General features: G+C 32.0%; 78 protein-coding genes and 27 long non-coding RNA genes across 162 annotated transcripts; 53 read left to right on the top strand and 52 right to left on the bottom strand.

The window, feature by feature from the left end:
- Window positions 1–930: 930 nt before the first annotated feature.
- On the top strand, window positions 931–12,591 carry LOC107366204 (prestin). Of its 7 annotated transcripts, XM_089266953.1 has the most exons (6): window positions 931–1,119; window positions 2,351–2,691; window positions 2,753–5,640; window positions 8,432–8,842; window positions 10,093–10,436; window positions 10,523–12,591. In XM_089266953.1, the coding sequence occupies exons 3-6, from the start codon at window positions 5,172–5,174 to the stop codon at window positions 11,789–11,791; spliced, it is 2,493 nt and encodes an 830-aa protein (XP_089123079.1). In that variant the 5' UTR covers window positions 931–1,119; window positions 2,351–2,691; window positions 2,753–5,171; the 3' UTR covers window positions 11,792–12,591. The 7 variants fall into 7 exon arrangements, with proteins under 7 accessions (XP_089123079.1, XP_089123078.1, XP_089123080.1 ...); XM_089266952.1 differs by having other exon boundaries at window positions 963–1,119; window positions 2,351–5,640; XM_089266954.1 differs by lacking the exon at window positions 931–1,119 and having other exon boundaries at window positions 2,173–3,632; window positions 3,784–5,640.
- Window positions 12,536–14,676, bottom strand: LOC112539295 (uncharacterized). The gene is made up of 4 exons (XM_025161707.2): window positions 14,285–14,676; window positions 13,928–13,972; window positions 13,771–13,839; window positions 12,536–13,620 (listed from the first exon to the last, which is right to left on the bottom strand). Exons 1-4 carry the CDS (start codon window positions 14,346–14,348, stop codon window positions 13,094–13,096), a joined length of 705 nt encoding a protein of 234 aa, XP_025017475.2. The 5' UTR covers window positions 14,349–14,676; the 3' UTR covers window positions 12,536–13,093.
- A 977-nt stretch (window positions 14,677–15,653) lies between these two features.
- On the bottom strand, window positions 15,654–21,660 carry LOC107366184 (cytoplasmic polyadenylation element-binding protein 2). The gene is made up of 2 exons (XM_015933765.3): window positions 20,711–21,660; window positions 15,654–19,183 (listed from the first exon to the last, which is right to left on the bottom strand). The coding sequence occupies exons 1-2, from the start codon at window positions 21,423–21,425 to the stop codon at window positions 18,237–18,239; spliced, it is 1,662 nt and encodes a 553-aa protein (XP_015789251.1). The 5' UTR covers window positions 21,426–21,660; the 3' UTR covers window positions 15,654–18,236.
- LOC107366183 (G protein-activated inward rectifier potassium channel 4-like) lies at window positions 21,624–27,073 on the top strand. 3 transcript variants are annotated; one of them, XM_089266956.1, is made up of 5 exons: window positions 21,674–21,959; window positions 22,110–22,209; window positions 22,296–22,422; window positions 22,503–23,797; window positions 24,222–27,073. In XM_089266956.1, the coding sequence occupies exon 5, from the start codon at window positions 24,413–24,415 to the stop codon at window positions 26,378–26,380; it is 1,968 nt and encodes a 655-aa protein (XP_089123082.1). In that variant the 5' UTR covers window positions 21,674–21,959; window positions 22,110–22,209; window positions 22,296–22,422; window positions 22,503–23,797; window positions 24,222–24,412; the 3' UTR covers window positions 26,381–27,073. The 3 variants fall into 3 exon arrangements, with proteins under 3 accessions (XP_089123081.1, XP_089123082.1, XP_089123083.1); XM_089266955.1 differs by having other exon boundaries at window positions 21,624–22,209; XM_089266957.1 differs by lacking the exons at window positions 21,674–21,959; window positions 22,110–22,209; window positions 22,296–22,422; window positions 22,503–23,797 and adding an exon at window positions 23,843–24,018.
- A 476-nt stretch (window positions 27,074–27,549) lies between these two features.
- LOC107366063 (uncharacterized) lies at window positions 27,550–29,660 on the bottom strand. The gene is made up of 5 exons (XR_001569544.3): window positions 29,499–29,660; window positions 28,943–29,340; window positions 28,487–28,851; window positions 28,114–28,424; window positions 27,550–28,027 (listed from the first exon to the last, which is right to left on the bottom strand). It is a non-coding gene; the product is annotated as an uncharacterized LOC107366063 (long non-coding RNA).
- Window positions 29,661–29,780: 120 nt separating this feature from the next.
- On the top strand, window positions 29,781–30,743 carry LOC149093759 (uncharacterized). The gene is made up of 2 exons (XR_016198309.1): window positions 29,781–30,072; window positions 30,324–30,743. It is a non-coding gene; the product is annotated as an uncharacterized LOC149093759 (long non-coding RNA).
- LOC107366051 (ATP-binding cassette subfamily G member 4) lies at window positions 30,741–43,326 on the bottom strand. Its single transcript, XM_025161699.2, has 2 exons — window positions 42,737–43,326; window positions 30,741–34,721 (listed from the first exon to the last, which is right to left on the bottom strand). The coding sequence occupies exon 2, from the start codon at window positions 33,494–33,496 to the stop codon at window positions 30,938–30,940; it is 2,559 nt and encodes an 852-aa protein (XP_025017467.2). The 5' UTR covers window positions 33,497–34,721; window positions 42,737–43,326; the 3' UTR covers window positions 30,741–30,937.
- A 2,420-nt stretch (window positions 43,327–45,746) lies between these two features.
- LOC107366113 (lysosomal acid lipase/cholesteryl ester hydrolase) lies at window positions 45,747–49,781 on the bottom strand. Its single transcript, XM_015933684.3, has 3 exons — window positions 49,298–49,781; window positions 48,550–49,221; window positions 45,747–48,199 (listed from the first exon to the last, which is right to left on the bottom strand). Exons 1-3 carry the CDS (start codon window positions 49,779–49,781, stop codon window positions 47,934–47,936), a joined length of 1,422 nt encoding a protein of 473 aa, XP_015789170.2. The 3' UTR covers window positions 45,747–47,933.
- Window positions 48,193–54,792, top strand: LOC107366116 (uncharacterized). Of its 6 annotated transcripts, none has more exons than XR_003082996.2 (6): window positions 48,193–48,357; window positions 48,531–51,700; window positions 52,038–52,301; window positions 53,259–53,852; window positions 54,010–54,161; window positions 54,241–54,792. It is a non-coding gene; the product is annotated as an uncharacterized LOC107366116 (long non-coding RNA). The 6 variants fall into 6 exon arrangements; XR_016198308.1 differs by having other exon boundaries at window positions 54,010–54,204; window positions 54,462–54,792; XR_003082999.2 differs by lacking the exon at window positions 53,259–53,852.
- On the bottom strand, window positions 52,294–58,997 carry LOC107366117 (uncharacterized). 8 transcript variants are annotated; one of them, XR_016198301.1, is made up of 8 exons: window positions 58,859–58,997; window positions 58,414–58,790; window positions 57,293–58,297; window positions 57,065–57,229; window positions 56,567–56,991; window positions 56,094–56,164; window positions 55,511–55,673; window positions 52,294–54,585 (listed from the first exon to the last, which is right to left on the bottom strand). It is a non-coding gene; the product is annotated as an uncharacterized LOC107366117 (long non-coding RNA). The 8 variants fall into 8 exon arrangements; XR_003083002.2 differs by having other exon boundaries at window positions 57,065–58,297; XR_003083003.2 differs by lacking the exon at window positions 56,094–56,164.
- LOC107366112 (uncharacterized) lies at window positions 58,905–64,653 on the top strand. Its single transcript, XM_015933683.3, has 2 exons — window positions 58,905–60,843; window positions 63,087–64,653. Exons 1-2 carry the CDS (start codon window positions 58,905–58,907, stop codon window positions 63,923–63,925), a joined length of 2,778 nt encoding a protein of 925 aa, XP_015789169.1. The 3' UTR covers window positions 63,926–64,653.
- Window positions 64,654–64,846: 193 nt separating this feature from the next.
- LOC107366300 (uncharacterized) lies at window positions 64,847–69,784 on the bottom strand. 2 transcript variants are annotated; one of them, XM_015933880.3, is made up of 3 exons: window positions 69,123–69,784; window positions 67,326–67,576; window positions 64,847–66,639 (listed from the first exon to the last, which is right to left on the bottom strand). In XM_015933880.3, the coding sequence occupies exon 3, from the start codon at window positions 66,346–66,348 to the stop codon at window positions 65,224–65,226; it is 1,125 nt and encodes a 374-aa protein (XP_015789366.1). In that variant the 5' UTR covers window positions 66,349–66,639; window positions 67,326–67,576; window positions 69,123–69,784; the 3' UTR covers window positions 64,847–65,223. The 2 variants fall into 2 exon arrangements, with proteins under 2 accessions (XP_015789366.1, XP_089123084.1); XM_089266958.1 differs by lacking the exon at window positions 67,326–67,576 and having other exon boundaries at window positions 69,123–69,768.
- Window positions 69,785–69,873: 89 nt separating this feature from the next.
- On the top strand, window positions 69,874–71,260 carry LOC149093758 (uncharacterized). The gene is made up of 2 exons (XR_016198310.1): window positions 69,874–70,014; window positions 70,199–71,260. It is a non-coding gene; the product is annotated as an uncharacterized LOC149093758 (long non-coding RNA).
- A 261-nt stretch (window positions 71,261–71,521) lies between these two features.
- On the bottom strand, window positions 71,522–74,605 carry LOC107366301 (uncharacterized). Its single transcript, XM_015933882.3, has 2 exons — window positions 72,457–74,605; window positions 71,522–71,875 (listed from the first exon to the last, which is right to left on the bottom strand). Exons 1-2 carry the CDS (start codon window positions 73,508–73,510, stop codon window positions 71,610–71,612), a joined length of 1,320 nt encoding a protein of 439 aa, XP_015789368.1. The 5' UTR covers window positions 73,511–74,605; the 3' UTR covers window positions 71,522–71,609.
- A 2,130-nt stretch (window positions 74,606–76,735) lies between these two features.
- Window positions 76,736–86,961, bottom strand: LOC107366232 (cubilin). 3 transcript variants are annotated; one of them, XM_015933814.3, is made up of 9 exons: window positions 86,310–86,961; window positions 84,640–84,790; window positions 80,299–83,589; window positions 79,713–80,210; window positions 78,819–79,383; window positions 78,051–78,736; window positions 77,868–77,990; window positions 77,469–77,744; window positions 76,736–77,369 (listed from the first exon to the last, which is right to left on the bottom strand). In XM_015933814.3, exons 1-9 carry the CDS (start codon window positions 86,661–86,663, stop codon window positions 76,993–76,995), a joined length of 6,321 nt encoding a protein of 2,106 aa, XP_015789300.1. In that variant the 5' UTR covers window positions 86,664–86,961; the 3' UTR covers window positions 76,736–76,992. The 3 variants fall into 3 exon arrangements, with proteins under 3 accessions (XP_015789300.1, XP_089123075.1, XP_089123076.1); XM_089266949.1 differs by lacking the exons at window positions 84,640–84,790; window positions 86,310–86,961 and adding an exon at window positions 83,805–83,878; XM_089266950.1 differs by lacking the exons at window positions 84,640–84,790; window positions 86,310–86,961 and having other exon boundaries at window positions 80,299–83,450; window positions 83,518–83,574.
- A 4,407-nt stretch (window positions 86,962–91,368) lies between these two features.
- Window positions 91,369–94,000, bottom strand: smg (sterile alpha motif domain containing protein 4 smaug). The gene is made up of 6 exons (XM_015933654.3): window positions 93,327–94,000; window positions 93,097–93,185; window positions 92,844–92,953; window positions 92,229–92,526; window positions 91,874–92,081; window positions 91,369–91,743 (listed from the first exon to the last, which is right to left on the bottom strand). Exons 1-6 carry the CDS (start codon window positions 93,814–93,816, stop codon window positions 91,724–91,726), a joined length of 1,215 nt encoding a protein of 404 aa, XP_015789140.1. The 5' UTR covers window positions 93,817–94,000; the 3' UTR covers window positions 91,369–91,723.
- Window positions 94,001–94,649: 649 nt separating this feature from the next.
- On the top strand, window positions 94,650–97,556 carry LOC107366077 (tubulin beta-2 chain). The gene is made up of 2 exons (XM_015933650.3): window positions 94,650–95,213; window positions 96,338–97,556. Exons 1-2 carry the CDS (start codon window positions 94,889–94,891, stop codon window positions 97,348–97,350), a joined length of 1,338 nt encoding a protein of 445 aa, XP_015789136.1. The 5' UTR covers window positions 94,650–94,888; the 3' UTR covers window positions 97,351–97,556.
- A 930-nt stretch (window positions 97,557–98,486) lies between these two features.
- Window positions 98,487–101,909, top strand: LOC107366079 (tubulin beta-2B chain). The gene is made up of 2 exons (XM_015933653.3): window positions 98,487–98,928; window positions 100,390–101,909. Exons 1-2 carry the CDS (start codon window positions 98,604–98,606, stop codon window positions 101,400–101,402), a joined length of 1,338 nt encoding a protein of 445 aa, XP_015789139.1. The 5' UTR covers window positions 98,487–98,603; the 3' UTR covers window positions 101,403–101,909.
- A 1,187-nt stretch (window positions 101,910–103,096) lies between these two features.
- Window positions 103,097–105,330, top strand: LOC107366078 (tubulin beta chain). Its single transcript, XM_015933651.3, has 2 exons — window positions 103,097–103,630; window positions 104,179–105,330. Exons 1-2 carry the CDS (start codon window positions 103,306–103,308, stop codon window positions 105,189–105,191), a joined length of 1,338 nt encoding a protein of 445 aa, XP_015789137.1. The 5' UTR covers window positions 103,097–103,305; the 3' UTR covers window positions 105,192–105,330.
- A 7,422-nt stretch (window positions 105,331–112,752) lies between these two features.
- On the bottom strand, window positions 112,753–113,241 carry LOC107366052 (uncharacterized). Its single transcript, XM_015933627.3, has one exon. It carries the CDS (start codon window positions 113,239–113,241, stop codon window positions 112,753–112,755), a length of 489 nt encoding a protein of 162 aa, XP_015789113.1.
- Window positions 113,242–115,162: 1,921 nt separating this feature from the next.
- LOC112539288 (uncharacterized) lies at window positions 115,163–117,826 on the top strand. The gene is made up of 2 exons (XM_025161695.2): window positions 115,163–115,702; window positions 115,798–117,826. The coding sequence occupies exon 2, from the start codon at window positions 117,132–117,134 to the stop codon at window positions 117,738–117,740; it is 609 nt and encodes a 202-aa protein (XP_025017463.1). The 5' UTR covers window positions 115,163–115,702; window positions 115,798–117,131; the 3' UTR covers window positions 117,741–117,826.
- A 1,575-nt stretch (window positions 117,827–119,401) lies between these two features.
- Window positions 119,402–122,857, bottom strand: LOC112539296 (piwi-like protein 3). 2 transcript variants are annotated; one of them, XM_089268287.1, is made up of 4 exons: window positions 121,025–122,857; window positions 120,770–120,944; window positions 120,268–120,687; window positions 119,402–120,196 (listed from the first exon to the last, which is right to left on the bottom strand). In XM_089268287.1, the coding sequence occupies exon 1, from the start codon at window positions 121,705–121,707 to the stop codon at window positions 121,324–121,326; it is 384 nt and encodes a 127-aa protein (XP_089124413.1). In that variant the 5' UTR covers window positions 121,708–122,857; the 3' UTR covers window positions 119,402–120,196; window positions 120,268–120,687; window positions 120,770–120,944; window positions 121,025–121,323. Both variants share the same exon structure in this region, with proteins under 2 accessions (XP_089124413.1, XP_089124414.1).
- A 2,172-nt stretch (window positions 122,858–125,029) lies between these two features.
- On the top strand, window positions 125,030–126,282 carry LOC107366310 (pfs47 receptor-like). Its single transcript, XM_015933891.3, has 2 exons — window positions 125,030–125,477; window positions 125,544–126,282. Exons 1-2 carry the CDS (start codon window positions 125,324–125,326, stop codon window positions 126,032–126,034), a joined length of 645 nt encoding a protein of 214 aa, XP_015789377.1. The 5' UTR covers window positions 125,030–125,323; the 3' UTR covers window positions 126,035–126,282.
- Window positions 126,283–126,558: 276 nt separating this feature from the next.
- LOC107366311 (uncharacterized) lies at window positions 126,559–127,614 on the top strand. The gene is made up of 2 exons (XM_015933894.3): window positions 126,559–126,818; window positions 126,886–127,614. Exons 1-2 carry the CDS (start codon window positions 126,668–126,670, stop codon window positions 127,374–127,376), a joined length of 642 nt encoding a protein of 213 aa, XP_015789380.1. The 5' UTR covers window positions 126,559–126,667; the 3' UTR covers window positions 127,377–127,614.
- A 2,929-nt stretch (window positions 127,615–130,543) lies between these two features.
- On the top strand, window positions 130,544–131,476 carry LOC107366074 (pfs47 receptor-like). Its single transcript, XM_015933648.3, has 2 exons — window positions 130,544–130,787; window positions 130,857–131,476. Exons 1-2 carry the CDS (start codon window positions 130,631–130,633, stop codon window positions 131,351–131,353), a joined length of 654 nt encoding a protein of 217 aa, XP_015789134.1. The 5' UTR covers window positions 130,544–130,630; the 3' UTR covers window positions 131,354–131,476.
- A 2,309-nt stretch (window positions 131,477–133,785) lies between these two features.
- Window positions 133,786–134,589, top strand: LOC107366053 (pfs47 receptor-like). Its single transcript, XM_015933628.3, has 2 exons — window positions 133,786–133,947; window positions 134,016–134,589. The coding sequence occupies exons 1-2, from the start codon at window positions 133,794–133,796 to the stop codon at window positions 134,510–134,512; spliced, it is 651 nt and encodes a 216-aa protein (XP_015789114.1). The 5' UTR covers window positions 133,786–133,793; the 3' UTR covers window positions 134,513–134,589.
- A 1,906-nt stretch (window positions 134,590–136,495) lies between these two features.
- LOC107366298 (lysosomal protective protein-like) lies at window positions 136,496–138,309 on the bottom strand. Its single transcript, XM_089268067.1, has one exon. The coding sequence runs from the start codon at window positions 138,020–138,022 to the stop codon at window positions 136,628–136,630; it is 1,395 nt and encodes a 464-aa protein (XP_089124193.1). The 5' UTR covers window positions 138,023–138,309; the 3' UTR covers window positions 136,496–136,627.
- A 574-nt stretch (window positions 138,310–138,883) lies between these two features.
- On the bottom strand, window positions 138,884–139,863 carry LOC107366068 (pfs47 receptor). Its single transcript, XM_015933640.3, has 2 exons — window positions 139,683–139,863; window positions 138,884–139,613 (listed from the first exon to the last, which is right to left on the bottom strand). Exons 1-2 carry the CDS (start codon window positions 139,831–139,833, stop codon window positions 139,126–139,128), a joined length of 639 nt encoding a protein of 212 aa, XP_015789126.1. The 5' UTR covers window positions 139,834–139,863; the 3' UTR covers window positions 138,884–139,125.
- Window positions 139,864–140,577: 714 nt separating this feature from the next.
- Window positions 140,578–147,382, top strand: Ltn1 (E3 ubiquitin-protein ligase listerin). Of its 2 annotated transcripts, none has more exons than XM_015933818.3 (19): window positions 140,578–140,813; window positions 140,951–141,054; window positions 141,116–141,430; window positions 141,503–141,733; window positions 141,802–141,854; window positions 141,918–142,092; window positions 142,154–142,327; window positions 142,393–142,583; window positions 142,652–142,787; window positions 142,867–144,044; window positions 144,117–144,602; window positions 144,686–144,784; window positions 144,866–145,129; window positions 145,211–145,813; window positions 145,880–145,936; window positions 146,006–146,479; window positions 146,556–146,841; window positions 146,927–147,094; window positions 147,167–147,382. In XM_015933818.3, the coding sequence occupies exons 2-19, from the start codon at window positions 141,019–141,021 to the stop codon at window positions 147,308–147,310; spliced, it is 5,070 nt and encodes a 1,689-aa protein (XP_015789304.1). In that variant the 5' UTR covers window positions 140,578–140,813; window positions 140,951–141,018; the 3' UTR covers window positions 147,311–147,382. The 2 variants fall into 2 exon arrangements, with proteins under 2 accessions (XP_015789304.1, XP_015789305.1); XM_015933819.3 differs by having other exon boundaries at window positions 140,599–140,813; window positions 140,917–141,054.
- Window positions 147,383–148,936: 1,554 nt separating this feature from the next.
- LOC107366194 (zinc finger protein ubi-d4) lies at window positions 148,937–151,681 on the bottom strand. The gene is made up of 4 exons (XM_015933775.3): window positions 151,205–151,681; window positions 150,232–151,016; window positions 149,907–150,145; window positions 148,937–149,823 (listed from the first exon to the last, which is right to left on the bottom strand). Exons 1-4 carry the CDS (start codon window positions 151,243–151,245, stop codon window positions 149,302–149,304), a joined length of 1,587 nt encoding a protein of 528 aa, XP_015789261.1. The 5' UTR covers window positions 151,246–151,681; the 3' UTR covers window positions 148,937–149,301.
- Window positions 151,682–152,646: 965 nt separating this feature from the next.
- LOC107366195 (innexin inx2) lies at window positions 152,647–157,254 on the top strand. Its single transcript, XM_015933776.3, has 4 exons — window positions 152,647–153,850; window positions 153,962–155,594; window positions 156,070–156,460; window positions 156,614–157,254. Exons 1-2 carry the CDS (start codon window positions 152,756–152,758, stop codon window positions 153,971–153,973), a joined length of 1,107 nt encoding a protein of 368 aa, XP_015789262.1. The 5' UTR covers window positions 152,647–152,755; the 3' UTR covers window positions 153,974–155,594; window positions 156,070–156,460; window positions 156,614–157,254.
- Window positions 157,255–159,090: 1,836 nt separating this feature from the next.
- On the bottom strand, window positions 159,091–162,425 carry LOC107366309 (tetraspanin-1). The gene is made up of 6 exons (XM_015933890.3): window positions 161,834–162,425; window positions 161,374–161,571; window positions 161,219–161,299; window positions 160,285–160,380; window positions 160,117–160,218; window positions 159,091–159,887 (listed from the first exon to the last, which is right to left on the bottom strand). Exons 1-6 carry the CDS (start codon window positions 161,900–161,902, stop codon window positions 159,738–159,740), a joined length of 696 nt encoding a protein of 231 aa, XP_015789376.1. The 5' UTR covers window positions 161,903–162,425; the 3' UTR covers window positions 159,091–159,737.
- Window positions 162,426–162,986: 561 nt separating this feature from the next.
- Window positions 162,987–164,133, bottom strand: LOC149093757 (uncharacterized). Its single transcript, XR_016198558.1, has 2 exons — window positions 163,995–164,133; window positions 162,987–163,617 (listed from the first exon to the last, which is right to left on the bottom strand). It is a non-coding gene; the product is annotated as an uncharacterized LOC149093757 (long non-coding RNA).
- On the top strand, window positions 163,984–164,613 carry LOC149093756 (uncharacterized). The gene is made up of 2 exons (XR_016198559.1): window positions 163,984–164,125; window positions 164,198–164,613. It is a non-coding gene; the product is annotated as an uncharacterized LOC149093756 (long non-coding RNA).
- Window positions 164,614–169,198: 4,585 nt separating this feature from the next.
- Window positions 169,199–169,845, bottom strand: LOC107366064 (mite group 2 allergen Lep d 2). The gene is made up of 2 exons (XM_015933636.3): window positions 169,738–169,845; window positions 169,199–169,652 (listed from the first exon to the last, which is right to left on the bottom strand). The coding sequence occupies exons 1-2, from the start codon at window positions 169,808–169,810 to the stop codon at window positions 169,282–169,284; spliced, it is 444 nt and encodes a 147-aa protein (XP_015789122.1). The 5' UTR covers window positions 169,811–169,845; the 3' UTR covers window positions 169,199–169,281.
- Window positions 169,846–170,832: 987 nt separating this feature from the next.
- LOC107366071 (NPC intracellular cholesterol transporter 2) lies at window positions 170,833–171,509 on the bottom strand. Its single transcript, XM_015933644.3, has 2 exons — window positions 171,339–171,509; window positions 170,833–171,270 (listed from the first exon to the last, which is right to left on the bottom strand). The coding sequence occupies exons 1-2, from the start codon at window positions 171,409–171,411 to the stop codon at window positions 170,903–170,905; spliced, it is 441 nt and encodes a 146-aa protein (XP_015789130.2). The 5' UTR covers window positions 171,412–171,509; the 3' UTR covers window positions 170,833–170,902.
- A 1,272-nt stretch (window positions 171,510–172,781) lies between these two features.
- Window positions 172,782–173,420, bottom strand: LOC107366054 (NPC intracellular cholesterol transporter 2). The gene is made up of 2 exons (XM_015933629.2): window positions 173,319–173,420; window positions 172,782–173,229 (listed from the first exon to the last, which is right to left on the bottom strand). The coding sequence occupies exons 1-2, from the start codon at window positions 173,389–173,391 to the stop codon at window positions 172,865–172,867; spliced, it is 438 nt and encodes a 145-aa protein (XP_015789115.2). The 5' UTR covers window positions 173,392–173,420; the 3' UTR covers window positions 172,782–172,864.
- A 1,492-nt stretch (window positions 173,421–174,912) lies between these two features.
- LOC107366289 (uncharacterized) lies at window positions 174,913–178,335 on the bottom strand. The gene is made up of 5 exons (XR_001569620.3): window positions 178,118–178,335; window positions 177,544–178,011; window positions 177,193–177,352; window positions 175,692–175,937; window positions 174,913–175,613 (listed from the first exon to the last, which is right to left on the bottom strand). It is a non-coding gene; the product is annotated as an uncharacterized LOC107366289 (long non-coding RNA).
- A 1,189-nt stretch (window positions 178,336–179,524) lies between these two features.
- LOC107366216 (innexin inx2) lies at window positions 179,525–184,032 on the bottom strand. Of its 5 annotated transcripts, none has more exons than XR_001569599.3 (3): window positions 183,953–184,032; window positions 181,184–183,231; window positions 179,525–181,121 (listed from the first exon to the last, which is right to left on the bottom strand). XR_001569599.3 is itself a non-coding variant. In XM_089267290.1 (3 exons), the coding sequence occupies exon 3, from the start codon at window positions 182,704–182,706 to the stop codon at window positions 181,576–181,578; it is 1,131 nt and encodes a 376-aa protein (XP_089123416.1). In that variant the 5' UTR covers window positions 182,707–183,231; window positions 183,418–183,559; window positions 183,953–184,032; the 3' UTR covers window positions 179,525–181,575. The 5 variants fall into 5 exon arrangements, 3 of the variants coding, with proteins under 3 accessions (XP_089123416.1, XP_089123417.1, XP_015789286.1); XR_016198557.1 differs by lacking the exon at window positions 183,953–184,032 and adding an exon at window positions 183,418–183,840; XM_089267290.1 differs by adding an exon at window positions 183,418–183,559 and having other exon boundaries at window positions 179,525–183,231.
- A 3,568-nt stretch (window positions 184,033–187,600) lies between these two features.
- LOC107366306 (uncharacterized) lies at window positions 187,601–190,781 on the bottom strand. Its single transcript, XR_001569623.3, has 3 exons — window positions 190,624–190,781; window positions 190,104–190,215; window positions 187,601–189,745 (listed from the first exon to the last, which is right to left on the bottom strand). It is a non-coding gene; the product is annotated as an uncharacterized LOC107366306 (long non-coding RNA).
- Window positions 190,782–191,730: 949 nt separating this feature from the next.
- LOC107366307 (proton-coupled folate transporter) lies at window positions 191,731–198,972 on the top strand. The gene is made up of 5 exons (XM_015933888.3): window positions 191,731–192,173; window positions 192,235–192,387; window positions 195,769–197,181; window positions 197,471–197,580; window positions 197,681–198,972. Exons 1-3 carry the CDS (start codon window positions 191,774–191,776, stop codon window positions 196,713–196,715), a joined length of 1,500 nt encoding a protein of 499 aa, XP_015789374.2. The 5' UTR covers window positions 191,731–191,773; the 3' UTR covers window positions 196,716–197,181; window positions 197,471–197,580; window positions 197,681–198,972.
- A 50-nt stretch (window positions 198,973–199,022) lies between these two features.
- Window positions 199,023–204,595, bottom strand: LOC107366275 (uncharacterized). Its single transcript, XR_001569616.3, has 3 exons — window positions 204,250–204,595; window positions 201,607–201,853; window positions 199,023–200,484 (listed from the first exon to the last, which is right to left on the bottom strand). It is a non-coding gene; the product is annotated as an uncharacterized LOC107366275 (long non-coding RNA).
- A 904-nt stretch (window positions 204,596–205,499) lies between these two features.
- On the top strand, window positions 205,500–206,661 carry LOC107366067 (uncharacterized). The gene is made up of 2 exons (XR_001569546.3): window positions 205,500–205,732; window positions 205,837–206,661. It is a non-coding gene; the product is annotated as an uncharacterized LOC107366067 (long non-coding RNA).
- A 1,262-nt stretch (window positions 206,662–207,923) lies between these two features.
- On the bottom strand, window positions 207,924–213,417 carry LOC107366186 (uncharacterized). The gene is made up of 6 exons (XR_003082951.2): window positions 212,723–213,417; window positions 212,355–212,642; window positions 211,764–211,874; window positions 210,337–211,149; window positions 208,503–209,992; window positions 207,924–208,160 (listed from the first exon to the last, which is right to left on the bottom strand). It is a non-coding gene; the product is annotated as an uncharacterized LOC107366186 (long non-coding RNA).
- A 272-nt stretch (window positions 213,418–213,689) lies between these two features.
- LOC107366185 (nuclear hormone receptor HR96) lies at window positions 213,690–219,135 on the top strand. The gene is made up of 4 exons (XM_089267289.1): window positions 213,690–214,230; window positions 214,679–215,593; window positions 215,823–216,013; window positions 217,134–219,135. The coding sequence occupies exons 1-4, from the start codon at window positions 214,099–214,101 to the stop codon at window positions 217,342–217,344; spliced, it is 1,449 nt and encodes a 482-aa protein (XP_089123415.1). The 5' UTR covers window positions 213,690–214,098; the 3' UTR covers window positions 217,345–219,135.
- Window positions 219,136–232,517: 13,382 nt separating this feature from the next.
- On the top strand, window positions 232,518–236,348 carry LOC107366271 (cdc42 homolog). The gene is made up of 4 exons (XM_015933856.3): window positions 232,518–232,936; window positions 233,448–233,562; window positions 234,916–235,233; window positions 235,808–236,348. The coding sequence occupies exons 1-4, from the start codon at window positions 232,638–232,640 to the stop codon at window positions 235,874–235,876; spliced, it is 801 nt and encodes a 266-aa protein (XP_015789342.2). The 5' UTR covers window positions 232,518–232,637; the 3' UTR covers window positions 235,877–236,348.
- Window positions 236,349–236,731: 383 nt separating this feature from the next.
- Window positions 236,732–238,581, bottom strand: LOC107366221 (outer mitochondrial transmembrane helix translocase). The gene is made up of 4 exons (XM_015933807.3): window positions 238,295–238,581; window positions 237,910–238,208; window positions 237,556–237,787; window positions 236,732–237,454 (listed from the first exon to the last, which is right to left on the bottom strand). The coding sequence occupies exons 1-4, from the start codon at window positions 238,439–238,441 to the stop codon at window positions 236,957–236,959; spliced, it is 1,176 nt and encodes a 391-aa protein (XP_015789293.1). The 5' UTR covers window positions 238,442–238,581; the 3' UTR covers window positions 236,732–236,956.
- A 397-nt stretch (window positions 238,582–238,978) lies between these two features.
- LOC107366220 (uncharacterized) lies at window positions 238,979–242,629 on the top strand. Its single transcript, XM_015933806.3, has 2 exons — window positions 238,979–239,186; window positions 240,486–242,629. The coding sequence occupies exons 1-2, from the start codon at window positions 239,076–239,078 to the stop codon at window positions 242,565–242,567; spliced, it is 2,193 nt and encodes a 730-aa protein (XP_015789292.2). The 5' UTR covers window positions 238,979–239,075; the 3' UTR covers window positions 242,568–242,629.
- Window positions 242,630–245,896: 3,267 nt separating this feature from the next.
- On the top strand, window positions 245,897–247,664 carry Gint3 (GDI interacting protein 3). Its single transcript, XM_015933700.3, has 2 exons — window positions 245,897–246,343; window positions 246,431–247,664. The coding sequence occupies exons 1-2, from the start codon at window positions 246,041–246,043 to the stop codon at window positions 247,370–247,372; spliced, it is 1,245 nt and encodes a 414-aa protein (XP_015789186.2). The 5' UTR covers window positions 245,897–246,040; the 3' UTR covers window positions 247,373–247,664.
- Window positions 247,665–247,822: 158 nt separating this feature from the next.
- Window positions 247,823–251,051, bottom strand: LOC107366133 (innexin inx2). Its single transcript, XM_015933701.3, has 2 exons — window positions 250,637–251,051; window positions 247,823–250,171 (listed from the first exon to the last, which is right to left on the bottom strand). The coding sequence occupies exon 2, from the start codon at window positions 250,009–250,011 to the stop codon at window positions 248,920–248,922; it is 1,092 nt and encodes a 363-aa protein (XP_015789187.1). The 5' UTR covers window positions 250,012–250,171; window positions 250,637–251,051; the 3' UTR covers window positions 247,823–248,919.
- Window positions 251,052–253,805: 2,754 nt separating this feature from the next.
- Window positions 253,806–261,097, bottom strand: LOC107366134 (uncharacterized). Of its 2 annotated transcripts, none has more exons than XM_089268183.1 (6): window positions 260,488–261,097; window positions 259,101–260,393; window positions 257,167–257,965; window positions 255,662–257,066; window positions 255,409–255,591; window positions 253,806–254,721 (listed from the first exon to the last, which is right to left on the bottom strand). In XM_089268183.1, the coding sequence occupies exons 1-2, from the start codon at window positions 261,095–261,097 to the stop codon at window positions 259,975–259,977; spliced, it is 1,029 nt and encodes a 342-aa protein (XP_089124309.1). In that variant the 3' UTR covers window positions 253,806–254,721; window positions 255,409–255,591; window positions 255,662–257,066; window positions 257,167–257,965; window positions 259,101–259,974. The 2 variants fall into 2 exon arrangements, with proteins under 2 accessions (XP_089124309.1, XP_089124310.1); XM_089268184.1 differs by having other exon boundaries at window positions 255,666–257,066.
- On the top strand, window positions 259,664–261,678 carry LOC149093755 (uncharacterized). The gene is made up of 2 exons (XR_016199084.1): window positions 259,664–259,801; window positions 259,900–261,678. It is a non-coding gene; the product is annotated as an uncharacterized LOC149093755 (long non-coding RNA).
- Window positions 261,679–268,104: 6,426 nt separating this feature from the next.
- On the top strand, window positions 268,105–274,570 carry LOC107366135 (uncharacterized). 10 transcript variants are annotated; one of them, XR_016199081.1, is made up of 8 exons: window positions 268,105–268,454; window positions 268,617–268,792; window positions 268,859–269,645; window positions 269,697–269,836; window positions 269,948–271,569; window positions 271,830–272,561; window positions 272,641–273,038; window positions 273,421–274,570. It is a non-coding gene; the product is annotated as an uncharacterized LOC107366135 (long non-coding RNA). The 10 variants fall into 10 exon arrangements; XR_001569573.3 differs by lacking the exon at window positions 269,697–269,836 and having other exon boundaries at window positions 268,709–268,792; window positions 269,838–271,569; XR_003082968.2 differs by lacking the exon at window positions 269,697–269,836.
- A 7,178-nt stretch (window positions 274,571–281,748) lies between these two features.
- On the bottom strand, window positions 281,749–297,198 carry LOC107366253 (uncharacterized). 6 transcript variants are annotated; one of them, XM_089267288.1, is made up of 7 exons: window positions 296,749–297,198; window positions 290,285–290,682; window positions 289,741–290,025; window positions 288,155–288,498; window positions 285,313–286,643; window positions 285,022–285,237; window positions 281,749–282,933 (listed from the first exon to the last, which is right to left on the bottom strand). In XM_089267288.1, the coding sequence occupies exons 2-7, from the start codon at window positions 290,325–290,327 to the stop codon at window positions 282,096–282,098; spliced, it is 3,057 nt and encodes a 1,018-aa protein (XP_089123414.1). In that variant the 5' UTR covers window positions 290,328–290,682; window positions 296,749–297,198; the 3' UTR covers window positions 281,749–282,095. The 6 variants fall into 6 exon arrangements, with proteins under 6 accessions (XP_089123414.1, XP_025017435.2, XP_089123413.1 ...); XM_025161667.2 differs by lacking the exon at window positions 296,749–297,198 and adding an exon at window positions 293,652–294,076; XM_089267287.1 differs by lacking the exon at window positions 296,749–297,198 and adding an exon at window positions 290,828–291,235.
- On the top strand, window positions 294,382–296,688 carry LOC107366254 (uncharacterized). Of its 3 annotated transcripts, none has more exons than XR_016198555.1 (3): window positions 294,382–294,522; window positions 294,616–294,714; window positions 294,886–296,688. It is a non-coding gene; the product is annotated as an uncharacterized LOC107366254 (long non-coding RNA). The 3 variants fall into 3 exon arrangements; XR_016198556.1 differs by having other exon boundaries at window positions 294,880–296,688; XR_016198554.1 differs by having other exon boundaries at window positions 294,616–296,688.
- Window positions 297,199–302,437: 5,239 nt separating the features above from the next.
- Window positions 302,438–304,207, bottom strand: LOC112539286 (uncharacterized). Its single transcript, XM_025161686.2, has 3 exons — window positions 303,024–304,207; window positions 302,800–302,961; window positions 302,438–302,738 (listed from the first exon to the last, which is right to left on the bottom strand). The coding sequence occupies exons 1-3, from the start codon at window positions 304,029–304,031 to the stop codon at window positions 302,673–302,675; spliced, it is 1,236 nt and encodes a 411-aa protein (XP_025017454.2). The 5' UTR covers window positions 304,032–304,207; the 3' UTR covers window positions 302,438–302,672.
- Window positions 304,208–306,357: 2,150 nt separating this feature from the next.
- On the bottom strand, window positions 306,358–307,928 carry LOC112539276 (uncharacterized). The gene is made up of 3 exons (XM_025161665.2): window positions 306,763–307,928; window positions 306,529–306,690; window positions 306,358–306,461 (listed from the first exon to the last, which is right to left on the bottom strand). Exons 1-3 carry the CDS (start codon window positions 307,768–307,770, stop codon window positions 306,396–306,398), a joined length of 1,236 nt encoding a protein of 411 aa, XP_025017433.2. The 5' UTR covers window positions 307,771–307,928; the 3' UTR covers window positions 306,358–306,395.
- A 4,007-nt stretch (window positions 307,929–311,935) lies between these two features.
- Window positions 311,936–312,458, top strand: LOC149093754 (uncharacterized). Its single transcript, XR_016198552.1, has 3 exons — window positions 311,936–312,076; window positions 312,134–312,258; window positions 312,319–312,458. It is a non-coding gene; the product is annotated as an uncharacterized LOC149093754 (long non-coding RNA).
- A 1,667-nt stretch (window positions 312,459–314,125) lies between these two features.
- Window positions 314,126–315,955, top strand: LOC112538471 (uncharacterized). Its single transcript, XM_089267286.1, has 4 exons — window positions 314,126–314,237; window positions 314,323–314,444; window positions 314,584–315,238; window positions 315,354–315,955. Coding segments are annotated over exons 1-4 (1,176 nt in total). The 5' UTR covers window positions 314,126–314,236; the 3' UTR covers window positions 315,752–315,955.
- Window positions 315,956–316,001: 46 nt separating this feature from the next.
- LOC107366223 (uncharacterized) lies at window positions 316,002–318,339 on the top strand. Its single transcript, XM_015933808.3, has 4 exons — window positions 316,002–316,581; window positions 316,675–317,561; window positions 317,645–317,948; window positions 318,019–318,339. The coding sequence occupies exons 1-4, from the start codon at window positions 316,512–316,514 to the stop codon at window positions 318,153–318,155; spliced, it is 1,398 nt and encodes a 465-aa protein (XP_015789294.2). The 5' UTR covers window positions 316,002–316,511; the 3' UTR covers window positions 318,156–318,339.
- Window positions 318,340–318,355: 16 nt separating this feature from the next.
- LOC107366224 (serine/threonine-protein kinase mos) lies at window positions 318,356–319,972 on the bottom strand. The gene is made up of 2 exons (XM_015933810.3): window positions 319,139–319,972; window positions 318,356–318,994 (listed from the first exon to the last, which is right to left on the bottom strand). Exons 1-2 carry the CDS (start codon window positions 319,880–319,882, stop codon window positions 318,812–318,814), a joined length of 927 nt encoding a protein of 308 aa, XP_015789296.1. The 5' UTR covers window positions 319,883–319,972; the 3' UTR covers window positions 318,356–318,811.
- An 85-nt stretch (window positions 319,973–320,057) lies between these two features.
- Window positions 320,058–321,449, top strand: LOC107366061 (uncharacterized). The gene is made up of 3 exons (XM_015933635.3): window positions 320,058–320,215; window positions 320,305–320,568; window positions 320,654–321,449. Exons 1-3 carry the CDS (start codon window positions 320,157–320,159, stop codon window positions 321,336–321,338), a joined length of 1,008 nt encoding a protein of 335 aa, XP_015789121.1. The 5' UTR covers window positions 320,058–320,156; the 3' UTR covers window positions 321,339–321,449.
- Window positions 321,450–321,601: 152 nt separating this feature from the next.
- Window positions 321,602–322,653, bottom strand: LOC107366069 (uncharacterized). The gene is made up of 3 exons (XM_015933641.3): window positions 322,607–322,653; window positions 322,346–322,511; window positions 321,602–322,115 (listed from the first exon to the last, which is right to left on the bottom strand). The coding sequence occupies exons 1-3, from the start codon at window positions 322,607–322,609 to the stop codon at window positions 321,838–321,840; spliced, it is 447 nt and encodes a 148-aa protein (XP_015789127.1). The 5' UTR covers window positions 322,610–322,653; the 3' UTR covers window positions 321,602–321,837.
- Window positions 322,654–327,035: 4,382 nt separating this feature from the next.
- LOC149093753 (uncharacterized) lies at window positions 327,036–327,883 on the top strand. Its single transcript, XR_016198550.1, has 3 exons — window positions 327,036–327,238; window positions 327,572–327,610; window positions 327,694–327,883. It is a non-coding gene; the product is annotated as an uncharacterized LOC149093753 (long non-coding RNA).
- A 1,618-nt stretch (window positions 327,884–329,501) lies between these two features.
- On the top strand, window positions 329,502–330,881 carry LOC107366497 (uncharacterized). The gene is made up of 3 exons (XM_015934118.3): window positions 329,502–329,665; window positions 329,755–330,018; window positions 330,096–330,881. Exons 1-3 carry the CDS (start codon window positions 329,607–329,609, stop codon window positions 330,778–330,780), a joined length of 1,008 nt encoding a protein of 335 aa, XP_015789604.2. The 5' UTR covers window positions 329,502–329,606; the 3' UTR covers window positions 330,781–330,881.
- A 111-nt stretch (window positions 330,882–330,992) lies between these two features.
- On the top strand, window positions 330,993–357,004 carry LOC107366496 (RNA binding protein fox-1 homolog 2). Of its 2 annotated transcripts, XM_015934115.3 has the most exons (8): window positions 330,993–331,675; window positions 331,759–331,905; window positions 332,326–332,422; window positions 339,450–339,588; window positions 339,994–340,081; window positions 340,178–340,290; window positions 353,360–353,423; window positions 353,512–355,361. In XM_015934115.3, the coding sequence occupies exons 1-8, from the start codon at window positions 331,124–331,126 to the stop codon at window positions 353,554–353,556; spliced, it is 1,245 nt and encodes a 414-aa protein (XP_015789601.1). In that variant the 5' UTR covers window positions 330,993–331,123; the 3' UTR covers window positions 353,557–355,361. The 2 variants fall into 2 exon arrangements, with proteins under 2 accessions (XP_015789601.1, XP_015789602.1); XM_015934116.3 differs by lacking the exons at window positions 339,450–339,588; window positions 339,994–340,081; window positions 340,178–340,290; window positions 353,360–353,423; window positions 353,512–355,361 and adding exons at window positions 356,081–356,126; window positions 356,251–357,004.
- Window positions 332,903–334,979, bottom strand: LOC149093752 (uncharacterized). The gene is made up of 2 exons (XR_016198553.1): window positions 334,615–334,979; window positions 332,903–334,511 (listed from the first exon to the last, which is right to left on the bottom strand). It is a non-coding gene; the product is annotated as an uncharacterized LOC149093752 (long non-coding RNA).
- Window positions 357,005–357,250: 246 nt separating the features above from the next.
- RpL32 (Ribosomal protein L32) lies at window positions 357,251–358,074 on the top strand. Its single transcript, XM_015934205.3, has 3 exons — window positions 357,251–357,419; window positions 357,517–357,669; window positions 357,864–358,074. The coding sequence occupies exons 1-3, from the start codon at window positions 357,327–357,329 to the stop codon at window positions 358,020–358,022; spliced, it is 405 nt and encodes a 134-aa protein (XP_015789691.1). The 5' UTR covers window positions 357,251–357,326; the 3' UTR covers window positions 358,023–358,074.
- A 466-nt stretch (window positions 358,075–358,540) lies between these two features.
- ScsbetaA (Succinyl-coenzyme A synthetase beta subunit, ADP-forming) lies at window positions 358,541–360,519 on the top strand. Its single transcript, XM_089267285.1, has 2 exons — window positions 358,541–359,065; window positions 359,624–360,519. The coding sequence occupies exons 1-2, from the start codon at window positions 358,592–358,594 to the stop codon at window positions 360,479–360,481; spliced, it is 1,332 nt and encodes a 443-aa protein (XP_089123411.1). The 5' UTR covers window positions 358,541–358,591; the 3' UTR covers window positions 360,482–360,519.
- A 1,500-nt stretch (window positions 360,520–362,019) lies between these two features.
- Window positions 362,020–372,198, top strand: LOC107366484 (solute carrier organic anion transporter family member 74D). The gene is made up of 7 exons (XM_015934103.3): window positions 362,020–363,556; window positions 363,645–363,734; window positions 368,005–368,587; window positions 370,293–370,428; window positions 370,665–370,825; window positions 370,886–370,950; window positions 371,291–372,198. Exons 1-7 carry the CDS (start codon window positions 362,335–362,337, stop codon window positions 371,725–371,727), a joined length of 2,694 nt encoding a protein of 897 aa, XP_015789589.2. The 5' UTR covers window positions 362,020–362,334; the 3' UTR covers window positions 371,728–372,198.
- Window positions 372,199–374,433: 2,235 nt separating this feature from the next.
- LOC107366584 (uncharacterized) lies at window positions 374,434–377,967 on the bottom strand. Its single transcript, XM_015934212.3, has 3 exons — window positions 377,709–377,967; window positions 376,424–377,644; window positions 374,434–374,802 (listed from the first exon to the last, which is right to left on the bottom strand). Exons 2-3 carry the CDS (start codon window positions 377,636–377,638, stop codon window positions 374,674–374,676), a joined length of 1,344 nt encoding a protein of 447 aa, XP_015789698.1. The 5' UTR covers window positions 377,639–377,644; window positions 377,709–377,967; the 3' UTR covers window positions 374,434–374,673.
- Window positions 377,968–378,514: 547 nt separating this feature from the next.
- LOC107366596 (uncharacterized) lies at window positions 378,515–381,227 on the top strand. The gene is made up of 3 exons (XR_016198551.1): window positions 378,515–379,330; window positions 379,810–380,068; window positions 380,368–381,227. It is a non-coding gene; the product is annotated as an uncharacterized LOC107366596 (long non-coding RNA).
- Window positions 381,228–385,247: 4,020 nt separating this feature from the next.
- LOC107366469 (uncharacterized) lies at window positions 385,248–393,747 on the bottom strand. 3 transcript variants are annotated; one of them, XM_089267284.1, is made up of 9 exons: window positions 393,660–393,747; window positions 393,507–393,567; window positions 389,259–389,694; window positions 387,555–387,756; window positions 387,432–387,496; window positions 386,804–387,336; window positions 386,616–386,722; window positions 386,401–386,536; window positions 385,248–386,295 (listed from the first exon to the last, which is right to left on the bottom strand). In XM_089267284.1, exons 3-9 carry the CDS (start codon window positions 389,268–389,270, stop codon window positions 385,326–385,328), a joined length of 2,025 nt encoding a protein of 674 aa, XP_089123410.1. In that variant the 5' UTR covers window positions 389,271–389,694; window positions 393,507–393,567; window positions 393,660–393,747; the 3' UTR covers window positions 385,248–385,325. The 3 variants fall into 3 exon arrangements, with proteins under 3 accessions (XP_089123410.1, XP_015789568.1, XP_015789569.1); XM_015934082.3 differs by lacking the exon at window positions 389,259–389,694; XM_015934083.3 differs by lacking the exons at window positions 389,259–389,694; window positions 393,507–393,567; window positions 393,660–393,747 and adding an exon at window positions 390,942–391,163.
- Window positions 393,748–395,196: 1,449 nt separating this feature from the next.
- On the bottom strand, window positions 395,197–396,404 carry LOC107366471 (ubiquitin-conjugating enzyme E2-22 kDa). The gene is made up of 2 exons (XM_015934086.3): window positions 396,245–396,404; window positions 395,197–395,894 (listed from the first exon to the last, which is right to left on the bottom strand). Exons 1-2 carry the CDS (start codon window positions 396,375–396,377, stop codon window positions 395,413–395,415), a joined length of 615 nt encoding a protein of 204 aa, XP_015789572.1. The 5' UTR covers window positions 396,378–396,404; the 3' UTR covers window positions 395,197–395,412.
- Window positions 396,405–397,757: 1,353 nt separating this feature from the next.
- LOC107366470 (sulfhydryl oxidase 2-like) lies at window positions 397,758–400,445 on the bottom strand. The gene is made up of 3 exons (XM_015934084.3): window positions 399,786–400,445; window positions 399,546–399,706; window positions 397,758–399,115 (listed from the first exon to the last, which is right to left on the bottom strand). The coding sequence occupies exons 1-3, from the start codon at window positions 400,443–400,445 to the stop codon at window positions 398,104–398,106; spliced, it is 1,833 nt and encodes a 610-aa protein (XP_015789570.1). The 3' UTR covers window positions 397,758–398,103.
- A 185-nt stretch (window positions 400,446–400,630) lies between these two features.
- LOC107366474 (heterogeneous nuclear ribonucleoprotein L) lies at window positions 400,631–402,099 on the bottom strand. The gene is made up of 3 exons (XM_015934088.3): window positions 401,840–402,099; window positions 401,556–401,738; window positions 400,631–401,488 (listed from the first exon to the last, which is right to left on the bottom strand). The coding sequence occupies exons 1-3, from the start codon at window positions 402,008–402,010 to the stop codon at window positions 401,417–401,419; spliced, it is 426 nt and encodes a 141-aa protein (XP_015789574.1). The 5' UTR covers window positions 402,011–402,099; the 3' UTR covers window positions 400,631–401,416.
- Window positions 402,100–402,395: 296 nt separating this feature from the next.
- Window positions 402,396–403,322, top strand: LOC149093751 (uncharacterized). Its single transcript, XM_089267283.1, has 2 exons — window positions 402,396–402,938; window positions 403,181–403,322. Exon 1 carries the CDS (start codon window positions 402,415–402,417, stop codon window positions 402,820–402,822), a length of 408 nt encoding a protein of 135 aa, XP_089123409.1. The 5' UTR covers window positions 402,396–402,414; the 3' UTR covers window positions 402,823–402,938; window positions 403,181–403,322.
- Window positions 403,232–404,293, top strand: BCAS2 (BCAS2 pre-mRNA processing factor). Its single transcript, XM_089267282.1, has 3 exons — window positions 403,232–403,457; window positions 403,528–403,620; window positions 403,719–404,293. Exons 1-3 carry the CDS (start codon window positions 403,371–403,373, stop codon window positions 404,217–404,219), a joined length of 681 nt encoding a protein of 226 aa, XP_089123408.1. The 5' UTR covers window positions 403,232–403,370; the 3' UTR covers window positions 404,220–404,293.
- Window positions 404,294–416,932: 12,639 nt separating this feature from the next.
- LOC112539320 (uncharacterized) lies at window positions 416,933–418,629 on the top strand. The gene is made up of 3 exons (XR_003083083.2): window positions 416,933–417,166; window positions 417,241–418,288; window positions 418,406–418,629. It is a non-coding gene; the product is annotated as an uncharacterized LOC112539320 (long non-coding RNA).
- Window positions 418,630–425,805: 7,176 nt separating this feature from the next.
- On the top strand, window positions 425,806–427,162 carry LOC112539315 (uncharacterized). Its single transcript, XR_016198221.1, has 3 exons — window positions 425,806–426,063; window positions 426,194–426,833; window positions 426,893–427,162. It is a non-coding gene; the product is annotated as an uncharacterized LOC112539315 (long non-coding RNA).
- Window positions 427,163–439,985: 12,823 nt separating this feature from the next.
- LOC112539317 (uncharacterized) lies at window positions 439,986–441,323 on the top strand. The gene is made up of 2 exons (XM_025161740.2): window positions 439,986–440,985; window positions 441,049–441,323. The coding sequence occupies exons 1-2, from the start codon at window positions 440,017–440,019 to the stop codon at window positions 441,190–441,192; spliced, it is 1,113 nt and encodes a 370-aa protein (XP_025017508.2). The 5' UTR covers window positions 439,986–440,016; the 3' UTR covers window positions 441,193–441,323.
- A 2,430-nt stretch (window positions 441,324–443,753) lies between these two features.
- LOC149093750 (uncharacterized) lies at window positions 443,754–445,776 on the top strand. 2 transcript variants are annotated; one of them, XM_089268311.1, is made up of 2 exons: window positions 443,754–443,954; window positions 444,017–445,776. In XM_089268311.1, the coding sequence occupies exon 2, from the start codon at window positions 444,513–444,515 to the stop codon at window positions 445,569–445,571; it is 1,059 nt and encodes a 352-aa protein (XP_089124437.1). In that variant the 5' UTR covers window positions 443,754–443,954; window positions 444,017–444,512; the 3' UTR covers window positions 445,572–445,776. Both variants share the same exon structure in this region, with proteins under 2 accessions (XP_089124437.1, XP_089124438.1).
- Window positions 445,777–449,514: 3,738 nt separating this feature from the next.
- LOC107366489 (E3 ubiquitin-protein ligase UHRF1-like) lies at window positions 449,515–454,183 on the bottom strand. The gene is made up of 5 exons (XM_025161750.2): window positions 454,022–454,183; window positions 452,970–453,654; window positions 450,631–451,856; window positions 450,433–450,531; window positions 449,515–450,331 (listed from the first exon to the last, which is right to left on the bottom strand). Exons 1-5 carry the CDS (start codon window positions 454,181–454,183, stop codon window positions 450,167–450,169), a joined length of 2,337 nt encoding a protein of 778 aa, XP_025017518.2. The 3' UTR covers window positions 449,515–450,166.
- Window positions 452,559–454,246, top strand: LOC107366495 (uncharacterized). Of its 2 annotated transcripts, XR_016198842.1 has the most exons (6): window positions 452,559–452,701; window positions 452,982–453,056; window positions 453,157–453,299; window positions 453,345–453,455; window positions 453,573–453,680; window positions 453,789–454,246. It is a non-coding gene; the product is annotated as an uncharacterized LOC107366495 (long non-coding RNA). The 2 variants fall into 2 exon arrangements; XR_003083085.2 differs by lacking the exons at window positions 452,559–452,701; window positions 452,982–453,056 and having other exon boundaries at window positions 453,165–453,299; window positions 453,570–453,680.
- A 349-nt stretch (window positions 454,247–454,595) lies between these two features.
- On the bottom strand, window positions 454,596–458,986 carry DCAF12 (DDB1 and CUL4 associated factor 12-like protein). The gene is made up of 5 exons (XM_015934110.3): window positions 458,007–458,986; window positions 457,480–457,932; window positions 456,981–457,346; window positions 455,222–456,858; window positions 454,596–455,120 (listed from the first exon to the last, which is right to left on the bottom strand). Exons 1-4 carry the CDS (start codon window positions 458,838–458,840, stop codon window positions 456,709–456,711), a joined length of 1,803 nt encoding a protein of 600 aa, XP_015789596.1. The 5' UTR covers window positions 458,841–458,986; the 3' UTR covers window positions 454,596–455,120; window positions 455,222–456,708.
- A 400-nt stretch (window positions 458,987–459,386) lies between these two features.
- LOC107366491 (uncharacterized) lies at window positions 459,387–461,796 on the bottom strand. Of its 3 annotated transcripts, none has more exons than XM_015934111.3 (4): window positions 461,674–461,796; window positions 460,335–460,894; window positions 459,862–460,122; window positions 459,387–459,790 (listed from the first exon to the last, which is right to left on the bottom strand). In XM_015934111.3, exons 1-4 carry the CDS (start codon window positions 461,722–461,724, stop codon window positions 459,586–459,588), a joined length of 1,077 nt encoding a protein of 358 aa, XP_015789597.1. In that variant the 5' UTR covers window positions 461,725–461,796; the 3' UTR covers window positions 459,387–459,585. The 3 variants fall into 3 exon arrangements, with proteins under 3 accessions (XP_015789597.1, XP_089123900.1, XP_089123901.1); XM_089267774.1 differs by lacking the exon at window positions 461,674–461,796 and adding an exon at window positions 461,103–461,224; XM_089267775.1 differs by lacking the exon at window positions 461,674–461,796 and adding an exon at window positions 461,115–461,214.
- A 548-nt stretch (window positions 461,797–462,344) lies between these two features.
- LOC107366329 (iron-sulfur cluster assembly factor IBA57, mitochondrial-like) lies at window positions 462,345–464,414 on the top strand. Of its 2 annotated transcripts, XM_089267772.1 has the most exons (3): window positions 462,559–462,915; window positions 463,110–463,354; window positions 463,419–464,414. In XM_089267772.1, exons 1-3 carry the CDS (start codon window positions 462,893–462,895, stop codon window positions 463,838–463,840), a joined length of 690 nt encoding a protein of 229 aa, XP_089123898.1. In that variant the 5' UTR covers window positions 462,559–462,892; the 3' UTR covers window positions 463,841–464,414. The 2 variants fall into 2 exon arrangements, with proteins under 2 accessions (XP_015789398.1, XP_089123898.1); XM_015933912.3 differs by having other exon boundaries at window positions 462,345–463,354.
- Window positions 464,281–465,942, bottom strand: LOC149093749 (uncharacterized). Its single transcript, XR_016198843.1, has 2 exons — window positions 465,304–465,942; window positions 464,281–465,241 (listed from the first exon to the last, which is right to left on the bottom strand). It is a non-coding gene; the product is annotated as an uncharacterized LOC149093749 (long non-coding RNA).
- A 1,483-nt stretch (window positions 465,943–467,425) lies between these two features.
- Cpr (Cytochrome P450 reductase) lies at window positions 467,426–471,485 on the top strand. The gene is made up of 8 exons (XM_015934126.3): window positions 467,426–467,575; window positions 467,763–467,993; window positions 468,092–468,155; window positions 468,492–468,770; window positions 468,882–469,006; window positions 469,124–469,312; window positions 469,424–469,537; window positions 469,616–471,485. Exons 2-8 carry the CDS (start codon window positions 467,848–467,850, stop codon window positions 470,700–470,702), a joined length of 2,004 nt encoding a protein of 667 aa, XP_015789612.1. The 5' UTR covers window positions 467,426–467,575; window positions 467,763–467,847; the 3' UTR covers window positions 470,703–471,485.
- Window positions 471,486–472,022: 537 nt separating this feature from the next.
- On the top strand, window positions 472,023–472,646 carry RpL23 (ribosomal protein L23). The gene is made up of 2 exons (XM_015934155.3): window positions 472,023–472,108; window positions 472,183–472,646. The coding sequence occupies exons 1-2, from the start codon at window positions 472,096–472,098 to the stop codon at window positions 472,590–472,592; spliced, it is 423 nt and encodes a 140-aa protein (XP_015789641.1). The 5' UTR covers window positions 472,023–472,095; the 3' UTR covers window positions 472,593–472,646.
- Window positions 472,647–472,804: 158 nt separating this feature from the next.
- On the bottom strand, window positions 472,805–473,845 carry Archease (protein archease). Of its 2 annotated transcripts, XM_015934153.3 has the most exons (5): window positions 473,666–473,845; window positions 473,534–473,558; window positions 473,437–473,447; window positions 473,162–473,355; window positions 472,805–473,064 (listed from the first exon to the last, which is right to left on the bottom strand). In XM_015934153.3, the coding sequence occupies exons 1-5, from the start codon at window positions 473,733–473,735 to the stop codon at window positions 472,897–472,899; spliced, it is 468 nt and encodes a 155-aa protein (XP_015789639.1). In that variant the 5' UTR covers window positions 473,736–473,845; the 3' UTR covers window positions 472,805–472,896. The 2 variants fall into 2 exon arrangements, with proteins under 2 accessions (XP_015789639.1, XP_025017534.1); XM_025161766.2 differs by lacking the exon at window positions 473,437–473,447.
- A 1,167-nt stretch (window positions 473,846–475,012) lies between these two features.
- On the bottom strand, window positions 475,013–476,041 carry LOC149093748 (uncharacterized). The gene is made up of 3 exons (XR_016198841.1): window positions 475,901–476,041; window positions 475,542–475,804; window positions 475,013–475,297 (listed from the first exon to the last, which is right to left on the bottom strand). It is a non-coding gene; the product is annotated as an uncharacterized LOC149093748 (long non-coding RNA).
- A 150-nt stretch (window positions 476,042–476,191) lies between these two features.
- LOC112539324 (uncharacterized) lies at window positions 476,192–479,901 on the bottom strand. Its single transcript, XR_003083096.2, has 3 exons — window positions 479,567–479,901; window positions 478,064–478,317; window positions 476,192–477,433 (listed from the first exon to the last, which is right to left on the bottom strand). It is a non-coding gene; the product is annotated as an uncharacterized LOC112539324 (long non-coding RNA).
- An 89-nt stretch (window positions 479,902–479,990) lies between these two features.
- Window positions 479,991–485,155, top strand: LOC107366468 (uncharacterized). The gene is made up of 3 exons (XM_015934080.3): window positions 479,991–480,684; window positions 481,315–481,401; window positions 483,756–485,155. The coding sequence occupies exons 2-3, from the start codon at window positions 481,393–481,395 to the stop codon at window positions 484,788–484,790; spliced, it is 1,044 nt and encodes a 347-aa protein (XP_015789566.1). The 5' UTR covers window positions 479,991–480,684; window positions 481,315–481,392; the 3' UTR covers window positions 484,791–485,155.
- An 895-nt stretch (window positions 485,156–486,050) lies between these two features.
- Window positions 486,051–526,489, top strand: LOC107366463 (choline O-acetyltransferase-like). Its single transcript, XM_015934075.3, has 12 exons — window positions 486,051–486,187; window positions 503,953–504,020; window positions 506,460–506,648; window positions 513,622–513,794; window positions 514,350–514,521; window positions 517,068–517,242; window positions 517,916–518,133; window positions 519,909–520,189; window positions 520,843–521,107; window positions 522,032–522,094; window positions 524,217–524,533; window positions 525,037–526,489. The coding sequence occupies exons 2-12, from the start codon at window positions 504,000–504,002 to the stop codon at window positions 525,461–525,463; spliced, it is 2,301 nt and encodes a 766-aa protein (XP_015789561.1). The 5' UTR covers window positions 486,051–486,187; window positions 503,953–503,999; the 3' UTR covers window positions 525,464–526,489.
- On the top strand, window positions 486,055–491,870 carry LOC107366465 (vesicular acetylcholine transporter-like). The gene is made up of 2 exons (XM_089267770.1): window positions 486,055–486,187; window positions 488,480–491,870. The coding sequence occupies exon 2, from the start codon at window positions 488,677–488,679 to the stop codon at window positions 490,510–490,512; it is 1,836 nt and encodes a 611-aa protein (XP_089123896.1). The 5' UTR covers window positions 486,055–486,187; window positions 488,480–488,676; the 3' UTR covers window positions 490,513–491,870.
- On the bottom strand, window positions 491,140–494,913 carry LOC107366466 (acyl-coenzyme A diphosphatase FITM2-like). 2 transcript variants are annotated; one of them, XM_089267776.1, is made up of 3 exons: window positions 494,775–494,913; window positions 492,757–493,095; window positions 491,140–492,584 (listed from the first exon to the last, which is right to left on the bottom strand). In XM_089267776.1, the coding sequence occupies exons 2-3, from the start codon at window positions 493,053–493,055 to the stop codon at window positions 491,963–491,965; spliced, it is 921 nt and encodes a 306-aa protein (XP_089123902.1). In that variant the 5' UTR covers window positions 493,056–493,095; window positions 494,775–494,913; the 3' UTR covers window positions 491,140–491,962. The 2 variants fall into 2 exon arrangements, with proteins under 2 accessions (XP_089123902.1, XP_015789563.2); XM_015934077.3 differs by lacking the exon at window positions 494,775–494,913 and adding an exon at window positions 493,178–493,555.
- LOC107366467 (uncharacterized) lies at window positions 495,952–497,200 on the bottom strand. 2 transcript variants are annotated; one of them, XR_016198839.1, is made up of 4 exons: window positions 496,980–497,200; window positions 496,799–496,908; window positions 496,625–496,736; window positions 495,952–496,562 (listed from the first exon to the last, which is right to left on the bottom strand). It is a non-coding gene; the product is annotated as an uncharacterized LOC107366467 (long non-coding RNA). The 2 variants fall into 2 exon arrangements; XR_001569677.3 differs by having other exon boundaries at window positions 496,976–497,138.
- Window positions 526,490–531,446: 4,957 nt separating the features above from the next.
- On the top strand, window positions 531,447–535,017 carry LOC107366569 (iripin-8). The gene is made up of 2 exons (XM_015934200.3): window positions 531,447–532,316; window positions 534,039–535,017. The coding sequence occupies exons 1-2, from the start codon at window positions 532,008–532,010 to the stop codon at window positions 534,966–534,968; spliced, it is 1,239 nt and encodes a 412-aa protein (XP_015789686.1). The 5' UTR covers window positions 531,447–532,007; the 3' UTR covers window positions 534,969–535,017.
- A 1,628-nt stretch (window positions 535,018–536,645) lies between these two features.
- Window positions 536,646–543,458, bottom strand: LOC107366556 (MAM and LDL-receptor class A domain-containing protein 1). The gene is made up of 10 exons (XM_015934184.3): window positions 542,920–543,458; window positions 542,294–542,838; window positions 540,844–540,961; window positions 540,533–540,763; window positions 539,883–540,158; window positions 538,560–539,156; window positions 538,204–538,470; window positions 537,787–538,142; window positions 537,643–537,718; window positions 536,646–537,385 (listed from the first exon to the last, which is right to left on the bottom strand). The coding sequence occupies exons 1-10, from the start codon at window positions 543,245–543,247 to the stop codon at window positions 537,342–537,344; spliced, it is 2,838 nt and encodes a 945-aa protein (XP_015789670.1). The 5' UTR covers window positions 543,248–543,458; the 3' UTR covers window positions 536,646–537,341.
- Window positions 543,459–544,704: 1,246 nt separating this feature from the next.
- On the top strand, window positions 544,705–558,090 carry LOC107366328 (stomatin-4-like). Its single transcript, XM_089267773.1, has 7 exons — window positions 544,705–545,166; window positions 545,936–546,175; window positions 556,635–556,738; window positions 557,037–557,192; window positions 557,258–557,517; window positions 557,601–557,679; window positions 557,801–558,090. The coding sequence occupies exons 1-7, from the start codon at window positions 545,118–545,120 to the stop codon at window positions 558,005–558,007; spliced, it is 1,095 nt and encodes a 364-aa protein (XP_089123899.1). The 5' UTR covers window positions 544,705–545,117; the 3' UTR covers window positions 558,008–558,090.
- LOC149093747 (uncharacterized) lies at window positions 550,269–553,295 on the bottom strand. Its single transcript, XM_089267777.1, has 2 exons — window positions 552,028–553,295; window positions 550,269–551,481 (listed from the first exon to the last, which is right to left on the bottom strand). Exon 2 carries the CDS (start codon window positions 551,177–551,179, stop codon window positions 550,331–550,333), a length of 849 nt encoding a protein of 282 aa, XP_089123903.1. The 5' UTR covers window positions 551,180–551,481; window positions 552,028–553,295; the 3' UTR covers window positions 550,269–550,330.
- On the bottom strand, window positions 554,343–555,905 carry LOC112539307 (uncharacterized). Its single transcript, XR_016198836.1, has 3 exons — window positions 555,609–555,905; window positions 555,455–555,518; window positions 554,343–555,354 (listed from the first exon to the last, which is right to left on the bottom strand). It is a non-coding gene; the product is annotated as an uncharacterized LOC112539307 (long non-coding RNA).
- A 426-nt stretch (window positions 558,091–558,516) lies between the features above and the next one.
- On the top strand, window positions 558,517–560,475 carry LOC107366563 (uncharacterized). Its single transcript, XM_015934193.3, has 5 exons — window positions 558,517–558,620; window positions 558,694–558,908; window positions 558,972–559,054; window positions 559,128–559,254; window positions 559,317–560,475. The coding sequence occupies exons 1-5, from the start codon at window positions 558,610–558,612 to the stop codon at window positions 559,961–559,963; spliced, it is 1,083 nt and encodes a 360-aa protein (XP_015789679.1). The 5' UTR covers window positions 558,517–558,609; the 3' UTR covers window positions 559,964–560,475.
- Window positions 560,134–561,409, bottom strand: Tim17b (Translocase of the inner mitochondrial membrane 17b). Its single transcript, XM_015934194.3, has 5 exons — window positions 561,231–561,409; window positions 561,046–561,145; window positions 560,700–560,892; window positions 560,463–560,576; window positions 560,134–560,374 (listed from the first exon to the last, which is right to left on the bottom strand). The coding sequence occupies exons 1-5, from the start codon at window positions 561,254–561,256 to the stop codon at window positions 560,313–560,315; spliced, it is 495 nt and encodes a 164-aa protein (XP_015789680.1). The 5' UTR covers window positions 561,257–561,409; the 3' UTR covers window positions 560,134–560,312.
- Window positions 561,410–561,787: the final 378 nt, after the last annotated feature.

Raw genomic sequence — 561,787 nt, 5'->3', positions numbered from 1 at the left:
CAGTGTAACTTTTCATATTCACTACTGTATTTCTGGAGATTTTTCCACATAAATTCATGGGTTCGGTCTACTTTGATGGAAATTGAATCTTTGATCCTAATTGAGTATCTTTTGTTTCCAAAGGCTTAGAGAATCAAAGTCAACTCAGTGATACTCGGAGCTTTTTTAATACATTTCATTCACCAATTACTGGCAGTTGGTGATGTGGGAGGTTGAATCTGAGATTAATCATCGATAAAAACTAATAGATTCATTGATAAACTGTAATCACTTTCAATAAAATTCATAAGGTTCTATCTTTGCTTTTATGCAAAACATTAGCTTGGACTGTTTCTTGACAATATTTGCTCTTAATATTTTACTCTTGACTTTATATCTTTATATTGATTTACAAACAAACATTCAAAATATTTCCTTAAAACAAGCTAACATCTGTTGTCCTCTAAAATTTCAATTTTGGGTATTTGCACCAGATTTTAGGTACGAACCTTCTAGTACAGCTGAAAGCCCCAAGTACCAGTCTTTTTTATTAGCACTTTCATATTCAGCTGTAAATTGTGTCGCTTATTTTAATCAATTTAGTCCAATTTAACCCAAAACCAGTAGTTCATCTATTTATGTTGTTAGGTGACTAAATAGTCTTCTCGGATCATTAGTACAATTGAGTTGAACAATCAAATGATTGGAAACAATCGTAAGTGTTTATTGTATTTAAATCTTAACTTGCATTGTTTTACATTTAACACAGCAATTGGTAACTTTCCAGTCAAATATGAATTGATAATAATTAACCCATCTTTTAACGCTAAACATAAATTGTTATTCAATCTAATTATCCACATTAACAATGGCGTTTTTCATCCTTTTATCACTCACTGATCCAAATCCAGCTGACTTTCATTGTATATGATTGATTAACATTTTCCAGGTACTCTGTCAATTTAATTATTAACTTTTCCATTGATCAAACAAGTGCAATTTATTTACTCATTTGTGATTATTTGTTCAATATCATTGAATATAAATTAGTTATGACAATCAATTAAATGTCAATGTACATTAGAAACATTTCAATTTCATCTTTTGATAAACTCTTGCAGTTTCCGAACAGCTCAGCAGGTAAGCTCAGCTCAATTAATCCAATTATCTAGATTAAAATTAAGCCTTTTCATTGAATCAGCCGATATTCAGATATTCCCAAATCACATCATTTGACATTGAAAAAATTCCAAGCAAATGAATTTCTTAGAATTGAAAAAATCACATTTACTTCATGTGTATCAATGAGTTCAGAGCATAGTCCAGATTGAGCTTAAAGATGATCTTAATCATGAAGCTAAAAAGATGTAATAATGTTGGATTGCTAGGGTTTTTCATTCCTATCAGACCTTCATGTAAAAATGTAATATTTGAAGGTTCTCATGAAGTGAATGTGTTAATTCATATTTGTTTTTGTGTTGAAAATTGATAGTAAAGAGATATTTTTGAAAAAATTGAATGTTTTGTTGCATTCTGATATTGATTTGTATCTCATTCTGGGATTTTTTCAGTGTGATTGGTATTTCCTAGTCAACTTTATCAACCGGGATTAACATTGAATAATCCAGTCATTTTGAGTAAAATGGTGAAATGGATTGATATTTATTTCATAATTTAATGGTTAAGCTAAGATCAATCCAAATTAATGATTATACCATTTGCTGATGATTTATTGATTAGATATCAATTGTCATGAAACACGACAAATATCAATGCCTGTTCAACTTCAAGGTTGCCTTTTTGTGTCTCTCATTGATCGAGGAACAGTCATAAATGCAAACAAATCTAGTTAATCATAACAATTAATTACTAAACAATGTTGTGTACAAGATAATGTTCAATTGTCAACAGTAAATAAATGAACCTAAAAACAGGTTAAAAACAGGTTAACGAATATGTTGAGAGAAATTGCGAGAAACCCAAAATTATTGAGATTCTCAATTTAATTGCTTTCTACCTAATTTTAACCAAGATTAACTTCGATTATCCTTGATTTTCTGTCTTAATCGCATCTTTAACCGAAAGTTGAAGGTTAATTAGTCTTGATCTAGCTCCAAAATTTGCAATTTAAGATTTGAAGGTTAGCCTTCCACTGATCATGCTTGGGATCCCATTGGGTTAGTTTGGGTTCAATTTTACCTCTGTTTACATGTTTTCTGGTTACCTTTCTTTTAGTGTGTTTAAGTTCCGTATTTTTTATAATTTATTTCAATAACAGTCAAACTTTTCAATTATTTTTATGATCAGCGTTAAATTGTCTAACATATTTAATGTAATTTGCTAATTGTTTTTGTGTATTTACGGGTTACAGCCAAGGAATCATGTAAAGAAGGAGAAGACTTTGTTGCTGTTTCTTTTTGTGACAATATGTATATGTTAAGTCTTGAAATGGTTTACTTCACCCTGATAGCTGATTATTTTCAAGTGTGCCGACTTGATTCTCTTATTTAATTGATTTCCATCCAGCTTATTCAACAATCATATCTATTTTTTGCCTATCACAATGTTTTTTGTCCATAATCTTGATCTAATCCACACACAAAGTCTATCAAACGATCATCAAAAGCTCGCTTTCTTTCGTGTATATCGACAAACAAAAAGCCACAACAACTATTAGCGAATATGTTATCTATCATAAAAAATATAATAATGGTAATTATATGATACTATTTAATATTTAATGGTTACCCTTAGACCTTTCACCTTTTTACAGTGTTACCAGTTATTAAACCATTTTGGAGAACCGTGCTTTTTTTTACTGTTACTGGTTTTGTTTCATACAAAAAAGCTTGAAAAAATAGTTTTTTTCCGCAGTTACCATTTCAAATAAACAGTCACCTTTAATCTTCCCCATTAAATATTGTGAGAAATAAACTATTAACTGTTATTAATCATTTCAATAATAATTTTCTGTTAACAATATTAATTACTATGTACACATGATCTGACGATTTCCTTGCCACATTTTTTTTGTTGCTTTTGTTGGTGAAAGATAATATTTTTGCAAAAGATTGAACTCAATGATATAACAAACCTTTTTGTTTTTGCCTTAACCTTTCAAATATTATAGATTTACCATGAATACCTGTAAATCTTACCTTTTATTTTGTTATTAATATTTTGTAATTGTGTCTAGTAAAACTAATTATTTGGCTTAATTGCACTTGTTATATAAAGATTTGGAGAGAGGAAAGACAAAAACTGTTAAACTTGAAACTGCGACATTCAACCTAATGAGTCAAACCTTCATTGCGGAGGGAAAAAAAGAGGGAAAGTCTGTTAACAAGTGAATCATTGCCATTGTCTGTTGGTACCAAACGATCTACCAGAAATAACCAGAAAAAGCAAATGTTTCAAGTTTTTATGTAATCTAACCGTCAAATTGTTATTGATTATTTTGTATATTTGTTTCAATTCGACAACAACACTATCATCATCACCACCATGTTTATCTTCAATAAAAAGGAATGTTCCAAGCAATCTAGGAAAAATAATTATCTGCCACCATATAGTTCACCATCAATTTGAATCTGTTTTTTTCTCTCCAATAAACAACCATATTTTCATCTTTACCCCTTTTTTATTGGAATCTGGTGCGTATTTTCTACATCAACAGTAGCCTTCCAGAGTTCATCGTTTGTGTGTTTCTTGTATCAATCAGATCTACTGATCAATGACCTCTATCTAATTGTTGTGAACCATTTCTACTTGAAGCTAACAATTATCTTTCACTTTTACTTGAAGATACAAAAAATAGCAACAAACAAACAATCTTAATAACTGGGCAACCAGGTTTTTCTTCACACTCACACACAACAAAACTGCATGTTTATATTGACTGATAAATTCATTTAATTGGGTTACAATTAGCGGAACACCATTTTTATTAAACCACTGAATCCCTCATCATTATCATCATTATCGCAAGCTAATGGGAGGAATATTAGTGGCTTACAGCGAAAAAAGAAACGAAAATAAAATTTAATTCCAACTGAACATTATATATTCAATGTACAACCGAGCTTGCGGATGATTTCAGATTCAACTTCAAGTACAAAGTCAGTGATGGAAAAGATTAGACCTGTTAATGGAAATTATTTGTCATTTGTGAGGTGCTAAAATGATGGAGAAATACCTGAAACAAGCAAACAAACAAAATCGTCATCAACAATTGATCTCTCTTACCTCTATGGATTTCAATCTAAATCACTAATCTATTTTAATTTTGTGTCCTGATTTTCCCTGGTTCATTGTAAGAGAAAATATATTCTCATCGTCATTTTACTCATCGATGCTGCTCTTGTCACAGTCTAGTCACAAAAGCAAATCACCAAACAATCCAATCTTTACCATTAAGCCAAAATCAAAGATTCCTACATTGATAATCCCTATTATACCAAATCTACTATTTTCCATTGAATTTGTTCGACCGATTTGGGTGTCTTACATTCTGTAAAATCACACGTTGTCACTGATTCTGTAATTTTTCTGACTTATCTAATTGTCCTTCTCCTCCTTCCTAGTCTCTCCAATCTCTAATCTTCCTAGTCATCCTCTTTCTCTTATCTTTAGTTTTCTGGAGTCTTAATGATCAGTAGTTTTCCAAACAATCGAGAAAAATACAGAAATCAGAATTACAAGAGAGGATTAACTACATCAACTACGGACAAGGCTAACCTTTCCCAGCCCCTTTATTATCCCACCCTTTCTGTTCTCATTGTCTCTCTCTCTCTCCTGCATTCATCATCTCTGAACATCTTTCTCATCCATGTTAAATCACTTTCAATCAATCCTCATCTGAGGTAACATTCGACTTAATTTGACTTCGCATTTCATAGACTTGCCCTTCTCGTATATAAATACTGAATCAAAAAGACTCTATTTTTCCTTCCTCCTCCCACTGATCATCTCCACACTTGACAATTAGATATAGTTATTTTAAATTCACCGTCCCATTGAGTGACTAAAATACAAACAAACCTAATTTAGTAAATTAAGGTATCAAAGACAGATTCAACATAAATCAAAGATATATTTAAACGCTAACTGGAAAGCAAATTAGTCAGATTTGTTTTGCTTTTTGTTTTTCCTGTTCTTCACCTTTTCCTTTTTGTACAAAAACCTGGAAAATTATGAAAAATTCAAGTAATAATAGCTCAGCCAGTAAAAAGAGTGTTGTCGTTAATGTTGATGTAAACGACGATTTCATCGATTCTGAATCTTGTAAATTTAATATTGACTTGGATAGTCCCAATTTCATCTTACCCTCAACTCCATCAAGTGTTAATACGGATGAAGGAGATCTGACATTTGTTAAAAGCTATGGAGCTCTTGACCAACCTTGCTTCATTGATGGTATTTTGACAGACCAACCTCAAAACTCCGTTCATCCTCACGACAATTACAAAGTTGCTCAACAAATTGGCCATCGACACAATTCTCAACCCTCCAAATTTCACCAAAACGGCTTTTACGATGAAGATCTTCACCTGCACCAGCCTCACCAATCCTCGGTGGTTCCTTATTCAGTTGCAAGTGAAACCGGGAAAAGAGCTTATGTCAATGTTGGTTTTCAAATGGCTGATGAGGAAAGATCATCAAGTAAGCAGATTTCAATTAAATCACAACAATCAACTTCTCTCTCTCTTTTACCTTCTCTCCTCTCAATCCAATCCAGTCTCAAGTCATCCTTATCACCAGGTTTCCCAGTCTCTTATCCATATCAAACCTTTTGCAATTGCTATCATTACTATCCCGTGATGCACCGATTCTTTCACCGTTCAGTTGGTGAATGATTCTTAAGTCATTTTTTGAAAAAAAATATGCTCATAGATTTAAATCTATCTAGAACAATGACTATCTAGAGCCATAATGTTATTAATGATAATTTTTCCATGCTAGACTGTGTGTTCCAAATAACGAAAGTAGTCACATTGGCTTGATTACATTCCATGATCTACTCTGGATTAAACTGCTCAAAATTTAAGGTTAAACTAATGTTAAATGTTTTCATTGCATTTCTAACCAGTAGGTTATAATGTCATGGTGATGTTTACAATAAATGTTCATAAATTTGCCACAAATTCTAGCCATACAATTATCTAATTCACTGTGATTGAAAGTCACAAGATGCAGTGTTTGACATTTTTTGGAAACTTTCCCATTTCAATCTTTTCATTTCTTTTTTGCTTTTGTTTTTTTTCATACTTCAACATCATTTCAACATGATGAGTTCCTATTAAATGCACAATGATATCAAAATATTATTTGAAACCTGAACAACGCCAGAAATTTACAAAGAAAATGAACCAAAAAATCAATCAAAATGTCAAACATTATCTTATTACTTTGCACAGTGAAATATTAAATTGTTATACCATTTACATTGATTTGCAATTGTGATTTTCTCGATTAATCTTATTTTTCGGGTTGATTTGCATTAGTTAATCAACCTTACTTGCATCAGTTCATCGGTAACATGTTAACTAACCGTTGATAATCAATTGATAATCTTTAGCAATTCATCTCCATTATCGTTGGACTATGTAACTGTAGGATATTTACCAATTATTTTATTGTGTTATTATTTGGAACTGAATTACTTTTAATATCTAGCAATAAGAGTTATTTTAACCATTTATTTTCACCCAAATATTTGTCAAATAATAAGATTCCCTTTGAAAACATTATTAATTCCAGAAATCAATCTGTTATCAATCAACTTTCTCTAGACTGATCAATCTATTGATGAACATAACTTGATTTAATTGCGTCTCAGATCAAATGAAGCTCTTCTTTGTATTATCAATCAATCATTTGCTTATTGATTCAATTAGCAAAGACCAGCGATCAGCTAATCACTATTTTTTGATGAATATCTTTATTGTTATTGAAAATTGCTGGTTAATTTGCATGATTACTTTGTTGACAGTCGACTGTTCATTTCAATCTATCATTTTATGGATCAAAGCTGTTGCCAAGATAAATTAGCAATGATATCATTGTTACAGATAATCATAATCTTGAATCGATTGTTGAAAGAAAGATTGTAATCATCGGACCAGTTGAGTGTTGAATTAACAATAGCATTCAATTATCCATTTGATTGTATCAATTTTGATTATCTTTTCATATCACCGATTAAATATCATTTACCTGGGAAAAATCAGAGATAAGAAAAAATTTGCTCATAAATAATCAAAGCAACTAAATCTGAGACAATTTTCATATCAAATATATTCAACACTTATATCCAAGATTAACGACTTGACCAATATTAGCAATTTAACCCAAGAAAATGTAAATCTAATAACAAGTCCAGCTGTGTGAAAGCCCATTGTCCATTTACTTAGGCATCTAATCCTCATGTTAACCAGTTTCAATATTTACGCCTTTTATTGCAATTTATGAGGAAAAAAGGGTCAACAATTAATTTATTATCAGATTAGATTGTTAATTGCGTTTATTAACGGTGAAACAAGGAGTGAAATGATTTAGGTTGAAGACCAATGACAACATCAACAATTGATTAGATTAGTAAGGAAGAAAAAATTCATTTTTTGCTTTTAACTTGTTTGATTTTGATTAATATTGGCGTGATTAACACACAACATCTTCAACTTCAATCTAATCATTCCCAATATTGTCTTCACTTTTCTAAGGTAAACTCATCATCATCTCACCTCCTCCTCGACTCTCCTCTTGCCGATTCCCAATCATGCGTTTGTGTGTTTGAGACTTTGTTTTTAATACTGGTGTTTTTGTGTGCTTTTTCAAGACTCTCAATGTGACACCTTATTTAAAGTAATCAAACTAAATGAAAATACATCCAAACCATTTTACATCAATTCTGTGATTCAAGTAATACAATAATGGTCAATTCATTTACATCATGGGTAGAACATCGAGTTGATTTGGAAAAATCAAGTCTAAAGCCATTCATTGATTTCGATGCCGACGATTACCCAAGTAAATGTATTTCAATTTGCATTTAATTTTAACTTACCTTTAACCTTTCACTTTAATTTTGCAATCAAAATTACCTTTCTTCTGTTACTTCTTCATCTTCATCTTTACATCCTTGTTTGCCTGGATTACCTGTTTCAATTCAACTCTTCCGGGATTCATTGTGTTGATATTGTGTGACAGTTTTGTCTCAAAAGAAGATATGGGAAGAAGAAGATAAAACGTGATCACAATGTGACTCTCACTCTCTCTCTCTATTGCTTCCACTCTTTTTTTCATCATCTTCCCGCCATCATTATCATCCTCTTACAGACTTTCTTTCTCATTTTATCCTGACTTTTTTTTATCAACTTGTTTAACACTTTCAATTCTTGAACTCTTTTCATTCATGCTTACTAATTGCTTTTATTTTATCTTTATTTTATAGATAATCTTGCCAAACACAATTCGGATAAATCTAGCCATGGACAAATTTTACCCTCTCGTGATCCTGTCCGATGGGTTGACCTAGAAACTCGCTATGGAAAGGTTCCCTTTAAACGTCAAATGAGTACAACAGTCTATCTAACTCGTAATGCTGGTTCCTGTTGTTCACATAATACCTTACTTAACCTGTTTGCCAGTTTATTTCCCATTTTTTCCTGGCTCAGATCCTATGATGTTAAAAGTGATCTGGTTAATGATATATTTGCTGGTATCACGGCAGCCGCACTTCACTTACCACAAGGCATGGCCTATGGACTATTAGCTGGTGTTGCACCCATCAATGGGCTTTACGTGTCCTTTTTCCCGGTCATTATATATGCTATAATGGGAACTTCAAGACATGCTTCGGTTGGTGAGTTATTTACAAATACATGAACGTGTTTATAAAATGATATTGACCAGCAGTCAACATATGTTTAGTCGTGGAAAGAAAAATCGTTTCAATATTTGGTCAGCTATCATTGTCTTAGCTTTTTACCCTGTCCAGACTAACATTGAAAAATGAGTAAAAGATGGAATGACAATTTCCCTGAGGAACGCCATGCTAGCGAACGAAATTTAAACGAATTTTTTGTTAGGCGTTTTATCATTCTGTTTGAAACTAAATGGTGGTAGCTTACCCATGTTGAAACTGTCAATGAATTCACCTTTGTCGAGTACATTAATATTTATTGTTACTCTTGATTATGCTACTGGTTTAGTCTGGTTCATTAAGAGATGAATTTTTTTATCATAATTCACCATTTTATCATTTCAACAGTCATTTCCCATCAAAAATTGAGACTTGTCAAAGTTAATCGTTTCTAGAAAGCTTGGTATTTAATCTGCAATTACGATGGATTTTACTCAATTAGCAATTATGATTGAATAGCTAGAAAAAATTCAATCACATTTACGATTTAGTTTGCTTTCACTAATCTCAACTGACATATTAAACAAGTAAAAGTAGAAATTATTTCAATGTTCAGAAATCCGGCAAATCGTATTAATTAAATTATAATTAATTTTGCAACATTTTAATTCTTTATAATTATCATTTCTCATTCTGAATCCGTCTCAAGTTTCAATTTACCTTGAATATCCCTTGCCTTGATATTGATGCTCCAAAATTATTGATTCAATATTCAACGAAGGTTTGCCAAGAAATTTTTACACCGGTATTAATGGCAAAGTTAATCAAGGTTGATTTAGTTTAATATTATATATTTTACTTCCTAGTGAAGCCTTGAGCATCACCAATAAAACCAATTTAATGATGAAAAAATAAAACAATAGCGGACATAAATTACGGTTAAGCAAATTAAAAGATTCATTAGCGATTCATCCAGAGCTTAATCAATCAATCCATTGATATTTTCATTTTATGCAACACTCTAATCATTATTCTAATCACTCTTAATCAGCTAATTACAAATATAAATTCATATCTACTTCATAGACGCAATCTTTTAATATAACCCTTGAACTGTCTGAGGATGAAATGACTGATAAAAATATCTCAGATCACAAGAATTTTTCACAAAGATCATAATGATTACATTATCATTAAAATTACATGATTGTTAAAATGATTATCTAATTTATTTCTCCTTTCTTTAACAGGTACATTTGCAATCGCCAGTATTATGACTCGTAATGCAATGAATAAACTTGGTGTCCCACCTGGAACTATATCAGTAGGAAATAGAACGATAAACCATGATTATATAGATCATTTCCCTCCGTACACAAGTCTAGAAGTAGCCACAGCACTTTGTTTTGTAGCTGGAATCATCCGTCTAGTAATGGGTTGTCTTCGACTCGGAATCATCTCAGTTCTCTTATCTGATCAATCAGTTTCAGCCTTTTCAACGGGAGCAGCCATTCATGTCGCTACAAGTCAAATTGCTGACTTGTTTGGTTGGAAATCACCTCGAACAGTCAGTGGGCCCTTTAAATTAGTCCATGTAAGCAACTGTGATAACTTTGAATCATTTGTTTTTCAAATCCTTGTCACCAGAGAAATTAATTTTCCTCTTTTATCATTTCACAGATTTGGATTGACTTGTTTAATGCTGCAAGTACAACCAATTGGGTAACAACATCCCTATCAATTACCGTGGTCATTATTTTGGTTGTTTATAAAGAGCTCATCGATGAACCCTTGAAGAGAAAATTTCACCTTCCAGTTTCCGTTCCAGTCGATTTACTCATTCTCATCTCAAGTACAGCTTTATCATACTTTACACAGATGAACTTAAATTACGGGGTTCGCATTATGGGAAACATACCTAAAGGTTTACCCTCCATAACTACTCCAAACCTTGATCTTTCAGTTAAATTGTTGCCCGATGGTTTTGCCGTTGCAATGGTAACTTATGCCATTGGTTTATCATTGGGTAAAATATTTGCCAAAAAACATCGATACCAAATCCGTCCAAGTCAAGAGCTACTTGCTTTAGGGGCTGCCGATTTAGTTTCCTCCTTTTTCGCCTGTTATCCGTGTTCAGCATCGCTCTCACGAACCCCAGTACAAGAAAATGCTGGTGCTCGAACTCAATTAACAGCCCTAATATCTTCAGCAATCATGCTTCTTATCCTTCTCTTCTTGGGGCCGTTATTTTTTTACTTACCCAAATGTGTCCTTTCTTGTATCATTTTGGTGGCTCTTAAAAATATGCTCTTACAAATTGGTGATATAAAACAAATTTTTTCCGTTTCTCGTCTGGAAGGAATTTGCTATCTAATTACATTTTTGTCCACCGTTTTACTTGATGTGGATCTTGGCCTTATTGTGGGTGTTTTGGTGGCCATTTTGATGGCTTTGATTCGCTTCATGGCTCCAAATGTCAGTTTATTGGGTCAACTGCCAAACACAGAGATTTATGTAGAGAAAAATTATTTCCAACAAGCTGTTGAACTTGATGGAATCAAAATATTCCGATTCTCATCGGCCTTATTTTTTCTTAACACGGAAACTTTTAGAGAAAATTTGTTCAAATTTTGCTTCGATTGTACCTATTTCGAGCTTATGGAAGCAGATGATGCAACTCGTAAATTTATTTTAGGTAAAACAAAAGCTGTTATTATCGATTGTTCAACAATCTCCTACGTTGATTCGCCTGGTGTTGAAATGATTTTGGAGATTTTCAATGGATTACGTGATATTAGAGTTCGATGTTATCTTGCATCTTGTCCAGCCATTGTCCTATCAATGTTGGAACGAACTCGCTTTACTGAAAGGATAACAGCCAAAAGATCGCCTATTTTCCCAACAACTCATGATGCAGTTATTGCTGAATCCCTATCAGCTCCATTATGATTACATTTTTATCCTTAGTAATTAACCAATTGAATTTTTTGGCCGCACATTCGAACCAGTTAACCTGTTTTATCAAATTTAAAGTGATTATCAAAAGATGAAAAAAATAAAGCAAAATTTTATTCTGATTCGCAACAAAAAATGGCTACAAGTCAACTTTTAATCGCAACTGTCCACATTACCAATCTGATTGTATTTATGAATTTGGGTCTTATTTTTTAACCAACTCTCAATTTTTCAAAGACATTTTAATTGTGTTGGAATGATTCCCGTTCACATGTATGTGTACAAAGAAACCTGATCAAACTGTGATCTGATGAATTTTAAACCTAATCGTTGAACGGTTAAAAGTTAATCCATTTTATTTGGTGGTTCAGTGCTGTTCCATTGTCCATAAAGAAGACTTTAATCGATGTAATTAATCAATTGGATCAAAGATGATCACATAATTACCAAAGTGCTCAAAACTGTCTTCCGTCTTAACCTTCATTTTTCTCCATGTCCCCTGTTTTCACTCCTAATCCTTGTGTTAAACATCCAGAAACTCATCAACAGTTACCTTCCTTTTTATTGTCACCTTTATTTTGGTTTCAGTTTGAATAGTCATTCATCAATTTACTCTTATTTTTCTCTTTTTTAAAACTGGACCAATATGAGGTATAATGAAATGAAAACTCATTGGAAATCTCATTCAGAGATGATATCATACATATTCAACACTAATGAAATATCAAAGCAAGCAAATTAGAAAAAAATTATGTATTATAATTAAATTAATATTTGTTTCTTACAACATAAAATGTGCGTAAAAAACCCTTTTTTTGCAAACAAGAGTCGGAAGATATTATTTCATTAGATAGCTAAAAAAATGTCGCTTCAATTGTATTTTTGAAATAAGATTGGTGAGATTTAGATGCATGAGTAAATGGTGAATTGAAATTTGTTTACATCGTGAATGATTAACAATGAGGGTTGGCGATGATCAATGAATGGTGATGGTTAATGGCAATTAACAATGAAGACAGAAATTATATGGAAAGCTGTGAAATGAAGTGAGTCTTTCAAAAATGAGAATTAACTGATCACCAGTTGAACCATTGAATAATTGTCTTTTGCTGTTTAAAATGGTTTACGTGATTAGTTAAATTAATTGTTGTACATTTAGAGCTGCAAACTTGCGAAGTAAAACTTTCACCTCAATAATCTGAGTTACATCTTTTAACGATAGACGATAATCGAAGTGGCAAATGAGTGTGTCTTCAAAAAAAACAGAAACACTAAATTATGTAAATGGTCATTTGATTAACCCCAAATCTGTGGACGCATCATACTAGCAGCTGCTCGCCAACTAGACGTTCCCGACGTACTTGGCCAACCAGTTGCAGTTGAACTCATCATTTTACTAGTCATTGGAACCGGTATTGGTATATATTGTACTTGGCCCATCGATGAACCTCCACATCCACCACCACAACCACTACCTCCACCACTCATTCCCCAGCCATTGCCACCTCCACCTCCTCCAGAACATCCACAGCCTCCGCCACTATTGCCACCACCACCACCACCCCAACCTCCACCACCGCCACCGCCACCACTCATTCCCCAGCCTCCTCCACCACCGCCACTCATGCCCCATCCTCCACCACCACCACCGCCGCCTCCCCAGCCTCCGCCACTATCACCGCCTTTACCTCCACCACCACCACCAATGATGATTATGGTTGGTCCTCCACCGCCTTTTCCTTTGCCTCCTTTACCTTTTCCTTTGCTTCCTTTTTTATCTCCATCATCATCACTCCCACCGTCATACACCATCATTGGCATGCCTTGAATTGAAATGAAACAATTAGATTATCAAATTTTCAGAGGTGAATCAAATGATCAATCAAGCAGCCAAACAATTCCTGATATAATCTGATACATTTTACTTGTTAACAAAAGTTGCTTGATTGATTAATTGTTTAATCATGACTAACCTCCTCCTCCACCGCCCCAACCAGATCCACCGCCTCCACCTCCCCAGCCTGATCCGCCGCCTCCCATTCCTGTGAATACAAATTAAACGTTAAAATCTTCATGGAAATATACAAACAAATGGAGCCTCAAGACAGGAGATATTTTCAATGCTCTTACCGCCTCCGATAATAATGATATCACCGCCACCGCCACCTTTTTCACCTTTAAAACACGATAGAAATAAAAAATAACGTTAGAATAGGAAAGGACACAATTTACAAATTAAAAACAACAATCAAGATGCAATTAGAAGCAACAAAAGTAGCGGCAAAATTTGTTGGAACAGGTAAATCCGATATTTCTCCCTGGCTGAATAAACATTCATAATTCTCATAACTACTCCTTGTTAATCAGTAAACACAATTATTTCACTAAATGTTTAGCAATGGGAAACAATCACAGTTAATCTTGAGACCACTTTTGATCACTTCAACATCTTGTTGCTGCCATTGAATTGACAATTAAATGAATCACCTCCAGTTGCATATCCTATGGCACAAGTAGTTATAATCACCAAAATACTCCAAATTGTTTTCATTATAAATCATTAGCAATAGTAATTGACAAATTATCCGAAAAAAAATACCGAAGACAAATTCTGGTTGAAAAAAATGGGTAAATAAATTAACTAATATAAGAAGTAAAATTGTTAAATAGCGAGATGTTCATCATAACCATAATCTGTATGAGCATCAACCACAATCTAAAGTGTAAATTGAAATTGTAATTGTAACCAGACGCGAAAAAAAATTAAATCATAATCAACATAATCATTGAGACAAAGATTGAATGTTTAAAGACATTTTGTGTGAAAACCATTGTCAAAGAGCAACTCCTTTCTCAGGTTGAATACAATATATGTCATTCATTTGATTTTAAACATGAACCCATGACTCGCCCTATTAATTGAATTAGTATGATTATTAAATTGTGATACAACAATACAAAGAAACCAACAAACACAGTCTTCTGATCAGACAAAATATAATAACACCACCAACTACGATATATTGAAATTAAAGTAGCAAAAATGATTCAAGTAATACAATAAGAAGCGATTAAGGTAACCAAAAAAGGTTGATAATACCAATTCATTGATCCAATTATTAACTAAACAGTTTTGTGTATCGTTTAAAAATTAAGTTCAAACGACAATTAAAAATATTAAAATCAGCAATTGTTGTTGTTGTTGAACAGTTGTTATAGTCGACAAATTATTAATCACAAAAAGCGTGTTGTTATACCCATCGAAACGGGTGACAAGCTTATCAACCAGGATTGAATTATTTGATACAGTAATACAATTAATGCAAGATAAAGGAATTAACTAGGATGACAAAAGATGATCAGGTCAAAGTGTAAGATTAACTTACCATAAATTGTCATTATAAATCCCAAACACTTAAATGGTTGCATACAAATTGTAAATCAAGGGTAAATTGTATTTTCTGGTTGCACCTTTTTACCGTTAAAGTGCAGATCCAGCAATCTTCAAACTTCATTATTTATCATTGTAATTGTAATCAGTTGATTGGCGTCCATTTGTTGTCTATTACTTGAAAAACAGAGACAAATAAAGCTGGTTAAACCAGAAATAACCCAAATCACGTCTAAAGATGAACCAGAAAAATAAAGCTAAAACATCTGTTAGACTCTTACCAGATTTACCCAAAGCTTACTTTGACTTCAATTTAACCAGAATCTATGATGATTTAGATGTTGATTAAAATGTAAATTAAAATACCGATGAGGTTGGACGAAATGATAATCATTGATTGTTGATGCAAATTGACTTTTACTCTTGACCAAAGGATGAAGATATAAATAAAAGGTGAAACAGTTGTTTTACAATTACATTAATTTAATTAAAACTACAAAATCCAATTGATTTTCACAAAATTTTCATGTTTTTTTTTGGTGATTTTAAATTTGATTGTTATACTAATAATATCAATAGTAGTAATAATAGTAGCAATAATGATTTGGGTTGTACAATATGAAAACCAGAAAAAAGGGACAGAAAAAGGAAACAAGTGTAAACTGAAAAGGGTTGTTGATAATGTTACATTGGATTGAAAAATTAAAATGATTTTTTCATTTTTGAAATAAATCAATTAAATAGCTTAATAATTTATCCATTTTTGTCGTTTTATTACACAAAAGCAATCAGACAATTTAATAAAAATTGTGATCTCAATGTAATGTAAGTCTGTGTAAGTTGTGTGTGTAAAGCTAACATACCAAAACATGGTTTGCTTTTGTGTATTTCAATGTGATTATTGGTGAATTGAGTGTAAAAAAACAAAAAATAGTTTGATTAATTGTTGTAGATTAATTGAATTGATTTTTGATTCTAAACATCAGATATTTAAATTAATTTTTTCCTTGCTTTCACTTTCTTTCTCTCGCTATAAAGACATTGGGACGGGAATCGGGTTAATTGATGTTGTTGTTGGTTACAATCAATACAATCAGTACAAGCAAGAGTTAACAGTTGTGACAATTAAAGGTTGGATTGGGTTTTAAAAATTGGCTTTAAAAATTGGGTTTGAAACATAAAAAGATGACCAGAAAAAGGATTAAGCTCGTAACAATTAAACTCAAGTGATAAACGCAAGGTTGATTAAGATTAAACCAAAATAATTGAGCCTTTCTTGATTAACCTTGGTTTAACTGTACATTTAGATTATTAATTGTTCATTAATCTAGTGATTAGAAACATTAATTGCTAATTCATTTTTGGTTTGTCGCATGAAAATGAAAAAGGGAAAACAATTTACATAAAATCAGCTGAAAACAGAAGGTACAAAATGAAGACAATTCAGATTCAACTCTTTCCACATTATTTTCGGGTTAATCAGCAAGTTGATTGATTGTGATTAACCCAGTGATTTAAATTTTGGGTTAAACATACAAAAAAAAAGAGAAACATTGTTTTACATTGAAAGAAACAATGAATCTGTAAAAAGTAAATCAACTTTACAAACAAAAGATGAAAAGCGTTTCTTGTTTTTGTCTTTAAATCATGATTATTTTCAACACCAATTCAGGTTTATCTTTATACTTTTGCCAGAATTGAAAAATTGTATTCAAATGATTCAAATTATTGATTATATCAAGAGACTAATATTGTTTATTAATATATATCTATATGTGAATATTAATAATCATAATCTAAGGCAATAACAAAAATGATAAAAGTCAATTTACTTTTACAGTCTTTTAATGTCATTACTATTATATGTGTATAAGTTAGATCACTGTATTGGAGGTATTCATGGATAAGAAGCGGACCCCTTGGGGTCGAGAATCTTACCAATGAATGTCTCCAATGCAGTGATCTAACTCAAACTTATACCAGTTTTAAACTGTATTAATGCATTCAAAAAAACAATGACTCTCCTATAAAAAAGTGGTATAAATGCAATTAGACTTGAATTATTTAAACGTGATCATAATCATAATATAATAGTAACTTTAAGGTAAAAGTAAATAGCAATATAAAATGTTCAAAATAATATTTTGTTAAGGTTTGTATGTTTGATTAGGTTTGGGTTTGGGTTTGGGTTTTTTAGGTTGTTTTATCGTCAGATTTATTTCACAAAAGCCCGGCAGAGGAGAGAGAAACAAACGAAAGTAATAATTATAAGAAGTGCAATTTGATGATGATGAAGATGATGGGACAAGATTGCAGTTTAAAAAACACAGACTTTGCTAGATAATGATAATCAGGGCTTTTCACATTTTATGCCTTTCGTCTATCTTATGTAAGTGCTTTTAGGCATAAAAGATAAACCTAAGAAAAGTCCATTGATTTTCAATGGGAAAAATTATCATCAAAATTGGTCAAAAAAGGCGTCTATCTTTTAATCAGGACAGATTAAGGTTGATAAAATTGAAAAAAGAAAGGGAAAAGAAAGGGAAAAGATAGACATAGGCATAAAATTTATGCCTTTTTGATTAGAAAAATGACTCTATGCCTTTTGAAAAGCCCTGATGATAATCAACGAGAGAGATCCATTGCAATTGGCGAGTTTCTAAGTCTGTCAAAGAGATGAACCCAAAAAAAAAGATGAACATAGAAGCGGATGAATGCGATGATTAGGATGAGAGAAAAAAAATGATCAGGATGATGAAGATAATGATGATTATGATCAAGATGATGATTAGAACGGCAAAAATGGTTTCACCTCAAATGGAGATCACAAATGACTGTATAAAACGACTATTGAATTTCACCCTAAATTGCATCTACAGTCTTTCCACACTTATTTTGACAAAAAAAAACAGCACCGTCTATTATATTGCCAATAGTACGACGAGAGTACTATTTAAATTATCCTAGCACTATTTATGCTAGGGCTAGAGTTTCGATTTCAATAGATGGCTCTGATGTTTTGTCAAATGAGTGTGGAAAGACTGTAATTTAACACCATCGAAATGGTATTGCTCTGGGCCGATCTGCACCTTCTTTGACTAGGGGCTTGTGAAATTCCCTTCCTTGGCGTGAATGAATAGTTGTCCAACAATGTTCACAATAATATTGAAGACAAGTTACGTTGGCGCAAAAGAAAGGGGCAAATTTACCACCGCACCGAGCTCCTTGACATTCATCACAAATTTGATCATCCAGAACATAGGGTTTAACTTCAACCCTTTTCTCAATGTCACCGTGTTGTAGTTGAACAAATCGAGCGCTTATTGCAGCAATGTAGCTTTGCTGGTTAGAGAAAGCTACCCGACCTGCTCCTTTAGGATATTTCAATTCAGGATCGGTATCAATTCCAGCGTAACAAACTCCCCCATAGAGACGATCCATAATCATGGCAAGTTCAACAGCTTTCAATGGTCGTGGAACTCCGCCAACAAAAACTGTCTTCCTTGGATCCAAAGGCATTGATGCATCTAACACAAAATCAGCATCACTCAATCTCCAAGGACGTATTTGCACCGGTTTATCTTTTATGGTGGGACTTGATACACACAGGTACAATTTGTCATCCTCATTAATACAAGCATCAATCAATGCTTGAACAGATGATTCATCTTGAAATAAAAGGAAAGCATAACCTTTAGGTGGAAAGTATGATTTACTTTCAGCCTTGTGTGGCCAATCAACAACCAACGGACCAAATCGACGGAAACTTGCAGTTATTTCTTCTTCATCGATGTCTGGCGGTAAACCACCAACAAACACTTTACGAGAAAATCGTTCACCGGCTTCAGCTCCAACCGAACTTGAATCAAGAAGTGAATGATTATCTGCATCGAGACCAGTAAAGAAAGGTGATTTTCCTCGACGCCGGCCAAGATTGCGAGCTCTGAAGACTTTACGTGCTCCAACAAAATCATCATATCCAGAGAAAGATGTTGCTGAAACGATAGAAAAAAAAATTCCGTGAGAAGAGTGCAGAAAAAAACAAATGATTCTATTATGATGGATTAGTGTGATGATGATTAGAAGAAAAAAACGGTGAAAAAACACAAGTTTTAACCTGAATATTGTTGACAATTACGTGAAAAGGTTGCCAAGTTGTGGTTAAATGCAACACCAGAAATAGTTTACTTGAAATAGCTTATTCTAGATGTTTTTTTTGTTTAAAAACTGTTAAACAAGTTGCCATTTTAAACACATGTGTGTTTATGAAAATTATTTCATGAACATGGAAAATTTGATGATGGAAAGAAAGGCCATTTCTCAAGCTTGATTCATCAAAGTGTATTAACAAATTTCTATAAGGTAAAAGCTGATTGAGCTAAGAATGAATGGAAGAAAGTTGGAAATGTTTGCAAAGTTTACACACACAAATTTTTTGGCAGTTAACAAATTGAAGAGTGAAAGTAAGAAATGCATGCTTTTTTTATTACGTAAATATCTTAAATCATAAGATATACACTATTTAAAACAGGAGAGTTAAGTCAAACATTGAATGGCCCAAAAGCAGTAGCAGTTACTATAAATACCTGAAGGTCATAATTCAATTTTTAAACTGATGAACAAAACTATGACAAGATCGGGAAAAGGAGGAAAGATGATCCCCAAAAGCGGAAAAAAAATTATCTATATAAATCCGTAATGAAACAAAATATTCATAAAAAGTGAATGTGCTTTGAAAATTGATAAAAGTTTGAATGAATTATCTGAAAAGTTGAAGTCGAAATTTTGAAAACGAATTTAAGAAACATGAATTTGGAAAAATGTTGGTGATGCTTTCTATAATGGAAAATAATAATCGTAAATAAATCACTTGGATAATAGATTTTGATTGCCAATTTTGCCGATAATTGCAAGACTAACTTTTCAACTGTTAGTACAAATATTCACTCAGTCTCTTTGGAGAATAAATTATCCAGTAAATAGATTTAGGTTTCTTCCGGTAATCAACTGAGAATATTAACAGTCCAGCAGGAAAAAAATGAGATTGAGTTGAATCTGTTACAATTTGGTTAACGAATTGTGAAAACAGAAGCTGAAAATTGGGTTTAAAAATTGAAAGTAGCTCTTTATTTTCGGGCGTACGGAAAAAAATACGGAAAATGATTGATCTTGAAATCGTTAATACACTTCAAGTTAGTCTTTTGTCTCAAATGAAGGAATGAATGAGCAAAAGCGACTGTCCGCGAAGAATCTATATATAGAAGGTGAGTAGTTGTCAACAATTTACTTTCTACACGAGAATGAGATGAAAAATAGGAAAGAGAAAGTCAGAGAAGATAGAGAAAAGGAAGAAAGAGAGAAGAGAGGTGAAAGAGGAAGAGAAAGAGAGAGGAGAAAGAATGAGATGTTACTTAATAAAACATGTTCTTCTCTTTTTCTCTCCTTTACTTGTTTACTGTCTGCAAGTTGATAAAATAAAATTAATGCTAATCATTTTTGACTTGCTATTTTGTTTTACATACCTTTGAAATGATCTTGACTTTCTCCAGATGCATTGCGCATTATCTCAAGAAGTTGTTGCTCTAAAGGATAACGAAGGTTATCTAGAGGGTTACTCGAACCATTGCCCATTGCCCCGGCCATTGAAGATGATATCATAGATTGTTGACTCATGTTTGGAGTTGATTTTTTCATAGGTGAAATTACATGAAAATTTGGCACTGGTTTCTTGGTATGTCCTCCTAACGGATTACTCAAACTGCTCCATGGATTAGAATTAACAAGGGCTTGACTAGCACGTGATGACCATTGATTAGATACGGTGTTACCGGTATATGGACCGTTCCAGGCTACGTTAGGATAAGACTTGAAAAGACTAGAAGAGGATGCTGAGCTAACTGATCCTCCGGCAAGATCAGATCCTGTCAAGGCTTGCTGTTGTAATTGTGGTGGTGAAGTTGGTTGAACTGAAAGTGAACCTAGTACCCCTGGTCCTCCTTGTAGACTAGATCCAGTAGCTTCGGCTAAGGGTTGTTGTTGTTGTTGCTGCTGCTGTTGCTGTTGCTGTTGAGATGCTTGAAGCTGCGCCTGAGGTGAACCTCCGGATGATGATGATGTTGATGATGATGATGATTCTCCTTGTTGAACAGATCCAGAGGCTCCAGAAATTGATTGTTGTTGTTGTTGAATTGAAACTTGAGGTGATCCTTGCTGCTGGTGATCCTGGCTATAACTCATCTTAAAAAAACGAACACACTTTACTTTTAAAAATTAATTAATTTAATTGACAAGATATTTATATTTTTTAGGACTAATTCACCATTTATTTTATTCACCAGCAACTCAGTTTTCAGTTTCAGGATGAGAAATAAGAGTTGGCCGTTAGAGGTAGCCACTCAGTTAGTTACTGTAACCAAGGAACAGAGTACTAGGGGGAAACCAAGAAATAAAAAACAGTAAAGTTCCGTAAACATTCAGATGTAATTCACCAAACTGGAAATAACTTTTCTCATGCTATTCTCACTAAAATTACAGTTACCTACATTTTTTAAATCAGTGTTTAATCATAACGGTTAACATCTTCAATAATCAACCTGAATCCATCAGCTGATTAAGTGATAAAAATCATCTCGTACAAATAAACCAGAAAATAATGGATGAATGAACCGATTAAGATTCATCTTTTGAAACAATATGATGAATTTTGAAATATCGAAACTTCTTTTCTTGATATTCAGTGAACAAAATAGTTTTGGTTAAACTTAATGACTGGTAATTAATATTGACTCACTCATGAAAATTTAGTATTTTAAATCCACAAATTCAAGCGTTTTTGATCAAAACACCATCGTTGTTTGTCAACATTATAATTATTTATCTTCAAAGATTATCGGTAACAATTAATTTATACTACGTTTTTAGCCTGCCAACTCTCAAGTCGACAACAAATCAGGATTACCATTTAATATTGAAGGCAATAACAAACGAGAGCTTAAAGATTTGAAACAAAATAAAATGTCTTGTGAGTACAAGAAAGATATCTTGACGTAACCAATTTAACTATGATAGATAATCAATTCCCAATTCTATTCATTGGTTTGTTGACAGAACTTTCATAGCTATGGAAGCATGGAATGAAATTATTTCTAAACCAAACCAGGAAAGTTGAATTCCCTGACGCTCGTCAATGCACAGACTATGAAAATGAACGTTTGAAGAATGACCTGATATACAAGTAAGTTTACCTTTAATTTCTTTTCCCATAAATTTTCAACTATATTAAAACAATTTTCGTACTTTTCAATATTTTCACAGATCTCGGTGGCCTGAGTAAACGTAGAGCAAAAAAGGATGAAATGATTCGCGTTTTATTAATGGCTTTCAAAGTTAAAACTGGCCAAGCTACCATTAATTCAGATTTCATTATTTCTGAACTCCATTATCAACAGAAATCAAATAATCTCAACATGAATGGCATTATTTTTCATTGTCAGCTTCATCGAATACCAAAGATCCAAATATACAAAGGGAATCAACATCTATTATTCAACATCAGGGAAAGATTTGATTCTAATAATCAAGATTGCTCAAATATCCAGTAAAATTTTCTCCAACTCAGCTGACTGCTATATTGCATTGATAGCATGATTAAAGCTATCTTTAATTGTGGTAAACCAATTAATCTAAATCGTTCAAAATAAAGGCTAGCAATTTGAAACCATTCATTGTGCCTATAATCACAAGAAAATTATTATATTAATAGAGCGATATTACTTAATTTTAATGGTCAACATACGCCGTCTGATTACAATTGGATTGGGATGATCACAATCATAATAAGCAACTAATTATGGATCTGTTTAAGCAAGAATACTGAGAGAAATACTCAAGAAATGAATTTTATTATTTAAATATTGTACGATCAAAGGACTATTAGCTCTGCAATTTGTTAATCAATCCATTTTCCTCAAGATACCAGATTTTTTCCAAATGTTAGCAATCCCAAACTATAATTACATGACAGACTCCAACAGCCTGAAGATGATTTTAATTGACCAATTAATCAAATCGTTTTGAACAGTAAATTTGATTGTTTAAAAAAGTGTTGAAATGCAATTGACTATGTAATTGTAATTACAGTTTTGAGTTTGAATAAATTGAAATGAAAAACCTGACCTGGACTTGATGACAACTTAAACTGTAACCTTTTTTTTCAATTTTCATAAATTGTCTGAACTGTAATAGACATCAATAATCAACTTTATGCTACATTGCAAAATCAATCTATTTTTTTACCTTTATCAAGTTTATCAAATCAAAATAATTTAAATTGCTACCAATAAATTATGAAACTGGTTTTTAATCAACGGCATATTCAACTGTCGTTTTAAAGTAAAACCTTTTTTGTGTGTTCAATTGATAATAATTACTGATTTAACTTTAACTATCCTTCAATTGGTAATGTGAAATCATTTTGACAAAAAAATCAATTATCAATTGACTTGGAAATTATGTTTACCAACAAAATATAAGCAAAAATGATCAATTACTTACCTTTGTTGACCTTATTTTGCTCTCTTCGGATTTTCAATTGAATCTTTTCCATCAAAGTAAGTAAATTATGTTCAATAATTATCCTTGATTGACTAGAAAGTGTGAATAAAAGTTGAAACTTATCATCATCATTCAACATAATCTGAATCGTTTAACAAGAAACACCAATTTGAAGACAAACGATTGACTGTGTCTTTTGTAGTTAGCCGTGAAATCAACTTCATCATAAACAACAAACTATCAAGTACAAAGCAATCAAGATTGTAGAGTAGAGAGAGTAAGATGAAGATGATTATTATTGTTATTATTATTATTATGATGATGATAATGATGAGAGCCTAGACCAGTGAGCGAGATACTCACTGAAAAATTAGCTCTCAAACTTGAAAGCGTTCTCATCAGCACTTTTATTTACTACCTCAACTGGCTTGACTCGTTCTCATAACGTCTCTATGTATGTCTCTTCCATATTAACTTTAGGGCCATCTTGTTGATCTTTACCCAAATAACGGACCCATCTGTGGTCCAATTGGTCTAGCGTTTTAAATTGTATCAACTGTTGTCCACTGGTTATTGATTAACTGGAGATATCATTGGTTTGTTAACTGATCACTTTGCTCGTCCATTTATTTTGGTTTGTTTGCAACTCGGATTACACAAAAGGCTAACCAATGGATCAAGATTGCGCTTGGAAAGGTTTATTACCAACTTCAACTGATTCTCTTTATCCAACCAATCCAATGGCCATTGTTGACGTTGATGATGAACATTCAATTGAACCAGATTACCACTTAACGCCTGTCCATGAACCTGTCGAAGATGAGCCTAAATATGTTGTTAAACGTAACCGTGGTTCCACTGCTACATATCACCAACAGTCGAGTCCACCTTCATCAACCTCTACTCCACCATCTCAAACAACGTTACCAGCAAATCCTTCCATAAGATCAACCACAACAACCCCTGTTACTATGATTGATCCCAGTTATACCAATTACTCGTCATCCGATAAAGCAACGTTTATACCATGTAATGGAAGTGGCGTTGGTGCCGATGAAAGTAATGGCAGTGCAAAAAGTGATCGTTTTGACTTGGACAATGGTGGGACTACTAACACTGTTGGATCACTTCCTACCCTTGGATCAAGTAACCATTCAGCTTACAAGTGTGGTAAACAAACTAAAATATTTCCCGGTCGTATACGTAAACGTGTTGTCCTTAAAAATGGGTCCGTTAATCTGTCCAAAGAGCATGTTGAAAAGCGTAGTCAACGCTATCTTCAAGACACTTTTACTACCATGGTTGATATTCAATGGCGCTGGAATCTCTTGGTCTTCTCTATGGGCTTTCTTCTTAGTTGGCTTGGGTTTGCAGTTGTATGGTACTTTATAGCTTACGCTCACGGTGATCTTGAGAGTGAAATGGTTAACCAAATTAGTGCTGAACCTAATCCTAATGTTAATAATCTTAATAATAACAATGACAATAATAGTGTTAGTAACTCTATTAAACCTTGTGTTCAAGGAGTTGATTCGTTTACCTCAGCTTTTTTGTTTTCCATTGAAACTCAACACACCATTGGCTATGGAAGTCGTTTACCAACCACCGAATGTCCTGAAGCCCTACTTGCAATATGCGTTCAAGCCATTACTGGAGTGATGATACAATGTTTTGTGGTTGGTTTTGTGTTTGCCAAACTGTCTAGGCCCAAGAAACGGTCACAAACGTTAATGTTTAGTCGATCATCTGTGATTACCCTTCGTGATGGTAAACTGTGTCTCATGTTTCGCGTTGGTGATGTCCGTAATCGTTCTCACATCATTGGATGTACCATTTCAGCCTTGGTAATTAATCGAAAGGTTACCCTGGAAGGTGAAGTGATACCCTTTTATCACAACAATTTAAAGGTTCGCTTTGACAACTCTGACTCCAACGTATTCCTAGTCTGGCCAGCAACAATTGTCCATGAAGTAGATATTTATAGTCCATTTTATGCTTTGTCAGCTGATGAATTGGCACGAGAAAAGTTTGAGATTGTGGTAATTTTAGAGGGAACCATTGAATCGACTGGTCAATCAATACAAGCAAGAACCTCTTACCTTCCTTGTGAAATACTGTGGGGTCATCGATTTGAATCCATGGTAGCCTACAGACGGGACACGGGTCAATATCGAGTTGATTATTCCAAATTTAACAACACTTATGAGATTGAGACACCAACTTGTTCAGCCAAAACCTATTACGAGTACCAACGGTTTATCCAGTGTTCATCAGCTGCTCTTGGTGTGGTTGGACGAGGAGAGGGTATAGTAACAGGTGGCGGTGGTGGTGGTGGAGGTAGTAGTGTTGCCTTACCTATTGGCTCCGAGTCAGTAGGCTATCATCACAATCCATATTATAATCACCAATCTTCACATCATCACCATGCCACTTCTTCAACTAAATATAATGGACCAGTTACCACGGGAAACTTATCATCTTGTCTTTCAACTCGGGAAATTGTCGATGAAGATGTAATGGTGATGATGATGAAAACCCATTCTGGTGACTCTGGACTGGGACATGGAAGTTATGGGTTGCTTCCTTACTTTAAAGGCCCAATACGTTTAGTCTCAAAAGACACCGAAGTGGCTGATTAATAATAACTAATTGTATGTCTTTCGTTTCTCCTATTTTTTTGCATTTTTGTTTAACTTAGTTAATGATATATATGAAATAACCTTATAAGCCTTGTTGATTTTAATTATGCATAATCATAATATAATAATATAAAAATATTGGAAGAGTAGAGATCCAGTGGAAAGTGATGATGAATCTTGATGGATATGGTCATTGTTTTTAAATTTACAAAATGCTTTTTTTAATGTCTCGCTACAATCTGTGATGTTTTTGAAACAATCTGTTTCAAATTCAATGTTCAACTTTGTGATCTTTTTAACCCAAACCATTTTAATCAATGCTCTAATCAATAAGGTTTAATTTTATTGTTAACAATCAATTGATATGAGTAAACCTTCCCTATTCACAATTACCCTCAATTTTCTCGTCACTTGATTTGTAATGTTTAAATATGCTTTGCTATTCATCTTTTTTTTTACTTATTAGTTTAACCACAATTACTGTACAATATGACATCTTCATCATCATCAAAATCATCATTATCATCATCATCTCTGTCATCCATGAACATTATGATGCCGACTTAAACAATTTACATATTATCAACCGGATGAATTTGTTGATTAAAAAATGTCCATTTATATCAATTAAAGGCTAATTAGTGTCGACTTTTTGACTCAAAGCATAATAAACAGAATTAGTTTTTATCACAATCAACTAAACTAACGATAACAACTCATCTTAATCGTGATTCCATAGAATCTATCAATTCTCTATTTTAAAGTATCTTTATCATTATAACAGTTTCAATGATGATTATTGGTGCAATTAACTGATAACATTAAACAGTTTACATGTTACTGTTATCTTATTTGTAAGTGATTCCAATCAAGCTTTAAAATTCAAGTGAAGAATCAAATTCAATAGATTGGTGGTTATTTGACGGAATCACTAATTCACAATTTACCAGCAAAAGTAACATTTGTTTCAATCAATCTATCTTAATTGATTGTTTTTAATCATTATTCTGTTAATGGGTTCAAGATATTAAATTAAATATGTTATTTTAATTTAAAATGGTTAAGAGGAAAAGAGTTAAATCTACCATTTAGTACATAATAATCAATCAAATTGTCCTTGATAACGAGCTAGCCCGGCAAAATTATGATTACAACAGTAGAACAAGGAATTTATTATTCTCATTCAATTTACCATTTATTGTAATTAAGAGCAACTAATATATTAAAGTGTAGTCACTAATTGTAATCATAAGTCTCATTGATGGTTTTGTATAAAATGTATCAAGTGACGGTTAATCACATGGCCAATCAAACAACAGGGTTGATTAAAAATTAAAGGTTGAAACGATTTCTAGTTAAGTATTTCCATTTGTTTTAATCACTTGAAACCAGTTTCAACAAAGTTAATTACTTCATTAGCTTTAATCAAACGAGATCATCAATCAAGAAGAGGGAGAGAGATCATTTTGATTCAATGTATCAATCAATGGCCAAAATATAATTATCAGCTGCTCTACCAAACGCTGTTGACAGGGAATCCAAAAAAATGTTCAGCATGAACTTGAATGGTGATCTCACTGATTTCCTTGCATGATAAGTGGATGGACTTTCCAATTGTATTTTTCCTACCAATGAATAACAATTATCCTGCAATGGAAATGTACAAATCAAATTCTTTGTAAGGTTAAAAGGTAATTGAAATTGAAAATAAATATCATTAGTTAACAGTTTACCCTTGAAGCCACTTGAATGACGCGATCAAACACTAATTGTACCCATTGATAAAGATGCAGCTCATTGCATAATAATCTCCTGATTGTTCAGAGGTTTGATCCTTCAATCCAATTTTAATCAAAAAACGATTCACTTTTAATACGAAAACCCTTTGCTTTCATATTATCCAATTTTAACCAACATTAAATTAGTTGTATTAACGGTGTTAAGTGTTAGCGGTATCACGAAATTGGTGTGCAGATGATTGCTATTTAAACCAATATCAACACCAAAAGCTTTAACAGCACTTGTTCAGTCTATCCAATGAGTGCTAAAGAAATTAAGTCAAAAAGATGATTTATTATAATCGTTTGTAAAATCTAGCTTACTTACTTCGTTAGCTATGAGATAATTTCCAAGATTAGCAGTCAATACTATTCCTTAAGTATCAAAATGAAATCTGGCGTTTAGAATCTGCTAAATTTTCGAGATGAGATTTGCAATGTCGTTTAAAGTGCTTAGGGAAATCGTCAATCATTAACTAGGTAATTAACAGTAACAAAGTCACCAATCAATCATATAGACATTTGAGAGCGAAAGTCAAGTCAGCTGACGATTTCACCAATTACCAGAAATTTCAGCAATAGCCATATCCAATTGCATTGGTGCTTGATTTAGCCAGAATCCAATTAACTTTAATTACCAGTTTCATCTCAATCAAACGATCGGTTATTTTACATTTGAATTAATTATAAATGCTGAAAAAGAGAAAAGTTTTCCCATTAATACGCAATACAATGTAATATTGGATGAACCTGTTGAAAGGTACAATCAACATTTTATGCTTACCTAACTAATCAGCCGACAAGTATAAACACTGAATCAAGTATTAATATCACAATCAATAATGACGTTAAACATGGTCATATCGATAAAAAACAATCAACAGTTAAGACAAGAGGCAAGTAGTGTTGCGATATTAATGTTGACATCAATAGTATCGACACTTTTACCAACAGTGACAATAATTGAACGCTCAGATTCGATTGCTTCAAAGGTCTAGTTGGACTTGACTCGTTAGACTATAAAACAGCTCCAGTCGTTATTGAGCTGGAATACATTTCGGTCCAACACATCACCTCGATTTCCACTTCCACAGCAACTTTACCCAAGCTCACAGTCTTGATCTCAAGTACCGATTGGGCCTGGATGATTTAGGCTATCTTGCTTCACTGTGAAGGGTTGCTCTTGAAGATTTAATTGAATATAACACAGGAAAAAAATTAAATAAAAAAAATGTAATTGCCTTAATTAAATCTAAAAAGATTTATTTCCGACACCTTTATAGACTAACAATAACATCTCTTTGGTGCTTTCGATACCAAATGTTGTTTTCATTACTCACCTTTTCAATATCTACTTTCAATAAGCATTTCTAAAAAGGTATTGTGGAACACTGAATTCAATCAAAATATAATTACATTGAAGCTAAATAAATTAAAAACAAATAAATTCAATAATTAAACAATTAGAGGAAAATAAAATACAATAAGATCTAGAGTGAGGCGCGTAAAAGAAAGAGTTGAAAGATCGGATAATTAGTAGCAGTAATTTTGATCATTCCTATCAGGATCAAAAGAGTATATCTAGATTAAGACTTAATCCCGTCTATTTATTTGGTTACATTTTAACCATTAACCAGTCTCAAGTTTGCCGTTAATTTTTACATTTTGCATCAATAGGCAGACATGATTAGGATTTTGATTAAGGTAAATGTGAATTATTAAGTAGGCATTGACCCGAAAAGATATTGAAACAAAACATAAATACCGTTAAGCAACCTTGTCAAGGTTTGTTGTTATCTTTTATATTATTATTGATGTTGATGATACTAATAATAATGATGATTAACTGTTGAGTTGCTTTAATTAAGAGTTATATTATTATCCGTCTTCATTTGATTGATATTATCAAGTAAAGTAAGTAAACAAGCTCAACATATCAACATGTATCAACGAAAAGGTACTTTAAAAAAAACTGTAAATATAAATAAATATGTTTCTTCAAGACAATCAATTGATCAACCATTTTGATTATTGCCAATGCAAGAAATGACCAAAAATATAACCAAACAATCAGCTTAACCATTATTGCTCAAACACTGTTGAACACAAATTAAGGATTCATGTTAATATCGATTTCTAATTTTAATTTTTTGCTGCTCTTTCAGGTAATCAAGATGATTGTAACTGTTGATTTGATGGTCAGGAAGAGGAAGAGTTTAAAGATCCCGCAAACGCGATTAAAATTGATGCTAAATTAATTTTCATTAGAAACAAAGTATTAAGCTTTCAATTTATCAATCTTGATCTAAATAAATTACCCTCTGGTTAATCAATTTGGTGTTTCTCAATCCGTTAACTGTATACTTGATTAACTTGATTAGTAAGATCCATCTAATTGTGATTTAGAATCAACTCTGAAATGATTTGGACGTTTCTGTTTCTTTTCATACAATTTTTATCCTTTTTCAATTTTTTGCATCTTTTTTTGCTTACATTTTGATTAATTGTTTAAATTTTGATAATTTTATAATAATTGGTGAAATAACATTAATAATAATGATAATAATTAAAATATTGAGCTATTATCATTTTTCAATTGGTTTATTAAAAAGGGAAAAGTTGATTTACTTTTTGTTGAAATGTGAAAATTGTAGTTTAATTTTTGCGCCTTTTGTTGTCTATTTCAAATTGATTGGATATTTATTTATTTAATTTTTGTGTGTTAAAAAAACATCTCTTTTTAAGGTAAAGTTGGGTTGACCAAATGGAGTTGGACAAATCACTCGGTGATCAAATAATAAACGGAAAAAATGATAAAAGCTAGCGAAATAACTATTACAAGGGTTGAAAAATAGAGACAGCATTTGGCTGAGAAAATTTTCCTTGGTGATAAACAGGATAAACAGGATAAATTAGGTGCTCTCAGATTAATATCTGGATTAACTTTGAAATAGAGGATGAAAAAAGTGATTAACCTCCAAAGGATAAGGTGTAAAGCAAGAGCGGTAAAATGGGTTGAATAGTCTTTATCATTGAGCTCAAATTTGAACATCACTACGGAGATCACATTGTTATACTCGGAATCACTGGTAGTTTCACTTGAGATTGCAGAGTTGTTGGTTAACCGGGAACCAGAAAGTGAACCAGGTTCACTGGGATGACAACGGTTTTGTCCATAGATGGTCAACAAGATGGCCTCAAAGGCAAACCGTATAAAAGAAAGGTAAGTTATAAATTGAGCTCGTCCCATTGAATTGGAGCGGACAAAAAATCCGGAAAACAGGAAATTGAAAAGCATTATAACGGTGGCCACAAATATGGATATATTAAAATTGGTGGTGAAAATGGCTCCAATGAAAAATCCGACTCCTTGAGCAATGTAAGATGCAAGTATCGATATGGAGACAAAATTGTTGAACCTGCTTGAACCCGCTGTAAAGGGTATTGCATCGATAAAAGAGTTAAGGCCAATCTGTGAGGTTGTCCAATATGTAAACAGTGAATAGAGGTAGGGAAGAATCAGCTGAATCCAAAATTCGGTCAACGTTTTGGCCATATAATAGGAAGCTGTTGAATACCAGCCATTCCGGTGTTCATTCATGAATATTTTTATCTCCGAAGGAAAGGTCAATACAGTTGGCATGAGTGCGGCAAACATGAGAAAGAGCAGGTTAAAAAATAGATAGGAAATGTTTCGATCTATATTGGATTCTTCACGAAGTCGGGAAAGTGGAACTTGCTCTGTACAATTGGGCCGATAATAGTAGCCCGCTGAGTTTACCCTTAAACAGCCATTGTCAACGCCAATGTTACCATCGTAAAGCATTGAAAGTAAAAGGGCAACGAAAACGTGTAAACCAACACGAATAAATAACCACAAGGGTTCACGGCAAGTACCGTGAAGAAAGGATCGACGAAGCAGGTACATCATATGGCGAAGGCTTAAGTGATTACGATTTTCTCTCATGGCTTCAACTTCAGACATTGAACTGGTATCAATGGAATCCATTTCAAATTCAATCAATTTAGCCGACGATTCTTCCAACAAGCGTACCTTTAGCATCTCCTTTTCATCTAATGGGGTTACTATTGAGATGCTTGTGTTATTGCTAAAGGTTAAATAAGTATCAGTATTTGTTTCATTCAGTGTTGACTCTTTGGATTGATTCATTGATTGGTGTTTACGGGTTGTTGATGAATGTTGATAGTGACTTGATAGTCCATTGATGGTTGGAGGTGATGAGGATAAAGATGAATTTGATGTTGTTGAATGATGGGAAATGCAGGAGATTGGAGGTGGTGGAGATGAAAGGTGAGAGGTTAAATGATTTGTTGTTGATGTTGATTTTGTTGTGGGATTACAATGATTTGGTGAGGTTGTAAAGTGTATACTTTTAGTGGTGACTGGTGATGATGACTTGGCTAATGAGGATGAGTGTCTCCTTGATGAGCGTCTCTTATGACTTCGGCTAAAACAATCGGTTGGTTCTTCTTCGTCCAGTAAGGCAACTGTATTAATGGCTGCTGCATCAATAATCACATCAGCTGGATTATGCCCATTGGGACAGTTTACCTGGAATTGAGATAAATAGGAGCGCAACACTTCGGGTCGACCCTGGTATAGACAGCGTCCCGCTCGTGAAAGTACATACAGTTGGTCAAACAGTTTAAGTATCTTGTAAGAGGGTTGATGAATGGTGGCAATAATGGCCATACCATGAGCCATGCACAGTTTTTGCAGTTGAGTTAAAACGGTAAATGATACATTTGAATCAAGTCCAGAGGTTGGTTCATCGATAAACAATATTTTAGGTTTAACTTCAGAAGCCAATTCTTGGGCAATCACAAGGCGTTTACGTTGACCCCCGGAACAAGAGTGTACAAGGGTATGGCGACAATTGCGAAGGTCAAGTTGATCGATAAGCTCTTCAACCACCTTGGACTCATTTTGAGCACCCTTTAACCGGGAAGCATAAAAGATGGACTCTATAACGGAAAGGCACGGGAAAAGGTGATCCTCTTCTTTCTGGGTTATAAAGGAAGCCTTGTTGGCCAATGGATTACGATATATTTTACCCTTATATCTGCCTGACCAAGTACCAAAGAGACATTGTAACAGGGTTGTTTTACCTGCACCAGAGGGTCCCATGATGGCTGATAAATCGTGAAACCGAAATACACCAGAAATGTTTCGTAAAATGGCTTTTCGACACTTGTGTGACATTGATTTAACCAGAAACCCATCCAACAGATCCATTGGTTTGTAGACGGTAAGGTTACGCCAAACCACGGCAACATGGTTATTCTCATCGCAGGTTACTGCAGGTGGTGGACACATTGTTGATGTAAGGGTTGACTTTAAAGATGAAGAGGTTAGGCTGAGTGGTAAAGAGTCTGGTGAACCCAAAGGTGGTGGACCTTTAACACTGGCTGATCGAGATGTTAATCCGTGACTATGAATGTTGGTAACAAGAGATGTTGAATCAGGTGATTGTGTCAATCCACTGGGAAACACTTTTAAACTGGTTAAACCTGGATCACAATCTTCCTCTCCTGGTTCAGAGTCACACTTTCCCGTTGAGTCACAAGGGGCCACTTGGGATGACCTTGTAACGGGAAAACCGTTTGGACTTTTGGGTATCGTCGTTGTGCCGTTGTTTGGGGTTTAACTTGAAAAAACAAACCAACACAAAACTCAAAATTAAATCTGGTTATTTTGGTTGGCAAACAGCTCTGGATGATTTAGTCAATTGGATTGATGAAAAATAATGAAATTGAAAATGATGGTTGATGACAATTTGAATCTGGACTTGAATGACTATGGATTGAAGTAGCTTTTTTAGTTTGTCTTGTTGATGATTTAAAACTGGTTACTTGATTAACGGTTATTAATGATCAATTATTTTTTCCCCTTTTTTTGCTTCTCTCTCTTTCCAATCAATTAATCAGCTGAATTTGGGTCAAAGTTAAGGTCTTGTTGATTGCAATTGTTAGCTTAAAACAAATGTAATGTTGACTGATGAATGTAAGCTGATTGTTTATCAATTTTGAGTGAAAATTGATAATTGAATGTGATCAGGTTGAAATAATATATTTGAATAATCAAGGACTGAATGATCTTTTTAGATCCTTTTCATTTATAATCAACTGATTGGTGGATGAAACAATGGTTAATCCAATGATATTGGTAATGATCATTTGTGATCTCCTCATAATAATTAGCCGTTAATGAGCCCTTCAAATTGAATGTGAAAAAAGCAGCAAATCACAATTTATAAATGATATTGATGAATGAATGAAAAAAAAACTGGTAAAAATTAAAATCAAAAAGTGTTGATCAATGACAATGTTTGAAAGACACACACAAACACAGTCAACAATTGAGTTGATTGTTTTGGTTATTGATCCGATATTTGATTAATTAACAGGTAACAGCAAGGTTGACAATTTGAAGATTAAAATTAGGCTTTGAAAGTGTTTGAAGGAATCCAAAAATCTGGTTTTCTGGTTAAAGATGACAGTGGATGGTGAAAATGAATTGAAGATTTGGGTTTCTTCAAAAACTGAAAGTAAAAGAAGGAATGAAAATTAATTTAATTTCAAAGGTAAATCACTAATTACCATTGCAAATGAACAATTGGTTTTAAACAGTGATCAACAAATGGCAGTTAAAAGTGAAGGTATAAAGATATTGTAGGAGAGAGTGATTAAAGGTAAAAGATGATCATTTTTGTAAACAATATGTTGATTGTGATGATAATGATGATGTTATTCATGCAATTGTTTTTTATTGGTATTACACTTTAACACTGAAAGGATTTCCCCTTTTGGGTTGCATTCAAACACAAATGTAATAATATTCACTTGTATTTGATTTAACAATTTATTTAACAATTTTATGTTCAATTAACTAAATTATTACCTTTTGTTGTTATTTTAGTGATTGTGTTAAATTGTGGGATCCACAATCAATTACATGAGCAGTAAACACACACAAAACAAAAAGGCATTAAAAAAAGGCTAAATTGTCAACTAAACAATGTTAAACAGATGATGATGAAGGGTAACTGATTGCCTTGAAATTTAGAAACAGATTGAAACCAAATAACATGAAAAGGTTGATGAGTTTGGGTGAAAAATTGTTGCAGATATAAATATTATCTCAATGTTATCAAGCAAGTTAACCTGGGACTGAATTGGGAGTGAATGAGAATTGATTTGGAATTGATTGACAATTGATTTTCAAGGGAAAGCTAAATAACAAAGGAGATTGAAGATGAACGATGGTTGAGATGAGGATAATGGGAAAGTTGAGAGATTTGATTGCTTCATTGTTGACCAAAAGATTTATTTCAAGATGAAATTAACGTTAAATTGTCGTTAATTGTGTTTACCATTTCAATGTTATTTATCTTTTTACTTTCCCTTAATTCATTAACCATCATCAGGTCATGGATGAAACCAATTGAAAAGGGCGTAATAACCTTAACCATCACTTAACCTCACTGTTTTCACAGCAAATTTGTGTTGACCATGTAAACATTGTTTAGACCAAAGGCCATCAATTATTCAACCCAAACATTTGGTCATTCAATTTGTTCACTTAAAGTTCAATAATATTGAGGCATGTTGATAAAAAGCGGAGAAACCATTGAAACCTCTCGACAGATTATTAACTCTCGGTGCAATTTAACATTAACATCGTAAGGTTGTTGAAATGTTGTTTGACGTTTGTATCACAACCTGATGAGGTCTTACATTTGACCATGGACAGGTAAATGTCAACACCCTGTTAATGTTTCATGTTTAATTTAACACCAATTTGTTGGCTAACTGAGTAACTACCTTGTATTCATCATCAATGATTAACAGCTAAATTAGCGTCAATAGCTAAACATTTCAACCAGAAAATGTAAGAAGGTAAAAAAAGCATCTAAAATCTGGTTAAAAAGCATGGATATTAAATTAACAAGGTTTACACCTTTTTCCTATCATTGGGTATAAACTAAACCCAAACCCGAAACACCTTCACTTTCATTCAAACACAAATCTAAGAGCTGACAAATTTGGCAACAATTTAAGTTAACAGTTGAAAAGGTTGAACAATGTTGATCAAGAAATGTAATAATTATTCACTGATTGTCTATTGTTTTGGCCAAATTTAGCCTTTGTTTTGTGTTCAATGTTTCCACTATTTTGATTTTTCCTTTCAATGGTTGATACACTTTTACAATGGCTGAGGACAACATTTCGTGTACAATAATTTAGACAAATTGTCGGATCAACAAATTTGATAGTTAAAGTCAGTGAGAGGACAAACAAGGTAAACATGGATAACAATTGAAATTAACGCCAAACAACAACAATAAGCTGAATAACAACAACGACAAAAGTACAAGAAAAGGCAATCAATTGATCCGTCAAATGATTATTAATACAAGATAAAAGGCTTTAAATTTCTCAATCAGTTCTCTCATCATGAACATCATGAACATCAATTTGAACAGACAAAAGTGTAACTCATCAGCTATCATCAACATCATTAATATTAAATTATCATGTTAAAGAGTTGTTATTGTTGGTGTTGTTTTTTTTCCTGGCAACTCAGACTTTTGAACAAATTAAAGCTGTCAAATTGAATAACAACTCTTTTTTAGATTCCAATCAAAAACTTGATCAATCTTTATCATCCTTGAGTCAATCCTTCAATAGTAACATTTTCATGTCCGGGTTCTGCCATTTTTCTGGTCATCATCATCAGTTACAAAACCTTAAGAATCACAATTATGACCGTTACTAAGGATACTTTGGCGAGAAGCAAAAAAAATTGACTTTTAAAAGGTGTTTCACATTTTTGTTAACTCTTACCGAGTTGAACCCTGAAGACATTTATTAAATTATATTATATCACAAAATAATGAATCAAGAATGCAGGGAAAGAATCGCCAAAATATGGATCAAAAAAAGTGTTCATCAAAAATGTGATTGAAAAAGGTGATAAATGACTGTAAAAGAAACAGTAAATCCGGTTAACCAGATTGAAATCGTTACAATCAATGTTAAAAATCGTTAGTTTAAATGTAAATCTGTTATTGAAATGTATACTTTTTTCATGCCAAACTAAATGTTCAACATTTCAATTTTCAAATCAATAGTCAATTGATTGGCTTTTTTTGCGCTTTAAAGAGTTGCTCATTTAACCATGATTAGTTGATTTATATCGCTATCAAGATGAATTACATTCAACTCTTTTGTTTCAACAAAAAGTCAGAATCAAACAAAAGGTGTGTTTAGATGAAAGTGATGATTATTCTGATGATTATCATTTTGTGCTTTTATTAAACATGTTTAAGCTTGGAAAATATATTTTGCCAGTTGATTGTTGTCATCATTTCATGTGCAATTTTCAATATCAAAACACACTCATTAATGGTATCCAACAATTGCAAGGATCAGACAATTTGTCAATTTTAGGCAACACTGAGAATGAAAATCATTAGCAAATCTGTTACAAAGACTAGGAAAGGTATCAACTGATTATCAACTCCTAGTACAAGATATATGTGAATATTATGATTTACAATTGAACAATCAATTGAAAGTTTATTGTCATAAACTATTAAGGATATTGTCGTCTCTTTTGTAACTATTTAACTCTTTTTTAACCCTCTTTTTAGGCTCTTTTTAGCTCTTTTTGATCTTTTTTTTTCTCACTTGTAAACTCATTGTTGGTTAACAATAAAAAAAAGAGTTAAGAGGTTTGCTTTTAAAGTGATTTAAAAGGTACTTTAAGTGAGTGAAGAAGAAAAAAAGATTGCAAAAAAAAGGTTGAAATGATTCAAGTAAATCCTTTAACCAGTCAATGTTTAACTGGTATATTAATTTGTCAGGTAAGTTTAATTTGTTCACAGAAGAGACGATCAAGTAGGAAACTTGAGACTCAACAATCAAGGTGTGTTTGAACTGTTAAAAGTTGATCAATGGTTGATGGTTGATATGAGATTCAAGGAAGCAAATAGCTTTGCATTTCCCCATGAAAGATCGGATGCACAGTCAAGTTGGCTTTTTTTTGCTGTTTGGTTTCATCATAAACACTCTGAATTTCAAGGTTTTTTACATGATATGCACCATCAACACTCGTAACATAAACACAAACAGACACACAACACCAGTAAAAAGCACACATTTTTCACCTTCCAATGTGCTGAGCTAATTGGCTTGATGATAATGAAGATGAGAGGAAAGGTTAGGAAGGAAAAGCTTAAAACAGCAGGAAACGTTATCGATGTATTCAACGGTAAACATCGATTAATCGGTTGAAAGGCTAAAATCTGGTTAAAATGTGATTTGTAAATGTAAATCAATCACCAATTTCTGGTTAAACCTTCAGCTTTTTAGTGACCAATTTTAAACTAAATATATTAATAGTTACTTGATTTGAGTTTATTGTTGAATTAGAAAGTAAATTAAATTTTTCCAGCAACAAAAAAAAGAAGTAAATTAAATTGGATTTTGTGTGTGTGTGTGTGAATTGCATACATTTTGTATATTAAATTGAATAAAGGTGAAGATGGTAAAAGGATGGATGGCGATATTTTCAACAGTCTTACAGTCAGACACACTTTCTTGATTAAATGATTAGTTAAATTGCTGTTAATGCTGTTACAAATGTAGTAAGACTGACGAAAACTGATAAACAACAAGAAAAATGATTTCTCATTGAAGGTAAGAACACACACAAAAAAAATAATTGATAAAACAGGAGCTGCAAATGGGTTATCAGTTAATATTGAAAGCAATGAGAGTTATCAGTTTTTCGGGATTTAAACTGAATTAGCTAATAGTTATCTTACCCTTCGGGTTGGGGATCTAAAGATAGGGAAAGATATGAAGATGATGAAGATGAAGAAAGAGAAAGGTGAAAGATAGAGAGAGAGAGAGAGAGAAGATACTAATCATCTGATCCGGTTAAAAAACTTGTTACATTTTGCTAAATAATGGTATAGAGGATGAAGATGATTATGATGTTGTTAATGGTGTTGATGAGAAACAGGGTTTCACCTGATTTGGATGAAATCTGAGGTAAAAATTTGTATCGACTTATATTCATGATGACACCTTAAAACACTTATTTCATCAGGTAACATTAAATTGTAACATCAAAGGATTACAGGTTTACATGTGTTTGACAATTGGTTACATTTGAATGGATTGGTTGGTTTGTTGGTAAAACAATTGTCTCTCATTGATATTCATACAAGTCAAGAGTAAAATCATCTGGAAAAGGTCAATCATGATAATTTTATATTTAGTGATGGATATTTATGGATGATTTAATGTTGAATAAAGGTAAAATTTGTTCAGTCTGTTCTCGATTGTCAACATTATCATTAGATAACAACGTTATTACAACAGACAGTGACCCTTTTGCACTAAAAAAATGGGTAAAAAATATAATCAAAAGATCATCTTGAATCATCATCATAAAAACATGATCATTATCGCATCATGATTATAATGGTTATCATTGGAGCTTACTATACCCATTAGCCCAACAATTAACCGTCAATTGTTTATGAAAACCCAAAAGGTTACCATTGAAAAATGTCAACCCAAAAGCAAATCTTACAATCGGGTAAAACATACAAGCTGACAATGAAAAAACCTGGTTTAACCAGATTTTTCAATGTTGCCAATTTTGTAATTTTGGGTGATAAATGTCATCTCAGATTAGGTTAAGGCCAATAACAATTGAACTTGCTTTACCTTCAACACCTTCAACATTACAAAGGTTTTAGTTGAACTTATTTTTATGGCAAGAAAAGCATTTTTTGTCCCTTTTTTGTCGCTTTTTTGTCGCTTTTCATAACGATAAATAATAATAAGCTTTTTGTCTTAACCATTTGTCTTAAACATTATCATTAGTATCAACTATTATCATTAACAGCAACAAATAAGCGCTCAAACAGCGTTTTCTGGGACATTCGTTATGCACCATCTCATCATCTTTATCATCATCTTACCCTTTTGCCTTGACTTGCCCTTCATCCAACCCAATCGGTTAACCCGACCATTTATAACCGTCTATTATCATTATAATCAAAATTATTTCATCGTCAAAACATTATATAAATATATTGCTATTGATTATTATCATTGCCAAAACTTCATTATCCAAACTCATCACAATTAGAAATGCAAAAAATGAATTTTAAATAAAACATTTCATAATAAACTGTTAACCTTAAGAGTTGACAATGAATGTTATGAGCTGAACTTCATCGGATAGTTGGTAATTTAACAGTTTCATGATGACTTCACTAATAAACACTGATTACGTTTCAATGGATAACGCATTTAGAAACATTGAATATTTGCTTAAAAAGCCAACGCAAATGGACTAAACACGTCAAACGGGCGTTTGTTTATTACACTCAACATCATAAATATAAAACGTTATTTTATTTATAATGTATCTAATAAGGTAAATGGACAGCAAAAAAAAGTGCGCAAAATGAAATGAAATGTATATAAAAAATCAAAGTTTGCTACTAAATTTTGTCTCTTTTTTAATACATTTTATGTGTTAGTTTTTAATGTGAAATGTAATAATAATGATGATAATGATAATAATAATATAGATATAAATATATTTATATATTTATATATAAAAGCTAATAATATGATAATGATACCGATGATATTAGATTTATATTTATATAAAAAAAAAGTAAAATATATAAATATATAATATATATAAATATAATGTGTTTGTCAGTCTGAATGTGGATGAGGACGATGCGTGTGTGTGTTAGACGTTCAGGTCAAAAGTGACCTGCGATGCATTACCTGGTATTGCAACAATATATGGCCTTTCAAGTTGATCAACCAAAGCTAAGGTTGATGAAGGTGGATCAAGGTGGCAAGAAGAGTCAAGAAGAAGAAGAAGAAGAAGAGGAAAAAAATGAACGTCAGAAATGACGACGATCGTCAATGATGACGCTGAGAATGGTTGAGGTTGATGAGGATGAGGATGAAGACAGAGAAAAGATGAAGCAAAAAGAGAGTCAATAAGCCTTGAGGGTAAAGAGATTCATGAATATATCGAAACGTTATTTTAATTGGTTTAGAAGTGAATTTTAAAATTGATCTCAACTAAAGATACGAGTCACGTCTTGACCAACATGATTGGACTGAGAGAGAGAGAGAGGCTCAAGAATTGATGATGACAAGTGAAGATGAACAAGAGAGAGAAATGGAATGATAATCATCATTGTCGTCATCAGTCAACATGAGTGTTTCATCATGTACAGATAGATTTACCGTTTCGATTCACTCGAATAGATGATAATTGGTGTTTCTTAACGAGCAAAGTCAACATTCAACAGATCAATTGATACACTTGTCAAGATGATTCTCGACTAGGGCAACACTCGTTTCGGGTAAGACTGGTGTTGCACTGATGAGCGTCAAGACGACCAAAGACTTCAGGCCGAGTCACCATGTGTTCATGAGTTAATCAGAGGACGACAGGCGATGATTGAGAGAGGGGAAAAGGCATCATCATCTGATGATGTGTGAGCAATGAGAAGCAACAAAAACTGGTCTCAATATCACTTTTTCGGTGAAAACCAATTTAGCCCAATAAACCGGCTTTTTTCAGTCTTTCTTTTGGTCGCTATTTCATCCTTATCATTTTGTCCTCCTTTCTAATCATTTCCGGTCGTCATCATCATCAATGATAACATTTCAGACTGATTGCATTTCAATCAAACCATTGAAAAACCAGAAAACCAGATAAAATTGATTTTACGTCAATTGGCGCTGTTTGTTTAGGCTTCAATTCATCATTTTTACTTTACATTTTTTTCTTGCCTTCTTTTTATTTCTCTTTCCTTTTCATTTAATTGCCACAATTTGCTTGTAAATGATATGATTAATTAGAGTTATGTTGGTCAATGGATCATCATCATTATTGGTAAAAAAAATGTAGCAACATCTTGATACAAGTTAATGATCATTGACCATCTCAACGGATATTTGCTCCTTTCAATCTGTTCAACTTGATTTACTCAATCTGGGACTTACAGTCATTTTTGATCATTCATATCATTCTGAGTAAATGATCATGAAAAGGATCATCATCTTAATCTTTATCAATGATTGACCCAGAATGAATGAGAAGCCTAAAAGCAACGGATAAACAAATAGTTGTCATTTAAATTGATTATCACTGTAAAATTGCTAATCAAAATCATGATTAGTGCAAAACAATCAATCAAAGTTGTCTGTTAACAAAGATGCAACAAAAAGGTTTCATCAATGATCATCAATATTAAGATGATTTTTCATCAACATTTTTAGCAACATCACATGTCAAGGTATTCAAAAGGTAAAAGGTTAAGAATTTTTTTCTTCTACTTTTCATTGAAATTTCATTTTTGCAAAGCAAAAGACTAATTGTAACCTCAATGATTTACGGTTAGGTGTACAGTTAAATGATACTAACAATGGCAAGTCAATGGTTAACTTGAAAGGACTTGGTTAACCATTTGATTAGAAGCAATCAAATGCTTACCTTTTAATTGGTGAAAATATCCGAGCAATTGTTAATCACAATTAAAGTTGACATCAGCTAATCCTTGAGACTAAATAAATTGTTGAATCCATTGTTAAAGTCTTCATCCAAATGGATCCACAAAATTAAAAGGTTGACGATTTTTTTTGGGTACAAAAAAATGTATCAATTGGGTTGTCAATGAAACCAAAGGTGAAAACACACACACAAACACACTAATCAAAATGTAATTGAAGTAATTAATAATAAACAATTTGATGAGTGTTGGTGATGATTATGATAAACGCGTTAATTGTTGACCTTTTTTTTGGTGTTTCTACAACTGTTGATTAACTAATGAATATCATGGCTAAATGAATTAAATATCAACACCAGTTTGTTTTTGAACCAGGGTTTGATAAAACTAAATTAAAAAGTATCACCAGCGCTTTCTTGGCTTAAGCTTAAACCCAAAAAAGAAAGAGCCAAAAGTAAGAGGAAAAATGATGATGATGATGAAAGTAAGAGACAGACAGAGTGGGAGAGACAAGAAGAGAGGGTTAGTAATAGCGAAAGAGGAGGGATTCAGGTAGAAAGAAAGAGAATGATGATAAACCAGTTTTACTCTCTTTTTTTTTCATCTCTCGCCATCTCAATACAAGTTTACAGGTTTACATCAAAAAACCGTTACTTTGATTGTTTAACTCATCCTTTACTTTACTCAGTAAATATTGTTAATCTGTTTACACATGAAAACAATTAGCTAATAATTAACCTAATTGTAACCTAAACCCAAAACATATGTAAATAACAAGATAAAATTGAAAGAAGGAAACATTTCCAATTGAGCGCAAATTTTAAAATGGTTTTTGGGTTTAAACAAAAGCAAATGATTTTTTGTAAAAATTTGTCAACATTTTGAAAAGTCAATTTCAAGGTTTGGACAACAATTTGATGGTTAAATGAAGGCTGGTTAATTGGTTAATTGCGATTTAATCTTAACCAGTTGATTGATCCAATTTTAGGTAGATTAAAAGTCAATATTGTTGGCAATTTGATAGCTTGTAATCAAATCTGTAGCTTTTGTTAATTGATATCTTTAGGTTTTCATCTTACTCATTGGGAAAAAAAGGTTTGAGTTATAATAGGCATTTATTGTTGCTATTGCAATGGTTAGAAAGGTTTTAATTGTGAGATTTTTTTTGAACAACTTAAGTGATTCTTTTCCGTATCAATGATAAATTGTTGACTCAATTCAACCCTTCTTTACCTGAATCAGACGTTTCAACCATGTAATGCTGTATTCAACATTTTTATCAAGTTTCATCTGCTATTTAGTTACTCAAGAATCACTTTTCCGCTTTACTTGGCCTATTATTATTATCAAAACATATTGTTGTTGAGTGATGAAGATGATTATGATGATTATGATCAGTATGATGATCAGGTCTGGGATGGTAATGATTGACTTGAAGAAGGAAGAAGAACAGTGTTTTTACCTTTACAGGTAAAACTATTATCATTATTACTATCATTATTTAGTTGACTGTTTTAAAGCAAATTTTACCTTATTTTGTATGTTTGTCTTGTTTTATTGGGAAATATTTTTCACCAATTTCATTGAAAAAAAGATCATTGCTATTGATTAAACAATTAGCCCATGAAATTGTTGACACTTAACAATGAACAATTCAATGATCATTAAAATAACCTTCTTAAAGCCATCTTATGTTGAGTGTTGGCTGGTTTTGGACAATATTTTTGGTTATCTTCAGAGGATTTTTTTGGGGTTTTGGGTTTACTTGATTGATTGTTGGTAATAATAAGGTGAGTAAATAGAGAAATGATTTAATGAGAAATGAACAATTGAATGGATTATACTTACCAATTGTTGATTGTTTGGAGTGGATTTACTAACATTTAAGTATTTGTTGCAACAGTTGATTCATTGATTTGTTAATGGTTGTTGATGTTAATCTGGAAATGAAGGGATTCCTTTAAATGATGATTGTTGACTTGATTGCTGGTGTGTTATGATAACTATTATTATTTCAAGCTTATCTGGTTAAAAAAGGGTTTTCATCGTGAAAATGAATCAAGTTATCAAAGTTATCGGTTGATTTTTATGCATGTCAAGGTGAGATGTTATCAGTTGAATTTAGTTGGACACAAAGAGTGAGATAAATCATATGCTTTGGTGTAAATCATGTATCATCAATAGATTGGAATTGTGGTCAATTTGGTCAATTATCAATGGTTAATTTGGTAATAACTGTAGGAGAATGTAAATTTTAAATGAATCATTTTGGAAACATATTATTTAATATGACAATTGAAAGGAATCGTTATGTTATTTCAATTATTATTTCAGATGTTGTGAGATATTAATTTTGAGATATTATCTCATTAATAGTGAGGATGAAGGTTGATATCAGAGTTGGTTAAAAGGTATATTAATCAAAATATGAAGAAATGGGAAAATTTCATAACAGAAATCATGAGTGTCAGTATTATTGAAATGAACGATAATCAATATAAAATGTACTTTCACGGACATGAAAAGGTTGTTCCTGTGGGAAGCTACTAATTATATATGGCAAAACAATGAGTAAATATTACATGTACTTTATAAATATGAAGGGAATGAGAAATGGTGTGAGAAAGCCTAAAATAACAACCAAATATCATCAATAACAAGAGGTAATTGGTCAAATTTGGGTCAAGGTTTGATATCGACCTTTATGTTTGGTTGGGAGTGAGGTTAGGGAAGGGACGGAGAAAGGTGATACAAACACAATTACGATGATAAAAAGCAAAAGCAAAGTAAATAAAGAAGAAGGAAAATGTCGAGTAAAGGTTAAATTCAGATTGACAGGGGAGAAACATATTTATAATGTATGTTAACACTCATTAATTGATGGATACTCAACAAGATGTTGCTATATTTGCTAGGAAATACTAGATTTCAGATTCTTGGTGAATTTTTAAACAGTTTGACTAGAGTTGGTTATTTCAAATTAAAACACAATTGTTTGGTCAGGTTTGAGCATTTATTATGACGGATTAGAATTAAAAACGAGAATGAAAACGGCCATAAGATTGAATCTGCATTACAGGAAATTGTTAATGATTGAGATTGTTTAAGTTTCTTTTTTCAATAATCCCAGAGTCCATGAAAGTCCAAGAAGCTGGTCAAGATTGACATTAACTTAATGTCGTTGAGAGGGTAAATTTTTGGTCTGAATAGTTGTCAATTAACATTTAAATAAAATAACATTAAATCGATGGTTGTATTAATTAAACTCTGGTTATTGTTAACCGGTAAATTGGGAAAAGTTACGTAGTTATGGATACGAGTTAACCGGGCATCATTAAGTGGGAAATACAAAAAAATTGAAATTGTTGTGAATAAATGAAACATTGTTTATCCAACAACAGATGGCAGTTGAGAGATGATTTTAAATAAATTTTGATTGTCAATTGTAAATTGTTATTGTTATTATTACTGCCTGGAAATCAAAGATTAAAGCTTGTCTTTACTGGAAATGTTTTATCTATTGTCAAAAAGTGAAAATAAAGATCAGTCAAAGTTGACTTTTGCATTAATCAATCCCTCAAAACTGTTACCACCGGTGCTTTTGGAAACGATGATTGGTTCAGTTAAATGTGTTAAATCGTGTCACAGTTGAGATAATAGAGTAATAGAGTAATGTGGTAATAGAGTTTACGGTGAAGTTGGTGGTAATGCCATTGATGGTGAGATTAGGTTTCGTCGCATATGAGGGTGCTGGTCGAAACGTTGGTGGTGGTGGTGTTTGTAGCATTGGCCATGATGTATCAAGTTTTGTTGATCGTGGTTCTAATGAAGGTGTCTCTGGTTTTGAAGACGATGATACTGGGGTTGTTTCAAAGATTATATGATTGACTTCATTTTCGTTTTCGACTTTTGCAGTCCCATTCTCAAGTGGAGCCTTCATTTCTACTCTTCCGGAGCATTCGATTTCTTCTGGACTTGGATTTTCGGCTGAAACACTTTGATTAAAATCGGATGACTCAGAAATGCGACGTTTCTCACAGGCAAAGAAAGAATGAATAGAGCAATCAATATCAAACCATTTTTTGTTAAAGTTGACCATAATACAACATTGTTCACCTGATGGACAATGGGGAGAATTGTGTTCCCAATTGCTGAAATTTGTTGATTTCATCAAATCTACTTTTGTTTCATGTTTTTCATTCAACATAAATCCTTCTGTTTTACCAGCAATCCAGAATCGAAAGAAATACAATGGGTCAATTTTCATGAATATTTCATCATTTTCCTCACTTGATTCAATTGTTATCATTGACGCGTTTAAGTGATTACAATATTTAAGATTGTCGTCATTAGATCCTATAATTGGTGTACTTTTAATACATTTATCAGTTATATTAATATAAATCCAATAGGGTGGACACAATAGGCTTGAAGGTTTATCTGAGCTTGCAGATGACTTGAGTATAACAAATGTAATTACAAACACTGTGATTGTTGACGGTGGCCAATGTAACATTTTAAGGTATTAGGTATTGTCCAACACTTTAATATGAAACAATTGAAAAAAGTCAAAAATTGAATTAAAACTAGCTTGTAAGGCTGATTAAAATTAAGCGTTAGGTAGCAATATTGGTACTAGACTATGGCAAGGCGATGAAAGATGGTACATTAAATACACTATGTTGAAGGATAGTTTTTAGTTGTTCTCGTCAGTTAACTATTTCCGTTAATATATTACATGAATATCCTAATAAATCAATCGGTCTCTTGATTATTTCAGTTGATAGATGAAGAAAGAAATTGATTAAGCCCTTATAAGGTGAGATTCACGAGAACAGAGATTTTCCACTTCTTAAAGGTTGCCCATTAACAAGTACAAGACAGACAATAAACATTTTGAATAAAAGATTAATTTCAACAAACCAAAATTAATTATTAATTCAACTTTTTTATCCATCAATTTTTACTGTTTTTACGCATTTTTATTGATTGCATTTACAGATGCGACAGTTTCCCTAGTTTGTTATAAAGTTGGACTGCCTCAGGTAAAATAATTTCACAATTTAATTGGATCAGTATCCAAACGTACATTTGAAATCAACTAATTGCAATGAAAGACAGTTGCTTTATGCGACTTGATATTACCTCGACCGATCGATCGTCGACTTATCCGACTCGATGTTACCCATTAAATGAAGGTTGATAAGGTCGACTATACTTTGGCTTATTAATCAGTTGACCAGGTTTATGGGCTGGTGTTGGTACATTAGAGTGACCAGAGAAGCTTCCATGGTTTTGAGGACCTCGACCAGGTAACCAGGAAATCGGATAGCGTTTCAAAATGGCCAATATTGGTCCATTGACAAATCGTCCAGCTTGACGACCAAAGAGAAAGTCCATGTGTGACCAAAGAGGATCCGGTATTCTGTACTCGGCCATAGGAGGACCTGAAATTCAAGCAGTCATATGTTAATTACCCAAATTCAACTTGAAGGATTCACAGTTACATTAATTTCTCGAATTGCTTTCTCTAATTTTAATGGCGTTATTCATTCAAGAAAGAATTGTCAGCCAAACCAATTCTAGGCCTAAATATTTTTCTTTGGTAAGTTATATTTTGTCTGATTACTTCCAATAATTTCCATTTGATTTTAAATTTACTTTACTAATAATTTCCTTGAATGAATTGAGTTATTGTAAATTTGAGTTGCTATCCTTGTTAATTGTTATTAATTTTAACTAATTTTGACTAATTTGAACTATTTCTTATTTCATTAGAAGGATTATCCATGCTTACGTCTTAGAGTCCGTCTAACAGCATCCATTTCTTCTGCTCCACAAAACAAATCATTTTCACTCCAAAACATGACCATATTACTTGTATCCAGTCTATCAAAGTGAAACTCTGGAGGCTCTGATTTTCCATACATTGCCACATTTATTTCTGGACCATGGTCAAAATATCGAGCCCCTTTTAAAACCATCTGTTTGTAGTGGACAAAATTTTTAGCTGATGTTCCTGCGGGAATGTATGAAAAGTAAACTGGAAGTCGAGTTACGTTCAACTGGGCTACATTGAGTCCTCCCATTATTTGAAGTACATTTTCACATATGTAAAGGAGTTTTGTAGCGCAAACAACTTCTGGGAAAAGCTCGAGCAAAGAGGCATGAGGAAGCAAAGGTCCACCAACTTTGAGCAAATCTTTCATCAACTCTTCATCAGTTAGTACATGTTTCAATGCATCTTTGGTAGTTGATATATTCATAATCGGCGCCAACAAAATGACTGGTTTAAGAATGGACGCATACTGAGGTCTCTCTGAAAGTAAAACAAAAGCTATTGCTGTTCCTTGGGAATGTCCAATGTAAGCTATTTCTTTCTGCCCAGTAACGTACTGTATATGACTGATGACCGCTGGTAAATCGTAGAGGGCCATTTCATCAAAAGAAAATTCCCAATATTTTTTATCTGAAACGTGAAAAATGATAGACACCGACAACGTCAGATATGTAAATATCTCAACAAATTTATTCACAGCTGTTACCTTGAAAAGGACTCAGTTTGGTGTGGTTGGTTGAATAAGTGTTTCCTCTTGAATTGGCCAACCAAACATCATATCCATGGTCAGCTAATAGAAAACCTAAATTGTTTCCAATCTCAGGATGGCGACTTCTGTAATGATTTACTGGGTCATGGTTCTCTACCGGTCCATGAAAGTAATCGCCTCCACCCGGTGAATTAATGATGAAAACCATTCCAGACAGTAAAAGGCCATGTTGCAGGAGAGCAGCTTTTCTTGGTAAATTCAAGTATTTCGGTGATATTATCCGATGAACCTGTAAAATGTAACCATCATCGGTAGTTATGTAATGACTTTCACCTATGTAACCACGAGATTGGATGTAAATCAATGGAGGGACAAACTCGTCAGGATCACTCTCACATTTAACTATCAAAGGAGATGCAATGGTTAACAAAAGAAAGGACCATTGATAAATATTCAAATATTTATTGACTTTGGAAACCATTTCGACTCCAACTTGTCGATCTGTGAATTAGTTACTCGGCAATATAACATATCCATTGCTATCGATGATTGAAATATGAGCTTGCCAGTTACAATTTGTGTTTTAATTCACCGTTTGATTGATTTATCCTCTAAACTTCATCTTCTCACAATTCAAATCATTAAAATCAATCGAGGTTGTTAGTCTTTTAACCTTTCATTTATACCTGCTGATTGGCAACAAAGCAAAACATATTTCAATATTAATTAAAAAGGTTAAATCAATTTGATTTCAATGGACAGTGTCTAGCAATTCATGACTTGAATTTCCTATTACCTAGTAATTCAATTGTAGTCTAAAGTCACCAAAAATTGATGTCGGTGAAATTCAAAGATTTTCAGATTGAAATAGAGAGTGAAAATAACGATCAAAGTTGACTAGAGTCTATTTTGATTCATGTGATGCTTCGTGATTAACGCTCACACAATTTAATGATCAACGGGAACATTAAATTTTGTTTTTTTTCTCTCAATAATGAATCAAAAATGAATACAATCAACTTTCTCACATTCTAATTTTCATTCTTGTTTTCCTCTGAAGTGAATAGCTAATTGTAATGGAGGTAAGATGAGGAAATAAATGCGTAGGTAACAATTTACTGATTCTTTACCAAGTTGCTCTTTACTTCACACAGTGAGTGATTAATTTGCAATTTAGTCCATTAGATTGTTGTCAATGTTGACCATCTTTGGACTAATAAGGATAAATTGGAGAATTTTTAGCTTACCAAAGCGCCCTGTTGATATTCATTAACATCTTCATTTTTAGGTAGATTGACTTATTCATAATGAAACATCAGCACTTCTATTGTTATATATTATGTATTTTACCATTGACAATTGAGATTGAAAATTGAGAGCAAAAGCAAGATTAATCATTAACTACACTCACTCAAAATTGACTTGAAATAATTAACAAATAACAATTATTCTCTTCACTGGTTCGCCCAAAGGAAATCATTGTTCATCGCTTTATTCAGGTCAATATGATTATTTTTATAGCAATGCCTTTGTTTGTGTTTTACCAAATTAAGGCTTATTATCTCATCCTTAGATAATAAATCCGATTTAATGATAAGTAACAATCAAAATGGTTATTCCAATTGAAGTAACAACAGCAAACCTTACACTTTTTGATTCACCCATTTACTCGACTCTAATAGTAACCTTTACCTTGGTCTCTTGTTTGTAACATATGTGCTTTATATGAATATATTGCTTCGAAATCTGAGCTCGTCGACTTTTATTGTCGTTATTGTATTATTTATGCCTTTAATTTGACCTCAGTTAATTGTAATTAGTTCAAAATGGCTATTTCTTGTTTAGTTATCAGCTTTCATATTTCCCTCCATTGGTTGTAAAATCATTCTCACTTTAGGCTCACTCTCTCTCTCATAGCTTAAGTTTCTCAATTTGAAACTTGTTTTGCGTGTTGTTTTTTTAATTGTTGTTCAATATTATCTAATGATTAATAAACAATTATAATTTTTTATTATCTTATCTATTTAATTGTTACGAAATGGACACAATAAATGTCGATCGCAAGTTGCTGATAAAGCCCAGATAAAAGGAGAGTAAAGTTGTTTTGATATTGAGGTCAGTCCAGAGAAGCCATCATCTTATGATTGTCATTTGAAAATGAGATTTTATCTGGTGTTTTTATAAACTGAGGATTCAGGTTTCTAATAACCTGGGTTTGCAATCATTCATCCATTCATCTCCTCACTGGCATCATTACTTGTTTAAAAATATTACCTGTTGAACCACATCTTCAAATCTATTGACCCATCAATAGACAGTGAACAAAAAAAAGCCTTAACATATGACATTGCAACAACATGACTACCTGTTACTCTGATTTGGTGAAAGCAACAAAAAAAGGTAACTGTATATTTCAGCAAAAAAGATGCAAGATTTTGATGGTGAAAATGTAGAAGCTCAAATGAAGAAGTCAAAGAAACTATTTAGAAAAATTTTGGGCAACAAATAGAGAGTGAGAAACCAACAATTAAAATGACTCCTGTTTTCTGGTTTATTTTACTTCTCTTTTTTTTATGCTAAATAATGTTGCTCAACATCAGGTTGCAACTTTCTCTCCTCTCTTCAGAATCATCATTATTCTCATCATCAATCTATCTTCATCTTTACTTTGCTTCTTGCTGTGCACTTGATCATCATTGATTTCATGATTTCTTTTTTATCTTCTCCATCAATCAAGGTATCGGACCATGTCAATGGTATTGGTTGTATTTATAACATTAATATGGTTCATTCGGTGCAAACTTGGATTCCTTCTCCATTCAGATTATTAGTTAACCATCATTTCTGTCTTTCATCTTATCCTATTCATTGCATCAGCTTCTCGTCTATGATGACATTCATGATGATCTCTCTCTCTCACTCTTTCTCTCCCTCTCATTTTTATTACATCTATCTTTAGGCTTTAAAGCTTGATAATAGTTGAGTGATGATGGTGATGGAGGTAAATATCTAATTGTATAATTGATTATCTGCTTCTCTCACTATCTCTCCTTCATATTGTTTATTGTCTATTTTTTTACCTTTACCTTAATTTCCCTTCTTCGGTTCATTGCCACTGATTACCTATTGAATCATTTAATTTATTCACAATCCAACGATAATTTTGCTTATTCATTTAAAACGTAGTATTTAAAGGCTTTACTGTTATCCAATTTGCCTGGTTTCATCAAAAATCTGTATACCGTTCATTTCCCATTCAATCATCGTTGTACATTGAATGGCATTTCAAAAATACATAAACAAAAGTACAGGGTAGCAAATGAATTCAGTTATTGAATATCACGATACTTAAATGACAAATTTCCAGTCTAATAATTATCAAGAAAGGAGCCTACTAATTACAGATTTAAGATAGATTAGTAATAAAATCAAAGTTGAATTTACAATTTTGGACCAAAAAACATATTCAGTGATATTCATAGGGAATGGTGCGGAGTCACAATAAATGGTACGAAAAGGCAGCATCTATCTAATGAGATGAAGGTGGATTAAACTCAACAATGAGCCATATTTGACAAGTAAATTTATCAAAATTACTGGTGAGCCTTCATGAATAATACAGCAATTATTTTACATTAATTAAGTCAATATACCAACAGAGATGAAGAAAGATATAATAATTACATTAAGATAAGTCATTCACATCAATTGTATCCACACATGTGAACACAATGAACATATTATTACAATTTACGGACAGGTTAAGGTTACTTTGCTCATACATATACAGTAAAATGATTACTTATTTACCTTTACGGTACAATTGAGAAACGTCAAGGGAAAGAAGGAGAAAGAAAAGAAAGAGAATTAAATATCTAATTCTAATCTTTTTTTTCTCTCTCTCTCTTTCTCTTTCTCTCTTCTCTTTTTCAATGATAATTGTTAACACTCTTTTCAGCATTCGTCTTGAGTGTCTAATATACGTGCTGTGTGAGTGAACATTAACTTTCTTACTCCGCTCACTCATACATCTGAATCTATGTTTTTAGGTCGAGTTAACGGACTGTTGAAACTTGATTTAATACATAAAAGTGCATAAACAACGATCTCGTTTGGCCCGTTATTTTATCTCTTTTCTCATTCAACTTTACTCACTAATACCTGTTTCTCAAACTCTTTCACCTCTTTCTTCTTCAAATTTTTTTTCTTCTTCTTCGTCTTCTGCTTACTCATTCACTTGTTTACTCATTTCTCTCAGCTCTCAGGTGATTAAGGATGTTGAGTGAGTGTTTGTGTGAGTGTATGTGTTAAGAGCGAGTTAGGGAAAGAGTACAAGTAAGAGTCGAGTTTAAGAAAAAAATGGATAAGAAAGAAGTAGAAATAATTTTTAGGAATATTGCCATAATAATTGAGACAATCATCTTAACGGCAATATACGGTAATATTATGCAGCAAAGTGAGAAGAAAAGGTTTTAAATTGAACCTTGATTCCATGTAACGAGTTCAGTTGAAACAGGATTCCGATGAATATGTATATACACCAAAAAAATAGGTAATTCAAGAGTCAAGAAAGAGTGATTGGCCTCTTTTCAGATCTTTGTTTTCTCCTCTTTCTCCTCTTGTTTTGTCTCATTTCTTTTTTCTTGTATTTTCCACCTTTTCTTGATTCTTCTTCTTGAAACTTCAATTTTTGAGCTTTTCTCCATCAGGTTTTTTTGGCCTAAAATAATATATTTCATGTTGACAAACCAAGAAAAATGGTAAAGGTAAATATGAAGATTAAAGATGGCCAAATGGTGACGATTGGAAACATAATCTGGGCAAAATTTGGGAAATCTCGATGAGGTCAAAGATCATGGAGGTAAACAACGAAGCTAATGAAGACAAGATTGATCCAAATGATGGTAAATAATGATAATTCTGGTTTTCTTTTTCCTTAGATTGGGTCAATCTTCTCGTATTCTTGCATTATTATTATCATCTCCATCTATCCCCTGTAACGTCAACCTCATTGGGTCAGGTCATTAAGATTAGCTGACCATTTTCATCTCTAATTGTTTGTCTGAATGTTTTTTTTGTGTTTCCGACCATTTGCCATCTCATTTGAGCGCACTTCTAATTTTACACCAATTTATCTGCATTAATTTATATAACTTGACAGTTTCCATCCATTACAATGTATTGTGACAATTTGTGGCCTGGCTTTGTTTGGATAAAATCTTTTTATGTGCTATTCCGTGCGTTTAACTTGCACCAAGGGGACCAATCATGGCTTTACCGATTCACTGAAAATGGGAAAAGAAAACGAAGAAAAATGAATTTCTTGAAAAGTTTCAAGCGAGTAAAGTGAAGATAAAAAAACCTAAATTGGCAAAAAAAAGTCAAGCTTTTTTGATTGTTATTTCGTACAATATAAAAAAGAAAATTGTTATTATTACTATTATTTTCATTGTAAACGAAAAGCATAAAGAAAATTAAGGTTTGTTCTAAAATATTAATGCTTTTATGTTGTCAACGACCTACGTTCTGTTCAGGGAATTTGCTTGTTCGCGATTTAATCTGGTAATACAGGATTTCGTACTATAACTAATAACTTTGCAACGTAACTACACGAAACAATTTCCCATTTTTTTAACTTTAATTTCCTCTCCTTCTCTCTCTCTCTCTTTCAATCTCTGCTTATTCACCTGCTTAATATTAGTGTTTTTTTTTGTTTTTGGGTCACAATTAGCCAAAGGCGGGTTTAGAAAGATCAAAATTTAAGGATATTTAGGGCAGGCCCCTTATACAATTTAAACTTTCTTAAGACTCTCTCGAAAGGTAAGAAGTATTAGCTAAATAGTTAGACATAAACCTCTTTCTCTTTCGTTGCTCTTTTAACAAATGAACGGCTTTTTTGCTCTTCTAAATGGGTTAATCGAGAAGAAGATGATGTTGCTGGTGAGAGGAAGAGTGGGCAAAGAAAAACTGACGAGGGTGGGTTGAATAATGAAAGAGAAAAGGTTTGTAAAATTTAGTTCAGATTAATGGTGATAGAGTTGAGAGTTGTTCAAGATTTACAAATCTTTTCTCTTGTTTCAGGTTATGGGGAAGGAGTTGAGTGAAAAGGCAATAATAATGATTATGATTATGAAGATGATGATGTGTTGAATGAGTAAATTAACTAATATTTTTAAGCTTGAAGGCAGTTGGGAAAAAAAGATTACGAACGTAGGAACGCCAAAAGATGATACTAATGATGAGCCTTGAGCGGTTTGTTTTGTTCACTTGATCGTCTCCATCTTTTTTTTCCAACTGAATTTAGACTTAAATTAGGTCTTCACTCCTGCAGAGGCTTTGCCTGATTCTACGATCCAATGAATGTTCATTCAAACTGAATAAAAGGAGAGAGAGAGGGAAAAGAGTCATGATAAGATTACATGATAAAAAGATGAAACAAGGAGTAAAAAGGCATAAAGAAGTGAGATGAAATGATAATAGCTTGATGAAGTAAAATAACTGAAAGAGTTCAAGGAGTTATTCAGAGGAAACTTGTTTTTTTTATAAATATATCATTTTGATTTGTATAAAAAAAATGCTATAAAATCAATTGAGGAAAGTGTGGAGCGATTCAATAACCTAACGGTTATTTCATATTTATCATGAGTCTATCTCATAATGGAGTATAAAAAAGAACAGTTAACTTCTTTTTCCCACTCTCATCATGATCGCAACCATTATTATCATCATCATCATCTTCATCGTTCCCTTTCTCAATCTAAATGAAAGAAAGAGAAAAAAAATACGCAAAAACCTGTGAAGTATTTAGGACACATTCATGCACTTTGAGTGGTTATTCATTCATTGGTGATGGAGTGGGTCAATCTTGAAATGGATAAAAACAAGAAAAAAGAAAGTAAAAAAGAAGAAACAAGATTAAGAAGTGAGCAACAGGTAAAAATGATGATGATAATGTTGGAAAGAAGATAAGTGCAGGTAAAAAAAATTGAGAAAAAAAAGAGGTAAACCAATTGAAGCCCTTCGGTAAGAGGTAAAGTTGCCTTACAGGTACCTTGAAGGGATTGGAGAGAGAGAGCGAGAAAATAGGTCATCACTGAAATGATGAGAATGATGATGATGATGAAAGAGAAGGGATAACAACAAAGTGTCTGGAGAAAGTAGAGAAAGAAATTCTTTAAAGTAAGTAGGAGGTTGTTCATGGGAGGTTACGAGAGATAAATGTGAGTGATTAATCTGTTGAGTGAAGGTTGATAAGGTTGACTATACTTTGGCTTAGCAATTAGAGGACCAGGTTTATGGGTTGGTATATATGAGTGACCAGAGACGCTTCCATGATTTTGTGCACCTCGACCAGGTCACCAGGAAATCAGATCGTACAGCTTGACGACCAAATAGAAAGTTCATGTGTGACCATAGAGGACCAGGTATTCTGTACTCGACCATAGACTTTAATGTTTTTCTCTAATAACTGTTGTGTTATATTTTGTCTGATTAAATTTTTCTTCCAATAATTTCCATTTGATTTTAAATTTTCTTTACTGATAAGTCCATTCGCTAACTGGGACCGACAAAATCAGGGGTTTAAGAATCGATGCATATTAGGATCGCTCTGAAAGTACAAAAGCTATTGCTGAGTCTTGCGAATGTCATGGAGGGCCATTTCGTCATAAGAAAATCCCAATATTTTTTATCTGAAAAATGATAGACACCGAAAACGTCAGATATGTAAATGTCTCAACAATTTAATCAATTCACAGCTGTTACCTTGAAAAGGAATTAGTTTGGTTCGTTGAATAAGTTTTTCCTCTTGAATTGGCCAACCGGTCATGTCCATGGTCGGCTAATAGACAGCCTAAATTGTTTCCAACTTCAGGATGACGGCTTCTGTAATAATTGACTGGGTCATGGTTCTCTATTGGTCCATGAAACCTATGTAATCAAGATATTGAATATAAATTAATGAGGGAACAAACTCATCGGGATCACTCTCACATTTAACTATCAAAGGAGATAACGGTCATAATGGTTGACATAAGAAAGGACCTTTGGTAAATATTCAAATATTTTTGTAAACCATTTCGACTCCAATCTTGTCGATCTGTGAATAAATTGCTCTGCAATTAAACATATTTACTACAATCGATCATTGAAATATGAGGTTGACAGTTATAATTTTTGTTTTTAAATTCATCGTTTGTTTCATTCATCCTCTAATAAACTTCATCTCCTCACAATTGAAATCATCAAAATCTATAGAGGTTGTTAGTCTTTTAACCTTTGATTTATGCCTGCTGATTGGAAACACATTCTTATATCTAACCTACGTTCCCGGACAGTTACATGATTCTTGCTTTTCTTCATTCTCTTCTTTCTCCTCCTTCTTTTTTCTTTAAGGCTTATTGGGTAACTAGGTACCGTTAGACAAAATGTTAGCTTTTTTATCTTTCTTAACAGCATTGCAACAACGATCAAATAAATGTTAAAATAAGCACGCAGTCAACGTACAGTCAACCCCTTTTTGTAACTACGCTTTCTTAATTCATTATTATTCAGGTTACCTTTTACCTCCCATCATCTTCTCTCTCTCTCTCTCTTCTTACTCTTTTTGGACGGACAATTTTCTGGTTTCTCACTCTTTCTTTGATTCCTTCAAAGTTGTCTGTCAGTGTAGAGAGGGAGAGAATGAGAAAGAGAGTTGGAGAGAAATAACAGTAAATAATAATAAAACTGAATAAAATTGATTCCCTCTCTTGCTTATCTTCATGTTTTTTTCTTCGCTCTAGCTCCAACCTCCTTCACTGAATCTCTATTTATCCTCATTATCTAATCATCTCAGGTCTCTCCTCCTTCAGGGTGGTTCTTGAGGGTTATTAGGCCAACGGTACAAGAAAATTTTATCCAGGACAATTTGACAGAATAGCTTTTGACCTTACTTCTCTTTCTTCTGTTTTAGCATCTTCTTCACCTTACCCTGGATAGAGGTAAAATTATTAAGACCTGTGGCAAATGAGAAAGAAAGTAAATTTTCAGTGAGTTGGGTCACACAAATTTGGGAGTGAGAAAGATTTTTGGCAAGTGAGGGAGAGATAATAATTTCATTTTGTGCTACTTACTTTTCACCTCAGTCATTTAATTTTTACTCTGATTAAAGGTATTTTTCTTTCGTATTTTTTCATCCAACATCATCTTCCTATTTTACCGTCAGTTGCCTTTTATTTTCACAATAGTCTTCCGCCATATAATATGTTCTTGTTTTGATAACTTTGATGATCACGTTTATCAACATTCATACCAAGTTACATCAACATTTTGTTACACTGCAACAAGTCCAGCTTTTGTTTAAATGTAAAAAGATTTGTGAAACTTATCGATGAAAATTACTTTGAGATTTACGTTTAATCCAATTGCATATCAACAACCAATGACTTATGGGATTTATCTACAGCCAATTCAAACTGTGCTAAAAGCAAATCAAACCTTTTTTGTATAACTGTGAACAAAAACGTAAAATAATTAGTATCATCTTCGGATATTTACAAATTTTATTTGCCAACTTACTCTTCAATTGATCAAGTAATACGTTTTTAAATTATTATTTTTAACCATGTTGGGATCATCGGGATCTCCATCAACACAACCAATGTCTAAACCATTGAGGCTTCGTCGGGTTAACCATTCCGATGAGATTGTATCTGGTTTCTCCAAGCTTCTCAAAACGGAATCAATGACAGATGTAACGTTAATCTGCAATGGAGGTCAAACAATTCGTGCTCACCGAGTTATCTTATCAACATTTTCACCATATTTCAAAGCCATTTTCGAGGCACAACCTTTTTCAAATAACCCTTGTCAATACCCGGTCATTGTTATCAAAGATTTAGCTTTGAGTGAATTACGAGCTATCGTTGAATTTATCTACAAAGGTGAAGTTTCCGTTTCTCGTGATAAATTATCAGCTATTTTACATGCAGCTCGAGCTCTTGAGGTCAGTGGATTATCAGATCTTAAAGTGGAATCTAGTAGTTTACAGTCATCTGGTGTAGCTGCAGCAATGGCTGCAAACGGATTCGGATCTTCAAACCACGGTGATGGTGATAAATCAATGTCTAATTATATTGGCTCATCATCATCAGGATCCTCTTATCATCACCATTCATCTTCATCACCAAATTCGGCTTCCACTCATAGTATTCTGGCATCATTGACTTCGGGTAATCCCATTACACAAACACCTCTTGGGTCACTCAATTTGTCAACTAACGGTTCTACCTCATCTTCATGGAAACGATCATCGTCTGATTCCCTTATTTCTTCCTCTCTATTCACAAATGGACTTGATTCTCCAATGAAAAAATCACGAATCACGGTTGAAAACAATTCTTCTGGAACCTCACCTAGTTTTAACGATCGACTGAGTTTGAGTGCCAATGGGGATTACTCACATCATGGTTTAAACTTGTCTTCAGCTGAATCTATTAGGAGTGCATTATCTTCCCCAGCCAGGTTTAGCTCCAATTTATCTGGTTATTCAACCTCGCAAGAAATTCTTCAAGCAACGTTGAATCAACAATTGAAATCACGGAATATTACTGTTGAGCAATTTTTGGCGCAAAAGCATCAACAGCGTCAATTAAAGTCTCAAAAATTGCGAACCCAACAAATGCAAGCACAAATGAAGCAACAAATTTTACAACAGCAATTATTGAGAAATTCATCATCTTCTCAACATTCACAACCATTATCACTGGTTCCAGGTTCTTCTGCATCCTCATCATCTTCTCATGGATCAAAAGGATCCCCTTCACGTTCATGTGATTCACCTTCCGCCTCCGGATCATTGGATGATTCAAAACGCAAAGAATCATCAGAGTCTAATTTGAAGATTAAAGTTGAAGGTTCATCAGGCTCATCTGAATCAACCAAAGATGATGAAGATAAGCCAGAAGATATGAGAACCAATGTAAACTCAGATGATACAGAGGACGGAGAAGATGGTAAAGAGAAGAGGACAAAAGATCAAGATGATAATGATAACGAAAATAAGAGTAAAAGTAATGGTAAAGGTGCTTCTTATTCAGACGAGTCTGGAAAGAATGATAATGACACTTCTGATTGTGATGATGATAAACCATTACAGTTGACTATTGAGACTAATATTGATTCAGATGAAGACGGTACACGCCAATGCGATGAGCATGATAATTCAAAGAGAAGTGATTCAGAGAATAATCATAATGATGATGGTGACACTGAGCGAGCTGATGATGAGGGCGACGATGAAATAGATGATGAAAACAGCAACAAAGAGGGAAAAATAAATAAAAGAGTTAACCAAAATGGTAAAAATATGAGTTCAAAAGGTGATTTTGACAACAACAAAGTCAATGGTAGTCAATCGGACGAGGATAATGATGAAGATGATAAACGAGAAAATGGCGATGACGAGCCAATTGTAATTAACACCACTGTCGAAGATATGGATGGCTACATGACAGATGAAATGAACGGTGACAATGATGATTATGACGTTGAAATAGCAAAGGGTAAGTTCAATTTAACCAGTTTCTTTGTTTAATCCAACCTCACCAAAAATTAACACTCATAGATCATTTCTGTTAGCCTTTGTCTAAACCTAAAAAGATTACCGCCATTGCCATTGTTATTTTAACCTCTTAGTAATAGACAGCTAAAGCTTTGATTATTCTAGCCTTCAATGTAAGAGGTTAGATCTTAATCTATTGAAAATTTTTACAATTTATTTCTCGTTTTATTTTAAATTTTTGTCTGAAATTGAAAAGATTTATCAACCCAATTTTTATAACCAGTTTCATAAATTCACCTCAACAGCATTAACTTGGTCAAGATCTTTTGACCAACAGTTAATTTCTAGTTTATTGTTAAAATTTTGACGACTGTATGTGTTTCTTTAATATCATCAGCTCTATTAATTTCTACTCCAGTCAACTTGACCAGCCAACAAGTCCAAAGTTAATGGATCTAATAATTTACTTGTGCTCTCTGCTGATTACTGCTAAATTGACTGTGATTAAATCATTTTAGAAACAAATTAACGCTTTCCTGTAGTTTAAGGTTATTTTCTCGTCATTTCTTCTCTTCCTTATCCTTTCCACAATTTTCCAACATCGCACATTTGTCATACCTTTCTTGAGATGTTGTTACCTGTTTTTGTGGCAAAAAATTTCAGTTTTACTAGAAAGGAAACAATTTTCAAATTATGCAGTATGATTAACATAATCATAATTCAGGAAAACCCTCATTTTTCCTCTGGTAATGTATCCATCCAACTGTAAAAATCAACACTCAATAGTCATGAAACTCTGAGTAAACCTAATTCGTGTTTAGTCAAATTAGACTAGTTTTTTAGGTGCAAGCTTTTCAACCGATCACCTTGATTTAAGATGATGCTGAGCACACAAAAAATGGGTTATCAAATTACAAATAAAGGTAAACTTGAAAATAAAAAATGACTATTTGATGATTAAGAAACACTTGATTTGGAAAACAATAAAACCTTGATAACAATGGTTAGAAGGTTGATTTAGGTCGAAGGTTACTTTCCATAGTAAGTGTACATTTAGGTGACAAGCACTTTAATTACAAGGTTAACAACAATGTAAAACTTGTTCATTGTTACCTGTTGCAGGATTTTGTTTTTTTTTACATTTTCTGGGTTACACACGTTAATCTGATTACGTTTAACTTTCAATTCAATTTTTTGTGTTCCTTGATTTACCTTCTATTACCTTAACCAAATTTTGGTAATTCATTGCTAGTTGTGTCGGAATCGATGTAAACATTGTTGATAGCCAGTCAATTATCTTGCAAGACTAAATGGTAAAATATTTTGGTGCCAATTGATTAACCATGATGGCCCAGTGTCAGTGATAGTTAATAATCAATTCAACTGTTTAATCAAGAAACCAGATTGTACCTTGATCGACCATGTTACATTATTTGGGTGACAGGAGAACGTTTTTACAGGTTCATGTCAACTAATCGAGTGAATGATGTGAAGACTTGAATTATCCTAAATAGCAGAAATAGCAGAACACTATTTAATTGATTAGCCATTTTCTTATGGAAATAAATAATTCATTCAATTGAGTTATGATGGATTGATTTGAAGTTTCAATTTGCTTTGATTTAATCAACATCGCCATCATAATTTGTATAATTTTTACATGCAACCCGACCATTTGTATTTGAATAAATTGTCCAGGCCGTGAAAGAAGATGAAATTGGTTGATGTGAAGAAGAAAAAAGAAGATAAAATTTAAAACCATTTCAAGTATAAAATGATCAACTTGATGTTCAACAGGTTCAGGAGAAACCAGAATTTTTCATGTTACTGTCCTAAATTTGAGCATTGATAAGTTGAAACCTCTTTTTTCTTGCCTGGTAAAGTCAGATAAAAACAAGAATGAGGCTCAAAAAAATTTGGTTATTCTGTTGACCCATTTTCAACCTTCACTGCTTAACCATTTCGTGTTTAGATTAGTTAATCCACCCTTCTGGCTAAGCCAAGTTCACTTTACTTTCTTCATCCAATCTTTTTATATTATATCCACTCTTTTTTTTACGCTGCAATAAAAGTTTCTAATAATATTTTGATTTCTTTTGTTTATCCATTTCTTATCCTTTCACCTTTTGTTTGGCTGGTTGATGATCCATCAAAAAAAAACGCTTTTCATTAATCTGGATCAAAAAATGCTGAAATCGATATATAAATGGATGGATCTTTCGGAATAATCATTTTGCTGGATAGATATAATTTTCCAAAGGCAACAACAGCTTCGTTTACAACAGCTTCAGCGTCAACATTTGTACCAGTTAACGCAACAATCTTTCCACCATGATTCTCAAGAAGCCAAGTTAATTGAATTTTATGAGCAACTTCAATCAATGGCACCATTTGCCAAACAAGGAGATCACCATTCAGATGACCAATCCAATCCTATTAACCTTGATTGGAAGGAAGGTTTTATGGATGATTCTTATCATTCCTCTGATCCTCATGGTAAAGGTTATCACTCCAATCCAGTTGCTTCCCTGGCAGCACAAAATCGTTCATTAGCTATGTTAGTCTCAAATCACACGGGAATGTCTTTGGCAGCGGCAATGGGTCATCCTGGAGTCAATCCACTTTCACTGTCATCATCTTCATCAGCCTCGTCTTCGTCTTCATCTCCTCTCAATAGAGCCAATAACGCAACAGCTAATCAACAAAACAATCAAAATAATGGCAATATCAATAATAATAATCAATCCAATGGACACTCTTCAACAAACTCATCAACTCCTCTAGTAACACCAGACTTCCTTCAACCCAGAGGACCGGGAAGACCTCGAAAGGGAAACAAAGCACAAGATATCAGTCCATGTCCAGAGTGTCACAAAGTCTTTGTCCGTCCCGATGTACTCAAGCTACATTATCGTTCGGTTCATCTTAATGAGCGCCATCCATGTAACCTTTGTCCCAAAATTTTCAAATGGCCAGGCGATCTTTCAAAACACAAACGAACCAAACATCCAGAAGCTTTGGCAGCTCAAGCAGCAGCAGCAGCAGCGGCAGCAGCGGCTGCGGCTGCCAGTCAATGTCAATAATCAATTCACTTGATTAAAATCAGCCATCCATTAATTCATCCGAATGATTAAATCCCATCATAATCTTCATTTTGGATCCTAAAACGCACATAAAAGGGAACAAAGTAAACAGATTATAATCAACTTTTATTATCACCATCGACTAGATTAATTTTTACCTGATGATACTATTTTTTTATTGATTCCTTGTTATCATCTACTTCATCATTCTCATCATTATCACCGAAATCATCCAGAGTTCAATATGTTTTTTATTCAATTCGCTGTAAATTATTGGTTAATTATTTTTTCATTGTTAATCGCAACCTTTTTTTTATATACTCATCTTCATGTCAAAAAACAACATCATCTCTTCACCATTCATCATTTTTGGGGTTTGATTAGAATAAGAATTGAATCTAATTGGGAAGTTTGATTAACTCTATAAGAAAACTCTGTTTAATTCATTGGCCACGAAATCAAATTGTGATAGACTGCACAATCAAATGGAAACAAGAAGCAAAAATGGACAACAATCAACAAATTACAATTTACGTCTCATATTTTTCTATGCTTTTGTTTACTAATCATATTTTTTGTTAATTGTTGGTTATTTTATATTTTAAATTGATATTTTACAATATTCCATAATTTTAATTTCATGTTAATGGTCAAATGTTACTGTTATTTTTTGCTGTACAATACTAATGATTTTAAAAATTACAATTAATCCAATGGATAAAATTGAATCATCAATGTCTCATTCCTGCTTAATTTAGTATGATCGGAACCTAATAACTGACCTATGTCTATTAGTTGGACCTAATTCTTAGGCCTTTTTGCTGGCGATGTTCATATCAGTTGTTCAAAATCAACCTTAGACAGTTATAATTAATTGTTAGTTGTGGTTATAATTGTTGGTTGGAAAAAATATCAAAGTCATTTATGTTTTTATCGAATTGTATAATCAAGCTTTTAATACTTTGTTATACATTGAAAATGGTCAATTAAAAGACATTGGGACAAAGTTGTTTAGTCAATCACAATTTAAAAACTTTGTCTGTGGGATTATTAATGTTATTAATTGTCATTAGTAATAATTTGGGAGGGATTAAATTTGACTTTGTTGATTTGGATGGAAAAGTTTAATTTTGACTTATTGGCAATTAAATTGATTTAATTCAACTTGTTTCTTTCTTGTTTTCCTTGTTTTTTTTACTTTTATTCAAAGTGGACTAGGATCATTTGGACTAGAATGAGCGAATTACTTGATTGTTTCGATTGCTTTTGCTGATTATTTGGGTTAAAGTTGATCAAATTTACGGACAACAATGTTTAATCCTCATATATGCTTGTCGACGAAACTTTTTTGGATAATAAGTCCAACCAAATAATGGTTCTTTGGTCATCGTTGTCATTTCGCCAATAATTGTGGCGGCTGATGTTGATTGTCGCAGTTGTTGTTGTTGTAAATTTTGTAGAGGTGGAGTGGGTGGTGGTGTTGTTGGCGTTTCAATAGACTGTGTTGTTGTTGATGATAAACTTGAGGGACTAGATGGACTTGATGAAGATGAACCAATGTTTACCATAAAAGGTCCAGATTCGGACATTGAAGTTGTTGATTTTGGTCCCGGAGAGGAAGAAGATGACGATGATATTGGCCTTGGTGGAGTTGGAGGTGATTTTGGCGATGTTGGTGAAGCTGGAGTTGTTGGTAATGTTAATGCTAAAGGTAGGTCAGAATCAATTGGATTAGCTGCCTTAATTGTTTTGGTGAACATTAATTTTGAACATTTTGATAAAATTGTATACTTTTCAACTTCAGTTGATGGTCGAGACATTTTAGGCGGAGGTGGTGATGAGGCTGGTGATCTAATTGAAGATTTAATTGGCATTTTAATAGGAGATTTTTTAACCAACGGAATCGGAGAGGATAAAATTGTGTTTGCATTGATTGATGGTGTAATGACTAGAGGTGGTCGCTGTTCTTGATCAATTTTAACTGTTCCAGTGACACAAACAGTTTTAGTTTTCTTGGGTGGTGGAGGTAACGTAGATTGTGACTGTAGCTGTGGCGGTGGCGGTGGAGGCGGTAGAGGTGGAGGTGTTGGCGATTCACTTCCATTTGAAGACATTGGAGAGGCGATACTTTTTCTTATTTCTCCTTCTTCTTCGTCAAAGTCTTCACCATCCTTACCATCCTTTAATCCTAACGATGAACGAGGTTTATGCCAGCGACGGTGTGATGCTAAATTAGCTGGACAATTGAATACCTTGGCACATTCAGGACAACGATGAACAACATGGACTATTTTACTGCAACGGTGCAGAGCCAAGCTAAAAGCATTTTCAAACTTTTGACAGCACAAGCGACAAATGTAATCACCAATTATATTTTCAATTTTAGCCAACTCGGCCAAAGCTTCATCAGTTAACATGACCATTGTTGACGGATTAGATGACTTTTGGTACAAGAAGAATGACAACACGAGAGATGGAATGTACGCTGAAACACCAACAAAAAACGCAGGTAATCACTTTTGTAGACAGAAAATTAAGACATAAAAAAGCACCAAGAGTTGTTGACTAGAAAAGACTTTTGTTTTTCCACTTTGGTTAATCCTGATAATGTTTTCTCTTTATCCTTTCCTTTGAAAAGTTTTGACTAGAAGTTTCAGTTTCACCAGCAATGGATTCAATTGTAATCCATAATGGAATATTGACATTTAATTCAACTGTTGATTAGAAAATAATTTAAAATTTCAAGGGAAAGGAGTAAAAAATAGGATTAATATTGCACAAATTAAAAAGGTAAAACATTTCTTCTGTTAGACTATGAAATAAAAGTTGGAAAAAAAGTCTCCATTAAGTCTGTACATTTTAATCATCTTCTGTCTTCACTCTCTCTTCTCGATCAAACCAAATGGGCTCTTCTGACTTCTAATGTAAACTGTTTTATACGGTAATATAATGCTTTGTATTTAAGCTTATCCATATGTCTAATATCAACCTTTTTTTTCAATGCATCTGCCTATGTCTCTCTCGCTCTCCATGTCTCTCTGTCTGCCACTGTCTTCACATATTCATTTTATCTTCTCTTTCTAGACTCTCTGTCTATTTAACTGTTACATTTAGCTTTAACGGTCGATGTGGGGTCATTACCACGACCGTTGTAATCATTTGAATAAAACAAGGTAAAAATATCATTACATATTTACATGAAACACAAATACTAATATGTTGATTCATCTAATTAACAACACTTCACCAGGAATAATGCAACTAGTTGACTTAATAGTATTGGACAAGATAATTTCAATTGTAACCTCAAGGGTTAATTAAACTGGTTGGTGATTTTAATTTCATGAGACATTTTGAAAGACTCAAGATAATGGATTGGATAAAACTACACTTTACTTACCTAGTTCATTGAAAGTAAATTGTTTTCCGTTGATTTCACTAATTAACTAAATTGTAAAGTTGTAGATGTGTTCAATAAGTTGAATTTACCGTTGATTTGATTGCCATCGACATGATTAAATCCGGTAAACAGATTAAACTGTCAACTTGCTTGGATTCAAAAATTGTCAACTTTAACCGTACAAAACAGATCACTTGAAAACCTATGAGAAATCTTAACGTTTAATATTTCCTGTTGCCATGACCATAAGTCTATCAAGGAGTAAACAAAAGGGAAACAAAAATAGTAAACACTTTTTATTTCTAATTGATTTTAACTAATCATAATTGTATTTACAATTTAAATTGCAATAAACATTAACAATAATTTTTCCCAAAATTATTTTCACCTAAACCCAAAATAACAAGCAACCCAAAGTTTACCAAAAGCTTAATCAAAGCCCACTCAAAGTTGATTCAAAATTAAGATTCAACTTTTCATACCTTTACAGATGAATTCAATTTTGATCAAATCACAATTAGACTTGAATTTCAATGAAACTTGAATCTAGAGTGATTAAGAGATTTAAATATCGCTCAGTCTGTTTACCATGTAAAGCAATCAAAAATAACTGTTGAATGTCAAGCCTTTGAAATGTCTAACCCTTCTCATTGGATGCAAAATCCTGGTAATGGGTAAATCTAAACAATTTCAGGTAAAAAACCAACACTTACTAATCAATAAATTAACCCAAAATTAATCAAACCCAAACTCAACTGAAACAATTAATGGGTTAAAGTGATTATAAGATGAAATTTAAAGCAAAAGCCAAACTGATTTCTCACCTCAACCTAAAATGGTAATGAAACACCGAAGCTGAACATTGATCGCTCTAGTTGATCAATCAATGTTGAACCTTAAATTGTACCCAACGTTGATCATTGTTGATCCTTAAACTGGAAATATCATGAAAATATAATACACATAAAAGCTTACATTGACAATGGATCAATATGTGTGTTCACCTAATCTTTACATTCACTTTTCCTAACCTCATACCTCTACCTGGTTGTTGTGTCACAATTGTCTCTTTCTTTACCTTCTTTACCCTGTTTCTCCTTTTCCACCCTCCATCATCCACTTTCACCCACCTCCTTCAATAATAATAACAATAATATCTCCGTGAGTTTATGTTTACTATTCGTTAAAACTTATTAACAATCAATGATAATATTGCGTGTTTACTTGCTACTTTATCTCACTTTTACCTTTTCATCATCATCTAACTTTATCTTCTCTTTCTTTTTCCTTTCTTTCTAGATCAGCTCACGATTTCCTCTATCATTTACCTTTACCTGTCCAGGGAGTAATGAGAAGCCTTTACAATAAATTATGAGAAGACGAGAAAGAGAGAGATAAAAATCGATTGATACTCTTTTATATATTACATTATTTCCACATATAACATTATATACATTTATATGTATACAATAAAATATTTTGTGGGTGGGGTGGGAGGAATAAAATTACGCAAAATTTTCAGACTACTTATTCATCATCATCATGATAGTCGTCTTCTTGAAAATGATCTATTTTTGGGTAATAAAATCGTAAAAGTAAATGAATAAAAATGTTTACTGTTTGATTTTGGGTTCGTTTCAATTTTTGTTTAAAACCAATTCAAATTTTTGGGTTCCTAATGATTCTCTCTCTCTTCAAGATTAATCATCCATATTTAATCAATCACATATTACTTTGTTATTTACATGCTTCTAATATATTGACCCAATAATTTGAATTGCTATCTTAATGGCTTACCTTTTTTCCTTCAATTAGTTTGTTACTTTTTCCTTGCTTGTTGTTTTTTCTGGTAAATCGGGTTAGGTTTGCTTTTCGGTTACTTTCCAATAAACTTGTAGATTGAAACGTTAATTCACTCTCTATTCATTATTATATCACTTTAAGGTATGAAAGATGTAATTTTAAAATATCGAGTCAATTGTCCATCAAAGGTTGATTAGAATTTCAAATTTTCAAATTTGAATTATTCAACTGCTAATAGAGTTTGACATGAGTTGAGCCTTTTGTCCTTTTAACTCACATTCAGCTTCAAATTTACATGATAAAAATAACAAAATAATTTCCAGGTTGACAATTTACATTGTATATCATAATTGTTGAATGTTGACACTTTAATAGCGCTGACAAAAAATTAAATTAACACCCAACTGTTGAAGACGATCACAAAAAAAAACGATGAATAAACAATGGCACAGAGTTTGAAGATTTAAATCGTTGGAAAATCAACAGTAAACCGAAAAATTGTTCATCATTAATTTCAGCTAAATCATGTCACAATTAAACCGACTATACACATAATTGAAACATAATAAAAGTGAACTGTCGAGACAAATTAATTTAAAAACGGACAATTAATAGATTCTAAATGTGTTTGCATTGAATCTGAAGAAAGCTAACATAGGCTCAAAGATTCTAAAGATAACATTTGATTATAAATCTCTTTTTTGTGTTTCACTTTCCAACGGATTTTCTGGTTAAATATTAACCCAAATAATCTTCAAAGTAAACCAGTTTTTTTATTTAAAAATTTCCGACATTTTAAAAGTCCAAATTGTCACATTTTTTTACCGCATATAAATGTTGATAAACTAATCAACAAGCGATCAACAATGGATGGAAGCTTATTTTGGTAATATAATGCCAGATATTTAAACACATTTAACCATATGTCTTGAACCCTTATTCACTCCATATGCCCTTTTACTCACATTCATCTTCCATCTTCTCTTTCTTTTCTCTCCTTTATCATCTCTATCATCATTTCTCTGCTTTATATTAACGGCTATTTCTAACCGTTGAAATAATTTTAATAGCTAAGCTCTTAAGGTAACAATACCGAGAATAACTGGCGACCCATCAACATTTCAACTTAACCTACAACATAACCAGTGACTTATCCACTTTATACTGTTAATCATAGGACAACAATTTGTTTCCAACCAATTGGCATAACTGACAACGGTATTTATACAAAAACCTAACCCTTTGTTAACCCATTACAAACCTGTTTTACTGTCCACCTAATTTTAAACATCAGTGTTCAATGAAAACCTTTTCTTTGCGTGTAAATAATCAACCCAACTATTGTTTTAACCAGTCATCAAATTGTTCATTACAAAGGTGGATAACAGTGTTGACCAACCTCACTTTGTTCAATAATTAAATGGCTATTTTATTAATAATGCCACTGCAAACAATAATTCATTAGACAAAAAAATATAATTTACGGGATCATCATTAAAAGTGCATTACTTTTGTATCATTTTCATTTCAACAACTGTCCATAGCTAGTAAATTCATGTCTAAATTACATGTATAAATAAATATATCATGATATTCATAAGTAGTAATTTCCTCCTTTAATGTAATACATAAACTCAATTAAACTCATTTCTTGCTCTTCCCATGCAAAGACCCTGATCGATGTGACTAATAATGATTCAATGGGAAGAAATAGTTGCAGCCAGAGCATCAATATGATGATAATTATCATCTATTTTTGATTACCCTTTACATTACAAATCAAAATAACCTCTAATGCTGCTAAACATAACAATAAAATGTAAATTTTTACATTCACAGTAGACATTTTAACTGTTATCTGGTAAAACCATTGTAATAGTCAACATTGATCCTTAACTTTGAACTTTCCATTTCCACCCAGCTTTTCAATATCCATCCTGAATGGGTTATCATTGTCAAGTATTGACTTGTTCCTCATTTTCATCACAATTGTTAAGTGGTTACTGATTTAATACTAATCATCATTACCATCATCATCATCATCACTATTTCCTTAACAACAATCTGTTATGATAAACCATTTTGAAAGGTTAATTGAAAAACTCGGCAAAGCTTAGAGTAAATGTTTACAATCTCGTTCAATTTTCGGGTCTTCACCTTGTCAAATTTTCTCGCCAACCTCTTTGTCTATCGTGTTGAATTACAATTAATTGTTAACAATCAACAATTTAATGTTCCTTAATGTATTTATCTTTAATAAGCTTAAAAGCATTCGGTAAATTGTTTGATACCATTTGCAGCTTTTGTCACCATCCAAAGATTACCTTGACTCCTTAACAGCTCTTTAAGGTCTTTTTTTATATTTCAAATATCAGTTAACATCATTGGAATGATTAAATTTAATAACAATTTATTTTGTACATTTAATCGTCAAACTGATTAGGTAAACAGCAGGTGAGTAAAGGTCCAAACCAGGATTCCCTAATCATAACCTAATTCAAGAAGACGAGATGACATTTGGTAAGTATCTTGAGTCTTTTGACGTAAAAATCGGCGAGTAATAATCAATAATGTGATAATTGTTGCCACCAGAACCAAGATTGACAAGCCTGTTAACAGTACGAGTAAATAGTTAGACAGTTGAAATCCTTGATCCTTTATTGATCGCTGAAATTGTCTTGATCGTTCACTTGAATTACGATGGGTTCTGATTAAGTCAAACCACAGTCTTATTACATTCAATTGATCTGTTTATAATGATTTGAAAAATGGGGAAAAAAGAGAGAAAAAAATTAGTTAAATATTGATGGAATAAACAATGTTAGCAATATTAATGTTATATCTTTTATTTCAGTTTTCTTGATTTCGAAATACGAAATTCTATCATGAAAAATATATTATCCAAATTTACAAATGAAACCTTGTTGTTGCAAACTATTGATTGCTAGAAAAACATTCAATGGGAATATCATTAAATGTATTGCATTGATATATCATTAACTAATTATAACCTTTTACTTTAAAATTTTATCCATATGTTAACTATAACTGCCTGGAAATGGTTAAACTGTTGTTATAAGGTGAAAGCAAAGATCAGCCAAGTTGACTTTTTATATTTTGATTAGCATTGATTAAACATCTGATTGAGTTTAATTTGACTTGAGCTCATAGAGTGTTATTCATTTTTTGGTTGTTTAAAATGGCCAATCGATAATAAATCACTAAAACAAGTAAATTGATTATCAACCTTTGTGTGTAAATGTGTCCTCGATAGATGGGAGAAGCTGAAATGATGATTAACTCAAAAATCATTAGATTGTCTGCTTACTTTTTTGATATCTTTTAATAATATGATTAATCAATTCCTCGGAAACTGTTACTACCGGTGGTGATGATACTGAGGTTGATTCCGTTAAAGGTGGCAAAGTTGATAGCAATAGAGTTGATGACGATGAAGCTGGAGATGATGAAGTTGAAGGCAATGAAGTTGGCGATATTGAAGCTGATGGTAATGAAGTTGAGGGTGGTGAAATTGAGATTGAAGGCGATGAAGTTGATGCTGATAATGATGAGTCTGATAGTGATGAAATTGGTGGTAATACTGCTGGTTGTGAGATTAGTGATGATGCAGCTGCTGGTGGCTGGTATTTATTAAGTTTTGGTGGTTGTGGTTCGGGTGAAGATGCCTCTGGTTTTGAAAATACTGAATTTGTTTCAGAAATTGTATGATTGGCTTCAATTTGGCTGTTCACTTTCGCATAAATATCATCTAGTTGAGACATGTTTTTTGGAGCCATCATTTCTAGGATTACTTTTCCGGAGCATTCGATTTCTTCTGGACTTAGGTTTTCGGCTGAAACAATTTGATTTAACTCGGATGACTCAAAAATACGACGTTTCTCACAGGCAAAATTGAAATCCTCCAAGCAATCATAATCCTGCCATTGTTTGAAAGAGTTGACCATAATACAACATTGTTCACCTGGCGTACAATGGGGTGAATTGAGTCCCCAATTGCTGAAATCTGTTGATTTCATCAAATCTACTTTAGTTTGATGTTTTTTATTCAATTTAAATCCTTCTGTTCTACCAGAAATCCAGAATCGAAAGATATGCAATGAGGCAAATTGCTTGAATATTTCATCATTTTCCTCACTTGATTCAATTGTTATCATAGACGCGTTCAGGCCATTACAATATTTAAGATTATCGTCATTAGAACCTGAAACTTGTCCACCTTTAATACACTTATCAGCTATAGCAATATAAATCCAATTGGGTGGACACAATAGGCTTGAAGGTTTATCTGAGCTTGCAGATGACTTGAGTATAACAAATGTAATTACAAACACTGTGATTGTTGACGGAGGCCAATGTAACATTTTAAGGCATTTAACACTTTAACATGAAGTTATTGATAAAAGTCAAAAATGGAATTAAAATCAGCTTGTAAGGCTGATTAAAACTAACATTTGGGTAGCGATATTGGTACTAAACTGTGGCAAGGCGATGAAAAATGGTACAATATGTAATGTACATGAACGTTAAAGGATGGTTTTTAGTTGTTATCATCAGTTAATTATTTCCGTTAATGCACATGAATATCCTTCTAAGTCAATCCGGTCTCTTGATTGTTTCAAAAGATAGATTGAGAAAGTAATCAATTAACCCTTGCAAGTTGAAGTTCACGAGAATAGGAAGTCATGTGAGAAAACAAGAAAAATAAACGCTTCAACATGGTGTAGATGTAGGAAAATATATTACATATAACACTTTAACCAGTGGTTCTCACAGAAAACAAATTGAGTTAACAATTAACATTCAAAGCTTATCCAAACCAAAAGTAACCAAAAGCATCATCGGTAATCACAAGATGAGATAAAAGCCTCTGACTAATCGAGTTTAAGCCTAAATATTGTAAACTTCACTCCTAAAAGTCTTATGTAAAAACGACTTCTGGCTTTTCCAGTAATTTTTCCTCAATAGATAATAAAGGAAAATGTTCAGTTATGATAATTTCAATTTCTTGTGTTTTTGAACAAAGTAAACCTATTAAGGCAAATAAGCTTCATGAAAAAAGTTACATCAAACTTCATTAACTCACAATTTGCAACTTCAATATCAAAAGCCTATGTTTATAATGTTTACGTTAGACAGGTTGATTTGTTCAGTTTTACTTGCTTCATGTGAAAAGTATCATGTCTGAAATTTATTAAACAGAAATTTGGAAACAAGATTAATCAAGAAGTTCAATCAAAATACATATGAATAAGGTTCAAACTTTTCAAATCTCTGTGAACGTTTATCTGAATTTTTACATAGACAGCGATTTCAATAGAAAGTAGATTGTCCATTTCAATCACTGTTCACTGTTCATTTGTGAATCCTTCATTTCACTTATTTACAGTTGAATATTGCCAATTTTAATTAATTGGAATTGAATTGGTATGAAATGGCTTTCACTGATTAACTTGATAAGTTGAAAGTTAAAAAAAGAAAATTTGTGCATCTCTAGCTCACTAGATGGCATTACCTTAGATTGGTTTAAAGTTTTTTAAAATGTTGGGGAAACCAAGAAATGAATTTAAAATCGTCTTTGCGGGTCTCACAGGGAACTAAATTGTAATGTATTTGATTTAATTTCGCATGATTTTCAGCATGAAATTTTACATACTCGATCATAGGCATAAATTTTCGATTAACACATCACATCTTTTTAACAAGAATGATAATTCATTTTTCATCGCCTGCCCACAGTTCAGTACCAATATTGCCACCCAAATGTTAGTTTTAATCAGCCTTACAAGCTGATTTTAATTCAATTTTTGACTTTTATCAATAACTTCATGCTAAAGTGTTGGACAATACCTGATGCCTTAAAATGTTAGATTGGCCACCTTCAACAAAGACAGTGTTTATTTATTATTTTTGTTATACTCAAGTCATCTGCGAGCTCAGATAAACCTTCAAGCCTATTGTGTCCACCTGGTTGGATTTATATTGCTATAGCTGATAAGTGTATTAAAGGTGGACAAATTTCAGGATCTGATGACGAAAATCTTAAATATTGTAATTACTTGAACGCGTCTATGATAAAAATTGAATCAAGTGAGGAAAATGATGAAATATTCAAGCAAATTGACTCATTGCATATCTTTCGATTCTGGATTGCTGGTAAAACAGAAGGATTTATGTTGAATAAAAAACATCAAACAAAAGTAGATTTGATGAAATCAACAGATTTCAGCAATTGGGGACTCAATTCCCCCCATTGTCCATCAGGTGAACAATGTCGTATAAAGGTCAACTCTTTTAAACAATGGCAGGATTATGATTGCTTTGAGGATTTCAATTTTGCCTGTGAGAAACGTCGTATTTTTGAGTCATCCGAGTTTAATCAAATTGTTTCAGCCGAAAACCCAAGCCCAGAACAAATCGAATGCTCCGTAAGAGTAATCCTAGAAATGATTGCTCCAAAAACATGTTGATGATATTTTTGCTAAAGTGGACAGCGAAATTGAAGCCAATCGTCCAATTCTGAAACAAATACAATATTTTCAAAACCAGAGGCATCTTCATCCGAGCCTCAACCACCAAGACTTAAAGGACAAAGGACCATCTGCTCTCTTTTTCTTTCACAAATCTTTTAACCTCTTTGTGTAGTTTGCCAGAGTAACAAAATAAGTAGAAGGCAGAAGTTTGCCGAGCCAGATGGTACACTTTCTTTCTTCATTTCATTCCATCTTTTTCTTCACCTAGAGTCTACCTAGTACTTTACCTTTACCAAAAGGTAAAGAGGTAAAGTGTACCATCTGCCTTCTCTTTCTTTCCTATTCTCCCTTGGATGTCTTACTCTGACAAACGAGACAAAGAGAAGTCTAAAGAAATGTGAAAAAGGAGAAAGCAGATGGTTCTTTGTTTTTACTCTCCTTCTTCCTCTCTCTCTCAATCTTTTACCTCTTCCTCTTCCCTCTCTCTTTCTCCCTCTCTCCACCTCTTTATGCCGCTCTCTCTCTCAGCACATTCTGGACTGTCCGAATAAAGGAAATGTGACTCTTTGAAACTTGTTTAGAACCGTGGATCAACTGCTCGAGTTAACTTGACCAAAATGTTTGTTACCAACTTTTTACTGTGTCTGTTCATGTTTGTGATAAATTGTTCAATATGGAGTGTATATTTTACTGTCCATTGGAATCTCATACTGAAACAGGCCTAGACTGGTGTCAATATTTCATATTTTGATTATCATCATATTGCACTCGTCCCGGCCTGTTACGGTATTTAATCGTGTTTTTAGTGCTCGTAAATGTTTTTGTGTGACAAAACACTATCAAAGGTACATTCAAATAAGCATGGTGAGTTCAAAATTTTTCAATTTCCTTCCCTTTTATGTCTAAAAATTCCAGGTATTAACTTATTTGTTACTATTGAACTAAAGAATTGTGCTCTATTCCATTGATGGTTAGAACTTTTGATACAATTATTCCTTCAAGCTATTCATCTTCATTTGATCTCTAACTATTAGTATAATTGCTTGGTCTCACAATTTGAAGCAGCAACAATAGCTCACATTGATTCAGCTAGTTATATAAATAATTTTGTGTAGATTTTGGAAATCATTCAGGATTGTATTGAAATTAGCTTACAATAGATTGTTTTCAAAACAAATGTTTAACTCTATTTCAATTATGTCTGTATAAAAAAGATTGGATGCACCAGGAATTGAGTAAGCCGTTCGACTGATTCCAATCATTTGATAGACAAAAGAATCATGGCCAACAGTTGGCAGCTTTAACAAAAAGTTAGTTACATTAGAAAATTTAAAAATGAATTGAATTTGAAAGAGAATAATTCTTGTGAGTATTTAAGATGATTTCTTCAGTGATGATGGTAGATTGGCTTTAGAGACGGATGAAGATGAAGGTGCGGAAGAAAGCGATGATGAATCGCCAACATAAATAGAGTCTTTGGCAGAAACTGAAGGATAGTTAGGTTGCGTATTGGGTCGATGATCAAGAACCGCAACTTTAGTTTCAACAATCTCTTCAATAACAGCTTTTGCCACATGATTTGAGGGATAAAACGGAGACTTGGACATTGTTGACGGTGATAACGATGGTGATGCAGTTGAACAACTTTGTTGCATATAATCAAGGAAGAATCCTCTTCCGGTTCCTTTCGAGTCACTATGGAAACTGAATGTTATCTCTCTTGGTCCATACTCTGGGAAATAAATGGTCACTGTAAAGGTGTTCACAAAAAAAGATAATTAACAAAAATTAGATAAATTTTTTTCATGCAGCTGTCTCAATTGAGATTTAATCTTAAATTATAACTCACTTGGCTTTGGCTTGTAATTGGTGTTACAAAATCGTTGTCCATCCACATAGAGATAGTCTTTGTCACAAGCTTCAGACTCTTCAATATCCAAATCTCTTATGTAAACTGTTACTTTACAATATTGTGGTCCAGCTGAGGCAATTCGATAATTACAGTCTGCGTTGTTGCCATAATTATTTGGATAATGATCACTTGTGATTTGTCCAACCAAATCCTTCATACATTCATTGCATTGTGATTTAGATGGTTGACGATTTGTGTGGTGATGATGAGAATCTATTAAAAAGACAAATGTTTAGTTATTATTGTAAATATATAATTATCCAGAAACAGCTGTTAATGTAATTGTTTTTTTTCTGGCTAATTTAATCTTAATTTTGCCTAATTTGGATGACAAACCTGTTGGGGAACATCCAGTTACTTGGTTAATTTTAAGTGAAAATCCGCTTTTGGAGATGTGTGAATCTGTTCGCAGAATCAATGTTTTTTCCAGATCTTGGCCGTCGAAATAATTGTATCGTCCTGCAGAGTAATAAAAGAATTGGTTAAATCAAGTATAATTAAATACACCCTAATACATACGCTTATGATTTGGTGGTAAAAGTCCGCAAATTCTCGACTTATCTATTTCTAGGTAATCATTGGTGCAACCAGAAGATTCTTCTAAATCAAAATTGTTAAAGGTGATATCGATTGCACATACGGAAGAACTGGGTCTTCGGATAGTATATTGGCAATATAGATTGTTTGGGTAATTATTAGGATGATTGGGACTGGTTAAAGTAAAGCTATCTGTAGAGAAGATTTGGTCACAGTAAGGTAAATTGGACGAGAAATGATCAAACGAAGAAGAGGATGAAGCTGAAGACAAAGGTGACGAGGGTGAAGATGAAGAAAATGAGGAAACAAAAGGATTCCGTATTTCATTTGATCGACTTGATGGTGATTTGAGAGAAACTGGTGATCGATTAAGTAATTGTGAAGTTTGAGTTGTTGGACCACATTCAACTTGACGAGCACGGATGTTGAATCCAACGCCTTGACCGAAATCTCCACGGAAGAAGATAAACTTCTCAGGAAGATCAAAATTAAAGGTTTTAACAGTTCCACCCGATATAGATCCGCACAGTCTTTCGCCATCAATTGAAAGATAATCATTTGTACAAGAGCCAGATCCAACATCGAAGTGTATGAACATTAAATCCAAATGGCAAACTGAAGGGTTGGCCTTTTTGATAATAATGGAGCATTTGCTTCCAGCAAGGTATCTGAAAGAAATAAGAAAAAGAATTATTGGTCAATTAAGTTTAAATAATCAGATTAAATCGGGCAAGAATTTAATTTATTTACCTTGAAGGATAATTTATTGATTGAAGCTCAAAGAAACCTTCAGTTATCGTCTTGTCGCAAGAGCTTGGAGAGCCAAATGAATTGAATTGTTGTACAGGAGTTTGCTGTGAATCAATTTCTTCTTGGATATTTTGTTGATTGATTGGTGGTTGAGAAGATGAATTTGTTTCTCTATTATCTGAGACATTAATTGTTCCACTGAGTGGAGTAACTTGTGAGGTTTGCCTTGCTTGATGTGATGGACTTGGTGGGTAAGATCCACTTGAGCCTGATTGGGGAAGAGGTGCTGATGAAGACATAAATGAGTTACTTGATGGATAAACTATTGATGATGATGAAAAAGATTGCGATGATGTTGATGGTGAATTATTGGGGTATTTTGGTGAATACCGATTTTCATATGATGAATAAGAAGGGAAATCAGCAGAATTGGATGGATATGGTGGAGATTTATTGTGATCATAACATTCAATTTGTTGTCCACGAATGAAAAATCCTCTTCTTGAACTATAGTCACCTGAACGGAATCTCAGAGCGATTTTATAATTGTGGAAATCAAATTCCCCTAAAAAAGATAAATAAAAAACAGAATTAGTAAAATAACCAAACATTCAAATGGAAACAGGTTGGGTCAAAATGACATTTTTGTTATTGGTTGCTGTAAGTTTCCTCTTTCTTGGGTGCATAGCGAAACTTCTTTAACTGATTGCGAACCTAAATTTTGGTTCACCTGTACTGGATCTGGTCTTTTAAAAATGAAGAGTCGCAAGGAATGTTTTTGTTTTGAAATTGTTTAAGAGATCTATTTCCTTCTAAAGATTAAAACTGAGGATTCTTAGACTTGCGTCTTTTTTCCTCTTCAGTTTAATATTGAAACTGATTGATGTTACTTACTAATTGTGTTGTTTGATATGATTCCACAGATTCGTTCCCCTTCAATGTCAAGATGATCTGATTCACAATTTAGTGAAGATGCAACATCAAAGTCTACAAACTCAAGCCTTAATTTGCAGATATTGTAATTGGCACGACGGATAGAGAATAGACAATCGGCATTATTTGGATAAATATATGGATAACCAGGAGTTGAAATTTCAAATCGTGCATCAAATACAACCAAGTCACATGGAACTCGCCTAATTGATGATCCATCCACACCTATTGCCGAAGAAGAGGATATTTTGCTATTTGAATCTAAAACTGAGATTGGTGAAGAATCAGCAATTATTTGTGGAATAGGTTTATCTGGTGCATTCAGTGGCATTTGATTAACTCCAAGATTGTTACATGCTATTTGAGCATATGAAACTCTAAATCCTTGTCCGGAAATAAACTCGTTTGAATGAAATCGTAAAACTACTTCTTGAGGTTTACCATTGAAATCGAGCAATTCTGAAAGAAATGAGAAAAAATTAGAAAATTATAGTAAAATTCATTAAATAAATTGATGTAATTTAAAAATTTAAAATGAAATACTTACTCTGAGCACGACTCAATTGATTGCCACAATATCGATCTCCTTCTATTTCCAGATAGTCGTCAATACAGTGACCATTTCTCGATTCTTCGAGATCAAAAACATCAAACTTGAGATAGACCGCACAGTGACCAGGCAAAGCAGTGATTCGATAGTTACAATCTAAATTAGCCGGATAAAGATCAGGATGATCATAGCTTTTTATTTCTCCATCTCTACTGGCAAAACAAAATTCACAAATTGATGGAACTGGCTGTAAATGTGGTAATATTTGATTAATTTGTGAACCATTGGATCGATTACTCGGTGTTGTAGGTGGTTTCTCGTATGAAGCTGTTGTTACAGTTGTAGTAGTTGGATCACATTCCCGCTGAGATCCCCTAATATAAAAGCCACGTCCAGAGCTTGATCGATCAGTGTGGAAAACAATTGAAATTTCATTGTGATTTTCAAAAGCATACGTTTGAATTGCTCCAGGTTTGATTATACCACAATATCTTTTACCGCCAATCGAAAGATAATCATAATTACACTCTTTATCATCTTGCAGCTCAAAGTCGAGGAAAAACAAATCAAGGAAACAAATATTTGGATGAGATCGTTTAACTGTATAAGGACAATCTAATCCTGCCTCATATGGAGCTGGAAACAGAGGACTTTTCAATTCAAATTTGTGACCTCGCAATATTGAACCACAATATTCAAGGCGTTTTTTATCAGCTGTCTGTTGTTGCTGTTGATTGATAATTTCGGGAAGAACCGATGGAGTGGTTGGTAATTTGGAGGGACTCACACTGAATCCATCGATACACTCTCTTTGACGGATTTGAAGGAAGAAACCACGGCGAGAGGAAACAGTATCCAAGGAATCACTTTTAAATTTAATTAAAAACTCTGGACGGTTAAAAGGGAAGAGCTTAACTGTTCCGGAGGGCAATGAGCCACAAATTATCTCCTTTTCAAAATCAAGGTAATCACCTTGACAGTTGATGGTTTGATCGAGTTCAAAGTTGATTACATTCACCTCTAACTGGCAAATAGGCCCAACATCAGTACGTTTAATTATGGTATATTGACATCGGGTTGAGGAGGGGTAATTGGTTGGCCAACCAGGGCTTACAATTTCAGCAAATGCTGATGTGAAAACTTGATCACACTGGTGTGTTTGAACTCTCTGGGTGGTTGAGGCTAACGGAGTTGATGGAGGTGGAGATGTGGTTATGGTGGTTGAGGGTAAAGTTGAAGGTTGTTCACTTGCTGGTTCAATACACTCTGCTTGTTTAACTCCTAGCCGGAAACCTCTCCCAGATAAACTTGAATCTGCATGGAATCGAATGGAAAACTTGGACTCTGGGAAATAATAATTGCGGACAGAGTTTTTGTTTACAACACCACACATTCGTATACCATTGAAATCAAGATAATCAGATGAACAGTAGCCATGAGAGTTTACTCCTTGCAACTCAAAGTCATAATATGTAACTTCAAGTCGACAAATGCGAGAATCAAATTTATGTATCATGTAAACGCATTCGGATGATCGAGGGTAAGGTGAAGGATATAATGGACTAATTATTTCAAAGGTTTGATCAGTGATTACGGTATCACAAGGTATTGGTTGCTCAGCAAGTAGTGCATCAGTAGTTGGCACAATATCAGACATGTTTCGAATGATGGCGTCCCCATGACACTCTAATTGTTCAGCTCTTATCAAGAAACCTCCACGATTTGACGAGTTGTCTGAGTGAAATTTAATGACCTTTTCAACTCCTTCAAAAATGTAAGTTCGAGTGGTTTCTCTTTGAAGCGTACCACAAAGTCGTACATTGTTAATCTCTAGATAATCATATTGACACTGAGGAGAAGCTTCAACGTCAAACATGAGGAATGTTAATTCAATGTAGCAAACTTTGGAAGAATTTCGATGGACAGTTATGGTACAGTCTAAATTGTTTGGATAATTTGCTGAATAATTGTAGCTTTGAAGGAGAAAATGTTTATCGGTAAAATGTCGATCACAATAGATTGATTTTGTTGTGGTTGGTTTGTCTTTGGCTGGAAGTGGTGTAATATCTCGAGCTGGAGTAGTTGAAGATGAAGCAGTGGGTAAACCAGTTGATGAACATGGTAATTGACGATAAGATGCTGAAAATCCTCTTGCATGAGAACTGCCATCAGTTCTAAAGGTCATCTCAACCGTATTGTTGGACCCAAATTCAAGTATACGTTTACTTGCATACAATGTTGAACCACAAAACTTGGATCCACCAAAAGATAGATAGTCTTCTGTACAATCATTGGATGGAACTAAATCGAAATCATCAAATTTAAATTCAACGGCACACATATCAGAATTGGCCTTTTCCAAAGTATAAGAGCAGAGTAAATTATTTCGATAAGGATTTGGATAACCATAGCTGACCAATATTCCCGATTTTTGATCTGTACAAATGTTACAATTAGGAGGTGGTGGTAAAGATTGAGAGGGACCACATTTGCGAAGTTGTCTGACCAATAAATGGAATCCGGAACGAGGAAGTTGCTTGTCACTATGGAAAACCAGAACTTTTTGATCTTCATCAAATTTAACTTGCTTCACTGTGTGTGGTGAAACGGTTCCACAAAATCGTTGACCATCAATGGATAAATAGTCATAGGCGCAACCCTCTCCTGGCTCAAGATCAAAGTGGAGGAATTTAAATTCAAGACCACAAACTGATTGATCGGATCGTCTAATGTGATAGGTACACTCAGCATTGTTGGGATACCCGGACGGAAACTGTGGACTGGTAATATAAAACTCGGAATCAGAGTAACGCTCCTCACAAGCTCTCATTGCTTTCTTCTGTAAACAAGTTCCAGGCCTTTTCCTAACCTCGACCCAAAATCCACGACCTGAAACCCTTTCATTGGAGATAAAGTTAAAGGTAACTTCTCGCTGGTTCAATGGAAATGGTATCACTTCAGCTCGACCTCGCCAATGGTTACCACAAAATTTACGACCTGCAACCAGCAAGTAATCCTCGTTACATTCAGAGAGCATAGAGTTGGGTCCTGAGGTGACACCAGCAATGGATGAAATTGGTACATCAAAATCGTGAAATATTAAATCAAGTTCACAGTAATCAGGACTTTCATTGGCAACCTTTTGAATCCTATAAGAGCAATTAAGGTTTGATCGGTAAGGCAAAGGATAACCATAGCTAGTAAAATTGCCTTCACCTTCATAGATGCAAAAGTCACAAATCTCGTGGTTAGCTGATTGTAATCCTGAGGAAGTTATTGTCATTGAACCTGTGATTAAAAAAAGAAACGATAATGATTAGTGTAATCAATCAGTTTTAGCGTAAATTAATTCCGGGTGAAACTACTGATAGCTAAATATCAATTGCAATTTGTGTGTTCAAGTTCATTTTCTGATGTAGCTCAATGCAATGTCTATTGTTGATTGAGATCAACTTTTACTTGTCTGTAACGCTTTTAATTTAATATAATTACTATGAACTCACCAGTTCTTTTAGATTTCATTTGATTAAAGCTAAACAATTGTCTAAATCAATGATTTAATCAACACTCGAGACACTTTTTCTCAACTTAACATTATGCTAACTGTAATATAATAAAACGTATCTTTCCTTATTCTTTAACTTTCACCTTTTCAACTAATTTAACTAGCAAACAGTAGATGTTAATTTAGATTAGAAATTATGTGTTAAACAATTAATTGATCAGAACAGGTTGACTAAACTGAAGGAAAGGGAAAACAATGAGAATCTCAAGTTGAATGTTGATTCAGAAGCAACAATAAATCATAATTAATAGGCAAGTTAATTAAAAGAAGAATAGTCTTTTCTTATATTAAAAACATTACAGGATTAAGGACAAGGATTACAGTCACCAGTGAGTAATTAATTTAAGACAATTTGTCAAAATGTCCATCAAATGAAACCAAAACAAATGAAATTATGATGATGGCTTTAACGTGTAAAACTCATTCATCAAGATTGTCCACTTTCCTTGGCTTTCACAAGTAAAAAATACAATTATCTCACCAAATTATTATGATTAATATTGCTTCTAAATTACATGCAAAATGCTCGTAAAAAAACCCACAAAATACAATCAAATCTATTGCTATTAAGTCAACTTTGATTTGACATTACAGGACAAGGTTAACTCAATTCAACCCTTTGTAAACAATAGACATCAAAAACGAGAAATGAAAATACAAAATATAGATGTAAATTTGAATATATATTGAAACAATTGTGATCAGAATTGTTTGTAATTCTAAGTAATACAAGGACTTTTACCTTAATTGTCTCAATAGATATTATAACTCACCTGGATGTGATCCTGATAAGGTACCAAGAGGACTTGAAGTAAACATATTGTCAGGCTCTTCTTGATAAACAGCAGCCATTGATGAGGTAAAATTGGTGATTGTTGGTCCACTTGATTCAGTTGTGCCAAGCCCATCGGTAAGGCCATCATCCTATTCAAAAATGAACAAAATTGTTGAAACAATGGAAAGTGAAATTTGAAATGATCAACAAAACAAAGATGTAACCATAAACAAACAACTGAAAAATATGAAATGATAACACTCATGATTTAAAAATGGTTAACCTTGATGACGATTCTTATCAATTTTCCCTTTTTAAATCATTCATTATCATTTGATTACATTGTATGGTCATCAAAGCTGCAAAATTAAAAACAGATCAACGAATTAACCCAAACCAAACCAGATTAGTTTGGGTTAATTCATTGGGTTATCTGGTTTGTACAGTTTATAAGAATCATTATGAATGTTGGAAGGTAAAGATGATAATGAAATTGGATATTTAGTTCAATAAGAGATCATTCATCATTGATTTTGATTACAACTTCGGTCAACCTTAATGAATTGAATTGCTTGAAAATTCATTATCTTGTTGGTGGAAATCTATTAATCATGGAAAAACTTAATCATTAATTATATGTTTATTCTAATTAATTAGACATATCTACATTGTTAAGGTAATAACATTAATTTTGCTTGGAATGATGAGAAAATTAGAGTAAAAATAATATGTACTCTTGGTTAAAACAGCACAAGACTTGTACTCTTTGCTTACACAAAGCCTTTTCATATTGTTACATAAACCAATTGTAAATTATAATTTAGTTAAACTAATTATAAAAATTGCACTATTAAATGATGTGATATTGTTTAATACAAAATTTTATCACTTCCTGTGAGAAGACAATTTGTTGATTCCTTTTGTTTCAACGTTTTACCTTGCTTGGTGTTGGCCTTAAGGCCATTTTTATTGTAAACATTTCTCAGGTTAAATTACTAGTTCAGTTCCTTAACCAACTCTGAATTAGTGGACAATTAGCTTCTCATACTGTGCTCTACTCTAGACAGTAGCAAAAAGATTAATAATAACTTCATTAAATCATGATTCAAGTTCCGGATTTATTAATTTTTAGATATTAATTGATAATAGTTAGCTGTTAGATTATTGAAATCTTTGGATTCGACCAAAAATTTGTTTTCCTCTCTCTATTCAGATTTTTCTTTAGTATCTTGTTCAACCATTGAAATTATCCTGTCGATTCTAATGATTATGAGTGCAAAGTTAAAGTTAATATAAAGATCTTTAGACGCTGAACAAATTTGGATCTTGATTTCAATTAGGTTTTGTGCGACAGATTCATGAGATTCTGTATGAGAGTTAAGTTAGATTATGCAGGGTGAATTTTTGATGTTATATTAGATAACCCTGGCTAAGATGATTACTTTTTAGATCTAGTTTTTATATGAAGACAGATTTGAATGGACATTTCATTCACATTTACATTTCACGGCTAATTGATTATAAAAATCGTATTATTTTTGTCAAAAAACTGCTAAATTTTGAAAAGATTTGAAAAGGTAAGTTTAAAAGGTTGATAGTTGAATAGTTGACACTTTAAAAGATAATCATTCAATTTCGACTGATGCAAATATTCTGGTTCATACTCACTTCACTGATATCGTCAGATCTTAACCCTGTAGATCGATAATTTGAGTCATCTGGTCTGCTAAACAAGTCAAGATCACCATGTCCAGTTGACCGCAAATCAATGGTTAATGTATTTGGTTTAGAGTAACCGGTCGAGGAGAGTCCATTGGCAGAGACAGTAAATCCTTGTCGATTGGAAGATGACAACACTTTACCAATTAAATTGTCTTTAATTGATTCCGTAGAGGTTGATGCACCAAGTGTTGTTGGAGGCGTTGAGGTGATTGTTGATGGGGCTAAAGATGACGATGGAAGAGAATCAACCTCTGATCCAATGGCGAAAATTATGGAGTAAACAGCAAAGGTGAAAAACATGGTTCTCTTTGACAGAGAAGTCAAATCGTATCTTTACCAAATCATAAAAAATAAGTGTTAACAGAGGTTAAAAAATGACTCAATGACAGGTTAATAATGATCCTGTGGGAACAGATAATAGGTTAAAATGTAAACTTGGTTAACCAGAGATAAGAAAAATCTGGAACCTGGAAAAGAAAAAGATTAACGGCGATGATTCAAAGGATAAAATTGAACTTTTACAAAGAAGCAAAAAATGGTTCAGTTGCTGGTAAATAAACTGTTGACTAAACTCATCTAACTTAACCAACTGGTTGGCTCATAGATACAAAACTGCACCACTCATCAACCTGATCATCATACCTTGAGGTTTAACAATTGAAGTTAATTTTTTTCTCATCATATTCATAACTCCTCCTTTCAAAACCATGATTTCACTGAATTATGAGACTCTTCCTTCCACCCAACCAAATGTGTCTTCCTCTCACTTTTAACATTATCATCATAAACGCTTCCCTGGACATCATTGAGATCATTGATATCATCTAACCCTTCTTTTCTTCCTCCTCCTTCTTACTCACCTTTTCTTCCTTCTTTTCACTTATAATTTTCTTCAAATTCTATGGAATAAATCAGCGATTTGCTTTAATTGTTCCAATTCTTATTGTTCACAGATCCATGGACAATTTTCATCAACTCTAACGAGACTAATATTCTTATAATTAATGGTGTTCACCCAAAGATCCAGCTTATCGTAACTATTGTGCTTCCCATTTTCTGGTCTTTTTAATTCCAACACTCAACATGACTTTGGTTTTCATCTTTTCCCTGCTTGGCCGTCGTTTTATATTTTGACAAATTGTCATTATCATTAAACCTAATCCATCTAATCACTAGACATCCACTGTTAATCAACATCCTAATCAACTCATTGGCAATTTTGGGTATTTTCACCCTTTCACTTGCTGATATTGACTCTCCGGTAAGGTCCTAGGATTGGTAACACTGGCTTCACAAGACTTTTAAATTTTTATCCAATGGAATTAACTCTGAGTTTCTTGGTGAGTTGAAGTTTTATTGACACTCTTAAATTCATTAATATTAAATTATAGTTCATCATGGACAGTCTTAAATGAAATATAAAACAAGAAAACGCGGTTAACAAAAGTAAAGGGTAAGGGTGGCTTGAGGATTAAGGAAATGAAGGTGACAAAGTGATGACTGATTACTTTATAATATCCTGGTTTTTCTGGTACAAGACTATGGCATATTGGCGGGTTAATCATTATTTTTGCAAGTGAGTAAAGCATGGTTGACTCTAATTTCTTCGCCGATCTAACTATTTTCATATCGATCTAACTAGCATAATCAACTATAATTTAATATTCATGAATTTAAGAGTGTCAATAAAACTTCAACTCACCAAGAAACTCAGAGTTAATTCCATTGGATAAAAATTTAAAAGTCTTGTGAGTCAGTGTTACCAAGCATAGGACCTTACCGAATCTCCTGATAGAGGCTGGTTAAAACGGTAAGTACTCGTTCTGGATCATGTCATTTCCCTCAATGGACACTCATGTCCAGCTCTGACATGACCTTAGCTAATTTGTGTATTGCTGATTGTTTCAAAGTGAGACCCAGGAAGAAGGTGAAAACAAAAGAAAATTGAAATTGTTTCAAGATGACGTTTATTATTATGAGTGGTTTTTATAAAGATGACATTCATTGAAGATGATATTATTATATGATGATACGGGCCTGTGATTATGAAAAGAAATAGCAATAATGAGATTTAATTTTCTAAGAAAAATGTTTACTCAGCAAACAGTTAATCTAATTGTGATTAAAGATTGATAAAATGTTAAAAAGGTCAACATGAACATAGTATTTCAGATTGTAATGATGGTGGACAACAAAAAAGCTACTTGGACAATCAATTAGATTCAACTGGATGGGACAAGGACACAGTATCAACATCAATTAATTGTGGTGTCAGGGAGGATGAAATTAAATCAAGCAATCATCATTAATATTGTTGGTACAAAGAATCAGGTTTAATTAACTCCACATTTCTTCATCTTTGTTTTTTTTCTCGCTCCTCTATTCAGTTTTTAAGATTCTTTAGGACAGGTCGTTGTTGATTAACTTGAAATTTATGCGTTCATTAACTCAACAGTTAACAGTCAAAACATTTATCGTCTGATTCGTTAATGCATGTAATTACAAACCAGTTAAATTGGCAAATTAATCATTCTCGATTTGTTGTAATTACTCTTAATTTCCATTCAATTACCAAGTTTAGTTTTGATATTGTCAAATGGTCTACACATTTGAATATTGAAAAATGTCGTTGATTAGACGTTTGATTTATATTTACCACTAATTTGGGGCTAAAATTTAACAATACTACATTTAACTCAATTCAAGGTGAATATGATCAATTAAATATCAATTTAACTCGTTACAATTAACCTTTAAACCTGTCACACAAAAGAGCGACCACATTAAAAAAAGGTAAACTTGAAATGAAATGTATAGCCTGAAACGCAAGTTTGACTGATCAGATGGTAAACCTTGAACAGTAAAGCTAATTTTGTGACAACAATTATTATAGTTGACAATTAATGAAATTAAATTGTAAACTCTATCAATTTAGCAAAATATTTAATTTAAAAATGTGTAAACTAGGTTGAAATTGTTTGGATAGTTGACTGATAAGCAAATTCATTTCGAACTTGAATCTACTTTTCTAATGATGTTGTTTCATGATGATTGTGATGATAGAGCGTAAGGTGGCGATGATTATGGCGATTATGGTGATTATGATGACATTATGATACACATAATGATAAATGAATGTTGAATTAAAAAGAGTTGTTGCATTTGGATGTAAATTGAGACTTTGACTCTCACCAATTGTTCACTTGATCCTATTGCTTTCAATTGAACAATCATTTTATTTACCAGCTTACAGTTGAATTGAATAGTTGGATCATTTCATAGTTGTGTGTATGTTTAAAATGAAAAAGCTGTTGCCCTATGTCACAATTAATTAAATTGTGAATAGCAAAAGGTAATCATTGTTTTACCTCAATCAAAACAAAGTTGAAAAAACAAACAAAAAAACAAATAGACAAAAAAGTGAAACTAAAATGAGTCCGAGGTTGAATATGTTGATTAATTTCTTTTGTTCTGAGTGAAATGAATAGACAGATAAACCATTTCTTTGCTTTTCCAAAACATTAATATTGCTGCACAAAATGAGTTAAATAAACAGTCACAATTAAAATTCAAATCACGTTGATAAAGATGATGATAAAGAAATGACTAATGGCGACAAAAAACACTGTTGCTTATGAAGAAATGGTTGATGAAGAAGTGTCTGGAGTTGATGATAAAAATTGATCAATCAGAGGTCAATGTTAACATCAGTGGCAAAAATTAACAGTCGTATGTTTTTTTGCCATTGAAATGCATAGCAACAACAATCTCCATTTTTCTTGGCTCTTTCTTGGCGCTATCCCATTAAAGTTATTGGGATAGTTTAAAGAGTATATACAAGTAATTAAGGAGATTAAAACATGATCAATAACTACTGATTCAGTTTTATACGTAATTTAAATCAATTAAAAATGGGAACTGAATCATTTGATTCTAACGATTTTGACCTTTTCCTCTATCAAATGCCAGATGATGTCCTATTAGAGAATCGGTATCAAAATAATCCAGAAGATGTTTTAAACCTTCAAGAGTTAATTGAACCTTCAATCACGGAATTGACACAATCAACTTCATCATTATCACCAACATTGACAACAACTTCGACCACCGTTGTAGCGACAACTGCAACTCCAATAACTGTCACAGCAACAAATGAAGAACCAGTAATTGAGTCATCTTCCTTGGTTCATCATCACCACCAAGACTCGCCATTCCCATCAGCAGCAACTGCAACCACTTCAGTTACATCTAATTTAACGACAATCCCTCCAATTGAATCTCTTGGGTTAACCAATACGTCTTACAATCAACAGTCAAGTTACAATTATTATTATTGTCCTCAAGGTGTTTGGCCCTATTGTCTGCAATATTGCCAAGTCCATGGAATGCAGGTTTACCCCTATTTTAATCCGTATGTTAGGTGTACTAGACCAGGACAGCAGGTTTATCTTTCACCGCCTCCACCGCCTCCTCAGCCGACAGCTCCTTTGGCTCATCAACAGGCACCACCATCAGTGCCAGCAGCAGGATCTTCATCGACAGCAACATCATCTTCATCAAAGCGAAAAAAGAGAAAAGTTCAATAAACAGAAAGGACATAACAAAACTTGTTATTATTATCAACAACAGAAAACACTTTCACCTCTAAAATGTTAAACTTTCATGAAAGACATAAAAAAAGGTCAGAAGGTTATAAAAAAGAGTAAAAAAAAGTGAGACAAAGAATGAAAAATAAAACTTGATATTGTTGTTTACCGGTAAAATAAAAGTAAGATTATCTAACAAACAAGTTATTTCGACTTGAATTTCTATTTCATGATGGAAAAGTAGTGTTTCTTGACGCTCCGTCTAATTTCAAATTCACCTTTTAAACTTATACAACCTTCACTTTCACTTTTTAAAAAGGTCATTTCACGCGTCACTAAGCTAAAAGACAGAATGAGTAAAATAAGGTAGATTAAGATACACGAGTAAAGAGAGAAAAATATACACAAAACATTGGAAATTGAGGATTAATTTGAACACATTTTATCTTGAATTTTTACCAAGACATGTTGTAATTATAGAAAAGTAAAGGAAAAAAAATGGATGAAAAGTGGGAGAAAGGGTGGAAGAGTAGATAAATATAAGAAGAGAATAACAAAAACAGGGAAAAAAACATTAGGGATGAACGAGAAATGATTTGTGAGAATCGTTACATTTCAAATCAGATGAATCTTGTTATTGAAGAGAAGGGGAGAGAGAAAGGTTTGTAATATAATGTATATAACCATTTGCGTTTTTAACAGTAGCAATAACAGTTGAAAATAACGTTTTCGTTATTGTCGCGATTTAAAAATATCCAATAATTACATTATCTATTAAAAGTCCATGTCCTCATCTTTATGGTTTTTTTGGCATTGATCAAGGTGTAAAAAAGGGAAGAGAAAAAAAGAGAAAATAAAAAATAAATTAATTTTATGAAGGTAATATATATATGTGTATGAACTTATATTTTTTAAGATACTAACCCATTCCGCCACCCAATGCTTGTTCTGTCATTCGTAGACATAATTTTTCAATGTAAGTATTGATAGAATCAGATTCCTTTCCAGACAGAACATTGTTCATTAGTTGACCAGAATTGTTGATTTGTGAAGATCGGTTAATAGGAGATCCTGGAATATTATTTAAAACCAATCCGTCGTTAGATAAATTACTAGGAATATACTTCAAGTGCTGAAAAAATAAGAAAATAAATTAGTCATTCATTGGATTAAAATAGAAATGATTTTGAAATAAAACAAAAAATAAGACTTATAGAAGACTTTTAGTCTGATTTAGTTTGTATGGGCAGTTAATTATCTTAATTATGTAATTCCATACTTCGTTGAAACCTTGGTTGATAAAGGATGAATTCATGCTGCGTTCCATTCCTGGAAATCCAAGTGAATGATTGTAATTACAAATAAACCTGAAATTAGGTTGCGTCAAATTGGTTTGACCCATGGGCCGAGTCCGTCGAGAATTATTAACATTACTGTTGCTTGCATTCAATGCCGATTTATTACAGTGTAAGAAGCCAGTAACAGATGAGATGTTACCGTTTAAATAGTTGCTTTGATTATAATTCATATTGTTGCCATTGTTAAATTCATTTGGTTGCTTCGGGTTACCCCATTTTCTGTAAAGAAAAGCATAAAGAGTAGAGAAAAAGGAAAACAAGATTGAAAGTCAATCAACGTTAGTAACCAGCTTTGAGTAGACTTTAAGCAAAATAGAGTAAGTGCGATTTAAGAAAATTATCAGCTCAGCAAATCAACTCAAAAAATTACAAAATACAAATTGATAGCTAAATGAACTAATCTAATCAGGATGACCCAGGAAAATGGAGATAACAAAAATGCAAAACTTGAAAATCAAATTACAGCAATTTAAAGCGTAAAGAGTAATCTCACTGCACTTCAAGATCACGCACTTAGCCTTTCATGTCTTACTGACCCTTTAAGTTGTCTATGGCCCATTGAGCGCCGTCCTGGAAATGAGTATCGTAAAGAGTCAGTCTGCTGTTTCCAGAAACAGAGACGTTGTTTGTGAGGTCCAGAAAAAGCCTAACGAAAATGAGAAGAGAAGCAATAAAAGAGTAAGATGATGAATTAGCATAAAATTTTAAAAGCTAAGAAATGGTGTATGATTCTTTTTTCTCAATTAACAGTTTGGTTAACAAATTTGATTGCATTGCGAATTGATTTACCTCGTGTGAAAGACACTTGTCAATACAGACATTAAACATCTTAAGACATTCATCGTCTACATATTGGGTGTAAATGAAAAGGGATCCAACTAGCAAAGGAAAGAGAAGAGAATAAAATTGAATCATAAATTAATAAGTAGCAGATGTGAAAAATTATATAATTTAAAGACAAAATTGAAAAGGTAGAAATTGATGTCTTTAAATGGGTGAAAAATGCATGCAAAACTTACTCTTTTCAATAACTTTGATTATGTGGTTTATTAAAAGTTCATGTGCATCAGAACTGGATCCAAAGCAGTCACATTGATAAGATGGACTATTCTCGATGTTGTCTTCACAATCACATCTAGGTGATGAGTCAGGTGATGCAGTTGAACCAAGTGAGTTGTTGACATAGGGTTTAATAGGAGTGTTTAGGATTGTTTTAAGCTCATTAAGTGCTTGTCGAATAAAATTACATCCTTCTTCATCGAGACTTTGAATCAAAGCTTTCAAATTATTGACTCGATTTTTCAATTTGTTAATGTTCAATATTATCTTATGTCGAGCACCTTTGGTTACTCCTTGAGCTTCCAATTGTTCCTCAGTCAGCGACATCATCTGGTCATAAGTCATCCTAGAGAAGAGATCAGAATATTTATGCAATCGGAGACTTTTTAACCAAGAATGAACTTCCCAAAATTTAGCACCAGCTTGATAACCACACTGAACTTCACACATTTTTAATATTTTAAAGCTTTTAGGGATAAACAAGTTAACAAAACAGGTAACAGTTCACAATTAAATAGAAAAAGAAAAATGCAACTCAAAATGAAAAAGAATGCAGAATTGAAAAAAAAAGTTCCAATGTATTGAACAAGGTAACAACTAAAAATTGAAGTTAATTAAAAGAGGATTTTTATCATAATAACTTAACTTCAACTTTACACTTTGCGTTTTTACTTTCTCCAGAAACTGAGACGAATAAGAATCAACGCCATCTTTGGTTTTAAAAGAGCAGAACTTTTACCGTCTTATCTTCTCTTTCTTTTCTTTCTTTCCCTTTCGTCTAATTTCATTTTACTTTCAACAAAATTGGTGAAATTTTAATCAACCAAAGATTGGTCAAGCTATTTTTTTACAATCAATGTAATCATCGAGTCACTTTTATGGGCAACTCTTTCCACCCAATCACCATTTGAAATGTAACCAAACAAGATTTGAACAATGTTTATCCTTTCTCTGTCTTTCTCTGTCTTTACTTGACAATCCTCATGGGTTTTGGTTGAAATACTCAAGAGATGTTGAGATGTGGAAAAAAATTCAAGATGTTGACATGCAATGGAATGATTGGTGGACAATTGATTTGAATGTTGGTTACAATTGATCAACGGTAAATTGATTATCAATATTTTTCCTTTACTTTTAACGTCAACTTTATTCAACTTTGTTGTTGTTTAATCTGTTAGTGGATTGGTTAACAAAAGATGGCGATAGTTGCAGTTACCTAAACAGTTTGCTTGAGAAGGAAGAGATTTTAAGGTTTACCATTGGGTGTGAGCTGAACACTTTTCTAGTAAAGACATTTCATTGTGTCTATCTAACAATCTTACCAGTTTATCGCATCTCTTAATTATCATTTTTTATTCATCATCTAATTAATTTGAATTTTTATTTTGTCTTCTCTTGAATTATTATTACATCGCAAATTTTTTTTCCACTCTATCTCTCACTTCATTTTTCTTTGAGCTAAAAAATTGAAATTTTGTTGAGTTTATTACTTAAAATTTGAAGAAAAAAAACAACAAACAAAATGCGTGAAATTGTCCATATTCAAGCTGGTCAATGTGGTAATCAAATTGGTGCTAAATTTTGGGAAGTCATCTCTGATGAACATGGAATTGACCCTACTGGATCTTATCATGGTGACTCTGATTTACAGTTGGAAAGAATCTCCGTCTATTATAATGAAGCTTCCGGTGGTAAATATGTACCTCGAGCTATTCTCGTTGATTTGGAACCTGGTACCATGGACAGTGTTCGTAGCGGTCCTTTTGGTCAACTCTTTAGACCTGATAATTTTGTTTTTGGTCAATCTGGTGCCGGTAACAATTGGGCTAAGGGTCATTATACTGAGGGTAAGATGACGATGCAATCTTCATTCTTTTGTTTCCCTCTCTGCTTAACCGTCAGTTTAGTGTTTTTCTCATTTTGTTTATTGTTTCCAACTTTTGGTTTAGCCAAGTGATGACATTCAATTCCTTATTCATCTTTGATTTTTTAATTTGGAATTAGTTAGCCCTTTGGGTGTGGCATTCTCTGTATTAGCCTTTACATGTTTCTCGAATTGTCTTGATTTAGTTTTGTTTGGGTTACCTTTGGAGATGATGGCGAGACTTGCTTGAAAGGCGACTCCTTTTTACTTGTGCCTACTACTAGATTTGCTTTATAACTGCTTAGGGAGAAAAAGAGAAAAAGAAAAGCATGAAATGTAGGAAGAAAGAAAGGGGAAAAGATAGAAAGGAACAGAAAAAGACCGAGACAGCATGAAAGTGAATGAGACTGAGAACCATTCTATCGATTTTCTTTATCGACTTTCTATGTCATAATTCAGACTAACTGAAACATGTAATTTATTGATATTATTCAGCGGTAACTTCACTAATTGAAATCAGTTATGACTACTCACAATGTTTTATCATTGTTGCATTAAAATACCGGTCTAGTTTGAAATTTTGAACTGTCTCATTGGGCGTGGCTAAGTTAACGTTGTCGGTGTGTGGTTTATTTGTTTCATAATCAATAAGTCAATACGATTAATTAATTTGACCAGTTCCATTTCATACTTGATTGATTTTGGTCCAGTGAGTGAGCTTAGTCAGTTTTTTATTATGATGTCTGGTAGTTAGGGGGGTGGATAACGAGAGTATTTCTGGTTTCGTGTTGGTGATTGTTTTGTTTCTGTTGTAGATATGACTCGGTATGATTTTATATTTATCTTTCCATTATTAACTATACATTTATTTTAGATTCTTGCTAGATAATCCATTAATTCAGGGTGTTGAGACAAAGTTCTAAATCAGGGGTAACTAACCCTCTTTGCGCAGATAGCTGAAGTTGAGTTTCTTTTAGTATTCTTGCTCTAGTTTGCGCTTAAACTGGACCACCTCAAAAGACGTAAACTCTTTAAACAATGAACTGGGTGCGGTTTATCATGGCTTTATAATGTACTAATTTTTTTATTTAATCTGTCCTTTTTTAGGTGCTGAATTAGTCGATGCAGTACTTGATGTCGTTCGTAAAGAGGCTGAATCCTGTGATTGCTTACAAGGTTTCCAGTTAACCCACTCATTAGGTGGGGGAACTGGTTCTGGTATGGGTACTCTGTTGATCTCTAAAATTCGGGAAGAATACCCAGATCGTATAATGATGACATTCTCAGTTGTACCCTCACCTAAAGTGAGTGACACTGTTGTAGAGCCATACAATGCTACGCTCTCTGTTCACCAGCTGGTTGAAAACACTGATGAAACTTTTTGTATTGACAACGAAGCACTCTACGATATTTGTTTCCGTACTCTTAAATTAACTACACCAACTTATGGAGACTTAAATCATCTTGTTTCTGCCACCATGTCCGGTGTCACTACTTGCTTACGATTCCCTGGACAATTAAATGCTGATTTACGTAAATTGGCTGTAAACATGGTACCATTCCCTCGACTTCACTTCTTCATGCCTGGTTTTGCTCCTCTCACTAGTCGAGGATCACAACAATACCGAGCTCTATCTGTTGCTGAGCTTACCCAACAAATGTTTGATTCTAAAAACATGATGGCTGCTTGTGACCCAAGACACGGTCGATACTTAACTGTTGCTGCTGTTTTCCGTGGTAGAATGTCAATGAAAGAAGTTGACGAACAGATGCTTAATGTTCAAAATAAGAATTCATCATATTTCGTCGAATGGATTCCAAACAATGTCAAAACTGCAGTCTGTGACATCCCTCCACGAGGTCTTAAAATGTCTGCTACATTCGTCGGTAACTCAACCGCTATCCAAGAGCTTTTCAAGAGAATCTCCGAGCAATTCACTGCTATGTTTAGAAGAAAAGCTTTCTTGCATTGGTATACTGGTGAAGGTATGGATGAAATGGAATTCACCGAAGCTGAGTCAAACATGAACGATTTGGTATCTGAATATCAGCAATACCAGGAAGCCACCGCTGAAGACGAAGGAGAATTCGAGGAAGAAGAACAAGTAGAGCAAGCTTAAAACTCTTATTATTGAAGACAAATGAAAGCAATTTATTCTAATTCAACGACAATACAGACAGTTTTGTCATCCCGAATGAGCATCTTTTCATTTTGAAAAGTAATAAAACTAAAATGTCGCACCATTTAAATGTAGTTTATTTCATTTTGATTTTTTTCAATTACATTTGGCTTCTATATTGATTAAATATTACTATTGAATTGTAAGAGATAGTTCAGACTATGAACGTTCGTCTTTTTTTTATTTTCTTTCAAATTATGTTATGACACAATCATTCGCATACACAGTAATGCATTTACATTTCGGTCGCAATATCACTTTATTATTATATTTTCTTCCAATACGGTGTTATGATTTAAAGATTTGATATTAGTTACAATGTGCTAATCAAGATTTCACTTTATCACAATATGAAGCTCTTCATTCATTCCTGATTTGCTGAAATATAATCCATTATGTTTCCAAGCAATGTTCACATGTTAATATAGTCATCTTATCCTGTTTCACCTTGCAGGATAATTTCATCTGAAATGACTCGATATAAAAAGCAAGCTTTTTGTAAACTCAAATATGAATCGATCAAAAAAATTCTGATTGACTTCAAGAAATTAAGAAAGCATCGCCATGTTAAACTTAATTGTACATCGTTTTGAATCGATTTTTCCATGTAAAATTTTAGGCTAGAATTGCAAAAATTTAGTCAGAGAATTAAGCTGATTCAGAAGCTTTTCTCGTCATTCCATAACGTCCGAGTCTTTCATGATTTAATAATAACATTTATCTTCTCGGCTTGATTTGTCCACTTGAAAAAAGATTACAGATATAACTGTTTTTCATTCATGAGTTAAGTGTGATCTATTTTTAGACGCAGAAGAGTGACATTCAAATGTTAATACAGAAATAAAATTTAGTTAGTCACACAGTTGAATTAAATTGAATTGATATTAATTGAATTGGATTAAAGTTGAAAAAAACACCAAAAGAAAAAAACAAGAAGTTTGCTCAAAATCGATAAACTAGTGCCATCTGGATTTTGAATGCAAGCACTAACTAAACACATTGTTAGTTCTACTTTTTGTCGTCGCTCGTATTTTTCAAACTTCAGTATTTTTAGTTCTATACAGCCATAAAAATTCAACCATCCTTTACATTTGCTTCAATTTTACTCATTGGTTTATCAGTGAATCCACCTTTATTCAACTTCTTTATTTGAGTTATTTTAGATTCGTTATTGAATTAAAAGTCTATTGAAAATGCGTGAAATTGTCCATATTCAAGTTGGCCAATGTGGTAACCAAATTGGATCCAAATTTTGGGAAGTCATCTCTGAAGAACATGGAATTGACCCTACTGGAAGTTATCATGGTGACGCTCCTAATCAATTAGAAAGAATCTCCGTTTATTACAATGAAGCAGATAAATATAAATATGTACCACGAGCCATTCTCGTTGATTTGGAACCTGGTACCATGGAAAGTGTTCGCAGTGGTCCTTTCGGTCAACTCTTTAGACCTGATAATTTTGTTTTTGGTCAATCTGGTGCCGGTAACAATTGGGCTAAGGGTCATTATACAGAAGGTAAGCTACTGATGCAACCCTTTTTCTTTTGTTCTCTCTTGTTACCAGTCAGCTTGCAATTTTTATCTTTGAGTTCTGCGGGATGACATTTAGGTTCCCTAGGAGATAATGGCAAGACTTACTTTTGAGGCGTCTCCTGCTAGATTATGGCGCACAACCTGTGCTTACTAATGCTAGAAAAATTGCTCGTGGATGTGAACCATCAACCGAATATTATCGAAGATGCGAAAATATTATCGATTTTAGGAATTGCTTCAGCTATCAATTTATCAATAGTGAGACAAAAAAGCTCTTGAAAACTAGCCTGATAATTCAAGCAATGCTAGCTCTTTAAGCAAAACATATTAGCATGTTTAAGCTTGACTCGACCTTTCTTTTCAGTCATTTTTCTGCCATTTTTGGAAGAAAATGTGTTAAGATTTTCCTACGCTAGTTTTTCATGGACAAATTGTACAACTAGCGCCTATTTTTCGAATTATTTCTCCAAAAATCAGAATTTTGTTGCAATGATTATCACTTCATCTGTAAAAATCTCATGAAAATCAACAGATATGAATCGTGAAGTATTTGTTTATGAGATCGAGATAATGAAACCGCTCAAAAATTCTTTATATCATTATCGATACCGAACTAGACTGCTTACTAGAAATAGAATCCTATTTAACTTTGGTTAATACTGGTTGAAGAAAAGGCATGGTAGAAAAAAAGGGTAAAGATAGAAAGGAATAGAGAAAGACCGAGACAACATGAAAGTGAATGAGACTGTGAACCATTTTATCGATTTTTTATCGACTTTGCTTTCTTTCAGTTCTCATACATCCTTGAATGTTCGAATTTAAGCAACGATCGCCAACCTAATGTTAATATTTTTATTTTATTAAATCATTCATTATTTAACCTTCTCTATGAGGTGGTTTCTCTCTACTTTTCCATCTTTAATCACGCCTTGATTTCTGTGTTTTTTTATGTTTGATTTATCTAATGAGTAATTCTTGGTAATGTCATAGGCAGTTTTATCATTTTATTGGTAGCATTTAGTGACAATTTAACTTATTAAAACCATTCATGTTAAAAATATATAGCACAATTTTTAGTCTCAATGAATACCTGACCTAGTTTGTGATTCTGACTGCTTGGGTGTGACTGAATTAACGTTGACGGTCCACGATCCACATATATCACATTCAATCCGTTAATGTAATTAATTAACGTGATCTTATTTACTTTTACACTCAATTGAATTTGTGAGTGAACAAAGTCGATTTATATCAGCATGTCTGGAAGTTGAAAAATTGAATAGCAAAATATTTTTGTTTTTGACGTTTCAGTATTGTTTTGTTTTTAGTGAATTTACTTTTGATATTCATTATGAATAGAGAGAATAAGGACTCTTTAAATGATAAACTGGATGAAATACATTCAAAATATATTAATTTATTTTTTAATTTATCTCTTTTTAAGGTGCCGAATTGGTTGACTCAGTAATTGATGTTGTTCGTAAAGAGTCTGAATCCTGTGATTCCTTACAAGGCTTTCAGCTAACCCACTCATTAGGTGGGGGAACTGGTTCTGGTATGGGTACTCTGTTGATCTCTAAAATTCGGGAAGAATATCCTGATCGTATTATGGCTACTTACTCAGTTGTTCCCTCACCAAAAGTGAGTGAAACCGTTGTCGAGCCCTACAACGCGACTCTTTCTGTCCACCAACTGGTTGAAAACACTGATGAAACTTTTTGTATTGACAATGAAGCACTCTACGATATTTGTTTCCGTACTCTTAAATTAACTACACCAAACTATGGAGACTTAAATCATCTTGTTTCATTAACCATGTCTGGAGTCACTACGTGTTTACGATTCCCTGGACAGTTGAACGCTGATTTACGTAAATTGGCCGTAAACATGGTACCATTCCCTCGACTTCACTTCTTCATGCCTGGCTTTGCTCCTTTAACAAGTCGTGCGCTAACACAATACCGAGCTCTATCTGTTGCTGAGCTTACCCAACAAATGTTTGATTCTAAAAACATGATGGCTGCTTGTGACCCAAGACACGGTCGTTACTTAACTGTTGCTGCTATTTTCCGTGGTAGAATGTCAATGAAGGAAGTTGACGAACAGATGCTTAATGTTCAAAACAAGAATTCATCATATTTCGTAGAATGGATTCCAAACAATGTCAAAACCGCAGTCTGTGACATCCCTCCAAAAGGTCTCAGAATGTCTGCTACATTCGTCGGTAACTCAACCGCTATCCAAGAGCTTTTCAAGAGAATCTCCGAGCAATTCACTGCTATGTTTAGACGAAAAGCTTTCTTGCATTGGTATACTGGTGAAGGTATGGATGAATTAGAATTCACTGAAGCTGAATCAAACATGAACGATTTGATCTCTGAATATCAGCAATACCAGGAAGCTACTGCTGACGAAGAAGAAGAATTCGAAGAAGAAGAGCAACTAGAGCAAGCTTAAAACTCTCATAAGGAATGATCACAATTACCATTTTAAGTCGACGACACAAGTAGTTTTGTTACCCAAAAATGACCATCGTTACATTTTGAGAAGTGCAGCGAGATATCAGAGAACGGAAATATCATAGAATAGATTATTTTATTCAAGATTATCTTTTTCTTGGTAACTCTTCCACTATTAATTTATTTTTCCTCATGAATAAATAAATTACCACAAAGAAATTTTGATGAAATGTTTCTATTTTATTGTTAACTATTTGAACTACACCTCTATGGAGCGTCTAAAAACTATGCCCATTTTTTGATATCTTACTGATGTAAAACTTAAATGTCACAAAAATGTAGTTTTTTTTAATTTTCTTCCGATTGCATGTAATATTTTGAAAATTCATCTTTTAATCGAGATTTCATTCAAAAAATAAAATCCCTTGTGTCACTTCAAATTTTCATGTTAAAATTTAAAAATATTGCTTAAAATGGCGAATTAAAGGTTAATGTTTTGCTTCAATCCAAACTTGTTATTTACCAATAGACCGACCTAAACACTGACATTCTAATCATGGCCTTTTAAAAAGCGGCCATCATAACATCTTTCAACGTTAGGACATTTCGGGGTTCCATCATGATTGATTAAGTCCTTGGAAAGGTTGCTTACGGCAGAAACTCCTTGTATCTGTTACTGACGATTGTGGAATAGCTATCAAGAGTATTTCATAAAGATGGTTAATTTTTCTGGCTAATTATTTGATTATCTCGATTGAATTTTTCCTAGCATATCAAAACGTAGGTTTGTAACAAAACACGGTTAGCATTACAAGATCCAGACTAGTCATTTTGATGTTTCAATGAAGAATAATCCTTGAAATGTGATGTTATTTAATTTTAATGATGTACAATTACATGTTAGTCAAAGTGTGAAAACAAAAACCATTATTGCAGTCATTTAACAACCATAAGTATTATTAGTGGCACCAAATTGCCAAAATCAATTGTTTTCAATTCTAGATGGACTTGAAATTTCCTGTAGCTCCAAACCTCTTTGTTAAAGTGTCCATCTATACTAGTAACTTAAAATGGACCACCTTGATCTGAAATCGTAATCTCCTTCTTGAACCCTCGTAGCTATCTCAGCCAATTGGCAAATTTCTTCAAATAGTTTTCTCATCTCCGATTGTTCCATTTTTGGTAAGATTAAATTTGGGAACTGTTTTACACAAAGAGCTTCCTTGCTTTAACCTTCATTTGCTCAAAAGTAGAGATGTTTATTTAAAATTTAGGTTGTGGTCAGAAACATCAAGTTCAGGTAGAACCAGAATTTCCCCCAGTGATTATTGCTAAGTTTCATTATTTAATTTAGCATTCATTAAGCTATCAATCATCATAAGAATTCACTGAATGAATCTTCTTTCAAGAGCACGTGGTGTAACTCTATACATAAACCCAATGTGTTTCTAATATTCAGTATACAGCACTAAGATAATGACAAATTCAATGAAGCTAATGCGTACACAGAGCATACAAAGTCAATGAATATATAAAATCATGTTGACTACAATTCATTAAAAATGTATACAAAATTTATTGTTGGAACAACCATAAAAAAACGTTATTATGTAACTTGTAAGCTGGTGCCATCTGGAATTTAAATACAAGCTAAGATACTGCAGCCTTGATTCTTTGTCGTCATTTTCATTCTATTCTTGATTTAAAACTTAACTTATCTTCTACACTGGTTTCTGACTTCATCTTATTTCTTAACCATCTTTTAAGTGGCTTCATTTTTATCTGTTGACTTGTCAATAAAATCTACAACACACCTTGCCTTGCTTACAGCCTGTTTTATTTAAAAACTAAATTTACTTGAGTTACTGTAATTTCGTTACTGGATTAAAAATCTATTGAAAATGCGTGAAATTGTCCATATTCAAGCTGGCCAGTGTGGTAATCAAATTGGTGCTAAATTCTGGGAAGTCATCTCTGATGAACATGGAATTGACCCTACTGGATCTTATCATGGTGACTCTGAATGCCAATTAGAGAGAATCTCGGTTTACTATAGTGAAGCCGGCGCTGGTAAATATGTACCTCGTGCTGTTTTGGTCGATTTGGAACCAGGGACAATGGACAGCGTTCGAAGTGGAGCTTTTGGTCAACTCTTTAGACCTAGCAACTTCGTATTTGGCCAATCTGGTGCTGGTAACAATTGGGCTAAGGGTCATTATACTGAGGGTAAGATACTTTAATCTTTTGTTTCCTCTGATGCATTCAGTAACAAGTCAGTTGAGTTTTACTTTCTTGGTGATAATGAAGTTAGTTTTCATCCTTTCTACTTTACTGTCTTTTTTAATAATGATTGATAATTATAACAAGCATTATGCAATCAAGTTTTTAGAGGTTTTCCAATGCAGTTTGATTTTGTTTATTGTTAACAGCAAAATTACGCCTTGGGTTGACCAAAAGATACCAAAAGATACTTGTCTGCATTATCCTAGAGCAAAATGTAGTTTTTTGAGTCAATAATAACTTGGTGCAAATTTCTCTTTTCTTTTAACTCTGGGTAGATAGTCTATTAATACAGGGTGTAGATAAAGTTCTGACTCAGGGGTAACTAAACTCATATCTGCGCAGTCTTCTAAACTGTAGCTTCTTTCAATATTCTTGATTTAAGCTGTGTGCTTAAAATAACCCACCTCAACGATGTGGACTCTACCAACAATGAAAAGGGTGCGGTTTATCATGTCTGAAAATTCTCTTTTCTTGATCCATCCACTATTCAGGTGCCGAATTGGTTGACGCTGTACTTGATGTCGTTCGCAAAGAGGCTGAATCCTGTGATTGCTTACAAGGTTTCCAGTTAACCCACTCATTGGGTGGAGGAACTGGTTCTGGTATGGGTACTCTGTTGATCTCTAAAATTCGGGAAGAATACCCAGATCGTATAATGAACACATTCTCTGTTGTTCCCTCACCAAAAGTGAGTGACACTGTTGTAGAGCCCTACAACGCGACTCTTTCTGTCCACCAACTGGTTGAAAACACTGATGAAACTTTTTGTATTGACAACGAAGCACTCTACGACATTTGTTTCCGTACTCTTAAATTAACCACACCAACTTATGGAGACTTGAACCATCTTGTTTCTGCGACCATGTCCGGTGTCACCACTTGTTTACGATTCCCTGGACAGTTGAACGCTGATTTACGTAAATTGGCCGTAAACATGGTACCATTCCCTCGACTTCACTTCTTCATGCCTGGCTTTGCTCCCCTCACTAGTCGAGGATCACAACAATACCGAGCTCTATCTGTTGCTGAGCTCACCCAACAAATGTTTGATTCTAAAAACATGATGGCTGCTTGTGACCCCAGACACGGCCGATACTTAACTGTTGCTGCTGTTTTCCGTGGCAGAGTTTCAATGAAAGAGGTTGACGAGCAGATGCTCAATGTTCAAAATAAGAATTCATCATATTTCGTAGAATGGATTCCAAACAACGTCAAAACCGCAGTCTGTGACATCCCTCCACGAGGTCTTAAAATGTCTGCTACATTCGTCGGTAACTCAACAGCTATTCAAGAGCTTTTCAAGAGAATCTCTGAGCAATTCACTGCTATGTTTAGACGAAAGGCTTTCTTGCATTGGTATACTGGTGAAGGTATGGATGAAATGGAATTCACCGAAGCTGAGTCAAACATGAACGATTTGATTTCTGAATACCAGCAATACCAGGAAGCCACAGCTGAAGACGAAGGCGAATTCGAGGAAGAAGAACAAGTGGACCAAGCTTAAATCTCTTTTATTCATGACCAATGAAAGCAATTTATACTAATTAAAGGACAATACATGTAGTTTTGTCACACCGCATGAGCATCTTTCACTCAGATAAGTAATAAAGCTGAAATGTCGCACCATTTAAATTCTTAAACAACGGTCTCTATATTTTTTTCTTCCATATTCGCGTAATATCAAAAGGAGATTTATCCCGATAGTTTACACAAATGTGTCAATACTTATTTAGCTTTAGCTGTTATTAAACTCAGGTCGTGAAAAATTTATTTATCATTCAAGACAATACTACACTAAATTGAGTGCTATTAATTTCAGTATAATTCTCATCATCTCTCGTTGATAGCTCCTAAATTGCGCGAAATGATGTGAAAATAAAATCTATGTTTGCTAATTCACAGTCTTTTATATCAATGTTTTGGACTAAGCTTTTGAAAACCATTTCTTATCCGTGGTTGTCCTGGGGTAAAATTAAAGAACGCAGTTTTAGCTTGAGTTTCAGTTTCAAGCTTAACTTGCACCTTAAACTTGCTGAACCAACATGAATTTTTTCAAGGGAAAAAATAGATATGGTGAATTATCGATCAGTGGACGTGGAGTTGAAGTTTATTAAAATTAACATTATTTAAGATGAAATTAGAGTTGGACTAGAGTTGTTGCGAGAATATCAATTTCTCGATATTTCTCGATATATTGCCAACGAGAAATTATCGATAAAAGCTTTGATTTATCGATGCACTATTGTGTCTTAAACAAGTGTTTCTCCTGGACGCTTATTTTCTAAAACTGGTCAAATTATTGCTCAAAAAGGTCAAATCAAACCAAAAAATGTTGATAACTTATGTTTCCTAGTCATTGCCAACTGTTTGCGATTAATGTATTGCAATATTTTCACGTATAAGTTTCTGTACTATGTTTTGCTAGAAAAGAAAGGGGCATTACATAACATTTACAGAGAAGGCGCTTATTTTTTATGCAACTGATACGTGAAAATACTGTATTAATATGCATCATAATTTGAATATATTTTCTCGATAATTCTCGATAAATCTTTTGATAATTCTCAATTTCTCGATTGATAATTTTTTCATTTCTCAAACAACTCTAAGTTGGACGATAACAATAAAAATATCGATAGTTATCGATAAATTAGATAAAACAATATATCGATAACTTTTTTGAGTTATCGATAAACATTAACATATGTGAATGGGCAATTAAACCTCTTAAGGCCACATCTTATGGTCAAATTTCAAGCTGATTTTATACTGGTTAAAAAATTACTTGCCGTGAAGTCAAATCAAAGTAAAATTGAAGTGAAATCAAACTAGAAAATTTTGAAATGTTGGTTTTTTTTCGAGGCCATACAAAATGTTTTTTATAAAATGCTTCAATTTTCATTATATTTTTTTCGATAACAATAACAATAAATTATCAATAATTTATCGATAAATATCGATAACAATTTATGGAATAACAATATCTATCGATATCTCGTTTTCCAGTTATCGTCCAACTCTAGTCAGAAGTCAACAACAATAATAAGAATAATTTTTCCGTATTGAAAAGACCTGCGTGAAGGGATGTGGATTGATGTAAATAGGCGCCGTCTACCAATGGGATAATCAAGCATCTAGAGTATATAATATTAGATACAATTTTAATGTTAATTTCTTTAAACAGTCTGGACCCTTTACTGTTTAATGTTTACTAATGAATCTGGGAAAATGAAGATGAAAATGAAAATGAAGATGAAAATGAAGATAAAAATGAAGATGAAAATGAAGATGAAAATAAAAATAAAAACTTAATTCCTAATTCTTAATTGTATTTGCATACTTTCATTGCTACACATAAACATTCTTCACCGAGGATTCACTGATCAGGTCAATGTAAATCATCCAGCAAACAGTATACAAAAAATCTTATTTTATTCCCCAATTTTAAGATTAATATTATGATAAACAAAAGAGTATCAAAGAGTATGTTTGTTACTTTAGACGCCAATAAAATATGGAAGATTTTCAAAATCTTTGGCAAAACAATGTCGCATGAAATCAAACTCTTTAACTATACAATCTGGATCATAGGATAAATGAGGTAGATCCAATTTCATTTGTTTTGCATTTTCATTGCAATACAAGTTAATTTTACGATTTTGCATCGCAGAAAACTTCTGGACAAAGTTGAGAGACTCAACAGTTATCCCATCACATTTTCTGAAGTCGACCAACTCTAAATTTGGCAATAATGCAACCAGTTCTTTAACATCAATATCAAAGATACTAGAGTTTCCTCGCAAAGCCAAATGTTTCAGATTTGGATATCTCACAATTAGAGTCCACAATGAGCTCCATTCTTGACTACATTCAGATCCATTCGCTCGATTCTGTGTAAAATGAGATACAGATTCATTATTTACTCTTTTTCTGTAACAAAAACAAAATTTGATACTTACACGGCCATAGATGAGCACAAGATCACGCATATTGTAATTAACAGTTGACCCAGAGACAATATGTTTATTTTATTTTATCAAAAGATAGGCACTTTCCAATCCAGGACAATAGTTCAGAAATTCAAATCCATACTTTGAGGTAAAACTCATCTCAAGAATTTTAAGCTTCATAAGTTTGGGTCCATTATACATTCCCACTGATCCTACTATTTATGGAATCAATAAAATACAATTCTTAAAATCAAAATCAAATAGAATCGTGAGGCACAAAAAGTTAAACTTACCTGAGATGTTGAGTCTCTCCAGATTGCAAAGATTTCTGGGATTATGGCTTAACTCATCAAGTGAATAACATCGAAGTTTAAGTTGCTTTATTTTACACACATATTCCTCCAGATATGGACCTAAATGCGTACCGGTAGGGGCAAGCATCTCCAGGTTTTCACATTTTTTTATTATTTCTTCAGAGAAATAACTTTCTTCTTGAATCAAACCTTTTAATTTATTAGCTTTGTTCACAAAATGTAAAATATCGTTTTCATTCAATTTTTGATCCAATTTGGCACGTAAATCTAAAACCTATTAGATTATATAATAAAATAATATATACTATACACATTTTATATACAATATACAATAATGTATAAATATAACAACATAATATAAAAATAGTAATATGATAAAAATATAACATTTTACCTCAATGTTTGGAAATAAATTGACTTGATCATTTACTTTCAATGGACCATATCCGTGAAAATAGACAGTATCCTTTGCTAGTTTTGGTTCACGATTAGAATCTGAAAAGAACAATGAAAGTAAATGAAATCAAAGAATGAAATTTGAATTTAAGTGAATTATGATTATCTATCTTGAACTTGAAATCTTTTCAGTTTCAATCTTTTCACTCTCTACAAAAAAAAAGTTGTCTAACAGTTGCTAATATTATAATATATTAACAATTTTTAAACTTACCGAAACGCATTAGATACTTGACAGATTTAAGTCGATTTTTATAAATAATCACCTTCCAACGTTCACCAACTGAAAATAGAAAGTGAAAATTTATTACAAATTTGAAAATTTACAATCATGATTACTTACTTGAACACAAGCTAATTAAACCCTGTAAATCATGAATGTGGCTGAAAATTTCAAGCAAACAATCTTCATCAAGATCAATTATGCGTTTGGGTGGAGTGGAAGTTGACATTCCCGTAGAAGAGCCTATTCTGGCTCGTTTTTGAACGCGAGTCGGTTTAATCATTTCAGGATGCTTCTCCTGAGTCCATGGGATAATTTTCATGCACTGTATTTCATCATCATCGTCATAATCACATAACACTATATCCTCCATCGAAATATTAACTTGATCAGCATCAATTTTAGCAATTTTTATACGCAATAAAATGAGATAGAGACACTAAAAGAAATTAAACAATGAGAAAAAAACAAATATATTTAAATATATGGAACAATTGATAATGAAAAAAAACTGATGAAATGAGAAATACTTTTAGATATTATAGCAAAAGTATAAATACTTACAGATGCAACAATTAATATGATGAAGGGATGGAACAAAACATGATAAATGATGCAAAACTGATGCAAAGATTGACTGGATGTAAATGATGAGAAACAAATGAGAAACAAATGAAAAGTTATAATGGAAAACGATGATAATTGATGAAAGTGTAAAGTTGAAATGGATTTCAAAGGGTCACAAGATTTAAGGAAAAAGACCTGTTTGGTCAGAAGTCAACAACAATAATAAGAATAATTTTTCCGTATTGAAAAGACCTGCGTGAAGGGATGTGGATTGGTGTAAATAGGCGCCGTCTACCAATGGGATAATCAAGCATCTAGAGTATATATTAGGCTGTCCGGCTCAATGTGTCGGGACTTTGACCGTCAATAGATGGCACAAGTTTTGACCTTAAATACACATGCGTGGTATCAAAATGACCGTTGAAGACTAGAGAACACATTTTTAAGCTAGTTTCAAAGTTTCACAAAATGGCTGCCCCACAAATTCTTTTTGATTCATTTAGTGATGAAGAAGTTAAAGTTTTTATAAAAATCGGTGTCATGATGAATCAATCCGCTGGTGTTATTCATTCCAATCTCAACAGACTATTGCCCGACAAGTGTCCTACCGATAGAACCGTTCAAAGATGGGCCAAGAGGTTCAGGGATGGAGACCCAACCATTAAAGTGGAAAAAGGTGGTTCAACACCTGATGAGACCTTACGCAATGAAAGAGTAGCCAAAATTAGAGATGCTTTGGACTATTCGAGGAACTGGTCAGTGAGGTCGTTAGCGAGCGCAACAGCAGTTCCGAAATCAACGCTACATGAATTACTCAGGCAAGAGTTTGGAATGTCTAAAAGACTCGGAAAATGGGTCCCCCATAAGTTGACGCAGGAGCAGAAAGATATGCGCTGTATCGCGTGCGCAAGTAACTTACAGACGTATAGAAAGACCAAATCTTTGCTCGAACGCACGATAACTATCGATGAGACATGGGTCCAACTTTATATGGCACCGAATAGGGACCAGTCCAGACAATGGCTATCAGCAGGTGAGCAACCAGAAAATGTCGTAGCTGCAAACATACACGGGGACAAGAGGATGCTCATCATGGCGATGGACTACAAGGGAATAGCTTTTTATCGCCTTTTGCCTCCAAAAACCACTGTAACAGGTGATGTTTACGCCAGCTTTCTCCGTGAGAAAATGTTAGCATATGTTGGTCGCCGCAACGCAGACAAGGTGTGGCTACTCCACGATAATGCGCGACCGCATAGAGCTGCTGTTGTTAGAGAGTTTCTCCAAGATAAAGAAATTTCGCTTTGGACCCACCCCCCCTATTCCCCTGACATTAGTCCGCTGGACTTCAATTGTTTTAGCCAGTTAAAGAGGGGCCTAAAAGGAACCAAACACCAAAATTGGGACGAGTTCGAAACAGCCCTTAATTCCGTTATAAGTGACCTCAATGGGCGTGGCCTAATGAATGGAATTCTGAAACTTCCGGAGCGGTGGCAACGCGTAATTGAGGCTGAGGGTGATTACATTTGATGTGTAACATTTCATTTAATTGTATTGAGAAATAAAAAAGTTATCGAAAATTAAAGTCCCGACACATTGAGCCGGACAGCCTAATAATATTAGATACAATTTTAATGTTAATTTCTTCAAACAGTCTGGACCCTTTACTGTTTAATGTTTACTAATGAATCTTGGAAAATGAAGATGAAAATGAAAATGAAGATGAAAATGAAGATAAAAATGAAGATGAAAATGAAGATGAAAATAAAAATAAAAACTTAATTCCTAATTCTTAATTGTATTTGCATACTTTCATTGCTACACATAAACATTTTTCACCGAGGATTCACTGATCAGGTCAATGTAAATCATCCAGCAAACAGTATACAAAAAATCTTATTTTATTCCCCAATTTTAAGATTAATATTATGATAAACAAAAGAGTAACAAAGAGTATGTTTGTTACTTTAGACGCCAATAAAATATGGAAGATTTTCAACACAGCTTTTAACCTTTTCCAAAAGAAAAGATCGAAATTTCGACTCGACTTCTACCATCACCTTATTTGTCAGTATTTGGTCAAGTTTAATTTAATCATTACATTTATGTCAACCCAAAATCCAGATTTGAAGCTATTACTAATTGATAATCTTGAGGAAAAGCTTGAAGCTAATTTTTTGTTTGCGTATGAATTAGTGTGATGAACGGACATTACACTGAAAAATATATATATATTAATACATCTAACTGATGATTTTTAATCACTAAACTCGGATCATTGTTTAAAACTTCAATTAATCAAAATCCTTGGAAGAGTTGAAATGATATTTTGTTGAATTTGAGATTCAATGAAAAATAGTGCATATATTCATCTCAAAGCCATACTAAAAACAGACTGACACCTGAAGATAAAGATTAAGATGATCCACACACTCAACACTCAAAACACACTCAATAGTTCATTCTTTATCTCTGGTCTAAGAAAGTGTATAAGAAATGTATAATCTGTTGGATGGATTAGCAAGCAAATGTTAAGGCTTATTGTAAAAGTATTGGGAATTGAATATTCACAAAGGATGAAGACCAAAAGAATAAGATAAACTGCCTAGTGAGAAATCTTTTTGTAAGAATCAAATATGATGTGAAATTTTATGCTGGATTCATTACTTTCATCCATTTTTCGCGATAACTTTTCGCCTTTGAGATATCACGAAAAAACGTAGAAAATGCATAAGGACGAGTATCACGGAAACCAGAGGTGAAAGCACTTTCTGAATGATTTTTTTAAATGCAAATTCAATTCTGATTTCCATGAAGCGATTCATTTTGATCTAAAATGGCGCAAAACTGGCCATTTTTTCGATAAATGCATTAGTTAGCGTTTTGATCTGAGAAATGGCCAGTTTTGCGCCATTTTAGATCAAAATCAAGATCAAATTTATATCTTGTGTGTTCTTTACAAAAAAAATCATTTTTAGGCAGTTTTTACCTTCCTCCTTAATGCTTAATGCAAAATTAAAAGATATAGTCTTAGCTGCAAAATGAACAATGTTTAAGATTCAAGTCCTTTTCTTGAGCTAATTACATCGACTTTGAAACAATATGCTTATCTTAAACTAGCGCAATCAATTCAAAATAAATTGGTTAATGCTAAAGCATCAAGTCTTTATGCTTTTATAAACGCTATCAAACAATTTCAATTACAATCAATATACTGATCTCGCTCATGTTGAAGCTAGTGTTGATATCACTTTTCATAACCGAAAATATTAATCAACATGAATTTCAAAATAGACAATTGTGTATCAATAATCAAATAGTTTTAATTTAATTTCTGTACCAGGATGATGCCTGATCCTTAAAAGGTTTTAATTCAATTGATTGTGTGAATTAAGACAAATTGTCTTACCTTTTTTTGTCTCAAAGTTGGAATAGTTAATTGTAGAAAAGGCTTTCAACTTACATTAATCTTTGCTATTGATTGAAGATTGAGTTTTTGCTTTGAAATGTTCATTTTCATTTGTAATTTAATTTAGACAATTTAAACATAGTCTTTTATGTACAATTAAATCTTTTTCTTTTGATAGCATTTTTATTGAACTGATTATACAGGCGTTTCCTTTCAGCTTTCGTCATATTGCATGGTTTTTGAATAGGAATGAAACTATCGCTATCAACCTCTATAGCATGATTATCTTCTGATCCTGGTAACAGGTATTCTTTAGCCATACCGCCATTCTCCCATGAATCTTGTGTATTATCGGTTTGAGGTTGAGTGTTAATGGCTGGTTTTGATGGCTGGACAACTGGATTGAACATCTCACGGATGGCTTGACGATTGTCACCGCATTCCATAACGTGAATTTCCGTTTCATAAGGTTTTACACGATGAAGGGAGTTAAAGTGACATTTCTTAAGTTTAGGTGAATTTGGATCTTTCGCACATTTACTCATGTGAGCCAGCATTCGTCTTGATAAAACTAGATGGTGAGGTTGGTATGGACATTGTTGTAACTTATCTCCATCAAAGTAAAAAGTGGCCATATTTTCTTGAAGTCTAATTGTACTGAAAAATAAATGAAAAAGATGTTAAAACTGGGGAAATGATAAACTTTGAGTAGTAGCATACTTACAGATTTTAGCAATTAATATGATGATGAGTTGATGGTATAACGCGAATGTTAATTATGAAATTGACGATAAATGATGCAAAGTTGGACTGGATGTAAAATGATGGCTATGTTGGCTGATGATGCAAAATGATGAGAAACTGGTGAACCGTTTTCAGAACGAATAGACTATGGTTAGTTTTTGATGGAAACCAATTCAAAGTAAGATCGTTGTGTAAATGATAAGATTTGATCAATTATCATTACACATTAGAGAATGATATGAATTGTAATTACAAACACTAAAAGAAATCAAACAATGAGAAAAAAATACAAATATATTTAAATATATGGAACAATTGATAATGAAAAAAAAACTGATGAAATGAGAAATACTTTTAGATATTATAGCAAAAGTATAAATACTTACAGATGCAACAATTAATATGATGAAGGGATGGAACAAAACATGATAAATGATGCAAAACTGTTGCAAAGATTGACTGGATGTAAATGATGAGAAACAAATGAGAAACAAATGAAAAGTTATAATGGAAAACGATGATAATTGATGAAAGTGTAAAGTTGAAATGGATTTCAAAGGGTCACAAGTAAAGATTTAAGGAAAAAGACCTGTTTGGTCAGAAGTCGACAACAATAATAACCATAATTTTTCCGTATTGAAAAGACCTGCGTGAAGGGATGTGGATTGGTGTAAATAGGCGCCGTCTACCAATGGGATAATCAAGCATCTAGAGTATATAATATTAGATACAATTTTAATGTTAATTTCTTTAAACAGTCTGGACCCTTTACTGTTTAATGTTTACTAATGAATCTGGGTTCAAGTTACTTAACACTTTTATCTTATCTTTGAATCTTTAACCAGAAAATTTGCAACATGACAGTCTGATAGAAACTGGTCATCATTTACATCTTTAAAGTGTATTATTTCATCTTTTTACATCAGTTATTATCATCAGACTTAAATTTTTAAGTTTAATTTTTGTCAGTGATTCCCGTTGTTCCATCAAAGTGAATCCATGAAGTGTTACATCATGTTCATAACCAACATGAATATAGAGGCGAGTCTATTTCGTAGTCTCCAATACAGCTTCAATAATCAAACGAATTGTGAAATAACTTTCATGTGCGAGGGCCAAACTATTAAGTGTCACCGTCATGTGCTTGCTCTTCATTCCTCACACTGACTCAGGGATTTATTCAAAGATCAAACTAATTTTCAGAAGATAAAGATTAAGATGATGGTGTGAATGTTTTTACTTTTGCTTTCTAATCTATCCACACACTCAAAACACACTCACTAGTTCATCTTTATCTCTGGTCTAACAAGTTTTTACTTTAAAGAAAGTATAATCACAGAATATTAGTGGAGCGAAAATTAGTGAATTGATTTAAATTTAAATGGATTAAACTGACCATAACTTGCCTTAAACGCTTACAAGTGATGGCGTTGAGGAAAGTGTTATCTTAAATCATTGTTATTCGTTACATTTTAATTATCTCAAACCAATAATTTCATTTGTGTTTTTGTCCTTCTAGCTTTTTACTCCAGACACCCTTTACACTACTAAAGTGTCCATAACGGACACTCTAAGTGTTAACACATATGGAGAGAACACACAAATTAATGTAAATTTTAGTAAAACTGGGTTCAAAGAGTATTTTAATTTTAAATTAACAAATTGAATATAATTAAAAAATTAGGTTAAAATTAAAATTGAAGGTACAGTAAAACCTCGCAAAGGTTGTATGAAAGTGCCATCTTTGGGATTTAAGATTTTCCCGGGTTTTACAATGCAATTATGTTAATAATTTCAAAGAGTTATCTAAACAATATCGCTAAGCGGCAGGATCGCTAACAACCTTGTAAGGTTGCGAGGTTGCGTCCTTGCGAGGTTTTACTGTAATTGAAAAAAGTGACTTATGTGAGCGTTTCATGACTCATGACTCATGAAATTTCTGAATCAGAAGTTCTGATATATTCTATAAAAGAATAGAAATTAAACGTTATCGAAATTTTGACCAAATCTCAATATCGATATCGGAAAAAAATGAATATCATCCATCATTAGATCAGACTCTGATCATCAGAGTCATCTATGAACTTTATAATCAATTACCCTATCAATCTATATGATTTTGTCTTATTGCCGCAGATCTAAAGGGGATGAGGATATTAAATTATTCTGTTTTATCTCTTATCAAAATCAAATAATTATTATTTTTATTGTGATTGATCCTAGTAACCAAAGACTAACAACTTCGCGAGTTATGGGCGCAATAGATTCACTTTTCTCGCCTGACATTTTGCTCACATGTGAAGATGTTTATGGAAATATCGTCAAATGAAAGTATCAACTGGCAAAATGAAGGTTGGTTCCAATTTTACAATTTTTTGATTTATGTTGAATTTTGTTTGTTTGTTTTTTTTACTTATTATGACTTTATATGATAACCTTTGCATTAGAGAGAGTATAAGTTTACCTAAATGGGATCCATGTGATGGTGTCGTGGAGAATGTAAAAAGTCTTATCTTGACAACCTATTCCTACATGTATCTATGTCGTCATCAAACTCAACCATTGTGAAACAATAGAAATTGGCCTCAAATTACGCTAAAATTGAAAACATTTAACGGTGATGCGGTATACAAAGAAAGATAATAACAATTTCTCTGGAAAAATTTGCAAAGAATCCTCTTGAATCTTCAACTGTTACTAAATGGTACTTTAAAAATATCGATTAATGAGTTTAGAAATGGCAGATCACAACTCACCACTATCAGAGGCTCTTAAATTATAATTTGAAAATATTAAATTTGCTCATCTAAACCAAAGACTTCTCAAGGTTCTAGCCAGATCTGGATTCGGAAAATTATGGACTATTCAAAAAGAATCTGTTCAGCTTGGAAGAATCGGCGTTGACATGGTTCTTCACTCTTGTTTAGTCACCGATAAAACTTGTGCTTATACTTTGATCGCTTCCAACTCACTTGTGTCCAGTGATAACATTCAAGTTTTAATTGTTACCCTCACCCTCACCCGAGTGATTGCCTTGCAAGTGTCAGAGATAGTTAAAACTATTGGTACATGCATCGAAAATTTAAAAATAGTTTTAATAGTAACCGGTGGATTTAAAGTTTAAAGAGATAAGGACCACCTGAATTGGTCTGTGTCATCTATCATTAATACCGTTTTTCCAAATTTTTCTTATCAACATATAATACTTTGATTGCTTTGAACTCACTTCTGTCCAGTCCATCATCAATTGTGCCTATTCTTCGAACCCTAAGTTCACTGAAATCTCTGGAGACTGTTAAGCGGCTCTAGAGATCTTCAACCTTTAACTGGTTTTGGTACATTGTCTACATACATTGAGATGAGCCCTTTTAAAAAGATTCAATTCCTGCTTTGAACTTGATTAAAAACTATTTACAGACCAGAAACACGAGCGCAGAAGGAAATGGTCAAATAAGTGACAGTTTTTGCGTCTTTGAAAAAATTATATTTAAATTTTCGCAAAAAGATTCTCCAAACGAGACGTTGATCCATTCATCACTCATTCAACTTGACCAAATCTTTAACCACTGATCTATTATTAAAGTGAAACCTTCATTTATTTTATTTTTTTGTTATACTCAGTATTATAAGAAAACAATAGATGGCGGTACAAGAGGAGCTTCCAATTAAATTCGATAATTAATTCGAATTATTTTATTCATTTATTTATCAAGTCTTTCAAATTTGTGACTGTTTTTGCAAATTTTCAAGTTTTTCTTCAAAAAAAAGTGTTTTCTTGAAAATGTCTTCTAACATTGATGCTATGAAAAGAATCCTTTCCAAGTCACGGCTTTTAGTTTTGATGGAAAACGAAAGAATACAAAATGAAATAAATGTTATGGAAGTGCTAGTGGACGAGTTAAAACAGCTAATAAAGAGAACCAATGGTTTCATCAATCAACAAAAACTTACTCTTGTCACTCGTGAATTCCACTTAAAAACATCTGAAAATGTTCCTTTTTCGTCAGCAAATCGTATTTTTAAAAGTTTACCGGCTTTTCCTGAGAGACCGAGACAAAGACCTAAGATTTTGGATTATCGGTTAATTTTTTTCCTGTTTACAGAAGGATACATTGGAACGAATTTCGCGAACATGAATTATGCAAATTCAGAGGAGAGTTCAAACGAGGAAAATTCAAGTGAGAACGAAATTGAAGAATCTTCACGAGAAGTTCACGAGTCTTCAGAATCTCCAGATTCTTCTAGTTCTCCAGATTCTCCTGGTTCTCCAGAATCTTCTGATTCTCCAGAATCTTCTGATTCTCCAGAATCTCCTGATTCTCCTGGTTCTCCAGATTCTCCTTACTTTCAAAAAATCAAGAATCCCGGAATGTTTTTACGTTTTTACTAAATGAATTAAGCAGGGTATATTATTGTAAATTGCTCAATTTTCTGTAAGTAAAAAATTCTAATAAAAACTGAACTACTTATTTATAATACATATTGAATAATGCTCATAATGAAATTTTTATCATTTTTTACAATTGTCCAGTTTAAAATCGGTTACTAAAAGACAGATCAAGTTCGATTTTCGTTTGAATCGACATATTTCTATGACCACTATAGTTAGCGATCTGAAACTATTTATTTGCTCATAAGTATTGTTGATACAAATTGTGGTTTAAATACTTTTTTCAATTCATAAACTGTTCTCTTGTTTTTGGCCATTGTTCCTAAAACTTTAAACCTCGATATTTCGAGAATGGCTTGACCTAAAATCAGTATTCTTTTCGCAATCACATCATTTAATAATAAATAACTCAATTCAATTTAATAAATTTCTCTTAACGCACTTTGCTTATGCTTTTTGGGCTTTAAATGGACAAGCGTTAGCTTATAACAACAAAACAAACTCATATTAACCCATTTCTTGGGTAAATAAACCAATTTTCTGGTTAAACATTTCAATGTAATGCAAAGACTGCTGCCAAAGGCTCGAACATTTGAGTAAAGAGTTGAAACTTGGTGAACTCTGTTGTAAACTGCAGTCTATTGGTACTATTAAATAATTCGTCCGATAGATAGTTTTCGAGAAAATCAAGGTCAAAGTTGAAACTTTGAACGTCTTTTGTACAGTTGATAATAAAAACCTAATGTCTGTTCAAAGAATAATGATTTTAGGTTATGCCATTGTCGAAATATTGAGGTTCAAAGTTTTTAGGCCAATGGCTGAAATCAAGAGAACCAGTAATAAATCAAAAAAATGATTCAATCCATAATGTGTGCAAATTGTTTTTGTGGACCAATAATGAGTTTCAAATCTTTAACTGTTCCGGTCATAGAAATATGTCGGTTTAAATGCAAATCGAACTTATGTACTTTGCAGGAAAACAAAAGTTTTATTTAAAAAAATAAATGCATTTTCTGGTTAACCATTTAGATTTACATCAGTAAAATAAAGTCTCTTGATAAAATCTACTTCCATAAATGTAAAATCGAATTTAAAAATCAAAACCAAAATTTAACCAAAATTAAGGAGTCTCCGTCAGCATCATTAAAAGCGATTTTCAATGAAGTAAATGTTATTCATAACAATAGTAAATTTTGTAAAAATGTTGTTCCCTGGTCAATTCTTGAAAAAAAAATCTTTGAAAAACCAGTAATTGGATTAGCGTTTAAATCAAAGGTTTACAACTGTTTGCTTTAGTGGTCTAATGAGTCCAAACTTTTTGAGACACTTAAAGCGCATGAAGAAGACACCTAGAGCGCAGTTCCTTACTGAATCCATATCTTCATATTTTGTTCATTTTTTAGGAAAATTTTTTTGCATGATTTCAAATGATGAAACTGTCGCCAACAAGATCAACTTGATCCTTTGTTTAGTTAATTAGGTAGTCTTTTCAATAGCAAACTGTATTGTATTTCTGATTAATTTTACATCTGAAAAATGATTATGCTTTCACCCTTGATACATTTACCTTCACCTTGATAAGTGAAACACTTGTTTAATAATGATTAACGAACATATTGTTTTGTATAAAAAAGTTATTTTAATTTTATCACTAATTAACCTGTGATATTCAGTTTAACATCAAAAACATGAAAGTTACATGTATTATAAAGCATTTCTTTACAGTACATAATATGCCAATCCAAGTCAATAATAATAACGGGTTAGTACTTCAAAATGATGGTTAATCGGGAATATTCAGTTTCCTTGTTGTTGTTCTGGATATCATTGGATTGGATTGAGTGGACAAAATAGCGATTATTAGAGAGTGGAGAGTTGCAATGTTGTGAATATGTTGGTAGAATCATATTTATACTTTAATTTTTTCATTCGGTTTAATGGCATTTGTGGCTGGAATTGTTACCATGATATTAAACACCGTGATTGTGTATAAGGCTACCCTCTACTATCCTTATTGAAATATATTATATAACGACTAATTAAAGAGTGCTTATTCTGGATAACCTTTAATTTCTAGCATTTATTTCATCATAAAACTTTATTCATGATTTGGAGTTGCTCACAAGTTTCCAGATTAAAATAATTAGTGAAGGAAATGAAAAGTTTATTTCGATTTATGGCCAATATGATGAGATGTTTTATTGGTTAAAATCAAAACTCTGAAACTATCTTCGAATCAAGCGAGCAAGTTGTCAAGGATGGTTCAAAAGGAATAAACAAAAGGTGAAATAAGAAAAGACAAAGACGATGGATTAGAGTTTTCTTTACGATTGATTATAAAAAGTAGAGTTGGTTTGCTAAAGCATGATCAGGCTCCTGATGGATGTATCATAATTACCAATCAAAAAGGCCAATTTATATGCATAATGATATGGCACTGGAACAGAAATTTTATCCTATTCAAGAGAAATATTAAATAAAGAAATTAGAAAAGGTTGAATAAGAATGAAATTTTAAATCAACTTACAGTCAAATTATAATCAAGATTGCATAATTTATTGGCCAGTAATTGATGATGGAACGGTTTCCATCGAGTGGTATCCTTAATTATGTGAAACATTGTTGGATTGACGGTTGCAAATCGGGCTGATTGACTGATTAGATAAAAATTGCATCTCTCCTTTCGTGTTACAACTGAATCAATGACAGTACCGGCAATAGGATTCTTTACAGGGCCATTTGGATCTGATCTCGCATTAAGTTGCTTATTAACAGTTATGAATGCAATTCCAGCTTCTGTGAGATCTTCATAACCATCAAGAAGGGCTGATATTTTTTCAACTTCAGTTTTATAAATAAAGCCAATTTGTCCCTGAAAAACCATCATGATAGATAATTATATGCTTGGGAAAACGGTTGTTTTCTCGATTCCAAGCTTCCAATCCACCTTGAAAAGCCAGAGAAAAAAGTTGAAATTAAAAATATCAAAGTAATTGAGAAAAAAACTAAATGAAAATTAAAAAAATTACTTTTGAAATTGGCCGTAAAATTAGAAGACATTTCTTCAAATGTTTTGTGATAAGAAACTTGGGAAAACCATGAAGTTGCTTTTGCATTTGTACTGCAAACAAAAGCTCCAACAGTTTGGTCTCTTTTATCGGTGTCTTTACAAGTACTGAAACCAACAAACATTGTACATTCAGCCTGTTTTAAATAAAAAAAACACTTAATCAATAAACCTTTAAGGTTTAAAATTTGAAAGAGAAAAGTAAATCTTTACTTACCAGAATATGGACTGGCCAAGCTTGAGCACCCATTTTGATGGGCATTCCAGGCTTAAGTCTATTAAAAATTGAATTTCATCATTATTTAAGTCTTTGCTGGTTAGAACTTGATTTAGACAGGGTTTTTCACAGCAAAAATACTGTTTGACAGCATTGTATCGCTTTCGATTGCTGTTGGGCACAACAATAAGAACTATTTTAGCCATACTTGGAATTTTACGGAAATTCTCAATAGTAGTTGATGTTCGATCATTTTCTAGCCACAAAAATTTAGGAGCACTGAGTTTGAAGTCTGTCTCTTATGATCTAACGTTTACCAAGGAAGCAAAATACTGTTCAATTGTACCCTTTTCATGCATAGGCGCAACAATCACCCAATATTTCAAGTCAACAGGTTTAATCAGCTGTTCAGATCTTATAAGGGAATCAAAAGATCCAGATTGTTGTTCACCTGGAATTCCACGGGTTTCATCAGGCAGGAAAATCTGTTCAGGAGGCAGAACTCTTTCGTTTACTTCAGCTGGGTAAGGATCTAATGCTATGTTCCATTGTTCCATTTCAACTCGAGCCTGTTCGTTGTTGATTATTTTATCGACACTTTTTTTCATTATATTCAACCTTTCAACTGGATCTAGGCGAATGTGTTGATCCAATTCACGTTGAAATGACATGTCATTCTTCATATTCTCAGTGATGCCAGTTAATATACACAGTTCAGGTACGAGGATAATATCCTGTTTAAATCCTCCACGCTGTTGTTTCTCAGTTGGTTTAACCAAAAGGAGAGGTTGAATATCATTATTTACTTCAATTTTATATTGATCTTTATACTAATCTTTCAAAGAGATTGAGGTACCTTGTTTATCAAAGTGATAGGTGACTGGATTTTTATCGAAAATAACGTCATCAATTCGGTAAGTCTTTTTATTGAAATGAGACATAATAATTGAGCCACTTAATTCACGACGAGCATTGTTGAAGAATTGTTTGTCGTTGTGCTTAAGCCGCTTTAATATGTCAAGGGCTGAGGTTCTTCGTATAATTTTATAAAGACAGCTGATACCTCCATCATGTTCATTTATAGCAGTCAATATACCAGGCCAGACTTTATCTTGATGATCAGGAATATCTTTTTTTTCTTGATTGAAAAAATTTCATTCCAATCAACTTGAGATTATTTCGCATCTGTGTATTCAATACACTGTATTGTAAAGACTCACCATTTCTGGATGGTTCCATGAAATCTTTCCAGTGGGTTGCATATTTATTGTAACACTCTGCCTATTGTGTGGAGATACGGCTTGAAAATTCAATGGCTCTGCGATTTCTCTTAAAGCCTTTATATCTGCTTCACCGTCGTAAATGTAAGTATTATCGAATACTTCGCGATGCGAATAAATAAGATATCTTCTGATTTTAGGAGACTCTACGATTGGATCGAAATTTACGTGATATCTATGGATAATCACATTAGTAGGAGTTATCATCGAAAAATGATTTGAGCAAAGACAAACAGGAACTTCTCCTTGAAACACCTTGGTAATTGAATCTGGAGGGATTGTCCGGATTAGTGTTTCAGCAGCAAACTGACGATGTGATGATGATGCTCTGCCTCGAGCACGGACAGGAGTTGAAATGTTTGCGGACATTTCGGACGCAATAAAATGAGATAGAGACACTAAAAGAAATTAAACAATGAGAAAAAAATACGAATCCTGAGTCCATGGGATAATTTTCATGCACTGTATTTCTCATCATCGGCATAATCAAATAACACTATATCCTCCATCGAAATATTAACTTGATCAGCATCAATTTTAGCAATTTTTATACGTAATAAAATGAGATAGAGACACTAAAAGAAATCAAACAATGAGAAAAAAAATACAAATATATTTAAATATGGAACAATTGATAATGAAAAAAAACTGATGAAATGAGAAATACTTTTAGATATTATAGCAAAAGTATAAATACCTACAGATGCAACAATTAATATGATGAAGGGATGGAACAAAACATGATAAATGATGCAAAACTGTTGCAAAGATTGACTGGATGTAAATGATGAGAAACAAATGAGAAACAAATGAAAAGTTATAATGGAAAACGATGATAATTGATGAAAGTGTAAAGTTGAAATGGATTTCAAAGGGTCACAAGTAAAGATTTAAGGAAAAAGACCTGTTTGGTCAGAAGTAGAGTTGGACGATAACAATAAAAATATCGATAGTTATCGATAAATTAGATAAAACAATATATCGATAACTTTTTTGAGTTATCGATAAACATTAACATATGTGAATGGGCAATTAAACCTCTTAAGGCCACATCTTATGGTCGAATTTCAAGCTGATTTTATACTGGTTAAAAAATTACTTGCCGTGAAGTCAAATCAAAGTAAAATTGAAGTGAAATCAAACTAGAAAATTTTGAAATGTTGGTTTTTTTTCGAGGCCATACAAAATGTTTTTTATAAAATGCTTCAATTTTCATGATATTTTTTTCGATAACAATAACAATAAATTATCAATAATTTATCGATAAATATCGATAACAATTTATGGAATAACAATATCTATCGATATCTCGTTTTCCAGTTATCGTCCAACTCTAGATGAAATGAATAAATCAAAATTTTGAGCTACACCTTTTTTGTAATGCGGGAAAATATGTAATCATCGTCACTAGTAGCAAATGAAACGCGCTCAATTCAAAAAAAGAGAAACCTAAAACATATGAAACTGAATGTATGAATTTGATTGTAAACTTGATGATAAATACACACAATTTTACTAACTGTTAATAGATGTTTTGAATTCAGCAAAGGTCATCAGATTCACTGGCCAATCATTGTTTATACTGTTTACAATTGAAAACAAATGCATTTAAGGAACCATATTAATATCATTAAATATAAAAACATCATTTAAATAAAGCCTACAAGCTTGATGGTGAAAATTATTGGAAATCAAATACAATTGTTTCAACAAATTAAATTGTGTATTGAGCAGATCACTCCATGATCAATATCTCATTCCATAACCTTAATCTGTTTAATATTAATAATTGAACCCGATTCATTGTGACACCTTATTTCATTTTACGCAATTCATTATTCAAGTCTAGAAACAAATGTTACAAATAGACTCTATTTTTCAGTGCAAATGATCAAAAATATTGTTAAATTATTCTAGAAATATAATCACGATAATGATAAAGAAAATCCGGTCTAGAATCTGTATCAAAATCAATATGCAAAAGTTATTATATCAACGTCTGCTTATGCTCAGAATATATTTTATTATCAATTTAATGCAGACACAATGATCAGTTTAAAGATGTATTTTAGATACACTTATGTAGACTTATCTATTGAACATTTTATCAAAATTATTAGATTTTTCGTGATCTAATATTATGTCAGTCTTAAATTGCGATACCAAGTACATTGATAAACTGTTTCAATGAAATTGAATGAATATTCCCATGCCTTTTCACATGATAATTTCCTGTTTTGCCAATATGATTGATTGAAATTTGCATTTGTCTCAACAGTAATCAATATATTGAATATTGAACAACACATTCAAGGGTTATGTCCTAACATAGACTGCTATTTGCTCGTAACCAAGTGAATGATCAGTAAAGCAATTTGATTTATTTGAACCCAATAAAGATAATTAAAGGCATAAAAAAGGCAAAAGTCGCAATTCAATTATTCACAGCTTTCACACATTCATTTAAATAATTAAAAATGGTAACTAAATTGTCAATATTGTTGTTATTCATTGTCAAAATTGATGGGCCATCAATAAGATGAATATGATTTTAAGTTGAAACCCTTTTGGTTTTAGTCACAACGAAATTACATTTTATCGGAATAAACAAGCAAAGACTTTTATTAGTACAGTTAATTAGGTGTCAATAAATCAATAATTGAATCTAATCGGTTGAAGCAGACAATCCATCAACTAATTCAAGAAATGATGATTAATTTAATGTTAACATCAATTGGATAAACAATGGAATCAAGCATTGATTTTGCATCCAATTTTCAATTATTTCCACGAATCCATTTAATCACAATCAAATCGATAATTTGATGTTTTAACATTTTTAAGTGGCAAAAAAAGATTATCAGAATCTAATTTTGTTTGAGTGCAATGTGATAAATTGATTTTGTTTACCGTTCTGTGGGAGTTTTTTTGAGGTAAGACAATATTATCATAATCCATTCAATAAAATTTACCATAAATTGGTTGTGAATAGTGAATAGTGAATTAAAATTGTAGTGAAATGGCAGACTACGTCAATTTTAACTCACCCACAACTATCAAACGTTCAATCGCTATTGGTGCTGTTGCATTAGTGGCCACTCTAATAACAATTGGAGTTGTAGTTACAATTACAATTAAACATGAATCTTCATCAAGCAACAGCCTTAAAAATGGTAAGTTTTTTGTTTCTTATATTATTCAAATAATTAGTGATTGTTAACTGTATTTTATATCATTAGGTGGGTTTAAAATTAAATTCATCGAACCTCAATGGATACCATTTGTCGATGAAGATACATCTCTTGTGAATGCGTTTGTTGCTGGTTCTACTAGTCAGTCTAGAACAGTTTACGTGTGTCGAGTCAACTCAACTAAAGCATTGGAAATCTTACCTGGAATGCTTGGTCCTAGCAACTATTACAGGTCGTGTGAAGTTACCTGGGGCGGCAAATCTTATACTTATGATAATTTTGAAATACTCGTAGCGAAAGATCCTTCAGTGTTTGAATGGAAATCCGGCACATATGGAGATACACCCATCGGTGCTTTAAGTGGAGGCCTTTCCGAGTGGAAAGACGATCTTCAAATATCAAGAGCTGCAATTGGCTCGGGTAAATACATCGGAAAAGTTCATGGTCGACATTCAAAGGCTTATGTAGCATATGACGACAAAGAAAAGGAAGTTATAAGTTATGAAGTTCTGTGCCTACAAGATTACAGTTTAGGTTGATAGTTACAAGCTGAGAACTGTTACCAAATGTTGATGAAAATCCCAGCACTTCCAAAGACCCGACTTGTGAGGTGACTCTTAGCTTATGATCAAGGCTTCGGACAATGCCAACCGTATCAGTAATATTTCAAATGTAAATTCCCTGCTTGTGCTGAAGTTTTAAAATTTAATAATTTGTAAATTATCAAAATTCAATTGTAAAGTGTACATGACTTGATAAACGAACTAAATATGAATATTCACTGAAATCGAGTCAAATCATTTATTAATTTGGATTGAGTCTATTTGAGAACTTACGGTACAAGAATATTAATTATTTAAATGTAGTATTTACGATTTGTAAGTGATCACAGGTTTCATCTCAACTGTAGCGTTCAAGAAATGATTCCAAATCATGATACTCATCTAATCAATTTCATATTAACGTCAATTGGATTTCAATGAAATCATCATTGACTTTAATCTCACTTTCAATCATTTTCACGGTTCAATTTAATCAAAATAAATTTAAATAAATATGATTTTGTTAACCATTCTGTGGGAGTTTTTGGGCCAATAAAGAGTATTTAATCATAATTCATTTAATGAAATTTGCTACAAATTGATTGAATAGTGAATCAAAGTTGTGGTAAAATGGCTCAATCCGTCAATTTCAGCTTCTCATCAACTAAACAGCGTTCAATCGCTATTGGTGCTGTTGCATTAGTAGCCACTCTAATAACAATTGGAGTTGTAGTTACAATTACAATTAAACATGAATCTTCATCAACTAACAACCTAAAAAGTAAGTTTTTTATTTCTTGTACAAATAATTCATGATTGTTAACTGTATTCGTATTTTATATCATTAGGCGAGTTTAAAATCAAATTCATTGAGCCTCAATGGATACGATTTGTTGATAAAAATACATCTCTTGTGAATGCCTTTGTAGCTGGTAAAAATCCTTGGTACAGTTCAATTTACGTTTGTCGAGTCAATTCAACTAAAGCATTGGAAATATTACCTGGAATGTTTGATCCTAGCAACTATTACAGTTCATGTGAAGTTACCTGGGGCGGCAAATCTTATACTGATGATAATTTTGAAATACTCGTAGCAAACGATCCTTCAGTGTTTGTATGGGAATCCGATACATATAAAGATACACCCATCGGTGCTTTAAGTGGAGGCATTTCCGAGTGGAAAGATGATCTTCAAATATCAAGAGCTGAAATTGGTGCAGGTCAATACATTGGTAAAGTTCATGGACGACATTCAAAGGCTTATGTAGCATACGATCGCTTAGAAAAGACCGTCGCAAGTTATCAAGTGTTGTGCCTACAAGATTACAGTTTAGGTTAACAAATTGTTACCAAATGTTGATAAAATCGCATCACTCCCAAAAACCCACATTGTGATGTGACTCTTAGCTTCTGGTCTAGGCTTTCGATCATTGGCACCTTGGTACTGTACATTGGTACTATTTCAAACTTAAATTTCCTGCTTAGTCGAGTTTATTAAATTTAAATATCTGTGATGATCAAAGATCAAATTGTAAAATGTAAAATTAGATATAAAAATTCACTGAAGTCAAGTTAAATCATTCAATTAATAATGATTTTTGAATTGTTGCTATTTCGGTTTATTTCAATTTTTCAATTCGACTGCTAATTAAGACCAGCTTATCTTGTGTTCATATTTCATGTCTATCTTGCACAGTTTTAAGCCATTTCGCGTTAGCTTTTCAAAACTTTAGAAGTGGATCTAATACCATTCTTATAAGTGGATAGAAATATTAGTAACGATGGATTGTTACTAATAAGACAAAATTGTCACATTTGGCTCGTAGGAGCATGAAAACTGAGTCCATTAGACTGTTAAAAGTTAGGTATCGATCGGTAGATGACTACCGTTCGCAAGTACCCTAAAAAGCAGTTCAAATCCAAAACTTGCATCGCTTTCATAACAATCATCGAAGCAGACTTTTAGTTGTTACTAAAAAGGCTTATAAACACAATTGTTACATTTATGCACAAACTGACACAAATACAGAAAACAAATGGTCAAAAACGGGTAAAAATGATTTTCTTTCAAGTTTAGACTCTGTTCGCTTGTGGAGACATAAAAACTGAGTCCTTTTATCTGATTAAAAACTTTCTCTGATGCATAGTTTTCGAGAAGATCGAGTGCAAAGTTGAAACCTCGATCGCCTTTTGTTCAATTGTGGAAGCAGATTTTTACTCAAACTCATTACTACCGGTGTAAATTTTGATGCTCAACCAGAAAATGTACTTATTTTTAGGAATAAAATTTTCTGTTTCTAGTAAAACAGATCACTTCGATTTTCATTTAAACCGACCCCTTTCTATTACCGTAATAGTTAGAGATCTGAAACTTGGTATTCGTCGATAAAAATCGTTTGTTCACATTATGGACCAAATACTTCTTTGATTATATCAACAGTTCTCTTGATTTCGGCCATTGACCTAAAAACTTTATAGCTCAATATTTCGAGAATGACATCACCTACAACCATCATTTTTTGACCAAACACTAAATTTTATTATGGGCTATTACATAATGTGACTAAATATCGAAAAAATCTGAGCTAACTCATCTAATAATGAATAATCTTTCAACACAGCATAAGTAGTCATTTACCTTTGTTAATCGAGTATCAAATCTGACCCCCTAAATAATACAGCGTTATATCTTTTTTCATAGCCTCTTTAATTATCCAAAATTTGAATACAGCCTAGCCCATAATAAAATCTAATGTTTGGTCAAAGAATGCTCATTCTAGGTACTGTCACTCTCGAAATATTGAGCTATAAAAATTTTAGATCAATGGCCAAGATTAAGAGAACTGTTGATATAATGAAAAAAGTATTCAATCCATTATGTGGCTAAACGATTTTTATCCGGGAATAACAAGTTCCAGATCTCTAACTATTACAGTCGTAGAAAGAGGCCGGTTGAACCTAAAATCGAAGTGATCTGTTTTACAAGAAATGAAAATTTTATTTCTCGAAATAAATGCATTTTCTGGTTGAGCATTAAAATTTACACCAGCCAAATGAGTTTTACGAAAAAATCTGCTGCCATAATTGTACAAAAGGCGATCGAAGTTTCAAATTCGACTTCGATTTTCTCGATGATTGGCGACCAGAGAAATTTTTGATAGCACTAATGGATTCAGTTTTCATGCTCATACAAACCCATAGAGTCTAAATTTGAAAGAAGTCTATTTTTATTCTTTTTTGCCCATTAGTTTCGATTGTGGTGTTGTGTCTTTCAATAAAAGTAATTTAAAAGAAAAGTTTTTCATAAAAGTCATTTTGCTGGTAAAAATCAATTTCTTTTAATTTAGACTTTGTGGGTTTGTTGAAGAAAACTGAAAACTGAAATCATTGGTACTATTGAAAAATTTCTCCGATCACCTGAAACCTTTTTCCTGAAACTCATTTGGCTGGTGTAAATTTTGATGCTCAACCAGAAAATGAACTTATTTTTAGGAATGAAATTACCTCTTTCTTGTAAAACAGATCACTTCGATTTTAGGTTAAACCTGGCAATTCGAGTGACCCTAAGAGTTAGCGAGCTCAAACTTATTATTTGCCCACAAATATTGTTGCTTTACATCATGAATCTAAAACTTTTATCAATTTAACAACACTTCACTGGATTTTGACCATTGGTCTTAAAACTTTCTGATTCAATATTTCGATAATGTTAACACTTACAACCGCCATTCTTTGAACAAACGATAGATTTTATTATGGGTAATAACATGATGAAATTGAAGATCCTACAAGAAAAGTTCTAGCATTGTATTACCTCCATGATTTACTTGCATTAATGTCAGACTTACTTTATAAAGTTAAATGATACACAAACACAAATCTTATGATGTGTTAAAAGGATATTCATTATTAAATAAATCTGGATTACTTACAAGATTACAGTTTAGGTTGATAGTTACAGGCTGGGAATTGTTACCAAATGTTGATAAAAATCGCATTACTTCCAAAGACCCGACTTGTGATGTGACTCTTAGCTTCTGATCGAGGCTTAGAACAAAAGCCAACCAGTTCCACCAATGCCACTATGATAGTAATATTTCAAATGTGAATTCAACGATCGTGCTGAGTTTTAAAATTTAAAAATCTGTAATTATCTAGATTCAATTGTAAAGTTTACATGAGTTTACTCATGTTCATATGAACATGAGAAACTAACATATCAAATATTTGATATGTTAGATAAAAGTGAGTCTATTTGATGACTTAAGGTACAAGAATATAAATCATTTAAAAGGAGTATTCACGATTTGTAAGTGATCACAGGATTCATCAAATCAACTGTAGTTTTCAAGAAATGATTCCAAATCATCTAATCAATTTCATATTAACGTCAATTGGATTTCAATGGAATCATCATTGACTTTTATCTTACTTTCAATCATTTTCACGGTTCCATGTAATAAAATAAATAAAATCAATAGGATTTCGTTAACCATTCTGTGGGAGTTTTTGGTTCGAAAAAAAAATTCAACATAATTCATTCAATGAAATTTGCTATAAATTGATTGAATAGTGAATTAAAGTTGTTGTAAAATGGCTTCATACGTCAATTTCAGCTTCTCTTCAACTAAACAGCGTTCAATCGCTATTGGTGCTGTTGCCCTAGTAGCCACTCTAATAACAATTGGAATTGTAGTTACAATTACAATTAAACATGGATCTTCATCAACTAACAACCTATTAATAAAAAGTAAGTTTCTTTTGTTTCTTTTGCAAATAATGAATAATTGTTAACTCTATTCGTATTTTATACTCTTAGGTGAGTTTAAAGTTAAATTCGATGAACCTCAATGGGTACGATTTGTTGATAAAGATACATCTCTTGTGAATGCCTTTGTTGGTGGAACTAATGCTCGGTCCAGTTCAATTTATGTTTGTCGAGTCAATTCAACTAAATCGAGAGCATTGGAATTATTACCTGGAATGTTTGATCCTGACTCCGGTATCAGTGCATGTGAAGTTACTTGGGGAGATGACTCTTATAGATATTATGATTTTGACATACTCGTAGCAAAAGATCCTTCAGTTCTAGTATGGGAATCCGATACTTATGGAGATGCACCCATCGGTGCTCTAAGTGGAGGCATTTCCGAGATGAATGATGAACTTCAAATATCAAGAGCTGATATTAATTCGGGTCAATATATTGGTAAAGTTCATGGGCGACATTCAAGGGCCTATGTAGCATATGGCAGCAGAGAAAGGACCGTTCGAACTTATCAAGTTTTGTGTCTACAAGATTACAGTTTAGGTTGACAAACTGTTACCAAGTGTTGATAAAATCGCATTACTCCCAAAGACCCACAGTGTAATGTGACTCTTAGCTTCTGGTCTAGGCGCACGATCGCAACCGTATTACTACTGTATTTCAAATGTAACTTCCCTGGTTTAGTTGAGTTTATAAAGTTTAAATATCTGTAATGAGCAAAGAGCAAATTGTAAAGGGTACATGATGAATCGTGTTTAATAAATAAAATTAGATATAAATATCTACTGAAGTTAAGTGAAATATTCATTTAAGAATGAAACTTCGATTCTTTGAATCAAGTAAAACAATACTTGGTAGGTTTAATTTTGCAATGATTATTGTAAATTGTTGGATTCGATTCAAGTCCATATTTCTTGGCGATATTTTACAGTTAAGCCATTTGGCGTTAGCTTTTCAAAACTTTAGAAGTGGATCTAATTCCATTCTTTTATAAGTTGATAACAAATGTTAGAAACGAAATGGATTGTTACTAATAAGACAAAATTGTCACATTTGGTTCGTAGGAGCATGAAAATTGAGGCCATTAGACTATTAAAAGTTTGTCCAATCGGTAGTCATCGAGAAAAAGCAGTTCAAATCCAAAACTTGCATCGCTTTTACTACAATCATCGAAGATGACTTTTAGTTGTTACTAAAAAGGCTTATAAACACAATTGTTACATTTATGCACAAACTGACACAAACACAGAAAACAAATGGTCAAAAACAGGGTAAAAATGATTTTCTTTCAAGTTTAGACTCTGTTTGCTTGTGGAGAATTATAAACTGAGTCCATTTATTTGATTAAAAACTTTCTCTGATGCATAGTTTTTGAGAGAATCGAGTTCAAAGTTGAGACTTCGATCGTCTTTTGTACAGTTATTGAAGCAGATTTTTTCATGTAACTTATTTGGCTGGTGTAAATTTTGATGCTCAACCAGAAAACTCACTTATTTTTAGGAATAAAATTTTCTATTTCTTGTAAAACAGATCACTTCGATTTTAGGTTAAAACGACCTCTTTTCATGACCGAAATAGTTAGAGATCTGAAACTTGTTATTCGTCGATAAAAATTGTTTGTTCGCATTATGGATTGAATACTTTTTTCATTAAATAAACAGTTCTCTTACGTTTGGCCATTGACCTAAAAACTTTATACCTCAATATTTCGAGAATGACATCACCTACAAGCATCATTCTTTGACCAGACACTAAATTTCAATATGAACTATAACATAATGTGACCGAATATTGTCGAAATCTGAGCTAAATCATCTAATAATGAATATGCTCAACACAGCACAAGTAATCATTAGCCTTTATTAGTCAAGGATTCAATTTCACCCCCTAAATAATACAGCGTTATATCTTTTTTCGTAGCTTCTTGAATTGTCTAAAATTTGAATACACCATAGGCCATAACGAAATTTAATGTTTGGTCAAAGAATGATGATTCTAAGTAATGTCGTTCTCGAAATATTGAACTATAAAGTTTTGCGGTCAATGGCCAAAATCAAGAGAACTGTTGATATAATGAAAAAAATATTCAATCCAATATATGGGCAAACGCTTTTTATCGAAGAATAACAAGTTTCAGATCTTTAACTATTTCGGTCACAGAAAGAGTTCGGTTGAACCTAAAATCGAAGTGATCTGTTTTACAAGAAATATAAAATTTTATTCTCAAAAATAAGTGGGTTTTCTGGTTGAGCATCAAAATTTACATCGTTCAAATAAGTTTCATGAGAAAATCTGCTTCCACAATTGCACAAAAGGCGATTGAAGTTAAAACTTTCTGCCTCAATATTTCGATAATGTTAACACTTACAACCGCCATTCTTTGAACAAACGATAGATTTTATTATGGGTGATAGCATGATGAAATTCAAAATTCTACAAAAAAGTTCTAGCATTGTATTACCTCCATGATTTACTTGTATTAATGTCAGACTTGCTTTATAAAGTTGATGATACACAAACACAAATCTTATGATATGTTAAAAGGATATTCATTATTGAATAAATTTGGACCATCTTTCATCGTTATTCAGTCATATTATATTATCGCCCATAATGAATCTAATGTTTGTTAAACAAATTTAACAGAAGCAAATTTCGTTCACGTGCAATAATGTGATAAATTGATTCTTGCACCAATCTGTGGGAGTATTTGGGGACAAAAAAGACAATTTAATCATAATTAGCTAGCGGTGTTATTGCATTAGTAGCCATTCTAATAACAATTAGAGTTGCAGTTACATTTAACATGTTTTGAGTACAAAAAAGATTATCAGAATCAAATTTTGTTCAAGTTAGATGTGATAAATCGCTTTTGTCTATCGTTCTGTGGGAGTTTCTTGAGCTAAGACAATTAAATCATAATCTATTCAATATAATTTGCTATAAATTGATTGTGAATGGTGGATAGTGAATTAAAATTGTGGTAAAATGGCTTCATACATCAATTTCAGCTCATCTTCAACTACCAAACGTTCAATCGCTATTGGTGCTGTTGCATTAGTAGCCACTCTAATAACAATTGGAGTTGTAGTTACAATTACAATTAAACATGAATCTCCAACAACTAACAACCTAAAAATTGGTAAGTTTTTTCGTTTCTTATGCAAATAATTCATGCTCGTTAACTCTATTCGTATTTTATATTCTTAGGTGAGTTTAAAGTTAAATTCAATGAACCTCAATGGATACCATTTGTTAATAAAGATACATCTCTTGTGAATGCCTTTGTTGGTGGAACTAATGGGAATGGTAGATCAATTTATGTTTGTCGAGCCAACACAACTAAATCGAGAGCATTGGAATTATTACCTGGAATGTTTGATCCTGACTCCGGTTCCAGTGCATGTGAAGTTACTTGGAGAGGCGACGGTTATAGATATGAAAGTTTTGAAATACTCGTAGCGAAAGATCCTTCAGTGTTAGTATGGGAATCCGATCATTATGGACATGCACCTATTGGCGCTCTAAGTGGAGGCCTTTCCGAGACGGATGACGAACTTCAAATGTCAAGGGCTGACAGGATTTCTGGTCAATACATTGGTAAAGTTCATGGACGATATTCAAAGGCTTATATAGCAGAAGACGGTAAAGAAATGACTGTTCTAAGTTATAAGGTTTTGTGTCTACAAGATTACAGTTTAGGTTAAAAAACTCTAGCGATTTCTGAATTTAAAAATCTGTAATATGACTTGATGAATCGTGTTTAAATGCAATTTAATATGCATATTCTTTGTGTATATTCTTTATAATATGAATTGCTTTTCCGTGTATTTTTTCGGTCAGACTTGGGATTTATATCAAAGTCCAATTATTAGTCCAATACTTTTTTCATTATATCAGCTGCTCTCTTGGATTTGGCAATTGACCTAAAAACTTTATACCTCAATACTTCGAGAATGACATCACCTAAAATCATCATTCTTTGACCAAACATTAACTTTAATAATAGCCTACAACATAATATGACTGAATATTGAAGAAATCTGAGCTAATTCATTTAAATTTTTCTAAAGCATAAGATTTGTGTTTAGTAAACATTCAACTTTATAAAAGTATCAAATCTGATCCCCCAAATAATACCTGTTTTTGTAGCCTCTTGAATTATCTAAAATTTGAATACCTCAAAGGCTATGATAAAATTCAATATTTTGCTCAAAGAATGATGATTGTAGGTAATGCCATTCTCGAAATATTGAGGCTCAAAGTTTTAAGACCAATGGCCGAAATCAAGAGAACTGTTGATATAATCAAAAAAGTATTCAATCCATAATGTGAACAAACGATTTTTATTGAAGAATAACAAGTTTCAGATCTCTAACTATTACAGTCGTAGAAAGAGGTCGGTTTAATCTAAAATCGAAGTGATCTGTTTTACAAGAAATAGAAAATTTTATTCTTAAAAATAAGTGAATTTTCTGGTTGATCATTAAAATTTACACTAGCCAAATGAGTTTTATGAAAAAATCTGCTTCCATAGCTGTACAAAAGGCGTTCGAATTTACAGCTTTGACCTCGATTTTCTCGAAAACTGTCTATTGAACCAATTATTTAATTGCACCAATGGACACAGTTTACATGAACATACAAGCCCCACAAGTCTCAACTCTTTACTCAAATGTTCGAGCCTTTAGCAGTACTTTTTGTTCAACCAGAAAATTGCTTTATTTACCAAGAAATGGGTTTACATGAGTTTGTTTTGTTGAATAAGTTGTTCCTTGTACATTTACAACCCAAAAACCATAACAAAATGTGGTTAATGGAAATTTGTTACATTGAATTGAGTTATTGATTAGACAAGAGTTGAATTGGTGAAGGAATAATAAGTGTAGGTGATGCCATTCTCGAAATACTGAGGCTGAAAGTTTTAAGACCAATGGTCGAAATCCAGCGAACTGTTATTGAATTGATAAAAGTATTAGATCCATGATGTAAAGCAACAATTCTAATGGACAAATAATAAGTTTGAACTCGCTAAATCTTACGGTCACAAAATGCGGTCGGTTTGATTAAAAATCGAACTTATCCGTTTTACAGAAAAAGAAAAGTTTTATTTTTGAAAGTAAGGGCATTTTTGCGTTAGCCATCAAAAGTTACACCAGGAAAATGGTTTGATGAAAAAATCTGGTCGTACAGTTGTACAAAAGGCGATCCAAGTTTCAAATTTGACCTCCATTTTCTCGATGACCGGTGATCAGAGAAATTTTCAAATCGCACAAATGGATTCAGTTTTCATGCTCCTACAATTCAACAGAGTAAATTTGAAGAAATCAATTTTTAATCGTTATAACAAACGTAACATTACAATATGTTTTAAGCATGTTTTGTGGGAGTTTTTTTCTGAGAAGACAATTTAGCAATTTTTATTATAAATTGATTGAATAGTGAATTAAAGTTGTGGTAAATTGGCTCAATACATCAATCTTAAATCATCTCCACTAAACAAAGTTTAACCACTTTTGGCTCTATTGCACTAGTAACCACTCTAATAGCAATTTGGGTTATATTAAATTATTATATTAATATAATACTTACAATCACAATTACACATCAGATCACCGTATCATTAAAGTTTTTAGAGAAGCATAATGAGTAATGATAATTTCATATTTGAAATAAAAACGCAAGAAAAATGGAGTGAAAATACTCTAATCTTGAAAAGACTAGATGGATTCTTTATTTTTTGGGTCAGTATAAAATATCACATTAGAAAAATTATCTTCACCAGTTTTTCTTATGCATTTTAGTCCTCCTTACAATTTACATTAATGTTCATTTTTCAAAAATTTTTTAATCAAAGCTAAAGATGCAACAGGTCGCCATTCAGGCACAAAGTGTCCTGAACCTCGGATGGTTACAAAGGCAAAACCTCGAAAATGTTTTACAAAACCAGCAACTTGTCCGTTAACATACCAAGCTTTATATTCACCAATTTGTTGGAAACCAAGGGAATCTGAAAACCATTCATCGCCCAGAAAGTCACAGACCAAATCTGTGTCGCCATTGTAAATTAACACTCGTTTGCCAGCTTTGATTGTTTTGGTAACTTGATCCCTTAAGGTTGGGTATTGCTTGATATAGTGAGTGTTGACAAATTCTGAGCAATCACTCCAATCGGGAAGGAATGTTGGAATATTTAGAGTCTCTCTAACATCATTCCGAGATAAATAGTTAATCAATGCAGTTGCATCTGTGCAAGGAAGCACTTTACTTCTAACAGATAATCGATTTTTTATTGTTTGATTCAAAGAGTCGCCTATCAATGACCAACCAATTCGCTCTCTGACACCTCGTCGGGATGTAAATGCTTTATTATCTAGATAGCGGCCAGTCTGATCGTCACAATTTTCATAAAGACCATATGGATTTATACGTATGTTACTGATAAAGTCAAGACCATCTTTAACAGCTTTAGTACATTTAGAACTGGCATTTGTTACGAAGTCACAATTTTCAGGAGATTCATCTTCACCTTTACAACAGGAGGAAACAATCTTGTACCACATTGAAGTGTCGATTAGACCATGATGATAGGCAAATCTAATTTTAGAGTTACCAAGCAAAACTTTATCCAGATAACCATTTCCAATGGCAAAGCCTTTGTAGTTGATGGTTGGTTCATCAAGAAGACGAACCGATAAAGTAGGAATGTAAACACCAGCATAGGATTCACCAGTCAAGTAAAAGTCATTGTCCTTGTACTGAGGAAATTTATTGAACCATGATTTCAATGCAAGTAAATTGTTGGTCGATGTTTTATCGTCATTATGAATGTAAACCTGGTCATCTGAGTATGAATAACCAACACCAGCGGGTGACTCTAAAAATATTATGTTGGCAACTTGGTTCCAAGCGTATGGATTCACAACCAATTCACTTTCATTCATTCGGAATGGTCCTAGTTCAGTGAATAATCCAAGTAATGAACTACAACCAGGTCCACCATTGAGCCAAAGAAGCAATGGATCATTGGCTGGATCATTTTCACTCTCCACAAAAATATAATGTAAATGGGTTCCTGGAGTTGCATCGAGATAACCAGAAAAAGTACCAAATTTAAGTTGACCACTCAAACCTGGTAAACTGGATACACGGTCAGGTTCATAAGCTTCACTTGAAAATAAAAGGCAAGCTGTGAAAATAAAGTTAAACAGTAACATGATTGAAATTGAAAATAAATATCTCGATCTGGAAAACACAATTTTAATTATGAAAAACAATACGATATCTCATGACAATTGTCACACGATTAAACTGGTAAAAATTTTAAATCAATTATCAAAGTAAAATATTGATTGACATTTATAAACTCTTGCAGTTTAATAAATTACTAACAATATTAAACCTTTAGTGTCTCAATGAGATAACAATCCTAGATCTTATCCTAGGTCAATCCGATTGGCGCTAATTTTGATTTAACGTCTTATTGAATAAATAGATTGATAATAGTTATGAATAACAGTTAGTCTTGATCGGTTTGTTACCTAAATTGGTTATCTTTCATGAATTTAATTAGAGGTGTTACACGAAAGATTTGACATTTGATAGAGATTGTGATAGAGTACAATTTAATTTTCCAATTTTTAACTGATCATTAGCAATCGATGAGATAAAAGTGGTGAAATGTTAATAGGAACTGCATGAAAATTGAATAATTTTTATTCATTCATTAGGCGATGGAATATCTTTCATGAAAAAATGCATTAAAGACCTAAGCATTGAAAATTTCAAGATTGAATCAATAATTCATTGTGAGTCATTCGTTATCAACATTAGTTGCAAATCAATATTGAATCAATATACACTTCATGTTAAACCATACAAACAATAGCATAATGTTTTGAACAAATATTAGTTATTGATGAAGTCAGTGACGTGATGATTTGCTAAAAGATATTAAATATGCAAAATTATTCAGAAAATCAATTTTAATTTGAAACACGCCAATTTGATTGTATTAAGAGCTTAAAGTACAACTAAAAATTGATAATTCACTCGAGTTGACTCGATTTCAATGGATGTTTATATTTAATTTCATTTATTAGACAAGCTATTTAGTTCATTTATCAAGTCATGTACACTTTACAATTGAATTTTGATAATTTACAAATTATTAAATGTTAAAAACTCAGCACAATCAGTGAATTTACATTTGAAATATTACTGATACGGTTGGCATTGTCTGAAGTCATGATCAGAGTCACATCATAAGTGGGTCTTTGGGAGTAATGCAATGTTTTTATCAAAATTTGGTAATAGTTTGTCAACCTAAACTGTAATCTTGTAGGCACAAAACTTGATAACTTTGAACGGTCTTTTCTCTGCCGTTATATGCTACATAGGCCTTTGAATGTCGCCCATGAACTTTACCAATGTATTGACCAGAACCGATTTCAGCCCTTGATATTTGAAGTTCATCTTTCATCTCGGAAAGGCCTCCACTTAAAGCACCGATGGGTGCATGTCCATAAGTATCGGATTCCCATACAAACACTGAAGGATCTTTTGCCATGAGTATTTCAAAATCATAATATTTATAAGATTTGTCTCCCCAAGTAACTTCACATGCACTTGCGGAATCAGGGTCAAACATTCCAGGTAATATTTCCACTGCTTTGGTTGAATTGACTCGACAAACATAAAGTGATCTACCATTCATATTATTGCCACCAACAAAGGCATTTTCAAGAGGTGTATCTTTATTAATAAATGGTATCCATTGAGGTCTAGTGAATTTAATTTTGAACTCATCTAAGAGTATAAAATACGAATAGAGTTAACCATTATTCATTATTTGTATAAGAAACTAAATAAACTTACTTTTCAGGTTGTTAGTTGATGAAGATTCATGTTTAATTGTAATTGTAACTACAACTCCAATTGTTATTACAGTGGCTACTAATGCAACAGCACCAATAGCGATTGAACGCTGTTTAGTTGAAGATGAGCTGAAATTGACGTATGAAGCCATTTTACCACAATTTAAATTCACTATTCAATCTTCAATATTCAATCAATTCAATTTATATAGCAAATTTATTGAATGAATTATGATTAAATTGTTTTCTTTTGACCCCAAAATACTCCCACAGAGTGGTTAATAAATCAATTTATCAGATTATCACACTTGAACAAAAATTAAAATAACAAAAAAATTATTATTCATGTAAATAAACATGTAAATATTAAATTATTGATTTGAATTCATTTTGATTAAATGGATCCGTGAAAATGATTGAAAGTAAGATAAAAGTCAATGATGATTTCATTGAAATCCAATTGACATTAACATTCAACTGATTAGTTGAGTAGCATGATTTGGAATCATTTCTTGAACAATTTAGTTGATAGTTCATTTGATGTAACCTGATTCGATTTTGATAAACAGTGTATAAAGACGTTGCTGAACCGAAATAAGCATTTTAATGCGTAACTTTAGCCAATAAACAATGGAAATCGGCGGAAAAATCAGTCCATAATGATGCTTTATCAAACAATCATTCAAAGTTCAACTCCACCAAGTTTGATTTGAATTCAGGTTTTTAACTTAAAATGTTATTGTAAGCTATTTTTTGAGCTTTAAGCTTGATATCAATCGAAAGATGATTGAATCAAGTCAATTAATGAAAATATTAAAGAAATTAAATTGAATTTTGATTTTAAATCACAATTCCTCATCAATTAGGGACCGTTGAAAAATTGATTCTCATTACCACACTGCATTGAGCTATAAGTTGAGTAATGGTGACGACAACACTGTCAGGTTTGGTAAAAACTACAGCTGGAAAAAATAGAAAGAGAAAGATGCCTTGAAAGAGTGTGAGTGTAAGCTATCATTGAGTTTAATAAAGTCACACTTTTCACGTTGTTGTGATTAACAGTTAATATTAATCAACACTTGTCTGTTAACCCACTATAATTCAGTCAATCGATAAATTCTGGGAATTAACTGTAAGTATAGATGATATTTATTCTATCACGCTGTTTTTATACAACTGTCTACATTTGTTTTGGTTTCTCATCATTGTTTATACTTGTTATTTTCTTTGTTTAGAGTTGTTTATCGTCGTGTTTTTTTCTTATTCTAGATTTTTTAGACTTCTTTAGATTCTCTTATTTTGATTACATGCCTGTTAACATCTATTAATAATTAACCATGGGCAAAGGACAAAGAACAAAAGGCAACACAAGGGTAAGAGAGTTTACTCAGCTGTTGGATATGTTTATTCACTTTTTTATATCTCAATTTACAGCCTGCCAACTCTTTAAGATCTGCACAGTTGTTGTCATCTACTCTTGGAAGTGCACCAATCAATACCTTCATTGGATTTGATGCTTTGAAAGAACCAAGTGATGGAGCAATTGGCAATTCCAGTATTGGTTCTCTCGTTGAGGAGGAAGAAGTTGACGCTGATTTCAAGCTGATAATCAAACAAATGTATAAGAAGGATTCAATCACCAAGATAAAGTCCTTGCAGAAATTTGCTGAATACTGCAATGAAAAAGATTATAATTCCGTTAAGACTGTCCTTTCCATGTGGCCAAGAATTTTTAATAAACTAGCAATTGTAAGTTTTTACATGGACTAACCTTTGATGGACTTATCAGCTGTTCAACCTTCTTTTCTTTAAATTTCATAGGACAATGATTTTAGAGTGAGAGAAACAACCTTTCAAGCACAGGAAGCTCTGGTCAAAAAATTAGGCAAAAATATTGCACCAATCCTCAAGCAAATAATCGCAATTTGGGTCGTTTCACTTCACGATACTTATGCTGTTTCAGCTAGTGCTGCTAAAGCATCTTTTTCAGTATCTTTTTCGCCTTCAAAGCAAACAGAGGTTCTACAGTTTTGCAAGGAAGAAATTATAAATGTAAGATGACAGTCATTTAGGTTCACTTATCATCAATTGACTCCATTTTTTCTTATTCTTTCTTTTAGTACTGCAAAGATGTACTTTTAATTCAGACCATTGCAACTATAGATGATCCAAGGTAAGGAATTATATTGATTTTTTAGATCTTAATTTAGTCTAAAATATTTTTCTTTCTTTCTAGTACTGTGTCTACAATCGATCGTGAAGCCAAATATAATCGTCTTGTCAGTGCAAGTCTACAGACCATAACTCTTCTAATCACCTCGATCAGTCAACTTGAGAGTATTAAAGATCACTTGGATAGTTTGATCAATCATGATAATTTTTGGAAACTGGCAAAATTTGAAGATGTCACTGTAATTTTTTTGCCCCTCACATGCATAATGTTTTTCTGACATTTCATATTTCTACTTTTAGGTTAAAGTTAACTGGTATCGCCTCAAATCAATCATTTGTGAAAAACTTCCATCAATTATTGTTAAAAATGAAGCAAAATTTACATCGACAACATTGCTCTTCATCGCTGAAAAAGATCTGCTGCTATCAGCTGCTATTTGGGACAATGTCTTATGGATTCTCGTCACAATAGATGTTAGTTAATTTTGAAAAATTTTCAAAAAGAATACTAAAGTTGAACTTTTTCCTTGTTTTCACAGGAGTGGTGGAAACATGTCAATTTAACAAAAGGGTTTCTTCCTCATCTAAGGAAATTTATCAGAGATGGTGGCTATGGAAATGCTTCTACAGTTTTCCCGAACCTACTACCGATGCTCAGCAAATTTCCTTTCAATGTGCTTGAAAATCGTACTAAATTTTGTTATGATTTCATCGAATCTTTTGAGTTTTGGTAACTATGAATCTATATATTATCGCAAATAATAATCCATTAATAACTTGAATTTCATCATTTCACAGCATTCTTAATTCCAATCATTCTACTAAGGAATATACCGGTATAGTCAAGGCTTATTTTGAATGTATGCAATATTTACTGGCAAAAATAAACTCTGATAAAGTAGAGGAGGAACTTAATTCCACTGTTTGTGAACGAGTAAGCTCTAAAATCTATCAATTGCTATTCCAACTTTTATTTCATGATTTACTCATCATTATCTTTCTATTTCTTATAGATTTTAGCTTGTGTGGATCAAATGCTATTGAATTGGAATGATATTTATTGCTTGTATCTGAGTGAACTTACTTCATTTATTTCCTTATCAAAGGATCCTGAATTATCAAATAATTTAACAAATCAAATTGAGACCAGATTATTAAAAATTGTTGAAGATTCTGTTGATGAGGCAGAAAAACTTGATTTAGTTTTAAAATTACTTTCATCAATTCTACGAATTAACCAAGAAAGATTACCTAGACGAGTTAAATTTGAAGAGGATATTGAGGATGACCAAGCCACTTCGGAAGAAAAGACGACCATGAAAACAATCATTTTTAAAGGTTCTCTGTTTAAAGTATGGCAAAGATTACTGGAAATGACTTTAACCAGAGAGATTCAATCTCATTGGCTTAACTCTCTTAAAATGGTTCAAGAGTTATGCATATCCGTTTTCAAGGAAGCTGGAGACGTATTCCCAGCTTGTGATTATCTTGGCGAATTTAAAGATTTGTTGAATCGACAAGCTAATTTCACCTCAATATCTACCCGAAGTGTCAACTATAAACATATCATCAACTTGATGTTGAATTGCTGCACAGACTATTCCAGCATTAGTGAAATACTTTCCTACTTGTGTTCCAATGGCGATGAAATCATGATAAACTTACTCGAAACTTTGCCTAATCGAATTGAAAAAGACCAATTTCTACAAGAGTGGTTCAAATCACCTGAAATATCACTGCTATTAACTCAAACTTTGCAAAGTACACTGGATGATCTCGATGATAAAGTGAATAACAATTTATATTTAGAATTCGTCAGTTTTGCTTTTCAAGTTGACGACATTCACTATCCAACGATCAATACAATTTCTAAGATGTTATTCGATGCCTTAAAAAATTCTTCATCTGACGACCATTCTCGCCATATTGTGCTGTTAGTTAAAACACTTTTAGATCGATACCCATTTTCTGCCCAGCTTGATTCAACTACTGAATTAATTTTAAAGATTTCACAAATGAGTCTTAATACATGCAACTCTGAAAAAATACCTCAACTTTACTCATCAACATTATTGAATGGATTGAAAGCAGTTCTTGAATACAACGATGAAGAACAAGTTTCTTTGTTATTTAATGGCCTATCTGATTTAATCAAAGAAGCTGTATCTGCCGAAGATATTGACTGGGAAAAGTGAGTGCTCATTCCTTTTTTGGAACATCTTTAAACTCTAATTTTATTAAACCTTTAAATTTTTTGTTTTAGATCTGAGCGTATCTTAGAAATTGTTAACCTTGTTCTACTATCCGTCCAAAAAGACCGTCAAACCTCAAGACAACCCACATATTTGGATAAATTTTGGAATAATATGCTTCCTGAGTCAGATTATTTGGTTCAGAGAGTTTCATCTATTGGAGTCAAAGTTTACTTTCCTCTGTGGGTTCGTGGTAAAGTTTTAATTCACCCTGGATTGAACTTTGCAACGGATAGCTGTTACTTTGATTATTCATTCACCTGCACTATTATGTCGATCACAAAGATTTTAAAAATTATGCCCTGTTCGACTGAATCGTTCAATAGACTGTTACCGTTTGCCTGTTTCACTTTGTCAGCAATGGAATTGAATTCTAAAAATTTAAACATCTCTCATAAGAATGAAATCTTTGAGCATTTGACTGATTTCGTATCAAATCGTGTTGAACATCTTAATAGAGATGAAATGATCAGTATGCTAAAAGTCTTAACTAAAACGTAAGAATAATTTTGATAAGATAAGGAAATACTTAAATAGGGAATTCATAATAAACCAATTCTCTTTTTTATTCGATTTACAGAGATCCTGAAGGAGCAATTGCATTAGCTATAGGACTTGGACCAGCTTTGCGTTTATCTTCAAAACTGAGCTCTGTCAATTCAGTATGGAATCTCACAGAGTTAGTAGCTTTTCCACTCGGAACGATCAAATTATCTTTTATAATAATTTCTAATTTATCTAACCAATTTTTTTATTTTAGATTTGATGTATCATCAATCACCATATTTCAATTGCTGGGCCGATATTTTGATCCCGATGAGATAATTAGTTTATCGCAAACAACTTTGAAATTTGTGCTTTGCCAGGATGATCCTGATAAATTACATCAATTTTATGGTCAACTATCTGTTTTGAATACATGCCTCAATTTAGTTGAAGTACCTCCCAATGATTTAGTCTGCCCAATTCTTGACCATCTATCAACGTTGAAAGATAAAAAAGAAGGAGCTTTATTACTCGAATGGTTAGTTTGAAATTTTATCAATACTTTGTTTTACAATTTTATTTTCAGTTCATGTAACTAATTGTTTTCTTTTTCCATCAGTTCTCTAGATGATAAATCCGAACAAGCTATCCTCTTCACTATCGAACTAATGAAATTGTATAATACGATTATCAAGAAGTATCGTAATAACCTTACTCTTGAACAAAAGGATTTAATTATCATTTCAGTTACTGCTTGGTCAATAACGTTAGTCAGTAGTGATCTAAAATCATTTCACAATCCAGCAAAGATGATATTGTTCTGCTCCTTTTGCGATCTCTTCCTGTCCATTCAGAATGCAATCGAGAGTCAAGGAGATTCATTTAGTTCAGTTCGTGAGTGGACCGATTTTCATCTGATTAGAATTGCAAGATCTTTAGTCCCTTTACTATTCCGACTCAGCGAACTCGACTTTTCCGGTTATCAGTTGAATTTTATCTCTTTACTTGGTAAAACAATATCATCAATCTGTATATTTGATGTTGCTGGACTGGAAAGGGAACTTCAACAATTCAACTATGATGAGAAGACTTTTTCAAATCTCGAGAAAGCAGTTATCTGTCCTTTGCCAAAAGAATACGAATCACTTTTTTTCAAGTTGAATCATCTTTATGTCAAAAAATATCCGGCCTTCTATTTGTGTGCTCACTATTTTAGTCAAAGGTATAAAATATGACAACATTAATTTAAATTAATTACTTACAAATATATTCCATTTAATTCATTCAGATTAATTCCTATGCTGGCATCGTCTTGTTCTGACTTTGATAACACTTTTGATTCCTTGTAAGTAATTTATTGAATTTACATTTTATAGATTTAGATTTTTTTACTAAAAATTTTATTTTGTTTCAGAGCCCCACCGAAGCCCTTTTTATCCAAATTACAAGAAACTGACCTGATTGTTGATACTTTGCTTTCTGACTATTCTCTTGGAATAACCTGTTGTCTCATAAAACCTAGAACAGATTCGTTCTGTTACACTGTTGCCTATCTCTTGAATTGGTTACAAATATTAACATCCTTTAGTCAATTGAATGATGAAAATCGATCATCCTTAGCTGGATTCTTGACGGATTCTGGTTACATTTCAAATTTACTTAATAACCTTTTCAAGTTGATGCCTATTGCACCTGATGACCAAGTTTCAGATGAGGCGAACTTCATTCGAAATGTGTTGACAGTTACTCGCCTTGATGAACTGGATGAAGATAGTCATATCCAAGCAATCTCGTGTTTAGTTTATTTTCATATTTTACGGAAAATGCCTGCTTGTGTCAGAATGTGGCTCAGCAAATTAGATAAAAAAACTTCTGAAACCGTTAATAGGTAAGTGATTTTTTTACTTGAAATAATCTCTTAAACTTACTCTTACACTAATCATTGATTTTACAATATTTATTAGGTTTACAACATCAACTATGAGTGATTTAATCTGTGCTGAAGAGTTTCATGCGATTCAAAATGCTAATGCAGATAAATTTAAAAATATTAAGGTGAAGGCTCGTCATTCAGCGAAAGAAGTAGTTGCCATTTATGAAATTGAAGATATGTCTATCGAATTAACTATTAAATTTGCCGATAATCATCCTTTAACTCCTGTTACTATTGACGGAGGTAAAAGAGTTGGTGTTAGTGTTCCTGAATGGAGAAACTGGCTTCTTCAAGTAACTTCATTCTTAACTCATCAGGTAAATATATTTCTTATCAAATAATCTTAATTAAGTCTATAAGCTACAAATCTAACTTATCTAAATGTGAATATTTTTTTTGTAGAATGGAACTGTTCTAGATGGTCTGATTCTATGGAATAGAAACATGTGTAAAAGATTCGAAGGACTAGAGGAATGTGTAATTTGTTATTTCATTTTACATGGTTCTAATTGTCAACTGCCTAAATTAACTTGTAGAAGTTGTAAAAAGAAATTCCATTCAGCTTGTCTGGTAATTATATTTATTTGTAACTTTATTTCTTCATCATTAATATTAAAACTATGATTTTACTTTTTTTTACAGTACAAATGGTTTGAAAAAAGTAATCAATCATCGTGTCCACTTTGTAGGAATCCATTTGTTTTCAACAAACCCAGTAATCAAGCTGGCCCTTCTAATCAACAACAACAGCAGCAGCAACAGCAACAATTGCAAAATTTTAATTAACTTACACATGTTATTAATATTGTTGAGCTATTTACTTATTGTAAAGAAATAAATTTTTTATCACACGAAAAACGAGTCCATACTCATACGAAATTTAATCGATACGATGGTAATAATTCAAATCATTGATCAGAAGCTAAGAAACTCACCGAAAGATGAAATTTCCAGACACAGTTTACTAACCTAAACTGTAATCTTTTACACTGACTGCAATAGGTAAGTTGAATCTATTACAGTCCATTTTGATAACAATGATATACAAAGATGAATTAAAAAAGAAAAAAGATAATTGCTGATTATTAATAGTGGAATTAGGTTTATTGCAAAAATAATTCAATGTTAAAATATTAAATTAAAATGTATCAATGACAAAAGTCTGCTACATCAACGACAATTTTAACAAATTCAGCAACATTATCTTGCAATGTTTTTTCGGGACTAAAGCCTGGTAAACGTGTTTGCTCAAAGATGTTTTTAAGTGCAGGTGGGACGATATCCTCTGGTCGTGAAACTGAATTTGACCATGAAAAAGAAATGTATAAATTAATTGAATAGCTCATTCAAATGAAATAAATACATAGCTTTGAGATCAGAGGGACTTGCAAGCCAATTTTCAATTCCATACTCAAGAGTCTCTTTGAAGTTTTAATCAAATGAGAAAAATAAAATAAAATTTCAAATTAATTGTTTAGAGTTGAGTTGATATCAGCAGCTTGAAATAATATTTACCGATCTTTATCCTTTTTTGATTAATTCCTTAATTGTTCTGATTAGTCTGGCTTCAATTCGACTTTCTGGGAAATTCCTGATCATTTTAAAAAGTTAAATTATCATTATCCTTAAATCGAGGGCAAATTTAAATTAACCATCAAATGCTCACTAACAACGGGAAATATATCAATGAGTTTGTCAATGACCAACTTGATATTCTCAGTTATAGTTGCATTTTTATCTGGATGCAAAGTTTAATAAAAATGTTTTCAATTATAAAACGTTATTCAGATTTCACTCTATTCAGTCTATTTACCTTCCAACTTATTTGTTTATCTTTATGAATCGATAGAAATTCCAAGAAATTGCTTGTACTGAATGATCTGGTAATCCATTAACTACCTGATATTAAATTGAAATCATATAGGTTAGTTTAGATCAACAGTTAAAGTTAATAAAAACTGAATAACTGGCTTTTCTTTACCTTATTTAATTGATATAAATCAGCTTTAATCATCACGACATTGCATTTTGTAGATTTTTTTCCATCACTATTTGCTTCGATGTTTTCAATAATCATGAAAATACTCAACACACAGAATTAGTGACGAATCATTTTAAGTCCAAAGTATTAAACTCAAAAGATCGAAATACTGACGTTATGATCATGCTTAAATCATTTTTGAAGTCAAATTTTGAATTTACAAATTAGACAGCCAATTAAGATCATTACGTCTTTTCTCGAAGTTTTATGGTCATCTTCGCATATCAATTAACTGTATATAATTAATTTCACTACAGTACAGTTTTTTTCTGCCAACATGCCAAACATCTTTACAAATGCAAATCGTCAAACAAATATCTCTAATTCATTCCTTATTGTTATGAAAACGAATACAATTCTCGACGAAAAGGTCATTGGTAATAAACGATGTACCTTTTATTACAAAACAAATTTTGAATAGTCAGTTTTAATCACAGAAAATACCTATTACATTTAGTCCAAATTAGAAATACGATAATACAAATTACCATTAAATGTTAATGAGAGATTGAAACAGCAGATTTTATACTACAATTAAATTAAGCCAGTTAAACCATCTAATTTAATAGTATGCAGAAATCCAATTGTTTACCAAATGTTTTTGGCTCATTTTGGTTTTCAACGAACTGACTAGATTTTAATTGTTGACAAACAACTGAAAAAAAATCAATCAGCCAGTCGATTTGATGCTTTAAATGCTCAATATAAAGCTAAGACGAGAATTTTTAGATACTCTTTAAGCCTTTTTCGGTGGGTTTGGTGAAGATTCATCCAATTTTTCGCTTTTCTTACTAGAGTCTTCGCTTTCTTTGTTTTTATCCTTTTCTTTTGATTCCTTATTTTCAGATTGACTTTGTTTTCTTGGTTCTTCCTGTATAACTTTAATCAGTTCATCTTTGCTTCCAGCCTTGTTCGGTTCATTTACATTGTTGGAAGCCTTGACTAATTTTGTAGAACCATCTTGTTGTTTTTCGACATCATTTTTTATTTTCTCCTCGCCATCTGGTTTGTCCTTCTCCCTGGATTTATCTTCTTTCTCTCTCTTCTTTACTTCAACATCATTTGTACTCGTTGTTTTTTCTTCCTTTTCCACTTTTTTGTTAGCCTCTTCAGGAATTTCACTCTTGGTTTGTGGTTTATGATACTCTTCAATGCATAAATGACAACTCCATGAACCTTCAGGTGGTTCTGATAAAGGAGGATTGAGGCAAAACATGTGATATCCGCGATCACAGTCATCACAGAAAAGAAGCTGTTCCTGTTATTAGAAAATTTATTAGAATAATGATTTAGAAATTAGATCAACTCAATTAATATTGCGGTGCAGTTGTCGAAACTTACGTCATTGTCAGAAGTTCCACATAATCCACATGATTTACATTCAATGCACTGCCATCGATATTTTTGCACAGAAAGAATCATTTGTGGAGTAAACTGAAGGCATGTTGGATGAGCAGATCTTCCACAGTCAGAACAGGATACCATTTTTTCGCGTGATCTGCTCTTTTTATTTTCTTCAGAGTCACCAAGACAGAAATCACAGTAAGGGCTCGGAGCAGCAGCTGAGTTTTTTCCTTTAGCTGATGAGAGAATCAAATTTATAATAGTTAGTATAAGTAAATAGTCGATAAAATACAAGCAAAATTTGCAAAAATTAAATGCTTACCGGTGGATGAAGATTGCTCTTGAGTATCATTTGCAGATCCTTGATTTGAATTGTTACCAGAATGATTATGTGTACCAGGCATAGATCTTGAATTTTCTTCATCGTCGATAATTGATACAGGAGTTGAACTTTTAGATGGTTTGTCTCCATCAGTTGAGTTTACATGACTATGAGCATAATGGTAAGTTAACCCAGGTCGCGTTTTGTACCGAGCATCACAGAGATCACAAGCATATGGTTTATCAGCATCTTGAAGATCAGACTGCCCTCTTCGGCGCCTAGTCGTTTCTTTTCTTCTTCTTCTTCGCTTTACAGTAAACTCGTCGTAATCATCTCCGTCCGAATTAGGATCTTCAAAATCTCCTTCAATCAAATCAATGCTGTCCTCATAGTCGGCGTAAACCCAAGCATCTTTAGAGTTATCCACAAATTTGTCAGAACTATTCTCAGATTGTTCAGGTCTTGATTGAGAAGCGTCAGTTCCATTGGCAAAAGACTCTTTCTTATCAGAAAATTCATTGGTTCGATCACGGCACATGTAGGGTTGATTTAGTAAATAGCCACGTCGTTTTTTCTTCCAACTGTTGGACGGATAAGTATACAATTGTCCATAATTTGTGCCAGGCATTCTTTGCCATTTCTTCATCCAAAGGTAACAGTCTTTTTGAGCAACACCAGTTTGAGCATCAATAAAAGGTAAGCGTGTTTTCCGATCGCCAACCAACTGATTATTATACTTTGAAGAGTTTTCAATGGCATCTCGGTATGACATTTCATTGAGCGCTCTTTTCAAAATAGATTAAAACAATTGAAAACATGAAACATAATGATAAAGACATGGGTACTTAAATTAATGGGAATATTGGATGATAACATGGATGAAATGTGTTGGAATAATACTTCAAGTTAATTCAATCAATTTTTAAAAATCTAAACTGATAGAGAAAAAAAACAACAGATATTCATCACTTACTTTTCAATCTTTTGAAGGATTTTTGGCCTTAAATTAGACATATTTAATGACAGATAGTTGCCAGTAATTAAACAGGTGCTTATTAATAACAACTAAGTAACAATTAAACAATAATCAGAAGCAAATAAATGACAATAAGAATATACAATTTTTAGTAAAGACAGAGTTGGCGACGCCGGTAAGATAGAAGAACAAAGGAAAAAGCAAGCCAAACAAAAACACACTTTTGGGTTAACAAGATTGAATCCTGGAAATACACATTTACAGAAGTTTCAAGACAAATTAATAAACAATAAATTTATTAATTACATGACGATGATTAAATAATTCAATTTAAATTGAATAATCAAACACAAAAACAAGCATTTCTTTAGAAAAATGGAGAAAGAAGTGAATACATTTTGACCAGTGTTTACCGGTGAAACAAGACTGCTTCTGGATCAGGACTTGCTACCTCAGTCTATCCCAATCTTCCCTCAAGGCAATCTAAATCAAGATTGATTGATTTAGTTAACTTCATTTCTTCCATAATTTATTTTAACTCGCTTAACTTTGAGTTTCTTTCGTTAACCATCACTATTGATGTACCATGTAAAGTAGACGGCAAATGATACTCAATTTGTATGATAGACAATTGATTTTTTGTTTTTACAGATCTGACAAGAGATATCGATTCAATGCCAAACGTTTCTCGTGAATTAGATTTAAACAGATTAATAAATAACCTTAAAATATTTTCAAGGTATTAGGCTATTGTAGCTATCAAGATTTTCAGGTTTATTCAGGCTCAAAATTCAACATCATGGCTCAAAATTACCATGTTAATAATGTGAATTCAATAAGATTAGGGGAAAAATCTTATTCAACCTAAAACTCCAATCTCGTTGAATACAAGTTTCATGTTTGTACGAATTGTAATCAGTTTAATCTTTTGATGAAATATTCACCAGATTAATAGTTTACTTTAGTTGATCAATTGAAATAAAGAAATAAAAAACATCAGGAACCATTGAAATAGCACTTTTGATAAACTCAAATTTTTTACTTGGTCTACTAATTCAACTTGATACCTGAGTTGGCGATGGTAAGAGTGATGAAAATATTTAGAAGTAACTAGCCAAAATGGCCTGATTGCTGGACACCAGTTAGACCAGTAATGGAGCAACAAAAAGTTCACATCAAAAGCCAAAAATAAACCGGTTAAGATGATGATAACAAAGAATCAACTTTGAACGTTCATTGTGATCAAAATTTGTGAACAACTGACCAACCCAAAAGCCTTTCTTTTAACAATTGAGTTCATTCACATTACGTAATCAGCGCCATCCTTTGGTTTTTCATACTTTTTTAGTTTTCTCTCTCTTTCTCTCTCTATTTGTCTCTCTCTCTCTCCCTATTTTCATGAACTGTGAATGTGTTATATATTTTTGTTTTTTGTTATCTCTTCAACTCTGTTGCATATTAACTTTATTTTTGGTTAATTTTAGTTTACAAGTGTTTTTTTCCTCTGTTTTTTTATTTTGTAAATGTAATTATCTATATTGAGACAGGATGGTTCTCGATTTGTTTGATTCCCTTCGTAGTATATTGAAGATAGATCAAGTTCGTATCGATAATAACGCATTCCGTCTTCACTACAAAGCTACCGTCATCCTTTTGGTTGCATCAAGTATTCTGGTTACAGGAAGACAATATTTTGGTGATCCCATAGACTGTATACAACGAGATGATATACCGCAAAATGTTATGGACACCTTTTGTTGGATACATTCAACCTTTACCTTACCCAATGCTTTGGATAAACAGGTTGGTGTCGATGTTGTGGCTCCAGGAGTAGATAATTACAAGCCAGGAGAGAAAAAAGTTTACCATAAATATTACCAATGGGTTTGCTTTGTTCTTTTCATTCAAGCCATATTTTTCTACATTCCTCGATATTTATGGAAAATTTGGGAAGGTGGAAGACTACGAAGTTTGGTTTTAGGGTTAAACAATCCCATCATTGGTGCTGAAGAACGAACCGAAAATATTGGTTTGCTTACACATTATTTAAAGACCAACTTGGGTTACCATAACTCGTATTTTTATTGTTTTGTATTTTGTGAGATACTCAACTTTTTAAATGTTATCTTACAAATGTATCTTGTCGATGCTTTCCTGGGTGGTGCCTTTTCAACTTATGGCCTTGAAGTTCTTCGTTACAGTGAAATGAATCCAGAAGAAAGAGTTGATCCAATGGTTAAGGTTTTTCCTCGTGTCACCAAGTGTACCTTTCACAGATATGGTTCTTCTGGAGATGTTCAGAAGCACGATTCTCTTTGTATCCTTCCATTGAATATTATTAACGAGAAAATTTATATCTTCCTCTGGTTCTGGTTTGTTGTTTTAGCTGTTGTTTCTGGATGGGTTATCATTGAGAGGATGTTCATCATATGTTTCCCTCATTTCCGTTATCTCTACCTCAGATCAGCTGCACGTCTAGCTGATCGTAATCATCTTCGAGATGTTTTGGACTCTGCCAGAATTGGAGATTGGTTTATGCTCCATTTACTGGCCAAAAATCTAGACTCTCTTAACTTTCGAGAGCTTATCAAGGAACTAAGAGCTTCGCTTAGTAAAGAAGGAGAAAAGTTCAAACCTAGTGACGTAAGTTTGCTCAGAGTTCTTCTCTTTTAATTTTCTTCCTTCTGATAAAAACTTTTAAGCCCAAAACCTCACAAAAACCATGTACTGATCTACCTTTCTTTCAATTTACAGCACCTCATGTGAGCCCATGAACACGGACAGCTATCTATAGACCTTAGTCATGACTATTTGTCCAAGATTTTTTGACTTTCCAAGTAATCAACTACTCATCTTATCGTTAAACAACCTACCTTCATCTTTGAAAATATTGTTTTTTTTCACCCACTTTTTGTGTTCGCATGAAACTAAAACCCCTTTCAATATTTACTTTTTTTTCAAATCATCAAAATATAAGCGAAACAATCAACTCAACGCATATACTCGACATTCAATCAAATTATCAAAAATCCAAAGAGACCTTACCAAATATTCTTGTTACTGCTTTTTCATAAATTTATTCATTATTTTTCAATCAAATATGAATGATGCAATAGCTATAATTTATCAAACAAAATTTTGTAAGGAAATATTGGAATACAAAATGTCATATTAACTGCAACTCATTGATAATGATTTTGTCTATTAAAATGTGTCTACTGTTATTTAAAACCAAACTCTAATGATTAGTGAAAAAAGATGGATTTTCAGACGCAAATGAATGAAAGAAACATTGTAAACAAACAGTTTAACATCAATCAACAAATGACAAATATTTTGTCTAACTATACCAAAAAGTGACGATTGAGTTATACGAGACGTAAGCCACCAACAAAAAAACTGTAACACATAAGAAGGGGACTAATAATCAATCAATCTCATGCGACAGTTGACATCAATTGACACGTTAAATGAATCGACAATGAAAAATCATACAATCAGCACATGGTATCTTAATTAAGGTCGTTTGATTTCATAGAATTGAGATGAAAGTGTATTTCCATTGATGAACAAGAAGAGGCAGAAAGACAACAACAAAGAGTATTGATTCAGTATTTTACCATTGAATTGGGAACGAAAGAGCTCAATAAGTACCTCTTTTGTATTATCAAATAAACAGATCTCAATTAAATCAAGAGTTATGATGATCAGGAGGAAGGGTTTCAAATTGATGAGGAAAACAAACAAAGCTCATAATCTTAACACTCATTTTTTACCCATAGAAAAAACTGAATCACCATTAATAACTCAAAGTCAAGTCTGTTGTATTCCTGATCACTAATCACTTATCCAAATCGTCTTATCCCTGGATAAGTATGAAGATGGCAAAGATACTTGAGAAGGAATGAGAATGAAGACATAAGACCAAGATATGATTTTAAAATATTAATAAATCGATTGATTATCATGAGTACTTGATGAGTTTCCACCTGTGAATTGATTAGAGCCCAACTGGTGTATATAAGGTCCAATAATTTTGCCAGACTTGTTCAATCCGAATCATCGATCATCACCTCAACTTGACTAATTAGTATTCAATACACAATTGTATTCACTTTTCTTGTTCCTTTTGACTTTCTCTTGTGTCTTTCCACTGTATTGGTTATTTCATTATTTGAAACCTTTCATAGATTTATATTAATTTTTTCATTATATTTTCTTGAATTCAACATCCAAACCTTATGTACTTATGCTGAAAAATCATTCGGAGAGTTTGAAATCCTTGGTTGACCTTTTCAGTCAAATCGATAGTCTTCGAGGAAACTCTGGTAACGTCTTAGAGCTCCGTGTTTTAACCCAAATTCACCATATTCCTTGAACACTTCAGGTATGCTTGCTTTTTGTTTCATCTGTTTACACCAGAAAAAAGAAGAGAGTTAATTTTAATTTTGTCATTAAACATTAGTCACTGGTGTCTCTTCACCATAATCAACTGAGTTAACAATTTCCAATGGAAGCTAATTAGTATAATTTACGTGCAACTAGCCTACCTTACCTTGCCTCTTCAAGGAAGAGAAACCCTCATTCATTGAAGGCCATGTTTTCCTTATTTTTTTGATCAAAATGAGGGATTTCTCTTACACTTCACTCCATTGCTTTTTTCCCATTTTCCAGAATTATGTTAATCATGTTGATGATGCAGATAGTGACAATGTTGATGGTCAAGTTAAAATATTCCTTCCTAATCAATATAAATACAAACTAAAATGTTTATTAGAAACAAAAACACCGGACTTACCTTTTCATCTAACGTTTGGTAATAAACAACAATCTTTTGCTTCTTTGTCCTTTCTTTATTCCAGTCTTGCGGTGGACAGTTGTTTTTACACAATCTAGTTGATCGTCTTAAACGTTGCTAACTCTTCTTCAAATTAATCAAAAATTTGTAAAACAACCCAAAAAACTTCTAGTTAGTCAAAAGTATAACAAGTTGGAAGAAGCTGTCTTTGTTTCCTCGATCTTTCTCAGTCTCTCTTTCTTTGGTGTAATAACCTTAGTGACTAACGGTGTAAAAGTAAGAGTCTCTCCTTTCACCCAACAACTGGCAGCCATATTTGATCGCATTTAAAGATTCTTCCATTAAATTGTAACAAAATTATTGATATTCATTTGTGAACTTGGACCACACCTTGAACAATCAACCATGCCAATCTGTAAAGATCAAGTTTTAATTTTAAACAACTATGACCACAGGTGAGTCTTTACAATATCTTACATTTTTATCTTATTCTTTAATTTTTTTACTTTCTTTATGCATATCCTTCTGTGTCTTTGTTTACATGTTTCACTTTTCTTTTGCGTTTCTATTCTCATCTCGCTTTCTTAATTTCTTATCATCATTTCCAGTCGAGAGCCCACACTTGAAGAGACAAAGTGTCCCAAATTTACAGCCTTGGATAACTATTCAACAAGACCCACAATTACACCCTGGAGTCAAGCAAAGACCCAAAACAACCAAACCAGTATAAATGAGTCTGCCAACCCATGGGGTCCAATGTTTAAAGATCGAAGTGATTTCATTGATGCCCATTTTGCCTAAAATCACAACCAAATCAACATATTTTCAATCTCGTTTAAACGTTATATTCAAATGTACCTCTCCATAATGGGATGCAAAAAAGTTCAATTTTACACTAGAGATTTAAACGGGTCTATAAACATTTATATCCATATGTTGATTCAATTTTTTAGATTGGATAAAGTAAATTTATTTTAACGGACTGACCATTCCGATTTATGTTAGTTTCTAACCAACTATATGAATTATCGACAAAATAGATTAAATTTATCGTATACTTATTCACCCATTTCCCACTTATTCAACCAAAATTGAAAATGTTATCCTTATATTAGTTTCCCTTTACCTTTCCCTAAATGCAATGACTATGCTAATAACGATCTGTCAACAGACTTGCTGGTAAAAAAATTATTTGATTGCTTAGCAGAGTTTAAATGAATTAAAGATCACCACTAATTGCTGTGTTCAATTGTTCAATTGCCACTTTATTACAATACACATACACTCAATTAGTAATCAAAATTTTCCATTTACAACAAACAATGTTTAAAACAATGGAAATTAATTGATATAAAACTGTTTAATCAACTGATGACCAACAAAAGAAGGTATATCAACCTTTCTTTGACTCACCTGTAGCCAAATTAATGACGCAAATGAACCAAACCTCAAGTTGACTTCACCATGACCATTTTATAACAATCAAGTCAACCATTTGCCAAACTAACCATCATTTGTTTGCCAATTAAATCAACCGATACGTTTACTGGTCAACAGCCAACTCAGTTGGATTCAAACAAATTCAAGTATTTGAATAAACCATGATTAGCTTAAACTCACCACGCTAGAGTCAAATAAACCCAAATATTGAGTGTAAAAAATATAAACACAAACAGCTAAAACAATGAAAAGTAACCTCTCAATGATGAATCAATCATTTCATTTTCAAATCCAAGACCTTTTCAATTTTGACCTTTCGTTGGCTCTGTGAACTGATTTGAGGTCAACATAATACATCATTTTATAACGATATTAAGTTTTAAAAGCATAATGATTAAGATCAAGAAGATAATTACTTAAAACATGATTAACATAGAAACATCAAACCAGAATGAAAAAGCCTCTAAAATTGCCCTTTTTTAGCTCTTTTCATAATTTAAACACGTTTTAAGCCTTACTTTTATCATTAATAATTACTCTAATTATCTTTTTAATTGTTGAATATCTTAAATTTTCCGGTGACTTCTTCCTGGCCTTAACATTCAGCAATTTTATCTTCAATGAATTTTAATTGTGACTTTCTTTAAATTACACCGAATGATTGTCAAAATCATTAGCTTTCTCTTTCATAAAACACCGTCAAAATACTATTAATAAGTTAATTGCGTCTTCATTAATCTAAATTGTGATGTGCATCTTGTAAATTGTGAACAAAAGCAATATCTTGACTCAATATCTCAAGTGTACAACTCTAAGAAATATACTTGAGAATTAACATGATCTATTTAATCAAGAGAGTCTGAACAAGATTAACTTGGTTTGCAATAAAAGGTTGATTCTAAACAACGGAAAAATATATGTTTAATTGCTGGAAGAAATCATATGATTTGGAATCAATTGAAATATTGAAGCATTTCAATGTAAAGTAAATCTCAACATCTCTTTACCTTTGATCACACAGGACTGATTTAGATGAAATTAAATCCGTTAATACAGATAGATATATGTATACATTGAATCAAATTGAAAACAAATGATCAATCAAAATCAAATTTAACCAGCTTTGGTCGGTTTCACCAGTAAACCAGTCAATAACCGGTTAATGTTGATTATATCAATATTTACCCAGACTGGTATCAAAATGAACAGATTAATATTTATCCAGCATTGACTGGATTTAAACAAATGATCAATACTATTTGTGTTTATCATTATCATTAGATTCACTAATATATGTACACTTGGGCCAATGACCTAAACCATTTTAAAGGCAAATTCAACCTAAACTTGTAAATAGCAACCTAGGCCTTCATTGTAAACGCATCACCATCTTACCTGTTGAATGTCAAAAAAATGTAAAAAAAAATGTGAGTTAAATGTAGTCATTTTGTAAAGGTGAAAGTGATGAAGTCGACTTATGACCGGTTTTGTTGTGTAAAAAGCGTCTCGATGTGCTGATTGTAGCGTGACCTGAAAAAAGAGGAGGTAAGAGGAAAAAAAATGTGAAAATAAAGGCTAAGGTACAAAAATATGCACATCAGTGACTATGAGATTAGAATGATGATGATAATGATGTTGGTGTTGGTATTGTTGATCAACAATTTACTTGTTCTGGGAATATTTACAGACAAAATTCACTATTAGCTTTGAATTTGCTATTGTTAATACATAGTTATGATTTGCACGGATGATCAATACAACCGAGAAAAAATTGTTTCTCTTGCTGGTTTTCGGGTTACAACCAGATTCGTCAAATTGTCTCTTGTTGACAGTCAATAGCCTTAGGATTTGAAGGTGAGATGAAGATGCCATTTCACAGGGAAATCACTTTTGTCTGCTAATCATGAAACCAAAAAGTAATCACCATTATGATTAGCAATCATGAATATAAATGTGAACAATGTTTCCATTTGTTTTCATTATTGATACCAAACTTGAGACTACATTTGGCCATATCAACGCTAAGGCTTGTAAATTTCACTTGTTGTGCTTTGAATGTAAATATTACATGATACATGATAGTAATATGTACAAAATGAAAAATAGAATGGATTATAAGCTTGGAATTCAAGGATATTTGAATGTTTGGAAGATTTGGCTTGAAATTTGATTGAAAAAATAGGCCTCCATTACATATTGACTAATGATTAATCTTGTCAGAATATTGGACGGTTGGATGGATGACAGGCCAATGGTGAAAGTGTCTTGAGATGATTGTAATCAATTGGAATATTAATCATCAAGATCGGAAAGTCTAATTACACAGAAAAGTGAAAGTGCAAAAATGAGGCAAAGAAACTCAATGATTACAGTGAATGCATTCAATCCAAGTGCAAGTCCTCCTCTTAAATCATAAAATCGTCCCAAAACACGACCACAACCCTGATTAAAAGTGTAAAAAAAAGGGAATTTAAATAAAGAATGAATAAGTCAACTGTTTGAATGATCAAATTTGCAAACATAAAAGATATACATTTCATTCAGAATCATCATCCATTTGTTTTGATGTCTTGTTGTCTTGAATTGAATGGATATCTTTTTTTGTCTGTCGCTTTCAAATGTATTATATTATCATAATAGCTATTCATTTCATTTTTAGTTGACAGCTAACCTCTTGATTGATGAAATTGGCTTGTTCTCGATAACATGAGACAGGAACTTCTAATCCATATCGATGATAATCATTGAAGTTTTCAGCTCCACAACACTTCAACTAGATTTAAGGTAAAACAAAATTGGTTAGAAATGAAACATTGAGTGAAAGTTTACATCAACCCACCTTAACCTGGATAAAGTCAAGCAATTCACGAGCTCTTTCTGAAAATGGCCTCTGCTGTATCTGAATCAAAACTTGTTGAGTTACATAATATTCCAGCTGATAAAAGAAGAGAAGAAAAGAAAATTAATGTCAAATCGATACTTGAAAGATGATTGTAATTGTTTGAAAATAGTACATTTCTTGACTCGGATTCTTAAATGTATGCATATGTGTTTAGTGGAAAGATTGACATAAAGATTGGCATACAGTAGAGCACTTAATAGTTTGATGAAACAAGTCAATCTGGTTGTGATGATACGAGAAATGATGAGGGAAAAGGTGTCTTAATAGAACCTGATTAGCTGGTTTCATCAAAATTCAACCAATTTCAGTGTGTTTACGATTTAATGAAACTCATGGGAAACATCTTTATGTGGGCTAGATGAGACCAGTTTACAGGCTGTTCTGTATGTTTGTGGGTGACACTTTGTTCACAGAGTCATTAAAATGAGATCAGAATGATGATCAAATAGTGGAATCATTATTAACTGAATAGTTGAGGAATAAAAAAGCGCATAATTTTAGGTAAAATGATGATGATTATGTATTTTGTTTTGGACAAAACAAAAACATTTAGACTCATCCAATGAATGTTACTTGTCAGTCTAACGATCTAACTTGTAAGTTGAATAAAACTGTGATCTCAATGTGATTAACAGCCATGAAAAAGGCATCAAAATTCAACCAATTTGTGCTTTTTCACATGGCATGATCTAAGATGGTCCAAGGACAACATGATAAAGTTCATGTTTACCCTGAGTTGTAAATTTTTTGCTCAACTCTGAAGGACATTGCAACTATTTCCCATTTTTTTCGAGCAACCATAATGACAGCTACAATTTATTCAGAAAAATGTTGATCCTTTTGGCTGAATGTTGATTAAATGAATACATACTCTTTCACCGAAACCATGAGTTGCAGCAAGAACCACACAGGCAATCGCCAGTCCAATTAAAAGAGCCATAATGAAAATGTACTGCGAAATAGCATGGACAAGATAAGAGTAAAATCTGGTTAAAGATTAGACTTTTAGATTATGTTTATGCTTACTGTGCCCAATTTACAGGTTGAATTTGTTAGAGTTCCGATGCATCCGATAATTGATATAATAACAATCGCCAATCCACTAAACATCATTATCCAGCCAACGTTAATGAAATTTTCCGTGTCAATGTACAGCGTTGGTTCGTACATTTTTGGATCGATACGAAACCAGAGTCCAATTCCTATCAATGTCATCCCTGAACACTGAAAGACAATCATGAAGAGGTAAAAAATTTCAATATTTCGGTATATTTTTAGATTATCGTGTTTGTTTTAAATTCAAATCATAATCAAAATCAATCTTGACAGCATATTGTAATAACATCAAGTTACAGTAAAGACAAATGACTGCCTGACAAGAGCTAATGCTTTGTCAATTGCTTGAGGTCAGTAATTTGAGCCTGTCAAGAAATCAATCTTGATTACAGTTAGATAATATTGGTTATTAATTGAGATAATTACTTACCCATAGAAGGAAATTGAAAAAAACGAGGAAAATTTTAACGCAAGAGAAGTATTGGACAGAGTAACCCATTTCTGAAGGTTCCCTGGCAGACTCCTTCTCGTTGCTGTAATCTTTTGATTGGGACCCTATTGTGAGGCCTGGTTAATTTAGGTCCAATAGATGACTTAAGGTTGATCAATTATTAAATTAACAAACAATTGATATAAATATATCGATCACAATTAATAATAATAAACACGAAGCAACACAAGTTAAAACGAAGAGTGAAAAGGTTTATTCTTAAACTTTAACCGCTGAGGTAACCACAAGATAAAAGCGAGGGAAGCAAAATAATTGGTTGATTTTTAATGAAAAGAGCGGCAATTAAAAAATTACCGTCTTTGGTATTTTTAATGTTGTTTAATTATTTAAATTTGTTTAATCATAAAAATATAAGGATATTAGCCTGATAGTAGGCCCAAACATAAAGCAAATGGAGTCAATAAGTATTAAATCATTGTGAATGATTCACAGAAAGATTGAAATGAAAAGTCACTCATTCCATTATTACGGAAATAGAATTTAATTTTATTAGGAATTTTAGTTCATTTTTTATGGTCTTCTCAGCATAATCACCACAATAATCATCATCGTCAAGATAAATTATTGTTAAATCATTATTTGACTCAGCAAAATGATGTGTTTACATCTTGGCCAGTTAACATTGCATTTGGTTGAAGACAGTAGCCAAATAGCTAAAATTTCAACCTTATTCAACAATTCAAATCATAATCTTGTTGTCAAAAAATTAGATTTAATTTAGTTCGACATCGAAATCAATAGAGGTAGTAATGAACTCAGGTTAAACCCAAATTAATTATGAATCAGTGCAAGCTTCAGATCAAAACAAAACATTTTAAGAGTCAAAACTCAACGATTTTTTTCTGATTCAATTACATCAGAAGCCAATGAGCTGCTTTACAATTAATATACACTGACCAGCAAATTGACCGATTTGTTGCCTTAAGTGCAGCTATGAGTGTAATTGTAATGGTTAAAGTTGACTCGACTATAAATTAAGCTGATAGCATCAAGATATAACAAGTTTTACTGAAAAAGTCAATCAGTTAACAGATTAACAGCGAAACGTTTAAACATCAAAATTCAAGGCAAATTAAAATTCAATCAACTTCCTAAATTTATTATTCATCATTAACCTTGAATTAACCTTGGTTAATATTGACAATCATAATACTGTAATAGATTAGTCTCTGTAATTGTTTGATTTACAGATCAGCTTTTGACTTGCCAATTGATTTACAAGAAATATTGATTAACCATTTGCCATTGCCATCAGTTTAGGAAGATTCATCTTGATAAACTAACCAGAAAATCAGATCAATTTGTTAAATTGTTAAATAACCGGCTTAGCTGATGAAAAACTCTTATTGATTAACTGCCATCAAGATTCAAGTTAACCAGTTTTTAATTTATTGTCCGTTTCTTTGCTATTGTTTCAATTGTGATAAATGCTTGGCTTGGATTGATTGCTGCTTGTCGTTAAGTACAATTAATCAAATGGTGAACCATTTCAAGTACAAATCATCTTTAAATTACCTTGAAAATTTATCTTAGCAATTCAAGGTCCAACTTTGTACTTTATTTTCTGGTTTTTTTACACTTTAAAATCCATTGAAATCCAATTTGAATCCATCTCAGTTTATGTTATTGAATAAATTATCTGGTCAAAGTGACAATCAAATTGACAGTCAAAATAACAATCCAATGTTAATCACAATGAAAATCTAGATGAAAAGGATGAGAAACAAGATTTAAGATCACAATTGTATCAATTTTAAAGCTTAACCAGTAAAAATTGCTTCAATTGAGATGTAAAAATGTTAGGCTTTTCACATCAAAATTACCTACATTATTATAACATTTAATACAACCTTTTAAGTGTTGTATCTTCATGTTGAATCAAATGTTAAGATGTTTATTTTTGACAATAGGCCCACATCACTATGACTGACATTTGTATTATTGTTACCTGGGTCAAATTTTTAGTCACTAGACCTTATTATTTGCAGGCCTTTTTCCTTATTGTGAATTATCCTTCAGTGTAATCCTCTTTATTCACAATCAAAACATTGTCACAATCAAGTAATCATGTTTTACTTACATGTTTTAAAGGATAGTTGCTTATTCATCTAAAATGTTTAACCTTTAATACACCAAAACCATCATCAGCTTCAATTTGGTCTCTGCTTTCTGGTTGTCCATTGAACTGTCATCTGTCTCTGGATTCTTCAGGTAAATCCAAACATTACAGACATTTGATTTTCAATTTGTGATAACAATCAACTTGTCCTTGTCTCGTTACAGTCCAGCTTTCCTAGGGTTTAAACCATGTAAACAGCAAACGAAATCCTTGAGCCCTCATCATGAACATCAAAATGATCAACATCTTGTTATTACTTTTCCATCATCTCGTTATCATTAATATTATCAAGTATCCATTGTAATTAACTGCAGCATCTTTACTTGAATTGCTTGTTTTAAAGTTGATTACGAAACACTTATTAGCATTGCTGTAACACCTATTGAATAACAATTTATTTTTCTCCGAGTCTGTTAAAAGCAAATCATGATTATAACGTGTTACTTAGGCTTAAAGTATTAGAAAATATAATTTCACTTTGACTAAATGTTACTTAAGAACTACAAATTAGTTCAGCTAATCATGGACACAATAACAAATCTATCAACTTTATAACAGACAATAAAATTCCTTACATTTCAGATCATCTAGATTGTTAGTTGAATAAAAATCAGAATAACAAACAAATTATCCAGACTGTTGTTATCCTTAGTTTGTAATTAAATTAAGAGATGGCGCTTTGTTTAACCCAAAATTAAGATTTGGATTTTTTTGAATTGCAATCAACTTTTGTCCGAATGTCTATTGATTTAACTTTTTCAATCATTACAATGATGTTGATATCATATTTTTAGATTATCTAATTGCGATCTTATATTTTCAGCTTTTATTAAATCCGGTTGCATCCAAATCAAACGTGTATTATTGATTAAAGCTGCTTCAATGACTTTTGATCAACCTCAACTCTTGTTTATAAGATTTCAATCAAACTGCACAAACAATTATTTGTCATTACTAATTGATCAGATATGGCTGTCTTTTGAGACTGATTATTGAGACTTGATTATTTTCAAATATCTAATTAAAACAATCACAAGTTCAAGATAGAGAGTTCAGTAAAATGTTCAATTATACAGAGAGTATTGACTGGGGAAAGGTTTGCAACCTTTGATTGCTTTTATCACTCAACCTTTTCTGGATCAATTTTAAGATTTGTTCAACTTTTCATTACAATTCAAATCATTATTCCTTCACAAAATTCATTGGTAAATTCATGAATAGGATGAGCTACAATAATAGTAAAATATTGAACACAATGGAAATATTTTATGACAAATTCACTTCTTAACCAAATGTGAAAACATAAAATTATAATCATTGTTATGTCATATTGTTTGGTTATGATTGAATCCGTGATGAGAGACTGACTGAAAAATTACAAGCGATTGATTGTTATCAGACCATTATTTTGAAGAAGCTCAATTAAAAATAGATTGCAATTTTATCGGTTAACCATCTTCTCAATATTGTAATAACATTGGCCTTAATATTGGCATTACTGCTAATGATCATAATTTTTCCTTAATGAGTGACTGATTAAGAAGACATATCAACCAGCGTTTTCTTTGTTATCTAGCCTTTTATTCATTTAATTTAATATACTTCCTCTCATGAATTGAAGTAGCATTCAATATGAAATGTGTTGCGTTCATTAAAATAGTCGATCACAATCAACAGTAAATTCAATTGTTGATCAGAAACCAAGTTGATTAGGAATCAATAAATCAGCCTGCCATTTACGTCTTTATTGTGATCAACATCATTTTACTTTGGCTTACTCAAGCTGTAAGACAAAAGCAATGGCTTCCTCACTTTACATTCAATGTATTGTCGCTTTTCTGGTTGCTTATGGTGTCAATTGTGCCCATTTGAGTGTTAATGAAACCAATTCCAGTGCCAAAGATAATGAAATACTTTCTGATTTTGAACAAATATCCTTTGAAATATTTGAAGATTTTATCCGATCCACAATGAAACCAGGTGAATATGGTTCCCTTTGCCGCAAGAAGATCATTGAGCAAACAAGATATTGTTACGATGAGAATAAATCATCAAAGGAAACAATGGATTTCTTTTGTTCATCTAACTGTGATATAATCAATTGTATCCAGAATAAGGTTGAACGATTCTGTTCACTGCAAGCCAAAAGGATTTACAGTCAACAGCGAGATGAATTTTATTCAACAATTAGTGAGAAAAAGTGCCTTGGTGAGTTTGAAATTTGTAAAGAATCCAGTTTCTTTAGTTCAGCTTTGGGCATTGGTGTGACAATCACAGTGATTACCGGTTCTATTGCCATCATCTGTTTGATTGGCGCCTTTTTTGGGTATCGTTATCGCATGAAGAGAGAAAATTAAATAACCATTTAAATTGCGCCAAGTTGAACACGGAAAGATGATCAATCCAAACCAGCAATTGCATTTTCAACTGTAATATTCATCCCTTGTCTATAATGTATCTCTTGTATTCGTTTTATTCAGAATGTTTTTCATTCGTTGATCTTTGATTAAAGCCTTTTCCAATTGTAATAATAAATTCACTTTGAACTTAATTCCAAGTCCACCAAACATCCAATCAATCATATCATCGAATGGTAAACCGAAAACACAAGACGACTCCATTCCACAAGACAGCTGAGAAATGATTGAACATTGATGAAGATTGAAGATACAGTCACAGGAATGACCACTGTTGATTAGTCAATAAAATCAGCATCTAAATGAGAAATAAAAATTAAAATTAATTGTTAATAAACTGTAAAAACAATTTTAAAAATTAAACACTTAAGAAACCGTTAAATATCACAGCTTGAAAGGAGAACCGGTAATAGTAACGGTTAATGCGGAGTTTTCTCGTGTGGTTACTTTTTGTTTCAACAAAAGGGTGAATAAGGGTTAATATTTTGATCCATGTTGGGATCCTTATCCTTTTGTTTCTTATCATTCATAATTCAGTTCGATCAATACAATTCGAATATGTAACACCCTGTTACATATCTTTGTCTTCTTTTCTTCTTCTTTGTTAGTCCAGTTCGAAGTGAATCTAATGTTTTTGTTTACAAGGTGAGTTGAATCGATGTCAAATAACCATTTCCTGGTGAGTATATCAATAATAGCGTATTTTGATGTTTGAATAGGATCAAAATATCAATAAACTCTGAAATTTTTTCCAGTTAAAGTAAAGTTACAAAGCAATACATTTGTAACTCTTTGATATATTTAACAATTGTTATAGTCATTTTCAATCATTAATCAGTTGATCAGGTAAGCTGCCAGTAATTAGTCAATTGTTAATCAATAAACTGTTTACACTGGGTAAGTTAGCAACAGCTATGATACAAAAAAAAACATTTTTTATAGCCTTTATGCACTTTAATGTTAAACTTGACTCGCTTAAATTCATTTACCAAAAAGGGAATTTCAGATTTTAATACATCAGAATTCTAGGTTCTAAAGAATGCTTGGTTATTATATTCACAGTGATATTTTTCTGAGCGTAACATTGAAACTTAAATACAACTAGAAGTGTGCTTTAATCTAGCCTTATAATTGAACCTAGGGACTAAAACGACAAAGGTTACGTTATTACTTGACCATTAACTGGTTATAAAGCATATTATAAACGTGTCTCATTGTTAACTAGGCGCAAATAGTAATACAAAATGCATTGATCATGAAAGCATGATTACTTTTAAATAATGCTAATTTTAAAAGTTGATTAATAACCTAAAATTGTAACTTTGAGAATTGAAAACACATTAAAATTTGTTTACTTACCACAGTCGTTGAAGTCTATCTCACCAGCAAAAGCGGTGGCAATAACAGCTATAATCACTGAACCTCGGATCATTTTTAATCTATTGTTGTGTTGATCACGTAAAATCGATATGACAAGTGCAGGTTTCATACACTCATTTAAATACTTTCTGTAACAATTAAAGAGATAAAATCAAAACGGTGTGAAATAATCTTAATCTTTACTTTATCACAATTATTCAATCAAAAACAATTACAAACCCATTGTTGTATTTAGATTCATCTGGCTCATCACTGATGAATCATTGTAAATCCTTTTACAATTAAGATCGGCTACTAATGCATCCATCAAGTAAATGATCAGAAAATACAATGGAAGTTTCAAATTTTTCCTAATAGTTAGATTTAAGTTGGTTACAAAAGTTTCGAGAGAGCTTTAATCAAACTCCAAAAGGTTAGGGCAAAGAAAAAACGAAAATACGCTCTAATGTGAGTGCCATTACCAGTTCCTGGTTTAAGCTAATCGACTCCATAATATGCCAACAAAAACACGTCATTCATTTATAAACACGCATCATAATAAAGTTACTAAGAGACTGAAATTAAATATGAATACTTCTTGATATGAAACAATTGATATCTAATAAGATGATAATAAGATACCTGTTAATTCATTAGTAATCTTATTTCCATTTTTCGCTAATAATTTTTCATACAAACTCTCTCTGGAAAAATACTGATGTTACTGTTCAGTTCGTAATCCTTGCTACACACCTTGTGATCTCCAATAAATTGTAGATACTGATATTGTAGCACAATATTTTGAAAATAGTCAACAATTTATCGCCAATTTATTGCTATATCTTTGAATTTAACATGTTTTAATGCAATGTTCAACAAGTTATCGATAAAATATTACGATTTATAAGTTTTCCATCAATAAATACGGTAAACCTTAACCCGAGACCGTAAGTATTTATCAATTTGTCATAACCATTCAATGGATCTCTAATATAATCAACTATTTCTGTTTCTAAAGAAATCAATGATTTAATAGTAATTTCCCAAAGTATCTTGACTCATTACAACATTTTGAGTCCAAAAAGGTATAAATTTTCGTAGCTTCTGAGAACCTTCCCTTGTTGGATATTATAGCTTGAAAGTGAAACTGGTAGTAATAACGGTTGATGCGGACTTTTCTCGTGTGGCTGCTTTTTGGTTCAGTGTTAAAGAAATAAATGCACAAAACATGGCTTTTTATCCTTATAATTGATAATTCAGTTGGATGAATACAATTCGCATAAGTAACAAATTCATGTCTTTAGATTTTGTTTGTCTTCTTCATCCCGTTCTAGTGATTTTGTTGTCACTCGAGTCGAGTTGAATCGATATCAAATAACCATTTTCTGGTGAATTTTTAAAATAATACTCTTTTATTGATTTAAATTTTTAGGAAATTGGCCGATTTTGGGAATTACAGGATATTAAGCTATTCAGGCAACTTTAACACGGAACTGATTACAGAATACAGTTTCACCGGTAGCAGCATTGTTTAGAAAGTACCGAACTGAAGTGGCAAAATTAGGAGGTGCAACATCAGGAATGGTCATTTTTGACTGGTAAGTGTAGCTTTTACCAGATGCAAGAGGACAAGAGATTCCTTGGCCACATACTTGTTTAGGTGCACCAGGCCATTTAAGCCAAGTACCGAAAACTCTAGCTTTGATTAAGACAGACAGATCATCAGCATTTACAGGTGAATCAAACTTGAAAGTGAAATCATATGTTTTTCCTCTTTCCACCGTACATGGAGCTTCATCACATCCAGCTACTTCAAAGCTTGTTGGAGAATTGATATCATCACCTAATTAAAATAATAATGAAAGTTGATTAATAACCTAAAATTGTAACTTTGAGAATTGAAAACACATTAAAATTTGTTTACTTACCACAGTCGTTGAAGTCTATCTCACCAGCAAAAGCGGTAGCAATAAGAGTTAAAATCACTAAACCTCGGATCATTTTCAATTAGTTGTTGGTTTATTAATATGCACGTAAAATAATTATGACTCGTCTAAGTTCCGTTCATTCGATTAAATACTTTCTGTAACAATTAAAGAGATAAAATCAAGTCAATGTGAAATAATCTTAATCTTTATCACGGCTATACAATTAAAATCAATCACAAACCCATTGTTGTATTTATTAATTAAATAGATTCAACTGGCTCATCACCGATGAATCATCGCAAATCCTATTACAATCAAAATCGGCTACTAATGCATCCATCAAGTAAATGATCAGAAAATACAATGGCAGTTTCAAATTTTTCATTGTACACTCAATTCAGAAAGTTTAGAGATCGGACTTAATTGTTGATAACTGTATACACAAGTTATACAAATGTATATTACAAATGAAGCTCAAAATGGTTCAGGACAAGAAAAAACGAGAATCAGAAATGCATCATATTAAACGAATCACATGCACAAGCATTACCAGTGCCTCGGTTGCTGGTTTAATCCCATCGACTTCAAATAAAATATCGCGCACAAACACACATTCATTTATAAACACTCATCACAGTCAAGTTACGAAGAGACTGAAATTGGAGATGAAAATTTCTTGATATGAAATAAGTGATATCTAAGATGATAATAAGATACAATAAGGAAAAAGGTACAATAATTATTAAGTCCAGCTCGTAATCCTTTTAACAAAACTCCTTGTAACCTCTAATAAATTATAAATATCATAAACATATTCAACGATTTATCACGATTTTTGTTATATTTTTCAATTTAACATGTTTTTGAAGATGTTCAATAAATTACTGATAAAATATGACCATTTATTAGATTCCCATCCTAAATTACAGAAAAGCATAATCCGAAATCATAATTTTGTACATTTATAATAACATTAAAGATCTTAATGTTACAAATACAACTTTATAATCAAATATTTGTGTTGTTGAACAAATCAATTTATGATTAGCAATTTCACAGCACAGCTTTTTTCAGCGAAACAGCGGAACTTAAAAATTAGACGATCAGAAAAGTGCTTTAATCTAGCAAATTGTACGAACTTGGGATTTACAGGATATTTGGATGTTCAGGCAACTTTGACACGGAATCGATTACAGAATACGGTTTCACTGGTAGCAGGATTGTTGAGGGTGTATTGGACTGTAACAGGTATAGAAGGGGCAATATCAGGAATGGTCATTTCTGACTGGTAAGTGTAGCTTTTGCCAGCTACAAGAGGACAAGAGATTCCTTGGCCACATACTTGTTTAGGTGCACCAGGCCATGGAATCCAGATACCAAAAACATTGGCTTTGATTGAGACAGACAGATCATCAGCATTTACAGGTGAATCAAAGTTGAAGGTAAAATCAAATTTTTTTCCTCTTTGCACTACACACGGAGCTTTATCACATCCAGCTACATCAAAGCTTGTTGGAGGATTTATTCCATCACCTAATTAAGAAAAATGAAAGTTGATTAATAACCTAAAATTGAAAAAATCTTACGATTTGTTTACTTACCACAGTTCTTGAAGTCTATGTCACCAGCAAAAGCGGTAGCAATAAGAGTTAAAATCACTAAACCTCGGATCATTTTCAATTAGTTGTTGGTTTATTAATATGCACGTAAAATAATTATGACTCGTCCTGTTGTCATACATTCATTTAAATACTTTTCTGTAACAATTAAAGAGGTAAAATCAAATCAGTGCGAAATAATCTCAATCTTAAATGTTACTTTTCTATCAAATACATGTGCATCACATGTATCTAATGACAAAAACAAACATTGTTGTTGTATTTTAACTTTGACTGGCTCATAAGAAAGTCTGTTACAATTTAGATCACATACTAATGCATCCATCAGGCAAATGATCAACAAATGTACAATTGAATTTGCAAATTTTTCTTACAATTTCTGTGATTATCGTAATGCTAAACCTGATGTGCATGATTAGTGAATAGATTCATCGTCTAAATAAAACACTTAAAAAGTCCTTAAATATCAGCAAAACCGGTAAAAATAACGACTTATGCAGATACTTTTTGTTTCAACCAAAGCTCGCAGAATTGAAGAAACATTAAATAAATTGGCGCAACATACATATTCGTATATTGTTTCAACTTCATTGTCATCATTGTTAAAATTTTCAAATAAGGATCAATACGAAAATCTGGACCATTTGCGCTCGAGCTCATTTGTTTGATTCAAAATACTGTTGGTTTGGATAATCATTGAATACACAGTTGAATTACTTACCAATTAGGTTTTTCTGGTCAGTTAAATTGTTATCGTTATGATTAGTTTCTTGTTTCAATAATGTCAACAATTAAGCACATTTTTGAAAAACCGAGCAAATATCACATTCTGGTGCACTTTTGATTTTTTCATCAAGCCATATTCAGCTGGCAAAAATGTGAAGCTCAAAACCTCAGATTCAGAAAAGTTTTTTGATTTTATGCTGAACATGGGTTTGCGTTGAGGTAAACCCAAACCCGCTGATGACCCAGTGCAGATTACACCCTGACTCTGAAACCATAACGAGAATTCACGATAATTTTCTTACTTATGAAAGAGCAAATCTTCCTCGTGATGACGATGGAATTGCCTGTACGTAATGGTGTGGTCATTCAACGTGTTTGAGAATCCAGTTGGCAGTAGCAATGATACAAAAAACCAATTTTAAATTCTCATAACCTTAATTTCACCATAATGTTAAACTTGACTAACATTGTATTATAACTCTAGTTGGTTAAAACAATTTTTTCACTATAACAGTACAACTATGAAATAAACTAGAAGTGTGCTTTAATCAAACCTGACAATTGATTAAAAAAGGTTACGTTAATAAAAGGATAATTACTTAACAATTTACTTGTTATTACAAAAGCACATTATAAACTTGTCTCACTGTTACCTAGGCACAGTTATCAATACAAAATGCACTGATTTTGAACGCTTGGTTGCTTTTTAAATACTCATAGTTTATTTAATACGAATTTTTAGGAAATCGACCAATCTACAGAATAACAGTAAGTTCAGATATTCAAGCAACTTTAACACCGAATCGGTTACAGAATACAGTTTCACTGGCAGTATTGGCGAGGGTGTATTGAACTGTAGTGGATATTGAAGGTGCAACAACAGGAATGGTCATTTTTGATTGGTAGGTGTAGCTTTTACCAGATGTAAGAGGACAAGAGATTCCTTGGCCACATACTTGTTTAGGTGCACCAGGCCATGTAATCCAGACACCAAAAACTTTAGCTTTGATTGAGACGGATAGATCATCAGCATTTACAGGTGCATCAAAGTTGAAGGTAAAATCATATGTATTTCCTCTTTCCACCGTACATGGAGCTTCATCACATCCAGCTACTTCAAAGCTTGTTGGAGCATTTACTCCATCACCTAATTAAGAAAAATAATAATTAAAGTTGATTAATAACCTAAAATTGTAACTTTGAGAATTGAAAACACATTAAAATTTGTTTACTCACCACAGTCGTTGAAGTCTATCTCACCAGCAAAAGCGGTAGCAATAAGAGCTAAAATCACTAAACCTCGGATCATTTTTAATCAATTGTTGTGTTGATCACGTAAAATCAATATGACAAGTCCAGGTGTCACACATTCATTTAAATACTTTTCTGTAACAATTAATGAGATAAAATCAAAACGGTGTGAAATAATCTTAATCTTTACTTAATCACAATTATTCAATCAAAAACAATTACAAACACATTGTTGTATTTAGATTTGACTGACTCATCAGAAATCCTTTTACAATTCAGATCAGCTCCTAATACATCCATCAAGTAAATGATTACAAAATACAATGAAAGTTGCAAATTTTCCCTAAAAAATTGAATGTTGAGTACTCATGTACCTTTCAGAACAATTACCGTTTCAATGTAAACGTCGATTCTGATCAAATAAATAATCTTGCTCATTTCATTTCAAAATGGTTCAAGTCAATTTTCAAGTAACACCACAATAAATCTATGAAATGAAATGCCATTATCCTGAAGCTAACTCACAATAAAGTCACTAACACCCAAATCATCTGAATAAGAGTTAAAATTTTTACCATAAAACAATTAGGTTTTATGAGTATTCAATTGTCATATAATCTAAATTAGCAAATTAAGACAATTCAAAACAGAGTCAAAAGCAATTTTTTGTGATACAAAACAAAATGAGTGAAAAGAGGCTCATCGCAATTACAATTGTAGTAATCCATTGAAAATTTACTCGCATAAATTGTACTTAACTAGGCTAACTGATTTCTCATGAATTTTAAGCAGATAAATACAATTACTGCTATTGTATTTGATCAAGATTTTATTGGAAACAATTGTGAATCAATTGTAAAACACAAGCCGAAGAGGCTGTGCTGCTTATTAGTCTATTGATCTAGAGACTCTAATCTAGACCAACTATTAGATAGTTTCCTCAGCTAATTGGTTAACAATTGGAAAATAATTTAGCATTTAATAATCTTTGATCATTTGAACTCAATCTTCATCCTGTTATCCTTTCAACTCAATACTTTTGGATATCAACATTTGTTTAGTACAATCTATCGGAATTGATCATCTAACTTGTTACAACAATTACTGTTTACAATTTATTATTTTCAGTAAATCATTAAATAATCTCAAAATATCCAATTATCATAAGAAGGGTCGGAAGAATGGTTAAATCATCCTTGATTGTAGTTATTGCTTAAGAGCTTATAACTATTAAGATGAATTGTCACTTGCCGTGTGACTTGTTATTCAGATTATTGGTTTAATTATAACTTATATCTCGCCTTTGATTAACTTTGACTACATAGATTCACTCGAAGATACTGATTATCATAATAATTAACCATCGACAAGATTAAAGGCGACAATAACAATCAATATTTCCACTTAATTGAAAGTTAAAGCTTATTTTATTATCACTTCAATCATTGAATATTAATAAATGTTTTGACTCGTTCACAGCTTCAAGCTAATATTACTTTCAATTAAATAATCAACCTAATACATAATTTGTTTGCTAATGATTACATTTCCCTTTTCAATTAATTAATACAGAATGGAATAAGATAAATTACATTTATTAAATATCTTGAGCATTCAATTGATTGATCTAGAGCTAATAATGAACAATTTGTGATTTTCATTTCATCCTTTTTCTTGCCATTTGAAAGTTGGTTTGAAAATTTGGTTCAAAATCAAAAGTGATTGTCAACTGGTAAATCAGGTTTCATGTTGATTAACCCAACTTTGGTTTCTTATTCTTGCCTTCTTGACTCTCTTCCATATCCTAACCATTAAGTAACCAGCACTCCGTAAATTGTAATTAGCAACGTTGCAAAAACAGCTTTTTGTACATGTTTTCAGGACGCCCTTTTGATGAACAAAAGGGCTCAACAATCACAAGATTCACAAGCTAATTGACATCAATTAAAACTAGAGAAAATGTTCATTAATCAAAGTTATGTAAGCATAAGGTAGAATGAATATGATAATGAATATGTTGGTGAATCAGCCATGATAGCTTGATGATTGGGATTTTTGGACTTTTCAGGTTTTACATTTTAACACGTATGAGCGTCAATGAATGCTTCGTAATTTTTAAACATCGGCTCCCATGGATTCACTTTTGATTGGTGTTTTAATGTAGATATTGATGATGACTGGGAAGCTGAGCATTTTACTGGAGAAACAGTTTCTATCGATGATGTTTTCATAATTACGTCCATTTTATGACAATTTGTACCTTCGATGAATGGTTCTCGGCTGGAATTACATAAAATAACAAAAACAAGATTAAATACGTTCCTTTCAATTTAAAAATCAATTTTAATCGATGCTTACCTATGATGAAGATTTGATAGAATCAAAACTTGGCTCTTGGCTAAAGGCATTTAAAATGAAATGTTTTTCAGGCTGTTTTCAACTGTTTTGAACAATGAAGCTATCAACTATGAAATTGGTCGATTCAATGTAATCCAGAAAAATTGGTTTGCCAGTTAATCAGTGAACTTGTTTCATCTGCTATGTTAGTGATTTTCAGTAAATTTTCCTGTTGTTTTGAAGCAAATCCTTCAGTAAAAGGGTAACCTGAAAGGTATAACAAAAAGTTGTTAGATATTTTAACAAAATAAATGATGAGTGACTAAACATCATGACAAATTGGTAAGAAAAAAATACATAAAGCTTGTTGATTGTAAAATTGAAGGTGGATTAAACAATGGATAGTAAAAATTATTTACCCTACAGAGTAAAATAAAGGAAGATTAACGGAAAATTAATCATAATCGTTTTGAGAAGTTAAACAATTTATCAACGGAACAATTCAACGAAGAAATGAAAGTAAACATGAGACAATTTGAAAGGCTCTAAATTGGCGAGTTGTAAAATTTGCTTTATCTCAAGTAGATTGAATCAAGCTTAATTGTATTGAACCATTGTATTGACAGTTCAAATCAATACAAATTGGTTGCTTTGATTGTTGTTTTGATTGATTTTTACTGTAAATACAATTTAGATAAAATGCTCAAATTGGATGGTATTGATAAATTAACTAATGTAAATTTTTGATGCATCATTTGGTTTGAAAGTTAAAATATCCAATCAATTGGTTTTCATGTGAAAAATTGGAAACATTAATTGAGCTAATCTGAAGAGAAAATCTGTTCTGACGTTTTGAAGATGATCATGCTTGACCTTAGGCATGATTATAACATCAATATTGTCGATCTGTTTAATTTATTACTTTGGACTCAAAATGGTTTTCAGTATTTCTGGTTGTATTTCAGTTTTATAATCATTGAAAGCATCGTAAGCAAATAGTGGAACACAAAATCTACAAAATGCAGTGTCATGATGATGAAAGCTGATTTTATCTTGAATAAACGGTATTCAGATTTTGGTGGAGTGATCTATTTGGAACGGGATATTTGGCAGGAAGAAAGGAAGACTACGAGGAAGATAAATGCTAATCGAGGATATTATTGTTGGAGATTCGAAGTCCTGGATTACACATAATTGAAGCATGATATTACAACTAAATGACATTACTGTTCAATCAATTTGACTGACGATACATGATTTAGCTACAGCTTTTTTCAGCACTGCTTCAACATCATTTTTCAATGAAAAATGGGACACGGAATGAATAGTGATTGAAAAGCAGAATCCTAATAACCAGGGGGGTAAAAATAAGAGAGATTGTGAGGTTAACATATAAATAAAGCAAACAAGCAACCTTCACATTTGGCCTGAATGAGGATGACGGCAATGACGGGTAGGTGGTAGGACATGCAATTGGTGAGAGTAAGAGAAAGATTCAGAAATAAACAAATGAGAGATTTACTTGTTGCAATCGTTGTTGATGTTTGAATTGGGGCAGGTTCAAGGGGTATAATGGATTTTGGTCAACACTCGAAGTTCCAAAATGTTACCCGAATTGGCTCGTCGGCTTCCAATTAAACTGATGAGGTTGGAGAGAAACTCTTTGCAACCGAGAGACTGATCTTTTAACATAAGTACATAAAGAGATGAAAAGGAAAGAAATGAAAAGTTGAAATCAACAAGCACTAAATAGAGAAGATGGATTAACAGAAATATGAAGGTAAATAATGGGTTAAATTTTTGTTAGATTTGATGGTCTGTTTGATTTGGGATTAGTTTGTTTTTTGCCAGATTTGTCTTTATTTATACTAACTTTTTCGTTTGCAAACCAGCTAAGCCAAAAACAGTATTACTGAGGCAGATTATTGATAGGCGGGTCTGGGTAAGACAAGTGTCTAATCATCAGTAACATGATGATAATAATCGAAAGCAATGTGACAAAAAAAAGCCATCCTTTTCTACTTTCACCCTTGTAATTTCTCTGTCGTCCTTCTTGCGACAATGTCTTTTCTCTTCTTGTATTTCTTCATTCCATTCGCTTTCCATTTCTATCGTCCTTCCTCAGTCTCCTCCTTTCATGGTAAACAATGTTTCTTTCTTACCATCACGTAAGGTAAACATTTCATCCGGCTAACGTGTGATCCCGCACATACAATATTTACAAATGTTATAGAAGGCAAAGGAAAGCTTTCTCGATGGTTTCTTGCTGTTGATAATTACAATGGGATCATTATTGGAGTCACTCTGTAATCTTGAATGTCTTGATTATCAGTAAACATCGCTATTAAAAATGAAAATAGAGATAAATAGAGAGAAAGAGAGAGAGGAATTAGAAAAGTAGGTCTATTTTTACATCACAAAAAGGCAAAATAGCGAAGCTTACATACCCAAAAGAAATCCTGTTGATACCAAGAATTGAACAACATTACTGGTGATATTTCTCAATAAGTAAAGAACACTTAGTTTAATTAATCACCATAAATACGATTCGATCCAAAGTGATGATAATTTAATTGAATTAACAACATTTATAAAATGAAAAAAACAAACAAACCTTGAATGGCGCGCGAAAGGCAACAATTCATAATGGTGAGTAATGTTTTCTTCAACACTTAATAGCAAACCCTTTTTAATGGTTCGTTTGTTTTTTCATTTTACATTATTTTCTCATAGATGGATATAAAGAAGAGTTAAATAAATAAATTTAATTAATTTCAGGAAGTGAAATCAACTAGTCTATGAATAATCATAAAGTTAATGATCAACGGCAACAAAAACTGGTTCAAACAAGAAAAAACAAAAGACAAAAAAGGCAACATTCAAATTTTTAGATTATTATGGAAGCTACCAATTGAATAGACCAATGAAGCATAATGTGAGAAGTGGCGTTTTATTTAAACCAGTCAACTTTGATTCTAATTTAACAATTGAATGAATTCAACATTCAGTTTGTGGGAAACTTGTCACCACCAATGCGATAATTGTGGCTTAATTTCGTCTCGAATCATTTAAGATTTTGGATGGAGCAAGAAAATGTCCAGAGAAACGGTGAAATAGCCAAATAATGGGCATTATCATTCAAATTTGGAATCGATTTGGTGACATTCATGGTGGTTATGACCTGTTTACAGTCACATTTACACTCTATCAATGTTTAGCAATATTTGGCTAATTGAAACGATCAGTAATGATGATGGATCAAATCAAATAATTGCTGTATCATGTTTTAACCAATACATATTTGAATCACGTTCAATAATATAATGCTACTGAATTGTAAATGAAAAATGAAGACAAATTTAAAGTCAACATTTTATTGTAAATCAAACCATTGATTGTTAAATATCTCATGTCTCATATTTCAGATCATGAAGGCTTGAATTTTCAATAGACTTGTACGATTCTCTTAAGGTAAACAATTGAGAATGATCTTTGGAATGTTAGATAATTTCAAATTCATTCTTGAAGCATTAGCCTAAATTGGTTAGATTCAGTGAAATATCTTGATCTAACAGACATTTTTATGGTTAACGGTTGCTAATGTCATTATCATTTCATCAATCACCATGAGTTTCAACCATATCTGAGTGGAACCAAACAATTTCAGGTAGTGTTTGATTGGTAGTGAGATGAGCAAAAATTTAATAACCAAAGTGCAAGTTTAAGGTTCTTCTTCACGCCATTTTCAATGAGTATTTCAAAATGGCTTCTTCCTACTTTACCTTTAACAGTTTAAATTGAAAAAATAGCTTATAATTAATGGGCCATTAATGATCAATTATGGGTCAATTTGATTAGGCAAAGGAAGCTCGGAAGTTAATTTAATGGTAAAACCTATTACAAAACAAATAAACTAATACAAATTAGTCCTGCATAATGCTAAAATTAAAAACAATAACCAAGTAATGACATTAACATTATTGGTGATGGTAATCATTATTTTCATTGTAATGTTATTTAAATTTGTGATTAGATTAAATTGCTGGTTAATACAGAGATACACGGATGCATAAATTTGTACTTTGTATCTATGTCTATTAATAAATTGATCTGGTTGATAGGCATTTCGTTTTTTTGGAAGTTTTCAAGATTTTATTTCAGCTAATTGAAATCTATTAATCAATAATATATGCATCATTAGATTCAATGATCTTTTGCCATTTTTCAGGTAATTTCATCATTTTTTCGATGTAAAAGTCAACAGGTTTTGGAAGCAGTACAGTTGTTTAGATTTTGAATCCAGATAAATTTCTTGTAGATAAAGCTTGAAGCTTGGTGTCCGCTCTTTGAGGATGAAAAATGAAAAACCAATAAATTATTCGCTTCCATTGATGCTGATGTCTTTCAATTTAGCTTTCCATTTCTTGCTTTACTTTGTCTTTACACAGGATTGGATATTGTGAATGTATCATGAAGATTTTGGCCACTTAATAATTGTATTTGCATAGTTGATTGGATTGTCCGTTAAGGTGTATAATTCGTTGTCCCAATTTTGGTCCATTGTTAAGTTGATTTCGTTGGTCCATAAATCGATGTAATATCAAGAGAAAAAAGTTGAACAAAAAGAAACAATATTTGCAGGTAGAAAAGTACATTACAAAGAAACAGGTAAAGAGGGAAGAGAGAGAGAGAGAGAAGAGGAATTTTGGAAGATCCAATTTAGTAACGTCCAAGATACAATGAAATGCAATTCAATTGATTGGTGTGCACAAATTTCGAGTCTTTTTTAAGGGTTAAGCTCAAGTTTTTTTCATGACAAAAGCTCAATTTGAAAATTGACTTGAATCAACTGCAACCATCATTACTGGATTGATTTTAATGTAAAGATTACATTAGGTGACGTTATCATGATAGATACTTATAGCTTGATGTTGCACTTCTAGCATCAATTTTTGAAAATTTCAGAGTTTAGTTTGGATCCATAAATTTCTGATCGATTTCTGGATTAACTTGAGCAATAGCAATCAAGTCTCTTCTAGAATCAATCACCAATGAATGATATCCAACCAGATGCCAATAATGATGGTTAAAGTTAATTGAAGTTAATTGTTTCCAATCAAGCTTTTGTTTTCGGTGGTCGTAATTATTATTGGTTTAAGTTGAGCTGGTTGAAGGTAAAAACGGAAATATCTAAGACGTTATCTAAAATTGAATAGGAAAAGGAAATAATTGAAAGGATATTATCTAGGTAATGATTAAGTTGAAAGTTTTCTTGGTTTTGTAGAAATCATTAAGCAACGAATTTGAGTCCATACAGAAGGCAAAGGTGAAAATATGAAGCTCGTTTTTATGTCTCCTTATGGTTGTACCATGTACATGATACCTGAATTTAATTCTCATGCATTAAATAAATAGATATATTTTCTGTGTATAAATATGTATAAATATCAACTGTAAAGATAAAATATCTATGGTTACAATCACTTTGATATTAATCTGATTCATCGTCATACCTTATTTTTACTTGAAGGTTTCTTTGTATGGATTTCAAATTTTGTTGCGTAAAGATTTGCTCCGTACAAATATATATGTTCCAGTGTATTGGAATATAAATATTGGTTAATCAAAAATTGTAAAGTAATTAGGCTTTTGTTTCTTTCTTTGATGTAACTATTAGATGATGATGAAGATGAAGACAATGATAGTATGATTGAAGTTTGTTGTGGTGGTAATGGTGATAGATCCGTCCGCATTTTGATATTGAAGTCGTAAAGACAAATAGTGGGTTCATTTTTGTTGTAGGAGTTCAAAAAGATAATAATAATTCGTTATAAAAAAAACAATTTCATGTGATCAAAAAAATGTTTACACTGAAAACTAATCATCCAAGATTATTATCATCTGCTTATGATAGCTTTGAACTGAATCCGGTTTCATTGATATCTCTTGGTCTAAATTTTTCGCCTTCTTCACTAAGCGAATTTCGAAGCTCTTTGACAAGCTCCCTGAAGTGAAGAGAGTCAAGATTTTTGGCCAACAAGTGAAGAATGAACCAATCTCCGATTCTAGAGTGATCCAAGACTTCACGAATATCATTACGGTCTGCTAAACGAGCAGCTGATCGCAGGTAAAGATAACGGAAATGAGGGAAAAAGATGATGACCATTCGTTCAATAATAACCCATCCAGAAATAACGGCTAAGATGACGAACCAGAACCAGAGGAAGATGTAAATTTTCTCATTGATAATGTTCAATGGAAGAATACAGAGAGAATCGTGCTTCTGAACATCTCCAGAAGAACCATATCTGTGAAAGGTACACTTGGTAACACGAGGGAAGATTTTTACCATTGGGTCAACTCTTTCTTCAGGGTCCATTTCACTGTATCGAAGAACTTCAAAACCGTAAGTTGAAAAGGCACCACCCAGGAAAGCATCGACAAGGTACATTTGGAAAATGACATTGAGAAAATTGAGTATCTCACAGACAACAAAATAATAAAAGTAAGAATCGTGATATCTTAGATTGGTCTTTAAATAATGTGTAAGTAGACCAATTTGATCGGCACGCTCTTCAGCACCAATGACGGGGTTGTTTAACCCTAAAACCAAACTTCGTAGTCTTCCACCTTCCCAAATTTTCCATAAATATCGAGGAACGTAGAAAAACATGGCTTGAATAAAGAGGACAAAGCAAACCCATTGGTAGTATTTATGGTAAACTTTTTTCTCTCCTGGCTTGTAATTATCTACTCCTGGGGCAATAACGTCTACACCAACTTCTTTAGTAAGTGCATTGGGCAGGGTAAAGGTTGAATGTATCCAACAAAAGGTGTCCATAACATTTTGCGGTATATCATCTCTTTGTATACAGTCTATCGGATCACCAAAATATTGTCTTCCTGTAACCAAAATACTTGATGCAACCAAAAGGATGACGGTAGCTTTGTAATGAAGACGGAATGCGTTATTGTCGATACATACTTGATCTAACTTTGTTATACTCCGAAGAGAACCAAATAGATCAAACACCATCTTGAATTTGATTTATCAGCAGTTTTTCTTTTTACCCTGAACTATGTTGATTGTATATTCCTTTTGCTGAGTAATAATTGATTAATGGTAAATATAAGATGATTAAAGGGCTAAACTCGTAAAAGTCAACAATGATTGCTTTTCAGATGCTGCTTTTGTCAAAAATGTTATTTCCGTTAATTGTTCTCAAATCTTGTTTGGACAATAAAATAAAACAATAGACTGTTTCCAATTCAGTTGATTTTAACTTGGTCTTGACTTTCAATGAATCCGTTTAGTCCTTATGATGACGTTAAATGTTAATCCGGACTTGATTCAGTCTTTAGAGTAAATAAAAAATTTAAGGCAGTATGCGTGTTAGTTAAATATGCAGATTGATGATCACAATTATTCAATCCGTTGTCTGGCTGGATTATTTTATGATGATTAATGATTGTTGTAATCCGAAAATAGTTTGAATTAATTTGGTCCCAATATATCAAGGAATGGTCACTTTCGTCCAAGGCACTAATTTTTTACTGATCACTGAGAAAAGGTAATTCCAAAATTGCAAAAAATGGTTGATAATGATAGAGATATAGAAGGATAGAGATAGAGAAAGAGAAGAAAAAAAAGGAGAATTAGTATGAAACCAAATAAATAATCGTTAAATATTTCAGGGTGACTGTCAAAGATACAATCTCAATACATCATTTCAGCAAAAATAAATACCCAAGACTAAACAGTATCAACACAACGTGAAAAAACGTTAAACTTGATATTTAATATCACTAAACTGTGAAGAAAAGTTGATATTGAAGTGAGGAAAAAATTTACCATGCAAGTTGAGGATCAAATAGAGTTGAAACTATCACTACGGGACAAACAAAAATAAATTACATTGGATTAAAAACGGCACCCAATCAAGGTACCAATGAGATTAACATAAACATGAAAATGAAACAATCAAAATTATAAAAGGAAATGTTGGAAAAAATGTTGGAAAAGAGCAAAAGAAAATCAGAAGATTACAGGAGAATCGACAGATTACAGAAAAGGCAACAGAGGCAAAAAAAAGAGAGAGGCAGACAGAGCAAAGAGGAACAGAAAACTGTTTCAAAGTACAGACACAGTGATGATATAAAAGGTTTGATTAAAACTGATAGCACTTGATAATAAAAGTAGTCGATTAAATATCCAAATATAGTGAACTAAACAGTTAACATTGAGATAAAGAGATTGTATTGAAAAAAATTAAATTAATTACCATAATGTGTTGATCAAATTGAATGTAAAAACAGAGGCACAAACATGATACAAAAGTTACATTAAAACCATGCTGCCAAAGAGTAAGGCATAAACTAACGACGTGAGCCAACGTTACACAACACTCTCTTCACTGGCTCTTTCTCCCTCTTCTCTCTCTTTTTCTCTTCTTCTTTTTTCCCCTTGTCATCCTTTCCCCTATCTTCCATCTTTATCTTCTTCTCTTTCTTTTCTTGCTTCGTCAATCTTCCACTTGAACGTTTCTCTAGCTTTTATTCAATTTACTTTATAAGCTCTTTAACATTACTTTTACCAGAATTAATCATTGCCATTGTATCATGAAGAAGAAAACGATGATTAAGAAAATTCTTGTCTTCATCAAGACAATTATCTTCTCTTTCCTCTTTACTTACTTTGTTAGCTTCTTAACAATTTTTTATCATCCATTTAGATCTTCCTTTAAGCCGTTGCTTTGAAGACAATTTTAGCTACTGTTTTAAATGTAGCGCCTTACCCTTTCCCCTCTCTTTTCACCCTTCATTTTTACCCTCCATTTTATATTTTGTGTCATCTGTATTTTTGGGTTTTGCTAATCACAATTATCTTTCAATTGTTTCTAATTATTGTGTCCTATCTTAATCATTGCCAACTCTTAACCATTATATAAGCTATTGAAGTGTGTGTTTTTTGGGTAAATGTTTAATTAACTTCTACGGTGTGTTGTCTATGGTTTAACCAAAGGTGATATCCAAAATAGTCAACCATATCAATGTCAGTTGGTTGCCGTTTGACTGCCATTACTTGTATTTAGTTGAAACTGAATGTTACTTTTGGAGTTGAATTACTTTTGTTAGGTTAGTTGATGTTGATGATGATGGAAGTTTCAAGCATCATTTATCATCTTGTTCCTGAATGAGAAAGCAACAAGTTTTTCCAGTCTCAATGGGAACCAACATTAGCAAAAGCAACAAGAATCTTTTTTTACTGGGCAATTGATGATGTTGAAGATTAGTTCACCGTCTCTTCTTATTTCTTTATCATCATCACTGAACTTCTTTCTCCTTCTCAACATTTTATTTTCATGGTTAAAACCTTCATTCTTGAATTTAGTTTATTATAATACTTCAACCGATTAAAACTAACTCCAATCTGATTATACATTTTGTGAGGCCTGACTATTTGACCTGGAACAGTAAAGTTAACTCTTAAAAGAAAAGCCTTTAATTTTTAATTAACTAATTCAATAGTTGCTAAATTAGTCTTGATTATTGGTAGATGCTACTTTTATCTCTCACCCCCATCATCATGATCACCATTTAGACCACAATACAACTGATCAACTGAAGTGTTTCAGTAGCCATCTTTTTCAACTTGTAAGCTTATTAAAGACTGACAGACAAATGCAAATTTTTTCAGACTTAACCATTTAAAAGGGAATAAAGTTGTGCTCAATTAAAATAGTAATTTGATTTTGTTTACCCTTAAATGGTAAACAATTTGAATTACCTCAACAGCTATTGACCAACGCTGAAGTCATACAATACAAAGTATTGAGATTCAGAAGTGAAAGTTGCCTCATGGAAGAGTCAATTGATTACTAACCAGAAAGTCAATTTATAATTAACATCATGGAATCATTAATTGTTGCTTAACTTTTATGGATTGTTATTAAATGGTAATAGAAAAAAAAAACAAACGAAAAAAGATGATGAAAATAATTATAATTGTGTAAAGATGTTAATGGTTAAAAAAACATCAACGAGATGTTGTTGAAGTTTAAGGTAAAAATGAAGATGGCTCAGGTCAATGGTCATGTAGCCAAGGATGATCAGTATGAAGATGAAGATGATGATGAGACGGGAATGAATAACCTGAGGCTATATTTAACCCGGTTGATGCAGTTTAAAGATGAGCTTCAAAACATTTAAACACACGCCCAAGAAAATGCAGAAAGGGCGAAAAGATGAAAACAAAGTAAACGGAGAGAGAGGTTAGAGGGGAGAAGAAAGGATGATAAGGAAGACTTCTTTTAACTTGTTTGCAACCCACAGAGTTGGAGAGTAAGATGAAGATAAAGATGAAAGATGATGAAAAATGATGATTCCAATGAGGCTAGTCTAAGCAGGACGCCATGATTCTTGGTTAAGCTTCTTGTACCAGATTTGTAAGTCTCAAGGTTGCTATTTTTAATGTTTCCCTTCTTGGCTAACCTTTTCCTTTTGTTTCACCGATTAATTGCACACACATCCAATAAACAATTAAATTTATTATAGTTGATTAATTTAACCAAACATCGTCCAAATAAAATTAAATTAATATTTAAGGTCAGTTAAAACAATGACCATAAGCAACTTTAAGAAAAGGCGCTTTTTTCCTTGGCATTAACTTACCTCTAACACTTTCCCTCTTTTTATTTTGAAGCTCTCGCCATCTTATATCATTATCTGGTACTGTTTTATTTTTTAATCAAAATCATATTGTTATTTGATAGAGTTAATCAAAATTGAATATTTCCATGCTTCGTTTAATTGTTTATTTAATATACATGTATTTGTTTAAAATCTAAACTGTTTGATTACCTGGCTGGGTGCTGTTAACGATTGATCAACAATTGTGTTTTCGTGTTAATCTGTTTATTGTCTTACCATCTTCTCAACCTACTGCTGACTGTTTCTTACCCTTACAGGTTAAACATATTGGCTTCAAGTTTTCTTTATCAACAATTATTAAATTATGAAAGGTAAAATTACAGTGATATGATGAATCCTTCAACATTAAGTATCTTGGTAATTAATCATTCAAGTGGAGATAATCAACGGAGTTAACTCACAAAAATTCAATGTGTTTTTTCTATGTGCTAATACTGTAAAGAGTTTTTCATTTAGATCTCTTTCTCTCTGTTTTTCCTGGTTCTGAACTCAACACATAATCTTTGTGAATTAATCTCTTTTTATTAGCTTGATCGGTAATATGAAAGTTGAGGAAACAAGAATCTGGTAATTAGCAATTAATAAATATCTAAATAAAAGTCAACCAAGATTCAATGATTACTGGTTAAATGTAAATTTTATCAAAATAAAACTGTACTCAAAGTCGTTTTCATGAATCATGACTACTCTGAAGACATGGAAAATAAAGTATGGCAGTAAATTAAACCTTGCTTTTCATTTAATCAGCGATTAAATTATGACATTTACAATCGCAACTCAAGGCCTTTCAAGTAAATTAAAATATACAATATATGCTTTATAACTGAATATGCATCTGACAAGGTAAAGATGGATTTGAATCATCTTCTTGAACGCGTTTCATTGAGCATTAGGTTAGAGTTTCAATTTCTGGTTAATTTTACACTTATCGTTGTATCGAGAAAAATATTGATTACAATTTTGTCTGGATAAACACAATTCAAGTTGTTTCATTAATCATTATTAAATGTTTCACCTGCAATACAATCATAAATATTATTTAGCATACAAATGAAAACAGGTTAACTGAAACAATAATCAGATCTTTTTAATCTTAAAGTCAAGAGGTTTTAAGATTATTATGTTTTGATATTAACTGTGACTCTAACTGAAGAAACAATCGTTTTACATCAAACACAACAATTAACCTTCGACTCTAAATCATTAGATTGTCTAATCAATTGTCTCTGTCAAGGTGACCCTTTATTTGAGGTTTTTGCTTAATAAAGTACCAAACTTGGTTAAATGATTGATTTAATGAAAGTTGTTAACATCAATCATTGCATTTAAAATGAAATGAAAAATTGAAAATTAAATAAAAAAACTGAACAAATGAAGTAATGATTGATATTTCAATACAAACAGTACAAGTGATTTTGGTTGATTGATTGATTAAACGAGCGGAACAAAATGGTGATCAGTTGATCGGGTAAAGATATCCAGAGATGATCAGGTTAATCAAACATCACCTTATTTTGTTTGATTTGAATCTTTTAATGGAAACTGAATATCCATTTGAATTTGGTAACAATCAAGAAAGGTTGTTGATTATCATCATTACCAGACGATGAACCGGCGAGATAAAGATTTAGCTGATGATTGATTGACTAATTAAAGTTAAATTAGATTAAACAAGGTGATGAAGCAATAATAGATGTTAACAATAATGGCTGCCAGAATGGTTAGATTGATGGTGATGGTGATGATTCGAGACAACAAAAAGAAGCTGAAATCAACATTTAACAATGTTTCCAATGATGATTATCCTTGAATAATTAGGTTGAGCTGAGTTACAGTTAAGTTTATCTGGTTTGTGTGGGGTTGAGTTGCGTAAAGTTGGGTTCAAGTCAAGCCAAAGTCAAAAATTACAACAATCATAATTCATTATGGTTGTTATGAATAATGATTACCAACAGCATTTTATAACAAAAGCCTGAATATCAATTCAGTGGTGAACCAGAATAACAAGAGAAGAAAGAGGAAAAACATTTTAATCATTGATTAAATAGATTGTCATCTGTTGATGTTCATTTTGTCTCCACAATTCAAATGGAGTTTGATGGAAGCCTCAAGGATATAACTGCTACTTGCTGGTTCACAACAATTAAAATGAAGAGGACGAAAGAAAAAGTAATTTTACCAAAAAAATTGGTATTGACGATCAGAGTAATTATTTTCCTTCATTAAAACCTTCAAAGCGTCCTCATTTGCGTTGAAATCAGATTAATTAGTGTCTTTCAATGGATCGTCCAGAATATAAAAAAAGTCAGTCTGTCAAATAAATTCTGCCAATAAGTGATATAAAACTGTCAATGAGCGTAAATTATATCCAAATAGATTGCACCCATTTCCTTTGGTGTTTACGTGTTTTTATGTGCTTCCTAGTTTGAGCTGCTTCAAGTTTCCGTTATTGTATTAAAACCATTAATTGTGATTAACTCGAACCATTCCAAGGCTTTTTTTGACAATTCAATCTCTTCTGCTTCTTTCAGGCTGAAAGATGAAATGACATTAGCTTTTTTTCATGGAAACCTCCATAGAGTTATCATGTTGGCCAAGTTGGCTAAATATAGTAAACGTAAACTCTGTCAATCCTTTCTGCAGTTGCAAGATGATATTGGCTGGTTAAATGATTAACTGTTTATGAAATGTCCTTTTGATAATTAACATTACTTAAGCTGGTTCGACAATTATGAGCAAATTGTATCATTAAGATGAAAAGGATCCATTGAGTGGTTGGTAATGCTTGTGTTTATAATTGAAATACAATCCAGCCCTTGTCAAAATCCTTTACAATTTACTCCATTAGTTATTAATTGTTGATGTTATGCTTTTAATGTACCATATTAAAATTAAATCCAACGATAGTAATCATCTCGCTCTCTGTGTTCACTTATTTCAGGCTAACAGCTGGGATTGCGTGGAACCAATTATGTGTACTTTTCTTGTGTGCTTTCACAATTAACCTTTGTATCAATGATCATCTAAAACAGTAAATTGTCGGTTTATTATATTACAATTGGATCCATTTTAATCAACTCTTCCTTCTCGATCATATCTTGTATCCATGGTAATTGATTAAATGTAACAATCAATCAGAGTCTTTCATATGGTTATCCATGCCTTGCTAGTAGCTTGATGTACAGTTTCAAATGGATTAAGAATAAGATTGATTAGAGCAATTTTTTGTCGCATTCATCATCATCATCATATGTTCCATCATCCAGTTAACTTGGCAAGAAATCATCTTTACTGTTTCAATTCTGGATAAATTAGGCTCATTCAGATCCATTTATGATACATAACTTTAAATTTAATTGTGACAGCTGAAAATAAAGAACAAGATTCATTAAAATTGAGAAAATGTAAAACAGCTACAGATGAGTCAGTTTTTACCATGAACTCAGATAATCAAAATTTTAACGCAATATTGTTGAGGAAAAGACATTTGTGATCATTTCCTGAAAATTTGGGCATTTCAATTGCGTTTAATAGGATTTATTTGCCAATTCAATTGGCTTCATCCAACGGAAGCTATAAATTTAGCTTCTTATTTCAAGCAAAATAACCTATAGATTGAGCTACCAAATGTTCAGCAAATATTCAATCATTTCAAACAATTATCGCTTCGATTAAATTATGATAAACAGATTAGTTAAAATATAGTATCACAATGATTATTACCCATTTATCCTGGAAAATTGAATAGATATCTTTCAACAAATCCTCTGTTTTATTTCAATGCCAATTCCTTTCCAATTTTGACCATGCTGATTGATGCTAAGCCTGATTACACCTATGATTAAATAAAAATTCAAATGGTTGAACCTTCAATTTGATTAAGAGTAAAATTGATGAGGTATGAAGCTTCATTCAAGGCTTTTTGGGCTTTGTTAAAAATAAACTGTCAATACAAATGTTTATGGAAGACTAAACGATGAAAGCGTCTATTACTTCCTAGATTATTTCATTTCAAAAACAAACCTGATTGAGGAGTCATTATTTATCCCAATTAAATTGTAAATTGACCACATTAATAGCAAAAATAAAGACAAGTAATTGGCAGAAATAAATATAATCGTATAAATAAGCAAGTGTCTATCAACGGTTATCGATAGACAACAAGCATTTTTCGTGAGCTTCACTCACATTTGTAAATTGACTATTCATTTTTAACCCAATTTAATATAATTTCACTACTTACCTGACATTTTCCTACTTTTTGTCAACTTAATTATAAAACAGGTCAAAATAATTCAAAATTTAATTGCTGATTCACTTGAAGATTACAAGACAATTAATAAACAACTTTGCAGACAAAGACTAAAGAACGATACAAGCAATGACATCTATGGGAGCAGTTTTAAACTAAACTGTTGATGAAAGATGAAAATAATCTGAATTATAATCATTCATGATTAAAATATTAAGATTACTTTCAATGGAATATTTTACCCTGGATTTTCTGCTCTTTGGATAGATTTATAAAAATTGCCTTCAGATTATTCCAAAGATAAAAATATAACATCAAGACTGATCTGAAATTGATTTACTAAGACGGTAGATTAATCAAATTATTTGTTTCCTCAACAATCAAGATCGAAACTAAATCTTTTTCTGTTAAATTCATACTTGAAATGCAATCATATGTAACCAATAAACATGATATTTTACAGTCACAATATAAAAATGAGTCAAAGCAAATTTCATTTTAAACAAGCGGATAAACTGATTCATAATAAAACATTGTCTTTGCATGTTAACATTGAAATTGAAAAAGTATTCCGATTTAATGTCAAATTGAAATGTGACTGCAATCAAATCGGATCAAGATTGATAATCAATAATCTTATTAATCTCACTGAGGTTGAATATAAATCATTTGCGGCAAAGATTCAATGTATTTTGGTGTAAGCTGAAGATTGCTGTGAATCAACAATTTACAATCATTTCCTTTTTTTGAGCAACTAATATTACATTGCCGATAGAAATCAGTAAATTGTTACAAAATGAATTGTGATAAAACCAAGGTTTATTTAAATAACAATTTCACATTGAGTTGACCATTTTCAAGCTTCAAAGCTTATATCAATAGCAATATTAAAAATTGTCCTCAACCAAAAATCGTTTTACAGTAGCTTAATAGATGTGATTACCGTTTAATCCTCACCTTGGTTGATATAAATTAATCCTGATTCATGGATGATTCCAATGTGCCTGTGTGGTAAACCTATCCGAGTCTAACTTCACCGGTTATCAGATCTCTAACTGTTCTGACTCTATTGATTCAGTTTTAACATTAGTAAATCGTTCAAGTTGTTCAAGTTGTTGCCTCACAGATTCAGTGCTTCAAGATGGACAAGAAAGGATTTTTGGAGTTCATGAAATTGTTGAAAACCGATTTGTGTCTGACGCTATTCATGATTGGGTTCATGCTGCATAATGTGACGGTAACACAGTTGATGGAGGACAAGATGTGCCTAAGTCAACTTGGACTGGATGAAGAGTTTTGTTCAAAATTAACTGAGTTACACTCAAATGAAACATCAACCAAAGCGATTCTGAAAAACGCCAATGTCTTCAAAAACGGACAATTCATTATACTTAACATTCCTGCTTTAATATTGTCCATTTTTCTTGGTTACTGGTTGGGAAATTATCCTAAATATATTAAATTTATGATTATACTTCCATTGGCGTCCAGTGTTTGCATGATGCTTTTGTTGTTGATAAACGCTTTTGCCTTCAACATTCGTAAGTTGATTGAAATTTACTTTAATTATATCTAAATTGTTCAAATTATCCTCTTCATTAGCCTGGCAAATCCTACTTTTATCATATTTACCGGTCGCGTTGGGTGGCGGCACTTTCCTAATATTTGCCTCTTGTTATACTTACATATCGTGGTCAACACCAAATGAATTGCTCATCGTTAGGTTTGCTGTTCTTGAATTTTTAGTTCAAGCAGGTCAGTACAATTTATTATGAAATTATCAACACAAACTTTACTTTAAAATGCATTAGCTTAATTGTTTGCTACTGAAACGACACAATCAACACAACTGTCACATTTATGAACAATTGACACGAATTTAAACAAATGGTCAAAAAGACTAAACTAGAAAAATAATTTGGATGAAAAAATCTGGTCGAATAATTGTTACAAGTTCAGATTCTAGAGTCTAAAAGCAGAATAAAATGAATAAAAAACAAATTCCAAGCGTTTAAGCAGTTAGTATGAACATTGTAAGCTCAATAGCTCCTTTTAATTGTATTAATGCTAGGACAATATTGAAAAATTTAGACTTTCGAATGATGAGTTGAGACTTTGGTGTGCTTTTAAGGTCACAAAAATAGATTAGCATCAATCTAAGAAAACTTAAAGTTTCTTTCGTCAATATTTATAATACTTTAAAATGGACCTTTTCATTGAAAGATGCTTGGTTGAGGCTTGAAATCCAGACGAACAGTAGTTGAGATCAATTGTTCTTTCAGCATGTTCTTTCGATTATTTTGTAACTAGCCAACAAAAAATTCGCATTTTGTAACGATAGATCAGGATTGAACGAATACCAAAGCTTGTTCTCGAGATTTAGCGCTTATTTTACGAATAAAGTTTGCTAGCTTCTCAAAAACTATCAACACAAACCTAATAAAGTGTAGTTTAGTTGATTATTGTGCTTTTTAAACTTGAGAAGCCTTTTCGCTCAAACAAGTGCGTACAAAAGATCAGTCTTTTGATTTTAGGGTTAGAAATATGTGGATTTGGAGAGACATAAGAGCCTGCAATCTATTGAAGCTATTAAAAAATGTCTCCGATGGTCACTTTTCGAGAAAATCCAGGTCAAAGCTCAAACTTCGATAGCCTTTTGTACAGCTATTGAACCGGATTTTTTCATTAAAATAATTTCTATGATGTTAATTTTGATAATCAACCAGAAAATGCATTTATTTCGAGAAATAAAATTTTCGGGTTCTTAGAAAACAGATCACTTCGATTTTTGGTTAAACCTGGCTATCTCTGTGACCATAAGAGTAAAGAAGTTGAAACTCATTTCTAGACAATAAAAATTATTGGGTCACATCTGGGATTGAAAACTTTTTTTGATTCATCAACGGTTCTCTTCATACTGGCCATTGGCCTTAAAACTTTGAACATCGATATCTCGTAAATTAAAGCACCTACAATCACCATTCTGCAGTTAATGATAGATCAAGCTTTTCTCTATCAAAATGCCTTTACTTTAGAGAGAGATTTGATTCGATTCTTTCAAAAATATCGATGAAAAAATAATAACGTGAAATTTATTTGATTGTTATCTTTGGTTATTCTCATAATTAAACAGCGTTTCGTTCAAAGGAATGAGAATGAAATATCTGACTTTCGAACCAAAGTTTTGTAGAAGCATGAAAACAGAGACCATTGGTGCTATTAAAAAGTTTCTCCGATCAACAGTTTTCCAGAAAATTCAGGTCAAAGTTGAAACTTCGATAGTCTTCCGTACGGTTATTGGACCAGATTTTTTCCTCAGAATTATTCTCCTTAGCTAACTTTTTATTATCAACCAGAAAAATCACTTATTTGAGAAATAAAATTTTCTGTTTCTTGTACAATAGATCACTTCGATTTTGGGTTAAATCTCCCGTATTCGGTGATCGTTAAAGTTAGAGGTCTGAAACTCATTTTCAGTAGATGAAAACTGTTGGAGTACATTAGCAAACGAACACTTTTTGCAATTCATCAACGGGTCTCTTTATTCTGGCCATTGGCCTTAAAACTTTGAACATCGATATCACAAAAATGGTAGCATTTACAGTCATCATTCTTTCAACAATTATTAGATTTTATTATGATGAATGAATATCAGAAATCTTTTCATCTAATTACTGTAATAACGCATCCTTACAAAGTTTTTACTCGAAAGCCAGGTTTCTTACTTTCTCCTTTGGTATTAATAGTTATGTGATTTAACAAAATATTACAAGTTAGCGTGCTTTATAATGACCTCAAAAGATGTTGCAGTTAGTTATAAGATGCTTCAGATGCTTGATCATGAATTTTATTGAAATACTTTCCAATGTTTCTCGAAACACTAACTTAGAAAGGTCAGTACTTGCTTGGAAACTTGCGGCTTACAATGCGAAGAAACAGTAGTTGAGATCGAAGCACATTCTTTCGATTTTGCTATGACTTATCAACAAGATCGTTGTAGCATTCAACGGAAAATCAGGAGCAAACGAATTATCAAGTTTTTCTCGATCAAGTCACGATTCCTTTACGAATAACGTTGCATTTAATACCGTTTATATCAAAACAAACCTAATAAAGTGTAGTTTAGCTGTTTGCTGTGCTTTTTAAACTTAAGAAGCCTTTTCGCTCAAACAAGTGTGTACAAAAGATCTGGCTTTTGAGTTTAGGGTTAGAAATTAGTGGATTTGAAGAGACATTGGAAGCACCAATCTATTAGTACCAATGAAAAATTTCTCCGATCAATAGTTTTCGAGAAAATCGAGGTCAAAGCTATAACTTCGATAGCCTTTTGTACAGTTATTGAACCATATTTTTTCATGAGAATCATTTTCATGAAGGGATTTTTGAAAATCAATCAGAAAATGTCCTTATTTCGAGAAGCAAAACTTTCTGTTTCTTTTAAAGTAGATCACTTCGATTTTCGGTATAACCTGTCTTTTTGCGTGACCGTAAGAGTTAGAAAGCTGAAACTCATTTTTAGTCGATAAAATTTGTTGCTGCACTTCTGTGATTGATTACTTTTTTCAGTTTCTCAACCGTTATCTTGATATTGGCCATCGGCCTTAAAACTTTGAACATCGATATCTCGAAAATTAAAGCACCTACAGTCACTATTCTTTCAACAATTAGTAGATTGCATTATGGGCTTTTGAACGATTTGATGTAATAGCGAAGAAAATCTGAGCTAATTCATTTAATAAGCATTTATGTTTGAGGAATCATTCACCTTATAAATCTAAAATCAAACCTGACAACTAATACAATGCATTAACTTTTTAGCTTCTTGAATTATGCAAAATTTCATTATAATAGCCCATAATAGCATCTAGTTATTGGTGATAGAAATTGATTTTCACAGAGTGCGAAAATCTTTTTTGCAGCTAACAGAAAATTCATTTCTCGAACTAAGTGGTTGAGCATCAAAATTAACATCAGTAAAATGATTTTTATTAAAAATTTGGGTTAGAAGCAAGTCAATACATTTGTGTTTTTGAGCTAACAAGAAAGGCTTTTAGCTTTATTCATTTCAAGTTTGCTGTATTTCTTGCAGGCCAATATCGTGTCTGAAAAGTCTAATTGTTTCTATTGTATGTCCAGGTACTCTTATGGCTACTTATGCTGGAGGAAAAATACTCTCTATGGAACCATGGATTAAGGGTCAAAACAAAAACTACATTGGCGTATTCCTTGTAGCTTTGGCCAGTTTGGTGTCTGGATTGATTTATGCCTGTTTAATGACACTTGAGTTTACCCCTTCAACTGAACCCGATAAAGATAAATTATCATTTTTCCAAGTTCTTAAAGATGTTTTCCAGATTGGACGATTTAAACAGCTTGTAAAACTATTCACTAAACAAAGGCCCAACAACGGAAGGTTACGTTTAATCCTGTTAATAACTTCTGGAGCGGTTTGCTTGGCTGCTATTTTGGGTGAAGATGGTATTGCTTATCAGTTTGCTCAAAAGGTATATGGATTGACCCAAGATCAATACACTTCATTATACTCTATTTTATGCATCGCTCCAGCCATAGTAACCTCAATAGGTCCTCCAATTGGTAGATCATATTTCGGCTTTTCTGACTCTATTATTGCTATTCTGGGTTGCATTTCACTGATAGCCTTTTATCTGATCAGAGGTTTGATATTGTCAGTTCGAGGTTATATCGCTGGTTTCTTGATTGGCGCATTTTGCCGGATAGCCACAGCCGCTATTAGATCTTTGGTGTCAGGAATGGTTGATTCAGCTGAATCTGCTCAAGTGTTTACCCTCGCAACTGCTTTTGAAAATTACATCTCATTAGGAGCCACTTTGTTTTACACTTCTGTTTTCAGTGCAACAATCGGTCATCATCCTGGTTTGGTTTTAATTTTAATCGCCTGTTGCTTGATCTATCCATTGACAATAGTTTGTTGGGTTGAATATACTCGTTCAGAATGGCAGACAAAATCCAATGATGAGGTTGTTTCCACACCTCGCTCGTCAATCGCAAATGTGATACTAACATTGGACAATCTTAAAACCAATGATCCAATCTCTAGTTGAAATGTCTTCAAATCTGTTCAATATTTCAATCTCATTGAATTTCAATTTCAATTGTTCATTGAATGGTGTCCGCAGTGTGTATTTATTTTCAATGATTTCAATGGTACGAAAATTGTCGATAACTGTCGCGGTTTTTTGCGTTTGGAGACCTCATTTGTTTAATATTAACCTTTATCTATTATTTATCTATTATTAGTTGCATTTATTTTGTTAAACAATTTTATTGAATTAAACAAATCCATCGAACGATCGTGCTTCTTATTTCGCCTTCACAAGATGTCTCTACTTGTGGCATGTTTTAATGTATTTTCAATGTAAACAAAAAACATGTTTCGTTAATGTAAATGTTAATTCTAGAAATGTTAATCTTGATCAAGATGAATCAGTTTGATATATTATCATGCTTTACATCACTATTTACAAGAAAATTTTGATAAAAGCCACTTCGATCAAACGCGAGTCAAGGGTAAGCAAAAGATAGGTTGATGTTTATATGTTGTTTCGGTAACAGTCTAGTTATACGGACACAAAACAATAACAAAGCCGTTAATTGAGGCCCCAGGCCGTCCAAGCCCAACCTAACCTAACCTAACCTAACCTAACCTAACCTAATCTAACCTAACCTAACCTAGTCCGACCTAGAGCGCGATAATAATCGATTATTTATTTGAATCTATAGCACTGTTTATTATATGTGTCCGTATAACTAGACTCTCACCGTTGTTTCACTTTCTTGTTTTGTTATCTGTCTCTAGGTCATTCCTGGGTTTTGATGATTCCCAATCCCGTTTTACAATCAAACCTTTGGAATGCTGTTTGTTGAGTCCATCTCAGTCTGAAGTGAAAAATGTTTGTAATAAAAAAGGTAAGAAGAAACTGAGTAATTTAGAGGAGAAAAAAAATATCTCTTTCCATTGGTTAACCAGCCTTGTCTCTATGCATTACTTTCTTCTCATTTCTTCTAGTTTCTCATAATAAATACGATTCTCTAAACAAGATATGATCAAGGCCATGGAACGAAAAAAAAGCATAAGCTCATACAGAGGAGAGAAAAGAACTGGGAAAAGAAAATGAATGAGTTAGCCCAAGAAAATATGTTACCTGAGGAAGATGGTAAAGCTGATCATAATAACTTGTCTCTATTTTTTTGTGCCATCATTATTCATTAGTCAACTCACGCAACTCTATGTTTTATCACAAAAAAAGGAGCTTCACCATTTAACTAGCTATCGCTTTTGACCGGCCAAAACTAACCTCAATTAACTTTGGAAACACCAATCTCGCGAACAGATCAAACCTTTAACCTTAACCGCAATAATTTACCCTGTGTGAGGTCAAAAGCTACCTATTACCCCAATACCATCCAGAAAACTATTCAATTGACAGGTTCTACTGATAACAAAATACTGATATGGATCAACTATACAAAGCACGTTCAATCATCCAAAATATCTAGTTATTTTATCATTTTAATGAAATTTATTTCACAGATTAGCAAATATCAGGGACTATTCCTAACATGGATACGAAAAAAACTAGGAAATTGTGAAATATTGTCGTCAACATTTCCAGCTTCCGTCTACCTAATCGGATTAACCTGTTATAATTGATGATTTATTACTCCTTCTCAAGGAAAATTGAAAAATTAAATCTCTGGTGCTAACCAAATGCTGAATTGAAATCAATTGATCGTCCATAACTCTCAATACAACTTGAAAAGAACTGCAATTATCTAAACTGTTACATTCCTTGGATTGTTACATTGATTTTACCAGTTGTCAGACGTTTCTTGATTCGGGAAAACCTAAATTTTCCTGTAATTGTATTCAATACGATGAGCGTGTTTGATAATACTTTTAACCAAATATTTGGCATTATTTTCAAGTAATTTGTCTGGTCAGTGTAATTAACCTAATCAAGCTCTTATATTAACACCACAACCTTGGTAATTTAGCTATTGTTTATCCAACTTGTATCCATTTTAAACATTAGTTACGAGAGAGTCAAGTTGATTGTAAACAAATTCAATTCCAACAGGTTGTACCACCATGATGATCATAATCATTATCATCTGAATGAAGGACAATCGACTGATTTGGTAAATTTATATATCTATGTATATTAACGTTAATAAGGTATGTTTAAATTACAGAGGGAAATTACAAGCAGACAAATTGTTGGAAGTAAATACGCTTTTGTATCAAAATCAATCTTTTTGTGATTAAAAATATCATTCTAATGGGCTTACCTTGGTTAACCTTGATTCTTGTTCATTTCAATTACTTGTTAACTTTTAGGATTTACAAATTCAAATTTAAACATATTTTATTGAGTTTAATATGGTATCATTAATTTGGTTAATAATCATCTTATAACATCGACAATTGTCATCAAACCTTAAAACCAGAATTAAATCCTTTCATTTTTCATCTCTCTTACATCCATTTAAATCCAATTAAAGTCACCATTTAGTTTTATTAGATCATAATTAATTTGATTTAGATTCTATCAAACATACAGATTTGTAATATAAAAACAAGACAGATTTAAATTGATTTGATTACTGCTCATTTTACTGGGCAATTAACCTCATAAGACAAGTTGCTCAATAAAATGGTATTCAACCTTCATTACCTTAAAGGTTGTCAAATGAGATATATGAATGTTTAACCAATTAATTAATCAAAATTGATTCATTAAAATATGTAAATTGTTGAACATAAATTATTTCAGAATACATTTCAGATTCCAGACTTGTTGACTATATTTTTGACTAGAGTCAACATTTCATTTTTTTTTCATTTAATGTCTTCAGGATATCATCACCACATGAATGCACGCCTTTTAATTACAAGTTAAACCCAATTATCTAGTTAACACAATCAACTAGTGGGCAACAATTAACATTAATTATGTTTCCAGGAGATATTTATGATGAAAATTTCCAACAAGCAAATCATTTCCAAAAACATTGGCTAAAGATGAAAACAAAATTCTTTTGGCTTTTAAACGTCTTTTGAGGATTCAACTGAAAAATTAGCAACTTGATTGGAACAGACAATTCTGTTTCAGAGGTAATAATCATGATTAACTGGAACCATAATTAATAATTACCAGGAAGCAAAGAAAATTGTTTTTCCTGGGTTCTGGTCAAGAAATGGGCTTTTACTAGATTCTTTTGTTATTTTCACTGTTGAAGTTGTTTTTCATTTTAAAGTCTCCAAAGGCTTGGTCAACTCGGTTTGGCTTCAACAAATGCTGATGAAGATAGAGTAGATGATTAGAGGTTAATCCAAGAGCGTGAATAATTTCAAGATAATGCCAAAACGTTGTAAAGGCGTGGACAAGACATTATTTGATTGTAAAACTTTCTTGGTTATGAGTTTTAAACAGCAAAACAAGAAAATAAAAAGACTCCAATGGTTAACCTGTTGATCCAATCAAAGGTTGCATTTCAACTTGTTTTTTATTGAGACTTTTAGCAAAAGCTTGTTAAATGACCAAATACTGTTAGTATTGTTTGGGACGATGATCAACTCTTGGTGCCGACAGTTGAGAGGCTTTAAGTTGCTTCTTTTACAGTCTTTCAGTCAGGCCAGGAAAGGTAATAGACGAGAAGTGGCTAATCCTGGAGGGTAAACTTCAAAAATAACTTGACATGGAGAAGTTGTTCAGCCATTCGACAAATATAATCAAGAGGATCCAGGAATAAATTGATGAGAAAATATTTCTCTGTAAGTGTTTAACCAACAGCAAGCCAATTGCCAATCTAGAGAAATGCAAAATTAGAAGAAAAAATTATTAGTTAAAAAATTACGGTTACAATTAACATGGGCTGTTTTCATCTATACATAATGATGGGTTAGTTATTAACTTGGCTTCGATAGGAATGATGAATCTAATAAACTGTTGTTGGTTGGCACAGTTTGATGATTAATTGTTTTGGTTAACTGGATATTTTATCTACTGACGGTAATGATGATGAATTTGACTTTAAACTTGTTTACTTTTTAAACGATTATAACTATTTAGATCAATTTTCTGGGTAAAAAACTGCCATTTGTTTTGTCTAACAGAAATTTATTTCAATCTTAAAAGCTATTAACTTTTAATCCAATTCATTTGTAAGATACAATCAGATCATAACAACATTAATTCTGTAATTATTTGGGTTTAGCTTTTAAGACTGCTTTAGGGTTAGGCCTTCAAGATAATCTGAAATGTTGAATAGACCAAACTGGACATTCGTAATAGTTTTTACATGATAATTTAGTCTAATATTAACAATGTATTGTTAATATTAGGTTTTGACTATCGGTGAGCATTGAGAAAATATTAAACCTTCCATTTAAAAAGTATAATAAGCTGTTTATCATCTCAATTTGATTGTAAAGACATTGAATGTTTAAATTCATTTTGTCAGTATAATTTTTGGGTTCTTAATGATGAATGATTGACATTGGGCTGGAAGCCAAAAATATGTAATATTATCATAACTGTTTACCAACAACTGTTGCTATCATTATTGTGTATATCAGTATAAACATTTAGACCATCAAATTAACAGATTATCATACTTAATGGTCAGCTTTCAACATTGAAATTCAACCCTTGTTTAGGGCGTTTAAATACAACAGTCTAATTAGTAGAATTGTCAATCAATGATCGAACCAAATTACGTTTCATGGTCAAATTAGATTAAAACATTCGGAAAAATCAAGAAAAGGTGAATTAGTTGAAGATTTGTTCACCAAAATGAATGCCAATTGTTTCGTAAACAAATGTTCAACCAATTTTGTCTTGTTTCAACCAAGTCAACTTTTTGACAGGTTAACGTCTACATTTACATTGAATTTACAACCTACAGGCTTTTCAGGTTTATACAACTAACCTTTTCCAAACATTTTCAGGTAATAAGACTCAACTTTTTTTCCTATCGTTATCTTCATGATGTCTTTTTTTCCCTCAACTCATCGTTATATTGCTTCTTATTAGGCTTTTCTTGTCAGGTTGTTACATCTTTGAATTTTTTAGTCGGTTAAGATGCAATGGTCAATCCAAATGGTAATCTTTGGCTCCATCCAACAGAAAGTAAAGGTTGAAAGCGCCTCCAGTAATGGACCAACAAACATCATAACCTGTGTAGAAAAATTTTGAGATAATTAATAGATTTTCGATCATTTTATTACTTTGATTAGTGTATTTTTACAAAAAGTAAACCTTCATCACTTCACTTTCAAGATTAACTGTGAGAGCTTTGAATTACTTGCAACCAGTTTTTATGGTTGAACTTTTTTCCTCTGTTTAATCTTCAGAGTCTTGCGTGAAAATTCACAAAATTCAATGCCACCTTAAAAGTATCGATCATCTCTGAGGTTTCTGCAACGTTTCAACTAATCTTATTCCGGAAAAAAATTTGAGCTTCCACTAATCTGTTACATGGTTTTTGAAAACAGGTAATGAGAGTGATAGACAGGCAAAGTAACAATGTTGAAACTCAGAGACATACTTTGCGATCCAACTGATGATTTATAAATCCAAGAAGCACAGTTATATGATCAAATGTTGTTTGTGTTAATTTAACGATGATTTACTTTCAACAAGATAACACCAACGGCAAACAGCACAAGCAGTTCACCTTTTCAACCTTTATCAATTTTGATGTCTAATCTACCAACATTTACACAAAAACAGTATAATTCAAAAGTAAACACATTCTTAATTGATATTGTAATTTGATTGATCATTATTTGAATAAATATAAGATCAAATCAGCCGACAGTAAGACTTTCAAGGTTGTAAACATGTGAAAATACTGGTTTTAAGGTATTACATTATGTAACTAAGGGAGCTTCAAAGGGTAACCAATAGACGTTTAGTAAAGACTAATCAGAACCTAAAGCGCTAAATTTGCATTAGATAACTGTATTGATCAATTATATGATATGAAATACATAGGAATCAAGTCTAGAAATTAAACAAATTAATGGTTAAATTATGTTAAAAAATCAATGTTTATCAATGTTTGATTCCATTGATTGATATGGAGAGTAAATATATGATGAATTATCATGAGTTGCTCGGTGTTTAAGGTTAATTAATCGGATTAAGTTAGTAACTATTATTTTAGTTCTTGATTTCACAATTTAGATTCAATGTTTCAATAAAACAGTCAAAGAGGCACTCCTTTGGGTTTCAAGCTTTAATCATCACCATCACCATCATGAGCATTTTGATTGAACTTTCAGTCTAAATCCAAGGCTATTCATCATTTATTTACATACAAACCTGATTGATACAATACAATTAGATGAAAATAGCAAACAAATGAACAGTAAAACGATATGATTATCTAATGATTGGTTAATCATTGAAATGCATTGTTAATGGACCTGTGAAGTTGATTCAAGGCTTGATCTTTGGCAAATGAAAACCATTTCTTAAACATCTTTCAGATAATATTTATGGTTTAAATTGTTGAGCTTTCATCTTCAATTTCATTTCTGATGGTTTATAATTAATTGAAAATTTTCAATTGCACAACATTGGTATCAAATTAACTGATTAAGGTGGATGGACTTGAGCAAGGTTAAAATTATGTTAGTAGATTTTGTTTTTTATTTCAAATCAACCTGCGAGACGCTGCATGAAATTGGATTTAATTGCAATTAATTGAGTGTTGGGAACTGTAAACAAAATCTTGAGCAATATATGTGCTTGAATTGATAAAAATTGACGGAAGGTTCGACTTTTTATCTGTTGAATAACATGGATCGATATTCATTGTTTAATAATTGATAATCATTGTCACCAAAAATGGTTAGCAACAGGTTCTGGTGTTTGACCTAAAACCAGATTTTGTTTATTCCCTTTGGTTGATTTTGTTTATTAATTATTATTATAATTACCAAGGTTATCATGATAATAAGGTGTGCCTATGCATGTTTTAAGTTGTAAGATTCAAGATTTTCATTAGATTAGCGTAATTAATAATTAAAATTGAATGTTTAATCAAAGTTCAAACATGGCTTGGTTAAAGAGCAAGGTGACTATTAAGTCTGGTTAATTGGAAATTGTATTAAACTTATGACTTGACTACATAAAAGTAGCAAATTTTATCGTTGAAAATACTGAGCAGTTAGAGGCTATTAAACTATAATCGAAACAATCTATTGATTGAAATAAAGGGCTCATGATCAGATAGAAACGTTTCGATTGTGACAGGTAAATTTGAGGTTACTTTTGTCACTAAGACCTTAAAAGAAACCACAATAATCACAATTTTCCCAATGACCAGAGTCAAAAACTCCAATGCTCATTGATGTCAAATAATTGAAAACAAACTCAATCACTGTATCATGATTATTTTGACATCAATGAGGCATTAAGTTTGATTTTGTCCAATAATTAAACAAATTTTTGCTCGATGACGACAGTTAGCATTAAATGTATGGAAAAAATAGTCAAAGGCTAATCAGTTTGTCCAATCTAATGAAGTAAAATATGTAAGTTTGAGTTAATGTTCCGTTCTTACCTTTGATGAGAAAAATAAAATTTCATGTTGATACGTTTCAAGGTCTAGCTGGTTAATATGTTAATTTGAGACAAAATGAAGAGGATGATAAAGATGTAAATGATGAAAATTTGGACGATACAAATGATGGTGAAAACATGGACACGAAAAGTCAGTTCAAGTTAAACTAGAATGGCTTGTTGATTGGAGCTCATCGTCCTCTAATCAATCCACTCTTGTTGGGCTATTTTTTTGCCCAACGGAGACTTTGATTTTACTATTCAATACAATCTATCATCAAATAACTAAGAATGATGGATTCACCATTACCTTGCGGCTATTAGTTAACTTAATCATGATTTTAAAAGAAAATGAAAATTGTATAATTTTTATGATGTTTTATGATAAACACAGCAATTATTGGTTGCCATAAGAACCTGTGAAAGTAAAGTTAACTCGAGCGAAAGGCGCTAAGATTGAAAATTATCAATTAATCTCTAAAAATTAACATTTTTCATCGTCCAAGTGATTATAAGCTATTAATTTGATGGTCAAATCTTGATTAAAAGAGCAATAATAATTTAACCAATTTCCCCATTTTAATGGTAAACAAATGAATTGATGATCAACAATGATAAATATTAATATGTATAATTTTAATTGACATTGTTCACAATCACGAGTTGATTTGTTGATTTGTATTTCAACCTTGAATTAATTTTATCAAAAATTAACTTTAAAATTTCCATGAATTTCATGTTTCCATTGAATAACATACAAGTAATTTCATTATAAAACAAAGAAAGCCTTCTTCTCAAGCTGCTATTAACATTACATTTACCTTTTGTTTTGAGCTTTACTGATGTCAACATGATTAATAACCTTTTCAACAACCTTTTGATTTGACAACAACATTTCAAAATAATTAACAGCATTAATTGCAGTTGTTCACAATAAAGATTGATTGTTTCAATTAAATTGAATTCAGGCCTAAATGTATATCCATCAAAACAACGTAAAAATGTATGAAAATTTATGGCTAATAATGGTTTCTTATTTCATGTTTTTTCTTATATTTTAGCTCTTAATTGCTTCACAATTAATAAATTGACCATTAAAGGAGGTAAATTGAATTCATTAGTAGTTCATTAATTTACCTTAAACTTGTTAGTCTATATAATGATGGAAATAATCATTTTTTTGCAAAAATTATTGTTGATCTAAAATTAAATTGAATTAACCGCTTCTGTGAGATTCATTCTTATTGGTGTTTTTTCATATTGACATCAAGTATTTTTGTTTTGTTTTCAAGAGTAGTTCATCTCGATTAAACACGGAATTAATTAGTGACTATCTCAGTTTATATTAACTTACTCTTAATTATCTTGATGGCAATTCAACTTATCAATGGAATCAACTGTTAGTTGACAATTTTTCTTCATAGCTAAAGCCTCTTTAGTGACTGTTGTCTAAGAGCATAACATTTAATCAACCTGATCTACATGTAAGTTTAATTGTAGCTGTGATTGCTGTCATTAGCTAATCACAGCTCATCCCGTGTTTAACTAATCACAAGTTGACCTTTGATTTTTATTTTTCTATCCACAGCTTTTATCGATTGTAGTTTCACAGCACTTTTTTCAGATGGAAAAAAAGCCTATCTTGTCACCGCCAACTCTTAATGCTTTGATGCAAAAATAGGAATCAATTTTGATATCAATTGTAACAAAATCCCATGATTTAGGAGCTCTAATATCCTGGTGTTAATTTTCCCGTCTGGATAAAAGGTTTGTTTCAACAGTAATTCTGTGAATTGAAAGTGAATCATTTTGATTTGGGAAACAAATGATTTCGTCCCATGAATATATGAATTATGAGAGGTTTTGCTGTGATTACTCTCAATTTTACCCTCAGCTCTTCAGTTGATAGTTTAATAAACTGATTCAGATATAGATTAGCTGATTTTTGTTGAATAGTTTTTAATGAAGAGCTGATAAATTGGGAAAGATCAGAGTTAGATTATGTTAAATGAAATGTATTTATCACATTTTTGTGATACATTTCAAGGATTGAAAAGGTGTTCTACCTTCAAAAAGCAACTATAATCAAAGTAATACCATTAAGATTGATGTCAAAAAAAATCTTTAATCTCATTTAATTGTTACATTAATCAAGACGTCAAAACACAAGGGTTTACAATAAACATAACAATTAGGCCTTACAAAGGCCTAACCGAGCAACAGAAACCTAAAGCTGTATGTGAATCCATTTTTACAGTCCTAAGGTGATGTTTGTAAAAAAGCAAGTTAAATTGTTATCCTCTCAATTAAACAATTTGTACTAATAAATAATGCTTTATCTGTTTATTGCTTTATTATTGTTTAATATTAAAACAAAGTAAACCATTGTAATGGTCACACTTTCGGACAATCAAGATTGGAAATGAATTTTCCTTTTTCTTCAAATGTTTTTTATGTAACTAAAAAATCTAGCCACTTGTCAATGATGTTTGATAGCAACATCCGCAAATGTAAGTTGCTTTTTGTTTTATTTTGCTTTCTCAGGTGAAAACCTGCTCAAATCAAGTTTCCAACCTCTGAATTTAATCTTGATAAACACTTGTAGAAGTAATAAAAATGATAATAACTATGCCAGGTAGATAAAGGGACTAATATGATATTAATAATATGAAGAAGCTGCCTCTTGATTATCTCTTCGCGATTAGTTATAATTGTTTGCAATAAAGGATCATCCTAATGAAAATAAAAGTCATAAAAACAAGGTAAAGCTTAAAGTAAAATTTTCCCTTTTTTATGTAAAAAAAGAGTCTTAACCTCTATCAATGGTTGAAATCAAAGCCCTGTAAAGCCAGGAGTAATCAGGTAAAGCAAAAATTTATGAGTGTCATTTTAGCGTCTCATCTTTAAATATGAATCTAGTTTTGCCTAAACTGACTAACCTTAGAACCAAAAAATGTCTAATCTTTTTCATGACCAGATCAGTTTTCCTGGTCCTTCAATTGTTGCCATTCACAATATGAGTTAACCTGTTGATAAGGTAAAAATAGATTAGTAAAAGATATTTTCAAGTTTATTTTTTCACAACAGATGATATTCTTATGAATAATGTTACATGTTGATACTATCTGTTCACCTAATAAACACTGGGTTTGCAGAAATATCATGCAATGGGAAAAGATTAAGTTTCATTGGTTGGGTTTGTTAATCTCACAGCTCAAGAGTATCAAGAATATTGATTTATTTCAACTTTTTTCTCACTTTCTGAGTAAATTATTCCAATCAGCAAAAATGGCTGATATAACAAAATATTCAAATTTCAAAGATATTACCAAAAAATTCGAGAAAACCCAAGAAAAACCCTTTTTAAACTGAAAATTATTTGGTTTCCCGATGCTGATTGTCCAGAAATTAGGACCAATGAAAGTCCGGCTGTTTTTTTCTTGCAAATCGTTTAATCCAAAGCTTATTGAGTAGTTTTAAATGACACTTAGCCCTTCATAATTGAAAAAGTATGGCAATCAGATGTTGGTTGTTAATGCTATTCAACAAAGTGGACGTTGAGCTCAAAATAAGAAAACAATTCTTACCACTTTCATGTAATTCTTGTTGTTCAAATTGTTAAGACACCGAAAAGGTTTTCATTTTAAACTCTTATTAATATAACATTAGTTTAAATTGTGTTTTGAGCCTTATTAATGTCAAAATAATTAGCGATATTAAACAACAATGGTTTAAAGTCAGGCAAAAGGTAAAATATAAATAACCATTATTCTATAATAGCGTTCCATCTTTAAATGTGAATCAGGTTTTTGCCTAAACTGATTAACCTGGAACCAAAAAATGTCTAATCTTTTTCGTGACCATATCAGTTTTCCTGGTCCTTGGTGGATATTATTCACAATATGAGTTAACCTGTTGATAAGGTAGGAAAAAATAGATTAGTAAAAGATATTTTCAAGTATTTTTTTCTTGCTTAGCTTCATCTTTTTTTCACAAGAGATGAAATGATATTCTTATGATGTTACATGTTTATATTATCTGTTCACCTAATAAACACTGGATTTGCAGAAATATCATGCAATGTGAAAAGATTAAGTTTCCTTGGTTAAGTTTGTTAATCTCACAGCTCCAGAGTAACAAGAATATTGAATTTAAGAAACAAAATGTTCATCAAAAGCTATCTATCTGAACTGACAAAAATGACTGATTTTTGTTGCTCAAGTATCACTTTGAAGACCTGTTGAATCTTCTTACAGGTGAGTTGTTTTCTGGATGCAGATTCTTTCCATTTCTGAAGTCCTTTTCCTTTCCTCTAATCATCACCATCATCATCATTTTTATTTGATAATAATTATGATGGGAGGCAAGTTAAGGTAGTGTGAATTTGATTTAACAGTTTTGCCCTTGATTGGGAATCAATCTTTCTTCAAAGTATGTACATTGCTTTTAGCATTAGATTCCTAGTTTAAAGATGGCTGAGTTCTTGGGTTGTCCTTCAGGTAAGAGATTATTTCAATTGATAGTTTCATTTTAGTTTTGTTGTCTCTTGTTTTGGCGTCTGATATCTCCTTTCTTGATCTTGTGTTGAAGATAACTTGAATTTTATGTTGGTAATGATGATGTTTACAGAGAAAGGCTAACGATAATTAATTGTGGAAAAAGGAGAAACAAAATAATTCTGTAAAATAATAACCAAGTTATGAGAAAGGGCTTTGGACTGAGACAGAAAAAAGTATTAATAAAAGGGAAAAACTCGAAAAGATAATCTCAGGTTACACTTGATTTCGATTGTTAGTGGAAAATTAAAGACACTTTCTTCTGTTGTTATGGCAATTTGTCATGACAGTTAGACTATCTGATAAGTCTTTTATTCAGTCTTTTTTCACTGATCCCTCAAGTGTAGGCAAAATGTAAAAACAATATTTAACAACAATTACGTAAAAAATTGCGAGGAAAAAGCGCAAGCTAATATCATATTGTTTCTGAGATTACTAACACACAATTGAAGTCGATCTAAATTTGCGTAAACAAATTTGATCAAATGACATTAACAAAATAGATAGCGTGAAAATTCGTGGAAGATAAGCGATACTGTTAACAGTGGGTCGCTCATTGTACCCGGAATTCATTATCTATTCGTTTGAAATGGCATTGTGAATTAAAAATGATCAAGCTATCAATTTGAAAGACTAGAAGCTACAAGTGCTGGTGGCTTTGTAGGAAAACTAAATTGTTTACGATTTGTTATCGGTTATTTTTTAGCCTCAGATATAATAAAATTATTAACGGACGAAAAATTAACCTGAATTTAAAGATTGAAGTGAAAGATTATGATAGGTAAGTGGAGATGGGAAGGGAAAGGAAAGTTAAAGATGAGGTTTGTTGCTTGATGATCCTCTTTTACTCTCTCCGCTCCTTTTTGCCATGATGACAGGTTCCTAGTTTTTAACCTTGGCTCATACCATTCCACTGTAATGATTACAGTAATGAGAAACAGAATTTCTATAATCATCAGCTCCATCTTTGTTTCATTATCATTAAACTACTGCTGATTTTTCCCTCCTCTGGGAGACCTCAGTAAAAATTCTGGTGAAAAGGGGTCTTTTGGAATAAGCTTGGTAACTTGAAGTCTTTGCCGATTTTGGGTTCAACAATTGCTTGTAAATATTAGCAGGGAATTTAGGCGATCTTTTGGGTTTCCAAGCCTTTCAAAGTCATTCCAAGTCAAATACATTGAAATTAAACTGTATAAAAATAAGATAAAAATTATTCAAGTAATTGAGATACATTTTTATAATTTTAAAGGTGTAAACCTTTGATCTGATTAACTGTTTTATTTGATGCTTAATTGTTTAATTTCTACCCCACAGAATCCTAATAGCATTACAATAAAAAGATGTCATCATGAACAAGTTGTCGTTTGAAAAGCAAAACAATTGATATTGTCTCACTTGGTCATGTAAAATGTACATGTAATAGATGCATGATTGAAGGAAAATGGTTAACATTTGTTCATCAATTTGGTCAATTTGATCGAATATGTAATTGTTTTTAAAGTGGACATGTAAATTTAGCAAAATTAACTAACCTGTTTGTGTTGGTTAAGATGATAGATGAAGTTAATTATGAATGGTCGTGCCGTGGTTACTAGAAGATCAGCTTTAGAGTAACCAAGATTTTATTATTTATAGAGGTTAACCAAGTGCTTGTTTTCAGTAAATGATGAGCTGGATCTGCGATTGGATTGGCAATTAACTCAATAAAAAAGTAACAATGTTGCAAAAAGATGTTGCCTCCTGCTGTTTAACCATCCAAAGCTCGATAGTATCTTTGAGTAAGTATGGGGTAAGTAAATCGTCAGTCCAATGGAATCAAATAATTCACAATGAATAGTTAACCATAACTTATTATTATCGCCTGTTCCTCGTTAATTCAACTTGACACATTCACAATTATAAATTTCATCTGCTTGAAACTCATGTAACAAACGATTATTATCTGGTAAGAAAATTTGATGGGTTGTTTCCTTTTGGCAATCAAGATGAAACACTGACAAAGTGACAAAATGACAATATCTAGGAATACTCATTGTTTGGTTAGCTGGGTTGATTATTGTAAATAATTGATTTGATCACCTCAACTGTAAGTCAGCTATTAACCAGACCACTTAATCATCAGAGGTTCAGGTTTCATCGACTCAATAAAACACCATTTGATTATATTAAATTGTTAGCTAAGTAATTGCCGGTAAATTTGGACTCAATGAAGGATCTCAAAATTGAAAGAGGAACCAAATATCAAGTGATCCATGTTAACCAGAAATGCGATTCTCATGGTAATCAATCAGTCGCAACCAAATGAGTTGGTTTTTCAAATGTTCAACAGGTAGCCGGCAACCATGCTTAAAGGTTAACAAATTTACACAGTATGATGAATGAGACCAGGAATGAGGTTGGATAAGCACCGTTGCCAGGGAAAAATAAACATGAAATTAAAAACGAAAGCAAAGATATTAGTAAATGAGAGATATAAAGGTATTTTCAGATGATTTGAAAAAAATTGAATTATTTTAACCTGTAAAAGGATATTTAAAATACGCTAAAGATTGTAATTGCAATGGACTGGATTTCAAGAACAAATCAATTCGTCTAAAGAGGAATTAAATTGTCTCAAGTATCAGAAAATATGAGGAAATATAATTCTACCTGTCAGAGGCACAGAGTTGGAAATGTTCACCTTTCACTGAGTTATGTTGCAATAGAATCATTTAAAATTGAAGAAAATGAAAAGAGATGAAAGATAATCGACTGAATAAACGAAAAATATCAAATTGCAAAAAAATAAAACAAAGTTACATTAACAACGGCTAATGTCAAGATAAATAAAAAATATCATTGTGATGAAGTTTCATCTTTGCCCTTAGGGACTTGGAAATTTTATTTTTATCATGACACAGCGCCCTCTCATGCTCCATGCTCCATGACACACATGAAAATCTGAACAATTCAAAGATACCTGGACAAAGGTGGTCCCATAGGTGTTGAGTTCATGGACAGTTTTTTACCAATGGTCAAAGAATGGAAGAAAATGTATGAAATTTTTTTTGCCAAAATCAGCAAAAGTGTCCTGTAAATGAATGAAAGTGAGGGAAGAATGAATAATTTGCTGAATGATAGACAAATTGAAAAATTGTTGATTTGCCAAAACCGGGAAAAGCATGGCAGAAAAAAATGGCTTACACTTCATGTGCATTTTGAAACGTATATTCATGATTTGGGTTAATGGAAATTTACATCAACCAAAATGACAAAGAACCATACCTTGGATGAAAATGGAAACTAAAGAAATATCAAGTGCAAATAAGCTGGTAAACAAACTGATTATCAGTTTGGTCCAACATATGAATAGAATTTAATTTCCTCTTGAAATTACATCAGTTCACTCTCTCAATCTTGGCCGTAGTCCAATTGTCTAGTTTCCCCTCTCGGTCTATCTTTCCCTCTCTTTTCTCTAATTTATACACATGAGAAGCATGAAGCCTTGATGATTACACCATCTATCATTTCTTTTCCCTGTTTTTCTTGCTGATCAACAATCTCAACTCACCATGATGAACAACAACAAGTGCGACTGAAGCAAGAAACAAAACTTCCACCAAATCTTTGTTAACTATGTATATAAAACTCTTTGGTTCCCAGGGAAAAATAAAGCCACAAACGATCCTGATGAAGTAACAATGGAATGTTGATCAGCTGATGACAAGCATGATCAAAAGCGTAAAATCAGACGAACTGGTAGAGAACCATTAATGAACCATAATTGATTAATACAATGATTACTATCAATAGCAAACGATCATGCATAAAACAGAGATCGATGACAATAGGTTATTAGCTAAAAGAGAGTATGAGAGATGTATGATTAATTGAGTAGCTTTGATAATGGTTAAAATGGATAAGATTTGTTGAACTTACCCGATAATGATGAACAGAGACAATTTTCAATCACAGTTTTCATTTTAATGACAATAGAGATGAACAGAAATCGAATTATATTTCACCAAAAGAAGGGGAAAAATGAAACTCATGGGAACAAAAAAAACATGAACATTAACCAGACAAAAAGAAAGTAAAGGTAAAATGGAAGCTGGTAAAGACAGAGCCTTGTCGAGACCAAAAGAGATAAGATCTTATACTTAAGCCTTACGGTAAATGTAACTAAATGTTAGCTTTCAGATTGACGAATAAGTTCAATTTTTTTAGAGATAAGCTTTTAAAAAATGAAAGCTTCTTGCGTTGGTAAATATCATGGAAAAGTTGAGAGCTTTTGAAAATGTTGTTTTTTTGGTAAATTTTCAATAAGCGATAAATGTTGATGAGATAAAAATGTACATAATGTAAAACAATTGATTGGATTATCGAACAATAGGCAACTAGAAAATAGTCTTTATCTTATAATGTCATATTATCTATTAATGATTACAAGAAAAAAGTAGGGAAAGATGATGATTAAAGTGATGAGAGATGATTGGAAGATGTGATAGGTATAATTGTAACTTCTCTAGCGTCATTATAATAATTGATAGAGACTTTAATTCAATAATAAAACACGTCTATTCGCTATTAAGATTCTGTTGTTTCAATCGTCTTTTATCGTTTGATTAAAACTCTGTAAGTCAACCTCTAACACTTTGTTCATCTTCATGATCATCACTTTTCCTCCATATTCATTTGTTTCTTCCTCTAATCTTCACAGCCGTTTGCAAGGATGACGCAAGAATTGCAATTTTAGACAGTAAAGAAGATTAACGAAAGAGAAGGAAGACACAGAATGAAGAAAGAAAGAGAAAGAGTAACCAATGGTAACGGATAAGAGTCACCGAAAGAGAGTGAGTGAGTGAAGATAAGAGTGAATATCGAAAGGCAGAAGAGGCAGAAACTAAGTGTAGTAAAGGCTGCTTAAATCTCTTTTTTCGGTGAAAAAAACCCAATTTCTGATTCTTTATTATTAATTTTATTTTACATTATTACCAGTAAAACCATTATATTGTGACTATGGTTACACTTGATATTATTATTCATCAAATTAATATATATATTTAGTAAAAATTATTTCTCGTTTTTGAAAGACACATTTCTCTCTCTACAAATTTCATCTTTCGTTTCATCCCTTCTATTTTTTGTCTTATTGAACTGTTTCAATTTTAAAACGTTACAAGACATATAACCTAAAGATCCTCTCAATTTACTGTATTTTTTTGTTATTACTTCTACGCCTGTTGCTGTTGCTTCTTTTCCCTTTAAACGTATTCATCAAATCAACCAACTCACATCACATCAAAGAGTCAATCATGGATAAGGTTGATAAAGATCATCAAAAAATTTGTAAAGTATGTTCAGACAAAGCCATGGGATTTAATTTTAATGCTATAACCTGTGAATCTTGCAAGGCTTTCTTCAGGCGCAATGCCTACAAGAGCGAGGTAATCAATTTGTTTTTTTTTCTTGTTTGTTTCTTGTTTCTCTTTTCCTCTCAACCATTTTCTTCACCTTACCTTTTTTCTGCTCATAATAGTCATGTCTTCTTTTGTTATATGATATCTGCATGTCGCTCATCTATTCTTTTTCCACAATTGATATGATCATTCAATGTGTCATCTAGTGATTGTTGTCTCCATTATTGTGTCAATTGATTGACTGGAATATGGATACTTGTATCGTAGTTTTTTGCTTAGGTTTATGAGTGTTTTTCTTTCATTTGTGTGTGTGTGTTTGATTTTGATATTTTCATTCTGTCAAATGTTTCCTTATGATTACTCTTTTGAGGCGGTCACATTAAGTATGTAATCTTTCCACCCCCTTTTTCATGATCCATGTTTTTCATCACTATTGCTATTAGTTTCTCATTTGGCTTTGTCTTTTCTCTGACAGAAATTAAGATGCCCTTTTAATGGTAACTGTAATATTGATGTAATTACTCGACGATTCTGTCAAAAATGTCGTCTAGAGAAATGCTTCCGTGTTGGTATGAAGAAAGAGTGGATATTATCAGAGGAACAGAAAAAAATGAAACGAGCCAAAATTGAACAGAATAAGCTTAAAAGACAAGCTGCCTTAGAATGCAATGGTGAAAGTAACAATGGAAATAGTAATAGTGGCAATGGATTTGAATTTAGTGGCGCATCAAATCAATCAGGTAACCAAAGGACGACATCTGTAAGTTCAAATAACTCCAACACTTCAACGAGGATTTCAATAGATTCATCAACATCTGATACACCACTATTCGATGATAATGTTGAGACTCCTGAAAGATTCTTGGATTACATTGACAAAGAAATTGACACATACAAGGGCAACCTGATGTCCCCCGATTCAGATTTTAGATTGGAAGATGGGCGTCCAGAAAGATCTAGATCAAATGCGAATGAAAGCTCATACGGTGATAATGGTGTTACACGCAAACAAGACTTATGGAGGTTAAGAGTGAATCGCAGAATATTGGAGACCAATTTTACACCTCTTTACCTCCGAAATGATCGAACTCAGCCAAGTCACCAACTCAATGAACTGGAGTCCATGAAATTAGAAGAGTTGATGACAGCTTTTGGAACCATTGATGAACCTCTTTTCACCAAACCTTACGATGAAGATCACACCGACATTACTGATCTTGTAAGGCTGTCAGACTTGTCCATACGAAGGATAATCAAATGGTGTAAAAGGATACAATGTTTCCGAAATCTTTGCATAGAAGATCAAATTGCTCTTTTGAAAGGAGGATGTCTTGAAATGATGCTTATGAAAGCCTCAATTAGTTTTAACCTTGACGATGAATGTTGGCAGGTAAATTCATTTTCAACTGACCTCTCTTCTCTATCGCATTTTGAACTCTTTTTACCTCGCTCTCTGTTAAGCTCTTGAAATTTTAAGATTTCACTTCTGAGTCTGAAAAAATTCATCTTTCATATGAGAGTAAATTTTAAGATTGCAGGAGATTAGATGGTCTTTTAATCAACCTTTTACTACCAAAACAATTTTAACACGCTATCTTCTCATCTTATTTACTTTACAGGATGAAATAACCAAATGTAGCTTAACTCTTAACGTCTTTCGCACCAAAGGAGATTTGTACAATGCTCATCGAGAGTTTATCAAGAATTTTAATCCACGGTGGAGACAGGATCACTATGTTAATCTTCTTTTAGTGGCCATTGTCCTATTCACACCTGAAAGAGCAAATCTTCGTCATCCAAACACAGTCAGGTATTTGTTTTTACTTATAAGATGTTGAAATAAACACTTGCCTATCCATCTCCCAACCCTTCTCTATTGACTTTTCCTTCCTAGATTCCTATCTGATTGAATTAGCTCATTTCACCAATACAGTTGATAATGTACCTTGATATCTTTAATCTTTCTCTTCATCCTGTTATTATGGTGGAGTAAAGTGAAAAGGGGAGGAATAGCAACTTTTACACAATAGATAATTTTCATTTTTAGACTTTACCATTGATTAATCTAGAATTTTACCCTGATTGTTGCCATAAAACATCATCCTTAGAGGAGTAAAGAATCCACTTTTAGCACAAATTTCTACGCAATCTTAATAGAAATGTCTTGAAAATTTGAGCTGCGCCATGACATCTTCGTACACTTTCAATTGCTTTTGACCTACTGTATCTAAATTATTTTATGACAAACAATTAGATTATGCTCTTTATTGAGTAGTTATACACTTGTGCTTTTAAGGCAATTTTTCTGATTGCCAATCTGATTCCTATGACAACTATTCATTACTATCGTTTAGCTCTCTATCGTTCTGTTTTGATAAGAAACTTGTGGGTTTGTTTTTTTCAAATTATGGGTTTAAATTTCCATTCCTAGAAGGTCAAAAGCTAGTTTAATTATATAATTTTGATTATTTTTCTACTCCTTCGTTCATTATGTATCTCACTATTTGTTTAAACATTTTTCTCTTTCTCTCTATAAGTATTAATAATATGTTTAATTGTGGATGCTCGTCACGAGTTGTTTGCTGATAATAATGATGATGACGAGAGTTGTTCAAGATAGCAACTTAGCCTTTGTTCAGAACTGATTCAATTCTTTTTTAATCTATTAGCTTTTATTGTATATTAAAGCTTTTAAAATGTATCATCCCTCACTAGAGTCGGTAATCTTCAAGTTTCACCTTTAGTCGTCCTCTTGTTTCTATTCAACTTTCTACCTATCTCTTTCTCCCTCTTTTCTTGTCTTCTCTACCTTCTTTTTTCTGTCCTTTCTTTCCTTTTCCTCTTTTTTTTCCTTTTAGCATTTATCATTATAATACTCATGATTGACAGTTTTACTGATTATAATATTTGTTTCTTTATCCCATTAACAGATTAGAACAGTATTCATATATCTATCTACTAAGAAGATACCTCGAAACTAGGTGTAACTCTGTTTGTGAAGCTCATGCCGATCATTACCAGTTGATGATGAAATTGGAGGACTTACGGGAGCTCAACGAAAATCACATAAGGATATATTTAGAAGCTGGAACCGAAGCTATTGGGCCACTTTTGATTGAAATTCTTGACCTTAAGCATTGAATCGCTTGTAATGAAACAGGAAAAGAAATGAACAAAAGACATTATTGGAAAAGACAAAATGAGAATCAAGCAAAGTTGCAGATAAAAACTAAGGTTTTCTTGGTGGATTTGGTGCAATTATTACTCTGCTACAAACTGTAATACACACACGGTCAAAGCTTTGTGAAAAATGATAATGATCCTGGATTTTTTAATATGTGTGTTTGTATATTTCAAGTGTTTTTCAAGTTATTGGGATGATTTGCTTTAATTTATCTTTTACCTCAAAACTCGAAAATCTCATAATGCGAGATTCCAACGTCCAAAGACTAGACTGACAAATTAACTACAAAATGCTTCACAAACACCAAATATACATACATAAGCATATACATACACAAACAATCCTTACACATAATTATAAATATTTGCGCATGTTACGTGTTAATATCAATTATCTTGATGAAATCGGACGGGTCCGTGAATTTCAAGCATCTGTTACCACTTTACACACGTTCTTGCTCGTCTTCGTTTTAACTCTCTTATTCAGTTCAACTATATTTTTCGATAACATGTTCTTATTCAAGAGCGTTGAGAAAAAAAAAGAATTATTTCGACAATGTTCTCATTGAGAACTAGTTTGTTTTTGTACATAAACGTCGAAGTCTATTAACATTTTATCCAAGTTATCCTAGATCCTATTAAGCTGCTTATCTACCCTGAGTTAGGTTATTCAATTATCTAAAAGAATCACTCACGGATGGAAAGGAAAATAATTGGAACTAAAGTCTTGATCGATCCAAATCACAAGAGACGCGAAAAAAAACCTAAAAAATAATTCAACTATCCTGATATTCAACTGGTCAAGATCAAATCCTTTCTTCATTTCTTTCATTTTCCCATGAATAATAATTCAATGCATTCATGAATTTATTTACACACATTGACATGCATATGAATTATTATCATTTCCCTAAGTTGTATCAACTTTCTCCTTCCCTTTTTAGTGGACATATGGTGCATTCATATCATGAGATGAAAAAAAGTTACAAAAAAAATCCTATGTAAATAAAAAGTATCTATTTCTGATAAATAGACACTTTTTAGGTATCGCCATCTTTTCTTGGTCTCATCTAATTGTTGTCGAAAGAATCAATATTCAAGATTACGTAAATTGAGCAAAAGATTGCTTAAAATGAATAGTTTGACTAAATTGAATGTTAATTATGAAAATATATTTACATATTACCCTGAATATGTACTTGGAAATAATTACCTCGAATTATTCTTGTATCTTTTTTTCTAGTTTCATTTCTTTCGTCAACAAATCTAAGCCTTTCACTTTTCATTAACTTTACCACTTTATATTAATCTAACCTCTGTGATTGCCCTTGTGATCCTCCTCGAACCACCAAATTGTTACTATTGTTAGCAACAAAAGCTTAATATTTTGCCTGTTTTAAGCTCATTGTATTTCATCTTGCCAATGTTATTAATTGTACTAACCACTGTAAGATCATTTCTTTATTCCTGATTTAACCTGTTAATTTTGCTCACATTGTTACCATTTCGGGAATTGCTGCCTAATGTCCTTCTCAATTTCAAAATGGTTAACAAATTGAAAAATCCTTTTGTCAATTATATTTGTCTTATCTATTTTTTTAGGTTAACTTCACCACCAAATGAACCACTAAGACTACCACCAACACATTACTAGCCAAATCAAGCCATTCAATCCCAATTATAATTTGAATTAACTATGAAATGAGATTTTTCTCTGTCCACTATCAATAATTGCACCAAGAGAAAGGACAAACCGACTCGTCTGATAAAGTAAATTTGGCATCAACGACTATTTATGGTCGCATCTTTTTTTTGTTCATTGTCAATTGCATATCACGTTCTTTACCTTAATATCTAGATATTGTTAGGTTTCACTGATAATTGGTACAAACTGGTTATGTTTAAGAATTAAGAATGTGAAATTAATGCAAAACAATAAGAAAATCATTGTATTGTCAAAGTATGTAATTTTCTCGTACGTATTGAATTGTGAATCAAACACAAACGGAAAGTAAAATAAAATTTGCCTGAACAAAATCAGTTTTCTTCAATTCTTTTCAATTTGAACAGAATCTTGGCTTTTTGAATATATTTGGATGAAAAAGGCTTTTCAAAGTGGCGGTTCTAACGTTAGTATACGATAATGTAACTATTAATGTAATAGTTAAAACTATATTTACAGCAATCAATTCAATTTGTACAATAATTATACAAAAATTTCTTTAGTGATAATAAAATTCATTTTTGAAAAGGAGAACGACTTTTTGAATGTTTATCCGATGACAATACAGGGCATGCCAGCTAATTTTCATATTGTAAAACGCCTATTACTCTGCACTGGAGTGATCTTGAGGTTATGTATTTTGTTTATCCAAATTTCAACGATACACAATTGTCATATTTCAAGGTCAAGGTCATTAAAGGTCATTGCGTTATTTGACCTCTAACGATATTTAAAGGTTATTTTCTGAGAGCGTAAAAATTTTTCAGATTGGTTGATGCTAGTGACATATGATGATAATAATATGATAATTGATGATAATTGGGTCTTTTATTTCGAACAAATCAACAAAACTATTTCACTTCAAAAACAATACAAAGTAGAAATGTAAGTTATGATTAAAGTAAATCGACTTGATTACCGAAATTTTTTTGCTTGAATAGGGAATCGGATGGCTTCTACAGAATTCATTATAATTCTCCGACAAGCAAAATAACTGGTGAACCGTCAGATCCTGTAAAGTTCCAGCTCCTCGAGTTGTCAACAAAAAAAGCAGTTTCAATTCAAAGACTCGTAACCATAAAAAATAATACTCTGGATAAGCATGATTATTTCTTCCATTACGATGGCTGTGCATGTAATTAACTAAAGTAACAAAAGTTCAGACACTACTGTTCTAATTGGTCATTTATTAGCTGCTAATTTTTTGATTTTTTGCGTTGGCTGCAAAACAGAATACGTTGAATTTGAAGAATTTGAACGCCATATACGGCAACGCTGCTTTCTCAAGCGTGATCAACGATCTAAATCTTCAATTTGGTATAATTTTCGGCTCGGCACTATTTGTGTACACTTTGTGCAAGACATAATTGTCAGCACTCCTTTGGCAACCTACGTTACCTAACTTACGTTAATAAAGTTCTGAAAAACTGTTTGTTAAAATGTTTGCTTAAATAATTTCAAACGCTTGCTGTTTCTGACTAAATTTTCACAGCACAAACTGTGCACAGTTTGCTGCGTTAGTTTCTTAAAACCCAACAAGAAATAACTATTCTGCATACTGTGCTGTAGATATGCTGTGCTGGGTTTGTGCTGCAATTGAAAATAGTTCAAATCATTTCTTACCTAATGAACTCGAATTTTCACACTGCCTGAATATAAAACAAAAACCAAAAAAACATCAAAAAGAGAAGAAAAAAACAGAAGCTCCCACAAATGAAAAACATGATGGAAGTACAGATCTTGAACTAATTAACCTGTACTGAGTTACTGAGACCTTAATCCATTCTTGTAACACCGGCGCATCATCAGAATAATACATAATTAGGAAAATTACATAGTAACACAACTAATTGAGAAGTTACGAAAATCTTCGTCTTAACTACATGCGGGTATAAATTAGAAATTTCATAATCAAGATATATTATTGTTAAAATTAAATAAAACGCCAAATAATGAACAAAAAGTAATGTGATTAAGTAATGTGGCAATGTCATTAAGGTTCATAGTGTTATTATTCAATGTGCTTTTACTCGTGAAATTTCTTATATCTTTTTGTGTTTTTCAAGTTTTTCAATTGTTAATATGGACCAAGTTTATCACTCCGTAGGCGATGACGATAATAGAAATATAAGTTTTCGTGATTTTGATGACCTTTTGCGCCAACTCAAGACTCTCTTTTTTCGCTCTTTACATCATATACGAAATATCATAATAGATCACCATGATGAGCCGCTAGAGCCCAGGAACGCAGGACAAATAAGAAACTGGTTAAATAACCATCGACAGGAATTCTACATCGTTGAAGAAACGCAGACCTGGATGCACTGGCGATTTCAACAGCGGAATTGGCTATGTTCAGTTTTTAAATTTGCAAAATCTGCTCGTGCTTCACTGAATATAACATTTTCGGTGTGCAAGATATAATTGGCATCATCATCTTTTCCACCGTGTAACATCCGGAAAGTTGTCGCGAGAAGATTTGTAAAATAGCCAAAAACAGTAGCTCTGTCCATGTTAGGGGAGCGATGGATATTGATAAATCCAATGTCAAAGTTGCTATAATTGGCACGATGGCTGTGATTTTTATTTCAGTTCATCAAGGTTGCGTTAAACAGGATTGACAAATGACGAGTTTTTAAGTATATCCTAGCATGAGATATCATGGTTACAAAAAAATTGTCAACGCATGTGTTTTTTCCGTGTTTTGAGCCATAATTTGATAAAAATTGATGATATCATGATGAATATTTGCGACAATAATCAAAACCTATCAAAAATTTAATTTCAACCTTCAAATGACCTCCAGAGGTCAAAGGTCGAATTCCCGAAAAATGACCTTCTTTGGCCTCAAAATTTCTTTCAGCACATCTACTCAAGTAGAAAACATATTATACCGAGTTTGAAGTTTTTCGGTCGAATGGTTTTGGCTGTACATCGACGTAAAGAAAACAAAAAGACGATTTTCAAAATGGCTAAACTGAAGTATAAATCTTCACTTCATTTCGATAATTAAAAATCGTATCATTAAGGAGTACAATCATTCCCTTCATAAAAAAACCTTTAAATAGCAAATTAGCTTTATTGCAGTGCTGATCAAAGAGTTCTGTCTTGATTTTGTCTGGTTATGTAGGAAGTCGGTTATGAGACACTAGAATTCGAACACAAAAAGTCTGATTTTCGAGTTAAAAGGTACGTCTTTAAGGGTACATATGAGCATAAACAAAGAATGCATATGCAATTGTTGAGAAAATTTGAGTCTTTTTTATAATCCTCTAATTATTGGTTCTAAATGACTAACTCCGATTGAAAAGAGCTTTGATCTACTAGGACTTATTGGGATGCTCTGAAATACTCTTGGAATCATTGGTATACTTACATAAAGTCCCATTAATAAAAGTCACAGCAAAAAAGCAACCGAAGCTATTGCTATCCTTAGTGAAAAATATCGAAATAAACAGTTTATGATAGAAGCGCGTTTAAATTTTAGTCTCCGAAAGCTTTTGTACACTTTTGACTGATGACTTTCAAATGTAACTCACGATTTTCATAAAATGATGAGCTTATTGCCCCAAGTAAAATTTTTTGTTGGAAGATATTTTATTAATAAGGATCAATGTGTACGGCCATTACGCTTAGTAACATATGAGCACCAAGCTCGAGCAAAGTCTGTAATGCAAGAGATGAGAAGAAATTATTTTTGAATAACTTGAGAAACTGTTATAAAACTGTTATATTTACCAATAATAAGCTTGATGAATTGAATCTGAAAAAATGGAAACAACGGAATCCCATCGGATAAGATTCCATCATGAACAAAGCTTCTTCCAGTTTAATCTTAAGAGCTGGTTTTATGATAGATCGAGTCAACAGTTTATGGATATTATTATATTACGAACCAATTGATCCTGAACATTGAAAGTTTGTTTAGTTCGAAGATAATTTAAGGTGGAATGATAATTAGACTTACCAATCGTTGTAAATAAATAAAGGCCAAAGACATTAAGATTATGTTAAGGGTTAAGTGAAGATTGAAGAATCCAAGAAACAGCATTCTGGTGGAAAATGGTGATTCTGGTGCTATGAAGGCTACATAATGAGATGTAATTTTCAAAAGCAGTTGCGAGGGTAAACACTTGAGCAGATTCAGCTGAATCAACCATTCCTGACACCAATGATCTAATAGCGGCTGTGGCTATCCGGCAAAATGCCCCAATCAAGAAACCAGCGATATAACCTCGAACTGACAATATCAAACCTCTGATCAGATGAAGGCTATCAGTGAAATGCAACCCAGAATAGCAATAATAGAGTCAGAAAAGCCGAAATATGATCTACCAATTGGAGGACCTATTGAGGTTACTATGGCTGGAGCGATGCATAAAATAGAGTATAATGAAGTGTATTGATCTTGGGTCAATCCATATACCTTTTGAGCAAACTGATAAGCAATACCATCTTCACCCAAAATAGCAGCCAAACAAACCGCTCCAGAAGTTATTAACAGGATTAAACGTAACCTTCCGTTGTTGGGCCTTTGTTTGGTGAATAGTTTTACAAGCTGTTTAAATCGTCCAATCTGGAAAACATCTTTAAGAACTTGGAAAAATGATAATTTATCTTTATCGGGTTCAGTTGACGGGGTAAACTCAAGTGTCATTAAACAGGCATAAATCAATCCAGACACCAAACTGGCCAAAGCTACAAGAAATACGCCAATGTAGTTTTTGTTTTGACCCTTAATCCATGGTTCCATAGAGAGTATTTTTCCTCCAGCATAAGTAGCCATCAAAGTACCTGGACATACAATAGAAACAATTAGACTTTTTCAGACACGATAATATTGGCCTGCAAGAAATACAGCAAACTTGAAATATTAATGAATAAAGCTAAAAGCCTTTCTTGTTAACTCAAAAACACAAATGTATTGACTTGCTTCTAACCCAGATTTTTTAATAAAAATCATTTTACTGATGTAAATTTTGCTAATTTTAAGTTCGAGAAAGGAATTTTCTGTTTGCTGCAAAAAAGAATCCCTTTGATTTTCGCATTCTGTGAAAATCATATTCTTTCACCGATAATTAGATGCTATTATGGGCTATAATATACTGAAATTTTAGATTATTTAAGAAGCTAAAAAAGTTAATGCATTGTATTATTAATACTTAAGTTGTCATTGATTTTTGATTTATAAGGTGAATGGTTACTCAAACATAAACCATTATTAAATGAATTAGCTCAGATTTTCTTCGCTCTTAGATCAAATTATTCAAAAGCCCATAATGAAATCTACTAATTGTTGAAAGAATAGTGACTTTAGGTGCTCTAACTTTTGAGATAGCGATGTTCAAAGTCTTAAGGCCAATGGCCAATATCAAGAGAACCGTTAATGAATTGAAAAAACTGTTCAGTCGTTGGTGTGAAACAACAAATTTTATCAACTGAAAATGAGTTCCAGCTTCCTAACTCTTAAGGTCACGGAATCGTTTGGTTTTACCGAAAAATGAGGTGACCTGTTCTGTAAGAAATAGAAAACTTTATTTCTCGAAATAAGAGCATTTTCTGGTTGATCCTTAAAAGAAACGCTAGAAAAATAATTTTAAAGAATAAATATCGTTCAATAACTGTACAAAAGGCTATCGAAGTTTCAGCTTTGGCCTCGATTTGCTAGAAAACTGACCATCTTAGAAATTTTTTAAGAGCACTAATGGACTCTGTTTTTATGTTTCTAAAAACCCTCAGCTTGAAAGTCAGATTTTTCCTTTTCATTCCTTTGAATGAAACGCTCTTTAATTATGAGAATAACCAAAGATAACAATCAAATGAATTTCACGCTATTATTTTTTCATCGATATTTTAGAAAGAGTCGAATCAAATTCTTCTATCAAGCAAACGCAATTCGATAGAGAAAAGTTTGATCTATTATTAACTGCAGAATGGTGATTGTAGGTGCAATAACTTTTGAGATATCGATGTTCAAAGTTTTAATGGCCAATATCAAGTGAACGGTTGAAAAATTGAAAAAAGTAATCGATGAACAAAGTGCAGCAACAAATTTTATCGACTACAAATGAGTTTCAGCTTTCTAACTCTTACGGTCACACGAAAAGTTAGATTATACCGAAAATCGAAGTGATCTATTTTACAAGAAACAGAAAATTTTGCTTCTACAAATAAGGGCATTTTCTGATTGATTATCAAAAATCACTTCATGAAAATGATTTTGGTAAAATAATCTGGTTCCATAACTGTACAAAACGGTATCGAAGTTACAGCTTTGACCTCGATTTTCTCGAAAACTATTGATCGGAGGAATCTTTCATTGGTACTAAAAGATTGGTGCTTCTTATGTTTAAACGAACCCGCAAAGTTCTAACTCTAAACTCAAAAGCCAGATCTTTTGTACACACTTGTTTGAGCGAAAAGGCTTCTTAAGTTTAAAAAGCACAACAAACAAATAGATTTCACTTTATTAGGTTTGTTTTGATATAAACGGTATTAAATGCAACGTTATTCGTAAAGGAATCGTGACTTGATCGAGAAAAACTTGATGATTGGTTTACTCCTGATTTTCCGTTGAATGCTACAACGATCTTGTTGATAAGTCATAGCAAAATCGAAAGAAAGTGCTTCTGATCTCAATTACTGTCTCTTTGCATTGTAAGCCGCAAGTTTCCAAACAAGTTCTGACCTTTTTAAGTTAGTGTTTCGAGAAACATTGGAAAGCATTCCAATAAAATTCATGATCAAGCATCAGAAGGATCCCTGAACTAATTGCAACATCTCTTGAGGTCATTGGAAAGCACGCTAACTTGTAACATTTTGTTAAATCACATAACTATTAATACCAAAGGAGAAAGTGAGAAACCTGGCTTTCGAGTAAAAAATTTTTAAGGATGCGTTATTACAGTAATTAGATGAAAAGATTTCTGATATTCAGTCATAATAATAAAATCTAATAATTGTTGAAAGAATGATGACTGTAGGTTCTACCATTTTTGTGATATCGATGTTCAAAGTTTTAAGGCCAATTGCCAGAATAAAAAGACCCGTTGATGAATTGCAAAAAGTGTTCGTTTGCTAATGTACACCAAAAGTTTCTATCCATTGAAAATGAGCTTAAGACCTCTAACTTTAACGATCACCGAATACGGGAGATTTAACCGAAAATCGAAGTGAACTATTGCACAAGAAACAGAAAATTTTATTACTTAAATAAGTGTTTTTTTTGGTTGATGATAAAAAATTTAGCTAAGGAAAATGATTCTGATGAAAAAATCTGGTTCAATAACTGTACAATAGGCTATCGAAGTTTCAACTTTGACCTGTATTTTCTGGGAAACTGTTGATCTGAGAGACTTTTTAATAGTACCAATGGTCTCTGTTTTCATGCTTCTACAAAATTTTGAATCGAAAGTCAGACATTTCTTTCTCATACCTTTGAACGAAACACTGTTTAATTGTGAGAATAACCAAAGATAACAATCAAATAAATTTCACGCAATTAGTTTTATATCGATATTTTTGAAAGAATTGTAGAAAACTCTTCTCCAAAACAAACGCTATTTGATAGAGAAAAGCTTGATCTATCATGTACTGCAAGATAGTGCTTGTAGGTTTTATAACTTTTGAGATATCGATGTCCAAAGTTTTAAGGCCAATGGCCGATATCAAGAGAACCGTTGATGGATCTAAAAAAGTTTTCAATCCCAAGTGTGACCCAATAACTTACATCTTCTAGAAATGAGTTTTAACTTCTTAACTCTTATGGTCAGAGTGCTAGCCGGCTTTAACCGAAAATCGAAGTGATCTGGTTTCTAAGAACCCGAGAATTTTATTTCACGAAATGAATGCATTTTCTGGTTGATTATTAAAATTGACATTAGAGAAATGATTTTGATGAAATAATATGGTTCAATAGCTGTACAAAAGGCTATCGAAGTTTCAGCTTCGACCTGGATTTTCTCGAAAACTGTCCATCGGAAACATTTTTTAATAGCTTCAATAGATTGCAGGCTTCTATGTCTCTCTAAATTCACAAACTTCCAGCCCTAAACTCGAAAGACAAATCTTTTATACGCACTTGTTTGAGCGAAAAGGCTTCTCAAGTTTAAAAAGCACAACAATCATATAAATTACACTTTATTACGTTTGTGTTGATAGTTTTTGAAGAAGCTAGGAGACTTCATTCGTAAATTAACCGCTAAATACTCCAGAACAAGCTTGATCATTCGCTCACTCATGATCTATCGTTGCAAACTACGAATTTCTTGTTAGTTAGTCACAAGAACAGCAAAAGAAATTACTTTGAGAAGAAATTACTCTCAACTACTGTTCGGCTTGATTTTAAGCTCCAAGCCGACAATTAGAAATGATTTTTAAACGGTTTTTAAATTATCTGTTGATTCCCAAAAGTTACCGGACTCCAGACCCAAATAGACTACTAGAGTATGACCTGGAAAATGACTTGACCCATCTTCACTTGATAAGTTTCCATCTTCCCTCCATCGAACCTGTTAAATCTCGAACAATAATCAACCTAATATTTGATATCTTCTGTTGGATCAATGCAATTAAAGTGGCCTGGTTTTACTGGTTAGATATACCAACAGCCATACGATTTGGTGATCTGTCTCTATTTTATGGTGAATCCAGATACACACAGTATAAACCAAACATTAGTTTAGGTCAAAGCATACTTTTGTAAGCTCAATGGTTCTTTTTCATTGTAATGCTAAGATGATATTGAAAAATTTGGACTTTCAAAAGATGAGTGGAACTTTATTGTGCTTTTTAGGCCACGAAAGTTTATTAGTATTCATCTACGTAAACTAAAATATGCTATTATAACTTCGAATCTTCAACATTTACATTAAAAATGATCCTTTTCAGGAAAATGATTTGAGCTTAAGGCAAAACATTAGTAGCAATCAAAGCGTGTCCTTTCGGTTTTTGGGACTTACCGACAAGAAATTCACAGTTTCCAACAGGATATCAGGACAGATCAAACTTTTCTCGAGTGATTAGCAATTACTTTACGAATAAAATCGTCTAGCTTCTTCAAAAACTAGCAAACAAACCTAATCTATACAATATATAAAGTCAAAGTATTAAATTTTTGCGTCAAGATTGTGGCCAAACTGAGCGGGTTCCAAGAAAAAAAATTACACAGTCTGAAAGCCCTGATTCAACTACAACGACGAAAAATAGGAAACTTGACCTCAGAATCTCATGACCTCTGAGAAATTCATGAAAATAGAGTTTGGGGGAAAAAATGTAGAATCCGTATCCAATAACAATGAGAGAGGGGGAAAAACTTTTTTTGTTATTCAGGTTGATGGTTGATTGTTGGACCAGGATTTTATGTAAAACTTTGTCATTTGAGTAAAATGTAAAGAGGGACCGACTTTTTCACCCGTTTTTTACCGGATTTTCACCGTATTATCCACCATATTGTCCACCACTCAATCCAACACATCTACCAAATCAACAGAATCAAACAACATCACTTTTTAAAGAAACTTTTCTCAACAAAATTGTCCATCACTTTAGAGTGGCTTTTTCCACCACTATTGCCGCCACATTTTCAAACAAATTTTGTGGATTTGGGTGGTGGATGATCTTATATAAAAATTGTCTGAAAATGCGTGTGAAAAAAAGCCACTCTAAAGTGATGGACAATTTGGTGGACAATTTTGTTGAGAAAAGTTTCTTTAAAAAGTGATGTTGTTTGATTCTGTTGATTAGGATGTGTTGGATTGGGCGGTGGACAATACCGTGAAAAGACGGTTAGCATGGGTGGTTAAAAGAAACTGCGATCAGCCATGATCGCACCAGTTGTATTAATTTAACGCAATTATCATGTCTGCGATTTTATTGAGTTTGTCTTTCAGAACTTTATAACTTTTAGTATACGAAATGGGACCATTTGAGACTTTAAATATAAGTTGAATTTGTTGATACAGAGGGAAGAAATTTACGATCAATAATGATCGGAGGCTCCACTTGTAAAGTGTAATTTTATTGATTGTTGTGCTTTTTAAAGTTAAGAAGCCTTTTCGTTCAAAGAAATGTGTACAGAAGATCTAGCTTTGAAGTTAAGAGTTGAAAATTTGTGGGTTTGTAGAACCATAAAAGGCTGCAATCTATTGAAGGCATTAAAAAATGTTTTCGATGGACACTTTTCGAGAAAATCCAGGTCGAAGCTGAAACTTCTATAGCCTTTTGTACAGCTATTTGACCAGATTTTTTCATCAAAATCATTTCTCTAATGTCAATTTTAATAATCAACCAGAAAATACATTTATTTAGAGAAATAAAATCTTCCGTTTCTTGTAAAACAGATCACTTCGATTTTCGGTTAAATGTGGCTATTTCTGTGACCGTTAGAGCTAGAAGGCTGAAAATCTTTTTTAATCGATAAAATTTATGTACACGTATCTAGGATGGAAAACTTTTTTGAATCCATCAACGGTTCTTTTGATACTGGTCATTGGCCTTAAAACTTTGGACATCGATATCTCAAAAGTTATTGAACCTACAAGCATTATCTTGCAGTTAATGATAGGTCAAGCTCTTCTCCATCAAGTAACATTGCTTTCGAAAAAACATTGACTCGATTCTTCCTGAAATATTGCTAACAAAACTAATAACGTGAATTTTATTTTATTGTTATCTTTGGTTATTCTCATAATTAAACAGTGTTTCGTTCAAAGGAATCAGTACAAAATATCTGACTTTCGAACCAAGATTTTGTAGAAGCAGGAAAACAGAGACCATTGGTGCTATTAAAAAGTTTCTCCGATCAACAGTTTTCCAGAAAATTCAGGTCAAAGTTGAAACTTCGATAGTCTTTTGTACGATCATTGAACTAGATTTTCTAACCAAATTCATTTTACTGATGTAATTTTTTATGATCAACCAGAAAATACTCTTATATAAGAAACAATATTTTCTGTTCCTTGTACAATAGATCACTTCGATTTTCGGTTAAACCTTCCTTTTTCTGTGATCGTAAGAGTTAGAGAGCTGAAACTTATTTTCAGTCAATAAAAACTGTTAGCGTACATCAGCAAACACATACTTTTAGCGTATCATTGACGGTTCTCTTGATATTGGCCATTGGCCTTAAAACTTTGAACGTCGATATTTTGAAAATGATAGCACCTACGAGCACTGTTTTTTCAACGATCATTAGATTTTACTATGGACTTTAGCATAACATGACTGAATACCGAGGAAGTCTGAGGTAGTTCGTTTAAAAATGATTGTTTTTGAGTGTTGTTCAAATTGTTTTACTCAAGCTTTAAAATCTTGCAACAATTGGCTACTGAAAAAGTTTTTTGAATTAAATTGTTCATTTTCTGAAAAATCGCTCTACTCTAAAAAGATCAGTACGAATACAATCAAAATTTTCATTCACAATCAACAAATCAGTAATTAAGACTTATTTTTTCAGGAACTTGTTTTTATTATTTACAAAATATCTCAATGTCGAGATTTTAATTTATTTGGTTAACCATTTGTATTAATATCGGAAAACCTTGATTGATTCATTGTAATTTAGAGTTTTTCACTCTTAAATAGATGATTGTTCCGTAATAGCTGATCATTAAGAAAAGTAAAATTGAGGTGATTGTGAAAATCATGATTAATGAACGTCGAGTTTCATCTTTTCTAGTTGAACGGTTAACATTTCCAGTTGATCGATAATTTGGTTTGTAGGAATGAAGGATTGGATGAAGAGAACCCAAAACAATTGAATAAGGACAATCGGTGTCATTTTTAGTTGATAATGAATTAGTTCTGGACGATGAGAATGAATATGGTCTTGAACGATTACAAACATGGCAACCTTTAAATTGAAGGCCTTTAACATTTGAAGTTGAAGTTGATTTCCAACTGATTGGTGATACTTTTCTCGATTGGGATGTTGCTGAGTTGGTACATCTTTCATATTTACCATTGCTTGACGAGTCACCCTCAACTGGTGTTGATCCGCGAGAACTGCTATCAACATGTTGCCGGTACTTTCGACCCCGAAGAGTTTTAATGTCGGTTAAATATTTCCAAGTATATTTGTTTTGACGACCAACAATTGGTTTTGATTCATTGCCACAACATTGACAAGTAGAGACAGAAACTGTTTTACCAGATTCAACTCCATCCGTCACTTGGGTTGAAACTTGGGTTGGATTAGCCACTGGGTTTGTTGCTCGTATGGGCTGCTCATAGCCATCATCAAGGACCATTGTTGGACTAATCGTTCTATCGACATGATCAATACCATTACCAATTGAATAATTCACAATTGTCTCTTCACGAGGAGGGCCCAGAAGCACATTTTGGATACCTTTCGATTGCTTTGAATACAATAACTTTGGGTTGGATATTTGGTTTGGTTTCTCGGCAAAATGGAAATACTTTTTACTCTTTCCTGAGTTTCCACTCAAATCGGTCAAATTGTTGTCGTTCAAATCTTTCAAATAATCTTTTTTTGTATCAATCATGATGGAGTTCAAACTGTGGGTTCAAGCAAAAAGTAAGGCAAGGATAAAATCAAGATGGGAAACAAAACACAAAATAAGATGAGCACAAATAACAACGCACTAAATGACCAGAGTAACACAGAGTTTCTAGTGAAGACTGTTACCAGAAGGGAATAATAAATAACAATTTGAAAGTGAATTTCCAGTCAGCAACCGTAATCAGTCTTTCTACCTTTCTCTCCATTTAGTTATTCACTCTTTTTCCTTATTCTGATTGAACAAAAAACAAAACGCAAAAACCTTGTTCGCCTTGTAGACTGAACTTGTTTGTTATCATGATAGTTGTTCGATTATTAAGAATAATCTTGATCACTTGTTAACAATCAGCCCAATGTACTGTTAAACAGTACATTGTACTTGTTAAGTAGCTACTGTTAGCATTTACATACGTTAAATACCTATCACGACCACTACATTGAAGGACACGAGTTTAACATGAAACCCCATTAATCCTGAATTATGGTTCAGTCATGAAATACACAACAGTAAATATCCAAACATAATTAGAAACAGTTTAATCCATGGCGATAATTAATAGAAATACTTTCTTGTTTACTTGAAATGAACATGACTTTTTCAAAACATAACAAACAATCAAGATAAGCTTATTTTTAGGGAATGATATTTCTGATTTTGAATAAAGCTCCTCTTATTGAACAGAGGACATTAATCACATAACTGAAATAAGATGTTAAATTATCATAGATTTTAAAATTTAAGATTTATTATTTTTATGAATATTTAATGATTTAATTTGGATGAAAACGGCTTTTCAAATTGGCGCTTCTAATTAGTGTTGCCAATGGATTTTTGTTTTTGCTTTAACGCCTCTTTATTACCGTTAGTTATCTCACTTTTTTCTATTTCATTTACTCTAGTCTTGTTGAATTATTCAAAATTATTATTGACAATCAAGTTGATTTTTTTTGTTGATTTAAGTAACCATTTTAGATTGACTTTGACGCTGCTCTTACATCTTAATCATGGCGGCAACTGGTGATGGCAATGACGCTACTCCTGTAAATGCAAGTGTATCTCCTGACGAAAGTGAAACTCGCAACTCTCAATCTAATTTAACTGATGGACCAAATAATGTGCAAATTAAAGACAAAAGTGATAACAATAATCATGTTCAACAGCCCCTTTTAACAAAAGATGAAGTTGTTAATGCTAACAGTCCATTAAAAATTGTGGTCGTCGGTGATGGAACTGTTGGTAAGACTTGTATGTGCATAGCTTATACACAAGGAGTGTTTCTGGACAGTGAATATGTTCCTACAGTGTAAGGATTTAATTTTGTTTTTATTCCACCCAATCCTGTCTGTGACTGTTAGTTGAAACAAAAGATGGATCAGAAAATAAAGACTGAATCAATTGAGGTGTTTCAATGTACCCAGACTTCGTATTTACAAGTTTTACTTCAACAGCTTGTAGCAATTTGACCAAAATATGTAACCATATGTAAAAGAAACTATTGGAACTTTTGCCAAATAGTCAAACTTATCAGGCGTGAATGATAGTGATGATTGGAAAGAGCATTTTCAATCACAATGAGAGTGAACAACCTTGAAAATCGTCATTTATAAATTGCTTCCGGAAAAAGTTGCCTCGACAACGATTCATTTACATTGATTATTATACTAGCGAAAAAAGGTTACTTCAAGTGTGAGGGTTTGGGTGTACAATGGCTATCAATGTTCTTGTTATTAATAATGATTTTTTTTCTATTTTTGTTTCTTTCATATTTGGGTGTCACAATTGGAACCGTAATACTACTCATCGCCAATGGATAGATTTGAAAATTACACTGGAACACAAGACTACCGAGGATCAAATTATCAACTGGCTCTTTGGGATACTGCTGGTCAAGAAGATTATGAAAGGCTGAGACCGCTCTCTTATCCTGGGGTAATAGTATTTGGTATATGATATTCATTTCCAGTGGCTATTTAATCACGTTGTTAGGAGTTATGTTCACGAATGTTGATGAATTGCGCAGTCAATTTGAAATAACTTGTCAAGCTCTAACTGTCAACTCATTCTATTCACCTTTATTAACATCATTCTTCCACAGTATCAACAGGTTACTGTTTTGACAATCAATTTATCTTTTATCTCCTCTACATAAGTGTAAACTGGTTGTTTAGTTAGTGCCGTTCCTGCCCATAGATAATTTCATCCGCTTCATCATTCATCGATCCAGTTATCTAATTTTTAATAATGATATTCAAACGATATTTACTTCTTTTGGTAGCAGTAGTTGTGATAGCTGAGAAATTCGTAAATTGATTATTCCCAATCAAAGAGTAAAGAAGAAGAGACTGCGACAAATCTGTATTTTATTCATCGCAGTCTCTTCTTCTTTACTCTTTGTTCCCAATTATATTGTTAGTTGATTATATTTATTCTTTTGGTAATTGTCAACCTTTTTTCTCTCCTTCACTTTCACATGTCCATTATAATTTAACCAACTTCAAATACTTTGATCAAATCCTAGGTGAAATGATGAGTAATTGAATTATTTATCAACCGTTAACATTTAGCTTTAAACAAACAATTGTCTGTATATTTCAAATTGTTCAGTCAATCTGTTTTAGACGATACTAATGAATTTGTCCAACTGTTGATCATTTAAATCGCAATTAGTTGATAATAGAAGCTTCCATTTGTTCTTTCAGTCTCGCAGTCTACCTAATATGTACAAATGGTATGTTGAAAATGAATTCAGTATAATTGGCTCAATCAATAATGATTCAATCTGTTAGCGTACTTTATCAACATATTTTGTTTATCGACATTTTTTTGTCTCCAGTTTCTGAACATAGTTTCTATATTTAGTATTTAGAAGATTTAATATTTCAAAGATGAAGTTCATGTTTCAATCCAAAAAATTATTTTTTTTCTCCTTCCTTTTGAACTTGCACAAATCAATTCAACATTTAGTCAAATGTCAAGGCTTACATGATTTTATTAGCAGGTCAATGAATTTTTCTCACCAATCATTTCCCAATATTTTTTCAACTTATTGGTCTGGCCAAATCTCACAGCTCTGAAAACCTAGAGTCATTCAGTTTTATAATTACTTCTTGACTAATTTGAAATTTAAGTTTGAAAAGATTCGACTAAAGGTTATAACTTTCCATGTTTCTTCAAGATGAAATCAGAATTGCTGATTTATATTCCATTCACTTTCATTTTTATTTCATGAACACTTTTCTGATTACGATTTCTCTAATTTTATTACTCCTTCTCTATTTGCAGACTAATGTGTTTTTGCTGTGCTTCAGCATTGCCAATCTAAATTCATACCAAAACATTATTTCTAAATGGTATCCTGAAATTAAGGAACATGCACCCAGAGTTCCTTTTATTCTGGTTGGAACAAAAAGTGATCTCAGACCAGCAAATCAAGCTACAACCCCGTGGTACCGTTCAAAGTGTATCGATTCTTTAACCTCTCAAAGAAATGGATCTGAGGAAACATTCATAACCACCACTATGGGTCGTAAATTGGCTAAAAAATTGAATGCCTCTAGCTACGTTGAATGTTCAGCTAAAAGTTTATCCGGAATCAAGGATGTAAGACACCTCTTCAATCATGAAGTCAAATGTTGAAATTTAATGTCATTCAAAAAGTTTCCACTTTTTTATACATTCATCTCGAAGCAAATTTCACAAATTAACACTTAAATTTTGTATGCTCTCCATGTATTCCTGGTCTGACAGGCTTGGTTCATCACTTACAGTTTATAGCTTTCAGTCAGCAGCAATGGAAAAAATAATTTATTTTTGTTGTGTCAGAATTGTTTCAAGCTTGACACAATTTAATAGGCTCATTGTAAGATACCTTTGAGCTTTATTTTAAAAAAATCACTCAAAGATGTCTTCTCAACCTACTTGCTTGTGGTTTAACTTGACATCTTATTATAACAGTAAAAGACATCATTATAATGAATATTCACAATTCCTATTAGTCTGTTTTAAAATAGATTTTGTTTCAAGTAAACTCAAAAACTATCAAATTACAGTCAGTCAATCAAAGTGAAATCAAAACCAACCAGAATCAAACAACCAATATTTATTCTGATAAACCTTTGTAAATTAATTGTGAAACTGAAAATCTAATCTTTCAATCTTTTCTCTTTGAACACAGGTAATTTTGGAAGCCATAAAAGCCGGAATTGGGGATGTAGATAAGAAAAGTCGTTGTTTAATCATTTAAATAATATTACATGTTACATGACATAAATGGTGAAATGCGAAAGTTGTTAAGCATTATACCTTTCCTTAAACCAAATCAAATGACTGTCTTTTGGATTCCTTTATCAACTTGATCGTACAATGTCAAAGTATTACACATTCAAACGCCTTCGATTTTGTTTCCAATTTTATATTCATAACAACAATTCACCTTTGATCATTCCTACTATTTAAAATTGTACTGAATTAATTTACATATACACATGTATAGACAGCTATTTGTGAGGCTGTCTCTACCTGACTGGCTCAAGTTTACTCATATATTCCTATTACCGAGCAGTTAACTGACGCTTTTGTACAATTTAAACCCTTTTTCATACATTTTCTGTGAACATTTCAAGCCATTCACTTCAAATGTAAGCTTTCATCAAATTTTCCTTGAACCATTTCTGTGATTTTTCAGCATTCCAACTAAATAGACTTGTTACAACCAATGCTCCTGAATTTTCTCTTATTTATATTGTTGGTCATTTTCAACCAATTTAGCTCAAATTGAAGATACATAACAAAATTAAATGTTCATATTTTACGTAATTGAATTGTGAATCAAACAAAAAGAGAAAGTAAAATGGAATTTGCTTAAACAAAATTTGTTTTTTAAATTTTTTCGCGAATTAATACAATAATAAAAAACACTCAATAATAATCCGTAACTGACTGAAACTCACCAATAATGAAATGAAAAATAAATAGTCGAGTGGAAAGTAATTCAAGTTCAATGTGAAGCAAAGCTTCAACACCTTCAGAATAAATTCAATAGTATTTCTAGCTCAAAGACTATATTTTAAATCTGTTTCATTCATATTTTTGACAAGAATTTGAATTGTAGATTTTATGCTTTTATTTGAAGATCTAACAAGTTTTCAACTAATATTGTAGCATTTGGGATTGAATAAATAACGAATTGTATTGTTAATTTAACGACTTATTCTATTTATCATTTACAGATTAAATTTGTGCAAAAACACACAAAATTACCCTTTTAAAAATGCTTTGTTCAGAAATGTAACGGCAAACTAATGGTAATCTCTTAAATTCATAGTTAATCTAAAGGAATTCTTGATCTATTTGGTTTAATTCCAGTTCTTGAATTATCTATGGAGTTAACGGCATGAATAAAATCGTCCATTGTCATTGATCTAAGTTCAGGAGCTCGAGAACCGGATGTTCTAGCACGAGAGAGAATTTGTTTTGCACTAAATGACAGGGAACTTTGAATATTAAATGATTGTTGTTCATCTGTTGAATTAGATGTGGTTTCTTTTGACATGCTGAACAAACTTTCATTCAGTTCTTTGAGACTCTTCATAGCTGCTCGACGACATAAGTCTTTCAGGTCACTTCCAGAATAACCAGGAGTAAGACTTGCTATTTCATCAAGATCTACATCGGCTTCAAGATGTTCATTTTTCAGAATAAGTTCAAGAATTTGTTTACGCTCAGTTTCCTTAGGTAAATCAATCTGGAACATGCAAGGCATTCTTCGTAAAACAGCTTTGTCAACATCTTGAGGACGGTTCGTTGCACCAATCAAAACGATCTAAAAATGAAATGTAACAATGAGTTGGGATTAAATTTCTGAAATTTGATGCAAGCTCTGAACAGCTTTCAATATTATCAAATTCACTCAAAGAAAATTACTTGAGACTTTTTTGATGATAAGATTCCTTCCCAAAGAGTCATGAATTGTGCTTTCATCATAGCTGTGGCTTCATGGTCATGAGAATCTCTTGATCGAAGAAATGAGTCAATTTCATCAATAAAGATGATACAAGGTTGAATTTTCAAAGCTAGAGTGAAAACAGCTTGAGCCAGTTTTTGTGATTCTCCATACCATTTATCAGTTAATGCAGAGACACTTAAATTCATAAATCTATCAACGGAACAAAACAAAAATGTTAAAATCTAGAAAGTTTATGAAAATTCAAATTGAATAATTTGAGCTGGAAACATACATTTTCAGCTGATTTGGCAAGGGTCACAAAAAACTTTTACCTGACATTAGCCTCTTTAGCAATAGCTTTGGCCAACATTGTTTTACCACAACCAGGAGGACCATGAAATAAAACACCTCTTGGAGGTTGCCGTAAATTAGATTCGAAATATTCAGGAAAAGTTAACGGGAGAATAACTTGTAAATTCAATTCTTCAATGATATTGTCAAGACCAGCAATATCGCTAAATGTAACGTCAATATCTTTAGGATTTAATAAATCGCTAGCAATTATGTACTCATATTCATTTAAATCGTCACCTTTTGAAGCAATCCCAAGATTTCTTAGTATTTCCATAGCCTGTGTCAAAGAAACAAATGTTGAAATGAGAAACGTGTATAGTTTGAAAGAAAATAATTGAACACGTGTTTAACTAAATTATTTACCTTAGTTTTGGCTTTCTTCTTTTGGGATGTTGTTGGGTCCATAATATTCACAACTAATTTGATTCCAGCATAAGTCATTGCACCTACAACAGCGGCTCTAATCAATAGAGCAATTAATTCTGGCCTTAGAGATGGATTGGGATCCATATTGGAAAGATAACGTGAAAAATTGATAGATCGGTCAAAAAAATAAGAAATAAACCAACAAAAAGCAAGCAAAAAAAATAGATGATTAAAAAATCTCAATCACATTATTCAACATGAAAAGCTGTAAAACATCTGATTGAACAAATGAATGAAAAAAAAGGGATTGTATGTTAATGAAAACAAACAGTGGATAGGGTAAAATTAAATCCAAAGATAAATGGTTTATGATTACTCAAGGATCTGGTTAGATAGTTAAACAACTAAGTAACCTAGGTAAAAGTTGATTAGAAAGACAATACAATGAGATAAAAAATGATTAATGATTACATTGATTAATATAAAAACTCATTTAAAGCAGAAGAAAAAAATGTTATGGTAAAAAATTTCAGAACGCTTTTCGTGTTACTTTTGTTGCTTGAAAGATGTCACCTGTATCAATATTTTCTCTCTATCTGATTGGCTGAAAAAGTGTATAATGTAATTCTATTGGTTATTGTGTTGAGAAACAAATTAGTTTGCGATGTTTTACGTGGTTTCTGTGCTATCGAGAGTTAGCTAATGTTGAGCTCTCTCTTTTATATTTTTATTTTTTTGCGTTCTTTTTCATAATTAACTTCGCTAATTCAGATAAATTATGGCCAATCCACGGAAATTTAGTGAAAAAATTGCTATCCAGAAGCAAAAGCAAGCTGAGGAGAAAGCTGCTTTTGATCAAATCATGAATGATGTCTTAGCAGCTACTCGGGTAAGTTGTAATATGTGTATACATTTTATACTTGTATAAAAAAATATATATATGTATATATATATTTTGATGACAGCCTTTTTCCTTGTTCCTTTGATTTTCTCGGTTGTAAACATCTCTTTCTCTTTCTCTCTTTTTGTATAAATTTATATATAATATATATCTATGAGTGTATGTGTATATATATGCGTGTTAGAAATTGAAGAAAATAATGGTGATGATGATCAGAGATGAAGAAAGAGGGGAGGTAGTTGAGTGAAAAATAGTGTTTTATTATGAACGAAGGAGATTTGTTTAGTTTGCGAGAGAGAAGAGAAGAGAAAATGATAGAGGGAAAGATAAAATGATCTTAAATGATTCTGTTACTTGTCATATTGGCCAATCAAGTGGTACACATCTAATTGTTGTCATTAATAATTTATTCTAATATAGTCTAATATTTTTCCATTGCCAGTATTTTCTCAGCCTTTTTATTCTCTCTCTTTCTCTCTATCTCTCGTTCTTTTCTTTCTCTCCTGCTTACTCACTCACTCAGTTTGTCTCTTTGATCTCTGCTGTTTACAATTGAAGCCTGTTCCAAAAATAAAGTTGTTTTGTTTAGGCCTTCTCCCCCCCTTTTTTCTTGAAGAAGATATTCTGGACGAATCTTTGATTCATTTCAATTTGGGAAAACTCTCTCACTTGTTGCTCGTTATTCTGTTTTCTCCACTTTTCAAGTCAATGTTAGTATTGATAGCAACTTGTTAAAGGTAGAAATAAAAATACTGTTTAACATAAGCATGAATTAATGAACTATCTAAATTGATGTGTTTTTGCTGTTGAAAGATGACCTTTGCCTTGAAGGCTTTTTGCTCTATTGGGATTATTTAACATCCGTATTATGACCCGAATAGACCTAATTTTATCAATCTTTGCCCTGCTCTTCTATCAATAAACTTTCCTATCCACATTCGATTTCTCTCGACACACATGAATAATCCAGCTTTCAAACCTGATTACACAAATAATTGCATAGAAAGTTGATGAAAGATGCTGAGAAAGAAAAAAGAAGAAAAACAAGAAAAACAAGAAAATTTTATCCTGAGAAAGTTTCGTTCGTTCGCTCGCATGTGATTTTTTTTTGTTTGATTTGCTCATAGCCCGATGTAAAAGTAATTTTTTTTTATTTTCTCAGACCAACCAATTTACCTATTTTCCCCTATCATTACAACATTAGAGTTTTTTTATCAATTGCTAATTGTTTCTATTTATTTCTTTTTCGCTTTTTTCTCCTTCCCCAAAATTGGATTTGCCCCACAGCGGAACAATCATACAACCATTAACAAAAATCAACATTTGCATATCAACCCCAGTGTTGGTAATTACCGCGCAGAATCTTTGCCTGACGTTAATCGCATTGGTGCTTCTCCAGAGAGAAACACAATTGACTTAAAAGGCTGTTTAAATGATCTCGGTGACATGAGGAATGGTCGTTATCCTGCTCGACGCCATCCATCACCTAATGCATCTCCACGAAGTCCACATCACCATCATATCAGTGGGGGTCATCATAGATCGTCATATAATGAACAGCGTCGAGGTGGTTCCTCTCCTTATTCACCTGTTTATCTCAGTCCTCCAATGGATACAAATTGGCGGCGAACTAACTCAGATTCAGCTCTCCATCAGACGGGACTGATGGCTGAACAAATGGGTGCTTGTAGTCCTTTACATCAACCTGGTTCTCCTCTATCCCCGTCAGGACCTAACAGTGGTGCTAGCTCACCTCGCCGTAGTACAGTTCATACAGTTGATACAACAACTAAGACTTTTACCGCCAACAGTACACTTTTACCGCCAAATAGCACGATTAACAATTCTGCCAATCCCAATGATATTCTAGATCCGTATCCAATGGTGTTTGCCTCTCAAAATTGGGATCCTGGAAAAACAAAGATGTTAACCAATCAGCTCAATCATGATAGCCTTTTATCGGCCTCATTGTGCAATGAATCTCGGCCTAAATCATGTGAAGTACCTGGTATAACGATACAACCCACACCAGAGGATTCATCGTCATCATCATCATGTTCTAGTAACAATAACAATATCATCAATGAAAACAGTGTCCAGCACCCATCATCTTCACTTTCAAATACTGGATCGTTACCTGATTTGACAACGCTACACTTTCCAGCACCACTTCCAACTCCTATTGATCTTGACGAGCAAACTTTAAATCCGGTTACCAGTTTAATGAGGAATACTATTATAACCGAATCAGTTTATCCAAATAACAATAATAGTATCGAGAGCAACCCTAGTCCAGGATCTCCATTTACCTGTATCACCTCAAATTCATTCAGCACCAATACAACCAACTCTAATAACAGTAGTAAACAAAATCAAAGCTACTCACCTTCACCTTCCTCACCTTATGGGCAACAGCAAAACATTTTTACCCAAGACAACTTGTCTTCTTCGCACATTATTGCTAATAACAATTCTGAGAATTCAATTGTATTGAATAGTAATCCTAATCATGCTACCAATACAACTACCATTATCAATAATAACAATAGTAAACAAAATCAAAGCTACTCATCTTCACCTTCCTCACCTTATGGGCAACAGCAAAACATTTTTACTCAAGACACCTTGTCTTCTTCGCACATAATTACTAATAACAATTCGGATAATTCAATTGTATTAAATAGTAATCCCAATCAAACTAACAATAACAACTCCGAGACTGCAAACATAATCAACTCTCAAAATCCGACTTTCCATCATTATTCAACCAATGAAGTAACCGTTAGTCATCACAATCCTTTCAATACAAATTTACTGCCAGCTTCTTTACCTAACGATTCTCGACCTAAATCAACTGGTGGAGTGCCTGGTATAACAATTGAAACTTTGGAAGATTCCTCCAACAATATTCATCATCATTCATCACATCTTCACAATCCTCATCTTAACCACTCCCATCAGCATCATCAACATCAACATCATAATCATTCTCATTCTCATTCTAATCACCATCAGCAGCATCCTTCGTTTGCCAATACCGGATCGTTGCCTGATTTAACTAATTTACAGTATACAACTTCACTCTCACCAAATACTGATCTTGATCAGCCTTCCTTATCACCGGTTACCAATACAATGGCCAATACCATTTTGACCGATGCCTATCCTAATGCCAGTCCTAGTCCAGGATCACCATACAACTGTGTCTCCTCAACCTCATTTGTCAACCAAACATCAACCAATTACTCTACATTACCAGCATCTTCAGCCTCGTTTGTCCAGCAACAATCATCCATTTTCACCCAAAACACCTTTGATGATCTGATTGATCAAAATGATTTTGATTTCATCAATTATTTTGAAAATTAAAACTACAACTTGTTATTAAAAACTGATTTTGATCAATGCATGATTAAAAGAAGTTATTTCCACATTGGTGCATTTTCTTGGATGATGAAAGTGAACTCATGGAGAAAAGATGCAGTAAATAGGAAATTTCATTGCGAATTTAAAAGGTTCTCAAGTGCAGGCTGCCGCATTTACAGTGCAACATTGTATGATATTTGTAAGATTAACATTAGATTCAGGATTACGAAAGTGGAATGATAATTTTATCTTTTTTTGCGCCATTTAACTCTCAACAAAGATGTACTAATGGTTTTATGGCATATTGCAACTCATGAACATAAGTGGAACATAGATATAGTTTAATATCTGAAACTAGAGATGTTCCGAATTGATTTATTGATGGATTCTGTTCATCTATGACTTAACGAAATAGATCGCGATTGGTCTATTGAAAGATACACGGAAAAAAGTCTGCACTGTGACGGCAACTCCAATAGCAGTTATTACTCATGAATAGTTATGAACATAATGATTGATCGGAATTAATGTGTTATAACTGTTTATGGAAAATTTTTGTTGTTTAACATTGGTTCGAATTATTTTTGCTATTCAATCCAATTGTTCTGAGAAAATTCCTCGTGACTTCTTCGAGATTCAGTTGTGACAAGTTGTACTCAATCAAGAAATGAAATTTAAAACATTTTACACAAACTCATTGATCTCTTTACTGCATTATTGTTAACTTTTAATAAGCAGATTTTTGGCTACAAACTAATTTGATCAATTTTGGTGTTTCCATCAAACAGCTAAATTGAGCTATAATTTGATTAAAATTGTATATTAATTGAAAATTGATGTAAGTTTTAATTTTTCTCACTTTGAATTTCATTGTTGTTGATTTGTATGAACAATTCCTCTTTACAAGGCATTAAACGCAGAAAAAAAATTAAACCAAATCACGTTCCTGATACAAAAAACACTTTGGTTGGAGTTTAATGTAATTTTAAAAGAGCAAAATTTTCAGTTAATTATCATTGTTATTGTCTTAATTCACCTGTATCTATGGTTTTGTTTACCTCTATATTACACTGTCTTCATCAACCCAAGAAGGATCAAAGCTGATTATGTACATTTGGTGCCTTCAAAATTTTCAATATTTTGTTTGTAAAAAATTAAAATCTAATTGAAATCAACTTATACCCAAAATTATTGATGTTTTATCTCAAGGTTTCAATTCATAAGTTTAATTATCCAACAATTTTTTGCAACATTTTGATCTTGAAATGTTTCTCTTCCAGAGAGACTCAGCCATTGAAATAACTCCTTCTTTGTAAATGGGATCACAAAAGCCATGGTTGTAACTAGATTTTTGAGTTTGATTCTTGCCTTTGAGGTGGATTCATCCTTAAATAAATATCTTATAGTTGTGCACTCAATCAAGTCATTTCTTGTTTTCAACTCCTCCTGAATTTCAAACTTTCTGTTCTGGTTTGCAGCTCAGATAACGAGGTCTGCCAGGTATTTTTTATAATACATCCACTTTGGCGGCAGTCTTTTTATTTTCCTTTCATTTTTTTCTCTTCTTTAGATTATATCGCAATAGATTTTCTGTTCTTTATAAATCTATTCACCAGCCTTGATGATATCAAGACTCGTAAATCATGACCAGCGTCATAGGTTTCTTTATCTGATTTCTTGAGCCCCTTTGAAAGAGTGTTCATTATATAACGTGAAACATGTTCATTCACAGCTCACTTAATCACCTGAGAAGTCTTTAATGGAACATTCAATTAGGCATGAAATCTTTTGTTAATCACTTCCATTAGCTTTATAATCACTTTCAATCTAAACATAGGGCTCTGGTGGACCAACTTGTCCATACTGGTAAAGGACGCCAAGATTTTAATCAAAGTGAGTGAAGGCCTTCAGCTAAATACTGTAAAATTATTGTAAATTAACAGTAAAATTATTAAGTTTTGAATCCGTTAATCAATTCTCTTTTAGATACTGATTTTTATCCGAAAATAAGCGATTAATTTGACTGGTTGGCTTGATTACTAACTCTCTAGATGCTACAAATGTTGATAAAAAAGCTAAACCGAAGCTAGTTGTTATCAAAGTCAACCAATGCGCTGAAAAGGTTAATGTCTGTTTAAAGCCATAATTTGTTCAGCTGAGTCGATTACAGCGAATGAGTCAAACTTTATCTCCAATTCCTGGATCGTATCATAATCTCATCAGATTCAGCGAGTTTCAGTGCATTATCAAGGTCTATGATTGACATCAGTTAAATCCAATTTTATTGAATTTACAATCGACTCAGACTGTCACAATGAACAAACAAAATGAAACAAAACCTTTGCTTAAAATGACCTACAGTAGACTTTCCTGATGTCAACATTAGACCCAGAAATTGTTATTTAGGAACAGTAAATGCATAACTAAATGGTTCAGTAAAACTTGAAAATTTTAAAATCTTTGATGAACGGTAATTAAAATGTATCTAATATCGTATATTTAATAAACGAAAATTGATATGAATATTCACTAAAGTAGATTCAAGCCAAAGGAATGTAGTTACAATGTTTATCAACAAATAAATCAACGAGTCATATTAAGTATTGCAACACAAATATTTTATTACAAGATAATATAAAAGCTCAATTAAACCATTTCAATCACTGAATTATCTATTGATAAACTTCGGTGGTTAATCTCGTGATTCATGTAACCAAAAGAGAACCGGTTTTACAGTCAGAATTGATTACCTTTTAGCCTTTAGCTAAGTAACCAGTTACTTGTAACTAAAAAGTCTGTTACATTTACTATCGACTCATTGAGTCTTAAATTGAGACTCTCAATGATTCAAAAGCAAACGAAGACCAATTTAACTAATTTTGATTAAACGATACAATGATAGTCGGGCAACTCGAATCCATGAGCATCAATGTTGTTTAATGATAGATTGACTGATTGCCCTCCAATAGGGTTGAGTATTGTGATAATCCAAAGTTACAATTAATAAATGTAACACATATGGTTGTGTTGTCAGATGGTCTCGATAAAGGTTAATTTAAGTATTAAGAATTATAAAATTACTAATTGATGAAGACAAATATATCAATTACATGAAAATAAGAAAGATTATACTTTTCAAACCCTTTAGTTTGATTATAATTAACTTTTAACTGTTTTGATGCAATAATCAACAGTAAATATTATCTCTTTAACATTCCCGCTTCTTGAATACGCTTGGTTATTTTGTACTCAAATATCTATCAGATTTACTTTTTGTATCGAGTATTTCCGTACGCTTTTATACTTTAACCGTAAAAATAATAAAATCCGGTTATATGTTTGAAAGTCTGTTTATATTATTTTCATATTGTTAAAGATTCTGTTGATTTGATTATTGCTAATTAGAAGATAAAGTGATTATTATACAACATTATCTTTCTTTGTGTTTACTGTGGGGTCCATCTATTTTGCTGAAAATGAAGAACATTAAAGAGTTTTTTAGCAAGAAAAAGTTATCTTACAAATTTTCGAATGCACCTCCTGGACATAAGCTTGGTACTAAAGAGGAAGCATCCGCTCAACGTTCATCATCATCATCTGCATCTGCATCTAAACCTCAAGCTTCATCTTCATCATCTAGAGAGACTCCGGCCTCGTCATCCGCCTCTGCTGAACGAATTAAGACAGCTGCAGCTGAGGCTGCAGAACGTCGCCAGGCCCAACAGTTGGAAAAATCTAAAGTGAAATTTCCTAAGTCTTACCTACCGCCTCTAGAAAAGGTAATTTGTATATAGGTATTTTTAATTATTAAATGGTAATTGTCTAACTTGTCAATTAATTGCCTTTAATTTACTCTCCATATTTAGGAAATTGAGGACGAAAGAAAAGCTGAACCTGAGCCTGAACCTGAGGAGAAAATCAATGAGGATGATGCACATAAGTTTAATTGTCCCGATTTGGATATAGTCGAATATTCATCATTAGCTTCGTTAAAGGAGCAAATTATGGAAAAAATTAAATCAAATTTTGGAGAAGACCCGATAATTTGTGGATCTCTTTTGATACGTAATTGCAACCCCAGAGAAAAAGGAAATGTGTGCATTTCAACTTTGGAGGCGATTTTAAATAACTTGAGAACTGAAGATGAAGAGGCATTTGCAAAATTCACAAAATTAAGGAAAATCAAAATTGAACCCAAAATTCTCTCCGCGAATGGAGGTCTTGAGTTCTTAACTGGAATCGGATTCAATCTTTCAGAGGATGGTGAATGGTTTATATTCAATGACTCTAAAAATGGATTGGATGAGAAATTGCTCTATTATTTGGATGTTCTCACAACCAGTGCTGTTTTCCCTATCATTGTAGATCGAGAAGCCTGTGTTTATGATTTAAATGGATTAAATACACCTAATGTTAACTTTGATGACAAAATTTTTGAGATGACTAAAGATGAACTTACCAGAGAGCAACAAATTCGTAAAGAGATTGCTGATAGAGAATCAACTCTTATGACAAAAGCTATGAGAGAAAGATTTATCACCAGAAAACCAAAATCACGCTATACAAGATTGAGATACAAGCGATTGGATTTCAAAATGATCGAAGCAACATTTAGAACAAATGAAACTCTTTACGATTTCATTAGATGGTTAAAAGATGATCATTCTATGGAGGATATAGAAAATTATGATATAACTTGTGGAACCCAGACAATCCCCGTTGAAGACTGGGATAAAACATTCCTTGATCTCGATTTCTATCCGAAAGTCACATTTTATCAACGCTTACGAAATGCACCTATGGAATAATTTATGAGCTTGAAAGGTGTAATATTTGAAGCAACAATCACCTATCTAATTAGCCTTCATTGTCTTACATCATTCACTGTTTCAACTGTATCATATGGTTTATCAACTAATGAAAAAACATTGAATTAGTAAATAAATGCAAGAAATCGTTTGCAAGACAATAAGACTTTTCAAATTTTTCATAAATCAACTATTTTCCAATTTCACCTTCAATCAAGAATCAATTGTATTGTAAATTTTCATGATGCTCGAATTGGCATTTAAGTAAATAGTATTGTTTCAAATCAGTCAATCCCAAATCACTGTTGTTCAACTTATTTCAGAGATTCGTTTCTCCAACTTTGTGCAATCCAAAATATATTTCAATAAAGTGCTAATCTTTTGACCAAAGAAATTAGTTATTGAATAAAGCGAAATATTAAGTGAATAAATTTATGTAATAGTCAATAGTCAATAATAATATTAATATTAATGGTAAATAATCAGTATAAATACAAAGAATGTAATCAACAATTGACAAATTCATTCTTTTTTGATATTCATTCTTTTAAAGTAAGAAGGCATCTTGATTGTATCTTTAATAACACAGAATGATAGCAAAAAAGACAATTGGTGAATTAATTTTGTTAAATTAAGGCAGCGAAGATCCAAAGATTGAATTGCTTGAATAAAGAGAAAATAAACATTCATTTGAATCGTCGTAACATGGTATATAAATCATTCTTTTTTCTTAAATTTTCTTCTTAAAACTGTAGAAACTACAAAAAATGGAGCAACATAGCAAAAAGTGAGCTTTTTGATTCCATGTTTGAGTCAATTGTTCATTAACCGGTATAAGTCGTAATAATGTATAAATTGATTAATTCGTTTTTTGTGCAAAAAAGGCAGACATGGTCCTAATAGATTATTAAGTTCGTTGGTATTTGATTGAAGGAAGAATGTGACGAAGAAATAAAACCATTACTGTTTGGTCCCACAAAATTGATTTGACTGGATTTGCATAGTTGATTGCAAACAAAAAGAGTCGATAGGAAATCTATCTGGTATTGCTAAATTGTTGGTAAATTTGGTTAAAAAATTGACATTCTCCATCCAAAATACCATCATTAAAAATAATTATGACTTATTTGCTATTGAATTGCTGCTGTTGATTAGCTGGCATATTTGATTATTTGATCTTTATACATTGTCTTAAACGGTTGATTCGTTGATCAAATTCTTCTTGGTGGGTATTCTTTTGTTTGATCCATGATGAAAGAAAAATTGTTAATTATTGCGAAAAGTTGAGAATCATTCGATTTTCCTAGAAAAACATAATTAGCACTTCTTTTGATCTTCTTTTTGATAATTGGTAGTGATTTTGTTTCTTTCAATTTTAACCTTGTAATCATTTGAATTTACTATGTTTACGATATTTCCTTTTGTTTTTCTCAATGATGATGACGATGATGACGAGCTTTTACAAGTTAGGAAGATGATAACAGATGAAGATACACATTGAATCAATGATGATCTTAATCTGGGTACTTTTTGTGTTTTTACTTTGTTTAGATAGCAGCATCAGCAGCTTTTCCTCCTTCAAGTCGACGGAAATATGCGTTCACCAAATCTCTAAAGTTGATTGGATCCAAGTTTTTGGAAAGTAAATTAAGAAGGAACCAATCTCCAATATCACCTTTATTAAGTATACTTTCTAGAGCATCTCGGCTGGCTAGGCGACAGTTTGTTTGAACCTTGCTGAGTCGCATTTTGGATGAAACGATGGTCAATGCTCGGTAAACAAGATTACCAAGGGTCAAGAAGAAAAGGAAAACAAACCAGAACCATAAGAAGATGTAAATTTTTTCGTTAATAATGTTGATTGGCAAGATACACATGGCATCGTGTTTCTGAACATCTCCTGAAGAACCATAACGATGGAAGGTACACTTTGTAAGACGAGGGAAAATTTTAATCATTGGATCATATCGAAGAGACCAATCCCATTCCGAAAAGGCAAGAACATTGATACCATATTTAAGAAATTCACCACCAAGGAAACGGTTCATCATAATCATTTGGAAGATAACGTTGAGAAGATTTAAAACTTCAGCCAAGCAATACATGTAGAAGGAGAAATTGTGATGCTTCAAATTTCGCATGAGATAATCAACGAGTAGCTCAAGGTTGCGTTTTTTATCTCCTTCTGAGATGATTGGGTTGTTTAGTCCGAGAATAAGGTTACGAACTTTGCCTCCCTCAAAGGTTTTCCAAAAATAACGGGGAAGATAGAAGAAAAGAGCTTGGAAAAAGAGAACAAAGCAAACCCATTGGTAATAGGCATGGTAAATCTTTTTCTTTCCATCGGTAGTTTTATCTACACCAGGGTAGGGAACCTCGGAACCAACTTTTTTAAACCAAGCTTCATCAATGGAAAAGGTTGTGTGAATCCAACAAAATGTATCCAATAAATTATTTGGTATATCATCACGGGAAATACAATCAATGGGATCACCAAAATATTGACGAGCTGTTACCATTATGCTGAATGCAACCAAAATACAAACACTGAATTTGTAATGTAAACGGAAAATAGGGTTGTCCGTGATACATGTTTGTGGTTTAATGAAACTTTTAAGGCTACTAAATAGCTGATCCATGGTTTAAATTTGGTAGTGCTTGTAGCTGCCTTATATTCAATTGGACTGGAATATTCTTTCCTTCTGCTGGTAATTTATAAGTTTCCGTAGACTATTAGTTTAGTTTAAATTAAATTAAACTAAAATAAGAACGGGCAAGCTTAAAGAGTCTTTCTCCTTCCTATAGATGAAGGAGAGATCATTTGGTTGATAATGAAATAAAAATGGTAGACGATGGCAACGGCGGTGTTGATTTTGATGTCGATGGTGATGGATAAAGTTGATTACAATGATTTACAAGCATGGTTGATGTAATCCATTGGGGGAACAGAATAAATTATAAATCAGGAAGAGAAACAGAAAAAATTAGTTAAACATAAATTGATTAAACTTTTTTCTTACTCTCAAAATCTATGCAACTAGCAACTTTGAGCAACAGATGATGTTAGTGATGAAACAATGATTAGAGGGAAATGGAATGAGGTAAAACACTTGGAAGAATTGATTTTAACAATAGTAATAGGAGTTGGAAAAGGAGCAATTCAGACAATAATTAATAGCATTGCAATATTGACACTACATGTATCAATAAAGAAATGAACACACAGACAGAGAAAAAAGGGAAACAAGAAGTCGGAATGAATACCTTTTTCAAGTACAACTCTTGATGGTGAAAAATTATTTGATGATATAAAATGTAGTTAACAGTCGTAGAAAAGAATCAAATTTGATGAAAATAATCCAATAAGGCAAGTTTAAGGCACACAGTCTATTGAAAATAAGATGCTTGAGTTGGAATAAGTTTGATAAAAAAAAGTTGATACAAAGATTGGTCTGTTTAAAAAAAAGATTTGTAGATAAATATTCCGTTGGTTAAGTTAAATTAATGGGAATAAATAATCCAAAGATGGTGGTGGACCTAGAATGTTGACGAACACAAAAGTAATTACAATTAATGTAATGATGACAATCAAAATATTGGCGAAACAACATGAGAAATATCGATGTTGAGCAAAAAATTGTTGGCTTTCACCAGATGAGTTGTTGGTCCAACTTTGATTAACACAGAACAAGAAAAGTTAAGAATCAAGTTTTTCCAACACCAAACCAGAAGAGGAAAAGAGGGGAAAAAGTAGACAGAAAAATGAAAGAGCTGAAAGGAAGAGGAAGATAGTTAGAGGGGGAGAGGGAGTGGTGTAATGATGAAGAGGCTATTCAAGAAAGAGAGCAAGAAGGAGAGTTATGAGGCGGAATGTTTAGGATGAAAAGGTAGACAGAAGAAAATAGAAAGAGAAGATTGAATTAGAAGATAGAAAGACCAAAATGGCTTGGCTATTTTACCCGTTTTTGTTAATTTTTTATCTGATCAAAGTCTCTGATTGGCATTTCCATGACCGGTATAATGCTGAATTCATTGAGTTTATCACAGATTTTTCAACACACAACAAACTCTTGATTCAGCATGGAAAAGGTAAGATAACAATTGCATCATTTCAATAGTTTAGAGTTGAGTAAAAGGTTACTTTTGTCTTGAAATTTTTATCTCAAAATTTTCTCAAGTTACTCTTCATTTCAATTCTCAATCTTATATTTCTTTTTTTCGTCTCAACTGTTTCTTTTTTATTGTGTGTTTCATCAATTGAATAATTGATCAACAAGACAATCAACAACTATTAATTTGAATCGACTGATTAAACAAACTGTGTCTCCAAAATGTTAACCTGATGTTAGGCCTTTCCATTTTGTATAATAACTCTTACCAAATCTCTCATCGGCCATCTTAAATCCTCTGAAAGTGAATTAATGTTTGATATTTAATATCTTCAAGGTTAATCTTAACTCTTTATTCAGTTTGTGTGTTCAATTAATTCTTGTAATTTACCAGGTTACAAGCAATTTGTTCATTTTATCCCAGGATAATGATGATTTGAAACAGTATTATAACACATTTTTTGTATGGAGTAAAAGAGATGCAAAAAGATGATGTTCATTAAAAAAGTAAGGTTATAATTACGGAAGTCATTTTGTGTTTAAGAAAACCGTTGAAAGCGGACATTTTTACGCTCAAAAAATGCTCAGTAAAAACAAAAAAGGTGAAGATGATCATGTTGATGATAGTGAAGGAGAAAAGAAAGGAAATCAAAGAAGAAAAAAAGAAACAATTAGAAGCTATTGGGACGTAGCTTGACGGACCGATGAAGAAAAGGTAAGATGATAATTGTGGGAGGTGAGGGTGAGCTTAAAAGATACACAGAAGAAAGGAAAGAGAAAGAAGAAGATTCTTATTCTTTTAACCTTTAACTCACATCCTTATCATCATATTATCATGAGCATTTGAATCTCAAGAATTATTAGTGATTAAACCAGAAAATGTTTACTTCTCTATGTGCCATGCATTCCGTATTATTCATAATACATACATAAATGTTGACAAAAAAAAGAGACAACCTTAAAGCTCGGGATATTGACCTTGCTCTTTACCATCAGAGCGAGTCATAAGTCATCTTCTGGTTGCTTTTTTGCGACACTTCACCGGTAACCAAATCACTTATCGCTTCAACTACCAACCAAGGATAAAGATTTAAAGATATATTTAATATTAACTACAAAAAAGGTAGCAAAAGAAGGTAAATTAAAAAGTAAAAAAAGGTTCAACAATGGGTAAAATAGGTTTAGACCTGTGACACTTTGGGTTCACTGTTGGTAAAACCTTTTATGTGAACAGAAGCGGCAACTAAACTGACTTACAGTAATAACCAAAATAATAGCTACATTATAATCTTAATCATTTCAATTCCCATACAGACAACAGGCCAACAATTAACCAAAATTAACCAGAAACAAAAATAAAGCAAAAAGGTCTTCAAAATGAGCGCTTCTTCAATCTTTAGATTCATTTCTGGTTAGCCTTTTTTGCGTTTTCACTTTTCCTTATTCGTCTTATTTTTCTGGTTTACTGTTCATTTTAATGTTTAAAAATCGTTATCAATCAGCTTTTTACAACATAGACAATTCTCAAGTGTTAGATCGAGACATTTAGCTAATTGTTATTGATTACCATGTTTGATTAGTTTGCCTTTGCCTCATCTTATCAATGGTAACGTATTTGAACATGAAGATGTTTATTGTAATGCTATTTTCCTCATTTCTTTTTTATCATCTTCTCATAATTGAGTTGACTTGGTTACAATCAAATGATTAGTTGATTTTGATTCCATCTTAAACACTGGTAAATGTTTCAATGATAATCTTGAACGGCTGAAAATAGTGCAATAATGAAAGTGAAAAGGTCACAACTCGATGGCGAACAATCATGGCTAGTCTTTTTACGAAAGGGTGACGATACACATTTAATGGTGACAATTGATTATTGTTGGTAACAATTTAATGCTCTTCATTTAATTAGTTACATAAATATTGATCACTTCAAATTTGACAGTTGTAATGCATTTTAAAAATGCAATCTCATAGAAAGTTTGTTGAAACTCTTTTTACCTTTGAAATGGGAAATCATTTAAGCCAAGGTTAACCATTTACCTAAATAATTGAAAAGCTAAATTAACTCAATTGTCTGTGAATAGTGTTAATCATCTCTCTGATTCAACCACTTATGATGAGACCAAAGTTAATCCAAAATACACTTGAGATTGAATCAGATTTTGATAGTTAGACAACTTGCTTTCTATTCAATTGAGATTTACAGATAAAAATAATGTTTTTGTATACATTTTGCCTCACATTGATAATTTGTGATTTACATTATAATTACAGTCAATTGTGAGTTAAGCGGAGAATCAAAGAGCACAATTAAAGAGTTGTTTCAACTACTGTTCTAGTTTAATTAACATCAAGGTTCAATTAATTGTAATCACAAAGGTTAACAACTCTTGTTAAAGATGTGAGTGTTGGTTTTGGGTAAAAATTGGGTTTTCAATGTAAAAGGAAATTTGATTTACCCGGAAGAATGTTGTTGACTAGACAATGTTAAACCATATGGTTTCATTGAATCAACATAATCAATTTTAATTGTGTGAAAAACAATCGGCGTCAAGGTTGGAATTGATTGGAGAAGCTTTGAGTTGGTTGTTTTTGGGTAACTTCTGGTTTGCCCATTGATTTGCCAAAATTTAAATGCTGGCTTTTTGAAATTTGTTTAACTCTTCGTTTTAAAAATAGCTCTTGTTATGGTCATTAGAGGCCTTAGAGGTCAACTGGATGTTAAAGGTTAGCCCAAGCTGTTTGTGTTACGGTCTATATAAAGATTGACTTTTCTCGTTGTTAACGTCAATCAAGTTGCACCAGTTTTATGGTGAATGATTTCATTACAATTTACTGGTTAAATTGTTTGCTTGTTTTTCTTGTCTAATCAAAGAAGCTTATACTTTTAATTTGTCTAAAGACTTGAAATTAATTTAGCCTGCCTTTGAAACATAATTAATGTGATTACAAGAAATTTTAACCAGTGAATTGTGAATATTGAGGTGACACGAGAAGAGATAGTTAAGTGCACAATCCTGGAATCCCAGTTTTAATCAAGTAAAGACTGGTGATTGTTGTTGGGTTTACATTAACCAATTTCAAAGGCTGCTTGGGTTGTTGATTAAATATCAAAGTTGATTGAATAAAAGTGCTTCATTGATGTTCCATTAAAAACCAGGGAAACTTGAAAGTGATGGAATCCTTGGTTAACAGCAATACTAGGACTGGCGATGATGAAGATGGCTAAACAGACTAAAATGGAATACAGATAAAATTAACAATTAAAGAAAAGATGATTAATGATTGAATAAGTGATAAATGATGAAAATGAAGATGATGAGAGTCTCTAAATGACCTTTCAGGTTTTTTGTTTTGTTTTGATCATAAGCGATTTAGAAAGGTAATTTACATTATATTATTGCAACTTTAATGGCAATTTATTATGAGATTGGTTGACTGTTGAATTAACATTTGTACAATAATGAATTAAATTAGCTGAAAACCCAAATTTAAAGTCAAGGGTTTGGTTCAAGCTTAAGGGTAACCCAATGGGTTGAATGGTTTATGATAAAATAGCAAAATGAAACCTTTTAACTTGATAATTAGTTAATGGTTAAAGTATTAGCATTTATCATTCGACTAAATCAAATATTGAATAATTTCTCAGCCTGATGGATATCAGTTGTGAAAAAATGTTGAATTTGTTGTTGAACAGTACTTTAATGGAACAGCGAATGAATAATCTCAAATTATTCGTGGAACTGATCTTTTAGGCTATCACAATGATTCACTGTTCTCTCTGTGTTGAAGGATGATTAAGCTAAACTCTAATCATCAATAGGCTAATAAACCAAGATTTAATCAGGTCAGGAAAACTTGACTATGATCAAAGTTGAATCAATTCAACCACGGAAGTCATTGATTATTGTTAATAAATACCATTTTATGATCAAAAATAGAGCCAAAATCATGTAGTTGTATCAGCACTGGTCAGACATTATTGTTATCACACCAAGTTGAAGATCAATCAAGCAAACCATTGCTTTAATCGAATTTCAATCCTTCCGAATAATGGTGATAATAGAAAGTGATTAATTTGAACCAATTATAAACCATTAAAGCCTAAATAGCAATAAAATGTAAATGAAAGTTGATGAAAGTGTATTATTCAAAGAGATTTTACAAAACTTACGAACTTTTACAACCGGATTGAACAAACCAAACAAATTGGTCAGATCAAGATTAACACAGAAAATGACAAAAGGTAAGTTGATGAAAATCCAATGAAAGGGAAAATGTTGACCTGAAAATAGGTTGATTATTGTTGATCTGAATTCAATACAGATAAGCAAGACACATGAAATGAAAGCATAAAATGGCCAAACAAAGGCATCACATGTTAACCACAAATTAACCAAAAGCATAAATAGTTTGCCTCTTTTTTAACAAACATTTAATTTTAACAATTATCTTGAACAAACCATTAATTAGATAATGTTAATTCCAACAAACAACTTTAATCGTAGTTGAACTTCACAAATCAAAAGAATTGAATAATTACTTTGATTCAAATCAAAAAAATGCATCGAGAATAAGATTTGAAGCTTTACTCTTTGATCTTGACTCAAAGCCTTTGAGTCAAAGGTTTAAAGTCAAAGAGCCATCTAGATTAATATGAAATAACCATTAAAATATTGTAAAATTCAAATACATTGTTAGGAATATAAATTGCCAATGTAAATTATATTTACTTTTGTCTCGGCAATAATTTACTAATTACAATAGCAGATTGAGATAATAGACAACAATTAGCACGCATAATTAACCTGTTATCTAATACTTGTGGAGGTGAATTGAGGACAGTTAAATAAACATTGGCTGGCCCTTAATATATATTTATTTTCATCATCATTTAAACAATTAAAATGATAAATTTTATTTACATAGCAATCGTTCAAAGTATACAATAACAGATAGTCTAAATTGCTGGAAAACATTTGATCCATCAACAACAGTCAAATGAGTCAAATGAGACAGATGAGACAGTAAATAATTTTAAAAAGGTTCATCTGCAGAATTGTTGACATTGATTATTAACCATAATATTCATATTCATATTCATCATGTTGATACCTAACTCATTATATTGGGAACAAAAATAACTTTCATTTTGGTTTGTTTGATTTCTATGACAATTTAAATGTAGCCTGAAATGAAGTCAGGCTCAAAGATGGACGGACCATCAAGTTAATCACTAGTAAATCTTAACAGATTCAAAGATATTTGCAATTGACAGTTTAATGATTAAAAATGAAATTTCAAACTAAATATGGGAATAAATGACTGTCTCCTGAATCTTTACAATCAGCAATAATATCAAGTGAATCAAGCGTTCATCATTAAAGCCTAAAACTGGCAAAACAGATGTAGTTGTGATATTTTTAGCACAACAAGTCACAACAATTTGACAGTTTCCGTTAGATGAATGATGGACCTTATTTCCGTTGATATTATTGTAGTTGCTTGACGAAACGTGTTTTAATTTTCACCATTACATTTGATTCCATTTTGTTAAGTGTGTAGATATCCTGATAATCCTGTGGATTGAAAGAGAATGAAATACGTTAATTATCATATTTTAAAGCAGCACAAATCCCTCATCAACAGAATAGCAGTAAAGTAAAGCATTTGACAAACCTTGAAATGGATGACATTTTGTGTGTTAGTGAAGTAAAAAAAAACAGTAATCAACATTGTCCCATTATATTATTGTGAATGATTAAGTTTATCTCTTAAACATGTCAACTGTTGTTACCCTTAATGAATGTGTATTGAAGTTAATTACACTGGTTATACTTGTTTGATTCAATTTAAATTGAATTAATTGTATCATGTTATTGAAAGATTAACTTTCACTTTCTCCTTGTTAAAATCTGCTGGTTAAATGTTGATTACAGATGAACTGGATGAAAGAAACAATTTTATATCATCTAAACTATTATTATTGTTGTTAAATGTTAATAAAAAACTAACATTAAACATGTAACAGTAAATTAATATCCTAACCATTCGAATCTGTATAAGCAAGAACTGTTCAGCTTGTTTAGAGACGATCCTGGATCAGCTTCTTGTTAAAGCATTTATTCATTTCTCCGTTTCAATCTTAATTTGATTTAGATTATGCCATTGAAAGGACAAAATGAATCAATTAATGAAATGATTTAACAGGAAAACAATGAGCTTGATAAAGGCTACTGAATCAATGTTGATGGTGGAGAGTGAAGTAAACGATGGTTCCTTTTTTACAATTGTTATCTGTTGATTGTCATCAACAATGATGGGCGATTCCAAGAAAATCAAATGATTTATTTATAAACTTGGTCTCTCTTCTTCTCGCTTATTGTCCTCCGTTTTGGTTTGTTCATATATTTTCAGGTCATTTGGTCATCATCATGTGCCATTTGAGTTGATTCAATATACTGGACAAAATGTTCATCTGTTGGAAACAAAAAAGAAACCAAAATATTAATTTATTATTTTAATGTTCATTCAATTGTCAATCAAATTAAAGCGAAAAAATAAAGCTCATTCAATAATGTATCCACCATGCGATAATAGATCTGAATATGACCTCAACTCGGCTGACATCACAATCAAATGGCAGCCAATAGATCAGACAAATAAGCAAATAGACAACAGATGATGTAATTAGCATTCTAATGTTGATTTAATTGAACAGAATTGAAAGAGACCAGGTAAAAAATGATCACACGCTCAGCATTAGAGAAACCAATTTAGCTATAAACATATGAAAGTGCAAGTTAAACTCACAATTTCAATCTAATCATGTTAGCTATTATTTGAATGGTGAGAACCAATCGAAAGTAATCAAATAAAATTAAACGCTAAGTAAATGACAAATGTAAATGGTGAAAGGAAAAGATCTAATCATTGAAAGAAAAAGTACTTTTTTGCTAAAAAATCATGTGAATTGCCGTAGCTTTTGTTGTTGATGTTGTTGGTTCGGGTTTATTGTAATGGTGATGATGTTGGTGTGGTGATAATGATGTTGAGGATGACAGAGAAATGTGAATCATGAAAGGAATTACAAGTATTGAGAGTAAATCATGGTCATGGAAAGCTAACCTTTTCCCAGGTATTTATAACCAGAATAGTGTATCGTACAAACTGGATCTACATTGTTTGAGCTCAAGAGAGGAAGAAACAGAGAGATGCGGATGAAGATGATAATGATAAAAGTCTGAAAAGATGAGATTTACTTATAACAAAAGGTTTCTTTGGATGAAAAATTGAGTAAAATAGTGACAACAAAATAACAATGATTCTTGTACACACCATTATTTTCACGCATTTCACCAAATTTAACAAAACTGTTCATATTTCTGTTGCTTTCATCGTCTTTCATGTTCAACTGAATCTGTACATGTACGGTAATATTATTTGCTTTGATTATGGATATCTTTAAATGATCATTGAATCTCAATGATTTTAAACAAAAGCAACTTAACTCTAAAAGGTTAAACACTTGTTGAGCACACTTAACCTTAGCTAAGCTCAGGTAAACCTTTTTCTTTCACCCAAAAGATCATGAAAAAAAATATTTTACTCACCTGTTACAGTAGCAAAATAGACAACAATTTTTTGGACAATGTCAAGTTGAATAATGACGATAACTTGAAGAGTTGACAATTTAAACATCAATTAGTTCCACTGAATCTCATAGTTATTTCATAATTATCATGATACAGTATGATCATTGTTATCACTTAGGATACACTTGATGGCACTTTGACAACAGCAACAAAACGGCATTAGTAATGATGGAAATGGAGAAGTTGATTAAGGTGATGATAATAGCAATATTCAAATCAATTGTTTCTGTTGAGAATGGTAATGGTGATCGGTTAAAGGAAGAAAAGAAGAAGCTGTTGATAATTGTAGCCTTTTTTCGGGTTTGAATTTGAACAAAACATAAAGAAAAACGGTTTTCTTTTGTTCCTTAAATATGGCAACTTGGATGAGTAAAGGTTCAATGTTAATAAATGTTAAAATTGCCATTTTCTTAACACTGTTAACAATTAGAGACAAGATTATACCATTACTGTCATTACCGCCATTATACTCATCATAGTTCAACTGATTGGTTATTTTTGTCTATTGCAATGGAAATCACGTCGCGCCATTTTATTTTATTTTTTTGTTCGGTTCATTCCTAATAGATTAACCTTTTTCCAAATGAGGAATTAATAGTTGAACTTGCAGTCATCAAATGGTTACTAATTAGCAACTTGAAACTGTGATTAGTGTCAAAGTAATGGATTTAACCAATAAACCTTTTATATTGTGAAAACAAGATTTTACATATAACCTTTTATTAACGTAATTTTTTGCTCATTTTTGCATTTTTAGACACTTAATTTTAGGAGTTAACAACATATAACTAGACATGGATAACAATCAATCAAAATTATTAACAAATCTATTTTATTTGATGGTCGATGATTCGCCCAATTTGACAACAGCTTCTTCATAGCTTGGAGGTTGAATGTCTTCATATGCTGGTAAGGTTTCTCTGTTAAATGAATGGACACTTCGCTGGTCAACCACATCAATACCTGAGGCCGTGGACCGGTTGATCTCAAATGGATCATAGGTAACCCTTAAATCACTATAACGTAATTCATCAAGTCGGATAACACGATCAGAGAGACGTGCACGAGCACAGTTACGGACAACAATCCAAACCATCATTAAAACAGTCATGGACAGTGAAAACCCAAATATATTGGCCATTGAATGGTTATAAAAATATTGTTCATTGGCATTGTTACCATTGGTATTTCCATTGAAATTTCCATTACTTCTACATGAACCCTCAAAACAGCTTCTCCGTGGCCATAAAACTGGAACAAAAGTAAAGACCAAGCCAATCGTTAATGGTACAAGCAATACAGCAACCTTTACATCTAAAATATTGTTATAAAAAAGTAACCTTACCATCACCAAAGAAGACACATTTATCACTTCTCGAGTTGTAAAGGTGCTTTATGGAACAGATGCATTTGTTAATGTAACATCGACTGAATGAGCTTCGTCGAAGACAATCATAATCCGTTAAACATGGTGTATCAATTAATCTGGGAATGCATTTACCTTCAATCAAATCAAATACATAGCCAATATTACATTGACAAATACCTGGGATTAAGAGATCACTTCCATTCGAGGCAACATAATCAAGCCAAAGGGATTCAATAACACTATCAAGCGAGTCACCTTTACCCTCCTTAGAGAAGCATCTTGTTCCAGTCATTAAACACTGACCATTGATCCAACAGGCTTCATGGATGGCCAAAATACGCCGTAAACAGTAACCATTCTCATACAAACTGTTTGCCTCTGTACATATACATTTACCTTCATTTGAATCACATTTGGCTTCAAAGGGATTCTTGCAGCCATTCCAGCTATTATATTCATGGCATAATAATTCACTTGAGTCAACAAATTTGGTCATCAACCCGATAAGATTTAACACAACCACAGGCTTGACCAAAATCTTAATCAACAATTTATCCATAACATTGAACATACAGAAACATCGCATTATTTGCTGGTACTTTTTTAGTTGCTATTGTACCTCTTTAACCAACAACAACGCAATAATAATTTTCTTGGCTGCAAATATTGATTAAGGGTAATCATTGATTTAAAGTCAAACACAATTTGAGAATCCAAATGTCTATAAAATATATTTCTTGCTTCCATTTTACCAACCAAAATGAGTTGATCTATTCTATTAATAATAACCATAGAGATTCACTTGATCGATCTAAATGTATAATGATTCCAACAATAATAAAGTTTGCGTGAGTAACTGATAAATTATATAACATATGCATATATATTTGCGAGAAATGATAATTTCATAATAAAGGAAACATGGAAACCAAATTTGAAACAAAATCGATACAAGAGAGATTGAAAAAATGTATTAATTGTTGAATAAAGGAGGAATCCAGCTCAATTGGACCATTTTGTTGATTGATTAGCTTCCAATTTTTAAATTGTCACCAATAGCTTTTGCTGCTAAAAAATCCAATCACACCTTAAATTCATCAAGTTTAATGGATAAAATGGCAATTTTATCGCCCAATAAACACTGACCGATTTAAGTTCAACTGGTAATGACTGTTGCAAATTTTGATTTACATTTGAATTATAATTAGTGTTAAAGTGTTTATCATGTATTAAATAGTTAACAATTTATTTAGACCAAGATTAACATGATAAAGCAACAATGAAACTCGATTTGTTTGATTAATCAGTTTGCCAGCATGTAAACAAAATGCTAACTCATGGACATAAATGGCAATAATATTGAAGATAAAAGTGATGGGAACGATGATGAAATCAATGATGATCAGGATGATGATGATGATGGTTGCCATGAAAAAAAAAGTTGTTAACAATTTAATGTTAAAGAGGAGCAATAAGAAGCTAATGAAAAGAGAAGGGAAAAAAGGTCAAATCAGAAGCCATCAAGATCTTTGAAAGGGAAGCTCAGGTTAGGGAATGATGATGATGATGATAAATTTAGCTGGTTAAGAAAGATGATAGAGTCTTACCTGTCTTTACCTCTTTCTTTGGTCTGATGAACCTGGGCCTTAAATTGGATGAATCGACTCTCATGTAGTTAAATTGGATTCAGTTTCTTCATCTTATTCCCATTATGAGCCTTTTGCTTCTTCTTCTTCTTCTGGTTAGCCATTTCTTTTCAGGCCAACTATCAACAGGTAACCCGAAGTAAGGCAAACGCTTTGTTTTTAATTAGTTGAACAACTGGTTGACCTTAATTCATTAATCATTACTGATACCGATTTACTGGATGGTCAAGAGTCATTGGAATCTAATATTTGCATTTAAAAATATTGTTTCAACCTTTCAATAGCTTTGGTCTGTCTGCAATCGCAAATCTAATCATTGTGTTGTGTGTGTGTCAAGAATTGATTAGTTTTAGCTGTTAGGTATGATGACTGTGATGATGAATGATTATGTAGATGAAGATGATCATGATGTAGGTTTGATAATACTGAATAAAGATGGGGATTGAATGTTGGTAGCTGTAAAAAAATTATTAGATAAGCATACATTAAAACAATGATGGACAACTAGTTTTTTTTGAAACAAGACGATTACTTTGTCCATTGTTACCCTTTTTTGATACAGTTTAGCAACACTTTTTTTGTCATTATTAGGTAATTAGCAAATTGTAATGATACAATTTAGCTTAGACTTGAATAATTTATGCCTAACCATAAAATAAAAACACAAAATGAGGAAGCAATGGTGATGAGTTTGTATTTTATGTTAAATGTAGCTTAGAAAGCTTAGAACATATCAAAATGGTTGTTGACTTTGACTTGATTAACATCTCATAAGCACACACAGAACAGTAATCAATTGACAGTACCGTAAGCTGTTAATTTATTTGTTAATTGGGTCAGCGGGGTTGGTGATGATTGAAATAATTAAATTGATGAGTTGCATGAATAGACATTATTAAGAAGGTAAACTAGAGAAGAAACAAAAACAATCGTCTTTTTGCTTCTATTGACATCTATTGACATTTATTAACATCAACCATAAAATCTGAAGACAATAATTTCATTTATGCAAATTTTGCTTTCCATTTCCAGTAAATTGTGTCTTTAATCCAATCAAAGTGTGACAATTTAGATTTTTAAAATGTAAATTAATCAACAATTTAGTGCTTTATAATGAGTGATCGACAGTATCTTCAAGTGTTACTGTCTTGTGAAGTATTGAAGCTATTGAGACAGCAATCTCCCAACTACATAGATCGGAGGCTCAAGATTGATACGATTGTTTGCTAATCATAATAATTATTTAATGATTAACCTCATAATAGATATAACCATCATCAATAATCAGCTAAATTGAGGTCAGAGTACTATCTATTGTTTAATATTTTCAAGAAACAAACATCAAATGGAAAGATACTTTGTTTATGTTTTGCTTTGGTGCGCTATTTGCATTGTAAATTTGCATCCATGCATTAAACACTCGTAACATTGTAATTAAAATGATTGAAGACACCGATTTCGTTGATCATGATCTTAACACTTTACTAGCAATCCAGGATTGAGCATGAAAATGTTTCATTTAATGTTTCAGTTGAACGTCAGCATCAGTACTTTATCCTAATTATGTTGATATATGATTATGGCCGATTGATACCCGGTTAAACCTGTTGTTGATGGTGTCAACATGAATCAAGTTGATTAAAATATTGCATTAAAGTTAATTGATCGGAATGATCAAGCATCAGCAGTAGAAAAATTGGGATTAAAGATGAACATTAAATTGTAAATAATGTTCAGGCTTAAACCATGATAATCAAGATGAAACAAGATAATAATAAAGTGAAAGTTTGCTTTAAACAAAAGACACCTAAGCCAATATAATCATTATTAGTCGATTGGATCAAATGAAGTTGGTTAAATTGTTATTAAACCTAAAAGGTTGGAAGCTCAATTAGATGTATTAGGTAATAACGTAATCTTAGTACTACCCAGCCGTACTGTTTGGTGGTGATTAACCATAATTATTGCCAAAGGTTTGAGGAATGGTGATTTCAATAGCTTTTTGTCTTCAATTCATTCAAAGAATCAGATTGATTAGATAAATATTCAATTGGATCTTGGAATGGGATTTTAAATAGACAATTTGCTAAATCATTTTTATCGTAAAGCCTAAATCAAGGTTAACCTTAAAATTGCTTTTTTATTTCTTTCTCCTTTAAATTGATGCAACCATTAGCAATTTGATCTGAATTATTGTTGAACGTCTTCATTGATCACCATCAACAGGTAAAATATAATTTTAAAGTGCATCGGCACTTCTCAGCAGCTTCCTGATCACAGTGAAACGTTTAGACTTGTTATTAAACAGTATTTCCCTTTAACTGCATAAGATTCCAACTAATATAAGGCAAATTACTGTTCTTTGTGAATGTAAAGATAATTTCAATTCCATGGTAATCCTCCAACTGAGTTTGTACAGAACACAATTACAGTTAATTCCAGTTGAAATTAAATCATCCATTAATCGATGTCGTTCAAGACAAGACCAGTTTATCCTCTGCCATTGCTCTAAGTCACAAAAGGGCCTGAATTTTAGGTTTTCATATGAATTTTGAAGTCAACTGGTATAATGTAATGTTTCAAATCCGTAAGCCAAACTATTGATAGTCAACTGCATAAAATGATACATTTTTATTATCCATTCACAGCCAATTAATTCCTTGATTTAATTCCTTCAAGTCTCTATAGCATCTAATCACAGCTGAATCTGATTTTAAATTGCAATGTGCCTCAGTTTAAACAAACAAGAAAATTGTGTCTTGTTGCATCTTCAATGGCTCATTGATGACGATAAAGATGACAGTCTTACATCATCCAACTGCTTTCACTTTCCTTATATTAAATATTTATAAATTGTTACAATCAATTTTGATTCCTTGGCAATTGGACAAATTTGCAGTGTTTTCAATTGGATAATGGATGTAAACCTTGAGAGGGTTGAAAATTAATCTACAATTGAAAACAATAAGAATGGATGAAAAGAAGCAAAAAAATAACATTAATTGTTGTGGTTAAATATTATAACAGTTTAAAGCAAAGATTAATCAATCAGTTGATCTAGAGGTTTTATAATTACCCAATTGTTGAAGTCAATTGTCACCAGTAGAAACATCATGTAACCAAAAAGACATTGAACCAACAGTGCAACAGCTGAAACAGAAAAAGTTGAGATTTAATTGTATTGAGAACCAATTAATCAATGTTTAATCAATTGAATTGGTGATTTGATTTTGACATAAAAACTGAAAATAACAACAATTAAACGCTAATTAGAGGACAAGTTGGGTTTCAAAAAAAAGATGATTTTGCATTGAAGCTGTCAACCCAAAATGGGTAAACCACAAAATTGGTTCAAGTATTGATTCCTCCAAGTTTTCCTGATTATCTAATTGTTCTTGAATTGTAATTACCGGACAAAATATAATTTGACTTGCAATTGAATCTCGGTTAATCAGCTGTTTGGTGCAATGAAACTTCAATCTAATGTATTGAGGAAATCAGTTTGATAAGTTGAAAGGTTTAACGGGTTTATCATTAACAGAAACCTGAAGCTATATTTTAACCATTTTGTTTTGTTGATTAAATCAAACATCTTGTCAACATTGATGAAAATAATAACTGATCAAATGAAGGTTAATGTCAAAGTTAACTATTAGGTTGAGTTAATTTGATATGTATGTTAATTTGTTAACATGATTATCTGTAATGGTAACTTCAAGGTTTACAGGTAATAGTTATTGTTGAAAAGGTTTGATCTTTTTCAAATGATATACAAGCGTTGACCAGTGAATGCTAATAGCCATCAATTAAATGGTCAACAGTAATAACGTATCATAATATAAATTTAGTTATCACAATATCACTCTAATAACAATTATCCGTGAAATTGAAATGTAATATTAGCTGAGTTTTTCAGATTTTTACTTTGTTTTCTGATTCTCATTTTAATTCCAACATTTCCGTTAAACCAGTAAACTGAGTTACTAATGACAGGTCAATATTTTGGTTTAATTGTTGGCTAGTTTGAAAGGTTATTAAATCACAGGTAATCACATGAAAAACATCTTTCATTCTGAGCTTTTTTCTCCTTCCAAATTTAAGGTTTTCTTGAGATTTCAAAAATTGTTAAGATTGAAAAGTCAATAATCAAAAGAATGGTTTCAATGTTAAATGTTTAACTCTGATTGCTGGTTGATTGATTTGTTGTTAATTTTAACCATTTTATTTAACATCCATCAAAAATGTTTACATTGAATATCTTTTGTCTTGCTGAGTTGTTTATAAAAAGGATGAAATTCATTTTTTACTTCAAACACTCACACAAATCAAACTTGAGATTGTAACAAGATTATTATATCAACGCAACTAAATCAATACAATGATTTAAGATGACTGTTAAAATTGGTAAACAGTGAGTATCAGTGAATGTTACCTTCAAACTGGTTAACATTAAACAATTAACAAAAAAACCGTGGGATTGTAGTGTTTAATTTACCTGGTATGTCTTGTATTTATCATTATATTTGCAATAATAGCCAATTGATTGTTGTTTAAACATAGTAGTTTCAGTTTATCCCTTTGCGTTCAGATTGTTCAATATGAATCCATCCAGGAAAAGTCATTAGAGATCTAAAGGTGAGAGAGAAATAAGATATCAATGATCAATGAATAGATAGGTGTAATTATGAAGCTAAATTTGAATGGATAGGCTTTACATGACGTTTATCGAGCATCAAAGCAAGGCTTTGGATAACATCCGATTAACCTGATTTGGTGTTGCAACTGCATCTGAGAGATTTTGTTGAAAAATTTTATCATTGATGAGTAAATGGATTCCCATGTAATTTCACCAATCATGTAATCAATGCTTAAATTTGGAATATTTGTCGATTCCTGAGGTATTCTTAGATTTCGTGGGGCTTTTTAAGCTACTCAAATTAACAGGAAATATTTACACCGAGTTCCCATACAGCCTGGTATTGCTTTGCCTGGAATCTTTGGATACTTTGAAATGAAAGCCTTTTCCTTCACTACCAAAAGGGTGAGACAATTTAAAGAGTGATACACCTTTAGTAATACATCCGAAACAGTGTCAATAGTATGGTTAGATAGACGTTCATTGAGACAGCTGAAGTCCTAAAAAAGCTAAACATGGAAAAGTCTGAAAATAGGTAAAATTCACTCATCATCAGTTAATCGTTACCTTTTCTCTCCTTCTTTCTTTTCATCATTGCTTTCCTGTTCAAAGTACCGTAATTTTTTTGATTCACAATTGATTCTAGATGGATTGTCATTTAGGATTGATTCAGTCTCTCCAATCTCACGGGTGATTTAGCGACTCGCATGCTTATCGGTGTAACCTATAGATTAGAGAGAAAAATAAAGATGGTTGAATTACCTATTGTTTACATGAAACCCATTAAATCTGATTGAACAGTTTAGTCGGCAGCAAAAATCAGAAGTAACAAACCTGAAAAAAATCTATATCTTTAGGTGACTTGAGGTAGATACATTTGATTAATTTAGATTGATAGTATCAGTTATAGTTGTAAAAGTATCGTCTTGAGATAGCTTAATGAGAAATGACACTGTTTTCATTAAATAATACGCAATAATTACCATAGGCAGTGGGACATTGATCCATAATTTGGTAGCTTTCCTTCCATAAATAGATAGACACCAAGTCAGCTGAAGAGTCGATAAAAGATTAAGCTTTAAGTTGTTTACCTGGAAATTAGATTTCTTATTTACTTCCTTGAATAATTATTGAATACTAGATAAAACCAATATTGACCTAAAATCCGGCACAATTCAAATGGTAAATTAATTAAATTACTTCTATATGACACAACATTACACTTTGAACTTGACCAATCGCGGTTAGCATAAAAAGCATAAAGCCGCAAAACAAAGAGCATTTTGCATAAATGGCACTGACATTCAAATATTTGAATAAGAGACAGTTACCGAGAATAAGTTATCTTTGCAATGTTGATTGTAAGATACAAGTTTGATAAAAAACTAATTGTTTAATAAAAACAGTTGATTTTTAGTTAATTAAATTAAAGTTTGTGTCTCTGAATGGAAGTGAAGGGTAAATCAAGATTTGTATAACTGTATTTTTACCCTTTTTCAATGATCCATTTTGTTTTCTCTTATCCTTTTCAACTTTGTTTTTGTTTTGTTGAAATCAATTTACATCGCCATTGTACTGTTTAATTAATGTGCTAATTTAATTAAAATAAATTGAATTGTGTCTCTATTTAATCTATTCAAATCAAATGTTTAGCAAATTAGGTAAGTAAAGCTTTTCTTATATGATTGACAATAACTATCATTGCATGCTTTATTGATGTGACTCACATTCAAACCGATTGCTTTTCTTGTACCAATGCTGATTGGCAATTTACCGTTGCACAATTCAATTCATCAGAATGACATTGTTGATATTGATTTCAGTTGGTTGAGACATCAAGCTAATTTTATTGGCGAATCTATGAAATCAATTAAATAACGATTCATCTATATTTTTATTGAACATATGACGGTAGCTCATAAACCTATGGTGATAACTCATAGGAAGGACGAGCAAGAAGCTTCATTCAACACTCTTGATTGCTAATTAAAAGGCCAATGTAAGTTAGTTATTGAGTTAATTGGTACACAACATCTACTAACATTTTTCCCTTTTTATTGCATAGAGGTTACATTTCAAACACGAGACTGGTCGCTGGATTACTGCTTTCAATGAGCCTTGGAAAATTACAATAACTCTTCAACATCAATTGAGGATCAATCCATATGAAAGATGGCTTTATAATCATCATTAAAGGCCCAGGAAAACGGTCCAACAGGAGCATTTCAATTGAGCTTGTGCATTCCGTTCATTGAGGCTTATCGGACAATAGAAATTACACCAATTTACTGGATCCTTTGTTTTGTGCTGTAAAGTAATGCTTATAATTGGGAAAAATATCTGACAAAATATTCTCCATTTCCTGATTGTTTTTAAATTGGTAATCTTTGTTCAACAAGAATCAAGGGAAAACTATGGTGGCTTGGAGCACATTTTAGACTGAATAGGATGAGATTTTTCAACCTGACTAACGCTCTTTTATTTTAACCATTCTTCTGTGGCAAGCACGACAACTATTCAGGATCACAATTGTCTATCTTACAGGATCATTGTAACATCAACTTACAAAAAGATTTCTATTCTCAACTTCAAGTTCCCTTGATTATCCAAGTCTCTTTCTCTCTTCATGAAGACCTCCAAACCATTTCTCATTTGGTATCGATGGTTTATCTCCACCTAAATCAATAGACAATAAATTCCTAGACAATTTTAGGATCCAGTTGAGAATGGCTGTTAGCTGAGAAAATTGACAAGACGATTTTTCCCCAGACAGTCAAGAAAATTACGAGACGTCAAGAAACCAGAAGTGGTATGATGAACCAAAATATAAATAGAGAGAATCAACAATCAAGGTAAGTATAAAACTGCAGAATTTTAACATTGTTTAGCTTAAACAATCTCAGACTTTCTAGCAAGATAAATGATGCAGCTGATGTTAGCAGTTGCTTGAAGAAAAATGAAAACGATGATGATGCTGATGATGATGCCTACTCATCTCCTTTTAACCATCTTTCCAACCTTTTTGTATTTTTCTCATTTTCAAGTTAAGTCGGACCAACCTTGAGTTTTTTTTCATGTTAACTGGCCATTATAAAAAAAATGATTCGAGAGCCTCAACATACTTATCTTCTTTATCCTCTTATCGTCCCTGAAGAACTCAATGAATGGGCAAAATGGTGAAAAAAAAGATGCCCTCTACGTGCCAATTCAAGATTGAGACTGAATTCACCTCAGGCTTAGAGATGAAGGCTGACCAAGAAAAAGAAATAAAGAACTTTAAAGATCATAAGCAAGTTTGAGGCCAATAACACTGAGCTAGAGCGACCCGTTGATGGACCACTTTTATATGAGAGACTAAATTTAAACACCCGGTAACCTCAAACCTGTTTAAATTGTTGATTTCAAGCTTTAGTCAGCCATATTGGAATAAGTTTATGGAGATGAACATGCTAAAACAGTAATCATAATAATGAAAATTTCAACAACAAAGCTAATTCAACCAGTTATTCAATGTATCATCAGTTTTACCTGAATAAGGAAACTTTTACCTTCAACTTGAAAATCTGTTCAAAGTAATCCAGTTCTGATAGCTACTCTACCTTGCCAACTCAGTGAAACTTGTTCCTTTTTTGCTTTTGGCCTGACTATTGTACTATTTTTGACATTCCGAGTCTGAACATTGATATGGCAAAAAACGTTTACTCAAATTAACGATGACAACCTTAGCAAATGCAAACCAGATCTAAAAATATATATTGGAAATGATAGTCACACAATAAGATGGTGAATAAATGATAATTATCAATTTAATCAGAGGTCATGAACTGCAGAATAATCAAGGTGAAAATGGATGGTTGGTTAAGAGGCAGCATTTCAAGTTGATGTGATTACACAGAAAAGGACGGTTAAAGAATCAATTGAAAGTAAAAGTTAAATTGAATGGGCAACAACAAGCAAACCTATCTAATTGTAAATGTACCCAACATGATTGCCACTGGCTCTATGGAAATGTAGTGATAAATTTTCAGCATTTGGAAAAGAAATGGGCAAATTTTGAAGCAACAATATTAAGCTAATTGAAAGATAATTGATAATTGAATTGAAACAAGTTTCCTTTTCTATCAGGAATCAACAATAGACTGAAAAACCTTGCCATCAATTGAATAAGCCATGGTTTTTTTACGATTTTTTAATGGCAGACAAAATGAAGATAAGATTTGCAATAACATCGTTTAACTGGTAAAATTTAATTCACTCACTAATCGTTGATCAATTGGCTAGCAGTAAAATTTCAGGGAAAGGTAAAGAAAAGCGTGGCTAAACATTTTGAAACCTTGCGATTTCAATTATGAAAAAATATTGGTTGAAAAATTGTTAATCATAAAAACAGTCTCATATAAATATTAATAAAGGAAACCAGTAATGACAACAACAAGTAATAAAGTACAAGATTAATAGATAAAGACGGAAGTGTTATGGTAGGAATAACTTTGATAAGTGTAAATTCAATTTAGGCGCTTTTTTGACATAAAACAGTGCTGCTTATTGTTGGTGTTAAACGATGTCTTGTTGATCCTATCCTTTCATCACTATGTTTTGCTCCATTGATTATGAATCATCAAATGTCTTCTTTTTTGTCGTTTCTTCAACCAAATGGAAAAGGTTCACTGTTTGAGTGTATCTCGTCATCATCATCATCATCATCAGTATCACTATCATCGTTTTTCATCGTCTTCTTCTTACATTCTGTTTCTTGAATCTTCAAGAAGATACGAGGTAAGGGCAAATGGTAATAATGGTGATTATGATGGTAAAGAAATGCTGCAATATAATCATTGTTCAACGATCCGTATTGATGTTAGAGGATGGAAATTAAAGTGTTTAAATCAAACCTTAACCTTTTTCTCAGCTAATTCATCCCTACGTTCATTTTTCCTCCTGTTTTGTTTTGCTAATCTGTATCCTTCACATTATTCAGGCACAATTTTCTTACGCTGAATCTCTTTTTCTCTCGTTTTTTTATCATATCTCTCTAGGTTTGAATTATACGTAAAAATTAACATAAACACACTTAAAGAGGTTTCAAGAGATGATCGCTATTTGATATTTGAGGTAATCTAACGGGAATAAATTGGTTGTGTCTCAGTTGATTAAAATTTGAAAATGCAATGGATAATAACTGACTTTTGGTAACCTGATACTTGTATTAAAAACCATCCTTTGGTTAAATACAATGTAATGGCTAATGACATGGCCCAGGAAAATGATTAAAAGTACCAAAGGGCATTTGAAACAAGCTGTTTTTGCGTAACTTCATGGGTAATTGGAAATACATTTCCCAACCTATGCATTGAACAGACGAAAGGAAGAAGCACCGAATATCATTCTCATTTAGTTATCTAATAATGTAACTATTTTGGATCCATCTAACAGGATTGCTGAATTTAACTTTCTCTTTTCATTTACTGACTATATGACCGAAACTGTCAGAAGTCATCAACAACCATCAAGCTCAAATCAAAAAGCGTGGCAAGCCAACAAGAAACGTTGCTGTGCAACATGAACAGTAAAAAGAATCAGTCGGAACCTTCAAAATGATGATCACCATTAACAGTATCAACATTAAACTCACCATCATTACAATTATCCCATAAAAATGCCTTCAATTTCATTTCAACCAGTTTTTGTTACAATTTGGTAATAAAAGGTGTGAAAATTTTCATTACGAGGCAGTTACAATCAATAGAGTACAGTATTTCAGTCCACAGGTAAACAAGATTTCAAAATGAGCGTAAAAATGATTTTTCATCTATTTTTTTCTTCTTTTTTTGATGTCATTTAATTCAGGTCAATCACATTTAGAGAAGAAGCTTGTTGATATTTTTTTTCTTGAGAAATGAAAAGAGCTAAAGGAGAAAAGTTGTTCACCAGTTGAATCTGTTATTCAATGTCATCATTGTTTTGCCTCAAATCCCATGAGAACTTTTACTTTCCAACTTTCCAGAATTGGTGAACTATCGTATTGTATCAATCAGATGAGCGTATGTTGATGGTGAATCAAGATGAACCCTGTCATTTGAATTACATTTTAATATCGAGTCAAACATTGGTAAATTAATAGACAAGGGAAATCTAATTCATCTTCTTCTTGATTAGTTATACCATTAGAAGTGATCAAGACTCAACTACTTAGCAAACACGGAAGCTGTTGAATGTTGGTAAATTCATGGTGATGAATCCATCTTGTATGTATTGCTTAATTGAACATGATAAACACAATAATAATGTAAAGATCATGTTAATAGTACATTAATAAGTCGGTAATAATTCAAGACGAGCTGGAGAAAAAAAGCTTCAATTTTCTTCAGAAAAAAAAGAGATGAGGGGAAGGTTATCAAGAATGTGTTCAGTCTGGTTTGTCAAGTTGTCAGATAATGTTCCCTGTAATAATAATATCAACAAGGAAACCTGACCCTGCCAATCAACTTTTTATGTATATCAATATCGCGATATTTTGAGTTATCAAGCATACAAGGCTGATGAATGGTCATAAATAACGATACTTGTGTCTTCTTTTTGCTCTTTTACAGCTTTGAATAATAATTTTCTGTCTCTCTCTCTTTTCAGATCTTGAAACCACCCTGGAAAATGAACGTGTTAACTCAAGGAATATCATCAGAGAAAGTAAAGTTAATTAAGAGAAGAGAGGCAAAAAACGCTGAAAGAAAATCAAGTTACAAGTTCGCTTAGAAAGTTTCAATTAGTGCAAATGTTGGACCATGAGAAAGACTCAATGATGGACAGTTTAGGTAGAGATGGGAAAAACAAGCAAGCAAATTGTAATGGATTGGTCGACGTTAAAAGGTTGCAACGTGGTCAAGGGTGGTGTTTGTTTAACATGAAAGCTCAAGCAAAGAAAAAAGAAGAAGAGAAAAGAAAGAAAGAAAAGAACAAGAAAAGCAAAATAAAGTTAACCCATCAGGGTTAGAAAGCAAAGAATCATGGCGACTAATGATTGCGTTGATGGTGAAGATGGCGATACGATGAGTAAACAAGTATTATATATAAAGATGATAGTGAGGGAGGTTGGGTTGTAAAGGGAATGATGATAAACTGGTTTTCCTCTACCTTACAAGCTGACACAAGGAACCAGTTAATGGGCTATGGTTATACTGGGTATTCAAGTTAACCATTTTTATTTATCTTTATCAAAACCAACCCTGTTTTGATTTCCTTTGCTGAACAGATTACATTTAAAAATCATAATCTTTCATCTCTCCTGATGATGGATTCAGCAGAAAAGTTACTATCTATTCAGAGGAGAGATGAAATGAAAAAATGTTTCAACAAAAAGCGCTTGTATTGTAATCATTTGTTATTTTCATAAATTATTCTGGTTTTTTTGTACACTTTCATTGTATAAAGATGTACATTTATATCACTTGAATGGGAAAAGGTCAATGAAAAGGTTAACCATAGATTAACATTATCTACTTCAATATCAGCTATCACTTTCAGATTCAATGGGAAGCTTTCAGTTGATTGAGACGAACCAATTTACAAAGCTAATTTATTACATATGAAATGATATTGTTGTACAATTTATATAATGGTTGGTTGATTATTTTCATAGGCCTTGACAAAAAAATTGAACAATTAGAAACAATTACGCTAACATCATTATCATCCTCTTATGAATCCAGTAGGAGCCATTTTTTACCAACACACACTTTTTTCTGATTACCATTTTACATTAAACTGTGACTTTGCCAAATTATTGCAATACAGTTTCAACTTTGCAAATTTCCGGTCTCAATTTGTGTTCAATTGTTGATCAATTGATCAGTAAATAATGAAACAATTTACTATGGTTTATTGTTTTGTTTTCATCAACTCAATGTAAGCTTTGCCATAACAAAAGCCTTTTTTTGGGTTCAACAAAATTGATGATATAAAGGAACGGATTGACACTTAATTGTAATGGTTGGATAGCAAAAAATGCAAGGTTAGATGTTACAGTTAATCTTGCTTATAAACTAATTTGATCAACAATCAATTGAATAACCGAGAGATGAAAAAACAACACCTTTTTGTGGAGTTAATTTGGTAAAAATTGGACAAAAAAAAGGTAAACAAGAGTTGAGGTTGTTAAGGTTGTCACTTTCCCACTATTAACTTAAGGTTCGCAATTGACAAAAGAGATGAAACTAAATTTTAATCAGTCAACTTTCATGAAGGTGAATTGAAGGAAATTAAACAACTGCAACTGTTGATTACGGCAACAGTTGATTGTGGTGAGTTTAAGTGATCATCAAAAAGTGTCACCAGCAAACAGGACAAACAAAAAGCGAGCCAATTGTTGACTTTAAATTGACGGTAAATCAAAACAGAGTCAAGGTTGATCCTATTTCTTAATCATAATTAACAGGATAATAATAATGGGACAATTAAATAGATAAGCTGCTCAAATTGTCAGCTTACTTTCAGCTAATCTGGATGTTTAACATTAATTATTCAGGAATCCATTGCACCAACTGGATTCAGTGAAGGTTAATATGCAATTGTTACCATTAATTCAAAGCTTAAATTGTAAAAGATTGAATTGGAAATTTAATTTACCAGATTCAATTGACAAAACCAGAAATTTGAGCTTTTAGGTTCAATTAGAGTTTATTTTATGTTCAAAATTAATGTTCAAAGATGTCGACTATTATTTTTTGTCAATAATGATTAGTTAATGACTTTGATTGTCCAATTTACAGTCATCATAATTTAATGTTGTTAGGTGATGAATGATGATAAATGCTGAAGGTTAACCCATTTTTTATTAATTTAGTTTTTAGTTTTTCTGGTTTATCAATCTTCCTAATCGGCTTAGACTGCATGCATTAATTGTAGCTGAATGGTTAAATGTTGTATAATTGTTCAGCTCCTTAACTATCAGATGGACGAGAAGACTGATTAACCTTGAAGATGATTAGTTAGTTAATAAACCATTTGGGAATATTAACTAGCAATAATGATAGATATTATATGTTAAGATACATTTTTCAATGAGTTTTCAATGAAATTTCATGGAAGTCTTTCAATGGTATTATTATTTGCATTGTACACTAATATTTTCAACCATTGTTATTGATTATGTTGTTGTATTTTTGTTAACCAATTGCTATTTTTGCCAGTTCCAATCAAATAAACTAATCATGTTTAGCAGTAAAACTGGAGAAACTCACATTTCAATGAGATATAAAGATTAGCTGTAAACTTGGGTTAACCTTGGTTGGATTAGATTAATCAACATGCACACATACAATTACAATGTATTTATATGCTGGTGAATAGGCTGGTGCAACTAGATAAGAAAAGGATTGAAATAAAACTGTGGAATTAAAAGTGATTCAATTGAATTAACTTATTTAGACACTTGAAGGCCTGCTGATTGAAAATGATTTCCGTATAATGGTTATTAATATGTCAAGAAATGATTGGTAACAGAAAAAAGAAGCACAATAAAATCTGTTTAAGTGATGTTAGTTCGTTTGTCGTAATCATTGTAAATTATCAGAGCTTCTAAGTGGGTCATAACTCAATGAATCAAATGGATTAGAGTCAATTAAGATGAGGATAATGATGATGATGATGGCGGTGATGATAAAAGTAACAATAATGGCTAGAGGGACCTGGTTAATACCATAATGTCAACTTGCTACAATGAGTAGGTTCATTCAAATTGACAGAGAGATAGATGATGGTGAAATGTTGAAACTGTGTTGACGAAAAATACAACAGGCAATCAATTACAGAATTAAAAACCATTCTATCTATCTTAATAATTAGACAAAAAAGGCGAAATAATTAAGATTAAATGGAAACTATGAGGATCCTCAATAAAAAGCCTAAAGACTTGATAATATGCAACAGGTTATATCAAAAGGCTCAACAAGTTGATGATGATATTTCACACTTTCCTTGAACGGCAAAACTGTCCATCCATGAGAGTAGAACAAAGGTAATTTTAAATTTTTCAGCTACCTGTAAATTAAAATCAAATAAAACAATAGAAACTATTCACAATAAAACAAAAGATAATCAAACAAATTGAAACCAAAAAATATTTCAGATGTGATGAGTATGCTGCCATCTATTATCTGGTTTAGATACTTTATTTGAAACCATTTTTCTAACAATGAATCCTTATTTATTGGGTAAATGCAAGTTTGTTTACTTCCTTTAAGTGATAATAAATGGTTTCCTGGTGAATTAGTTGAATTAAATAATGTTGATAATCAATATTAGTTTATTCAAGAAAATTTTGCAACTCCGATCCAGAGGTTTATATTGCTTTTCACCAAAGAAATGTTTCATTTCAACGCTCAATCTATTTTTATGAGTATTTTGATGGATTTGAAACTTACTTTCCGCTTCTGTTTACATAATTTCAAGTTTTTGATTATTCAATTTTAGCAAGGATTTTAACAGGTAAATGAAAAACCAATTTTGTCATAAAATTTTAAAATGTACCTTAAATGAGGAATCATTTATTAATTTCTTGTTAAACGGCGATAATTTATAGTACATAAACATGTCAATAAGGGATTGAGGAAATTAAATGTACATTTAATGTATATTAATGCCGTAAATTTACATTTAAATGGGATTTTGAAACGAAAATTTTGCGATTATTTGTGATTCGATTGTATCAAAGTAACATAAATCTATCATACAGCCTTGTAGGTCAATTAATTTCAAGATACGCTTGTAAGTTTGATTTTTTGATTTGTGGTCTTGACAGATCTTTATGAAAATTTAGTATTATAATGGTTATTAAATCATCAAAAAAGATCTAATATTTGGCAGTTATTTTGGTTGCTTTTTTGAACAATTAGAATTGTGTAGATTTCTTTGTACTGTGAAGGAATAATTCGTTATAACAAATCAAGACTGGTTCTTTTGGTTGTTTTATATCAACAGGGTAAAGAACGGGATTGTCATTACTTTGCACATCGTAAATTTGATAAATTTATACAATTTGCAGTTCCCAATCAAGAGCATCTCTGAAATTTGTTCAGAGTACGACCTGTAGTCGGGCTCTTGTTAAGATCAAAATTGTGTATTGCAGCTACACTTTCAATAGATGAATCAGCCATCTATCTCACAATAAAATGAGCAAAAATACAGATTGCTCATCGTTTTTCCCCCCGCTAATAATGATTGAACCACCGAATAATACAAGCACTAATTGAACTGATTAGTTGGCTAAAACCCATTTCTATCCTTGGTTCTTAGCCTTATAAATATGCGCTTTCCTTATAACCAGTGGCTAGGGTGAAAAATCCAATCCATTTCAAAGTTGTCTTTGAACAGATTTTTTTCGAAGGCCTCGTAGATTTGTTCCAAATCACTAGCAGGTTCATCTGAGTCCACCATGAATCCTGGTAATCTTAGAACATGAACTTTTGGTTCAAGTTGTAATCGTAAATCGTTATCCCTCATCTGTTGGATATTTGAAGCCAAAACTGTTCCATCTCTTCGCTTGACACCAATATCTTGTTCCCCATCAAGACCATCTCTTTGACCAAGTTCATTGACGAGAGCATCTTCATAAATTGTTACATCAGAAACTTCACTTTCAGTATTCAGACATGAAGTAAATTCAGTATCGGTGTCACTATCAATGTCACTTTTATCTTCCTCAATAGCAGTGTCCCCTTGCTCTACAGGCAAGATCGGATTTCCAGAACAAGGTTTTTGGTGGCATGTATTTTCGGATTCAGCTTGTTTTTGTGGTTCCACCAATTTAGGTTCACTTTTATTCAAAATATCAATCACAAGTCGAAAAGAATGTATAAAATCAGGAACAGCAGCTGTAAAATGTATACCGTCAAAGGTGAAGGCATTCATAGTATGTCTACGTCAATGGAAAAAATGAAAGTAAAATGGTTAATAGATGCAGTACAGTATGTAGTACAGAAAACCCACAATGAAAGTCGCCACCGTCAAGATTTGTATCTTAAAACCCGATTGGATCAGCGCAAAGCGACCGTCTTTTGTATACCAGGTTATTTAAAAATGACTTTACAACTTTTTTTGACCATAACTTCGCTCATAGGTTATTTTTTGCGAAAATTTTTGTTGCCACATTGTTTATTTTATCTAAGGTTTTGTATACTTTTGTAAATGTCCTGAAACTATGTGCATTACCAATGAATAATTCATCTTCTTTGTCAGGTATCTAAAATTGTTATTACATTTGATCCATCTTAAAATGACGAGAATAATTTGATGCAATCACGATAAATTAGATTCAAGTAATTAAATTTATTTACAATTAGCCTATGGTACGTATTAATCACTCTTACCAGCCAAGGGATATGAATGCTTCAAAACCTATGAATGAAACATGAATGGTCTAGATGAAGATTCTATCTGAAAACGATTGATTAACTAAATGGTATGGAAACATTCATATCCCTTGGCTAGTATGAGTTATTAACATGTAACAAACAACCCATCTAAAAAAATCTGCCCTTTTGTCAGAAAATGACCTTCAAGTATCATTTAGAGGCCAAATAGCGGATAAACCTTGAATGACCTTAAGAGGCTTCAATCTGCTGAAGCTCATAGTTCAACCTAAGGTCTGTAGCATCATCTGTTCTTCAGTTATGACACATACAAAATTGATATGAATGAGTTTAGCCTGCACTTTTTGGTTTGGACTCATAAGACCACTAAAGCAAACAGTTGTAAACCTTTAGCTTAAACGCTAATCCAATTACAGTTTTTCAAAGATTTTTTCCTCAAAAACAACCAGGGACGTTGACAAAATTTACTATTGTTAGAGGCATAAGTTTATTATTGTTCAATTAGTTAACCAAGGAAGTCAAGTTATCAATATAATTTAGCAAAGTTAGATTCCCATTTGAAAACAGACTTGTAGATTCAATATATATTTGATTGAACCGTTCATACTTTTGATTTTTATATCGTATTACTTCACCATTATTGAGATGAGCAATATCAATCTCGTAATCTAATTGGAAGTCCTTCAGTGTTGAAATCAATGAATAAATACTTGGTTGAGATTTGTTGAATTCATTGTTTAGTTTGTGATGGAATCCTTCGACATGATTCGTAGTTCGAGCATTGAAGTTATAATGATGATTCCAAGATTCTTTCGGAAATAACGCATTCTGATTTTTCAATCGGATTTTTTCAATTTTTTCCCTGTGGTTATCGTGATTTCCATGATTACCATTGATTCTGATCGAATTATAAAACTTATCCGTTTTGGCAGTCACATTACACTTAGATTGTTTATCACTACATCGCCAATGAAGGCCGTCATTACTTTCTTTCTTTAAATTATAAAGATAATCATTAACAACAAGTAAAATACCATTTTTTTGCGATTTCAATACTTCCATCTCGGATACAAAAAGATGAATGATTCTGTTTGAATTTTTGTTCTGATGCTTTCTTTCTGAATTCTGAATATGCTTGCAAGATGTTGATAAAGTCCCCGGTCAATTCTTGGAAAAAAATCTTTGAAAAACAGTAATTGGATTAACGCTTAAGCTAAAGGTTTACAACTGTTTGCTTTAGTGGTCTTATGAGTCTACTCCGCACTTTTTACATTTTCACTCTTTTGGTACGAAATTGATACTTTTTAATAATGGAGGCTCCGATGGACAAGGTTTTAAAATTGATAATGAAGAACTGTCTACTTGCCCTGATGCCAATATCACATATTCAAATATTGAATCTAATCTGAATCTAATTAGTTTCATTTCATTAATGAGAAAAAATCAATGATTTTATTAACAAACTGAATTGTAAGAAAAAAAACTTACTATTCCAACTCAAAGTTATACCCAAACAACTACCTGAAGACAGAATGATTAGCTAATCGTAAATTTTTTATATCCAATTAATTAGAATCAATTTATCTGAATCTATTAGACTTTTAGTTAAATTTTCATCAGTACATCTGCTTGAAGTCATATTAAAATCAAAAAAAGTGAAAATGAAATGTTTTCATTAAAAAACTTTTCATAGCTAAAATTCAATCTTCGTTAAATAATATAACATGAAAGTCTTTTTCAGACGAGGTCCAATGATTAAATTGACCAAACATCAACCAAGCTGCAATTTTTGCAGTCTAAGAAAATTAGCTCCAAATATCAGTTAGAGGTCATATTACCAAATGACCTTGAAATTCATAATCCATGGTCATTTACCGGTCAGAAATACACAGTATAAGTTTCGAGCCTGTAAGTACACAGGTTCGGGAGCTATAACTGCAAACAGCCTTAAGTTTTAGCTGAATAGCCCGGTATAACAATTAGCTTCTAATGCAGTCTTAATTATCGGGCGAGTATAATGTAAATTTTGTGCGATTGTGTTAGTGAATTGATTAATATCCAATGTAAGGCTAATATCAGCTTTGACAGATGCTTAAGTTTGCCTTAGGTTTGATTGGGATCCATTTAATGATTGATCCAAACACTTGATCCTTACTATTAATGTTCAATTCATTCAGATTTATAATGAACTGTATCAACGTCATAACCCAAAAAAGTTATAACGACTCAGTTATTACGGTATCACTAAAAATTTAACAAATGTATTGATCAAGCAGTTGACGAGGTTTAAAAGTTGCATTTTCATTAGCCAATGATCAATTTCAACAATCACTTCATTTGAAAAGTGATTAAACAATGGTTAATAAGCTTATATGCATATGTAGTACAGAAAACCCGCAATGAAAGTCGCCTCCATCAAGATTTGTATCTTAAAACTCGATTGGACCAGCGCGAAGCGACCAGCTTTTGTAGACTTTTAATTGTACTGAAATTGTGTGCATTACCAATGAATAATTCATTTTTTTTGTCAGGCATCTAAAATTGTTATTACATTTGATCTACCTTAAATTAGTGAGAATAATTTGTTAATAAATTGGATTCAAGTGATTAAATTTATTTACAAGTTTATGATACAAGTCATGATTTATGAAGATGAAAGTTGGCCTGATAATTGGCAAATGAAGATGATTAAAAAACTGATTTTTCTCATTAGAATTGCTTTTACAAAATAAATTTTACAGTAAATTAACATTGAAAAAGAGTTACATACTTTTTTTGCCAATTTCAACCTTCAATATCATTCGTCTAATGAAAAGCATTAGATTTTGTCGTTCAATGTAAATAGACTGTAATAATTTTTAATAATGATAAAATTTTTTAAGATAATCTGGCAACATTTAACTTAATAAACTACGGATATGTTTGCATAACCATCTGAATTCATGGATAAGCTGAACGAAAACCTTGATCCTCATAAAGGGGATTTTTTATCAATCCTTTCTCAATATGAGAACATTCACCAAAATTACAATTAAGATGATTATGACAATGATTAAAGGGGCATGTCGTTCTATCTCTAATTCCTGGTTTCAGACCAAACTTGAAATTTGCCGTTGGTCCAATAATATAAGGGAAAATGTCTGATCTTTTGGTCAATTTATTTTTACTCCGACCAATTGAGCCTTCGGTTGTATTACTTGAACTATCAACATTTGATAATCTATCTAATAAACTGTTTTCCCGTTGGCCTCCTCCTCCTCCGCTTCCTTCAAGTCCTCTAAACAGAGTAAATGCTGTAGACAAGGATTCAGCATAGGAACCATTTTTTGGAGGTAAAATGCCATATTTTTGAATGGTATAAATGATTGGTCCAAAGATACCAAAAAGAGACGCAGAAGCCATCAGAATCATTGCTAGTGATGTTATTATATCCCGATAAATGGCATAATTTTCCAAATTTAGACGATTACTTGTTAATCGAGGATTTGCTTGTTGGTCAGTCAATGATAAATTGGATGATCCAGTTTCAGGAGATTCAGTAAGATTGTCAACAAGAATAACGGAAAACATGTAAACTGGAAATATAATTGTACTTGTAATGAAGATATGTTTGCCATCCTTAAATGCAAATGGTTGATGACGAGCTGACCAAGAGACCATGATTAATAATGTGCTAATCAAAATTAAATAAGATTGAGATAATATGTAGTCCTTAGAATTGGGTGAACACTCTTTAGGTAGACGATAAAGAGCATCATTAGACCATGGAGATTCATATCTAGAAATAAAGAGTAGAACGAAAATTAGCTTTAATTTAAATAATGTTGTAATAGCAAGAAACATTATCATCTTCATTGATTGTGTTGATCAAAGAGTGATTTAAGTTAGCGCTTAAAGTTAAATTGAATAGACACTGATTTAAAAATAGCTTTGACTTTTATAGTTACAATTAATAAATAACTACTCTTATGCCCGTCTAAATATGCTTTTTGATTCGAGTAATTGTTTACTGAATATAATTAGTATTCAGACTGATATCTAAGGTGTGTTTAAGGGTTAAGAAAATAAATATATTAACTGATCTACTAATTACATATAAATGTTTACAATTTATTTATATATATTTAATTTTTGTCACTTTGTAAGTGAGCGACTTTCGCTAAGTGTGTGTTTAAGGTGTTTGGGTATTTTTTTGATAAATGGTTAGTTGAATAAATTGTCTTGAAAAGTAATATAAGGTTCAAAGTAATTTACAATTTAACCAACCGGATAAATACTATAATCAGCATGTAAATGATTAACATCTCACTGTTTAACTAAATTTATTAATTGTAAACAGTAGTAACATCATTTCACCCACAACACATAAAGATAACTATCAATATTTTATGCTCAATTCATCATTATGTTTAAACTCTTTTGTATGCTTATATTCACAATTAAACCTGATTTAGTAATGGTTAACAAAATCATTTTGTTCAATCATTAAATAATAGTAAACTCTACCAATTCAATGTTAGTAATGATTATTGATTCAAAGCAGTTTAAAAATGATCAACTTTCAACGTGAAATTGTTTTTTACATTCAAGATGTAAAATTTTTTCTTGTTGTCACCTTAATTCAATTGATAATTGTCAAATTTTCATTTTTAAAGCTCAACACACATATTAATAAAGTCAGTTCAGACCAACTGAACACTGGGTTCAATCTTATGTACGGGGAGCTTTTAAAATGAGTAATTCAAATTGAATTAGCTCAATATCAAGGTTATCTTAGGCCTGAAGCTTGGAATTCAAAAGCTATGTGAATGAATAGAATTATCAAAGTCAAAAATATCTAAATTCATACTGCAGTTCAATCTGAATTTGTATCGAAGATAGAAAGCATTTCAAACTTGTATGATGATGGAGTTGTGACTTACTCTTCATCATATTCACCTTTATCTTTGACTTTTTCATTTCTAAAAAGCTCTCATTTCACTTGATTACACTTTTGACACTAACAGGTAATCAACCAAAGCCAAAAATGAGAAACCACAAAACCAAAAAAAACCAGAAACTACTCTAACATAACATAACTAGTTGGCTTCATCATTGAGATTTCAACAAATCATTATTTGAATGCTGAATTTTTCCTAAAGATCAATGTTTAATGAAATAATCAGAATTGTGGTCATGAATTGCTATTGAAAAGCACATATGTTTGCTTAATTTTGCATAATTCAATACTTTAATATTTCACGGTATTTAGTTGATTGTGAGGTTAAGTTTAATTCCAGTAAAAGTGATAAATTTAAGAAAATCTAATCGATTGAGGTTTTCAAGTAAAAGGAAATATCCAAATGACAAATTGCCCGTGAAAACAGTTGACTAACAATGCAATCTGTGTCATTGTGTTTCTATTAATGGATTGATTTTATCAATTTAAACTGCTTCATTTCATTCTGGTAATCATAAATAAATTTGATTAATGGTAGGCTGAATGTTACAATATTTTTTAAAGAGATTGAGGCAAATGACGAAAAAATAATCATGTCAATTGCAGCAAAAAAAGTAGTCTTGAAAAGTGTTAAATCAGCCTTTAAAACGATTCACTGAATCAATAGGTAAAATGATTTACCAAAATGAAAAAGTGAGAGATGAAATGATGAGTTAAATGATGGAAAAAAGGACTAAAATGTGATAATCTATTAACTTAACAATAAATCACAAGAAGCTACAAAAATAAGTGTTAAAATTGCAGCCGCTTCAAATCGATCCTAATTTTAAATTTCTCGATAATACGCTCTTTGAACACTTTGATGAGGATAGCAATGATTGTTTGATGATCAGGGTTTTGTTCATCAATTTTTGCTTATCAACTTACGCCCAACGTTGCATTTCCAGAGCTAATTGAATTCCGATGATAAAAAGCAAGGTTAAACATTGATTTAGTTTAGATATTTTTCCGCCAAGACCAATCCACTTTTGAGCTCGCAAATACATTCCACGTTGAAGTAGACTGCCAAATAACATTGTACAAGATATATTATGGATGCTTGTCCGTAATGAGCACATCAATATTGTTGGTGGAAATACATATCTAATTGAAAAAATGGCGAAAATATTGTTATTAAACATTTGATTTAAATTATCAATGGATGTTAATAGAACTTACAAAATAGCACCAAAGTAAACAATGATGATTGATAGTATGTGAAAGGTGGCCAAATCTTGATTTGATTTTTTAAATGCTCCTTCACATGATTTCATCAAAATGTATGTAAAGGTATAAAGAGCAATCAAGATGCCAATTACATTGAGAGAAATGATTGTTACTGTCCAAGAGTGGCCTAACCACGAATAAAATGAAGAGTAACGTTTTCTCACTATTTCATCATTTGCCAATGATAATCTGTTTGTGCGAACAATTGAATTTCTTTCAATCATTTGTTTACTATTAACACCGGGTGAAGATGTTCCAGATTCAATTGGTCGATGTTGATTTCCGATTGTCTTTTCAGTAGCTGATTTCATTTCATTTCTTGTATCAATTCCTGAAGACATGGGCTTCAATCTCAAAACATAATCAGAGGGTAAAGGTTTGATAAAAGGTCGACCATAAGATGGTAGCTGACTTGTTGGTGAATCGGAAAGATTATTACTTGAAACTTCTTTATCATCAACAACCAAAGAAGCAGGTATACTATTTGAATTGGGTGATTCTGATTCAAAAAACTCTTCATCTCGAGAAACTGACTTGAATTGATCTCCAGTTGACTTTGATGAACCTCCAGACTGTCTTGCTTCACGGTTAAATAAAACTCCATCCTCAAAATAGCCCATGTCCATTATTTGGCAGTTTGATGTGATAGCCTTTAGTCCATAACGATTACTAACTAAATAGTGTTCATCATCATAATGCAATTTAAAGCCATTAAGCGAAGCAAATCCAGAATCATTGATTGTCCCATTAATTGACATTAACTCGGATTGAATAAGATTAACTAGAGAAACTCCCTGAGACGGTGAACAATCGTAGGATGGTCCTTTAAGTGTACAATATTTACGTTCATATGATCGCAATGCTAATCCATAAGACCAGACAGATTTAATCATTGATGAAAAGAGATAATGAGATGAGGAAAGGGTTGATGAGGAGGAATCATTGGGTGATGATGATGATGATGGTGTAAATGTTGCCGACTCCAAAAGCTCACGAAATAAAGGATCAATAGAGTCACCCATTGAGGATAATTCAGCTGATAGGAAATCATGAAGCTCTGGAGTTGATTCATGTTGAGGTAAAATGAGATACAAAGGTTTTGTGTGGCAACCAGATGATTCTTTTGAGCTGTAAAGGTGTGCAATTTGAGCTGAAATATCTTGACTTGTGACAACAATCCAATCAAAGTCTTCCGAATCGGGAGGAACCACCGTTTTTAGACTAGAAAAGAGCTTCAGTGTTTCCTCTGAACTTAAAAAGAGTATCGTATTTTTAACATTTGCCTGTTGAAGAAAAGATGGAAAACAAAGAAAAGGTTAATAAATAGCAAATTTAGTTCAGTTAATTAGTTGGAAAAGGCAAGATAATACAGTTTCGATAGAAGTTTATTTGCTTCATTAACCTGGCAAAGTAAAGGTTGAAAACCAAACCAAACAAGGAACAAATAAAAAAGGATTTTTGCCTAAAAAATTCAAGTTAAAGTTGAAACCAAAATGTGTTCAAGTGATAACTGGTTGAATGCCAACAGTTCCGTTGAAAAGATGGTCAAATTGTCGATTAAATTGAGTATTTCTTAATCATTTTGATACCTGATAGTTGAAAAGTCAATTCAACTCTTGTTATAAATGAATTATTCATTATCAATTTACAATCATTGATTTGATCACAATCAATGGATTTAAGGTCAACCAGTGAAAATGTGACTAACTGCGTATTTTGCTCGTGAACTTTAAATTAAAACAACGATCAACAATCAAATGTAAAAGTGATTAAGAGTTGGGTTACAAAAGGTAATGCAATTGAAAGTAACATTTCCATTGAAAGCAATAACTTTAAATATACACAAAATTAGAGGATGAAAGTTGACTCGACAATCAAGTTAATTTGGTTCAAAAAGGCTCTTCACTTTTGATGGGAAACTTTAATCACTTTTAACAAGCAACAAACCAATTTAAGGGTTAACTCAATTAGCATTCTGATAATAGACTAATCAAGACGACAATAATCAATCAATCAATTGAATGGGCAAATTTTTTCAAGCAAAACATTTCCTTATTTGAATATCTTATTGTATTGTTTAAATATTATCATTTTACCAACTCAATCACTGATTGATGAGTCTGTAAAATTAATCAACAAAATTTGTAAACAATAAACTAATGATTTATAATATCAAATTGTTTGCTTTCAATGAAATCCAATTGAATTGAAGTTGATTTGAAGTATTGATTTGAATAATTGAAATTGGATATTTTCAGAAATTGTGTTTCAATGAACATTGAAAATGTGTTTACATATCCAATGTTTACCTTTTCAAGTTGAGCAAATAATTTCCAGGAAAAATGTATTCAATTTAAAATTTGAAATCAAAGTCATCATCAGATAAATATTTGAATATATTGAACATTCAATATCAATAGGAAGTGAATAATTTCCGTGAACAGTGAAAAGCAAAACGGAAAACAAATTGTTAGTTGAATTACAATGAAAAGTGTATAACACTTTCAATTTGAAACTAAATTGTGATTTGATGGTAAAGGCGAGACAATTGATTGCATCCAACCAGACTGGTGCAACCTTTTAATAGCCCCAACAATTGTATGGAAAATAGCATTTCAAAGTTCATTAATATATTAATAGATTGGATAAATTAATAATCAGTTAAAGATGACAGAAAGGAAAAGGTTGCAGTAAACATAATTTGTAAGGTTAATTGGAAAGGTTGACTGGAATTGAGTTTGAATAATTTATATTCGGGTAAATCAACTAATGGTGTTAGTATATTGTTACACACCTTATTGGTTGAGTCTCGTTTGTTTGCTTCATTTGGGTAATCAACTGTTGATTCAATTGGTGAATTTTGTACGTTAAATCTAACTTTAGTGGCAATATCTTCCAATACTTTGGTATAATAGAGAGGAACCTCATCCGACACAACCAGAGTGGCCTGAGACCAGTTTAGCTTGTTCAACAGCCCCATAACGGCTTTGGACAGATACTTCAATGAAGAGGCAACAGTGAATAAAGTGGTTCCCGGTATTTCCATAGGATCTTGTTCCTGGGTTGTTATGATAGGAACTTGGAAGCTTGTGAAAAGGTTCAATGTTGATCGATACAATTGTCCAGAAGAAATGGCTCCTAATCAAGAAATAAAAATAGATTCAATTAATTTCTGATATTTACATGAACAATGAATGATATTAAATTGTAATGGTAGATAAAAAACAACCAAAAACCAGCAATTTGGATAAAAGGCAATCAATTTTCACTTCTTCAGTTTTATTGTAATTTTAATGGGTTTTGAATGTTAGAAAGTGTAATTGGTTGAAATGAAAGTTTCAATTTAAAACCTCAATTGAAATAACATGGATCTGGATAATTAATTAACAGTGAAGATTAACGGTTTCTTTTCATGATACCCAATTTACCGGAAGAATTAAATATTACAGAATCATCATTATCATCGGCGTCATTAAAGCATCAAGAATCAACATTATTATAATCATCATCATCATTATCACCACCAACAATATGGACAATTAAACTTTCATCATTTCTTTCGCTACTTAAACAAAAGTGTTCAAATGTGTATATGTTTAGAAATGCGAATTTGTAATAATTTTTTTGCATCTTTTTAACTGAAAGATACGAAATGGTGATTATTATCATGTTGATGATGATATATGATGAACTTTAATGATGGGAATGACTTTACTAAATAATAATAGTGAGTGAAGAGCTGCGATTGTTGGGTGTTATAATAACAATTCAATGTGAACGGTAAGACTGAGGTTAATAATAGCAAGTATTAAAAGTTTCAAAATTGTTGACAACAGGTTTAATAAAAGGATTGTAAAGAAAGATCAAGATGATAATAATTATGATGGACAAGAGAAGAGTTGAATAGAAATTATTGGACATTTAGATTTGACCAAGTTACGTTGTCCACTGTTAAACCTAAATGTTATTTTTTAATTGAATAGCTTTGTGTCAAAAGTATTCATGATGATGATAATTATGGCGAGGATGAAGTGTAGGTTAAAACAATTGAAAATGATGGCTTTTCAGTGAGACAACTGAAAGTAATTTTACTTTTAACCATTTTTGGTGATCTTTAATAGATTGACCTCAATTGGGCATTTAACTTTTTTTAGCATTCTTATTTGTCTTTGGTCACTTTCAGTAGTTTGACTGATTACTTGAATTGTACTGAATAGAAACAGTTAATGACTAATACTGATTGTTGTAATGTTATTGTTGGTTTTTTTGTTGAAGTGGAATTTTCAAAATTATTGTTTCGGGTTCACAAGACAAAGATGGCTAATGGGTTGCTTTTTTGTTGGTTTTTGATTGATTTTTTACCTTGTATCATTTACTTACCTATTAATGGTGATTCTCTGTCTTTAAGACAAGTTTTTGATTGAATATCATCGAGATGAGATAATATTCTGACTGTTTGTCTCTCGGAAATAGATTCATCTGAACATGTATCATAAAGATATAATCCTAATTTGAGTTGACTTGCATTTTGGTTAACATTAATTTGATGGATTGCCCATATAGCCGCCATTGCACTTCGGACAGCAGATAGATTAACTTGATCACTACATTGTCCAGGTGTAAGAGATTGGTGTGAATTGATGAGAAGGGCGACATTTAAATCTCCTGGATAAACAATTAGACGAGGATCATTGAGAGGTTTGCGTTTAGGTGAATTTGAATGAGCTGTAAAGGGTGTTGATGTAGGGACAAAAGATGGTGATGAAGATGAAAATGAGGGTTCTGATGGTGTTGGTGGGGTTAACAAAGGTGATGGCAGTGAAGTTGATGAGGTATCTATTGTTGTGGACAGAGATGAAGGTGCGGATGATGTTTGACGATAACGACGATAGGAGTGACCATGATAATCATCTGGTGGCAATACCTCGGACAATGTTAATGTGAATAAGGCACTTAATAAAATCCATTGAAGGTAAAGGAACACTACTAAACCAATTTGATCATTGATACCAAAAAATTTATTGCTAGGTTTCTGGTTAAGCCTGGTGGCAGGAAAAACGGCAAATGGATTGATCATATCCACGGTTGTCTCATATCATCTGATCAACATAATTAAACTGGTTAAACAAAACAAATTGGTAACAAAAACTGCGACAGATTGGCGTCAAAATTTATCTTAATCCTTTGTAATTTACCGAAGATTTGGTAAAATTGAAACGGTTGCTTTTAATTTTCCATTTTAACCGGTGAGTTGTGTGAGAACCAAACTTGCAAGATGTAATGTAGACACTTTTTCAACTGTTAACTTGATAAGGTGATTGACTAAAAGGGTGAAAAGAGGGAAAAAAGGAAAGCAAATTATTAAAAAAGGTAACAAAAGCAAACTAAATGTTGTTATAATGAAGATAGATCGGTTAGATGACCATAAAACATTAACATAATGCACTGTAGGATATAAAATACCAACATTAATTTAACGCCATTTGTTGAGAATTGAAAAAGCTTTATAAAGATGAGATTGAACCTTACTATTTTCATTTAAACAATATGAATATCTGACCAGAAGATGAAACAGAATAGGATAAGAATGATGATTTACTTGATGATCAAGATGATGGTAAAAGATGATAAAAGGGAGTTGAAGGGAGGAGAAGAGTTAAGAAAGCAAGAAGAAGAAGTAAAAAAGATTGAAAATCATTGACAAGAAGCGACTTTGGTGAAAAATAAAATTTATATCATGTGAATTGAACGTTAATTCAAGGTGGATAACTTTTTCTCCACCCTAATCTCTCAAGGAAATTAAAAAGTGTTAATCTCTCTTCCTATTTCCCTATTGATTCAACTGATTTAATTTGTAATCAAAGTCAGACTTGAACACACTATTAACATTTCACCTATTTTCAATGGGAAAAAGCAGTATCGTCCAATCAATTGATTCAATGAATTTAAAACTAAATCAAGATTGTTCATTTGAGAAGTTAATTGTTTACCCTTGCATCTCTCATCCTATGTGAATCAAATTTAATCTGTAGGTAACTAATTAACTTTTTTCACAGTAAAATGTGTGAACTTAGTCAGTGTGTTATACCAAGAAAAGGTGAGGAATACCAGTTAACCAATTGATTTCATTACTGATTGATTTTTCTGGTTTACACCATTTTTTTGGGTTAAATTGCTCAAGTCAAGTTGATTACAAACAGTTAATTTAGACAAATCTATGGACTTTTTTGATTACATTGTTTAACCAGATTCAAGTGCAATTGATGCAACACTGATTGTAAGGCCAATAAACTGATCATTATTTTAATGAATAAACAAAAACGATGAAACAGTAATTTGATCAAGATGATGATTTTGAAGACGATGGTGAAGAAAGGGAAAGATGAAAAAATAAGGGCTGAGATTCACCATTGAGGTTTGATTGTTGGAAACTTCATCATTTCCTCAATCAAGACAACATGATGATGGCTAGGATGAACTTTTCTTATTCTTCTGGTTAACATGATAATGAATAAGATATTTTTCAATTGAAACCAGAGTTACAATGGTTAAAATAATCAACTGTTGGCGTTGAATTAACTTTTGCATGACCTTACACTATTACTTTGGGTTATTATACATGAAAGTTTCTCAACCGGACAGTCTTCATGTTTTAACATCAATTTTTGTTGCATTTTGTACCTTCAACAACCATGATCAACCTGGACTGTTTCTCATCCCCTTAGTTCATCATCTTTTCACCATCTTCATCTTAACCAGCAAAAAAGCTTCCCTGAATTTAGCCGAGACTTTTTTGTTCCGGTTTTACACAATTAAAACACAATGATTATAATGATAGTTTCATCATTTGGATGAGTTAATATAAAAGGCAAGCTTGTAATTGAAAGGAAGAAATTTAAAGATTGATTCTAACTTGAAAAATGTCAAGAAACTGACTTATTAATTGTTCAATTTGAGCAAAGATTTACATTGATTGAAGTCAACATTTAGATGATTTCAAAGGTTGAAATGTTTAAAACTAACAAACTGTTTTCAAAATGATTTCAACTTGACTTTAGATGCTCATGTTGACATGAAAGATTACATCTGATTGCTGGTATTAATGTAAAGTACATTTTGATGAGATTTAGTGTCAATGATTGTATTGTTTCAATACAGTTTATCAAGTGAAAGTCTGATGAAAGTTGTCATAAAAAAATGCTATATTTGTTTACCTGTTTTTTGTTTGTCTTGTTATTTGCTAATTTGAGTTGAAAAAGGTAGACAAAAAGATGATCAAACATGAAGACAGAGAAAAGTTAAAACAATTGAATTGAACAATATAAGAATGTACAGGATTTAACCATTTGATAATGATTATTGTAATGAAAAGATGGAAATAATGTGCAAAAAATAGTAAAGGTTGGAATGTTGGAAGAAAAAAGTTGCTATAATTTGAACGGTTTTGAACTTTTACTGATTCTTGGGAATTTGGTTTAAATTTAATTGGATAACATCATGACTAATAGTGAATGATTGAAGCATGGGAAATTGGTGGTTCCTATCATCACCATCACAATCAACTTATAGTTACGATCAGAATCAATGAGTTTCTTCCAAACTATTCTGTCAACTAGATAAGCTTAGAAATCATTATGTTTATGGGAAAATGAGCATAACAATCAGTTTCTAAGGGTTCAATCAGAATCAATTTAATTTGGTATACAGGTTGTAATTAGAATTGTTGCTGAGCAAAGTTGAGCAAATTTTATATTTAAATGTAACCTTAGTATAAAAGATTATAATTAATATCCAATATTATTTATAGAAACTTTTCTTAACCATGAGAGGTGAGAAAAAGTGAAATTGAACATTTTCAAATATTGTGTGAGAACAGGTGAAAATTGAAAGTTGTAACTGTTTGATGACAATTTAAGATGCTACAATGGTTCAGATTTATTGAAAATTTTTGAAACTCTGAAAGTTGACAGGACTATTGAAGCTTTTCAATTCAAAAAATTGAACCTAAAATGGAAAGTTGTTAAGAGAAATCAATAAATCTCATGATTGTTAACGATAATCATCTGTAAACATCAACTTTTCCTTTTCCTAAGCACTTTTTTACCAATTACTGTACGCAATGGGCTGCAAATGTTAATGTGTGTTAATGTTGTTACAGGGCCTTTTATCATCCCACTGAATCATAAGCACATTTTCATGACGACATTTTCCTTGAATTTAACAAAATTTAATCAAGACAAGATAACAAGCTGATAAATTGACTAATTAACACCAGTAAACACAAGACTTACCCTTAAAAATAATGTAACCAAATGCCGTTGAGGTTGTAATCCAGTTAAAGGTTGAGAAGTATAAAAGTGAAAGAAACAAACACAGATTTTGACAAGTCCATTTGGTTCACAAAAGCATCAACACACTGACCATTAAACACTTTACAACAAAAGATACATAAATAAATGTAAAAACCAACAGAAGAGAGGGAAAAATTCAATCGGTCAGAAGGGAAGAACAGAGTAAATATTGGAACTTTTTAAAGCAGAATGACATAACCTTTCCTCACGTTGTTTAGCTTTGAAAATGATAAAATAAAAAAGGAGGGAGAAAGAGTAAGAAGAGGCAATAAAGAGATAGATGATGATAAATGAAGATAAATGATGATATGATGAACGATGACAAAGACGGCAAGAGTTGATATGTTGAAGCACATAAAAAAGCTTGTGACACAACAGTTCACATTACTGTGATTCAGCAGCAAGAAAAGCGCTACTTGCTACTGTTGCTCTCCCTTATCTTACCTCCATTCTTTCTGGTCTTTCCCTCCAAACTTTTCCACCTTTCCGTCTTTCTTATTTAGTCTTTCTATTTGCTTTTGTTTGTCTTTTATTGGGCATATTGCTCAGAATTGATTTACTTGATCATCATTATCTTTTACCTGGTTATCAGGGTTGATCACATCAATTAAATTGCTCTGTCAACCATTTTTGATTCGGTTATGCCTTAACTTTCCTGCCTTGCCTTCCAAAACCATGCCTGTACTTACCCTTTTACCTGTTCTTACCATTATAAAGGAATCATCTTTGAATCAAATTTTCTTTTCATTTCAACAATTGATTCTTCATCATCTCCAACTTCATCTCCTATCAAATCATCATCATGATAAAGGTAATATAATTTACATAATAACTTGGATTGAATCAATTGTCTGTTTGCTTTTTGCTTCTTCACCTTCATCTTTACTCATCACAAAAACTCAAGCCTCAACATGCATGTGCTCTAATAATGAGTTATCAAATTCAAATCAATCAAATGACTAAACAACAACTGGCCAACAATTTGCAATTACCCAAAGTCAAGGTTAGTTAATAGATGAATATATCAATGTTGATCAAAACCAAATAATAACCCAACAATGTCACCGAAAATAATCTCAGTCATCAACATTACCAGTAACCCAAATGAACCTATTAACCTTAACATAAGCAACAACAGCCTTATATTTAACCATCTGACGGTTGTAAGCTTTAGGTTTTGGATAATTGTGATTATTTTGGATGACAATCAACTGTAATCTGATTTACCAATGAGCTGATAAAATATGCTGATTAACTGTTGATTTATAAATCAAGAAAAGACACTGGAGGCAACCAATGATCCGTTGATTTGTACGTACCTTGAGTCAAGGTTGGACTTTATTTAAATTGAATTATTGGGCAAGGTTGAAATTAACAATCGACTATTAACTATGTTGACTTATCAATTGGATTTCAAGTTTAGAACAGGTTTAACAATTGTTTTGTCAATCATAACAATTTGCATGTAACCACTTACCCTGTTTACCTGTTAATTAAGACTCTGGTTAAACTAATTTTCACTGTTGTTCAACTGTCAATTGTAATTACACTTTCCGTTTGACAATTGACATGTGTTGACTAATTGTATTTCAATGCATTTTCACTTCATCACAACCAAATTAGATTAACATTGAAAAATTAATAAGTAGACAATCGATAAGTAAAAATGGCAAACAACCTTTTTTCTGGTTCAATTTGGGTTATTTTGGGTTTTTTTGTCAGCGACTTCCCTTTTACTCATAAAATCAAACATAAACATGTATTAATCAGATTGACCATTCTAGCTGTTCAACAATCAACAATACAATCGTGTCCATCTATTTGATCGACCCTGGTAATTGGATGGATTGACAGTTCTATAAAAAAAATATCTACAACCAACAATGAAATGACAACAATTAATGAACTGCAAACATCTAAACAAAGGTAAAGATACTCTAATTGGAAGCAACTTGGATAAGGTTAATATCCCAAGGAATCAAGAGATTTAATTGTGAAACAATTTAACGATTAGAGTTTATGTTTCCAATAATCAGTCAATTAAAGGTCAGTATCATTGACTTGGTCGACTATGAAATCATTTAATAGATTTACGGTTGAAAGGATGATTGTTCAACAATTAACAAAGGCTTCAATGATTTCATTCGGAGAGTTCATTTGGATTGTATTTTCACTAGTTGGAAACAATCAACGGAATTATGTAGCAATTAAAATTATTAACTATGAAGGAAGAGCAATCAACATGAAAATCAAATGCAACTTGAAGCATTGATAAACATTGATATTAAACATTAAAAATCAAAAAAGCGTCCATTACAGTCAATTATTGAGAGCATTTGTGGTTGATTTACAATCAACTGTAGTTTTGATTGTCTTAATTAGCTCAATTTGTTTTACTTTTACATGTAAAGCACTTTGTTAATCACAAATTGTCGTTATGAACAAAATAATTGATCATAATCCACTTTTACAATTTCGAGTGTTCGCTTTCACTTGAAATCATTTGAAAATAATACAATTTTCATTAAACATGATTTGCTTGATTACTGATTGTAGATTTGGAAATTTTTGTTTTTCCAAATTTGAACAATAATTATACATTCGTTAGATTGATTAATCAGCTAATTACGGGTTCTTAAAAGGGTAATTTGGATCCGTCTAAACAAAACCAACACAGCTTCAGATTGAATGGGTAAAAGTGAAGTTTGCTGTAAATCCAATTATGCTTTAGATAGCTGACTCCTCTCTAGTCGTGTAAATTGAATAATAATAATTGTAATTGTAATTGACATATAATTTGAATTGAGTGAAAAAACAAAACAAATTAGTATGCTTTTTGTTTGATTTTGAAGCGAAAAACGAAAGACGTCAAGTTGAATCTTGCTCTGGTATGATGTCTATATTATCCAGCTATAACGGCGTTCCAATTGAATTAAAACAATAATATTACGACCTTGAGGGTTAATGCTGATGATGCTGATGATTGTATAAAAATTGTCAAAAATCAATTTATGATAATACAATAATGCTTATTTACCAATAAAAGGAAAAAATATATAAACTTGGATGACATTGATGCACGGTTAGATGAGTAAAGAGTTGCCTTTTTCTTGGTATCCACTGAGAAAGCTTTTCAGGTTAATTTCGCTTTTTTGTGTCGAGTGTTATTGTCTTTAACCAATTGTTTGCTCATTTTTCAGATTTTGGAATCACTATTTCCTGTCGATCAATTCCAATGGACCTCCATAACGCAATTATCATTATAAAGCCAAAATCCAAAAGGTGAAATGGTCATCAAAACCAGGATTGCTAGCATTTCGTTTCACTTGCCAAGATTATTGTGTCCAGGAAATCTGATGTAAATGTTAGATGAAATTCACTGTTGCCAACTGCGTTTTTTTATCTTGTCATTGTTAAAAATAAACCATTTTTTCAGGTAAAGAAACCAAACCTCCAATAAGGTTACTGTTAATGGGTACACCCGTCCTTGACCTCTCACCATCTGACCCTAGGCTATGACCTATTTGACTAATCCTTTTGTTTACTCTTTGAGTCCTCGTTGTGTCCCTCTTTTTCTTGGGTATATAAGCATGTACCTTTTGACCTTTAATTCACTTTCATTTTCTCAATAAACTATTTAAGTATCTCAATCTGAGATCTCAATTTGAGCTTTCATTCCTACTAACAGGTTATGGGCCCAGCTCTCTTGTTTTAAATAGTTGTCGCTGTTTAGAAGTTTAATTTTTCACTTGTTAGTTTCTATACCTTTGATATATTTTGTGATTCTCAAAAATGGAGAAAAGTAATGTTCATGTCGCTACCTTGACTGCTTCGTCTTTCCAACGCTGGAAGTACGAGATATCTGCTGTTTTGGAATCCAAGGATCTTATTGATACGGTGTTAGGTATTGATTTGAAACCAACGGAAGGTGATGATAAAATTAAACAATGGAGAATGAAAGACGCTAGTGCCCGAAGTATTATTTCGGTTACTTTGGACGAAGAGCATCATGCTCTCATTCGGTCATGTGCAACATCGCATGAAATGTGGAAATCTCTGATAAACTATCGAGAGAAGACAACATTGAACAATAAATACTTGTGTGCTCAAGCTTTTCACGAGTTGAAATTTCAACCCGATATGTCGGTTAGTGCTTACATCAGTGAGATCTCAACTTTAATCAAGCAGATGAAAGATTTGGACCAAGAGCCTTCAAAAGAGACTGTGATGGCAAAAATTATCAACGACTTGCCGAAGTCTTACGACTCCTTCCGGACCTCGTGGCGATTGGCGGCTCTTAGTGGTCTCAACTTGAAATTGGATGATCTACAGGCTCAATTGCTGATTCATGAGCGGGATATAGTAAATGATGGTGCCGTGAGATCTCAAGGTGAAGCTCTAGTGCTAAACAAGAAGAAATTTAAGAAGTGGACATTCAAGTGTTATAATTGCGGTGAAGTTGGTCATCTAAAAAGGAATTGTAAGAAGCCTAGAAAGCGAAACGATGATAATCAAAATGGTGGTTTCATGGTGAGATCTCGCAATGAGATCTCAGAAGTGAGATCTCACAGTGAGATCTTAAGTGTTGGATCTCAATTTGAGAAATATCCAAGTGACTCTGGTTGGATCATGGACTCTGGTGCTTCAAATCATTTTGTTCGAGATAGAGAATTATTCGCTTCATACAGGACTCTTTCTGAACCTGAAAGATTCGAAGTAGGTGACGGTAACTTAGTGGAAGCAATTGGTATTGGTGATGTTCAAGTCAAAACATTCAATGGAAAAGAGTGGAAACCTAACAGATTACTGGAAGTTAGGCACGTACCGAGACTATCAGTCCCTCATTTGATATCGATGGGCCAAATCACAAGGCGAGGACTGGAGGTAGTTGCTAAAGGTAGAGATCTCGTAGTGAGATCTCAGAATAATAATATTGTCGTAATTGGTCGGAAGAATGAGCACAGTAACTTGTTCAGATTGTGCATCCAACCCTTGAATGAGATCTCAAAGATCTTGGTGAATCAATCAAAGGGTAATTCTTTGAAAGACTGGCATGAACGGATGGGTCATATCGGTGTCGATAGAATAATAAAGATGGCTCACGTTGGACTGATACCGAAGTTTCAAAATATCAGTATCCAGAAAGAAAAGTTCTTTTGCCATGGATGCACCCTAGGAAAGCAAGTTAAGCTTCATCTTGATACATGCGAACCAAAACCGATGACAGTGGGGTCACATATAAGCAGTGATGTAGTGGGACCAATGGAAGTGCCTTCAATTGGTGGTGCACTCTATGCTGCCATCTTCAAATGCAGGCATAGTACCTACAGAAAGGTTTTTACGCTCAAACATAAGAATGAGATCTCAAACGTTCTACCTCGTGTTTTTAAAGACATTAAAATTGAGACTGGAAATGATGTTAAGGTTCTGCGTACGGACAATGGACTCGAGTATCAAAATAAGGATGTTAAAAGTATCACAGACAAGTTCTTGGTTCAACATGAATTCAGCGTTCCATATGTCCATGAACAGAATGGAGCTGCTGAAAGAGAAATAAGAACGCTGGTTGATCTAGCAAGATCTATGATCCATGCTAAGAATCTGCCTAAGAAGCTCTGGGCCGAAGCTCTCAATACTGCTGTGTATTGCTCTAATCGAGCTCTCACTGGTGAGATCTCAGAGTCAACTCCTTATGAAATTTGGTTTGGTAAGAAGCCTGACATTTCTCATCTAAGACCGTTTGGAACAGAAGCTTATGCACTGGTACCGAAGGAAAGAAGGAAGAAATGGGACCCAAAGAGTCGTAAAGGAATTCTCGTAGGATTCACCGAGACTTGCAAAAATTTTAGAGTGTACTTCAGTGAGTCGAACCGAGTTGAGATTGTTCGTCATGTTAAATTCAACGATGCTAGAGACCCATCTTTAATAGAAGACCAAGACGGTGTTAAGACTGTGGAGATCGAGATCCCAGAAGTGAGATCTCAAAATGAGATTTCAGAAGAAATTTCTTCTACTGAGCTTACAGAAGTAATTGCTGGTAATGAGGTTCAAGAAGTAAGCTCACAAACTGAGTTTCGGGAAGCGAGATCTCAAAACGAGACTCCGAGATCCCAAATTGAGATTCCGGGATCTCAAAATAAAACTGCGAGATCTCGAAAGGAGATCGCGAGGTCTCGAAATGAGATAGCGAGATCTCAAAACGAGATTTCAAGGTATGACCTCCGAGATCGTGAACAATGTAAGCGAATACTGACCATGGTTCGAGATGAACCGACTACCTTCGAAGAGGCTCTGGAGAGCGAGGATTCCAAAGAATGGCTTGCAGCTATGGAAGATGAGATCTCAGCTTTAAACAAAAACAAGACTTGGACGCTCGTCGATCTTCCGTGTGGAAAATCCAAAGTTAAATGTAGATGGATCTTCAAAATAAAAGAAAAGCCAGATGGTACTGTGGAGCGATATCGAGCTAGACTTGTTGCAAAAGGATACTCTCAGGTACCAGGCCAAGACTTCAATGAAACATTTGCACCAGTTGTAAGATATGAATCCATAAGGACTGTGTTGGCCGTAGCTTCTCATTATGGAATGGAGATCTCACAATTTGACGTGAAGACTGCTTTTCTCTATGGAGATCTGTTAGAAGAAATTTATATGGAGCAACCTCCTGGCTTTATCGAGGATCCAAACAAAGTTTGTCGACTACACAAGGGATTGTACGGACTGAAACAAGCTCCGCGTCAGTGGAATCTTAAATTCACATCATTTTTGAATGCGTTTGGTTTCGAAAGACTTGAAGCAGATCATGGCATCTTTGTTTCGACTAGAGAATCTAGTTTCTCTATTTTGGCTCTCTACGTTGATGATGGATTATTGTGTACGACTAAAAAGGAGCAAGCTGGTAAAATAATAAATTTCTTGAGATCTCACTTCGAGATGACGTTCGGCGATGCAAAGGCTTTCCTTGGTATGGAAGTTAAATATGATATCTCGAAAGGAGAGCTCAGATTGAGCTCTCAACGATACATACGGAAGATACTAGCCAGATTCAAGATGGATCAATGCAAGCCTGTGTTGACTCCGAGTGATGTTAACCACAAGTTAGAGCTTCCAGAAGTAAATGAAGATCAGGATAAGCCATATCAGGAAGCAGTGGGAGCTCTCATGTACCTAGCCGTAACAACACGTCCTGATATAATGTTTGCCGTCTCAAAATGTTCTCAGTTTTGTTGTAACTACTCAACTAGCCATTGGACTGCAGTAAAAAGAATCATGAGATATCTACAGCTAACAAAAGATTACGGAATATCATTCATGCGATCAGGATCATTACATCTGACTGCATATTGTGATTCCGATTACGCTTCGGATACCTTGACCAGAAGATCAACAACTGGATATGTACTCATGCTCAGCAATGGACCGATCTCTTGGGCTTCGAGATCCCAAAAGACAGTAGCCCAGAGTACCACTGAGGCTGAATATATGGCGATGGCGGAATGTTCTAAGGAAATTATATGGAGTCGTCAGTTGCTAAAAGAATTGAGATCTCAACAAGAGATCCCAACTAAAATGCTTTGCGATAATCAAGGGGCTATCAAGTTGGTTGACAACCCCGTTTTACATCGAAGGACTAAACATATCGATGTGCGCTATCACTTCATTAGGGACGCTAAGGAAAGTGGTCAACTCATGGTGGAATATGTACCGAGCAAGGATCAAGCCGCAGATTTTCTAACCAAGCCACTCTGTTCGGAGGCTTTCAATCATTGTCGGGATACCATAGGAGTTGTCAAGACGAGTGAGTGGGAGTGTTAATGGGTACACCCGTCCTTGACCTCTCACCATCTGACCCTAGGCTATGACCTATTTGACTAATCCTTTTGTTTACTCTTTGAGTCCTCGTTGTGTCCCTCTTTTTCTTGGGTATATAAGCATGTACCTTTTGACCTTTAATTCACTTTCATTTTCTCAATAAACTATTTAAGTATCTCAATCTGAGATCTCAATTTGAGCTTTCATTCCTACTAACAGTTACATGGAGAGCAAACACCATTATGAGGAAAGAATGAGTACGTCATTTAGTCAATGAAACCACGTTATAACTGGATAATGTAACTTAAATGTAAAAATGAGTTAGACTTTTGTTTGTATTTTTGAAAGAAGAAACAAAAAATAAAAAAATTACTTCTGAAAAGCATTGATTATTCATATTATTTATTAATTATAATATAATTAGTTAAAAAATTGTAAATAATAAACACCAAACGATATTTGGTGGGAAAATGCGCTTGAAAGGAATTGCTTCTAGCACCGACTGTTGGTTGGGAAACAAACCAAAAATCGGCTCAAAATTAAATTAAAAATCCCATCATTAAGGAGTACAATCATTCCCTTCATAAGAAAACCTTTAAATAGCAAATTAGACTTATTTTAGAGCTGATCATAGAGTTTTGTCTTGATTTTGTCTGGTATGAAGGAAGTCGGTTATGAGACACTAGAATTCGAACACAAAAAGTCTGGTTTTTGAGTTAAAAGGTACGACTTTAAGGGTTTATATGAGCATAATCAAGGAATGCATATGCAATTGTTGAGAAAAGTTGAGTCTTTTTTACAGATAATCCTCTAAATATTTATTCTAAATGATTAACTCCGATTGAAAAGAGCTTTGAGCTACTAGGACTTATTCGGATGCTCTTAAATACTCTTTGAATCATTGGTATGCTTGCATAAAGTCCAATTTATAAAAGTCACAGCAAAAAAGCAACCGAACTTATTGCTATCCTTAGTAAAAAATATCGAGATAAACAGTTTATGATAGAAGCGCATTTAAGTTCTAGTCTTCCGAAGCTTTTGTACACTTTTGGCTGATGACTTTAAAAATGTAACTCCCAATTTTCATAAAATGATGAGCTTATTGTCCCAAGTAAAATTTTTTGTAGTAAGATATTTTATTAACAAGGATCAATGTGTGACTCTTGGTACGGACATTACGATTAGTAACATATGAGCACCAAGCTCAAGCAAAGTCTGTAACGAAAGAAATAAGAAAAAATTATTTCAGAATAACTTGCGAAACTGTTATATTTACCAATAATAAGCTTGATGAATTGAATCTGAAAAAATGGAAACATCGGAATCCCATCGGATAAGATTCCATCATGAACAAAGCTTCTTCCAGTTTAATCTTAAGAGCTGGTTTTATGATAGATCGAGTCAACAGTTTGTGGATATTATTACGAACCAATTGATCCTGAACATTGAAAGTTTGTTTAGTTCGAAAATAATTCAAGGTTAAATGATAATTAGACTTACCAATCGTTGTAAATAAATAAAGGCCAAAGACATTAAGATTATGTTAAGGGTTAAGTGAAGATTGAAGAATCCAAGAAACAGCATTCTAGTGGAAACTGGTGATTCTGGCGCTATGAAGGCTACATAAATGCAAACTAAACTTTCGAGAAATGTTCCTGAATAAAGGACACCAGACAATTTGGACATGAATTTGTTAGCTTCAAATGCTTCATTATAGATGTTTAGATAATGTTGAAAAAAGGTTCGCAATTGTGAGTAGTTTACTGTCTTTTTGGTCTTTAGGTTTCTCAAATATTTTAAGTTCAATTCGAGGGAATAATGCATTATGAAACCATAAGAAATGGCAAGAAATACTGACATCCTTACCAAATTAAAGGCATAAAAACAAGCGTATAGCGTCAGTATAGCACTTGGTACATTAGTGATCAAATCTGATGCTTGTTTAGACATGAAAATGGGCGATAGGGCAACAAATGTAGCACTTGGTATAATAACACATCGAGTGACAAACCATAAGAAAAGATAGACTCGATTCACTCGCTTTTTAATTACAGCCCATCGAGCTTTGACTGGATGTTGAACAAAATAATGATGATCTGGAAATGGTTCATTGTAATTACGAAGCCAGTAATACGATTTAACATGAGATGGATCCCAATGTGCCACATTATAAGCGACATTAATGTAAACGAATCCAATGACTCCATAAGCAAGTCCATAGTATCTGGATTCACCATAAAATAGAGACAGATCACCAAATCGTATGGCTGTTGGTATATCTAACCAGTAAAACCAGGCCACTTTAATTGCATTGATCCAACAGAATATATCAAATATTAGGTTTATTATTGTTCGAGATTTAACAGGTTCAATGGAGGGAAGATGAAAACTGATCAAGTGAAGATGGGTCAAGTCATTTTCCAGGTCATACTCTAGTAGTCTGTTTGGGTCTGGAGTCCGGTAACTTTTGGGAATCAACATATAATTTAAAAACCGTTTAAAAACCATTTCTAATTGTCGACTTGAACATAGTTCCAAGAATGATGAGAAAATTTCTTATGCAAAGAAAGTATTGATTGTTACTCGAGCATAAAACATCAATAAATTGTGTCCTTTCCAATGACTGTTAGTATATGTGTATTTGACACAATATTACAAGTTAGCGTGCTTTATAATGACCTCAAGAGATGTTGCAATTAGTTCAAAGCTGCTTCATATGATTGATCATGAAATTTATTAAAATGCTTTCCAATATTTCTCGAAATACAAACATAGAAAGTACATAATACTTGGTAGGAAACCCATTTAAGAACAAATAACGAAAAAATTTGTTACAAGTTCAGATTCTGGAGTCCAAAAGTTGGTGTGCTTTTTAGGTCACGAAAATACATTAGCACACATCTTTGCAAACTGAAACTTGATAATGTAACTTCGAATGTATCATTTATATTAAAAATGAACCTTTTCAGGAAAATGATTGGGGCTTAAAGCTAAATATTAATAGCGATCAAAGCATGTCCTTTCGCTTTTTTGTGACTTACCGAGAAGAAATTCACAATTTCCAACAAGAAATCAGGACAGATCAAACTTTCCTCGAGTGATTAGCAATTACTTTACGAATAACATCGTCTAGTTTCTTCAAAAACTAGCAAACAAACCTAATAAAGTGTGATTTATATGATTGTTGTGCTTTTTAAACTCAAGCAGCTTTTTCGTTGAAAGAAGTGCGTACAGAAACTCTAGCTTTCGAGTTAAGAGTTAGAAATTTGTAGCTTTGAAGAGACATAAAGATTTTCAATTTATTTAATCTTTTAAAAAATTTCTCAGATGAACAGTTTTCGAGAAAATCGGAGTCGAAGCTGAAACTTCGATAGCCTTTTGTACTACTATTGAACCAGATTTTTTCATCATAATCAGTTCTCAAATGTAAATTTTGATAATCTACCAGAAAATGCATTCATTTTGAGGAATAAAATCTTCCGTTTCTTGTAAAACAGATCACTTCGACTTTCGGTTAAATGTGGCTATTTCTGTGACCGTTAGAGCTAGAAGGCTGAAACTCATTTCTAGTCGATAAAAAATTATTGGTACACATCTACGGTTGAAAACTTTTTTGGTTCTCCAACGGTTCTCTTGATATTGGCCATTGGCCTTAAAACTTTACACTTCGATATCTCAAAAGTTATGGCACCTACAAGCACTATCTTGCAGTTAATGCTAGGTTAAGCTTTTCTCCGTCTAGTAACACTGCTTTAAGGCCATCATTGCCTTGATTCTTCCGTAAATATTGCTAAGAAAACTAATAACGTGAATTTTATTTGATTGTTATCTTTGTTTATTCCCATAATTAAACAACGTTTCGTTCAAAGGAATGAGTACAAAATATCTTTCTTTCGAGTCAACGATTTGTAGAAATATGAAAATAGAGTCTATGAGCGCTATTGAAAATTTTCTCAGATTAGCCGCTTTCGAGATAATACAGGTCAAAGTTGAAACTTCGATAGCCTTTTTTCCGGTTATTGGACCAGATTTTTTCATCAAAATCAGTTTACTCGGCTAACTTTTGATGATCAACCAGAAAATTTACTTATTTAAGAAATAAAATTTTCTGTTTCTTGTACAATAGATCACTTCGATTTTCGGTTAAAACTCCCGTTTTCTGTAATCTTATGATTTAGAGAAATGAAACTCATTTTAAGGATATGACAACTGATGGAGTACATCAGCAAACGAACAATTTTAGCTGATCATCAACGGTTCTCTTGATTTTGGCCATTGGCCTTAAAACTTTGAACATCGATATTCTAAAAATGGTAGCATCTACAGTCACCATTCTTTCAACAATTATTAGATTTTATCATGGCTTATAGTATTACAAGGATGAATATCAGAAAAGATCTCATATAATTACTGTAATGACGAATCCTTACACATCATAAGATTTGTGTTTGAATAGCCTTTATAAACCAAGTATAAAATCTAACAGCATAAGTAATGCATTTAACTTTTCTCTGTATCATCTCCAATCATCTAATATTTCAATATAACATAGCCATAACTAAATTTACCTAATTAAACTAATCAATTGAGTAAGAAAATCTTCCCGTCTTCTAATTGAACTGATCTGTGGCTGGTATTAGATATATTAATGTTAAAATATTGATACTTTTCACCATTTATTGTTGCTAGTTGATCTGAGGCATGTTAGCCAAATTTGAACCTAAAAATCAAAAATTGATATTTCTTCGTCGTTTGATTGAACTACCCATAATGTAACACAATTTACGTGAACATTCATATTCACAGAATTGTCGATTGAAGAGAAACACAATAATTTAGTAAAGATATTTAACTTTTATTAACAATTATGGATTAATTTGTTACTCTCGGTACAGACATTACAATAAGTAACATATGAGCACCAAGTTCAAGCAAAGTCTGTAATGGAAGAAATGAAAAAAAAACATTAATTCTAAATAAATATTGAATATTCTGTCATATTTACCAATAATAAGCTTGATGAATTGAATCTGAAAAAATGGAAACATCTGAATCCCATCGGATAAGCTTCCATCATAAACAAAGCCTCATCTAGCTTTATTTTAACTTCTGGCTTCATAACAGATCGAGCTAACAATTTGTGCATATTATTACGAACCAATTGATCCTGTAACATAAAAGTTGCAGTAAATTAAAGAGAAGTTGGAAGATGCTTTAAAGATAAATATAAACGACTTACCAATCGTTGGTAATAAATAAAGGCCAAAGACATAAAGACAATGTTGAGAGTCAAGTGAAGATTGGCGAACCCAAGAAACAAGACTCTGGTAAAAATGGGTGATTCTGGTGCTATGAAGGCTACATAAATACAAACTAAACTTTCAAGAAATGTCCCTGAATAAAGGACACCAGACAGTTTGGACATGAATTTGTTGGCTTCAAATGCTTCGTTGTAAATGTTTAGATAATGTTGAAAAAAGGTTCGTAGTTGTGAATAATGGACTGTCTTTTTGGTCTTAAGTTTCCTCAAATATTTCAAGTTCAATTCGAGGGAATAATGCATTATGAAACCATAAGAAATGCCGAGAAATACTGACATCCTTACCAAATTAAAGGCATAAAACCCAGCCCATAAACCCAAAAGTGAACTGGGAATGTTGGTTATATAATCAACGGCCTGTTCCACGAAGAAAATTGGCGATAAAAAGATTATAGTTGCCGAAGGTATAATGATGAAGCGAGTAACAACCCAAAGGAAAATGTAGACTTGATTCATTCGCTTTTTAATTACAGCCCATCGAGCTTTAACTGGATGTTGAACAAAATAATGATGATCTGGAAAGGGTTCATTGTAGTTACGAAGCCAATAATATGATTTAACATGAGATGGATCCCAATGTGCCACATTATAAGCGACATTGATGTAAACGAATCCAATGACTCCATAAGCAAGTCCATAGTATCTGGATTCACCATAAAATAGAGACAGATCACCAAATCGTATGGCTGTTGGTATATCTAACCAGTAAAACCAGGCCACTTTAATTGCATTGATCCAACAGAAGATATCAAATATTAGGTTGATTATTGTTCGAGATTTAACAGGTTCAATGGAGGGAAGATGAAAACTGATCAAGTGAAGATGGGTCAAGTCATTTTCCAGGTCATATTCTAGTAGTCTGTTTGGGTCTGGAGTCCGGTAACTTTTGGGAATCAACAGATAATTTAAAACTTGTTTAAAAATCATTTCTAATTGCTTTTATTGTAAAGGATTTTAAAGTTATTACGTTGAACAATAGACGAGCTTTGAATGAGCTTGAATTGAATAAATTTTGTTGTGCATCTACTAAGCAAATATTGTTATGAAAATGAAATATTCATGAAAATATTGAAACTATACAAATTTATTGCTTTATAATTGATTGCTATATCAGCTATCAACTTTTGGAATAATATTTGTTTGCGATTATTCCAGTTGTATCAATATTAAACATTTATTTCGACAAATTTCTCTGTTTTTTGACTTTGCGTGTTCATAAATACTCTTGAGATGAGTGTCAATTATTGCTATTTTATTAAATAGAATACAAAATTTATTACTTTATTTTGAAAAATGTAATGTTTACTTCAATTCATCATTCAGCATTCAACATTCATGCTAAGTAATCGTGATAATTGTCACTTAAGCGTAAACAAAAAACATATCAATAACAATGGGTCTAAAATTCATCTAAATATGCTAATTGAGGCTGCAAACTACGACTCTGCTTGTTAGACAATATGCGGCCAATATGCAATCAATGTATAGTTTCGAGTTGCTTTCATCATTTACCAAGTCTTATGGCAATATCTTGAATAAAAATCAGCTCTAGAATTGGTGCAATAATGTTCAAAACTCAAAAAATTGCAGACTGCACCCAATCCAGCAAACTCAAAATTTAGATGGTTTAGCTTCGATGGCTTTTTGTACAACTTTGGGTTGATATTTGTTCGTAAAACTGGATTTGCTTATGTAACTTGCAATGCGTGCACAGTATTCACATTTCAAATGGAACTTTGCATAGAAAGATGTTTGTTGGGGCTTCAGATCCAGCGAAACATTAGTTGAGATCAAGCATGATCTTTCGATTTTGTTGTGACTTATCAACAAGAAATTGGCAGTTTTCAGCGAGCAATAAGGAGTAAACAAATCGTCAAGCTTTTCTGGATCAAGACACGATTGTTTTACGGATAAAGTTACCTAGATTCCTTCAAAACTATCAAAACAAAGCAAATAAAGCAAGATTTATATGATTGCTGTGCTTTTTCAACTCAAGAAGTCTTTGCATCCAAAGAAATGTGTACAGAAGATCTGGCCATTAAGTTTAGAGTTAGAACTTTGTAGATTTGTAAAGACATGAAATGCAGCAATCTATTGAAGCTAGTAAAAAATTTCTCAGATGAACGGTTTTCGAGAAAATCGAAGTCGAAGCTGAAACTTCGATAGCCTTTTGTACAGTTATTGTACCTGATTTTTTCATTAAACTCATTTCTTTCATGTAACTTTACATGATCAATCAGAAAATGCACTTATTTTGTGCAATGTAACTTTCCGTTTCTCGTAAAACAGATCACTTCGATTTTCGGTTAAAACCTGCTATCACTCCGACCATAAGAGTTAAGAAGTTGAAACTCATTTCTAGGCGATAAAAATTATTGGGTCACATCTGGGATTGAAAACTTTTATTGATTCATCAACGGTTCTCTTGATATTGGCCATTGGCCTTAAAACTTTGAGCGTCGATATCTCAAAAGTTATAGTCCCTAAAGTCACTATTCTAGAGTTAATGATAGGGCAAGATTTGCTGATCCAAGTAACACTGATTTGAGAAAAACATTGACTCGATTCTTCCGTAAATATTGCTAACAAAACTAATAACGTGAATTTTATTTTATTGTTATCTTTGGATATCCTCATAATTAAACAGCGTTTCGTTCAAAAGAATAAGTTCAAAAAATCTGTCTTTCGAGTGAACCATTCGTAGAAGTATGAAAATAGAGTCTATGGGCGCCATCAAAAAATTTCTCAGATTAATAGCTTTCGAGAAAATCCAGGTCAAAGTTGGAACTTCGATAGCCTTTTGTACAGTTAGTGAACCAGATTTTTGCATCAAAATCAGTTTACTCAGCTAACTTTTGATGATCAACCAGAAAATTTACTTATTTGAGAAATAAAATTTTCGGATTCTTGTAAAATAGAGCACTTCGATTTTCGGTTATAACTCCCGTATTCTGTGATTGTATGATTTAGAGATCTGAAACTCATTTTAGGAGTATAAAAACTGTTGGTGTACACCAGCAAACGAACAATTTTAGCAAATCATCAACGGTTCTCTTCATTTTGGCCATTGGCTTTAAAATTTTGAACATCGATATCTCAAAAGTTATAGCACCTACAGTCGCCATTCTTTCAACAATTATTAGATTTAATTATTCTCATTAATATAATTCAGCTGAATATAAGAGAAAATCTGACCTAATTGCTGCAATAAATATTATAATATTCTGTAATAGCCAATTTACCTTTATAATGCAATAATCAAATCATATTAATAATACGTAAGTAATACAATAACTTCTTTGGTATAATCTTTATTGATATAAAATTTTAACATATTATAACACATTACATAAAATCTAATGATTGATCAAAGAATGATGATTGTAGGCGATTCTATTCTCGAAAAGTTTTAAGGCAAATGGCCAAAATCAAGAGAACTGTTGATAGATTCAAAAAAGTATCCAATTCATTATGTGTTATAAACAATTCCCATCGACGAATAATAAGTCTCAGCTTTCTAACTTTTAGGGTCACAGAATGTGGAAGGTTTACCTGAAAACCGAACTGACCCGTTTGACCTGAATTTTCTCGAAAACTTTCAATATGAGAAATTTTTTAATAGCACTAATAGACTTCAGCTTTATATGTTTCTACTAACTTATCAAGTTGTAACTTTCAACTCAAATGTTCGCATTTTTCGCATTACTATTTGGATCTTCTTCTTTCCTTCTCTAGCAAATTTAAATGAATTTTATAAGACAATTTATTGTTTAACAATTTATTTTATTGACATCAAAGATTAGTTCACAAAACAGATGAGTATCAATGATTTGTCCGGTAATGTACGTTTCGGGTTCATTCTAGCAATCCATTAGGTTAACATGCTAGCATTTGGCAATAGATTCAATGATTTACTCTCGGCACAGCTAGTACAATCAGTAACATATGAGCACCAAGTTCAAGTAAAGTCTGTGATAAACCGAGAAAAAAAATTAGAAATGCTGAAAAAGAGTTAGCACACTTTTGCCTTTACCAATAATAAGCTTGATGAATTGAATCTGAAAAAATGGAAACATCGGAATCCCATCGGATAAGATTCCATCATGAACAAAGCTTCTTCCAGTTTAATCTTAATGGCTGGCTTTATGATAGATCGTGTCAACAGTTTGTGGATGTTGTTACGAATCATTTGATCCTAGAAAGTGAAGAGGTCAAACAATTAAGACACCAAATGAAACAATAAAAACAGAAGGGATTGCAAAAAATGCATATTGAACTGAATTCGACATAATTAAAACGCAAGAATAAACATTAAATCAATAGTTGATAGAAATTAAATAACAATTTAAAAAGATAATCTTAAATATGTTGCCAAAAAGTAGCGGTATGGCTGCAACTATGGCGACTAAAGCACATGATACACATTTCTTAAATCACTTCACGTAACAATGATTATTGCTTTTTTGTTTTCTTACTATTATAATTAATATTTCAATTTTTAATTTTTAATTTTTTTGATTTTGTTTGTGTGAGCTAAATTTGTTTATTTAATGGTTCCTCTGACCATCTTATTGTCTGTCTCAGTTTGTTCAAATAAATCAGTTTTTCACTGGTTTGATCTAAGGTTTACTTTGACAATAAGTGTTAGATAATAATTTCAAGTTGTCATTGACCGTCATTCATGGATATGCTTGTTCACAGATTTTCCTGCAAATATTCTGGATCAATACTTACCAATCGTTGAGGATAGATAAAAGTTAATGTAATTATGATTATGTTTAAAGTTACATGAACATTGAGAAGGCCAAGAAAGATTATTCTTGTTGATAATGGTGAAGGCGCTATAAAACTTACATACATACAAACCAGGCTTTCGAGAAAAGTTCCAGAATAGAGGACGCCCGTTAATTTGGACATGAACTTATTAGCTTCAAAAGCTTCGTTATAAATGGCCAAATAATGGTGGAAAAAGGTTTGAACTTGGGAATAAGCGATTGTTTTCCTGGTTTGCAGTTTACGGAGATGGTCAAGATTCAACTCTAGTGAATAGTGCATTATTAGACTGTAAGATATACCTAAGAATACTGACATTCGTACCAGATTGTAGGCATAAAAACCAGCCCAACAAGCCAGGAAAGCCGCTGGTACATTGGTTAATAAGTCCATCGGATGATCAACCATAAACATTGGCGATAGATAGATAACCGTTGCTGCTGGTAGGACCAAAAAACGTGTAAATATCCACAAGTAAATGTATACCAAATTAATCAGTTTCCTTACTCTATTCCAGCGAGATCTGTTCAACATGTTAACATAATGGTGGTCAGACTGAAAGATTTGATTGTAATTACGGAACCAATGGAAACATTTACGCTGAAAGTGGTCAAAGTGGGCGATAAAGTAGGTTACATTGATGTATGTGAAACCAATGGCATCATAAGCCAGTCCATAATAACGGGATTCCCCATAAAACAGGGACAAATCACCAAATCTTTTAGCCATTGGTATATCGATCCAATAAAACCAGACAACTTTGATTGAATTGATCCAGCAAAAGACATCAAAAATGATGTTGTTTACATGTCGGTGTCCAACTTTCTCGATGGATGGAAGCTTAAAATTAATCAAATGAAGGTTCGTTAAATCATCTTCAAGATCATAATTCAGCAATCTATTTGGATGTTGGTCCACTTTACGAGGTAACAAAAATGTAAACAACTTTTTAAGAATCATGATCATAAGCGTTAACAATAATTAATATTATTTAAATTTACAGGATCAATCAAATTCACATTATACACTGAATGGGAATCACCAAGAAATGACTGGAGCTAGACAAATAATGAAAATGTATCGGAATAAATTTTGGACCTGTTGAAGTGAATTATCATCCATCGTCATCCCTTCATTTTGTTATTGATTGGTATTTAGAATCAACTAATTTAATTTGAATAAGAGTCAAATTGTGATCTATAGTTTACAGCTTCAAATTGCATGTTTAGATCAAATGTTACCTCAAGAGTCTAAGTGCAAACAAATTAGACTACAATTGACATTTTGATTAGTCTTTCAGTCCTTTGAACATTTAGTGTGTCTGATTCTTGCTCAATACAATTTGATTATTGATTAACGGTTACATTTGATGGTGACTGACGATTATTATTGACTTATAACAGTTTAAACTTGATTAATGCCTTTTTCCCTTCAACATGAGCAATTTATTAATAAAAATGAAGCATTTTTATGAAAAAAAAGGAATAAAAAATCAATTTAAAATTACGATTAAAAGCATGATAAATGAAGAAAGCCAAGAGTGTAAACATTTTCTGATCAAATCAAAATGATTCAAAACAGTTTCCATTAATTCATTGATTTGAGTTCAGGATTAATTGGATTGATAGCATTGAAAAGCTAACTACAAATCAACTGACAACAGTTGAATGGTTAATAAAGGTTTGTCTTGATCAGGTAATAGATAAAGACAAATCAAGATTAATTTACTTCAGCCTAATAGCCATTCAATGTCAGATCAATCTAGAGGCAATCAAATTACCTTCAGTAAAAAATTTGTTTCAATCTTGAAGCAAATTTTTCCGTTTGAGTTAATTCAAGTCAGCTGATTAGAATGGTATAAAAGTAATTAAGACTGATTTAGATGATCAGTTGATCAACGTAATATCTCCCACTAACTATTAAAATCATGTGTGTTTAACTCTGTAAGCAAAAATATGACCCCCTAAATGTTATTGTTAACCAACACTTATAATTTTATTGATATTTCAATTTTTTATGATTCTCATCATTCATTATCAGAAATCAATGCGGCTCTAGATTGATCAGATTGCTGTTTACATGGGAAAGCTAATTAGCTATCAATTTACACTAACATTATCGTCACAAACCGGTTAAACCAATTAACAACCTTCATTTTATCAACCAACATCTGATAATCTGATTTGTTTTTCTTATCAAATAGGGATTCCCATGATTATTTTATTGTTTGTCGCTCCATTTGGTATTTTTACTTTGACACAAAACATCAAGCTCTTCAGTTGATCAGATAATGTTGTTGAAGTTGATTTGATAATAAGCAAATTTCAAATTCTAACTCATTATAATCCACAGTTCAATAATAACAACCACTTGAAATAGCCATTTTAGCTTAGGTTGGGTCTATTTTCATCTTTGAACTTACTTTCAGTTGTAATACGATCATTGTTTAGATTGAGCTGATAATATAATTAGTTTATTGGTTTATTTAGTTTGATGATCACTTGTAAATTAGAACAAATTGGCTGAAGTTGGTTGATCAAAAAATTGAAAGGATCCATAATTTGAAGAAACAATCAACATCTGGTTATACGAGTAGCGCTATCCTAAACAGTGGCAAAATAGTGAGTATCAATCTTTTGTTTATAAATCTTTATTTTTTGGTGATTGATTGAATCTTAATATTGTGGTTTTATTTAATTTTTACAGTGATTGAACTTGATTGTTTAGTGAAAAATGACGAATGGGGTAAACTAGGTTCATCGTCTTTTGTTGGTCAGTTGCTGAAATGTCAAAGAAGAACGGTCAACGAAACAACTCCATATGCAGCGGTAAGTTATACTGTTATGTGTACTAACTCTTTAGTGTTTATAGTTTATGTTGGTCAAGCCTTTTGATCGTAGTTATAATTTAATTTGATTTATCTCAACCTACATGTTGAATTAATCTTGTTTGCATTCTTATTAACAGTTATGGATGGGAGTTCATCAATCTGGACCGTCAAAAGTTATCGGGTTATCACCTGATTTTGATTCAAAGCCAATTGACTCTCTCTTAAAAGCTTGGCCTGAGTTTATTGGAAACATTGATATTGCCGCTAAATATGGCTTTAACTTACCAATCTTGGTTAAAATACTTTCGATTGGACATTCATTGCCACTCCAGATTAATTTAAGCACAAACAGTGGTTCCAAATCTTGCAAGATTATCCTCGCCTTAACTCCATCATCATTACTGTGTGGATTCAGACCTCACAACGAGATAATTAACAACCTAAAAAACTTCCAAGACTTGCGGTTATTGATAAACAGCTCTACTCTTACAAAGTACATTCAAAGCGTATCCGGAACGCAGGTTGAATCTTCTCAATCAAATGTCTATCTAATGCAGTGTTTCAATGAAGCCATCAGTAATTGTCAAGCTCAGAAGTCTATAGATAAAGCTTTACTGGAATCAAGTGAAGCAATTGAAAGTACAAAGATCAATATAATTTTGAAAAGCCTGTCAGACAAAGGTCTTGATACCAAAAGTTTGGTGTCTTTATTTTTCCTCAACTACGTCAATTTGAATTGTGATCAAGCTGTCATCATTGAAGCTAATCAAGTTCATATGCTCCTTGATGGAAGTAAGTATTCGATTATGAAAAATGAAGAAACAAATTTCCCAATTTTGTCCCTTTTGTTTCATGATACATCAATCATTAAAAAATGTTACTATTTGTTTCATTTTTCATCTTTTAGACTACCTTGAAGTGTCCAATCCAAATGATAAAGTGATTAGTTCTGAAACAACCTTGGAAAACATAAGTGCATCGATTTGTGTCACGCAAGATTCACCAAAAATCGTAAATCCTACGTCTGTGGATGACTGTTCATACGTTTACTCGCCCGAATCAAGCGACTGGACTGTTGAACTAATAAATGCCAATCAGTACAATGAACTTTCATGTCCTATTTACCAAGCATCGCCAACCTCCTCTGGTTCCTTCATCTTGTTCCTGGGTCCTACAGAGGCAATAGTCAATAATGTTTACCGTCTCAAACCAGGTCAAATATTTTTTGTTCCTCCAGGCTTACCATTGCGATTCACCCAATTGAGAGGAGCTTTCAGATTATTCCGTATTTCACTGAAATCTTGAATGGCAAAAAATGGCTAGACATCAATTTTTTACTATTGTTCCTATTATTATTTGTTATATTTTATCTCTAACAATTTCTTTGTTGTATATTTTGGACTGCTCTTTGAATTGATAAATTGTTATCATTGTAACGGATTCTATTATCATTTCAAACTAGACAATAAACACGAGTAAACAAAAGTGTTCTATTATCAAATTTAATAATATTCTTGGTAATTTGATCAGTACACTTTTAAGTAAATACTCGGTTCTTTTTTATCAATTCAATTTATTTTGATTATACAATTGATAATCTTCAAGTTTAAAAGTTAATGGATGACATTTTCACATTTTTACCCCAAAATTGAAATAATTATACTCTTTAACTTTTTCTTCTAGTCCTTTCCAGTGTAAAACTAACCATGTCCGGGTTTATGAGGCTCCCAATGAATCATGGATTCACCAGTTTCAGATGAAATATCGTTACACCCAGTCGACCTCAGATTAATCGATAAAGTTGTCAACTTAATCATCTGGCAAGAAAATTGTGATGACAATCAGTTAACTCCAAATGTTACATTAATTACAAGCTTGCTATTTGCTAATCCGGTTTTACCTTAACTACTATCTTCATCATCGATTTTATTGAGAGTTTCATGTTCCTGGTTAAGATTGGATTCCATTGATACCAACTGTTTGATGCAGAATATTTTGCATCATAATACAATTAGTGTTAATTTTTCGCATCTATTTTCATTATTCAACAGACTAATGTTAAATCATGTTAATCATTCACCGGATTAAACTCATCATATTGTGCATAATCTATTTTTCAACTGGTTTTGCAAGAGGTAAGTCAATCAATTCAGTTAAATTGTTAGTCGCCTTTTGTTTACCAATTATCTAACCATTAAACATTTGATTCTAAATTTCTTATTTGTTAGGAAGACCCGATGGACAAGTTAACCACGATAATGAAGACAAAGTTGGCGGTAATCATGACGGTGATAGTGATATTGACATGGATCTGATTAATTTCAGTGGAATAAGGAAAAATGATGAACATACGAGACACATTCTAGCCAATTTAATGGATCCGAATCCAGTTGATCCAAGTCACAATGGGTCTTTGATTATATCTGAGCGTTTAATTGCAAAAGAAATGACTGGTTTAACCAATAGATCTCAGGCCAATTTAATATCAACCACAACACCTTCAAGTCCAGATGGATTGACCAATTTTTACGCTGAATCAGGATCCATTAAAGGAGCTGATATTGAAATGATGAAGAAAACATTGGTTAAACTATTTTCAAAAGCTCGTAGTCATGAAGCAAATATAACCCACAAGGAATTGATTAGGAGTAAAATATTGGACAGGTTATCCTTGTTTACCAGTGAAACGTTTTGCCAAGAGTTCACTGGTAGAGACAAAAATGGAGCAATTGTGAAAGGTGTTAACATTATCGGAATACTTCCAGGTCGTTTACGAGGTGAACATGGTGAAGGTGTCATGGTTATAGGAGCTCATTATGATACTGTTGCAACATGTCCAGGAATGGATGACAATGGATCAGGAGCAATGGCAGTTCTTGAAAGTGCAAGAATACTTTCCTCTAAAATGGGTGATCTCAATCATACAATTATTTTTGTCACCTTTGATCTAGAAGAGCTCGGAGCTCTTGGCAGCATCGCCTTTGTCAACAATTATCTAATCCCGAAGGTTCTCAATTCAAACAATGTCAAATTTTTGGGTGCTTATATTATGGACATGATTCTCAATTATGACCCTTCAGTCAACGCTCAAGTATTACCGAGAGATATTTCAAGAGTAGGTTTCTAGTCGTAAAGTATTATTATTGTTATTATTATTTTTCACTGAATTTGTATCTAATTGAAATTTTGTTGTTCTAGGCTGCACCAGAAGCTGCTGATTGGGTTCGTCGAAATAATAATATGGGTGATTTTGTTGCCATTTGGACACGAAGGAAAGTTGATTGGCATCTCTGGTATACATTTGAACAATCCTTCAATGAGTTAACTGTGCCACCGGCTAATCACAAAATTCTGGTTATTGATCCACCAATTCCTCGAACACCCATTCTCTTTGATAATTATTTGTATCGTAATTTCATGAGAAGTGACCATGCATCATTCTGGAATCATAAGAGCCGAGCTTATAAAGAGACTCTACATGCAGTCCTCATTACAGATATGGGTAATTTAATTTTTACAAAAGCTGTTTAATCAATTGAGTTAAATATAATCATGATTTATTTATTTCTCAGGTCCATGGAGAGGTGTACAAAGAGCTTGCTATCACGAATTTTGTGACGATGAAAGTCAACTAACTACTTACAATTTAGAGTTTGTCAAGCACATCATCGATGCTTTGGTTCGCACTGTTGTTACGTTCACTTCTTAACCTACTATAATCTTGGGAATCCATCACAGTATCTAACATTCATATAAGGCTAAATTAAATTATTTAATCGACTAAATTCAACCAATGCTGAGAATCAGCAAAGCAAATGACTTGCTAAGCAACATTTGGTCACTGTTTTCCCCCAAATACTTACTAATTATTAAAGTCATTTTGGAAATTTGGAGATGATTGTTACTTGATATAGTTTCAATGTCTTTAATCAACAAACCATCTATAAATAATCTGATGAGATTTTGTTTAATTGATCGAAAGGTGAACGCTATCTGAAATAGTAAGAATGGATGAAAGTCGTTTTGGACGAAAAAAAGATACGCTCTTAACTAGGCTATTGGTCACCAGTTAAAGTCGTTCGTGTATTGATCATGGTGATGTAAAGGATACAAAAAAAGATGTGTGTAAATGTACAAATAGATAATATCAACAAATAATAATAACGATAACAATAGCTGTAAAAAAGCAATTATGAACAAATATAACTACAAATGTAAATGAGATGTAACCAACGTCTTGTTGATAATGAAAAAAAAAACAAAATATTTAGATGAGTGTTCACAGAAACATTGATGAGATAATATGGAATGAATATGAAATGAAATGGAAAGGTGACGATTAATCTGTATAAGGCTGAAATTGTTTCAAGTCGTCAGAGATTCATATCCTGAGTCAGGAGAATCAGAAGTAAATCGATGAACAAGTTCATCGGCAGATGGACGAATTGATGTATCAGCATTCCAACAGCATTGAGCAGTTCTAATGTAATTAGACATTTCAAGACTTGCTTGAGATTCACCAAATTTAGGTCTAACACCGCGACAGACCTAAAAACAAAAATGGAGGGAAAATAATCAGTGAAACGATTCATCGATATGTTAACAATAAGCTTTCAAAGCTTATTTTGTTATTTGTAAGCCAATTGATGACCTTAATATATTTATTTTAATCAATGTTTACGAACAAATTACCTTGAAAATAATGGCTTGTGAACTATCGCCGTAAAATGGAGTCTCCCTTGAAACCAATTGCCACATGATAATACCGAAGGAATAAATATCAGCCTTTTCTGTTGGTTTGGCACCTCTAAACAATTCTGGTGATGTGTAAGGTATTGTTCCAGGTGGTGGTTGTCCTCCACACCGAATCCGGCCACGATGGTCATGGCCTGGCTCTAAGTTTAACGAGCATCCGAAATCGACTAATTTACAAGTGTCATCCGAGGATATCATTATATTAGAAGGTTTAAGGTCAAGGTGAAGAATACGTTGATCATGACAGTAAGCTAGACCTGCTGATATTTGGTAGAGTATATAATTACGCCTTTCTCGGTCGATCACTTCGTTTGGGTCATTTATGCAGGTTTCCAATGACATTGATCCGGCAGCTTCCATGATAACCATTTGAAGACCAATCGATTTGAAAAGAGAAACGGAATTAAAATTGGACAGATAAGAGTCAGTGAAGAAGAGAGATAAATCATCTGGACGCAGCTCAATTATCTCATGTGTTTTTACAATGTTTGGATGGCGGAGAGATAAACTGTTTCGTTCGCCGCGACAGGAGCACGGTGATGTTGGACATATCTTGATTGCAAAATCATTATTATCCAGTGAGGTCGAGAATACACGACCAAAAGCACCTCGACCAATTGTCACAGAAGCTAATTCAGCAGGTTGTAGATCTTTGAACAATTTACATAATACATTAAACATATTTGTATATTTAGACTCTGAACTGATAGAACTGACAAATTATGAAATTATTACTTGGATTTTAATGAGTTATGTCCACATTGGTTAATAGTTTACTACTAAATTAACTTGTTTCTTTGAAAAGTAAATCATCGGGTATACATATCGCAATGCTTTAACATTCCCTCAAACATACATGTTTATTTTTAAATTATGATAGTTTTACTCAATTTTATGTAAATATTACCGTTCTTTTTTGATTCTTGTTATATTTTCTTATGGTTGCACCAACATTATGTCTTTTATCTGTGGTAATTTGTTGCGTTTGACCAGATTTCAAAGAGAGGTTTCAAGGTAAGATTAATTTCTAGATCAAAATATCAATTTGAACAAACACATGTCTAACATCATTTGTTTTATTTTGTTTATTATTATTTTGATAGATATTGTGTTGGCAAAAGGCTTACATCAAATGAATTAATTATCCCTAGATATTTATCAACTGGTTCCAATCAAGGTGATGATGACAAGAATCCAAAGGTTATTAAAGCAAAACTTGAGAAGGTAGCTAAAAAAATTGGTAATAAAATTGATGGTGAAGAAGGTAAAAAAACTAAAGAAGGATTAATGAAAATGGTCAGTTTACAATTTGAAGAAAGTAAAGTTCCTGATTCAAATGCAATGGCTAATATTGCAAATATTTTAAAGTAAGAATTATTATAAAGGTTTCTAAATTTTAGCTCTAATTCTAGTATCATTAATTTAATATTTCTGTTTTTTTCAAAAAATTAGGGATTTACCGGTTGAAGTATCTAAAAAGATGTCAAAGGGAATGACAACAAATAAAGACCAACAAAGATTTGCTGATAAACAAGAGAATAGATTTGCAGATCGAAAAGAAAATAGATTTGGTGATAAAGAAGGAAATAGATCGCGTAGTTGGAGAGATAGACCACCACAATTAGATTTTAGAAATAGAACTACAAATTTTGATAGAAAAGATGGACGGAATTATCAAGAAAGACCTCATCGACAACATGATTATGTGAATTATAATGCTGCAAAGCCTTTAAATCTTTTTGATAATAAATCACCAAATGGAGATTATTTTACATTAGAAACATGGAAAAGATTACGTGATGAAGAAATGGACTTAGAATTTCGAAAACCGCCAAAGAATGCTTTTGATGAAATGATTCAAATGACCAAAGAAGGTAAATTATGGAGTTATCCAATTGATAATGAAGCTGGATTGGAGGAAGAAGCAAAAGTACCTTTTTATGATCATATATTTCTTGATCATCTTCTTGAAGGAATACCAGAATCTGGTCCAGTTCGAGAGTTTATTGATATAATGATGATTGGTGTGACTAATAATGCATTTATAACTGTAGAAAGAAAACATGCAATTGTTAAATGGTATGTTGATTTTTTCAAAGAGAAAGAGCAAATTCTAAGGGAATGTGGTGCTCTTTAAAATATCAATATATCTCTGTATAATTTAAAATCTGTTGTATAGTCATAGAAGCTTTATTAAAATAATTGAACTTCAAAAATAAAATTGTATGTCATTTTTTTGCTTAATAAATTTCCAATGGTGGTTTTACCGTAAGTTATTCCTTAATCATTTTTGAATGTGGCTTCACGCACCCATTAGATATTGCCCATTAGCCGAATTCAATATTTATCCATGAATGATATTAATAACATAAAATATATTATATGAGCGAAGTACAAATGAATATAAATGGATAACATTTTATAATACGTATACCAAAGAAGTTTGTAGTCATTAATGTGATACCGTTAAATCGGTATTGTCTGAACTAGCCAACCTAAACATATCTTAAATACATGTCGTCAGGTTTTAATGCATTCTTATGTTATAATATTACAAAAGTTATTTTTGTTATCAGCAGTTACCAGTTTAATTTATCAATCCAACTTTTCCAAATTAGAAGTAGAAATGGTTTGTATCAATAATCAGGGACAGGGGCTGAGAGTACACCAACCAAATCTTGATATTTAACATAAGGTCCCATTGTATTGGCTTCTCTAAGAATGTGGTCGACCTCACGGGTTCCAAGTTTTTCACCCCATTGACAGAGGATGTGTTTCAAATCACGAACATGAATCTGACCTGTTCTATTGAGATCCCATCCTTGAAACGCTTCCAATATTTCTTCCGGCACTTTTTCCTTCTTTGAATGAGTATGCATTACATCAAGAAAATCAGCAAAAGACAATTTACCCCCTGAGAAACAGAAAACCAGACAAAAATAGTTATTAAATATGACCAGGTAAAGGCCTGAATTTCCTATTACATAAAGCAGGCAACTCATACAAAAAGTCTTCAGGAACTGATGAAAGTTGAATTTGATAATGAATGAGCAGAATCTAGAAAACAATTTTTTTCAAATTTTCTCAACCTAAATGGTATTATCACATATTTAGTGATTGAACAACAAAATTAAAAAGACTTACCCTTTTCTTTCAAATAAACTCGCATCTCAGGAATAGTTGGACTCATTCCAAGAGATCTCATGATCAAAGCAAGCTCATCAATGTTGACAATCATTCCATTGTTATGAGTGTTAAGGTAGAAGCAGTCACGAAATTCATCAATATCTTGTTCTTTAAAGTAACGAGCCTGAAATTAAAGGAATTAAGTAAACATTGAGTGAGTAAGACATTAAAAATTGATAAAATTATCTTGATTTCTAATAATTAAAAGAGATAACTCACCATAATTACGTTTCCCGTAAACAAAAAGTTACAAGTTAAAGTCAAAAACAGCTGACTGAGTAAGCCTCAAGCCACCTCTTGACTCATGAAAGAAAGCTAGAGACAAGTTTCTATCACAAGGTAATAACATCACTTTCTTCCTTGAATAAAGTTGCGTTTTTAGACTGGTGTCTATTTCATTTCGCGGACATTTATTAATATAATATTTATAAAAATTTATTATAATTCACTCAAAATTTATTGATAGAAACATAACTTTTGTAACACCTTGAGTTTAAATAAATAATGAAACAAAAACTTTGACTTTTCAATCTAAACTGCAACAAGAGACAAAAACTAAATGTCATTTAAAAAAGCCTGGTAAAGCTAAGCCAATAGTTAGTGCAATGATAGCCAAAGATGACAGGAAATTGACTGAAACAACACACAGACCAGCAAATGTGAATCCAACATCGTCTCGACTGATTCGTAATAGAAACAAATTTATCTAGAAATTGGAAACAAAAATGTTGAAAGGGTTTAAGTAATGGAAGGGTCAAAAGGTTTACCTCATTCATGGTTTCAATTGATCGCACCAAGTTTGGTGATAGTGAAAGATCATGAACTTTGTTGAATACTTGGATTGACAAGTAGTTTACTCGTGCAAAATGGTAACCACTGACACACAGCATACTCAGGGTTAAAACCGCTCTACCAGTTAAAGATAGTATTCGTATCGTGGTTTGATTGGGTGCTAACATTAAACCAATACCACAAATAGAGTAGATTGTCAAGAATCCGAAAGTGTTCAAAACATTCAATCTGAAAAAGTTATCAATGCTCCTAGTAAACTCGATTGTAAACTCGCATGTGACGGACTGATTTAATAGCATGATAAACATCAACTCCAGAAGACTCGTTAACTTTCTTTACTAGAGAATTGAAAAATAGGTGGAAAAAGACGAAATTTGATTGTAAATAGATACAAGTTTCATTGATAAATTGATGTTCCAAAATTAAACCCAATTCACGAATGTACGCAAATACAATTTCAACGTGGTTATATGGCAAACTAAAAGGGTTAAAATAATATTCCAAGGTTAATATGGTCACTCTCGTTAGAGACTGTAATATAATTATAAGTCGATTGATCTTCTGCCATTTTTCACATATGAAGTCTGTGCCAGGCCAAAAGGAGTCTTGATGCTGGATTGAAAGTAGTTGATGTACTTAACATAAATTGGACTGTTGTATTTGTAGAGCAATGTAGTTGCGACAAGACTTGTAGCAATGGAGGAATTAACGACCATTGTACATCTAGTGTATGTTAAAGTGCCAGCATCGATTCCAAGATGAGTGTTTTTTGTGGATATATGAATTTTGTAAAGTTTGACTGTAGCATAGAGTAGAAAGCTGATCGAAGTAAACAAATGCAGGACTTGACTCGATATGTTTTCACGTAAAAGGGATTTGGCAAAAATACTTGATGGTTTAGTTGATTTTTCAATGATTTTCATCAAATTATTGCAATCCATTTTAACACATTAAACAATCTGTAATTTTGTAATTAACTAGATGTATCGAAGAGAAACTAAACTGATTTTTATGTTTGGTATGTTTATTGATAGAGACTTATTCATCCATTTCAATGCATATTAAACTTTCATACTCAAGAATAATTAATAATAGCGATATTTATATCAGCATAAAGCGAAGTGTTACTTTAAAAATCAATCACTAAAAACATTATAAATACTTTCATTTCATTGTATGTTTAATTTTTAATTTTAAATGAAAATTGAGTTTTTAGGAAAAGCCTATGTAGCTGAAAAGTATCACAATTTTGTTGGCTGTTTACAGGCTGTTTGTTGAAGTGAAGAAAATCTTTCAAGTTTCATGATAGACATTGATATTTGTGATTCAGTAGTGAGTGATGATTTTGAATGTTGTTTAAAACAAAAATGTTTCAAATAAAGGCAGCACTTCTGGAGGTTTGAATAAAACAAAATGTTAGTCAGTTTATTGATGTTCAAGTATCTTTCAACAATCAAAACAATTATAACCAGAAGAAAATCATTCCCTGAAACTCTGAATTCAAGGCGAGGGAAATTATGGCAGAAATCATTCTACATTTAATTTTAATCAATCACTCCGACTAATAAAAATTGCTGACCCAAGTCTACCAATAATTGATTAAAACATGATTGAAACAAGATTAAACTATGATTTTTTTTATTTATTTGCACAATAATGAAGTAAAATCGTTTTAATTGTCAGTTTTTCTCATGGATAAGTCTGATCAATTATCATGATCTTTTTCAAAATGCTTTATAAAATTGGTGACAACACCAAAAGACGAATTACAATTGGTTATTGGACAATTGATTACAAAAAAATTGGGTGACAAATGATTTTCAACAGAATAGATTTTCTGCATATTTTTAAAAGCACAATTTGGGTGCAAAATACAACTATGCTTTCGGCCAGAGCCTGTCATATATTTTTTATAAATGCCTTTTTCTTCATTTTTCGAGACGTTTTGCCCAGTAGTTAAATCTTTAATGAAATACTGTAGATGATTTTATCTTTATAATTTCGTGACTTATCCTGGTCATTTTGGTCATCATTTTGTTCATCGTTTTCATCCTCTTTTTCCCCAATCTTTTCAAATCGATTTTCTTGTGCCTCAATCTTAATACCCAAATCATCTTCCTCATCAGACTTATCCTCATGAGTTATCGGTAAAAACAATGGCAACCTTTCCAGAATCACCAAGCAATTATCCTCTTCATTATCATCATTAGGTGTTTTTTTGTCTTTTTTATATTTTTTGGATACAAATCCAAAGAGGCAAAAAAATTTTGTTTATTTTCAATGGACTTATCCATTATAATAACTGAAATTAACAGTGAATTTGCTATAAAAAGCGAAAGATGGAAAAGCCAATTAATGTTAAGGTCTATTAGAGTTGGGTTAGCAAATATTTGATATTTATAATTGAAATAGACTTACCTTAAGATGAATATTGAATATATTTGATAACAATTAACAACTTTTCATTCAAATGAAAAGTTGACCCAAACATCAAAATGATATTGGATTCATTAAAGTAAATTTATTATACAGCATTTCTCGGTGAGTTTCGTCGAGTTTTCACTACCTTTAGTCAAGTTTTCATTGGATTTAGTCAAACCGGTAGAGGACCAGTTTGCTGAAGCTTTTTTGTCATTAGCTTTAGTCGGTTGTCTTAAGCTTTAGTCAAAGACTTTTCGGTCAGCTTCATGGGAAAATATTTACAGGGTCAAATCAGTAAATCAGTGACTATTCACGATTCAAAATTAGTTCAGTTCACTTGTATTTACTGTGTGTTAAAATGAGTACTTCACCTTCACTTAGAAGAGGTTCCTATCAAAAAATTAGTGATGAAATTAGAGCCAAGATCATTCAAGCTCTGTCCAAAGGTGTATCAAAAGATGAAATAGGTAAATTGTTCGGAGTCAAAAGAACAACTATTAATTCTAATGAGTAATAACTAATGAGTTTGATCATTATTCAAACGTTAATAATTTGAGCCTGTATTCAGTTTGATTAAGAATAAGCGTCTGATCATGAATTATTGGTTATTTTGTCGAAGGTGAAAATTATAAATAGTTTAATTTAATAGGCAATTAATATTAACAAGATACAATCATTAGTAAGAGCAAAAGATTGAAAAAAATTGCCATTCCATTGATTTTGCCATCGATTCTCATTGGAACAGAAATTTCGCATCATTTCATGATTTTCTCAGTAACCTGAGTTTCCTTAAAACTCTGACCATTTATCGTGATATCATTCAATGTCAACTTTCATGTTTGCTGGTAAAATCTGTTATTTTATATCAAGAGCTGCTTGCTAACCTTGCCAACACAGTTGTGATTGAACCATTTGTTTTGAGACAAAATCATTTAAATACATGTGGCATTCACAACTAACATGAATAATTATTTGAATTATTTGACAAATAAGTTAAAATTAATAAATTACTTGGAATAGAGTCCAAAAAGAAGATTAAAAAATCGAAAGACGCTTCTTCGAAGAAACATAACCAGAATCAATGATGTCAAGCCTTAGCTTGGCCTTAGCTAGAACCAATCAAGTTTTCTGGTAAAATTGATATTTTATTCAGGACTTCACATCAAGGTGACTGATTGTTATTCAAATAGTCAACAACCAACATGTAAACATTTGTTGGTAAATATTTCTATCCACAGGGAAACACGCACAAAAAGTTATAACCTGTTAATTTATTAGACAACAATCTGTTTCTCACAGCAAAATGAAACATCTCCATGAATTGTTTCATTTCCCTGCCCTCTTCATATCTCTCTCCATTGTTTCCCACCCTTCATCATTATCACCATTCTCGACATCACATATAAACTGAATCAAGCATAAATAATAATTTATTTGCCGGTAAATTTCATTCACAGTTTGTCTTGAAGAACCCAAATTTTTAGTCATTTCTGGTAAACACCAGATACTTCAGTGTTATTTTACCTTTAAAAGTGCCATCAATACAAAGCAACAACAAAATGAAGACTATTGCAATCATCTTGATGATTATTTACTTTATCCAGTTTACAATGTTGCTTGCCATCCCAGTTGGTAAAGGTAAGTTGATACATTAAATTGACCCTTTCCGATGACCAATTGTTTCACAAAACCAATTATTTGTAACCTGAAGTCAAACTAAAAAGTGCGACTCAAAAATATTGATCAGCTTTCATTGAAGATTGGAAGATTTTCACAATTATTAAAACAAAAACAAAAGTAAATGTAAACACTCAACTCCATTATCAATCAATCTACCTGTTGATTAAATCGACTCAATCATGGCTTTATTGAGACTCTAATTGTTTACCAGAAAAATTGCTTTCCAATATCAGCTTCAATAGTAATCAAAGTGGACCATCAATCTTTTTGTTTTTCCCTTTTTCCAATTAGATCAAGGATCAGCAAATTGGCCGATACTTGGTGAAGATCGTGAGTATTGTGATTGTTGATATTAGTGATCAAAGATTTGAATAAATTCTAATCACAACTGTTTTCCTTGTTTAATTATTCAGCTGTTCATGAGCCAGTATTTAAATCAACGGACGACAGTTTATCCCATGAATTCCCAGCCGATGCTGCTTATTGGCCAAAATGGGACAACAATAGTACAGAGTCATTACCAGAAAACCTGAAAACATTTTAAAAGAAAGACAATTTGAAATTTAATAAATTGACAATAAAATTTCTTGACTGTTTCTTAAACATTGATATTGAATTGTTGTGAACCTAAGATTAGCTCAATTTTCCGATTGCATCAAAAATCATTGAACCCTTTATCCAGTTAGACATAGAACGGAAATAATGTGGTTACAACAGGCAAAAAATGGACCTTCATGAATGGAATCAAAGATGATCAACAATTTGGTATATCTAAACATTATATAATCTAATATAAGTATATTGATATAAAAAATAGACCAATGATGTATCAACATCATAAGCCTGAGAAAGTGTTTTTTTATGCATCCACATCAGAAGCGACATCATCTTCGCGATAGATACGTAAAGATGAATTCATAGTTGTTTAGGGAACGAACAAGCTTCGTCTTGAGACACTTTCATTTTACTGTCCATATGTCACTATTTGGGTTCAGTTTTAGTATCAAAAAAGAGCCACAAAAAAAGATAACCAAAGCCAACTTTCTTTGGTTCCGTAGGAAAGTTTATTTTTTCAGGTAATTCGGTCTAAAGATATGATGAGGAAGATGCAAAAAAAATATATAAGATGTTTGGAAATAAGATGAATGAAAAAAAGTGATCAAAGGGTGGTTTTTTTACCATTTCACGAAGTTGTGAGAAAATTTCTGATATGAAGGAGAAGACGGAGAAGATGATGATGATGAAGGGACGAGAAAAGGAGGAGGTTAGGAGGATAAATAAAAGGGAAAGGAGGAGGTTAAAGTGTTTAAGGTTGTTACCTGTACATTTAAGGTCTAGTTTACCTTTAATCTTTTGTTGTCAATGCGAAGGTTACATTTTTTTTGTTGATAATCTTTTACCCTTAACCTTAACCTTCTTGTGTTGCTCTTTGTAAGGCCTTAAAAGGTAGGCAAAGGATTGTATTGAATAAGATGATAGTTTTTTTTACTTCCTAGTTAATAGGAAACTAATATCGTAATATTTAACCAGAATTAGAATGGTTAAGTTGCAATTTTTTATATTGATATTTATCGTTATACAATAGTAATCGTAAATGTTTTCTCACATTATCCAAGTTAGCATTTATCTTTTCAATCTTTAGCTTCGTAATTGTTGCTGATATTGCTATTCACTATTTTTAACTGTTTGACAATAAAGTGTAACTGTTTTACAGGTATTTTGGAGATGATCATCAAATCTTTGATATGTTCAACAATATTTGACTAAAAGCCAATGAATTTGTAAGATGATCGATGGAATATTTAGAGAATGAAACAATCATGAAAATTAACGCTGTAACCCTTTTCCAATACAGTCATAATTGAAGAATTGCTACTAAATATAACTGCTTTAAATTATTTTCTCGACAATCGAATCCAGTTGAATTTAAGTTGATATTGAAAAATTGCTGGTAATAAAAGAGTCAAAATCAAATGCAGCAAAATTTTTTGAGAAACTAATTCAGCAGGTTGCAAATCTTTGAACAATTTACATAATACATTAAACATATTGGTATATTTAGACTCTGAACTGATAGAACTGACAAATTATGAAATTATTACTTGGATTTTAATGAGTTATGTCCACATTGGTTAATAGTTTACTACTAAATTAATTTGTTTCTTTGGAAAGTAAATCATCGGTATACACTTCGCAATGCTTTAACATTCCCTCAAGCATCATTTTTTCAACAATGTTTGTGTTTAAATTAGTTTTTCTCAATTTTTGTAAATATTAGCGTATTTTTTTGCTTTTTGTTATATTTTCTTATGATTGAACCACCATTATGTCTATTATCTGTGGTAATTTGTTGCGTTTGACCAGATTTCCAAGAGAGGTTTCAAGGTAAGATGAATTTCTAGATCAAAATATGAATTTGTACAAACACATGTCTGATATTATTTGTCTTATTTTGTTTATTATTATTTTGATAGATTTTGTGTTGGAAAAAGAATTACATCAAGTGAATTAATTGTCCCTAGATATTTATCAACTGGTTCAAGTCAAGATGATGATGACAAGAATCCAAAGGTTATTAAAGCAAAACTTGAGAAGGTAGCTAAAAAAATTGGTAATAAAATTGATGGTGAAGAAGGTAAAAAAACTAAAGAAGGATTAATGAAAATGGTCAGTTTACAATTTGAAGAAAGTAAAGCTCCTGATTCAAATGCAATGGCTAATATTGCAAACATTTTAAAGTAAGAATTAATATAAATTGTCAATCTATCTCTAATTTAACTAATTTTATATTTCTGTTTTTTTCTCCAAAAATAAGGGATTTACCGGTTGAAGTATCTAAAAAGATGTCAAAGGGAATGACAACAAATAAAGAACAACCAAGATTTGCTGATAAACAAGAGAATAGATTTGCTGATCGACAAGAAAATAGATTTGTTGATAAAGAAGGAAATAGATCGCGTAGTTGGAGAGATAGGCCACCACAATTAGATTTTAGGAATAGAACTACAAATTTTGATAGAAAAGATGGACGGAATTATCAAGAAAGACCTCATCGACAACATGATTATGTGAATTATAATGCTGCAAAGCCTTTAAATCTTTTTGATAATAAATCACCAAATGGAGATTACTTTACATTAGAAACATGGAAAAGATTACGTGATGAAGAAATGGACTTGGAATTTCGAAAACCACCAAAGAATGCTTTTGATGAAATGATTCAAATGACCAAAGAAGGTAAATTATGGAGTTATCCAATTGACAATGAAGCTGGATTGGAGGAAGAAGCAAAAGTTCCCTTTTATGATCATATATTTCTTGATCATCTTCTTGAAGGAATACCAGAATCTGGTCCAGTTCGAGAGTTTATTGATATAATGATGATTGGTGTGACTAATAATGCATTTATAACTGTAGAAAGAAAACATGCAATTGTTAAATGGTATGTTGATTTTTTCAAAGAGAAAGAGCAAATCTTAAGGGAATGTGGTGCTCTTTAAAATATCAATATGTCTTTGTATAATTTAAAACCTGTTGTATAGTCATAGAGCTCGTAATTTAATTAATTATGATTTTTATTAAAGTTGTCAGTTTACCTTAACTGTGGTTCCTTTGTTATTTTAAAAAAGTTATTTCATAATGTACGGTCAAAGATGGCGCCTTTTCAAATGAGGAACCCTAAATAATGGTTTGTTACATGCGTAAAGGCATGGATAAAGAGTAAAATAAGGACTGATGGTTGTTAGTCTTAAAATTTGGTTGTAAGTCTATCATTCTCTCGTTGAACATCTCATCTCGTCCATCGTGCTTTCAAAAAATTAGTGTTTTTTGTCAACAAATATTATGGCTGATCATCATGAACAGCCACAACCACAGCAACAACACCTTCATCTTCAACAACAACCACAATCGACTCAACCGACACAGCTTCAGCAACAACAACAACCGACACAACCGTCTCAGCTACAGCAACAACAACAGTCGCTACAACAACAAATTCAACAGCAGTTATTACAGCAGCAACAAAATCATCAACAGCCACAACAATCTACACAATTACAATTATCACAACAATTATCACAGCAGCTATCACAGCAGCTATCTCAACAATTACCACAACAACTACCACAACAGCTACCCCAGCAACAACAACAGTCATCTCCAGCATTTAAATCATCTCAATCTACACCAAAAAATTGTCTCTCTCTAGATGTTGGTACATCTATGGAAGACCAATCAACTCCAGAAATACCTTCTACAATTTTAAATTCAACTAGTTTAAATGCTTCGACAAACGCAGCTCTTACCTCATCAGCATCAAATCAACCCAAACGTTTACATGTCAGCAATATTCCATTTAGATTTAGGGATCCAGATTTAAGACAATTATTTGGAGTAAGTCAATCTCATCAAGTTGAGCTTATGACCATGAAAATTTTCCTTTTATTAACGTTTTTATCTTTCTCTTTTTTACACAGCAATTTGGTCCTATTCTTGATGTCGAGATTATTTTTAATGAAAGAGGATCGAAAGGTTTTGGTTTTGTAACCTTTGCCCATGCGGCTGATGCTGGAAAGGCCAGAGAACAGTTAAATGGTACAATAGTGGAAGGTAGAAAAATAGAAGTGAGTCATCAACATCATTTTCCAACTCAAGAATTGGAGGAAAACAAAAATGACGAAAATGTGTGTTGCCTGAAATAGCTTCAACATGAGAGGAAGAAAACAGAGAAAGTGAAAGAGATAGTAAAGTTATACCAGAAGAAGAATAAAGAGAGACTTAGGAAGTGATGGGGAGTAATTTTAGCTTAGTACGAGAGTGAATCGTCTTGGTTTTGCTCTTCCATTTCGCATAAAATTGCATGCAAACTCAAATTTCATCATCCATCTTCATCCCTCTTCTCGTCTTCGATAACATTCATCTTTATAGACTTTTCTTTATTGTTTTCCTTCGATAATTGTCAATTTTATTTAACAAATCCATCCATGCATTGATTAACACATAATTTCACTTGATTAACAATTTTCCTTTCTTCTCGTTCTTAGGTAAATAATGCTACTGCTCGAGTACAAACTAAAAAACCTACATCAATTGCCGCAGCGGTTGCCGCTGCAGTTGCCGCTGCCTCAGTTATACCCAACGGTAAGTCTCCATTACCAATCAGATAAATTTTTATTTATTTCAATTTAGTTTCGTTTCTTTTGCCTTCTGTTTCATTTCATTTTTTTTCTTGATTTAATTCAACATCAGATGCTTTAATTTGTTATTATAATTTGTTACACTTACTTCTCTAATCAATTTGTTAAAACTACTATTGGTTGATTGGTTGTTTTTGAATGCTTTTTTGATCTGACACAATATTCACAATATCTTACATAAAATTATATGTTTACAAGCAAAAAAATATATATCATTTTTGAGCTTTATGAAAATTTTTAATGAATCAAAATACATAGGAAATGTTGAATTTTGTTGAAAAATAAGTTCGCCTTTTTTTACCTCGGATGATGCTATTGTAAGCATGGTTATTATTATTACATTACATTATACTATTTATTATGACTATTCTTAATACTATTATTACTATTTTTATTATGATTTTGATTAAATATATGCGGATAGTAGTGTATGGAATTACAATTTATTATTATTATTGTTATTATGTATATATGAAATAACTCAATTTGGCGATGCGGAATGGGTTGTTGAAGATATGGTTACTTTAGTTGTTTTTTCATCCTTAGCAAGAATCGTCTAATTTCTTTAGTTAAATGCCTTTGTTTTTGATCCTCTTTTACTCATCATCATTCCTTGTCTTCACTTGTCTTCCTTTTTTGGTCGCTCTTAAACTTTATCTCACCATCTTCATCCTCTTGTACACTAACCAAGACTTAGATATTTTGTGCTGCTGTTACATATTTATTTGAATAAATCATTGTTTTTTTGGCGCACTTATACTAACACAATATCAGTAGACTATTGATATAAAGCACATTGGAATAGCACTCACTGAATATCAGAGTAAAACTCGCTCGAATACTCTTTACTCCTCCACTTTGCTCGTTATTTTTTGTGCTCTTTTTAAAAATTGGTAACACATAAAATCGATCGAATATTCTTCATCCATCTTCTTTCTCTCTCCTCCTCTACTTTTTCCCTTATCCTCATCACATCTTTCCCTTAATGCCTTCTCCTTTTTCGCCATCCTACTTCACCTCTTCCTTTTGCTACTCATTTATTGACTCACTCACGGAAAACTCTCTTGAAATGATTTTCAAACAAATCGATAAAATTCTTTGTACCAAAAGTATCTTTCACTTTCTCTCACTTTACCTCTCTCTCTTCCACCCTCTATCTTCCTCATCTCCATTCACATCATCATCTTAGTTACTCAATTGCTGATTGTGGATAAAGATGAGAGAGAAATATTTTCAATTGTTCCCATTCTTCCTCATCAGTTTCTTTGCATCTCTTCACTAAGGAGTCTTATTGCAACTCTCAATGACTATCAACTGAATGTGACAACTCTAAATTACATTTACATCTCATCAGTCCTCATCTTGATGAAAATATCCAATCTAATTAGATATTAGTATCAAGATAATATGACAATGATTAAAGTTTAATGTTCACTCTCTTCACACATTTTATATATATATTCAACACAATATCAAGTATTATCTTCTTGATAGGAGACAATCCACTGAATATGCCATGAAAATTAGCAAATGAATTCTTGCACTACACCACTCAATTGAGTGTGTACTTGTTCAGCTGTGATATTGCTTTAATCCAAGCTTTTTTACTGATTATCATACTTGACGATCACTTTTGTCACCTTCTTCAATCGATCCAAATATTATAGACATTATACTTTGACTTTCTATTCACCAAAAATCAAACTTCAGAAGAAAAAAATTTCTGTTCAGTTCACAACTTGATTAACTGAAATTCACATTAAATAAACAATTGATGAAAACAAATGATCTTTAGATTAGTTATTTTTCCATCCCGATCAATTTTATCAAACCATTAAATCCATTCCTAAGTGTTTGTAGAAAGCAATTATTCCAAGGCGTTAAGTTGACTGTATTACATTAAAATCCGGCTCAATGATATAAAAATTGATCATCTCGTTGAAACTCCAAATGCGTTCCGGGAATTGTCAATTTAATGGAAGTTACTTTAGTGTATTACAAATGAACAGCTATAATAATTTAGCAGAAATTATCTGAAAAATAAGAAAATTTCAAAAATTATTTCATGAACCAAGCGTTAGCTAAGGCTTAGGATTTGTTAGTCAGACGATAGTAAACACATGATTTGAAACTTACCTTTGCCAAATCACAGTTGAATTTGAATAGGACAACAATTTAAATTGCTATTGTATCGGCTGCTCTTCTAAGTGACACACAAAATTAAGTAAAATTAATTGAATACGCAGTCATTTAGCCTAGTGAATCACAAATTTTAAGCGCCATTTCCCTAAAGAAACAGCTTTTCCATCACAGGTCACATGACATTTTTCAAAGCAAGTTGAGAATTAAACACTAATTAGTTTCCTAATTAATCATTAAAATACAAGTAGAAAAGGTTAATTTTAAACATTTAATAAATAAAGTTCATTTATTTGCATAATTAACAAGCTAATACCAAGACTTAACCAAGACGTAAAAATTTTGCAGCGCCACATATCATCAAGTCGGCTTATTTAACATTTGCATTGAAAATAGTGAAAATAGTGCAAATAAGCTATTTCCAGGTAATTTTTATTCTTAATTTTTTCTCAGAAAATTTATTTCTAATCATTAATAATTAACAGATTTTATTCTTAACCTTCTTCATGAGTAAATCAAACAAAAGAAAAACATTTTCTTGAAAAAAACAGAACAATTCAAATGATTGAATCAAACAAAAAAGCTCAATCCTAATCAGTGTAACTGCAAAACAATTTGTTAATCAACAGTCAATTTCGCTATCTATTAACATGTTACAAGCCAAAATAGGTAAACACCTTGAAGACATTAACAACCATTAATAAGCTTCACTGCCTTGTAACTTAATTTCTTACATTTTTGTTGTTCTCATTACAACTCAATTCATTTTATTAACTTCAACTAATTTACATGTTCTTAAATCATTCTTTTGATTCTTTCATCATTATTACCATAATTATCAGCCAATGTTTCATGAAAGATCATGCTAGACTAGTGTCTTAACTTGAATGATGAGAATAGATTCAACAACAATTTGAAATGAAAAAATCAGCATAAATCAATGAAATAATCAAGACTTTTGTCAGTCTGATGAAGATGAAATGTTTCACAAAAATCACAAAAGATGTTTCGGAATCATTGAGAATCATTCACAGCTATTGAACTTTAATCATTTACAATGTTTGTTAACAGTTTCATAGGAAATTGGTTTATATTATTGATGGATCAATTTTGTACCTTAACTATCTTGTTTTACAGTGTAGCTTTAATTGTGATCCATTAATTTCTGGAAAACCTCAAAAAGATTCCCTTTGGAGTTGATTTGAAACTTGTCTGTTGACCATTATCATGATTGAAGCAGCTTTTTAAGGCTTTACCAGCCATTAGATTGAGATCATTGCTAGGGTTAATGTTTCGTTTCTTTGTTCAAGAGACTCGAAAGTTTACTCCAACTGTCTGACTCCAAGTTAAGGGATCATCAAGTTAAATTATTAACATTATTACAGTAACGAAACAAAAAATTAGACCCTTTCTTATCCATAAGATGATTACATTTGATGAGTTTATAAAGCTGATGATAATAAGCATTTTATTCAAATATTAACCCAAATCCAAGTTTTAACCCAAACAGTTTTGATCGGTAATTTTGAGGAAAGCAAGAAAAATGAACAATTTCGTTAAACTGTTACTGAATCCAGTATTTAATAAAGTTAGTTTATTGATTCAATATTTTTACATGTTTCTCTGTCTGCATTTTGTGCTTCTTAAATTAGCCATGAAAAGCATCATTATCCAAGTTTTCCTACTGTGTTCAGTTAATATCTTAAATAATCATGTTTAGATGAAAAAGATGAGGAAAAAACAGCATCTCAGATAATTTGGCTTTTATCATCATCATCCTTCTCATCTGCAATCATTATCTTGATCATATTTTCATCATTCACGTCTGATGAAAATGTTTATCCTAATAATGTTTACATTGAACACTGTCAATATAACCAGAAAGCTAGATTAACGTTAACATGGCGAAATGATCAAATGAAGATTGAATAGCTGAATGTAATGAATGGAAATTTATAAATGCTTCCAGAGTCTCATTTTTTTCTTGAGTTACAACAATCCAATGATGAATTGTAATTGATTATCAGATTCATTGTATCACATGAAATTATCACCTTCCCTGTCCTGGCACCTATAAATGGGAAAGTTATCCTGTCAATGAATCACAATGAATTATTATTTTGTATGTTAATGGATGTACAGTAAATGTACTTTCATTATGACAAAGTTATAAGGAAAGGTTAATTAGCTTGCCAATGGTTACTCTCATTTGTGTCTCTTGTTTTCATCTTTCATCTTCATCATCTTTACTTCCTCACTCTCTTCTCAACATTATCATCATCGATCTCAGTCTACATTAACCAAGAAACTGCTTGAGTTGTTTTTTTGCCTCATATTTTGTTTCCTTTGACCTGATAATATATTGTCTCATTTTGCCTGCCTTTTCAACTTGAACATCAAAACCATTTCCACTCTCATTATCTGAACCTTTTTTTGGCTTTTCCTTCACTCCTCCTTCTCTCCCCTTCCCTCCATGGTTTTCCTCTTTCCGTTCCATAAGATTAATCTATCAATTCAATTATTAATCAGCAATTCAACTTATTCAATTTCAATCGTCAAAATAAGTGGTTCCATTAAATTATCATCTTATGTCCACTCTTTTTTCATTCAACTGAAACAATTGAGAAACAGTTGATATTTTTATTATTCACCTTCACCTTAACCAATATTAACATCTTAAATTGATTAACGTTTTGACTTTGATAGGCAAAAAAATAATGGCTTCATGATGAAATGTATTTACTCAGTTTAACTCAGTTTGGCTCTTTTCCCAGAATAAGACTTTTCCTCTCATCATGAGCTTTTATTTTGCCACGGAAATTCAACTAACCTTATGTCACCTTTCAGCAATGAGCCAATTATTTCGCCTTGATATTTACCAAATCACATTTTGCTTTTTCATTTCAAATCCTTTTTCCTTTCAAGCCCAACCATAATCTTTTCCTCACCATTTTATCCCCTGAAATAATATTTACAATGAATTGTCAGTAAGACAATATATTATCAGAGAGTAAAACAAATCAAACAGTTTTTTTCTGTCTCCCCTCCCATCTTCAATCTTGATCAACGCCATCATCATCCTGTTCATCCTCATCTTATTCATCATCATCAAACCTTCTTCCACATCAAATGCATTCTTTTTCCCATTAACAATCAAACCCTTTTAACTCTAAATCCATTGAACATGAAACGGAAATTATATGATAAAAATAGCGAAAAAAAGAAGGAGCAAGAAGAAAAAAGCGCGACTTTGACCGTTTTTTCGAGTTTTACTTTCAATTTCATACTTCGATTGATATTATTTACAATGAAGATCAACAATTTGGTATATCTAAACATTATATAATCTAATATAAGTATATTGATACAAAAAATAGACCAATGATGTATCAACATCATAAGCCTGAGAAAGTGTTTTTTTATGCATCCACATCAGAAGCGACATCATCTTCGCGATAGATACGTAAAGATGAATTCATAGTTGTTTAGGGAACGAACAAGCTTCGTCTTGAGACACTTTCATTTTACTGTCCATATGTCACTATTTGGGTTCAGTTTTAGTATCAAAAAAGAGCCACAAAAAAAGATAACCAAAGCCAAGTTTCTTTGGTTCCGTAGGAAAGTTTATTTTTTCAGGTAATTCGGTCTAAAGATATGATGAGGAAGATGCAAAAAAAATATATAAGATGTTTGGAAATAAGATGAATGAAAAAAAAAGTGATCAAAGGGTGGTTTTTTTTACCATTTCACGAAGTTGTGAGAAAATTTCTGATATGAAGGAGAAGACGGAGAAGATGAAGATGATGGAGGGACGAGAAAAGGAGGAGGTTAGGAGGATAAATAAAAGGGAAAGGAGGAGGTTAAAGTGTTTAAGGTTGTTACCTGTACATTTAAGGTCTAGTTTACCTTTAATCTTTTGTTGTCAATGCGAAGGTTACATTTTTTGCTTAATAATCTTTTACCCTTAACCTTAACCTTTTTGTGTTGCTCTTTGTAAGGCCTTAAAAGGTAGGCAAAGGATTGTATTGAATAAGATGATAGTTTTTTTTACTTCCTAGTTAATAGGAAACTAATATCGTAATATTTAACCAGAATTAGAATGGTTAAGTTACAACACTTAAATTGCGATTAATATCTTGACCAACTTTTAGTCTATCATTTCAATCTTTTTCAAAATCGACCTTATATTTGGTTATAGCTTTTGATGTCAAACTATTTATTGACTTATTTATAATTCACGTAAGAGGATGAAGATGATTATTTGACAGGAAAATCTTAATCAGATTAAAAGACGAGGATAAAGATGATTAAAAGAGGACGACAAAAACAATGATTAGTTGATTTCGTGTCACTTGAAAAGCGTTTTGAAATTTTCATAAAGTTTAGATCTTGTTTTGCATTCCATTGACCAATTGGTTCGAAGCCAAGATTAGTGTTTTTTTTGTTGATCACATTTCCGATTGAAGCATTGAAAACTGGAAAGTTCATCATGGTAAACAGCATTTCCATTGATGATAAAGCACCAATCACAGGGTTTGAAAAAAAATTGGTTCTCTTCGATTGGGTTAATCAACGAAAAAATATGAATTTCTTAAACATTTCTTTATTTTCTTACTTTTTTTACGTTTTTTTATCAAAAATCGTATTTATTTTTTTTGTATTGAATGAGCACTTCCATTGTTTTCACACTTCTCTTTCTCTTTCTCTTTCTTCTCTTGCCTCTTCTTTCCCACCTCAATTTTGTGGTTTGTCACTTAACTTGATAAAATTCATGAAACTCAAAAAATGTCAAAATGAATCCAAAATGAATATCAAAATTGCACTGCTTGTAGTGGGAGCCTTGAGAGGTGTCACGATATCCCGGGCTTCTACGAGAGCGGCTGCGAGGGCAGCCGCAACGGCAGCATTTGCTCGACATCCTACTCCATTAACAGCTACTGCTGCCACCCTGCATGGTTATGCCACCACCCCGTAAGTTTCATCATTCATATATATATACATACATAAATATAAATATTAAAAAACTTGTTTTGTTTTGTTTTACCGCGAAACAAGAAGTTATTTTATTTACCCGTTAAAATTAAATCACTTTATTAATATAAACTTTTTGTTTTTTTTGTGACTTTTTTTTCATCCATTTTTCATTTATCCATTAACTATGTTTGTGTTTATTTGTTTTTTGCTGTTGATGGTGCTTTTTATTTTGTTCAATTACCAAAAACACATGATTATCATCAATACTCTTCTTATCCTCATCATAATTGTGACCCGTCATCATCATCTTTATCCATCATTTCTTTTGTTTCCATCATGAAACAAAAAACAAAACACAAACCACTTGCAAAATATGTATATATATGTGTGTGTCACTTCCAGTTTACCTACAAATTTACGCGGAGGAGTTTATCAAGATCCTTACCTAACTTATGCCACGGTTGCTGGAGCTGAACGTTATCAATTCCCGGTGAGTATGCATTCCCTTCATCACTCCCAGTTGGTGACTTTATGGTTTGGAGTGAATTTTATTTTTTACTTTACGTCACTTTTGTCTCTCCAACAGGCATCTTATGCTGCTAGTGCTGCTTACACTGCTGCAGCAGCACGGACTTATGCTGCAGCCGCTGCCGCCGCCCATGCAAATCCAGCAGTAGCTCAATACGCTGCTGTAGTAGGGTAAGTCACTTGATTTTTATTTTTCACACAAAATGTCTTTGACTATTGAAAGTCAAAACTCAGGCTTTCCAGATGAAAATGGCTGACAACTGAATAGCATTTTTGAACAATAAAATAAATTTATTCAGAAATCGATGAAATTTCCTGAAAATTCATTGAAATCAAAACTTTATCAATCCTGAAATTTTAATGAGCAATACGAATAGTGAATGAAGTAATCCTAATGAATCTATTTAATCATGATTTAATCATTTGATTCCATCTCATTAATAATGTCAACCATTTTCAACTGATCAACACGAAATAATTTAACGTTTGTTTTGAACAAGTAAATGTTCAGTTCGATTTCAATTCTCGATAAATTGTTGAATAATCGAAAATTTTCACATTTGAATCATCAAAATCGGTTAAAAGTAACAATAAAATATAGAAACTTAATATTTACTAGAAACATTTTTTCAGCAACCAAAAAAAACTTTCAAAATGAAACTTGAAATGATTTTCAGAAGCTATAATTCAATCTTGAATAAATTGATTTGAGGTAGAAAAAAAAGAGTCAAGAAACTGGTGAAACGCAATGGCAATTTTTTTGCCAATTGTCATGGTAATCGATTTAATCTATTGATTGATTATTATATTTCTGTATCTTTGATTATCTTTTATTTCCTCATGTTTAGTCAGGAATGCCTGGTGAAATAAATTGGTGAATCAATATTGTTGCTATCTAAAGTTGCATTAAGGGTTAAACATTGATTTTTTGTATAACAACCAGAAAAGTGAACATTTTATCATTTCAATTGTAACAATTTAACAATTGAAAATTACCAATTAATAACTAATGTTGGGAATTGCAGGTAAAATCTCAATTGTTGGCAAAACCCAAAAACTGAAACCTTCACTCCCAGTAAACTTATTATCATTTCCTTTGATTATCAATCAGTAAAATTCTGGTTTCAACAAAATTTCTTTTGATTACCATTGCAACCTAATTAACCTTGTTTCTCAATTAATTTCCATGCAAATGGCTTTCATTTCCAATTCTCATCTTGAATTTAATAATACATTTAGATGATGAATTTACTCATCAAACTATGATATAATTAAATAAGGACAATTTCCTCGACTATTGTTATCAAGTGTTAACAATAATTTTCATCTCTTGCCATCTCTTTTCATCTTGATCACATTGAATACAATGAATGGATGAACGAGAAAAAAAGGTTTCATCTTTGTCAGGTTGAAATGCAATGAATTGAATCACAAAACAACTGGAAATTAATCAACTCATTTTCAACCCTTTTGTTCAATTCACATTGATACAAATTTTGATTCTCTTTTTCCCTGGTAAATAACAATATTTTTATTGCACTAAATTGCCTTTGATTTGATTAAATATTTTCTTTACATATTCATGGAAATGTTTTTCAAAGTCAATCTTTTCATTCATCATGTTGAAGATATTTTTCATCAGTTGATAAAAGGAAAACCTTTTTTTCACTTGAGATTCAATTCAATATTAAATCTAATATTCAATGCAACATTGAATATAATTTTGATTATTTTAGCTCTCTTTTTGTTGCCATTTTTCTGATCACTCTGACAGGTAAAATCTGGAATTAAATTATTCATTTTGTTCAGTCAAGATTAACAGATTTAACTATTTTCTTAGTCAATCTTTTTTCCTCTGTAAATGCATTTCCAATTGCGATTCCTTTGAGGATTAATGTCTGACTGTGTCAACTTTACCTTTAATTAAAGTCAACTCACAAAATTAACATTCAATTGTCATTATAATTGTTATCCTTGCTCTACTCCAAGTTGCTCATTTGTTATGTATTGCTATCTGTTATTTGTTGCTCTTGCTGTTCTCAGTTGATTGTAACATTGAATTGATCATTACAATTGATTTGTTTTACCCTGCCAACGAATCAACCTTAATAACAGTTAGTTTTTGTTTACTTTAACAGACAGTTTCTTACATTGAAAAGTTGTTATAAACTACTGTTGCTCACAGTAATTCAGTAAGTATACCAATTGAATGAACAGCAAAAGCAAAATAAACAGAAAAAGTATTTTTTCATGTTTTCAGTTTCAATTGTTAATATTGGACTTGATTCTGTGTTATAAATATCTATTTATTTGTAATCAGTGAATATATGTATCTTTACATTAACTGATTACATGTTTAATATTGATTTGCACTTGTTTTATAAATTGTATAACTTTTAAACTTCACTAATAACGATGATGGATTGAATTTGTTTTTTGTTGTATTATTAATGTACAGTCGTTAGTCTTCATATATCTGATTTTACCTTAAAATTTTCTCAAGATTGTTTCTACATTTTCATCTGCAAACAGTTTTTGCACTCAATTGCTCTTTCCAATCATTTCTTCTTCTTCTTTTGCCTCTATTCATTTCAACATTTACCATTTTCCTGCTCAACTCAGCAACATTTGAATCAACATGGTTCATCAGGAATCCATCTAAATTGATTTTTCCTTTATTTATTCCTCTCTTTTTTTCTTGCTCCACTTTTATACTTTTTATTTCATTCACAATCTTTTCAATTGCCTTCGTTTTTTCACTTTCAATATTTACCTTCATTCCTTGTTTTTCAATTTTTCATCTATTTTTCCTCTTCCTCTTCCCATCTTCAAACACACCTTTCAATATCGATCTCTAAAAATGTCTATTTTACTGGACGCTTTTCATCCATGAAAATTTGTAAATAATTTGTGATTCAAACAGCCACTGAATTGCTTCCAAATCTAAATAAACTAAATCCAGGCTTGTACATTGGTCAATAGTTTTTGACCCCTGATTATCTTCAAGTAGCATGACCAGGTGTGTAGTTTTCAATTCTGCATCAAAATGTTTAACAGCGAGTTTCACTGGGATTGATTTTCAGTTAAAATTGATAAAATTATTTAGTTCTCAACATCAAATGTTAATCGTTCAAGCTTTCAAAGTTGATAAGATTCAAGTCGATTGCGCTTCTAAGGAGAATGTCAAATTGAATAATTTACTATTTCAGATTACTTGGAAAATAATTTTGACCCTGCAAGTTTCAAGCAAGGAAATCAGGATTGCTTATTGTGTATCTCTTGAAAGTTTCATGGACCTGGAACATGGACAGATTCAGACTAAAATACGATTCAGACAGTTTTTCCAATACTTGACTTATTTTGAACTCTTTATCTGCTATTTCAAATCTTTAATTATGTTTGCTTATCCATCATCTCGCCACTCGACTCAGCATCGATCCATTTTGAAATTTGAATCATGTTCACTTTATAATTGCACAATTATTCAGTTACAATTTTGTTTGATTGAAATTGCAAATTACCACAACAAGTTAATTGTTATGCAAATGTTGTAAACTAACCACGGAAAACATTCACCCTTAAAACAAAAGGCAAAATGAAAAGTATAAATAATGCAATCTCATCTAACAAGTTTAGTTGAATTTTCAATTACAATCATTTGTATCTTATCAATGTAAAGGCCAATTTAAATTTAAATTACCTCAACAATATAGATATAAAAAAATTGGTTCAACGGCAACAATTTAATTTACTTTCAACAATTTTGCACCTTTATTTAAATTATAATCAACTTTATTTTTCCGTGTAAACTTGAACTTGATGGCAAATGCCTTTGTTTTCCAGTTTTCTGTTGCTTCAAAATTGACAATTATGAAGTTGACATGAAATTTCCAGTCAACTTACCCTGCCTTTTTCATCCTCAATCCATTTCCTATTAAACACACATTAATCTGAACCCATCAACTTTCACCAATTTACACTTTCAATCATGAAACCTTTCATTGTTTATAATCAACTTGCTCAACAATTTTATTTACCTTCCAAACCTGATGTAAACTGGTATAAACTAATAATGTTGTAGACTTTTTATCAACATTTGACTTGTTGACATTCATGTTTAGACATTTGTATTACTTTGCAAATAACAATCAAACCAGCAAATTCATTTCACCTATTCAACCTGTAAAATCTTGGCGAGAAAACATTTTCACAGAAATTGTTATCGATTGAGGAAAAAGTTCTGAACGTTTCAATCAATCATTTTTCAATTGATTTTGGTTCAAGAAACAATTATCTTCTCTGAGAATTGAATTAAACTGCCTTTAACTAACTTTCATTCAATAGTTTAAAAAGCATTAAACTGAAACCATATTGGCCAATAATTATGGTGCATCTGAACTGAGAAATTTCATTCAATTCCCTGTTACCTCCCAGGCATTTCAAGTCTCAATAGATTTTTGTTTCTTTTCATTTCAATTGTGAGCCAAAGAAGGAAAAAAGGAGAAAAAGAAAAATTCCAACTTTTCATCATTCCTCATCAGTATCATAATCATGATTCTTGTTTTTTTATCCCAACTCTTCTCAATTTGTTATCTGTTTCATGTTCACTTTATTATTAAGTTAGTTCTCAGTACAGTTTTCAGAGCATTTCAAAGGCTTTCAGAAGGTTGAGAGAAACTATTCACTCAAATGAAGATGAAGGAAAAGGTAAGGAATGAAAAATATCAGCAAAGTTGAGGCAATTCTGAAACTTGTTATTTCCAAGAATCTGACAATCTTTCCTTCTCCTATTATTACTATTATTGTTGGTATTATTGCAAGATTATTGCTATTATTCATCTTAAATATTGAAGCATTTGAAAGTTTGAGAGAAAAAGAAAACTCGAAATGGAAGAGAAAAAAAGAGCTGAAAAAATCTTCTGACCTGAAGTTTTGCTCATTCCCAGGTTTCAATAAAAACAGACTAACATGTTACATGATAGCCTTTGAGTATTTGTTCATTTTACTGTTTTCACTACTTTTATATCCATTGGTTGAGATGCAATTTGATCTTTATTTTATTAGTATTACTATCGTCATTGCTATTAGTATTTGATCTGAACAGCATTTTTATATATTGACATTATTATTATTATTAGGAAGGTGAAGCAAAAATTGAGTTATTACAAACCATAGCAATTTATGCGCCAAGCTAATCAAATTAATGACAACTTATCAATTTATGTTACCTTAAGATTTTGATTAAACGTTTGATGAAGAGAAAAACAAAATTGCGTTTCACTTGATAAATTGCCGTTCAAATTAATCTAATTTGTATCTCAATTTGTATGGTAATTTGTAATGAACATTTTGTTAACATTCCCAGTAACATTTGATATTATCCAATAAAGTTGAAAATGCAAGATAACTCATCAATTTTGTTTACCGATCAAAAGAAACTAATATCAAGATGAAAAAAAGGTTCACATTTCAAATGTTATTTACTATTTCTTGTGTTTCCTTTGATTGCTCAAATTGTTTACAAAAATTTAATTTAAATTGCCATTTTAAACTAAATTAAGATTCAATTTCTGTTGATCATTTTGTACAAAATATTTTGGTGAAGGAATACAAGAAAATGAAAATTACATTGGAAATGAATAAATGGTTTCGAGTTGAATAAATGTATATTTTTTGCTCTTTTTGTATCCAACATTTGAAATGTCCACAGTTGATAATGAGCAACCTTACCAGTTGACGTTATTGTTGTATTTCACGTCTTTTCAATGTTCATTCAAACCCTGAATCTTTTGACATGAGAGATTCCTTTTAGCCTTTTTTTTGCCTTCTTTATTCAATCTTTTTACTTCTTTCAGTATTTCCTTTGGTTAACTGCATTTTCTGTGTTACCTTCATCTTCACTTTTTTACTTCATCTTTATTTTATTGTTGCTGTTGCCTCCTTCAAGATGCATCATGAAGACTGAATCACTAACTATTTTTACTGTAACAGTTGCAAAGGTGGACATGATGATGATTGGAGTTGCTTTTTCATCTCTCAGTCGTTTTTGATGTTGATGTTGTTGTTTGTGAAGTTACCATGCTGGTTGATCAATCATAAAAAGGGTCACATTGAGCTTGAAATGACCATTTATCACTCAAACTTTGAACCTCTTTTTTCTCAGTCAAACAAAGCTAGCAAAGTTTCAGTTGAACCTTTTTCACCAAACGATCTGGACATCATAACATTTCCATCATTTTACTTCTTTTCACTTTTTTTTCAATTTCATCAACTTTCTTCTTCTTCTTATCAATCTTTCATTGTACCCATGATGACTGGGTTGACATGATGTACCAAGATGAAACTCTATCAGATTGTTCATCTAACTGACCATTTCCAAGGTGGAACATTTTAGCTAATTTTTTGTTTCTTTTCTCTGACTTTCTCATAAATCATTGAAACCAAGTTGATATCATCTGAATTTTCATACTCCATTGACTAAATTGTATCGATGATTGAAATTTCGTCTTTTCACGAATGTAGAGATAAAGTGAAAAAAAGATTACAAAATGTATGGAAGTTCAGTCATTTTGTTGGATAAAAGGCGCTCTTTGGAAACACGAACATGAGGATGATCAAGATTGTGATGTTCATCATGATGATAACCATGATGAATGAAAGCACGCAACTTGCCATGATAATTATCAAACTAATGGTTAATTCCTCATCATAAACAAAAGGGAAACATTGGACATTCTCAATTTAATTTAACTCATTACTCCAACCATCAAAACCTTTACCATTTTAATCGTAATTTCAACTCAACTTTAATCAATATCATGAAATTATTTTCCAAAAAATAACTTTTCTATCTTAACATTTTTCAACTGAAATTTTATCGATATTATTGAAATTGAATGGATGAAAGAAATGCCTTTAACTTTTCTCTTTTTATTATTACAAACCTTTTTGACAAAAACAACATGATAATGCAAATAATCTGATGAACATTTGGTGAAGAGAAGAGAAGAAAAAAAGGAAAATTTTCCCTTCAGGCAATCACTTTCTTGAGCTGATTTCTTACTGAATGTTCATGTTGACATAATCTATCACAATGATGCCAATAAACAACAACAAGGTGAACCTGTCAACATTGAAAAGTTGAAATTAACTTGGTCACTTAATTTAAGGTTCAACTGAACATTCCCAGTCAAAATATCCGATTGATATAATTTAGTGACAACTGTTCTTGTAAATCAATTGCCTTAACAAGCTCAATTAGTCTCTACTTAGTCAACCTGTAAAATTAAACTTCTTTCCCTGTTCATGATGAAAAACTCAATGAAAGGTAAAAAAACATTTGTCAATTGAATTATTCACAAATGTCTTGCTAGTCTTCATGTTTACTTCAATTATTTTTAATGAAATTGACTGACAAAATTTTGAGCTTTACTTTTCTAAGCTCATTTTGTACTTGACAAACAAAATGCTATTATTTTCATTATTTACCTAAATTAATGATGATTACGATGGTTAAAGCTTAACAGCAACTCTACTTGATCAACAGTCTGTTTACAATTAAACCTTTGAAAGTTGAGTAAATAATTCTTTGCCTGAGAAAAAACTCAATATCCTCTTAACCAGAATCCTTCACTCCAAATCTTTACTTTTCCTATTAACTATTGAACTTTACAATGTTACATCATTTATTAGCGTTTCACTTTGCATGAAAGGTATGAAACGAACTCATTTTTACCCTGAAAATGCAATTATTCATTATTCACTGGTTCATTGATTATGAAAGTTGATGAAACTGATGATGATTGGTAAAGATTATCTTTTGATAATTCATACTCTTTTTTTACCTGTCGACTTCATCAATGAACACTCTAAATGAATAATGATATTATCCATGATGCTTTGAATTTACCTTTCAAGTTGAACTTCTCTTTTTTTACCTTCATTTATCCGTTCAGCTTTCAAACATTAACATGGCTCAACATTTTCCTAACATTATTATCAGGTTTTACCTTTTTTTTATACATTTAACCTTCATGACTTCATCCAGTAACATCCATCTTGATCTGCGATTCAGTTTCAACTTTTCCTTTAACCTTTCAAGCTTTTCTCATCCTTTGGTAATAACAATTGACTTGTCTTTACATTTTTACCTTCAATATTTGAACCATTCCTCTCTTCAAGCAACTTGTTATTTAACCTCACATTGACCTCTGGGAATCGACTTAATTTGACAGTTTCATTGGTCAACTCATCAATCAGTCTAGTATGGGCGTTCATGATAACTGCATCATCATCATGAACATTGTTCAACATTGTTCAACATTTGTTATAACCATTAAATAACTCTATCCTTGTTCATATTCAAACTTAAAATTGATTGATAAAATGGACAATCTTTTTTTACTCTTCCTCTTCTTCTGTATCAATTTCACGTTTAATCATTTGTTGACCATCAAATTGCCATTAATTTTATGTTAATCATTATACTCTGTCAACGCCTTTTACTTGTTTTTCAACTACTTGAACTGATAGTTGAATATGGCATCAATTATTTCAATAAATTCAGAGTAAAACAAGTGTCAACTTGAACTTGTTGGCAATCATAATCTTAACCAATTCAAATGTAAATTTCAACGCTTAAATTAGAGTCATTTTAATTTCTTAAAATTATTAAGTCTTTGCCTTTGCCTCAAGTTTAATCTGAAAATGCATTGTTGAAGCTTTTTGTTACTTTTTCAATTTAACCATTCGTTTCATTTCAAGTTTCATTTATAATTAACCATGATGAATAAACCCAGAATTACTTCATTTAATTATTAATATTTAGATGAAAGATTTAAAGATATAAAGGCAAGAAAAAGAGACAAGTGAAAGCAGCATGAAAATGAAATAATAATGATCAATCCAAAGCTTAACTCGTTTCTTTTTTCAACAAAATGAAAGCTCGTTGGCTTTTTTGTGTGTGTTGAGCATTTCGTTGAACTATTATTTATCTTATAAATTTTTACATGAACCAAAATGAGGCTCATGATGAGCCTCATCATGAGCCATCATCATTCCCTGATAATGATGATCATCATTATCATCATCATTATAACTGTGGATGATGGAAGATGTTGCCTTTTGTTTGTACCTCAAGTCTTTTATCACTAGTCACTGAATCAAGTGAAGAGTAACAGTGAAGGCAGAAAAAAAGAAGAACAAGAACAAGAAAATGAGACAAAAATTGTTTCTCTGAATTCATTAATCCTATTTCATTCATTCCCTGCTTTTCATCTTGCCATCTTCATGGACAACATTTTCAATCTCTTATAACTTTCACACTTGTTTTCATTCAACACTTTAATCTTTCCCTCTAATTCCTCCTTTTATCATTTAACTTTCAATCTTTTCATGATATTACCAAGTTAACACTTTTATAAGAGATTCCTTTTCTTAACAACAAACAAAAAAAAACAGAGTTTCCTACCTTTGAGAAAATATCATGAAAATGATGGCGACAGGCAACAAAAGTTATCGATCGATAGCAAATGATATCACTAAATATCAATGTTTAATACTTTTGTTTGCGTCTTTCACTTTTCCAAGGAAATGCATTTCACTTGAATTGCCATGAAAAGTTACTGGAAACAAGCTCATCTGTTTACCTGTTCATTTTGTACCTTTACTTTTTCATATCATTCTTATTGTAATCTTTATTACTCTTATTATCATTTGCTTTTCAATTCCCTTTTCTTCAGCTAATTTTAACCAATTTTTTCCCTGATAAACTTGCATTTTCATGGTTCCTTTACCTTCCTTTATTACATTCACTTAACATATTTATTCAATTGTAACTTGTAACTTTCCCTTAAATGTAATACAAACTTGAAACCCTTTTTAATAATCATTTAACCATTTGCCTTGCATTCAATTATATCACAATCTTTTATCTCAATCTTTCTCTATAAATGACTTTCAATGGTTTTCATAAACCATGATTATCAAAGAGAGTTGACATTTTTGTTTCAAATCATTTCAACGTTATTCAATGTTTTGGATAACATTTGAAATCTTTTTTTCTTCTTTCATTGTAACTTGAAAACTTGACTCTCATTAAAACCTCTGAAAATTCAACTCATGATGTAAACAGTCAGCTAAAGTTGAATCTTGTCCACAAAAAAAAGTACGAGAGGAAACATTAACCTTTGCCAAAAATGTTTGCAAATTATTCTCATTTCATGGTAAACAGCCAACTTTGCCAACTCAACAGGGAGTTTCATTATTCTTTATTATCAACAATCAACTGCTTCAAATAGCAATTGTAACTGTGAACTAAACTACTCATCTTAACTAACATAATTAAATGTTGACTTTTAAAGTTGAACTGTAAAAATCAAACTTTGAAACTGAATCTAAAATGAGAAGGAAAAATTTGTGCATTTTTTTTTACTTTCATTATTTTTCACTTTGAAAATTGTGTTTTATTTCATGCCAATTTAATCAACATTTCAAGCATATTTTACCTTTCCAATTCATCTTTCCATGAGAGAGAGAAATAATTTTCCTCTTTTCTTTACTCTTCATGATAAATGAAACTTTAATGCTCATGAAATAAATGAAAGTATTAACAAAAAAATAGTTTACAATTTTTCTTAGAGTCTGATTTAACTTTACCAGTTATGCTACATCTATCACTTTTTAAGCTTGCCAATTCTGAACCATTGAATTGAACTCATAATTTCTGCATCACAAAGCAATTGATATAAAAAAAAGTTCTGAGAGCCAACAGAAGATGAAAGTAGATGAAGATTAAGATGATGTGATAAGGGAAGGGATGAAGATGAGAGACTGATATGAGATGAGAGAAACGATGAAAATAAATAAATAAAATTGATTTCCAGTGAATGTTCATAACTTGATACAACTTTTCTCTCGCCTGGTTCAGGTTAATATCATTTTTTGTCAACCTCTTTGATTGTCACTTCATCACTATCTTCATCTCTTTTCATGCACTTTCGCCTCATTTTTATCCATCTTCATCTTCATCTTTATCTTCATCTTTGTCTTCATTTCATTTCTCTTTTCCCTGAAACAAACAAAACTCTTCTTTACTTAGTCTTACCTTTTTTAATGGTTTTACCTGCTTTTTCTGGTTACAATCTGTATGGTTATCATCTTTTGATGAACAAACCTTTTCTCAAATAATATTTTTACATTTGCTTTGCCAATTCCCTGTTGTGAGATAACTTTCACTCCCAGGTTTTATCATTTTTCTTGATTTCTTTTCACCTTTTCAAACAAAACAAAGCAAATAAAGGATAGCAAAAACAAAATCTTATAAATCCTTGTAAATTTCATTGTTACTTTCAGTTTTGCAGAAAAAGCTTTCAAAATTTCACAGAATGCCAAAAATGTTGAAAATCTTGTCTCAATCTTCAATGAATCTTCAATGAATCTTCAATGAAACTTGAAATCTTTTCTCATTATATTATAAGATTCAATGGTTCCATTGAATAACAAACTTATAATATCATTGTTTTTGATAACATTTGATCATTGACAATTATCATTGGTTCAACCTTAAATTACATTAATTTGATTTCTTGATCATCTTAATCATTCCCATCTATTCCTGTGTTTGTACATCATCACCATTATTATGTTGATATTAATGATAAAAAAATACTCAATTCTCAATGTCACGTCAATGTTTCCAAGTCACGTCACTTATATAATATATATGATAAAAAAACGTAATCATAATAAATTTAATATAATAATAATATTCATCATATTCAAGTGAAAGGATAACTTGAATATAATTTTTGCTTTTACCTTCTTTTATCAACCATTTTAACTATTCTTATAATTGCTTGGATCAATACTTAACCTGAATTTCCATGCATTTTTCATCATGTTATATTCATTTATTGTAATAGATTTTAAATGCTCATTCAACCAATCAACTATGATAATCAACATTGGCATCAAACAAAAGTGAAAAAACTCTTTGAGATTTACCTTTAAAATGCTGGAAAATGTTTTCAAATGTTTATAAACATTATCAGTTGATTGCTATTAAATTATCATCATTTTTAAATCATTCACGTATCAACAGTTTTTACATGTTTGACATTGATCTCGATATCAACTGATCTATTTCAATATACGGAAGTTGCTTTTAAAACGATTGTTTCAGTTAATCAATTTTCCTATTTTCATGAACAATCAAATTAACCACACTTTTCTGGTTCAATGACCGTAATTGTCAAATGCAATAACTTTCATTTTTGCTATTCTAATTATTAATTAAATTTTGGTTAATATTATTGATTAAATTTCAATTCTTTTAATTGATTATTTCTTGATGAACAATTGGATAAATTGTTGTAATTTGGTTAAATTTGTTGCTCCAAATTGTGGTTAATTATGTATCAATAACAAGCCAACAAATTTACGGAAATTAATTCACTTATCTGTAGTTAACCAATTGATTATCATTTGTTGACCTGATTTTCAATCAGATTATTCAGTTGATCATTTAATTGATCAATAGCTTTTCACATTAATCAATTGAAAGTCTTTTCATCAATTGAATCGCTACAAAATCAACTAATTGTCCATCAATCAAATGATAAGTTGTTTTTTATGTTGAAACCAATACATTATCAAGTTGATCTGCATGTTAAATCTTCAAAGACTGGGAAGATGAAAAAAAGTGAAAAACGTTGTCAATTTTTCTTGTTGTTAACCTTTTTCTTGTGTCATTTCCATGTTGTTCAGTTTATCTGAATGTATTCATTAACTATTCAATGCTATTTTCTGTCCTTCTTTACCTTTCCATGTTCACATTTATTCCAAGCAAAAGCAAGTCCAACAAGATAAAAGTTATATTTATTTTCCTATTCAATGGATAAAAAGGTTTATCAGTTTTACCTTCTTTTTATTCCTGTTTGCTGATTCTCAATGAACAATTTCTTATAATAATATTGAACAAAAAGAAAACTGTTTCACCATCTTTATTACCTTTGTCGATGAAAAGGTGAACAGGTAAACAATGGAAATGTAGAAACTGAATCACTCAAAGTTAACAATGGCATTGTCATTGCATGTTAATTTGTTGAAATTAATTTTGACAAACTATTTGTTGACAAATCACAACAAAAAGTGTTAAACAAACGTTAAATTACAAGTAGAGTGTTCAATTACAATCTAAATCAACTTCAATATCTAATAAAACTTCATTTCTCATCAACAGTTATGGTCGTGAATACGCTGAGCCTTACCTTGGACACAGCATTGGACCTGTAACTGGTTACGGAGTAAGTATTGCAACCTTTGAATCTCAATTTGTATTTCAATTTTTGGACAATTTTATACTAATTTTCAATTCTTTTCATTCCTTTACAGACCTCTGTTTATCGTAATGCGTACAATCGATTTGCACCTTATTAAATCATGACGAGATGATGAATGACTCTTCCTTTTAATTTTAAAGGATCATAATTTTCCTCATATTTATTGATTTTATTGAATCTCGCGAAGAGAAATTTCTTTTTTTCTCTTCTTCTTCACCTTATTTTTCCTTCTTCCTTGGCATCATCTTTTTAATCAATTTTACCAAAAAGCAAAAACACAAAACCTTTTCAGTTTCAATCTCAAGATTAATGGAACCTCTCATCTCTTTATCTGCCAATATCTTGTTGCATAAGAAGAAAGCCTTTTAAGAAGATTTACTTTTGCAAAAGATGACTCTTTGTTTTGTAAACTTTACCTTTACCTTAAACTTATCCCATCTTTTTTCCTCTGTCTTCCTCTTCCTTATCAGTCTCTTTTTTGTTCCCTTTATGTGTCTGTCTTTTCAAGAAGACAGGCACAAAAACAAAAAGGATGAGGATGAAGATAAAAAGGTAACATCAATACTGGGCCAATCTTATGATCCAGTTGATTGAATTGAAACACCACATCAGATAATCTAAGTCATGTAAACCCAAAAAAATCGATTATCAATCTAGTAATACTCACATGAATACTCTGTCTCATTAGTTTATCATCATCGTCATCATGAAGCATCATGGAAACACATGGAGAAACACCATTCAACATCATCTTCATTTTTCTTCATCTTTTCTCTCCTTCACTCCTATTCTGATTCTCATATTTTTTGTTTCCTTTTTTTTATACTCACATCAACACATCAACCTTTTCTGTCTCTTGATAAATATCATTATACCAAAGATGAAAACTGAGATGATGTCAATTGTAATCAACTGACATTTATACCTGGTTAGACTCTCGGATCGTCCTAGGCAAGTTTGCCATGCTTAACTCTTATATTTCCCTCCTCATGTTTATCATGTTAAACATGTTTGACAAAAAAAAACAAAAATAAAGGAAAGATGAAACTTTCAAGAATCTTATATTTACAATAACAAATCAAGAGAATCTCATCCTTTTAAACAATCCCTTTGCTTTCCTCTTTAGTCTTGTAATTTGCTCCTTAAATCATCTTTTTAATTTACCTTTTCTTCATCATTTTCTCGAGTAAATTAATATATTTAATATATATTAACAATCTCTCTATTGGTATATATATTTACTGTATCAATATCTCAATCAATTGTCACCTTTTTTTCGCTCTTGTTTTTTCTTGTTTCTATTCTCATCACTGATTTATAATATACATGAAATTGTCTCTATTTAAAGCTATTTCAGATTTATTGGACAAAATTAAATTGAGAGACAAATTATTGTAAATGATGATGATAATTGTAATAATGATAATCATTTTCAAATTGCCCGGTTAAACCCAAAAGAGGTTGGACTTTGGCTTTTTACCTTTCTTTTTGTATCTCAAGTCGTCAGTTTATAATCAATGTGAATATTAAGTTGATCATTTTATCTGATTGCCGTATTATCATTGTTACTCTCGTCATCATCATCTCTATCATTCATCACCATCAAATCAACCATTCAGATGACCATCAATTTCAAACGTCAATCTCAACATCAATCTCAACAAACAAAATCCTCAATATCTCATGACAAAAAACCAAAAAACTGATTCATGTACACTCTTGTTTTCAACTAAACTCAATGAAATGGAGGGATAAATCAATGTTTACCTGTAATACTGAAGATGATGAAAACAAACAACATCCATACAAAATGCTTTACTAAGTCTTTAAAAATCAACAAACCTTTTTTTGTGCGCAAACCCTTTTTTTGCATCAAATAAAACTACAAGTTGCAAAATTGTCCCTCTTATTTACCTATTAAAGGGTGTTGCGTTTAATAAGGTGCAATTATCAGTTACCAAAATGAAGATAAAAAGATTAACAATGTAAGATGTCTTGCTCTTTACCTTTGTCCATCTTCTTATCTTCATTTGGGTAACTGATAATTGCACCTTATTAAACGCAACACCCTTTATTATCGTGAATTAACATAACAACAATACTATTGATCAACACTTTTCATTTCTCCATCATAATCATCATCAAATAATTAAACGGTTAATTTGACAATTACTCGGTCGCCCGTTTCTTCAGTAAGTATTGATAACAGTTGCTAACACACTTTGTCTTTTCTGTCGACTCTATACAGGGCTAAGTATTATTTAAAATGCAAGTTTATCGTTAACCTACAAACAATTAACTCTCACTCTAAATTAGTTAAATAATTTACCTCCTTCTTGTCTTAAATTGTTATCAAAAGTGATTGTAAATTCTGGTTAACCAGTCAGTTACAAGCTTAATCTTCTGGTAAAAACTTTTATGGTCAGCTGTTTTTAGCTTTTTTTTCTTCCATACTTGTGTTTGCCGTTAACTTCAAGTCGTTAACTTGTCCGTATTTTTTTATTTCTTGTGTTCCTATTTTATGATTAAAATGAATTTTATCGGATTAATTACAATCATCTTGATGTCTTTAATCAATTGTGCTTTAATGGCAGTTATTTCTTACCCTGTATTTGTTCCAGCTAATAAACCATGTTGTCAGAACAAACAACCTCAAATTATTCCAGTGTAAGTAGAGCTATTTTTGTACTCTCTATGTATTTATTGTCTTTTTTTACTTCTCCTTTTTGTATATTATCAGCCATTATTAATTGTTGATCGTTATTGTTTCCCTTTATTTCATTGTTCACAGGATCCATCAACACAATTGGTATCATCATCAATCACCTGAAACCTTTTTGGACTCTAGTACTTTGTATGCTTTTAATGAGGAACCACAATATATTGCTTTGCCTTCTAGAACCAACAAATTTGAACATCATCACACTCATCGGATTATTAATCATTAACAGGAATAATGATAAAAACCATATTTATCAATATTAATTGTTTAAAACTGGGATTCATTTAACCGTTCTATAAGATTTATGTGATTGTTAGTGTTGCTATTGTGTAAATTTTACCACAAATTGTTCTAATTCAATTTGTCAGTTAGTTTATTTATTTTATCGTTAACATCAAGTATTGGCGAGACTCTACTTTTGGTTTTTCAAAAGTCTTCATTAATTGAGATATTTGTTCATTATTAATGTAGATTTTAGTAATTTAAATTTAAGCCGGTCAAAGGGTGATTGAACCCAATACAAAACAATTGAAAGATACTTTAATCTAATTTCAATCTGAACAATATTTTTCCTTTAAAGTAATGACTTCCCATATTTAAATGATGTGTATCATTGTTGGTTTGTTTTTTAATTTATTTTCGTTATTGCTTGCTTTCAATCATTGTTATAAGTGTAATTATCATTTGTAATTGCATTCAATTGTAAGATTTTAATGCTGGTCATGTTAATAGTGTGATTTATTTGTAATTTTTCATATCATTTCAAATGTTCATTATGTGTTGTTTGTACTTTTGTCCAATAAAATTTTTATAAACTAAGTTACGATAAGCATTTATGCAATCCGGTTTTATTTAATTAAATATTGAATATTAAACACTCAAAAGATCAAATGAAATATTCACCGCTTTTTAATCATATTTTAATTTCTAATTTAACTTGCAAAATTTATTAACAATTGTAAGTTATTTATGTTCTTTTCAATTTGGCGCACTCTTTTTGAACGCTAGATGGCGCTTTTTCGGAAGCTGCATCTTTACCGGAAACTTGAGAAAAATTCAAGTTGAGTTAGCAAGTTGGGTTTTCATTTCAACTTGAATACTTTAATTTTTGGTTAGATTTATAATAATAAGTTAATTAATTAACCATGGGTGTTACATCTTTATTTAGAGGATCTATTGTCAAAAAAAGGACAAGTCGCTTCAAGCGGCATCAGAGCGATCGATATGGTAAAATTAAGGTAAGTGTTTTGTTTTCACCATGTTTCTTATGTTTCGCCTAATTTCATGCTCCCGGCTCACATGATTTATTCAATTTTTATTATCTATGTATTATAGAGGAACTGGCGAAAACCTAAAGGTATTGACAATCGAGTCCGAAGGAAGTTCAAGGGTCAGATGCGTATGCCCAAAATTGGTTACGGATCAGCCAAAGCCACCAGACACATGCTTCCTAATGGATTCCGTAAGGTTTTAGTTCACAATGTTAAGGTTGGTACAAATGATTCATTTTATTTTACTAATCGTTATTCTACTACCAGTTTGACATGATGATAACATTTTCTTTCCCCGTCTTAATTTAAGTGATGAGAATTGAAATCCTGACTCATTCCCTTTCACTAACTTACCTCAATCCTTTTGAAACAACTTGCTAATTTTGACTTCAATTTCTTTTTTATCAATAGGAACTTGAAATGTTGATGATGGTTAACCGTAAATTCTGTGGTGAAATCGCTCATTCAGTATCTTCAAAGAAGAGGAAAGCCATCGTTGAACGATCCAAGCAATTGGCTATTAGATTAACTAATCCCAACTCAAGACTCAGGAGTGAAGAAAATGAGTGATGTCACTGAGATTTTTGATCTTACATTAATAAAATTACTATTGTTTGGTGAATCCTATTAATTTAAAATGAAATTTAATATGAGTGCAGTTTTATTGAATAGGTTATGATGATTATTTTCTTATATTTCTATTTGAATTCAATGTTGCCCATATGCTCGGTGATAATCTAAACTATTTTCATCAAACTCATAGAACAACTAATTCAGGAACTCGTCCAGTTTACGTTATTCGGTATAAAATGACGCTTAGATCATTAATGCTCTCAAATCTTATATCCGAACTCATATCTTGTCATACTTTACGGGACACAGACGTGTTAGTGCCATCAGTATTTATTTAACGGTTAAACCAATTCATTCTTATTTGCAATTTTCAAGGCAAATTCAATTGTAATTCAATATGAATTTATATTGAAATTCAATTCAATTCATTGCTTTCTACTCTGGTGGCGCCTTCTTGCGGCTTGAAATCAGCTGCTCTTGATGTTGATGTGGGTTGTGTATACAGTTGTTTTATATTTCAGTTACATTTAACCTTGTTATTCCTTTAGTTTTATTTACTCCTGAACATGGCTTCGTTAATTAGAAACTGTTTAACCAATCAACTTTTCAACCGTGGTCGGCCTAGAGAATTGGTTTCTTGTATTTTCAAACGTAACCTCAATGTCCATGAATATGTTGGTTTATCCATATTACGAGACAATGGAGTAAATGTTCCTCGTTTTGGTGTCGCCTCCAACCCTGATGAGGCGTCTAGAGTAGCTTCCTCTGAGCTACAAGGTATTACTGATTATGTCGTGAAAGCTCAAGTTTTGGCCGGTGGTCGAGGGAAAGGATCTTTTGACACTGGACTGAAAGGTGGTGTTAAAATAGTCTACTCTCCTGATGAAGTGAAAGACATTGCCTCAAAGATGATTGGATTCAATTTGATTACTAAACAAACCGGTGAAAAAGGAGTACCATGTAATAAAGTGATGATCTCGGAAAGATTGTACCCTAGAAGAGAATACTATTTCGCAATCATGTTGGAAAGATCTTATGGAGTATGAATCAAAGGTTTTTTGACCAAGATTGTGCTCATGACAATTGTCAAGGTGAACCGTGTCTGAGTGGCTTTAGATAAGAAAGCCTCAAAATTATGACAAGATGCTTTTTACCGACCAGGACGTCAATGATAATATTGACAAGTTCTCGTGTTGCCTCGTCAAATTGCTCAACGTCAACTTGAATATCTTCATTCACTGTTTCCAATCTTGTTAGCTCTAGCTAATTTTGTCTGGTAGTGAACCTCAATTGTTAATATTCAGCTCCTCTAAGCTTTTTCATCTAAGTAAATAGAAAATTTCAAGTAATCAACAATTGATCCTGCTATTGATAAACTCTGTTCTTTAAAGAAATACAAGAAATATAATACAAAACTTGATGACGTCAGGTCAAGTTTGAATTCGGTTGACTGAAGTTTCTTTGAAGTTGAATCTGGTTCTTGCACGGTTCACCTGAGCTTTGTTTATTTTATTTTTTAAAATTCTAAGCTTAATCTAGATGTTTTTGTCTGATTTTTTATCTGATTTCTAACCATTGGTACTTTTTGTTCTTTTCAGGGACCTGTTATTTTGGCTTCTTCTCAAGGTGGCATGAACATTGAAGACGTTGCTCGAGATAATCCAGATGCAATTGTCACAGAGCCAATTGATATTGTTCAAGGAATAAAACGAGAACAATTGGAAAAAGTTGCCTCAAAATTGGGATTTCATCCGGACACATCAGCACAGGCTATAGAAATTATGGAAAAGTTATACAATGTTTTTACGAAATATGATGCCTCAATGATCGAGATCAATCCTCTAATTGAAGACTCGTCTGGTAATGTTTACTGTTTGGATGCTAAATGTCGATTCGATGATAATGCATCTTACCGACACAAAGAGCTACACGAACTTCGCGATTGGTCTCAAGTTGATCCTAAAGAGCAGGTTGCCTCCAATTACAATTTAAATTACATTGCTTTAGATGGAGACATTGGCTGTCTTGTTAATGGAGCTGGTCTAGCAATGGCAACTATGGATATTATTAAACTTCACGGAGGTAATCCCGCAAATTTCCTTGATGTTGGCGGTGGTGCAACAGCTGAACAAGTCACTGAAGCTTTCAGACTAATTTCATCAGACTCCAAAGTCCAAGCTATTCTTGTAAACATTTTTGGCGGTATTATGAGGTGTGACATTATTGCTGAGGGTATTATCATGGCTGCGAAAACTTTAGCCCTTAAGATTCCAATTGTAGTTCGACTCCAAGGAACTCGAGTTGACGATGCTAAAGCTCTAATTGCAGCTTCATCTTTAAGAATATTGGCTTGCGATGATCTTGATGAGGCAGCAAAAATTGCAGTCAAACTTTCAGCCATTGTCGGTCTTGCTCGATCTGCATCAGTCGATGTTAAATTTGAACTTCCCATCTAATTCTAGTTAAAGAATAGAAATTATGATTTTTAATTGTTTTTTTGTTTGTGTTTCTTCACTTATCAACACTCCACCACAATTCCTGTTCAAGTTGTTATTTGTACTCATCAGACATAACAAAGAAAAGGGCATTGGCATGGAGAAGCAAATTATACATACAGTAGAGGTTCCACTTAAGTTGTATAAATTTTGATGGGCGACATCTAACGGAATAAATTTAAGGGCTAAATTTTGAGACTTTTTCATGCTTTTTGACACATTTATAATTGATTAAAGATGAAAAACAATCTTTTTTAATGCAAATTTGGAAGTATTTTGTTGAATAATTCCACATTTGAGGTTCAATTCACTTCGATTAAAAATTGCGAAATTTTTGATTCTCATAAATTTGTGAAAAACATTAACCCGCTAGGTGGCAACCTAACAAAAATACAACCTAAGTGGGTACAACTTAACTGGAACCTCTACTGTATATTATATATACACATCCAAATTCAGATAAATCTTGAAATCTATGGAATATTGTTAAAGAAACTAAAATTATCATTAACTTTCTATCTTTTTTTCGATCCCATGCCTATTTCAGCTTAAATCCAGTGTGTTGAACTCTTTGATTATAGAGATGTTGGCTTTTCTCATATATGTCTTTGATTCACCGATTTTAATCAAATCATCTCATTCTCATTGAGCACACACAAAATTACCTCATATTGATTGAAGATTACATTATGAAAAATTGACCTCCGAGGGCTAAAAAACATTGTAATATACAGATATAAAAATATTATTATAAATAACAGTCATTTTATTCAAATTTTGTCCATCGATTCTAACACTTACAGTTAGAGCCTGTCTGAGAATTGATTACCTTATCCGATGTATAGCACAAAACTCACAATTGTCAGTAATAACAATGCAACCGAATGCTTCGAAACATCTATTTTGATTACTTTTCAAAAACTCTTTATAAAATCACAATATAACAATTCAAATTAACCTTAAACTCATCCATGTGATTAACATTTGTAGGTCCTTGATGAACTAATCACAATTTAGAAGTGAAATCGCAAAGAAAATCGAGGGTTTTTAAATATGAATCAACTCATGTTTCTAGTTATGTTAAACAGTTGATCGTTGGTTATCGACCCATTCATTTAAGTAAGAGTTTAATTCCTTAGTAAAATCTTCAAAATGATTGAGTGAATTAACGACTATTTTGGTGTGATATTTTACTCATAGTCATTGTTAAATTGTTTTTGATTGTGATTGACTGACTTGATATGGTTTGGTTAAATGAAAATTCAGTCAATCTTAATAAAAAAGATTACCATGATTAAAGAGGAGAAGGATTGGGTCGTCAAAAGTATACAAAAAAAATTATTACCCTACAGAGCTCATTTCAAATCAATTTTGCTCATGATTAACGTGATTTCAGTACAATTTTCATCAACGAGATGTCAAGGCAAGTCTTTGCAGATGAATAAAAGAAAAAATGACAACAAGTAAAGATGATTATCTTCTCTTTCTCTTCTTTCTTTCTTTCTGTTTCTCTCTCACCGGTTTTTTTCAAGCCTTTTGTTAGTTTACTTTTTTGATGCTTTCTTTTTGTGGAGTAAACATGAAATACTGGATGTGCAGTTGTTGTTGTTAAATCACATGAAACCTTCTTTAACCTGTTAACTCAATGTTATTAGTTTGATTATTTTGAAAATTATCTCAATCTTTATCAATTTTACCCTACTTAATAGTCTTGTGGAGTTGTTATTTTGGCAATTACTGATTTCTTTTTGTCCTCTCTACTCTGTCTGCCTTTGTAACAAATAAAGTCACTCTTGTGTTGACACTTTTTTGACATGATTTCTAATACTGTTTATGTGCCTCCTGAAAATGAATTGAACAGTATTTCCACTCAGCAGAATGGTTTACTTGAACCTGATGATGGATCAGTTGCTGTCACTGTTAATAGATCTCTAAGTAACTCGGGTACAACAAATGTCAACCACAGTGAATCTACTTTTTCTCATAGTTCATCTTCAAAACCATCTCAAGTATCTACATTGAATTTGACGACATCACCTTTAACGTCCACTTTAACAAAAGCTATACCAGTAACAACGACACCAGCATCAACAAAAGAATGCATTTTGGAGGAAAATACTGAAACAACTTCTTCTACATTAAATCCAATAATGACTACATCATTGACAACCAAAGGAGATTCATCTACAGGTAACCATACACAACCAGTAAATCGTGTTAACCATTCCTCATCTGTGTGTAAGATTGATTCTGCCAGGAATCATAAAAATGCAGTCGATGATTATTCTTGTGGATTGTGTTCTTTTAAACCTAAATATCTTCAACCTTGTGCCAATAAAAAGACGTTTCTTGCTGTTTTCTGTCTAACCTCGGTTCTTCAAGGAATGTTTTATACCTACTTTGTTTCCGTTTTAACCACAATCGAAAAACTGTATCAAGTACAATCAAAGGCAACCGGATTCATCATGTCAGCCACCGAGATGGGTCAAATCAGTGGTGTCCTCTTTTTAACTTATTATGGTGGCCAAGGCAATAGACCTAAATGGATTGCCTGTGGTATGATTGTTTTTGCCTTGGCTGCTCTACTTGCTGCTTCACCTCATTATTTTTTTGATGATTTAGCTCGCAAACAATTTTCACCTCATCCAGTTATTGATTTTTCTCAATCATTGCCATCTTCCTCAGTATCATCCTCATCATCATCACCACCATCCACTCTCTCTTCCGAATTTAGTCATTTAGATAAGAAAAATATTGGACTGCTGTTTGTGAAAAATCAATTATGTTCAGTGTCCAAGTTTAACGATGATTTAAATCAAAATTCATCTGCATTTCTCAATAGTTCATCTGGTACTAATGAATCTCAATGTGCCTCAGAAGAAAACACCAATAAAGCCAACCGTTTGACCAATTCGGTATTAGCAATTTTCTTCATCAGTCTGTTGTTTATCGGAATTGGTTCAACAACAACAAATACTTTAGGTATACCTTACATTGACGACAATGTGGCTCCGAAAGATTCACCTCTTTATTTCGGTATGTATTCATGCTAATAACAATCAAGTCATTCATTTGTGTGTCCGTAATTGTTAAAGTCTAATTTTGTTATTGTTAATTTTTCCAGGCATCACCATTGGAGTCAAAATTTTTGGTCCAGTTATTGGGTTCCTTTTAGGTTCAGTGTGCACCAATATTCACATTGACTTTCCTTTTGGTGAGTTTTCTTATTCTAAGCGTGAAACCAAACTAATTTTTACTAATATTAACGTATAAATTATTATCAACACTCAACTTTTTTCAAAACTACCTCAAAACTGGCGGCTCTGGAAGAATCATTGGTTGCTTTTTGCGGCAAAATAATGTGTGTCATTGAAAGTAGCTTCTAGTTGCAATTTGTTGGTTACTTTTTTTCAATTTCATTTGCGGGTTATTATGTATACAATTATGTATTTAATCCTCTTAATACCCAGCTATTTATCTTATGAAATCACTGATCTGGCAAAATACTCAATTGCTCTTAATCCTTTTCAAAACTGTTCATCTTATTTGTTACCAAATCAAGTTACTTTTATTTTCTGTTATTTACCTGTTCTCCTTTTTTTCCTCCTCAACTCAATCTAATCTAACTTAGAAGTACAATTAACGATAAAACGGCACGATTGAAGCAACATTGGTTTATTTGATTTGATTATAATTTAGGATTGTTGACAATTGAGTCTCATTGCAACACGTTAGCTTTGCTTTCCATCTTACCATCTTGAACATCGTTCTGATACATCATCACTATTGGTTTTTGTCTTCTTGTGCCACAATCTTCAGATTAGGATCAGCTTTTAACCTTAACATCTTCTTAAAAACCATTATGAAATCCATCGAAACTGAGCTTTATCTAACCAAAATGTCTAAGACCACTTTAAACCAATATTTGGATACTTGAAAGTGGACCCTTTTCAACATTTTACAACAATCGAAATGGCTAATCATCATCAATCAAAGTCAAAGTTAATTGGCGCAGCAAAAACATTTAACCCTTAAGCAACGCTTTTACTTCACAGGAGTTGTCCATATGCAAAAAATTATTGGAAACAAAAGGGTGGAAATATTTGAATACAAAGACAAAGCAAAACAAAAAGGAAACGAAATATAAACAAAAGAAATGCTCTACAAATATCATTGATCTGATCAACCTGTAACCTAACCTGCTGAAATACAATGTATTGAGGACATTGATTACAATGAAAAGATTGGTTCACAATGGTTTGTTCAAGCAAGACAAATAATCATAATAACCAGCCCTTTGTAAATATCCATGGAAAACTATCATTAGGAACAAACAGCAGTTGTTTATTTTCCAGTTTACCAAGGCGATTGTACCTTTTTAAAATCGCATATTTAAATATTACCTGTTGTAGCTCTGGGTTGCAAGATTTGTCGAAGATAATTATGTACATTTGTATTATGACTGTAAAACCAAATCTTGCCAGTCAAAGGTATTCAAGATTATTATCTTTAAGAGGCCGGAGCTTTACCAAAGTGTTGAGTAAAATTATGAATATTAGCTTATCTAATACTGCATCTTGGAAGCCAAGTTGATCAACTTTATGTAACCATTTTCACCAATTGATTCCTCCAAATTCTGGTTATGCTCAACTGAAATTGACCAATTGCCAATCAATATAAATCATCTTATAATCACTTTCACTGTTCTAATTGTTCACATTTAACCAACATTGAATAAGTTCAACAATGGGATCAGTGGATCAATTCAACTGCTTTAATACCTAAATTCAACACTCAACGCTTACTGGAATTGTCCTGAATCTCAAAATATACACATTTCTCTTGATTGGGTAGATATAATGTTGAATGAGTTCAGTTTCACTTTTTCTTGGCTTGTTTAGAGCTAGACAAATTGACGGATAAATCGCCCAGTATTGAACAATTAGTGTTACAATTTTAAGATTGCAGATGAGTGTAAATTTGATTGAATTTGCTTCATGTTGCAAGATCACTTTTCCAAGTTCAGTAACTTTAATCATCATCTTAAGTATCAATCTTTTCACATTTGCTTGTTGAAAATTGTCTTCAATTTATTTTTACCCTTGAAACAAATTTCGTACAACCACCACCCTTTACACTGTTAACCAATCTATCAGAGGCTATTAGACTTTGCTGTTGATTACTGTTAATGATTCTGTTTTTGTTACATTTAGCCAACATGATCAGTGTAAAAGTAATCTGGTTTCAGAAATTGGGTGAACATAGTGACTACTTGAATGCTCAAGATAACCTTGAAATTTAATTGTGTAATGTTAATTTTGCATGATTTATACACTTGAATTTTTCTCTTTTCTCACCTTTTTTCTTGTTTTACTGTTTTTTAGTTGCCTCCTCATCTGCATCATCTTCATCGCTATTTCTTGTTTCACTTGGTTAAATTTGTTCCCTGATTGCAAGGTCGCTGTGAAGGTTGCCCATGAAAACTAACAATAACAATAAAATGCTAACACTTATATGGAACTTTATCCAGATATTACTTACAACTTGTAATCTTTTTAGACTCAAGTAGGAGAGACTTGTGCAGAATTAATTTGGATATTAGCATTTCAGCTTTAACTATTTTCCATCTTTGGATTATTCATGATTCAAATTATGGGCTCTAAATTCAAACACATGTACAAACCTTGAATAACCATTGGACTTTCAGTATCAAGTTCAACGTGGCATTCAGTAATAGATGAATTTTAAACATAAGGAGAGCAAATATTTTGAAATGTTGAGCAAAAAGATTCTTTTATCTTGGTTTTCACCTAAAGTAAACCAAATGTTTGCCTGACAATGTAGTGCTTGAAGACAACAGTAATTCATCAGACATTTGATTAACACTGGGTATTCCCCAACCAGAAATGTGTCCGGTTGACCTAAAGAAAAAGATGAGGAAGAAAAAAAAGAAAGATAAAGAGAGAGAGAGTGGGCAATCCTTTTCCATGAGTGAAATTATTCCCTTTAAGATGATTATTGGCTTGCAGACCAGTTGTAGACACTGTTATTTAAATTGGAAAGATTCCTGGTTAAACATGATTTATATAATCTTGGTTGGCTATCTTTATTGCCAGTAATGATGATGATCATTATCATGATGATTGAAAAGGGATTTGTCAAGACTTATGATGGACTAGATACAAGTAATATTACCTCACACAGCCAGTACCAAATCCGGTTGACCAGGTAACCTTGATTGGGTTTGCCCGCTCAAAATGAAATATACAAGTTTCTTCAAGAAACCTTCTTCCTCTTCACTCTCTTCATAATTAGATTTAGCTAATTTTTCAAGTTTGCTAGATTCAATGATCCATTTATGATTATATATTTAATGTAATCAAAGAGTTGATATTGAGTTAAGTAATCCAGGAGAGAAAGGGATTTGAAATTAAGTCGCAATAAGCTTTTTTTAGTTACTTTTTATGCCACCAATAAAAGCATCAATCTTGCCATTATGGTTAACATGTTGCGGCTAATTTGTGTTGAAGGTGAAGGTGTATTAAGATTAATTTATTATTTTCCTTTTTGTATAATTTTTTCTTCTTCTTTTTCATCTTTTTACTTGCAAGTGATGGTGAAGCTGATGATGATGAACATGGATAATGACGATGATTATGATTTGAAATATTGAGCTTAACAGGTCTTATATAACCTCAATTTAAATAAAAAAAGAGCCTGAGTTAATTAGTTTCAGCCATTTTTGCCCATTACATTTCTGGTTAACCTTATATAAATAATTGAACCTGAATCTAAAAGAGAGTAGATCTAAATGGATCGCTGAAATGGCTTTTTTGCAATGTTAATTAATGTTAAACACTAATCATGTTTCAATCTCTCACCGATTCTAATCTTGTCAGATTTTACAGATTTTATGCTCAAAGTATCGACAATTTAGTGACTCAGTTTTGCTTGTTTTTATTCATTCACAATGAGAGCTATATTTACGTTGAACAGTCTCATCAAAATTACAAATTTAGCTTTGGTCAAATATTTTCATTCAAAGCCTGGCAAAGGGTGAAAGCAATCGATGGGCTTATATAGATTGACCATCAAGTTTGAATTAATCATCATTTAAATTGTATCTATGTTGTAAATTGATCTTACTTTCAGTACAATTTGGGTCTGAAATCGGTTGAAAGTTGACAGAGTAACAATCTATTTTTGTTGCTATCACATGTAATCAAAGCTCATCTTGTTTACACAAAATTGAGATGAAGTGCCAATTTTTATCCTTGAATTTCTGATTCAATTGCTAAGGAGTTTCAAAGTTAACCTTGATTCAATTAACAGAGCCGAGCATCTTGATTATCTTCTATTATTATAAATTAGAAGTTAAACTCGTTAATTTATGTGTTGATAGCTAGTTGGATAAATTATAAGATTTCATTTCACTTTCAAGACTAACTTTTTAAACTAATGAAAATTTTTTTGTTTCGCTTCAGGTGAATCATCGATTGAGAATCCTTCTGATCCACAATGGATTGGTGCTTGGTGGCTTGGAATGATCTTTGTCTTTCTCACGTTATCATTTGCCTCCATTTTCATGATGGCATTTCCAAAAAAACTTTCCAAAGTGAATGACTACAATGATAAAAGAAAGGATACATCGGATGAAGATCAGCAAATGGTCGCTACATCGACGACTGATGCAGAATCACATCGGGCAAATTTGAAAGATTTCCCATCAACTCTTCGGCGTTTACTCAAGAATGATGTTTTACTCTTGAGGATAGCTTCGTCGGTACTCCATTTATTGCCCATAGCGGGTATTTATACCTTTTTACCCAAATATTTGGAGTCACAATTTCAATTGACTGCCTCACAGGCTAGCGCTGTTACGGGTATTGCAGGCATTTTGGTCATGGGTTTTGGTATATTTGCAAGCTCCTTTTTCATTGGCAGATATAAACCATCGCCGAAGTTCGTTGCTCTCTGGATTGCAGCTGCTGCACTTATTTACTCAATAGGAATGGTGATACTCATGGGTCTTGGTTGTCCAATGAATGAATTTATTGGATACAACAGGTAATTATATTTTAGCTTATTGCGCGTAACAATTACAATTTTTAGCTTGGATTCAGACTAAAACATATTAGGTTGTAATAAGATCATCATTTCCAGGCACATGTTTATCTACCAAAAAGTTTATTGAGTTGCAATCCAGACAGAATGATTCAATAATTGCACAATTACCAATACAACGATAAGGATTTAACATATATGAAGATTTAAGTTCGAAATAAGTAAGAAAATACGGTGCTTAGAATAGTAAGCTTTCAACTCAATAGATGCCAGCACTCGAAGTACAACTAGAATGAAAGAAATTTTCATGAATTTTCCAAATCGGATCTAACCTAATAAGTTCATATACAGCCACGAACATTAAGTTTCGTGCACTTTCAAAGAAAGATACGCATATAACTGATTATCTAATCAGAGATGCTTTAAAATTAAGTCTAAATTGATTAGATAATCAACTATATGCGTATCTTTCTTTGAAAGTGTACGAAACTTAATGTCCGCGGCTGTATTATTTTAAATTAATGATCAACATAGGGTAGCATAGCATAAAACAATCGAAACTATTATTTTGTATAGTTGACCGAGCCATATTGACTATCCATAAATCGACGATTGAATTTCAAAACAAGTATTAGAAAGTAACTATCCAAACTAGTTGTACTGACTGAATGAAAAGAATCAATAAAGTAGAACTTCTCTCGAAACGGTCCTTAAATTCAATGTGAATCTTTAATGGAATTCATGTACATTTTTGTTACTCAAAATTATCAAATTATGCTTAATTTTTCCAAGTTTGCTGTTAGAATTAGATCAAACAAACACTAAGTTGAAGTAAATCTATTGATTAATGATGCAGCAATAATATACTGATTAGCGAAATACTCTAGCTCTCTTTAAGTCATGAGAGTACCAGATTTAATAAAGCAACCAATTTAGTGTAACCTTGAGTTGTAAATTAAAGCCTAAAAAATAGATTTTGTAGTTTAAAAAATTATTCAAATGCAGTGATTAATCTGTAATCTTCTAACACTTAGTCTTCAGATCGAATGATCATAGTTATTATCGTTTATCATTACAGCTTTATTATTTTAGTTATTAAAAAACTTCCGTTTTTCTTGATAAAGTCAACTTGATATTGAAAGGTTTTCATTCCATCAAGTACATGTATTTTGTATTTGCGTCATATACTCATACAAATAATTATAGATTTCCATAGTTCATTAATTTAAAACAAGAAAGATAGCTTAAAATAGTAAATAATCCGAAAACTATATGTTAATAGTAGAAAAAGACGGAAATGAACAATATTAATCGATTGGTGAAAAATTCTTAGGTATTCAATAACTACGCTTTTAGCAATGCACTCTATATAAATAATTTCCCGATCGACGGTTAATTTATTAAAAATTGCAAAATTAGCTGGATTAACACATTTGAAATATAAACTAACTTTGACATGCAAGAAAAGCATGATTGAAAATGAAAATGGAAGAAATCGGCCTTTTCATGTATTATTCAATCATAAGTTTGTCATCGTTGCATAACCATTGTCAAGTCCAACTTACAAAACAAGTATTTAAAAAGTTATGTGTGAACAAATTAAGTACTGCAATAGCTCCCAAAATAATAAGTTACTAGAATTATCGGTTTATCTCCTGTTTTTAATATTAAATCATTTTTTAATATGAAACATTTTCATAATTTACAGTAATGGCCCAGATAAAGCTTGCTGGAAAGACTGTTCCTGTTCTGGTCATTTTGCTCCTATTTGCACAAGTCAGAAAACTACTTACCTTTCCCCGTGTATTGCTGGCTGCACCAAAGTTACTCGCAATTCTTCATCGGTAAGTTTTGAATTCTCATTTGCTTCAGCATAAATTTAACGCTAAAAGGTTAAATCTACTGCATATAACCTTTAAATGAATAGTGTTTCCATGAGTTCGAAAATCAGGGGGATAAGTGGAATATCCATTCTAAATTTCCCTTGATTGGCTTAGACCATCGAAATTCTATCGATCTAGGTTACATTGAGCCTTCTTATCTAAATCATTTAATGAATTTTCCTCATGTTATTTTATAGTATACATACTCGAATTGTGGCTGTCTGGATCTCAATGTTACAGCAACAAGTGGTTATTGCCCGCTGGAATGCTCTAATCTGATTTGGTATATCGTGATATTTGCTACAATAGTATTGGTACACTCTACTTGTGAAGTTGGATCGATGCTGTTGACTCTCAGGTTTAGTATTGAGCATTTAATATTACATTTTAATCATTATCAATCGCTATCTTTTTACAGGTGCGTCGAACCACATGATAAAGCCATGGCCTTAGGTCTTGTTTCTTTTTCAATTGGACTTTTCGGTGAGTAAAAGTTCTCTATGGACTCTGATAAATTGCCATTCATAAATCACATAAATAACCGTTCACTTCAAGCGGTTAATAAATAGGATTCAAGTCAAATTTATGGACTAGTTTGGAATAATAATAATTGATAATTCTCAATGATCAAATTAAAACTAAATTTGATCAATTAAACCTATTAATTACTTACATATAAGAGTTTGCATTTTGTCCCATTTTTCATTTATTACCTCACGAAAAGTGGTGCATATAAACGAGAAGCTATTCTCATAGACCAATAACAGTTATATCTAACATCAATACAAACTGATTTTTAATTTCATTTTTCTATAACCCACAGGAAATGTGCCTTGTCCGATCCTTTATGGTACTGTTGTCGATTCCGCTTGTCTTTTTTGGGAAGAAAACTGTGGTAAACTTGGTGCTTGTCGAATTTACGATTCGTTTAAATTCCGAACTACTTTTCATGGTTTAACGGCCTTTATTATGTTTATTGCCTGTCTTGTCGATATTTTTGTCTGGTACCGAGCATCATCCATTGATTTTGGGCATGAAATTGAGGTTCAACAAAATGAAGATGAAACAAAAGTGAAGCTACAATCCCCAAATGCATCCGATGACAAATCAACTAATGTTCCTAATGATGAAGATGAAGACGAAGAAGATGAAGAAGACGATTTTGTAAAAGAGGATAAAAACTCAAATGGAACCAGATCAAGTGAACTGAAACCATTGAATGTCGTCAAAGTCGATATAAACGCTGATGACATGGTTTAACCAGATGAACCCATTTTTCAATTAAAGCATAATCTACATCAAAACCTATGGTAACATGCAATCCTTTACCAAGGAACCTGTTAACTACCACAATCAAAAGAGATTTCAATATTTACTCGGTTAACCAGTTTTTAAGACGAGATTGATTTTACTATAAAAATTGTACATAACTATACATATACATCTATTGTGATTCCAATTTTACTGGTATTAATTTTTGTTGCAATCACCAATTATAAATACTTATCAATCAATTCCCAACGAATCAACCAACCCGATTCCACGACGAAAAAACATGAATAATTTGCTGAAAATATATATTTCTTGATACACCATTTCTATACACACCATGACCAACCATTTGTAATCCATTTGGGTTCAGCCAAAAGCAAAGCAATGACACACAATATTTCAGTTTTTGTATTATACTAAATTTAAAATTAAACTTGTTGCCTAACGCCTGTGATAAAAGACATTTGCCATTAATTTTCAACCCAAATCCTAAGTGTAAATTGAAAGCGTTAAATGTGCGTTTTATGGACAATCAACACCTAAATACGCTCTAATGGACTCACTTTTTATCACAGCGATCACAATATTTTAAACAGTTGAGAGTAGCAAAAAAAAGTGCAAATATAATGTATTATCAATCACAATAAAGCGAGTTAATTATGTCAGTTGATTGTTTCATGGTTTACATTTTAACTTAGGCCTGAAATGAATAGCTTAAAGCTGGCGAAATTGTTACTAAAAGACTTTTATTGACCATTTTTTCACTTTAAAATGAGCCAAAATGAACAGACAAAGATAATTGAATAGATAATAATCTTCAACATCATCATCATTATCATCTCCATCACCATTTTTATCATCTTCATCTTCATCTCTATTTCCCTTTCTCTCTGGGTGGCTCTTCAATGAAAGCCTTTAACCAGCCTTTTTATTGTTGTTTATTTTTGCAAAACCCTAACACTGGACATTCAACCACTATTAACTCAACTAGACTAGTTAATTGTCCAACTGTCCAATTTGTCTGGATGGTTAAGAAAAGAGAAATGTTCATTTCTTTTGATTAAGTTTACAATATTATTTTACCAGCCATTTCAATCAACACAGAAGCTTTAACCATTACTTTATACCTTTTGTTGATAATGATACTGAATGATGGTTTGAATTGTTGACCATTTCAATTGTTGAATTTTTTTACCTTCATTTTAAAAATTGAAGTGATTCGTTAAATTGTTGATCCCAGTCCATTTAACAGTCACCATTAAGGCAACAAGTCAACTTAAAACATCATTAGCAGGTTGCATAAACAGTCAAATTTTGTTTTCCTTGTTATTCCTTCTTGTTTATTTACTTTATCATCATGATAATCATTTTTCATCACCATCATCCACATCATCAACCTTCATTCCTAACATTCCCTGAATCAATTAAACTGTCAATTAATTGAATATATTTGATGACAACTTAATGTTTGACAACTTACTAAATCATGAGTGAAAGGCAAAATTTGGGCAACAACAACAAAAAACCTAAAATATTGGTACAAAAAAAAAGTGTCTCAAGATTTTAATTAATGGACAATCAAACGATGATTGAAAAATGTTGATAATTTATGCTCTAATTATGATGAAAATTATGTCCACAATTGTGACAATTTATGAAGATGGAGGAAAAGACCAGTAAAAATGAGAGTCAAACAAGCAACATTGGACCAACACTTGACAGCAAGATTATCAATAACATTAATTGTTTAGCTAAATTGCAATGTAAATGAGCAAAAAATTTCATAAATCGCAACAATTTTCAAATAAAAATGATCATCTTTGCCTTCAAATAATTTGGTTTTGAAGCAAGAAAAGGCCAAATGATTGACTTGAGGTAAAATGGGAAACATCATAATTTGATTATGTTCAGCTTGTAAATTGAATTACTGATTATTATCAAAATACACTTTAACCAACAAGACAGACTCACTGAACACGGAAAGTATAATCATGTTCATCATCCTGTTATCATTCATTTTCATCATCAACTTGATGCTACATTATGGTTATCATTGTCAGCCATTTGTGTGTAAACTGAACACACAGATCCACAAATTGTAACCTTTTAACTTTATTAGTATTTTTATGATTATCACTCCCACCTACTATTTAACTAAATATATAAATGATAAGCAATCGATTAACGTTAAATTGACTCGTAATTTGAATAACAAATCAAACAATACAAAAGGATGAAAAACATTGAGAAATGATTAATAGAGCTTTCATTTGAAAATCTGTTTTCATCTTGAAAAAGGACAATTTTCCCATTAATTTCAACCTTTCTTATCTCAAATCAACTACATTATTATCATCTGTATCTTCATCTTCCCTCCTTCAGCCTTTCATGTGAATTCAGAGTTGAATCTGAATCTATATAAAAATATTTTTATAGACAAAAGTTCAACCCTTCAATGAAACCTTCACCGATTCACGTCTATTATGACAATGATAATCATCTTTTGAGCATAAATTTTGATGAAGATGATACAATTGATACAATCAAGATTCATTTAACCTTAATTAAAGTGCCTTTTATCGTCAACTGTTCAATGTCAATGTACATTTGAATTATTGTTTTGTAACAAATTGTCTATAAAAGAAGCTCTTGATTAACATTTATTTTTATCGTTATTTTACATCAAATCATGAATTTTCTAGTGAATAATTACTTTATTATTTTTCCGAGTTTAATCATCTTTTCAATGGATTTACATTGTTACAGTTTTGCCATTCAATATTGTATTTTACAATTTTCTGGGTTTCATTTAAATTTCAAGTTAAACAGTACAATTGAATATTTTTGAATAATTAGTTTAAATGGTAAATTGTATTTGATCAAAATGTTACTTTTGACTTGTTTCATTGATTTTCATTTAGATTGAGGATTTCATTAGGATTCAGAGTGTTCATGTTTCAAGTTTAATGCCCAAACATGTTGAGGCCATCCAGTTCGACCTTTGCTCTTCTTCATGGATACATCGTAATTGTCCATTGATAGTTCCTTTGGTGAATTGATTTTCTGAAAAGGCAAACACATTTTATAATTAGACAAGTGATTTGAGTCGATTAGCAAAGTTGATCTAAATACAACAATTTGGCAGTGAACACATAAAGATGATGTTAAAGATGAGCAAAATTACGATGAGGATAATGATGATGATGATGATGAATTAACATAACGTCGGATAGTTAATTGAAAGAAAAATATTCAATTGACTTTAAAAAAAATAAACAAAAAACTGTTAACATAAACTTGATGTAAATTTAGCAAGTTACATTTTTTATGCTCTTTCTGGGTCCACTTTTGGCTTATAGCAATTAAACTGAAATTGAAATAATCAACTGATTGTAGTCAATGATTGTAAGTTAATAACTGAAGTTGATTGTGCAGCAAAGATCAAATGCAATGCATTTGTTCAAAGGTTTTCTTGGGATTTTGGCTGTTTCTTGATTTTTTGCTCATTTTTTCCTTCGTCAATCAACTGTTTTGGTGATTAATTGTAAATGATTAGTATTGTTACAGTTTTTACAATTTCAATATTTCAATCATTGAGAAGGAAATTTTGTTTACAGAAATTTTGATTCATTTTTGCTTGTTATTTATTACCGTTTCTTGTCTGTAATTGTAACAATGGCTGACAATGGTAAAGCCAATTGCTGTTTAAAGGTTCGGTAATTTATTGATTTATTTAACTGTTGTAAGTGATAATTTTTGATACTACAATCAAGTAATATTTGAAATAGGAAACAACGAGAAAGCTTCGTTTCTGTTAAAGGTTAAGCTTAAAATATCTTTTCAAGTAAACATCGAAACTCATCTTTTCTTCATTATCATCATTATCATCTTTTTTTCCCGGAAATGATCAAGTTTAAACTGATGAAAAGCTTGAGTTTTGATTGAACAGTTATCATTGATGGTTATTGGATTGACAGTTCTGTGAAGTAAACTCTGTTTATGCTGAGTGAAGCTTGTAATGTATTTTTGATACATTTGTTAGCGAGAAATTGTTTTCCTCGAGCAACAAATTTTGATACAATCAAGCAAATTATCAATTTTCTGATGAACTCATCAACATTTCCATGTAATTACTGTTTCAACGTAAGATTATTATTGAGTTTAAATTAATGTTTCTAAGGTAAATTTCTTGATAATGACTTTTTTCCTCTTCTAAAAGTGTTTAATTGCTACTGCTTAGCAGCTGGGTAACAATTAGGATTTAACCATTGAATCACTAATTGTTGAGGCTTTCTTTTGTTGATGGCTTTGTACTCTAATGATGAATTAACAAGTATGATTTACATGTTAATCCAATGCAAGTACAAATTTGTACATCAAAAAAACGGGATGTTTGTCACTCTTGAGCTTCTCATTTTAACCTTACAACTGATTAATGCTCATATTTCAAAGGAAGAGCCGAGAGTCTAACAAATCATCATCGTTTTAACACTGTTAATCCGTTAAATCCGGTTCTGTCAAGAATCAAAGGGATAAGAGTTGACGAATGAAATAACAAGCTTTCATCGGTTAAACCATTTTAAAACAAAAAGTGGCCAGAGACAAATGGTCTGCCGCGAGAAGTGACAAAATAATTTGCATAACTGTTGTAAACTGAGACTAGAAAATGGGGAAAAAAACTTACCAAATGATTAGAATCTCTTTTAACCTCTTTGCAGCGTAAATCAACTTTGAAATCTTCACAAACAACAGGTAATCGTTGGTTACCATGTTCATCAACTGAATTGTCAGCTTCCAGTGCAGTCATTAACCAAGAAATGTATTTGGTTGCTAATCGAAGGGTTTTAATTTTGGACAATTTAGTGTCTGGTGGTACATTTGGTATACGATCACGAAGAAGGCTAAATGCAGAGTTTATCGATACAGTCCTTTTACGCTCCTTTTTGTTTGCCGTGTTGCGCTTTTTCGGCATTCTAATAGTTCCTTGTTCATGGTCTTCATTCATTATACATTGATCAGCCATATCAATGGATGGAGTTTCAATCAATGTGTGAGGTTGAACAACATTTGAAGCAGCTTCAGGTACACATGAGTTTTGACCATGGTTAAAGTCAATGGTTGAAGGTTCAGCCGAAGTGGCATGATGATGCAGTGAAATTGGCCTAATTGAGAGTGAACCTGGACTGAGAAAGTGTGGAGATGATGAGGTGGGTAGTTGAGGTGGTGGTGGTGGTAGGGGCTCATAGTAGTCTATTGTTGATGCTGTTATAGTCTCTTTAGTGGTTGGTGTGAGTGTTGTTAGTGTTACTTTTGATTTTACTGTTGGCTGATTGGGGTGAAGATGAAGATCGGCTGAAGAGGGCGATGAAGATGATGAGGAATATAGTCCAGGTGAATGGGACGAGGATGGGTTTGAATTTGAGCTTCGTGGGGAAAAGGGTAAACAGTATGCTGATGGTGGAGTAGATGAAGAGTTGTAGAGAGATGAAGATGACGAGGACGAAGAGGAAGAAGAAGAAGATGTTGATGATGTTGATGAAGGTGACGATGAAGAGGGTGAAGATGTCAACGGTAAATTGTTATCACAATTGGCTGGTGATGCTGTTGATGGCGATGGTGAAGACCAATGGTTGTCATTACATCCCGTGTAAACTGCAAGATGATCATAGGAAGGGTTTGTCCGGATCAGATTGGTGTTATAAGAATCAGATGGTTGATAGTGAACGTGATGGTTGTGAGGTTCGTGAAATGAGGTTGAATGGTGGCCATGAATTTGTTGATGGTGATAGTCAAGATGTTGATTATGATTAAGGTGATGATGATGGTGGTGGTGGTGGTGTTGGTGAGGTGAAGGATGAAACGAAGTAACAGGTCCAGATGAGATTAACCTTAAATCCATTTGAAACTATAATGTGTAAAAAAGGAAAGGTTATTGACTATTTGCTGTTAGATGATAAAATTTTACTTACCTTGGTTTTACAATCTTCAACCGTTGGCTGTTATTTTGTTGAAATTAATGAAAATATTTAAATAAAAGGGTAAATTGTGATTAACAATTAACAAAATAATGGTTAAAGTGCAAGATGTAAAGCAATGGCTATTTTAATAGCTCAAAACAGAGAGAGCTCGTGTGAGTTTAGCTGCTTGCGTTAAACTCAAAGCTTTTTGTGATCCCGTTTAAGCTGTACAGCTGCTCATGAGCTATGGAAGGCGACTTGAACTGATGAAGATAAAATGATGAGGATGAAAAATAGGGATCCTTTTTCATTGCTCCTATTGGTTGGAAAGGTATCTTTCAACTCCTCCTTGCCTTTAACATTTGGCCAATCATTCAGCTTCTCAGCGTTTCAATATCATCATCATCATGTTAACTCTACATTTCATTGGTTTACTTCATCTTCAATCATGATGATAATGATGATGATTGTGTATAAAATGACTTGTATACAAGTATAAGTATACATTTAGAGGATCATAAATCATGTTATCTTCCGTCAACTAAACTCAATTTGATTTCAATTTTCATGATTACATCTTAATAATCATTTGAAAACCCTTGGTTTTCATATAATCATGGTAAAATGAGTAGAGTAAATTAAAAATGTAGAGTTAATTGAATCAAAAGGAGAGAAGCTAAAAATTGATTGCTTGAAAGGTTGCCTTTTGATTATTAAAATTGAATTGGAATGCAAAGGTTTATCAAATATCAAATTTCAATGTGAATTTAACCTTAAACCATTAAAAATACAACAATCAATCACCTTTTACTAAACATGTTGTTGTTACAATGAATACAATCCAAGTCCCTGGTGAAATTGACTTGATATCATTTTCATGAGAAACAAATTTGCAATTTAATATCAATCCAAATTATTGTATAAACTTGTAAGAGATTTTTTATTTAATTGTAAATAATTGAAGTAAAACCATTGATTAACCATTTTTATCAAAAGATTTCTTTCATTTTTCAATGGATAAAAAAGGTTTTTGTTTTTCGCGCAATTTATTTCGCTATCCTTTTTCCCATTTTTATATCGCTTTGGTTACATCGTCTGCAGTTACATAGCCAATGTTTTTTTGTTGATCAATTTGTTAATTGTTTTGTGATGTTTATACAACTAATAATTAGTTCAATTGATTAGTTTAAAATTTTTTAGTCCATCCTAGTTTAGTTATTAACTAATTTGCTTCATTTTATTATTTGTTTGCCTCGTTTCCTTTTGCTTCTCATCGTTTTATATCCAGTACTTTGTTTCACCAATACATTTGTGTCTATAGTCAAGTCTCTACATTGACAACACCATCTTAACCGGATGCATCTTCCTATTCATTTACATCCTTCATCATCATCTACATCATCACCATCATCAGTATAATCATCATTATCATCTTGTGTTTCTAGAAACAAAAAAATAAATAAACAAATGTTGTTACTCTAAGATGATGTTGATGTTGAATACAATTTTGTTTGTCTTGTGAAAAAAAGCTGTAACTATTAAGGTTTTGCTTCCAATCAAAATGTATCAACAATCTCAAAAATATTTTACTTATTAATTAGACAATCATCTAATTAACGAAAGTTAAAGCTCAGGTAAACACCTCAAAGATTGAATTGCAGCTACTGGTTAACAGCCCTAGAGACATGGACAGGTTAGATTTCAACAGTGAATCTTTATCTTAAAGCCTTGGAAAAATCAACACTAAACCACTTAAATTGGCTGGATTATGTTGATTAACATTTTTGACACTTTGCTTGATCTCAAGTGTCGAACCATTAAGATAATTACAATCATTGATCACAAATATTGAAATTGAAAGATAAACCAATTTAATTGAAAAAAATCACGTAAAGTAAGTAAATGTGTGGACAAAAAAGAAGCGTAGACAAGCAATTTACCTCTCAATTTAAGTCTCAATTCAAGCTTCAAGACTACTTTATTGTAACCTGTAATTATCCTATTCTTATAGATATATATTTTATAAGAATAAAATAGATTTTGATTCATTATTTGATCCCTTGATTCTTAAACATTCATTTAACTAAAAACCCTCTTTCACCTTATTTTTCAGGCAACAAATGATTACAAGCCAATGAAGTGAAAAGTGAAGTCCAACTTAACCGGTCACAAACCACAAGATGCTTGAATTTCTTATGGCCCATCTTGCTATAAAAATGGGAAACTATCATCATCTTGATCATTATCATCATCACCATCATCATCATAATCATTATCATCATCAAATCTATCAACAACTCCTCCTACCTGGTTTACTTTGAATGTATTTTCAGAAGCAAGAATTGTTATTGTTGCTGTTGATATCATTTACGGTTAGTTGTTAACCTTTTTTTTATTTTCATTAGCTTGATACATTTATTAGTATCAAATTGGTTTCATCATGGATTTTTATATCATCATCATCACCTCCTCCTCCTCCTCCACCTCCTCTTCAAGTGAAGGTCTTTATCTCGTATGATTATGATGAAATCAAAAATCGACTTCTAATAACCTTTCAAGTTTTTTTAACTTTGCTCTTCATCCTCTTATTTCCAAGGCATCTTTGATTCTTTTTATTAATATCTTCTTTTTTTCTTTCTCTTTTTTTTGTTCATCATGTTTTTGATTACAGGTTAATTTCAGGTTGATTGGAGTAAACTGCCTCTAAAAAAGTGTATTTATATTGGAGCAAATAATATATATATTGGTGAATCAATGAAGTCTTCACAATGTTGATCGTTTTTGTTATCTCGCTGTTTACAGTATTTTTTATCCTGCTCATCACTTCATAACTTGTTTTGATGCAATTTTTTGTCTCCTCATTTTAAAGCTCAACAAAATAAATTGCGGTGATAAATGATTATTATCAGACTAGGGCGAGTGCCCAAAACCAAACATACACGATACCATGTGCTGATATAATTGTATCATGTCAATCAATGATGAGCAGTTTTTTGCATTCCAACGTTGACCATGATTTTGTTGACTCTCCTGTATTAACACATTGTCGGACAACGCTTTTCTACCTTTTTTGCCAATTTGATCACTCAGCCAGATTTACACAAAACTTGGGACAATTTATGTATTTATCTCAACATGAATCCATCAACAATCTCGTCTAATGATGCAGGAAAAGGCAACAAAAAGCTTCATTTCATTGCGCGTGATTAACTGGAAACCAAACTCTGTGATTGCTCAGATTCAATAAATGAAAATTGATTTGACTGTATATAATTAACTGCTTTGCAATCCTTTGATTCTGTTTTTGGGATGAAAAAAGGAAAGCGTTGTAGTGAAGACAAAAAATGATCTTTAACTAGAAACTTTGTATCTATTTTGGCATTTTTTTGGCTTTACTCAAAAACTATTTGGCCCCAGAGTTGAACAAGATGTAATGCAAAAAAAAGGATAAATGCATCTTCATGTATCTTCATTTCAAACAAACTGTAATTCAGTTTCTCAAGAAACATTAAATCAAGATAAAGTAACCAATGGATAATTTCAATCTTAATCATTTCTTTAAATCATCTCTTGCAATGACCTTTGAAGCCTTTTCCCCTTCAATTTTCTTGAAAATTATTGCTCATTTTTTGCACTTCATACTGTAAATACTTTCTCAGTTTAACTGATGATGTTCATTGATGTTAATTATTATTATTATTATTATGGTCATTGGCTGATGATTGCCATTGCAATTTGAAATGAAATGATAATGATTTATCTATGGATACATTACTGTATGGGAGAGGAAAAATTGTTGAACCAGAAAATGATCAATAAACGAAACTGTTTTTTTTGCTTTAAAATTCAAACATTTTATTGATTATCTTTCAATCTATTTTAATTACAATCAAGCTGATTGCTTGCCAATTAGTTTCAAAGTATAAAGTATATTTAAATGGTTAAATTAAACAATAATTACATTATAATAACATTGAATAATGATTATTGTGCTCAAGCTTTTTACTCAATGTAATAATTTTATCTTTGATTTAAACGTTTTCTAGCCATAATTAACTTACCACGAGATTGCTAACCATTGGTAACTGTGAGTGATATTAATGATGATTAAGATGATTTGGATGAGAAGGAATTACATCAATAAGGTAATTCAATAGTCTGGAAATTATCAATTTTCAGTTACAATAGAAGCTAAATTTAAATTTTATTGAATTAGCTAATGTATCGAGAGTCTTTTAGGTAAACACTGCTTTACCACTCAATCTTATTATAGTTTAGGGTAAAAAATATTTTAATTGTGATAAATTGGATTGTAACTTGATATGTATGAGTGAAGTAGGACCTAAACACTTGTTACTCCCATCAATTTAACTTATTTTATTATATTCATATCAAGCTCACACACTGATCAGCTGGTTTATCAAATGGCTTGTTTATGGTAACAAAAGTAAATTTAATATTTCGTGTGAAACTCATTAGAGTTTGACTTTAATTTTTTGATTATATTTTGATTATATTTGTTCTAATTAACCAATCTATTGATGTTATGAATAATGAAATGATTGTAATGAACCACTCTGAATGACGATGAGATGTATTGACCAAGATGGACATTAGACTTGTAGACATAGATTAGCAATGTTGATTGGATGAGCAATTGGGACAGGATGCGAACCTTTAGATTGCAAGTAAATTGTGTTGACTGATTTTGACAAATTTAGCAATTTAAATTGGCCAACACTGATTTCTTCGCAACTGTCTATCTTTACTATTAACCAGATCAATGATTATTTCCTAGAATCGATTCACGATTGATGTCTTCTCAAGTTTTTGTAACACCAAACAAAAGTGTAAAGGTGCTTCATTCCAGTTTCCGTTTATCCAACTTTCAACTGAACATGATTTCAATTAAAATACAATTAACAACATAGTAATTTTTTAGAATCAAATCATTAACACTACACAATTTAAACCTTTTTAAAAGATTCTTACCATTTCCTTATTGCATTTTAACACAACCTCTTTTCCTAATGTTGCCTGTGTTTAGATTTTGCTTTCATTATCATTTCATAGACTTTCTACTAATAATGATCTTATTGTTGGTTGATTTTTAACTGATGAACTATTGATTATAAATGATTCAAAGATCAATTATGATTCTACAGATGTTCAGGTAAGCATTGATTTGAAATATCTCAGGTCAGAAAGACTTCAAGAGAGCTAATTTTGTTGATATTTTATCTTTCTCTGTGTAAATAAAGTCAATTTGAATATATTATTGACATTAGTGTTGTATTGTTCCAATATTTTCAAGGAACAAGAACAACGAGAAGAACAATTTCTTCGGAACAAGAACAAAAAATGTTGTTCCTAGTTCTTAAAATCGAGAACAAGAACAAGAACAAGAACAGTACAAATCGGAACAAAAAAAACCTAGCGGAACAAAACACTAAAACTGAGAACAATTTTGGTGAAAATTTTAATTTATCAACAGATTTTGGGCAAAATAGGGTTTGACTTGAATATCTCTGGTGTTAAAGGGTTACTTTAGGCACTCATTTAGCATTTTATTGCGTCACCTTTGTTCTTTGCCAGGAACAATTGTTCTTTGTTCTGTTCTAGATTTTGGGTTGTTCTGTTCCTAGGTTGTTCCTAGTTCCGATTTTTCGGAACAAAACAACGGAACAGAACAAAGAACAATTGTTCCTGGCGCTGGAGAACAAGAACAATACAACACTAATTGACATCCAAAACTACTAAATTACTAAATTGATTAAATCAAAACAATTTGGATTTACCTTCCTAACTTTTACCATTTTAAGTGTGGAAGTGTAACATTTGACTCTGGTTTGAGTTGATTCCGCGCACAAATTTTGAGTATCACTTGTTTCCCATTGCTTTTTATCCACCCAGAACAAGAGTATACTTGACGGTTTATTGTAAATTTACTTCTCAGAGTTATCTTAACCTTATTTAACGGTAATTTACAAAGTTTGAATGACCTCGGGTCAACTTGGGTAACCAAAATTTGACCTTTAAAAACGCATTCTCAAGTAAAATAGTCATAAATTACACTTTCAAAGATCCATTGAAAGAAAAGAGAAAAGTGGAAAAAGCAAACAAAAAATGTCTCGACTCTAGTATTGACAACTTGTCAGATCATCTCTCGACTTTTTTCTCAATGAACTTTCTAATTGATGCAAAGTTATATTGATTATCTTGGGTCGCAGTTATAACACATCAACAATACAATTAATAGTAATGGTAATTTAAGCATTTCCAGTTTCAAACTCCACTAAAGCCATGATTGATGGAATGGTTCGGATTATTTTTCGAGTTGTGAGCTTAATTATTTTTATAAATCGAGAAATTAGATTTAACAATCAATTTCTTTCAGCTATGTGCATGTTTATTTCATCTCAATGAGCCTATTCATTTCAGATTCCCTAATTGCTTTTAGTTAATAAAATTATAAAACTCATGATTTTATAACATTTGAACATTTCAAGGGTAAAATTGAAACACGATGAAATAATCATGCGTTGTTATTTAAAGAAGACTATTTATTAATCAAATAGTTTATTATACAAGGCTAATAGTAATTGAAATTGATTATTGAATTGAAATTAATGCTTCAAAAAATTTGATTGTAATTTTCTTGTTTATAGATTACAATTAATTTGCGAGGTAAGGCTATAGAGGTAAAATATATGACTACTTAAGCTCCGTATTCAATTTTAGCTTATAACTTGGAAATAAATTTAATTTGATTTGAACATTGATCATTTTGTGATACATCAAGAAATAATGGCATAAATATTTTGTACAACGTCAAGGGAACAATGATTACAACTGATCGATTACAGTATTTCAATGATTATTTGGTGATTTCGAATTGATTTCATGAGTCGCATTTGAGGAACAGCAACTTTACAATTGTCTTCGAAGAGGAGACTTGATGTACAAAGAGTAATATTTTTACTTTTTGTTTACAATCGAATTACATTTATAATTTAGAGATTTGATTCAGTTTGTATTAACAAAATATTGGTTGAAAAATTCATAACATTCAACGGTAATTAAAATCAGTTAACATAATTTAAACTAAAATTAGTAAATTGGACATGATTCAATCTTGTATTTGAGCACAGTGAACAACCAGGTAAAGTATTAAAATAGCAATAAGCTATTTATTGAGGCAAATTGAAAACTTTTACTAAAAAGGAGAAAATGAAACTAAAAATTTTATTGAGTAACTGTTAAATTATACTCATGAACTGAACTTTTCTTCTTGTGATCGTTCACTGTGTTTACAATTTCAGTTTCTCAATGACGACAGTATATTGTTTGATGAGAAGAGTCGGATAAAATTAATTCCTGTTTTTGTTATGAATGTACAGTAAAATAACACTTAACCGATGTTTTGGAGACTCTCCATCTATTGGAATAATTAATACTTTTTTCTTTGGACAATAGTATTTCTGTCTTTTTTGTTCTGATTTCTTAGTCTTTCTGATTGAACAAAATTAAAATGAAAAGTGAGAAAGAGAATTATAAGAGAAAAGTTTTAATTATTCTAATAGATGGAGTATCTCCAAAAATATCGGTTAAGTGTAATTACACTGTAATTTATTGTTTGAGATCTAGTTCGGGTTCATAGTCACAACTGGAAACAAAATCGTTAACATTAACTCTTTGTAGTTCTTGGTTTATATCAAGACCGACAATATTTTGAACCTCTTGATTATAGTTATAAGTTTGATATTGAGGGAAGGTGGGTTGAAAAATTATTTGCGGGTTGTTGACTGGGGCGCTGAAAAAGGTTTGTTGATCGGAGATTGTACATTGAGTTATGATAATGTGCATTTGTTTAGGGTTGGTAACAAAAGCATTTTGTCCAGAAGTCATTCCGCAAAGTTGATTAGTTCCAAACTGATAATATTGATTTTGTAGGATACGCTGATTTGTAGGGAAACTGTTCATAACAGTTGGAGGAACGTAGGGATTCATGGTGGCATATACAGGATAATTTATCGATAATGAAGCAGATGATGGCATTGATTGTGACATAGAGGATGAGTCGGATGTAAATTGCGACTCTGGTGTCAGGGAATAAGTTGGAGGAGATTGAGATGAACATGGTTGAGATGAGGGAGATTGGGATAAAGGTGATTGTGTTGATGAAGATGGTACACTTGTTGAAGGCGATAGGGTGGGTACAGATGACGATGAAGTTGATAGATTTGACGATTGTGAAGATGGACCTGGTGGTGATGATTGCGCATTTGAGGCAATTTCGACAAATTCATTTTCGGTGGATTCATTGAGGGTTCCTTGGAATGCAGAATTCATGCTTGATGAACATGGGGATGAAGAGATGTCCGAGGTGGATGCTTTTAATCTATCATTAGAAGAATTGGCTGCTTTATTGTCACAGCCATCAACCATTTTAGCAGCTGCTAATTGATTTTCCAATTGAAGCAGCTTTTCATTAGCAACATTGTCTACTTTAGCCTGTAACTCTTGGACCGTCTTATTATAGCATTGTGGCATTAAATCAGCTTCGTATTGCCGAAGTAGTTTTTCCCCTTCCTCTTCACTGCGAATAAATAAAAATATACATTAATTTATTATACAATATTAGTATTATTGCTATCAAAAGCTTTACGATAAAAAGTAAAAAGTGTCTTAAGCAAATACAAACCTTAAAAGTGTAGCAACTATATGAAAGAAAATATATTCGTCAGTTTTTTCCAATCTGCCCTCAGATCTTAGGTAAACAATTCTAGCGCACACATCCTTTAAACGATGAACAATGACACCGGCGTTGTCGCGCAATGCTTAAGTAATGATAAAAAAATGAAAATTAAAATTAAAAACAATTACATTGGAATGGTGATTGAGAAAAAGTGAACTTACTTCCTGCATGTGCGTAAAGTGACATTTGCCTGTCCGCTGCGTACATAAACTCATAAGCGGATTTTCCTATGACTTCCTCAGGTGTGTATCCAAGGTTGCTTACAATACTTTAAAAAGAATTGAAATGAATTTATAAATTTTTAAATAATCATTAGTTTTCATTATTAGGTTTATCTTATAATACTTACCGATGGCAAGCAAACAAAATTACACCATTAGGATCCATAACAAGACGATATTCGCTATTGTTACGCAAGATGTAATCAATTTGTGAGGTTAAGAAGTCTGGATCCTTTATCAATCCAATCGATCCTCGAATTTTAATCGCTGAATCATGGTCCGGTGAATCTTCATATCTAATTGATAGATGCGTATTTTTGGCTTTTTGAATAGCTACTTTTTGAGTAACTAATTCCCTCTGATACTCAATCGTACCGGTAATTCTGACCAAGTGATGGCCTTCTGGGATCTTGGATTTCTTTTTCATGACCATTCTGCAGGTTATGTTAAAGTCTTTGGTCTGCATTGATTCAATAACGTCCTCTTTGAGAGCATTGATCTGCCTTTGAAAGGCATCTTGGTCTCTTCCATAAACCAGAGATGAAAGTTTTTTATTGTAGACATCATTCCACTGATAGCCTAAGCTAGCGAACGCAGAATCACTGCAGAAAATCATATTCAAATCACCATCACAAACGAACACATTGATTTCATCGGAGCGCTATAAATAACAAAATTGTAATATAATTGTGATTAAATGAAGGAAAGAACGTTAGATTAATCAAAAAGAAAGGTATTTAATAAAGTAAAACTTACCACCAGCGATTGAAAAACTTCATCTAATTTCAATGGCAATGGCTGTACACTTGTATTTTTGAAGCCTTTAAAGAAAAAATATTACATCAATTGATGGATACAGAACGATCATGATATACTTACTGTGAAACAATTTGACGTATCCAGTAATAGTCCTGAGAAACTCCTTCTTATTACATTTGGCATTTCTTTTAAAAAATGGAACGCTCCTCTTTATTTTGTTTATCAATTCTGCTTCCTTTTTCCGACGTTCAAATTCGTTTACTTTTCGAATCTCTTTCGAATCTTTCGCAGAGTTATTGACTCTATGTTTAACCATTGTTTCCTGTAATAAGAAGAGAAAATATTCAAATTTTGAGAATGTTGAAGTTGTAATTTATGTTAGTCAAAACTAGACATTGATAAAAGAGGAAGAAAAGCAACCATTTAAGTATCCTCAATCTGATGCAATCTGAAAGATTTCAGCAACAGTATTGACTTTTGGAGTGGTGACATCTATATGAACTACAGGGGGAAATAATTCAATTTCACAGTTTAAACAATTAGTTTGGCCTAGTGATTCCCCTTTAGCCTTTCTACCTTGAGTCATCAGAGTGGATTACTTGTTAAAATTGCAAAATTCAATTGTTTCCCAATAGTTCACATAGACCTCACCTTTGCAAAAGCTTCTTTCAACTGCCAGGATAAGTGAACACACAAAATTTAAAGAATTGAAAACTAACAATTAACCATCAGGAAATCTTACTTTTTTACCTTGAATTAATGAGCAAATTTTGGTAAAGATGCTTGTCTAGAACATAATGATGGATTAAAATCGGAAATCGGAAATTGTTTTATTGAGTTAACGTAATGAGTTGAAAAGTGAAATGCAATCAACTAGCAACAATAAGTAGTTAAACCTTGTCATACAGTCTGTTGCTACTTCTCTTCATTACCACCTCCAGTCCTTGCTTCAGTCTGAACTCTTCAATATCTTCGGGTAATTTAGGTGATTCAATAGCCTTTATTGACCAAGAATATGATGAACCTAGGGTTGTAGACACGATGTTTTTTTTCTAACATTCATCTTCTATTCATCTATTGTTTTAAATTTTATTAATGTCTGTTTTTCAGGCATTTCCATGATTGAAGAAGAAACCAAAAAGGTATCGCCCAACAAGAAATGATCAATATTCTAATGAATTTATTATATCTTTCAACAAGAACGAGATGCTAAAAATGAAATGAAAATGAAACGATGACAGCCGATCAAAATGTTTGTAATGATTTGATATATAAGATTCAATTTTAAGGCTTTTGCTAAAATAGTTGAATTATTGAATCAAATTTTAAAAAAACCGCTCAAGTCAGTTGCTTGATTACATGATTTACATGTCTGCGTTTAAATGAAACATCTTTCAGGACAAGTTGTATAATGTCTGGCATTCATAGATTTAAAAGTGATAAAACATCCGACCAAGAGGAAGAAAGAGCTGAGTCGTCTAAAGATATGAGATCTTGTACAGATCATGTAGCTGAATGGATGGATTAACCTGCAACATTAGACTCAGCTCATGAACCCGAAAGTGAGTTTAAGCTCGTGAAGAGATAAAACGTCGAACCAATGAAAAGATTCAACAAATTTAGGAGCAACTAAAGAAAGACAACAGAATTTATATCAAACAATTTTTCCTTCGCTATGGTTTGATCTCATTGGAATAATTATCTTCATTGGAACAGGATTCTCTATTTATAAATATTTTTCCTAACCAACGACCAGTATTACTGATCCATCAATTGATGAATCAAACATTACCTTTGACTGACAAACATTCAATTGTCACTTACCTCAGTGGCCATTTTTTCTCAACTGTGATGATCAAAGTAAAGATGAATCAACTAACAGAGATTTTATTTAATTGCTTAACCAACCAATTATCTGCACTGTTTTATTTTCAATAGATGGCATAGGAATTAATAGATGGCAATACTAATGAAGGGTTACTTTTGGTTAAACTGTGAAGCTACTTAATGAATCAACCCTTTTCGTCTTTAATGATAATTCAACCATTAATTTTGAATTTTTAGATGTACCATTTGTAAACTGTTTATGACCTCTAGCTATTAATGACCTTGCAATCTTGCTTCACCATTAACTCTTCAATATCTTCCGATAATTTAGTTGTTCGGCATTTTCCATGATTGAACAAGAAATGAAAAGGTATCCTCCTTACAAGTGTTAACGTTCTTTAAATTAATAACTTTCTTCCAACAGAACGAGTTGCTAAAAAAGGAAATTGAAATAATGGAAACATGATAACCATTCAAATTGTTTTCAATGGCCGACTAACGAGTTACCTTAGTCAGTAAAAATATCGAGATAGAAAGAGCCTTTGAACTTGAAGCTATGACAGAAACGAAAGAAAAGCAATCGCGAAAAATGGAAAGCAGGTAAATTGGAAAGAGTATAACGCTAAATTGCCAATTGTTTTAATCTTAAATAACCTAATGATTTGAAAAAGAGATACTGGGGACAAAAAATAGGTTATAGTCTACCAAAAAACGCATTTCTGCTAACGGTGCGTGTCAAATCCAATGAGGCAGGGCAAAATTATAATGAAACATTAGATTGTAATTCAGGATTTGAAATCACGAATTCTAATAGAGTTGATTTGAGAATCAGCTTAAGGCTTTTGATGGAATGGTTAAATTATAAGATTGAATTTTAAAGAAACCGCTCGTAAAATCAGTTGCTTGATTACATGAATCACATGGTGGAAAATTTCCAATGGAAATTTCAAATCAATTATCTTCTCTGACAAGTAGTAAAATGTCTGTGAATCGGAATGTTATAACAAGTTAACCTTTTCTGTCAGCTCATTCGATAAGGATTTTCATATAGTTTTACTTTAATAAATTAATCGACTCAATGATGTTCAAACTAAACCTTTTCATGTTCGATACATGAATATCGAATCCAGGATCAGATCCCATTTCTGGTTATTCAGCTTTCATTCAATCATAGATTAGAAAGTCGTCTAAATCGTCTCAAGAAATAAGACCTTCACAACCCCTTCTCGATTATATACCTGTAAGAATGGATTAACCTTGCATGGATGCGTTTAAATAAACCATTTTCTAGGACATGAAGCATAACATCAGTCATTCTTAGATCATAAAGTGATAAAGAATCCAAAGAGGAAGAAAGAGGTGAATCGTCTCAAGATCGATATCTTTTACCGAATGTGTACCTAGATTGATGGATTCACATGAAATATACAAAATTTACTCTAATCTCATGAAGGTTGATAGAATGAGGTTTGAAGCTAATGAAATCCGAATCGAACCAATGGAAAGATTAAACTTAAAGAGCAACTAAAAACGACAGATCTTAAACAATATATTTTTAACTGTTTGAAAACCATTAGAGGCAAATATCATCTAAATCGTTCTGCCCAGTTATCGTCTATAAAATAAAAGCAAAGCTTTAATAAATGTAAACAAGCATAGTAAAGGCTTAATTAATCTTACCTTTAATTCAATGGCGAGTCAGAACCATTCAACTAATGTAAAATTAATGCTGAGATTGAGAGTTCACGAAATGGAGGTAAACCGAGTAGATGTTTAAAGGTGGTTGTAAGTACTGTTTTTTACAAACACTTAATGACACATTTACACTAATTTATATTTAACTAGCACATAAACAAAAACAAAAAGACATAAATTTAATTGATGTTTAGCGTTGCTGAATTAAATAACATTTGAAACTAAGCTGTTTTCAAGATATAATAGCATTAAAGTTACAAAAAATGGTGGCGAATCTCCCTCTATCTAGTGAGCATGGGTTGCATAATTGAAGACAACTAATGTTGCAATGCACCTTTTCATCATGGTTGTACAACTACGTAAACCTGTGATAAATATTTCAACACTCGAAATATTTTGCAATCAAACTTATTTTAGGAAACATTGAATCAATTGTCCTGATGTTCCTGTTTGTTTATTACCAATTGTCCTAATACAAACCTAAATTCAGACAACTAACAACATAAATATATCTCATGTCCACCATGTAAATAAATTATAAACATATACTTAATTCAGTATCGCTATGGTTATCACTCTCTCTGTCTCTACCATTTGTCATAAAGGTTATTTCAAGATTTTCAATCTTCCTTGATAGGCCATTTTTAGGCTCATTATCATTGTTAACTGATTTCACCAGTTTTTTGACTAACATTTTTCAAAAGGAAGACAGGGTAAGGTTTTACTTTTACGGAGAAAGGCGTGAACTTTAAAAATCATCCAATGGTAGACGTCTTTTAAAAGCGCTCTTTATGAACAATTGAATTAAATGAAGCTAATTAAGGCCCCAGGCCGACCTAAGCCCACCCCAACCTTACCAAACCTAACCTAACCGAACCTAACCTAACCTGACCGACCAACCAACAGCCCCTTGATCTAACTTACCTAACCAAAAAATCATATGTTCATTTTGTAACGCCTTTCTCCGTAAAAGTAAAACCTTACCGAAGACAGTTTATAATTAAAGAAATTGAATTTGAATTTAACTTCTTATAAGGGCAAGTCAAAAGATGAACGTTTGTTGGACTCAACCAAAGATTAAGGTACTTTAATCAACTCTTACTCTTTAATCTTCTTTGTTCATTTTATATTTTTCTCATCTAACATGTTAATCATCTCCATCCTTTTGCATCTCTGAATCTAGATATTGGATTTTACCTCAAAGAATCAATCACTTTGGTGACTTTAGTGGACTTAATATTTACCAGAAGACGCTTTCTTTCAATAAATATAAAGATTTATCAATATGCAAATTACCTTGAAACTACTCTCATGAAGTTCAAGTTTATGCTAAAATATTAAGTTACCAAACGTGTATGTTTCAACAACAGTTTTTACACCGATATGAAGTTAACAAATTGAAATAACCATAATTAAGGTGAAAAGGAAGACTGATGATGAAATTGAGCATAAAGGAAGCGACGGAATTTCTTAACTATATGTTCTTTGTTGCAATGAAAGAGAAGAAAATTGAAGACTTCAGGAACAACCCATTTATCAGCCGGTGTGAAACATATTAGACAGGATGGTTTTTGAAAAAACCGCTCGTAAAGTCTGTTGCTTGATTACTTGGATCAACAATCTTCTAGAAACGTAGTAAGATGTCTGCCTGTCAAGACATTGTATTTAACCAGAAATTTCTTGCTCTTTAATCTCTTTAGCCTTTTCCAAGCAATTTTGCTTTAATTAATTAATTAATTCAATGATAATTATATCTTTTTTATGCATTATTATTAATACAAACAACTTGATATATGAATATCGAATCCAGGATCCGATACGTTTCTGGTTACTCAGCTTTCACTGAGTGAAACTCAGTCTGTAATCATCAGACAGTGCTTAATCGTCTCAAGATATGGATGGACAATCTTTTCCCGATGAGGAGGAATAGGTCAACCATCGACAACATGAAACAAAATGTCTCTCTGAGGGAATCCCCAGTTCTTAAAGAGAATGATGTTTAAAGCTCGTGGAGAGTGAAATGTCGAATCAATGAAAATATTGCACAAATTAATGATCATCTAACGAAGAACGACAATTCTTAAACTAAACAGCATTTCTTTGACTATGGGTTAGTCCATTAGGAACGATCTAGTCACTAGGACACAATTCTGAATTTGTAAATATTTATCACTCCCATGCAGTAAAAGTATCGACTGTTTCATCAAAACGATTATCATGCTAACAGAAGATCTGACTCTTGACTTATCTCCATGGTCAATTATCTTTCACAAATAAATAAGAATGATCAAGCTAAACGTAGACAATAGACATCTTTTAATAAGGTAATCAAAATAAAATGTTGTTTCAACAAACAATATGTGATCAATATATTCTTTAAAATGAAAGTCAAAATTACCATTAACAAATAAAAATCTTCGTGTTATTGAAGTCTATTATGTAAATATAAGCCTGACAACAGAGTAAGTCTAATCAATCAGATTTTAATAACTGTTCCAACGACTGTTCTCGAACTAAATTCTATAAATTATTGTGGAATAATTTACTTACCAATAGATGTTATTGTAATGTTCTTGCCAACAGAGATAAGGAGCTTCACAGGATGAAGAAACTGTTGGAATGAAGAAAGGTGGATTAGTAAAGGAACTGATGTTTTTGTGCGTAAAAAAGAGACAGGTAGACAAGGTAAATTTATAGACTTACTTGATGATTCAGGCTTAGAAATTTATGTAGTGAATACAATTTAAATTTACACAGTTTTGATGATTATTGTTATGGTTATAATAACGAAACAACTGTTGATTAACCAGAATGAGTGTCAGCTTGATATTCCCTTCTTCTTCTCTCTTCAGTGAGTATGGGTTGCATAATAATTGCCTTGCTTACTGATAAATGCTGCAGGTAACTTGTTGATTCATGCGCGCTTTGCAAGTTTCCAATCACCAATCTATAGTCAATAAATTTCATGTATCAAGATTATTAAATAATATTGAACGACGCTCGATAAGCTTAGCATAGCTAAACATCAGAAATTTTAATCATATGGTTCTATGATTACGAAACATAAAACGAGGTCTATGATTAAAATTACGTTACGCTGAAATGACATAAAATCTGAACGAACAATTAATTCTGATACAATTATATTGATCAAAGATGGGTCCAGTTTTTCGCGCTAATGAAAGTCTGCTTGAATTTATTTAGCTCACAATAGTTTGTCAGATAAATTGGTATACAGACGTATTAGACCTAAGCTCATCATTAAATGTTAACCCTTCATTATCGATTGAAATAAGCTGGCAGACTATGGAGAATAGCTCGAGTAAAATTTACAGTTTGATAATCTCTTGATTTAATTATGCGATGAAATATGCGCATCTGTCAAGCTTATTGACTCTTAATATCACATTATGCATACAATGATGAATTAGGGAATATTAGTCTTTGCTCAAAATCGTTAGATAAAGTTGTAAAATGAGATGAACATTCAGCACAACTGTAAAAATGTCTAACATAATCACGCATCGCAAAAAGAACTGGATATTTTTTCCGATGAGCCAAGCGTTCCTTTTCATCCTGATCCAGTGATATTGTTGTTTCCAATAATACTGATGACGAGGAAGATGTTTCGATTGCTTGTGCTTTACTTTTAAAACTATTAATACTATTACTTTTATCAATTCCTATGGTCTCCATTTTATTCCTATTATTCTTTATGTATTCTGAAACTGTTAGTGCATGAAAAATAAGCCACAAGGAACATGGATATCCAGATTTGCAGTGATGATAATGATCCGTTTGTGGTATAAATCAATGGGGTTCATTGTCAAACTGAAAGTAACGATAAGTGACCGAACTAGGCAGCTAAAGCAGCTATCTGACTTTTTATTGAGACTTTACGGAATGAGGCTCATGTCACTGTAAAGTGAATGTCTTAAGTCTTTGTAAAGATCACTCATGTAAATTGGATCCGTCCTTTTGTTTCTGATAAATGTTGCAAAATGGGTTTCAATAAATGGAAACATTAATCTTTGGAAACAACTGGTGATTAATTGTTATGAATGAGTTTCGGTTTTCATGGTGTTCTCTGCTTCTCTCTTCCAGTTAGTATGGCATTATAATCCGATTATTATGCAAGTGAGGAAATAAAATAAAATATTGAGCTTAAAACTGGATATTTACATGATCAGCTGTTTATAACAATCAGATAATCCACTCTAAACATAATTGTCACTATGGATTGCACTTTTAAAATCACTGTTATTGGAAATACTATTAACGTACATAATTACATTGGAATTACATTCAGAATTAAATTGGAAAAAATTGATTGTTCGAGTAATTTACAATCAATAAAACTTTCATTTGTAGATAAAACGTTTTTCACAAGATGTTTCGGATCTTGTTTGCAGTCTTTTTTATCCTTGGCGCTCTTTTCAATTTCTGGACTTCTAAGTTAGAGCATTGATTGTGTAGCTCTATCAAGGTCCCAATTATTTGACGATAAGGCTACACGAGCTTGATGTTCATCACATCCCATAACTTCACGAAGTTTAGCTATTTTAGCGTCAAAATCTAGATTGGACCATTTTTCTTTATCACTATCAGGTCGAGCATAAACTAAAGTCCAGTGTTTTGCCGTTTGTACAAACAGTTCATGATCTTCCTTATATTGTCTAGCAACGACGGCATCCTGAGGATCATCTGGCTCTGCTGCGGCTAGTAATGCCTGTAAACTAAGTAAAACAGTTCTGATGGTCATTGCAGCAGCCCATTGGTCTTTCAGGATATCCAAACATATTGCACCGGTGACTGAAGAGATATTTGGGTGCCAAATCTTAGTTATGAATCTCATCTTAGGAGGATTAAAAGGGTAAGATGGTGGTATTTTGATTTCCAAATTGAAAATACCTCCTTCATATGGAGTATCTGGAGGTCCTGTAAATGAGTAATAAAGATAATGTTACAAAAGCGTAAAAAAGTCATCAAGAAATACGCGATATTCAGGTAAGAAATGAAATCTGATTGAATGGCGCAAATGTTGAATATGTAACAATATATCTCAATGAGATAAACCTATTCTCGAGATCAAGGGTCATCTTTGCGATGCAACTCTAATTCATCTGAATAAGCAATAAAATCAATGATTAAGATAAGAAGGACTCTTGGTAATGGGGTTGGTTTAGCAGCAATTATAATCTATTACATGCATGTTACGTTATGATAATCAACGTGGTAACAAGCAATGTTTAACAAGAGAAACCAAAGTAAATATCAATTTAAATTACCTGCAATCTTTCCTATGAACTCCAGTAGACTGCCATTAACGATTTCAATGGATATGGCTTTCTTTTGAGCTTCGTCAAACTTGGCTACCTCATTTAATTCACGTTGGATCCTTTGCGTAGCAATATTAGCCATTATGGATCACGAAATAGAAACAACCAAAGTCAGTAAACTGGAGTTTTCTGCGTAAAAGTATCGATACTTTACTTGTCGATAATACTCGATACTTTAAATAAATACTCGATACAAAAAGAGACATGAGATTAGCAAGCAAAGAGTTACAGAATTTAGCTTTCAGTTATTTTTAGAGTAATTCACTGCACAAAATTATGCTTTAATCGATTCGCTAAATACTCAATAGTTTCATAGTTGATACCAATCTTTTCAACGATGTATTTTTCAAATATCGTTAATCTCTAGAGTTGGACGTAAAGGTACGTTGGTTGCGCGATAGTTTTTAATTATATTCAGTAACTGATTCTTTCAAACCAAATTACAAATAACCGGTTACGAATTTTACCGCCAATTTTAAAAATAATTCTTGTGATTAGATGGATAAACTTAAAATACAGACTTTTTCTTACATTTTATCGCAACTGCTAAGGGTTAGTTTATAGATCGAATTAAGTTTCAAGTTTTTGAGATTCCACACATTTCAAGCTTATAATGCATCATTCAAAACGAAGCTAAGTTTCTATAATTTTATGAGAGAGAATGACTAATTAATTGTGAAGATATTCTTTCACACCTTTGCCCTACGTTAATTAATAGTAGTAAAACAATATGTAGAGTATTTCTATTAAAGTTACTGGCAGTCATGATAAATCATTTAGCTTGGTCTTTGTGCACAATCAATGACGCAAATAAGATTTTTAAATACTTATTATTTATTTCCTCAATTTCCGATTTAAAGTTGAATCTTTGTTTAATTGGAAAAAAGTGTTAATAATTATATTTTATTTCATTGGACCTGTAATTAGAAATTGGATAATAGATTCATCCATGATCATTCATCTATTGCATTCGGTTTAGGAATTTTTTTAACTACATTTTAAATCAATTAGCTGATCAATTAACGATCTTGCAATGAAAATTTGATCACTTGATTTTTCATTACTAAATTCTAACAATTCCATAGGAGAGAAAGAATAGTTACTTGAGAAGATAATCGTTAACAGCTTTAATCTACGATAATTTATTCAATAAAGATTTGATAGAAATTTCGGATCTTTAAGCTCTCCGACTTTATCTCAATAAGGAGTTTGATCATGAAAACAGCATTGAAAGAAGATGAAATTTTTTATTTGCTGTGCTACAGCTATCTATACATATACTGTACTTGTATATTTCCTTGATTTTATGAAAAATCTTTATTTTCGTAGATAAAATATCACCAATAAATGTCCAGTTTTGAATGAATCAATTTTTTTAATTTAGATAATTTCAGAGGGAAATGCTGCGATGGGTAATATTTACATTGCTTCATGGGAAAGTTCAAAATTAGACATTTCTGGCTTTATAAATGCATCAAGCATAATATTAGTTTATTAAATTATTAGTTACATACTTAAATTTGGCAATTGTGAATTTCTTTGGTTGAATTTGCTTTTTGGTCACAATATTACTAATTTATCATAAATTATCATTGAACATTTATGAAATAGGTTACTTTGGATACATTGGGATTACAGCTTACAATTTGTTCGTTAATCTATTTTTGAAATTGTGCTAGATAGTTGAACACTCTAAATATTGTGTTCGGATTCAGATTTTTGCTTTCGCATTTGTTTCTATTGAATTTTTCAATATCTAAAGATGGAAGAGATAAGTAATATTTTTACACCGATATTGTTAACCGAAGTTAATAGATTGAAATGATCATAATTAAGATGAAAAGGAAGACTGATGATGGAATTGAGCACAAAGGAGGGACAGAATTTCTCAATGCGACCATATGATCTTTGCTATAATGAAAGAGAAGAAAATTGAAGACTTCAGGAACAACCCAATTATCAGCCGGTGTGAAGCATCTTGGACAGGTATTGCGACTTGGCCAGAGAGACCGTGGGTGATCCGGATTTTCTCGAGACAATCTTTGACTGATATTATTATGTACTTCCCAAAGGGTCAAGACAGATGAATTGGGATATATTAGTCTTTGCTCAAAATCGTTAGATAAAGTTGTAAAATGAGATGAACATTCAGCACAACTGTAAAAATGTCTAACATAATCACGCATCGCAAAAAGAACTGGATATTTTTTCCGATGAGCCAAGCGTTCCTTTTCATCCTGATCCAGTGATATTGTTGTTTCCAATAATACTGATGACGAGGAAGATGTTTCGATTGCTTGTGCTTTACTTTTAAAACTATTAATACTATTACTTTTATCAAGTCCTATGGTCTCCATTTTATATCTATTATTCTTTATGTATTCTGAAACTGTTAGTGCATGAAAAATAAGCCACAAGGAACATGGATATCCAGATTTGCAGTGATGATAATGATCCGTTTGTGGTATAAATCCTTCACTGCCAACCCTCATTATTGCAAGTAAATCAATAGAGTCCAAAATTTTATCTGGTTTTCGGATTCTCATCCATTGGTCCATACGTTTGAAAAATCTTCTTGGGTTTTCATTGTCAAACGGAAAGTAACGATAAATGACCGATATGTAGGCAGCTAAAGCAGCTATCTGACTTCCATTGAGCTTTTTATGGAGGGTAACTTCATTGTAAAGTGAATGTCTCAAGCCTTTGTAAAGATCACTCATGTAAATTGGATCCATCCTTTTGTTTCTGATGTTTGTTGCAAAATGAGTTTCAATGTATTTTGTTATGGATTCCCTATTGTTACCACCAATTTCATCGGAACTGTAAATTTTGACATAATAAGAAGATAAAATATTAGTAACTTTGGCAATCATTTCACCCATTTTTGTCTAGTTCATCACTTATCAAATAATAGGTAATCAATAAAAATTATTGCATTCTTGGATCTACTGGTTAGTCCAATCACCTCATTAATGTATTCATGGTATTTACTCGACTGTGACCAATTCATGTTCGTAAGCTTGTAATAATAGATGTAAAAATGTAATATTAATGTATCCTAAACGTTATCTTCAAGTATATATTAATCATTCAGATTAATTGGTTAAATATGCTGATGATATGTTAGTAAAAGATTGAAAGATAATCTGTTAAATATGAAAATTAACGAGCTTTAGCCTCCAAAAATAACAATAGTAATGCATTTAAATGTCAATTTCACACAATATTTATGTTCAATTATCAAACAAACCTAATTAATTTTAAGAAAGACTTTCCGTGTTTCCCTATCGACATGAAAAGGAAAATTGGTTCACCGGATGAATTTTTCTTCAATTGTTCATATAATTGTTGAGACAATTGGGTTCTTCGGATGATAAGATTGGCCTGGTAAACGCTCATGTCCAGTAAAACCTACAAAAATAAACATACAATAATGATCATTAATTTTGGTGATATTTTTGATGAAATAAAATCAGAAATGTATCTTTACCATACGATTGAGATCCCTGTTATCACGATCAATTAACAGCAAGATGGTCGAATCTTTTGTTTGATTTTGAAAATGAGTTTCCAAGTCTTTGAGTGAATCAACTTGCAATGAATCAAAAACAGGCCAAGAGGTTGGATAATTCGTGTGATTTGTAATTAATTGGTCGATATACTCTAAAATGACATTTCTAAATTTATACATCTTTTTGCCAACCGTATTGTATTCAATGAGCTTTATAGACGGTTCTGGTGTTGCCATTATATTACCCGGAGGGAACAGTTTAAACACTGGATAAGCAACCCATCCATATTCACGACAAACATCTATATTGTTCTCTTCGGCACAGTTGATGGCACCTACTCGAACAATGTTTTCCCAAGTTGAAATATTTCTAGCCAAATCGGAATAAGCTTGGACCACACTGCGAGATCCTTCACTCCAGTCAATGTAAAATTGTACCAACAATATATAATCACGATTCGGATTGGTGACAAAGGTCTCGAAATTTTCAGAATCAAGGTTAATTATGTTTGGGTCATCCAATTTATAAAGGACAGGTCGACCCTGCCTTGATGGTGGACGAGGATACCATTTTGAAGTTAAATCAACAGGATAAAGTATTCCTATTATTGTTGCTAAAAATAATAGAAAACCATTCATCTTTGTGCTTTATCAGTGACGCAAATTAAATTTTTAAATCCTTGGCATTTCTTTTCTCAATTTCCGATTTAAAGTTGAATAATTGGTAGACAATGGAACATTCAGCATTGTTAAATGAACAGGAAAGTTGTGGAATGCGGTAAAACCATAAAAATAACAATTAATGATGTTTCTAATTGAAAGTGTTGCTTTATAAAAGTTGACTGTTTAATGAATCATTTAATTAGTAGACTATGTGACAAGCATTTTAACAAGGTGTATTATGAAAATAGTGGATGAAAGATGAAGAGGGAAGGAGTTGGACCTCTAGGATAAGCAGGAACAAACTGATGTAATGGCAACACTAGTCAAATTGATTGATGGTATCAACGATTGTTACAATTAAAGTTTATAGTTTTCATGTTGCTTTTTCAACACCAAGTCAAAAAATAAGATCTGACACGAAAAACAATTTTCTAGACCAAAATAGCATTGGAATGGAAACAAAATGTTTCTTTATCTTGGTCTCTCAGCCTTTCTAAAAGTGATCAATAATTCATCTCAGCGTCGACTCAACTTATAATTCAATTTACAATGGCTCCATTGGAGCAACTGATGGTTAGTCAAGATTTTATCTGGCCATTTTGGTGAAATTGAATCTTTCCCTTTAATTATTGGCAGTCGAATCATTGGCAGTTGATGAATGAGACGGATTACTCAATTGATGATTTGAAGTTTCCATTTGTCTTGTTCCAATCGAACTACCTTCTCCTTTACCAAAACTTGCAGAATCAGCTGCTACACTGGCTAAGCCAATACCTAGGCCATAATGAAACCATCTCCACGAAAACTATCTCTTTTGTTGCTTAAATGTTTGTCACAGGGCTGAAAGATGAAGGAGGGCAGTAGTGAGGATGAAAACTCAGCATCGACTCAACTTTCAATTCAATTTACAATGGCTCGGTAGGAACAGCTGATGGTTATTTGAGATTTTATCTGGCCATGTTAGGTTTGGTGAAATCGAAACTTTCACTGTCATTTTTATAAACATTCAATCTTGTAGGCTGTTGAAGAAATTCAAAAAAATCAGTTAATAAACTTATAAACAACTCAATGACAAGAAAAACATACCTTAGCATATTCAATCCTTAAAGTGCAACATCCAGTATAAATATCACACCCATGAAGTTCACTTTTGACTTTTTTGGCAGATTCAATAGTGTCAAATTCAACCATTGCTTGGACACCATTCTTTTTAAATATAACAACCCTCAATACTTTTCCGATGGGATCGCATACTTTATGAATAATTTCCTGAAAAAAGGTGGAATAAAAATCAGAAAATTAGACAAAAAATCACTAGAAATCTTGGCTGATTGCTTTAACAGTAATAAATTAAAATACAAATAACTTACACATGTTATGGGGAAAGCTGGATTTATGACAGTTATCAATAGAACATGATTTTCTCGATCATCTCGATAACCACCAGATTTATCCATTCTGTGGCCTCCACCTTCTCCACCTGGTCCTTGATAGTAGTAATAATTGTCATAATTTGCTTTGCGTTTGTGTCCTCCATACATTTTGAAAGCAAAATATGTAAATAAAAATTATCTAAATAATTTTATGAATAAAAACAAAACTGAATGAATTTAAAAGGCCAACTACAATAAAGAAGTAAAAAATTGCTTGAAAAACGTTTTGTTTACAAAATTTTTGGTGAGCAAGGGCGCGTTTCTAAATCCAATTACGGAAGCATTATGCTAAAATTTTAAAACATTTTAACAATTCAAAACTAGAAATTTCATATTTCTTAATTGAAGCTATTTTAATAGAGTTGATAGATAAGATTCAATTTTAAGGCTTTTGCTAAAATAGTTGAATTATTGAATAAAATTTTGAAAAAACCGCTCGTAAAGTCAGTTGCTTGATTACACGATTTACATGTCTGCGTTTAAATCAAACATCTTTCAGGACAAGTTGTATAATGTCTGCCATTCTTAGATCAAAAAGTGATAAAACATCCGACGAAGAGGAAGAAAGAGCTGAGTCGTCTAAAGATATGAGATCTTCTACCGATTATGACCCTGAATGGATGGATTCACCTGCAACAACATCAGCCTCAGCTCATGAACCCGAAAGTGTCAGAATGAGACTTGCAGCTCGTGAAGAGAGAAAACGCCGAACCAATGAAAAGATTCAACAAATTAAGGAGAAACTAAAGAAAAACAACAACAGAATTTATTTTAAACAATGTTTCCTTCGCTATGGTTTGATCTCATTAGGAATAATTATCTTAATTGGGACAGGATTCTGTATTTATAAATATTTTTCCTCACCAATGACCAGTATTACTGATCCATCTTTTGATGAATTAATCATTACATCTGACTGACAAACATTCAATGTTCACTTATCTCAACGGCCATTTTTTCTCAACTGTGATGATCAAAGTGTAAATAAATGAATCAACTAAATTTTACCTTTCTAAAGGGTGACACAGGCAAACGTGTAAGAGCTTCAAACATTGAATGAGCACCATTGGGCAGTGATAATGTCTTCTTTTGTCGCTATTAGATAAGGAAAATTGTAATTAACGAAATTATTAATGTATTTCTTATCTAATAGCGACAAAAGAAGACATTATCACTGCCCAATGGTGCTCATTCAATGTTTGGAGCTCTTACACGTTTGCCTGTGTCACCCTTTAATTGTTTAATCAACCAATTTTTTGTACTGTTTATTTTCAATAGATGGCAAAGGAATTCATAGATGGCAATACTTATAGAGGGTGACTTTTTGGGTAACTGTTCAGCTGTTTGGATGAAACTAACATTTTCGGCTCCAAATATAATCTTACCCTTAATTTTGAAGTTTAACATCATAATTTAGTAAATTTTTCATTACCTGTTGTTATTAATCATCTTCGAATCTTGCTTCACCATGAACTCTTCAATGTCTTCGGATAATTTAGTTGATGCTTTACCCTATATTGATCAAGAATATGATGAACCTGGAGTTAAAGATGCGGTATGTTTTTCCTAGCATTCATTTCCTATCCATCTGTTGTTTTAAATCTTATCAATGTCTGTTTTTTCAGGTATTTGCCATGATTGAAGAAGAAACCAAAAGGTATCGCCCATCAAAAAACTATCTTGAACATTTACCACCTTTAGAGTTACACGAATTTGAGGTAAGATTTTTTGAGATTTGTACAGTGTTTTGGTAACTTTGCTCACATTTGTATTTCCTGTGCAATATTTTATTAAATTTATACCTCTCTTCAATCAGACCGAGATGCTAAAAAATGAAATGGAAAGAATGGAACGAGGACAGCCAATCAAAATGTTTTCAATGGAAAGATATGAGTTGCCGGCTCCTTCAGCTGCCAGAAGAAGTGAACCTACTGAATGGTTAAAAGCATATGAAAATTCGCAATCTCAATTATTTCATCAGGATGTCAGACTTTTCAACCTTGATTTACTTAGTAAATATGGTGCAGAAGCTTGGAAAGAATATAACTCTAAACTAACATCAACAATTGGTTCATTGCAAAAACAACATCATGAGTTGAAGAAAGAAATGCAAGAAGTAAACTGGCAACGAAAAAATAGTCAAACAACTGCTGGTGAAAAAGTAAAAATTTTGGAAGAGAAATGGGTTACTTTAGTTAGTAAAAATTTCGAGATAGAAAGAGCCTGTGTTGAATTAGAGAATGAACTTCAAGCTTTGACAGAAGCAAAAGAAAAGGCAAACGCAAAAAAAACATCATCTAATGACGATCCTGATTGATATTTTTGTATATATTTTCATCCTAAAATTTGTAATATTGCTTTGAATAGGTTTGATAAAAAATTATGACTTTACATAGTTTGTTCATTATTTCACCATACTTTTGTTAACTACATTACCAAATTATCTTTTTTTTGTGATCATATATTGCTATCTGAAAGATTTTACTGATCATCAATTAATTTCTCTGAAATCAAAATATTAATGAATCAATAATATAATCGAAACCATTTCAATCGTCTAATTGTCCAAGCTAAAGCTTTTGAAATTACATTGAATGTTGTCATAAACAGTAAAAAATGAAAATCGATGAAACTAAAAAATAAACCGAACTGGCCAAGAAAAAGCTTCCAACTTCAAATCAAAGCTCACAATCATTCATCATGCATAATAATTCAATCAAACGCTTTTACAAAGGCATAAAAAACTCAATCGACAATGTTTTTCAGACGAATAAATCAATGAAAGAATTTGCAATTTAGATAAAAGTTTTCAATCTATTGATCAACTCCCAATAATTGAGTTTATGCCTGATAAAATCCTTTTTATCACTGTTATCCATACTTTGTCTGACTTATTTTTCATATTATAACAATTTCAGAATAAAAATTTATTGATTTGTAACAATTACTTTCAATATTGAAGACATTTAAGTTTGAAACAAGTCTTGCAGGCTTTTATCCAAACTTGGCCATCAATGATTCGGTTGAAATCACTTATTCTGTTCCCATGATTGATGAGTTGTTTGATTGATATTGTTGGAGTTTTGGTGAAAAACATATTCAATGAGCTACAAAGTCACCAACAGCAACAAACGCTAATCAATGAAACTAATAAGATAACCCAGATTGACCAGACAAAAGATATTCAGTTTAAATTAAGATTTCCTATCAGTCACAATGGACGAAACTGCATCAGTTGTTATTCATAATTCCCTGCATAAACCGACCAGTATACTTGGCCGTCTACTAGTGAACCTTAATAAAAATGTGTTAAATAAGATAATAATTTGGACTATTTCAGCAAGTTTAATTGTTCAAGCTTTTTTAAAACTCTATTGGGACTCAGATTCAAACTTTATCATTTACAATAATATCATGAAATATGAAAAGTTATACAGCCAATTGTATGGACTCTGTCTTGGTCTGACCCTTTTGCACTTGACTTCGCATCATTCATTTTACATTAAATATTTCAATGTCTATCAAACAATCGTTAAGAATGGTTATGGATCAGATGTGACTAAATTTCTGAGCAAAAAAACCAAAACCATTCAATCGTTTCTTAAACTGGCAACTATTTGTGGCAACAATTATTTCAATTTTTATCTTAAATCCGGCTTCAATAGCTATATGATCATCGTTTCAATAGTTTCATGCACATTTCAAATGCTTTACGCGCTTTTCCTACAATTCATAATTGAATGTACCATCTACTGTCAGTCAAGTTTTATACCGTTAAACAATTTACTCGATGCTTTTATGCGACAACAAAACAACCGATCAACGCCTATTAATATCGATGGTGTAGCTAGAATAATCCGCTTGCATTATAAGAAGACAACTAAATCTATTAATTGTATGAACACATTTCTAACAGTCGCTATTTGCACTTTTTATTTATACTTCATTGGCCATTGTATTTTCGCCTTTGGTATAATATTGAGTTACACGAGTTCAACTAATTTGCTTTCATACGCTATCACAAGATTCCTTGGCGGAACATGTTACCTTGTTTTTACTACATACCATTTGGTTCGGGTAAATCAACTGTCAGTCCAAATGTTTGACAGAGTGTACGACTTCTCATTTTCCCTGAATTCATCCCATTCAATCATAACCATGAACGAGGTAAGCTTCAGTCATTTGTTGATTCATTTTTTAAAGTTTGTCTTTTTCCGTAGATAAATTTATTCTTATTGCGAGTCAATCGGAATGATGTTGGATTCACATTTGCTGGTCTTTGCCTGGTTTCACCCAGTTTTGTCTCATCTTTGGCTACCATATCATTGAGCATCGGTTTAGCTTTACCTAGTTTTATTAAGTGATGAAAATGCTCCTTTTAATGATCTAAAAAACATTGGTACTACTATTGGTTTTACCAAGTTTATTTAAATAACTTGCTAAGAGTGCATAAAAACTGGAGTACTTCGTACTTGAAGCATATAGAAAGCCTAGTTACCGTTTTCATTGGAAACTTAAAATCCGTCCATAAAATGAAATGAAAGTTTAATGTTTCTAATGATTTTTCAAATGACGCTTTGCTTTGATTATAAATGAATGAATTGAATGAATTATCAATTGTCCTGCAATATTAAATGGTTAAAAATTTAGTTGGACTCAATAAATATATAAAAAGCAAATATGAAATCAGTTTAGTTTCTCTTTTCCCATAGAGAAGGCCAGATATAACAAGATAGTTCAAATTTCATTGTTTGTGTTGAAATGGATTACAATAAATTGATGAAAATCATCGAAAAATCAACTAAACCATCCAGTATCTTTGCCAAATCCATTTTACGTGAAAACATATCAAGTCAAGTACTGCATTTGTTTACCTCGATCAGCTTTTTACTACTATGCACGATTAAACTGTATAAAATTCATGAATCTTCAAAAAACACTCCACTTGGAATCAATATTGGTGCTTTAACATACAGCAGATGCGAAAGGATTGTAAATTTCTTCGTCATTTAAGCTTTGGTGTAACTTCATTGCTCTAAAAATACAACAGTCCAACTTATGCAAGATTTATAAATGACTTTCAGTCGAGCATCAACAAGAATTGCTTCACTTTGACACAAATTTCATACATAAAGAAATGGATCAAGTTCAATCGATTTATACTTACATACATTACAATCCATAACCAGGATGCTCATATTAACATTGCACTTTAAGTACAATCCTGTCAGTTCGAACTTTATCTACTCACTCAATTTTTTATTGCCATTCATGTGGGAATTGGCTTTAATTTTAGAATAGCAATTTATCCTAGAAACTTGTATCTATTTACAATCAAATTTCGTGTTTACCACTTGTTTTTCATTCTCTAAAGAAGAAGGCCAACGAATCTGTTGGATTAGATGTTTATCATGCTATTAAACCAGTCCGTCACATGAATAGTCAAACAATTGAGTTTACTCGGCACATTGATTCCTTTTTCAGATTCACTGTGTTAAACACTTATGGATTCATGACAATCTACTCTATCTGTATCATTGGTATGCTGTCAGCACCCGATCAAAGCATTTATCAAATACTTGACACGATTGGTAGAGCGATCTATCTTGCGACTTTACTGTGTGTAAGTAGTTACCATTTTGCTCGAGTAAACTACTTGTCAATCCAAATATTCAACAAAGTTCATGATCTTTCACTATCACCAAACTTGGTACGATCAACTGAAACCATGAATGAGGTAAACTCTTTGACCCTTTCATTGCTTAAAACCTTTTCAACATTTTTGTTTCCAATTTACAGATAAAATTGTTTCTATTGCGAATCAGTTGAGACGATGTTGGATTAACATTTGCTGGTTTGTGTCTGGTTTCAGACAATTTCATATCATCTGCGGCAATCATTGCACTTACTATTGGCTTGGCTTTGTCCAGTTTCTTTAATTGACATTCAACATAGCAAGTCTCTTAATGTTTTGTACTAAATGCATGGATCAGTCGGAAATGAAAATAAAATGATTGTTTTTCCATTAATTTACTCTGACTCTTGTCTCATCTTGAAGATGGGAAGCAAAGTTGGGTAAAAGAGCTACAACATAGCAGCACTGAAGATTTTATTTCACGCATTGATACTCTCATTTGCATTCCAGTAGTTCCATTCATTCAAGAAAATCAGATTGCAATTTAGTTTAAAATAAGAACATGGACCATCGAAATAATGAAGAAATCAAATCACTCGATAGCTTTTATACACGGCATAAACCGTTCAGTGTATTTGGTGCTTTACTTGTTCGTAAAAGTATTTCACATCAGATAATATTTTGCTTGGCTCCATGTTTAATCGACAATTGTAAATCTGATATTTGAATTTTTACTATTCGATCGCGAAAAATAACATTTATACTTGACTACGATATCATCATGACTATTGGTTCAGCTTTACCTAGTTAAATCAAGTAATGAAAATGAACCTTTTAATGATCTAAACACATCATTAAAAATCTAGTGAATGCTTTTCTCATAAAGGTAATATTTCTTCAGTAAATTTTTTATAGCTAATGATTTTAGAGCACCAATTCGCTTAATGTCCATTAAAGCTGGAGAGAATCTATGTTTGATATAAATATATTTTGTTATCCATCCAGTTATTAAACAGCATCATTGAACAAACTTGCAAAAGGATTCAACATTGAACTTAATGGATGAACACAAGTCAAGTTATCGGTCAACATTAACCAGACCATCGAGTATTGTTGGAAAATCACTTTTACGGGAAAACAAATGGAGTCAAATATTACACTTGTTCCCCACGATTGTCTTATTAGTTGTATCCATAATGAAGTTACCCAATATATACAATGACATAAAAACCAACCGATATAATAACGTCTTGATTAAATATGAACGAATAATGAATTTTATCGTTTACCTGAGCCTAAGCTTGGTCTCATTGAATTATAAATATGAAAGTTCCTATTACATTGAATTTATCAACTTGTATCAAAAAATTACAAACACCAACTACTTTGGATTATTTTGCAACTCATATTTGATCAAATGGTCAAAGATTAATAAATCGATTGTTCTAATTTTGGCTTTATCCGGTCTTTTTGTGAACCTGCTTTTTATTGGCAATAGAATCTCGTTAAGTGAACCAATTTCAAGTCTAAATTTAATTTTTTTGATTGTCGTTGCATCATTCAATGTACCCCTCTGGTTTCAAATTTTATTTGAAATTTGCACATTTTTACAATCAACTTTTCTCCTTCTTGAAAATTCATTGGTTCGACTTAAAAAACAAACTAATCAATTGAACGAATTCAATGTTAAATCACTTCGATTGTTACACGTCCAAATCATTGAGTCCATCATTATTATCAACAAATTTTACAGATACAATATTCTTTCAACCTATGTATACTCAGTTGGCCACAATGTCTGTCTACTCGGTATTTTATCACATTCCGGTCAATCAATTTCAAAATTTCCGTATTATGTAAAGTTTATCGAACAATTATTTCATCTGATGCTGATTACATTTCATATGGTTCGTGTAAATCAACTATCAGTCCGAGTGTTTGATCGAGTATACAAACTCTCACTTTCCCTAAATTCATCTCATTCAACTGCAACCATGAACGAGGTAACTTTATTCATTTTATTAACTCCTATGTTTTATACTTATGCATTTACTTTTCTTTGTACAGATAAATCTGTTTCTATTGCGAATCCATCGGAATGATGTTGGGTTCACATTTGCTGGTTTATGTCTGATTGCACCTAGTTTTATATCATCTTTGGCTAGTATTGCATTGACAATTGGTTTAGCTTTACCAAGCTTGGTTGAATAAACTGACTAAAGTGTTTTTTAAAAAAATAAATGATCAATGCTTTTAATGGGGACTGAAAGAATTGGGAAAAATGCCTAGAAATAGTTACATCATTTCGAATCGATCGCAATGATGTTGGATCCATATTCGCCTGGTTTCACGCAGTTTTTGAGTACGATATCGTTGACTATTGATCTAGCTTTACCTCACTGCATTACATTGAGTCACCGGTTTTCATTTTCATTAAAATTTGATTATATTATACAATGAAATGAAGCTACAGTATAATGTTTTTGGTTAATGATTTTTTAGTAACGTCGCTTCGCTTTTTGTTCATTTCAAATATCGCAAATTATTAACGAGTCCACCAAAAGGTCTATATGTATTTATTAATAAATGAATAAATAATTTTCTATCGATAAACATATTAAAACTAAATATTTTAGTTGTATCTAAATGTTTAGTTTCTCTTCACCCATTCAGCTAGTTAACTACGAAGTATCAAAGAGTTGCATTCCTTTAATTTGTTAAAATGGATTCAAACAAATTGCTCAACTTTATTGAAAAATCAACTAAACCATCAAGTATTTTCGCCAAATCCATTTTACGTGAAAATATATCGAGTCAAGTACTGCATTTGCTTGCTTCGATCAGCTTTCTACTGCTATGTATATTTTCATTTTATAAAATTCATAACTACTCTGTAAACACTCCTCTTGGGTCCAATATTGGTACTTTAACATACGTTAAATGTAAAATAATCGCAAATATCTTACACTGCACAAGTCTTGTCATAACTATATTACTGTACAAATACAACGGTCCAATTTATGTTAAGTACATCAACTACTTCAAATCCAGCATCAAGACTCCTTTTGGCCTGGCACAGACTTCATATGTGAACAAATGGCAGAGGATCAACCGACTTATAATTATATTACAATTGCTAACTAGAGTAACCATGAGATTGATTAATTATTATTTTAATCCTTTTAATTTGACTTATAACTACATTGAAATCATATTGTCTTATATGTGTGAATTGGGTTTGATTTTGGAACAGCAATTTATCAATGAAACTTGTATCTATTTACAATCAGATTTCGTGTTTTTTCATTTGTTTTTTGATTCTCTAACGAAGAAGGTTAACGAATCTCCTAGAGTAGATGTTTATCGTGCTATTAAATCAGTCCGTCGGATGCATAGTCGTACAATTGAGTTTACTCGACGAGTTGATTACTATTTTAGATTAACCGTGTTCAATACTATTGCATTTCTGGCCGTCTATTCTATTTGTTTCATTGGTTTGTTGCTATCACCAAACCAAACCATGATACGAATATTAACTTTAATTGGTGAATGGATTTTTATTGCGATTATACTGTGTGTCAGTAGTTTCCATTTTGCTCGAGTAAACTACTCTAGTCTAAACTAAACTAGTCTACTAGTCAATCCCAGTATTAAACAAAATTCATGATCTTTCACTATCACCAAACTTGGTACGATCAATTGAAACCATGAATGAGGTAAACTCTTTGACCCTTTCATTGCTTAAAACCTTTTCAACACTTTTGTTTCCAATTTCTAGATAAATTTGTTTCTATTACGGATCAGTCGAGACGATGTTGGATTCACATTTGCTGGTCAATGCGTGGTTTCAGTCAATTTTATATCATCTTTGGCCATCATTGCACTAACTATTGGCTTAGCTTTACCAGGATTTTTCTAATAAGCATTTAGCAAGGTTTCGTCTCTCCATGTTTTAGTATAAAATTGTATTGATCAATTGAAAACTCAAATATTTTTTTTCAATATTTATTTCAGCTCGATTGTTACAGAAGTTATGTTTTCATCAATAAATTTTTGGATGTATTTATACCTTAAGGTAAAGGGTCCCCTTGAAATAAACAGGAGTCTAGTCTAGTGTTAGTCTAGGACTTTAGTTAAAGAAGAGAGGAGTTTTACCTTGTTCGCACTGGAGTGATCTACAAATATGTTATTTAGTTATTTGTTGCGATGATGCGGTTAAATGATTTAAATATATGCGAAAAGAGGCCTTGCTTTAACTTTACCCTTTTCTCAAACTAAAAATCTAATTCCTATTTATAATAATAAAAGAGTAATTTAAATTTGAACCTTTCGTCCATCAATCGCGATGATGTTGGGTTCACATTTGCTGGTCTTTGCCTGATTTCACCCAGTTTATATCAATGTTAGCTACTATTGCATTGACTATTGGCTTAGCCTTACCAAGTTTGGTTAAATAACTTGTCTTGAGTACATACAAACTGAAGTGTTTTGTACTTGAAGTACAGAAAAGAAACCTAAAATAGTTAGTTATCATCGTTTTCAATGGAAGCTGTAATTTGTTCAAGAAATGGAATGAGAGTTTGATGCTTTTAATGATTTTCTAAATGACTTTTACTTTGTTTATAAATGCATAAAATTAGATAAATTATTAATTGTTCTGTAATGTTGAAATGGTTAAAAATTTAGTTCAAATCAATGAATTTACAAGAACCAAATACAAAATAAGTTTAGTTTCTCTTTACACACAAAGAAGCCGTAATACAAAATATTGCAGATTTAATTGTTTAATTTTTCATTGTTTGTATTGAAATGGATTACAATAAATTGATGAAAATCATTGAAAAATCAACTAAACCATCCAGTATCTTTGCCAAATCCATTTTACGTGAAAACATATCAAGTCAAGTACTGCATTTGTTTACCTCGATCAGCTTTTTACTACTATGCACGATTAAACTGTATAAAATTCATGAATCTTCAAAAAACACTCCACTTGGAATCAATATTGGTGCTTTAACATACAGCAGATGCGAAAGGATTGTAAATTTCTTCGTCATTCTAAGCTTTGGTGTAACTTCATTACTCTACAAATACAACAGTCCAACTTATGCAAGATTTATAAATGACTTTCAGTCGAGCATCAACAAGAATTGCTTCGGTTTGACACAAATTACATACATAAAGAAATGGATCAAGTTCAATCGATTTATACTTACATTACAATCCATAACCAGGATACTCATATTAACATTGCATTTTAGTTACAATCCTTTCAGTTGGACCTTTATCAACTCGCTTAATTTCGTATTGCCATTCATGTGTGAATCGGGTATGATTTTGGAGCAACAATTCATCCTAGAAACTTGTATCTATTTACAATCAAATTTCGTGTTTTTCCATTTGTTTTTTGATTCTCTAACGAAGAAGGTTAACGAATCTCCTGGAGTAGATGTTTATCATGTTATTAAATCAGTCCGTCGGATGCATAGTCGTACAATTGAGTTTACTCGGCACATTGATTCCTTTTTCAGATTCACTGTGTTTAACACTTTTTTATTTCTAACGATCTACTTTATCTGTATCATTGGCATGCTGTTAGCGCCAGACCAAACTTTGATACGAATACTAAACTTAATCAGTAGAGCCATTTTTATTTCGATTACACTATGTGTAAGTAGTTACCATTTTGCTCGAGTAAACTACTTGTCACTGCAGGTATTCAACAAAGTTCATGATCTTTCACTATCACCAAACTTGGTACGATCAATTGAAACCATGAATGAGGTAAAGCCTTCGATCTTTTCATTGCTTAAAACGTTTTCAACATTTTATTTCCAATTTCTAGATAAATTTGTTTCTATTACGAATCAGTCGAGACGATGTTGGATTAACATTTGGTGGTTTGTGTCTGGTTTCAGTCAATTTCATATCATCTGCGGCAATCATTGCACTAACTATTGGCTTAGCTTTGCCTAGTTTTTTCAATTCAAATTCAACATAGCAAGTTGCTGTCTCTCAATGTTTTGTATTGAATGCATGGATAAGTCAGAATCGAAAATAAAATGATTGTTTCTCAGCTCATTTGCTCTGACTCTTGTCCATCTTGAAGATAGGACGCAAGATGTAAGTTAAAGAGTCAACATAAAGTATAGTTAGTTATAATTAATGTATAGCTGAAGCTGGTGATTTAGTTTGGGTTTTGTTCATTAAAAATTTGAATGATTTACTTTAATGTATTCAGTGAAAAGAAATGCTACTAATGAATTTAAAAATGATTCATTTGCAAGACTTGTAAATCAAAAGTTGCTTTAAATTAATAATTTTAATGATATTTGTGACATTCATTATAAATATAATGACAGATCTTCTTGATTTAAAATGATTCTTAAATGCTTTGAAATATCTCATCAATATTTACAGGCAAACATTAACCCTGATCTTTCGTTATGTAATATTTGTGACCAAATATAACAGATCATAAGATTCATAACAGTTGGTAAGTTCATTTACTAATTGCATTACCAATTGCATTACTGTAGCTCTATGCATTTGAGAGAATCAGATTTAAATTGAAAATAATCAGACCATGAACCATCTAAATAACGAAGAATCCAAGTCGCTCGATGACTTTTATACACAGCATAAACCGTTCAGTATATTTGGTGCTTTACTTGTTCGTAAAAGTATATCACATCAGATAATATTCTGCTTTTACTTCAATTTTACCAATCACCAAAGCCTTTTGCAGACTTTACATGATCTTTAATCCGACCATTTCTCGTGTTACGAGTGCAGATTACTCTTTTGTTAAGTATGAAAAAACTCTCAAACAATTGAACTCATTGTTGTTGATCTTTCATATTCACTCAATACAGACTTTAATTTGAATCTATTAATATGAATGAAGCAGGTTCTACCCAAATACCTTCTTTAATTATCTTGCAACAATTTAATTTGTTTTCGCAGATAAACCTATTTCTAATACGAATCCATCGCAATGATGTTGGATTCACATTCGCTGGTCTTTGCCTGGTCTCACCCAATTTCGCATCATCTTTGGCTACCATTTCATTAACTACTGGTTTAGCTTTACCTAATTTCGTTAAATGACGAGGATCGATCTTTTAATGATCTAAGCATTTTGTAATCTTTGGTTTTTCATTCTAAATTAAAATTTAACCATAAAATGAAATTAAAGTATTGTTATAATGTTTTTATTTATTAATTTTTAAATTTACACTTTGCTTTGTTTATTTAAATATCGTAATTATTAATTAATACGCGTTATGTTTAACCCAATTCCTACATAGATCATCTTTGCATAAAACCTTGGTTCGTTATTGATTTAGGTACACTACGATATTCGGAATCAGGGCTGTATTTATTGATGATAGTTTGCAAAGCCTTTTAGAATCATTAAAAATCAAATAGATTTTCGATTCATCCATACATTTTTAATGGCTATTGCGAAAATCATTAACATTATAATTTATAATAAAAGCAACTTTCAATTTACAGGAACGGATCTTAATTTTCATTGAGATTCATTTTAAAATACTGGGTAAAGCTAAGCCAAGAGTCAATGAAATGGTAGCCAAAGATGAGACAAAACTGGGTGAAACCAAGCAAAGGCCAGCGAATGTGAATCCAACATCATTCCGATTGATTCGCAATAGAAACAGATTTATCTGCAAAAAAGTATATTTGGTGAGAGGATTAAAAAAATCATATAATATAATAGTTAAACCAACCTCATTGATCGCTTCAATCGATTGATCAGAGTTGAATGAAAATGAAAGTTGATAAACTCTGTCAAATATTTGGACTGACAATTGATTTACACGAATCAAATGGTAAGTAACCAACACTAGGTAAGAACCTTCCCCAAACATCCTAAAGACTGAGTAACACAGCATAAAAGCTGATTGTCCGATAGCGAAAGTAGAGCTAAAAATAAAAATGCAATGACCAATGAAGTGTAAGTAAAAGACCAAAATTGCATAAGCTAAAAATTTGTTCATGTAACGAATCGATTTAATAGCTTTGATGTAATATACGCGAGTCGATCTAGCCATACGATTGATATCAAGCGGAGAGTAATGTTTGTTTTGGTTCGATAAAGTATCTAGTAAAGTGTTGATTGGTATAAAAGTTGCCTGACAATAGATGCAACATTCAATTATAAACTGCATTGAGAGGATATAACAGAGTTGCGAGATTATCCCGATGGAAATAGTAGCAAACATATTTACTTGTAAACTGAATTTTTGAAAGTACGAATAATCACTGGCCGAAGAAGTTACCACTTCATAGATAAATGCAAATATTACCCAGAAGCGAATGATTCTGCCCCATTTTTTGACAAATTTAGGCGAAGCTTTGCCGAAATGGTTACTAACAATTGTCTGGTAACTATCCATATACTTAATGTACAGGGAGCGATTAAGTTCAAAATGCATAGTAATTAAACCAAGACACAGTGAAAACACTTGATAGAATGTTTCTTCATATTTATCAGTGGTGGCTTCATTGACATGAAATGCTGGAAAAATGATGAATAATATTCTGTAAGACGCATTGAAAATCAATCCGATTGAGACAATCCAAAACATTACTTGACTAAATACATTTTTACGTACAAGTGAACAGCCAAGTAAACTAAATGGTTCAGTCTGCGAATCACTATAAGTTGGTTTAATTTCATCCATATTTGTTGACGGTAAATGTTGACTTGAATGTTACTCTGTTGGACAATTTGATTAAGCCTTAATTTCATTTGACCATTAGTTGCTGTTAGTTACAAAGTTTCAAGTTTAATTGTTATTTTGCTAATGATTTTTATCAATTTTACTCTTTCTCTTCGATCATATACCGTACAAAACTTGAAATCGATCATGGTTAATATCTTATGAAAATATTGCATAATTTCCCGATTTTACGATTTTTGCTTCTCTTAACCCAGTTTATTGTGAGCGTTTTACATTTATCATTTATAAATATTGAATTTAAATTTTCTGATAATGTCCTGCCTGTAACAAATTGAGTTCAAGTAATACATTGTAAATCTTGAAAAGTTTTCAATGGATCAATACAATACCATCTAAAACTACAACATTGAGAAACGAAACCTTACTAAATGCTATTTAGAAAAGGCCTGGTAAAGCTAAGCCAATAGTTAGTGCAATGATGGCCAAAGATGACATGAAATTGACTGAAATCACGCATAGACCAGCAAGTGTGAATAAACATCGTCTCGACTGATTCGTAATAGAAACAAATTTATCTAGAAAGTGGAAACAAAAATGTTGAAAAGGTTTTAAGCCATGAAAGGGACAAAAGGTTTGCCTCATTCATAGTTTCAATTGATCGTACCAGGTTTGGTGATAGTGAAAGATCATGAACTTTGTTGAATACTGTCAACCCTCTCATATTGTCACGTCGTGGGATTAGCTTTTATTGTTATTTTCACAGAATGTTTGTTGGAAATAGCTTTGTTTACAATCTTCCAGTAAAAAGTAAATTTTTCATGTTTTTTGTTCAGTTTTTGGTTTGTTTTTTATATTAAATATCAATTAAATTAAATTTAATTTAAATTAAAGGCCCCTTGGTATTGATGTTTCATCAAAAAGGTATGTTGGTGTATCATTTAATGATAATTGTTCCATATATTTGACTAATGTTGGCTTGTCTTTTGTCTCAATAGGAATGGAATCATAAAGAAGTTGTATTTCACCATTTTCATTGCTGCCATCATTTCCATCATTTTCACCATTTTCATCAATTTCATCAACTATCATTTCTTCAACAACTTCATCCTCATCATTATATCCGGCTTTCCTCCAACTATTGATGATTGTCTCTTTTGTAGTCTCAGACCACGAGTCAGTAAGCCATTCTAAGGCATCAAACAGAGTGATGGATTTGATGATCTCTTTAAGATCATCTTTATTTTCAAATTCATTGACTATTCTTGATAAAAGTCTTTTCACAAATTTACTCTTGAAAGATTTTATGATTCCACTGTCCAATGGCTGGAGAAAACAAGTTGAATTTGGTGGAAGCCAAAAAATTCAATTAATGGAAAATTTTTTTCATCAACTTTGTGACCAGCAAAATTATCCAATATTAAGGCAATTCTGTCTCCTTTTTTCTCCAACTCCACGTGCCATTTTTTTATATAATTGAAAAAAATTTCTTTGGTCATCCAAGCTGCTTTATTTGACTCTAATAAAAGACCTTTTTGATTTAAATAATTACTTCGACCTCTTAAAGACCTTGGATTTTTTGATTTAGTGATAATCAAAGGCAACATCTTTTCACCACTTTGGTTACACCCAAGTAGAATTGAGATTCTTTCTTTGTTTAATTTATTCCCAAAGTGTTCATTCTTTTTGATGAAAAATGTTTTTGAAGGTAACTGACGATAAAATAGACTAGTTTCGTCAACATTGCAACGTTTATCTGGTGGATATTTTCTTACAATCAATGGTAAGTTATTTAGCTTGAAATTTTCAACAACATTTTGATCAACTGCTGCAGCTTCACCAGAAAGTGTTCCAAATTTGATATTACACCTTTTTCTGAATCTCTCAAACCATCCATTGGAAGCTTTGAAATTTGAATTTTTTGATAGCTCAATAGCTTTTTGACAAATCATTTGTGATGATATTGGGAATGTTTTTTTATTCATTTTGTGAACAAATGACAGTAAAGCTGAATCAAGATTAGATGTTTTGTCCACCAAGCTAAATGTAAGTAAAATTAAATAAAATTATTGACCACCATCGTGATTATAATATGATCAACTTTACCTTTTCATTTTACCCTTTCCTTGGACAACCTTTTCTTCAATTTTACTTTCATTCTAGATTGCTCGTAATACTGTCCTTCGACTCACTCGGTACATACGTTGGACCGTATCGATTCCATTTTTGTGAACACAATTTAATAATTTCAACTTTTCGTTATAATTCAAATTATGCTTCGGCATTTTGATTAATAACTCTTGAACAAAGGAATGAATGAAACAAAGGTGTTTACTCTGTAACCATGACTACGTGACATTATGAGAGGGTGACAATATGAGAGGGTTCACAGTACTTGGATTGACAAGTAGTTTACTCGAGCAAAAGTGTAACCACTTGCACACAGTATAGTCGCGATATAAATCGCTCAACCAGTTAAATATAGCATTCCTCGTGTGGTTTGATGGGGTGCTAGCAACAAACCAATGATGCAAATAGAGTAAGTAGTCAGGAACCCGAAAGTGTAGAACACATTCAATCTGAAAAAGGAATCAATTTGCGAAGTAAACTCAATTGTTTGACTATGCATGAGACTGATTTAATAGCATGATAAACATCTAATCCCACAGATTCATCGACCTGCTTCAATAGAGAACCAAAAAATAGGTGAAAAACACTAAATTTGATTGCAAATAGACACAAGTTTCTAGGATAAATTGTTGCTTCAATATCAAGCCCAATTCGCATATGTATAACAATAAAGTATCAACATATTTATAAGTCGAAATACGAGGCGAGTAGTAGTAGAAATACACAGGATAGGACGTACACAAGATAAGAAAATTTATTGAAAACAGATTGATATTGAACTGTTTGACTGCGTAAAGGTAAATTTAATCAACCTCATCGTTGTTTATATTTAAATTTTCAATTAAGTTTTGAATTAAATTTGAGTGACATTAAAATTAAAGTAGCACACCTCACATTTGACCAAACAATAAACTCAATTTAATTTGAGTGCCCTGAGTAATCCGCACCCAAAATTAAATTGGAGTATAAAAGGGAGAAAGAATGGGGAGAGGGCTAACAATTGGCACCCATAGATTATATTTTAGTTTTGTACCAACACCAACATCTTCAAAATCATCATCAAGTTCATTAGTGATTATGAACAGTGTTTGATTGGAATATTTGTTATTGGGAATAATTAATACCAAATACTAACACCAACTTAACCATCAAAACCAACTGAACAAAATAAGTTTAATCGATCAAAAAGAGGAATTAAACCTCTCACTATTCATTCCTTATTTTCAGTTTTTCCCCTTTGCTAGTGCAACTCTCCAATTCTTATTCAAAGAAATCTGTGGAAGCTCATTAGATCAGCGTTTTGTTTTTTCAATTGAATTAAAATGAACTAAGTTTCCATGTTGTTTGCTTTTAAATGAAAAAAGTGCAACAGTAAAATGAATAGTAATAATCAAACAAAACCAAACATGATTTGGGACTAATTTTACCGCATTTTCACTTGGATATATAAAAGTGCAATTCGGAATCTTCTCAGGCAATGAAACAAAATGAAGGAAAAAGGTTACATCAAGATGAAAATGAAGATATGATGAAAAGCTCTTGTGACGTTTGCATATTTTTAATATTATAAAATACAGGGTGACAAATGGTAAGTGAACGTGTTTGACCTCAAATTTCGGTTTTCGCTACTAGCGCAGTCTTTTGGTGATTTTTTCTAACAAATAAGTTTATGCAGCGTGTCTTGGCAGCATTTTTGTTAAATTTTTTTCTTAATAATTATGAGTGATTTGACGGTCGAGCAGAAAATATACCTCATAGAAGCATATTATACAAAAGGAAAATCAAAATTTCAGCATGTAGTGCGATGCACACTTAGTTTGGAAAAGCCAACCTTCCTTCGGATTCATCGCTGAAAAGGTAAGAAAATTTTTTTGCAATTTTTTGACTTTTTTAATGAAATTTCAAACAGCTTTTTTTCGCATATTGATTGCTCTTATCCATATTATTTCAGAGCCATTTATAAGTGGCTGGAACACGCAACTCTCGATGACTGGCGAGAATCAAATCCAGGTTCTTCATACAGTGTTACAACACCTGAAACTTTAGACATGATTGATGATTATTTTGAAAAAAATCCAAACGCCTCGATTTGGATGGCTGCTGCTGTGTTGAAATTAAACACAGAAAGCCTGCGCCTTGTTTTGAGAAAGTTTTTGAAGTTCTATTTGTACTAAATCCAAGTGAGACACAGGCTTGAAGAACATTAGAAAGAAAAGAGATTGCCATATGCAAGGCAGGTCGTTCCCATGATCCATGCTGATACTTTGCAAGCTGGTAACATTATTTTTCAGAAGAAAGCCATTTCTATCTGGATAATTATGTTAACAAACAGCATATGCGATTTTGGGGAACTTAGAAGCCAGAGTTCGTTAGGTCTAAATCACTACACGCGCGTAACTGTTTAGGCTATTTGTGAGGATTTCCTGAAGATAGAAATGTTTACTAACACATTAACTGGTGAAGCTATGATGCTTCACTCAAGGGTTAAGTTTCTCCCATTTGTGCGAAGGGAGGGATTCAAGACCATGCAGTTCATGCAGGATGGTGCCCACCCCACAGAACCAGTCAAGTTTTTTCAACCTTACATTCTTTCTTTGATGAACACGGAATTGGCCTTGGATACCCTCGATTTTGGGCGGGGGAATTGAGTGGCCGCCATACTAGCCTGACCTAAATCCTTGTGATTACCTTTTATGGGGCTTTATGAAAGAACAAGTTTACGCGAAACAGCCTGAAGATTCAAAAGAGCTGCAAAATCAATAGATCAAGCGGCCGAAAAGCTACCACAGAAAATGTGCCAAAATGTCATCAACGGGTTTTTGCGCAGACTTGAATGCCTCATCCAAAGTGATAGTGGCCATTTAGAAAACATTACACTCTAATACTGCCACTTTTTTTTCTACATTTTGACACCTAAATATCTATGTAGCTTAAAGTTTTCATTAAAAAAATTTGTAGCAAACACGTTCGGTTTCCATTTGTCACGTTGTATTAGGGTGTCTGGGTGATGATTCCCCTTACGTAGTTGATGAAGGTAAACATAGATGTCGCTACATAAAAACACTTCATACTAGTTAGTCTCTATCTCTACCAAGCCATTCTTTGTTCACTCAAACCGTTTTTAAGCTATTCAGTTTTTGCAAGATGGAAGACGAGGAAATTAGAGCGGTAATAAGAAATTTATTTTTGACCGGTGTACCTGCGACTGAGGCCAAAAAAAGATTGGACGAAACCTACCCCGGAAAGTCACCCAGTTATGAGACTCCCCGAAAGTGTATTGCCGCCTCTGGCGACTACTTCAATTGAAATAAAATTTAAAATAAAACTTCATGTCCAGGAGAATCATCACCAGGACACCCTAATAGAAGCAGAAAAAGTGAGAAAAATTTGATCGACTTTCCATGTAATTTCAATCAAATGATTCTTTCAATGTCTAAATCAACATAACAATTGATAAATTACTTTGCCAGTCGCATTACTATGGAAAAAATCTCCGATTTTATTAACTTAACTCTGAATACTAGTGTCGAAAAAAATTTATTGCAATTGACTGTTTTGGCGAGCAAGGAAAAGCAAAAAGAAAGTTTACTTCAGAGGAAAGGCTTTTCACAATCGCAAGATAGAAATCTTTTCAACCACAGTTATCATGACACAATCCACTTGGAAATTATTTCAACTCTGTCAAACCAAGCTGAGCAAATTTTATCATTACTTTTTTTATTTCACTTTAAATGAAATGAGGAGAAAGACTTGAAACAAGATAAACATTATCCAGTTGTGGCTGGTAGTCACTATCTCCTTCATCCGAGGACTCAGAAGAATCTGTTGAAAGCTCCAACCGAACCAAAGGAATAATCGGAGATCGAGACCTTGAGGCAGACCGGGATCTAGGTCGCTGGATGTTTCCAATGGGACCAGTCTCCACTTCAGCCATCTCTTCAGTATCAGAACCACATACGGCTCCTAAAAAAAGGGGTCTCAATAATACAGAGGCCAACTTAACAAAGACTACAAGGCAAGAGTCCGAACTTACTGGTTGTATTGGGGTGAGTTAGTGGGTACGTCCAAACCATTGTAATGCGTAAAATAACAGGAAGCAACAATATATGAGTAAATAGTAACAAATTTAGAGTAATGAACTCGTGTACTGTCAAATATGTTGTGACAAAAGTTGATGTCCATTTTGTATTTTTATATGATTTGTTGTTTACTTAAACGACTAGGGTCAGTCGTTTATCGAGGTTGTGCGAATGTAAGACGGAAATTTTTTTTATTATTTATTATCTTGGACCCTGTACTCAAAACTGAGCGTGAGAATAAGTACTCATGACCCCTGCGCCCAAATGGAACCTTGGCTTAATCTGAGACACCAAACAATTCTAAGAAATAGATGGGAAAGAAGAAAAATGTAAACAATTCCCAGAATTGTTTGTTTGCTAACTTCGGGAGCCCTAAGTGAGTGCGATAGCTGATATAAAAGACCATCAAAAAGCGAGCTAAAGTCAGTGTGAAGTTAGAATACGAAACTGTATTTGTACTCATAATCTTCGTTAAATAAACAACTCTTATTTGTTTATTTGTCCCTTTTTATTCATTTCTTAGTTCCCTAGTTCCCTAGATAAGACTCCTATTTCTTATCAGTGCACCCTCACTAAAATCTTATCTTGTTGGCCCAAGTTCTAGGGCCCACTGTTTACATCTACTTCAATTGAAGTATAGTTAAATTCTTTACAACATACAGGGTGACAATTGATATGTGTCATTTTTGTGCATGTGTGTATTGGTTTTGTAAAGGTCATTGTTGCTAAGAGTCTAATGGAAGAAATCTGGTGTCGCACCGAACTATCCATCGGTAAATTTTCTGACTTTTCCATTTTTCGATTTTACCCTTTTCTGTTTCCTCCAAAATCTTTTTAAAACATATTAAACTGTGATTAATGTGAATTATTATCATGTTTACAGTGTTTTTGATCGATTTTTAGCCCATGGAACGCTTCATGGCCGAAGAGAAGATAACCAAGGGCGACCGTTTGAAGTTACCACTCCCGAACTATTTGAGAAAATAAAGGCTTTTTTTACTGGAAATTTTTAGTTATTTGGTTGGGTGGTTTATTGTTTGACTAGGAATATATGCAAAACTTACTTTCAAGCAAAGAGCTTGGTTAGTAATCTCATGTCTCAACTGCACTAAAAGAGACCAAACGACAGATTTTGAAGTCAACTTCTGAACTGAAACGTTCAACTGAAAAAGATAATAAAGAAGGAGAAGAAAGATGAAGAATAAGGAAAAGAAAGAAAGAAGAAATAGAAAAGAAAAAAGAAGGAAAAAGAAAAGGAAAAGAAAAAGAAGGAAATAATGAAAGAAAGAGGGAGAAACATGAACGTAAAACGTTTCATTGGTCATCATCATCCTCATCATTTTTTTCATGTTACAGGCTCTATAGAAAGTAAAAGCTCTTAAAGAGAGAGAAGTCTTCCATGAAAACAAAGCAACACCAATTTAAACACCATTATAATTGACTTGTTTATATCGAGGATGATATTGTTGAACCCACTGATTTTATTTTTTCGAGTTTTTTGATTAACTGTTTTTTCCATCTTTTTTGACTTGTTTCAGCGTCCTGTACCTCCTCCACCTAGCTCATCTGAATCCTCTTCATCGTTATCAGAGGATGACCAGGTATGTTAACTGATATTGAAACAATTTTCTTTCTGTTTTATGAATTAATAACATTTTGTTGATTTCAGGAATCTGATCATGAAGCTTATGAACTTCCACCCGTCCCTCCACAAAAGACCTGTGGCTCAGGGTTGCCCAAAGCTCACGTAGCCCAGGCTGATTACCCGGTAAGCAAAATCCTCAACGAGGGTATGCTTATAATTAAAAACTTAAGCGCCGAGTAATCGGCAATCTGGTCGAGCATGAGCCCATCATCTATTTTGATGAGGAGCTTGATTGTCCTGATTTGGAACCTGAAAATTATGTAAGTATATTTGCGCTGGCAATTCATCGAATTTTGCATTTTTATTATCTAAACATTCATTTATATTAATTCATGTTTTCTTTTTCGTTTCAGGGTCCAATTGTCACTTGCAAAAAAGGCCAACGGGTGGCTCAACTTGCTCCAGATGAACTTGCGGCGGAGGCATAGAAGATGAAGAAGAGGAAGAAATAGGGCATCGACCGCAAGATACCCTGGTGTTTCTTTGGCAAAACATTTGCCCGCAAAAATGAAGCCGATGTCAATGCGCGGACAGCTGCACTGAACCTGGTGCCCCTAATCATGTTTGTGGTTCGGACCCCGAAAAGCCATGTCCGACCCCTTGCATTGGTCCTCAAGTCTGAGTTCGTTCCGCAGGCAAGCCAAGAGGAAGAACGGCCAAAAATCCTTAAACCCCCTTAAACCCCGCTATTTTCCATTTCCATTTTTTCTATTTTTTCTATTTTTCTATTTGTTTTCAATTAAATGTATTTTGATAATAAAAAAAATCAGTACTCTTGTAATTAACAAACTTTTTGAACATAAATGTTTTATTACAATTCATTCAAAATTAATGCGACTAGTAAATAGCTCTTTGGAAATTGAACTTTCTTCGGGATGATTTTGTTTATGAATTAACTTCATTTTAGTTAAAAAAAATTCAGCTTTGTAGTGATGAACCTTTCTTGGGCTGATTTCATGATTTTAAATGATTGTGGTGTTAGTATCTGCCCAAAATGAACTAAATCAGAAATTTAGGATTAGATGTAAATCAGAAGCTTGCGCTTAATTTCTACGATGTTTTCGCTTACCTCCGTAATATGCGCATTATACATGGTGATATTAAACCTGAGAACCTAACAATTGCATAAGCAAAAACTTATATTTATTGCCTTTGACGCACCATTTTTTGAAGGTCAAGGCAATTCTCAAATTTTCGGTCAAAACATTTGTGCACCTAAATATTAATCGGACCTTAAATGCCGAACAAAAAAGTATGATGTTTGGGCTGATCTATCGTTTATGAAAAATTGTATGGTAATTAGCTTGATCTTCTATTCTTATGTCGAATAAATCGCGATGTTTGCTGCACATTTGCTGGTTTATGTCTGATTACACAAAGTTTTATATCATCGGCTACTATTGCCTTGACTATCGGCTTAACTTTACGCAATTTTTCTTAATATGACTGACTAAAGTCAATGCTCGAAGCAAATTAAGAAACCTAGTCATACTGTTTCATTGGAAATTCAAATTTTCCTGTAAAATAAATGAAAATTCAATGGTTTTAATGGTTTTTCAAGTTCTATCTTCGCGTCGTTCACATTAATACGTTTGAAAAATGATGTAAAAAAATGTAATATTAATAAATATCTGTAATGTTGAAATAATTATGAATTACAAACTCAATTAGTATCATTAAATTTTTAAAACTGCCCAGAATCAGTTTATTTTCTCTGCACCCATGCAGTTGATCAATCATAACAGATTTCATTGTTTAATGTGTTAAAATGGATTACAATAAATTGAGGAAATTTATTGAAAAGTCAACTAAACCATCAAGTATTTTTGCCAAATCCCTTTTCCGTGAAAACATAGTAAGTCAAGTAGTGCAACTGTGTACCTCGATTAGCTTTCTACTCTATGCTTTAGTTAAACTTTATAAAATTCATGACTCCTCAAAAAACACTCCTCTTGGAGTTGATAGAGGTAATTTTACGTACAATAATTGTACAAGAATCGCTAATTTCTTCTACGCTATTAGTGTTAGCGCAGCTATACTGCTTTACAAATACAACAGTAAAAAATACGTTAATTATATCAATTACTTCCAATCCAGCATCAAGAATCCTTTTGGCCTGAAACAGATTTTATATGTGAACAAATGGCAGAAGATCAATCGATTTATAATTATATTACTGTCCCTAACTGGATTGACCATAATGACTTTGGAATTTTATTACCACCCTTTCAGTTTGACATATGACTACGCTGAAATCATATTGACATATATGTGTGAATCTGGCTTGATTTTGGAGCAACAATTTGTCCTAGAAACTTGTATCTATTTACAATCAAATTTCGTGTTTTTCCACTTGTTTTTTGATTCGCTTACGAAGAAGGTTATCGAGAATCTAAGAGTAGATGTTTATCATGCTATTAAATCAGTCCGTGACATACACAGTCAAACGATTGAATTTACTCGGCAGCTTGATTCTTTTTTTAGATTAAAGGTTTTGAACACTTTTGGATATCTGGCAATCTACTCTATTTGCAACATTGGTTTGTTGGCAGCACCCGATCAAACAATGATACGAATACTAACCTTGATTGGAAGGGCAATTTTTATTGCGACTATACTATGTTTAAGTAGTTATCATTTTGCACGAGTAAACTACTTGTCAATCCAAGTATACAACAAAGTTCATGATTTTTCACTTTCACGGAACTTGATACGATCAATTGAAACCATGAATGAGGTAAAGCCATCCACCCTTTCATTGCTTAAAACCTTTTTATCTTTGTTTCCAATTTACAGATAAAATTGTTTCTATTACGAATCAGTCGAGACGATGTTGGATTCACACTTGCCGGTCAATGCGTGGTCTCAGTCAATTTCATATCATCTTTGGCCATCATTACACTAACTATTGGCTTAGCTTTACCAGGCTTTTTTAAATGACGCTTAGCAAAATTTTGACACCAATGATCTATTTTCATCAATAATACAACTATACTTGGACTTCATGTGATTGTTTGTAGTTGATTCGATCGATTAAAACGAAAGAGAATTTTAATAACAAAACAATATTAATCTTTCAACTTTCGTTTCCAACAGTTACTAATGAATTTGAAAATCTGAACTGCATCACTCAAAAGAATTGTAAAACATTCAGATAAACATTTGCCTTCAGCAAAGATGGATGAAATTAAATCAAATCCCTGTCATTCTCAGACCGAACCATCTAGCTTACTAGGCTGTTCACTTGTACGTAAAAATGTGTTTAGTCAAGTAGTGTTTTGGGTCGCTTCAATTGCATTGATTTCAAAAGCCGTCTACAGACTTTATCTTGCAATTATTACACCAATTGACGTGAGTGAACCCACGACTGTTATTAACAGTTATGAAAACATACTTAATCAAATGTATGCATTGTGTCTTGGTTTAATCATTATGCATTTTGAAGTTAATCGTTCCTTGTATATTGAATATTTGGATTGTTACCAAACAATCGTCAGCAATCATTTCGGTAAAGCTTCACTTGAATTTGTCAAAAAATGGGTCAAAATCATCCGCTTCTATGTAATAGTTGCATTCATCTATGAAGTGATAACTACTTCGACAAATAATTATCTTCGTTATTTTAACAAGTTCGGATTTACATTAAATATGGGCGCTATTATTTTCTTCGATTGGATCGTGCAGCTTAGTTACATCTTTTCATTGCAGTTTGTAATGGAATGCTGCATTTATTGTCAGTCAACATTCATACCCATTAATGCATTGCTAGATACTTTATTGAACCGAAACAAACTTTCATCGCCGCTTACCATCAATCGCATGGCTAAGTCGACTCGTTTATATTACATCAAAACCATTAAATCAATTATTTACATGGACAAATTTTTGTCTTATGCTGTTTTGGTATTTTATTTGTACTTCATTGGTCATTGTATTTTTATTTTCAGCTCCACTTTGAATATCGGACACTCACTTTATATGTTGTGTTACTCAGTCTTTAGATTTTTCGGTGAATCTTCATACCTTGTTCTAGTCACTTACCATTTGATTCGTGTAAATCAATTGTCAGTCCAAATATTTGACAAAGTCTATCAACTTTCATTTTCATTCAGCTCTGATCAATCAATTGCAGCAGTCAATGAGGTTAGGTTAGCTTTAACTGAAACTTGTCCAATAATTCTAATAAATATATTTCTCTTTTTGCAGATAAATCTGTTTCTATTGCGAGTCAATCGGAATGATGTTGGATTTACATTCGCTGGTCTTTGCCTGGTTTCACCCAGTTTTGTCTCATCTTTGGCTACCATTTCATTGACTCTTGGCTTAGCTTTACCTAGTTTTAGCAGATAGATTTTAATTAGAAGTCCATTTGATCAAAAGCTGCCTTTCAAATTGTAAATGCATGAAAAAAGCGAATATCTATTTCATACTGTAAACCCTTGATTAATGGATAAAAATGTGGGGTCAAGCTTCCAAGAAAATCAATAAGCTGTTTTTTCTTTCATTTTTACACTGAAAATTAGACTAATAATGACTAAATAACAGTAGATGGAGTGTTTTATGACCGAATGGCTTAGTGGTTAAAGGTTGCGTGAAGACTAACTTACATATGTTGATGTGTTTGTATCTTGGGGTTAGTGGTCGAATCTCACCAAGTTCAAATGCTAAGGTTATGCTGTCCGTTAAGTGGGACTGTTTAGGGATTACCGATTATTACTGTACCGAATCAATTTATAACTTGAAACAAATATCCAAGCCAAATTGATACCATTTGTGAGAAACTAATGACGAAAAGGACACAAAGATTGGGGATACTCTTTTGCGGGTTTATTCAGATCAAAGAATTCCAGACTGAATAGGTGAAAAGCGTATTTCACCAAGTCACATTTCACAACTTCTATTATATTAATATATAAATGCTTTTTTGGACCTTACTAAAAATAAATTGAAGCTATTTCATTGATTAAATAGTTTGACAATCAGATTTTTCAAATGTGATTTTCGTGCAAAACTTTTTGACATAGCTAATGAATGATGGATGAGAACGAGAAAAATTAGGAAATCACTGACAAAATAACAATTAAATCGGCAACTTTGTAACCAACAGTAACGCAGCAGTGAAAAGGATTAATCAAATTGTCCAACAGGTTAATATTCAAATCAACATTTACCATCACCAAATATGGATGAAATTAAATCAACTTATTTTCATTCTCAAAATGTACCATTTAGTTTGATCGGATGTTCACTTGTTCGGAAAAATGTGTTTAGTCAAGTAATCTTTTGGATTGCCTCAATCGGATTGATTTTTAATGCTTTATACACAATTTATTTCACCATTAGTCCGGTAATTCACGTCCATGGAGCCAGCATCGGTGAATATGAAGAAATACTTTATCAAGTGTTTTGCCTGTGCCTTGGTTTAATAACTATGCGCTTTGAAATCAACCGTTCCTCGTACATTAAGTATATGGATTTTTACCAAACAATTGTTGCCAATAATTTCGGTAAAGCTTCACCTAAATTTGTGAAAAAATGGGGCAGAAATATTCGCTTGTGGGTAGCATTCGCGTTCATCTATGAAACGATAACTTCTTCGACCAATACTTATATGTATTTTCAAAAGTTCATTTTACCAGTAAATATGTTTGCTACCATTGCCATTGGATTAATCGCCCAACTCAGTTATATCCTTTCAATTCAATTTATGATTGAATGCTGCATCTATTGTCAGTCAACATTTATACCCATTAATGCATTACTAGATACTTTATTGAACCAAAACAAACATTCATCACCAATTGCATTCAGACGTATGGCTAGATCGACTCGCGTATATTACATCAAAACCATTAAATCGATTGGTTACATGGACAGATTTTTAGCTTATGCCATTTTCGTCTTTTATTTTCAATTCATTGGTCATTGTATCTTCATTTTTAGCTCCACTTTCGCTAACGGACAATCACTTTTTATGCTGTGTTACTCAGTCTTTAGGTTCTTTGGGGAAGGTTCTTACCTAGTGTTGGTCACTTATCATTTAATTCGTGTAAATCAATTGTCAGTCCAAATATTTGACAAAGTCTATCAACTTTCATTTTCATTCAACTCTGATCAATCAATTGAAGCAATCAATGAGGTTAGTTTCAGACAAACCGTTTGTTTGATAATTTAATAAAATATTCTTAACTTTTACAGATAAATCTGTTTCTATTGCGAATCAATCGTAATGATGTTGGATTCACATTCGCTGATCTTTGTTTGGTTTCACCCAGTTTCGCATCATCTTTGGTCACTATTTCAGTGACTCTCGGTTTAGCTTTACCCAGTATTATCAAGAGTCACTAAGTCACTAAAAAACCTTTATTTTCTCGAGAACCAAATGTGTTCGCAGAAATGAATAATTATTCTTATTCATAATATTATAAAATAATATAATATATTATCATTTTATTGTAAACACTTGTATTTAGTTATTTTACTTAAAAAAAGTTTCCATTTATAAATGAAATAAAAAATTTCTTCCATGCAGGTAACCCTCTCTAAATATTAAACGTAATACAAACACCAACAAACAACTTTGCTATATCGAAGCTTATTGATTTTTTGCTAAAAGTCGAGAACTTTTTACTAGTACCACTCTGAGAGGGTTGATGGTGTTATCCATCGCAGTTTTCAAGTCAAGTATAGCGTAGTCGAACAGCCGGAAAGTGGTTTCTCGTGTCGAGCAAGAAACAAAACTTGTGAAAAGATTCAACATTAAAATTGGACTTGATGTAACTAGATCAATTTATCGGTCAATATTAAACAGACCATCGAGTATTCTTGGTAAATCACTTTTACGGGAAAACAAATGGAGTGAAACATTACACTTGTTTACTAACATCTCACTATCCATCTGCATGCTTAAGTTATTTGAACCATTGTAATGAAATTCAGGTTCATTCTTTAAAATCCACCCACCTAAACATGTATTTAACTTTGTTTTTTAATGCTTTGTTGTATTAATTGCTTGATCGCATGCATCGTTTGAAAACTCAGATGAAATCGTTGTTTCGCGTTAACTTACTCTGCTTTGAAATGCAAAATTTATTTAAAAATCTAGAAATAAATACATTTAAATGTATTGTTATTAATAATGAACGAGATACAATGTGATATTAACAGACTGGAATTAGTGATTTTCAATCTTATACTTGGAAAATAAAATAAAATCATTAAAAAATAACAATTAAATCGGCAACTTTGTAACCAACAGTAACGTATGATCAATGAAATAAAAAGGTCAAAACTTTCAAGTTAATGAGGTTTCAAATAAAGCTTTACCACCAGCAAATATGGATCAAGTTAAATCAATTTATAGTGATCCACAGACTGAACCGTCTAGCTTACTCGGCTGTTCACTTGTACGGAAAAATGTGTCAAGTCAAGTAACGTTTTGGGTCGCTTCAATCTCATTGATTTCAAAAGCCGTCTACAGACTTTATTTCATCTTTACTACAGGCATCGACCACCGCGAACCTCCTATCATCAGATATGAACAATTGCTCATTCAAATGTATTCACTGTGTCTTGGTTTAACCATTATGAATTTTGAATTTAATCGTTCTGTGTACATTACTTATTTGGACTGTTACCAAACAATTGTCTCCGAGCATTTCAGTAAATCTTCATCTAAATTTGTTAATAAATGGGTCAAAATCATTCGCTTCTGGGTGTTAATCGCATTCCTTTATGAACTGACAACTATTACCATCCATACTTATTTGCGTTACTTTCACAAAATCGGTTTACAGGTAAATTTTTTTGCTACTATTTTGGTTGTGCTCATCTCTCAAGTCAGTTATATCCTTTCAATGCAATTTATAATTGAATGTTGCATCTATTGCCAGGCAACTTTCATACCAATCAACACTTTGCTAAATAATTTTTTGCACCAAAACAAACATTCAACGCCAATTAAAATGTATCGAATGGCCAGAGTGACTCGCTCATATTACTTTGAAACCATTAAATCTATTCGTTATATGGACAAGTTTCTAGCTTTTGCCGTTTTGGTCTTTTATTTTTACTTCAGTGGTCGTTGTATTTTCCTTTTTGGCAGGTTCTTTCAAGGCTCGAGTACGATTTACTTGCAAATTTATAACTTTTTCAGGTTTTTCGGGGAAGCCTCTTACCTAGTGTTGGTTACCTATCATTTAGCTCGTGTAAATCGATTGTCAGTCAAAATATTTGACAAAGTTTATGCTCTTACACATTCCTCCAATTCAGATTCAGTTGAATCTATCAATGAGGTTGGTTTTGACGAATACATGGTTTAATTATCTTAACAAAATTTTGCTTTGTTTTCTAGATAAACTTGTTTCTATTGCGAATCGATCGCAATGATGTTGGATTCACATTCGCTGGTCTTTGCCTGGTTTCACCCAGTTTTGTCTCATCTTTGGCTACCATTTCATTGACTGTCGGTTTAGCTTTGCCTAACCTTTTTAAATAGAGAATCGACTTTTTAATGGTCTATTCTAGAGCTTTGCTTGTGATTTTATTGATAAAATGAAGCTTTAATAAATGCAATGAATTTTTATTCCCATACTGAAACATTTAGTTTACTACTTTAGAACTTGGCTGTTTTGGATTGTTTCATGCCACATGCTTTATGCCACAGATTTCATTTTATTGACCTTAGAAATCCACTATTATCAGATACAATCACTGATTCAGACGCATACACCGAACTAAATCGTTTCTTGAATATTAAATATTGTAAATAATGAAAATTTACAATCATTCTTGTAGGTCAAAAGTTGCCTTTCAAATCATAATGTTAATGATATTTGTGACATTCATTATAAATGTATGGATACATCGAAAATCTATTTGATTTTAAACGATCCTAAAATGCCTTGAAATGTCTCATCAATAAAAACTACCAAATCAATAAAATTTAAAATGTAGATACAATCATCAATATTTACAAACATTAACTCTGATCACACCTTATGTTGTATTTGTGACCAAGTTAATAACTCAGGTAACTCAGTAATAATTTCTCAGGTAAAGTTTTATTATTTATATTTCACATCATATTTGGTAAGCTACAAAAACTTTTATTTGGGATCCTGTAGTTTTATTCATGTAAGAAAATTAGATTTGAATTGAATTGATTTGAAATTAATCAGACCATGGACCATCTAAATAACGAAGAATCCTCGTCACTCGATGGCTTTTATACACAGCATAAACCGTTCAGTATATTTGGTGCTTTACTTGTTCGTAAAAGTATATCACATCAGATAATATTTTGCTTTACTTCAGTTTTATTAATCACCAAAGCCTTTTGCAGACTTTACATGATCTTTGATCCAACCATTTCTCGTGTTACGACTGCAGATTACTCTTTTGTTAAGTATGAAAAAACACTCAAACAATTGAACTCATTGTTGGTTGGTCTCGTCATATTGCACTTCATGTTTAACCGACAATTGTATATCAGATATTTGAATGTTTACTATTCGATCGCGAAAAACAACTTTGGTTTGTTTTCAACTGAATTTGTTGTAAAATGGACCAAATTCAATCAACTGTTTCTTACATTGGCATTAATTGTTCAACTGATAATTACTTTGGACAATTATTATGTACATTATTTCAACGAATTTGGTTTTTCGTTGAATATGATTGTCTATTCAATTGTAGTTTACACTGCGAAATGCATTGAAATCCTTGCAATCCAGTTTATCATTGAATGTTGCTTCTATTCACAATCCACTTTTTTGCCTCTCATCGATTCACTTGATACTTTAGCGCAATCAAACAACCGTCCATCGCAAAGTGACATCAATCGCATTACTAAATCGATTCGATTGTATTATAGCGAAACAATTAGATCGATTCGTTATATGGACAGATATTTAACTTATGCTATATTAGTCTTTTATTCATATTTCATTGGTCATTGCATTTTCCTTTTTGGTACACTTTTCTATTCAAATCAGTCAACTTACATATTTTTCATGTCTGTTTTTGAATTTTGCATTAAATCATTGTATCTTTTTCTAGTTACTTACCATTTGATTCGTGTAAATCAATTGTCTGTACAAATGTTTGATAAAGTTTATGATCTTTCATATTCACTCAATGCGGACCTTTCACGTAGATCCATCAATGAGGTTGGTTGTAACCCAATACCTTGTTTGGTCATTTAATTGAAAAATACTTAAATTTACATTTAATTTTTTTGCAGATAAACTTATTTCTATTGCGAATTGGTCGGAATGATGTTGGATTCACATTAGCTGGTCTTTGCCTGGTTTCACCCAGTTTTGTTTCGTCTGTGGCTACCATTTCATTGACTATTGGTTTAGCTTTACCTAATTTCATTAAATGATGAGAATCAAAATATTTAATATTTAATCATATTCCAGTTATTGGCCTTGATATTAAATTAAAATTTTAGTATAATGCTTTTCTTATTGATTTTTTGAGTAACACTTTATGTTTATATTATTATAATATCGTAAATATTAATTATTATGGAGTATGAAAGGTTTAAACGTTCAAATGGTTAAATAAGTAACTATCAATGAATATACAAATACAATGTATATCCATATGCATAAAAACCAAAAGAAATCATTTTATTAGTTTCTCTTTGCCCGTGCAGCTGTCTTATTACAAAATATCAATGCTCAATGTGTTAAAATGGACTCAAATGAATTGAAAGACATTATTGAAAAGTCAACTAAACCGTCAAGTATTTACGCCAAGTCCATTTTACGTGAAAACATATCAAGTCAAGTAGTGCATTTGTTTACTTCGATTAGCTTTCTACTTTATGCTACAGTCAAACTAATCAATGAATTCTCAAAAAACACTCCGCTTGGAATCAAAATTAGTACTTTAACATATGATAGATGTATAATAATCGCTAATTTCTTATTCTCTACAAGTCTTTTCGCAACGATATTGCTCTACAAATACAAAGGCCCAATTTATGTTGAGTATATCAACTACTTCCAATCCAGCATCAAAAATGGTTCTTGTGGCCTGGCACAGGCTTCATATGTGAACAAATGGCAGAAGATCAATCGATTTATAATTATATTACAATTGCTAATTAGAATAACCATGAGATTTTTCGAATATTATGCAAATCCTTTTCACTTGACGTATAACTACATTGATATCATACTGTCGTATATGTGCGAATTGGGTTTAATTTTGGAACAGCAATTTATCTATGAAACTTGTATCTATTTACAATCAAATTTCATCTTTTTCCACTTTTTTTTGGATTCTCTAACGAAGAAGGTTAACGAATCTCCTGGAGTGGATGTTTATCATGTTATTAAATTGGTCCGTCACATGCATAGTCATACAATCGAGTTTACTCGGCGAATTGATCCTTTTTTCAGATTGACTGTGTTCAACACTTTCGGATTCCTGTCCGTCTACTCTATTTGTATCATTGGTATGCTATCAGCCACCGATCAAACCATTTCTCAAATATTAATCTTAATTGGTAGAGCGACTTATTTTGCGACTTTAATCTTTGTAACTAGTTACCATTTTGCTCGAGTAAACTACTTGTCAATGCAAATATGCAATACAGTTCATGGTTTTACACTTTCACCAAACTTGGCACGATCAATTGACACCATGAATGAAGTAAGTGCTTTGACCTTTTCATTGCTTAAAACTTTTTCAACATTTTTGTTTCCGATTTACAGATAAATTTGTTTCTATTGCGAATCAGTCGAGACGATGTTGGATTCACATTTGCTGGTCTATGTGTGGTCTCAGTCAATTTCATATCATCTTTGGCTATCATTACTCTAACCATTGGCTTGGCTTTACCAGGCATTTTTAAATAACGTTTGACCAAGGTGGACTAAATTTGCTCAACTATTTGCTAATCCATTCTCGTAAAATTGAACATTAAAAGTCACGGACATAAAGCGTGCTACTAGCAAGAAAAGTTAAAATAGTAAATCGTTTTTAATATTTTGTCAACTAAAACTTTTCAATATTAATACAAGTTACTCTCTTATTAAAAGACTCAGAAATAAAAATACATAAATAATGTATTATATCAATAGGTCATATAATGATCTCCAATATTTCATGATTTACTGTAAGTGAAAGAGTTAATTAGAAAATCATTAATAAAATAACAATTGAAGCTACAACTTTGTAACTAACAGTAACTAATGAATTTTAAACTGGATCACCATGAAAGCAGAAATTTTCAATCAAAGAAACATTTACCATCAGCAGCTATGGATGAAATCAAATCAACTTATAGCCCTTCTCAGTTTGAACCATCTAGTTTACTTGGCTGGTCACTTTTACGTAAAAAAGTATTCAGTCATTTAATGTTTTGGATTGCTTCAGCTTCATTAATTTCAAGAGCTTTCTACAGATTTTCAATAGTAGTGATGAACAAAGAAGTAGAAACAATGACCAAATATGGACAATTACTCAATCAATTGTGTACACTGTGTCTTGGTTTAACTATCATGCATTTTGAATTCAATCGTCCCTTGTACATTAAATATTTGGATTGTTACCAAACAATTGTCAACAACAATTTCGGCAAAGCTTCACTCAAATTTGTAAATAAGTGGGGAAAAATCGTACGTGTCTGGGTAATATTTGCATTCCTTTACGAACTGATAACTATTGCAACCTTTGAATATTTATATATTTTTAAAAAAACTGGTTTCACAGCAAATATGTTTCTGCTTGTATCATTTTTTTCATTCACTCAACTCCTTTATATCCTCACAATTCAATTTATAATTGAATGTTGCATCTACACTCAGTCAACCTTTATACCCATTAATACATTACTTGATACTTTATTGCACCAAAACCAACAATCAACACAATTGGATATCAATCGAATGGCTAAATTAACTCGCGTACATTACACCAAAATCATTAAATCTATTCGTTATATTGATAAGTTCCTAACTTATGCAATTTTGGTCTTTTACTTATACTTCATTGGTCATTGTATTTTCGTTTTCAACGAATTTTTCCAGGTTTCAGGTTCTATTTACTGGCGCCTTTATAACGTATTCAGGTTTTTCGGTGAATCTTCTTACCTTGTGTTGACTACTTATCATTTGGTTCGTGTGCATCAATTGTCTGTACAAATGTTTGCCAAAGTTTATGACCTTTCATATTCCCTAGCTTCAGACTCATTTGAAGCGGTCAATGAGGTTCGTTCAGATGAAATCCCTTGTTTGGTCGTTTTAACAAAACGTTTACTTTTACAGATAAATTTGTTTTTATTTCGAATCGATCGGAATGATGTTGGATTTACGTTTGCTGGCCTTTGTCTGGTTTCACCCAGCTTTGTATCATCTTTGGCTTCAATTGCCTTAACTCTTGGCTTGGCTTTACCTAATTTTATTGATTAATCAGAATCGCCTTTTATTATGTAAAAATTTTTAATAATTTATAAAAGTTTAATACATAAAAGTAGATTAAAGTATAAAGTTATTGATTTTTAATTGATGAACATTGAAAAATCAACTAAACCATCCAGTATTTTTGCCAAATCCATTTTACGTGCAAACATATCAAGTCAATTACTGCATTTGTTTGCCTGGATTAGTTTTCTAGTTTATGCTTCAGTTAAACTATACAGAATTCATGAATCCTCGAAAAACACTCCTCTTGGATTCAAAATTAGTGATTTAACATACAGCAGATGCATGATGATTACTAATTTATCCTTCGCTACAAGTCTTTTTGCAACTTCATTGCTCTACAAATACAACAGTCCAATTTATGTTGAGTACATCAACTACTTCCAACCCAGCATCAAGAATCCTTTTGGCCTGGCACAGACTTCATATGTGGGCAAATGGCAGAAGATCAATAAATTTAATTATATTACAGTCCCTAACTAGAATAACCATAATAACCTTAAGATTTTATTTTCCTCCTTCATTTTCGACACATAGATATGTTGATATCCTATTGCCATGCATGTGTGAATTTTGTTTGATTTTGGAGCAACAGTTCGTACTAGAACCTGTATCTATTTACAATCAAATTTCGTGTTTTTCCACTTGTTTTTTGATTCTCTATTTAAAAAGCTCAACAAGTTCTCTGTTGGATTAGATGTTTATCATGCTATTAAATCAGTTCGTCACATGCATAGTCAAACAATTGAGTTTAGTCGGCGAATTGATCCCTCAATCCCAGTTTGACTGTGTTCAACACTCTTGGATTTCTGACCATCTACTCTATTTGTATCATTGGTTTGTTGTTAACACCCGATCAAACCATGCACGGGATACTAAATTTAATTGGTAGATCGATTTACATCGCAACTATACTGTGTCCAAGTGGTTACCATTTTGCTCGAGTAAACTACTTGTCACTCCAAATATTCAACAAAGTTTATGATCTTTCACTATCACCAAACTTGGTACGATCAATTGAAACCATGAATGAGGTAAACCCTTTGAGCTTTTTCATTGCTTGAAACCTTTTCAACATTTTGATTTCCAATTTCTAGATAAATTTGTTTCTATTTCGAATCCGTCGAGACGATGTTGGATTCACATTTGCTGGTCTATGCGTTGTTTCATCCAATTTCATATCATCTTTGGCTATCATTACTCTAACTATTGGCTTGGCTTTACCAGGCCTTTTCTAAATAGCATTTAGCAAGATTTATTATTGATAAACAACGATTTGCTATTTAGGGCCGGTCCGGTAATCATTTTCAATCTCATTTAATGTCATTTAATTCAATATCTCATTAAAATTTTTTATCTTGAAACGATATCATTGGTTTGATTGAGGAAAAATGTTACCTTTGTCATGCTCATATAGTTTAGAGTGTCCGGTGAACATCTCTTTATAATTTTTAATTGAGATTGAAATGATTACCTTAAATATCCGTTTATTTGTGTATAGCAGGAAATCGTTCTGCTATTCAAAGTGTTTTATCTGCACCATTTCATGAAATAGAAAACTATAAAACCCCAACAAAATAACAATTGCAACTAACGAATTTAAGCTGGAACATCCGAAAGAAAGGAATACAGTCCAAATAAACCATCAGCAGTTATTTATGGAATTATTATCATCTTATAATCAATAAGTGGGTTGAAATCATTCGTGTCTGGGTAATATATTAATACAGTAACCTGCCAGATAATGGGACAAATTGAAAATAGCTTATTTTCACTATTTGTCGGACAGACCATTTCATGATTTTCAATGTCTGATCTTTCAGTGATCTGTTGCACAGAAACAGAGAATTTTATTTCTTGAAATAAGTGCATTTTCTGATTGGCTATCAAAAGTTATACCGGAAAAATAAGTTTGATGAAAAAATCTGATTCCATAATTGAACAAAAGGCGATCTAAGTTTTCACTTTAACCTCGATTTTCTCGAAAATTGTCGATCGGAGAAATTTTTTAACGCCACTGATGGACTCAGTTTTCATGCTTCTACAAACTCAAGTCCTAACAAAAAGTCCTAACTCTTAACTCGAAAGTCAGATTTTTTACACATACTCCTTTACGTTACCTCTGTAACTTAAAATTAATGCAAGCCTTTTATTAATATATCATGATATTTATTATTTTGTATTGATATTAAAATTTAACCATAAAATGATAATAAAAGTATAATGTTTCTAGTTATTGATTTTTAGGTAACACTATGCTTTATATTTATATCAATATCGTCATTATCCTGGAGTATGAAAGTTTAATAAATTTTTGTATCCAAATGCTTGAATAAGTTCCTATCAATAAATATATTATTGTTATAGTAAATAATATAAAATCAAGAATCAGGAAATCAGTTTAGTCTCACTTCGCCCATGCATCTAGTTGATTCCAAAGTAAGCCAGATTTCATTGTTTGGAGTTTGTTTCAGTGTTAAAATGGATACAAATAATTTGATTGGATTCATTGAAAAATCAACTAAACCATCAAGTATTTTTGCCAAATCCCTTTTACGTGAAAGCATATCAAGTCAATTACTGCATTTGTTTACCTCGATTAGCTTTCTACTTTATGCTACAACTAAAATATATAAAATTCATAAATCCACAAAAAACACTCATCTTGGAATCAGTATTAGTGATTTAACATACAATAAATGTATAATAATCGCTAATATCTTATACACGTCAAGTCTTGTCGCAACTATATTACTGTACAAATACAACGCTCACATTTATGTTAAGTACATCAACGACTTTCAATCCAGCATCAAGACTCCTTTTGGCCTGGCACAGACTTCATATGTGAACAAATGGCAGAAGATCGATCGATTTATAGTTAGATTACAATTCCTAACTAGAATAACCGTAAGAGCTGTGGAGTATTATGCAAACCCTTTTAATTTGACTTATAGCTACACTGATATAGTAGTGTCATTTATGTGTGAATTGAGTTTAATTTTGGAGCAGCAATTTATACATGAAACTTGTATCTATTTGCAATCAGATTTCGTGTATTACCACTTGTTTTTTGATTCCCTGACGAAGATGGTTAACGAGTCTGTTGGCTTGGATGTTTATCATGCTATTAAATCAGTCCGTCATATGCACAGTCAAACGATTCAGTTTAGTAGAAAGATTGATTCCTTTTTCAGATTAACTCTGTTGAACACTCTTGGATTTCTGACAATTTACTCTATTTGTAACATTGGTTTGATTTTAGCACCCAATCAAACCATGATGAGAGTACTAACTATAATTGGTAAAGCTATTCTTTTTTTGGCTATACTGAGTGTAAGTGTTTATCATTTTGCTCGAGTAAACTACTTGTCACTCCAAATATTCAACAAAGTTTATGATCTTTCACTATCACCAAACTTGGTACGATCAATTGAAACCATGAATGAGGTAAACCCTTTGAGCTTTTTCATTGCTTGAAACCTTTTCAACATTTTGATTTCCAATTTCTAGATAAATTTGTTTCTATTTCGAATCCGTCGAGACGATGTTGGATTCACATTTGCTGGTCTATGCGTGGTTTCAGTCAATTTTATATCATCTTTGGCTATCATTGCACTAACTATTGGCCTAGCTTTACCAGGCTTTTTTAAATAACATGTCTTAGTCTAATCATTTCGTTCCGATCAACGAGCCCTCGATCAAAACTGATCGTAAATTTCTTTGCTCTGTACAAAAAACTCAACTTATATTTTAAGACTCAAATTATTCATCAGCTTTCATCTAACCATGCCGCTTAGATCACTTAAATAAAGTAATGGATAAAATCAAATAAAGTTTTTGTTGCAATATTTATTTTATAATAACTCAAGTTGTTACGGAAGTTATGCATTTGTGTTCATTAAATATCTATACGCACAAAAAATCAAATTGTGTAAAAATTGTGGTTAAATGAAAAAGATTCTGTAGAGAATCTATACACTACCTGAAATCCATGATTTAACTAAATGTGCGATAGATATTCAGAACTCAATCAGAATCCAGGTTACTGAGTGGGTGAAAATGCAGATTCTGTATTCCAAGCTATTGACTTTGTGGGAAAAACTTTTTCTTTATTCAGCTTGATTCCTGTTGGATCAGAAATATGAGTAAAACTCCCAGTCGAATGAAAATTGCTACACTGAGCTGCGGTTTCCGCTCCTTAAGATATTTTTTGAAAAAAACGCTAGAGTCATTTTGTTCATTTCAGAGTGTTTTTTTGCGTTTTATTGCGTTTAACACATTGAAACAAAAGTAATAATCTCTGTTTTTACGATAGACTTCATCAATTATGCTTTATCTTTTAAATTATTTTCGTAGCACAAAGGAGATAGGCAAGAAGGTTTGAGTGAATTTGATCAGCGTTAGTGCAAAATTTGCGCCAAATCTGACAATTTCTCTGTGCGCTCATTGAATGGTGTCAATGTATCATTCGACTGGGCTGACTTGAGTAATGATCTTCAGTGAAGTGAGTTACTCGAGTGAAAGTTCGGTAAAAGTCTTGTGCTTCCCACCGTACAAAAGAGGCCAAAGTTTCAATTTTTGAACTCAAAGATTATCCATCAGCAAAGATATCCACGAATGGACTCAACTTTACTCCAACAAATGTTAAACTCCCAACTTGAATGAAAATTTTTTACTTTTTCTTGGAAAAACTTTTTTAATCGCAAAATGAACATTATTAATGCGATTTAAACTTGCAGATTGCAGATACTGTACCTTTTATGAAAATTCATATTGACTCGTGTAAATCAAAATCTGCTTTAAATCAAATTATAATGTTAATGATTTTCGTGACATTTCTCATAAATGTATGGTTACAGTGGAAATTCAATTGATTTTAAATGATTCTAAAATGCTTTGAAATATCTCCTCAATAAATATTAATACTAACGCATCAATATTATTTGAAATTTAGGAAGAATCATCAATATTTACAGACATTAACTCTAGTTACAATTTATTATGTATATTAGTAGTATTTTGACCAAATATGATACATAGAACAAAACAGTCATCAGATCTATCAGTTTGAGTTGTTTACTATCCATTCAAAGTTTTATTATGCATATTAAATGAGCTCTAAAGTGATCTTTATGTTTTTAAATCCATTCAACACTGAATGTATCAATCTTTACTGTCAGCATAAACATTTTCTTGGTTCATGTTCGGTATGCTAGATAAAAATTTAATACATGTAACATTTTGAGCCATTTTATAACATTTAATAATAATAATAATCTGGTGGAAAATAATTTCCATCAAATTAACTAAAATTAAGTGGAACAAATAATTAATTTAGCACTAAGTTCAATACACCAAGCACTATCTCCAGTCATTTCAAAGTTACCACATCCGAGATAAAATTTCAATTCCACTCAATGATTCATTCGTTGAAACAAAGAGTTTGACGTTCCACTCCGAGGAACCATGCGAGGCTAGAGCACCTCCTTAGAAGCCGTGATGCAGCTGCACGTTGGCTTCAATCACAACATCTCATCCGGTACTCTGAGGAGTGCAGCCAGCACCGAGTCCCGATGCGCTTCGAAATCGATCGCGGAGTTGCCGGGCCATTTAGGTGCCCTCACCATAAGAGGCACTCTGGCCGAACCGATCAACGGAGTGCGGTGATGGGAACCTAGTTCGAGGAACTGAGGTTCACATTCACAAATGCACACCGGCTGATGTACTCATTCGCCGAGGACGCCTCTTATGAGGTGGCAGGCCGTGAGGCTGTTGCTGGCTCTCAATAGCCATAACAACTTTTCCCTTTTGCAGAAGTTTTACACGTGTAAAAACTTGCAAATATATAAAAAATTTGATGCCGCTAGTAGAGACCCTGATTTGAAAATATTGTACGCCAGCAATCGAGGTAAAAGAAGCTCGAAGAGAGTGCGCCAAAAATGGGGAAAAACTTTTGGTTGTAACTTCAAGCTACAATGGCATAGAAGACCTGAGTGCATATTGTAGACTGCTTGTTATTCATTAAGATAAAGGCTATAAAATGACAATTCATTACTCACTGAATGAAGAACGCGCTGGAACGATCGAAAAACTATTGGCCAAAAAATAAAATATTCGTATTGGAGAGATAGAACGGAACATATGAATTAAAGATTGTAAAATACTATGATTTCACTTCAAAAAAATATGTTTGATTTTCAAATAAACTGCAAATTTCTAGTTAAAGATGGCGTTTATTTCATTTCTATTCTTTCCTACCCTATCAATGAGGTTGATGGCAATTGAATCCCTCGATTCTACGTATTAAACACTTTTACTCCTTTTCAGATAAATTTCGAATCGAATGCTGTTGGATTCACATTTGTTGGTTTTTGCCTGGTTTCAATCAATGTTGATCAATTGAAACCATGAGTGAGGTAAGTGCTTTGACCTTTTCATTGCTTAAGCAATTTTCAACATTTTTGTTTCCAATTTCTAGATAAATTTGTTAAATTTGCTAATTTGTCGAGACGATGCTGGATTCACATTTGCTGGTCTATGCGTTGTTTCATCCAATTTCATATCATCTTTGGCTATCATTACTCTAACCATTGGCTTGGCTTTACCAGGCATTTTTAAAAAACGTTTGACCAAGGTGGACTAAATTTGCTCAACTATGCGCTAATTTAATTCGCATCTTTGGCTATCATTACACTAACTATTGGCTTAGCTTTACCAGGCTTTTTTGAATGACGCTTAGCAAAATTTTGACAACAATTATCTATTTTCATCAATAATACAACTACACTTGGACTGCATTTCCTTTTTTTGTAGTTGATTCGATCGATCGATCGAAAAAAATTCAATAACGCTAACAAACTATTCATTAATTTTTCACATTTTGTCTCCAACAGTTACTGATGAATTTGAAAATCTGAACTGTATCATTCAAGAGGATTGTACAACATTCAGATAAACATTTGCCTTCAGCAAATATGGATGAAATTAAATCAAATCACTGCCATTCCCAGACTGAACCATCTAGCTTACTTGGCTGTTCACTTTTACGTAAAAATGTGTTTAGTCAGGTAGTGTTTTGGATTGCTTCAATTACATTGGTTTCAAAAGCCGTATACAGACTTTATCTCGTAATTATTACACCAATTGACGTGAGTGAACCCACGAATTTTATTAATAGGTATGAACTTATACTCGATCAGCTGTATCCATTGTGTCTTGGTTTAATCATTATGCATTTTGAAGTTAATCGTTCCTTGTATATTGAATATTTGGATTGTTACCATTTAATCGTCAGCAATCATTTCGGTAAAGCTTCACTTGGATTTGTCAAAAAATGGGTCAAAATTATTCGCTTCTGGGTAATAGTTGCATTCATTTATGAAGTGATAACTACTTTGACAAATAATTATCTTCGTTATTTTAAAAAATTCGGATTTACAGTAAATATGTTTGCTATCCTTTCCATTGGATTAATCGGTCAACTCAGCTATATCCTTGCAATTCAATTTATGATTGAATGTTGCATCTATTGTCAGTCAACCTTCATACCAATCAACACTTTACTTGATACTTTATCGACCCGAAACAAACTTTCATCGCCGCTTGATATCAATCGAATAGCTAAATCGACTCGCGTATATTACATTAAAACCATTAGATCGATTCGTTACATGGACAGATTTCTAGCTTATGCAATTTTCGTCTTTTATTTGTACTTCATTGGTCATTGTATTTTTATTTTCAGCTCAACTTTGAAAATTGGAAGCTCACCTTATTTGTTGTTTTATTCAGTTTTTAGGTTTTTTGGTGAATCTTCATACCTTGTGCTAGTTACTTACCATTTGATTCGTGTAAATCAATTGTCAGTCCAAATATTTGACAAAGTCTATCAATTTTCATTTTCATTCAACTCTGAACAATCAATTGTAACAGTCAATGAGGTTGGTTTAACTAAACCTTGTTCAATCATTTTAATAAAATTTTCTCAAATTTTTGCAGATAAATTTATTTCTATTGCGAATCCATCCGAATGATGTTGGCTTCACATTTGCTGGTCTTTGCTTGGTTTCACCCAGTTTTGTCTCATCTTTGGTTACCATTTCATTGACTCTTGGCTTAGCTTTACCCAGTATTATCAAATAAAATTTGCTTAAAATTCAGATTCTTTCATCTAAATCAAAAGCTGCCTTGCAAATTATTAATAATGTTAATGGTTTTCGCGACATTCATTAAAAAAGTATGGATGAATCGAAAGTCTATTTGATTGTAAATGATTCTAAAATGCTTCAAAATCTCTCAATAAATATTAATGCTACCAAATCAATAACAAATCAAGGTTGCATGTAAAGTTCATCCTTGTAAGAATCGGGTAAAAAAACACAATAAAAATTGCTTTACAATTTACCAGAATGTGAAAAAATCCTCTGGACAGTCACAATCGTTTCCGCTCATGAAATGGAAACCAAGGGCCAAAATAATTATTTCATATTATTGAATAATATACAATAGCATATAAATGATATTAATAAAAGCTTCTTTTGTAGCTACTTGTTGCAATTTTATGCTCGATCAACTTCACTTCCATTTAGCTCCATTAAAATAAATGGTTATTTGAATTTTTTTGATTCTCGAGTTTCTTGAAATGACTCGAGCTATTAAATATTTCATACTGATCATTAAACCATCCATAATGAATATTAGATCACATTCAAGGATCGCAAATTTAAATAAAAAGTCATCAGGATTCGAACCCGAAATCTTTATACTTTCACCTAACCTTCATCCACTAGGCTATGCCTTTTTAGACAATTTTCAGGATTTTAATGAAACTGCCAAAATGTTAAACCAAAATATCTTAGAAACCACTCAATTTGCAGGCAAAACCCAGAAGGATACTCAGACTGAAAGTTAATATTTATAAAAATATTCAATAATAAATGTAAAATAATCTCAACTACTCTCAGAGAGCCAAAAGGTACTCCAAATCTCTGATTGAATTTTAATGGGAAAAGTTTTAACTATTATAAAAAAGACCCGAGTTCTCTTGCTTCGTTTAACTCAGTCTCTGCTTTTGGTACCATGAAATATTTTCAGCATTAAAATATTAATGAACTAGATTTCAAGTTTTGTAAATGATTGGTGAAAAATAGTAAAATTGATAAAATAATTAAAAAATAACGATTGAATTGTGACTTTGTAACCAATAGCAATGAAAGGAAAAAGATTAACCAGATTGTCCAACAGAGTAACATTCAAATAAACCTTTATCCTCAGCAAAATGGATGAAATTAAATCAAATTATTATAATTCCCAGACTGGACCATGCAGTTTAATCAGCTGTTCACTTGTACGTAAAAATGTGTTTAGTCAAGTAATGTTATGGATTGTCTCCATCGGACTGATTTTCAATGCTTCATACAGAATTTATTTCATTATTCCAGCAATTCAAGCCCATGAAACCACGACAGTTAAATATGATCAGATACTCGATCAAATGTATTCACTGTGTCTCGGTTTAATTACTATGCATTTTGAACTTAATCGTTCCTTGTATATTAAATATTTGGATTGTTACCAGACAATTATTGGTAACCATTTCGGTGCAGATTCATCTAAATTTGTACATAAATGGGTTAAAATCATTCGCTTCTGGGTAATATTTGCATTTATCTATGAAGTGGTAACTTCTTCGATCAATGATTATTCGTACTTTCAAGAATTCAGTTTACAAGTAAATATGTTTGCTACTATTTCCATTGGAATAATCTGTCAGCTCTGTTATATCCTCTCAATGCAGTTTATGATTGAATGTTGCATCTATTGTCAGGCAACTTTTATACCCATTAACACTTTACTTGATACTTTATCGAACCAAAACAAACGTTCATCGTCAACTGATGTCAATCGAATGGCTAAATCGACTCGCGTATATTACATCAAAACCATTAAATCGATTGAATACATGGACAGATTTTTAGCTTATGCCATTTCGGTATTTTATTTGTACTTCATTGGTCATTGTGTTTTTGTGTTTAGCTCTACTTTGAACATTGGAGACTCCTCTTATATGCTGTTTTATTCAATCTTTAGGTTCTTCGGTGAATCTTCATACCTTGTTCTAGTCACTTACCATTTGATTCGTGTAAATCAATTGTCAGTCCAAATATTTGACAAAGTCTATCAACTTTCATTTTCATTCAACTCTGATCAATCGATTGAAGCAATCAATGAGGTTAGTTTCATTCAAATCGTTTGTTTGATAATTTAATAAAATATCTTTAAATTTTTACAGATAAATCTGTTTCTATTTCGAATCAATCGGAATGATGTTGGATTCACATTTGCTGGTCTTTGCTTGGTTTCACCCAGTTTTGTCTCATCTTTGTCTACCATTTCGTTGACTCTTGGCTTAGCTTTACCCAGTATTTTGAAATGAGACTTAATGACAACTCAGATTTTTGTGTAAATTAAAAGCTGCTTTTCAAATTAAAATGTTAATGGTTTTCGCGACATTCATTAAAAAAGTATGGATAAATCGAAAGTCTATTTGATTGTAAATGATTCTAAAATGCTTCAAAATCTCTCAATAAATATTAATACTACCAAATCAATAACAAATCAAGGTTGCATGTAAAGTTCATCCTTGTAAGAATCGGGTTAAACACAATAAAAATTGCTTTACAATTTACCAGAATGAGTTTATTTGAAAAAATCCTCTGGACATTCACAATCGTTTCCGCTCATAAAATGGAAATCAAGTGCCAAAATAATACAATAGCATATAAATGATATTAATAAAAGCTGATTTTGTAGCTACTTGTTGCAATTTTATGCTCGATCAACTTCACTTCCATTTAGCTCCATTAACTAATGGTTATTTGAATGTTTTGATTCTCAAGTTTCTTGAAATGACTGGAGCTATTAAATATTTCATACTGATCATTAAACCATCCATAATGAATATTAGATCACATTCAAGAAGTGCAAATTAAAAACAATTAGAATTAATGATTTAAATTTTGATATTCCACCATTTATTGTGTTAAATTAACCATATTAAATCATTATATCCTGATGATTTAAATATTTAGTTTTACCAGAAAATATCACTAACTTGATCATTTGGTTCCATGAGCAACGTTAACAAAATCATTAACAATTAATTTTCATATTTTTAACGATGTTTCGCCAGAAAACAATGTATTTCATCTTTTGATGAACATCATGACAAAACATATTTATTTAGTTTTGCTTGATCATTCATTGAGTACAGCCAAATTTCATGTGATTAAACAATTGAAAAAATTAAAATTCTTATTTTTCATGCTATAAATGGATAAGAATAAGTTGACTCGTCGTTCAAAATTAACCCGACCATTAAGTCTTTTTGGTAAATCACTTTTAGGAAACAAATGGAGTCAAATAATACACATATTTACTGCGATATTTTCACTTATATTATCAATGGGAAAGTTATATGATATATACGACGACATAAAAAATGGCCGGTATGATAATGTTTTGCTTAAGTATGAAAGAATAATGAATTTCATCGTTTGCCTGAGTATAAGCTGCATTTCATTGAATTATATATTCAATAAATCTTATTACATTGAATTTATCAACTTGCACAGCAAAATTGCAAACAGTGATTATTTTGGACTATTTTGTAACTCACATTTAACCAAATGGATGAAAATCAATCATTTATTTTTCGTATCTTTCATATCATTCGAGGTTCCATTTGAAATAGTTTATTTTATCCATGATTACATCTTATTGGAGGGATTTACTTTCAGTTCAACTTTGCACTTATTATCGCTCGTTTTATCGTTCAAAGTCTGCTTCTTGTATGAATTTATATTTGAAACGTGTACATATTTGCAATCAGATTTTATCCTTCTTGACAATTTGCTGGTCCAGCTTTCAACACAAACTCATCAGACAAACGAAATAAATGTTAAATCACTCCGATTGTTGCATAATGAAATAATCAAATGCACAGGTTTAATCAACAAATTATTCAAATACGCAGTGTTGTGCACTTATGCGTACCAAATTGGTCATAATGTTTGTCTTATTGGTATTCTATCACTCGATCAGTTCAATTCATATTTAGCTATCTTTATTATAAAATTTATCGAGCAATCAATTATGCTAACGCTCATTACATATCACTTAGTTCGTGTTTATCAACTATCAGTCCAATTATTTGACAAAGTTTATCATTTATCATTTTCTCTCAATCCATCTCATTCAATTACAACCACGAACGAGGTAAGTTCAATTAAATCTTCGGTTGAGACATTTTTACTGAAAATACTCTTTTTTTCGCAGTTAAATTTGTTTCTATTGCGAATCAATCGGAATGATATTGGATTTTCGTTTGTTGGTCTTTGCATGGTTTCACCCAGTTTTGTTTCATCTTTGGCTACCATTTCAGCGACTCTTGGATTAGCTATGCCAAGTCTTATCAAATCATCAGCATATGAAGGCATCAAGTGATTCAAAATAACCACATCATGAAATTTGAAATAAAATTCCAGATTAAAAATTTAACTCCATTTCCTTTATCGCTTCATCCTTTACTCAGCTTCTCAATCTTATTTGATTGTTCAATGGCAACATTTCATGATTTTCCAGATGAATGTTTTTCATAATAATCTGGAAAAAGCTGAGCCAATATTTGTTCAAGAATACAGTTGACCTCAGGGCCACAGTTTTTCTTTAATAACCCGGCCCTACAAATTGGACATGTTGTTACTAATGATTCAATGGTGTGGATAAAACAACCCTGTATGAACAAAAAATTAAATAATGTGTTAGTATTATAAAGATGTTGAATTGTCATGATACGAATAAGCAAAATTCACGCAAAGTAAGGAAATGACGCACCTTGCACATGTTATGAGAACAGAATGTTGTAACGGGTTTGAAAACAATCTCCAAGCAACAGGCACATCTAAACGATTCTTCAACTCGAGACAAGAAAATCTGATCCAAAAAATAAATTCAATTTGAAAATTTGTATTAAATGAACTATGAATTCAAACTTAAATAAATAATGTAAGATGAATTGTAATAAATATTCACCTTTTCACCTTCAGTGGTTAATTTGACAATCTCTTTCCAAATATGTGAGTTTTGATTATCTTGTTGAATCAAATCAACAACTTTTGATGGTAATTTATAGGGAGTGACCTTTAATCGCTTGACACTTAAATCATTTTGATCAACATGATCAACTTTACGTTTCTTTGAAGATGATTTTTTAGCAAAGGTTTCAATGAAACCTGGAGGTTCAATCAAAGATAAACCCAGCTTACGACTCTTTCGTTTACCTTCTTTAGTCCATGGTGAGGGTGCAGTATCGTCACGGCGAAGAAGAAACCTCCAGATCAACAGACCATTAACTTTCCTTTCAGGCCAATATTTTACAACTTTGTAGATACCGTCATATCTCACACCAATTTTAGGAAGATAGGGTGACTTTTTGGTGGATCCACGAGCATTTCCACTTCTTAAAACTCTTACTGGTTTACCTAATCTCCAGTTAGTCCCTGAGTTGGCTCCTTCGTTTGAAAATGGTGCTGCACAATTAATAGCCAACGCTTTGTTACATCGAGTCAGTTCTTGATCCTTGATTTGACGACCGCCAACCCTACATTTAGTTGTTGATGAATCTTTTCCTCCCGATCCAGTAAAATAGATCTCATCACCCAGATCAATATCATCATCATAACCACAGCAAAAGACAATGGAAAAGGCTCCAACAGATTGTTTACCATGAATACCTGCAACTAAAGGAGTGTGAACTCCGGCTTCTGAGGCTTGAAAACGAAACCTCCAAATGGTTCCAACTGGTATTCCAGGTATAGGACCGAAATGATTTTTAGGAACAACTTCAGAAACCTTGGTTCGACCAACACAGCTAATACCACGACCCCAGTTATTTATCAACTTTTCAGGAACTGTAGATGTTAATAGCCCATCATTAACACCAATCACATTGTTAGATGATGACTTAGTCGATGCTTTTCGTTTCCTCTTTAACCCTTTAGCCAGTCGTGAAGCCTCTTCTTTCATCTCAATATCAATAGCATCTGTATTTTTACAGTTATAACAATACCAATCTTCATCTTCCGGCGGAAGCCTTTCAAGGGGTTGAGGTAAACAACAGAGATGGAAGATATTGTTACATTCATCACACACAATTTGCTTCTCGGGATCAGCTTTAGATCCACATTGGCGACAGGAGCATTCAACGCAAGGTGTTTCCGGATCGTCTGAACATTGTGTACATTCAACAGCAGTGGGTCCTAGAATAAAATGATAAAAAAACCAAACAAAAATAAATAAAAACAGAAAAGAGGAAAACAATGAAAATCCTTGTCAAGAGTTCAAGGTTGTATCGATATCGTTTGATTAATCCTTTCTGTAATCATATCGGTATCTTTTTACTCATTTATCTCAACTCATAACAAAACTGTTTTTCTTTAAATCCTTTTCACACCAAAAGATATTCAATCAATTTTTTCTCAAGAGTTTAATTTTTCTTAAATAAACATTTGCTGAGTTTGAAAAAAGGCATTGAATACAAGTTAATGGTTTCTCTCCGTCTAAGGTAAGATCTTTACAAATTCAATTTCAATTCCAATGATAACCATAAATCATTATTTAGCGGATATCGATCATTTGCTGTTCAATTCTTATTGAGAGTCTACAAATTCAAGTATCAATTTCTATGTTGCTCTCTTTTCAAGTTTAACTTTTTAAGGTCACTTTCAATTAATAATTTTTTCAATCTATTTTTTCCTCTAGTCATTGAGTCTCTGGGTGAGTTCAAATCGGAAGTAATAATTGTACCCAAAGGAGTGAAAAAACGACAAGAGGTGAATGCTAAAAAAAATCTCACCAAAAGTTATTGACTGATTATTGTTCAAGTGATAAGGAGAACCGAAGAGGAAGTCGAAGGTAAAATATTCAATGAGGATGATGACGATGGTTATAATAGAGATGGGATAAAAGGATTTCGAGTAAAAAAGTAAGCTGATATATAGTGCCACACGACCTTAGATGTAAAAGAAAGCCTAAAGGGTTAGAAAGACCCCCACATACAAAATGAAAGGATCAGATGTACAAAAGTAGATTCACTTTTTTTTGTGTGAGTACATCTTTTCAATATACCCACTGCTTTTACTATGTTATTCAACGGAAACTTTTTTATTCATTTTAATAGCTTTTTTCTTGCTTGTAAAAAATTTACGATGAATTAGTGATGAAAAAATTTTCTATCCTCATGAAGTGTGTGTATCTTCATTTTGTCATCATCATTGTATGGTTTATGAAAATTCATCTGACTTTTTATCACCACTTTGATAGGGAAATAGAGATCATAAAATAATATTGACTTGTTGATTGACTTTTCTTACTTTTTCTTTCAGATCCATTGGCAATTAATTTGGCTTGTTTGTTATTCCGTTCAATAACTGGTTGATTATCTTGAGCAGTATAGAAAAGCAAGTTTCCTGTTATATTATGTTTATCCAATGTCACTTTATCACCAATGAATAATGTTCCTTGAACAATTTTACGTTTAATATTTACACTTGTTACCAGGAAATCATACCAATAACCAATTTGTCCAGGGTTTGTTAAATTTGAATTGGCTAGAATCAAATCTCCGGGATTTAGGTCATATAAACGTATTTGCTGATAGGATTGGGGTCTGATTCCATTAATGGACACCTTGACGGTTTCTGGTAATGATGATTTCCAGAATTTTACTTCATACAATGTTTGATTAGAGCTATTCAATTTGTACAGGCCGCAAACTATACCTTCAAACCAAGCACCAATTTCAGGATGAAGGCAGTCAACATGATCACCAATCAAATAATAGTCATCTGTAGCAATAGGTGTTAAACTACTTTCAATTGACTTATCTGGCTTTTTTGATCCATCCATATCCTTTGAATGGTCATAGGGTTTGTTTGGTAGCTCATTGTTTTCACGATAATGCTCTTTTTCAGCAGGCAATTCAATCTTTTGGATGCAAAAATGAATTATTTCGTTTATTTTGATTCCATAATCGAGCAAAGAAAATTCATCTCGGAGCTTTTAGGTAATAAAATAAACGAAAGGTAAATGAATCAATTTAGATATTGCTTGTAATTTCATTCAACTCTTTCTAATCTGCTATTCCACTCAGTAAACATTAACGTATAACTCTTATTTTTTATCATTCCTAGGGAAACGGACCGATCATTCGGGTTTGAGGTCAAAACAGAGAAAGACTTTTTAAAACTGTCGAAGAAAGTAATCTTTTGGTTTGGAATTTTGATTAATTTCTTTAATCAATTTGGATATTAATTCAATTTAAAAAGGCTAACGGATCATCTAGTTATCATGACTTTCTCGATATTTTGGCCCTTTGCCTCTTGATGTCTATTTTTGGTAATTTTGAAAATTCAATTTCTCTTACCTCTTTACCATGGAAGAATAGTCTAATCCGTTGGCCTGAGTTTACTTTGAATAAACTGAAACAATCACTTTTTATGGCACCGATGTTTTGATTTATAGATGAACACTGATATCTGACTGTTGAACTCTCAAGACAATTCAACGATCTCAGATTGATATACATTGCGATATTGGTGTGGAAATAAAAACTGAAACAAATATTCACTTGAAGAATTTAACAGTTTAATTCTCATAAAAACTTCACATGATTTCAATTGCTTGTTGTACCTTAAAGTTGAAAATTGCGACGACAACCTTTTTACCTTTAACCTTAACAAAGAGAGCGTTGTGTTGAAGTAAAAAAATGTCAATTCAACTTAACCCAACCCGAACCTCCCCAAGGCCTTATTCAAATATGAGACCTTCTCTCCTACCTTTTTTAGTCGTCATTTTTTTAGCATATGGTTTTTTATGCAGGTCAAAGTATCCATGAATAAAAAGCCCGAAATAAAGATCAAAAAAGGTATCGACGCAAACTCAGTCTTATGTAAAGAAAACAAAATCAACTGTTGAAAGAATTTTACAATTTCTGAAGCTAATATAATAATTATGAATTTAATTGTGAGAAAATATTGATTACATTAACTGCATTAGTCTCTAACAGTAGAGACTAATGAAGAGACATTAACATGGCAGGCATTTCAATTTTCAAAATATTTCTGTTTCTAAAAAAGGATCGGTACTTTTTACAAATGGATTATATTCAATAGGATTTGGCTTATCCTTGTCACATCGATTAAATTTCAAGCTAACTTGATCAGTTTTAATTATCATTTTCATTCCGTTTTCAGTCAAATTTATGTTAATTGTACCAACAAAGGCTCCAAAAATTTTCCTCTCCTCAACCATCCACTCGTCTGGTCCACCAAGCGTTGTTTTTTGTTTATTTTTCACTCTATAAACTGACCCTTTACTAAACATTAGTTCAACATCAATCTTATTCCAACCTGACATGATTAACTCATAGATATAATCACTTCTTCTAATTATGGTAGCCTCATGAGGACGTAACGGTATCTGGCTGTTGAATTGAATAAGCTGCCAGTATCCAATGATTGATCCTGATTGGAGGAGAAGCAAAACCATGTCAACGATTGTGCTTATTCAATGTTTTCACTGTTAAATATTTTTTTCCTGCTTAGTTATTGAAAGTAAAGCTTACCATTTAGCTGTTGATTATGGGGCCTTTCAATCGTTTCAAGATTTCCTTTCCATGTTGATCTGTGTATTAAACATTTTCCGGGTTTATTGAATGTCAAGAATGGTTTCAATTGGCCTTTTAGTGGATAATTTAGGCTCAAAGCTAATCCAAGTGGTCGATGATCTTGAATGATCCATATCTTCAAATGGTTGTCAACAGATTCGTTTGTAATCAATACTATTTCACTTGCTTCTGGCCATTTATCACCAAACTGTGTCACTAAATCTGTCCCAGAAGTCCGCAAGTTACCCCGAGAATCATAAATGAAACCCTTTATACTATACCCAGGACCATAAGACTGATCAGTGGTTAAACCAATGGCTGCAACTGAGCGAACACTAAATTTCCATTGAGTGTAACTGTCTGAATCTTGATCAGCCTGTTGATCAGGTTGAGGTGGATCATTCAACATTACATTTATCCTGCGTCCAGCTGGAAATTGGCACTTTTTTGAATCAACCGCACTAATTTCATTACCTTTACAAAGAAACCAATCACTGGAAACATCTTTTTCAATTATCCACCGAGAAGTCATTATTTGAAATTGATTGAATTTACTGAGTTGACTGAAAGGGTATAACAATGAACAAACTATTCATAGACAGAAGATTTTTTGTTTTCTCTTGTTCCAAACTCACATCCTTCACTACATTTTTGGTAAAATTATTTTCATGTAATTAGCGGACGTCCTTTGTTCATTCATAGGCACTGAAATTAATGTGTTTACTGATTTTTCTTTGTTCATTAATTTTGCTATTCCGGAAATTAATGCTCTATAATATACTTTATTCACACATTTTCAATGCAGTGATTGATTGATGAGGGTTTTAATGGTTAGTGATACAGTGTTCATTTTAGTGAAGGAAATGCTGATCTAGTATAATTATTAGCGTTAATATATTAGATAGTAACTATGATTTTGATACAGTTCATGGTACAGATGCAGTTTGTGCAAATTTATTGATCCATAAACAAAGCTAAATGTATTATAAAATTAAAAAACTTGATTCACATAATTTAGATGTATTACAATAGATGACTTAGTGGTGTTAACATTCATCAGAAGATGCTTTTTTTGATCTAATAAAATGTAAAGATTTGACAATATTTAAATTCAAATCTGATTTAAATAAGCAAGGAAAACGTAGAAAGTAACGATTTTGAATATGTATATTAAAACATTATATAAATGCATATTAATGAGGAAAACAAACAAAGTAAAGTGAAAGATGAAAAATATAACTAATGAACAATATAATGGAGAAAAATGACGAATAAAAAGATTGATAAGACTATTAAGGGGTTTTAATCTATGTAATTAAGGTTTATGCACATTCATAAGTCTTATTAATAACTGTTTGTCAGATTTTAAATGGTCCAAAAATTTGCTAAGTTTTGGAGTCTGTGAGATAGTCTGTCAAACAAAGGTAGTTTAGCTTAACTTTAAATTAATGCCAAATACTGGCAAAATTGCCAACCATTCCAGCAGATAAAGGTCCACCAGCGGTGAAAATTCGAGTTCCAGTATGATCATATTGATGAGTATAAATTGCAGGAGTATATTCAATATCTTGGGGCTGCTCTTGATTTTCAGGATCCTAATAGCAAAAATATTGAAAACATAAATAGATATTAATAAATAGAAAATAAATTATCAGAATGGATGGAATGCTCAATTATGGCGTTTCATCTTGATTAAAAATTGGTAAACAATACTTACAAGCCAACCTTTGGAAACTTTTAAGATTGCTTGTTCCTTAGAATCTCTTATATTAATATACTTTTTGTTGCGAATATCATAGAAGAGTAAGGCCCCAGATCCAGTGCCAATGGTAAGTACACCAGAAAAAAAGCTAAGTGAACGTATCCCTTGTTGTGAAGTATGAACTTTGCTGGTTATTTCAAAATGCCTTTGGTCGACCAAGATGACATGAGTTTTCGAGCCAACAGCATAGAGATTTAGATCGGGTTCTTGAGCTAGACACACGTTGTCATTTTGATAATGTAACTTAAGCATACTGCTGGGTTTAAAATTGCTAACATTAAATCGATGAAGATTTGCATTTAGCGACAGGGCAATTATCTCCTAATGGTTTGCAATAATAATAAAGATAAGATAAGTGAATGAATGGTTGTATCCTTAAAATATTACATGATGATGTAAAAACATAATTATGTATCTCTACATAATAACAGTTAGGGTTATTAAATTTACTTACAGATCTTTTATTGTCAAAAAGTAAAGCTCGAATTTTGTCATTTTTCTCAAATCGATGAATTACTAGAGGATCGAGAAAGCCATATTGACCAGGTATAGCAGATGGATCATTAGTTAGATTTGTTATTGGTAAAATTGCATTATCATCGACCCTCCATAAGGCTAAGGTAGAGTCTCGAGAACCAGTCACAAGAAATTGATCATCTAACCAACAAGCGTCAAAAATCCAATCTGTGTGAGCTCCTTCACCAACCCCGATTGGATCAAGAGTTGGTAATTTGTAGATTGCTATGTCATTTGGATTCTCACCTCCAGCAGCTAATAGAGTTCTGGACGGATTAATGGCAATACAATGAATTCCGCATCTGGTATTTGGTGGAGAGCTGAGATTATTACTACTTGATAAATTGGGTATTTGAACGAGCTTGCTTGTGTGTAAATCTAAAACCATTAGCTGAAAGAGAATAAAAATAAACATCAAAACAAGAATATAGAAAAAGATTACTTCACTTTAAAAGAAAAACTTACCATATTACACTTGGTGCCAAAAATTATCTGTCTATGGTTAAGCCATTGAGAACAAAATATTTTATCCAATTGTCCAACTGAATATTGTTTTTCTCTGAGCACATTATTACTGAGAATATGGTTTATTACAAACTCTTTGCTAAGAGAGGCTCGTTCGAGAATAGAATTACCAGATGTACGAGAGTTGATAAAATCGACAATACATCTCGACTGTTTAGGTGGGCCATTTGAGAAAAAAGGATCTTTACCATTGATATATCTTTCCAGGCGATGAATATCACTTACAATTTTCTTGTAAAGATTAATGGTTGATCTCATGTCTGAAGAAACAGGCGAACGAAGTAGACTTGATGGCTTGAAATCATTGGCAGTTGATGAATGAGACGGATTACTCAATTGATGATTTGAAGTTTCCATTTGTCTTGTTCCAATTGAACCACCTTCTCCTTGACCAAAACTTGGAGAGTCAGCTGCTACACTGGCTAAGCCAATACCTAGGCCACTAATGAAATTTCCACGAGGACTATCTCTTTTGTTGGTCAAATGTCTATCACAGGGTTGAGAGTATGAATGAGGACAATAGTGATGATGAAAACGGTTCGAGACGAGGTGATGGTGATACGGTTGATTTAGATGATAAGAATGGTAAACAGGATTTGAAGGAACATGGAAATGATGATGATAAGAATAATTTGGACTGATACACTGTTGAAGATCTTCATCCGCTTCATCTGTTAAACCTCCAGATACATCATCGAAGCCAGCTGTTGAGGCAGTAGAATTTCTTGACTGAGAAGATTGTCCAAATATTTGAACCTTTTTAACCTGAGCCATTGCTTTTGAGATCACCTTAGCAAATGATCCAAGTCAAATTAGAGTTGATATTGATAAATAAAGTAAACACGATTGATTGAAAAATAAGCTAGTTATTAATAAAGAGAAATATGTAAAGAGAAAGGTACATGCACACGACAGATATAAAATTACAATGAGCAAGGCAAAGGCAAAACAAGGCCTCTAAAAGAAAGATGGTTGTTTGTATAGTTTTCACTGATGTTACTCACTCGTTCAAGATAAACCTTTATTGAAGACATTTGAATTGGTATAGCGATCTAAACTATCACAAATTGTTTAATTGTCACACAAATGAGTGGCATTATTTTCAATATAATATCTAATCAATTGACAAGCTGTTACGCTAGTTTTTATCCCATCAATTGTTCATATTGTTTGTTGTTTTTCGTATCATCATTAGCAAAAAACCATTAATGATATCTATAATTCGGAGGGTTGAGATAAAGGATTACAATAATTCGAGATTGAATAGCAAATTTTTACCTAATTAGTCAAGAATTGCAAAAGAAATGCATAAAATTTGAATTAATTATTGAAAAAACTATCTTTTTTTAAATTAAATGTTGCATTTTTTTACAAATTATTATTTGTATCTTTTTTGTAAATTGATTGACAAAGTAAATTCAAAGTTCAACACGATAAGTTTGTTTGGTTAATACAAAATGCACTTTAAAATGACAATTTATAACGGAAAGTTGATTTATCTTGTGGCAATGGTTAAAGATTACATTTTACTCCGCCCGACCGTCACCGTGATTCCACCCTTATCATTGGTTTTCAATGTGATTTTAGTTTCGCCAAATTGAATGAAGGGTCCATCATATGGCTCTTTGGATGCATCTAAGCTTGAATTTGTAGTTGAATTAGTGTTAATTACTTTTGAAGGGTCACCTCTTAATATGGAACCAGCCAAATAACTTAGAATATTGCTGAAAATAAAAATTAAAAGATTAAGATTAGGATTGGATTAGATATTGATTATTTCAGTCTTTTGCCTTACTTGCCAATTCCACCAATTTTAAGATAATCTTTGGATCCTGAATTATTGTTTGTTGAAAAGGAATAAAATGTTTCGTTTGGAGATGATTCTGAAGCAATGTGTGAATCAGTTTCCCTGGAATCCTGGTAGTAGTCATAATCTGAATTGTATTTTGATCGATAACGACGTGACCCGTAATAATATGGTTTACGGTATCGCTTGGAATATCTTCCTTTGTAATATCTTGGTTTATAGCCATTTCGTCTCAGTCTATTACCAAATCTAATTTAATTGAGCAGACAGCAGAAAAAATGAAATTGAAATTAGTTTATCATAAACAACGTGTGATTTGTGCAACTTGCGAAATTTACTTTTCAAATGAATAGCAAACATCAGCAGTTGGTTTTATTGTTTTCCATTGATTTGTATCGACGACTTTATTATACTTATCTGAGTACAGTTGTAATAATTGTTCAGATATTGTCATAACTTACCTATGATAAGGATAATAACCCTTGAATCTAGATGAATATTGAGGATAAGACCCATAACGAGAAGAAGAAGGTAAACCTCCATAAGGTAATAATGAAGATGATGGATAATTAAATGAATTGGATGTTCTCATTGGTTGACCATAGTAATTGAACCGATTCATGGCTGGTTTTCCTGGATAACCCATAGAGGATGGACTATATTTGGGGAAAGGATAACTACCACCAGCTGAATTTGGGTATGATTGAGCCATAGAGGAACTTGGAAACGCATCTAATGGGTCTGATGATTGAGAGTAAGCTTTTGTATTTGGTAATCCATATGATGCTGAATTGGTTGAATAGGATGTTGATGAAGGTGAAGATGGTGACATAGATGACATTGATGAGCTGAAATCAGTGAAATCATTTTGTTCGTAACCATAATTTGATTGAGTTCCGGCTGATGATAGGTCATATGTTGGGCTTTTACTTGAAGTTAAAGATAGAAATCTTTTACCAATTAATGAGCCAGAAATAATGTTTGGTAATAATCCAATCAAAAGACATAGTTTTGGAGTAATCTAAATGAAAGACAAAATGAGAAATTAGATTAACAATTATTAAATGATGAAAAGGGCATTCTGGTTGATACGATTGTTTGGGTCAACTGTTTTATATTATTGTAAAAAAATCCATTTGACATTGAACAGAAAACCTTTAGGCTATTGATTGTATAATAATTAGTTAATTCATTGTAGATCAACTGATGGTACAAAAAGTACATCAGACCTGTTTATTAACCATTTGACTTGTTTTAATGGGTTTTGAATGAGAAAGATCGGGTTGGCCCTTTCACCCGAAAACGATCATCCTGAATATCATTTTTCTAGGTCAACAAAAATACTTAATAAAGGTTAAAACAAGTTAAATAGATGCTAAATACAACCAATAAAAATAGTCACATCAGTGTTTTGATTGATTTTTTTCTCATGTCTCTCAGTCAACTTTCCATTCTCCTAAATTATGTAACTGCAGCCATTGAGATTAACCAGAGAGATTTATATAAAACTGATGAGCACTCTTTAATTCCACAGATCCAAGGATTGACCAGTAATTAAGCGACTTTGTAAATGTAGACGTTTAGTAAATCTTTAGGGCATGAGACTAACTAATTTGATTGAATCTGTGATTCGTGGTACGTCGAGAGGTTTTGATAGGAAAGAGTGATTTTGATTAGTAAGAATTTAGACAATAGGTTTCTGATTAGGCTGAGCAATTTTTCGATCAATTGGCAGTTTGATGAGAGATTCTGAGAAAATGTCTGTGTTAGATTAAGTCAGAATATTATAATTGGTCTTACCTTGATAATTGACAAGCCGGAAGAACCAAAATAAGGGTTAGACATCTCCATAGGGCTCAATGAACCCGTTTTGTTGAAACATAAACTGTATTAAAACTGGGGATGTTTACTGATCAGTAAATAACAGATAACTGATACATTAAACGATGAGAAAATGGTAAACGGGTTCACGGTCAAGTTTTAGTAAACTTGATTATCTTCAGCAACTTTTGAATCATCGAATCATCATTTTCTTTACATCTTTCCTCTCTTCATGTTATCCTTTCTTTCGGCATTTTGATATTTTTACTCTCCATTCATTTACTCGATTAGAGTAATATTTACAGTTACATGCGAAAAAATGATCAACAAATGATCAAGTTTTAAAACCAATAACTTTCCAATCCATTTAACAAGGTTTACATTGACAGCATTTAGACGGATTAGTTGGAACAATTTGAAGCATATTACTTATAGCAAAATTTCCGAGACTTGAGATGGTCTAAAATAACAACCTCAATAAAATAAATTGCCAATCCTCACATATCGAAATATTTGGTGTAAAATGTTGTAATTATGTTGAGAAATGATTAATGAAACCAAAAAACCAAAAAATTTGAATTTATGTTTAGAAACATTGACTTTGTTCGATGTATCAACTGCAAAATCGATATATCGAATGTAACAATCATTTTCAGTTTTATTTGGATTAATTGAATTGTGGCTCGCAATTTAAAGTTAAAAGCTTGAATTATTTTATATTTTTGAGCTGAATTTCTTAAAAATTATCAAATTATCGTTGAATATTTTGTAGCTTACGTAAATTCAATCTTTTAACTAGTTCTTCTGTTTGAAATGAGCGGTTAAATGTTTGCAGATTCAATGTTTTGAAGTTGCATGTTGATCATGTTTTAACCTTTAAAAGTATTTATTTATCATGTGTTAATTCAATCTTGATGGAAAACCTTCTTAATCTACTCAATTTAGCTTTCAATTATGGTTCATAATTTTTTAAAATTATTCAAATTCCATTCATTTGTATTAAGAAGATCTCATTCTTTCAAAGCTGTCAACTTAACCAACAAAAAGCTGATCTTGGTGAGAGGTGAACATTGTTACCGATTTTTACAAGGATTAATTACAAATGATGTTAGACATTTGTATCCTAATCAAACAACCAGTGTTCATCTATCATGTATATATACACTTTTCTTGCATCCTAATGGTCGAGTATTTTTAGATGCATTTATTTATGACAATCATGTAGGTAAAAATGATGGTGATAACAGTAATGAAAATTTGCAAGAAGAAAGTGAAGATTCCAGTGAACCAAAGATAGCTTCTGCCGATGAGCAATTATTAATTGAAGTGGATAATTCAATAAGTGATAAGCTCTTTCGACATCTTAAACTACATAAATTGAAAAGTAAAGTTAACATTAATTATCCTGATGATAGGTACAATGTGTGGTCTTTATATCCTGGTGAAATGGTGGACGATCAAGCAATATTTCCCAAAATAGATCATTCAAAGAGCTCCAACTGCCTAATAACCGTTGATCCCAGAATTAAAAATCACTACAGATGTTTGATTGACAAAAATTGTGATAAGAAGGAAATTTTAACCCAACTGGAAAAAAAGTATAACTTTCCATTCATCGAATCAACTATTGAAGACTACACAAAATATCGATACGAATCTGGTATGAATTTTGTCCATTACACTTCTTATTTCACGTTAATTAACCTTTCCTTTCTTATTTACAGGCATAGGTGAAGGTGCAACCGATCATCCCGATGGAAATTGTCTTCCTCATGAATGTAATGGTGATTTTCTGCATGGAATTAGTTTTCACAAAGGATGTTACATAGGACAAGAATTAACTGCTAGAGTTCACCATACCGGAGTAGTAAGAAAGAGATTGTTGCCCATTCGTTTAATCAACACCGATAGTCAAGAAAACCTACAAAATCATGCAAATTGTGATATTGTCAGCAAAAATGATGGAGCAAGATTGGGTAAATTAAGAGCTGGCCGTGGACATCTTGGATTAGGACTTATGTATGTTGAGAATACAATTTTAAAGGGTCAAACAACCGGTTACATCAAAACCAGTGATAATTTAATCAAAGTTGAAACTTTCAAGCCTTTTTGGTGGCCCAATGAAGTCAAATTGTTTAATAAATGAATCAACAAAATATCAAGAAAGTGTAACTTTCATTTCATCACCGTCATCAACACATGAAAAATTAGATTGGAATACCCACGCCAAAGGGACAAAAATGGCTTATTTTGTAAACAAACACAGACGACAGTAAAATTTCAAGTACTAAAAGATATTGGTGTTGATAAAAGTTCAACGATGCAGTAAAAAGCAAGAATTATAAATAGATTCAATATGTAATGCCCTGGAGTTAATTAAATTGCAAGTTGCTAAACAAGATTTACGTACAGGGTGACGTTCCTTCAACGTCACTGAGCCATCGATTAAGCTAGGCATTCATTCATTAACTTAATAACTCAAAAGATACATCTTTTGTTTGTTATTACCTGAAATTTCTCAATTGTGCTGGTTAACGTCAAATTTTCCGCAACTTTTAGTGTTTACAGATTCATTGTTAACAACAATTTTTAAGCAAGTGTCATTAATTGTCCGCTGTTAATGATTCAATGTTGAAATTTGTCAAAAATATAAATTTACAATTGGCTGTAATAGCAATCATTTGGTTCCTAATAAATTACAGTATTTTAACAACTCTTAATCAATCAATAAACTAACTGATGGTCGTTTATGTTAATAAGTAATTTAGCTGTTCTTGGAAGTGATCGTCAACATGAACTTAACATTTTGCTGATCTATTGTTTGACCTTAAATTCAATATGAAAACGAATAGATTATCTTATTTGAATGAGTAATCTTATCCCAATATTTCAAATAGTTGAGCAAACATTTCCACAATTTATAAAGAGAGTCACAATTAAAATGAAAAAGTTACGTTAAGGGGACCGTAAAAAAAGCGTCTTTTCTTGTACTGTGCTTGAGTGAAGTTGTTTTCCCGGTTTGATTATAGCATTGTTGTTGTTGTTATTATTACCTTTAGATTGTTAATTTCATTTTCACTTTTTTTACCTTCACGTTGAAAAAGCAAAAAAAAAAAATAATGGAAGACTCCTTAATCTAGGTCAATTTGTCGGAAGTGATCACAAATCATCAGTCCTTAAATGTACATTTTCAATTGTTTGAAATTTCACTTTCTTTCAATTCAATATCCCAATGGTAAGATCATATTATTTGATTGTGTCTAACGATTATTAGCTAAATTAAAATAGCAGATCAAGTCAAACAAGATAATCAATTGCTTTTCTTCCTTCCAAATTTCCTCTATTGTAGTCTTCCTCTTTTTTCATTTCATTTACTTCCATCTTCAGAACCATTTCTTTTTATCTTCCTGATCAGTTCATGAGGGACACTCTTAATTATTTAGTACCAAATTATGCTAACGATCAAGGTTGATTAGAATTCAAGGTTTCCAAAAGACTTTCAAAATAGTGTCGATGACGAGTCAAATGTTCCATAAAATTCGACTACCTGAAACGTATGAGAAAGAATCAAAAATAACGTTAAAACGGTAAAAGGTTAATGCCTATTACCTGTACATCGATTGAGTTATAAAAAATTTCCATGGGTTAATGTTGATGGTAATAATCCTTAGATACGAAGATCGAACTACAGAATCTTTACAGGAAAATGAAAGATGTGTCTTACATGGGTTCACATGGGTTACATCAGCTGTTGACCAACAAAGACTCCTTTAAATCTTGCTTTAAAGCTATCAATTGAAATTATTGAAAGTGATAATCTTACTCCCAATTAGTGTAAAAGGTAACAATGGCAGCTCGTTTGGAAAGAAAAAACAAATTAAATCACATTTATCCGGTTAACCTGCATTTTCCGGATGAGAGGAATGACAGTATATGGACAAATAACACGATCGCGATATGGTAACAACATCAAAAATTCAAATGTCGGAACAATTTGCTGTAACAGGATATGATTTTCTTGGTCCAGGGTGAATTTCAGAATCCTTATAACAATCCTATTGTAATTTGAACAATGTTAATCAACCAGGGTAAGTGAAGTGATTAAATTAATTCAATATACGATAATTAAATAGTTAAAAAGTAAGACAAGTGAAAAATAGATAGCAAAACAAAGATATACCCTTATGTTAACGGAAATACTCCTGTAAGTCAAGGCTAACATGTGATAAAGTCTTATGTCTGATGTGTACAGTTACTAATTTGATGATTTGTATTTATTTTTAACTGTTGCTTTTTTATTTTCAATTAGCACTTGATTTGGCAATTTACATGTTTCCTCAACGCGTTGGTCACCAATGATTGCATTTTAGTGAAAAGTAAGTTGAACCAGTTACTTGGAAATTAGTGTTATTAAAAACAGTGTGTTTAAAGTGCTTTGGTTCTGGAGCTATTCCTTGAAACTAGATTATTAGCTAACTCTGTAAGACTGATTCTCGAGAAGTTCATATTATTATCATCACTTTATCTGATTAGATTAAAAGCTCGTTCATCAGACTAAGTCGTGTGACTAATACGAATAGCTGTTAAAAACAATTTCATTTAATAGCTTTCTAGAATCAGCTGTTTAAGGCCAACTGTCCTTAACTGAACCTTGTTCCCTTTAATCACGATCTCACTTGATTATCGATTGATTCGTGATTTCCTATGAATGGTTAAACAAATGTTGAGCTATTTTAAATCTAAATTTTTACTTTCATACACTTGATTTTGTTTGATTCTAGGTTTGTTCCGTCATTCTGATTATATCTGCAAATTCAAATCAATATTACACCATTCTTTTTTAGTTAATCATTTAGATAAATAGCTAAATCCTCTAATTAGAGGATTTAATCAACTCAAGGGCACTATTTTTTACCTTAACATTCAATCCTAAAAGTGTGATAATCTTGCAAGTTGCGTCCCAAAATGAGATTACTCTACACTAGTATTTCTGACACGTTGATGTATGCAACAAAGCTTCAAGTCTTGAATCAAAGTAAACATCCCATGTTAAAACATTACTAACCTGTGTCCACTATTTATCCATAGGTTTGATACCAATGTCTGCTGATTAAATTTGACAAGCCAGTTCAAGCAATTCAAACGCCTGCCAAGAAGTCAATCCAAATTTGATCCAGGAAATCAAAGCTATCTCGACTGGTAAATTTTTAAATTTCAATTGGACGGTTTCTCCTTTACAATCATTGGATTAGTCTATGCAAATGCTTTGGTCAGACTTTCTCTGCAACTGTGCCTTCTAGTGATTAAATATCATTGATTCTGTTGACCATCACGTACCAGAAATGTAAATAGTACAATAGTACAATTTGATTAAATTAGGAGATCATTAACTTTACAGTTAGATGTTTATTTACGTCTTTAATTTCATTTTCCACGGTCAATGTTGTACACAGGCATCATTATATCGATAGTTTGCTTTGAGAAATCAGGTTTTAATTTTCCTAAATGAGCCATTGCAATTTCTGGTTGACCTTGTGGACCTTTGTCGTCAATAACGAAATCATGGAATTTCAAAACCCAAACTTCTTTGGACTGAACCTTTTTCAATTCACTTTCTAATCCCTTTCTTTCTCTCTTTTCCTCTTTTTTCTACTCATTTCTCATTCTCACTCTTTTCCTCTCCCTTTCAACATTTTTCTCCCTCACTTTTTTTTCAGGTTAGTGGTAAAGTAGTTAACTAACTAAACGGTTGACATTGATTGCTGCCTGTTGATTGTGTTGCTTGGTTGCTTGTTTCCCAGCTTTCTTACGATCTATTTGCCAAATTACTAAACCAACGAGTTTGCTCCAAACAGTCATCTGCTGTTATCAAGTCACGTTGGTAATAATACAAACTGATTTGTTTTTCTTCTCGTGTTTTTGTTCTGATTTATTCATCTAATCATTATTTTATCCACAATTTTTCCCCGCTAATATTATTTTCTTCAATTGACATCTATAATTCACCGATCCGTGCTCATTCTGTTCACCTTTTGGGCCCATGTTTTGATCAACGTTTATGACCACAGAATCATCTACACACTTTCATTCTGACTATATGTAAATTTTTTTCAACCAATTACAACAGAAGTACAACTTTAAACTTGTCACAAGATGGAAGAATCGCCTAATCAAGGATCAATTATTAGTTTTGAAGTTTTCTTAACCCTGGTTATATGTGGTCTTGGTGCATATTATTATTTAACCAAACGTAAATCAAATGAATTTGATACTAAATCAATCAAGAGTTTCACCGTAGAGTGAGTACCATTGTCTGAGTTTCTTATGTTTTGTGAATGCCATTGGCCATATCTTAAAATGGATCTTTCTTCATTGTCATCTTTTTTTATCATTGCAGTACTCAACCCAATCGAAGTAACAGTATTAGTGATTCTGGTTTCGTTAACAAAATGAAATCAACTGTAAGTTTTTTTTTGTTATTTTCATTCTAAACTTGCTTTGACGTTAGAAAGAGCTAGAATTTACAATTTGCAACATCACTTGTGTTTGTTTGAATCTGATAAGAGGATATAGTTGCACAGCAAGTTGCTTTGCTAGTCTCTTTTTTTAAAGGTAAACAAAATATAAAAGATTTGCATTTGAAGCTAAATTTTTAATTTGCAATGTACAATTTATTTTGAAACAACCTGATTTAGTATTTTTGGCTTCTAAGATTCCTTTATTATTTTAAAAAATTTCATTGAAATGATCAAACTATTGCTAATTATTTTTAATGAATATTCTTATGATAATCTCAGGGTAGAAACATTGTTGTCTTCTATGGATCACAAACCGGTACTGCAGAGGAATTTGCTGTTCGATTAGCTAAAGAGTCAGCTCGCTATGGGATGAAGGCCTTAGTTGCAGACCCTGAAGAATGTGATATTGAAGAATTGACTAACTTGAATACACTGCCGAACTCTTTGGCCATTTTCTGTGTGGCCACTTACGGTGAAGGTGACCCTACGGATAATGCTTTAGATCTCAATGAATGGCTTCAAAATACAACTGTAGACCTCAATGGATTAAATTATGCCGTAAGTTTTCTCGGTAATTTAGCTTTTATTTGAGAATCATTGAGTTTTGCTTAAGGGCTATCCTTCAACTAAAAGAAAAATGATTTTAATTTTGCTTAAATTTTCCTTTAGGTTTTTGGATTGGGTAACAAAACTTATGAACACTTCAATGCTTTTGGTAAATATATTGACAAAAGACTTGCAGAGTTAGGTGCAAATAGAGTTCATGAATTGGGCATGGGTGATGATGATGCAAAGTAAGTAAATGAATTAAATACTACTGTAATAGATCTGAGTTAGAAAATTACAGTAATAAAAGTAACAGTTTAAATTAAAGTGTAATAAAATATATTTTATTTTTTCTATCGTCTTAGCATCGAAGAAGATTTCATCACATGGAAAGAACAGCTTTGGTCTTCTGTTTGTTCCCTTTTTAATGTCCAATTATCTGGAGAAGACATTAATCTGCGACAATATGAATTAGAAGTGCACAATGATTTACCTAAAGAAGCAATTTACGTTGGAGAAATCGCCAGACTTGGATCATACAGAAAGCAAAGACCGTTAGTAGTATTACCTTACAAATTATTGTTGACCTCACTTGCATTTAATTTAATACTTTGGCTTTTATTTGAATACAATGAATTCAATTCTTTTGTTTTTTTTTCATTCAGACCATTTGATGCTAAAAATCCATTCTTGGCACCTATCGTAGTGAACCGAGAACTATACAAAGGAGACCGTTCGTGTATGCATGTTGAATTTGATCTAGTTGGCTCTAAAATAAGGTTAGTTGTTTTACATTCATTGTATTTTTGTTGTAAGTATTAATCAGTTATTTCAACTCTTGTCTCTTTCCTTATTAGATATGAAGCTGGAGATCACCTTGCCATCTATCCTCAGAATGATTCTTCAATTGTCAACAAACTTGGAGAATTATTAAAAGTTGATTTGGATACTGTTATTTCTTTGAAAAATGTTGACGAGGATAGTTCCAAGAAAAACCCATTCCCATGTCCTTGCAGCTATCGAACAGCGTTAACTCATTACGTGGATATCTGCCATACCCCAAGAACTCACGTACTTAAAGAATTGGCAGATTATGCAACCAATGAAGCAGATAAAGAAATGTTGAAAAAGATGAGCAGCTCTACGGATGAAGGAAAAGCCTTGTACTCTGAATGGATAATAAAGAGTGCCCGTAGTATTGTTCATGTGCTTGAAGATTTACCTTCTTGTAAAATTCCATTGGATCATCTGCTTGAATTTATGCCTCGACTTCAGCCACGTTATTATTCAATTTCATCTTCACCCAAGATTAATCCAGAGCGTGTTAGTATCACTGCTGTTTTAGTTGAATATAAATCATTTACCGGTCGAATTGTTCGTGGTGTTACTACTGGTTGGCTAAAAACAATGGATCCAAATGGCAACCACGTTGCTCCTTGTTTTGTCCGTCGATCTCAATTCAAGTTACCAACTAAATCTCAGGTTCCCATTTTGATGATTGGTCCTGGAACTGGTTTAGCTCCGTTTATGGGTTTCATCCAAGAACGCCAATGGATGTTAGATCAAGGAAAACCTTTAGGTGAAGCCATTCTCTATTACGGGTGTAGGAAACAAGCTGAAGATTATCTTTACGAACAAGAATTGGCTGCAAGTCTGAAATCTGGTGCTCTCACCAAGCTTTATGCAGCTTTCTCTCGTGATCAACCCGAGAAGGTTTATGTTACTCACCTTCTTAAGCAGAATAAGAAAGAGCTTTGGAATCTTATCGAGGAGAAGAAAGGTCACATTTATATTTGCGGTGATGCCAGGAACATGGCTCGGGATGTTCGAGATATCATTCTATCTACTATTATGGAAGAAAGTGGCAAAACAAGTCAAGAAGCTGATGCTTATATTAAGAGAATGGAAGTTCAAAGAAGATATTCTGCTGATGTGTGGAGTTAGATGTTGCTAGAAATTTAATGGAATTTTATTTTTTACAAATTGATTATAAATGAATTGAGTCATCCCCAAATTGTCACAATATCTTCATCTTACATCATATTTTTTCTTAAATGGTGCAATAATCAAATCAAATTAATTTATAAATTACATTTGATCTTACTGCTGCTATGCACTATTATTACCTATGATGTTAATACCTACTGATTGTTCTGTTTTTAAGTTACAATTTCTGTATTATATCTTTTCTAGACTTTGAGCATTCCTAGGCCTTTCATCTACGTTCTAACAAGACCTTGGCTATGCATTAATCGTTCCTACTAATTTGGAAATCAATCACACTAATTTATAATTATTCAAAATTGATAAGGAAAAAAGGAATACATAAAGACTTTTATCAAATTATCTTTAATTTTTTCCAGCTCGCTCAAGGAAGCAACAATTGCCCTCACAAGTTATCTTATTGTTTATTTTCAATTTTTTTCCTCCTCTGAACGAGCAATGAATCAAAAACTCAGCTTGGACAATTTATCATCTCGTCTTTCATTTTTTGATGGATTTACCAGAATCATCTTAATCACCACCAAATATTTACTTCATCTTCACTATTGTTTTTGAAATTAATGCCACAATTTGAAAAATTATGAGCCGAAGAAGTGTCCTTACCAAGTTTTGACTTTAAATCAATACTTAAAATCATAAAGTCGAAAAATCCGTTCATTTTTAAACCGTCAAAATTTTCAAATATTTGATTAAAGGATCATTAGAAAGATCTTTAAATATAAACTGTTTCCTAATTTCTTTAATAAATGAAACTAGATTTTCCCGACTTTTTAAATTATTGAACCTTCAGAAATTTTTTTTGCTTTTACATATGAAAATATTGTTATAAGCCTTTAAGTAATTCAGTGAATACTCAGTCAGTGTTTTCAAACCGCCACTTTGCTGTGAAAAATGAGCAATGCTGAAATTAACAAAGAAAAAATTAACAAACACAAATTTATTACAAATGAATTTATGCTAATTATCCACGAATGAGATTAAAATTGAGCGAGCGACAATAAGTCGCGTATAAAGAGTTGTTGAATTAAGTCACGAAAATATAATTTGGGCAGGAATTAAACTATAAATTATTTTCAATGTTCAACAATTAAAATATAATTATAAATAACACAAATCTCAAGACACTTATCCTAAGTTTGAAATTGACTTTGGCAGAATTTAGTTTGAGCAACAGTTTTGAGCGCCATCTTCTAGTAGCATTTGTAAAACTATGTCCGGAAAAGGAAATCAATTTTATTCACTTCCAATTCGGTTTGTGTTTTTGGTTAGTGTAAGTTAACTTGTGTATTGTTTAATTAATCTAGTTTGAGTTAAATTTATATTATAATTAAAAATGACTAAGAGAGGTAATTATTGTCTTTTTGTTTAAGTATGTATCAATTTATACCTTTAACTAATGAAATCTATTGAATAATCTTAGGTCGTGGTGGTACTGCGGGAGCTAAATTCCGTATCTCATTGGGTTTACCGGTTGGTGCTGTTATCAATTGTGCTGACAACACTGGAGCCAAAAATCTTTATGTTATTGCTGTAGCTGGTGTCAAAGGACGACTTAATCGTTTACCTGCAGCCGGTTGTGGTGACATGTTCGTCGCCACAGTTAAAAAAGGTAAACCTGAGCTTCGTAAGAAGGTTATGCCAGCAGTCGTTGTAAGACAACGAAAACCTTTCCGCAGGAAGGATGGTGTCTTCATCTACTTCGAGGATAATGCTGGTGTCATCGTCAACAACAAAGGAGAAATGAAAGGTTCAACCATCACTGGTCCAGTAGCTAAGGAATGTGCAGATCTTTGGCCTAGGATAGCCTCTAATGCATCCAGTATCCAATAGACGATGTTAAAATCCACTATAAACCTTAAAATAAAAATCTTTTCAAACGGATAACGTATCATCGGATTTTTGTGAACCTTATTTCCAACCACGAGTTTCCTTCCAATCTACTGTTTTAGTATTTTTTAGATTTCAAAAAGTTTTCGACCAATTTCTATACAAAGTGACTTCACAGTTTAGTCATTGAAGATGCAAGCGCTTTTCACTCCTAATGAATAGTTATATGATCATTTTTGCATCCAAAAATAATCGATTTATTGAGTCTTTTGGGTAACAGTAGAGACAATCAGTAAATTACAATTCTTCAAATGTCGATTATTACATACACCTCTTTATCGTGTATCTGCATATTTGAATAAGTTATAGCCTTGATTTCTGTTCCTTGAGGGTGTTTATCCAAGTCGAATACCTCTCCACAACATCGAGCCTTTATGGTGAACTCTTCTTGATCAAACTCGACTATCTCCACTTTCTGAAATAAAATGATAGAGAAATGGCGTATTATAGTTTTTCGTGAATCAAATTTAATTTAAACCTATCATTAAACAGATTTTCCCTGCATGACATACCTTGCAAATTAAATTTGGCTCTGCATTGAAAAGGAATAAAACTTCATCCAAAAACTGGTACAACAGAGAAAGCATATCTTCGCCTTGAACCTGAATCTCAACTACTTTATCAATCGAGACGGACTTGATGTCGGTCATGTAAGCTGACATAGCCACAGCAGCTTGTTCAAAGGCTTCTTTCAACGAATCACCCCCTGAAACATGAAAATCAATTGAATTAATTAAATGAAAACTATACCCACCAGGTGGAATTACGAGATTGGTTTTATACATACAAGCATGGATTCTGAATGTAAAGAAAAGTGAAAATTGAAAAATTATGTTTCAATAACGTATTAAATTGCATTCAAGAGAAGGTATTTTTGTACTTACTGGACATCGGCTGTGTGGTCAAGAACTGTAAACCATCAAGAATGGGAAACAAATAACAACGAAAGCCATTAAAAATTAAAAACAAATTAACGTTAAATTTTTGAGTAGGAACAAAGGTAAAAGTAAACTTACATTCATATTTAACTTGAATTGGTACAATTAAATCACCTTCTGTAGGAATAAGTATGTCAGGATCTTCCATGGTTTCCTATTAATAGCCAGAATAACAATGAAAAAATCAAAACACTGATAGATAACCAATAATCTGACCAACAAGCTGTTGAAACAAAACAATTGCTCCTATGGATGAAAGACAAAGAGATTGGGTTGAGCTGGAGCAATAACAAAAAGAAAGAGTAATTCAATAAAAATTGATCTCAACAATGATTGAATACGCGATAATTAATTGCCATCTTTTACTTGAAAAATGCAATTTCAGCATTTTGATTACCATAAATAAAACACTCACCCGATTTGAATAAAAATTGAATTACGCGGCCAGTTGGTAACCAAACAATCAAGTAAGCCGTAAAAGATATAAAAAGATGAAACCAAAACAACTCAGCAACATTATGAGACATGGAAAGTGTCATGTCTCAGACTGATTATCAATCAATATTTAACAATTTTTTGAATAGATTTATGATTATAAGTCAAATTACATAAATATAATATAAAGTGTTGCTAATAGTCAATGATTTTCCAGCTTATTTAAAGTTTCTTCAAAGCTGGTTCACCTTAACATCTGATATTGGCCATTTTTTGGATGCCGGGAAACCTCCACTGTTGATATTCAATTGATTAAAGTTTAAAGATTAAGACACTATCGACATCTTACAATTAAAGCGGACATGGTTTTAGTACTGGGTTTCATCATTTGACCCATTTGGAGTATTTAATGATAATTTTAATAGCAGATCTTGGAAATATTAAATGAATGTTCAACTGAATCTAGATCGAAGGTTTGAAGCAAGTAAAAAGCAGTATTAACTAACAATTAAAGTTTAATCTTTAGCCTAATTGTAATAGACTTCTTCCCATTTGAAGGTAATTAAAACAAAATAAAACCAATAGTCCGTAAGTGATAGTAGCAATAATAATAATGAAAGTTGGACTCGTTTTGATTTCATTAAAACTGACCAAACCCAAGTATACCAAGTAATAATTACAATTTTTTAACCTGTTGATCCTGATGTCATTACTAATTACATATCATGCTTAATTAATCCATATTAGAGTCAACAAAATGACTTCCGTAACAATAATTGTAGTCAAATTTTATTGTATTACAAATATGAATTTTCAATTTGATTTTTTCTGATCAAATTATTTGAGTGAATAAACAAATTGGTGATTTGAAGTAACCAATTCACAAATTATATTCAACTGATAAGTCTAAATGCAAACCAAGCAATAAACATGAATTGTACCATTAAAAGTGAAAAAGTAACATTTCCAATCAACATGTAGATCAGTATAATCAGTGCCTAATCTTAATAGTTGTTTAATCAAACAAATCAATCATTTAACGAATTGAATAGAAGCCAAAAGTTGTTAAATTACACCAGCCACAATTAAAATTTATAATCGATCTTGAAGAGTCGAAACCATTGGTCATTCATTGATCATTCCGAAGACACATTGACACAGTCTGTAACCACCAACATGGATGAGAATCACTTTAAAGCCAATTGAAGATGCGAGTTGATAATACAAGGATGATGGGTGATTTGCTTCCGCAAGGAAGATGAATCGTTATGAAATCTACAGAAGAAAGAAAAAAAAGTAAATCAAGATTAATTAATCATTTAATAATGATTTAAGGCCCAAAAGAAGCAAAAAGAAATGAATTGAAAAAGCAAAATAAAGCGCAAAAAACGAAATGTGTTTTCACTTTCATGCTTTTTCGCCAAGAAAAAGAAACACATTTTTCTTTCTCATGTTGACCTTTCAGGCTAAACAAGTTGAATTATTGGAAGACGATTGCGTTGATTATTATAATGAAGACCTGTTTGTTTAAATAAGGTATGACAGGCAGAGATGATGAACAAGAAGTAAAACAAAATCGGGTGAAAATATGTCTTGAGGGTTAATCTTGATGATGGTGATGTTGAAGGCGAAGAAGCCCAAGCAATTTACGGTTCAACGAATTATAAGAATAAACTCTCTTCTTCATCATCATGATCATCATCTTCTTCTCTGTCCACCTTCTTCTTCCTCTTTAATCATCAATTTCTTCAAGATTCACTGGAGATTTCCGTTCATTCCAATCTAATACATCAAGAAAAAAAAGTGAAAGTTAAATTCAAGTCATAACAATGGCCAAATTGGTGAAAAAACAAGATATAAGGAAATCATTTATTTTACCTTAAGGCAGTCAAATTTAGATTCACCAATTGAATTTAGGGCAACAAAATTTTGATACAAGTTGATTGTGAAACAAAATGATGGTAATTAAAACTGGTCAACTTTAATGATGAGATATGCGAGCCAGTAATTGATGAGTCCAACGGTATTTTCCAAGTCAACACATTTGATTGAAAAATGTGAATACAATTTGTTGAGTTTTAAATGCAAAATTGTTCAAAATAATTTGAAAATTTTGCCTTCAATTATTTGATTGAACTTGTGAAAAAGATTTGTTTGATTGTTTGACCATTTCTTGGTGTAAATATATTACATGTACATGTAAATATAATTTATTATGATGTTGATCTAGATAAATTATTTACATTAAATTCTCAGAGTAAATAAGCAATAGAAAAGATTAAGATGTTAAGCTGAGTTAACTCCATTAATTTCCATCAACAATTAATCAACAGTCACTATAAATGAACACCGTTCAGATTTAGGCTTATCCAACAGTTATCAACATATTACATCACAAATTTCACTTCACTTTTCAATTTTACACTTAATTTGGTGGTTAATTCAATTAAACAGACACTCTTTTGCTCTCACTCATAACATATAAATATTACAATCAGCTACCAATCCTTGCTTGATCAACAATCAGATGCTGTTTGGTAGCTGTTACGAAGCTTTGTTGGCAGTGCTGTTGGTGTTGTTGTGGTTTAGAGTTAACATTTACATGAACAGATTAAAATCTATTGATATCCATTTAAATTGCAGCAATATTGAGCCTCTATAAGGTTAAATTGGCAGCCTCAAAATTCAAGAGCTTGTTAAAGATTAAAATGATCCTCTTAATCCTATTTTTGGTAAATAAATACAAATTGTCTCAGTGTCTTTCATTTAATTTGATCAGCTAAAGATTATTTGATTGACCATCCAATTTGTTTGCTCCTTTTTTTCGCAAAAATGCTTCAACACTTTCAATGGGTGGATCGAGACAGCCAAAATTGACGACAAACGGACAGGTTAATCACGGCAAGCCTCGAAAGGCTGCCAAACAGAATCCCAAAGTAACCATTAGCAGCAGACTAAATGAATAGACTGGTAAATAAACACCAAGCATCACCAGTAATTATCATCAACATCGTCCTCATGATTAATAATTACTGTTGATAAAATGTAAACCACAATAAGTTGACTGACTCAACAGCAGTTGTTGTTAAATACGGTAACAACAAAATCATGTCAATCCGTACAGTATCATGAATATAAGAAAAAAAATGGCTAAACCAGTTTCCTTAATAAATGTTGTCCTTGTTTTTGTTTTTGCTTTTGTCTCTTTATTTACTCTCTCACCGGGTTAAATTGTTTGAAGCAGAAAACCTTAAACTTGAATCCTTTTTGCTTTTGCCTGTAAGATCCTAAGGAAATCCATTCCAGTTAGGCTTGAGATCATGAAATGTTGATTATCCAAATACAGAAGCCATGATAATGTGTAACATGCATTACATGATGACTGTGATGGTGATGATTGCAACCAAATATCTAAAAGCAAGAAAAGAGAGATAAAGAAAACCGTGAGATGAAAGTGGAAGGTGAAAAGATGAGTTGAATGATGAACAGTAAAAAAAAGAGTAGTCGAAACAAAAAGAAGATTAAGTGTATCACGGAAATGTTGATAACAATGACAATGAAATTAACAGTCAATCATCATAACCATCATCAATGATATCGGGTCAACAATAAATAGGTTGATAGTGTTGGGTTGAGGTCAAGGTTAGGATTTAACCTGAAATTGTTTTTTAACACAAGTGTTAACGTCTAACAGCAAATATAAACAGCAAGACTCGGGAAAATCATTCAATATTTACCAATGTTGTCAATACGCTTAAAATACATCATTAGTTAGTGATGCATCAATTTACAACTCTCACATTAATGCCATATTAATTATAAGGTCAGGTCACTTTCACTTGATTAAAACGGTTAATTAATCTTCAACATTGATACTTAATGTTCATCTAGAGACAAATTGTGTAATACTTTTCCATCAGCTGATTAACACGGTAAACAAAAAGACACTCCTTGAATTAGTCTTTCAAAATCGCAGTAATTATCATCCTGATCCTTGATCATCATCATTATCATTATGATGGTGATTAGGCTAACATTTACCTTTGTTGACCTTTTCAATTGAATCTAATAACCATCAACTTCGATATCCGGTTATTCAATCTTCATCAGCATCATCTTGATCAGCCTTTAACAGTAATTGTGATTGATCTTGATTAACTTGATCTTGTTACTCTTTATCTTGTGATTGGTACATTTTGTCCGGTTATTTATCAACAACAGGCCAGTCAATTATACAATTTAATGCTTCCATGACCACAAAATGTTTCAGCCAATTCAGATTTCAATCGTTCCAGCTATTAAAACAAGAGTAAGAAAAAAAATGATCATCAGAATAATTAATAAAGTAACCAACATAATCTTCAAAATGCTCAACAATAACAATTTTAACCCACAAATGATTAACCTTGTAAATCAATATTTTTCAATTTTAAAAACCAATAAATGATATTATTTTTAATCCAATATCAAAAGCAGCTTCCAAGTCTCACAATTCTGGTCAAGATTTTGGTCAAGATTAGAGCCTTTTCTATGATCAAGGCTTAATCTATTTGCACTTTAATTGTTGAGTTGATAATACAAATATTATTGCAAATGACTTTGTAATAGTGATGATTAGCTCAACTTGGTTCAATTTGTTTTTTTGGTTAAACCTGATTATTAATTTAGTTTATTTTCAGACCTTGTAGAGTTGACTTTTACAATTGAAATCAAATGTAGATTGATCGTAGGTAAACAACTCTTTTGATTGTCATTTATTTTTCTAACAATTAAACTGTGAAGGTTTGCATTTGCAAAGAAATGACAATTACAATCAAGTGTAAATAAGTAAGGGGAAAATTAGGCGATTAACTTGATTACCATTTTTTGTGAGGTTTACTTATACTTTTTTTAATAAACTTATAATGACCATAATGATTAAATAAATAAAAGTAAAAGCTCCAAAATGGATGATTGGACTAAGCAAACAATTAACCAGAATTAAAGGTCAAAGATTTGGTTATTAGTTAAGAGGAAAAGGATAATTATGATTGCCTTTTCTTCATTTACGCATTGTTATATTTGCTTATTGATAAAGTAATGAATAACTTTGATTTATCACTATTTAAATAGTGCTCATTAATAGCTATATGATTAGTTAAATAAATTAACAATATTGTCAAAATAAAGGTCACTCAATAACCTTGGTCAACCTTTAATTTGATTGTGACAAGTGAATAAAGTAAAGATTAATAAGGTTAAATCAGTTTTAACTTTTTCTCAAGATGAGTTTTTATATTTACCGTAAATCCAATGTATTCAAATTTTTGTTTTAATCAAGATTGTGATATTTAAATTGTCTCTCTTTAACAAACTTCAAATCATTTCAAGTTTAAATTTTTATTTTAATTTCACTTTCGCTATAAATTTATTCTAATTCACACTAATATAGCAATATAACACAAAAAAAGAAACCAAAAAACCAAACCAATAATAGGTTACACTCACTTTGAATACAAGAGAAGGCACTTTTTCCTCGCTTCTTCTTTTTCTCACTATACTCACATTTTTTACTGGTTACAGTTAATCATGGATCACAATCAAGTTACAAGATGAATACTGATTAATTTAGAGCGATGAACTGTTGAGTCTAAAGATGATTATGTTGATCAACATGGTGCCGCAAACATGTAATCCCTTTTCAACCAACGTGTTAGTAACTGTTGCATTTTTCAAGCAAAAAAAGCCTTAACTGTAATAACAGCAATACAATTTATATTGTATTTAATAGAAGCAACATTGTTAAATATAATTCACTAAATTAAAACAAATCAAAATTTAACCATTAATTATAATAAACAAAAAAGCTAAAACAAAAGGTTGAGAGATGTAACCGTTAAATTAAACCGGCAAATGATCACATGACATCAGGTTGAACTCTTACCAGTGGAGGGACCCTTTTGGCTCCAAAATCAAATGTAAAGGTAGCCATTTTTATTTCATATTTTTCTAGTCTTTTTGTCTCAATCTAAATTAATTGTTTACCATTTTTGATTGATTAATTTAATTTCTTCCGGTTTACTGCTTGTTATACATGTATTTATATATTTGTGATTTATGTCTTTCATGAGTGATGGTTAGCTTCATTGAAAGAAAGGCGAGATGGCCTGGTGGCAAGATATCGGTATTTTTTACTCTCATCTGCAAGATCATCTCAATCCCAGTCTTGTGTTTACCATATTAATTTTAGAAACTGTATCATCATCAACATCATCACAACCAACATTATAATCAACATCATCATCACTTTTTAATCTCTTGATCAACCTCATGTTTCAGGAAAATCGAATCTTTTTGAATGATGAACAAGAAACAAGTCAACATCTGATTTCTTTAATACAAGTGAAACAAAAATTTCCTTTTGTACATAACAGTGTTTAACAATTGAAATGCAACTTCAGGTTAACCTGAGCCGGAGCAAGAAAAAAATGGATCCAACAATTTGATAAATTATCGATGGGTTTAACTACAATTAAAAATAACAATCAACTAATCAAGAAATTATCCCATAAGAAAATGGTTTCAAATGGTTTGAAATGGATTTACCAGAAGACAAAAAATTGCAACAAGTTGCTTCAAAATTTCGGAAAAGTGATCTATTTCAACGTATTATTGGAAATTTGGTGAGTAAATTATTCGAAATATTTTAATTACAAATTGATCATCACGATTCTCTTCCTGTCTGTGGGTGATGGTGAAGAGAAAGGTAGATTAAGGTGTGTGAAGAGAGAGAGAGAGAAGATGAAAAAGGAAACCTTTCGTCTTCATTATTTTGCATTGTCAAGTAGAACTAATCTTAGACCGAATCGCTACTCGAATCATGATTAAAGATGAAAAGGAGGGAAAATGATGATGATGACGAAGATGATAAGGACGATAACGAAGAAAGAGGAGAGAAAGAGAGGAAAGTAAAACCCTCCCGGAAGATTGATAAAGGAGGCGGACAAGGTCTTGTCCTTTATCATCCTCTTTGCTACTTTAATTGTATAAAGATTTCTCTTCTTTCTTTCATCTCTCTCTCTCTCCCTCTCTTTTGCTCTCCATCATCATCTTTATCATCACCATTTGATTTGATTTTGTATCATATTCAACTGAATTGAATAAACAAAATACGAATTGTTGAATGAAATGAGTATTTAAACAGACTCGATTGCAACTAAAGGTTCAGAGTTAATTTGTCATCGGATCTAAGTTAATCATAATTAAGTTCACCATTCATTTGGTCATCTACTAACAGTGTATTTTATTAACAGTTAATTCACTGATTCACTGGATAACAATAACCAAACCAACAATTAACCAGGAAAACGAAACTAAATTCACAAGGAACCATGAAAATGGTAAGTTGACCAAAGACAATTTTCTATCCTCTTAACCAATGCAAATTTGCTTCTCCAACCAACAATATAAGGCAACAATTAACATCATCCATTCCAATCAGTTAAACTTATTAGTTAGACTTAAATTATTTGAAACCAATTGCAATCAAACCTTTCATCTTGCAATTTACCTTTAAATTAACTTTTTAACCACAACTTTAGTGTTAGAACCTTACAGCCAAGGAAAAGTCAGCTTTTCCAATTGTTAGTTGTTAACCGATCATCAATTGCTACCAATTTACCAATCGTTAATTGAGCCTGTTGCAAAAACAGTCAACAATCAACGTTAATTGTTATAAATGGTTCAACAGACTGTAAAGAAGAGGTTAAAACTGATTTGGTAAAAGTGAAACAGCGAAAGTGATGTGCATAATAACAGTTGAATTGAATGATTTACCCTTTATGATAATTAATACCATTAACCATACACTGTTAACTTGAATAACAAGGTAAATGAATATAAAAATTGATCAGGTAATCAGTTGAAACCAATTTAAGGACAACGAACGTAATAAATTACAATTTATCTTTTAAAATATAAAAGTGTTTTTGTTGAACAAAAAAACAATCAACTTTCAGTGAAACTGAAATCAATAGCTGAATCAAGCCTAGCCTAACATTTAAACGTTATTAACAAGTTAATATGAAACAAAACAACAATTGACAGTAAATTCAGTGAAATTATCAATCAAAACTAATTGAACACACTTAAATTAGCAAAATCTTAACCAATCTAACAATTTAACAATTATAAATAGCTCTTTACATTCACCTTGAATATCAACAGCTTTCATTGTTCAAACCTTAAACATCTCAAACCAATCAAATTGTAATCATTTCCTCCATCAACATGCTAATTATCCTGATTGATTAGTTACTTGATTAGAAGAGCAATTTTTAGCTTCAAAAGATGAACACATTCAACAGTTTCATATCAAACTAACAATATTTTCAATTCATTTTGCATTCATTTTTCATCATCACTTTTGATTTGCAAATTTTATTCAACTCGTTCAAATTTTTTCAGATTATTCCTGTCAATTTCATGTCAATACAAAAAATGATTTAATATTAAAAAAACGAGTCCAAAAATTCAAAGTTATTTTTATTTTTGCGCCAAATTTTCATTGTCCATTTGATAGTAAATTGTTATATTTGTTTCACGTTTATCCCATTGAATGTTAAGGCTACAAGAGTTAAAAGTAACTCTATTATACTTTATTTATACATGTTATGACCTGATCAACAACATATCAACATCAACATCTTTTTGAATTATTATATTTTAATAATATGATTACAATTAAAAAGAATGATGAATGAATTTATCGTAAAATCGCAAATCAAATCCATCAAAATAAGTACATACGATTAATAGACTTTAATAACAGCGTTCATTATTATCAGAATTGATAAAATAACATTATTACATTGATAAGGGAAAAATAGATGAAGGAATGAGAAGAAGCAAAAAGTTCAATTGACGGAATGAAAAAAGTGACCTTAATAAGTTAATACATCGTGATTGATTTACAATTTTCCCTCTCACATTAAAATTGTATTTATAAATATCGGTAACGATTTAATTGACCTTAGGCCAGTTAAAGTGTTGTGAATGTTCAACACTATTGACCAAAGACTACATCAAGGTCAAAATGATGATTAAATTTAAATTTTCATTAGGCATTTTTAATCAATTGATTTACACTTATTGTATCAATTATCGCTGATCAACAATTAGATTTACCTGGAAGACGCAGTAAATGATAAATTAAGCGCAATCATAATGGTCAATTAACAGTTAATTTGTTACAAGAAAATGCTGTTCCTGTTATTAATAATTGCAATTTTACCAATCCACATCCTGATTCAGATTACCCTTGATTAAAGCGATTAATCCGTTCAGTTAAATGATCAGATAATGAGGATCAGGTTGAGAAGAAATTAAATGTGTTTTTTCTTGTTCTTTCACCCAACCCAAACGTTTGATTATAATGATGAACATGATGATAGTAGAAGACAAAAATATTGAATTATCAAAATTACGATTAACCTAAAGCAAGAAGAAGAGAAATGAATAAGAAGCAAAAAAAACTTCCAATGATAACACTTCCTTGATACAACAACAACAAAAACCGGACCTTTTTTTATTTTCATCATTAAAAACAAAATGTAATAAGATGATGCTATGATGATATTATGACGATAATATGATGATATATGACCCAAGTAACAAATGGCTAGAAGCATCATCTTGATCATCATCCTTTTTTTGTATGTAACTAAATCTCGTTCTTGTCTTTCTTTGTTTACAGATAATAGTTGCTTTATTTGTGGCAGTCACTTTCTGCTCATCATCAGCTACAACAGCTTCATCCGCATCTTCAACGGAAAAATTGGCCACTGCCGCTGATTCCTCCTACGGATCCCGTTCATATGAGCCCGCTGGTTATAAATCAGCAGTTGTTGGAACCAGCTACTCGATTGGCTCTTCATCTGCATCACCTGCGTCCTCCTCTTCCTACTCTAGTCCACCATCTTCATCATCCGACTCGGAACCCTACATAATCACCTCTCGTCGCAACTATCCAGATGAACCCGATGTAGTAAAGGGTCGATATGCAGCTCCAGCTCCATCCGCAGCATCAGCACCACCACCACCACCACCCGACTCTTACTATCCACCAACACCTAAAAAGTATTATCCATCCGAGTATGAGAAGCCAAGTGCCTACGGTTACGGTCCATCGTCATCACCCTCATACTACAAGCCAGCTTCAACCTATGAGCAAGACTATGTCCCATCATCCAAGCCTGCTTACAATGATGAATACACTAAACCCTCTTACGGTCCTTCACCCAAATCCTATTCCTACTCAGGCTGGAAACCCTCTTACCCATCAACTAGTTCATCTTACACACCAAGCTCCTACGATTATCCTAAACATTATCCAAAATACTCTTCCTACTCTTCCTACTCTTCACCCTCCTCTGCCTCCTATGAAGACGGCTATCGATCAGGTTACTCCGGTTATGCTAAACCCTCTTCCTACCCTTCCTCACGAAGCTACAAGTACCCTGCACCAACATCAAGCTCATACGCACCCAAACCTACCAGTTACACTGCCCCTGCATCACCCTATGGTTACGGAGTTCCCTCATCTTACGGATCCTCAACATCTTCATACTCACCTGAACCTGCATCATACGGTCCATCATCCCAATCTTCATATGAAACTGATAGACGACCCTATGGACGATCCTATGATAGATACTATCCCGCTTCAGCTCCTTCATACGGTTCCGATGAACGTTATGAATCACCTCGATCATCTTACGGACGATACTAGAAGTTGACTTTTCCTGTTTTTCATTCCAAATAGACACTTTTTTTGCGACAAAATCCATCATCCATTACAAACCTCATTGTCCATCACCATCATCACCTCAACTCTTTTTTTTCATTTACTTTTAATATTTAATCAGCATCACCTCCACCATCACCATCATCATCTCATCTTCATCAAGTGTAGATACAAAAAAAAACAAAATTAAGATTATTCCAAATCTTCATGACAATCATCATTTGTATACTCTAAAAGTCATCATTTTGTTAACCTTTTTTTGTTCAAGCAAACCTTTTTTTTCTTAACTCTTTTTTTCACTTGTTATTAATGATACAATTAAATAAAGAAACGCAATCTTAATAAACAAATTGTCATTTGTCAATTAAATAAAGTCAACAATTAATAGTGTTGGAATGTAAGAAAAGTACAAAATTAAACAGAAAAAGGTTAATATTTACAATTCATGGTCCATGATAATGATTGAATCTTCAATGCTCTGTTAACACTCATACATTTAAACACCATCAACTCACCTTGAAACACAAATATTAAATGAAAAACAAAAAGATGAACAAACAAACAAAAAAGTTGAATCAAATTAGTTAATTTACAAGAAACAAGAAGAACTGAAAAAAAGCAAAAACTGATTCAAAATATGAGAAACTGAAAGTTGAATGTAAAATGTTTCAACTAATTATAATTTATTATGATTATAAGCTCAGTAAACTAGAGATACTAATTATAATTACAACTTAAAACATGTTGAATCGACTCAAAAGGAATTGATCAGATAAATTGAAACTCTTGCCTTGAGTTTCCCATTGGTTCAAAGGCACAGTAAACAAAGAAGAGACTTGAAACAAACTAGAAGCCTTTCAATAGATATGATTCATAATGCGCAGGAATATCTTCCAAATCAATATTATTATCATGAAGATGAGAATGCTTATCATAGAGACAGAAAGAGACACAGAGAGAGAGAAAAGGTAAACATGATAAAAATGATGAACTTTCATCAATGAGCATAATCACAGAGACAAAGTTGCCTGAACACTGTTATCATCATCATCATCCTATAAGATAGTTCATTCACCAATCTTGATTCAGTTGGATAACATTCCTATTTCTGTATGTATCACTCCCATGGCCTTCAACCAAACCTTATAAAGATATAAAAATATTATGCATTCAAATTACAACTATTACAATCACTATTACAATTGAGATTGAGTGGTCAGCGAGATTCATCTAAATTCAGCGAAATTTCATTTTGTCGTTAAAATGTTACCGTTATGGCCTTTGACTTCAAATTGATAAACTGTAAACTCATCTTGTGTCACCAATAAAGTGAAACTTCATCTCATCGCCCAATCATCAAAATTACAAAAAACTATCAACAGGTAAGTTTGACTTGAACTTTTTAAGCAACTTTTGCCATTAATTTATCGTAACATGAAAGTCGAGTATTGATTTTTGTACCTTTTATCGTAAACTTTTTTTCACCATCGGCAACTTGTTTTCAGTTAAGAGAGACATTTTGTTGTCGCTTAACTGTTAGGAAAATGTATTAATTATTAATACAATTGTCGATACAATATTGAAATCAATAATTGATTACAATGTGAAAATTATCATTATTGTCGAATGGGAAAAACGGGAGAGAGAAAAAGTAAATTAGCAAATTTTTCATTCCTTAATAATGATGGAAACACTATTAAGGAGGAAAAATAAAATTCATCTGATAACAATTAACACGGAGGTAAAAGAAGAGGAAAACTATTTAATAGATTATTAAAGTGAAAATCTGTCGATAGCTAATAACTGATAATGTTGAGAAAAAATAATGTAAAATCAATTTTGTATCCAATATTTAACAATTGGGAGTGAAATGGTAAAAGTAATGATAAAAAGGTGAAACAATTTTTCTGATAACTTTCAAACTCTTTGTTACTGTCAAAGGTAAAGATGGCGAGGTAAAAATGAATGGGAAAAAACACTTTCAAGACTGGGAATCAGCTTTTCTTGAGGAAAAAAGTGTTTCCATGATTTTCATTGATTATGTGGTTAAGATGAATTGCGTGCAAATTAAATTTACTCACTGCTTAAGGGAATGTTGATGATGTTGTTCATGATGATCAACAAGATAAATTGTCTTTTCTTGGCCCTCTTGTAATTATCATTACGAGGTAAAGTTGATAAATGTTGAACATGAATAATTAACTTCATTTGGCAATAAAAATGAAAGTTTAATCGGACAATTTAAAGATTGCAAAAAAAAGGCAAAAGCTTAAAGTCTAGCAAATTTGATTCAACTGCCATTATGAGTTAACTGGGAGTGAGAAAAATATTTTCAATGTAAATAGAGTTTTTATCATGACAGATATTTTTTGTTGGATAAAATGTTGCCTGAATGATAATAAGAAAAGTAAAAATAAAAAAAACTAATGATAAACAGAATCATATGTTTAAATGTTATTCATGATTCTCAACAAGTTATCTTGTACTCTTTTTTTGTAGAGCAAAATTGAGAGCAAAAAACACACTCCCAGTTCATTGTTACTCAAAATTCCCTCAAGACTTATCTTCTCTTTATTTACTCTTCATCTTGAACAAAGATGAAGATGAAACTTTCTTCATCTCTCTTACTTTTAACCTCTTTCTTTAACACGGTTTGATATTCATTGAACCACGTAAAGAGCATTCTTACATTTGTATGTTTTATCATCTTTATCTTCATCATGATAATAGGCAATCAGCAAAATAAGCAAAATAAAAATAGATAACTTTGTCTTCTTGCTCATCACTATTATTAACATCATCATCTTCATAGTGAACGTGACTTGAAATTGCAAGAGTCAAAAATTGCTCATTCTGAAGAGTTGATCAACATTGAATCAGATTTTGTTTTTCATTTTGTCTCATTCACATTCTAATTCTGTCATAATTCATGTTACATGATTTAAATTGATTCTTTCAACATTTGTCAACCATTTCCATGTCAGATATTGAATAACATTGAATTAAAAACAAATGTGTAATAATGATAATAAGCAACCTCTTGGAACCACGAATTTTTCCTTTGCTTTTCTTGCATCGTTTGCGCTTTCATGTTGTTATCATTTTTTGAATATCTGATTGTGATAAACAATTCAGATGATTGTTGACAAATAACCAGTTGGACCTTTTGTAATGTAAAAAACTAATCATTTACTCTTCAGATTTGACCAGATCAATTATTTTTCAATTTATCCAATCCAATGCCAATCCTTTTAATTTCATCTAAAAGAGAGAGAAAGAAAGAGAAAAGGAGAGACAAAAAAGAAAGGATTAAATCGTGGATCAAAGAGGAAATTTAAATTATTATCGATATTATCCATTATTATCATCATCATCATCATGATAGAAAATAATGTCTTTATTATTCTTGTTAATATTGTCATATATTGATCAATACTTACCTTTTGTTTTCTGATGAACACAAAAAAACACTAGAGTTTAGGCCATTTTTTCATGTTAAACTTGTACGATTTATTTTTTGCATTGTTCAGTTTTGTTCACTTAACTTCATCAACTTGAATCAATTCAATCAATGATGATTAACAATCCAAAGTTTCCTTGTGACCACGATTCTAATTCTTTCTCATATTTTTCTCTTTTCCTTTTTTCATTTTCCCTTTTCGATACTTTATTAGGCCAAAAGGAATGGCAATTGGTGACCGCAATTCAGTTGATATATCCTTCTGAATAGATTTATTTTTGTGTCTTCACTTGTAACCATTTTACCAAGTTGTGTGTTAGTGCGTTTGATTGTTATTGTTGCTGTTGCTGTTTGATAAGAGTTGAGTGTGTGTTCTTGTTCAGACTTTAGTTTTACCCAAATTTTTACACCATGCCGATGATACCTTTACCCGGTGGTCAAGATGTACGAACTTTATGGAAAAAGTTTAATGAACGAATCCAAGAGCCAACAGCTCAACGCCAAGTTATCCTGGTTGCTGTTTGTATTGCCCTTTTATTGGACAATATGCTTTACATGGTCATTGTGCCCATAATACCAGATTATTTAAGGCAAATAGGCGCTTGGACAACCCACAAGGAGGGTGGAAGAGTCGAGTATATTCCGGAAAACAGTACCAATAGATTGATACCTCTAAGGATTGGAGGTAAAGTTGTCTATGAAGGTGAAGATTCAGCGGTTGGATTGTTGTTTGCAATCAAAGCAATGGTCCAATTGTTGGTTAATCCATTTTCGGGTGCTATTATTGATCGACTTGGTTATGATGTGCCCATGATGATTGGTTTAACGATAATGTTTTTCTCAACATCTCTGTTTGCCTGTGGACGATCTTATGGAGTCCTCTTTTTTGCCCGTTCCCTTCAAGGAGCTGGCTCAGCATTTGCCGATACAGGAGGTTTAGCCATGATTGCCGATCGTTTTACCGAAGAATCGGAGCGACAAAAAGCACTTGGAATAGCATTGACTTTCATCTCTTTTGGTTCATTATGTGCACCTCCATTTGGTGGATTTTTGTATGAATTTTGCGGTAAAGAAGTTCCCTTTATTTTGCTTGCGCTGGTTTGCCTGTTTGATGGTTTCCTAGTGCTCATTGTCATGTCCACCGTGAGAGCTCAAATGAAACAAGCAGGAATCAGTCGACCCGCTGAAGGAACACCAATATATGTACTTCTTCAAGACACTGATATCGCAGTTTGTGCCGGAGCCTTGGTCATGGCCAATGTATCCCTAGCTTTTCTTGAGCCAACCATATCCATTTGGATGCAAGATACAATGGCTGTTGAAGAATGGCAAATCGGAATGATCTGGCTTCCAGCCTTTCTTCCTTACGTGGCGGGCATCTATTTGACGGTTCGCCTATCCAATCGTTACCCTTGTTACCAATGGCTTCTAGCAGCAACTGGCCTTGCTCTGACGGGCACTTCATGTCTCCTCATTCCTTGGTGTTCCTCCTTTTGGAGTTTATTCTTGCCCATCTCTATCCTTTGCTTTGGCGTGGCAACCATTGACACTGCTGTCCTGCCAACATTGGGATACATTGTGGACACTCGCTATGTTTCCGTTTATGGGTCCATCTATGCGATTGCCGACATCTCCTATTCAATGGCCTATGCTTTTGGACCCATTATTGCTGGTAATATTGTGGAAACATTTGGATTTACCACTTTAAATGTGATAATTGCGTTAAGTAATTTAGCTTATTGTCCGGTACTTTTACTCATTCGTCATATCCATGAATATAAACCTTTTGATAGCGGCCAGTCAACATGTAATGCTTTAACCGAGGCCAGTGATAAAATTGATCGTCATCGAGCAGCAGCCAATACCCTACAACACCAAAACAGTGAGATTAATTCATTTTCAACCAAAGCTCTTCCATCATCATCTTTAACCTCAACCCAACAATACTCTAACCAGCAAAGCAACTACCCAATTGACCATCCAACCAAAGGTTATCTACCAGAAGATAATCCTTGGGGTGATGATCCAAGAATGGGATCAAAAAGTGGACCTATTAGTGTTAATTATAATAACAAAATTAATAACCATTCCAACAATGGTTATCATCCAACAACGTCCGTTACAAGTGGTTATTACAATTCATCATCATCATACAATGATGATAAAAATTATTCTAATAATAACAATGTTAATAAAAGTAACAATGCTTTTGAAATGAGTGGACCATATAGCAGTGGATATCGATGATAAATTAACAGCAACAATTATTGTCTTCAAAAAAATGTGTCAATCTCCAGTTAATTCATCATCTAATTGTGCAAATCAAGCAATTTGGTTTCTCTTTTTGGTGTGAACAGTTATATTCTTGTCAAATACAACAATTGTGATTTATCACAATCTAAATATTCATCAACACCATCATTGTTCATCACAATCATCATCATATTAATGAGAAATCATCAATATTTGCCTTAAAATCTCTAATTGTTTCCCATTTTACTTCATTTTTGACAAGAATCTATTTTTTGGCCAAAAATTACAATTCAATTATTATCGTATCAATACTGTTTGTAGCAATAACTAAAATCATATTTGCTTTGTTTTAACGACAGTTTTAAATCAAAAAAAGCAACAGCAAACAACTAAACCATTGCCATTAATTCAGTTTTAATAATAATAATACTAATAATAATTGTCTTTAAATTATAGATATGAATGAATGAAAAAAACACCAAAAAACAAATTACAATTAACCTTTTCAGTGTGATGATGCTAATAGATTTGCAGTTGATAAATTATTGTTAACATTGATATTGATATTGTTTCGTTTTCGTTTCTTTTTCTTGTTTCGTTGAATCAATTTGAGTTATTAATCAAACACTAAATTATTATTGTTATTATTATTAAGATTATGATTATTACATGTCAACAGAGAATCAAATTGAAGCCAACAAAATGTTGTCCCAACAATTGAAATTAAACTAATTTAACAAAAATAAACTTGCCTTTGCCTTGTTAACCCCAATTTATTGAAAGCAACCAAAAGTATAACCAAGAAATCAAACAAATCAACATTTGTAACACTGATTCAACTGACAATACAAATAACAATTAAACAGTTAAACATTGTCAATGGAAATGCGTTAACCCAAACAATCAATTAACTCATTTCCAATGGTTAATCAACAAACCACAAAAACGACTGTAATTTTTGCATTCATTTTCATTTAATTTTGTTCTAAACTTTCTCCAATTTAAACCTTCTTTTAATTCATAGAAACTTGATCATCAATATCTCATATTTAATTAATTGTGAACGAGTATCGACATCAATGTACTGACCATAAGCGATACAAAGATTTTTTTCAATCTGAGCAAAAAGATTGAAGCTTTTCCTCTCTGTTTGTTAATTAACAGTCATGTTACAATCAGTACAATATTGTTTTCATTTTTACTTTTGCTGTTTAAATGTTTTTCAAGCTGCAAAGGTTGATCCACTCAGGGCAAAAGCAAAAGTAAAGGTAAAATGATGATTTTAAACCTGCGATGAGTTTTGTTAAACATTGTTATTTTGATGAAGTTAATAAATTTTTATCGTAATTGGATTTACGTTTTTTTATTGCGAAAATTTGGGCTAAATTTCGCTGAGATTCGCAATTTTCTATCTAATTGGTGTTCTATGAGAGATAGGATATTTTCATTTCGTCTTCTTGGATGATTCAGTGAAATGTGTAAAAAATGCTGATTTATAAATGAATCGATAAGTTGAATAGTATAAAACTAATGCCCAACCGTAGGCTGCTGCTTTCGAAACCATTGTTGGATAATTGACGGCATATTGGAATATCATGAAGTCCAATGCAAAGCTTAGCAGTGTTAGCGCAATGAAAAGACATCGGATGTAGCCATTAAGTTGATCGAATAGCATTGCCTGATTAAAATCAATTTTACATTGTCTAAGGTAAACTTTTCGTTTAATGGTTAATTGTTCACCAAAAGGTTCCCAGCCTTTCATCAGTGTACACTCTTCCAGTATGATCATGTTAGCAATTATTAATTGAAATATCTTTTCATCGATCGCGAAACCAGACCAACGATGGCCTAAGCGAAGACAAGCTTCCTCTGATTTTAACATTTCAACAGAACAGCTTCCTGTAGCTTCCATGACACGGTTAAACAGCAATAATGAGCCAAAAATAAATGTCATATTCATTATCAATCGAACAATTGAGCCGCTTTGAAACATCATACTGATCTTCTTAGTGATCGTAAGTTTGTCATAACGATACATCCATTCCAAGATGCTACCAGAAGCTGATCTGTCGAAATGAAATGAGTAAATTGGTGGTTAGAAAAAAATTGAATAGTTGAATGAAAATTGTTTGATAAGTCATCTGATTTGAATTATGATAATTGCCAGCTTTAGCTAAAATAGATCCCTACTTTGTATCAGTAGAAGCACCTCATTTGAGATGAGCTTGTTTAATGTACCTTTCAATCCATTCTTCAAGCTGCTGTTCTTCTTGTTGACTTGGATTTAATTGTACAATGATAGTTGTTAAAAACAGGAATGGGATTAAAAGTAGCAATGTCCACCACCAAACAAGATAAACTAAATATTGATTAAGATATCCATCCTTGGTTGCCTTGAAAGGTACAAATGCACGAATTAAAATGGGTGCAAAATCACAAATGATGCCACCAAAAAAGATTAAACAAGAATATACAAAAAGACGTTTTTCCATTGATATTGCAATTGTTGATTTACGGCATAGTGTTAACAGTATCATAATCGTCACATGAGATAAACTAGTTGAAGTGGCAATGAATCTGATAGTTTCAAAAAAAGAAAATAAAATTCAGATAAAGAAAGCAAAAAGCATATATCAATGTGTATAGGAAAACAACTTACTTTGTATTTGATTTTTCATTATCATCCAATTTGTTAATCTTGCGGGTGTTTTGGCGATATTTGAGAAATGGTTTTATTGATTCACTCAATTTAGTCATAATAAGAGCATAAGTTCAATTCGCAGTTCAGTTGTTAAAATAATGCGTAAAAATTGAAAATACGGTTATTCAGTTGCAAATATTGATGAAAATAAATTTGCCAAGGAAGGGCCAAAAGAGATGAAACACATGGTTAACTGGCTATATATGAATCTCCATATAATTGTATAATGTAAGCAGATATAAATATCATTAAATTGAAATTAAAATGTAACAATAATTCAAATTAAATCACAAAACAAATGAAAACATGGTAAAATCGTAACCGTTAGCTTTATCTCAGCCAGTTTAACCGTTGAAAGGGAAAGTCTCCAAATTGAGTCTGTTAGAGTCGTTGCCATCATCTGTTGTATTTTTAAACTTGAATCGTCTTAAAATAGATTAACTAAAACCTAGTAAATCTATTCTTACATTGAACAAGTTCTTGCTGTTGATTCAATAGATGAGAAAATTCAATCTAAAAATAAACACATTTCATGTCTACATTTTGGCCCGATCTGAGTATGAAATTAGCTGATTAGCTCACTGATTCAACTGACAATACAAATAACAATTAAACAGTTAAACATTGTCAATGGAAATACATTAACCCAAACAATCAATTAGCACATTTCCAATGGTTAATCAGCAAAACCAAAAACCACAAAAACGACTGTAATTTTTACATTCATTTTCATTTGATCTTGTTTTACACTTTCTGCAATTTAAACCTTTTAAATGATAGAAACTTGATCATCAATATTTAATATTTAATTAAAACAATCAATTGTGAAACTCGATTGTTAATCATTAATAATTAACCCAGAACCATCAATAATATAACATGGAATCTTGATTAATGAGAGTTTTGAACAAAGTGTGAGATAACAAAAATTGCTTCAATGTTTCAGTGGAGAAGCAAAAACAATTAAAGTTGTTAACGCTTTTGTTAAAATTAACAATCGATAGCTAATTGATTGATTAGTTAAAAAGTATAAAGCAATTTATAAATCATCAATCAACAATTGTCTGTCCAGTTGAGAGTTGAAAATTGATCTGGTTAAGCAAATGGTTAACAGAAAAATATATTTATCATTAGGAAGAAACGATTGGAGTTGAGTGAAAGTGTATAAAAATGAAAACACTTTTGAGCCTTTTGTAACTGAATATGTTTTTTTGATTAAGTGAACTAATCATTTATTATTTAATCAAGTGAACAATTTGAGGATATCAGGAGAAAGGTTAATTTAGTAAATATAATAATGATGATGCCACCAACAATAATAATTGTTAATTGTTGATCATTAATCATTCTCAATAAATTGAGCGATCAAAAAAGAGGCTCTCTTCTCATCATTAAACAACCATTGAAGAGACCAAGACACACACAAATTCACCAAACTTACACACAATGACAACCTATTAATTCACATTGCGTGGTTAAGGTAATTTGTTAATATCAAATAATCATCTTTTATAATAAATTTGGATATAATTATAACAATTATTAACTAACTTACATTTTAAGATAACCAAAGGTTAACCAAGTTTAAACAGAAGACTGATCAAGTTGATAGGAAATGATGAAGAGTCTTGAAGGAAACAAGAATTGATTCAAAGAGTTTCTTTCTTCTTCTTCTCAAAAGTAACAAATAATGAATAACATCTGCTTCTTTCTCATAGATGACGATGATGATGATGATGTTGTTGATGGTGGTGGTAAGGATGATAATGATGAGAAGGCTGAAAAGATAAAGAAAATTATGATTAAATTTCATTTCTCTTGGTTGAACAGTTGTAACATTTTCCAAGTTTTATTTGAAAGACTAACCAACCATTGATTAAACATTTAAGACTTTCTTAATTTGTTAACAATGTAATTCACTTTTGCAACTATTTTTGGCTTTTAATATTGATCTTGATTCAATTGAACGGAAATATCATCAATATTTTCTTGAAATGATATAAAATAAAAACTATTACAAGCCTATTTAAATTGCTAACCGTTTACAAATTGTTTCAATTTGAATGTTTCTGGTTCAACATTTTATATTGAAATTTTGTTCCAGTTCAATTTTATCGGTTGGATATAAGATGATACTTAAGTATTGTTTGGTCGGAAACTTTGCTTTTTGTCAGTTTTCAATGTTCATTGTTGTTGTCAATCGATCATAGGCTTAAATTGTAGCAATATTATTTGTTAGGTAAGTGCATCAAGTTTGATTAATTACTTTCTTTTCTTAGCTCTTTCATGATACTTCATACCATGTCTTAATTAACTATTTAAATTGATTAGAGACATTAATTAAGCAGGGAAATTAATAGGAAAGACGGTTTGTAATCCTTGAGACAAAATCATGTTAATCCCAATCCGAAACCTTTTTCTCTTTGTTATCCTTTTTTGCTTCTCATAATGAGTTGACAATTGTTAATCATTATGTGAATCAAATTAAATAACCTTAATCTTAAGCTAAACAATAAGGGAGATGAAAATGGGATAAGGAGAAAGTAAATAGTAAAAAAAGGAAAGTAAATGAAATATTAAGCTTTTGAATAACAAGATATCTTAACTTGGATCATCTTTGAAGCTTTTCTTTGGATGAAAATGGATGAAATCTATCCTGATGAAAAGATGATGATAATGATGGCGGTGTGTGCGATGGTAATGGTGAAGATGAAGAAAAAAACTAACTCGAGATCATGATAATGAATGAATATGATTGAACAAATAAAAAGATGAAACCAAATAAAGGGAAGAAAACTGGGAAACAAAAATTAACTTCAAAGATTCAAGTCCGCTATAACAGGTTCCAATTAGGCCTAATAACAGAAGGTATTACAAGTAGGAAGAAAAAGGTCAATAAGATGATCAAGAAGATGAAGCTGATGATGATGATGAAACCCTCGTGACTATTTAAGATAGGTTGAACTTGTCATGCTATTTCCTCTCAAACGAATCTATGTCAATCCCTAAGAGGATTATCACTATTAAGCTACTTCTTTTTACTTGTGAACCCTCTCATAACACACAATCTTCTCTTTCTCCTCTTCTTCTTGTCTTTATCATGATGAGCATCTTTTTGACCATCCAATACATCCAAATTTTTGACTCATTTGTGATTGCACACCAACAATTAACATTGAAAATACCAGCAAAAATATTTCTCTTTCCATGAATAAATTGAAACCAAAATCATTTATCTGCTCATTAGTCTCCAGCAATAGACAAAAGAATTACAAGCTCAATGAAAAGCATCCAGAGTGAAGGTCACCTTTAAACCATTGATCAACTTAGGTGACCGAAGTGGCTAATAAAAAAAACCAAAATAAACATCAATTAACTGCTTACAATCGATAAATTAGTAATTACCTGGGTTTTAATCCTTGAGCAATCAGAACTTGACAATCATTAATCAACAAGAGAGAATTTGTAAGTCCATTTAAGACATTAAATTAAAGTCAACTTAAGCCAATTGACTGACCTAAAGAACAAAATATGTGTAAAAAATCAAAATAAACACAACACTGAATAGCAAATACGAACCTCCAAGTAATCTTGCCTTCTAGGCAATAGATTAGAATCGCGCGTTGAAAGCTCAATTAAAGCTCATTTAGCAACAAAATGTGAATCCACTTTTAAACCAATTCAACAACCTAAATGACAAAACACAAAGAAAATTAGTAAATCTATAGTAAAATATTTAAACACACAATTACCAACCTACATTATTCACAATTTTGACCACCAACAGAAAATCTATGAAGAAAATATTAATAGAAACAAGAAATTGATTAGAAAGATTTCCACGTTAAAACACATTAGAAGAATAGATGATCAACAGTTGTTACAATTAATAAAAGCACTCATAACTAAATTAAACAAAGACAATGACAATGACAATGTTTAATTAATGGCGTGCATTGAGCGAAACCGTTAACTAATTCAAAAATTAAAACCATGTGATAAGGCGGCGTAAGCAAAATGTTTAACCAAACGAAAACAAAGGCGCGCTATTTAAGTTAGCTATTAACATGATTAACCTTTTAATCAATTCATCAATTTGACTTGAATTGTACATTATCATCAGCATTAACCCTCATCATTAGCTTGACAAAACATGATATTAATATCATGAGTGATAAAAGTGTAAAATTGTTGAAGAAAACTTGAAATGTAAAACTATTATTGTGATGTAAATAATATTGTTTATTCATTGCAATCTAAATTACAGTTTTATATTACAATTTAGTTGATCATTTTTCCCACCTTTACTCAATAATAAACTATGTAAACAGATTAACATAATAACATGGTAAATTGATACTGAACCAGAACTATTTCCATTCAATATACACTTTTAACCTTTCATCCAATGGAATGGATAAAACAATCTCTATTTTGCACTCAAAGAGTCCAATCTTGATAACAATAAAATCCAATCAACAATCAATTGTTAATCATATGAACCATCAAAAATAACATGATATCTTTTTCAACATTCATAGTTTATTATTATTTTGAACAAGTAACAAAAAACTGATATAATATCTGATAAAACATATGAACCTCACAATGAGTATTCACACGCAAAAAAAGATTTCATCTTTCTATCATCTTCCAATTTCAATCTTCATCATTTCCATGCAAATGAATTAACAGAAAATAATAGGTTTGAGGAAAAATCGAAGTTATTCCACTTCTATTTCATCATTATCTTTTACTATTATTGATGTTTTATTATTTTTTTATTGTTGTCATATTCAGTTTGATTGGTTAGTGACATGAAAAGTAACATTGATAATGCACTACAATTCAATCTTATTGATTTTCATCATTCTTCACCTGTTATCTTATCCATAATTATTGCTTTTTCAATTATATTCATTATTTAAATTCAATTCTTTAAATTTTTCATTCTTTTCTCAATTTCGGTATAAAATTCAACTTTATTATTTAGATTCTCTGACAAAATTTAAATTGTTTTTCTGTTATCCAGGGATGGAATAGCGCTTGGGAGTTATCCTTCCCAGTTGATAACCAGAGTAAAAGGGAAAGGCGTATTTATGAAGACGATAATATTCAATGTTAGGAAGATAGTCATTAAAGTTGAATAATATTTCGAAAAAATCGAGAATTTAAATCGATGTTATTTCGATTAATTTCATATTTTATTCAACTTTTTTCTCAGTGAATCTTGACTCTGATTCTGCATAGCTTTGCTTAGATTTGGTTAACTTGGTTGATATTGCAATAGTGTTTATCGATTTCTGAGAAAATCGATCAAAATTTACGATTCTTTTTAAATCGATTAAATCTTAGATTCAAATGCCGTTCGAAGTCGGTGAACTGATCAGAGATATCGATAAAATCCAAGAAACTTCACCAAATTGACAGAGTCCAAACATAGTATTTCAATATTACTTTATTGAACGAAATTGGACAGAAATTTCAGGGTGAAAAATATCATGTCGAAATGGCTCATAATGCTCTGTACAATCGAGACCAATATCGATTATATCGTCGATTTGATTGGATTGTGCAAAAACTTTTAGCATTAGCTTGAGTTAGGTTAGGTAAGGTTGGATCAGGTTAAGTTGATCTGGTAACGAACAAGTTTCGTTTTAACATGGAAATTTTTCGAAATGGAAATATTTTCTGATGAATTCTGATTATATTTTGAATTTAAAAATTCCTTCGGAATATGATAAATTCTGGGCGGGAATTGACAAACTATAAATGGGAGGAGTTACACTTGAAATAGTTATTCAAAAGGTAAACCAAGCTGGGAGTGAAAAGCATATTTTGTCGAGAAAAATATTCAATAATAAATATTTTTCCTTTGATTTGCAACACAACTCAACCTCACCACTGATACCATGATAATCACTATAATTATCATTATCATTATCATCACATTTTCATTGTGTATTGTGCAAGGAATGACAGGGAATGACAAGCTTTAAATTTTGTATTTACTGATAAGCTAAAGGAGTGACAAAAGAGTAACAATGTTTATTTCATTGGAAGATGAAAAAATGCAAAAATACACTTTGATTGAGTTTTAGTTCATTTTATTTGTGCATCTTCACTCAACCCTAATTAAGCTTAATTAACTGCCTCAAACCTTAATTAGTTTGCTTAACTAAGCAAAATATCTGCTGAGATTTACACTAAACAAGCAAGTGAGTTAAATAATGTAAACAAATTGATTATTTCATCTTCTTTATCATCCTCTTTACACCACTTTTTATTGTTAATACTTTACTTTTATAGCTTATAAAACACAATATCAACACATTTTCATTCAACAATTGATTCAAGAGCAACAACAAAAGAACCAAAAACCCAATATTTTGATTAATAAATTTTTCAAATTCAATCAGCAATTTCCTGTGATTCAATAGATTAATTCATTTGAAAGGTTCGAAAAGTGTTTCCTCAATTTCATGACAATAACAATTGAACAAATTCAAGTGCAACATAAAGGTAAACTTGAATCATAAGGCAATGCTCGAAACCGTTTTTTCAGCCTTAAACCGGCATCATCTTCATTCTGAATTTGAATCCTCAAAAGAGCCATGATCCATGGGTATGTGTGCCTTGCTTGCTAAACAATATGAAACAAAAAATTGAGGTCGATAATGTTCAACTGGGAGTGGAATGGGAAGAAAAAGTATTATGGATAAGCATTGAAACTCCCAGTTGGATAAACTTCTTTATCCTTCTTATCCTCGAGAAAAAAATATCACTCCAAGCTTCTCTTTATTACAGAACAAGTTTCAACTGAAATCAATTGTGTTCCCATCTCTTTATTCAATCAGACTTTTGTTTTTCAAATTAGCTTCTCAGTTAAACATTTACACCGAATTGGGTGAAGAGAGAGAAAAAAAACTTTTCCTAAAAAATAATCATTATTCGGATTGCATTTTCAAATGTAAATTCATTCCAAGATTCAATTCTCGTCACCAGAAACATTAAAAGATTTTCCAAATTTCAACCCTTTTCTTTCAATCTTAATCAGAACTTTCATTTTCTTTTTCATTCCATTGGTGATTATATTCAAATGGTTAATTCTGTTTAGTCAATTTTCTCAATTCTCAGGTTTATATTCAAGTTACAAGGGAATCCTGGTCCACTTGAATAGACTTTTTCATCATGATTAACATCATCTTCATCATTCAACTTTCATTCATTGACATCATCTTTATCGGCCTAATCTTGTTTGTTTTAAATAAATATTGATGGTCAAGTTTAGATTGAATAAAAAGGAAGAACAGAGAATAGAACTGTCTTTTTTCGCCATCTTTATCTTCATCTGTGCTCTGTTTAATCGGTTGTGATGGGAATGTTAACAAGGGAAGGAAGATGAACAAGTTTATCCAACTTGTCTTCAGCTTACTTTGTACAATCATCTTCATCATTTTGTCTTCCGTTTAACCTTAACATCTTTCTTATCCTTGATTCCTCAACCTTTTCAATTTTTTAAGGTAAACTCACAGCTTTATCAAATGCTCAATGTCCAGATGAAAAAACAGTCTAACTCTCTTCATATTATTACTATTACAACTTTTATCATTATTATTTTTATTATCTTTAGATATTTTTAGAAGTAGAAGAAGAAGCGAAGAAAAATCAAAGCTGACTTGAATATTAAACAAAACTTATTCAACTTTCAAGTAACAAAAGTAGATGAAACCCAAGTCCGTAGTTTGAGGCTAAGCAAAGACTCGACTTTAACCTAACAATCAATGCTTTCCCCATTAAACTTCACACCAAGGTTGGGGTCGATCTTAAGTTGATCAATGGTTTCAACATTGTCTAATGGTTTAACCTAATGATGACCTAGAAATGGACAATTATTTAATCACTGATTTAACCCAAACATTCAATCAACAATTTAGATTTTTGTATTACAATGATTTACAATGATTAATGACACAAACGGTCCAATATTGACTCATTATTTATGCATTGTTGTTACCGATGTATGTACACTGTTTGGCTAAACTTTGATTAAAAGCCCTTGTTTGCTTGCAACTTTGAATACATAATACCAAATGGCAGCCAATTAGTCAAAAGCTGAATACAAGAATCAGTGGAAAGAAACTGACCAAAATGAGATTGGAACAGGAAAGAGGTGGACACACGTAGATTCAACATTGATGATGGTCAAAGAAGATCAAGAAAGTGTTTTTAAAAACAAAAGTAAATGTTGATCAATTCAATCGAAATGTTGCTTTTCATGTCAACCTCAATATCGATGGTTGCAAATGCAAGAATAATAAAAATGCAAATTGAAAACTCGAGGTTTGACTGTGATGAATAAGTGATGAGATTATCCATAATATCATCATTGATTGGTTCAATTGTAAAATGGATAGCAAATTTGTGCTGAAACTTTTATGAAAAAGGAAAGGGCAGAAAGGTGAAAGAAGAAGAAAATTATACAAAAATTTCATGATAAAGATGGGAAAAGATGAAGGAAAAAGTGGAAATTGTTTTTTCTCCATCAAAACCTTTCCGTATTCAGAGGCTTCTTTTGCACACCAATGAACAGTTCTTTACTCAATTGGTTGAACATTATTGACAATATGTTTTTCAAAGATTTGCTCAACCATTTATATCACCATGTGAACCATCATCATCATCATTATCATCCAAAGCTACTTGAAAGTGTTGAACAACTTGAACTTATCATAAATGTTTAAAGTGGATTTCAACCTTTTTTTTCCTTCTCTTGTACCTCTTTTACCTTCATCTTTGCCATATTATTTAATGTTATTTGGTTTTTTTTGTTTTCGTCTTTTCTTTTTACCTTTTATTTTCCATTCCTCATCATTTTTACCTTCAATTTACCTTTTCTTTTGCTCAACATTTCGAAAGGTTGATTATTTTTTCGTGTGACTCTCCATTATTATCATTGTTATCTTACCAGCGACCTAAGACATTCAATTTTACTTTACTTTGTGCTTTTCACTTTCACAGACCATGATAACAAATTCATACCACGAACAGATTGAATTGGGAATTCTGGATTTAAATCCAAAAGAAGGGAGAAGAAGATGCATGAAGATGGTGATGATGATGAGCATTTGGAAGAAAAAAGGAAATGGAAAGAAAATTTTCTTCCTTCGATTGTGATTTCTTTTCAAACCCTATTCTAATCAAATCTTCACTCGCTACAAATAGTCAAACTTTTGTTTTTCACCAACTTTAAATCATTTTCAATTTACTTTCAAGTTAATTGAAATACAGTTTGTAAATTCAGTTCCACAATTAACCAGAATTGACCATAAAATATATTTGAGCTGAAAAACGGGTAAAAAATGAATTCTGGGATTTCCTTTTTCAAACGAGCTTCAAATCAATTTTGCTCCCTTCAACCTGTTGAGAAGCTAAAGCAAATAATGAAAAGTAAATAAATTGCAAAAATAAATATTAATTTGGTTCCAAATTTTGATGATCTGACTAAATCCATGACTGATAGCTGTTACTGTTGCACAGAACTTTATTTAAACGAAAGTTTTCCCTTTTCACTCCCTGTTCATATCGACTGTAAATTGGTGCTTTGCAATATTCATTTGATTTTGACTTTTATTTTCAATTGCAAGTTCATTGTGAAGACATTTTCGCGAAACAATTGAAATGTAATTCTGTTGAATGCTGAAGACTGGAGAGCATTTTTTTACTGCAAAATTTATGAAACAAATTGAATTTGTTGCCTTTCCTCTCAATTGATTACCAAACAAGTAGAAAGTATCATTTTCTTACTTCATCAACAATTGATAATTCTGTTGATTTGATCTGCAGTTCATTGGAACCAATGAACATTGGAAAGAGAACGAAAATAATGAAAGAGAAGAAAGTTATCACAAAGGAAATCAACTGGTATAAAGAATGATGAAAGATGATGAAGAAGATGATAAATATAAAAAAAGGTATTTGTTTGTGTTCCTTTATTTGTTCAAGTATTGCTCAGCTAAAATACAAAAACATGATGAGTTGAAATCTTAGTCTACTAATAACAGTTACGATGATAATAATAAGAAGTTGAAATGAATTTCAACAACTCTTAAAAAGTATCTTCAAAGGAAGAGACTTGAAGAAAACAGAAACATGAAGAGTTTTTTTTTCTTGATATAAATATAATATTCCATTACTTGGGATGAAATAATCAAAGAATGAATCGCTATCGAAATGGATGAAAAGAAAAGAAAATTTTTCCAGTTTCTTCTTCTTCTTCTTTTGATTCCCTAAATTCAACAAAAGCTCATTGAATCATCATTACCAATCTTGCAGCTTATTTCCGTATTTATCATCTTCAAGTCCAATAGCAATGAACAAAAAAGCAAACTTGATCAAATAAAAATGATTAATTGAATGACAACACAAGTGCAACTCTCATAGCTGTTTAAGCTCATTTGGAAACTCATTCCTCTATCCATTTCAAACCCTTTTTTCTGCCAGTTTTTTCTCATTCCCTGTCTGAAAGTTGGAAAAGGAAAAGATAAATTATCATTTTTTGTCTCTTCTCAATTTCATGGCTTGTTGCAAATGTATTTTATCAACTGAATTTACTTCTCATTTGCCATTAAAAACTTTAACCATCTTACATCAGTCTATTTACGCGACTTAAGTTACGATATAAATGCAATTGTCTTTTTTCTCAAATTAATTTGTCTTTTCTCTTATTTTAGCTTCGATCATATGAATGCTCAAAAGATATTTATAAAGGTTTCAATCGATGGAAGGCCAATGGGAGAAGGTAAATACACTTTAAACTCGAGATCTTTCGAGATCGAGTCACAACCAAAGTTACACTAAAGATGCAACAGCGAAACAATCGAAATAACTCTTCAAAAAGATTTAAATTCAACATTGATTTGGAGAAACAATTACGAATGATTTTACTACTTCTAACTTTTACCGTGATTTTTACAGTGATCTTAGTGATCATCGATTATTGAGCTCAAAAGTAGAGTGAATTGTTTGAAATATTGAGCTATTTTTTACCTGGAAACTCAATTGTTAACCTTTGAAAACTATTAGCAATGAATCAATCATTTGGGTTACAATGTCTTATTTGTTACACTTGAAACAGTTTGTCAAAACTATCAGGATAACAGGAGAAGAAAAGTTCAACAAGATTGATTATCATCACTATTATGTTCATCATCAAACTCGTCATCAATAATATTGAACACGAAAAGAAAACATTGAATTATAAAAGGAAAGGCCAAGAAAATGTTAAATCTGTACGAAATTGAACAGTCAATAGGCAAATAGATTAGCCATTTACCTTGTATATTATAATATTGGTACAATTATAATAAATAACTTATGGATATTGTTCAGGTTTACGTGTTTTAGGTGACAGTTATGTTCAATTGAATCGTTCTGGGAATCGTTTACTGACAAGTTTAGCTTTATACATTAAACATAACCATTTATTTGGAAAGGGATGAACAAATTATCATGTCTCAAAGGTATGTTTAGCACAAACCAGTGAAACAAGTCTCTAATAGCGCAAAAATGAAAACAATATTGGTAATGTGTAACTGATTTTATCGTTACAGTAGAGTGAAAGGTTTGCAGAAATCTTTTCAAATATCAGTAATAGATTTCAACTCCTTTTCATTTCACTATTAGCTTCTAGTTAATTAGCGAGCCTTGATTAACTTCTTCTCCTTGCTTTTTGTCTAACTGGTAATTAGACTGCAGTTCATCAAGTGGCAAAACTTGTAAATTTTCCTGTACTTGTACTCCTTCAGGGTAAAATGTATTGTTTCATATATGGTAAACGAGTCGAGGGATGATGAGGATAATTTTGGAGGAAACTTTAGTTAACACGATCTTATGTTAGTCTGCTAATTTACCCTTAAACAAGCCATAAAACTTCATCATTTAAGTTTTTAAAGTTTTTTTCCGATGATATTAATCATAAAATGAGTTAAAGTCAAAGAAATGAGCAGAAATAAGTTTAGTTTGGTGCAATAAAGTGAACCCAATAGCATCAAACAAACACTTGGTTAGCCTCGTTTTTCTCGTGAAATTCAGCAGACTTTCATCAAAGATCACTTCATCATCAGAAGGTCATAAAAGGACCAGATTGAACAGTATGTTAGCCTCTTCTATCCGTAAAGTTTTATATACTTTTGATGCGGCAGCATGCAACTTTAAGCACCAAATTAGGAGCTAGGACTCTTGGTCCGCGAGACTTTTTGTGTAATGAAAGATCAACCCGTATTTACGTTATTTCAGTCCCGTTGAGAGTGATTTTGGATGCAGAAAAGTTCGTCTTATTAGGATCAGATTGAGCATTATGCTGGCCTCTTCTACTCGTAAAGTTATACACACTTTTCATGAATAAGATCTTGAATTTTTTAGTTTGTTTTACTTTGATTTTAGGTGCAAATTTTGTCTGAAAAATTGATGAACCAATAAATTCACTGTTTTCAAAGCTTAGAGACTGCGGTAAAATGTGGTTAAAGAGAGCTGAAAGTTTTCCCTGACTTGTCTAGTGAAAATGTTTTGATAAAAAAATCATTGCATGAAAGGGAAAAGAAATAATGAAATGATTATGTTGAAGACCAAGTTTGGAGGGTGGTTTGAGGTGGATGAGGATGATTCAGAGGTGGAAAGAGGAAAATGATGCGGATTATTGTAATCAAATTACAAGATTAAATTGTTGTCAAGGTGATCCCATTTTTGTTGCCATTCCTTGTCACATGGTCCCAAAATTGAAGGCTTAACAAGTATAGCCAGGGAAAAGAGGAGGATGAACAAGTTGAAGATGATGAGGAGAAAAAGTGGAAAGTGAGAAAAAAAAGATGAAAGAAGAAGATGAACAAGTCTATTTGACAAGTTAATTCCATCTTTTTTCTTCATCTTCACTCGCTCCTCTTTCCATTCAAATTAACAGTAAAATATATATTTTCTTGCTCAGTTTAACCCCATTCCTCTATTGTTACTGAGTAAACATTTTTCATCTTGTGGTAAACAAATGGATCGTTTGTATTATAAATACTCAGAGACAGCCTCATGAAGTAACTTTGAAATGGATTTAATCAAAACAGGATTTCGCTTTTGTCTCTTTTTTTATATCTATTAACTGTCTCATTTATATCATTATGATTATATAAAAGCTAGACAAGTATAAAAGTGAAATGAGATCATTTATTTTGTTTCATGTCTGTCTTTTCAGAATTTGCCCAAAATTCCAGTTCCAAATTTGAAAGATACTCTGGATAGATATTTGGCTCATCTTAAAGTTGTCATTCCCAGCAGTCAATATGAACAGACTCGTAAAACTGTTGATAACTTTGAATCAACTGGAATTGCCGATAAGTTGCAGAAATTGTTGACTGAATTAGCCGAGAAGAGTGAAAACTGGGTAAGTAACTGCACATCAGCACTTGAGTTTCTGTGAAAAATATCATGAAACTACAAAAGAAAAGAAAAGAATTTTATGGAATAAAAATCTGGAAAATCTTTTTACACATGAAATTCTCGCACCATTTCCATGCTCATTACCATCAACATGAACAATTAATGTTTACCATTTTCATGTTATTGAGAGTTTCAAGTTTATTGTTTTCGCCAACTTCAAGTTGAACAGCAAAGAGCAATCTTGAGATGAGTAAGTTTTTCATGAAAATCTCATGGAGAACGTGCTTTTTAGCTCAAATACTTTAATCATGTTTTCAACTGGATTACATGAAAAACAAGAGGTAAAAGCAGGTTCCAAGTGTTGGAATCAAATGTTGAATTTACCTTTAAAAGGAATGCTTTTCTCAAGTGAAATGAAATCTTCCAACATCAACTTTACCATTTTATACAAAAATATCAACAGTTTACAGAAGAGTAATTTTCTGAACCGATTCATGATCAAGTTGGCCAACATTTTGCAAAATTTGATAAATTATCTTTTCTACTCTTGAGATCTACTTTGACCACCAAGCATTACTTGTCCTTTTGTTTGGTCATCAATTTACCTGTTAAACTGAAACTATTCATTATTCAGGTTGATATTGAAGTAGCAAAAATGTTGAACACAAAGGAAATTGAAAGGAAACTTGAAACATTGAAAACTGTTTACGCCAACAAAATTCAATCAATGAAAAGAAAAACTAAATTAACATTTTTAATTGAATTTTCATCAGCTTTGTGTGTATTCAATGGACAATTTAACTGACAAATTATGCCATTACAATTCAATTGTTTGTCTTATTTTTTCAACTTTCATCTTTGACTTGTCATGAAGAAAATAGTAAAAATGAAAAAATTTCGATTCTCATCTTAAATGTTAACAATAATCATGTTTGGTCAGTTGCTGGACCTTTCTTCTGATGTTTGCTTCTTTACCTTGGTCTTCAGCGATGGTCAAAATTAGATTAAAAACCTCAAGACTAGTTCAACTCTCAAGATGATCATGATGAGTCTTTTCATCATCTTTAACATTCAAACTTCAAGTGAACCATTTTGTCTGTTTATCTTGTCCAATCTTGATATCATTTTTACCTTCAAGTTGTATTGATCTTTATCCTGTCAAGTTTCCATGAGAAAAGAGAAAGTTTTTTTTCTCCAAACTTTTCATTCCATAATTCATTTCGCTATCCATCCCTTCATTCACTCCCAATGCCCTTAAGCAAGTTCAACTTAATTTTTTCTCAAATTCAGCTGTAATCCAGTTCCTTTTTTCGCTGAATTGCAAGTTTCTTTTAAGATTAAAATGGATCCATTTTTCGTTTAATAAATGCTTAGTTTTAATTAGCATTTATTCCTGTTTAGTTTGCCCTCTTGTTAGATTTACTTGTGAATTGAGAAATGTTTATTAATAGGAATCAATGGGAATATTGAGTGTTGCAAGCTTTTCAATGAATAATTCAATTGGAAAAGGAAAATATTCTTATTTTTACTAATATTCAAGTTCTGAATAAAGGAATAGATGAATTACTTACATGCAAATAAAAAATGGCAAACATATATTTATGTGCATTCTTCTTTTATTTATAACTAAAGGTTATTTTTGCGGTAAACAGACAACTTCCTTAGCCAATTTTTTATCTACATATTGATGATTTGTAAGATAGAAACTATATGTGTTCAGAATAATTCCCATTCTATTGCTTTAAACACGGCTATTCTTTGAGATTATTTTCAAAGCTTATTTATTTTCATGTATATTCACTGATCATTAAGTTTCAAGCAGAATAATTGTCAAATTGTTTCAATTGAAATGTTCAATATTTGACCGGAAGATTTGCAAAGTCAAAATCTTGAACTGAACTTTTACCCAAAACTTTGAACCTATCTCAACAAACAAAACTTGAGTTGTTTAAGCATCACAAAATCCTCATTGCAGACTAAGGGTCAGTACCACTTTAGGTTACTTTAGGTTAGTTTCCTTCAGACTAACCAAGGAACTTCACGCATAAATCGATATCGTGACTATAATTGTAAAGCCGTACTAAATAATAGTTGAAGTAAAATCGTTCCTGATCTGATTATTGTCCGATTAAAGATCCAAGTTAAGTTGTTTGATGAATACCAAGTGAAGCTCCAATAAACTGTTCAATAACTTGCCAGGGAACACACGAATGTTGAATCGATATCGAGATTTCTTTGTAGCTATCGGTACATCAGACCTTGTTGGAGAGCAATATAAAGCAGTTAGATGCCAGCTTTGCTATTTCGGCATTTCATCGCCTTTTTTCTAGAATAGTTTGCTTGCTTTGCTATGGGAGTTCGCATTTGTTTCTTTAGATGTATCTTTCAAATGCTCTTGCTTTGCAATAAAGAGTACATCTTTCTGTTTCAACAATTCACAAATGCAAAACAGTAAACTTACAGCTTCCCAAAGCAAAGCAAGCAAACTTTTCGTGAAAAAAGGCGATGAATGCCGAAATCGACAACTTGGCATCTAATTGCTTTACATTGATCTTCAACAATGTTCCTGATGTGCCGATAGCTACCAAAGTAATCTCGATATCGATTCAACAATTCGTGTGTTCCTTCGCAAGTTATTGAACAGTTTATTGGAGCACCTCTTGGTATTCATCAAACAACGTTAATCTTTAATCGGACAATAATTATACCAAGAACGAATTGAACTGCAACTATTATTTAGCAGTCAGTCTTTGGAAACTTTGAAGAGTAATTGTTGAAAGATATTCAACTTGGATTGAAATGATTGAATATGAAAATGCAATGAAAGTCTAATATATTCATCTTATAAATTGGAGTTTTCAATGAACCATCATCAACCCAATATCAGACCATCAAGAAATAATATCACTGAATGAAATAATAATGCTCTTAATAATGATAATGATGGAAATAAAAAAATCTTTTCACTGAAATAAATAATCAAAGCACAAGAAGCAGTATACTCTGAAAACAGCAAAATGAAGATGAAAAAGTGGCTGATTAATAATGAATAAAAATCTAACAGTGAATATTTGATTCTCTAATAGAGCCAGTCTCTCTATATATAATAAAATATATTTTTTTTGGATACAAAATCCATTCACATAGCAATTTAGCTAACAATCACGCTCTTTCCTGTTTTCCCATTAAAAAAAAGCTCAAAGCCAAAGTGTTTTTTCCCACCAATTGAAATATACTCACCCACATATACAGACACAGGCAACTGAGTAATATTGCAACTTTCATCAAACCCATTTTACTCATTAAACTTTAACAACAAATGGGTACGAAAAGAAGAGCAGAGAAACTTGAAACATGCTTACAGTTAACCAAAAAAGGAGTTTACAATTTCCTAATTACAGATGATACTAAATAATCGATAAAGGTAATCAAGGTGAACACTAATTTACAACCAGCCAACTAACCATCAAAGTGTGTACACTTTGAATAAGAAATGAAAACCAAAAGAAGTTTAGATTTTGCAAAATTTACTTTATTCTCGATCCAAGAAAACGACTTTAAAAGTTGAAAACCAACATCTTATTTCCTCGTCTTTACAGTCCCTTGTAGCTCAACTGTTCAACCTGTGGTATTGACTTGCAGCATTGAAATGAGCTCGACATCAGCCTAAGTCTGCTTAGTCTTTCAGTATGTTTGTCAAAAGATGAGCTCGCCTTTTGAAGAGAAAAAGCGAATTATTTCTAATCGAAATGAACGTTGGAAACGTTTCACTCCCAGTTGGATATGTTGATATGTTGAGAGGTTGATTCGTCTTTTCAGGGTTCAAGTTTGCATTTCACAGTGTAAATGAAAAACATCAGGAAAGATTTGGTTGGAAATTTTGTTGAGCAAAAAAAAGATTTCTTCTTGTTCATTCAGCTTTTCAATTATCAGATTGAACAAAGTATTTTTTTGAAGCAACACATAACTTTATATATTTATTTATAAAATAGATAGTTACTCTTTCTTGGAAACCCTTTGGCTGTTATACATTTATCAGGAAAATAAACAAAGTTATCATTTTCTGTGAGCATTCAAACTCACCTTTAAGCTCAACTTTTTTCTTCCCTTTTCCTCAGTCTTGCCACCATCAAAATCACGTTTCCAACTTCAACTGGGAATCAATTGTTTACCTTATTCTTGCCGAATTACAGGGTTACATCTGCGATTCTCTTGGAGTTGCTTTTACAGATTATTTATACAGTTTTCCATTGTGAATGTTCACAAGTTCAACTCAATATCCTATCTCAATGTTATCACCTTTTTTTTCTTCTTGGGTTCCAAGTTTGTTATCATAAGTTGATTTGTTGAATGTTGATATAGATTTAAAGACGAAAGACTTTTGTTGTTGCTTCGGATCAGATTGGAAATGCAATTTGAAATGAACAATTCAATCCCTAAACTTTGTACAATTGCAATTTGAACCTCTTTTTTCTTCGCTCAACAATTCAATTGTGCTGATGAATAAAAGGTAATTTTACGTGATTAAAGTCTCACCATTTTCATCTTTTCAAAGTGATAATTTCATTTTGTCCCAATAATACTTTAAACATTACCTTTGCCTTTCAATTGGCAACGAAACTGATTGATTATTCAATTGGTTTCACTTAAGTGCTCAACAAACTTGCCAGAATTTTCTATTAAACTTTTCCATCAATTAGATTGATATTCATCAGCACTTTAACTAAACTTCCAAAAATCTATTTAAATTAAAATTCGAGTTGACAGAATGTTCAAACTCGATATTTCAATCGTTATTTCAGTTGAATTGGATTCTTGTTTTAATCTTCTTTCCTGGATTCCAAACTATTCGTTATGACCAGAAGGAACGAATGATTAAAATCGCTTTGAATTTTCAACTTTGATTCCTTTTCGAATCAACATTTGCTTGATTGTCGACTTGACGTGATTGTCCATTCAATTGTCTTGACTTAAAGTCTTAATTTAAACTGAATTTACTAATTGGTAGCAATAATGGCGAGACTTGGTTGTTGAGAAGAAGATGTTGGTTCCTTTCAACATGTTTAATAGTGTATTAAATCTCATCTAATTTGATCATTAGTTGTCGGATTATTGAACAACAACTGAAATAAAGACGACATCCAAATTATATTGGATAAGCATTACAATAAATGAGCAAAAATATCAATTTATCTTGAAGGTATTAACCAATGCTTAGCATTTGTCTGTTATTATTGAATATATTTATAAGAGCATTTGACCAAGGATTATCTGATAAGTTTTTTTTTCAAGTTTAAGTTGAGCTGTATACTAAAGCAGAAAACGTTTTCCTTTGCCAATTGACGAGGATTAATTCTGTACAACATCCAATTTCAACATTTATCCTGCAACTTTATCATTTGCCATCATCATTCTCAGCAAACTCACAATCATCTTCATCATCATCGTCATTCTACTCGTTCGCACTTTCCATCAATTAGCTAATGATTTAGCTCAAAGATAATCTCCCTTAAAGATATACACGATTAGTGGCCCTTATTGAGAGAGTCCCTCAACCCAGCAACTGTACTCTGTCGGTTACAAGTGTAACAAGCCAAGTAACAGGCGCAAGATGGATGATGATCAAGAGATGAATGGGAGTCAAATAGAGGATATGGAATGTGATTTAGCAAACAAGATGATTCGATCCATTAAATTGGCATTCTTAGGATCCATCGAGTGTGACATTTCATGCCAACATTTTTCACTCTCTTTTCAAGCCAATTGACTCCATACTTTGTTATCATTCCCAGTTTCACTCCCAGCTTCACTCCCAATGCCAACAATAGTATAGATGAAATCAGCATCTGAATCAAGCAGCATTGGAACAAACTTTTATTTCCGCTTTCGAAACGAGAAAATCCTAATCATTTTTCGAAAAAATATTATTCTCAGAACAGAATAATTGAAAATTAATGAAAATTTTGACAAAAGTGAATGAATAAGAAAATTCGAAAAGAAATTAAAGATTATTTTCTTGTTCCAGCTTGACAGTTATCTATCGAGCTTCCGTTGAACACTGTTATCTATTTTGAAATTCCTAACAAGAAATTCAGAAAGTTGTTCGAACTTCGAATAAATCTCATTCTGCTTTTTCTTCTAACATTTTTTCGATCTTTTCTTGGAGTTTTTTTCAGAATGATATAGATGTTGACCTGTTTGGAGTGTTATTTGTTATCTTTTCATTTATACGAGTCTTTTGAATTCGGGTTGTTTATTGATTGCTAATAACATGATAATTATTTTACTCTACATTTCCTTATTGTTAAACATGTTTGCCAGTTGAACTTTGAAGCATTTCATTATCATGTTGAAACCGTGTTATTATATGATGTTATTGTTCATCTTGAATAGTTGAGAAAAATTGTTATCAATTGAGAACTCGGAAGGTTTAGGCTGGGAGTTGAATGAGCCTCCAGGGTGACTCAAGCTGGCAAGTTTCAACTGATGATATTGATTAACTTGTTTCCAACGTTATTAGCATTGAGTGAATATTAAGTTGTTGTAAGGGTAAAGCTTGGATAAGATGATGATAATGATGAGTAAGGCTGTGAAACGAGGTAAATTATTTTGTGTCTATTTCAACTTTTATTCTTGTTCTTGTTCCAATCATGATAATCATTTGATTCTTTTGCTTTCAATTTACGATTCCCTTGCCAATATTGAACCATTTAACTTTGAGCTTTAGACTTGACTGTTGTCAATAAAGTTCACGCAACTGTTTAACTGTTTTTTATTGCATCCCAGTTATAATAAAATTTACCTTTAAAAAGATTCACATTGGTTGTGCATGATAATGATGGTAATGAACTAAGATGGGAGTAAAAGTGAGACAAGAAACAAGATAATATTAACATGGAAGATAAGAAAATTAGAAACATTGATGAGAATTTATTTTAATCATTATTACTGTTTATTGCACTGTTCAATTTTAACAGGCTAATCAATTCTGGTACGATGAGATGTACTTGAACAATCCACTTCCACTTCCAGTTAATTCAAGTCCATTCTGTTTGTTTCCGAAGCAAAATTTTCGATCAACTCTTGATGTGCTTCGCTATTCAGCTCGGATTGTGGCCTTTACCCTGCAATTCAAGGAACAGATAGACAAGTAAGTGACTTTCGACTCAAGGCTTGGAGTGATTCACTCTTCACTCCCAGTCAAGTAGCAAGGCAAAGATAACTGGAACTGAAGAAAAGTTCAGTTCATTGAGATTTTATGAGAATCCAAAACAATCAGTTAACTTCGAAATTCGAATGAAGAAACAATGTTTCAAAAGATAATTCTTTTGATCAACAATAGATTCGAATGAAAATCATCTTATTTCATGATTCTTACCAATTTCAAGTTATCGATCAATTCAACTGAAAATATTGATTTCACTTCTTCAAAAATTGTGGAAAGGAAAGTGTTTAATGTGAAAATTAGAGTTTATTTGAAATTGAAATTTTTCATTTCTTGGAAAGTTCATAGAAAGAAAATCGAAAAATTTCCGATGTGAAAACTTCTAATTAGATTTTCGATTCTTCATGGTCGTGCTCAAACTAAAAAACTTGGAGTTTTCCAGTTTTTGTTGAGCTTAGTAAACCGTCTAAGGATTAGATTGATTGGGAGTGATTAATTAGTCAACCATTTTTGGATCTTTTTTTTCTGTTCCAATTACAGGGAATCGCTGAGTCAAGACTATGGAACTGGATTAGCCAAAGGCCAACCTTTATGCATGCAAACTTATCGAAATTTTTTCGGCGCAACTCGAATCCCAGGTAAAGACAAGGATCATTTGATTTTCAATGAAACAACTCATGAGAATCACATAATTGTGGCCTCCAGAAATCAGGTTAGTAGTTTAAATCATCCATTTATATTTACTTGCCTTCCTTCCCAGTCATCATTACTGCTATTTGCTTAACATTCAACAATTATTTTAACCATCAATTACAATCAATTATCCTTTTTTGGCCAAAAAAACTTTCAACTTTCTCGACAAAAATCTTTACTCCAAACTTCATGTCAACGGTTCAACATCCTTCAGGCTGTGATTGTCTGAAATGTTTGGGTTCGCCAATTGATTATCAATAATTCTGCAGATGAAAAGACAAAAAGGAAAAGTTAAACTTTTCATTTTTCATGAAAATAATTTTTAGCTTTTCACTAATATCGACCAATTTATCGAAGCATAAGAAGAAGAAGATGAAGAATAAAAAATACTCCCAGCTTGTCAGAACAAGAAAATTGCTCCAAGCAAATCATTTATTTGCCCGAATCAACATTCACCTTTGCAACTCCATTATTATTATCATTTTTAGATGTTTCACATTATTAATATTTCATACATTTTACTCAGTGTGTTGTCTCACCAATAATAATTGACTCATTTCATTATCATAGTTGAACATTAATGAAGTGAACAAACTGACGACAAAATTAAATTCAGATTATCGTACAGATTACAATCTCAATCATTTTCAGATTTTTACTCTTATTCCATCATGAAACTTTTCCATCGTGATTGTTCATCACACCTTGTAAGGTAATGATGAAGGTAAATTAAAGTTTTGCTCTTTTTTGTGTGTGTTCCCTGAGAAGTAAAGCTTCTGTTCATGCAATTGCTGTCAAGGAACCAGAAGTTTTCATGGACAAATCAAATCATGAGTAAATCTAAACAAATAAACAACACTCAATGAAATGATCATTTTCTTGTTTTTCTCCTTCGATGAGAAGATGTCAGTTGTTACATTGTTTGCGTGCATAAAGATGAGAGTAGATGAGATGATTATGATGATACAACTGTGATGATGTACTCACACTTGGGGGTTGATTAAAAACCAGAATTGAAAGCAAAATCTAATCGATAGTTGATCGAAAAGCATTTAATCAAACATGTTGAAGGAAAAAAGTTGAACAGAAAATTCAATGACATGGATTGGAAAACAAAATGATGAAAATACAAGGTTTCATATTTTCCATTCTTTGCAGCCATTCCATTTGATATCATGATAACTATTTTGAAATGTTAAAGATTATCTAATGATATTTAAATGTGGCTCATGATCATGAAAGGATACAAAATTGAAGAATGAAAATTCACTTGAAAAGAGCTTTTCAATGGACAATTTGTATCAACCTTTTCCTCTTCACCAATCATTCAGTGTTAACCTATCATTTTCATATGTTGTTCAATTGTTGATCAAATAGCATGACAACACGTGCATTTCCGCATCTTTTTGTTACCTTACTTTAAATAATTCAGTCGAGTGTTCATCATTAATGGAGTTATTATGTTAAAATTGAACAGTCTTGTCTCTGGTAATAAGACTTGAGGGAATTGAAAAAGGTTAGATTTAACTATTAGAAAATGATAAATATCGCCTTTTCATTTCAAAAGTCAATTTATTCAGTTTCACCTTAAATCATTCAAGAATCTGGTTGAGCTTCATTTTGAGATAGACTTTGTTTTACCATAAAAATCATTGATTGCGAGACAATCTAGTTCTGAGCAAGAAAAACGCTGAATAATCTGAAGCTGATTCTTGGAGTGTTGGTTCATGTTATATGTTCATCTCGTGTTTGGATAACTGTGGTTAGATCATGTTTAAACAAATCAATTTACTTTGTTAGATTGCTGTTTATTCAGGCATTTAGGTTTCATGTAATTGTTTATTGAAATCTTGATTTAATTTTTTAATTTGCTTTATTGTTTACTGTCTTTTATCAATCCCTTTGCTGTTAATGCTTCTGGTTTAGGTTTGTTGATCAAGTTATTAACTTTTGTTATCTTGCTATAAATGTCTACCTTGTTTACCTTACCTTTGAGTTTTTATTTTATTTTTTGAACCATTTTTTTGTTGCTCATTATTTAACCTCTTTTTGATTTCTGTGTAAACAGGTAATCAACTAGTTGCTCCATTTTTTTTACTTTATATTTCCCAAAAGGATTTAAAGAGGATTACATTTGTTTAAGCATTGATTCAATCATTCATCATTGAATCCGTTTTTTCCTTCTTCTTCTTCTTTGCTTCTTCTAATGATGTTGTCTCTACAGTTTATTTGATTGTTTGTCTTCCATCATTAGTGCCAATTCATTATTACATTGATCATTATAATGTTCAACAAAACTGTTAACATTCTCACTTTTAAACCCTTTTCTCAATAAATGAGCTTATTATTAGGTAACATCCATTCAACCCAATTTTATACTTGTACATTTCATGGCATTTATTGTTGAACCAGTGGTTTTATTGGTTAAAATTTGCACTAACCAAGGCTGTAAATTGTCAATAGCAGTTGATTAGTAAATCTGGTTTTATCATTGATCAACATTTAAATTAGGGAAGGAAAAATAAAATAAAATCTTTACCTACTTTACACTTTATTTGTATACAGTTTTACAAAGTAAATCTTGGTAAAGGTTATCAAGTTAATGAGGATCATTTGGTTGACCAATTGAAGTTAATTTTGTATTCATCCAAAGAACTGGAATCAACATCACCATTAATTGGACTGTTAACATGTGAAAATAGACGGACATGGGCAACAATTAGAGCACATTTAATTGAAAGTAAGTTAACTATTTGCTATTTTTTTGGGTTAACAATGTTTATGTTTGTAGTTTTTAATTTAACCAAATGGTGGGGTTGATATACAAAAGGCTTGGGCAATTGTCACATGATTAAGTTACAAGATTAGATTTACAGATTTTCCCTTAAATTCTCCCTCCAATTTACATGCTATTGTTTTAAACCACGTTAATCCATAATTACTGTTTTAGATTATCTTAATTTACCCTTTAATTGTTATTTTAATTAACTGAGTTGATTATATCGACAATGTCTAAAAATAAATGTAGAAGACATTTGATAGTTACAATTGAAATGTGTGGAGCTCAAAGTAGAAACCTTGGACGGTTGGCTTTACACGTGTGAATCTTTTCTGTGTTACAGTTACTTCCATAAATTGTTTTTTAATGGTGATTATTTCATTAAATTTTCAATATCTGTGATCTCGTTGCTGAAATATGCTTTTGGATATAAATTTTGTATTCAATTTATGCTCTTGGGCCTGAACCAATGGCCTTTAAACTTGCTCTTTTGGTACTCACCAGTCGTAACTTCTGATGTTTTTTTCTTTGTGTTCAAGTCATGCTTTATTGAAATTTAATCAACTTGATGTTAACTTATCAATTAACTAACACTACCATGAATTTAATTGAATTTTTGTCCTTTTTGTTCTAGAGCCCAAGAATAAAGAATCAATCGAAGCCTTGGAGACATGTTTGTTTGTTCTTTGCTTGGACGACTCTGTGTTTGGCAAATCATCTTCAATTGCCAGTACTCGACGAGATTCCGTTGAAATGGCTCGCATGGAAACATCATTCATGTCATCCCAATTAATGCATGGAGGTGGTACTGAATTTTACTCTGCAAACAGATATTATGACAAATTCTTGCAGGTAAGATTTACCTTTGAGAAAAGGATGAAAGGTGAAAGGGAAGGAAAGAGATAAGAAAAAAAAAGAGAAGACTCAAGAAACATTTTCTCATTATTGTGACTCTGATGATTTTATTTAACCATTCTCTAATTAATGATCCATTCAATTGGATAACAAACAAAACCAACAAAGGAAAACATTTCCTCTGATTAGTTTATTTATATTCAAACTATTACTTTACTCTTAATGAGTTTATTAAGTAGCAGTTTTGGTCCTATTAAACTTACCTAATCACATAGAATCAATAGAACACAGAGTTCTATGTGGTCCTATTATTGGTTATTTTTGTCTTCTTTTTTCTTCATTTCTTCTTTTCTCTTTCCTTTTTACTCAGCAAAACCAAGACAATTTTGTGTGAAACAAAGTCAAGTCAAATCTCAACAGTTGCCATTTTGACCCCAAGTAGTTGCTTTGAACAGGATAAAATTCATTTTCTTTGGAACACTTTGACATGAATCGATTTAATTTATATATATATTTATATATACGTATGGTCCATTAGTACGTAAGACAATCAACTTAACAAGGTGAAATATTTATCAAAGGATTCACAGTTACCCACTTGAATCGAGGTCTACATTTTTTCAAGCATTTCATTGCGTCATCATCATCTTCTCTTCTCTTCCACATTGTCTTTAACTTGATCTTTGCTTTTGTCTTTTTTAGGGTTGTCAATTTGCTAAGAAAAATTGAATTTCCCACAAGATTAAGCATAATTTTTCATGGTAAGAAGACGAGCCAGAAGAGCAAGGAAGAGAAAAAATTGTTATAGAATCACAAGTTTTTTCCCTTTGCTGGGAGGGACAAGAGATGAAGATGCGAAGAGGACTTGGAGAGTTGTAATAGGGAAGAAGGAAAGAAGAATGATGATGAAAAAGAAGAAGAAGAAAAGAGAAAGTTTTGAGAAAATGAGAATAAGCATTGTGAATATAACTAGGAGTGAAAATAAATAGGAAAGGTAATGAGAATGCATAGAAGATAATAGGGAAAAAGGGAAGATGGAAGGTGAAGAGTGGGAGAAAATGAGAGATGATGAGAGAGAATGAGAAATTGTAAAGGAAGGAAGGAAGATAAAATAAAGGAAGAAAAGGAAGAAAAATAGAAATGAAAAGTGATTGAAAATAAAATATACTGATTGTTGTTGCAGAGTGAAGCTCAATTTGGACAAACTTTGCTTGTGGCTGAGTGTCAGGTATGGGGTCTAGAGTTTTTTTTTGCTTACTTTTACCATTGGCTTTGATCACAAAAATAACAAATTGTTATGTGTCTCTCCCTTTGCTGCCTATGTAAGTTATTGCTCCTAAGGCAATGTTTCACTAATACAACAACTACTAGAGAGGCAGGGAAAGAAGAGAGAAACAAGGGAAAACTGTAATAGACAATTTTTCTTTTCTCTTGTTTCTTTTCAAAATAAGTTGTTCCTCTTTGTGATACAGAATCAACCTGATAGTAGATGAACATGATCATGTTAATCATTATCATCATCATCAGCAACATCAGTATCACCAATTGTTTATCTTCGAGTCACAAATCACAGTTGTTTGCTTTGAAACCATTAACAGACCTTAAAACAATTAACACTTTTCTGCCTTTGTCAGATCAAGGCAACAGCTAAAAAATTCAATTTTGCTTCATTACAATTAGATTTGAAACTTCACTTGACTTCGAATTTTAAATGAACAAAAAAAACAAATCACTAATTGCAATCCTTTCCATTTATTCCTTTAATGATATAGATTATCGTTTCGAGAGATGGACTTGCTGGAATCGTCTTTGAACACTCGGCTTCAGAAGGAATTACTTTGATTCGTTATGCCGACTCCTTGCTAGATTATCTTGAATCGAATCCAATAACACCTTTAAATGATATTTCAAGGAAGGAATCGCTCAAAAGAACAGCTTCAAATTGTAAAAATTCATCGGCTCATTTATCAAGTAAAGATGTTCAAAGGTTAACATGGGATGTTGATTGCGTTGTTGTCTCAGCAATCAAGGAAGCTGCCAAACGAATTAACAAGTGCGTATTATAAACACTGAAATAACCACTTGAAATCTCGAATGGTTAAACTTTAAATTGACATTTGATTGTTGCTGTTTCTTTTTCTCAAGTTTCAGTCTCTAAGGTTAAATATCAATTTACCCTGTGAACTTGAATGAATTTATATATTTTCATGTTCACTGAATTTGGTGATTAACCAACTTTTGGTTTTTTTATATCATTTGATAGTTTTCTTTTCTTTCTGTGAAACTTCTATTTAATCAAGTGAAAAGTGAAACTTTACCATTGAAAAATTGAATCTACTCATTTCAACTTTTCAATTCACGTTCAGATTAACCCAACACTTGGCAAAGAAAGGTTATTGAAGCAATAAGAAGAAAAAGAAAATAAAAAGAAACTTAAATTGATAAAGGTTTGAAATATTTTGAAATGAAATACAAAAGTGTTTGTAATTTCCTTTTTTAGTTAATCATTTTTATTGTATAATTTATCCAAACTACAACAATCAAATGTTAATGAATCAGGGTTGTAATGATAGTTACAGAAAAAAGGTGAAAGATTAAATATTTAACAAGGCTTAACATGGTATTAAACTTGTAATTAACATGATTTTTCGCAGTTGTTTGATCTGTTTAGAGATTCATTTTTCTCACATGTTTTCTTTTTCTCAGGCTTATCCATGATGTTGACTTAGTTGATCTCAATTTTACAATATTTGGTAAAAAGTTCATCATTGATCAGTCCATGTCTCCAGATGCATTTATCCAGCTCTCTCTTCAGTTAACCTATTACAAAGTTCATCGACGATTGGTATCAACCTATGAAAGTGCAAGCCTTCGGAAATATCGTCTTGGCCGAGTTGACAACATAAGAAGCAACACAATTGAAGTATTGGCTTGGGTTCGAGCTCTTTGTGATGAGATTCCTAATCTAACGGTAAATATTGGTTCTTCCAATTTAACCAAATATCAAACATGTTATTATTATTATCATTATCATCATCAATAATAATATTAATTGGATTGTGTTGTATTATGAATAATGTTGATAAACAAGCAAATATTTTCTCTCTAAAATGGAAAGGCTTTCCATCATGTTTACCGTCTTCATCTCAATAAAGTTGAAGATCAACATCAAACACCAACAGATCTTGCTAGTTTTGTCCAATATCACCTTCAACTCATGATGATGGCGATAATGATTTTTATCATCGTTTTTTTATATTTCCATGTTTTTTCATTTTCAATTCATCTTTATCAACAAAAGAGTAACAAAATTGATGACCGTTTAAGATGAATCGATTCATTTCTTCATAGATTGAGAGGTTCATTGTAAAGATGATGATAATGATGATGAGATGGAAAATGATTATCTTCATTTTCATCTCAAATATACTATCAAGTTTATCTTCATGATCAGAGTCATCATTAACATCATCTAGTAAGATTATTGTCCTCCTGAGGCTTGAGACTTGAAATGTAATTTACTTGAAAATCAGTTGAAAATTATGATTGAAATTTTTTCTTCTCTTTACTCTATTTTCCTCAACTCAACACAAACCATGTCATCTAATTAAGGTTAATCAGGTTTACAATTAATTATGCGACACATTAAAGGGTTTACAATTATTTACTTTGCAATTTACACTTTACTTCAATAAGGTTCACTTGAAATTTTGAACAAACCTTTAAACTTCTGGCTTTTCACCCATTCCATGTCCAGAACCTAACCAAAAATAATTGAAAATTAAATTATTTGCTTGATTAATGTTCATTAAAACTAATTGTGATTCTTTTTTTCTCTTTTATCTCCTTCTCATTATTACCTTTTGGACTCAACATTTAACCATGGAAATCAAAGGATCAACAAAAATTGGATCTATTTCAATTAGCAATTAAAAAACAAGTGGAAATAGCAAAATATGTAAGGAATTAATTATCATCATTTATATTTACAGTGGAATCAAATTATTCTCAATTAATATATTCAAGATTCTCTGGAAAATGATGCTGATGAAACTGATGCTTACTCTGATGATAATGATCATGGAAGAAGCAACAAAAAGAAAAGAGGAAAAAAAGAACTTTTCTTTCGTAATTGTTTACTCAAACAGTTATTCATAAAATTACATGACATTGAATAAGAACAGTTAATTTACTCTTCTTGCCTGCAATATTTTGCTGGTAAAAGATGAAAGTTTTTAACAATTGCAATTGAAACTTTATCATCCTCTTTCCTCGGTTCCTCCCTCTCTATTTAAAAATCCCTCCGGGGAGTTTGTATTTTCATCCCTCTTCCAACATGATGTTGCTCTTTTACAAATTTTGCTCAATCCTTATTTTCATCATCTTGTTCAATCAGCTCTCTTCATCATCTTCAACTTGTTTCTACATTGAAAAGTTTTAATTTGATTCTCATCAAGTTCAACACGATTCTCATTAGGAATCACCAAAAAAACTAATAATTATATCTTGAGCTCATGTGAATTTAAAGTTGAAATTGCTAAAACTCAAAAAGTTAACCTTTTTCGATCCAGTTATTACAATTTTAAATTTACAAATGAACTTAAATTTAGCCATTTATCGTTTCACAATTAGACGTTAGTCAAACATCACAACATTAATTGGTCTGTAGATTGAAAATACGAGTTTGATTAATGGATTGTAAATATTACCATTTTCTTACTTTGATGGTTTGCCAGTTTGAAGGATGGAAACAATTTATTGTATCAAAGACATTGAAACAAAACTAAATTTGAAACCATTTTGAATAGTAATGATATTAATGAAAACTTTGAAATGATTAATATTACTATTTATTATATTCAACTAGAGATAAATATGAGAACCTTAGAGTTGGAATATCTTGAATCTCTTGAAGAAAAGAGAAACAAATGAAAATATCAGCAAAAATTGAATTGAGTTGAGCCATCAGTTCAATCAGCATAATACATTTTTTACAGGGAGTTTCAATCAACTTGCCCATCATTTGTTATTAACAATTTATGCCTTTTCCCAATTGTTCCCAACGCTTCAACTATTTACCCATCTTCAATAATGTCATCTTATTCAATGGCTGCCAGATATTGAAGTACAAATTAACTGTAAAATGAAAAATTATTCAAATTACTGGAAAGAGTTTAAAGAAAAGGAAGACAAAAAAATGATTGAACAAAAATGTTGAGTTAATATTATTCATTGATTGTGAACACCTTGTATTTGAATGTATATACTCATAAAGGTATATACACATTAATAATGTAGTCTTGGAGTAAAATAGATGTGAATAAATGTTAAATGATAATGCAAATATCGCTAATATGCTATGATACAAGAACGAACCAGGGAAAAATGGAATAAAAATTCTGAACAAAGTTTTTTCTCTTCTCTCATTTTACTTCATTTTTCTTAATATCAAATTATTATTATAATTATTATTAGTTTCAATGTAGTTACAGTAATATTATATCACGATTATATTTACATTGCACGTTATTCATATTATATTTAGCTTCATCTTAATCACATCCCTTAACCTCTTATAATACAATATTACAATATTACACATTTTAATTGTAAAATGTATCTAAACAACTAGACAATTTATTATTATTATTATTATTTTCATTGTTTTTTGTTTTCCATCATCATTATTATCATTATATTTGCCTGTAATGTTACAGGTAAACAGAGTTTTACTTTCCCAGCAGTTGATCCCAAGTCTAGTTAGATCTCAGTTGAACTTGTCTTAATAATCAAAGCTTTCTGAAATGGATGAAAACTCAAAGACTTTTTACATGAAACATTTTTTCACTTATTTTTCAGCTTATTTTCAGAGCTTATTTTTCTTCTCTCTCCAAGTTCATCTTTTGAATTTATTTTGAGTCAATTTGTATTCTATTCTAGATTTTTGTTTCGTGCTTCAATTTACTTATTTTACTCTTTTTTTTCTCTTCCATTTTTCTTCTTCTTTTGCTTTTCAATTACACTGGTCAATCTTGATGGTCATCTTTTTGATATGGATTTTGGATTGTCACTGGATAAAGACTATTGATGGTTATGGACCAGATAATCATCTATATGCACTCCAAGGTCTGGCCAAAGTGCATAATTTTGAGATTCCTCTGATTTTCAGGGAAAAATCTTACAAAGAACATCTCAATTTTAAATTATCAACCAGTCAATTGGTTTATCGGAAGCTGATTCTTGTTGGTTATGGAGCTGTTACACCGGAAGGTTATGGATGTGCTTATCGATTAACTGATAATACGATTACCTTTTGTATTACATCTTTCTTTTCATCGCCGGAAACTGGATCAAATTATTTCGCCTCAAGTCTTGAAGGAAGTTTACTTCAAATGAGGTAACAATTTGTCTATTCATTTTTCCAGTTTCCTTTTCACTTTTCTCTGTTTTTCAACCCTTTGTTTTCATTCACTGTTTACCATCGACTCAATTAGTTTTCAATTAACCTGACAAGAGCATTATTTGTTTCACTCTATTTCTTTCTCATTAATATCGATAAATTAACGTTTCATAAGCTTTAATCAAATAGTTGTACTTAATACAATCAACTGGACTTGTTACTTTTAGATTTATTCAATTTGTATTCCAAGTAAGTTTTTCCAAATTATTTCCAATTGGTTAACCTTTGCTCTGTTAAATATCCAAGCTTTTGGCTTAATTGGACTCTAACTATGCAATGACTAATTGCTGCTTTCAAATGATAATTTAATCACTGTAGATGCATTTGACTTTACCTTTATCTTTTTTAATCACTCCAGTTGAATCGATTCAACCACAATTTCAATTCATCAAATTTTCTTTACTAATTCAATTTTACATTATTTATCTTTTGTTTTACAGGGAACTTTGTCTTAAGCTTAAAGCCAAGGCAACAAGTAAAGAGTCAACTGAAGTTAAGCAATGTAACCAATCTACTGATTTGGACAATACGATTAAATTGAAGATGAATGGTGATAAAAGTCCAATTAAAGCAGATATTAATGACTTGAACCAGGAAACTCAACTGATTTCCAAGGATGAAATAAAGATTGATAATGAAGTGAAAAAATGTGAAATTGTTAACGACTGTTCACACAACAATACAATCAATTGTACACTGGCAAAGTCAAATAACGAAACTAGTGAAAATGGATCAATAATTGGTGAACCTGAGACTGAAACTATTGAAATAAAGCTGGAAATAGTTGATAATAATCACATTGAAATAAGTTCAAGTGACATGAAAACTAATGATAGTGAAACTGATTGTAAAAATAAGGTGCAATAATCAATCAATGATAATTGTAAATATAGTGAAACTTAAAGTGAGAGATGAAAAAATTTAACCACAAAATTGTTGACAAGTTTAAATTTTATGAAAAACTGTTGAACCACTTGTAGAAGTAGCCATTGTTATTGTATTAATTGTCTTGTAATTGTTACAATTATCACCATCATTTGTGTTGCAAACAAAAACGAATCAAACTTTGTAACATTGAACCGAATTGTTTGATTATTGATTGTCACTTGAATCATCTAATTTTGTTGTCCAAATAGTTTAAATTAGACAATTTAAAATGACAATAACTAAACAATTTGTTTAAGTAATTCGAGCTTTGAAGAGAAACTTCGAGAGAAAATTTGTCAACAAATGAATCTCGAGACTCTTGCAATGTATTGATTTATGTACGTTTTATTTGCTAATGATGATGATAATGTTGATCTGTTAATTATTCCTAATCTCATTTAGTGATTATGCACGTTAATCATAATTAAAAAGGAATAATTAGTAATTATTGAAAGGAATATTTTTGTTGTAAAAAAAGAGTTAACAAAATTTCTAGAGATTTAAAGATTATCATTGTTATAATATTGTTATTATTACGAGGAAAGTAATGATTGCTGATTTAACTTTAATTGATTCATTTAGAAAAATTTACTCAATGATTGAATCGAGTAAATTTAATTGACTAAATCACAATTAAAGGTAAACAGTAAATGAAACTTCCCACTCACTCTGAGCACCTTTAATGGTACTCATCGGTTGTGTCTGATAAAAAGTGACTTGCGTTTGATGCATTCAAGCAAATTGATTAATTGATTATCACTTCAATTTTCAACCTTGATTGTTAACTAAATCCGTTTGGTCACTGTAAATGAATGTAAACCATGAAAAATGATATAAAACGCTTCATGTATGTTTAAGCGTTTAGTTGTGATAATTTTTGTCAATCCTTCTTTTGTTCACTTTCCCATTGTAAAATAGCTTTAACTGTCAATTCACTTAAATCAATCTTAAACCACTACGTTTAGGGTAACCAGTATTTAATCAAATGATTAAGTGATAGTTAAACCACTGCATCGAGAAGTTATGAGATATAAACTCGAGGGCGAAGCCCGAGAGTTTTATCTCATAGCTTCGAGATATTGTGGTTTAACTGATTTAAACCACTATGTAATCTAATCTCAACACTTTTTTTCAATTTTCAAGACACAATTTTGTCTTGATTTTCCATTGCTTTCAATGGGTTTTCCTATTTTCATTTTAGGTTTCTTATCATTTTCATTTTAATTTTTGACTTTTTTATCAGGTCTAATCATTCTCATTATCACTGTCTTTAGAGCAAACTGTGCATTTTAGTTAACAGTGTTAGTTAACCATCAAGTTAACCAATTTCAGAAAGGCATCAGTTTATACAATTTAATCATTTGATTAAATACTGGTTACCCTAAACGTAGTGGTTTAAATTGTATAAACTGATGCCTTTCTGAAATTGGTTAACTTGATGGTTAACTAACACTGTTAACTAAAATGCACAGTTTGCTCTAAAGACAGTGATAATGAGAATGATTAGACCTGATAAAAAAGTCAAAAATTAAAATGAAAATGATAAGAAACCTAAAATGAAAATAGGAAAACCCATTGAAAGCAATGGAAAATCAAGACAAAATTGTGTCTTGAAAATTGAAAAAAAGTGTTGAGATTAGATTACATAGTGGTTTAAATCAGTTAAACCACAATATCTCGAAGCTATGAGATAAAACTCTCGGGCTTCGCCCTCGAGTTTATATCTCATAACTTCTCGATGCAGTGGTTTAACTATCACTTAACTACTCATACAATTTAAAGGGTGCAACAATTAACTGACTGTAAATGAAGAAGGTAACAAGAAAATTGAGCTTTGGTTCACAAAATTTGGTGATGTTGATGGAGATATTTATGAAGATATTGAAGCAACAGATTTTGGTTTCATTGTTTCTGTTGCTGTTATCTTAATATTACCAGATTTTGTGATTAAAGGTAAGCTTAATTTTCTTGTTACCTCCTTCGTTTGCAGGCTGTTAAGTGTTACACCCTTTAATTGTCTGATTTAAATTGTACTTCAAGATTGTAATTACTTGTAGCTCAACTAATCTCAAATCAACTCTACCAAAGCTATTATTATGCATCTTATTGATGGTACTTAAAATACGGCCAATTTACAACTTTAAGATGATATTATTGTAATCATGCAATTAGATTGATTGAACACGATTTGTCTATGAGCAAATTAATCGAAATGTAAATCGACTAAATTATGTATGCTATTATACATGATGTATTTATTCATCTTTGATTTGCTTTGATTATTGATTACATTCACTGCAATATTTACTGTTTTAATAGAGAGGTAAATAAAATTGAAGTTGATAAAAGGTTTTTTTAGCATTTCTTTTTGTGTTGAATCTGGTCAAGGAAAAGGAGAAATGGGCAAAACTCGATGTCTTTTCTGTTCAACTGTATTCATTTAATCAATCATTTTCTCCTCCTTATTTCATCTTTTTCGCCCTAAACAGCATCATGATCAAGTTGAACATGAATCAGGTAAGTGTTGATTAGCACTTTGAAAAGCAAGAGTTAAGTTCAATCTTTTGCCAAGGCTGTAAATACAAGAAAGCCAACTCTTGATCTTGTCTTTATCATTTCTGATGTATTTTGCTTTGGTCTTCATCTTAATTCATTCCTCAGGCAGTATTTGCCCTTTCCAATCTCTAGGAATGCGAATTATCGTAAAATTGGGATTCATTGATGCAACTTTGAGTAATTAAATTACATTTCAATCCAATCAGATGATTGTAAGCTTCTTGATTGGTGTTATGTGTTAGCTTGTTTCCCAGTGTCAATTTTAATTCGATATTTTTAAGCTTTTTCATACTAATGAAAGTTCGCCGGAGATAAGGACGACCACGTATCTGGCTGTATTTACATTTGATTTTAAATTTAGCGCTTTCTGAAAAGTTCTCTTTAGTATCCTCTTCATTTATTCGGAAAATCCAAATTTTAGTTTCCTTCTTCCAATTGTGTTAAAATATAATTTATCTTTTTAGTTTTTTCTTTTAATTGTGAAAAATAGAACAATTTCTGAAACGCGATAACTTTCCTCAGCAAAAATTACACTAATGACCATAATTGCATTTGCTGCTTCCAATAAGTGAATGTTCTGACCTCCTTTGGAACCGACTATTGCGGCTCATTAAATCCGAATTTTGCGATGGCCAACAACGTGAACATTTGGAAAATTCGGACCAAATTTGTTTACGCGTGTGAAGCAAATCTAGTGACAGCCATAGTGGATGTTTGTTATCGCATGCTGAAATGTGAACTTGTTTCATTGGAATTTGAAGATGCAAATCGTGGTCATGCAATTGACTATATCGCAGCTTCAAAAAATTGAAAAGGTAGATTCAACTTTTGCAAATGACCATAAGCCAATTGCTGCAATTGGCAGAAGGGATCACTTGCTCCCCGAAAAAAAAAACAAAAACACCAAGTCAAGTGTACCATTTTCTAAGCTAGTTGAAAAGCTACGTCATTTGATAGCTATGAACGAAAATGTAGATTCTCTTGTAGAGAAACATTTAAGCGAAATTAGCGTAAATTAATTAAATCATTTTTTGTCATCTTTCATTGTAAAAATCGCATTAAAAATTAAAATATTATTTGTTAGTTAGAATTGTTCATAATTATTCAAACTATCATCAAACTATTCTATTATTTAGTCCATAAATATAAGATATTACAAAATAGCATCCGAGACAAAAATGCTGTCAACGAGCTCAAACGTATGCATAGCATCTAGAGTTGTTGTGTTCCGATATCGATAATTATCGTTAATTTCTCTTGAACAGATCATCGTTGAATCACTGGCGTTTTCGTTATCTCAATTCTAATAGATGTCTTTTTGAAACAATATATACTGTAGAAGCTGAATGCACTAACACGGCGTCAAATTGATGAAAGTTTCACTATGTTGCTATTTTTTTGGATGAAATCAAAAAGTATTAATATAAGGTATGAAGGTTAGTTAGATTACTTTTATCAAAGGAATCAAATATAAAGTTAGAATGTGAAGAAGAGAGTCCATCGATAGTCGCTAAAAGACATGGCATAACTAGACAAGTGGTTAATTTTTTCAAGCAGAAAGTTTGTTCTAATCAAGGGATGTTTCGGATTTTTGTAAAAATAAACGTATAATCACTGTATGTAAGCTTGCTTGCAATTCTTGAAAAATCTCTTGCTAAAATCTATAATCTAGTAAAAAATCACTGCCAGAATAGGTACCAAGTTATCCACGACATTAAACATTGGATTAGTAAACTGATACGTTCAAAGATCGTCCATTGCTAGCATTGATCTGCCACAAGAAAACCTGAAAAATTAATATTTCACTTGTTAGACTCGAGCAGCCATCTATTGCTGGATACTCAAACTCACTCAAACTGTATTTGTATCTTATTTGTATCTTCAAGTCTTTGCGATAGTTGATATCCATGATCGTTATAAACTAACTCATATTATTGGTATATAATTAGTACAGTGCGTGCCGGATTTACTAAAGTCAAAGTAATAAATCTGGTTAATTGATTTCGTTGGTTAACTGTGAAGAGTTTGGGTGATTTAGAAAGCATAAAAAGCTATTACTGTCGGAGTGATTGAATGGACAGTTACAATAGTATCAGCTTTAACGTACATATTTTAACCAGACAATACTGCTAATTAGTCATCAGAATCTGTGAAATAAAATTGTCAACAAAATTCAACCGAAAACAAAAGTCTATCTTCTTTGCTCAGTTTTCGCTCGATTCACAACTGTAAATGGACTTTTGATTATCTCACTCTTTTTTTGTGTTCAACAATTGTGTTTAAAATTGGATTCAAAAATTGAAATCGTAACCTTCATTAATGACAATGTTTTTGGTTTCACCACAATTCATGATACAACCATTAAAATATCGTTGATAATTAATGATCAGTGTAACTTTATTTTTTGCATCAACTTGAAAAACCCGAATCAATCTTTTGTTCACCCATCAATTGTTCAAACTGAACATCATCAAGAGACAAGAAAAATATAAACATGAATTATCATTATATTGAATGGATCAATGAAATTCAGCAAACAAATAAAAAAGGCTTTCAAAACAAATCAAGTTTTATCGACAACTTGGCCTTTTATTAACGTTGCTCAACCAAAATTATCACAGTCATTATATTTCATTGCAATTGGCAATCAAAACATTAATTAATTGACAAAGGGAAAGTTAATAGCCAAATGAGAGGCAAAAAGTTATCAATCAACCAACGATAATCCCTTTGTAAGGTTAACTAAACACGCAAAAAAGGATCCTTAATCATCATCATCTTCACCATCAACCCGATCTTGATCAATTCAAGATTCATTGTTGATCTTGTTTATCAAGTGAAACATGGAAAGATGTAAACAAGTTAATCATGATAATGATGATTGTGATGAGGGAAAACATTGAATTAAGTTGGATACTTGAATTTCCTAGGCTATTGTTATTTACTTGACTATTAACAATCGTAATTCTGTTGTCAAACTGGTTTAAAAGAGCAAGGAATTACAATTTTACTGGTCTTTATATTAAATCTTTCAAAGTACATTGTATTTAAAGGAACAAGATGAATTGTATTTCAAGTAATTAAGAGGTTGATTGTACTTGTAGGAGGAAAAACAAATCAACCCTTGTTTATTAAAGTTAATAATCATGCAATAATGTTGGCAATAAGAAACAATGCAAACAATATTAATCATAATAATGAACAACAATCAACATCAACAGCAACAACCAGTAAAGTAACCCGACATTTACATTTGGCATAAGGTTGAGTTTACCTAAAATTTGTCACCATTTCACCAGTTTACTAGAGCACTTTTAAAATATATTAACTGTTTAGATTAATTGTTTAACCAGTAATCAGTTTAATCATCATTTGACCATCTCTTAAAGTCAAGTTTAAGTGAAAATTGACTTTCATTACTGCTTCATCTTAGGCTGGTCTTCAATGTTACTGCAACCGAGAAAGATCCGCCTTCTTAGGTGACCTTGATACACAACTGTAGACCAAGAAACGCGTTGAAATGTATTGATATTTCAATTGAAGTTTCACAGTTTTATTTTAATTTCATTTCAGTAAATTATATTTCAACCAACATCAACGTCTTCATCAACATAATCAACATTTTCCGATTCATACTCATTGCCTACCTTTTCCTGTTGTGAATTGCACTTCTCTCCGTGTTTTTGCTTCACAGACATTTGCTGATCGTTGGTCCAACCTCTTCAATTTAACTCCACAACTCTTTTGTATTTTTCATCATTTTCACAATTATAATCACAAGTATCTAACCATTCAACACAATTCAGCAATAGTAATTTTAAATTAACGTTCAACGAAAAACAATTTTCATCAATTTACCTAAACAAAGTCAATTTCATGCTCTTTTGTCTGTTTCACTTTCACTTTATGTGATCAACTGGAATCAAATATGAATCTATTTACTTTACCTTTAACTTTAATCTATTTAATCTGTTTTCTTGTTCAATTTGGATTAACTCAAAACAGTTTCAATTCAACTTCATCTCTAGCGCTACCAATCAACCAATTTTCCCTCTCATTTTACCGTTCAGTCCACAATTTGTCTGAAAATGTCTTCTTTTCACCTCTCAGTATCTCAATGATGTACTCAATGCTTTTAAGAGGTGCAAGTGGTTTAACAGCTCAACAGATTATCAATACTTTTCAGTATCCACTGAGCTTCAAGACATCAGATGAGATTCATGCTGCATTCAAAGAGGTGAGTAAATTTATTCAAATTAATAATAAACTCAATAGGTGCTAAAAACTAAACAAAATTTGAAACCCAAAAGTGAAAAGACCTTGCTTTGCTTAACCAGTTTTCAATATTTTGGTTCAACTTTACCAGCAAATCCATATCAATTTGAATGTAAATCAATCAATTTCCAATTCAAATGAACAGTTAATTTAGATCTTTAATTGCCGATTACCTTAAACTAACCAACAGGCTTCCTTTTTGTCCTCGGATGGACAAAAATTGAGTCCAATCTTTTTGGTCAATGAATCTTGTCTGTTCCTTACTTTCACTCGAAATCATTTTTAGCTTAAAATATTGACTTCATTTCTTGCCAAGCAGGAAAAAACAGAAGCATTGATAGATTGACAGAAAATCTTAATCATGATTAGATTGATTATTGAACCATAAAATGAAACAATTTCCCTGACCATAGTTGAAGTATTTAATGAAAACAGTTCATCAACATTGGCCAATGTTACCAACCTGTGATGAACCACAGCAAACAAAAACAATAATCAGTCAATAAACTTTCATCAATAAGGGAATCAAATTGACCAATTGAATGTCCATTTGATGAGAATAGTGAAAATCAAGTTTCCAATTTGAAAACATGTTTACATTGAATGAGTTAAATGGTCAAATCAACATTTATTTTAAGGTGTTACAATGAATTTAGATTACAAGTGCAAATTTATTAATACAATTAGACTTGAGATTGGATTAAAATCTGTTAACAATTGAAATTCAATTCAAGTTGAAATCTTTTCTCTTTATCATGTAAACCCTTTTTTTAATGGTTTACAATATTACATGATTGTGGTGTTCACTGTTAATGACATTGGATAATTGCAATGATTGATTCCTTTACAATAAAAACATTGAATTATTGATCATACAATCAAGGTAATAGGCCTAATCCATAATCTGACTGTCAATAGTGTTAACTATCATTTAATTTTTGCAGTTGAACAACAAAATAACTTCAACCTTGATCAGTTTATTATTATTCATTTCCTAATCATTTCACTTTCATCAATCAACATTAAAACGTTTTCATGCTTTTAAACCTAAAAATATGGCAAATACAAGTTACTTTGTTGTTTACATCAATGTTTTGCTCTCTTGTCCATTGTTTATGTTAATTGTTGAAAGTCATAGGTTAATTGTTATTGGTAAATCAAAGTAAAATGACCAAAGGAACCTTGAAAAGCGTCTGTCATTCATTTGCTATCTGATTAATCAATCTCACTATTAGACTGGCCATTAGATTTTTCAGGGTAAAACGTTGCCTTTGTATATACTTTTTACTCTGTACATTTGTGTGTGATGATCATGGTTTAATGATAAGATTGATTCAGGCTTCCGATAATTTGACCATAATTAACATATTGAAACATTGAAGCGCTGGAAAAATTATCATTGCAAATGACTTGATCACACATTTATCATTAGCTTTGGTATTATTTTTACTTCAATTGTTACCTTCGTTTTTTGCTATTTTAAGGGTCAATCAATGTAGCTTTTGTTTAAATTTGGTAAAGGGGAAGATTCAGAATTTTGATTTCTTTTTTTCTTCTTTTAATCATTTACAATTAAAATTGTTCAGTAAATTAATTATCCATTAATTTTCCTTTTGTCTTCCATTTTTGCTTTTATTTCATATTTGGATTTCCCTCTTCAACTGGTTACCATCTCAACCCAAAGCTTGTCTTTGATTATAAGATGATTGAGATACGCAGTTGGCAACGTAATTTTACCCTTAAACTTGGTAATCTGGTTTTGGTTGATAAAGCGTTTCCTATTTTGGCTGATTATGCGGACCATTTGCTCAATGAGTACCATGCCTCGGTGGCCGAGGAAGATTTTACTGCAGAGGGTTACCAGATAATGAACAAGGTTAACAAATGGGTTGCTTCCAAGACAAATAACAAGATGGTTAAACTGTTTAACCAACCATTTGACTATTTAACCAAGCTTCTTTTAATCAATGTAATTTATTTCGAGGGCAATTGGAAGTTACCCTTTGACCGATCTCTAACTGCTGCTCGTACCTTTTATAATTATGATGGTAGCCTGGGTGATGTTCAAATGATGTCAACCACTGGTAGCTATCGATATGCCGAGTTTTGGCATGTAAACATGAAAATGTTGGAGCTTCCCTTTCAGGGTGACATTTCGCTGATTCTTATTCTGCCTGTTGAATTGACCCACCAACCTGGATTAACTAAATTCCTTAATTCACTCACCACGGACCAACTCAATTCAATGATTTCTTCGTTAACCCAGCAAACGGTTGAACTGTCTTTGCCAAAGTTTAGGCTGGAAGGAAGATATGATCTGAATAAAATATTACCAGATATGGGATTATTTTTACCTTTCATTACAAATACCGATTTTTTCACAATCTCACCCTCAGAAGGACTCAAAGTGACCGATTCAATGCACACCTCGCTAATTCAAATCAGTGAAGAAGGATCACAACATCAAACCTCTGGATCTGTGGGCAGTTACAAGCTTCCCATTTTAGCTCGATCAAGAGGACCTCGATTCATTGTTAATCATCCTTTTGGCTTCATTATTCGTGACAATGCTTATGGAATTAATCTGTTCCTTGGTGTAATTAATAAACTTTAATAACCCATTATTATAACGTTAATAATAACCTTCTCCATAAACAACCAAATGCAAGAAACTGTAAGGTGTGATCAATAAAAAATGAGACTAACTTTAAACAATGATATTTAGGTAATTATTAGGTTTATTTTATCAATTTTAGTTTTAATTCAATTATTGAGAATTGACAAAGGTCCATGTGTAGTTCGATCAAAATATTCGACCTCAATCTTATTTAGTCAACGCTAAAAGTAAGCGCAAAATTTTTTGTTGGTTCAGGCTTTTAACATTAGATTAGGCATACAAGAGAAAATGGCATCAACTTTAAATCCTTTTAATTAACTAATTCATTTGAATTGAACATTGTTTTTGGGTGCAAATAAAAGAGGATGATATTTAAAATAATGTGAGTGAGTTTCATTCCTTTCGATTGAATTTTTCACCTGAAAAAGTGGCCTTTTTTACCGATGAAAATTTAATTTTTCAAGTTTTTCATCTTTGAGGTCACTTTTTCAGGTGAAAAATTCAATCGAAAGGAATGAAACTCACTCACATTATTTCAAATATCATCCTCTTTTATTTGCACCCAAAAACAATGTTCAATTCAAATTAACCAGTTAATTTAAAGGATTTAAAGTTAGTGCCATTCTTATTGCGCACACATTTTATGCCTTGAAATTTACTGCTAAAAATTTACACCGCTCACTCTAAGCGTTTAATAAATAGGATTGAAATAAAATTTATGGGCTAGTTTGGCCTAATATTAATTAATAATTCTCAATAATCAAATTAAAACTAAATTTGATAAAATAAACCTAATAATTACCTAAATATCATTGTTTAAAGTTAGTCTCATTTTTTATTGATCACACCTTACAACTTTCTTGGTTGTCATTTGCTGTTTTTGTAAATCAAACATAAATTAACCTAAATATATTTTGAGTACAACAATCGGTTATCATCAAGTTAATTTAACATATTATTTAATATAAATCTGATTGAATCGCAATTGTATGAGGTTGGTCTCAAAAAAAAGAGAAAAATTTTGAATAAGAAAATTCAGTAATGCATAAGTCTAAAAATGTTTACAATTTGAAATACTATGTTCGCCATTAAGAGTAGATTATCAATCATTTGTCTTTAATTTTACTTTTGATTTAAAATTATCTTTTCATTCAACTATAATTAACTCCAAGGTTAACTTCTGCCAATGATTAACAATTAGACAAAATTACCTCTCTTCCTTATCAACTGCATCAGACACAACACAAGCATTTTCATCTTGTCCTCACAAATTACTTATTAAGGCCTGGGTCAGTTTCATGGTCAATTCAATAGTAAAATGCCCTCGGTTTAGCTGTTAAATAGATAAGATGATTTAGTTGATCATCATGGATCTTTTGAAATCTCATAAAGCTTCTGGTTAATTCCAATCAACTGAATTTATTTGGAATCTGTTTGTAGATGAAAAGTCTGACTTTAAATTTCGATTCGAGTTTGATTTTATACATGTTTGTATTTGAAAGCGAGTAAACCAGTTTACATTGAAGTTCAATTTGAATAATCAATTGATCATTGATTGAAAAACAAAACAAGGGAAACATTTCAGTTGTAATTTAAGGTGTTTCCATGTAATTAATCATCTTACCTCATATTGTGATCAAGTATTGTCCGAAACTTGAATACAATTGGATAGACTTTTCTTTATGTTGACCATTTTTTATTTACTTATCAAAATTTTTGCTTTCATCTCTTTAACATTTGAACAGCAATTAATGAATAAAAATGGTTTAGTTAAATGTTGATTAGAGAGTTATTAATTGTAGTAATTAGATTTTAAAATAAAAAGTATATTGTACAATATTCAATTGTAATAGTAATTGTTGTTTTTGGCTGTTATAAAACAATGGCCTTCAGGTAAATTAATCAGTCTCCAACTGTTTCTATTAACTGTTAGCAAAAAAATGAATGAAGATGAAATTAACACGATTCACAATTAACGGGTAGCAAGTTGATGAAAGTAAGTATAGTTAATCAAGTAAGGTTAACAATAAATGGTAATGTAACAACAACTTTTACATTACATGACGATAATTCAAATGATATTAATAATGGTAAAAAAAGGTTGACTGAAGCAAACATAATCTTTAAGGTTAAATTTACCGAATTTGTTTCACTACTTAGGAAAGTTAATTGTTCAACAATTAAGTGGTCAGTAGTTGATGTAATGGGTACTTCATTAAAGCTGACTTGTTAAGGTGAGATTTGTAGGTTTCGTCCATTATGTTGATGAATATAGATGTTGTTAACGGCTATGAAGATGGTAGCTATGAAAATGGTGGTGAGAATGATTAATGATGATGAATATAAACATTGAATAAAATAACCAGCTGATTATTCCTCTACTTTGGGTTTAACAGCAGCTTCAATGGGTCGTGCTAAGCAAATAAAATGAAAAGACAATTAGAAATGTTAATTTTTTGCAATTTTGTTTCTTTGAGCAGAAAGAGAAATGAGAAAATAAAGAGTTGAAACTGAAACACAGCCGACAATGAGATTTAAAACAGTCAATCTATTCATTTTTCAGGAGATGTTTAAAAAATGAAATAGTGATCAAAGTAACTAAAGTAAGTGTTTATCGAGTTAATCGAGAGTTAACTGCTTATGGTAAGTGTAATTGACTTTTGAAACTTACTTTGACAAGTTCCGTTGTAAAATGTAACATCATCAAGAGCATAACCTCCGTCAACAGCTTCACCTTCAACCAGAATCTGTGAGGATACGGTAAGAAAATGAGATAATTAACATTAAACATGCACAATTTAACCTTTTTTATTACCTGATATGGTGTTTCACCATTGACAGTAACTTGTCCATAATACCAAAGACTTCTTCTCGTCTCGAGGAATCGAGCTTGAATTGACCATAAAAGAGTTCTTGGCTCCTTTTCCCCGGCCTTTTCCCCTCCTGGAGATGAGGTACTACTGGTGTCTCCGATATCTGCATCTGAACTTGTTTCACCTCCGCTAATTTGATAAATGTTAAGAGTGGTTGATTCTCCTCGACCAAAACCAGAAAACCAGAAACTTAAACAAGCCTTTGTTGAGTCTCCTGTTATAGCTGGAAATTTAGGACTTCGAAGAGTTGGACTTTGCAAGGTATTTTGATTGAACACATCAAAATAGACGTAACCAACTGAAAAGTAGACGAAAATTTTAGTTAATGATAAATAATGTTTATTTAAAATGAATCTTACCAGGAGCTCGGAAGGTATGATCTTGAAGGTTTGCTGGGCGAACATTAGGTGATGCTAGTTTCCATGAAACTGGAATCACTTTGGGATCATTGAGATTGGAGCGAATGGAAGAAACGGCATTTTTATGTGATATCAAGGAATCTTTCGATACTGTTGATAACAGTTGGCCGGGTTTACTAATTGGTATCCGAGTTTCGTTTTTCCAACCACAAAGTGTTTTATCAAATGAACATTCACCAGGAACAGCTTCAGCATTGGCAGGAATCACTAAAAACAATGAATTAGACAAATGATGATTACTTATCAAGATGAAGGAAATCATGCATTGAATGAGTAAATTTATTAACTAGACTTACCATTACAGCTACCATCAAAAAAGCTGATATCATCAAGAGCAATTGAACCAACCCTAGCATCACCCCAAATACCTTCAATTACAACTTGATAAATATTTTTAGGAGGTTTAACTTTAACCTCATCACCATCTTTACTTTTAACTCCTAAAGGAACCTGAGCTCGCCGCCATTTCAATGATTGATGATTATTCAGTTTCCAAATAGGAATTAATATCGTTTCACCAAAGTCGCCAACTGTTCGTAAATAAACCCTTAAACCGCCAAGATTGGGTCCACCAGGTTCAATTACTCGTTGATACATGAAATAGTGAAAGGACATGCATTTGGGTAAATCAGGATTTGATTCAAATTCAGGGCTAATTATCCATGCCGAGGTTCCACCTCTCAAGGGTTGAATGGCATCACCATTAAGACTTAGGAAGTAACCATTGGCATTTTTCTTGGTATGGTCATGTTTAGGGCCATAATTACCAAAGCTAAACTGTCTGATCCAGTCAAAATCATCGACTCCACTATGGGGCAACGGATTTGTCCAATAACACATGTTTTCCTCAAAGGTACAATCACCAGATTTTCTGGCTGCAGTTTGTGGTGAAACTAGACAGACGATGAATAAAAAGAAAACATTGAAAACAAATTGTCTTTGTGTAATTAATATTCAAATTTAGTCACCTAATCAATTGATTGCGTGTAATAGTAAATTCACAGTGATTTTCATTCTTTCCATGATAATTTTGTATGATGAGCCTAAATGACCCCATTAACCATTAGTAAATGATAGAGAAACCTTAACCTTTATGGACATGCATTGTCTATTATGTGATTGAGGTCATTTCCTGTGATCATATCCATGAATATCAATAACAATCATTGCTAATAAAAATATACTGGACAATAATTTTCTATTCACACTGATTATTGGTTGATAAACACTTTATAAAGATGACCACTATGCATAATCATACACATGATGATGGGCTACCAACAATTTGACATTTCCGTGATACAGTTAATGAGAGACAAAAACTGGGTAACCTATTAAATGACCATTTTTTGACCCAAAATTATTATTCCATAGTGATTATAAAATTCCTTTCATGTTAGCCAGTTATATTTTTGGGTCAAGTTGAACTCTTGAATACATTAAATTAATACATTCATTTGCATATGGTGAATATGCAAATGAAAAGTTTAAAAATGGGAAACAAAGTCAATGTGAATCTAATGTATTACATAATTTAAGGTTGTATGAAGGTTTATTGGATGAGACAGGTAAAAAGGAGGTTTAAGGATCAAAATAAGGATAATATTTTGTCAACTTACTTGGACAAACTCCTTGTTCAATAGATATACTGTCAATGGCAATGTTTCCTAAATAATTGGGTCCAATGATTCCTTCAAATATTATATTAAATGCCACAGCTGAAGCAATGGGAAGTTGAGCTTGATACCAATTATTGCCAGATTCACCTGACATTTCCCATAAAATTTTATCTGATTTATCATCTTTACTTTCACCTGGGCGATATTTAACTCTCAATGTACCAATTCCATTACCATACATATGAGTAGCAAATTTGAAACAAAACGGTCCACTAACTGATAAATGAAACAAAGAAACAGTTAATTTTCGATTATCGATTTTTAACTTAAATACAATCGAAAAGATTGGTGACACATTTGGTCGTTTCAACTTTTTAGTGGCAAACAAACGGTTTTCAACTTTAGAGCCTAGACTATGTTATATAATCATGAGTCAGGTTTAATCAATAATATCTTTTTAGACTAATTAATTATTATTTTAGTTTTAACAGCATGAGATTCAATTATTTGATAAGATCCAAAATCAGGCCAAAAATCCCTCACAGTCTATTTTTTTTAAAAGCTGAAGACTCCTCAAGTTTAAGTGTTCAATGGTGACAAGATGGAGGAGAATGGTTCCAAAGATTGTTTTATGCTTAAAATTTGATTACCTGTGGCTGGAAATGAAGGACTAATTAGTACAGCTTTATCTCCTGGTCGACGTGGATAAGCTGCACTAATATAAAGGAAACCTCCAAGTGGATACTCTTTACTGAAGCTGTAATAATCTCTGGCTGGTCCGGTGAAAAAATTGTCCGAGCCTCGACCCAATTTCCAATCAAAATCATCAGCTTCGGGTTCATTGGTCCAACCACACATTCCACCTTCGAAGGTACAATGGCCTTAAAAGTAAAATCAAAAGAAATGGACCACAAAAAGCCGTTAAAAGACGAAAAAATCCTTTTCATTCAATCAATCTTACCATGACAAACTCCTTCAGTCTCTTCCAATGGAGATATTGATATATCATCAACAGCAACATAACCTCTGTAAGCTCGTTCAGGTTCATTTGAGCTTTTAGCAACACCTTCCAAGATAATCTAAATAATCAAATTGTATTCAATTGAAAATGTATAGATGAATCTTGAAAAATGAAAGGCAATTGTGTTTATAAATTGAATATAAAATGTTGAAATTTCAAAGCCTTTCAGATAAAAAAACTATCTTTACATCAAAATGGTTGTAAGATGAATGATGAGAAATTAAAATCTAAATTTGTTTAGACATTAATACAGTTTGACTTTGGTTGATCATTTTTTTGCATTAATAATTCAATTTAAACTTGTTCCTTGTCAATTGAATATGATTAACAGAGCAACTGACTGTTAAATCAATACAAGACTGCTTGTAAGTTTGAATTAACTGTTGATAATTGAATGGTTATTGAATAAACAATTGATTTGAATATTCAATCAAGTTCAATGGTCTAACCATTTATTTATCTTTCCCTGTTCAGGCCCAACCAGTTATTGAACTTTTTATTGATTAAACCAATCAACATTATAAATCAATGAAAGTAATTAGTATAAATGAGACTCAAATCTTGTACTTTTAATTAGCTTTCCCAATGACCAACCAAGAAACCCAAAAAACCCAGAGAGTCAATAAAACCAACAAGATCATTAATACACACCATAAACATTACCATGTCTTGTCATCATCATTAAACGATAATTAGTAAATTATTGTATTGAGGAAGCAAGTAAAAGGGTAAAAATAAAGGTTGACTCAAATAAAACAAATTATAAAGCTCATCAATCATAAATCAAAGTTAAAATGGGTTGAATAATTGATTTAAAAATGAAAGGCAAAACAAAGAAGGCAAAAAAAGGAGTTCAATAAAGGCTTTAAAAAAATGATCAATGAAATCAATTTGATTATACAGTCTTAACATGATAATATATATATTTTGTTAACTCAGTTTTCAGGTTTAATCATTTGTTTCCATGTTTTTTGACAAGGGCAACATTTTTTACCTCATCATTTCCATTCAATATTTAACACAATATCACAATGTAACCTTTGAAACACGCCAAAAATATATTAAATTTAGCTGTGAGCCAAAGCAAATCACCTCAAATTTCATCAGATTTACCTGAGAAAAGTAAATGTCAATTTATGAGATTAATGATACAAGTTGGGAGTTTTTTTGCTTCCCAATAAATTACAATCCATAATACATGATTTTACCTTTCAAACCTTTTTCCCAAACATCTTTATCCTCATCCTGACATCAAATAATATATGTATGTATATTTTTGTTACACAGATTTAAATGCACCCTCAAGGTGTTGGACTGATCATTAGTTTTAAGGAAACCAGAAAAGGGTAAAAGGATAAATGAATGGTGATAAGTGTTGGCGTTTCCTTACCTGGTGAAAAGTCTCATAAGTATATGCAACCTCTGCTCTTATCCAAGCACCATCTGTATGAGTTCGTGATTCCCAGAGAGTTTGATTTTCCGAGGTTTCCGTATCTTTAACCAAAAGTCTGAGTTTTTCTGCTGAAAGTCCGTCAATGTTGAAAAAAAATCCAATACAATGGCCAACTGGTCCGGTTCTGGTAATGTTTGGACTTTCAAGATGAGCCTTGTCAGGAATGGTGACGATTGGATCATCGAGAGTTAGACGAAGCAAGGGTTGTTTAAAGATGGCCAGTTTGTCAGACAAGCGACTACCCAAAGAAGAGGCTGAGCGTCCATCTAAAGATGAACCTCCACCTGGACCTCCTAAGCTTCCTTGAGATTGTAAACCATTGCCTTGTCCATTGGTTAGGTTGCTGTGGAGAGAGGATTGGCCATTCAGTAAATCATCTTTAACTGGAACTTTCACTGAAGCAGTTTTGTCACTTTCAAGAGCTGCACTGGAAAACACTCGACCAACCACTTTGTATGATGTTTCAAAGTAAATGTATCCACCTAAAGGAAGACAACAGATTGAATGATTTACCTTTTCCTAAGAAAACATTTTTTCGTACAAAACTTTTCTTTATCACTCACCATTTGAATCACCTAATGTATGATCAACTAACGGCCCACCAAGCCAGTAAGCTGTTGTACCTTGGCCTTTACTCCAATGGACATTTGGATGATCGTCCATTGGGTAAGTCCAGGAGCATTCGGATAACAATGATCCTGAACCAAAATCACAAACCAAAGTACGTGAAGATTCATCTTCCACTCCACTTTCTTGACGCTTGATTCGAGTCAAGGGACCATCGATATCTTCAAATCCATGGTAAAGGGCAAAACATTTGGATCGGTTAGACGATAGAACAAGATTAAGCACAATTAATGTGATGATTAATTTGGAAACAAGGGATTCCATTTGAAAAGATTTGATCACAAAACGGTAAAATTGATAAATTAAGTGTAAACAAGCCAGAAAACCGGTTCAACTTGTTAATAAATTGAAGTTTAGTTGGTTAAGGAACAAGATGTAATCAGAAGCACTTTAGGAGAAGGAAATTTTACCCTAATTGTGTCTTGATCATTGGCACAATCTGTTGATTAATCTAACCAGGAATCAAAATTGTAACCTAGAAGTGAAAGAAAAACGACTTTTTCAACAACTTTTCTGGTTAAACATGAAAAATATATTCCAACCAACTGGTTTAATCATTGAATTATGGTCAAGATTGACAATTCAATCTTGCAAATGATTTGCAAGTGTTGATTTTGATACAAACTCAGGCTTTTCGTTGCGTACTGATTGAAAGGTTTGTAACAAGTTGAATGATTATTGAAAAGTGCAACCTTTATTGAAAGTTATACTCAAAGATAATGTGACAATTAACAGAGTAACCATGGGAATGCATATATTCATTAGGATCAGGGAAATGACATAATGGCAACAAAATGATGAAATGAAAACAAGTTTAGGAACCAAACTTGGGCTAGTTTTTTGGTAACTTTACATGGTCAAATGGTTATGTAGTTCATTGGAGCATAATTCAAACCAGGCCAGTGGTTTGTTTCTTGTTGCAAATTAATTAAAACATAAGGTTTTAATTTAAATTTGAAATGATTTACTAATGATATCATTTTGAAAGATACAATGAAGTAAAATAAAACATTAGACGAGACATTTTGTTTACCTTCAATGATGGAAAACCAGATTTTTTGCTCTTTACCTATTTACCTCTCGATGCAACTTGTTAGATTAATCACAATACAATTATATCGAGAGTAAACTAATCATCAGTCCATTATCATTTATTGAAAGTCAACTTAATCAATCGCTATTAATATTGAAAGTGAAAGCTCAGCCAAATGAACCCTTTCCGTGAAATAAGATGAAACACGCCACTTTTACGTAATTTTTGTGTAATAACATTTACTTTGCTTTCTATTGGTTATGTTTACAACTGTAACATTTGATCATCTCTGTTAATTTAATAACATTTAATGGAAGAATCAACAAATTGTTGGAGAAATAATTTTAAATGAAGGAAACATTACTGTAAAGATGTAAAAAACAAACTGGCAATGTAATAAAGCAAATATCAGATGAGAGTAAACATTGGATTACATTTTGTCCTTTTCCTATTTACATTCAAATTGTTTTTAATTCACTTTTTCTCCCTGGTTTTGATGAAAAATTGAAACATGAGGTTGATCAGGATGATGATTGAAGATGAACAAGATTATAAAAGAGAACCAAGATTCGGTAAAAATGAATGAAATGCTGTAAAAATGAGAAAAAAACTGATGAAGAAAAGTATCTTGAAAATATCGATCTCAAGATTGAATCTTATTGCGATACAAGATAGACTGAGTCTGAGTAAAAGACTCAATAACTCACCAAGAAAAGCTTCAATCCAACTGTCTTATTATTATCCATTTAAAAGTGAATCAAGACAACATGGAATAATAATTGAAACAATTATCAGCACAAAATCGTCCAAAAATCACAATGATGGTTATTAGCATTTTATTTAGCTAAGTGAAACAACAAATTAAACTATTGCGTGCCTATCAACTTCAACAGTCAACATTGAAACATTTACCAACATTACCAAACATTTACGGTAACTTTTAGAGATTCAAAGTTCCCATGCAGTGCAAACAACTTGTATTTGTCTTGAGTTTTCACCTAAGAAATAACTCAGATAAGTTGCCATTTAATCACTGGGAATTAGCTTCAAAAACAATCAGTTGGTTGGTTTATTGTTAAGGAATCGCTTCTCTATGTCAGTATGTCTTCAGCCAGAGTTTATCATGGAGACTCTTCAGAGGATAATTTCGGTGAGTAATTTGTTTATTAAACTGATGCTAATGCTGATGTTTAATCCTATTCAATTAGGTGATACTACAACTTCATTAAAAGTGAAAAAGATCAACATTTTTCAAGTGCGAGCTCAAATTTTTCTTTAAGCTTCATTCAAGCCTAAGCTTAAGCTTTGCAGAGACTTTCAAGATTTTCATATCTCATGTATCTCATGGTTTTGTCCGATTGATTAAAAGCCAGACGAGTAAGATAATAATTAGTGCTGAGTTTTCACTAAAAATGAAGTTCTTGTAGCTTATTATTTGAATTTTGTCTTTACTTTTTTTCTAACAAGGGAAGTGCCTTTGCTGGTACGATCATTTTCAATTTTTTCAGGGCTTATATTGTAAAGGGCAAAAAATAATTAGACACGTATTTTTGCTTTCGTTTCGCTAGTGCGCGGTTATTGATATTTAAGCACTTTTAAGCGAGGATATTGCATTGTAATCTATTGGAGTTACTGAAAAATGATTTACAATTTTCATTATGAGATTTTCATTTTCTGCTTTTCATCTGTTTTATGTATTTTTCAGTGGCTGCAGTGCATTACTAAATGCTTTATCTTTAATAAAAAGTGCTTAAATATCAATAACCGCGCACTAGCGAAACAAAAGCAAAAATACGTGTCTAATTATTTTTTGCCCTCTACAATATAAGCCCTAAAAAAATTGAAAATGATCGTACCAGCAAAGGCACTTTCCTTGTAAAATCTTTTTCTTTTTATTTATCTCTTTGTTCATTGATCAGAATCATTTTGTATACTTCCTCCTCCACCTCCTGTTACACCTTCAGAGATGGGCTCTGTTAGCATTGACCACTACGATTTAGGACCAAGAAGACCATCAAGTCTCAATGGGATTCCTAAAAATTCAGATTCTTGTCATAATCAAGTTCACCAGCAACACCATTCAAAACAAAAACACCAATCCCAGCATCGTTTTTTTACTCGCCAAGCTCCTCGTCTTGATCGGAAACCAAGTATAATAGGTAATTAGAGTTAAATTTCTGCCTACTCTAATATCCTTAATCAATTGAGCTGTAAATGAAAATGCCAAATTGAATATTAGTTTCAATTATGATGAATTGCTCATGAAAACACTCACAAATGACTTGCATGCATAATAGCGTCATTATTCAACTCAACTCAGTCAATTGTCCCATTTTTATTAGATTAACAAAGGGAAGACATTTTGATTGATTAATCTGTTTTCAATTTTAATCGTCTCTTAATTCATCTTTAATTTTTTTACTGGTTAAATCAATTCTAATAAAATAATGGAAGAAGTTTGTCATTGAATTAGAAACCTTATTGACTTTTATTGATTTTTATTTTGCCCATCAAAAACTGTTTTCAGTATACTTTTCCCTTTATATTATATTGTAAAGTGTAAGTAAAACTAAATTGATTACTTGATTAAAGGTGAAACACACAAAGGCAAGTGAAGGTGAAAAACTTGCCTACCAAAAATTGAATTGGTTTCATTGATGAATTTGAGATTAAATTGTCGATGGCGAGACTTTTGATTGACTTGAAAAATTAAATAAAATGGACAATTCGTTGAAAGTATTATTGAACTTTGCAAAACAATGTTGTTAAATGTATTTTGAATCCGACGACTTGTCTAATCGATCACTTTGGTCTCGAGACCAAAGTGATCGTTTTGTTAAAGATGATCATCTTTAACAAAAGCAAATGAAAAAATATTCAAGATTTGAAAGATTGTTATTCATTTCTGAAGGGTCGACACTCCATTTAGCCTCTCTTCATTTACAGTTTGTAATTCAATGTTAACCCTTTATTGTTTTAACATTTCTTATTACTTCACCTTTTCCTTTTTGCTCAATATAAATATTGGTCCAGATGAAAAATTTATCAGATTTTTTCTCTTTTTCTTAATTGTGATTAAATGTTGTTTAAGGAGCTTCCTCGGAGGAAGAGTTTGAGGTTTGAACAGTTGTTAATGAAATGAAAGAAATGATGAGAGTATAAAGTGTTTTACCAAAAATAAAGTATAGAGGAATCGACATCAGTTTGTAGAGTGGGTTCGTGAAAGAGCCACAAGCGATTAGAATATCGAATGTATGCCGAGATCCAGGATGTAAGCCAAAGCTTTAAGCTTTGGGATAATCTATTTCAAGAGGAACACAGAATAAGAGGACAAACTTTGTTTATCGTTATAAAAAGATAGAAATCACTTTATTTTGAGAATAATTATTAAAAATTGTTTAAATAGAGGTTATCACAATAGAATTTCAAATCAGGGGTGAATATGTATCAAATTGAACAAAACAAAGGGAGTGTGAGTGTTGCGGAGATGGAAAAGACTAGAGATGGAAATAGTAATAACTGTAAGTTATAATAGTAACTTGGAGAAAACTGGAAAAACTGAAGTTGAAAGGGAAAAGGTGAAAGCTTATTATACTCATAGTTCGAGGAATAAGATTAGTAGTCGAGACCAGTTAGGTGTTGCTCCACGATTCGGTTCCAGACAGCAGATTCGTTTGAAGTATCTCCAGAAGCATCTTCATCTTTGTCTTTGTTCCTTTGATTCAGAAATATCTCTTTCATCTTCTCCTTATATACACTCCAAAATGTATTTGCACCAAAATTTTCATCAAAATATACATCGAACCAAACACCCCAAACTCGAATACCAGGGACTATAGCTGATGCATTCAATGGTTTGCCATGTCGTAGAACCCGACAAGATTTGTCTTTATTGAACTGAAAATTTATTTCAGCTTGATACAGGAAATTTGTTCCAAGCATTAACCTGTGCGGTAAATTATCGAACACGTAAATTTTCAAAGACATGCAGTTATTGTTGGGCAGTAATTTGATAAACATCTTGGTAAAACCATTTGCATTTGTTGATTCAGCTTCTCCACCAAGTCCAAGGAATTTTTCAGGATAAGGAAAGACCATGAGACCTAATTCTTTAGCGAGATCTGTCGCTATTAAATTTGTATCAGCACCAGAATCAAGGATTACATTGATAGGATCAATGTCAAGATCTTCAAATTTTAACTTGTAGGTCACAGCAGGCAATGGACTATCATCATTAGGTGATTTATTATCAGAGACAAAGCTTTTGGCTTTAGATCTATTCTGATTATAACTGTTTCTTTGAACTTGGTTCTGACCTCGGTATGAATTTCTTTGATAACTCTGCTTGTTGCCAAACCAATAAGAATCCTCAGTAAAAGTGGAAGTAATATTATGAGACATATTGGCCCTAGCTAGTTGAGGTATCGGGAATGATAAATAGTTTAAAGTTGAATCAGTCTACTTGTGATATGTTGGATAGCTTACTCAAGGATTAAGAATTGAAAATTCCGTTTGTTTAGAGTAATTATTTCAAATTGTTTTTAATATCAGTTATCAGATAAATCAGGGGTAAAGATAAAGGAAATTGTACAGAACAAAAGGAAGTATGGATAATACGGAGATGGAAAAGGCAAGAGACGAAGTAGCATGGAGAGAAAAACTAGAAAACTGACTTCTGCTGAAAAGGGAAAAGGAAATAGCTTATATCATAGAGTAGTATCATGGATAAAATCCTTAATTATCGATATTTTCTGATTGTAATGATCATCGATTAATAAGATACAAACATCGATGTTATTAATTTTCCTGAATCCCCTTTTACCATGCTATTCAATTTCGTTTGGTGTGATTTTCGTTCGTTTTTTGGCTCTTTTTCATTGCTTTAAACTATGCCTGGAACTTTTTCACTGAACATAGATTATTGATGATCATCGGCTTTGAATCGATTTGAAAAAAATTCTCGTCAATCGATAATCTGTAATTCGCACAATCGACCAACACTATCATAGAGTAGAGAAACGATTTTTCTCAATGTTAAAGTTGAAAGTTTAATAAATGGCTCTAATGGTTTATTGCAAAAATGAAGCAAAATTGGAGGGAAAATGTAAAATTTTTGAAGAAAAAGAAAAAATTTCAACATTTAAAAGATTGTTGTTCATTAAGGGATCGACACTCCATTTAGCCTCTTTTACAATTTGCAATTCAATGTCAACCCCTTATTAATAATCAAACAGTTTTTATTCTTGAATCTTCTCCTTTTTGCTCAATATAAATTAAAGAGTATAAATATTGGTTGAACTTTTTATCAGATTATGTTTTTCTCTCTTTCTAAATTGTCATTAGATATTGTTTGAGGAGCATATGCTCTCAAACTAGCGTTCATCATTTAATTTACTCAGCTTGAGATAAATCACTTGCTACTTGTGTTCATTGTATTTTGATTTACTTGTGTTCCGAAAATCCCAACTTGAATAAAATAAGTTAACCTTAACTTACTTGTTAGTGTGTTAGAGTTGGGTTTGTGGCAAAACATAGATGATAAGAATACCGATTAACATATCCGGAATAAAAATGATAACAACTTTACAGTCACCATAACTAGAGATCCACTTTTCGGAATGTTATCAAATTTTTCATGTGTGTTTTTGAAAGTATAAAGAAGTTAAATTCAAAAAATCAAAGCGATATTCTTACTAGAATTTAAAATATTGTAGTTTAAATAGAGGCAAGTTTCTAAAATTTGTGCCGACTATGAGAAAAATTAATGGACCATTTTGACCAACACTAGAGGGCGCTAGTCAAAAATGACCAAAAATTCAGTTAATTGTGCATAATTAAGCCATTCTAGAGAATTTGATGAGAGATTTATTGGCAAAATGTTTGCAGGAACTCAATGGTCAATATGCAAAAAAGATTTGGTTGGTAGGTTGAAAGCTAAGCTCAGAATTGTTTAGTGAATTAATGCTTCGAAATTAAAATAAAATGTCGGAATTAAAGTGATTAACACTGATTGTGAAGGGTAGAATGGGTTAATTCATTGGCTATTGTTAGTACTTTGAGCTACGAAAAAAATTGAATGTCTAAGATAAACGATTGTCAACATATCTGTGATTGAAATTCATTATCATTTTTATTCCGGATATGTTATGTACCGAGACCGTGGATTGAAACCGAAGCTTTAAAGTTTGGGAAAATGCATTTCACAAAGAGCGTATATTGCACTAACGACACAGAATAAGAGATCACACATTGTTTATCGTTAAAAAATCATTTTATTTGCAGAATAATTATTTCAAATTGTTTCAAGTAGAATCTCAGTCCCAATCAATTGAGACAGCGTTCTGTTTCGAATCCCAGTCATTCGTTTCCCAGTCCGAGTCGCTTGAAACATCTTCAAAAGTAGAGGGCTTTGGCTTCCTTTCATCTTTGTCTTTAATCCTTTGATTCAACCAAATCTCTTTCATCTTCTCTTTGCCTTTATTTGGACCGAAAAAATTATCAAAATATTCTTCAAACAAATTTTCCCAAAGTGCAATACCAGGGACTCTAGCTGTTGCGATCAATGGCTGGCCATATCTCAGAATATGACAAGATTTGTCTTCATTGAATTGAAGGTTTATTTCAGCCCGAAAAAGGAAGTTCTTTCCAAGAATTAGCCTGTGCGGTAAATTATCGTAGACGTAAATTAGTAAACATATTTCTTTATGGTGTGGCTTTACTCTGATGAACATCTTGGTAAACCCAATTGCGTTTGTTGGTTTAGCTTCTCCACCAAGTCCAACCAATGCTAAAGGATAACGGCAAATCAAAAGACCTAATTCATCAGCGAGATCTTCTGTCATTAAAGTTGTTTCAATGCCAGAATCAAACATTACAGTGATAGGATCAATGTCAACATCTTCAAATCTTAACTTGTAGGTCACATCAGGGAACGGGCTATCACCATTTGATGGTTTATCATCATATCCGAGACCTTGGGTTTCAGATCTAGCTAGATGATTGCTATCTAATTGACCACAATGCTGATCTTGGTTTGAATTTCTTTGATAACTCTGATTATTGCTTCCTTGATAATTATTCCGATTCCTTAAGCGGAATCCGCTATCAAACAAATCAGAATCATCAGTATTTTTAATAAGAATAAGATTAGACAGATTAGCCATAGCTAGTTGAGGTAATACAAAGGAATGATAAATAATACAAAGTTGAATTAGAGTCAGTTATTTGTGATTTATTGATAGCTTTTTCAAAGCCTTGAAAATCTGAAGCGTTGTTGAGAGTAATTGTTTCCAATGGTTTTAAATATATGTTATTAATATAAATAACACCAGAATTTCCAATCAGGGTAAAGATATATGAAATTATCCAAAACAAAGGAAGTATGGTATTGCGGCGATGGAGAAGACCAAAAAGAAATGTTGACTGCAAATCAGAGATTTGTAGATAGAACTGTGGAAAATGGTTTCTGCGGAAAAAAGAAAAGGAAATAGCTTTTAGTCAAAGATTAGCGAAAAGATGTCTCTTAATGTTAAAGTTGAAAGTTTAATAAACGGCTCTAATGAGAGCGTTAATTGCAAAAATGAAGCAAAATTGGAGTGAAAATAAAAAACGTTGAAAAAAAGAAAAGAACATTCAGGATTGAAAAGATTATTCATTTCTAAGGGGTCGATACACCATTTAGCCGCTCTTCATTTACAGTTTGTAATTCAATGTCAACCCCCTTAGTTTAATCTAAAATTTTAAATTTTAAATTTCTTATTCGTTTACCTCTTTTTGCTCATTATAAATATCGGTCAATTTGAACAATCTATCAAATTAACTTGCAAATTCTTAATTGATTCAGTAGCGCATGATCTCTAACTAGTGTTCATCAATTACTCTACATAAAATTACTTGTGTATTTTTTTGATTCAACAAATTTAATGTTATGAAACGTTTTAGTTGCTGTTCAAGGCAATCAAGGCAAGGTTTTTGTCAATCAAATAAAGTGAGTTCAAGTTGATTTAGTTACCTCTTGTTTGGTTTGATACAAATGGTTTGATTATTAATTACAATTAATCCAATTTTGGTTCATCTCTTGGATGATTTATATTTACTTGTTTGCTGTCTTGGTTCACTCTTGTCAGTTGATTGAGAGACCAAAGGAATTGATTGGTTCTATTATTATTGTTATTAATACCATTTAGATTCAAGAGTTGGGATCTTTTTGCGTGTTTCAATGTTGTTACTCCAAAGTTATCATAATTGCTGATTGTAACAAATATTTTAACAAGTATTGCACCAAACGTTGCACAAGAATTGTATCAACCATTGGGTCCAGTATAACCTCAAGATTAATGATGGTTAGGGATTGATTAACTGGTTAACAGGGTGAAAATGAGCTGTACAATAAAGACTTTAGTTTCAGAGATTATCTGTGTTCATTTGATTAACATGAACACACAGTTAACATTGAAGATTGATGAAAATGAGATGAAACTTTTCCCAAAGCAGAATAACCAGAGCAATCATAACCAGGGAAAACTAGTCTAACAATCAAAGTTAAACATTTGGGTTTGACTTTTTGCCTTCTCTTTTTATCAGCAAATTGATCCAATTAATATGGAAACATGGAATTTTTAGCTTCTTCATTTAAAACAAATAGGAGAAAACATTGTTGAACTTTTCCTCTGATTTGGCCAAATAAATACAATAATAGCTCCAAATTGATCAATACCATTGTGTACCACTGAAATTAGTATCAGCTTAAAAAGTAAAGTATAAATCCTTGCGTTGATCATTATTATCTAACAATGACAAACGTCAAAAAAGACAACAGCCTAGAGGAGTCTCTTGGCTTCCTAAATTGAATCTTTCAAGTCAATCTCAAGATGTTAATGGTATTAATATACTTGAAGCAGCTTCTTCTCCACAAGCCTTTGATTATCGTCCAATACAGGGTTTCCCATTTTCCCTTCGACTTCCTAATATGACCAGAATGAAGAAAAAACCTCCTTCCATTGACCAACAGGATAAAAATAAAGTTGTTATAATACAAGAGTCAAACACTAAATGTTGATCTTGAACTGGACCATTGTCATGTAAGAGATCCATTAAAATAATAACCTTTTACCATCACCATTTTAAACCAATTCAATTTAAAGCACAGCTTTAATCATAATACGATAGCACAATTTAACACAAAATATAATTTATAAAAAGAAGACAAAAATTACAATCTTTTAACCAATTAAATTAAATAAGATCAAAAAACAGTCGATAAAAACGTTATGATTCAAAGAAACAAAAGCTTTATCTTTTGGTAAGATGAAACAAAAAAAAGCTAAATGGTAATGGCGCTCAATTGAAAAATGGGTAAAACCAGAAATGAAATAAAAATTTTCCAACAATTGAAGCTTCATTTTATCTTTATTTTATTTTATTATTACATTATTACCTTTGTTTTTATACCATGACCCTGTTGTGAACTTATTGTGATATCAATAATATTGATAATCTCATTTTCCGTTTCTAATAACCATCCAACAATCTTAGGTTGAACCCAGAATTTCCGTTTCTTTTTTCTTTCCATCATTGAGAGTAATAATTTTTTCTTGCCTCAACATCGACTTCTCTGAATCATTAAATTGATGATAATCTTCACTTCTCTGTCTTCCAAGTAATACATTAATAACAATGTTAACTCACCATGTTGATGTCAATGTGAATTATAACCTGGTTTAATGGTGACCAATTTAAATTGCTTCTAGAGCAATCTTTTAATTGAAAAGCAGCCCAACAAGATGAGCCAATGAATCAATCTTATCTATTAAATTTCTCGACAAAATATTCATTATTTACAGGCTTTTCATCAACTCAGAGTAAACAGTTGATAATATTACATTCCCTGAGAGTATTTTTCATCTTGACTCAACCTTTTTCCTCTTATTCATCAATAACACCAAGTCAGACAAAAAAATAACATTCATTTCATATTTCATATTTTTTGCCTCTTCTTCCTCTTCATCTTCTCTTCGGACATTTTGATATATAATATATTATTTCAAGATGAGCAAAAAAAGTGAGTTTAGATGTTCAGTTAAGATGAAAAAAATCAACTTTTAAGAGGTAAAAAGAGACGTGAAAATGTTTCAAGTTGAATGCTTATTCTATAAGAATTGGTTCAAGATGGAAAAAAAATTATTCTGTTAACTGTTTTTATCTCTTTTTTGCCTTCAGATTTCAGTCTTCAAGTAACTCAGTTATCAATATATCTGTTTCAATCCAACTTTTTGTGCGTTGAATCAACTTATCAAAAGCCTTAAAAAAGTGTTATCTATTAATAGCTTAAGAGCAAATGATTTATTATTAAAAAAACTGCATTCAGGCAACAATTTATTGAATCAATTTGGGTTTTAGTTTTCGTTAAATGTATCTTCAACTTTGGAATCTTTCATGGAATTATTAACATTGAAAAGATTTGAATAAATCTAAAAGATTATCATTATGATTGGTGTTAAAATATTTCAACAGTCCCTTAACCTTTTATTACGCTCTTGAAATGTTTTAAGTGGAAGCAGCAAAAAAGTGTTCTTTTTTTGTTTGAGCTCGATTGAGCTTCATTCTGATGAAAGATTTCTTGAATAGAGACTTTACTTTAGAGTTTTCTCCTTTTTAGTTGGCTCCATGATTAGCTTGAAACGATTGGAAAAGAAAATGATGAAGATTAATCATGAATTTGATAGTGAAAGTGAATTGTTGTTGTTTTTTCCTCCGATTTATTTGCCTCTCGTTACTGCACTTAATTTGACGAGGAAAAGGTTTTATCCGAGAGATTGTATGGAAAGGATCAAAATGGATTAATAAAAGCAAAATTAGCTCAATTAGTAATTAGCTAAATGACGACATTAAATTGAAACATGAATAAGTAATGATGCTGATATTCATGATATTAACGGTTCTTGGATGATAATCATTTTCATCATGTTCATCTTTGTCTTTTTTACTTTCTAGTTGTGAATGAAAAATGATCAGAAAAAAGATGGTTCATGTTGATGGTGATAATGATGAAACAGTAAGACAAAAAAATTACTTTGACTGAAGATGATTCAGTCAAGATTGATGGTCAAATCTCATGAGCATCGTTTTTTATGTTGGGCTTTTATACGTGTTCCTCTATGTGTGATTGTCATTGAACAGTGAAGTATTAACTCATGGAAAAAATGGTTGATTCATGATGTAATGATGATGAGAAGAAGACAGGGAAGGAAAAGGAAATGCTGAGTTTCTGGTGATGGGCGAGTTCCCTTGTATCCTTATACCTTTTTTGTTCCAATGTCATGATCAGGATCTTGAATGGCTGTGATTGTGGATATAAGAAAAAAAAGTGGAGGAAGAAAGGAAAATAGTATTAATATCATAAATGAGGTATTAGTATGGTGTATAATTGATTGACTTACATGTTTAGGTTGACGAGATTAGGTGTTAAGATGTGAGCAAATCATCAAGAGTTAAATAACAAACCTAAACAAAAACAAGGGCAAAAATGAAATCTAAAATTTGAACTTACGCTTAAATTCTGATCTATTACTATTTCTTAGAGTTAATACTTACTTAATACCTACTTTGTTAAAAGTTGTTTGTGTTGTACCAGTAAAAGGATCCATCCAACTCAAGCAAAATGTGTATGAAAAATTTCGATCCACTTGAAACTCTTCAACTGCAAGGTTTCAAACGATTTTTTCATCTTGTTTTTTTGTCTGTTTTTATTATAGTTATAAGTTGAAACATAGTTTTGTTAGCAACTAAAACAAGTTGTAAAATTTCAGTTTAAATAAAGTGGTACAGAAAAGTTCAACATCAGAAAGATAAGTCAAAATGTGAATTTTATTTTATATTAACACAAGATCAAGAAACAATGAATTTAAACTAGTGTTGGGTTATGATCAATCGTAAATCGATTTAAATCGACAATCGGCTCCTCTGTTTCAGATCGATCAAGAAAATGAAGAGATCGATTTAACCAGGAATGGCTACTTTAGAATCCTTTGATTAATCAAAAGGCAATAGTTGTTTAATTTTTTGATTTCGACGATTTAAAGATCAGAAGATCTAACCTTTTCTGAAATCACAAAATCTAGCATTGAAATATCTAACTATGCAAGCCCCTTCAGTACCGTGTGAACGCTTATTTTCAAAAATTGGATTAATAATCACTGAGCAACGGAACGGATTGAAGCCTAAAAATGTTGAATTGCTATCTTTTCTTGACTCATTGCCTGATATTTACATTTAAACTCGTCTTTTCTTATACTTTGTCAATTTAATAAACTTACGATCGGACAGTCGATGAAATCGATAAAATCGATGACATCGACAAAATCGATTTATCTTTTTTCTATGACCAAGAAAATCGATCAGACTTGAATTGCTTGATCGGCCAACACTAATTTAAACACCTGATTACGGCTTTCAATTTTTACGCGCCAATTGTGAAACTAGGCGGAGCAAGCTGGATATTATTGTTTTCATTTGGATTGAATCGATTTATTTATATGGTTTTATAATCAATAATTCTGAATTAAATTGAATCTGTTTATTATTTTCATTTACAAATTTTTTACATCTTTTTACTTGCAGTTAATGTGACTGAAAATCCAGCGTTCTGTACACAATTTTTAACGGCGTTCTCGGTCTTCTTATTGATAACATCATTACCATTTTCATTATTTTTTTGTATAAAGGTGAGTCTTACATGTTCCTTTTATGCTATCCAATTTAAACCCTTTGGTTGATACTGATCAAAGAATGCAGAAATTCTTTCTCTTTCTCCTTCTATCTCCACTATTATTAGACTTGAGCTATTATTGTTGCTCAACACTGTATAATATTACATAGAATCAAGAAGAATCAGTTTAGTTTCATTATTTTCCTCTATGTGAATTTTGCGTTATTTTTAGAGATCCATATCTGCATACATGATTATCATGTGTCAAACCAAAAACAGCTTGATCTAATTATCAATTTTGTTTTCATTTTCAGGTTGTTCAAGAATATGAAAGAGCTGTCATTTTTAGATTGGGTCGTTTGGTTTCTGGTGGAGCTAGAGGACCAGGAATATTTTTCATAATTCCTTGTATCGATACTTATTCAAAGGTTGATTTACGTACAGTTTCATTTGATGTTCCACCCCAAGAAGTAAGTGTTAGATTGCGAGTTTGTTTATTGTTAATTTATTTATCTTTTTGTAAATTATCATATAGATTTTGTCAAAGGATTCAGTTACGGTTGCTGTTGACGCAGTCGTCTACTTTCGTATAAGCAATGCTATTGCCTCAGTCTCTAATGTTGAAGATTACGCTCGATCAACTCGATTATTAGCAGCCACTACATTGAGAAATGTTCTTGGGACCAAAAATTTGTCTGAAATTTTGTCTGAACGGGAATCAATAAGCCATATGATACAATCAAGTTTAGATGAAGCCACAGACTCTTGGGGCGTTAAAGTGGAAAGAGTTGAAGTGTAAGTAACAAGTTTGATGTTAAACTCAAAGTTTAATTGTTGATGTAATTAGTAATAAGATTATTTTATAAACCCTTTTACAGGAAAGATGCTCGATTGCCGTTTCAATTACAAAGAGCTATGGCTGCTGAAGCAGAGGCCACTAGGGAAGCCAGAGCAAAGGTTTGTTTTGCTTAAGAAACTTAAAGAAAATATTCTTCTTTAGTTACTTATCTTGCTGGTTTCATGTAATAATCTATCTAATCATGTTTCTTATTGAATTTGATTACTTTAATATGATTAGGTGATTGCTGCTGAGGGTGAACAACGGGCTTCCCGAGCATTAAAAGAAGCCGCTGAAGTTATTATGGCATCACCTGCGGCTCTACAATTAAGATACTTACAAACGTTGAGTTCAATAGCGGCTGAAAAAAATTCAACAATAGTTTTTCCAGTTCCAATGGAGTTATTCAGAGGATTTACTGTTGGTTCTGTTACAAATGAAATATAATATAAATAAAAATCTAAATGGCTTTGCCAATTTGTTAATCGTTGAATAAATTGAAATAAAATAAACACATTGAAACTCTTAAATTTCACACCTTGTGCAATTTGTTCTATTATTGAACGACAAGATCATTAAAAGGTTTGATATATTAAAGCCTATTATTAAAGCAAAGGAAAAATGTTTCACAAATAAATTCAAAAATTGAAAATCCAATAGCCTTAAGGTAAAACAAAATCAAAACAGAATGCATATTCACTCACTTTTAGATGATAAAGGCTTATGAACATAAGCTGCTTCAAATAAAGCCAAATGGATTTTCCGTAACACTCAATCATTCCAAGAAATAGTAGCATTTGGGGTGAAACATGAAAGCTGATTATCAGTAACTAATCACAATCATCTGACATCGGAAAAATTTAGCGCGCAGTAGTTTTAGAGAATATCACTAGATGGCAGTAGAAACTTTACTGACTTGAATGTAAACAAATCGGGATAAAATTTTAGCAATTTTCTTGTCTATCCGTGTTGGAGTTTTAAAATTAAATTGGATTTTGATTATTGTTTCGATTACTTTGGTTATAAAATAAATCAATAGAAATTCTGTGATGCCTCCAAAGTAAGTTTAAATGTGAAATAATTCAATTTGTTAATAATTGTCGATCTAATGATGTTAATTTTTTTTGTACCAGGCGGTATTTTGAGGATGAAAGGAGCGCCAAACCAGGGTCCATAAGTGAAGAATTAAGAGCTGCAATTGATCTTCATCCTGATAAATTACCTATCTGGATTTATAAAATGAGGGTTCTTGGTTATCCTCCTGGGTGGCTTCATCAGGCTGACATCAGCAATTCATCATTACAATTATTTGATGATAGCAGTCAAGCTCGGTCAAGTACTTCAAAAGGTTTGTTTATTTTGTCGGAATTGGGAACCATTTTAACTCATCTCTTTCTTTCTCGTACTGCAGTGGAAGAAGCAGCAGCCTTTAACCCAGAATGCTTTGTCGAATTTCCTGGTTTCAATGCTCCCCTACCTGAAGGAGTAGAAGATGTAAGTAACTAGAATATAGTATATTTGATTGTTTTACCCTGTTCTCATACAAATCTATTTTTATCTTGTCCAGCATTGTGAATTTTTAGGAATGCCTCCTATGCAAGTTTGGCAACAGCTGAATTATGTCAAGCAAACTATCCCACCACCTAAGCCTGTCCCATACAAGCGAATTAAATTATCATTAAGAAATGATTCAGGTAAGTTCTTGAATAGAAAATGATATTCTAAATTAATTAAACAATATGTTTTTCTTTTACAGAAGAAAAGACGCCTAAGAAGAATACTTCTCAGATAGAAGATGAAGACGAAGATGATGAAATTCAAATTATTGAGCCCTCCAATGATAAAGAGAATACACACTCGGATAAAGAAGAGGAAGAAGAACGAGAAGAAGGAGAAGCTAGTGATAGTGATGATGACGTCATCGCCATTAGTGTTGTTTCAGGCTCTTCAAAAAAGAAGCAAAAATCTAAATCAAAATTAACAACCACCATAGAAAAGATTTCTGATGGATCCCAAAGTACAAATTTAAGCCAGTCCTCAATCGACGAATCTTTTAATAATACAAATATTAATGTACCGTCATCGAGACAATCCAGAGCAATAGAAAAGGATAGTGCAAAAGATAATGGATTAGATAGTGAACAGGAAAGTTTTGCTGAAAGTGAACAGCAATCTTTTAAAGAAAAGTCATCTAACACTTCACTGTGTAAATCACCCTCAGTCAAGTTAATCGGACTTGGAAGTCCACTCCCTGCCAATATAGACAGTAAAAAGCCGCCATTAGAAAAATTCGCTGTCGGAATGGGTGAATTAATTTATTTTGAAAACCTACCAACATCAACAGGAGTTTTTGATAAGATGAGAAACGTCATCTGCAAAGTGCGCAAAAAGCTCTCTGAATGAATTAAAAGTGGGCCAACAATAATTTTATATCATTTCCTCAACTTTTTACAAAATTGTATTATAATTCATCTCATTGGCAAAATTTCTCTATCTTTTTTAAAGTATCATCATCTACTTTTTGTAAAAAAATCTGCATTTATGTACGGCATAGTTTATGTCTGCTAAAAAGATTCAAAAGTCAAATTAAGTAATTTATTTACGCATATGTATATTTAAATATGTATGAGACAGTTGATCCAATTGACTACATATTCGATTCAAAAAAATGATGGAACTAGTGACCAGTTAATTGAGATATCTCATTGGAATTAACGAACTAATAATTTTAATATATTTACAAAAGTTGACTTTAAGCCTGAGACTGTTGTACGAATGGATTAACTGACATATTTGGTGATGGTTGATTCATGACTGTAAAACAAGAAAAAGCAAAATGATAAGATGAATGATTAGAAAACAGTAAAAATCCAACTATTGATAAAATAAAAATAAAAATTACCTTGTGGGGCAAATGCAGAAGCTGAATATCTTCCCATTAATATGGCTACACCTTCGATTAAAGCTAATAAAGTTCCTCCGATTACAGCAGATCCTAACATTGTCATGGTACCACCTAGAAAACAAAATAAAATAAAAAATAAGAAAAAATGTATTAGAAAATTTACCAAGTAAACAGAAGAGAACTGCATCAACTGCGGCATTATAATTTTAACAGTTATCAAATTATGATACTTACTACGCACTGCGAGGATACCTCCAGTAGCTGCTCCACTGATAATTGAATTCCATGGATCTTCTTTCTTCCTAATTTGAATTAATGCACAATCTATTGTGGAAAAAGTGCCTCCCCAAACGGCAAAACTACCTCCTATCATTGGTGCTCTCTGTCTGATTGCTGACCAACTTCCATAAAATCTACGTGAGATTCCCTAGAATTAAAAGGAAAAAAAGTAAACAATGAGAAAATTTGATTCGTAACAAATTAAAAATGAAAGCGCAATAATAATCAGACAGAAAAAAAAATTTCTCAAGGTGAAAACAAGCATGGTTGAAGCACTTGTCATTGTAGATTTAATACTTACGGACGGAGCATTTCTAAAACCTTTGATTCCTTGAAAAACACTCCCTCCAATAGTTCCCATAGCAAAAGCACCTCCACAATCGTCAACAATTCGCCATGGACTGAATAAAGATGTTTAAAATGAACATGATTAGCCAGATGTCAATATAAAAGTTGAGATAGAAAACAAACAACCGGGACACTTACCAAGGCTCTCTGGTATATTCAGCCATTATATCTAAAATGAGTCAAATTTAACAGAAGCGGATAATTTAATTGTAACTGTAACTATTGAATGAAAAATTGTCACAATATTCAAATTAATTAAAATTAACAATTAGTTTAATTTAACAAGTACAAGTAACCTTGATGATGCAAGTTAAAAAACTCGTGCATGAAAATTAAAAACCGTATGTTGTATATTCAATAAATCCCCTAGATGGCAGTAAATGTAACTAGCGTGGGAAATTTGAAATGAAATTGAATAACAAATAACAATTGAATCTTAAAAAACAAGTGAAAGTTACTTTCATTATAACTAAACATAACAAAGAGTTCATTTTCGTAAACAATTTTATTTCGAGCAATTTTATTTCAAATGCTGTACAGCAGGTCACTTCTGTCACAGGCGGTTTTGACAAGAATTGAACCCAAAGTAGCTGAATATTGATTTGTCCTTGCTAAAGAGATTTGCTCAAATTAACCTAAATCGATAAAAAATGAAACTTTCTTTATCTTGATTCTATTAATGAATGCTTAACTTA

The sequence above is a fragment of the Tetranychus urticae genome, chromosome 2 (assembly GCF_039701765.1).
Source record: "Tetranychus urticae isolate SD_2017Ah chromosome 2, NJAU_TeUrti_SD_1.0, whole genome shotgun sequence".
In the NCBI taxonomy this organism is placed as follows: Eukaryota; Metazoa; Arthropoda; class Arachnida; order Trombidiformes; family Tetranychidae; genus Tetranychus; species Tetranychus urticae.
This window is presented reverse-complemented; position numbering and strand designations above follow the sequence as displayed.

Bases quoted from the DNA above. Each gene is read 5' to 3' on its own strand.
- LOC107366204 (XM_089266953.1), top strand. From the start codon at position 5,172: ATGAAAAATTCAAGTAATAATAGCTCAGCCAGTAAAAAGAGTGTTGTC. The intron at 5,641-8,431 runs GTAAGCAGATTT...TTTATTTTATAG, and splicing joins TGATGAGGAAAGATCATCAA to ATAATCTTGCCAAACACAAT. The intron at 8,843-10,092 runs GTGAGTTATTTA...TTTCTTTAACAG, and splicing joins TTCAAGACATGCTTCGGTTG to GTACATTTGCAATCGCCAGT.
- LOC112539295 (XM_025161707.2), bottom strand. From the start codon at position 14,348: ATGAAAACAATTTGGAGTATTTTGGTGATTATAACTACTTGTGCCATA. The intron at 13,840-13,927 runs GTAAGAGCATTG...TTGTATTCACAG, and splicing joins TATCATTATTATCGGAGGCG to GAATGGGAGGCGGCGGATCA. The intron at 13,621-13,770 runs GTTAGTCATGAT...TTTCAATTCAAG, and splicing joins TTGGGGCGGTGGAGGAGGAG to GCATGCCAATGATGGTGTAT.
- LOC107366184 (XM_015933765.3), bottom strand. From the start codon at position 21,425: ATGAGTTATAGCCAGGATCACCAGCAGCAAGGATCACCTCAAGTTTCA. The intron at 19,184-20,710 runs GTATGTAAAACA...CTATCGTTTCAG, and splicing joins AAGTCAAGATCATTTCAAAG to CAACATCTTTCTCTGGATAT.
- LOC107366183 (XM_089266955.1), top strand. From the start codon at position 24,413: ATGGATCAAGATTGCGCTTGGAAAGGTTTATTACCAACTTCAACTGAT.
- LOC107366051 (XM_025161699.2), bottom strand. From the start codon at position 33,496: ATGTGTCCACCACCTGCAGTAACCTGCGATGAGAATAACCATGTTGCC.
- LOC107366113 (XM_015933684.3), bottom strand. From the start codon at position 49,781: ATGGTTTCCAAAGTCAATAAATATTTGAATATTTATCAATGGTCCTTT. The intron at 49,222-49,297 runs GTAACAGCTGTG...TTCACGTTTCAG, and splicing joins CAAACTGAGTCCTTTTCAAG to ATAAAAAATATTGGGAATTT. The intron at 48,200-48,549 runs GTAAGCATGGAT...CTTGAATTTCAG, and splicing joins TGTTAGACGGACTCTAAGAC to GTCCTCCTATGGCCGAGTAC.
- LOC107366112 (XM_015933683.3), top strand. From the start codon at position 58,905: ATGTTGGGATCATCGGGATCTCCATCAACACAACCAATGTCTAAACCA. The intron at 60,844-63,086 runs GTAAGTTCAATT...TTTGCTGGATAG, and splicing joins TGACGTTGAAATAGCAAAGG to ATATAATTTTCCAAAGGCAA.
- LOC107366300 (XM_015933880.3), bottom strand. From the start codon at position 66,348: ATGGTCATGTTAACTGATGAAGCTTTGGCCGAGTTGGCTAAAATTGAA.
- LOC107366301 (XM_015933882.3), bottom strand. From the start codon at position 73,510: ATGTTACATTGGCCTCCGTCAACAATCACAGTGTTTGTAATTACATTT. The intron at 71,876-72,456 runs GTAAGCAGACAA...CATTATAAACAG, and splicing joins TATTAAAAGATATCAAAAAA to ATCAATTGAATGTAATAAGA.
- LOC107366232 (XM_015933814.3), bottom strand. From the start codon at position 86,663: ATGTTTTTCACCTTTGCTGTTTACTCCATAATTTTCGCCATTGGATCA. The intron at 80,211-80,298 runs GTAAGTATTTCA...CATTTCTTTCAG, and splicing joins TCAATTGAGTCGTGCTCAGA to AATTGCTCGATTTCAATGGT. The intron at 77,991-78,050 runs GTATGTATTAGG...ATTACTCTGCAG, and splicing joins TTTACCACCAAATCATAAGC to GACGATACAATTATTTCGAC.
- smg (XM_015933654.3), bottom strand. From the start codon at position 93,816: ATGTGTGAAGTTCAGTGTGGTTATCAAGCTGGTGCTAAATTTTGGGAA. The intron at 92,954-93,096 runs GTAAATCAATTC...CATTTTCGTTAG, and splicing joins ACAAGTGTCTTTCACACGAG to GCTTTTTCTGGACCTCACAA. The intron at 92,527-92,843 runs GTCAGTAAGACA...TTTTCTTTACAG, and splicing joins GGCCATAGACAACTTAAAGG to AAAATGGGGTAACCCGAAGC.
- LOC107366077 (XM_015933650.3), top strand. From the start codon at position 94,889: ATGCGTGAAATTGTCCATATTCAAGCTGGTCAATGTGGTAATCAAATT. The intron at 95,214-96,337 runs GTAAGATGACGA...GTCCTTTTTTAG, and splicing joins TAAGGGTCATTATACTGAGG to GTGCTGAATTAGTCGATGCA.
- LOC107366079 (XM_015933653.3), top strand. From the start codon at position 98,604: ATGCGTGAAATTGTCCATATTCAAGTTGGCCAATGTGGTAACCAAATT. The intron at 98,929-100,389 runs GTAAGCTACTGA...TCTCTTTTTAAG, and splicing joins TAAGGGTCATTATACAGAAG to GTGCCGAATTGGTTGACTCA.
- LOC107366078 (XM_015933651.3), top strand. From the start codon at position 103,306: ATGCGTGAAATTGTCCATATTCAAGCTGGCCAGTGTGGTAATCAAATT. The intron at 103,631-104,178 runs GTAAGATACTTT...TCCACTATTCAG, and splicing joins TAAGGGTCATTATACTGAGG to GTGCCGAATTGGTTGACGCT.
- LOC107366052 (XM_015933627.3), bottom strand. From the start codon at position 113,241: ATGGCCACTTTTTACTTTGATGGAGATAAGTTACAACAATGTCCATAC.
- LOC112539288 (XM_025161695.2), top strand. From the start codon at position 117,132: ATGTCTTCTAACATTGATGCTATGAAAAGAATCCTTTCCAAGTCACGG.
- LOC112539296 (XM_089268287.1), bottom strand. From the start codon at position 121,707: ATGAAGAATGACATGTCATTTCAACGTGAATTGGATCAACACATTCGC.
- LOC107366310 (XM_015933891.3), top strand. From the start codon at position 125,324: ATGGCAGACTACGTCAATTTTAACTCACCCACAACTATCAAACGTTCA. The intron at 125,478-125,543 runs GTAAGTTTTTTG...TTATATCATTAG, and splicing joins AAGCAACAGCCTTAAAAATG to GTGGGTTTAAAATTAAATTC.
- LOC107366311 (XM_015933894.3), top strand. From the start codon at position 126,668: ATGGCTCAATCCGTCAATTTCAGCTTCTCATCAACTAAACAGCGTTCA. The intron at 126,819-126,885 runs GTAAGTTTTTTA...TTATATCATTAG, and splicing joins ATCAACTAACAACCTAAAAA to GCGAGTTTAAAATCAAATTC.
- LOC107366074 (XM_015933648.3), top strand. From the start codon at position 130,631: ATGGCTTCATACGTCAATTTCAGCTTCTCTTCAACTAAACAGCGTTCA. The intron at 130,788-130,856 runs GTAAGTTTCTTT...TTATACTCTTAG, and splicing joins TAACAACCTATTAATAAAAA to GTGAGTTTAAAGTTAAATTC.
- LOC107366053 (XM_015933628.3), top strand. From the start codon at position 133,794: ATGGCTTCATACATCAATTTCAGCTCATCTTCAACTACCAAACGTTCA. The intron at 133,948-134,015 runs GTAAGTTTTTTC...TTATATTCTTAG, and splicing joins AACTAACAACCTAAAAATTG to GTGAGTTTAAAGTTAAATTC.
- LOC107366298 (XM_089268067.1), bottom strand. From the start codon at position 138,022: ATGTTACTGTTTAACTTTATTTTCACAGCTTGCCTTTTATTTTCAAGT.
- LOC107366068 (XM_015933640.3), bottom strand. From the start codon at position 139,833: ATGGCTTCATACGTCAATTTCAGCTCATCTTCAACTAAACAGCGTTCA. The intron at 139,614-139,682 runs GTAAGTTTATTT...TTATACTCTTAG, and splicing joins ATCAACTAACAACCTGAAAA to ATGAGTTCAAAATTAAATTC.
- Ltn1 (XM_015933818.3), top strand. From the start codon at position 141,019: ATGGGCAAAGGACAAAGAACAAAAGGCAACACAAGG. The intron at 141,431-141,502 runs GTAAGTTTTTAC...TAAATTTCATAG, and splicing joins TTTTTAATAAACTAGCAATT to GACAATGATTTTAGAGTGAG. The intron at 144,785-144,865 runs GTTAGTAGCTTT...TTTTTATTTTAG, and splicing joins TCAGTATGGAATCTCACAGA to ATTTGATGTATCATCAATCA.
- LOC107366194 (XM_015933775.3), bottom strand. From the start codon at position 151,245: ATGTCTAATTTAAGGCCAAAAATCCTTCAAAAGATTGAAAA. The intron at 151,017-151,204 runs GTAAGTGATGAA...TATTTTGAAAAG, and splicing joins ATCCTTCAAAAGATTGAAAA to AGCGCTCAATGAAATGTCAT. The intron at 150,146-150,231 runs GTAAGCATTTAA...TTCTCTCATCAG, and splicing joins AGAGCAATCTTCATCCACCG to CTAAAGGAAAAAACTCAGCT.
- LOC107366195 (XM_015933776.3), top strand. From the start codon at position 152,756: ATGGTTCTCGATTTGTTTGATTCCCTTCGTAGTATATTGAAGATAGAT.
- LOC107366309 (XM_015933890.3), bottom strand. From the start codon at position 161,902: ATGGGTTACTCTGTCCAATACTTCTCTTGCGTTAAAATTTTCCTCGTT. The intron at 161,300-161,373 runs GTAAGCATAAAC...GCTATTTCGCAG, and splicing joins CAACCTGTAAATTGGGCACA to TACATTTTCATTATGGCTCT. The intron at 159,888-160,116 runs GTTAGCTGTCAA...ACTTTTAATCAG, and splicing joins CCAATTTCATCAATCAAGAG to GGTTGTGGTCGTGTTTTGGG.
- LOC107366064 (XM_015933636.3), bottom strand. From the start codon at position 169,810: ATGATCCGAGGTTTAGTGATTTTAACTCTTATTGCTACCGCTTTTGCT. The intron at 169,653-169,737 runs GTAAGTAAACAA...TATTTTAATTAG, and splicing joins GATAGACTTCAACGACTGTG to GTGATGATATCAATTCTCCA.
- LOC107366071 (XM_015933644.3), bottom strand. From the start codon at position 171,411: ATGATCCGAGGTTTAGTGATTTTAACTCTTATTGCTACCGCTTTTGCT. The intron at 171,271-171,338 runs GTAAGTAAACAA...TTTCTTAATTAG, and splicing joins CATAGACTTCAAGAACTGTG to GTGATGGAATAAATCCTCCA.
- LOC107366054 (XM_015933629.2), bottom strand. From the start codon at position 173,391: ATGATCCGAGGTTTAGTGATTTTAGCTCTTATTGCTACCGCTTTTGCT. The intron at 173,230-173,318 runs GTGAGTAAACAA...TTTCTTAATTAG, and splicing joins GATAGACTTCAACGACTGTG to GTGATGGAGTAAATGCTCCA.
- LOC107366216 (XM_089267290.1), bottom strand. From the start codon at position 182,706: ATGGTGTTTGATCTATTTGGTTCTCTTCGGAGTATAACAAAGTTAGAT.
- LOC107366307 (XM_015933888.3), top strand. From the start codon at position 191,774: ATGGACAAGAAAGGATTTTTGGAGTTCATGAAATTGTTGAAAACCGAT. The intron at 192,174-192,234 runs GTAAGTTGATTG...CCTCTTCATTAG, and splicing joins CGCTTTTGCCTTCAACATTC to CCTGGCAAATCCTACTTTTA. The intron at 192,388-195,768 runs GTCAGTACAATT...TTGTATGTCCAG, and splicing joins TGAATTTTTAGTTCAAGCAG to GTACTCTTATGGCTACTTAT.
- LOC107366185 (XM_089267289.1), top strand. From the start codon at position 214,099: ATGGATAAGGTTGATAAAGATCATCAAAAAATTTGTAAAGTATGTTCA. The intron at 215,594-215,822 runs GTAAATTCATTT...TTTACTTTACAG, and splicing joins TTGACGATGAATGTTGGCAG to GATGAAATAACCAAATGTAG. The intron at 216,014-217,133 runs GTATTTGTTTTT...TCCCATTAACAG, and splicing joins CGTCATCCAAACACAGTCAG to ATTAGAACAGTATTCATATA.
- LOC107366271 (XM_015933856.3), top strand. From the start codon at position 232,638: ATGGCGGCAACTGGTGATGGCAATGACGCTACTCCTGTAAATGCAAGT. The intron at 232,937-233,447 runs GTAAGGATTTAA...GCCAATGGATAG, and splicing joins AGTGAATATGTTCCTACAGT to ATTTGAAAATTACACTGGAA. The intron at 233,563-234,915 runs GTAATAGTATTT...CTCTATTTGCAG, and splicing joins GACCGCTCTCTTATCCTGGG to ACTAATGTGTTTTTGCTGTG.
- LOC107366221 (XM_015933807.3), bottom strand. From the start codon at position 238,441: ATGGATCCCAATCCATCTCTAAGGCCAGAATTAATTGCTCTATTGATT. The intron at 238,209-238,294 runs GTAAATAATTTA...TCTTTGACACAG, and splicing joins AGAAGAAAGCCAAAACTAAG to GCTATGGAAATACTAAGAAA. The intron at 237,455-237,555 runs GTAATTTTCTTT...TTTCATTTTTAG, and splicing joins TATCATCAAAAAAGTCTCAA to ATCGTTTTGATTGGTGCAAC.
- LOC107366220 (XM_015933806.3), top strand. From the start codon at position 239,076: ATGGCCAATCCACGGAAATTTAGTGAAAAAATTGCTATCCAGAAGCAA. The intron at 239,187-240,485 runs GTAAGTTGTAAT...TTTGCCCCACAG, and splicing joins ATGTCTTAGCAGCTACTCGG to CGGAACAATCATACAACCAT.
- Gint3 (XM_015933700.3), top strand. From the start codon at position 246,041: ATGAAGAACATTAAAGAGTTTTTTAGCAAGAAAAAGTTATCTTACAAA. The intron at 246,344-246,430 runs GTAATTTGTATA...CTCCATATTTAG, and splicing joins ACCTACCGCCTCTAGAAAAG to GAAATTGAGGACGAAAGAAA.
- LOC107366133 (XM_015933701.3), bottom strand. From the start codon at position 250,011: ATGGATCAGCTATTTAGTAGCCTTAAAAGTTTCATTAAACCACAAACA.
- LOC107366134 (XM_089268183.1), bottom strand. From the start codon at position 261,097: ATGCGATGTTTCTGTATGTTCAATGTTATGGATAAATTGTTGATTAAG. The intron at 260,394-260,487 runs GTAAGGTTACTT...CTTTTGTTCCAG, and splicing joins ATGTGTCTTCTTTGGTGATG to TTTTATGGCCACGGAGAAGC.
- LOC107366253 (XM_015933836.3), bottom strand. From the start codon at position 290,437: ATGATCAATCCATTTGCCGTTTTTCCTGCCACCAGGCTTAACCAGAAA. The intron at 286,644-288,154 runs GTGTGTAACAAT...TTTCTTCAACAG, and splicing joins AACGAGACTCAACCAATAAG to GCAAATGTTAAAAATACGAT. The intron at 282,934-285,021 runs GTAAGTTGATAA...CTTTATTTCTAG, and splicing joins CTGGAAATGCAACGTTGGGC to ATATGAATCTCCATGGTCTA.
- LOC112539286 (XM_025161686.2), bottom strand. From the start codon at position 304,031: ATGGTTTTTAAACGGTTTTTAAATTATATGTTGATTCCCAAAAGTTAC. The intron at 302,962-303,023 runs GTAAGTCTAATT...TTCAATGTTCAG, and splicing joins TTATTTATTTACAACGATTG to GATCAATTGGTTCGTAATAA. The intron at 302,739-302,799 runs GTAAATATAACA...CTTTCGTTACAG, and splicing joins ATTCATCAAGCTTATTATTG to ACTTTGCTTGAGCTTGGTGC.
- LOC112539276 (XM_025161665.2), bottom strand. From the start codon at position 307,770: ATGATTTTTAAACAAGTTTTAAATTATCTGTTGATTCCCAAAAGTTAC. The intron at 306,691-306,762 runs GTAAGTCGTTTA...TTTATGTTACAG, and splicing joins TTATTTATTACCAACGATTG to GATCAATTGGTTCGTAATAA. The intron at 306,462-306,528 runs GTAAATATGACA...CTTCCATTACAG, and splicing joins ATTCATCAAGCTTATTATTG to ACTTTGCTTGAACTTGGTGC.
- LOC112538471 (XM_089267286.1), top strand. The intron at 314,445-314,583 runs GTAAGTTATACT...TCTTATTAACAG, and splicing joins AAACAACTCCATATGCAGCG to TTATGGATGGGAGTTCATCA. The intron at 315,239-315,353 runs GTAAGTATTCGA...TTCATCTTTTAG, and splicing joins TCATATGCTCCTTGATGGAA to ACTACCTTGAAGTGTCCAAT.
- LOC107366223 (XM_015933808.3), top strand. From the start codon at position 316,512: ATGTTAATCATTCACCGGATTAAACTCATCATATTGTGCATAATCTAT. The intron at 316,582-316,674 runs GTAAGTCAATCA...CTTATTTGTTAG, and splicing joins TTCAACTGGTTTTGCAAGAG to GAAGACCCGATGGACAAGTT. The intron at 317,949-318,018 runs GTAATTTAATTT...TTTATTTCTCAG, and splicing joins AGTCCTCATTACAGATATGG to GTCCATGGAGAGGTGTACAA.
- LOC107366224 (XM_015933810.3), bottom strand. From the start codon at position 319,882: ATGTTTAATGTATTATGTAAATTGTTCAAAGATCTACAACCTGCTGAA. The intron at 318,995-319,138 runs GTAATTTGTTCG...TTTTGTTTTTAG, and splicing joins CACAAGCCATTATTTTCAAG to GTCTGTCGCGGTGTTAGACC.
- LOC107366061 (XM_015933635.3), top strand. From the start codon at position 320,157: ATGTCTTTTATCTGTGGTAATTTGTTGCGTTTGACCAGATTTCAAAGA. The intron at 320,216-320,304 runs GTAAGATTAATT...TTATTTTGATAG, and splicing joins TTTCAAAGAGAGGTTTCAAG to ATATTGTGTTGGCAAAAGGC. The intron at 320,569-320,653 runs GTAAGAATTATT...TCAAAAAATTAG, and splicing joins AATATTGCAAATATTTTAAA to GGATTTACCGGTTGAAGTAT.
- LOC107366069 (XM_015933641.3), bottom strand. The intron at 322,116-322,345 runs GTAAGTCTTTTT...TCTGTTTCTCAG, and splicing joins AGTTTATTTGAAAGAAAAGG to GGGGTAAATTGTCTTTTGCT.
- LOC107366497 (XM_015934118.3), top strand. From the start codon at position 329,607: ATGTCTATTATCTGTGGTAATTTGTTGCGTTTGACCAGATTTCCAAGA. The intron at 329,666-329,754 runs GTAAGATGAATT...TTATTTTGATAG, and splicing joins TTTCCAAGAGAGGTTTCAAG to ATTTTGTGTTGGAAAAAGAA. The intron at 330,019-330,095 runs GTAAGAATTAAT...TCCAAAAATAAG, and splicing joins AATATTGCAAACATTTTAAA to GGATTTACCGGTTGAAGTAT.
- LOC107366496 (XM_015934115.3), top strand. From the start codon at position 331,124: ATGGCTGATCATCATGAACAGCCACAACCACAGCAACAACACCTTCAT. The intron at 331,676-331,758 runs GTAAGTCAATCT...TTTTTTACACAG, and splicing joins ATTTAAGACAATTATTTGGA to CAATTTGGTCCTATTCTTGA. The intron at 339,589-339,993 runs GTAAGTTTCATC...TGTCACTTCCAG, and splicing joins CATGGTTATGCCACCACCCC to TTTACCTACAAATTTACGCG.
- RpL32 (XM_015934205.3), top strand. From the start codon at position 357,327: ATGGGTGTTACATCTTTATTTAGAGGATCTATTGTCAAAAAAAGGACA. The intron at 357,420-357,516 runs GTAAGTGTTTTG...TATGTATTATAG, and splicing joins ATCGATATGGTAAAATTAAG to AGGAACTGGCGAAAACCTAA. The intron at 357,670-357,863 runs GTTGGTACAAAT...TTTTATCAATAG, and splicing joins TTTTAGTTCACAATGTTAAG to GAACTTGAAATGTTGATGAT.
- ScsbetaA (XM_089267285.1), top strand. From the start codon at position 358,592: ATGGCTTCGTTAATTAGAAACTGTTTAACCAATCAACTTTTCAACCGT. The intron at 359,066-359,623 runs GTATGAATCAAA...TGTTCTTTTCAG, and splicing joins TGTTGGAAAGATCTTATGGA to GGACCTGTTATTTTGGCTTC.
- LOC107366484 (XM_015934103.3), top strand. From the start codon at position 362,335: ATGATTTCTAATACTGTTTATGTGCCTCCTGAAAATGAATTGAACAGT. The intron at 363,557-363,644 runs GTATGTATTCAT...TAATTTTTCCAG, and splicing joins AGATTCACCTCTTTATTTCG to GCATCACCATTGGAGTCAAA. The intron at 363,735-368,004 runs GTGAGTTTTCTT...GTTTCGCTTCAG, and splicing joins TCACATTGACTTTCCTTTTG to GTGAATCATCGATTGAGAAT.
- LOC107366584 (XM_015934212.3), bottom strand. From the start codon at position 377,638: ATGGATTTAAGGTTAATCTCATCTGGACCTGTTACTTCGTTTCATCCT. The intron at 374,803-376,423 runs GTAAGTTTTTTT...TTGCCTTTTCAG, and splicing joins AAAGAGATTCTAATCATTTG to AAAATCAATTCACCAAAGGA.
- LOC107366469 (XM_089267284.1), bottom strand. The intron at 386,537-386,615 runs GTAAGTTCACTT...TCATTACTTAAG, and splicing joins ACTTTACGCACATGCAGGAA to CATTGCGCGACAACGCCGGT. The intron at 386,296-386,400 runs GTTTGTATTTGC...ATTTATTCGCAG, and splicing joins ATAGTTGCTACACTTTTAAG to TGAAGAGGAAGGGGAAAAAC.
- LOC107366471 (XM_015934086.3), bottom strand. From the start codon at position 396,377: ATGGCTAATATTGCTACGCAAAGGATCCAACGTGAATTAAATGAGGTA. The intron at 395,895-396,244 runs GTAATTTAAATT...ACTCATTTACAG, and splicing joins GTTCATAGGAAAGATTGCAG to GACCTCCAGATACTCCATAT.
- LOC107366470 (XM_015934084.3), bottom strand. From the start codon at position 400,445: ATGAATGGTTTTCTATTATTTTTAGCAACAATAATAGGAATACTTTAT. The intron at 399,707-399,785 runs GTAAAGATACAT...TTATTTTTGTAG, and splicing joins ACAGGGATCTCAATCGTATG to GTTTTACTGGACATGAGCGT. The intron at 399,116-399,545 runs GTTTGTTTGATA...CAAAATTTACAG, and splicing joins TCTTTCTTAAAATTAATTAG to TTCCGATGAAATTGGTGGTA.
- LOC107366474 (XM_015934088.3), bottom strand. From the start codon at position 402,010: ATGTATGGAGGACACAAACGCAAAGCAAATTATGACAATTATTACTAC. The intron at 401,739-401,839 runs GTAAGTTATTTG...ACCTTTTTTCAG, and splicing joins CAGCTTTCCCCATAACATGT to GAAATTATTCATAAAGTATG. The intron at 401,489-401,555 runs GTATGTTTTTCT...TTTCTTCAACAG, and splicing joins TAAGGATTGAATATGCTAAG to CCTACAAGATTGAATGTTTA.
- LOC149093751 (XM_089267283.1), top strand. From the start codon at position 402,415: ATGTCTGCCATTCTTAGATCAAAAAGTGATAAAACATCCGACGAAGAG.
- BCAS2 (XM_089267282.1), top strand. From the start codon at position 403,371: ATGAACTCTTCAATGTCTTCGGATAATTTAGTTGATGCTTTACCCTAT. The intron at 403,458-403,527 runs GTATGTTTTTCC...CTGTTTTTTCAG, and splicing joins AACCTGGAGTTAAAGATGCG to GTATTTGCCATGATTGAAGA. The intron at 403,621-403,718 runs GTAAGATTTTTT...CTCTTCAATCAG, and splicing joins TAGAGTTACACGAATTTGAG to ACCGAGATGCTAAAAAATGA.
- LOC112539317 (XM_025161740.2), top strand. From the start codon at position 440,017: ATGGATACAAATAATTTGATTGGATTCATTGAAAAATCAACTAAACCA. The intron at 440,986-441,048 runs GTAAACCCTTTG...TCCAATTTCTAG, and splicing joins CAATTGAAACCATGAATGAG to ATAAATTTGTTTCTATTTCG.
- LOC149093750 (XM_089268311.1), top strand. From the start codon at position 444,513: ATGGATGAAATTAAATCAAATCACTGCCATTCCCAGACTGAACCATCT.
- LOC107366489 (XM_025161750.2), bottom strand. From the start codon at position 454,183: ATGTATATCAATCTGAGATCGTTGAATTGTCTTGAGAGTTCAACAGTC. The intron at 451,857-452,969 runs GTAAGAAAAGTC...ATTTTATTCTAG, and splicing joins CAATGGATCTGAAAGAAAAA to GACCCACTGCTGTTGAATGT. The intron at 450,532-450,630 runs GTGAATATTTAT...TTTTTGGATCAG, and splicing joins TAACCACTGAAGGTGAAAAG to ATTTTCTTGTCTCGAGTTGA.
- DCAF12 (XM_015934110.3), bottom strand. From the start codon at position 458,840: ATGGCTCAGGTTAAAAAGGTTCAAATATTTGGACAATCTTCTCAGTCA. The intron at 457,933-458,006 runs GTAAGTTTTTCT...ATTCTCTTTCAG, and splicing joins TTGGCACCAAGTGTAATATG to CTAATGGTTTTAGATTTACA. The intron at 457,347-457,479 runs GTAAGTAAATTT...GCAAACCATTAG, and splicing joins TTTTTGACAATAAAAGATCT to GAGATAATTGCCCTGTCGCT.
- LOC107366491 (XM_015934111.3), bottom strand. From the start codon at position 461,724: ATGGAGATGTCTAACCCTTATTTTGGTTCTTCCGGCTTGTCAATTATC. The intron at 460,895-461,673 runs GTAAGACCAATT...TCTTTCATTTAG, and splicing joins CCGGCTTGTCAATTATCAAG to ATTACTCCAAAACTATGTCT. The intron at 460,123-460,334 runs GTAAGTTATGAC...CAATTAAATTAG, and splicing joins GGTTATTATCCTTATCATAG to ATTTGGTAATAGACTGAGAC.
- LOC107366329 (XM_015933912.3), top strand. From the start codon at position 462,649: ATGGTTCATAATTTTTTAAAATTATTCAAATTCCATTCATTTGTATTA. The intron at 463,355-463,418 runs GTATGAATTTTG...TCTTATTTACAG, and splicing joins AAAATATCGATACGAATCTG to GCATAGGTGAAGGTGCAACC.
- Cpr (XM_015934126.3), top strand. From the start codon at position 467,848: ATGGAAGAATCGCCTAATCAAGGATCAATTATTAGTTTTGAAGTTTTC. The intron at 469,313-469,423 runs GTTAGTAGTATT...TTTTTCATTCAG, and splicing joins TCATACAGAAAGCAAAGACC to ACCATTTGATGCTAAAAATC. The intron at 469,538-469,615 runs GTTAGTTGTTTT...TTTCCTTATTAG, and splicing joins CTAGTTGGCTCTAAAATAAG to ATATGAAGCTGGAGATCACC.
- Archease (XM_015934153.3), bottom strand. From the start codon at position 473,735: ATGGAAGATCCTGACATACTTATTCCTACAGAAGGTGATTTAATTGTA. The intron at 473,559-473,665 runs GTAAGTTTACTT...GATGGTTTACAG, and splicing joins AATTCAAGTTAAATATGAAT to TTCTTGACCACACAGCCGAT. The intron at 473,065-473,161 runs GTATGTCATGCA...ATTTTATTTCAG, and splicing joins AGCCAAATTTAATTTGCAAG to AAAGTGGAGATAGTCGAGTT.
- LOC107366465 (XM_089267770.1), top strand. From the start codon at position 488,677: ATGCCGATGATACCTTTACCCGGTGGTCAAGATGTACGAACTTTATGG.
- LOC107366466 (XM_015934077.3), bottom strand. From the start codon at position 493,275: ATGACTAAATTGAGTGAATCAATAAAACCATTTCTCAAATATCGCCAA. The intron at 493,096-493,177 runs GTAAGTTGTTTT...TGAAACTATCAG, and splicing joins AATGAAAAATCAAATACAAA to ATTCATTGCCACTTCAACTA. The intron at 492,585-492,756 runs GTACATTAAACA...TCATTTCGACAG, and splicing joins CTTGAAGAATGGATTGAAAG to ATCAGCTTCTGGTAGCATCT.
- LOC107366463 (XM_015934075.3), top strand. From the start codon at position 504,000: ATGGAAGGCCAATGGGAGAAG. The intron at 504,021-506,459 runs GTAAATACACTT...CTGTCTTTTCAG, and splicing joins TGGAAGGCCAATGGGAGAAG to AATTTGCCCAAAATTCCAGT. The intron at 520,190-520,842 runs GTGCGTATTATA...TCTTTTTCTCAG, and splicing joins GCTGCCAAACGAATTAACAA to GCTTATCCATGATGTTGACT.
- LOC107366569 (XM_015934200.3), top strand. From the start codon at position 532,008: ATGAATCTATTTACTTTACCTTTAACTTTAATCTATTTAATCTGTTTT. The intron at 532,317-534,038 runs GTGAGTAAATTT...CTCAACCCAAAG, and splicing joins TTCATGCTGCATTCAAAGAG to CTTGTCTTTGATTATAAGAT.
- LOC107366556 (XM_015934184.3), bottom strand. From the start codon at position 543,247: ATGGAATCCCTTGTTTCCAAATTAATCATCACATTAATTGTGCTTAAT. The intron at 538,471-538,559 runs GTAAGTCTAGTT...CATTGTTTTTAG, and splicing joins TTTTGATGGTAGCTGTAATG to TGATTCCTGCCAATGCTGAA. The intron at 537,386-537,642 runs GTAAGTTTCAAA...TTATTTGCTTAG, and splicing joins TTACAACGGAACTTGTCAAA to CACGACCCATTGAAGCTGCT.
- LOC107366328 (XM_089267773.1), top strand. From the start codon at position 545,118: ATGTCTTCAGCCAGAGTTTATCATGGAGACTCTTCAGAGGATAATTTC. The intron at 545,167-545,935 runs GTGAGTAATTTG...TTCATTGATCAG, and splicing joins CTCTTCAGAGGATAATTTCG to AATCATTTTGTATACTTCCT. The intron at 557,680-557,800 runs GTTTGTTTTGCT...TAATATGATTAG, and splicing joins CTAGGGAAGCCAGAGCAAAG to GTGATTGCTGCTGAGGGTGA.
- LOC149093747 (XM_089267777.1), bottom strand. From the start codon at position 551,179: ATGGCTAATCTGTCTAATCTTATTCTTATTAAAAATACTGATGATTCT.
- LOC107366563 (XM_015934193.3), top strand. The intron at 558,909-558,971 runs GTTTGTTTATTT...CTCGTACTGCAG, and splicing joins TCGGTCAAGTACTTCAAAAG to TGGAAGAAGCAGCAGCCTTT. The intron at 559,055-559,127 runs GTAAGTAACTAG...TATCTTGTCCAG, and splicing joins TACCTGAAGGAGTAGAAGAT to CATTGTGAATTTTTAGGAAT.
- Tim17b (XM_015934194.3), bottom strand. From the start codon at position 561,256: ATGGCTGAATATACCAGAGAGCCTTG. The intron at 560,893-561,045 runs GTAAGTATTAAA...TTTTAATTCTAG, and splicing joins GTTTTAGAAATGCTCCGTCC to GGAATCTCACGTAGATTTTA. The intron at 560,375-560,462 runs GTAATTTTTATT...CTTGTTTTACAG, and splicing joins TTCTGCATTTGCCCCACAAG to TCATGAATCAACCATCACCA.